General features: G+C 41.1%; 3 protein-coding genes, 1 non-coding gene and 4 pseudogenes across 4 annotated transcripts; 6 read left to right on the forward strand and 2 right to left on the reverse strand.

Annotated features, from left to right (window-relative positions):
- Nucleotides 1-51,113: 51,113 nt before the first annotated feature.
- Nucleotides 51,114-302,221, forward strand: ANK3 (ankyrin 3). The gene is made up of 51 exons (XM_088019888.1): nucleotides 51,114-51,200; nucleotides 67,261-67,362; nucleotides 67,783-67,881; nucleotides 68,092-68,190; nucleotides 75,055-75,153; nucleotides 79,635-79,820; nucleotides 80,503-80,526; nucleotides 81,689-81,787; nucleotides 106,197-106,295; nucleotides 125,799-125,897; nucleotides 138,179-138,376; nucleotides 140,203-140,301; nucleotides 143,257-143,355; nucleotides 145,207-145,305; nucleotides 148,043-148,240; nucleotides 149,541-149,639; nucleotides 149,922-150,020; nucleotides 155,850-156,047; nucleotides 169,327-169,425; nucleotides 177,311-177,409; nucleotides 177,501-177,599; nucleotides 178,134-178,229; nucleotides 182,608-182,680; nucleotides 182,845-182,907; nucleotides 195,563-195,616; nucleotides 202,412-202,535; nucleotides 204,112-204,123; nucleotides 207,385-207,487; nucleotides 224,111-224,217; nucleotides 229,096-229,320; nucleotides 232,100-232,254; nucleotides 247,912-248,123; nucleotides 249,758-249,965; nucleotides 251,035-251,131; nucleotides 251,838-252,066; nucleotides 252,695-252,820; nucleotides 253,575-253,697; nucleotides 254,138-254,164; nucleotides 255,227-255,308; nucleotides 259,391-267,226; nucleotides 267,852-267,926; nucleotides 271,012-271,143; nucleotides 272,028-272,171; nucleotides 275,494-275,584; nucleotides 278,210-278,585; nucleotides 280,348-280,398; nucleotides 282,453-282,539; nucleotides 289,099-289,182; nucleotides 289,307-289,366; nucleotides 290,845-290,925; nucleotides 301,679-302,221. Exons 1-50 carry the CDS (start codon nucleotides 51,114-51,116, stop codon nucleotides 290,914-290,916), a joined length of 13,503 nt encoding a protein of 4,500 aa, XP_087876014.1. The 3' UTR covers nucleotides 290,917-290,925; nucleotides 301,679-302,221.
- Nucleotides 302,222-334,016: 31,795 nt separating this feature from the next.
- Nucleotides 334,017-339,493, reverse strand: LOC114224756 (GPI alpha-1,4-mannosyltransferase I, stabilizing subunit pseudogene; annotated as a pseudogene).
- Nucleotides 339,494-342,497: 3,004 nt separating this feature from the next.
- On the reverse strand, nucleotides 342,498-343,373 carry LOC114224757 (small ribosomal subunit protein RACK1 pseudogene; annotated as a pseudogene).
- A 9,100-nt stretch (nucleotides 343,374-352,473) lies between these two features.
- Nucleotides 352,474-352,969, forward strand: LOC114224729 (cytochrome c oxidase subunit 4 isoform 1, mitochondrial pseudogene; annotated as a pseudogene).
- A 42,475-nt stretch (nucleotides 352,970-395,444) lies between these two features.
- CCDC6 (coiled-coil domain containing 6) lies at nucleotides 395,445-514,486 on the forward strand. The gene is made up of 9 exons (XM_028123989.2): nucleotides 395,445-396,533; nucleotides 447,637-447,786; nucleotides 470,692-470,820; nucleotides 486,034-486,137; nucleotides 488,046-488,206; nucleotides 493,359-493,515; nucleotides 496,155-496,255; nucleotides 509,002-509,126; nucleotides 510,178-514,486. The coding sequence occupies exons 1-9, from the start codon at nucleotides 396,225-396,227 to the stop codon at nucleotides 510,370-510,372; spliced, it is 1,431 nt and encodes a 476-aa protein (XP_027979790.1). The 5' UTR covers nucleotides 395,445-396,224; the 3' UTR covers nucleotides 510,373-514,486.
- On the forward strand, nucleotides 443,311-443,506 carry LOC114224788 (U2 spliceosomal RNA). The gene has a single exon (XR_003612460.1). It is a non-coding gene; the product is annotated as a U2 spliceosomal RNA (small nuclear RNA).
- LOC114224783 (U4 spliceosomal RNA) lies at nucleotides 486,240-486,304 on the forward strand (annotated as a pseudogene).
- A 33,632-nt stretch (nucleotides 514,487-548,118) lies between the features above and the next one.
- On the forward strand, nucleotides 548,119-549,911 carry MRLN (myoregulin). Its single transcript, XM_028123974.2, has 2 exons — nucleotides 548,119-548,197; nucleotides 549,751-549,911. The coding sequence occupies exon 2, from the start codon at nucleotides 549,771-549,773 to the stop codon at nucleotides 549,909-549,911; it is 141 nt and encodes a 46-aa protein (XP_027979775.1). The 5' UTR covers nucleotides 548,119-548,197; nucleotides 549,751-549,770.
- The last annotated feature ends 26,805 nt before the right edge of the window (nucleotides 549,912-576,716 follow it).

Raw genomic sequence — 576,716 nt, forward strand, 5'->3', positions numbered from 1 at the left:
GTTGGCATTTTGTCCTTTCCTGTGTTTCTCTCACAAGTCTGTCTTGTCACCACTTACTCAGCCCTGGAGCAAGCCTTCTTCAGAAACCAGTTCGTGCTGGGAAAACAGAAATGGCTGTAGAGAGCTATACATACGTGTGGACAACGTGTGCCTGACTTTGGCCTCCCTCCTGTCTTTAGAAGTTAGAGTCTCGGATCTGGTAGCAGATCTTTCAGCTTTATTTATGTTCCTTTTCACTCACCAGGCAGTTACTGAGAGCCAATCACATGCACCTTATACTGTTCCAGGCATTGTGAGCTGATACCATCTATTGAAACTAGGAATTCATTTCTTGTATGGCTCATGAAATCAGCTCGTTTTCTTGTAGAGACACCCCTTCTATAAAGTAGAAATATAATATCTCATGAGTGTTAAAACTACTCTTACTCTTACTCTTACTACTACTGCTAGCACCTATCAGATACAGGGACTTTATGCCAGGCACTATTATAAATCCTTAAAGTATAATATCCCATTTAAACTTTTCAGCCCTCTGAAATGCCTACTATATCTCTTTCTCTTTAACAGCTGGGAAGCCTGAGGCTCGTGGTGGTTAGATTACTTGTCCTGGATTACACAGCTAATGTATTTCAGAGCTGAGTTCAAACCCCAGTCTGTTTTACTAAGTCTGTGTCTTTAATCACTGCCTCCTACTTTTTCTGGAGATTGTCAAATGCCAATCCTTCCTGAAACAGCCAGTTACATTTTGGGCTGGTTCTGAGCTTTTCTTTCATAAAACAGATAAGGCAAGTGAATGAATAATTAAAATCCAAGGATCTGTAACTGAACCGATGTCAGAAACTGCACACAAGGTTGGTTGTCACACAAGGAAAACTTTATTTGCAGCAGATAAGGAGATCCCAGGGAATGACTTCCAAAGCTGTGACTCCTCATAAGAGGGTGAATGGGTTCCTTTCATTTAGGGTTAGGATGAATATTTAGATAGGGAAGCCTTGTCATCGTATGTAGAGGTGCGCATAAGGTCATGCATGCGCCTATGCATGCATTTTTATGTTATGTAAATGAGGCTGAGGTTCCTCCTTGGGTGGAGAATTTGGTATTATATAATGAGGTAAAGGTAATTGTGGGTCATTCTAGAGGTCACTCCATCGTCCGTCTGTGCAGGTGCGAGTCAGGTTTAGCTCAAATGATCGGGGTGGTCTGAGCCATGAGCAGGTCTTGTCAGGGCAGTCGTCATCACCTGGGGGCTGGTTTCAGGTTTCATTTGCCCTGAGTCAAGAGGAAAGCCAGAAAGAAGAGCTTAGGGGATACTGTAAGACAAAGGTTAGTGAGTATAAGCAGGTGGGCAGTAAAGGCCAGGGTGCGGCCTCTAGCTGGTGACAGATCCAGGTTTTCGTACCACCTGGACTTGGGATGGGCTAGCTGGGGCGACGAAGAATTAATACTCAAGAGTTTGCTTAGGGAATAGCAGCAAGTAAGATGGAGGAGTCCCTTTCGTCCTTTATAGGATTGGTAGTTCATCCTTGCTCTGTTAATAATGCTAATCATGCTAAAAAGGATGTAGAACCCTAAATCAGTATAGGAAACAAAGCCATTTCTTGGCTGAGACCTCCAATGTAAAGCAAAGCGTGGTGGTGGTGAAGGGGCTGAGGGAACTTAGCGGTTCAAGGACACACCTGAAACCGTCTAGCCTATTTCTCACTTAGGCTAAAAAGAAGCTGTGTTTCAAAGTAGTTACCTATTTTTAAATGTCTAAGGGCAGTAGTTCTCCAAGCTTGGTGCCTAGGCCAGCAGGATCAGCATCATCTGGGAATGTGATAAAAATACAGATTCTCAGGCCGCATCCCACAGCCACGAAATCAGAAGTTCAGGGGCTGAGTCCCAGCAGTCTGTGTTTTAACAAGGAAATTCTGATGCATACTAGAGGTTGACAACCACTGGATTAAGATTACCTTGGTTTACCAGTGCAAGTCGATCTGGTGACACAAGCAGAAGGAGTTGATTTATAATGGTATCAACTCACCTATCTGGTACTTGACTATTTATGTAATCACCATTTATTGTCAAGAACGTTGACAGATGTCACTCTGTTTCATCCTTCTTCTAATCCTGTGGGATGTTCTTGTCTCTCTTTTACAGATGAAGCAACAGAGGTTCAGAGGGGTTAGGTGACTTGTCCCACATTACATAGCATACACCTGTCCTGGGATTTAACCCAAGTTTCTGGACACATGCTTAGAAAATTAGACAAGATATGGCACCCCAAGGAGCTCACGGTCAAGCAGGAAGACAGGTGCACAGCAAAAATTAGAAAACCCTACTGTCTCTATATACTTGTATTCATAGTAGTAAAATTAATCTTTTCAACAGAGAGTTAACCAAACTAATGTTCCCTTGTTCTTTAAAAAAAAAAAAAAAATCCACATAAATCCTTCTCAACAAGGGATAAGGTAAAGAGATTAGACACGCACTCTTTTGTCTACATTTTATAATCATGGAACACTATGTAAATGGTTATATTTCAAACCCATGAGGCTTTTGAACACCAGCTAGCATACAAATTCACTTGGTAAACATGTGTCTAGTGTATACAGCACAGCATTAGGTACTGGCCAGAAACTAAAAACATAAATAATAGATGGTCTCAAGTCACTTAAAAGGTTCTTTGTATGAAATCATTAGAAAACAATAAAGGAATATCAGGGCCTCAGTTGATGTGATGTAATAGTGGTTGAGCAGAGGGTGAGATCAGTGAGGGTCAGATCATCCTTTCTCTCTAAGTAATTCAACCCACCAGGGTTTTCCAGGAGAATAAGTCTGTATAATCAGCAAATTGAAGTTTGTTACCCTAGGCCCAGGGCAAAGAGGAATGAGGCGTAGCTTACTCTGAGTGTGTGTGTGTAAGAGAGAGAATATGTATCTGCCTACCCTTGCATATGTATTTCCACTTAGTGAGTGTAGTTATGTGTGCATAAAATCTCAAGAGTAATTGCTGGATCGCTCCTTATGTGTCCACTTACGCATTCTCTAACAGTGTCTGATGATCTCTGTTCCTTGTCTTCCCCAACACTAGGTATTTATTATCAATATTCTTAATCTCTACCAATTTAGTGGGCAATATAATATTATTTTGTCTCTATTTTTTTAAAGATGTGTAAGTTTGAGTAATTTTTCATATGCTTATTTTCTCTTTATGTCCTGTGCCCCTTATCTTTCAACAGAGGCTTTTCTTATTTGTAAGAATCCTTTGTACTATACGGATGGCAGCCCTTTGTTATATGACTTGCTTATATTTCTTGCTGTTTGTCCTTTTTTTGATCTTACATTTTTGTGTGTCGTTATAGAAGTGTTACATTTTTATATGCAAATGTATCAACTCTGTTCTCTATGACTTTTGGATTTTGTTTTCTACTTAGACTTCCCTGCTTCACAACTATTAAAATATCTGCCCATGTTTTCAGCTAGTTGATTTGTAGGTTTATTTTGTACACATATGTTTTTGACAAATTTAAATTTTATTTGGTGTAAAGAGTGAGGAAGGGACCTAGCTTCACTTTTTTCTTTTAGTGGCCATCCAAGGACTCCAGACTCAATCATTATAAATATCCACTGACTTCAGATGCCACCTTCTGTTATATATTAATCTTCCAAATTTACTTGAGTGGTTTCATTACTTTTGAACCACTTTTTGGACTTTCTGACATCTTCCCCAGATTGGTGTATGCTCCTAGACATGCTAATTAATTAGGGACCACACTTGTTAAAACAGCTTTCTATGAAGACCGCCTCCAGTATTTTACAAAAAAAGAGTGAGATGTAAAGATTATTAAAGGGTATCTTCATTAAGAATATGAGATTCTTGACTTTTAATGATAGATTTTTCAAGAGTGCAAGATCTAGGAGGGTCTAAGAGCAATGTCTAGAAGAGGAGTAGATTCTCAATAGATCTGCGTTGAATGGATGACTTGGTGCTTTGGTATTGTCATACTATTTCTGTCCTTCACTGTCTAAAAAGATAAACATTTCATCCAGATAAAGAAGTAATATACCTAAGTGGGAATGATTCAGCTATTTTGGATTTGGTACAACATGTCAAAAGCCATAAAACTTTAACATAATCTTTAACCTCTAAGAATCTAACCAAAGGAAAGAAATCAAAAAGGAAGCAGAAAAGTACATACATAAAAGTTCTTATATAGCATTCTTTATATCAGGAGATACTGATAGCAAGTAACCAAATGGACAATAAGGTAAATTACTGAAAAAATAACTTAAAAGGAAAATCTGGATATAGTATACCAACTATAGAAAAAAATACACATATGCATTTATGGTAAGAGCCTAGAATGAACAACATCAAAATGATTGGTTGTGCTGGGAGTGATACGTTGGACTCCACTCCCCTACCTTTCAAATGTTTATAATGCTAGCTTTTTGCATGGATAGCGTTAAATAGCACAATAAATATAATTTAATGCTGGATTGAGGCACAGGCACATATACAGGACCCTTAATTGGGCATTATTTCACAATACTGGCTGCTGATTCAGCATTTTGGGCTTTATGCAATGAGAAATGGCTAAAACCAAGTGACATCTATGAGCAGGAGCTCTTTGGAGCCCCACCTAGACAAATGTCGAAAGTTCTACTAGCCTTTGGAGGGTGAGGAGGTCCCCAAGTAGTGTCTCCTTTCTATTCTTTGTGTACAGGCCCAACCTGTTTTTTTCAATGTCTTTCATCTTTCAGAGTTAACCCAACATTTAATTTAAATGTATAAATAACATAGTAAATTAGATTTCTGCAGTTACCTGTAAATTCCTTTTTTGGCTATGGAATAGGAAGGAGTGAACTACCTCCCACTGATTATCCACGTCTTAACTCTGTTTTCTGAGTTGTGTGACTTAGGAAAATCTTATTCTCAGTCAAATATTACAGCTATGTGTTTGTTATCTGAAAATTTTTGAAGAGGTTTTAAGTTCCGTATTTAGTACCAATAGCAATTGTGACAGATAAATTTTCAGGGTTGAGAATGGGGGAGTGATGACATTTTTAAGAGGAGCGTTGTTTGTAATAGGCTGTGTCACTGAGGTTAGCATGGGATATAGCTGTTGTCTATTTTCTGTGTGTTTGTGCAGTGTTTCTCAGACTACCTGTTGAGCTGTTATCTCTAGTCCTCTCTTCTCCCATAAAATCTCAGCTCACACATAGCATCTTTGGCATCAGGACAAGCCGGCTTAATAGCTATATTAGCTATATTTCACTTTTATTCTTCTGTCTCTACACCCACAGGAAAACCTTTCTGAGTGATATTTGCCTTGGCTTCCCTGTGGAGTATAAAGCTGTGGATGTGATATTAGACACCTGAAGTCGGTTCACCAGTTGCTTTGAACTCCTTCTTTCCATCTGTACAAATAGTGACCTGTTGGATTTGGGATATTGAAAGCAGGCGATTTAGGTGGCAATGGCGGGGAAGGGCAGGCAGTCTCAGCCCTTGTGGAGTTGGTTTGGAACTATGTGGTAACTAGAATCTGCCTCTACCTCAGCCCCTTGGCTCGTTTCAGCTTGGAGCAACCTTTCCAAAAGGCCCGGGTCTGTGGAGTTGTAGACCTGGCTCTTGCCCTAGTGCAGTGGTTTTCACAGTGTTGTCCCCGGACTAGCAGCATTAGCAGCACCTGGGGGCTTATGAGAAATACCGATTCCCAGGCCCCACACCGGACAGCCTGAAGCAGGGACTCTCCGGGTGGGTCCAGCGGTCTGCTTCCACCAGCTCTCCCAGGGACTGTGAAGCATGCTCAAGGTTAACCGCCATGGCTGTTACAAGGCAGAAACTTGGCCCACGAGCACATCCTTACTGCCTGCTCCTTTCCGTTATGACTGCATAGTACATAAAAACCAAGTTCACACTTTAGAGGAAAGTACCATAGATCTACCTCCACTCCCAGTCCTCAGAGGAACCGTTTTTGATCATTTCCTATTTAGATATATCAGTAGTGCTTTCATAATCGAAAATATGTTCTTCTTTATGTATCAGCTGTAAGAAGTATTTACGGCTTCCTTCTTTGAGAGATGAGGATTTAGTTATACTCCCTTCCCTTTCCTTTGCCTCCTCCAAAATTTCTCTTTTTTTTTTATTTGGTTCTTCCAGAGATTACCTCCAGAATTTTAAATGACATACTTCAATCCTTAAGTCTTGGGTCACTGGACTTAGTACTGTGTAAAGTAAAGAAATTGACATCCACTGCCCCACCTCGTCCTTTCTCCCTCCCTCCTTGAGGTAATTTTAGATTGTCGACATTTCTATTTTACTGTGCTGCATTATTATTGCATAATTTATTTGTTTAGACATTGCTTTTGAAAATTAGAAATAATGTTTGCAATAGCATGGTTATATAAAACATTATTCACTGCAGAATGAAGAAGTATGACTGGTCTTTGACGTAATGCCTTGCCCACCAATGCGTGTCCTGTCATTGATCGCTAACCTAGGTTTGGTTTACAGTCTTACTTGATCTCATGACCAAGTGTTTTCTGTAGGCGTTAAGTAAAACTGTGGAAAGTGAGTTTGGGAAACACTCAGGTAAAAAACACACTACTGTAGGACTCTTCAAAGGCCTTGATTTCTGATGAAAATCATTAATCTTCAAGAGAGGGGTTGGTATATAGCATTTTTCAGATGGAACCCCTTTTTTGTAAAGCATCTCAAGGAATTAGTCTAATGTAGAGCATCCTGTGGTGAGTGCTGCCCTGTGGGGTCTGTAAGTCTCCTGCTCCACAAGACCTCCTTTCTGCCTAGTTTCTGCATCCTGCCTACTCCCTAATTTGTCTGGTCTAGTTCTCAAACTTAGTGAATCATTGTTCACCGAGATCCTTGTCCTGACTTGCCGGATCCAAGAATGTTCTTTTCCCCTCAGCTGCCATACTAGTTTCTAAGAGCTACATGCATATGCTCTATGCTGTAGTCAGGTACTGCCGGGCACCATTTTGCCCGCCAGAGTGCTCGTTCACTGATTTTCTTTTCTGAGATGCTATGGTTGTGATTTGCATGCTTCCTAAATGCTTGGTTTCTTTTTTTTTTCCCCCCAACTTATCCTAGAGATAGTGACCTTAACCAACCTACTCAGAAGATATTTTCTTTCTCAACAGCAGAGTCATCTAACAATAAAACAAATTGACTCAAGATTTCATGATTCAATATCTGAATTCTTATCTTCTTAAATAAAAAGGTCCGTTATTTTGAAAGGGAGTGTTGTGGAATATGGCAATGTAGCAGAACATTTCATTTCAGTCTGATTCAGGCTTTAAGAATAATTATCCCATTCTTCAGGACAAAGACCTTGTCATATTGCAGAGTCTAGGCAAGCACAGCAAATGGACACAGAGTAGATGTTTAATAAAAATATTTATTAATTTTAAGTAAATGAAAGCTTCCTTCCTTTGTTCCTACAAATTCAATTTCTTTTCCTCCCCTTTCTCATGAATGTGTAATTTCTCACTCAAAAGAAAACAGGTTTATATTTATCTTTCTGGAAGTTGTCCCAGCTGAACCACCTTTGAGACGTTTTGTTTGGTCAGACTGACCACATCCCCCCAGAACCCGACATTCTCCAAAGAAACCTTTGTCCCATGTGGATTAACTCAGTCATGAGGTACTTAAAAACCCATCTAGATATTTTTAACCTAAAATTAGCACTTCCTGTTTCCTTTGACTAAATTGAGTATTCTGTGTAACCATTCATTCAAAAAACCAGTCACTCAGTGCCTACTCTGTTTAAAGCGCTGTGCCAAGGAAAGAGCAGAATGGAAAGATGAGCAAGGCATTATCCTTACCCTAAGATGCCCACTCTTCAGTTGGGAGCATCAGCCATACACACAGGTACATAAAATGCAAAGCAGAGGCATGCCATGCAACAGAACCAAGAATACAGTCCTGCTGGCAATGAGGAGTTCTCTGAATACAAAAATAATCATATTTAGGTTATTTTAGTGGAACCTCTGATATTATCCAGTGCATTATTGTTGCATCCTAACTGGTAGATGGTGGAATATAAAGAAACATAAAACCTGGTTTGTGTCTTGTTTGAAACACTTGATCAGGAGACAAGCCATGAATGCAAAAATTGGGGTAATAATAGAAGAGGTAACCAATGTAAGCCAAAAGATATATGAGCTGTCAGAGAGCAGAACATGATTAATCACCAGATGAATAGTTTTGCATTTCAAAAACTCTCCCTACTGGTTTCCATTGGTCTTTTACACTTTCTCAAGAAATCCGAAATCCCAGACACTTAAGAATAAAAGTACTAAACATGTAGAGCTGAGCAGCCATGTCAAGGCTGGAGAGAAAAGAAAGGTCAGAATCCTCAGGAGCGGAGTTCCTGACTGAGAAAGTAGTCAGGTTTCGAGGGGCTTTGAGCAGATGATGCTAGAAGGGATAAGAGGCAGCCAGAATAGAATAGAAAAATGATTGAGACTAATCCTGAATTTGAGTCCCAGTCTACAACTGTGCTTATTTTGAAGTCTTGGGCCGGTTTTATAATCTCCTAAACCTCAGTTTTCTTATCTGTAAGATGGGAGTAGCAATAGAATCTATAGAGTTGCTGTGAGGATAAGATAAAATATTTCACGTGAGGCGTGCAGCGCAGGGTTTGCACGCACCAAATGCGTCGTTGAAGCTGGCGGCTCAGGGCTTCTCATTACCTCTCCTATGATAAAAGATAAGAACAGTACCTCCACGTGGGCTTTTTTGGTATGAATTAAATGAGATAAGCACGCAAAATGCTTCTCTGGGGCTCCGCTTACTGTCATGCGATGTATGCGTTGCCCATCTCCTGAGGGCGTCGATCCCCTCCTCATCACCATAGATAGGTACAGGTGCTAGTACACTTTCTTGGAGAAGGAGCAAATCCTCCCGATGTGCACAGTCATCGTGTTTGTCAGCATATGAGTGCGTGGGAAATGCTAGCTAGTACCACTACTGCTGTCACCAGCACGGGGACTCCTCGTGTTTGACCGCCCCCATTCCCTGCTCCCAAAGGCCTGCCCGCTGCCCCGGAAGGGTAAGTTGTCTGGACAGGTCAGAAGAGCTTCTCTGGTTTTGTTATCTCATTCAATTTTTCAAAAACTGTGTAGAATAAACATTGTGTTTTGCATTTCATAAACGAAAATGTTCCGCTTCTTGCTGAAAAGCCCATGGCCCTTAAGTGATAAAGCTGGAATCTAAACCTGGGTCTGCTTGATTTTATTTTTCCATTAACACACATACGGCCTGCCCAGATGAAATGTCCATCCTTGCTTTAAGTGACAGGGAGAACTGACTCAAATACCAAGTAAGAGGAGTGTGGTCAAATAAGGATGTGAATGTGAAATGGTGACACATTTATAATCTACATATGGCCGCTGAGGAACTCACATTCACCTGTGCAGGTAGAGGTTAGAAGGTTTCCTTCCCCGAGAGAGAAGCTATGGGATTCAAAGAAGGCTCACTGATGTTTTAGCTCTCTGATATGTTTTCATTTTATTCTGCAGCCTAGAAATAATCTTGGCCTCTGAGTAGATTACATTTTCATAGCAATGTGGAGGATTTCACTCCCACAGATGTTAATGGAAGCCATATAGCGATGCAGCACTTTCAAAATGTACCACTTAATGTCTGAACCTTTTAATCATGCTAGAAATTTTTTTCTAGCAAATAAACAAAGATCTATTTTTGTACTAACAAAGAAAAGAAACAAGCACACAATTCTGTTTCACTCTGCTCTTGGAGTATATACTGATTTTCTCTTTGGAAATTCACCCAACATCTGTGAAGCTTCGAATCTCTCAGATTCGAAGGCTTCATACTTAAATACAACTGCCACTTTTTTGGAGACAAACACCAAACAAACAAAGCCTTCAGATTTTTCTATGTTAAACCTCTAAGGGAAAATTCTAGGAAGAGTCAGAGAGCAAACCTATATCAGAGATTTATTTAGAAAGGCAACATAAAGATCTCACCAAAGGTTAGGAAACTTTCAGCCCAGTCTCCTCTACCTTACAACTTCACCGTAGTAGGACATGAAACTCGGTGTGGCGTGGACCCCACCAGGGCTGGGAAAACACCATTGTGTCCCCATTGCTTGGCATATGTTGACGTATTAGAGATATGCCCTGATGCCATTGACATTACATAACAACGATAACAAAAAGATTCGACGTGCTATTCAGTTGGGGAGGTGAGCTTCATGCATATTTTTCTTTCAGTATCAATTCTCTAAGTGTGCTTCCTGGACCAGCAGCATCAGCATCATCTGGGAACTTGTTAGAAATGCACATATTTTTTTTTTAGTGGGGGCAGAGGGAGAGAGAGAGAGAGAGAGAATCTTAAGTGTGGGGCTCGATCTCATGACCCTGAGATCATGAACCGAGCTGAAATCAAGAGAGATCTTGAGGGAAATTAAAAATGCTACTCCAGTGAACATACAAATGATAAAAAAGCAAAACAGTCTTATTGCTGATATGGAGAAAGTTGAAGATCAGACCAGCTACAACATTTCTTTAAGCCAAAGTCTACTCCAGGGCAAGGCCCTAACTCTCTTCAATTCTCTGAAGGCTGAGAAAGGTGAAGAAGCTGCAGAAGAAAAGTTTGAAGCTAACAGAAGCTGGTTCATGAGATTTAAGGAAAGAAGCTGTGTCCGTAACATAAAAACACAGTGCTGATGTAGAAGCTGCAGCAGGTTATCCAGAGATCTAGCTAAGATCTAGAAGCCACAAAGGTGGCTATACTAACCAACAGATTTTCAATGTACAGGAAACAGTTTTCTGTTGGAGGAAGATGCTGAGGCTTTCATAGCTGGAGAGGAGAAGTCAGTGCCTGGCCTCAGAGCTTCAAAGATCAGGCTGATTCTCTTGTTAGGGGCTGACAGAGATGGTGACTTGAAGTTGGAGCCCGTGCTCATTGACTGTTCTGAAGGCCCTAGGGCCCTTAAGAATTCTGCTGAATCTTCTATGCCTATAGTCTATAAAAGGAACAACAAAGCCTGGATGACTGCACATCTGTTTACAGCATGGTTTACTGAATATTTTAAGCACATTGTTGAGACTTACTGCTCAGAAAAAAATTCCTTTTAAAATATTACTGCTCATTGGCAGTGCACCTGGTCACCCAAGAGCTCTGATGGAGACATATAATGAGATTAATGTTTTCATGGCTGCTCACACAACATCCATTCTGCAGCACTGGATCAAAAAGTCATTTAGACTTTCAAGTCTTCTTTTTTAAAGAAATGTATTTCATAAGGCTATCGCTGTCATGAATCATGATTCCTCTGATCTGGGCAATGTAAACAGACAGCCTACTGGAAAGGATTCACCATTCTAGATGCCATTAAGAATATTCGTGATTCAATAGTTGACTGTGGAAAGAGCCAAGGTGTCCATTGACAGATGAGTGGATAAAGAACATGTGGTACATATACACAATGGAATATTACTCAGCCATCAGAAAGGATGAATACCTACCATTTACATCTGCATGGATGGAACTAGAGGGGATTATGCTGAGTGAGATAAGTCAATCAGAGAAAGACAATTATCGTATGGTTTTACTCATATGAGGAATATAAGAAACAGTGCAGAAGATCATAGGGACAGGGAGGGAAAACTGAATGGGAAGTCATCAGAGAGGGAGGCAAACCATGAGAGACTCTTAACCATAGGAAACAAACTGAGGGTTGCTGGAGAGGAGGTAGGGAGAGATAGGGTGACTGGATGATATACATTAAGGAAGGCACATGTTGTGATGAGCACTGGGTATTAAACACAACTGATAAATTATTGAACACTACATCTGAAACAAATGATGTGGTATATATTGGCTAACTGAATTTTAATAATAAAAAATATTGTGATTTAGGGGCACCTGGCTGGCTCAGTCAGTAGAGCATGCTATTCTTGGTCTCCGGGTTGTGAGTTTGAACCCGATGTGCAGTGTGTTTACTTAAAACATTGAAAAAAAAATATTTGTGATTCATTGGACTAGGTCAAAATATCACCATTAATTGGAGTTTGGAAGAAGTTGATTGTAGCCCTCATAGATTACTTTCAGAGGTTCAAGGCTTCAGGGGAGGAAGTAAGTGCAGGTGTTGTGGAAATGGTAAGAGAACTAGAATTAGAAGCGGAGCCTGAAGATGGGACTGAATTGCTGCAGTCTCATGATCAAACTTGGAAGGTTGAGGAGTTGCTTCGTATGGATGAACAAAGAAAGTAGTTTCTTGAGATGGAACCTCACCAACCTGGTGAGGACGTTGTGAAGACTGTCGAAACTACAACACAGGATTTAGGATATCACATAAACTTAGTTGATAAAACAGCGACAGGGTTTGAGATGATTGACTCCAATTTTGAAAGAAGTTCTGCTGTGGTTAAAATGCTGTCAAATAGCATCAAGTGCTACAGAGAATTCATTCATGAAAGGAAGAGTCCAATGATGCAACAGACTTCATTGTTGTCTCATTTTAAGAAATTGCCACAGTCACCCCAACCATCAGCAACCCTGATCAGTCAGCAGCCATCAACATTGAGGGAAGCCCCTCCACCAGCAAAAAGATTATGACTCGCTGAAAGCTCAGATGATGGTTAGCATTTTTTTTTTTTAGCAATTTTTAAGTTAAGATGTACACGTTGGTTTTTAAAGATATAATGGTATTGCACACTTAATAGACTACAGCATAGTGTAAGCATAACTTTGGAAAACCAAAAATTCATTTGACTCACTTTATTGTGAAGTCATTCATGGTGGTGGTCTGGAACGGAACCTGCTATATCTCCAAGGTAATGTCCATACTCTGATGGCTACCTGGGGAACTGAGGCAGGCACTTCTAGTCTAGGAGCATTTGCATGCTTGCCAAGTATACGTCACCACATGAAGGGAAAACAGACAAAGAACACAAACGAGGGAAAAGCTTAAGAGATCATGGGGTCAGAGGAGAAGCATGGAACTTAATAGAGAAAATATTCAGTGGGAGCCAATAAGAGAAAATGCTATGATTGGAAGTATGAATCTGGATTTGAAAAAGGAAAGGAAATGGTGGGAAAATGTGGTGTTTGGAGGAAAATAGTAAGTGTTGTGTGTGAAGGGGACAACTCAGATTGTAGCGTTTGACAGGAACAGAACATTCAGAAAACAGGATGGAGCAAGATGGGGGCAGCCAAGAGAAGACTGGATGGAAGAAGTGGAGTACCCTGAGCAGCAGGAGAGAATGTAGAAAGCATGGGGGGAGGGGTGGGGGTGAGAATTTTGTATTTTATTTGGTCAGCTAGACTTAAGGACTTTAGAGTTCATTGTTGTCTTACTGTTTCGTCATCAAAGGAAGTCCAACTCACACAGTGAAGCCATCTGTCAGTGTCCCCACAACTGCCTGACCGTCTTCCCTGAGAGCCCCCACTGGATATTTTCATCTTTGGCAAGACAGAGTGTTTCTCTTCAGCTGGGTTTTAGAGGCTTGTTCTTGATGTCCAGCCACTGAGCAGTAGTCCCTTTCTTCAGCTTTGTGAAGTGTGTTCCTGGACACCAAGAGGGAAGGACCAGGAGGCCCCAGAATCAGGGGCTTCCCTCAGGAGCCCTCGCCATCTACCTGATACTGTGACAAACTGGGTCAAGGAAGGGTGCGTTCTCTTTGTCTCAGCACTGAGTACTTTCCTCACTGAATACATGGTTTGTGCTTTAGAGGTGCGCTCAATTCCCAGGGCTGCAGCTGGGCCTGAGCTGTGGGGTCAAAAGCATCAGCTTGTATCAATAGATATACAAGCTATTCTTTTACAATTGTCTTAAGCAAAATGCATTTTAAAATTTCTTTTTTAATACTCTGGTGTTACCATTTTCCTTAAAATGCCTGTTAATTTTAGAAAATGTAGGTAAGCAAAAAGAACATAAAGATTGGGGCGCCTGGGTGGCTCATTTGGTTGAGTGTCCAACTCTTGATTTCGGCTCAGGTCATGATCTCAGGTTCGTGGGTTTGAGGCCCACCTCAGGCCTCTCACTCAGCGGGGAGTCTGCTGGAGATTCTCTCTCTCCCTCTTCCTCTGCCCCTCCCCCCTGTCTAAAATAAATAAATCTTTAAAAACAAAAAAGAAAAAAACGTAAAAATTTCCCCAAGTCTCACCAGACCAGAAGTAACTGTCACCATCTTGGCATTGTGCTTTCTTGTATGTTTATGTGTGTTTGTGTCCTAGCAGAAGTAAATTCATTCCTTCAGGAAAATGCATTGGTGGGATAGTAAATTGGTCTTCTACTTCCTGTTCTCCATTGTGAGCTATCAGTTACTGTCATTTCTTGAATCCAGGGAGATGTTATGAGGAAGTGAGATCCCTGGTTTTCAAGGGTTCCCTCTCACGCTTGCATTTAAAATTTTTCTCCTTAAATTCTTTCCCGTCCTCCTGCAAATATGCCCAGTTCTCTTCCAACCGAGCCTGGGTCACCCCAGGATCCACTGCCCAGTGCCTCCCCCTCCTTCTTAACCTCACTTGTTTGCAACCTCGCTCTAGAAGCAGCCTTACTTCCCAACCTGTCCCATGTGACTTTTGCCTGGTCTCTGTCCCCAGGTTTCCCTGCCCCCCTAACCTGGGTTTAAAATATTCTCAATAATGCATCAGTGATCATAAAACTTCAAAATCCAAAGAACATTTTCTGACTGGGCTTTTCTGCTGCAGTTGGCATTTAGGATTATTGCTCCTTAAAATTCTAGTCTTCTTAGCCTCTGTGACTGAGTCTGAGTTGACACTCTTATCTCTGCCACCTAGAGGCAAATGTCTTGGGGCAAATGTCTCAACCTCCCAGTGCTTTGTTTGCCTCACTTGTAAATTAGGGATAATAATAGAACCTACTGCATAAGATTTTTATTAGGATTGAATGAACAAAAACTTACAAATTACAAAGTACCACAAGAAATAGAATTACATACAAAAACTCACAACGTACCACAAGAAAGAAAAGATAATGATCATGTGGATGATGTCTTCCTCTACCTGTTTGCTTCATGCTGGTGAGGTTGAATCAAAATTGGTGGGTTCATTAAAACTCTGATCACTTCATCCGCAGTTGCTCAAAAGTCAAATTTCCAAGAGCTATCTTCATTGCATCCGTTATGTAGTTTTGACTCTACCCTTATTTGCTATCCTATAACTGTTTCTAAAGGCTGGAATTTAGATGCGCTGACTTTCCTCATTCTCCCTGCCAAAGAGAAATGGTCCAGGTCTGACTTTTCTCATTGTCAGGGAATAGAACCTGGAAGAGAACAGCTTTCAGGTTAAGTGCTGCCAAAAAAATATATCCTCCCCTATGCAGAAATCATTTGTTCTATAGAGTGTGAATGTATGTAATTGTATAATTTATATTATACAATTATATTTAAAATATACAATATATGTATATATTAAAAATATAATATACAATTATGTTTAAATGCCTTTGAAAAAAAATAAAGACTTGAAACAAACAACAGTAATAAAAAGAAAAAACAAAAACTCTTTTTGAGCTGCTATCACAATGTATTTTTTGAGCTCCTATCAAAAAACTCCCCCTCTGTGCAGAAATTGTTTGTTCATGTGTATGTGCGTGTATTATGTCCGACAGTAGCATTATTCCTTTGAGAAAATGAAATTTTTTCTTTTTTTTCAAGCTGCTTATAGGTTGGATATAAAATAGACAAGAAGTTTGGCTTTCAGACTCATATTTGTAGCCCTCACTTCCCCTGTCACCCACAATTTCATGCCTGATCCTGGGTGTCCAGGGACCCCCTACTGCCGACTTGGGAAACATCTCATACCCTGGAATGTGCTTTTTCCTTAACAACCCTCAGGCACACACACAGACACCCCTTGCTGAATGTTCCCTTCCCTCAAAGTGGCATAAAGTCTCCAGAACTTGAGCTTTAATAAAAATCCAAGTGTCTCCTTGAAAATGACATTAATAGTGGGTATTTAAGGCTATATAAGGCCAGCATTTCAGATCTCTGAGAATCTGATGAAAGTGATAGACTCTGCCTTCCACCACCCATCTATACCTAATAGATACATACTTTGGGGGGGTTCAGTAATCTCCTGACTTTGGCCCAGGGAGTCCAAGTTAATAAATAAAAACCTTGAGTTTAAATGATTATTTCTACACTCATAAAATGCTGACTTGTCCATGTCTTTATCACTAGAAGGGGACAGTCCTTGGCCCTGTTCTCATTTTTAAGATAAAGCACTTCTCACTTTCCCTTGTTAAATTAGATAAGAAAAATTTTACTGGATCACAAAAGACTTTTGAAATCCATCATCCGACATTAAGAACATGCGAAGTCATGACTTTCCTTTCCATCTCCTGGAGCCGGGGAGTCCCCAGCCCAGCAGCTTGAGGACCCATTAGAGAACTTCCCAAGGAAAGAACCACCACCTGCTTTGAACTGGCCACCTAGTTTTACCTTTAGGACTCCTTTAGTTGGTGTATATCTCATGAAGCCAGGGGAAGCAGGATTGCTAAGAGTGAAAATTTTAACTGTACAAGTACATATCTTGTGAAGTAGAAGGGGAGGGGAGAATTCTAGTGGCTTTAGGATGCTATTTTATGTAGATCATTTTTATCAGGGGAAATCTTTTTCACTGACATACACTTTAAAATTAAACAATTTATGAAAGTTACTGATGTGGTCAAACTAAATATATGAAGCCATGTAAATTGTGTTGAGTGTTGGTAAAATCTTTATTAGGTGACAAAGTACAAGATAATTGGTACCCAACATCCCCAAGACTACATTACATTACTACATTACATTGTGTAATAGCTATGAATACGAATAGAAATTAACCTAATTGCTGTCACCTGCTTTTTTAACCTTTTATAGGTTAGTGTTAATTTCCGCTCTCTCTTGAAATTCCAGTGAGCTCTGAGCTAAGGAAATGAAACAAAACACAGCTAAACAATATGTGTTATACATCATTAGTGGACAACTGATGGAAGTAAAGAAAAGAGTAATATAATTAGAAATTAAATAGTATCCAAGATTCAGAATATAGCAGAACATCTGTGTCTTGTTTGGCCTTTTCTGTAGAAAAGTTACTTTAAATACCCTATGGAGATTTGGGGACTGCAGATGTATAACCACATGACCCATTTTAGAGTTATCAGAATTAAAAGATTTAAAAAGCCTTTAAAAAAAATCTCTAGGTCTAATTTTTTATGCTTCAGATCCTGCAAGGGGTATATATGTGTATACATACTTTAAATAGACCTTGCCCTGGGGCGCCTGGGTGGCTCAGTTGGACTTCGGCTCAGGTCATGATCCCACAGTCCCGGGATCGAGACCCGCATTGGGCTCCCTGCTCGGCGGGAAGCCTGCTTCTCCCTCTCCCACTCCCCCTGCTTGTGTTCCCTCTCTTGCTGTGTGTCTGTCAAATAAACAAAATCTTAAAAATATAAATAAATAGACCTTGCCCACATAAGCCTGAAATTTGCTCAGAGTTATAACACTGGAATGGTATGGTTTATTCTTATTTCTCTTTATTCTTCCAGCAGCTCCATTCTCTTTGTGTTGTAAGCACTTTGCACAGTTCAGTGATTCCTCTGATGCTATCTTAAATCTCCGATTCTCGGAAGGGTCGAAATTAAACGGCATTTGCAGACACCCCAGAGGCAGGACACAGCCAGCAGCCTCAGACTCGTCGTCGCAGAAGGCAATTATCAAAATAGAACAATGCCTCTATTTAATATGGTTTAGAATTTAGAAAAGAGTGCTTTTATTTATATGTCTATATTGGGTCTTTCCTGGGCATCTGCCTGTGTTCCTTTTTTTCCATCTCAGTAGCTACTGCCAAGCAAATGTGGCCATACTGACAGTTGCCACTTGAAGCAGCCTTGCCCTTCCCTTCTGTTCCCCCTCCATGTGTCCCTTTAGCTGGGCCAACTATGAGGTGACTGCAAAGAGGGGCAACTGGCAGAAATGGGTAAATATCATTCTAGAAGTCAGAAAAGAACACATACTATATGTACCAGATGCCTGCATCAGAGCGGTGGCGCCAACATCTGCAGACACAGGCTTCGCGAAATTCGTACTTGGATTAAATGAATATGTATTTGATTTAAGGTAAATTTCTAAAGGAAAACCACGGCATCATTTTCTCTCCATATTGTATTAATGTATTTTCTGTATAATCAAGCTGCTTATGTCTACAACAGGAAATCCCTAGTGGTTCTGCATAAAGCCCTGAATTGCTTCTTTATACTTTCTTTCAATTTAGGAGCAGAGCATTAAGGGAACAGGCCCATTTGCATGTGTTTGTAATGGCAGAGATGGAGGAGTGTCTTAATTAGTTTTAATCATGAGAGGAATGGTAACTAGATGATGTCCATTTATGCTGAGCTCAGCACAAGAGAAAATGAGCTTAGGCTGCAACAAAAAGAAATTGAGTTACCTACATGGATACATTTCCTGCTGCTGTGAATTGTTCGAATGAGTAATTAAGAGACTGAATATGTAGTTTACAAAGAAAGAAGGTAGTGACCCTATCTGTGATGAAGGGGGAGATGAGCCAGTCTCTTTGATGTACTATTGTTCAAGTGGTTTCTCTGCAGAAGTAAGATGCATTCAGTATTCATATCTGAATGTAATCAGGTCACTCTTGAGTTTTAATTGATAGTTGTGATAAAACAGTATATTTTAATGTAGAATATGAACTTTATTTTTTAAATCTCCTGAAAAAATAAGGTTTATTTCTTAGCCCCTGCTAACTCAGGGACAGGCTAATGTGTTTATCAAAAGGAATGAGCTGTGTGTGTTCACCTGGTGGAAGTGAGGGAAGCAGAAAACAAATTCTGGATCACAGACAAGACTGGTGAATGACACTGTGTGGCGGATATGGTGACTTTTTTTTTTTTTTTAATGAGGCTGGTTTAACTTTACAGTGGGATTTTCCTCTGCTGACATTTTAACTGTTGCAATACTTATAGAAGTAATTATTCTCATTTTTGGAAATAATTGACTTAACGCCTGCAACATATTCCATCACAGGGATGTAGTTCTTTTATTTAACCACTACTCTATTGTTAGACATTACTTCTGATTGTTCCTTACCATGAATAATGTTGCATTGAACATTCACTGGCAAATCTTTGTCTGCATTTAATATAATTTCTTTAGCAATGAGTACTTTTAACTCTATCTTTGTCTCATGATCTAAAATTGATACTGCCTTATAATTGATTTCATAAACCTACATAAGACTACAGAAGAGGTATATGGGGTTACAGAAGAGGTATATGGGGTATAAAAATGACATTTTAATAATAAAGACGTTTATTTCTTGTTGTATTCACTTACATTGTTTCATCAGTTGTCTCTCAGAAGTATCATAGCTGAATAGACTTGAATTTCTTATCTTGGAAATATCTACTTTAAATGAATTAAATCTAAATTTGAATAGATAAAACAGGTAGATTTAAAGATGACTGCACACCTTTTATTTATTTTCACTTGAAGTGTAGGTGAGACACAATGTTACATTAGTTTCAGGTACACAACATAGTGATTTGACAGGTCCGTGTGTTACCCTGTGCTCATCACAAGGGTGACTACCATCTGTCACCATACAGCGCTTTTACAATACCAGAGACTCTATTCCCTGTGCTGTGCCTCTTATATCTCTGACTTACTCATTCCATAACTGGAAGCCTATACCTCTCACTCTCCTTCATTGCACACCTTTTAGAAAGAATTCTTTTTAAAGAGAGGATTCACTGAAGAGTTCATGTAATTGTGGTTAAAGTGTGTTTAAAATATAACCAAACTCACCACCCTTCTGTGTGCACACACACTTTTCTGAAAATCAATCAGTAGACTCTAAAGTAGCTGTTCACAAACCTGACTGAGGGCCCAGACTTCCTGAAAGATGCTTTAACAATACCATTTACGAGGCCCGCTAAGTCCAAATAGCCAAGAGGTGGTCCTGGAGAACTGGCATTTTTTTTGAATGTGACCAGTTGATTTTGACGGACATATTTTAGCCTTTATCCTGTGATGCTCTTTAGATTTCAAAAGACATCAGACAAAAGGAAGGAGGCATGGAAGAGCCAGGAGACTCCATGACTTAAGGCCGCACAGCCTTTGAGCCTCTCTTTTACTTCTAAGAAGTCCCACGGTGCTCCCTTGGATCCTCACCCCTGTTCTCCTCTGGACCTTTAAAGGGGACAAAGAGGGACTCTGGATCTGGAAGATTGTGTAGCCCTTATGGACTGTCTTGCTTCACTCTATGGAGGGGAAAAAAAAGATTAGTAGAATGTGGGAGTCAGTACCAAAAAAAAAAAAAAAGGTTTTGTATAAGGCAGTATTTACCAACCTTCCCACTGTTCTAAATTTACATACTAATATGTATTGTATCTAACCACTTAGAAAAACAAACAAAAAATAGAGCTTGCTGTCCTACCTAAGAGAAAATTGTTTTCCCCCCTCCCTAGAGCTCTGACGAGAGAGAGGACAGTTCCCCTAAATAATTATTTGTTAAACCCATTGCATGCGCTGAGTATGAGCACCATGAGCACCTATTAAAGAACGGGCACAGGAGGGAGAGAGGCCATGACTTGACAGCTCGCATTCCATTAACCCCATAGTTAAATCACTTGGTGTAGCTACTCCTAGCTCCCTCCCCTTCCATGAATATTTGTATGAAAGCTATATGCTCAGACAAAAATAAATGTATTCAGTCTCTGCCCCAGTGAAAGTTACTTTTTAAACTGGGAGTGAAGACAGTGAGGCCGTCCACTTCTACCTGTTCATATAAACCATGAACAGCATCAGCAGGAGGCTCAGGGAGAGGGGAGGTGGTTCTGTGATTGGCTGATCCTTATATCACAGGTGGTGATGGTAGGAGAGTTTTGGGGGAGCCCTGTCTGTGACTGAAAGGAGAAGAGGGGTGTGATATTAGAGACCAGAGGGGCGAAAATAGCTTCTCAAGTCCAAATACTTACACATCACAAGCAAGAAAAAAGCAAGGATAGATTCCCACATCAGGATAGAGAAAGATCTGTAAGTAAAAGTAGGTAGGTAAAGTACAAGCTCCTGGCAGAAACCTTCCAAGGCAAGAAGCAGAACTTTACCCTTGATCTTAACTGAAATGACACAGGGAAGCTTTTGCAGGGTGCAACAAAGTGGCACCAGCTTTGTCTTTCTTGAGCAATAGGTAACTTACTGGAAGATATCCGAGCTGTCTTCTAGGAAAGATTGGAAAACCACAGAGAATCCAAAGTCTGTCGTCCATGCTATATGTCAGGGGTGGAGAGTGTGAAAACCTGCCCCTCAGAGCTATTTCAAACCATCTTACCAACGTTTATGGTTTGTGGCAGCAGGGAAAGAAAGTCCTGCAGGTGTCATCCTGGTGATTCAGTGCTCCAGCCAGAAAATGACTTGCAATTTCTTTTTTTTTTTTCTTTTTTAGATTTTATTTATTTACTTAACAGAAGGAGACACAGCAAGAGAAGGAACACAAGCAGAGGGAGTGGGAGAGGGAGTAGCAGTCTTCCTGTGGAGCAGGGAGCCCGATGTGGGGCTCAATCCCAGGACCCTGGGATCATGGCCTCAGCCGAAGGCAGACGCTTAATGACTGAGCCACCCAGGTGCCCCTGACTTGCAATTTCTACCCACAATCCACGGAAATGATATGCTCTTACAACCACAGAGAGGAAAACCAGATACAGGCGTGCATCCTATGCCTTTGTGTTGGGCAGGAAGCAGGGCCCAGGTATCAGGAACTATAGGAACCTTTGTCTTAGATGCTCTTCTTTAGGTGCTTCTGGAATGGATAAAGCTGAACAAGACTTAAGACTGTCTATCACTGTCTTTAAGATTCACATGTCTAGGAGAAAGTGTCTGATTGGTCTCAGCTTGGTTTGAATACTTACCATTTTACCTGGGTAGGCAGGGCACAACTGTGAGCAGTAACAATGGGTGAAAGCTAAACCAAGAGAGAATCAAGGTGCGAGAAAGGAGCTTGTGGTATGCATATGAGGTGTTCATCGAACAGCAGAAATACCTACCTCAGTTGAGAGGTTACCAGGAAGCCTCTCATTTTGGTATGCACCAAGTATTTATGAAGCACCTAGTATGTGCTCTTCTAAGAACCGTGGATCTAGCAGTGGGCACAATAGACAAAGTCTTCCTGCTCACTGAGCTTATATTTTTGGTAGTCAAATAATCATAATTGATAGATTGTTTGGTGGTATAGAGAATATTCCAGAATTGTGGGGGTAGAAAAAGATTATATGGGTGGGAAGACAAAGTGAGACCTCTGCAAAGAAAAGAAAAGAAAAAGGTTTTAGAAGACATAAAGGCCTTTGTGTTCCTCATTCCAGAAGATTGCAAACGGAAGCTGACGGGCCACTTCTTGAAAATGTTGTAGAGTGATTGCATAGACTATATGAGGAGAGGGGATGGAGGACACCCTTTGCTTAGGGCCCTTCCAGCTCAAAAGTTCAGTGACTTAATGACAGCTCCATCAGGCAGAGTTGCCACTGGGAATCAGACACGGAATGAGGGAATTGGGGCAACATTATCATCACGAAGGAGACATTTCTTCCTGGCGACTGGGGTCTCCAGAGTTTACGGGAGGAGAATTCTACGCTGGAGAACCAGATGAACACTGTCAGCTTATGACCATACTGAGGAGTCCTTACCACGACACCTACTCACCTGCTGCTTCTGCTTTTTCTTGCATCCTGGCATGACTGTCCGAATTCCTATCTAAGGCTCTCCTCTTGATGTGTGCACTAGATCCTTCTGCTCTTGCCAACCATAGGTCCTCAGTCCAGCATTTCTCCCTTCTCCTTCTGTTAGTTTTCCTCTCCTTTGTGGGTACTTTCAATTAGCACTCTTGTGTTCAATTTCTCCTTTCATTTAAAAAACAACAACAACACTTTTTGTCCCCTGTCTTCCTCTAGCTTCTACCTCATTTCTCTGTCCCCCCTCACTGCTAAGCTCTCCTAAAGAGCTGTTCCCGAAGCCTCCCCTTCCCTCCCTCATGAGCCCCCTCCAGGCAGGCATCTCCCTGACCACTGGAGCAGCACTGCTCGTACAAGGACACACACACCTCTGTGTGGTGAAATCCTATAGTCCACAGTCCTCTTCTTATTTGATCTGGCATTTGACACATCTGATCACTTCCTTCTCTTTGAGACACTTGCTTCACTTCTAGGAACCTTCTCTGCTGGTTTTCGTCCTACCTCGCTAGCTACCTTTTCTTATTCTCTTGGCTGATCCTTCCTTCTCTCTCCAACTTATAAGTGTTGTCATACCTCTAAGCTCAATCCTTAGATGACATCCCTTTTCCATTTACCTTTCTTCCTTGGTGATCCCATCCAGTCTCATGGCTTAAAAAAAAAATCTATCAATATATTGATAACCCCCAAATTTATATCCAGACGTACATATCCAGTCTCCTACTCAGAATCTCCATTTGCATGTTGAGGATAGACAATGTTGTTGCCCCCTCCATATTTTCTCAGAACTGTGCATTTTGGCCTGATTTCTTTTTTTTTTTTTAATCCAAGAGTTTATTTAAATTCAAGTTAATTAACATATGGCCTGACTTATAATTGCAAACTTCTATGACTTTGCCGGAAGACTTCTCATCTGCTAGAGTCTCTGTGGCCTACTTGGCCCATGTATGCAGCTGAGTTAACTCTCTCTCAGAGTACCCTTCAACCAGTGACTAATAGAGGTTGACAGGTAAATGCTCTGCTCCCTCACCTTAGGGACTTCTGTGCCCCTGCATAGAGGTATGTTCTGTTTCCCAGGGTTCCCCAGAGATCGAGCTCCATTTACCCATGGCGTCAGCTGGCTTGGTAGTATAATCTACATGGAGCCCTTCCTATACTTGTCACATTTCTCCAATCCCCTACAGTGTTTTCTGGGATTGTCTCCCAAATAAACTATTTGCACTCAAATACTTGTCTCAGGGTCTGCTTGTGGGGAAACCCAAACTAAGGCAGAAATCAAATAGGTTTCTCAACTCTAACATGTCCCAAACCATGCTCAAGATCTTTACCTCAGATCTTTACCCGAGCTTCTCATGGTCTTGCCTGCCTCAGTAAGTGAGTAATTTTATGGGGTACTTGTGGTCAAAAGCCTCGACACATGTCTTTTTCTCATACCTCATACCCAACTAGTCAGCAGATCTACCTTCAAAATTCATCCACTTGTTTTTTGTCCATAGGATTGCACTCTGACACAGTATAATATTCAACATTTTAAAATTGTTTGTCTTCAGACAATTAAATGTACGTCCACGAGGAACAAAATGTTCATTTGTTTTGTTTGCTGTTGTACCCTCAGTGCCTAGAAGAGAGTCTGGAAACAGTCAACCTTCAAAAAATAAAATATTTGCTGAATGAGTTGCATAGATGGGGAAAAAAGAATAGTTCATGAGAAAAGGCTTTGGGGGTGAAGGTGTGAAAGGGCACTCCATAGAATTCTTGGAGATGATGACTGCAGTTGTTTTCCAAACCAAACATTTTTGCTATTTAAATATTTGTACAATTAGGAAAAAGCCCTCTGGGGATTTCAAAAACCCCTGGTTTAAGCTACAGGAGCTTACCACAGGAGGATGCTATGTTACAAAGATGGAGAGAAACTCTAACGGATCATTTTTAATGAGGAAGTCTGCCTGTTTCTACCTCTTCCACCCCAACAGGTGTACATGTTCAGCTTTACAGGAACACACCTGTTCTTGTAGGTATTTTGAGAATAAATTTGCAATTGCCAGGACCACTTTGAATAAGTAAAATTACTGTCAGGGTCAGTAAATGAACTGGCATCATGCCCCTGATGATCCACAAGGGGCAGCCAAGGAAGCAGGGGGGGCATAGAGGTGAGGGCCTGGGCTCTGAGTTCAGCCTGCCCACTTCAGTGCCAGCTCCATAGCTCACCAGCGGCACCACCTTGGGCAGCATTCCGTGACCTCGTTAACGTCACCTGCGCTTGTGAAATAGCAGTGCCTCTCTAATGAGATCATTGCAGAATTAAGTGGGCTAATACATGCAGAACACAGAGCAGAGCGCCTGGCGCAGAGTGAGCCCTGAGTAAGTGTGAAATATCCTGCTCTGGTCGGTTTATATATTTACCTATCGTATGTCCCACAGTATACTAGAGCTTCCGAGACATAAGCTGTGCATTTTCATAGCATCATTATTAGGTTTGTATAATGCTTCCTCTATTTTTTAAATGCCTTTCCACATTTAATATTCAAAATAATACCTCTGTATTCAGAAGAGTATGTATTATCCTGACTTTAGTTAGGCAGCATGGAAGGTTTCTCTATAATAGGATATTATAGTAAGCCTGGGGACATTGCAGAGGAGCATGCTGGGAGGATTTTGTCACTATACATGCCCACTAGAGATTCTGAATTACTCTCACACGAAACCACTCTTACAAATGGGATGGAGAGGGGCACCTGGGTGGCTCAGTCGGTTAAGCCTTCCGCTCAGGTCATGAACTCAGGGTCCTGGGATCGAGTCCCACATCGGGCTCCCTGCTCAGCGGGGAGCCTGCTTCTCCCTCCCCCTCTGCTGCTCCCCCTGCTTGTTCTCTCTCTCTGTCAAATAAATAACAACAAATGGGATGGGGAGGGATTATGTCCCACAGATTGAGTACACCCTGTTCAGTGGTATTTCACAGTGGGTGCAGCCAATAAACCTCTCTCAACTCCACTGCCCTCCCCACAATAGACAGGGAATGCCACCTCTATAGGTTTTGCCACATCCTGTCTGTTCCCTTCAGATCTTTGTGAGCACCGAGACTCTCCAGTGCTCTGCATGCAGCAGACTTGGGACAAGTTGATGCTTGGAATACAAGCCCAAGGAGGGCTGCAGTGTATACTTCTGTTCTTTATCCAGTCTTGTGTTTCTCCGGTAAAGGGTATCCAGAGTGGGTGAAATGAGGGGCAGAGTCGAGTTAAAGTCACACACATGGTTCCGGGCCACTCCAAAGGGAAATTGTAGGCGGTAGTAGGGCCACTGCCACTAAGGTAGGCACAGGGCCTGGCTCCTTTGCTAGCCTAGGAAAGATAAGTTGCCGAACTGGGGAGAAACTCACATTAAGGCATTTAAGGAAGGAGAGCCTTAGGTAGGCATAATCAATATGCAGAGAGGAAGCATCAAAGGCTGAAGGAAAATGATGTCGATTTGCTCTAGAAATTCCTCTAGAGCACCAGGTTGAGAATCACTGGTCCAGAGGAGTTGGAATGAGGAGGAAGAGAATACAGAAGAGTCTTTACGTTATGATTAATCACCATCAGTAATGAATAGGTATGATATATAGACAACAGAGAGGTAGAACTCTTGGGCTACTCAATATACTATAAATCTAGGAAATCTGAAGACCATAGCTTTTTGTAGTCAAGTAGAGAAAGATTTCTTCATAGTATAGCTACGTCTCCAAAGACTTTGCCACTTAATCGTGGATGGAATATATCCCCCAGGAATGTAGGCTCCTTGGAAGCAAGGCTGTGTTCACTGTGTAGCCCAGCAGTGAGCACAATGCCTGACACCTAGTAAATGATTGTTATATATTTGTTGAATCAATAAAGGAATGCATGTTAGAGCAAAGCTGGAGGCTTAAGCAAAATATATATTAATATACTAAAAATTGGGAATAGCATGGAAGACATAATTTCATTATAATAAATTATACATCTCCATCCAGTTGTTCTTCCCCAACCTGGCATTTACTGCATTATTTTGTCTCCATTGTAGTGATGGGGAACTATGTTAATAGCAGATATTAGAAATTAAAAGACCTAGCTTAGTCCACTCAAACCCAGTCCAGCCACCTGATTTGGGGAAAGGTTGTTAATTTCTCTAAGGATTGGTTTCTTTGTTTATTAAAGAAGGATTGTAGCAGCTGCACGGAGGACCTCCCATCTCAGGTACTAGTGATGATAAATGAAGTAATAAATGTCACAAAGCCTTGGAAACTATAAAGAGCCCTCTACAAATGTGTAACTATTGGAACAGCCTGCATATAGTGCTTTTTTTTTTTTTTCCAAAGGCAGGAATTTACTATACAGTCTGGTAATATTTTGAAGGAGTTGGTAATTGTGTGTATTAAGAACACCAGCTCACCGCCCTTCTGTATGGATGAACGAGAGTGCAAGCTTGACGACCAAGTACTTAAGTTCTGTGAGGCCATGTTGCTGATTACTGCAGTGTTCTTCAGAACTTGTGGCAATAAATGACTTCCCACTTAGGTGCACGCTGATCTTAAATGCCATGGGAACTTGGGGTAATTGTTAGTGTTTCTTAGGTGGAGGATTGTTTTCTTCCATAAATTATCACAGTATTTGGTAATTTTCTAAACCAAATATTTAAGTATCAGCATTTTGAAAAGGGAGGGGGCAGGGAGGGGGACAACTTTTTCTTTTTCCTGACATTCTAGTTTTTTTGAGTTATGAATGCCCCCCCCCAATGCCCATATGCAAAAACACAAAAACAGAATTTGCATTCTGTTTTTCAGCATTCAGAAAGCTACTACAACCTGTTCTGGTATATTACCAAAGAGTCTTTCTTTGAGACAATTCACATATTGTTGTAAAGGATATGCAGTAACTCAGAGCTGTGTTGGCTTAGGCTTGTGAGATAGTTGATCCCATTATCTGATGTCATTGATTTGAGAGTCTGAACTTAGAAATTTAAATTTTAGGCTATTACATTTTTATGTGGGTATAATGTAAATTATAAAGAAGGTTTTTAGATATTTATAAAATTGGATATTCAGTAGATAGGATTTAAAAATATGAAATAGTCTCTGAAACTAATAATATACTCTATGTTAACTAATTGAATTTAAAAAATAGTAAAAAAAATTAAAAAACAAAACAAGACAACAGGCCCAAAATGGAATTGCTTATCCTAAGCCCTGAGTCACCAAGACTTAAGGGCGGTTTCAGCTCTCCCAGAAATGGAGTCTTAAACAAGCCAATCGGGAATCTCTTGATCAACACTAGTTAGGTCAGCTGCCTGATGAACCCCTGCTAGTCCCTCCAGGGAAAGTAACCTTGCAATAACCAATCTGTTTGTTTGTTTGTTTATTTTGCCTAGTATAACTTCCTTGTTCCCATTCCCTTCTGCATGTACAACTCTTTCTTTTACTTTGTATTGCTCTTCTGAGCTCCTTTGTATGTACTAGATTGGATGATGCCTGATTCATGAATCATTGAATAAAACCAATAAGATCTTTAAATTAAAAAAAATATGAAATAGGTTCAGGTAATCCAGATAAAGGTAAATTATTTGTGTAAACTTCACATGGTAAATGACATTTCTTTTAAAGATTTTATGTATTTTTATGACCTTATGAATATGAATATGTCAGAATTCTTTTATGAGCTGATGTTTGGGGCCATAACTATAGCACAGTATGTAGCTGATAATATTATATCAGGTGACCTTTTTTTTTTTTTAAGATTTTATTTTTAAGTAATCTCTACACCCAACATGGGGCTTGAACTTACAACCTTGAGATCATGAATCGCATGCTCCACTGACTGAGCCAGCTAGGTGCCCCTTCAGGCAACCTTTTTAACCTCAGTTAACTCATTTATCAGAAAAGGACAGTAATATCTACTTTGTAGAAATGCCATGAGTATTAAGTTAAACTTTATTCAGTGAATGATTTTTTGAGTATACACATAAAAAAGAAAGTTATATAATATGGAAGAAGGTGACAGGTGCTATGGAAAAAGAATAAGCTGGCTAGGGAGGATGGGGGGTGCTGGGCGTGTGTTTGGTTGAAGAAGGTTGTCTATGTAGGACTGTCTTGAGTAGGCAAACTACTTGGTACATATCAGGTGTTCAATAAAGTTGAGCATGCAGATGTATGGATGCAATTTGCCCCTGCCATGTGAAAATCTCTATATGGGGATGGATGGCTGGATGGCTGGATAAGCTATATTTATGATATGGATGTGAATGAGACAGGGCTCTGTTGTTTGTTTTTTAAAGATTTTATTTATTTATTTGACAGAGACATAGCAAGAGAGGGAACACAAGCAGGGGGAGAGGGGGAGGGAGAAGCAGACTCCCCTACAGAGCAGGGAGCCCGATGCGGGGCTCGATCCCAGGACCCTGGGACCATGACCTGAGCCGAAGGCAGACGCTTAACCACTGATTCACCCAGGTGCCCCGGCTCTGTTGTTTTTAATCAGATAATTGTAAAAGGATTTTCTCTTCCTTTCTGTAAACATTAATAGTGGTGATTGTAACTAATATTTGTTGAATACTTACTGTAAATATATTAACTAACCCCTTTGTATATGTTAACATATATTTACATACACTCACATTTCTTGCAAAATCCCTATGAAGTAAAACTATTATAGTCCTCATTTTAAAGATTAAAAAAAAAAAACCTAAGAAATAAGAGGCTGAGTAATTTGTTCAAAATTAAGAAGTAGGAAGGAGCAGAGCAAATTTTATTTTTTTTTAAAGATTTTATTAATTTATTAGAGAGAGAGAGAAAGGGAGGGAACAGAAGCGGGGGAGTGGGAGAGGGAGAAGCAGGCTCCCCGCTGAGCAGGGAGCCCGATGCGGGGCTCTATCCCAGGACCCTGAGATCATGACCTGAGCCGAAGGCAGTCGCTTAACCGACTGAGCCACCCAGGCACCCCTGGAAGGAGCAGAGCAAATTTTAAACCCAGGTAGTCTGGCCTTTGAACCTCCTCACTAAACCATGACACTCGCTGCCACTCCATTTTTATAAAGGCATCTAGTTTGTTAAGGAATCATAAATTTACATAGCTTTTTTTGTTCTGTTTCTCCTTCCTCACAGTTAACAGTTTTCACTGGGTGATGTCCCAGCTGCCCAGAACCTGCCTTAATGGCAACTTAGAAGAATCCAAACACTCTGAAGTGTGCCCTGCACCCCATCAAGCTGGGAGAATTCTCCAGTCCCCCTGGAGTTCCACAGGGGCTGTGGCCGGGGACCTTGATTTTAGCTGGTTTTTGATGCCAAGGGAGCCCTCAGTCTCTGGAAATCCTAGAGACTGAGTAAATTAGAAAATCAAAAGCTTTTCTTCACATTTCCACCAGAATTAGCTGCTCTTAGCATATAGAGTGAAAGCTGGGGAGGTTTCCAACAATCCTGAAGTATCACCATTGGAATATTCTGCTTTATCACCTTCTTGCTCATAATAGCCATTGGAGAATTTTGCTGGAACACCTAAAATAATCCTTAAAATGCTAGTTAGGGAGAGGATGGTTGATAAATGGAGCCAGCTCATGCCTAGCTCAATAAAACTGCTGCGGATTGCTCAGCTGAGAAGGAAAGCTAGGGGGAGGCAACAGTATATTATTTTTAGTTTAGAACTTTCCCAAATTCCGTGGAACAAATTTAAACCAGTGAAACAAAATCTCCAAATTAAATTGTACCAAGCATTCTTTCCACAGTGACAGGTGGAGAGATTTTTAGACAACTTCCTTCGTGTCCATTTTCATTACTAGTGTTTTCACGAATGACTCATTTCTGACAGTGATGTTGGCAAAAATCACAGGGATTCTGGAACGTGTTTTTACATTTTCATCAATCTATATTAGAATTATTGCAATCTTAGTGGACTCCCACTGGGGTTCAGTGCCAGAAATTTTGGGTTCTTGGAAGGTCCTCAGATCCTTTGGGTCAAACAGGCAATCATCTTGTGTATTTTATTTGCACACCCTAGTGAAACAGTAGATTTTAAAACACCGGAATACAGAAACACCTTCATGACAGATTTAAATAAAAACAAGGTCATATCCTAGGAAATACTAATAAAAACAATGCCAGGTAGGGAGTCCATTCTGTTTATCAGACAAATAACTCATATATATTACTTAACTTTTTCTTGCACCAATGTCTTGTCTCCCCTCCTCCTCTGGCCTCAGTGGTTGTGACTGTTCGAAATTCTTGTGTACCCACCCCCACCCTCCACCAGCTTACACAGTGCTAGACCCTGATGCACGGGTACAAGAACAGGATGGATAATAGGCTTTATAAACAGGAAAATTCTGCATTAATTTAAGTTACCCTTAATCAGTGAGTCGTATCATCATTTCCTCTATGTTGCTATAATTGTGTGGTCTCGGAAGTCACACTAGCAGAAGAGCTTTACCTTTAAAGTAAACTCACATAGCTTTTGTACACAGCCCTCATCTGGAATGCGGGTGCTTTCCTTTCAGATCAGTCCTGCATCATGTATTTCTAATTTTCAAATTAGCCGCCAGTGTGAAAAAAAAATGGAGAATTGCACTCAAAAACATCCAGATTTACATCCTTTCTTGAAATATTAGAAGACCCACCCATCGCATGGCTCCCTGATGGTCTAGAAGAGCCGCCTACCTATCAGCGGGAGCTGGGTGGGCCCTGCCCCATTCACATGCAGCCTGTACCTCCAGTCGGCGAGGCCTACGCTTCCTGCATGAAATGTTACTCACCCAGGGAAAGCGAGGCTCCTGTTTTCAGCCCTGATTATGCTTTTATAGTTTTATAGTCATGTGACTGTTGCACAGGAATATGCTTATTCCTTTTCTGGTGAGTCACATATTACTCATATGACACATTTCCAAGACTTGTCTGGTTCAGACCTGGCTTTGTTTACATAACACAATTGAAAAATGGCTATTTTAAGGGTTAATTTGGTTAACTCCTGTTGGATGTAGTGCTCGACAGATTCTTCTCTCCCCAGAATAACACAGTAATAAAGACACCTTGCACCATTCACTTACAGAACAACAGTGACTTTCTATGATGTTATGAAAAATAATTGGGAAAATGAACACATTATGCCTTATGCAGTTTCTGGAATATATCATAAGCATTCAGGTAATATCACTAGCATTAAATATGTCTGTCTATATCAAACACATTAACTGGACAAAATCTGATTAAAATTATCTAATTTGAAATTTTGATAATTTTGGGACAGCTGACTGGCTCAGTTGGTTAAACCTTTGGCTCAGGTCATGATCCCAGGGTCCTGGGATTGAGTCCCACATTGGGCTCCCTGCTCAGTGGGGAGCCTGCTTCTCCCTCTTCCCGCTGCTCGCCCTGCTTTTGCGTGCTCGTGCTCTCTCTCTCTGACAAATAAAACCTTTAAAAAAAAAAAAGAAATTTTGATAATTTTGGCTCTCTAACTTGGTTTTCTCGAAGTATCCCCCTATCAGAATCTCCACAAAAGTAATTGTTATTTATGCAACCGCTCAAAAATGATTTACTATTAGGCACTATTCTAGATATGAGGGGAGCTGTGTTAACCAACAGGCAGCTTCTTGTCCTGGAAGATTTTACACTTTAGCAGGGACATAGACAATAAATGGATAGAGTTACATACTAATTCACATAGAGGTAAGAGCCAGTTAGAGCCAGTAAGAAAAGTAAAACACCTGGCTGGCTCAGTCGGTAGAGCATGCAACTCTTGATCTCGGGGTCATGAGTTTGAGCCCTACTTTGGGTGCAGAGATTACTTAAAAAAAAAATAAAACAGAGTCGGGCTGGAGTAATGGTGGGGTGGGCTCGAGGTGCAGCTAAAATGTTTTAAGATAGACATCCCTAAGAAGGTGAAATCGGACATGCTCTGATCAATTAGAGGTGATTTATAAACTTTATTCAGTGTCATCTGTTGAATTTATTTTTGTGTTTATTTGAGACTTCCTGTTTGCAGAAACATTTTTGTGAACATGGAACGTGTTACCATAGCTGAGTTTAATGAACATGGTTTGAAAGTAGAGGAAGAAATATTTGATGGAGGTGCTGAGTTGCAGGGGAAGAGCCAAGGTCAAAGCAAGACCAGTTGAAGATTCAAGACAATGAAGTGATTGATGGTTAAAGAAGTTCAGGAGGAAATGAACAGCCCGGAGGACAGGCAAAGAGATAAGCATTGGACAGACTGAGAAAACCTAAGTATCCCAGCTTACCCTTTTCTGTGGTTAGAGACAACTAATGATAAAGGGAAGTCAGCACTTTTTCCAACTGTGCATAAAATGTTAACGCTGTGAGTCAAGAGAGGCTCATTTTTTTAAATTTTTGTTGTTATGTTAATCACCATATATTACATCATTTGTTTTGGTGTAGTGTTCCATGATTCATTGTTTGTTCATAACACCCAGTGCTCCATGCAGAATGTGCCCTCTTTAATACCCATCACCAGGCTAACCCATCCCCCTACCCTCCTCCCCTCTAGAACCCTCAGTTTGTTTTTCAGAGTCCATCATCTCTCCTGGTTCGTCTCCCCTCTGACTTACTCCCCTTCATTCTTCCTCTCCTGCTATTTCTTCTTTTTCTTTTTTCTTAAAATATGTTGCATTATTTGTTTCAGAAGTACAGATCTGTGATTCAACACTCTTGCACAATTCACAGTGCTCACCGCAGCACATACCCTCCCCAATGTCTATCACCCAGCCACCCCATCCCTCCCACCCCCAACCACTCCAGTAACACTCAGTTTCTTTCCTGAGATTAAGAATTCCTCATATCAGTGAGGTCATATGATACATGTCTTTCTCTGATTGACTTATTTCACTAAGCATAACACCCTCCAGTTCCATCCACGTCATTGCAAATGGCAAGATCTCATTCCTTTTGATGGCTGCATAATATTCCATTGTGTATATATACCACATCTTCTTTATCCATTCATCTGTCGATGGACATCTAAGAGAGGCTCATTTTTTTTTTCAAACCTGACTCCCTTTTAGAGTATTACTATATTCATATGGTTGTTACACCAAAGTGTACTTATTTCTTTTCCTCTGACTCACATATTACTCAAAAATCACTCGTTTGCTGTAACTTTGAGACTGCAAACTCTCTTGAGGCTATTTCTCTCACAGTAATGTTAACCCCGGCAAAGCCACGGTCCATGTCAGCCCTGCGGCCCTGGGAATGAGCGCCGCCATTTCCAAAGTGGGTAGGCTCACTTCCGGTCCGGTTAGTCCAGCCAACAGCTGTTGGTGCTGTGCTAAGCCAAAGAGGTGCAACGGGGGATGGGCCACCGGTCCTTAGAGACTAACCACTGCAGGCCTGATCTTCCGTGCGAGAGCCTCCCTGTGTCTCTTGTGCAGGGGGACCCGGGTGTTTTCAGTGGGGCCTTGTTGATTGCCCGCTATCATGGAGCTGCAGGGCTTACTGTCGGGTGTGGCCAGGCCCAGGGACTGGAGTACACTGCAAGGGAAGGGTCCAGCTGAAGGTCACAGCTTTGGCTCAGCTGCAGCCAGTTGTCGCCACGTGGAAATGAGGGGCTAGTTTTGCCAAAGTGTCTGATTTTTTTTTTTTTTAAGAAGAGGCAGAAATCTGGCTTTCTATGTGAAATCCCTTTATTTGTGAACATTGGCAATAAGAGTTTTTTAAAAACTGTTTTTAAGCCTGAATGAGTGCTTTAATGAAGGAAGATGTAGAAACCGCTAATGAACATTATGACTTTGGACAAGTCATTTTTCCTGTATGGGTTTGTTACCTCAGGAAAATTGGGTCCCCTTGTCTGTGAGACCCCTTCCAGTCCTAAGATTCCTTGTTTGCCCCTGGGAGACCTCAGCTGCGTTGCTGTGATATGACAGTGTCAGTAGGTTATAGGTCTGTGCCTGCCTTTCCCACATACGTCCCTTTAGTGCAGAAACAGAGCATCCAATGCTCGCTTCTGCCTTTCTGGACCATTAGTGAATACACCGATAGGGAGTAGACACTTTCAACATTCAACAGACATTTATTGAGGGCTTGCTCTGTGCCAAGCCCTGTGCCAGGTACCATCGTTTAGGCTTCTTTATATGGATAAAGAGATTTATTCTTTCCAACTCTGAAATGCAGGGTGCTTAGCCCAGTACTGGGCTTAGAATAACAGCTCCATAATTGTTAGCTTTCCTCTCCACCTTCCCTGAGGCTGTCCCCATGGAGGATGCTTCCAGAACTCTATTTGCTTGACTTTTTCCCTCGGCCTAGGATCTGCTCATCTTCCTGTAGCATTTTTTTAAAGGTTTTATTTCTTTATTTGACAGAGAGAGACACAGTGAGAGAGGGAACACAAGCAGGGGGAGTGGGAGAGGGAGAAGCAGGCTTCCCACTGAGCGGAGAGCCCGATGTGGGGCTCAATCCCAGGACCCTGGGACCATGACCTGAGCCGAAGGTGGACGCTTAACAACTGAGCCACCCAGGCGCCCCTCCTGTAGCAATTTTAAGTACCCTCCAAAGCCAGCTCAAGCCTGCCGTCTTTCATTTCTGCCTACACACTCTGAACTCTGCTTATTCTCATTCACTTACAAATATCTATTGAGCATCTACTATGTTCCTGGTCTTGTTCTACCAGTGAACAAGACAGACACAGCTGTGCTTTTACCAAATAAAACTCTGTGGGAGTTGAGAGGGAAGGAAGAAACAAACCAGGAACTAGCAAATCAGAAATTTGTCAAATAATGTGACATTGAAAATAATGGTGACATCGTGGTTATTTTGGACCTACATTGGATTGAGTGGCCAGGAAAGGCTTGATGCTATTTACTCTTTGGCCTCATTGACAAGAAGGAACTAGCCGTGGAAGACCTGGCAGAGGGAGCATTCCACACGAGGAAACAGCAAGTGGAAAGGCCCTGGGGCAGGAATGAAATTAGCACTGGGAGGAATATAAAAGAAACCTATGTGGCTGGTACGTAAATTGGGAGGAGCAGAGAGAGGTAATAGATGATATCAGAATTTGTTTAGGTATAGATGTTTAAAAATTATTTTGTGCACAGACTTTTTTTTTCCCCCCAACTGGAGTATCATTTCCTTAGGGGAATTGGACTGGTCTCTTTTTTGTGTTCTGTATCCCCCCGTTGCTTAGTTGATATAAAGTTAAATGATGTGGCAAAGTCGAGTTACGTTTCAGTGCAGTTTGATGTAGGAAGATTCAGATCGGGTGTGTCTGATAGCCTGGGCGGTTTGAAGGGGTGTCTTCTTGTCCAGCTGCCACTTGAGCAGTGCACGTGGGAGGACAAGTGATCTTCCCTTTCTTCCCAGTTCATCCATGTGCTGTTTTGACTGCATATTGCTTCTGAGCCAGTAGCCAGCAGACCTCCATCTGGTTTCGGAGATAAAGACGCCGCGATGTTTCCACAAGTCTTTGTAATTAAACCACCACCACCACCACAAGATGGCCTTTCTCCATCAAGTCTGGCACTTTGAGGAGAGGAGGCGTGCTTATTCCCATCTCTGATACCTGCTGCTTCCCAGCCCCCTTCGTCCTTGGCTGCCTGAGAGATTAAAGATGGCTGGAATGCGGGCTGGAGTCATTAAGTGTGCTCACCCCTTAGAACAAAGCACATGACACACGCCAGCCCTCTCTGCCGAGCAGCGGACCGTCATGGGACTCGCCCCACTTGGTCTTTTGAGTTCCAGAGTTGAAGAAAAGGACATTGCAGGGAGAATGATGTGTGAAGATAGTTAGTTCTACCCCCTTTTTGAATTTCTAGAGAAGAATGCTTTCAGCAGAAAGCAGCTGGCTTCAATAATTCTATCACTTATACCCATTTTAGACATTGGTCATTACTTGTGTTAGGATCTGGGACTCAGCGTGATAGCAATCAGACGGCAGGTCCATCTGGGGTAGGCACTGGGGCTCCTAAGTCTAGAGTTGTTTCTTAATAACTTGTTGTCATGTTGATTTATTAAATTGTTCTCTGTCTCCTGCACTTTTGTTGATGAATGCATTTTTAGTTCCTCGTATTCAACTATTATTTACTCTTCTCCCTAATATATCTAAATCATGCATAATTTCTTCCAAGGAACAATTTTCTGGAATACAGTTAATGTTTCCCCACTCATAAAAGATAGCCAATGTTCTTTAAAGAATTATCCACATTTAACACGTCTCATATATGTGTGTGTATGCACTCATGCGCATGTGTGCATGTTCATTACAAAAGCTGTGCCTGGAAAAAGCATCTTAGCTTCTTCCTTTCACTTGTGAATATTAATCTGACATCCATAAATCAGACCCAGAATGAGAGCATTGCAATTAGAGTTGCATAACCATTGGAAGATTCCTGGAAACCTAGATCATTGTGTGCATCTGTATGTGTGCCCGTGTGCATTTTAACTCTCTTAAGATTTGTAAAGAAATTGGGCACATTGATTTCTGCCTGGTAAAGCACAATTTAGACAACTGCTAAGGGCTGGCCTGTGGGGTGATTGATTTTGCAGACCTAAGTCCAATTTCTCTCTTTCTTACCTTTGGTTTCTTCTTTTCTGATGGTTCAAATAGAGAATTTTTTTTTAAGAGTTGGTCTGTTTCTGTTTTCCCTTTACCTTCAAGTATTAAACAGAGTATGTTAGTGTTCAAAAGGCAGAGGAAACTACCTATGCAAGTTATTCTGGCCTTCGAATTCATTTTTGGAAATGTGTATGCTTGTCACAATTTATGGACACCCGACTGGAGTAGTGTGTCAAAATCGAGAGTGCGCAGCTGTAAGCTCATCATCTTTAAAGGTGGTGTTCTCAGGCTATTCAAAGCCCCTGGAGTTCATTATGTTTTCCCAATCTCACGCCTTGGTTATGCACAACAGCGGAAACACAATCAATTTCACCTAGCTAAGACTATTTACACTCAATGGAGACCTTCAAAAGGGAGGAAAAAGTGATCATTTCATAATCAGTTTTGAATTTTGCATGCTTCATGTTTATGTATTAAACGGCATATGACAATGCAGAAATATCTTGCTGTTCTGTTTCTTCAGGCTACACTGAACACAGCCTTGGAAGTCCAGAAATAACCTAGCTTTCCTAATGCAACTTGAGCTCATAAAACCAGGGTGCCTTTGTTGTTAATGAACAGCACCTCTTATAATCTGTTTGCTGTGAAGTATGCAGGCTTTGGGAATGCATGTACATGACGAGCTGGTGGCGATGTGTTACCGTACATCATTTGTTCTCTTGTATCTTTGCCAACGGGACCCCTTTTTTATTCTACTGGCCTCATTTGCACATAAAACCATTTGCAAAATAAAGGAGGGAGAGTATGTTGAGTGCATGCCTATCATTTCTCCTGGAACACGAGGTTTTGAGGGCGTGCAATAGCAGGGTTGGGCAGCAAGGGATGGATGGGTAGGGGTAGAAAGCTGTGAACTCATTGGGAGGCAGAGGTCTCCCAGACAGAGGAATTTGTAGGAATATGTATCCTTTCTGTTAGGGATAAAGCAAGCCTCCTGAGAGTTTGCTGCATTGATCATTCCCACGGTAGAATCCCTTGTTTTAGTAAAAGTAACCCCCAAGGTAGCTATTGTGTGTCCTGACCTAATCACTGGATTTTGGATGGTGGTGGCTTGAGGCCCTAGGTACAGAGAGAAAGAGATGTGGAATCACCTCACTGACCACATTGCCGCCTCTCCCCCCTCACCACGTTGAGTTCCTGACCCCATGGCCCCACTGGAGCCATCCCAAACCAGGCTCCTCCAAAGTCAGGGGTCTCCTGACTAATCTGGGTCTCTCAACTTTTCTTTTATCCTTTATCTTGTCTGTTTCTCTGCTCATAAAGAAGGGTAGAATGTGCCCTGATGAAGATGTGGAAAATGTTAAATACAGCCAATCCAGATTACTTTGCTGTTTAAAAGCTCCCTTGTAGATTAGATCATTTGCCCTCCTACAGGCTCAATGAGCTACTTTTTCCATGTGTTCCCTGTGAACAATGCCTGTGTCATGGTCTCAGCTTGAAAGAAAGGGAAAACAAGGAAAAGAGAGAGCGTACTTTGTTACTACAAGTTTGCAGGAGTCCTATCAATGATGTAAATGCTGTTATCATGTTTTTTTTTCCTTTTTGAAAACTGTGTGTTTTTGTTCAGTATTGAACAGAGAAAATTTTACAGGATCTAGGTCCTAGTGCTCAATATTTTGTGTGTGAGACACACAGAGAGGCTAGAGAATATTAATATTTTAAATTATTGCACAAAAAGATAATGCTATTTTTTGTTACATAAAGCTAGTGGGTGAATTCATTCTACTGGATTATAAGGAGTTTCTGCTGTTTTCCAATCTCAGCAATCAGACAGCATGCTAGGTCCACGGGATTCTCCACTGCCTTTCAAAAATGCATCATAGTGGGGCACCTGGGTGGCTCAGTCAGTTGAGATCCAACTCTTGATCTCAGGTCTTGATCTCAAGGTTGTGAGTTCAAGCCCCACATTGAGCATGGAGCCTACTTAAAAAAAAAAAAAATGCATCGTAGGAACACAACCTCCAAACCCCTGGCTCTAGATTAGGGGTTAGCAATTTTTTTTTCTGAAAATGAGCAGATAGTATTTTAAGCTTTGTTGGCCATACAGTCTCCCACATACTCCAATAAAACTTTATTTGTGAACACTAAAATTCCAATTGCATGTGATCCCCACGTGTCATGGAATAGTATTGTTCTTTTAATTTATTTCAACCAAATTATAAAAGCCAGTTTTAGTTCAGGGCTACACAAAACCAGGTAGCAGGTCAGTCTGGGTCCTCAGGTTGTAGTTTGAAGAACCCTTATCTCAAGACAAACTAATCTTCACAGTGAAGAAGTTGGTATATGGCGGGCCCACTTTCAGGATGGACACGTGGGAGAAGGCCACTCTCTAGACGTTTGCTGTGTCTCGAAAGGATCTGTGAAGCGGGGCGGGGCAGGGGGTTCAGGAACTTCCAGCACAACCACGAAAACCTTCTTTCCCTTGCTTGAAATGGATCTGACACTGGAGATTATCTCTGAAGTCCACTGAATTTGCAGATGGTACCAACCGATCCTCCGTTTCTCTCTGCCTCTTCCTGCTTTCCTGAAACACCGGGTTGGGCACATCTGTGTGGAGCCCTTGGTTAGAGATTGGAGACACAAAGATGCAAGCAGCACGTGAGTGCTCACAGGCTGCAGCAGGCTCAGAGGGCTGTGTGGAGGATCTCACCCAGGGCGAGCAGCCTGTTGGAAAGGATGTGTTGTCCTCCATCCACACTGCTCACCCAGACCCCATTGTCTGCTTACAGGGAGAACTTTGAGAGCCAGTCCCAGCTGGAGGACTCATGATTCAGGGTGGCTTGGCATGCACAGACACTGAACCCTTGGTTCCTAGTTGGGAACCTGAGTTGGTGGGAAAGACCATAACTTCTCAGTTGCTCTGTATTTTAAAGATCCACCCAGAAAAGTATTACCAGGCTCTGTTCTCAGCTGGTAGCTCTTTCCATATACACCCTCATACAAGTTTCTGCCCCTTTGTCTGAGTCCCCAAATGACAAATACCAGAAGCAATGCTCACACCATCATTCTTCAGGAGCACTGCCTTTGTAGAGCAGTATTAGTGCACCTTGAAATCACAAGTTAAATCTCATTTTGCAAATTAAATCCTCATGTAAATACCCTAAGTCTTTATGCTTGTTATAGGGATCCCATCATGAATTCGAAGCACTAGGACATCTTTAATTCATAGTATGCCATCGCAGAACTACTCATGGGCTTCCATCTCTTTATCTTTAAAATGATGGGGTTTGATTAAATGATCTCTGAGATTATGTAATTCACTCTACTGTGTATCTTTTATGTCAAAATATTTTTTTAAACATTGGGTTTCCTTGAGGTAGGGCACCGTTGTCCTCATAAGATGTGGTAAAAGCTATGGCTCATTTCCCACCATTGAGCATTTAGTATTTTCAGCAGACCCACCGGACTCCCAGTTCAGGCTCTGTCAGCCTTCCATATCAGCCCGGACTCACCATTTGGGGATGTTCACTTCCATCCTTGCTTCTCCTTTCTGCAGCTGCAGTATCTGTGACATGAGCAGCATTAGTTTGGGAAACAAAATGTCCTGGCCAGGGGGTGGGTTGAAAGACACAATTATGGGAATTATTACTCTTCTTACTTAATATAATTATAGAGGATTTTTCTCTGAAGAGCTCCACAGAAACGTTGAATCAGTTGGGATTATTTATCCTAGGGAAGAGAAGACTGGAGGGGAGAAGATAACTCAGTAACAGTCTGGAATATTTGGAAGGAGGTAACCAAGTGTCCTGTCTTCTCACTGAAGACCGAGGATGAAGAAATCGGTGGGAGAGGTCTAAATTAGATGTGAGGAATAGCGCTTTGCCAAAAAGCATGATTAAACACCGACATGAGTTCCTTCTGGACAGGTCTGGATGGCTAGGGGGCTTGGATGCCTTTCCTGGAGCCAGACGCCTTGCTTTTTGATTTCTCTTGTAGACACTAGGGACTGCCCGTAGGATCTAGGGGACAGAGTCACAGGCATGGACTCGTAGGCCCACAGCATTCTGATAAACCAGATGTGGTTAACACAGACATTAAAGAACAGCCTGGAAGAGAACAAGCAATATAACAAATGTTATCAGAAGGATGTCTGCAGCTCTAGAGGAAAGAGCTGGGCTTGGGGGTGTGGCCTGGGGTTTGATGGAGTTTGCCCTCAACTGAGCAGTGCTTGGCCTGGGGATGGTGAGGATTTCATTTGCCAACCTCACCATCTTCAGAGCATCAGCTGATGGGACCTTTCTCCTTTCTGACTCTGTCGCCCACCCATCTTGTGTCTGTCACAGGCAGATCACACTTGCTATATTCCAGAGATGACACTGGGCGCACCTCACTGTGTGTCCATCCAGAAATAGGCACAGAGTGAGAACGTGATGGTTTTCCTGGTTTTTCCCACTGATGCGTGTTTTCCAGCACGTCAGGTGCCCACCCTGTACGTGGTGAACCCAGGAGGGAGGGAAGAAAGAGATGTACAGTCAGTAGTGAATAAACTCCTCCAGGCATTTCAGAGCCATGCCTGATCCTTTCCCAGACTGTCACCCTCCCTTGAGTGTCATGTGCCCCCCTGGGGTGTCACACTCCCTTGGGAATCACTTGTGCTGTGATCCGAAGCACAGGTTTTAGGACAAAGGCCCAAATTCAGATGCCTCTGGGTAGCTTAGCACCCAAGGAGCGAAGCAAAGCAAGGCAAGATAGTGAGGGGGCAGAAGTGGAGAGCCATCACTCAATACCTGGGAACTGGCCCAGTGCAGACATGGGCCCAGAGTTGCCCGATCCTTGCATTATTATTTTTTTTAAACAAGAACTCTAGATTTTGATATGAAATTAATCCATTTTGAAATGTTGGCAACTAAAAAAATTTTTTTAAAACACAGTGAGAGCCAAGAAAACCTGTATTTATTTGCTGCCAGTGTGACCTTTCCTTTAGAATAATATGGAATTAGGTTCAAGTCTTGACTGTTTAGTCGCCAGTGACCTTGGCAAGTTATTTAACCTTTCTGAATTCTAGTTTCTCTCTCACAAATGAAGAAAGATTGCTTCATAGCATATCTATGAGGTCTAAAAGAACAAATGTAAGAAATTAACATAGTATCTTGCATGTAGAGTACTTAATAATTATTAAATAATAATGGCCATGATTATGTTATTATTAGATTGGACCGTATGAAATTCCTGGAAGACACACGGATGTGACTTATAAAAATGGCAGTCTCAGGGCATCTGGGTGGCTCAGTCAGGTGGGCATCTGACTCTTGATTTCTGCTAGGGTCACGGTCTCAGGGTCGTGGATTTGAGCCCTGCGCTGGACTCCACACTCAGCAGGGAGTCTGCTGGAGATGCTGTCTCTGCCCCTCCCTCTCCCTCTGCCCCTCCAGCTGCTTTCTCTCTCTCATAAATAAATAAATCTTAAAATAAATAAATAAGGCAATCTCATGTGGTTCAACATATTAATATAAGATCCTGCCCTATATACATTGTTATTATTTTACCATTATTATCATTACTCCTTAAACACACACTTACAATCCCCCCTCCCTATTCTATTTTTCTCGTAGCACTTATCCTGTTGATCATTCTCAATAACTTATTTATTATATTTATGGCTTATAGTCTACCCCAGATCTGCTGGTACATAAGCTTCATCTAAGGCAGGGATTTCTGTATTTTGTTCATTGTCTTTCTCTATCTACCTCACCCAGCACCTAGAATTATGTAGTAGGCTCTCTATAAATGTGTGTCAAATGGACTTGTACACTGGCCTTCCTAAAGTTGAATTCAGTCCCCCGCAGACACTCCTTCAGGCCTTACAGTTTTGAGGAAGCTATTGATGAGAACTGTCCCAAATAAAACATAAAGGGTGATTGTCATCTTGTGATGATAGGTTTTTTAGGGCGTTGACTCTTGAGCTCAAGTGTAATGTAAGACTAGTGAAAAGTTGCATGACTATTACCTGTCCCAAATCTGAAAAACTGAATTCAACTAGTAGAAATAAAAATACCTAAATTGAAAAAAACAAATTGACCAAAAGCATTCAGTGAGGTTTTGTTTCATTTTGTTTTATTTTGCTTTGTTTTTCTGGTCAAACATATGAGCTTTATATGATGTTATATTTTTTTAAAAGATGCATTGCATTTGCCCTGGGATAAATGGGAATTTGGTTTGTAAGAGAACTCTCCTTGGTAGTACAGTGTGCTTTCACTGTGTGTGTGTGTGTGTGTCCGTGTCTGTGTGTGTGTCCGTGTGTGCGTGTCCGTGTGTGTGTGTGTCCATGTGTGTGTGTGTGTCCGTGTGTGTGCTTGTGCATGCATCCATATATTCACTAGTAAAGCTAATACAGCGAAGGAAATTAAAATCATAAAGGGCACGCCTGCCTGGATTCCAGAGACAGAGGAGAAAATGGTGGTATTGTCTTTCGGAGGAATGTCAGAGTAGTCCCCATACAGAGGAAAGTGCTGATAAGCAGAATGACAAAAGCCGGTTTCATGAGTGATTCCAGCAGCTAGGGTACACTCCCAGCTGATTGCCCTGCTATTTTCGGTATTCCACATATCATGACTAAATGCACAGAGCTTGACTGGAGGCCACAAATATGGTAAGTCAGTGGGGAATTCTGGGAGCTACTCTATCATTTGTAAGGACCAAGGCACCTACCTGCCCTGCTCTTCTCTGCCCATCCCCACTCCCTAGTTCAGTAGTGAAGAAAATACTGACCGGCTCCTACCTTCTTACCAGGACGCAGGGGAAACCTTTATGTTTCCCAGGGCAGATATTTTTAGACTCGATGCTCAGTCCAAAGTGTTAACTAATTGAGTTATCAGGTTTCATATTTGGCCTCAGAGAATGGCAGTGGAAGAGGGAGAGAGCTTCCCAGAACAAGTAAGCGTTTATAGTTTCCGAATGAAATGCATTTTCCTTATAGAAGTGCTGCTTGGCCTTGAATAGTTGTGTCTTTTACAAAATGCATGTTGCCAGATAGGAACGAAGCTAGCCTATGTGTACCACGGATCGCCTGAGTCCAATATGTGTAGGACAATGCGCTGTGCTGTCTTTCTGTTTTGCTCGCATCTGGACCCTAGGTACGTTTTGCCTTTGATGTAATGTGGAGTGTGCTGGGCTCAGGCATGTCTGAAGAAGATGCTTAATGAAATGCAAAAAGACTCCAGGCAGCGTGGGGTCCAGAAAGGGCCTAGTGGACCCAAGAATGTAAGGTTTAAATGTTCACACTTTTCTCAAGAGAAATGTGAGAGCTTTAAAACTCAGCTTTGTCTGGTTTATTGACACGGGGGAGTATAGAATTTTACAGTTGGGGGGAGAAAACACTGTGGAGTTAAAGTTTGTTTTTAAAACTCATATAAATGGTAGATGGGGGTTGGGATATCTGGAAGCTGGAGAATGTAATTATATTTTGGTTTCAATAGAATTGTTCATAGATCTAAATATGTCATCTCATTTAATAATGTTAAAAACTTGCGTAGTAATCCATTGTCCCCTTAAGGGTTACTGTATGGGGAAAGGAGGTAAATGCTTGCTTTATATGTATAAAATTTTGAATATTTGATTCTGAGGGGATCATAAGATGCTATTTTGATTATGGCATAGTTGAAGATTTCATGTGATCTCTTCTTTCTACCCATGTCTTTTCAGTTAGCAACCAATTTATCTACTTATGAGAACACACATGTACTCACACGTGTACTTTGCTATTAATACTGTATATTAAGTCCTGAGCACCAGATGAGCATTTTGTGAGCACTAGTCCTAATGCCTAGCAAAAGACATCATAAAGATGAGGATATTGGTGCTAGTTCTCACATTAAGGAAAGACGTGCTAGTGGTTTTGAGAAAAGAACTGTCATTTCATAGTGTTACAAAAAGCAATTCAGAGAACTCTCACAATTTTGAAGCTTATTTCAAATGGATTCAGTTTTAATCTCTGTATTCTTGGAAATAGGTTAATCTTTTAGTGAAGAACATTATTTCATGACCTTTACTGAATATTGCTGTATTCTACAGCAGACATTTATGAAATTTTAATCTCAGTGAGACTTTGCAAATATTCTGTGTGCCTCAGAGAAAGGCCTTTTCAAATTAAACTTGAGATTCATTTTAAGATGTAAATGTTGTTCATGAATTCCAGACGTTAAGGATAATTTACTAGTAATATAAGCATGCTGCCAGGTGAGTCCTAAAAATCACATTATGTCACCCTAAAAATAATCAATTCACCCATCAAAAATTACAAGCTGTATTGAAGGTTGAATTTCAGTTGTGCATTCTGTTCCATTAGTTGTAGAACTGAAAACTTTACATATAATCAGAATGATGTTTGCTGATGACCTAGTGAGACTTGGCTTTGAAAAATACTAATTGCTAGGAAGTTTCAAGCCAAGTGCAAATATAACAAATCTTAAAGAATGTACTTGAAAAGATTTGGCCTCTTATGAATTAATGAGTTAATTAAAAAAAAAAAAAAGAAAGAAAAGAAAAGATCCAAGATCCAAAAGGAAAGCTCAAATAAAAGCAGACCATCTTGTTTCTGCCTCGTGTCAGAATATATCAACTAAATGGTGAGAGCATTTGATCTCAGCCCATATGTGCAGCATTTTCTGTTTTGGTGGGCATGCTGTTTAAAAAACGTGTAATAAAATGACAGACTGAATTTGAAATTATCCTGCCCTAAGCATGACTCTGGAAGGGTACTGACCCGACACATCGCACGCAAGTCCCATCACAATAGAGGGTAGCGTATACTATTGCTGTCCTGGGTTTATTTGGACAATGAATAAGAATTATTCATCTCCTGCTTTCATCTCTGACTTGAATGGAAGACTGAACAGTTTGTCTGCATGAGCTGAACTATGGATAAAATCCTTGCAAAGAGGGTATAGTAGATAATTACATTTTCACAAATGATCATTAATATTCCTCCTGCTACTTCTGTTTGGCTTGTGATTTCTGTAGTGTTTAGAGATTTTCTACAGGATTGCTTATTCTGTGTTTTGGGAGAAATTTTCAATGATTTTACAACTTTTAATTGTGAAACATTTGTAGCCCAAACCGTCTAGAAAGGTAGAGTGTTTGTACCTCTGCCAGTTTTAGAAATTGTCATGAGTTGCTAATAAAGTCTTTATGAAAGAACTAGTTTTGCCATAAATGACTGATGAAAAATTAACTCTTAAACTTGAGCTCTTAAATAATGATCAGGCAAAAAAAAAAAAAAAAGAAGAAGCTAGACTCTAATATTGAGCAAAGCCCAAATTTAATACAATTTTAATTTGCATTTCAGAGGCAGCTAATGATAAGATCCTTCATAGCTGTGAATTATTTTTAAATCCTTTGAAGTTACTCTGTCATACCAAATAGAAGTTCTTGGTATCATTTCATATTCTATCTTCAGTTCAGCTGGGTTCTATTTTATATGTCTGATTTTTTAATAATTCATTAATAAATACATACTTGACTGTTGTGAGAATCCACAGTTTTATTGTTGATGATTTTCACTTTAGGAAGCTTAGGGCAAGTGGGAAAATTCATATAGTCAAACTCAAGAAAGGAGTCACAAAACCAGCCTTTTTGCTGCTGAAACTACCTGTACAGTTTCTTGTTTTAAAATGGAAACTTAGTTACGCAGTAAGTATGGTATTTACCAGCTAAGTGTGCTTTCCTCTGGGTGACAGTGTGATGATACTACCTCCTCTCAGTTATAAATTTGGGTGATAATCAACCCTAAGCAACACTTATAAGACAAAAGAGAATTTAAAATCTAAGTGTCCTGTCTTTTTAACAGCCATTCTCTTTATAATACTAAGGCATTTTTAGTCACAAAGTAAAATATATATTTGCCAATTCTTTATTCTAATGTAAATATTTATGTGTTATATTTTTTACTACATCCCCAAAATATATTGCAAAGGCTAGTATTAAGAATTAAATCATATCTTCTAATTAGACTATTGATAAATATTAGACTACGCAACACAAATTTCATAGCATATTAGGCAAATATCTGCAGTTACTAATTAATCATTTATTAAGCATAATTATCTGTAAAGATTTTAATTCTTTTATTTTAGGAGGTTTTTTTTTTTTTTTTTTTGCTCTCACATGAAATACAGATCTGTGTAGACATTCAAGATACTCATTTCTAGATAACAAGGTTGGGAAGTGAATGCATTTTTCTTTGGTCAGGTGACGTGAGTGATGCAGCTAATTTAAAAAGTAGAAGAAGTCAATAATGTTAAAAATTGCTTTGTAAAATCTGGATATGTGTCACATTTTAGTCTTGAATTCTTGATTATATTGTGTTCTAATTCAGCATCACTCTGACATATTATTATTTTACATGTTTCAAGAACTCAGTGATTATTCTGTTGTATTTTGAAAACACTTGTATCAATAAGATAAATTATACTTTGAATACTGTAGCTTTTTAAACACAGGCTGTGTCTTACTCATCTTTTGATCATCAGAATCTGGCACATATTGAGCATTCAATAAATATTTGTTAAAATTTTTTAAACAAATCCTTGTCTCTGAAGAGACATTGCTTCATAATTAATTACTCATTAAGAGTAATTGCTCAAAAGAGTATTTTAAGCATCTCATCAACAGAGTATTTGAATTAAATTGAAAATAAAGTGCTATTATATAGCTGAGAAGTCAGAAATACTTAGTAAACTATATTTAAAATAATGGTTGGCCTTCTAGTCACCATCTAGTCTTATAATAAGGCACAATATTTCTAAATATTTAAATATTTCAAAATATTTTAAACAGGAAAATGTACTAGCTAACTTTTCATTTTAGTGACTAAAATTAGACCATTATTTCCAGGCTAGAAGTTTCCCAGGATACAGGATTCATGTCGATAATTGTGTTTACACAATAATGACAAATTGTCTATCAAGAATTTTCATGTTATCTTTTCTGATATGGTGGCACCACTGGCAATGAGATGGGTTGTTTATTTCTCACGTGTCATTTCCAAGAATGTTAAGTTGATGTTCTGAGGACAGCATTATCCACTGGAGAAGTGTAACTCTGACACTGTGGACGTGGACTCTTGGAAAGAGCCTATCTAGGAAGCGGACTGAAGCAAGGTAGTGAATAGGCAATAAATACATATTTAACTGGTGGGAGAATCCATAATTTTATTGGCAGTAAAAGCAGTAAATAGGTAGTAATTAGAGTAATTCTGGTCTGTACTTTGCAAAAATAGCAGCAATGCATTTACTTACACTTTGTCTTCCTACTCAATCCTATTGCCTAAATTATTCTTAGTAGGTAATCGGCCTTAATGCCATGAAGTAAGTCTGACAACTTTGCTACAGATCAGCCACTCTCAAAGTGTGGTCCAAGAACCCCTGGGTATCCCTGAGACTCTCCCAGAGTACCTAGGAGATCCTTCCTTTTCTAGCTACATTATCTATCTGAGACTGGATTTCCTTCACATACTTCAACCAAAACAACATATGGCCAAAGATGAAATGCAGAAGTAAATATGAGATCTAAATATTTTCTCTTGTCAGGCATTATTGCAAAACTGTAAAACAATACCAATCTTCTTATATTGTTTGTTTGGTTTGGAAGATACCATTATTTTCCATAAGATATATGTTTTATGTTACATAGTGTGTGTTATTATTTTAAAATAAATTAAATATTTGTTTAATTCTCAGTTTTATGTTCCAAGGTAGTAAATAGCAATTGTTATAACCCTCTTATTCAAAAGCTCTTGGGGATACTCAATAATATTTAAGAGTGTAAAGGGACCCTGAGACAAACAAGTTTGTGAACCATTACTCTAGACAGAGTGCAGTGTGAACCTTCCCTGGCCTGGTTTGTATGCCTAGCTTGGTTGCTGAAAGCATTGGTCAAATAAGGTCAAGTTCATATGTTCAGTCCCTGTGTGATCAGTTATGTGCACTTGACTCATGGTAATTGCCATAGCCAAGCAAGCTAAAACAAATTAAGAAATTTTTAAGGTAATAATCATAGTATTAATTAAAGGCCAACTGTGTGCCAGGACATTTCTAACTGCTTCGCATATATTATCTCTCTTACTCTTATCAAAAGCTGTACATGTTAAATTTTACAGCTCTTCTCATTTTACAGATGAGTAAACCGAGCTACAGAGTGTTTAAGTCTCTTATCCAAGGACACCCAGTTTGTAAATTGTACCAAGGTTTTGAATGAAAGTGTTTTGGCTTCAGAGTTTGAACTCTGAGATCATCAATGAAAGTGATCAATTAGATCTATCTCCAAAAACTTAAAAAATACATATGATATTCTACCCCTGAGTTAGCACCTTCATCTTCATACGTGAAGGGCAGCTTCTTAGATATGAGTCTGTATTCCCAAGATCCCTGCAGTAGGTCTTAGCTGTTTGATTATAATAGAGCTGGACATTTCAAAGTCAGCCACCATGTTGTAACTACCTATAACTGCACATTCCAGTGGTTACCTTAACTTTGAGATATAGTCTACTCTTTTTTTTTTACAGTCTACTTTTATATGTTAAACTTAAAGTAATAAAAAACAACTTCCTTCTTTATCTTTACCAAGTGTTTTCATTGTACTTTTTAAGAGACCTCTTGCACATCTGGGCATTATTTGCTCTTTCTCTCTCTCTTCCATTTTATTGCATTCAATGTAAAGATGTTAAGTCTTCTGATTACAAATCTTGTCCAGGAAAATGTAAATGCCACCTGGAGATTATTTAATATTCCAAAATCATTCTATCTATAAGCCTACCTATCTACCCCTAACTTCACTAGTGAACTAAACTTACTTTAAAATATATTTTTTGTCCATTCAAATAAACTTTTACTTAGCTATGTTTTTACCGAGGGTTTCTCAAATCCCTTTATTGATGACAGACTCAAGTAGCAATGAAAAATTAAAATGGAATGAGCAGTAGCATTTTGGCATCTTGGTGTTGATAAGAGTCCCTATGAAACCGTGTTCCCCAGAAGCCCCCCAAAGAAGGCAGGTAGTTCCCCATATACCAGCGAGGCTCCAGCTGCAGCAGCTGGTACACAACATTTTAGCATGGTACATTCAAGAACCTTTCATCTCACTAGCTAATGCCTCCTCTCCCTCTGATGCCATGGGCCTCACCCTTCAATTCCTCCGGGCTTTTAACCCCAGACCTCTAATTATCTGACCAGGAAGCTAAGTCCAATGCATTGTGATTGTCTGGCTGATCCCACCCCATAAAGTATATTTGTGCAGTGGAAGAAACTACATATGTTCACAATATTGTCTATCCACACTAAAAACCAAGCTATTTATTTTCTAATCTCAGAAAGAAAAAAAAGAAGAAAAAAAATGTTCATCTATTCAAGTAAATGCTTTCTCTTTTCTCCTGATACCTAGACCAATTTTAGCTTATCACTGTTTTCAGTTGCTATATTTAAGATGTGAATAGTTCGCTGGATTAAATATTTTAGGACTCACGCCAATACCTCCTACATAATAAGGATCCTTAGGCATGAAGCCCTGTTCTGATTCATAACATACCAAATAAATGGAAAAATCCCAAACAGTTGATATGTCTTATATAATCTACCATGTGTAATGCCAGAAGTAACTGCTCTGTATTTCCTAAGTGATAAGTAGCAGTATCTTTGTATTACAAGGTGCATTTCTAAGGGATTCCGCAGTTCTTTGTTGTGGTTGAGCCAGGCTGTGCAACAGCCTGCCATTTGTTTTAAAAACAAAGGTGCACACAGACTCCCCAATTTTGGCTGCATAATACTATCGCATGGAGGCTCAGAACAACTTCATTTGATGGCTAAAGAGACAAAGCTGGCCTCTTCTAGCCCCCTTCATCTGTGTGGCATGGGTCACGATGTTTAGATGCATCACCGTGCCCCAGGATGCTCGGGATAACCGTGTAGGGAGTTGCAATATGGAAGACAGTTCCAGGAAAGGAAGGGTGAGCAAGTACACCTTGGAGATCCCATTTTTTGTTGGAGTCTGGCAGGAAGCTCTCCAGCCAAGTACTTATACTAGTTCAAACCATTAAATTGTTGACCAATTCATTCTTGCTCTTGTACCATGAGGTAGGGAGAAAACATAAAATCCAGGAATCCTGATTTCTATTTTCAGCAATTTCCTAACTAGTTAAGCAAATCATACCTCTCTTTGCTTCAGTTTCCTATTTATACAGTAGAGATGATGAGGTAACCTCAACCTACCTCAGAAATGAAAATGAGTTAGAAAAATTGAAATATACATTTTTTTTTATAATACAAAGCAAAGCTATATATTTAGACTAAGATTTAATCTTTACTATATTGAATCTTTACTGACCAGTTGACTAGGTCAGGGCTATGTCTCTTGAGATTATTTAGTACATATTGTTGAGGTGAGTCAAGGGCACTTCCATAAATTACTCTCCTGCTCTAACAATTATAAATGAAGACACGGTGGGGTACATGTCAAGTGATCTTTCCAGGGGTGGGAAAGCCTGATCACTTAAGACAGCCACTTCCTCGGGTGAACAGTGGAGTATGGATTCTGCATCAAATATTTTATAGGCAACCTCGCTCATGGGAAAGCAAAAGAGAATTTCTTAAAAGACGTGTTCATGTGGGAAATAATTGAGACAGATGAACTAGATGAAGCATAGCAAGAAAAGAGAAGGAATGACTGATAATGAGAAAGTTTAAGACCCTAGAGGCTCTACATTTTTTTGGCTCAGCACTGGCCTTTTGCCTTACAAATGGAAAAGGCTTTCAGTCATATGTTTTGGAGAGCTTGGCATCTGCAAAATTTACACATTACAAACCAACAATAACTGCTAGCTACTTTATGCAACCTTCAGTTACATTCTTGCTTTAATTCAATGGGGAAAATAATTCTCTGAAATAAAAATGATTAAAATTTTCAGAAGAGTTAAATCTTCCTCGTGTTAATATTCCATCTTTATGATGGATTAACGTGGGGAAAAAAAAAAAAATTCTCCAGGGCTGTTATATGTTCTGAGTTGCTGAGCACCGAGAGGGCTGTGGATAGACTTTTTTTCCCCAAAGCAATGTATTACCATTTCTCTTGTGCTTCCTCATCCCAAGAGATAACCAGAAACATGTCCAAACACAGCAGAGTTTTCAAACATGCCTGGTAATGAATCCACCTGGAAAACATACGTTTCAGAAATAATTTCCCCATCTCTGGCTATCTTCCAGCCTTATTTATTTGGATCTTTAAATTTCAGAATAACAAAAAGTAAATGGTTTATGAATTTTAAGGTTAACGGGTCTCTCTGCTCTATAACTGTATTCTCCTGCAAGTAAAGACAAACTCATCCCATACTAAAATGTCCTTGAATGGAATAAAGTGAAGTGTTCATTTTGTTTTCATTTTAAACTTCAGAAATATTTTGGATGAGTTACACCTCTTTCTATGTCTTGTATTCAGTACCCTGGCTAAAATGGAACTTTTATTAACACTTTTCCATTTTTGTTCATTTGGGAATAAACTACCTGGTTTTAGCTCTAAGAGTATTTTCACATTGCACAGTTATCGGGGAGCTTTTAGGGAAGGGAGGAACTTACCTGTCACTTAGTTAAACTATTCTAACCTGTCTATTCCTAACATCATTTATAGCATTCTGCCTAATATACAATCGTGTTAGGACATAATCTGTGCCCACAGCCCACTAAGATACCTTAAAATTCTATAGTGTAAGGAAAGTTTTTTAAAAGAAAGCTGTAAGTCAAAGTGGTTGAAAATTGTGTCCCAGGCTACTACAAAATCATGACGTAAGAGTACTATATTGACCACAGAATATTAGGACATACAAAACTCTCCTCCCTTCATACAAATGGTCTTATGTCCCTTGAGAGGTAGGTGAAACTTGCTCTTTAAAATCTTACTTTATTTATGTTCCCAGAAAATTTCAGACAAACTCAAATAAATCCTGTTTTGCAGCCAAACTGAATCAACTTCACATTGAGGAGTATTAGAAATTCCCACCCACCACCAACACCCGATGTGCTTTTTTTTTTCCCTATGGGAAGCATCTTTCTTCTCAGTATTTATTTTTATTTCTAATCAGTCTCCAGGAGAATTTTTAGGTCTCTGAATTCTGGGTGAGAAAAGACACTGCAGGGGGCCTGGATTCTGGGTCTTCCTTTTGATGTAAACCAGATCATAGTAGACAGACTTGATGAGAGTGGATTTTATCAGCATGGCCAAGTAAATCTCTCTTAAAAACACTGTCTTTAGGAAAACAAAAGCCTGCCGGCACTGTATTTATTTTTTTTAACTGGTTCCCAGTCCCCTCTTCTTAAAGATAAAGATGGAAATGTTGTTTTGCCTTTCAGCGTGAGAGGGGTCACTGTGCGCAGACGCCCTGGCAGATTCGAAATGTGCACCAGCTGGGGCCTTTCTGGCCAAGGGCCCAGTGGAAAGATGCTAACCATGCTTAACATGTGTTAGGGGACAGTGACCTCATTTTCAGGGATGAACTAAGGTTAGTTCCAAGCAAAGTCCTTACAAACAAAGGCAGCCTTGTAGCAATGGGAAGGAATCTGTGGAGACAGCCCCTGGTCCTTCGGGTGGTTTTGATAGAGGTGATTACAAATACAGATAGCCTTTAGAAGCATTTTCCTTATTGGTTAAGCCCTCCCCCCCACCCCTCCCAGTGCTGATTTGTAGATGGAAAACGCTGGTTTATATAAAGTAACTAGGTAGCAGTTAAATAAAAAAGAATGAAATCTTAAGAACTCAAGATCTTCCTGAACTAAAACGGTGCGAGTTTTTTCAAGCACTTGCCACACAAGATTCCCTTTTAGGATCTCTGCACCCCACCCCCAAAACACACACCTAAAAAGGACTTACTTGCTAAGATAACTAATACCTCTTAGTGGGGTGGGGCTAGGGGTGGGGGAGAAAACCAGTCTCGGAAAGATCTGCGGTGGGTTATTGACAGGAGGCAGATTGTGGCCTGAATGTCACAGTTGTTGGGGGTTGCGCAATTCATCACATTCTTTTGAAATTGGTCAGAAATTAGATCACTGTGCAAGAGATCTATAAAATATCAGCACATAATCTCTTACTCTCAAATATCTGGAAACTTTGAGTGGGCACTATCTGAATGGCCATGTCTCAGGGTATAAACTGCCATTTTGTTCTTGTCTAGTGGGTAAGAAAAATAAAAAAATAAAAATCCCTCCTTTGTTACCACCCCTCCCCTTCACATGCTTGGGCAGTCCTGTGGCTCTGTGTCCACTCTCAAAGCCCTAAATTCAGAAGAATGTGACTCTCAAGCCACTTTTTTTCTGTCGAAAATTGTTTTATTCCAGATAAACATTATCAATCTTGGATTTTGAGAAGTTCTGCAAAGCAGCTCCACTTATATTTCAAAACTATAATTGACAGGAAATCACTAATTAAGGAGCAGTGGCACAGAGGACTTTGGGATTTTGATAAGCAACCCCCATACTGTGTAAATCCCCTTCCTGACTGAGAATAATCTGTATTACTTTATTCACCAAAAATTACTGTCTCATATTACCAAGAAAAGCCTGACATCTGTAGTTTCTGGGCATAAAAGTTTGCTTTAAACAGGGGGTATAGAAGAGTAAGAAGATGGGGGAGGCAAACATGAAAGCCAAAATTTAAAAATCTGGCATACAGATCTTAAACATTGTCTTAGTGAAATTAAAAATCTGTCAGCAGACCTTCAGAATGCCCCTCACATCATTCCTTTCTTTTCCTTTCCATGTGCTATTGCACCCAAATATCCGTATCACATAGAGCCATATTTTTTCTTTTTTATTGAAGTATTAACATACAATATTATATTAGCTTCAGGTGTACAACATATTTATTCAACAATTCAGTCCATTACTCTGTGCTCACCAAGGTAAGTATAGTCCCCATCTGTCACCATACAATGTTATTACAATATTATTGACTATATTTCCTATGCTCTACTTTTCATGTCTGTAACATTTATTCCACAACTGGAGGTCTGTACCTCTTTGTCTCCTTTATCTCAGCCATCCCCCACACCCACCTCCCCTCTGGCAACCACCAGTTTGTTCTCTGTATTCAAGAGTCTGGTTTTTATTTGTTTCTTTGTTCGTTTGTATGTTAGATACTGCATATAAGTGAAATCATACGGTATTTGTCGTTGTCACACAGAGCCATATTTTTATTATAACCTAATTCAGTGGCACTCACATCTGGTTACACATTAGAATCATTTGAGCTGTGTTTATTAAAATGTCCCATCTCGGACCAACTGAACTTCTGAGGGTAGGGGCCCGAGTGTCTGATTTGTTTATTTGTTTCAGTCTTCCCCTGGAGATCCTTCAGGCATAATAGATTGACAACCATTTCTCCGCCCCTCCTTTTGTCTCCATTTTCTCCAACATGAATCTGTTGGATTCATGTCAATTAATTGGGCTAAAATGTAGATCTAACGATTTCTTCCCACTCCGCGAAACCCTTCGCTGGCTCCTGATATCTTTATGATGAAGTCAGCTTTCAATGCCATTCCAAACCTGGGAACCTCTCCTTTACCATTCTCTCCAGGGGCCTCCCTTTTCCAGTAGAAATTGTTTATTTGCCAATCCTGAAACCTTGTTATTTCTATATCTCTGCTCACTTTTCCTTTGTTGTTGTTGTTGTTCTTCTTCTTTTTCTTTTAAGATTTTATTTATTTATTTGGGCATCAGCAGGGGGATGGGCAGAGGGAGAGGAAGAAGCCAACTTCTGGCTGAGCAGGGAGCTCCATGCCTGGGATCATGACCTGAGCTGAAGGAAGATGCTTAACTGACTGAGCCCCCCAGGCGTCCCTCCTTTCTTCTTTTCCCCATTGACTGGGGCCCCACTAGAATTCCTGCATCTCCTCCTCCTCTCTGTTTCCCCATCCATATTCAGTATGCAGAAATGGCTTTTCTCAATAGTGTTTGTGGACTTCATCTTCTGTAGGTTCTGCTACCATAAAATCTCATTCCACATGCCAGCTGCAGCCTGCACAGCCAGACTGTAAGATCACTGAAAACAATGACTCTATCCTCAGAGTCAAGGCCAAGTTAGACATCACTGCTAAACTGCTGGATGTTAAACCCTGTATTGATTATGAACTCCCAATCCTAGTGATGGAATAAACATAATAGCCACTTTGAAGATTTGTTTTACTGGTTAGGAGAGACATAATATTGATTGCTTGAAGACCCAGACTTGTGATTTCACTTTTAGCACAACCCTGCAAAGAAGTTAAGAATGTGGATTCAAGTAAACAGATTTATTTGTCTTCTGATGTGTCTGCATAGATATACCTGGTGCCACCATTCACATTTGAGTCAATGCATCCAGTATGAGAAGATCATAACATTGGTGCTCTTCCTGGGCCATATTTTCTGAGGCATGACCAGGCAACAGGTCTGTTAGATCTGGCCACCTAGATAATGCTTCTGGAGGTTTTATTAGAAGAAGCTTTATTAGGGGCGCCTGGGTGGCTCAGTCATTAAGCGTCTGCCTTCGGCTCAGGTCATGATCCCGGGGTTCCATTGGGCTCCCTGCTCCACAGGAAGTCTGCTTTTCCCTCTCCCACTTCCCCATTTTGTGTTCCCTCTCTCGCTGTGTCTCTGTCAAATAAATAAATAAAATCTTAAAAAAAAGAAGCAGCTTAATTTAGAGGTATCTTCAAATCCTCTTGAAATTAACTTCTTGAGAATAGAAAGAATGATTAAAAGAAGGCCTTTTATTCAGCAAAATTTATATTAGTAGTTATTTGGCTAATTTAAAAAAATAACTAACAGCTAGGAATGCTAAAAGGTACATATATTTGGTAAATATTTGATTGTTCCCATAAGTCACAGAAAAGTACATCCATTTTCCCAACACGAATATAAAGATGAAGCCTTTTCTCTGAGTGTGGATCCCCTGACTGTAATTCTCTTTGGCCTTCTATACCATAAATGCTCTTTCTAGGAGTCCCACTTTCAGTCTCTTTGAAAGAAAGCTGGAGATTAAAGCAATCTGTGAAGTAATCTGAGTATAGAATCTTTCTGGATTTTTCTGGTTTTTATTTTAGTCTCTTACCATCATCCCATTCATATCTGATTTAGCAGGAATATTTTTAGGAACTTCTTTCTAATAAGTCTTTCCAAAGCATTTAATTTAGTTTTCATAAAAATATTCTGCCTCTGCACTGTTTTATACTTTAGTACCTAATTAAATTACATAATTACAACAACCGGGACCACTGGCATAAACATGTGAGAAGAAAACCACAACTGATTACCAGTAGGAGTGGGGGCATCTGTATTTGGGCATCATCCTGTGTTGACAAAAGGAAAGGTGAGGGGACAGATGTCGGTTAGAAGAACAATGACCACACTCCAGCAGTATCTGGAAAGAACCTAGCAGAGTACCTGTCACTCCGATGACTCTAAATAAATGTTGTTGCTCTTTCTTTACTTCTTTACTCAACGAGTGTAAGTTCTTCTTCCTCTTTTATGTTACTCTGGAGCATTTAGGCAAGGAAGCATTAGAGAGTGGGGATTAAAGGCAAAGTTCTAAAACTAGGGAGACATGAATCGAATCTTGCCTTTGTCAGTTTCTAGAAAAATGCCCTTGGGTCGGTTACTTAACCTGACTTTCTGATCTGTAAATGTGGATGATAGTAACACAGACTTCACACAACTGTGAGAATGAATGTGGGGCAATCTATGGAAAATGCCCCACATATAATAGGTGTCCAATCATTGTTGGTCATGATACCATGTTATTAGATATCAGAGCACTTAATGCCTTCTGATTCACGAAGTACAATAGATTGCAGACCTCACCTGCATGAACTCTCTGACAGTTATTGCCAAAACAAATACATTGCTCCACAGGTGATCCCAGCAAGCATCGCAAAACTCAGGCACTTTGCCCAAGGTGAATTAGGCAACCAGAGTAATCTCAGACCCACTGAGCACCACTCCCTTTATCTTCTCTTCAAGTGCGGAAAAACCCCTAAGGCTGTCACAAGACTCTTAACCTTTCTTTGGTGAAATGGAGAGGTAGTAAGAAAGCAGACGTTTTTGGTTCCCAATTAAGTTGATGTAGGTTTTTGCTCCTCGAAGAATAGTGAGAGCATTGGACCATGCAAGGGATCGGCCTTTCTTCGTTCAGCATTTACTGGGATTCTGTTATGTAGGAGTCAGCCCTGAACAAGACAAGGACCTGCCCTAAAAGAGATTATCGTCCATCTTGATAGACAGCTGGTACCTGAGCAGAACAGACGAGTTCTGTAGGAGTCCCGAGTGGGGAATCGTGTGTAGTGTTTGTGGAGGAAGACTGCACAGGTGGGGTGACATTTGAGCTGGGTCTAGGATTGAGTTGCTGGATCTCTTGGTGGAGGCGGGGGAGTGAGGGCTGGTGGTCAGCATTACTGGCAAAGGGATGTGCCAGGAAAGTATGGGGACTGTTTAGAAATATTCAGCCTTTGAGGAATAAAAAGCTGTCTAGATTGCCTTCAAGATCAGTATTCGTGTTTTTAGTTCAGGCTGGAAGTGTTTGGGTCAGGTTTTATTTTTTTTTTAAAGGTATTTATTTATTTATTTGACAGAGAGAGACACAGCAAGTGAGGGAACACAAGCAGGGGGAGTGGGAGAGGGAGAAGCAGACTCCCCGCTGAGCAGAGAGCCCGACACGGGGCTCGATCCCAGGAGCCCGATGCGGGGCTCAATCCCAGGACCCCGGGATCATGACCTGAACCGAAGGCAGACGCTTAACGACTGAGCCACCCAGGCGCCCCTGGGTCAGGTTTTAAAGGGCCTCCCAGGCAATTGAATATTGTGGTTTAAAAGCAGAAGCATTTTTACAAATAAAGCGTGCCATCAAACATCAACAGATAAAGCAAATAACAATGTATCTACCTGGGGTGAAACTGCAGACAGGCACAAGGCAATCCTCTTAGGCGGCCTCGCTCTTGATCTCAGGATTTTTGACTGCCGGGGCTGCACAGAACCACTGGTGTAGAGGAGAGAGCTTGGGCTTTTCTCAAGCACTTCTGGCTTTCAATCCTGGCTGCTTACGTATTAGCTATGTGACCTTTGGCAAGCCACTTACTTTTTATGGAACTCAGTTTTTCACCTCTGTCCTGACTGAATTTTTAAGAAATAAACACTAAAAATGCATGTATAAAAATAATATACATAAAATGCTTAATGAAGTCTCTGACCTATAGTAGGCATTCGCTGAACTGCAGCCATTCGTCATGATTTCCTCAGAACCCCCAGTGACTCCTCAGTGAGCTCCTGAACAGTGTTCAGTACTTGTGCAATATTCAACTAGGGATAGTGTACGGACTACAACCTCCTAGAGGTTTTTAGAATGATCTGGGCATCACACAGCTAGGATCTGAACTGAGCAATTAGAGCAGGGTGAATGGGAAAAAAAAAGGTTAAGCATATTTCCAGCTGTAAGGAAAGCTAAGATGTTAGGATAATGACAAAACTAAGTCCTTTGAAGTGTATTTGTGAATTGGCACAAAAGTAAGGGATCTATAGAGGTAAAATGACATGAAAGCAAGAACCAGTTTCACGGGTCTGCATAAACACAGGGCACAGGAGACAAAGCCTAGAACATGCCCAAAGTACACAGTCTAAGAAGAGATCCCCTAATAAACTGGGCCCGGAAGGGTGTGGCTCCCAATATAAGGGTGGACAGGAAGTAAACCTAGAAACATAGAAAGTGTAGCAAAAACTCGCCTGTCTCAAATTGTCACCAGCTATAAGGAAAAAAAAAAAATCTTCCCTGAGATTTTGTAACCACAAGGAATCCCTCCTATCAATACCAGTTTGAGGTCTAAATTTATGTGTGTAGTCTTTTAAAACTAAAAACGCTCAAGGCAAGCATTTATTTTAAAAATAATCTTGGGTTGATAGTGCCTCTAGGCAACTGGAAGAAGCAATCATAAAGTCCTTTTACGAACATGGCATTGTTAACCCAGGCCTAAAAGAATTCCCAAAGATTGGGGCGCCTGGGTGGCTCAGTCGTTAAGCATCTGCCTTCAGCTCAGGTCATGATCCCAGTGTCCTGGGATTGAGCGCTGCATCGGGCTCCCTGCTCGGCGGGAAGCCTGCTTCTCCCTCTCCCACTCCCGCTGCTTGTGTTCCTGCTCTCGCTATCTCTCTCTGTGAAGTAAATAGATAAAAAATCTTTAAAAAAAAAAAAAGAATTCCCAAAGATTAATTTCTAAGGAATATGAAATCATGATCAATAATCACAAACCACAGAAAGTGTAAACTGGTACAATCACTTTGAAAAACAATTTGCCTTTAACTAGTAAAGTTGAGTTAGCACACACCAAATGACACAGCATTTATGATTCTAGGTATATACCTTAAAAATCCTTGCCTGTGTGCACCGGGGCTGGTGCCAGAATGTTCACGGCAGCCCTGTTCATAGAAGACCCAAACTGTAAACAACTCAAACATTCATCAGCTCCACAGTGGATAAATAGATTGTGTTACAATCACATAATGGAATCTTCTGCAGCCGCCGTAATACATGGACTACAGTTACACATGTCAACATGGATGATTCTAAGAAATGCAATAGTGCACAAAGGAAGCATGTCACAGAAGGATCCATAATGTAGGATTCCTCTTATAGAGAATGCAAAGATAGCCAACTACATAATATTTAGGTTAGAGAGGTTTACATAGATGTTAGAACTATGAGGAAAGATGTGAGAATGATTAACTAGAACAGAGGATGCCTTTGGAGAGCTGGTCAGGGAAGTCTGGAGCTGCTTATAAATTTCATTCTTAGCTCACTGGGCATGCTGGCGTTTCTTTATTTTTCTCTAACCTGTTCATATATGTTTCATACATTCTTTTGTATGTATGATACACATTATAAGCACTTTTTTAAAAAATTGTTATTTTTAGAGAGAGAAAGAGAGTGGGGGGGCAGAGGGAGAGAGAGAATCTCAAGCAGACTGCCTGCTGCGTGGACCCCACTCAGGGCTCCATCTCACGACCCTGAGATCATGACCTGAGCTGAAATCAAGAGTCAGACGTTTGACTGAGCCCCCCAGGTGCCCTGATAAGTACTTTTTTAAGGGAAGATAAAAACTATAAAAGCCTCTGGAGACAGAATATTTGATAGGAAGCATATATATAATTTCTGGAAGAGAGTTTGAGGGAAAGAATAAAAAACAATCAAGGACTCACATCTCTCATTTCTCTCTCTCTCTCTCTCTCTCTCTCTCTCACACACACACACACACACACACACACACGATCTCTAGCTGTGTATGGTGATCAATGTTAACTAGACTTACTGTGGTGATCACTTTATAATATATACAAATATCAAGTCATTACACTGTATACCTGAAACTAATATGATATTATATGTCAATTATACCGCAGTTAAAAGGTTCACACCAAAGTTGTATACCTGAGTGGCTAGGAAATTTGAGGACCTTCAAATAAAAATAAGAAAATCAGAGGAATTTGATTCACGTCTCTGACATTAATACCTAGTTGCAGTGGCAAATGAATTATAGGTTCTCAGTAATGTTTGTTGTACGTGGAAGTACTTACATAGTTAATTTAATGGGTGGATGGCCTGATGGATGGATAGAAGATGAATGAATGAATGAACCAAGAGTTGCTAAGCATAAACGATGGAGCAAGCACTTATTAACCCCCCCTTTTTTTTTTGAGAGAGGGAAAGAGTCTGCACATGCGTGCTTGAGTGGGTGGGGGGGCAGAGAGAGAGGGAGAAAGAATCTTAAGCAGGCTCCATCCTCAGCATGGACATGATGTGGGGCTCGATCTCATGACCTGAGCAGAGATCAAGAGTCGGACATCCAACTAACTGAGCCAGCCAGGTGCCTTAAACCCTTTCTTAAAGTAGTGATTAACAGCCTAGACTCTGGAGTCAGATTGTCTGAGTTTACATTTCTGCCATTCATAAGCTGTGTGTCCCTGGGAAAATCAGGCATCCTTTCTATAGCTCAATTTCCTCACCTGTAAAATGGAGCTAGTAGTAGTACTTTATTTGTATTAGTTGCCTAGGGCCACCATGGCACCACAAACTTGGTGACTTACAACAAGAGAAACTAATTCACTCACAGTTCTGGAGGCCAGAAGTCCAAAATCAAGGTGTCCACAGGGCCCTACTTCCTCCAAAGGCTCTGGTGTATTCTTCTTCCTTGCCTCTTCCAGCTTCTGGTGGCTCCTGGCATTGTTTATCTTATTGTCAACTTAACTCCAGCCTCTTCCTGCATCTTTACATGTTCTCTATTATGTATCTGTGTGTCTTTTTTTTTTTTTTTTGAGGTACAGTTTACATATCACATTGTATTGGTTTGAGGTGTACAACATAATGACTTTATATTTATGTATCTTCTCTTCTTCTTCCAAAGACATCAGTCATTTTATTTAGGGCACATTTGAATCCAGTCTGACCTCGTCTTAACTAATTTTATCTGCAAAGATCTTGTGTCCAAATAATGTTATGTTCTCAGGTTGCAGGTGGACTTGAATTTTGGGGAGATACTATTCAATTCACTATACTACTTCATGGAAATATTACAAGGACTAAGTTTATTATAAGGATTCATGCAATTAATACATAGTATATTAAGTGACTAATATAATGAAGTTATTACAAGTACTTATAATAGTGTCTAGCATATAGTCAGAGGTATGAAATATTAGTTTACTACTGAGGTTGGCACTTGGGAAATGCTTATTCATTCCAATCACTGCTTTCTGCTGAAAAATATCAATATTCCAGTATTGGTAGGAATGCTGAGTTATTAGGTTAATTCATAATAATGCTTGACTCTGTCCTTGCAGGTATTTCCTTGAAAAACACACGTGGTTCATATTTCTTTCCTGTCTAGTAAAATGACTAAGTAGATAAGACATGAAATGGTGATGAAAGATAATTATCATTTTTCCAGATTCTTCCTTCAGACTTTGATCATCTAGGGGGAAAAATGCTGACCAATGTGCTTATATTCATTTTATGCCAACTGACTCCTTAGGGGTGACCTCCTCTGTAGGACTTTTCATGTGGCAGAGCTCAGTTTCTCATGAGACCTGATTTCCTTCCATAGTGCTGTGTCTAAAACTGGCCTTAAGAGGCATTGTTATGACAGAACATTGAAGATGAAAAAGCAGGCTGTAGCCTGTGGTAAGCGTAACTCCTAAGTTTCTAATGAAATAATAGCTAAGAGGTACAGTACACTGATATTGAGCCAAATACAAAATCTTACATATATTTTAGCATTAAGGAAAAAAGGACATTGTATAGGTACTGTAGACAGAATTTGAAAATAAAATAGCGAAGAATCCATTATTTACCCTGCCACCTAAGCAACATGATTTGGAATAGTTTAAGAGTGAGGTGAAAGCAAGCGAGTCTTCATTTGTGCTGTTCTGTTGCATTCACCACCGTGCACCCAGGTGTCGGCATGACCAGCGCACTGTCAGTATTCAGCGGATATTCGTGGAAGGAAGATGTGGCTGCATTGCTTGCAGGTGGTTGAGAATAAATGGAGGATCTTGGTTCTTTTTCTGTAGCCATGAATAACTTCACTTCCTAAGTCGTCATATTTCTTCAAGGCAGATTTCATTTTCCTCCTCTTGCTTTTTCTTTGTATTTTCCTCCCTCTTCCTCCCCCCATACTCTTTCTTTGAAGTATACAGTGGCTGATTGTTATGTATTCGTGTGTTCAGCATGCCTGTATGTAATAGAAGGCTGAGAAAAGTGAAGAAAAAAAATTGTGTCTTTCCTCTTCTTCTTAAAGTTCTCAGGTGATAAACTAGCTACCTCAGAGAATTATCTGGTACCAGGGTCGCTGGGTGAAATAGATACAGTGAAAGTATCTGCCAGAAACCCTTTATCGTTAGAGTAGGTGTTCTTTTTTTTAAGATTTTATTTATTTATTTGTCAGAAAGATAGAGAGAGCACAAGCAGGGGCAGCAGCAGACAGAGGGAGAAGCAGGCTCCCCACTGAATAGGGAGCCTGATGCGGGACTCGATCCCTGGACCCTGGGACTGTGACCCGAGCCGAAGGCAGATGTTTAACCAACTGAGCCACCCCAGCATCCCTAGAGTAGGTATTATTAAACAGGAATCCATGAGAAGACTTGGCAGTCCTGAACCACATGAAATGAGTGTGCAAATTATGTGTGTACATGCAGATTTGATGTGTATATGCAGATTTGGTGTATGGATGCATACATGTGCAATTGTTGGAGGAAAAGAATTTATTCATAACTTTTGTTAATCTCAAGAGAATCTGAACTCCAAATAGGTAGAGAACCACTGAATTAGAAAATTTGGTTTATATTGTTTGTATTTGGCATTGCTGTAGAGAGTCTGGTAGGAAAATTCTGAGAGGTAAATGGATGGTATATACAATTGCCAAACTTTTCAGATGTGGGATCAATGCAGAGGCTTACCTTGAATCATGATACCTCTTTTTGAACTTCTTTAGCGGCTGTTTTTATGCACTCTAAGTCAGAACTGGGGATGCTTTACTCACCGTTGTTATCTCTGGCAGTTGAAATATCCAGGCAGACTGATGTCATTTGTTCCCAGAACAGCATCAGGGCCCTTCTGGGCAAATTCACTGATAAGTCATTAAGCAGGCACAAAGAAGATGATGTTTTATGGTACAATGAGCCATCCTTGCATAGCGAATTTGTTTCTAACTGAACTTTAAACCAGACAAGAAAACCCTAACCATCTCAAAGTAGTGAGCCTCTTTAAAAATCGTATTTTATTTTTCTTGAAATTCCTGGAAACTTTGGTTTGTCCATTGTCTATTTGAAGCTCTGATTAAATGATTTGCATGCTTGATTCAAATCCCAGTTTTATTTTGGCCATAGCTGCGTGTGTTCCCAGGTACCTGACTCAGTGGCTTCGTTTATCATCTCTGGCGGTCAGCTTGGTATTCTAGCAGGTTCTCCATTGAAATAGTTGCTGTTGTTGTGAAGACTTCCTGTAGTGTTGCAGGCAGTATTTTAATTAATACAGTTACTTCCACAGAATTTACTTATTTATTGGTTCATTCATTCACAAAGACATTTATAGGCACCTGCTATGGGCCAGGATGCTTCTGATTGCAGGGGAAACAGAAAGATGAATGTTATACTATAGTCACTGGCTTGTGGTAGGTCAAGGCATGTGGTAACTCAGGCCAAAGATTTAAGCCTATGGAAGCCTACAATCTGTAAATAAATTGGTTTACTCTTTATTCAGAGCAGTGATGCTCAGCTGGGGAAGTCCCTCCCTCCCCAGCTGCCAAGGGAAATTTGGCAATTCAGGATACATATTTACTTGTCATAAATAGGGAATAGTTGGTAAAGGCCAGGAATGCTAGTAGACATCAACACCGAGCAGGACTATCTCCCACATCAAAGAATTACCTGGATCCAAATGCCAGTAGGGGCACCTGGTTGGCTCGGTCTGTGGAGCATGTGTCTCTTGATCTCTGGGTTGTGGGTTTGAGCCCCATGTTGTGTGTAGAGATTACTTAAAATAAAATAAAATCTTAAAAACAAATGCCAGTGGTGCTGAGATTGGGAAGGCCTGATTTAGAGGAAAAGGGATAGTCCCTCAGAGAGGCATACTGCTATACATGAGAAAGGTGGACACTACAGAGAAGGAGGCCTCTCCTTCGAGGACCTGAGCAAGTCAAATCTTAACTAAATTGACCCCCACCAGAACCAAAGACCCTCCTGAGAGATGGGATTTCCTTCAGCTCAATTACATTTCCAGGGATGAATTAGCATTCCTCAAAGATTGGCATCTTGTCTGCTTTCCAGTTGCCTGCCCCTTGATCTGCCTCTGCTTATTCTCAAGGGGCTTACAATTTAGGGAGGAAGAAGGACAGGTAAACCCAAAACTATAAGGCTGTGTGAGAAATACCAAGAGGGCTTAATGACATTAATGCTGTGGGAGCACTGAGTAATTCATCTCTGCCTGGGAGGTCTGGGAAGGCTTTCCAGTTGAGGTGGCCTGTGAACGGGGGCTTTGAAGGGATTCGCCAAATGGCTGAAAGAAGACAATCTCCTCTGTTATTTAAGCCACACCCTGCATGATTGCATTGATAACCAGCGGGGAGATGGTTTTGCCTCCCCTTTCAGGAAAACCTGCTTCTGTGGTGTCCTACACGGATCAGGACTTCTTTCCAAATTGTGCAGATCCAACTTTGAAGTCTTTCCTTTCTGTTAAAGATTTCACTAGTAGGTGGTTTCAACCCCGCAATGGGAGATACTAGAGTTTAGCAGAAAGGCAGAGTTGTAAGTTTTTGGTGAATGAATTACAGATTTGGTGTTTGTTGTTTTTAAATTTATATGTATTTATTTATTTGCTCCTGCTAATGCTCCTAATAGAGTTTTCTCAGGTGGTGACCTTAGCTTGCTTGAAAATATATGGAAAGTATGCTTCACAGTTTGGGTAGACATTTATAAATGCTTTTCAAATACATTCTGTGTTCCAACATATGGCTATGGGCTGTAGGAAAATCCAAGAGAACATCCTCCAAATTCCTGTTAAACTAGTATAACAACATTAAATGTATTTGTGAAGCTATGAATTGAAAAATTGTTTATAATAGTTAAATATGAAAGAATGGAATAGATGTGAAGTTTCTGACAAAATAGTGAGATTTTCATAATGAGACCACCAGGAAATTAATGGGATTGGTCTTTACTCTCCAGGAATCATATGTTGATTTAAGGTACCTACATGGTATGGGAAATTTTCTCTTTCAGTTCAGGATCAGTTATGACATCACACAAGGGGTAATTTTGTATACTTGAAACTAACTTTTCAAGAATTTGTCCTTTTCCTGGTGACTTTACAAAGACCTTTAAGAGTATTTTCATGTTAGAAATATAATAGTTCAATTTAAAAATCTTTCTTTTTAGTTTGGACTATAAGCTGAGTAGTTCTAACATGTCTGTGAGTTTCATTTTTCATCAAAATATCCTTCTTTTTTATTTTAGTCTGATGCCAATGCAAGTTACTTAAGAGCAGCTCGAGCCGGACACCTAGAAAAGGCCCTTGACTACATAAAAAATGGGGTTGACATCAACATTTGCAATCAGGTTAGTTGTGGTTATTGTTGCTGTTTAATTTTTGACTTAAAATTTTAAACATCCAGACTATAAACTCCTTGGATCTTTCATTAGTTATTACCAAGACTTTCTCCCTTTTTTGCCAGTTTGGGTGGTTTTGCTTTTTGTTGTTTGTTTGTTTGTTTTCATATTTTCAAATGACTCTGCTTTGTTAAAAGAGCATTCAGAAATGTAGGTAGGCGTCCTTTAATAATTCCTAAAATTTAGTAAATAATGATACCAGAACAACCCACCTAATTTTTAAGTACCTTTATTCCTAATTCAAGTTTCAGCACTGCACACATACAAGTAATTGTTGGTGGGATATGATCTTCAGAGCTCTAAGTAGACTAAAGTTTGCTGCTGTATTCTCAACCTGCTGAGTAAAGCTTTCTCTTCACTCTTAATCAGAATGGGTTGAACGCTCTCCATCTTGCTTCCAAAGAAGGCCATGTAGAAGTTGTTTCTGAACTGCTACAGAGAGAAGCCAATGTGGATGCAGCTACGAAGGTCAGTATCCCACATTTAATGCTTTTTATGTCACTTCACAAATTCAGTGAGGATTCAGCCCTTGATAAGAATCAGAGCAAACTTCTCATGAGATACTTGTCAACCATGTTCTCTTTGGGAAACTTATAAACATGGAGGGATTCCATATTTTATAAAATGTTGAAATAGAGAAATAAAGAGGGTGAGTTGATGTATCTTTTCATTTTACAGAAAGGAAACACAGCCTTGCATATAGCATCTTTGGCTGGGCAAGCGGAGGTGGTAAAAGTCTTAGTTACAAATGGAGCCAATGTCAATGCACAATCTCAGGTAAACCTACAACTCTATTGCAAATAAGTGTTGTTATAATTTATAGATGTTCTTTGGGCCAAGTTCTGTATCCTCTAAGAATACAATTCAGTGAATAGTTAAATTGTCACAAATTATTTAAATTCATATATATCCTCTTTACATGTGAGAGAGATTTTTTAAAGTCATCCATCTATGAAACTGGACTAGTAGTCATAGACACAAATGTTTAGGGAATATCTGTAATGCAGAGTCTTACACTATTGTAGGATGCTAGCTCAGGTCTACTCTCAGTACCTCAGTAGTCTCAGTACAAAGGAAAGGAGAATTCTATAAATGAGGAAATGCTCTTAAAAGTTCATTATATTTCAGTGCTTTATCTAGTTGAAAAAAAGGAAGATACTGCTTAATTCCTGTTTAGTCACTAACTAAGGCCTCATTGTTATTCCCTGAAACAGATTAAAAGAAAAAAAATAATAAACTTTAGAATTCCCCAAACTAAAATTTCTAGATTCTTTGTTTTGGATATAAGCTAATGATTCATTCAGTAGGACCTCCTATGTGCTCTGAGTCTTGCGTGAGGTTCTAATTAGATTATCATTTGGTAGACTTTCAGTCTAAAAGAATTTACTTTAAAATAGGTTTAAAAATCGTCCTTATAATCTGAATTTTTCATTATTTCAGTCTCCACAGAAATGAGATTATATAGGAAAGCAAACATCATCATAACACAGAAATATCTGCTAAGAACCTGACCATTTTTAAAACTGGTCCTTACTCAAGTGTTCCTTCTCATTGGATGGCTTCATGTACTCCTGTTTGTCCGACTGTACCCCAGGCGGTTGGATACTGAACAAATTGATTACAGAACAAAACCGCAAGTTTTGCAAAAGACACAGGATGGCATGAAGTTAGGGGGATGGTGTTGGAGAACCTGGGTGCACAACTAAACTGTGGGTTGTGGTTTTCTAGCAATGTGTGAAGAATTAGGATGATTTCCTGATAAGTGTTTCAAATGAGAATGATTTGAAAATCAAAAGATTTAATGACCAGAAAAAAAAAAAATAATAACCTAGGTGAGGTCTTTGGTTTGCAAATCCATTTGCAAAAAGGCTGTCTTTTTACTTAGGCTGTGAAAATAAAAAGTGAAGGACATCAAGCTATCATATAATTTTGTTGGAAAAGTTTTACTTTTCCTCCACAGAAATCCTATTTGGTTTAGTCTTTGTTCATTGTGAGAACTCATACATGAATTTCAGTTATAACCAGTATTTTGTTAATTCCTAAACTTGCTTTTACAGGTGCTAGTTTTGTCTTTTAGAATAAAGTCTCAATCTCACTTTTTTCATTATTTACTATGGTCTTTTGATTTCCATTTTTTTTAAGATTTTATTTATTTATTTGAGAGAGAGAATGAGAGAGCACATGGTGGGGAGGGGTCAGAGGGAGAAGCAGACTCCCTGCTGAGCAGGGAGCCTGATGCGGGACTCAATCCCGGGACTCCAGGATCATGACCTGAGCCGAGGGCTGTCGCTTAACCAACTGAGCCACCCAGGCACCCTTGATTTCCATTTTTAAGTGTACTGGATTTCCCCAGCCATCTTCAGTACTGGTTATCTTTGGCTAACAGGAGCCTCCTATATTTTATGGGTCCATGGAATTGGGGCGACTTCCTCCATGGTTACTACGGCCATAGTAACATGGTGCTGATGCTGTTAAATATCAGTGTCATGGGGAAGCAACTGCACAGCGCTTCCAAACGTGTGATTTCTTGTATGTCTGATCTGATTCTTTTCTAGTTCCTTGTGGTTGGACCTTTGATACGTGGTCCACTTATGCTGATTCCCTAGGAGGGTTTACTTGTAGTAATAATGCTTTTCCAGAAGGGAATGATATAAAATTGAATATTGACAAGTATAGCCCACTGAGAGAGATACAGACCAGCTGACTATAAGCAAAGCGTCATGCTTTTCAAACATCTTTTTACTGGAAAATAACTAGTGTTAAGCTCTGAGAGAGTGGGAGAACTCTTTAATCCATTTTCATTTCCTTTATCCCCCCAAGGGCGAAGAAATAAACTTCCTTCTTTTAAACATTTCACACATTCTTGACCGATGTTTAGAGCAGCCATAATTTTAAACCTCCTTAACGATGTTGGAGAGAATCTGCAATTGAAATCAAATCCTGACCCAATTTGATTTCAATTTATACACATTCCCTAGCGATGATGAAGTGACGGAGAAGAACATGGGCTGCAGAATTCCCTGTTCCTTGCAGCTGTGCTTGGCATGCCCTGCCCCGACAGTTCACAGTGAAGCAGGCCCCCTTCATCTGGACACCTGCTGCCCTGTGCCTCTGAGCCGCATCATTCCTTGGACAGAATAAGTAATAAGATGGCCATGCAGCACAATGGGGTTTCCATGATAACTCCTGGTAGCAGCTTTTCAATAGGAACTCTTACAAAGAACGACAAGCAATAATGCCATGAGATTAGATTCCATTTATGTGTCAGCACATAAAGCATCACAGGAGTATTAATATTCAAGAAAGACAGCATCCCTGTCTGAGTGAGGTTTTAACCAAATAGGTAATATGTAATAGCCAACAAGAACTAGTGCCAAGAGAGTCCCCCACTTTCCTTATATATAAAAATTCTCCTTATCTTGAAAATAAAAATGAAATTGGACAATATCAAGTTCTGATCCTATAAACTGAGGGTCTGTAAGCTAAGAATTTTTAGATGTTACTTTAAATTAATTGTTGTCATTGCCTTGATCTTATATCTTAATATGTTAGTTAACTCTTTTTTATATTACTTAACATTCCAGAAATGATTAGGCCTACCCTGAGAAAGAAATTGGGTTGGATAGTTAAATTGTGATTATGAAGAACTCTACAATGATTAAGTCCTTCATACTTTGTACTAAATATGGCAACAAGGATTACTAGTGTTTGCAATTGGAAAATCTCAAACTGCCACATCAAATGACAGCCCTCACTCTTTTCTCCTTCTCTGTCTTTATTCTGTAATATAAGGCACAAACTGTGTTTATCAAGAAGCAAAGTCTGTTTCAAATAATATTTTACCATAACTATCAAAATATTCTAAATTTTCATAGTAGTATTAACAATGAGAAGACCCTGTGAGGTTTTTTCGGGGGGGGGCTGTTTTTTAAAATTTTTATATTATGTTTATTTAAACTCTGAATAGGTAATACATTCACATGGTTCTACCATCAAAGGGCATGAAAGACAAAGTTGGAGGTCCTCCTCCCATCTCTGACTCCCATCTGCCCAGTCCCCACCCATCTCCGTCCAGGGTGAAACAGGTACTGGGTTTCTGTGGATTCTTTTCAGAAAGGATAAGACCCTTTGATCAAAGCAGTGCCTCCTTGGTCTTTTTCTGTTTTTAAATGTTTCCTTTGGTGGGGAGGTCAGGTCTTGATGAAGTCAGAAGATAGGAATGATAGAGCCTCTCTGTCCTTTGACCTTATAGCACACCTGTAATCTAACCCACATTCACAAAAATCAGTATCAGATGTAAATCAGTGTAAATCTGTCGCTCTGCCCTGAACATTTAAATTCATAGGAGCACTTCATGACGTACACAGGCTGACTCTAGGAACCTAGGATGGATAAGAAAAGTTCATGGATGAAATGTCAACCCTTACTTAAATGGAATAACAGCAGCACTTTCTTCTTTATTTTATTTGGGTGGATATTAGGCAGCATGCTTCAGTATGATCAATAAATTTGTAGGTCTGCATATTTGCATGCTTTTGATAACACCACAATAAGTGTTCCAAGCAAAAGGTCTTGAAGATTAATGGATAAAATCATACTTTCTCAATCTTGAGCTGTTCTGCCCTTTGAAAATTGAGTCTGTTGTTGCTACAGAAAGGAAAAATGTAAATTGGGCACCCATATGTTCCATTTTGGCCAGCTCTTTGTTTTGGAAATTTCCTAAGTTAGGAAATTAATTAAAAAAAAAACAGTGGTATGCTTACTTCTCTTAAGAGAAAAATAACATTCTTTCTGAAATTGGACCATTCTCCCTCTGACCTTCTTCCCTCTCGTGCTCTCTATCTCTCATTCTCTCTCTCTCTCAGATAAATAAATAAAATCTTTAAAAAAAATGTTCTGGAATTAGATAGTGGAGATGGTTGCCCAAGTTTGTGAATATACTACAACACACTAGATTGTACACTTTAAATGGGTGAGTTTTATGGTATGTGAATTATACTATCAATAAAAATTTATAAAAATAAAAAGTATGAAAGAATGTGACCATTCCAAAACTGACCAGCTTTCGGGCAATGCAATAGAATGGCAGCACTCAAAAAAAAAAAAGAGGAGAAGCGATTGTGGAAAACAGTGAATTACAGGGCTCAATCTGGTTGTGATCCTTATCTACATATTATTTTTGAGTAATTCCAGTTCCACAGTTCACTCTCTGCTGTTGTGAAAAGAGCGTATGGAATGATCTAGAAGTTGTGATTCTTAAGAATCACTCTTTGGAAACGCCGGGTCTGTAAAAACAGCATCTTTTAAACCTCAGTACCTGGTCTTGGATTATCTTCCTGGGTCATGAAAGGTTTGGTTCTGGAAGATAAACTCAAGGACAGTCTGCATACATCGGGCCAGAAGCCAGATACTTATAGATAGACCAGTGTTCCTTAGGTAATCATGAACTACAGCAAAACCCTGCCCTGAAGCTGAGAAAATAACATCCATTTCCAAATTTTTTCTTAAGAGCTTTACTCCTAAAATCTGAATCTTCCATCTAGAAATTTCAGCTGATGAAGAAAAACATACCTAGTAGTTCACTGAGCTATCACAAAAATCCACCCTGGTTTTTATCTTTCTCTTCTTCCTTAATATTTTCAATAGTTTTTTTTTCTTTTGTTTTGGTTTTTAAAGGATATTTAACTCAACCAAGGATAAAATGATCTTCCATTTTCGTCAAATTAAGGAAACAAAAAAAAAAAAATAGCAATATAAGGGTAATCCTAAACTACCTGTCAGTTTCCCTCATAGGTCTGGGCAGAGTGACAAAAGATGAAACACTCCAGGCACATACACACAAACATGCACACACACACACGTATACACACACATTGTGTTGTAGTTATTCCATGTTCCATGTTTGATGTTGATAAAACCTTTCATGATCGAACAGAGTAACAATGAACTTCAGTGATGTCGGTAGGTAGATTATTTAAAGGGAAGAAGCTCGAATGCTGTGTCATATTCTACTGCTTCTAATTTCATGTCTCCAATTTGGAGCTTGGCAACTGGATAACCTAGCTTTTTAGAATTATGTGTAAAATAGAATAAGTAGAATAGAGGAACTCTCTGATCAATAAGAATGGTAGATTTGAAAAAAAAAAAAAAAGAATGGTAGATTTGTTATGTGACATCACTTTTATCAGCTCAAGGATCTTTTTAACTTACTTTTTTAAAATTCTCAGCTAAAAGCCAAAAAAGTGATGTCACCAGAGCCTGAATTATAGATAAGTAAGGTAATCATATAGTAAATGGTATTTATAATGATAAACCTAAACCTTTTGAATCACAAAAGTTTGAGTAATAGTTGGTACGTTTTATTTAGAATATATTTACTTTTATTCTTTCCAATTGTATAATGTATACAATAAAATTTCCAGAACATTCAGTCAAATAGAACTGTATTCTGAAAAATTTATTCAAAGAAAATTTGCTATAATTTGAAAACTATGTCTTGATATATGTTTTGCAATAAGATTTTAAAATATTACATAGACAACATATGAAAATATTTCATAGATGTGAAATAAATTGTTCTAGAGAACAATCACACATATGCAACATATTTTTTTAAAAGATTTTATTTATTTATTTGACACAGAGAGACACAGCGAGAGAAGGAACACAAGCAGGGGGAGTGGGAGAGGGAGAAGCAGGCTTCCCGTGGAGCAGGGAGCCCAGTGCAGAGCTCGATCCCAGGACCCTGGGATCATGACTTGAGCCTAAAGCAGATGTTTAATGGACTGAGCCACCCAGACACCTAAGCAACATATTTGAATAAAAAGCTTAAGATGCAATGTACACATTCATGTACTTGAATCCAGGTTCTTTGGCAGTTGGCCACATTTCAGACAAACATAAATACATACCTATAGAGAGTGTGTGTGTACATATATGTACATATGAATGCGTGTGTGTGTATTCTGAACATGAAAATACCATATCTTTGCAGAAAAAAATGCAAGGCAGGCAACTTACAAACTATCAATTACTAATTGAATTCTGTTTTGAAATTGAAGTATATACCCTTTTGCATATTGGTGTTCTTTCCTTTGCTCCAAGTCACCTCACCTGTGTTGAGTTTGAAGCTCTTTGAAATTAATATAAATTCCTTCCAAATTAGGAAATATGTCAGACTCTTAATTTTATGTGAAAGTATTAAACCTTTTATTTAAAGTAGGTAATTATTGGTGTGGAGGAAAAAAACTCATTGGGACAATGACCAAATGTATTTTTCTTCATATCCTCATATCATCTAGGAAAATTCTTTACTCCTGGTAGGTGCTCAGTAAGAGGCTGATGATTAAACAAATGTACTTATTTATCTAAAGTGGATAGGTGTGAATTATACACTATTAACTATGAACTACACTCAAGTTATAAACTATGAACTATAATTTTGAAATATACTTATAAATTCTGGTTAAACTATCATGCTTAGGCTTTTTAATAAATATGAATATCTGCATTAAAGTATCATTAAAATTATTATACACAAGCATTTTCTGGAACATATAATATCAGTACCATGGAAAACTAGATTGACCCTGTAATAAAGCCACAGACAAACATAGAAACATTTCATTTCTTCTTTTGCAGAATGGTTTCACGCCATTGTATATGGCAGCCCAGGAAAACCACCTGGAAGTTGTCAAGTTTCTTCTTGACAATGGTGCAAGCCAGAGCCTAGCCACAGAGGTAAGACATGTTGGTTCTTTCTGTGGGTAAGTTCACATGGGTGCAGGACATTTTGTAAGCCTGGAGTTAATAGCATGGAGAATCTGTCCCACTAGAGTTTTAGTTACAGTCATATATTAACGTGAGGCTTCTTCAATGTTTATGAAATACACTAGAAAGTCTATTTTCAATTTTTAAAGACTCTTCCATTGCACAGATACCCTTTCTGCTCTAAAATGCCTGGCTCTACCTTTTAATTGAGCTATTTGTTTAATATCTACATATTTGCTTTAGAACACTATTCCGTTTCTTATAATTTTGCGTCAAAGGCAACCGCTGTTTTTGAAACATGTTTGTAGTACGACAAGTTTGAAATCTGTTTTTTCCAAATATAAGTTAGCATAATTATAATGATTTAATTCACATTTTTCAACAAAACTATTATATGTTTTTAAGTGTTACATAAACATGGTAGTGAAGAAATTTTTGCAGTCTTGAATAGAAGAGTTGTTTTAAAATAAAAAGTTACTTAAGTCATTGGGACTGTCCTAACGTAATACAGTTTATTTTTTAAACTAAACTGGGTGGAAGATTGTGCTCCCTTGTGAAGTGTATCATTAGAACTATATTGCTAATATTAAAAGATCAACATTTGAGTATTCTCTATTTTTAACAAAATAATGAAAACAGATGCAGGATTATCCCTGTCATAATACTGCTCTTCTTAAATTCTGACTTGTTTTCCAAATGGCACAAGAAAGATCGTGATAGAGGAATTGCATATAACCTCACCCAGCTTTTGAGATCATGCCTTTTGGGGAAACCACTAAATAAATGAAGAGGCAGTTTGCACAAAAAGAAATACAAATGACCATAAATGTATGAAAATATCACATCCTCACTCATAGTCAAAGAAATATTAATTTATTAATCAGTTAAAAATGAGATCCAGTCTTTTGTCCTGGAGATGAGGAAAAGAATTTAAAGAGTAGAAGAAATGGGAGCTTTCCTACAGTGTTAGTAGAGTTGATCATTGTTTGTAACACTTTTGCAGAACATTTAACAGTAACTGTCAAAAGTTAGTGTTTATGTACCTTTTTACTTAGCAATTCTGTTTCTTCTAAGAATTTACATTACAGATATATTAGAGGGGGATACAAAAACAGTATAGGAGAAATTCATCAACAGAATTAATATGAACAATTTTTTAAGAACTGGAACGAACCTAAATATGCACCAGTAAGAAACCTGTTTAATAATATTTCGATACTCACACAATAAAATGCTATTCAGCATTGTCAAAAATGAGGCAAGACTAAAGATGCTGTTAGAAGAAAATATCCATATTTTTCTCAGTGGTTTATTCTGAGCAGTGGAAGGGAGATTTACTTTTCACTTTATACCCTTCCATACTGTTGAAGATTTTAATCATGAGAATATACTGTTTTTGTGAAAATATTCTTAAGGGTAGGTTAAGAAGTAACTACTCGTCGATAAGAAAAGAACACACATTTGGTAGGCATAGAGCAGTGCTTACTTGTTGGATAAGAGAAAAATCCATTCCCATTTTTCAACGGAAATATTAAATAATATAAATATCCCAATGAAAGTGATTTCATAGTACTTTCTTGGCCTGTGAAGGAGAAGGTAGTCTTTTTAGACTGATGTACAGATCACTAAGTATCTCTCCTTTAGAAGCAAATAAGTCCAACTTACTGCTACGTCCTTGGCCTGATTGTGGTTTTTAAAACCTTTTCTGTATTAACTATGTACTGTATATCCTATCTTTTCCATATATATATATATATTCCTTCTTTTAGTAATTAAGATTCTGAAGCATTAGGTTAAAGTATTTGTTTATTTACCTCACAAATAATTATTAAGCACCCATTATGTGCCAGATACTCCACAAGGCATGGAGGTTCTCATGGAGCTTCTGTCATGTTTCCTTTCGGCTTGTATTTTTCCTCTTCTTTTTTTTTTTTTTTTAAAGATTTATATATTTATTTTAGAGAGAGCAGACAAGCAGGGGGAGAGGCAGAAGGAGAGAATCTCAGGCAGATTCCCCACTGAGCGCAGAGAGATTCCCCTCCTGACCAGAGGCTGGATCTCAGGATCCTGAGATCATGACCTGAGCCCAAAGTCAAGAGCTGGCTGCTTAACTGACTGAGCCACGCCAGTGCCCCATGTATTTTTCTTTTAAGAATAACTGCACAGAGAGAACCAAACTGTTTAAACTAGGTTTGGAGCCAAAATCGGGAGCTACTAATTTTAGCTATTGACACCTTAGAGCTGGTATCTTTGTCTCTTTAATTGGCTTATTGCAGGAAGCACATTCTTGTGGGTGCTGTGGTCTCTGTTGCAGTTTATTTTCTGGTGCAAAGTAGTTTCCTTTATGTATAGGCCCTATGGGCTTAAAAGTTCATATTAGCAGAAAATATAGCCATTTAGTTTTGATTCAGAACCAGAAGCAGGCTGTCATTTTTACCCCTTACATTTTGTCCAGGTTTCACATTCACTCTTAATATACAATTTTCCTTTGACCATTCTGTTCTTTCTTTCTTTATTTATTTTTAAAGATTTTATTTATTTACTTGAGATAGAGAAACAGTGAAAGAAGGAACACAAGCAGGGGGAGCAAAAGAGGGAGAAGCAGGCTTCCCACAGAGCGGGAAGCCCGACGTGGGGCTCGATCCCAGAACCCTGGGATCATGACCGGAGCCAAAGGCAGATGCCTAACAACTGAGCCACCCAGGCGCCCCCCATTCTGTCCTTTAAAAAATGTATTTTTCTTTTGTTTTGTAATAGTAATAGATTACGTAAATGAGAAAGTAAAGTGAAAAGCAAAAAGAAGAAAAAGCCACTGTTAATTTTCCCTAGAGATAACATTTTGTTTACTCCTTAAGACCTTTTGGTATATGTACACAACACACATATTTATCTTTATGAAAATGAGGTCATATATTTACATAGTTATGTAGATTACTTTTCTCATAACATTAAATTGCATTCGAAACTTCATGCCCTTAAGTGTAAACCTGTAATGTTCTTTTGGTAATGTCTTGGTTGTTTTCAGCCTTTCTTAAGGCTGCCAGGAAAGTCCTTCTAGCAACATTAATGATCATCTTTTCCCTCTATTGGGTCTCCCTGGAAAAGTTGAAAGAGGCAGATGGAACTTCAGCTGGTTCTCAAAGCATGAAGAATAGACAGAATTTGTGTTTGTAGAATAAGGCGGAGGACATTGCAGGGTGGGGGGCATGGCATGAGTATAGAAGCCAGGGTAGAAATAGTTTGCACACTGCAGTTAATAAGGAGACTGCAGGAAAGGGTTTATATGAAAAGAATCTGGGCAATAGTGTCCCTTAGGTGTTTGGGGCCAATATTTTACACATCCTTAAATATAAATATACTGATGTGCATTCAGTCAAAAAAGTGGTAGGAGCCCTTGTCTGATTTTCCAGCAAGGAAAAGAATGATGAAAGTGGTCCTTTAGGAAGACCAACAAGACACTAGTGTGCAAGTCACTAGATTTTCTTTCTCCCATGTGAACACCCTTCCCCTGGCGTAGCCCTCTACTTGTAGCACAAGGCTTACCAATATAAAATATCATGCCCAAGTAAAATAAGTAACTTACTTGCCAGTTCTCTAATAAAAATAATTTATAAATGTTCTTTTGAGTGCATGACAATAAAAGCATAGAAGAATTCAAATTCGAGCCAGTCTTAGGATTTTCTACTCCATGCTGTTTATTCCACTGTCAGTAACCTTAGATCACCCACAGATTACTTAACCACAGAGAAATCTGTAGTTGTCCTCTCTCTGTCAAGTCCCAGGGCAATACAGTGTGAAGGCTCAAAATGCACAGACCTGAATGTATATCTCAATTTATTCTAGTCCTGTTTTGCATGATCCCTGTGTCTTCTCCCTTCATTGGTCAGAGGAGCCAAGAGTGTTTCATAAAGACCTTTCTTAAAGCAGCAGTTACTATGGTTCACCAATTAACATATACAGAGTGGCCACCAGATATGTGCTAGGCATCACGACACAATGAGGAAGCAGACAGCCTCTCCCCTAGTTTTGAAATATCAGCGGAAATTTTTATAGCTTAATTAAATAAGATCCTTGGAAAAATTTAACTGGATTTAACCTGAAATATTGTTTTCACTGCAGTTATTTTCTGGATATTGAAATTATGGTATCTTTTTCCTCTTTATGTAGTACTTTTATGTACTTTCAAAATTTACCCAATTAATGTGTATTACTTTTTAACAGGAAAAAAAACCCATAAACTTATTACAAATTTTTTTATTATTTTCTGCTTTGGTAAATATATAAATATAAACAAATATTTGTAGACATATATCTTTTCACATATCTATCTACTTGAATATGGTAGCTTTAACAACGCTAAACAAAAATTGGTCGCTCGGTTGCATTCTTATTTGTTAATCAAAAAGAACACGTCTGCTAGGGCCAATCTTGACCCATCCATTTATTTGCAGGATGGCTTTACACCGTTGGCGGTAGCATTGCAACAAGGTCATGATCAAGTCGTTTCCCTCCTGCTAGAAAATGACACTAAAGGAAAAGTGCGTCTTCCAGCTCTTCACATCGCTGCCCGAAAAGACGACACGAAGGCCGCGGCCCTGCTGCTGCAGAATGACAACAATGCAGATGTGGAGTCAAAGGTGAGGCGCGAAGGCGGGCAGCCGGCCATGCGCTCTCCTGCGCTAGCACCCACACGCTGTAAGAATGCCTGGTCTCCCTTTTGGCAAGCTTACCCCAAACCCTTAACCTCACTGGGAGCAGTGACAATACGTGTCCAAGTCAGCTGACTGAAGGCGCGGCCCCCTCAGCATTTCCAGCTAGGAGGTAACGGTGCATGCTGCCTGATGCATGCTAACAGGGAGGCCACATCCGAGGTCCATTTATAGGCACCTGGTAGTTTCCTTCCTTCTAACGTGTATTTTGAATGTATCCAACACTTCAGCTCAAACACCAGGGTGGAAAATTACAAAATGCTAACAACAATGTGCACAAATAAACCTTTGGCTGGTATCTGAGATGAGAGGCAATGCACTGAGTATTGATCAGTTGTGGAGAGCGTGCTGGCAGCCAGAGTCCCAGCCGAACATCGCCATTGCCTTGACATGTATGACCTGAAAGTCTCTGTGAAGGAAATGTGGCATTTGGAACAGGCCACTGTGTAGCCCTCCGTTCGGTCTGGCTTTCTTTCTGTGCCTCTTGTGCTCCCACCAGAGCTTCCATCCTCATTACTTAGCCGCCATGAGCTTGCTGCCGTCCATGTCACCGAGAGCGAACTAACCGTTCATTTTTTCCTCTTCTTTGCTTCCAAATGTGTTAACCTAGATGGTGGTGAATAGAACAACAGAGGTATATATATATATATATATATAAACATATGCATATAATCTCTGTCTGCATCATCATTTTCCCATTACCTAGTGCTGCTGCCTCATTTCTTTCCCTCCTTCTTTGCATCGCCTCTGTAGGCTAGATACCTGCTTTACGTCCCCGCCCCCAAAGTAGCATGTGCCAGAGAAGATAGTAGTTTGATTACCAGGGCTTTCTGCAGCTGAACCTGGTGTTGGAAAGGAAGGATGAGGAATCCTTGAGACTGAAGGATGTCGCAGTAGAGTTGGGTGACATGAACAGTTTTGATGCTTTAGATGCTTATCAGCTCTACCTAAAGCTGCAGACAACCCTGTCATTCTACTCGTTCAGGACTGATTCTTTAGAGTTCTGCATGACACTCGGCCTCAGTGGTGTCAGCAAAATGAAGGTTACCTCTGAATGGTACCGATATTCCCACCCTCCCCACAAGACTCAGTAAGACAGCTGGCATGGCTAAGAAGCTTGCTAACAATCTAGAAATGCATCTAGTTCCTCTAAGGTTTCAATCTTTGGGGACTAAGTGAATCGCTGCATGTTTTAGCATTTTTTAAGGAAGTAAAATGACCTTGGTATGACTAAGCTAGAGAAAATGTGTTACTGAATAGGCATTTGCTAATAAAGAGACCAGCTTGTGGATTCTTTCTAAAATGCAATCACCCGTTATACAAGACCAATTGTAGTTCTCTCCCCCAAAATTGCTTTTGTCATTAAAATTGGAATTTACTCCATACTGAATATATTAAACAAATTGAATTTCGACAAAGAGTTTCAATGGACAATTCTATCATCGATAATAAAACGGTGGTATTTATCAAACCTTCTGTAAGCAATAGATTTTTCTTGTCATCCCTGTTTTGATGTTTTGAAACGTTGGCTTCTATATAGTTCTGCTACCGGGTTACTAAAATTATTCAGTCTGCACCCTTGGTTCCTTCCTGGCTGTTCCTCTGCCTATGAGTTGGGCGTTTGTTTGAAACCCTACGAACAATTGGCACTAATTGAAAGAAACCTAGTACAGAATGGAATGTGGACCTCAGCATATTTTGCTTCCTCCCTTTGATTTGGGCAGGGTTATGGTATTAACGTGTCAGACAAGGGGCCAGCAGGAATCAATTGAATGTCTGCTGTGTTTTCTTTGCAGAGTGGCTTCACTCCGCTCCACATAGCTGCTCACTATGGAAATATCAACGTAGCCACGTTGCTGTTAAACAGAGCGGCTGCTGTGGACTTCACTGCGAGGGTAAGAGCAGGGCGCTAGGACCCGCCCTGAAAGCATGTGAAAGCCTTCTGAGCCTTCTTTGCCTGACAGGAGGCGGGAGTTGGGACCGCTGACCTCTAGGTCCTACCTACCATTCAGCAAAAGCTGTGATTTTCGACTTCTACTGCATGTTCTTGCTTTTATACAGGTGTGCCTGTTTCCTAACAGGATAAATAAGCCATGATCATGGGGGGAGGGAAGGATACACATATACGTGAATATATAGCAGATGTGATTCAAGGAATCACGACTGGAAAGTACAAACCCTTCCCCAAGTAGAAATTTCTGAGACTGTTAGAAATGGGTCAGACGGCACTAAGAGTGCTTGAGCTAGCAGGGTCTTGACCTTGCAGATGGGAAGAGGGTGAAATATCTGGATGAGATCCAAACTTCAGAACCCAAAAAACGGAGACCATCTTTTGCTTTCATCGTCTGTCCCCGACACACTTTCATAATGAGTCACAAGATTCCGTACCCCGACTAAGTTCAGATTCCTGGAGAAAGGAGTTACAGCATCGTGTGTATCCCTGGATAGCAACCCAGCCATCCAGAGTAGTAGTGTTCTGAGTGTAAACACCAGTCTGGTGCCGCGCCTGATCCTGAGACACCTCATCATCGGAAATAGAAGTAGAAAGGAAGGAGGAAGCAGGATAGAAGAGTAGGCTGATAGTGTGGGCTCAGGATTCAGACTCCTTGGGTTCCAGTTTTGGCTTTAAATTTTCCTGGGGTCCATCAGTTACCTCATTGATAAGATGAAACAGTGTGTGAATTACGAAATCGAGTAATAACAATAAAATAATATCACCACTCCCTCGGGGGGTGACTGTGGGAATTAGAAGGGCACGGGGCCAGACATGTCGTCGGCAAGTACGGCATCAGCACTGGGATTTCGAGCATAGCATGTGAGGTGGTGTTTTTGCTAGAACCTTACTTGTGGGAGGAAAATGGGATTAGATGAGATCAGAGAGAGGCCATATACTAGTACTAGCTTTAGCAATAGCAGAAGAAGTCATACCATCTTTGAGGTCGCTCCTGTGTGGCAGATGCCAGGCTATGCACGTTTATCTTAGTTATTCGAATATCAAGAAAAGTGTTATTTATCCATGCTTTAGAGAAGAGGAAACCAAAGCTTAGCAATAAGAAGCGGCTGGTCCAGGATCCCAGAGCCAGCAAATCAGGAAAGGCAGGAGAGGAAAGCTCCCGGCCACTCCAGCCTCCTGTCTCCCTTAAGCGACTCCAGGTGTTCATTTCTCCCTCTCTTCTTATAACTCATTAGTTCTATAAAAATTAGTAAGAACTCAGATTGTACTGATGTAAGAGCTATTTCCTGCCCTCTTGTCATCGGCTTGCTGAAAGCCTTGATTGGTTTAAATGACTCAGGAGTGCCCGTCAGCTCCTGTCACCGCAGAGCGTGTTCTTCCTGCACGGCGCGTGTCCCTGGCATTCAGTGACATGGCTGACCTGAAGCCTAATTTGACATTTTGAAGGACAAAGTTAAGCACCTCGTGCACAGGAACACATCACTGCGAAAACTGAAGTTCTTGTCTTGAAGATGTGTTCTTCTGGTTTTATTTCTGTAACTCACAGTATAATGAAAACCTCATTAAGTCACATCTTCTAATTAGGACATTTAGGAAATTTATGTCAGGGTAGCGTTTGAGGTTTGTCTTTGCACCATTGTTCAGAAACTTCCTGATGCTGCTGAAAATAAGAAGATTGGGGCAATGTTTAAGGGATCTAAGAGGACAAATTACAGTATTTTCAGACTCCTTCGAGCAATTCCAAACCATCCATTTACATTAAAACAATGAACGTGATAATTACAAACAAATGGTTATTTATCGATTAAAGATCAGTAGAGATCTCAGACGTCGCTGTTAACCTTGCCAGTAGGTTAAAATAATCACATTGTGTTTTTGTTTAAAACATGTTAAAATTGAGACTTTTTACTGATTTACAAAAGCGTTTTCTCCAGTCATCCCTAATTAATGAGGCCTACCAGCACTCTGAGCTGAAGGCTGTGGTGTAATTTGATTGTACTTCGTAGGAGGCCTGCGCGGTCGCTTACACCCCGACACGAGGCTCCCCTCTGCGGCTGGTGGACGGATGACTTGCTTTCGGGTGTCTGAGAAGAACTAGTCTTTATAAACAGCTTCAAGAAACCCGTTTTAGGTTCCAAATCTCTAGCAATTCTATTACCTAGTAACCCAGCATCTGCCCTTGGGGACCGGGGCCTCTCCCTGCCCAGTTTCATTGGGCAGTTTCTGCACCACACGTCCCTCGGGGGTGTGGCTGGAACAGCAGCGGAGAGTAAGACACCCCAGAACACAGATGGGAACAGATTTCACCTGGTCAGAACAATAAAGGAACGCTCATTAAGCCCTGATTGCTAAGAGCTAGCTGCAGATCATAAGCTTCAGGAACCGGGTCTGAGCGAGGCGAGGATTAGGTGGTTACAGGTAAATTAAAAACCAACAGCAGCCCTTGTCCTAGGGGCTGTGGTTTCTGCTCTCTGGCTGCGACAGATCATTGGAGAAAGGCAGGTACAGTCTCATAGTTCTCTGTGGGCTGAGGACACGGCCTAGACAATGGCTACCTGTGGGCAGAGAGCTGGGGAATAGGAGCAAGGACAGCTCTTCTGGAATCATTTCCTCCATTTGGTAGATGGGCACTTCCAAAGCAGATACGAGGCAGAAATAAACGTGTCGCTGAAGGGAATACACAGCAGAACAGATTGCTTTCTGTGCTTCTCTGCAGGGCTAGCTAATTTATGCAGCAATAAGGCAGATCCTCGCCAATGGCGAATGTGTACCTCTGAGTTGCAATTCCCGTCACCGATTTAGAGCACACTTGCCTGTTTACTGCACCTTCCCTTGATTTTTATGATGATGTCGGTTGTGATTTGTGTATTGTAATGTTGTGATGTCTATGGAGGAGACCCCAACTATTTCCTTTTGGATCTTACATGAAGACCTGGGCAGCCTCCTGGGTCCACTGCAGGGAAGTAGTGGGGTGGCTTCTTCCTGCTGCAGGGCAGCTTTAGCATTCTTCAGCCTGTGACCAGAGTCTGCTGACATGGCATCAACACCGTCAGAATGGATGCGTGACCCCCTGCTCTCTTAGCAAATCATTCTAGCTCTCTTGGGGAAGAGAATGTAACTAAGACACACCAGAGCTGCTAGTGATTATCATTCCAGGAAGGAGCATTTTGCACTGGAGTAACTGAAGGCCAAATCAGTATGTGCATGCCTGCAAAGTTCCTTTTATTGAATGAGCTAGATTAATACTTTGCTGGCTCAGAGGTCTTTTTCATCAAATATAATGGGCCACCCAACTTAATCTTCACTCGTGTCATTGACTTTTCTCCTGTAAATGATTATCCAACTCCCCATTTGGGGAGGACAATTGAATAAAATATCCTTATATAGGTCCTGCCATTTAGTACTTTTTGGTTTTGATCTCTGGGAGGAATTAGGGATTTATGTGTTTGAGTGTTGTACCTCGTTTGTTTCCAGAAGGATTTCAGGTGGTTTGCAGATTAAAGGTATACAAATTAAGACATCTAAGGATGAAACAGAAAAAGCAAATGTTACCAAGCAGCTGCAATGAACCAGTGAATACAACTGGAGGATAAATTTAGCCCTTAAGGGCTTCATATATGTAGTGGAAAGGGAAGCGTGGATGATATAGTTTTCATTTTTTGACAAAGGAAATCTTACAGTTATCTATAGAGACCATTTTTGTGTATGTGAAATAACTCAAATATGATTTTTATCATGTGAATTCTTCTATTAAGAACAGTGAGTTTCATAATTGACAATACCTTTGGTGACTGTATTTCAGAAAGCTCAATTCCAAGTGCCCTGTCCTCCCTCTCTGGTCTGTGAAGGCACCTGGCCCAGGGAGGCTGAGGGACTGTGGCCCAGGTGCTTAGTTTGATGATGCTCTGATTGCATCTGATAGAACTTGGTGTGTGTGTCACAGATCACTGACTGGTTCACATGCCCATTGGACTGCCTTTCTCAAATGTCAGATGTTTTGAACAAGATTTTGGCAGGTGCCGGGCCATATTTGGAACTCAATTAAGTCACACGAAAGGTTACTTTTAGATAGGTGAACTGCTAAACCTGTTGGTGGAAAAATAAAAGTCTCAGACTTAGACTGCGCCCACATAAGAGGTCAACATGATTCAGCATGTGAATGAGCAAAGCAATGCCCATGGATAAACATAATCTGGAGATGTCCTTTCTCAATTAAATTCAATCTAGCAAACATTTAAAGAGCTTCTATTATGGGCTAGAGCTGGAGATTCAGACTTGAGTAACCTACTGCCCTTACTCTACTAATTTGTTTAGGTTCCCAAGTGCTAAACCATACAACATAGTCTCTCTCTTAATTCCCTAAAGCACAACTGAGTCTAGGTTATAATACCAAACATGACTTTTCTAAAAATGTAGAGACTGCTGATGGGGGTTCAGATCAGAGAAGCAAAGCTGAAGGACTGGTTCTGGACAACACTGCCCCCAAAAGTCCATAGGCTATGACCCATTCACGGGGTACCTCTGGGTACCACTCTCCTGAACCCCCAGAGGCAGAGTCTATCTTGCTTTCCCCCAGTGGCGACCCCTTTTATCATGTCTCTCCCAGATGGATTCCCGGACCTTAACCTAGTCTCCGGGCCCAATGACAGAGATAACCCTGTTTTCTCCATACCTGGGCCATTTTAATTCAGTAGCCACCATCTAGTGGGAAGTAGCTTTAATGTAAATTAAATTAAATTCAGAATTCTATTTCTCATTCTCAATAACCATGTTTCCAGTGCTGAATAGCCACCTGTAGCTAGTGGCTACGTATTAACACAAAATCCCTAATGTTTCCATCAGCACAAAAAGTTCTTTAGAACAAAGCTGAGAAACCATTAGTCTCAGATCTTTCTTCCCATCAACATAATGATGATCTCTAAATGTAACTCCCTTCTCCAAGGAAAATGATCCCTTAAATAGTTATGCAGAGCAGTTTTACTCCTGATGGACTTGCTCTTTTTTGCTCCAAAGGAATATTTTGCCTTTCTCATTATGTAACTAGAAATCACCACTGCCATCACCACCACCAAAAATAAAACTGAAATGTTTTGCAAAAGAGAAATAAAAATTACTAGAAGTTTTAAAGTAGTGATTTCTCCCCAACTCATGCTATGTGAAGTTCAGAAGTACTAGAAATGAGATAAATCTCAAGAGAGGTCTTCAATTGCCGGAGATTTTGCCACATAATTACCTCACTTCTGAAAATCTCAGTTTTTTAATCTGTGTGAAGGCTGCTTGCCTGCTATTCCTCAGAGATGCTTTCTCTGACCCCCCGAAGCAAGGTGCTACCCCTGTCACATCACTAGATGCGCCCCTCACACTCTCGCTCTCGCATGGTAGGCATTGCATCTTCTTTCGTGTATATGGTATTGTGTGTCTGGCACAGTCTCCTTGTTAGCTAAGCCCCTTGAGTGCTAAGATGCCTCCTTCACCCTCCCTGCTGAGCTCCTCGTCTAGAACATACTCTTCTCACCTGGGAAGTCTCCTCTTCCCCAGTACTCACCAAGTACTGAGCGCTGTGATAACCACTTTCACATGAAGTTCATCTTCTCCATCCTTCAGCGAAGAACTCAGCAACATATTTGCCATGTAGATATTTTTAGGAGAGGTAGACGTTTTATTTCAGAGAACCATTCCTCGGTTATTGTACTATAAGAAGGCAGGACTTTTTTTTCCTCTCTCCCTCTCGCTCTCTTTTTCTGCCTGACAGCCCTTTATCTGCTTTTGATGAAATGGTACCTTGGCATACAGCTGCATCCCATTCAGCCAGAGGGCTACAGTGTGAAAGCATGTGGGACCCTGCTTGCTACGGAATAAGGGCTCAGTAGATGTTCATTTTCTTCCTTTCTTCTGTCGGTGAAATTTGTAGTAATAATGATTTATTAAAATAGTTACAATTTATTGAGTATTTACTAAGTTTCAGCTTCTTTGTTAAGCACTTGGCATGTCCTATCTGGGCCGAAGTAGGGGTGCAATGAAATGCAGCTCCCACATCCTTGCGCTTGCAAGACTTTGAATTCCTCAAAGGCAGACCTGTGTAAGAGTAACCATTTTGGAATCCCTTGGGGATAGTCCAGCACTTAGCACTGGGAAAGCCTCAATATATATTTATTGAGTTCGAGAGTAAATGAACCTGTAACTTGCAGGCGCCCATGTAACTACTCCTGGGCAGCCATCCTCTGTGTAAATCCACTTTGCTCAAGCCATAGTCCTCTCCCTAGTCTCCGAATTTCAAACGGAACCTCACCTGGTAGTAGGGAACTGCTTCCCAAACTGACATCAGCGCATGAAGGGAGATGGAAAATCCACAGGATTCTAATACTGGGATTTTAAGCAAGTGCATCAAACCCACAGATTGAATGTCAGGTGCCGAGGGGCAAGTTTTTTTGAGCAGCAGGAAGATTTGTGATCCGACAATGTAGATGATCTTGGAAGACAAGAAGCCTAGAACAAAGGGCCATTCACCCCTGGCTGCTACCAAACTTTGTTCAGTTAAGGGTGTTTTATTAAACACGGCCTCAGGTTCTGGGCTATCAAGTCCCAATCAAGGCCACCACCAGATGGTGCTAGAAAAGACATCAGCTACTCCTCCACAGAGAAGGGTGCACAATAATAATGTGACTCTTGTAATGGTTTTATAAGGATGCAACACTTCTGAAGACTCTACTTTGGTTTGGGTGGCGGTGCCAGTGACCCTGCACTATACAATAAAATACAATAAAGCAAATGAAAGAAAAGAAAAACCACCCATAACCTTCCTATTAACCTTTTTAACATTAAATATCTTTCTTTACAAAGATGAAAGACACACACATAAACACATTCATTTCTATTGATACATATCTTCAAAGATAGAGTAAATTAGATTTATTTCCTAGTACAGGCTCTGCAGCATTAAAGACCAAGACTTTTTAAAAACCACATTTGGACGGGGCACCTGGGTGGCTCAGTCTGTTAAGCGTCTGCCTTCGGCTCAGGTCATGATCCCAGCGTCCTGGGATCGAGCCCCACATCGGGCTCCCTCCTTGGCGGGGAGCCTGCTTCTCCCTCTCCCACTCCCCCTGCTTGTGTTCCCTCTCTCGCTGTGTCTCTCTCTGTCAAATGAGTAAACAAAATCTTTAAAAACAACAAAAAACAAAAAAAACACCACGTTTGGAATGAGAATGGAGATGTGGGAGCATTAGCAAAAGAATGTGAGTTATGGGAAAGTAGCCATGCAGCTACTTGCATCAACCATGATATCATTGGCAGGGTGACATTAACACATCAGGAGGAACAAAACCAGTAAACCAAGGACACAGTGGTGGGAGATACACCTCTTATATAGAGTTGCTCTTAGCATACTATGCAGTCTCCTTCCTGCCTTTTTCATTTCATTTCCTGAATGCCACATCAAAGGAGAACCTCCTATATAATTAAAAAAAGATTTTTTTAAAGATTTTATTTTTAAGTAATCTCTGCACACAACATGGGACTCGAACTTGCAACCACGAGATCAAGGGTTGCATGCTCCTCCAACTGAGCCTGCCAGGTGAACCCCCCCCCCCGCCCATATAAAGGAAATTTTTCTCTTAAATCCTTAGTACACTGGCAGTTACTGACATCTTGCTGTGTGAAATAGGATCTGTGTTGTTTTCTTCTGACGAGGTGATGTTTCTAGGTTGTAGCAGCATAGGGAAGGAGTCCTCAGATTTGTGTTGGACCCCTGGCTCTCTTTCTGCTGCATCATCAGTTACTGATGTGGTCCAGGGCAAGTCTCCACATCATGGGGCCTGCAGCTTTCCTAACAGCCCGATGAGAGAGACAGCAGTCAATCACAAGCTTTTCCCCTCTGCCTTAACTCATAAAATGGGTCCAATAATAGTCCCTCATGCGTAACGTCATTGTGACTGAATGAGATAGTCCACATTAATTGCTTAGCACAGTGCTTGACCCACAACACATGGGCAAGGGCCCCAGCCATGCTTGTGGTGGAGGTGGTTACTACTGCTTGCATCCCAGAGGAGACCCATCACCGTGAGACACATTTCCCTGAGAAGCGCGACATATGTCAATCAAGCAAGTGCATCATGGCAGCTCTCTGAACGACTTGTAGTTGGAAATGTTGCTTCCTAGAATGTTGGATTTACACTGTTTGCAGTGCTATTTATCAGCATGAGAAGGTCGGCCTTTAAGAAACAATTACTATGACATTGTTTGAGACAGTAAGACTTATAATTAAATCATTGACATTGGAAGGTGCATGTTTCTCTTTGTTTCGCTTTTCCTCATTGGACATGTGCCCTGCTTCCTGCAGTGCTGCTGCTCTAGAATTGTTGCTCTGAGAACATTTTTAAATGACCCGAATAAATCCTATTTGGAAATTCCATGAAATACAGTTCTATTAAGGTAGGAGTTGGCAGAGCTCACTTTAAAAGAGAATTATTCATCAGCTGTAGAATGTTCATTTCCTTCGGTGAGTGCCAACAGCAGCAAAGGGCTCCTGTGCCCCTCTGCTGAATGTTCAGAACCCTGTCCACACTGTCACTGGAGAGTGCATTTGGAGCAGCTCAGCTGCACCCTGGTCTGCTCCTGAGCCCTGCACATTCTTGCATGCCAAAATCTTTTCCTTCTTCCTCCAGTGGTTTGAAGAATGTGCAGGAAGCGTGAAGGGACACCTAGTGGGAAGAGGTTGGGACTGGGCAGAACCAAAAGGTTGCAACGGGTGATCTTGAGAAATATGAACAGTCACTTACTGGCTCTCTCCCAAGTCAATGCAGGAGGTTCAAGGAGACAAGTTCAGGCAGGAGATGAGCATGGACTTGCATAGTTGGGAAAAAAATTGAAGCGTAAGTTGTGCTAGAAACAAGGAGATTAGAATCAAGTCCAAGAAATGGAGACTGAGCCCATTTGCCAATGGGAAATGAGACTGGAAACAGACAAATATTGTTGACCAAAATCACCAGACTGTTCATTAACTCTCTAGAACTCATGTTTCTACTAGTTGCAAGTTTGTGCCCTTAAGCAACATCGCCCCAATTCCCAGCCCGCCAGCCCCTGATATCCCCCATTCCAGTCTGTGCCTACAAGTCTTTGCAGGTGTTTAACTGGAGAAGTGGATGGTGGCAGTGGTGTTTAAGATGTATTATAACTTACATAATGAAGGGGAAATGAAGATACTTGGCTGTGAGCTATGGCAGGCTCCAGTCACACAGCGAAAAGAACTGTGCTCAAGGAGAAGCTTGTCAGACCCCTGGTATGATGCTCCTTCCTCCCTGGTATGATGCTCCTTCCTCAGAGATGATTTCTCTAGAGTCCTACTACATCCACAGTTTCTCAGTAGCAGAAGGGGGATCATCATTCTCCATAGAGGATTTGGAAATTTGCAGAGGCATTTTTGGTTGTCATCATGGCTGGCCCATAATGGGACAGGACCAGGATGGCTAAGCCTCCTTCCATGTGTGAGACAGACCCATGCAAATAACAGTATCCCAACCAAGATGCCAACAATGTCCCCTGGGGAATGCTGGAACGAACATCTCTTTACAGCTAAGGTGGGGAGATGGGAAATCCCAGGATGGAGAAAAGGAGCCCTGAAGTTCATCCTCAGAGCACTGAGTTTCCCCCAGTGATGTACCCCAATGGGTGGGGAGGGCAGAAGACCCTAAGATTCCTTTCACCTCTTATTACTGAAAGTTTCAAATATGAGGTCAACAAAACTTACACAAAGTTCAAACTAATTTAGGTAACAGCTTTCATTTATTACTAGGCATGAGGTACTATAATAAGTTTCCTATACATTATTTCATGTATTCCTCTCAGGAATCCTCTGAGGTGTGGGGGTATGATTTCCATTTTACACGAGGAAGCAAGAAGCAGTATCACTTGTGCAAAACCACACAGCTTTAAGGTGGTAGAGCTGGGGCTCAGACACAGTAAAGTGAATAAAGTAAAATCAGACAGAAAAATAAACTACACTCAGACTGTGTCGTTCATAACATTCGAACATTGGAGGCAGTGTGTCTGGGCTTCGTACTGAACACAGGACCCACAGGGAAACCAGAACTGACCGCAGCCTCTCTCGCACCAGCTGGCGATTCGTTCTCTGCCTGTGCCAGGGTTGCAAAGTAAATTAAATGCCTTTTTTAAAAGGATTTTAAAGGACATTTAAAAAAAAATTACTAGGAAATCCCATTACACGTTTAAGAACAGTTAAACCGGAAGATTAGCAAACCTAAAAACTACAAATGATCAAATTCATTCTAAAATATAGTGCATTCTCATCCCCCCCCAAGTTTTATTTATCTGTCTCACTTCTGCGTTTTTGAATCCCTAAAGATCATGGTTTGAAATGAACCCCTGATATTTAGAAACGTAATGGCTTTATGACAAAAAGGTATAATACCCATTTTCTGGTAAGAAGAAATACAAGACGGGTTTGTCTCTACAAGCAGCGAGTTCCTCTGAGTTTGAAAATTAAAAGTCCCTTTTTCATAGCCTCCAAGTCAGGGCCTTGCCGCCAGTTTCCCCCCTGGCCAGCAGACCCCCCTACCCCCCCTTCCCTTAGATTTGGATTCAGTAACTTTGGGGCAGACTTTGTAGTCTGTGTTTTTAACAAGGTGATTCTTCTGATGAGACACAATTAGAAAACACTCTCTGAGGCCATGCTATGAAAATCTTTATATAAATTGTCCAAAGCTGAGCCGTAGAAGTCTTTTTTTTTAAAAGATTTATTATTTATTTGAGAGACAGAGTGTGTGAGGAGGAGGGGCAGATGAGAGGGAGAGGGAGAAACTCAAGCAGACTCTTCACTGAGCGTGGAGCCCCATGTGGGGCTCAACCTCATGACCCGAGCCAAAACCAAGAGTTGGATGCTTGACCAACTACACCACCCAGGCACCCCAAGTCATAGAAGTCTTAATAATTCATTGGCTTATAACAACTATCTCTATAACTCCTTAATAATGTAACCTTGAATTTACATCATATGCACAGTTTACAAAACACATACAGTGCATCATTTGAGACCACAGAGTGGACATTTTCACAGATGAGCAAACTGAGATCCCAAGAAGTCATTTGTCCCAGATCCTACTGAAAGTAAAATAGAGTAACAGGGATTTAGATCCAGACCTTCTACCCCATTTTATCATGCCTCATGCATGACCATCAGTGGCGCCCGCGGTGCCCAAATGGCAGCTGAGGGTGTGTGGTATTGGCCTCTGAGTAGCTGAGGTCTTCATGGTCCCTGGAAGAGCAGTACCATCTCCTTAGGACAAGTGCACTGCACACAGGGAAGGCCTTTTGCACCAGGACTACTTTTTTTTCCCCAAACCATTTTTCTTTAAAAACTTCAAAGACCTTGTTTTCATTTCTTGTTTGAAACTTGAGCAAGGATCTAATTTATCCATGCAAGGATCTGCTTTGCCCAAAGACCAAATGAGGGCAGGATACTTGAGAAACTAACAATTTCAAGTTAACTGACATCTCAGAAGGCTATACAAGTGATTTACTTTTTGGATGGGAAAGAAAATTATTTAATACAGAAATGAATCTCATTCTGGATTTATCAGAAATGATATAGGAGTGTGGAAAATGTATCATTGTAAAGCCCCTTAATATTTTTGTTTTTAAGAATTCGGGATGGTGGAACATGGGAAAAACGGATGGACTTTTTTATTAAAGCAATAGCATTCATTAGAAACATAACAGGAAATCTAATATCGCTAGATTAACTCATTTTAAAGAGTTACAGAATTTCAGAACAACTTTTCTCAATGTATAGAAAACGGTTGATTACTTTGTAATTGAATTTTTAATAGTTCAATTACTATATGTGTCTCTACTCAGATATTTCAAGCTAGGAGGGGCTTTCTTACTGTAATACAGAGCAGGCTACTTTTGAATGAGCGCAAATAGTGACACCTTTAAAAAAAATCTGAAAGCCATGAGTTCTTCTTATTTAAAATGACAGAGCTGGACTAGCTACTCTTTTAGACTCTGCTTATTTTTATTAGCTTTGGGATATGCTGTTTCCTTTTGGTTGGAAGCTGTATGCCAGCAGCATTTTCAGTATGGAGACAGTGCTACTTGGATTCAGAGCTAGAGCTGATGTTTGCCCAAGTTAAGAAGAGTCTCTCCACCTGGAAAGGGCAAGCACAGCTTTTAGAATCAGACAATTGAGGTTAATCCTGGCTCCGGCATTTTCTAGCCATGTGACCTGAGGCCCCTTCCAGCTTTACCTTGCTCACCTGTGAATTTGAGCTAACAGCATCTATTTTATGGATTTTTACGGAGATTAAATGAGATCTATCTCATAGAACCAGCAAAATAAGAGCCTAATAATTTATAGCTTTTTTTCATTTTAATTACATTTGTCCTGCAAAACAAAGAGTTGCTTGGTCTAAATCAAGAGGTGTCAATTTCTTTAGCAGAGTTCTTTTTTCTAACAAATTCTTATAGGATGAAAGGGCATTCAGTAGTCAAAAACTCCTCATTGTTTATGGAATTATGGAAACTCTGAAATGTATCCTGAAAGATATATTTTAAAGGCACATTTTGGGGGAGCCTGGGTGGCTCAGTCAGTAAAGTGACTGACTCTCGATTTCGGCTCAGGTCATGATCTCAGGGTCGTGGGATTAAGCCCTGAGTCAGGTTCTGCGCCCAGTGGGGAGTCTGCTGGAGATTCTCTCCCTCTGCCACTCCTCCCACTCACGCTTTCTCTCTCTCTCTCTCAAAATAAATAAATAAATCTTTAAAAACACACATACATTGAACACCCATTAGGATGACTACTATCAAGAAAAAAAAGGGAGAGAGAGAACAAGTGTTGGTGAGCATTTAGAGAAACTGGAACCCTTGTGCTCTGTTTGTGGGATGAATGTGAAATGGTAGAACCACTGTGGAAAAGAGTTTGGAGGTTACTCAAAATGTGAAGTATGGAGTTACCATATGATCCAGCAATTCCATTCCTGGGTATATCTACAAAAGAACTGAAAGCAGAGTCTTGAGGATACATTTATACACCCACGTTCATAGCAACATTATTCTTGATATCCCCACAAGGTGGAAGCGACCCAAGTGTCCGTTAAGAGATAAATGAATAGTCAAAATGTTAAAGCTAGCGAGAGACCTGGCAGAGCCTTATCTAAATTGTCAATGAGAGACCTGCTATTAATCCAAGTGAAAACTAACAGTATTAGCAATAAACAGCCTCATTTTATCCTTAAAAGAAAATAAATAAATTGCTTGAGGTTTTTAGAGCAGAACAGATCTAAATACTCAGAGCCTGGCTTCACAGCAGACCTCAAACATCCAGGCATCTGTTGCTACTCCCGGGGAGCCCAGCACCAGCCGGTGTCTAATCCAGTGGGAGCTGGTTAGTCTCTGTGGGAAGGGAGTGAGGTGGGAAAGTCAATGGCCTCAGCATTTGCAGCGTCAGTCTTAGCAGGACCTGTGTGGACTTAATCTCCTTATCCAGGAAGCCAGCAGTTAGTAAAACTGGAGAAGAGGAAAAGATTTCACCTAAAAAGACCTATTTCATTACATTAAAGCTTCATGAAGTAGGAGGAAAACGGGCTTTTACTAACAATGGTAGTCATCTTAATAATGATTGCTGTAGTATAAAGGAAGTTTGAGTTTATTTTATGTTTTTATTGTTAATAATAGAACATTTAAGTTTGAATTTTTATTTTTTTTTTAATTTTTTATTGTTATGTTAATCACCATACATTACATCATTAGTTCCTGATATAGTGTTCCATGATTCATTGTTTGTGCATAACACCCACTGCCCCACGCAGAATGTGCCCTCCTTAATACCCATCACCAGGCTAACCCATCCCCCCGCCCCCCTCCCCTCTAGAACCCTCAGTTTGTTTTTCAGAGTCCATCGTCTCTCATGGTTCGTCTCCCCCTCCGACTTACTCCCCTTCGTTCTTCCCCTCCTGCTATCTTCTTCTTTTTCTTTTTTCTTAACATATCTTGCATTATTTGTTTCAGAAATACAGATCTGTGATTCAACAGTCTTGCACAATTCACAGCGCTCACCATAGCACATACCCTACCCAATGTCTATCACCCAGCCACCCCATCCCTCCCACCCCCCACCACTCAGCAACACTCAGTTTGTTTCCTGAGATTAAGAATTCCTCATATCAGTGAGATCATATGATACATGTCTTCCTCCGGTTGACTTATTTCACTCAGCATAACACCCTCCAGTTCCATCTACGTCGTTGCAAATGGCAAGATCTCATTCCTTTTGATGGCTGCATAATATTCCATTGTGTATATATACCATTTATTCTTTATCCATTCATCTGTCGATGGACATCTTGGCTCTTTCCACAGTTTGGCTATTGTGGACATTGCTGCTATAAACATTGGGGTGCACGTACCCCTTCGGATCCCTACATTTGTATCTTTGTGGTAAATACCCAGTAGTGCAATTGCTGGATCATATGGTAGCTCTATTTGAAATTTTTTTTTAAAGAAAAACCCTACTATGTGTCAGACTGGGAAAGCTGGAGTATTAACTTAGATGCCATTGTTTGAAATTCTTCTGGGTATGTCCTTGAAATTTCAAATCCTTATCACTGAAAGCATTATTTGTGTGCTTATATTTTATGTACTTATAAAGGTATTAAAAAATCAGGCATCCTCTTGAAGAGAAATGAGGTACTGATACATACTTCAACATAGATGAACCTTGAAAAACCTTATACTAAGTGAAAGAAGACAGACACAAAAGGCCATATGTTGTGTGGTTCCATGTATATGGATTGTCTAGAACAGACAAATGCATAGAGACAGAAGGTGGAATAGTGATTGCCAGGGGCTGGGGGATGAACAGAAAAATGGGAAGTAACTGCTTAATGGGATGGGGTTTCTTTGGGGGATGATGAGCTGTTCTAAATAGCTACTGATGATGGTTGCACAATTTTGTGAATATACTAAAAACCACTGAATCATACACTATAAAATGGCCAATTTTATCATATGTAAATTATATCTCAATAAGCCTGTTATAAAAATAAACTATTAGAGAAGACTTGCAGTGGATTTTGGCTCAATCAACAGAAAAGCAATAAAAATCAACAGAAAAAGAACACATTTTAATACTCTCGAGGAAATGAAAGTGAACAGGAATTCAATTCTGTTTTTTCTCCATTGTATCAAAATCTATATAACTGTAAAATATCACTTACCAGGCATATATTGTTTGGAGATTGGCACATATGACTTTGTGGTAGAAGAAAAAACTTTTTCCTCTACCCTCTTAGATTTAGTTCCTGGGGTCTTGCAAATTAAACTAACAAAAGACATAAAAGAGAGAAAGGCTTATGATGCATACAGAGGCCTTCATAGAAAAGAGGTGAAGACCCAAAGAGGCAGTTAGACCCCAGGGGCTTATGTGCCATTTTAACAAAGGGTGATACATTTGTGGAGAAGTGCAATGACAAAGGGAATTTGGGCTTCCAGAGGCAGTAAATCTGGGAAAGGTGAATATATGGGTGGGGAAACTAATGGATGCTAAGGGTGGTTCAGTTTTGCAGATCCCAATTGTGCCTTCTCCATTGATGAGAGATTCAGAGATACCTTATTCCTGGCTTGGGAGAGGGAAACACCTTCCCAAAGGGAAATCTGTGCTTTGCTTTTAGACAGAAAGCTCAAAACAGTCTTTATGCCCAAGTGCCATATTGTGGGGTGGCATACTCTGATCTCCTTCAGTCCTCCTCTCAGAGGCTGTAAGACTTTTCAAGAGATAAATATCTATGAGGTGGACGACGAAATCCAGTAGGCCTTGCTTAAATGTCTTCCCAGTGCTCACTCTGTGAACTTATTTTCTAATCATTTTTTCTGTTTCTACTTACACTAGGAATAGTGAGTAAAGAGACTAGCAAGAGGACACACAACAAATCTTGAAACGGGTGTGTTTTAAATGCAAGTCATTAATACATAAAAAACTTCATTTTCAGATATCTTGTTTTGCCACTTTGACAAACTTTTAAAACCATAGTAGTAACAAGTGTAAGAATTAGCAGAAGATAACAGATTCCCTGTCAATTTAACATTTAATTATTTTAGAATTTGTATTCAATTGAGACCATATCAGGAACTAAACTAAAATAGTCTTATTGTTTAATTTCTCATTACCTGAAAGACTTGAGTGCGATCATACCTACTCTTCTACTTAGTGATAACCTCCTAGATGTTTTTAAAGAAAAGGAGAGAGAGGAGAGGGTACAGGGGATCAGAAGTCAACTGCCCTTTATATATTTAAATGGAACAAAAAGTCTGCCATTTATCCCAAGTAAGGTAGGAAGTGGCCCTGATTTCACTTTAGGAAGTTGCAGAAAAAATCTGGACTTGGTGACAATTTCATAAAGGGCCTCGGCTAACTACCCCAGCTGGGTTTTTCAGAAACAGCTGAGAAGAAAGGAATAAGCCAGCAATTTCACTATTTCCCGAGAGAGCTAGTTGTTTCTTCCAAGTCCCTGGAAGTTAAAAATTAATAATAATAATAATAATAATAATAATAAAGGCTGCCTTTCCATGTTTGTATCACATTTTGTCACATACATCATGTTCTATCAGCCACCGCTCTGCCCCTTTTTCCCTTCCTCTCCACCACGACTCACCCCAGCACACCCCTTCTGAGCTTTTCACAGGCTGAGCTGTGCTGAGCAGACACTAATCGAACACTGTTTGCATCCATCCTAAGAACTGCCCCCTTTAGCACCTTCTTAGAGTTCACGCATTACTTCCGCTCTGCCATGTCTTTTCTACCCAAACTATCTCATAATAATGTCTTTGTGAGATGCGGTCATGTCATCCATTTTTTTCTAAAGATTTTACTTATTTATTTGAGAGCGAGAGACAGAGAGGGAACACAAGCAGGATGAGGGACAGAGGGAGAAGCAGACTCCCCGCAGAGCAGGGAGTGTGATGCGGGGCTCCATCCCGGGACTCCAGGATCATGACCTGAACCGAAGGCAGTTGCTTAACCAACTGAGCCACCCAGGTGCCTCATGTTATCCATTTTTAAATGTCCATATGAGAAATAAGAAAAAGAATAGTAATAGCTAACAACTGTATCATGTTTACTAAATGCCAAGAAACATTCTTAAGACTACCCTTGTTAACTCACTTTAATCCTCACAACAGGTCTATAATATGGATACTATTATTGGCTTCATTTTACAGGTAGGTCTGGGGTACAAAGAAATTAAACTCGCCTAAGGTTAGGCAGTTAGCCTGGGGCAGCTTGGGATTTGAAGCTAAGCGGTCTGGCTCTAGAGTATTAGCTCTTAACTACTGTACTTTTGGACCCCACGCCTCTCTGTATCTGCTTGCACAGGAATGCTCTAATAGTAAGAATTGGTTATATATTTGTACTGTTTAGAAGCTCAGGGACAGCATGGTCTGGTCTAGTGAAGAAAGCATAAACTTTGGGGCAGATAAATTATGGCAGCTTTGTGGCTTTTGGCAAGCTATTTTGATTTTTTGTTCTAGTTTCCTCATCTGTAAAATAAGGAAAAAAAATTAGAGAGTACCTGTTTCTAGAGTTGGTGTGTGGGTTAAATGAAATAAGTAATATGGACTACTTGTGAGTATATGATGGAATATACTGAATTTGTAGGAGTCCCAGGAGAGCTTACCTTTGTTCTGGGTGATCTTGCTTCTCTTTTCCCTAAAAGTGGAAGACAAAACTTGTTCTTCGGGATTGAGATTTTTACTCCAAAACGTCAGTGGTTGTTGTCTTCCAGGCTGTAGGTGAAAAGTCTTACTGAAAAATCAAGATAAAAGAAGATCAGCATAGAAGAACATGAATAACTGAAAAGAAAAGGCTAGCAATCACACTGTGGTGAGAACACACATCCACACATGAGCAGATGATGATCCAAGTTGCTTTGTTAAGTACCTGGTTAGGTTATTGGCCGAGAAATCTCAGAGAATTAAACCCGCTGAGTACTGTAATTTTCTTCAGTCAAAATTCTGAGTATTTACCCAAATGCTGTTAATGTTTTCATAAATATTTTTATAGCCAATTTCCTTTGTTTTTTTTTTTATAAAACGTATGTGTATATATATGTGATGTGATTGCTTTTTTGTCTTTATCCACCATCTTCCATCAAGGGTTGAGGAGAAGTAAATGCCAGAAAAAGGAAGGCACTGGCTCATCAGATTTATCCTTTTTTTAGAGTGAATAATTATTACATTGACTAGTTTAATGGAAAAGTTCAATGAAATAAGATCCTGTTGTGCTGGAGATGAAAATAGTGATTTGCAAATAAGCCCAAGAACTCAGTGAGATAAAAAAGGCAGTTTCTGGGGATCGTGGCCGAGACTCCAGCTCTGTGACTCCCAGCAACCTCTTACCCTCCCTGGCCTCCTCCTTATCTATAAAATAGGTGATTAGACTGAATCAGATATACTCATCAGTTAACAAAATTTTCCAAAATGCTAATGTACTCTATTACATTGAATGTTGCATCTTTGGCATAAGAAAAAAAAATTCCATTAATAAGCTACTTCATACAAAATTAGAGTAGCATTTACTCTTGTTTGCACTAAATTCAGGTGAAAACTCTAGGTTGAATATTTTTATCCAAGTTTTTTTTTAAGATTTATTTATTTGAGACAGAGAGAATGAGAGAGAGAGAGAGAGAGAGAGAGAGAGTACATGAGAGGGGGAAGGGTCAGAGGGAGAAGCAGACTCCCTGCCCAGCAGGGAGCCCGATGTGGGACTCGATCCAGGGACTCCAGGATCATGACATGAGCTGAAGGCAGTCGCCCAACCAACTGAGCCACCCAGGCACCCCTTTTATCCAAGTTTTAATTCAGGTTTCTTCTTAGAACAGATAGACCTTTAACTCTAGCCGTATGTAATTTTCTACATTAGTAATAAATATTTACCTTCAGAGTACCTCTAGGCTTAACAGGTTCCCTCAAAGTTCAAATGCAAGGCAAGTTGATGGGTAGGTAAAACCTCTCCTTGGCTGTCAGAGTGGGAAATGCAAATGGTACGAGCCAAGACAGAGATGGTGATGAAGGGCTGCAAATTAGGTAATGATAAAGAAGAAACACAACCATTTTTCACGTACTTTGTACAAATGTACATAGTAGAACTTACTTAGGAAAGCATGAAGAAGCAAAAGATCATCTATAATCTCAGTACTGAGAGATAGATGATTAACATTAGGGTCCATAGTTGGACAGCTTTTTTAGAATGTATGTATACATATACTTATGCATAAATTTGAGAGCATATTTTTATTTAATAATGTGTATTTTGTATATTGTTAATTTATCACAGTCTACCTTCACAGTTATGTCACTTTACACTTAGTGTGGAGCTGACAACTGGGTCATTCTCACTTTTCCATCTATGTGTCGATGGTGTGCATTTTACTTTTGCATATGTTTTAAAGCCTCCAATTCACTGTTACTGTTTCTGCTTTAGATAATCAATGATCTTGTGTATTTGCCTTCACTTTTGCCATTTCTGTGTTTCTCTGTGTGGGTCTGCGCTTCTGACTGGCATCATATTCCCACTGCCTGAAGAACTTCCTTTAATGTTTTTTGTATTACAGGTTTGATGGTAATGAAGTCTCCCAGTTTCTGTTTATCTTAAAAAGTCTTTATTTCTCCTCAGTTTTTTAAAGATATTTTCACTGGGTATAGAAGTCTCATCAGACAGGTGTTAAATTTTCAGTATTTGAAGATTCCACTTTGTTGTCAGGATTGCATAATTTCTAAGGCTGTCATTTCTGTTCTTGTTCTCTATATGAAATATGTCCTTTTCCCCTCTGGTGACCTTCATGATTTTTCCTTTATCTTTTATTTTCAGCAACTGGACTGATGTGTCTGACTGACATTTGGCTGTTTATAGTTTATCTTGCTCAAAGTTCTCCGAGCTTTTAGGATATGTGGTTTCATACATTTCATTATTTTGAGATAATTCTTGAACATTGTCTCTCCGGGTATTTCTCCTGTCCCATCTCCTCTCTTCTTATGTAACTCCAATCATTTGTTTTATACTGTCCCCCAGCCCTTAGACTCTGTTCTTTCTTTTCCACTCTTTTTTTTTTCTTTGTGTTTGGATCATTTATACTGACATAGCTTTAAGCCCACTGATGCTTTTCTCAGCTGTGTGAAGTCTAGTGATGAGCCCATCCAGGGAATTCTATGTTTCTTATATTGTGGTTTTTTTCTTACCAAGGGTTTCTGTTTGACTGAAATCCCGTGTCTTTGGTGAAATTCCCTAACTTTTGATGCCTGTAGCTCTCTTGTTCCACTGAACAGAATGCAAGAGAGACTGAGGTCGGTAGTGCTTTGTGTGAAAATGGGCATACCTGTCTGTCAGGCTGTACATGTGGAAGGTTGAGTCAGTGTAGTCGAGTTAGCGGAGTTTACATCTTGTTTGAGGGGACTTCAGCTCCCTCTAGAGGAGGGCTACACTGCCTCATGCTCAGGGTAGTGGCAGGGGAATGGGGCGGGGGGCGGGGGCGGTCAGAGAATGTTGTGTGATATCGGTGCTCCGTCCTCAGGTCTCCCTGCACATGGGAAGCACGGAGGAGGTCTCTCACTAAGCTCCTATCTGACCTCAGCAGCTTACTATTGTTGTTTATTACTCTATGCTACGCTCGTGCTGGGACTGAGGGTTCTTTCATTCTGGCTCAGCTACCGTCTTAGGAAGTGTGCCTAGGGCACCTGGGTGGCTCAGTCGTTAAGTGTCTGCCTTCAGCTCAGGTTATGATCCTAGGGTCCTGGGATCGAGTCCCACATCAGGCTCCCTGCCCTGCAGGAAGCCTGCTTCTCCCTCTCCCACTCCCCCTGCTGGTGTCCCTGCTCTTGCTGTCTCTGTCTCTGTCAAATAAATAAATAAAATCTTAAAAAAAAAAAAAGAAAAGAAAAAAGGAAGTGTGCCTAGACCTCAGGGTTGGATCTTTCTTAACATTCCCACCTTTTTGACTATGGCAATCAACCTCTGCCTTTTATCTGTGGTTTTAGAGTTGAAGGCTTTTCATATATACTGCCAAATTGCATCCCAGAAAGCATGTGTAAGTTTACATTTCACGAGCAGCAAATGAGGGTTCTCTTAAGCATGCATTTTCGTCTCTAACATCACTGGGCTCTTTTGATATGCTGGGATTCCATATTTTTGTTGCAGACTTACACAATGGAAGTGTAGCACTGGGTCATGTGCATAGTAGGACATAAAACATTTTTATTGGTTAACCAATGAAGCAGAATATAAATGTCCCATTGAGTGGTCCAGGGGTACCACTTTCATTTTGATTTGTTCCTAATTGACAGAAGCAGTCACTACCAGATTCGAGAACGCAAAAGTATGTACTTCATGCAGAAGCTCCATTTGACAGAGAGGAGAAGCAATAGTTGTTTCTAGGCCACTGCCCAAGAGTCTAGAAAACTGAATTCTCATCCTGATTCTGCCTCTAATTCACTGTCTTTTAATATACAAATTACTGACCAGTTCTGTTTCCCCATTTTATCTGTCAAATAGGATTAGTGATTTAGTTCAATAGAGTGTGGTGAAGATAAAATGAAATTATGTAAGTGTAAGCCCTTTACAACACTTTTTAAGTGCTATAGAAATATAAAGTATTCCTCTAGGGTCAGAGAGGTGTAGAAAAACGTGGGAGTTAGAATTTCAACGCATCTTTTGACATCTATGTATCACTGTATGAGAGAGTACATGAATATGGAAGAGAGCAAAATTAGAAGTAGAGTCTTTCTCTCACTAAAATTAGCCTACTTGTAATGGAGGTTAATTAAGTCCTTCTCAACCAGGCAAGGGCACAGTTTTAAAGGGAAATCACATGTAAGCCCTGACTCCCGCCGGGGACGGATGAGATCTTTGCACCACCTCCCATTCTGGACTCAGTAAGCTTCCTGTTAGACCATGTTTCCTACAGACCTAACCTGCCCCTCCACCTGCTGTCTCAGGTCTAGAATTCATCCACTGTGCTGCTTGGGTCTGCACTCGGACAGTGGAGACAAGCGAGACAATTAAAAAGTCATCAGGAATTTTGTTTCCTTCTGCCAGCTTTCATTCACACCAAAAATAGTCCACAACAAAGGGGACCAGAGCATACACATGCACAGCATAGAGTTCTACTTCCTCTTTTGTAAACTGTTACACATAGTTGAAACCTTCAGCTGTGGCCTGGTAGATCTAGAGCAGGGTCAGCAAACTACCATCCCCAGGCCAAATCCAGCCCACTGCCTGTTTTTGTAAGTAAAGTTTTATTGAAACACAACCATTCCCATTTCTTTACATATTTCATGTGGCTGCTTTAGCCCTACAATGGCAGAACTGAATAGTTGCAGTAGAACTTGTATGTCTTGCAAAGCTGAAAATATTTGCTATCTGGCCCTACACAGAGAAAGTTTGTCTACCCTGGTCTAGAGCAATGATACTCATCCTGTGTACTCCCCATCAGCATTACTGAAGCAAATTTGGTTTCCTGAGGTCTTTCTTCTTCTTTCATGTAATGAATCAATTGATACTTTGGCACCCAAGAATGATGAGGACAAGAGTTGTTCAGATAGGAGAATGTAATGCCAGGAGCATTATAGTTTATAATATTTAGAAAAGTTTATAGAAAATACGTGGCAAAAGAACATATCTAAAACACTCCATGAGGATGAAAGCAGCTAAATCTGGAAGTTAGAAAAGTCTACACAATGAATTACTCAGTTTTTTCAATAAATTAATAGTCATGGACAAAAGAACGCAGAGTTGGGCACCTGCGGAGATTAAGAGACGTAAGGGACATTTCAAACTAATGCAGGTGTGGCTCTTCTAATTTGAACAACTCTGCTGAGCTAACTGACCTAATGGGAGAATTTGAACACTGACAGGGTCCTGGTGTTATGAAGGGATTATTTTTACTTTGTTAAATATGGTAATGGTGTTGTGATTTCTTGTTTAAAAAATCCTTATCTGTTAGAGTTAAATTGCAGTATTTGTGGGTGAAATAATATGCCTAGGATTTTTCTCTTCCTTCTCTTAAATTTCTGCACGCACACACACACACACACACACACACACACACACACACATACACACAAAAAATAGCAGGGAGCATAGAAGAAATAAAATCACCAAAAGGTTGAAAAGTATTGAACCATAGTGATAAGTACATGAAGCTCATGCCTTTCTTTCAAACTATGTATCTGTTTGAAAATTTTCATCGTAAGTTGTTTTCTAAAAAACCCAAGTTGAGTCATACTTTAATTTGAATCCTGGTTTTGCCAGCTATTTGTGTTTCGGTAAAATAGACATTATAAGTCAGATTGTTTATGGCATTGTGAGGATTATGAGAATTAAATGAGATAGTAAAGAGTTAAGCACAGTGCCTAACACACGGGAATGATCAGTACCTGGGAGCTGTGGCATTGTATCTGCTATCAAATGACAAGAACATAACCCCTTACAAGCTGAGATTATGCATCCTATAATTGACTTATGTGAACAATGGACCTTAAATCCATATTGTTGCTACACGGGAGTAAGGAGCCAAAATAGAAAATGTTTTCACTGTATACACACATTTCCCTGACAGTCTGGAAACAGCCATAGTGCCTGTAAGATGCATGGAGGAAAGACCTGTAGTATTGAGGGGTCATGACTGGAATTTCATATTGTCCTAAGGAGATGTGTATTCCTCAATGGGAATTTCAAAAACAGTTTTCTGTGACATTGCTAATAAATGCCTGTGAACATATTTTAAAAGCCCCATGTGCATGGGCAGTCCTGTGACTTTGGTACTGACCATTTTCCCACTTGGAGTTGCTGTTGTCTCTCCTTGATATCTTGTGCTCAAATGAACCCAGAGATGGCTCTGAGTAACATGATACTCCTTTCACTGAGTCTCAGCCAATGTAATCAGCCACTTAGTCAACCACTTATTACCCAATATGTATCATGCAAGCTTGTAAGACAACACATTGACTTAATGCCGCAGGATTTTAGAGCAAAAAAAAATGAAAATAAAAATAAAGCCGTCTCATCATCAGTCACCTCAGTCAAATGAAATAAAGTTGGACCCAACCCCACAGACTGTGTTCCTTAAAATTCATCCCTTTTTGGGAGGGATGAGTAAAATTACTGTCAGAAATGTTGAGATATAAATTTACTGAGTAAAATTAGTAAAGTAAAATTACTCTCAGAAATGGGAAGTATTCTGTTCACAGTGGCTGTTAAAAAGAAAATTAAAAAGTGAGAACATGCTGGGGGAAGTTGAGGAAGCGGTGTTTTGGTGCTGAAAGTGTACTTCTTTTCTGTTCTCCTACAGAATGACATCACGCCTTTACACGTTGCATCAAAAAGAGGAAATGCCAATATGGTAAAACTATTGCTTGACCGAGGAGCTAAAATTGATGCCAAAACGAGGGTAAGAGCGTAATTTGTGTACATGCTTATACTTCTTCTCAGTAAGTAAGAATTCTTCTGATACCTTCACACGGGTTCAACGCCGGCTTTACTTTTCCTTCATTTGTTGTAGTCTCTGAGAAAATGACTACTAAAGTTATTTGTCCTAAAATGGGATGCTGATCCATATTTATAAATCTGCAATACATGTTTAAATGGTGTGTGGCTTTAACTGTAAAAACTAAGACCTAAGGTCTAGAGTTTTAGTTGAGTTAGATTTTTAAGAATTCAGTCACTGCTTGACACTACAGGCTGGGCTGTTTGGTCAGTTTGACATTAAAACTGACAGTTGGGCACCTGGGTGGCTCAGTCGTTAAGCGTCTGCCTTCGGCTCGGGTCATGATCCCAGGGTCCTGGGATCGAGTCCCACATCGGGCTCCCTGCTCGGCGGGAAGCCTGCTTCTCCCTCTCCCACTCCCCCTGCTTTTGTGTTCCTGCTCTCGCTATCTCTTTCTCTGTCAAATAGATAAATAAAATCTTTAAAAAAATAAATAAAACTGACAGTTATTCTATTTAAAAACAAATCTGTCTACTTTTGCACACTGCTGGTGGAAATGGAAAATGGGGCAGCTACTATGGAAGAATGTATGGAGGTTCCTCAGAAAGTGAAAAATAGAACCACCCTACCATCCAGCAGTTCCTCTACCGGGTATTTACCCAAAAGTATTGAAAGCAGTATTGTGAAGCAATATTTGCCCACTCGTGTTCAATTGCAGCATTATTCGCAATAGCCAAGAGGTGGAAGCAAGCCAAGTGTCCATCGACAGATGAATAGATAAAGAAAATGTTATGTATACATGCAATGGAGTATTATTCAGCCTTAAAAAGGATGGAATGCTGTCACATCCTACAACAGGAATGAATCTTAAGGACGTCATTCTGTGTGAAAGAGGCCAGTCACAAAAGTGTAATACTATATGATCCCACTATTCTGTGGAGTATCTAGAGTGGTCAAAATCATAGAAGTGGAAGCGAAATGGTGCTTGCCTGGGGCTTTGGGACAGAGAAATGAAGAGTGTTGTTTAATAGGTATAGAGTTTGAATTTTACAAGATGAAAAATTTCTAAAGATGTTACATAACTATGTGAATACAGTTAACATTACAGAAATGTGTACTTAAAAATGGTTAAGGGAGTACATTTTATATTGTGTGGTTTTTTTACCGCAATTTAGAAATTAAAAAAAAAAAACTACAAATCTGTTTGGCTAGGTGTTTGGCATGCTGCTTGATTTGGTGAAATGCATTGTGGGTAGGGGAAGGAACTGAGTCCCAGAAGCAAGTTCGAATCCCAGATGCTAACCTTAGCCAGTTGACTTCAGTAAGCTGTTTAATCTTCTGCATGTAATTTCTCTATCTGAAATTAAAGAAAATGAATGGCCACCCTGAAGGGTCGTTGCAATGATCACGTTAATGTTTGTAAACTGTGTTGGCATAAAGTCGGCCCCAGAAATAAGTCCCAGTCATTGCTGGTATAACTCAGAGGTCCAATTAGCATTAAACTTCTGACCAAGGGATTATCGTTTTCAACGTTTCATGTATTTGTTATAAGGTGTGAGCAAGAGCGGGTAACAAAGGCTAGTAACGAGGTGGTCTCTCTATACACAGCCCGCTGTCCGAGGGTCCTGGGTAGTTTGTAGCCGCACATCCTGGGCTCCCTCCAAGCAAGAATGCTGATCTTAGTGTTTCCACAACTGGCCTGGTAACCTGAACCTGATTCCTGCAGCTCCTTGATTTGTTACTTCATTTATTGTTCGCTGCATTGATTCACTCAACCAATATTGAGGGTGCCTGTTGTGGGGCAGGCCTGGTGAGGAGATAGAGCAAGACCGCAAGACGCTGTCCCTCGCCTCGTGAAGCCGATGGGCAGTATGTCCCCTGTACTCTGACCAGAAGACGGCCCTGCCGTAGGTACTTAGCAGGAGATCCACGCTGCTTCTTCCTGATAACTACATCTGTACCTTAAAAGAAACAAGCTTTCTAGAGAGGAGGAGTGAAGAATGATGAAGTTTTACCCCCTAAAGGATTGTCTGACTGGGCAAGTAAATTGAACAGAGCTCTTTTTGAATTGGCTTTGCATTATTTAATAAGAAGCCATAACCAGTATGCTAGAGCTGCCGCTTTAAATGGCAGAGGTCTTCCGCTAATATAGGCTATTTAAAGAGGTTGTTAAGGAATAAGACAGAATCAGCGCTTATGCCCCTTGATTACCATGTAGAGCTAAAGGATCATTTGTGACTAGGGAGAATTTTTATGAAAAGAATGAGGAATCCTGGAGCCAAGCAGGAAAGAGGAGACTGAAGGGATATACCTGGATATCTGGCTAGGGTTTTAGTGGCTAAGTGGATTAGAAATTACCTTATTTCTCCCTTGATAAGATCATCAATCACAGGCAAAATTCCTTTTTGGTCATTTTGCATCATTTATCAAACATTTACTTGCTGTATTTGATACAGTGACAGGAGAAAAGGGTATCTGGGGGACTCAGTCCCCAGGTTTATGGGGCATATAGTGACACCAGGGTTAAAACATAAAAATCTTCTGGATGAAAGTATCTGAGATAGAGAATAATGTAGTAGGCAACTTGGCACACTGTGCAAATTCAGGATGCAACTTAGTTTCTCTGCCATTTTGCCTCCCTGTTCTGACAGGCTCTCTGCTTTGGAATAAGATGCAGACTCCTTTTTCCCATCCATTCAGTTGTAGCTGGGATTTTCTTTTCTCCTGTGCTATGTGACTGGCGTGTGAACGTGAAGGAGACAGAAACAGAGAGCAGACAAGCCTGTCCTGCTTCTGTTGTTGTCCCGCAGGGAGTGGGGGGAGGGTGGGATGTGAGTCGGGCACGGGCTGAATTCCTGGCAGGCCGTATTGAAGAAAGTGCAGTACATACCCCAGATATGTAAACTATGCTGTGTTCTTCTCATCAAAGCTTCCCTTCTGTCTGGCTGAAATGACTGAGTAGTGATCAGGTGTGTGGGTGAAAGGGAGGGAGGCAGCTGAAATGTCAGAAAGCCCTGGGGACAAGCCTAAAAACCGAAAACAAATTGTTCATGAATACAAGTTTTAACTACTCAATCCAGTAGCTCTTGGGAAAATAAATGTTGTTATCTACTGATCCACCTCCTACCAGGTACCCATTACTGTTATGGCTACCTTGTTGCATCAGTAGTCTGCCCTGTTACATGCAGTCCCCCGTGTTTAGAGACAGGAAAACATCCCTGGATTTCACTTCAGGGGCCAGCACTCCGTGGGACCTGGTCGGCTCCCTCTGTTCCCTGCATGGGCTGCTGACCTAGTACAGGACTCAGGTTCGAAGCAGACTCTTAGAGCCCTTTAATTCAAGCAAGAAAACTTGAATTATGCTCAGAGTAGTTTAACTAGGACCTGAGCAAGATCTTACCATCTGGAAAAGCAAATGAGTGCATTTTATTTTACCTCAGTGACCTGATCTCGAGTCTTAAGTGTGACTTGCAAGTAAAATTGTGACCTCGGGCAAGTTCACCCTCCTGAGTCTTAGTTTCTGTCCCAGCATGGATGGGGAGTTGTTCCAGATGGTCTTACAAGCTCTTCCATTTGGAGGGGCTCTGGATATTGTTAACTATAAGAATAATTAGTTACTGTAAAATTCAAGGTGGTTATATAAGTTAGGTTGCCGTTACCAAGATGGTAAAGTAAGAGACCTCAGCTTCCATCCCCCAACGAAGATCGTTAGGCAGCTATCCACAAAGAAAAGCAGAGAGCTTAGGAGTCTACTTAAGAATCTTCAGTGACTTGGGGTGGGGGGGTGGGGGCGGAACCCTGAGGATAATTGCGTAAGAAGGGAAGGAAGACCAGCTTCATTTTGCCTGCATCATCTGATGCCGACCTGGGAATGCCTCAGCCTGAAAGAATTTCCCTCACCAGGAGAGGGAGAGTGGGATGAGTGGCCAGCTTCCCTAGCCTGCAGGACACCGCGTGAGGGAGCCCACCCAGAGACTGGCAGAGCTGCGATGACTAGAGAGAGGAAGGAACAAAGAAACGTAGGTGCTACCAGTATCAGGCACGCAGCAGGGATGACCTTAGCAGCTTCCTTGCCGCAGAAGTAACCGATGGCCAGCGCAGCCACAGCGGGCCGCCTGCAGATTTCACTGGGTTCTGCCTCGCGGATATTCACATTCACAGACCCCAGACTCCTGAGTCCTCCCTTCCTTGCTCCCTGCCCACACCCCACCCCCACCTACATCCACCCCCTGCTGCTAGAGCCAAGGGTCCACACCAGCAGCCAGCCAGTACAAGATGGCAGCCACGACCCCCGTGCGGACCCCCACCTCCATGTGCACACTTGGGCCTAACCCCTCCCCACACTGGCCTGATCCTCATCACCTTCACTGCTGTCCATGTACCTGTGGCACATCACAAGCCAGGAACTCACAGCGGTTTGTGGGTCTGAATTTGGCTTTGCTCCAGCCACTGGCCTTCACCACTTGGCACATGTGTAGGGGACCTTCTAGCTGTGCACCTGTATGCCCCAACCAGACCTTCATTAGTGGCTTCCGAGCCTAGGCCCACACCCTTGGGGAGACCCTGCAGCTGCAGGAGTACACGCTATTGGCAGGGCCCCCACAGCTGTTTGAGGGCTGGATCTGGCCCTGCCTCCTGCCCCTTGCCTGACACCCCCCCACGCCAGCCTCCGCTGTGCTGTGCCTGCCATGGTGAGGCCTTGCAGCCACAGTAAGACACACGGACAGCCATGGTCCCCACAGCTGCTGGTACACCTGCAGCTGGCCCTGGCCCCCACCACTCTGTGTATGTTTGCAACCAGCCCCCACCACTACATAGACCCGCAGCTGGCCCCTACTGCTGTGTGCACACCACCAGCTCCGGCCACCACTACTGCGCGCCCCAGCCCCTAGCCACTGGCCCTGGAGGTGCCGCGGATGACTCTAACAGCCCCTATAGCCACTGCAGACCCCCCACAGTGCTCACCAAGAACCACGCAGTTGTCAATGTTGTGGAGCCGAGTGGCCTGAGCAGATGAGACATCATATACCCCTGGGACACACCCCCACATTTGGACACACGTAAATGGCTGCCACCTTGTACCGGGGCTTACAGCATACTCCAGCATGCCCCCACCCACGGGGGAAGGTCTTTCCATAGCGAGGTCAACTCATAAAGTCTGGTAGAGGTGACTGCCTCTTTAAATGTGCAGACATTTATATGCAAGGCTACAGGGATCTTGACGAATCAGGGCAACACAACACCACCACAGGAACACAGGAAACTTCTAGTAACTGACCCCAAAGAAATGACAATGTCAAAATTGCCTGACAAAGGAGTCAAAATAATTGTTCTAAAGATGCTCAGAGAGCTATAAGAAAACATAGTAAAACAATTTAATGAAATTAGGGGAAAAATACAAGAACAAAATGAAAAGTTCAACAGAGATAGAAAATATAAAAAGAGAACCAAGCAGAAATTTGGAGCTAAAGAAGACAGTGACAGAACCAAAGACCTCAGTAGAGCGCTCCAACAGCAGAGCGGATCAAGCAGAAGCAAGGGCCTTTGAAATTATCCAGTCAGAGGAGCAAAAGGGAAAAAAATGAAAAGGAATGAAGAAAACCTGCAGGACTAAAAAGGCACCACTATATGAAAACAATCTACCCATCACTGAGTCCCAGAAGGAGAAGAGAAACTTACCGAGGACTTAACAAACTGACTTCATGACACCATCCCCCAAATCCGGAGAGTTGTAAGGGTCAGGAGGGGGAAGAAACTAGATGAAGAAGCAGGTGCCCCTAGAGAACAGAAATTGGAGTTTTTTAAGAAAAAATATTAAAGAAAAAGCACCCAGTGGTTTTATGCAAAAAAAAAAAAGTCACTAGAGTTTTATTGATTAATTGATAAAGCTTTAATACAGCATTTAAACTGCATTTCCAAGTTGTGGAGTATTATTCAGCCATAAACATAAAGGGAAATCCTGCCACTTGCAACAACATGAGTGGACCTTGAGTGCATTATAGGAGGTGAAATAAGTCAGACAGAGAAAGACAAATACTACATGTCATCACTTAGATGTGGAATCTAAAAGCATCACACCCACAGAAATGGTAGAGAGGTGGTTGCCAGAGGCTGAGAGGTAGAGGAAATGGGGAGATGTTGGTCAGAGGGTACAGAGGGTACTAGTTAGAAGGTGTATCTGTTCAGGCATCTAAGGTTCATCCTGGAGACCAGAGCTAGCGATTGTTAGTATTGTATTGTATATGCAAAGGTTGCTATGAAAGTAGACCTTTAGTATTTTGACCTTAACAACAGGAAAAATTATGTGAGGTGAAGAATGTGTTAAGTAACCTTATCGTGGTAAGCATTTCACTATATATGTGCCAGATCATCACATGGTATAACCTAAACATACACAATGTTCCAGGTCAATTTTATTTCGGTAAAGTTGGGGGATGCCAGGGAAGAGGCTTATACATGAATATTCCTAAAACCGTTTAGCTAGGATCTGATGAACCACAAAGCCTGTGGTCCTTTTTCCATTTAGTTCATTTCAAGAAAGCTTCTCCTGTTTTCTCAGCCTCTTAATGGATTGATGTCAACTGGCTTGTTGTCTTCTCCCGTAGAATAGACAGGAGTAAGTACCTCGAGTATCTCTGTAATAATGGTGGCAAATGTGCTGAGATATAAACATACATCAAGGCAGATTTTTCCAGTCTGGTCTATATGCAGATCCTAATTTTAAAATAATTTTTTGAAATTTGTTCATTTTTTTCAATAAGATTTTAATAGCTTTATTTATAGACAAATGCTTTGCAAAGAATGGCTACTTGTGATAGCCTGCTGGTTTGTTTTTTTATTTTTCCTTTAACTCTAGCTCTGTGTAAAGCTAGCATGTATACTTCTTGAAGGAAGATACTTTGCAATGGGTGGTATCTCATCATTTTCCTTCTCCTTTGTATCAGTTCACAGCCAAATCAAAGGCTCAATGTGGACCCGAATCAGAACCATTTTAAGGCTTCGTATCACCTTCCGAGTTCTCTCTTTTCACTGGCTCTTCTCTTCCCAATAGTAAAGGCAGCTGTGCTTGTATTTAGTGCTTCAGAAAAGATGGCCGAGTTCCAGGTAGAGTCAGTAATACCAGTGCTCTGATTCCCAGAACGCCGCTCTAATCACGCCTCTCCCAGCTTCCAGTTGTCCTAGCAGGTGCCACTGCCTGCATCCGCATACAGTCACCATTACTACCACATCACATCCCAGGCTCCACCTTGGCACTCAGATGTACACATTCATCTTAGTATCTGTACCACTTGGCATACTTCCTGGCATATACCAGGTGTTTAGTAAGTATTTGCTGAATATATAAAAATAAAAGATACTCTCCTTAGTGTTAATTTGCCAAAAGGTCTTAACTTTCTTGGCTTTATACTGATCCTTTGGTAATGTAATTTTGCTCCCTGAAGTTAACGGCTTCCAATTGATTTATAAGAATGAAGAGACATTTGTGTGCAAGTAGATAAAGGGTTTTCAGAATACCTCAAATCTGTCATTTGTTAAATTCTTACTATTCTGGGAAGGGGTCAGGGGACACTTGGGTGCCCTGTATTTTTAGCTTGTCCTTTCCCAGAAATGCAACTGGTTCTATTTTACAGGTTAAATACAAAGAGAAGAGTAATATTGGTATTGACTTTTACTTTCTATTTTATTTCCAGAAGTGTATTGCCCTGCCTAAAAATAAATCCTAAAGAAAATATTAAATATTTTATGGTCATAAAATCGCCTCCATCAAAGAGAAAATTCTAATACAATACTTACTCCTTAGAGTTCCAACATAGACATGTTGGCTAGAGCATGTGAAGTAATGCAAAATACTCTGGGTTTCTACACTAATCAAGATGAATTTGATAATATTTATGTCATTCAAAAATAAATGAATTTTTAATTTTTACACCACAAATATTAAAAGTTAATTGAAATTTATTTGAATTCAAAGAAAGGCAATGGCACCTTCCCCCAAATGTTGCTGTGAACCTTAAACCACTCTAAAAAAATTAAGTCTTAATATTAAAAAAAGGAAAGTACAATTAATCATGAAATGCCCTTAGCTTTCAAAACGTGAAAATCTCTTTAAAGGAAAGAATGCTTTTGAGAGTTGCAAAGAGTTCTGAGAACATGACAGGAGCATGTTCTCCCCTTCTGTCTCTCTCTCTCTATTTCTTTCTCTCCTAATGATTTTACAGCATATTGGAAACCCCATTTCACTTACCAAATTAGAGATATAAAAGTATTGGGTAAATTTTGTGTGCCACCGAAGCCAGGTTCTCGTGAAGAATCTACAAAGCAGGCTCAGGACAGGTATTATTTTCATTAATTCCTGTGTGGTTCTAAGTGCTGGTGCCCAGAGGGTACTCTACTCTTTCTCCTATTTTCCTGTGATGTATGTCAGTAATGCTCACATCCTATTTCTTTGAAATAACTCGACATCCATTAGGCACACAAGTACTCTATAGTTATCAGTGGTAAGCATCTTTAATTGTCCTCCTTCCCAAAGGAAAGATACGGTAAATAATTAAGTCATTATTGTTTTTTTAAAATGTCAACTTTAATTTGAATTTTTTCCATGTGACATCTTCTAAGAACTATATAAAAAGCAACTTTGTGTATTTAAAATCATATTTTATATGATTTCAGTTTCTACCTACTGAAAATTCAAGAGGTCCCTTATCTATTTATAGAAGGAATATTCCCAAAGTAGTGTGTGATAGAAACAAATATAAACTATGACAGTATAGTGTGTAGAAGTCACATATTCATGTTTTTACTCAACTGTATTAGAGTTTTGACTTCAAGTAATGGTGGAGTATTTTATATTGAACTAAACCTCCTGCTGATAAAAATCATAATCTCTGGAAAAATGGTTTTTAAAAAACTTTGGAGGCACTGAAAAGTAATCAAAACTTGGCATAAATTGGAGTGAATTCAACTTTTGAAAGAACTAAATAACATAAGATGAGATCTATATTTATATGGCAGGAACTGTGATACAATTCATGGAGAAAGTCACAGTGTTATTGTCTTGAGGTCAGAGGATCAAGTTTGGGGCTGTAAGAGTGGCTAGATATTCAGGGAGGAATCACTGAAAGGAGGGAACCACAAATAAAGCGCTGAAGTCAATATAATAACTCCCCACAATCCTTGGCTGAGCCCTGAAGTATGTATGTTGGGGGGATTGAAACACCAAGGAGGACAGAGGGAAATAACAGGTAAAAAAAAAAATGGAAAGCTGAGAAGAAAGTTCAGCAGGGCCTTTTGCTAGGAGGACAATCACCATATCAGGGAGGCTTGGTAAATATCTTTGGTTTTTTTTTTTAACTCTATAAGGACTGCATCTTAGAAGTTCTGACTGTGTCCCAAGTCTAAATTTACTCTTGGAATAAGGACAAAACTGAAACAGACCTGTCATTGAAAACCTAAAAGCAAGTCCCTACAATATCAGAGTCTTTATAGCATATTATTCACAATATCCAGTATTTAAATTAAATTTAACATATAATTTAAAAATTAGTAGTACACAAGAGCAAAAAATTCTGACTTGCTGTCCAAAGGAAAAGTTATGTAATAAAAACAGAACCATAGATGACTCAGATGTTGGAATTAATAGACTTTAAAATAACTATGATAATATGTTAAAGATCTGAAGGAAAAGATATAATGAGTAAGGCAAAAAACATTTTCAGGGGAAATAAGGAAATCTTAAAAAAATAAATCTTAGAACTAAACAATATCTAGAATTAAAAAAAATTAACTGGATGGGATAAGGAACAGATTGAATACAAAGGGTGAAAGAATTGGTGAACTTGAAGACAAGTTGTAAAAATCATCCAAACTGTAGAACAGAAAGCAAAAAGATTAAAAATCAAATTAACACCATGTCAACAACCTATGGAATACTAGCAAGCTGACTAAATACATACGATGCAGCCCAAGAAGCTGAGGAGAAAGAGAATGGAGTAGAAAAGATTTCCACTTCAATCATAAACTGCAATCCCTGGACCCAGGAAACTTAGCACACCCCACGGAGGATAAATACAAAGCAAGCCACACAGAGGCACATCATAGTGAAGCTGCTAAATGTCAAAGATAAAGAAAAAAAAGGAAGACAGCCAGAGAAGAAGACGCATTATAAATGGAAAAACAGTGATGAGATTGTGATCTAACTTCTTATCAGAAACACTGGAGGCCAGAGGTACCTGGGTGGCTCAGTCTGTTAAGCGTCTGCCTTTGGCTCAGGTCATGATCCCAGGGTCCTGGGATCGAACCACACATCGGGCTCCCTGCTCCACGGGAAGCCTGCTTCTCCCTCTCCCACTCCCCCTGCTTGTGTTCCCTCTCTCACTGTCTCTTTCTCTCTGTCAAATAAATAAATAAAATCTTAAAAAAAAAAAACCCACAAAGAACAGTGTGGGGAAATAGACAACAAATAGCGTAAGAGTGTGTGACCTAGGCTCAGAGAGAAACACATGGTTGTCTAAGCAGAGAGAACAACAGAAGGACTTTGCTTTTTTTAGTTTAATTTAAATATATAGAATGTATGACAGGGACAGCAAGGAAGGGAATTAGAAAGAGATACTTCTCTCTCCTATACATAAATGGTGGAAATGAATTCTAGATCTTAAAAGGAGATTGTTTTACAATAGAGGGAATCCGATCCCTCAGATGGAGCCAAGGCAAAGTATAAATTCTGAGTCCAGCCATTTGCTTGCACATGACCTTGAAGGTACATCCATCCTCTGGAGCAGCTTTCTCATCTATAAATGGAACTTCTGATGCCTTCCTCATAAGTTGTAAAGACTCAATAAGATCACAAATATAATGTGCCTGTAACAACAGGGGGGTTTCAAAAAATGCAATAGCACTCCCTCCTAGGCCAAATCTACCACCACTGAACACACACAAAATGAGGATACAGTTAGAATTTTTGGTAGAAGTATACAGATATGAGAAGAGCATTACTGTTGGACTGCAGTTGCTGCCCTTTTACTTCTCTCTAGCTCTGATAACTCTCCCCTCCCTGAGTAGTACCTGCTTTTTGTTTCATTGTTTTCAGTTTTCAATTATATATCACATCCTGTTTTACATCCATGATAAAGGAAAAGAGTTCCCTCTGCTTGATTTCCTTTTTCTTCTCAAGGGTGAGATTTTTTGTTTTTTTTTTTTTTTTTTTTTTTTTTTTTTTTTTGCTTACAGGGAAGGAAAGAAAGGAACCTACAGAATACAAGTCAAAATAAATGTCCATTTTTAAAAGTATTTCCCAGGTCATGGATTTGTATCATTTCAGTATTGGCTTTGAGCAAATTCAGCCTGTTAAGAACATATTCTGGGTGCAGTATTCTCAGGTGTGATGCCTTCGTGTCCTGTTCCATGCTTTTCAGCAAAACAGGACCTGAAAGAAAGCCTTTTTGACCTTCGAGTGTACAAGGTTTTGCTCTTAGGCTAACACAAGAGAGCATTTTGTCCAGCCAGTAAAGTACAGTTTCCCACCTCAGTAATAAGATTACTGTCACTGAGGTGAAATATGAGATCTGGATGAGCCAGTTGGCTTTGCTTCAGAATTCTCCCCAAGGGAATACTTGTTCATTATGTTAGCGCTTTAAAAATCAGGGGAATTGGAGAAAAAACGAACCCTGTGCAATTTCACTTCCCTCCCATAATGTTACTATGGCAACTCAGCATCCCTCTCTCCAGCTCTGCTCTCCAAGCACACATGCCACCGCCATTCATGAGACAGCCTCCCTGGTGCCCTGGGAATTGCCTGTGTCAAGAATTTGCCGACCGGAGGTCGACACTGTCATATGCAGCTGAAGAACTGCTTTTTGGTCCTAGACCCATTCTAAGTAACCCTGTACATCAACTGTAAATTTCTAGGGGCTGGGAGCAGGTTAGAATCCTCATTTTATATTGGAAAAAAACACTGCTCTAGTTTTAGGGAAAGGAGTACCCCTGATCACTGCTGTGTTCCAAAGCACGGGATCCACAAGAGCTCCCTTTAGCTTTTTAAGCTTACAGTATTCTAAGTAAGAGGAAAATATCTTATTTAGAACAACTCCTCTGATATTTTTCTTACTCTGAGAGCTGAAAAGACTCGTAATAGTCTTTTGTCACATTTTTAAAATCATTTATTCATTGAGAATTTTATTTTTCTGGAAAGAAAGACAAAATCTAACAGTCTTGAAGTACAAAATGAGTCTAGTCTTAAAAAGGTAACAAGGAAAGGAATTTTTAACCAACTAACTAAAAAACCTTTTTTGAAAGACTAGTGCCAAAACCCATTCATATGGTCTCTCCATGCGTTCATTTACTCATTTTTATTAAGCAACTTTCACGGATACAGTACTAAGTTACCGTCTCTGTGAGAGTCAAATATCCCTTAAACTAGTAGCCTTGTGCTCGGAAGCAGTCTCATTGAAAGGATAATACCTGTTCACAAATGACTAAGACACTCACTAAAAAGTTAGTTTCCCAAAAGAAGTACAGATAAAACAAGGCAGACGCCCTGCAAATAGGATGCTTGTGTCCAATTTTGGAAAAGCTTCCTAAGAACGCAGGACTTTGAAATGGTACACATTGGAATCTTGGAGAGAGTGGAAAGGGGACTCCGTGCAGGTACCCCGTGTGGGCAATGCAGAGAAGCAAGAAGACAAAGAGCTGCAGAGTTTGTGGAGGGGGATAGGAGGGAGGGGCACTCGGGGAAGGCTGCCCGCGCTAACCCTGGGAACTGAGGTTTGGCCAGAGAACGAGTGGCAGTTATGGAAGGTCCTCAAACACAGGGCTTCATAATCAGAATGGTGCTTCAGGTGTGTGAATGATAAGCCCCACCCATTTCAAAGCAAAAGAAATTAATTTGAAATTCAAATTTTTTAAAGGATTTTTACTTATTTTATTTTTATTGCTTTTATTTATTTATTTATTTGAGACAGAGAGACACAAGAAGGACAGAGGAGAGGGAGAAGCAGGCTCTCCGCTGAGCAGGGAGCCCGATGCAGGACTCGATCCCAGGACCCTGGGATCATGACCTGAGCCAAAGGCAGATGGTTAACCGCCTGAGCCACCCAGGTGCCCTGGAAATTTAAATACTTAATTTTTAGTCCAAAATATAGGTATTAAGTCAGTGCCGGCTAATTCTCCCCTCCCCCCTTTAAAAAAAACCAAAAACAAAAACAACTGAGCTAAGTGTGAAGCAGTACATGGCAGATACCTTTCAGTCTCACTGCAGGTCGGCTGGTGAGCTGTCTTCTTTGTCACCTTAAAAGCTGATGCTAAAGACCTTGCATTAACTCTGGGCACCAGTTCTCCACTGACCTGTGAATGTCCCCATAGCCAGGCCAGGCCGTCGTGACATCTTGTACAGCTTCCTGATGAGGCAGCTCTCCTGCCGGGATCCGGGCTATTTGAAGTCATGCACTTTTGAAAAGTTGCAGAGCAAATATGTGGAAGATCCAAAGGAGTCAGCCACTCGCGATCAGTGTTAAAAATACTGCAAGTAAAAGTCCAGTTGAAAGAGCCATGCTTCAGGTAGCTCTTTGCAGTTAGCTGGGAACTGAAGATCTTACCCTGGGGAAGCAGCTGACTTGATCATTGAAACCAGGTGATAACAGGAACAATGGCACTTCACAGCTCTTACACTGATGAAAAAATTACCTTCCCCAGCTGAGTCTCTAGAGTCAATGAGTTTTTAATAAATAAACACCAGAGATCAGAGGCAGCAGCTGCAGAATGTAGATAAAAGAAGGCTCAGGGTGGCTGAAAGTTTGAACAGAGGGTCTTTGTTGTAATAACTCCTCCCAAGACATGCCTTGTCTGCCCCGCACCGTCTGGCCGAGTTCTGCAGTCAGCTTGTGCCGCCGTGGGTGAGTCATTGAACCTGCTGGAAGCCTTAAAGTCTTCATTTATTACATGAAGATTATACCTTCTGTATAGGGGTAGTTGTGAGGATCAAATGATAACATAGCTTGGATTGGCTTCACAATAATCTAAGAGAGGAGAAAAGGTCAGGGGTGTGGATGAATCAAGCTTGATCAGGAGGTGACAGTTGATGCTGAGCACCAGACACCAAGAGACTCATTACTCTATTCAGGCTGCTTTAATCTAAAATAGGTTTGAAATTTTCCATAATTAAAACTTTTTTAAAAAAATGAAATGGGTAAAAATGTACATCTATAAGGAATAGTATGTCTCAAAGGATTGAGAGGTCACGATTTTGCCCTCAGCTAGCCAAATACTTTGCATTCAGTATATAGCAGTTTGCTTTGGGGAAGGTAATTTTCAAGGATAAATGAGTTGGTCTAAAATAATTATTTTTTTCTGTGTGACCATAGTTTGAACATGTCTGCACATATTCTGTCACCTCTTATGTCTTAGAGTCTACTTATGAGAAAATGAAAGAAACAGATTTGACCTTTCAGTTCATGAAAGACAATCACTATATGACAGGGTCTGTGTGGAATGTTTTTTTGTGTGTGGTGGAAGGTAGATGTAATTATTATTTCTCCTTCAGATATGTTCAGGTTTTACATTATTGGGAAGACACTTGGACGTCATGGTGTTTGGGGTTTTTTTTTTAATCTGTTCTCAGATTTGATTTTATCCTATTTTATTAGCAAAATGCTATTTCCAACTTAAAAGTCTATACATTGCTTTAGTTTATAAGAGCAAATGTTTTAAATCAGCATAAAAGGCAGAATATTTAAACATGCTCACAGCATGATCAAATGAGGTCATGTAATACTTGTGACTCAAATTTCATTTTTTAAGGAATTTTAATTTTGGGATGTGGCTAGTAGGTTAGAAATAGGATTGTACCTCACCGATTATACACTAGGATATTTAGGGTTATTTTCAAGATCTGCTCATACAATCTAGGAAGTCCTTCTACCCTAGCACCAAAGAAAGACCTAACCAACTCTCAGACACCTGGCCCCAGGGTGCAAAACCTGGGGGTTAAGGGGGACAGAGTAGAGCAAGGGGAAGAGTTCAGGATATCGATGTCATGTTAACAACTGTGTTACTCTAATGACCGAATAACAAATTCTTCTGCTCATTGGATGGGTAGAAATCCTGCTGCCAACAAAAATGAAGGACCTAATAGAGTTGTCTTATGATGCTTCACTGAAAAAAATCTTTGGTGAAACACTAGGCAATTTTGGCATGTAATTCAGGAGTTCAAAGAATTAGTGACACTGCTTTAACAAAAGTTCATCTATTTATGCAGACAAGATGTCTCAGCACGAACATTTATAAAAACAAACATTGGGATAGTGTTTGCACCAAAAATAATAAAATTCCTAGGGATAAACTTAACTAAGAAGGTGAAAGAGCTATACTCTGAAAACTATAAAACACTGATGAAATAAATTGAAGACAACACAAACAAATGGAAAGATATTCCATGCTCATGGACTGGAAGAATAAATATTGTTAAAATGTCGATATTACCCAAAGCAATCTATGAATTTAACGCAGTCCCTATCAAACTACCAACAGCATCTTTCACAGAACTAGAGCAAACAATCCTAACATTTGTCTGGAACCACAAAAGACCCTGAATAGCCAAAGTAATCTTGAAAAAGAAAAAAAAAAAAAACTGGAGGTATCACAATCCCAGATTTCAAGATATCCTACAAAGCTGTAGTAATCAAAACAGTATGGTACTGGCACCAAAATAGACCCATATATCAATGGAACAGAACAGAGATCCCAGAAATAAATCCACAATTATATGGTCAATTCATCTTCGACAAAGGAGACAAGAATATGCAATGGGAAGAATACAGTCTCTTCAACAAATGGTATTGGAAAAACTGGACAGCTACATGCAGAGGAATAAACCTGGACTACTTTCTTAAAACATACACAAAAATAAACTCAAAAATTAAGGGCATAAATGTGAGACCTGAAACCATAAAAATCCTGGAAGAGAGCACAGGCAATAATTTCTCCAACATTGGCCCTAGCAACATTTTTCTAGATACATCACCTGGGGCAAGGGAAACAAAAGCAAAAATAAAGTATTGGGACTACATCAAAATAACAAGCTTCTGCATAGAAAAGTAAACAACAAAACTAAAAGTCAACCTATTGGTTGGGAGAAAATGTTTGCAAATGATATCTCTGATAAAGGGTGAGTATCCAAAATATATAGGGAATTTATACCTCAACACCAAAAAACAAATAATCCGATTAAAAAATGGGCAGAAAACATGAACAGACATTTCTCCAAAGACATCCAGTTGGCCAACAGACACATGAAAAATGCTCAACATCATTCATCATCAGGGAAATGCAAATAAAACTACAATGAGATACCACCTCACACCTGTCAGAATGGCTAGAATCAAAAACACAAGAAACAATAAGCGTTGGTGAGGGTGTGGAGGAAGAAAATCCCTTGGGCACTGTTGAAGGAATGCAAACTGGTGCAGCCACTGTGGAAGACAGTATGGAGGTTCTTCAAAAAATTAAAAATAGAGTCACTCTCTGATCCAGTCATACTGAGTCTTTACCCAAAGAATATGAAAACTCTAATTGGAAAAGACATATGCACCCCTATGCTTATTGCAGCGTTATTTACAATAGCCAAATTATGGAAGCAGCCCAAGTATCCATCAATAGATGAATGGATAAAGAAGATGTGGTATAGGGGCACCTGGATGGCTCAGTGGTTGAGCATCTAACTTTGGCTCAGGTCATGATCTCAGGGTCCTGGGATTGAACCCCACATTAGGCTCCCTGTTCAGTGGGGAGTCTACTTGTCCCTCTCCTTCTGCCTCCCCCCTGCTTGTGCTCTCTCTCAAATGAATAAATAAAATCTTTTTTAAAAAATGTATGTGTAGGGCACCCTGGTGGCTCAATTGGTTAAGCGACTGCCTTCGGCTCAGGTCATGATCCTGGAGTCCCGGGATCGAGTTCCGCGTCGGGCTCCCTGCTCAGTGAGGAGCCTGCTTCTCCCTCTAACCCTCCCCCCTCTCATGTACTCTCTCTCTCTCTCATTCTCGCTCTCTCAAATAAATAAATCTTTAAAAAAATAAATAAAAAATAAAAATGTATGTGTACACACACACACACACACACACACACACAGTGGAGTATTATTCAGCCATAAAAAATGAAATCTTGCTATTTGCAACAACATGGATGGATATAGAGGTTATAATGCTCAGTGAAATAAGTCAGTAATTCCACTGATATGTGGAATTTAAGAAACGAAACAAAGGAGAAAAGAGACAAACCAAAAAACAGACTCTTAACTATAGAGAACAAACTGATGGTTACCAGAGGGGAGGTAGGTAGAGGGATGGGTGAAATAGGTGAAGGGGATTAAGAGTACACTTATCAGGGTGAGCACTGAGTAATGCAGAGAATTGTCGGATCACTATATTGTCTACCTGAAACCAATATAACACTGTATGTTAATTATACTGGAATTTTTAAAATATAGAAAAAATTTTAAAAGACTGCATTTGACTTTAAAAAAACAGGATAGTGTTGATGCTGTCTCTCTCTCATTCCAGAATAACTAATATTCATTAGCAGATACATGAACTAGTTGTGAGAACATACTTCTCATTAAGAGAGGAACTTTTTAATAAATTGGTGCTCTTGTATAATAATCATAAAATTTGTAATATGTTTTCACTATTTTGACCAATTATGCCTGAATAATTATAATAACTCCAATTAGGAGATTTATTTTTGATGCTTTAAAAGCTTATGTTCTCAGGAAATCTGTATACTTTTTAAAATTTAACTTCTATATTTTCATAACAAAGAGATATGATATGGTAATTAATTAAAAATACCAAGCCTGGGTGGCTCAGTCAGTTAAGCGTCCAGCTCTTGGTTTCTGCTCAGGTCGTGATCTCAGGGTCATGAGATTGAGCCCCATGTTGGCTCCGTGTTCAGCAAGTAGTCTGCTTGAGATTCTTTCCCTCCTTTTGTAGGGGAAGTGAAATGGACAGAAAAATACAAGAGGGAAAGGACCAATGTCAAATTCCTATTACTAATTCCTATTTTATGAACTATTGGGACTTCATCAAGATAAAAAGCTTCTGCAAAGCAAAGGAACAGTCAACAAAACTAAAAGGCAACCTATGGAATGGGAGAAGATATTTGCAAATGACATATCAGATAAAGGGCTAGTATCCAACACCCAAAAAACTAATAATCCAGTCAAGAAATGGGCAGATGACAGGAACAGACATTTCTCCAAAGAAGACATACAAATGGCTAAGAGACACATAAAAAAATACTCAACATCACTTGGCATCAGGGAAATACAAATCAAAACCACAATGAGACCTCACACCAGTCAGAATGGCTAAAATTAACAAGTCAAGAAATGACAGATGTTGGCGAGGATGTGGAGAAGGGGGAACCCTCCTACTCTGTTGGTGGGAATGCAAGCTGGTGCAGCCACTCTGGAAAACCATATGGAGGTTCCTCAAAAAGTTAAAAATAGAGCTGTCCTACAACCCAGCAATTGTACTGCTAGGTATTTACCCTAAAGATACAAATGTAATGATCTGAAGAGGCACATGCACCCCAGTGCTCATAGCAGCAATGTCCACAATAGCCAAACTGTGGAAGGAGCTGAGATGTCCTTCAACAGACGAATGGATAAAGAAGATGTGGTATATATATACAATGGAATATTACTCAGCCATCAGAAAGGATGAATACTTACCATTTACATTGACATGGATGGAACTGGAGGGTATTATGCTGAGGGAAATAAGTCAATCAGAGAAAGACAATTATCATATGGTTTCACTCATATGAGGAATATAAGAAACAGTGCAGAGGATCATAGGGAAAGGAAGGGAAAACTGAATGGGAAGTCATCAGAGAGGGAGACAAATCATAAGAGACTCTTAACTCTAGAAAACAAATTGAGGGTTGCCGGAGGGGAGGTCGGTCGGGGGATGGGGTAACTGGGTGATGGGCATTAAGGAGGGCACGTGATGTCATGAGCACTGGGTGTTATATGCGACTGATGAATTATTGAACTCTACATCTGAAACTAATGATGCACTATATGTTGGCTAATTGAATTTAAATTTAAAAAAATAAAATGTGAGTTGAGGTTGACCTTTTAAAAAAAAGTTCTTATTTAGAAGTTTATTTTTTACTTTTTAAAATGGTGGCTATCAAATTACTTATGGTATTTCAATTCCTTTGGCTATGGAAAGAGTAGTGAAACATATTTTTAACGGTGAGTATTCTAATATGTGGGAAATTACACACTTTACAACTACTTAAACTTATGAAAAATTTAGTTCTCTAGTTAAGAATAGGAAATTATTTTGAGATACGTGAGTAAATGTTTGAAAGTCACAGGTCCACAGCATGTTGTGCACCGAATCCTGAAGAAATACACTGCATTTATGGAATTTCCCATCGAATCTAACTGAAAATGTTGCCTTTGTTCCACAGGACGGTCTGACGCCCCTGCACTGTGGAGCAAGGAGTGGTCATGAGCAGGTGGTGGAAATGCTGCTCGATCGAGCTGCTCCCATTCTTTCAAAAACCAAGGTAATTTCTTCCCAAGTTTTTGGACATGGACTGTATTTAACTTTACATCCCTTTACTGCTTATTTAACTTATTTAACTGCCTTTTGAATTGTAGAAAAATTATACTCTTCCAACTTAGCAATGAAGAGTAGCCTAGTTCAGATCTTGGGAGAACCTCAAAATCAGTTTGGGTTTATGAAGCCTTTTGATGGAGTGCACTCTACCACAAAGTCATTTTTGTATGTGTTGCTTGTTTTTGCTTTATTTTGGGAACACTGCTTGATCTTATAGCTCAGTAATGATTGCTTATTGGCAAAAGAAAATACAAGATCTAAAGTCTCAAAAGTCTGGGTGTTGGCTCTCTTTCTCCAGCCCTTTGGTTTATTTCTTAAGGGCTCACAGACTATTAAAGAGGATATCGTTTAACTGATAAAGGCTGGAAATTTTGGAAAGATGGCATCTTGCTTGGGCCTTTGGAGAAGTTGACATATGCAAAAGGAATGCATGATAATGTTTTACAAAATGTCTTCTGGATTTTTCTGATAAAGCATTTTGACACTATTTAAGAAGAGAATATTTGTAAATAAATTTTGATATTTTTATTAATCAAATCAGTGATTTTTGGAAGCTGCATTAAGCTTTCTTTTTTTTTTTTAAAGATTTTATTTATTTATTTGACAGAGAGCGATACACAGCGAGAAAGGGAACACAAGCAGGGGGAGTGGGAGAGGGAGAAGCAGGCTTCCCGAGGAGCAGGGAGCCCAATGTGGGGCTCGATCCCAGGACCCTGGGATCATGACCTGAACCAAAGGCAGATGCTTAAGGACTGAGCCACCCAGGCGCCCCCCGCATTAAGCTTTCTTAAGAGCCTTATTTCCAAACGTCATCAAAACAACAAAAACACATGTTACTCCTGTTTGCAAGTACCCTGGTCAGTGTTTTCTCAACAGCCCTAGTGGAGATGGACCAGACAATTAATTTTTAAGAGAACAAGGGTTTTTAGGCAGCAGATGACATGGTTTAGTTGACATGATCTGGCTACTCTGACTGTTGCACACTGGGAATGGGGCTGGAGAGGACCAAGGCGGGATGGGGGACAAGTAAGGAAGCTGCTGCAGGGTCCAGTTAACGGTGACGTGGCTTGGAAGACAGCAGTAGAGGTGGAAAAAAGACATGTCTATAGACATCACACATCTGTTTTTATTTCCTTTCCTGTGTGTTTTGGGGGTGTATGTGGGTGGGCCTGCACACGCACATGTGTTTGCCCTTGTGGAATTTATCTTTTTTTTAATTTTTAAATTTTAAAATTAATTTTCATTTTATCAAAACAATAAGGCATAGCTAAAAATAAAATTGCTATCTCAGTCTTTTCTCCCTTTTGCTCATCTCATTGTCTTTTCTTTCTTTCCAAGGAATTTCCTTGATTTTTTTTCTTTGTGCTTGTAATGTGCAAGAACATTTTCTTGTTCTCTAATAACTTCTTTTCTTAAAGTATCCAGTTCTTGTTTAATGGATGCAATATAGTTTCTGAGAACACTCGAGATAACTTTAATTTTTGTCTGCCTCTCTTCTGTCCCTAATTCCTCACAATTTCTTTTTTCTCTTTGTTGGCTTGGCTCTCTCTTTCATGTTGGGGGTTTCCCACAGATGTCTGTACCTCACCGTCAGTGTCAGGCACTAACATTTGAGTGGAAATTCTATGCCAGTGTAGACAGGGCTCCACTGCAGTGTATCAGGTAGTGGTTGGACGCGTCCCCCCATGTCACAGTTAGTTGCCCTTTTTTCTGGGAAGTTCAGTTTTTTTGAGAGACGAATCCTCCAATCTTTTGCAGTGTATGGCTGTGTTGGTACATTCAGAGTAAGAAAAAGGAAAAGGGCCTGTCATTCTGCCAGTCCTCTACGCATACACCAGTCCCAATAGTGATAACAAATGTTTACATGGTGTTTACTTCATAGCAGGCTCTAAGCACTTTGCATATATCAACCCATTGAACCCTGCAATGAAGCACTAGTATTACTATTAGGCCCTTTTTATAGATGAGGCGACTGAGACCCAAAGAGATAAAATAACTTTCTCAAGGTAGCTCACTTCATGGCAGAACAAGGATTTAAACCCAGGCAGTCTAACTCAAGAGATCACACCCTTGACACCCATGCCATCCTTTCGTTTTCTGTGAGCACCTAGTCTCAGTCCAGAGCCTCACCACTGCCCCATGCTCTGCCCAAAGAATTGCTCTGCTTCAATTTCTCCAGATACTAAACTCCTGATTTCCTATAAGGGACAAGGGATAATCATCTTGCTTTGTAAACCTTGACAGCTCCATACACCGGTGAACCAATCCTGCTTTTGACTCCAAGCCTCAGGTGTGCTGTGTTTCTATATCCCCTGCCTTCAGGGCATCTGAGAGATAAATCACTTGTCTTTATTTTACCCAGTGGTATGTTGGAGCCAGATCATTGAGCCTATCGTGTGTGCATCTTTTTCCAGTTCTATATTCAGTGACGTCATGTTGCTGGCTTGAACTCGGCTTACACCATGGGGATTGGCAAAGGCCACATATTGGGGTTTTTCTTTTTCAAAGAGCTGTTGTTGTTAAACATTAACCAGTACACCGCTGATGATACCCCTTCACAGACACTTAGCATTCCACCTTCTCTCTTCTGCCAGATGTGTTAACACACTAAACCCTCTTCACATTCTAAAATTTATAGACATCACACATCTGTTTTTATTTCCTTTCCTATGTGTTTTGGGGGTGTATGTGGGTGGGCCTGCACACACACACGTGTATGCCCTTATGGAATTTATCTTTTTTTTCCTGATTTTTAAAATTAAAAAAAATTTTTTTAACATATAATGTATTATTTGTTTCAGAGGTACAGGTCTGTGATTCATCAATCTTACACAATTCACAGCGCTCACCATAGCACCTACCCTCCCCGGTGTCCATCACCCAGCCGCCCAACCTTCCCACCCCCCACCACTCCAGCAACCCTCAGTTTGTTTCCTGAGATTAAGAGTCTCTTACGGTCTGTCTCCCTCTCTGGTGTCATCTTTTAAATCACTTGGGAGTTTGGGAAAGGATGGATACACATAGGTCACGTATACCGTGTTTGCTCAGAAATGTCCTCTTGCGCTGATAAATTCCTGACCAGCATCTGACCACCCCACTGCCTTATCTCCTGTTCTGCTCCCTGCTGTCTTCCAGCCAGCTGGCCTGGTTCCACTTCCCAGAATACACCGGGTTTGTCCTCACGTCCTGTGCCTGTAGATTGAGTTCCCTCAGCTTGTCCCAGATCTCTGCGGTCTCCACCCATTTTTCAACTCCAATCTTTTCTTCTCAGGGAGGCCTTCTTGTTAGCTTATCTTCTTGTGTGCTCTCTCTCTCTCTTTGGTAAAATGAAACCAAGAATTTTGCCTCCTTCAGTGCGGTACCCCAAGCACCTAAATTATGGTCTGGCATACGGTAGACCTCCAAGAAACATTTCCTGAATGAACGTTAAGTGAATGAATGTGTTCCTGGCTTTAAGGCCATCTGTCTAATTCCTTAAGGCTTTCATCTTTCTGAGCTAAGAAAACCCGTTGTGTTGGATCTGTATTTTTAGCTTTATGAGGGAGCAGGATGTAATAAGAGCCCTCTGCCTAGGGCGGATGGTCTTTGCTTTCTTCACCTCCTTCTCCAATGACCTATAAGTTACTTATTCATATATTATTTTGTGTATTGTTAGAGAATTTTCTTCTTTTGTTGGCACTGCCTCCCATTTCTACTCTCCACGACTGTCATTTGATCTCTGAGATTTTGTTTCTTTGTTTACTTCACCGTTCAAAACATAAAGCAAAGGAATGTTTTGGCAGGAAGGAAAGGAGTGCCTATGTGCATACGCTCGTGGGTGGCAGTATCTCAAATGAGAAATGTCCCCATCCTTTGTTGCACATTAGTGTTTAATTTGATTCACACTGTGAGTGGAATTTTTTAGGCAGAAATATTCTGATTGACCGACCATATATGAAGTCTTTAAAGTTACATGAATATTTATTTTTCTATATATGCCGGGCAATCTGGGGAAATTATAATCCTTTTGCTTTCAAGGAACACAACTAGTGTTGTGTTGAAATATATCACAGTGAGTGAATGTTACTGTGAGAGCAGCCGGCTAGAGGAAGGCTTGCACTGTTTCTTCCTATCTTGATCTCCTATTTTATATCATTTATAGATAAATTAGGGGAAATACCTTGGCCCAGAGGATTCAGAAATCCCTGTGTCATTAGTGTCTATTTAATCCATCATTATTTTCAAAGTTCACCAATGACAAGGTTTTTGGAAACTGAATTTGCACTTGCTTCCCACTCACCCCCCAAGATATGTTAAACTATGTTACAGTGATTAATAGAGCCTCTCTTGATAATTGGATTCTCCAGAAATTTCCCAGGCTCCTCCACTTTGCCTCCGTATTTAAAGAAAGCATGCTTGAAAGGACTAACATCTTAATACCTTGTTTTTGCCTTCAACTGGGAAACAAGTACTGGATGCTAAATGTCCCTCCACCGTTTTTAAGGCTTTATTTACCTTTGAGCCTCTTCATTTCTTCTCGCAACTCTCTAAAGAATTTTTTTACTTATTCCTACCACTCATGATTAACTGTGTCATTGAACCCAGTTCATTTAAACTGGAGGCAAGCATTAGTTAATAAGTTGGTCAGTGCCTTGCCTTTTCTCATCACAGACACAGGGGGGCACCAGATTGATGGAAGAGGGAAAATTTCGTTTCTACATTGATATGAAATGAAATGTGTTGTTTTAGTCAGATCTTTTTTATTAATCGATGTAATATCAATATCAAGTGTTAGTAACTTGTAAGGAAAAATAAAAACCAGTGTAATGAATACCAGTCTACTTCTGCTTTCTTTTTTTAATCTTTTTCACTCTTAAATATTAAGAATTCCAGGGACGCCTTGCTGGCTTAGTTGGTGGAGCATGTAACTTTTGATCTCAGGGTTGTGGCTTCAAGCCCCACTTTGGGAATGGAGATTGCTTAAAAATCTTTTTTTTTTTTTTAATTTTTTTATTGTTATGTTAATCACCATATATTACACCATTAGTTTTTGGTGCAGTGTTCCATGATTCACTGTTTGTTCATAACACCCAGTGCTCCATGCAGAACGTGCCCTCCTCAATACCCATCACCAGGCTAACCCATCCCCCTACCCCCCTCCCCTCTAGAACCCTCAGTTTGTTTTTCAGAGTCCATCATCTCTCATGGTTCGTCTCCCCCTCTGACATACTCCCCTTTTCTTCCTCTCCTGTTATCTTCTTCTTTTTCTTTTTTCTTAAAATATGTTGCGTTATTTGTTTCAGAAGTACAGAACTGTGATTCAACAGTCTTGCACAATTCACAGCGCTCACCGTAGCACATACTCTCCCCAATGTCTATCACCCAGCCACCCCATCCCTCCCACCCCCAACCACTCCAGTAACACTCAGTTTCTTTCCTGAGATTAAGAATTCCTCATATCAGTGAGGTCATGTGATACATGTCTTTCTCTGATTGACTTATTTCACTCAGCATAACACCCTCCAGTTCCATCCACGTCGTTGCAAATGGCAAGATCTCATTCCTTTTGATGGCTGCATAATATTCCATTGTGTATATATACCACATCTTCTTTATCCATTCATCTGTCGATGGGCATCTTGGCTCTTTCCACAGTTTGGCTATGGTGGACATTGCTGCTATAAACATTGGGGTACACATACCCGTTCGGGTCCCTACATTTGTATCTTTGTGGTAAATACCCAGGAGTGCAATTGCTGGATCGAACGGTAGCTCTAATTTCAACTGTTTGAGGAACCTCCATACTGTTTTCCAGAGGGGTTGCACCAGCTTGCATTCCCACCAACAGTGTAGGAGGGTTCCCCTTTCTCCACATCCCCGCCAACATCTGTCGTTCCCTGACTTGTTAATTTTAGCCATTCTGACGGGTGTGAGGTGGTATCTCATTGAGGTTTTGATTTGGATTTCCCTGATGCCGAGCGATGTTGAGCACTTTTTCATGTGTCTGTTGGCCATTTGGATGTCTTCTTTGGAGAAATGTCTGTTCATGTCTTCTGCCCATTTCTTGATTGGATTATTTGTTCTTTGGGTGTTGAGTTTGATAAGTTCTTTATAGATTTTGGATACTAGCCCTTTATCTGATATGTCATTTGCAAATATTTTCTCCCATTCTGTCGGTTGTCTTTTGGTTTTGTGGACTGTTTCTTTTGCTGTGCAAAAGCTTTTTATCTTGATGGAATCCCAATAGTTCATTTTTGCCCTGGCTTCCCGTGCCTTTGGCGATGTTTCTAGGAAGAAGTTGCTGCGGCTAAGGTCGAAAAGGTTGCTACCTGTGTTCTCCTTTAGGATTTTGATGGACTCCTGTCTCACGTTTAGGTCTTTCAACCATTTGCAGTCTATTTTTGGGTGTGGTGTAAGGAAATGGTCCAGTTTCATTCTTCTGCATGTGGCTGTCCAATTTTCCCAACACCATTTGTTGAAGAGACTGTCTCTTTTCCATTGGACATTCTTTCCTGCTTTGTCAAAGATAAGTTGACCATAGAGTTGAGGGTCCATTTCTGGGCTCTCGATTCTGTTCCATTGATCGATGTGTCTGTTTTTGTGCCAGTACCATACTGTCTTGATGATGACAGCTTTGTAATAGAGCTGGAAGTCCGGAATTGTGATGCCGCCAGCTTTGCTTTTCTTTTTCAGTATTCCTCTGGCTATTCCGGGTCTCTTCTGGTTCCATACAAATTTTAGGATTATTTGTTCCATTTCTTTGAAAAAAGTGGATGGTATTTTGATGGGGATTGCATTGAATGTGTAGATTGCTCTAGGTAGCATTGACATCTTCACAATGTTGATTCTCCCAATCCATGAGCATGGAACGTTTTTCCATTTCTTTGTGTCTTCTTCAATTTCTTTCCTGAGTATTTTATAGTTTTCTGAGTACAGATCCTTTGCCTCTTTGGTTAGATTTATTCCTAGGTATCTAATGGTTTTGGGTGCAATTGTAAATGGGATCAACTCCTTGATTTGTCTCTCTTCTGTCTTGTTGTTGGTGTATAGGAATGCCACTGATTTCTGTGCATTGATTTTATATCCTGCTACTTTACTGAATTCCTGTATGAGTTCTAGCAGTTTTGGGGTGGAGTCCTTTGGGTTTTCCACATACAGTATCATATCATCTGCAAAGAGTGAGAGTTTGACTTCTTCTTTGCCGATTTGGATGCCTTTGATTTCTTTTTGTTGTCTAATTGCTGTGGCTAGGACTTCTAATACTATGTTGAATAGCAGTGGTGAGAGTGGACATCCCTGCCGCGTTCCTGACCTTAGGGGAAAAGCTCTCAGCCTTTCCCCATTGAGAATGATATTCGCTGTAGGTTTTTCATAGATGGCTTTTATGATATTGAGGTATGTACCCTCTATCCCTATACTCTGAAGAGTTTTGATCAAGAAAGGATGCTATACTTTGTCAAATGCTTTTTCTGCATCTATTGAGAGGATCCTATGATTCTTGTTCTTTCTTTTGTTAATGTATTGTATCACGTTGATTGATTTGCGGATGTTGAACCAGCCTTGCAGCCCAGGGATAAATCCCACTTGGTCATGGTGAATAATCCTTTTAATGTACTGTTGGATCCTATTGGCTAGTATTTTGGTGAGAATTTTTGCATCCATGTTCATCAAGGATATTGGTCTGTAATTCTCTTTTTTGATGGGGTCTTTGTCTGGTTTTGGGATCAAGGTAATGCTGGCCTCATAAAATGAGTTTGGAAGTTTCCCTTCCATTTCTATTTTTTGGAACAGTTTCAGGAGAATAGGTATTAATTCTTCTTGAAATGTCTGATAGAATTCCCCCGGGAAGCCATCTGGCCCTGGGCTTTTGTTTCTTGGGAGATTTTTAATGACTGTTTCAATTTCCTTAGTGGTTATAGGTCTGTTCAGATTTTCTATTTCTTCCTGGTTCAATTTTGGTAGTTGATACATCTCTAGGAATGCACCCATTTCTTCCAGGTTATCTAATTTGCTGGCATAGAGTTGCTCATAATATGTTCTTATAATTGTTTGTATTTCTTTGGTGTTGGTTGTGATCTCTCCTCTTTCATTCATGATTTTGTTGATTTGGGTCATTTCTCTTTTCTTTTTGATCAGTCTGGCCAGGGGTTTATCAATCTTGTTAATTCTTTCAAAGAACCAGCTCCTAGTTTCGTTGATCTGTTCTACTGTTCTTTTGGTTTCTAGTTCATTGATTTCTGCTCTGATCTTTATGATTTCTCTTCTCCTGCTGGGTTTAGGCTTTCTTTGCTGTTCTTTCTCCAGCTCCTTTAGGTGTAGGGTTAGGTTGTGTATTTGAGACCTTTCTTGTTTCTTGAGAAAGGCTTGTATTGCTATATACTTTCCTCTCAGGACTGCCTTTGCTGTATCCCAAAGGTTTTGAACAGTTGTGTTTTCATTTTCATTGGTTTCCATGAATTTTTTTAATTCTTCTTTAATTTCCTGGTTGACCCATTCATTCTTTAGTAGGATGCTCTTTAGCCTCCATGTATTTGAGTTCTTTCCGACTTTCCTCTTGTGGTTGAGTTCTAGTTTCAAAGCATTGTGGTCTGAAAATATGCAGGGAATGATCCCAATCTTTTGGTACCGATTGAGACCTGATTTGTGACCTAGGATGTGATCAATTCTGGAGAATGTTCCATGGGCACTAGAGAAGAATGTGTATTCCTTTGCTTGGGGATGGAATGTTCTGAATATGTCTGTGAAGTCCATTTGGTCCAGTGTGTCATTTAAAGTCTTTATTTCCTTGTTGATCTTTTGCTTAGATGATCTGTCCATTTCAGTCAGGGGGGTGTTAAAGTCCCCCACTATTATTGTATTGTTGTCAATGTGTTTCTTTGCTTTTGTTATTAATTGCCTTATATAATTGGCTGCTCCCATGTTCGGGGCATAGATATTTACAATTGTTAGATCTTCTTGTTGGATAGACCCTTTAAGTAGGATATAGTGTCCTTCCTCATCTCTAATTACAGTCTTTGTTTTAAAATCTAGTTTGTCTGATATAAGGATTGCCACCCCAGCTTTCTTTTGGTGTCCATTAGCATGGTAAATGGTTTTCCACCCCCTCACTTTCAATCTGGGGGTGTCTTTGGGTCTAAAATGAGTCTCTTGCAGACAGCATATTGATGGGTCTTGTTTTTTAATCCAATCTGATAGCCTGTGTCTTTTGATTGGGGCATTGAGCCCATTTACATTCAGGGTAACTATTGAAAGGTATGAATTTAGTGCCATTGTATTACCTGTAAGGTGACTGTTAACTGTCTGTTGTCTGTGTTCGTTTCTGCTCTTTGCTGCTTTTAGGTTCTCTCTTTGCTTAGAGGACCCCTCTCAATATTTCTTGGAGGGCTGGTTTCGTGTTTGCAAATTCCTTTAGTTTTTATTTGTTCTGGAAGCTTTTTATCTCTCCTTCTATTTTCAATGATAGCCTAGCTGGATATAGTATTCTTGGCTGCATATTTTTCTCGTTTAGTGCTCTGAAGATATCTTGCCAGTCCTTTCTGGCCTGCCAGGTCTCTGTGGATAGGTCTGTTGCCAATCTAATGTTTCTACCGTTGTAGGTTACATATCTCTTCTCCCGAGCTGCTTTCAGGATTTTCTCTTTGTCTCTGAGACTCGTAAGTTTTACTATTAGATGTCGGGGTGTTGACCTATTATTATTGATTTTGAGAGGGGTTCTTTGTGCCTCTTGGATTTTAATGCCTGTTTCCTTCCTCACATTAGGGAAGTTCTCTGCTATAATTTGCTCCAATATACCTTCTGCCCCTCTCTCTCTTTCTTCTTCTTCTGGGATCCCAATTATTCTAATGTTGTTTCGTCTTATCATATCACTTATCTCTCGAATTCTGCCCTCGTGATCCTGTAGTTGTTTCTCTCTCTTTTTCTCAGCCTCTTTATTTTCCATCATTTGGTCTTCTATATTGCTGATTCTCTCTTCTGCCTCATTTATCCTAGCATTTAGTGCCCCCATTTTTGATTGCACCTCATCAATAGCCTTTTTGATTTCGACTTGGTTAGATTTTAGTTCTTTTATTTCTCCAGAAAGGGTTTCTCTAATAACTTCCACGCTTTTTTCAAGCCCAGCTAGTATCTTTAAAGTCATGATTCTGAACTCTAGGTCCGACATCATACTAATGTCCGTATTGAGTAGGTCCCTGGCTGACGGTACTACCTCTTGTTCTTTTTGCTGAGGTGATTTCTTTCGTCTTGTCATTTTGTCCAGAGGAGAATAGATGAATGAGAGAACAAAATGCTAACAGGTTTACAACGTCCCCAGCAAATATACTGTATACAAATCAGAAAAGACCTGAAACCAGGGGAAAAGAAAGGGAAAGAAAGAAAAAAGAAAGAGGAAAAAAAAAAAAAAGATAAAAACAAAAACAAAACAATACAAAAAATGCAGAATATGATCAAATATGATCAGGCTAGTGCATAGATCAGTGCCACACACTAGATTTTGGGCGTATTTTGGTCTGTTAGAAAAAAGTGCCTCCTAAAATTTTAAAGGAAGAAAGACATATATGTACAAAATAAGGGTTGATACAATGAAGGGATGGAAGATAACTGTAAAGATGAAAATTATAAAAGATTTTATAAAAGGACTTGGTAAGATAAGTTGTTTGAAAAAAGAAAGAAGATTTAAGAAAAAAAAAAAAAGGAAAAAGGGAGAGAATGTGATCAGGCAGGAGACTAGAACAAAGCCATACACTAGTGATTTAGGGTATATTTTGATCTGTTAGAAGAAACTGTACCTCAAAATTTTAAAGAGAGAACAACTTATATATATATGCCAAAAATAAGGGTAACTACTATGAAGGGATAAAATATGACTCTAAAAATGAAAAATAAAAAATGTTTTTTTTTTTTAAAAAAAAGGGATTTATAAGATGTTGGTTGAAAAAGGGAAAAAGAAAAATAAAAAAAAAACAGTCAACAAAAATTAACTTTGATGAAATAATGAATCATGGTAAAAAAAAAAAAAAAAAAAAAAGCCATGAATCTATGTGCAGTATTCCCCTAGCGCTGGAGTTCTCCTATTCTCCTTGATCGATCAACTTGGTCTTGGCTTGCTGGCTGTTTGTGTTGATCTTCTGGGGAAGGGGCCTGTTGCTGTGGTTTCCAAATGTCTTTGCCGGAGGCGGAATTGCCCCGCCCTTGTCGGTCCGGGCTAAGGAAGCTGCTCCGGTTTGCTCTCAGGAGCTTTTGTTCCCTGCAAGCTCTCGGTACAGCTTTGGAGGACCAGGGCAGAAATGGTGGCCTCCCAATCTCCACTCGGAGGAGCTGAGAACGCGGGGCCCCGCTCCTCAGTGTGCCCCCAGAGAAAAGCAGTCACTTCCGTGTCCCCAGTCTCCGGCCGCACTCCGTGCTCACCCGGCCTGTGACCGAGTGTTGCTATCTCTGGCACCCGACCCCGCGCGGAGTCTCCAAACCCAGCAGATCCCTGCAGTGCGTTCCCGCACCGCTCCTCCCCGGGAAGGAAGGGGAGTCTCCCCGGATCTGCTGCTTGTTGGGTCCCTGCTGGGGGAGCCGTGCCCCGACTGGGCCGCAGATCACAGTTTATGGCAACCCCGAGCTGAGAGCCCGCGACTCTGCTCCGTATCAAGATTGCTTAAAAATCTTAAAAAAAAAAAAAAAGAATTCCAATTCACTGGGAATATGATAAATAATGGACATTAGTGCAATTCACATTTTTTTTTTTAAGTAGGCTCCACATCCAGCGTGGAGCCCAGCACGGGGTTTGAACTCACAACCCCAAGATCAAGACCTGAGATGAGATCAAGAGTGGAATGTTTAACTGGCTGAGCCACCCAGGAGTCCCAATTCACCCTATTTTTAAATCAGAAAAGAAATTATCTTGGAAAATTTGTTTTCAACTGATAAAAGAAGTGAGAGGACTAGTTTTAAAAGTTGCTATAGTTCAAAACAATCATCAAAACCTTTTAAAAATAGGGTGCCTGGCTGGCTCAGTTGGTAGAGCATGCGACTTTGATCTTTGATCCCGTGTGTAGTATAGAGTTTACTTAAAAGTAATATTACATGTTAACTAACTGTAATTTAAATAATAAAACTTAAAAAAATACTTTTAAAAAAGAGAAAGTATTCCTGTGTGAAAAACTAGGTTTTCATCTTTTCATATTTGCGCTGTATTTTGTGTTTGGCACATTTGCATTTAAAAGGTAAAACAGTAAACTCTGATTTTCTTGTGCGTTCCAGAATGGATTGTCTCCATTGCACATGGCCACACAAGGGGATCACTTGAACTGTGTGCAGCTTCTCCTCCAGCATAACGTGCCTGTGGATGACGTCACCAATGACTACCTGACTGCCCTGCACGTGGCTGCCCACTGTGGCCATTACAAAGTCGCCAAGGTTCTCCTGGACAAGAAAGCGAATCCCAATGCCAAAGCCCTGGTGAGTGGCTCAGCCAACAGGTCCAGGCTATATTGTCTTGCTGACAATGTGCGACCTCCGCAGGAGAGGGATTACCTTGAGGAGGTAAAAACAGAAGGTCTAGTTAAATAAAGTGTATGTCCTATCAACTGTTTCAAATATCCTTTAAAGAAACGGCCTATTTCTGACGTGAACAAGGCTGATGGGGCTAAATCGTTAACCTCCTTGTGGTCACACTGGTGTGTCTCTTACATAAATAAGACCCAAAGACTGTGTAAATATAAAAGAGACTGAGGTGGTCACACTTATCTTACTGAAGGTAAACTTATAATTATGTGAATTAAATTTTTTTTCTGAGATCTAAAAACATGAGGCAAAGTGGTCAAAAAACTTTCTCTTCCACATCAGTGGTCTGGGAATTTGTGAGCTGAAATTTTGTGTAATGTTTACCATGTAAGCTAATGCACGGCCTGTCATCTCCTTTTCCTACTGATAAAAATGAAAATTTGGGCCTGATTTGTAATCTTAACTCCTAAAATGATCTGTTAACCCCTAGCTGTATTTTAGTTTGATTTTCTTGATGAGATGGTGTTTTTGTCTTTGGAAAAATAAATAATCCTAATTTGGTAAGCTGTTTAAATTTAGTTCAGAATAAACACCCATGTTTAGGAAAAAACCAGTCACCAAATGTTAGGGAAAACATGGGAGTTGACGAGCAATTTTGAGGTACAGCATGTCATCTGATCAGCTGATTTAGGAAGGGTCACTGTTCCTTTCCAGATGGTGCTGTCTCCCTGTCCGAATGGCTCTCCAGCACCTCAGCTGCTCTGGGGGCCCGAAACACGAGGACTGAGGAGCACTCCTACCCCAACCCGTCATTGTCACTCTAAAAGCTTTTACTGCAGCAGCATTTCAAGAGCTGTTGACCTGCCCAGTATATCAAACATATCTTTGAATTCTGAGAATGGAGGAAAAGAAATTAGCAATCATGACTCATTTTTCCATACAAGAAAAAAAAAAAAGCCTTAAAACAGGGTGTGGGCATTCATTCTCATTTTCCTCTGACTCGGAAGATTTCACAACATGTGGAGGTTGTAGCCAGTCCTCCTGGGTTGGACTGTGGGCAGGTAAACGGTCTCAGAATGGCTATGGAAACACCTCTAGTGACTTTGACGTAAGCTTTTATAGTGATACTTGATAGTTCTCTATGGTGACTGAAAAATGCTCCGTGGTCTCAATTATCAGGCGGTACGATTTGGGAGGTAATTTGTTAAAAAGCAGACTCCTTTATTAAATTAAACATTAAACCAAATGATCCAAATAACATTGGATTGTTTCCTGCTTCCTTGGAGTAAGCACCTATTTGAACCTTAAAACTGGAAGGGATGAAAACATTCTAGAACCAGTCTTGTAGTTGTCCTAAAATGCAGCAGAGAATACTGAATGGCATTGGAAAAGTTTTGACTGTGAGGACAAATGTTTGGGCCCAGCTGTTTTTAGTCTGTATTTGAAATGAGATGGAGGAGGGAGGGACATATTATTTGGAAGAGTGAATTCCAAAATAAAATAATCCAAAAAAAAAAAAATGCATGACCATTTTGCCTCCGCTACCAAGAGGCTGCAACAAAAATTCACTTCCTGTTTACGATCACCAGAGTACTGTGGGTTTCTAGGAGCAGCTAGACTACCTACGCTTCCAGAAAAGCATCTGCATTCTGTTTAACCCCTCCTTGTTTCATTTACTTCCAAATCCTTGCAGAACATCATTTTGCAAACATTTTGCCACACTCAGAGGAACTGGATTTCCATGGAAAGCAGTCATGCTTCTGTGTCTTTGTCCCTTTCAGAATGGCTTTACTCCTCTTCATATTGCCTGCAAGAAGAATCGAATTAAAGTAATGGAACTCCTTCTGAAACACGGTGCATCCATCCAAGCCGTAACCGAGGTGAGGGGAGTAGGATTTCTGGGGTTCTCCAGGTCACCAGGGTGTACCTTCACAGCTGGACTCCCAGGGCCATCCTCCATGAACAGCTCGTTTTGCTGTGTACGTGATTGCTACTGATTACTTTCTGAACACTTCACCCGAGGGGCTGCACGTCCGGAGGAGAACAGACACGTGTATTGGGGGGGGGCGGATGAGGGCAAACACATCATCCAAAACACACGCTTTGTGCTCAAGGGTGAGTGGCACCATCACTGAAAGCATAATTTACATGAAATCCTGTCATGCAGTGCTTCTCAGCTGGGGGCGATTTTGCCCCCCAGGGGGCATCTGACAAAGTCTGAAGGTATTTTTAGCTGTGACAGCCAGATGGTGCTAGTTGTGTCCAGTGGCTAGAGGCCAGATGCTACGGAATATTTTACAGTGTACAGGCCAGCCTTCTACACCAAAGAATTATCTGGCGCAAAATGTCAGATGTGCCAAGGTTGAGAAACTCTGTATACCACCACCTCTCTGTGTTTGTAAACTGAACCTTTCTCTCTCTCAAAATTCAGAATTAATGAAACAAAGAGTTATTGAAGTTAATAAAGGACTAGCTCTAAGTTTCTTTTGTACACACCAACATGGAACTCAGAGGAACGTTCCACGAGGGCCAGTTGCTGAGCCTGCAGCACAGCAAACCAAGCTTGGCCTCCACCCCTCCAGACTTTCCATCACTACCCCACCCCGGCACCCCAGTCTCCATGGATGCCAACCGCGGCACCTCCCTAGACTGGACACCCTTTCATTCACCTCCCTATCTCTGCACCCTCCATGTGTCACCCCCTCTTTGCTCAGCTAATCCTACACATGCTCCAGGATGGGATCGGGGTCCACCTTCTCCAGGAAATCCTTCACCCCCTGGCCTGGTCTAGGAGCTCCTCCTCAGAGCGCCTCTTCCTGTGCCTGTTTCCATCGAAGTGCTTATGACCTAGCTGCTCACCTGCCCCAAGAAAGTCCAGGCTCCAGTAGTGCAGGCTGAGTCCCGCTGGTCTGTAGATGCCAGCAACACAGTGTAGGCCATTCAGTAAAGGTTCGTTGAATGCACCAATAAAGACTGGTGCATCGGAAGCAAATATAAAATTTGAGATCTAGCCTAGTGACCGTTGCTTTGCCTCAGTTTCTTATCTGCAAATGAAATATTTGCCTTGATTTGTAACAGAATTTTAAAATTATTAAATGGTTGAAAATACTAATACTACTTTGTTCTTTCATCACTCTTATGGCTTTATTATGGCACCTGTGATTTTAAAAGCTTATTCTCAGTGCACAGCAACCATTTCTAAAGGTCAGAATGGGCTCTGAAATGAAATTTTTTTGACTGATGTTTGAATAAATATCCAGAGACGTCAGCCACTGAGAAGGGACTGCTGCCAGGCCTGTATGTACTCCCTCGGGGCTTTCAAAGGCAGGGCAGACAGAGATGAGGGCTTGGCCCTTCATATGTTCTAACGACTCCCCCTGCTGATGGAAAAAAGTGCAAAATTACAATACAGTTCTTTTCCCCAGTTTCCTCCGTTCCCACTATTTGAAGGCGGGGCAACCAGAATTCTTTCTCTTCTGCCTTTTGCCTCACTTTTATTAGGTAGAATTCCTTTCACATATTTTTTTGACATTTTTTGACATTTCTCAAATTTCTGTTGTGATTAGGATCTCCTTTTCTCTTTAAAAAAAAAAAAAAAACATTAGCTTTTGGGCGCCTGGGTGGCTCAGTTGGTTAAGCAAGTGCCTTCGGCTTAGGTCATGATCCTGGAGTCCCGGGATCGAGTCCCACATCGGGCTCCCTGCTCAGCGGGGGGTCTGCTTCTCCCTCTGACCCTCTTCCCTCTCATGTTTTCTGTCTCTCAAATAAATAAATAAAATCTTAAAAAAAAAAACATGAGGGTTCTCTAGCCATATTAAATATTTTTAAATATTTTTGCCAAATGAGGGTGTTCATGTTGCAAGTGGAACGAAATTCTAAAAAATTACAAATGGCATCATTTCACATAAAAAACACAAGTGTTATGAGTGTGTGTGTGTAGGATTGAGATAAACATAACATTTAAAGTCTAGTCTAGTGACCATTGTATTTTTTGCCTTAATCATGTCATAAAATTATAAATATTAATTTATAATATTCATAAAATTAAATGATTAAAGCTATTAATGCTGATTCGCTCATTTATTAGAAAGTTGGCATTAAGTACCATGCTCTTTCGTGTATAATGTAATCAGTTGATTCTTAGTGCATGGGAATCATTTTTAAAGGCCAAAATGAGATCTGAAATAAAAGTCAACTTTTTACTAATATGTATGTAATCACATGCACACCGATCTCCCTGCCCCCCCAACACACACACACATAATTATATGGATAAAGAAGGTTTGGTAGCAAAGGGAAAAAAACTTCAAGTCATTTTTCTTTCTTTTTTTTTTAAGATTTTTTATCTATTTGAGAGAGAGAGAATGAGAGATAGAGAGCACGGGAGGGAAGAGGGTCAGAGGGAGAAGCAGACTTCCTGCTGAGCAGGGAGCCTGACGCGGGACTCAATCCCAGGACTCCAGGATCATGACCTGAGCTGAAGGCAGTCACCCAACTAACTGAGCCACCCGGTGCCCCTCAAGTCATTTTTCTCTAATTTTTTCTCATTGATCTTTCTAAAATACATGAAATCTTTCTTCCTTAATGGATATGACATAGGTCTTTCATAATCACTGAACCTGCTTTAAGGCAATGATGATCATGTACTGATACATTTATCTTATAGAATCTGTGCCCATAATAGACAATGTCCTGATGTCTTCTGATCTGATCACTCAAGTGGTTATGTTACAGTGGGTGTGTGGGTGGGTGGATGCGGGGCAGGCGGGGAGACAGGCAGACAAAACCTATTTATGATAAGATCACAAACCAACATTTCCCTCTTTTCTTCCTAGTCGGGCCTTACCCCAATCCATGTTGCTGCCTTCATGGGGCATGTAAATATCGTATCACAGCTAATGCATCATGGAGCCTCACCAAACACTACCAATGTGGTAAGTATCCTTTTAAGAAAGAAGGTCCAATTATGGATATTTAAGAAACTGGTAAAGATTGCTCTTATTTACTTATTTTTTATTATAATTAAATTAATTACTATTTACTATGACTGCTTAAAAGGACAAAATTTGAGAATCCCTGTGGTTTCCTTTACTTCAAAGGCAAGATCCATTCAATTGCTAGCTGGTCATAAATTGTTAGGGCTTACGGGTTGTGTGCATTAGCCTTACAGATACATTACTATTGGATATTATGCTCTAAAAAATAGCTTTTGTTGGGAGGAAGATTTTTTTTTTATATAATAGAAGTATTTAGGAAGTGTTTCATGTTGAGGAAGCACTTCAAATTATCATTATTCTAATTTCAAGTAAAATCAAAGTAATTTTTCTCTTTAGTGTGCTTCACCATGTTATAGCAAACCCATGGTTATAGCAAATCCATGTTCATAGATTTTTGGGTGATATTTTTTTTCCACACTAATCATTGCTCTGCAGAACCATGAGACTTATTTCAGAGTATCAGAGAAGTGATTTCTCACCCTAGATCTACACGTGGCATTTGACATTATTTTACAGGACTTTTAAGTTTGACATCATAGTGTTATTAGCATAACAGACTGCAAACCTAAGAACCCTAGTTGGACTCATGAGCACCAAAGCAGTAAAAATCAAATAAACCACACTCTAGCACAGAAAGGGCCAGCTGCAAGGTCCTGCACACTCCCCTGAGGGTGGGCTTCCAGTAAGGCTCTCTGTCTTCTGGCGCCCAAATTCAGCACATCCGCAAGATAGCAACAGACCAGCTTCTCAGCTGACAGGTAATCTTTTCTGTTACTAATGCCAGAGAGAGAAGGATTCCCTTCATAAAGAGGACCCTGGATAATATGATAAACTCTATCCCCAATGCTTTACCAGTAAACATAGTAACAAGTTACATGTGAAATGTGTCTTTGTATATCCTGCCAGGGAGGTGGATATCGTGTAAAGCAAGGCTTGATTTATAAAAGGAATTTGTAGGTGGGTATCAGTGGTGTGAGAGAATCTGTTTGATTTTTGTGACTTTATTTCTGTCTATCCATGTTTTTTATGTGGTTTTCATTTTTTATTAAATAAATGAATAGATAGTATGAATTCAATTCTCTTTGGTGAAAATGGGGGAATGGTCGGGGTGGAGGAGTCCAGTGACAAAGAAAATGACGCCATGGGATAATGTGCAAGGACAAGGATACCGGCGTGCTGAGATAAAGCAGAGAGTGCCAACCAGCCAGCCCCAGCCGAGTGTGGCCCTCAGGGTGTCTGTGTTGCCCTTGAAGATTTGGGTTTTTGTTTTGTTCTGGGAGCAACTCTGATTTTGTGGTTCAGGCTTAAGAAGTATATATCCAAACTGCCACTGCTTTTGAAAAATAGGAATGTGTGGCCTGCCAGGGCTGGCATCCTGCATGGCAACCGAAGCCGTCCGCATATCGGGAAGCAGTGGCCTCCCGTGGGCGAGGCATGGGCTCTGTTGTGGAGCATCCCCAGCTGCCCTCCTTCGCTCATCTCCTCCCCTGCTGGGCTCCAGTGAGCATTCAGCTCTCAATCCCTGAGGAGGCCACACAGAGCAACACTTCTGACACTGATGGAGACTGGGCTCCCCAGTGTTACAGCAGTCCTTCCATCATAAATCAGGTGGATGTGAACTTCTTGAGTATTTAATTTCCTACCTTTCCTCATTTTCAATAAGGAAGTACTTGGGACTATTTTTTGCCTAAAGAAAAAAAAAATCCCTCCATCATAAGCTTTATGCAAATAAGATATGCCACCCTTCTTGAGAGCTGCAGTTAATTACCTTTGGCTCCTGTCCCCCAGAGAGGAGAAACAGCACTGCATATGGCAGCTCGGTCTGGCCAAGCCGAAGTCGTAAGGTATCTGGTGCAAGACGGAGCTCAGGTAGAAGCTAAAGCCAAGGTACGTGAAACACATGAAAGTGTGTGCTGTTGAGGAGAAAAACCTTGATTTAATTACAACCTTTAAACACATGCGTGCTCTCTTCCAGGAATACTTCTATAAAGTAGTAATGAAAGTCTCTATCCATGTGATATTGTAAAAAAAAAAAAAAAAAATCCCAACACATTTGTCCATTCAATTATTTGACAAAATTAAATGGAACAAGAACTTTGTGCCAGAAAGAACTCTGTGTCCTTGGCATATTGTTAGCCCCTAGCAGATTTGGAACCAAATCGAGACTTGGTCCAGAGTTCTTCGCCCTCCACGGAGAAGGGCTTAGGCTCAAAGCTTCTAGAACAAGCACAGTTCGGAAGCATGATTGAACTCTTTTGGTTGACTTCTATATCACTTGTCACAGCCATAAAAGGAAAAGGAAGTTTTTACTTTTTCCACAAGTTGTGAAGCTATAAACCCTGAGACTTGAATTGGAATGGCTTTCAGGGATGGGCCTTTATGTAGAAGAATGTCAGGGTTGGGTTTGAGTGCTTCATTCTCTGCCTGGTGTTTAACTTTCAGAAGAAACCCACTTACCTGTCACTATTGAGATGGGTAGTTGGTCTGGTTATCAAAATGGCAATTCAGGTCAGGAATCATAAATAAATATGTAAACACTTTAGCCGCTTAATCTAACCTTCATATATAAACATACATTTATTTGCGTGGTGTGCAGTTTCTAGTTTCAAGTTAGGTAGAGAGAAAACCAAGACGTGTATGAAGCAGTTTGTATACAGAATATTTCTAGACTTTTGTAATATTCCCCCAATGTATTTAGCCATCTCACCTGTATTTAATTTGACCACAGTTGTTTTTTAGCAACTTCTGTCAACACTCTCCAAAGTTTTCAACTTAGTATTCTTAGGGAAAAATTAAGCCTTCCTTTTCATACTCCTATTTTACCTGCTAACATATTGTGTGGTTATATAATTAAAGTAATTAGAGCAAATATAGCGCAAAGTAGTAAGGTGAGTAGTACAAACTTACTAGTGTGGGAACAAACACAACTAGATCATTGTAAGCATGAAATCTGCAGATGAGCACCGAGATTGTAACATCCTGAGCATCAGACACACACTTTGAGTGTCCAATATACTGTGGTAGCAGTTGGTGGATTTTACAGAGGATCTGGAGACCTTTTCTATAAGGGGCTAGAGAGTAAATATTTTAAGCTTTGCCAGATGCACCATCTCAGTCACAGCTGCTCAACTCTGATGTTCTGGAGCAAAAAGCAGCCATAGGCAATACTACATAAGCAGATGGGCATGTCTGTGTTCTAATAAAACTTTATTTACAAACACAAGCAGCATCTGGATTTGGCCCCTGGATTGTAGATTTCTCACCCCTGATCTAAAGAGATTGGTTCAATCCGCTTCATCAGTAAAGTGCAATGGATAAGAAAGGCTGTTTTCTACCGTGGATTACAAGAAACCTCACATTTTCTGAGTGTTGTTGGTTCCGTATCAAGCATTGTACCTAGGGAATGGTTTCACCCACAAGCTGAAATGGAGGACAAAATTTAGAGTGATTATTTTGTTAAGGAGGCAGTATGTCTCACGATTCAGAACCTGACTTCCTCAGCCAGACTGCCTGGGTCTAAATCTTGATCCACCACATCCTAGCTGTGTAATGTTGGGCAAGTTAATTAACATCTCTGTGGCACATTTCTTTTCCTAGTTTCTTCATATAGAAACTGAGAATACTGATAGTTGCTAGTGATAAGATTGGTGTGATGATGAATGAATGTAGGTAGAGTACTTAGCACAGAGCCCGGGACAGGTAGGTGCTCAGCAAATGTGCAGTGGTGGTGGTAGCAGGAGGGAGCTCTTTCTGTGGCAAGTATCTTTTTCTGGTTTTAGTATTCTCCTTCCAGTGGTTCCCCCAATTCCTCTTATACTTCCTACATAGACCCTCTTGCTTTGGTCTTGACTCTCCTCCTACTTCGCTTTTCAAAGCCGCGTCCTGTTCTCCAGCTACTTCTCTGTACCTTCCCTACAGGAAGTACTTACCTGAACTTTTTCCCATTCAAGTGTGGGATTTCCCTTTGGAGGGCCACCACAGGGCATCATTGGGCAAACTAGGAAAAGATGCCTCTCCCCCTTGGGGATAAGACCCTGAGGGTGCAAGATTTAGTGCCTCATGCCTGGGGGTAAATTGTAATAAGGGGCCCTTCTCCTTGAAGCAGATCCAGCCCATGCTTGACACGCAGAGGGTGGGCTGGCTTTTAGCCCTCTGGGCTGGGAGCCTTTGTGCAGGTAGACCTGTGCACCCCCTGTGCTGTTGACTATGACAAGGTGGCACCTATAAAATAATTCATTCCATATGAGGACCTAATAGCTGGCGGAGGTATAATCCCCTTCCTAATTACTTGTGTTTTACTAGGATTCATTCCCTTATCTCCCAAAAAAGGAGCCATTGGAGGTTAAAATTTTGGTAAAGTATGGCAGGTACTAGTGGGGATAATTTATAGACAGAACTGCCTTTTACACTTTTCATACTAATAGGTTACTCGAAAGGTATTTAAGGGGCTTAGACCCACCATCTTCACCTTTCTGAACATTAAAGAAAAAGATGAGGTGGTTTTTAGCATTGAAGCAGAGAATTGAAGGTAGCCTCTGATACCAAGCAAAGTTTGCTGAATGTCTCACAATGTCACCATTGTTTTCTCAGCTAGTCAGCCTTGTATTTCTACCTTGCCACTTAGGATGACCAAACCCCACTCCACATTTCTGCCCGACTGGGGAAGGCAGACATCGTACAACAGCTGTTGCAGCAAGGAGCATCTCCAAATGCAGCCACGACTTCTGGGTACACCCCACTCCACCTTTCGGCCCGAGAGGGACATGAGGATGTAGCTGCATTCCTTTTGGATCATGGCGCATCTCTATCTATAACAACAAAGGTATGAAAGTGAGTCTTGGAATCCTGCTGTGTCCCCCAACATCCATCCTCCTTACAACTGAGGCCAAGTGTACAAACCACTGTCAAATCAGGAGGCGAATTTTTCTTGGGTTATTTTTGTTTGTTGTTGTTCTTTTGTTGCTATTGTCTTGTATGATGAACAGTCTGACTTTTAAAATCTCAACTCTGATGCCTTAGAGCAATAACCTACCACTCAGTTGCTCTGCAGGTGCAGGTTGCAAAATTTAGAGCTCACTTTTGGGTGATGCCACGTAAACCTAGTGAGTGTAATAGAAAGATGAATTGGCCTATGGCATGTCTTAGAAAGCTAGAAATAGGTGTTTCGCTCTCATATTTGGATGCAGAGATCAATACACAAGACGATTACAATAATTGGAAATACGTAGAAAACTATCTGAATACATGATGACTGCCTCCAGCTTCACCCCCTGAGATTACTTAGGCTCTTCAGTAGAGTTGAGATGCACAATTCCTGGATCTCATTTAATATCTGAAACAGAGTAATGGGTGATGAGGTTTCGAGTGCCCTAGGCCTCCCACCATGCCGGCTGCCCATTGGCTCTCGTCGGCGTTAGTCTCATGAGGTCAAATGTGCTGATGACCCTCCAGGCGCTGACTCATGCTTGGGACCCTCCAAAGCAGCACATGCTGACTGACTGGTGGATGCCCGGATCCTTGTGGGAGTAGGCAGCAAGCAAGAGCAGCTACTCAACTCTCAGTACCCAACTCTTGCAGATTGATTGGGCTGGAACCATGTGTTATTATTCAGTTCACCTGTGGTAACTAGGATGCAAGAATCTCTGACTCCTACTCCTGAGGACTGGAGCATACCTAAAGATAATGTGTATACATGCAGAAATTGGAGAAGAAGACACAAAAGGCTCCGGTCTGGTGATGTGAGATCCTGGGAGGTCCAGACTTGTCCTGGATTTTCCCAAGCCCTCCAAATCCAAATTGGGCCTGGGACCCAGGAACCTATTCTTTCCAAAATATGAAACCCCAAAATAGCTCTAGAATAAACCCCAGATCCAGCTCTCTGCCTCCATCCTGGTCAGATGCCTGAGAAGTCCCAGAGTTAGTGGCATATTGTGGCTCAGTCAGCAGAGACAGAAAGATTAACTCTCCTGCTCCTCCTTGTTGATGGGAGACTCGGGCTGTCATCTTCCTGTGTGGGTCCTTCAGTGCAGGCTTAACCGTGCTTCATCATTAGAATAATGCATTGGAAAGCAACGCCTTTGTGTCCTTTCTGTTGTTCATTATTTTTATGTTTCTTTTTTCAGAAAGGATTTACTCCCCTTCATGTGGCAGCGAAATATGGGAAGCTGGAAGTAGCCAATCTCCTGCTACAGAAAAGTGCCTCTCCAGATGCTGCTGGGAAGGTATGGAGCTGACCGCCCTGTAACAGGCCACTTCCAGGGTAACCAAACAAGCCTTTGCTCCTTCACCAGCAGCCACCCAAATTAGGACTAGGCCAGAGTTAAGTCTCATAGGATGAAGATCCCTTTGGACATAGGAGGTGAATGCTGGGGTCCAAGCACTGGGGAAACTGGAATGTAAATTGCACTCTGTGTTGAACCCAAACTAACCCCATCTCCTATATCCAGGCCTCTGGTATTAAGACACTTTTGACGCTGGTTGTTGTTTTCTGCACGTGTTTTCAGAGCGGGCTAACTCCACTGCATGTAGCTGCACATTACGATAATCAGAAAGTGGCCCTCCTGCTTTTGGACCAAGGAGCCTCACCTCACGCGGCCGCAAAGGTACCTGGGATTGGCCCGCCTTGGGGAGGCTGGTGGGCAGCGTCCTCCGGTCTCTGTCTGTCCATCCCCTTTGCTGCTCATGTGGCACCCTCCACCTTAGACACCACAGAGAAGTCACGGACACAGAAGCGCCTCGGGAAATCTGTGCCTTCAGCTATTCGGTCAATAATGTGGTAGATGCTCAATAAATCCTCACTTGCCAACTGATTTTCCTTAAAAATCCAGAACATCCTGGGGCCTATGAAGGAGAAGAAGTTGAGGTACTGTTCAGCCAGATTAAAAACATAAGCACAGCCTGAGGGAGTAAGAAAGTCTGAGTTGTCAAAGTTACAAAATATGCGTTATATTTTCCTGGCCATAAAACATTGCCTCCGAGTTGTTTATTTTGTTTAATAGAATAGGTTGGGAGGTTTTATTTATGCATTTTTAGTATTCCTACGGGGAATCTTTATTCCTCTCGTTAGAGTATTTTTGACCAGTAGACAACCTACATTTCTCAGAAAAGAGATACGTCGGGTATATGGCTTCCTAATTACCTGGACATGCTGACTTGAGGGGCAAATCATAAAGAAGAGGTTACTTAAAGATAGGTTAATCGAGTGCTGTCTGTTTAATAAGCTCTCTGTTGTTGAACAGGTGGCTATGATCTGAGAGAACTGGAATGATACAAACCACAACTTAATGCTGTCCAGTGCTTTTACTAAACGCTATTGTTGAAGGAACTTTTAGCATTTTTAAGCTTTTTACATCTTTGGGGTTTTTTTACTCTGCCATTTTGGGGCAGCTCTGGTGCTCTCCTTTAACCTTAGTGTTTACATCAAATCGGTTGTAATCAAATCTGAAGGGGTTGTTCTAGAATGCTTTGGAGACTTTAAGAGAGAAGGTTTTCAGGTATCTTCTTTTAGGGGGTAGGTTAACTTTGACAAGTATTTCCCCTTAGGACCTCTTTACATCTATGCCTTAATTATCTCCTGCCCCACCCTCTCCAGATTTGTACTCAGTGAGATCTAGAATTCAGAATCATACCCCTAAATTTGCTTTTCATCTAAATGTGGCTTCCTCCCATAGTTTCTGATCCTGACAAACATTTTTTTCCATCATAAAGCCATGCCTTGACTTTTGGTAAAGCTTTATCTTTTTTTTTTTATTTTATTATGTTAATCACCATACATTACATCATTAGTTTTTGATGTAGTGTTCCATGATTCATTGTTTGCATATAACACCCAGTGCTCCATTCAGTACGTGCCCTCTTTAATACCCATCACCAGGCTAACCCATCCCCCACCCCCCTCCCCTATCTTTCTAAAAATAAAAATGAATAGCAGCATTATTCCCTAGAGCCAAAAGGTGGAAGCAATGGAATTATCCATTGAAGAATGAGTGGATAAATAAAATGTGATGCATACATACAATGGAGTATATTATGCAGCCTTAAGAAGGAAGGAAATCCTGGCACAGGCTGCAACATGAATGAGCCTCAAAGACACCATGCTGCGTGAAATAAACCAGTCACACAAAAGGACAAATATTGTATGATTTCAGTCATGTAGAGACAGAAAGTAGAATGCTGGTTGCCAGGACCTGAAGGGAAGAAGAAATGGGGAGTTGGTGTTGAATGGATAGGGTTTCAACTTGAAGATGGACAGTGGGTAATGGTTGGAGAACAATGTGAAATGTACTTAACAATGCACACATTGACTGTGCACTTCAAAATGGTGACAATGGTGAGTTTTATGTAATGTATATTTTATCACAATGTGAAAAATGAAAAAATTACAATGTAATTTAATGATTGTCTATTTCATTTCAGTATATTTTAATATCCTTTTGAGTCTGGGCCACTTTTGTTGTATTATAATAACCCCAGGTTCTTGGTAGGCAACCAGTAAATAATAAGCAAACGATTCATTCCTCACGTGAGAGTAATAACTTTGACAGAACTTGTGCCAAGCAGTTTAGGATGAACAAGATTCATAAAACAGTAAGTGAAGCAAAATGGAGTGCAGTCCACCCTTCCATCCATCCATTCTGCCTTTCAGTCCACGAATAACTCTGAAATAAATCAGTAGTTGGTATATTTGCAGTTAGGTTCCTGCTTTATATTTGTCAAACAAGACTCCATGTTTTCATGTCTGCAGAACATCTTTAACAAAGAGTTGAAAAGAGTTATCACAGCCCTTTAGCCTGAGGCGTAGCTTTTACAGCCAGTCAAAAACAGGCTTTTCATGAGATGAGATGTTAATTCTTGCTGCCATGGGGCACTTGCCTCTATGTTTGCCATCTCTGGGGCAGTGATCCTCTTCGGGAGCTTCTAGGCTTTGATCCTGAGCAAAGCCTGTTCCATCAGGTAGGCATTGGCGTCATCTACTGGAAGAGACCTAGCTACAGTTGTTTAAATGGATGTGGCTCTATTTTTCTCAGGTTCTCTGGAGGTGGGCAGTTGTTGGTGTTGGTTCAGTGTTTCCAGAGTGTTAAGGAAAGTTCCATGTGATTTTTTGGGTGTTTTTTTTTTTTGTTTTTTGTTTTGGTTTTTTTGGACTTTCCTTTGAGAGATTGCTGTTCCCCAGACTGCCAGGCCCTCTTTTTAAGCCACAAGCGGGAAAGAAAGTCAGACAATAGGGCATTCCCAGAAGCTCCACCCAGCCCTTTCTCCTTATGTCTCATTGGCCACCTCTTCCTGCAAGGGAAGCTAGGAAGTGTAGTTTTTCAGCCAGGCACAGTGCCAAGGCGCTTTCGTTAAGGAAGGAGCGAGAATGGATATAGGGTCGGCAAAGAGCCTCCTGTACCCCAGGGAAGCTTTAGCATTTCTGAATCTGATAGTGGTGAAAAATGGGGGACAAAGGCTCAGTAAGGCCCGATTTGAGCCTGACGCTATGACAACAGTGACTTCAGTGTGAACTCTTCCTCAATTCACGTGCTTGGTCCTTAGGGTATGTGATGCTTTCTTGCCTTTTCTTCTCTTTTGTAGAATTGCCAACATATTTTCTTACTCATAGTGTCCTAGAAACACGATGTGATCTTGTAATGGGGGAGCAGGAAAGGTGCTGGAAAAGGAGATGGGCTTCTGTAATCTATTTTAGCCAGATCTAATTCCTGAGGCAGGACCCCGCACTAGAAGGAGGATAACCTGGGTACTTGTGGAAGGGATAGTGAGCCCTAACTTGTTATTTGTCAGATTTCTCTTCCATAAAATGTGTGATATATCTATTGATATGGAACAGCAGATAGAGATGGTGAAATTTCTTAGAAAAAATATAAAGCATAATATAAATATATTACTTTGGGTCATTTAAAGTTGCATTTCCTTTTGTTTTCATCTTGAAATGCAAAAGCACACTTGGCAAGCATTTTGTCCCCTACATCAAGGGGAGAAAAATATTTAAGATGATTCTGTAGTTGAATCTCTCACTATTTTCTTTCTCTTCTGATAAATGCATCTGTCCCCTTTAGTGTGACAGGTAAGAATCATTTGACTTTCCAGAAATTAGAAAGCACTTAGGAAATTTAGAAAATTTCTTAAGGTCTCAAGGTGAACTATTTGTTTATTATTTGAAACATGTTTTAAGTCTTTCTGAGATGAACTTCCCATTCTAAAATAATACCATCGATTGTTTTTCTCTTGCTTTATACTTTCCTTTGTAGCTCAGGTACGGAGCTCAGAATAAAGCCCTCAGTAGTAATGAGTAACTTGTCTGATATCAGCATGCATTACAGAGATGCCAGAGCTTCTCTGGATTAGTGTTCTTTAGGACCTAGGATTTTTGGGTGGAATTAAAAGTAATCAAGAGGAGTGTCACCTCTCAGAGGACACTGACCTGCCTTCAGGTTTTGAAAAGTGACTAATGTGAAGGTTATGTCCATGCAAAAGCAAAAAGAAATAAGATGCATGATAAGAAGCTGAACTCAGACTATCTTGCTGTCACCACTCTGTTTAGCCAGCGTTAGACATATTGACTAATCAGATGTCCTATTTTAGCACTGTTTTGTGAATTTTGGTCTTTTATGCAGGGGTGGGGATGGGAGCGAAACAGACCTCCCCCTCCTATCACTCGCTGTAGAGTTGAGCTCAGTCCAAAGCTCTACATTTGGCTCTGAAGGCAGTCTCTTTAGGGTGTGTCTGTGCAGAGGGACAAATGCTTCCCAGGTCAGCTGGGGTTTCCAGATGGCAATAGGTCAAAACTAAAAATAGGGATATAAAATCTTCTATCCTGGCCCATCCCATTTGGCAGAGGGTGGTTTCAGAAGAGTCTGGAAGTGGCATTTCCACTTGCATGTGTTGATATCCAACAGCTTAAATCCTGTACAATTGATTACAGGAAGAGTGTCTGTCAAGTGAGAAACACTCCTCCTAGGACACACTAGTGACTTAAAATATGAGGGTTGATTGCTGTAGGCTGACCTATCAGTGGTACAGCAGCCCTACTGTCCTCTATGTTGATTTTGACCCATCTGTATTGCTTGGAAAGATCGCGACTGGTAGTTGTCTAGATTTGGATTGTCTTCCCAAATACAAATCCATGAATTCTTTTTTTTTCTCTAAACCTTCTTTTCTATAAAAAAGTCATTCTAATTTTTCATTGACATATTTTATATAGTCAAATTCATGCCCAAGTCAAAATATAACCTTGCATTTCTCTTAAATGACTGTAAGGCAGGACAAGGTCCCCTCCCTAGCACAGGGGACCTCTTTTTCTAGAGCAAAGGACTTTGAAGGATCCTGAGGCACAGCTAAATAACAGTTTGCCAAAGAAATTTAGGTCGCCTCTACCTTGAGCTCCAAGGGTCAGCCAAGATGAGGATCCCAGAATGTTCCAAAAGTTCTAGTAAGTCTGACTCAAATTCTAAGGATTCACCAGTCACCATGAGGCATTAGTAGGGATACAAAGACAGATCTGACACAATACCTGCCCTCAACAAATTTGTATTTTAGCAGGAGGAAACAGGTGTAGAAAGGAAAGAGTGCCATTAAATATCTCCAAGAATTTGATTAGAGTCAGTCAGGTTGGAGTGGGTGTTAAGAGGGGAAGGAGGAGTGAAACACTTCGTGGGAATATGACCCTTGAGCTGAAGCTTCAGCTGGAAGATGCTGGCCCCGAAGACCTGGTGGGGAAAAACATTCTTGATAGAGTGAGGCAAAACAGAAACGAGCTGTATCTTATTTGGGAAACCAGTTCAGCTGAAGCAGAACCTAGAAACTAGGGTTTCATAAAAGAGACAATCAAAGGGGCCATGAGAGGAGGGTGCCTGGGTGGTGCAGTTGGTTAAGCATCCAACTCTTGATCTCAGTTCAGGTCTTGGTCTCAGGGTTGTGAGTTCAAGCCCCGCATTGGGAGCTTACTCAAAAAGAAATAATAATAAAACAACGGGGCTGTGAGAGTAGATTATAGCATCTTGACTACCATGAACATTACATTTTTCAACTTGTTCGAAACAACCATTAAGGATATTTTAAAGACAGAATAATAGCTCTGAATGTGCCCATATTGATTGTTGTTTCCTACTTGGGTTTCCTCTCATTACCAATTTAAATAAAGCAAGTAATGATTGAGCACCTACCAACATAACTACTCTATTCCTTTTGCAAAACCAGTGGTACTCTGTTTCTCCTGCATTAAACCATCCACAGGATGTTTTCCTGATTTAGAAATGTGGAGGATGAGGGCAATATATTAATGACACAGCTCGATTTATCAGTTTGCTTATGTGAGTCTGAATTTTTAAACCGTCGAAGAAAATCACTAGAAAGGGAAGCATTCTATTTGAAAGTGCACTGCACACATTTTTATCTCGTTCCTGGGCATGTGACCAAGTGATTCGTGTTGACAGAATGGTTATACACCACTGCACATCGCTGCCAAAAAGAACCAGATGGACATAGCGACGACTCTGCTGGAATATGGTGCTGATGCAAATGCAGTTACCCGGCAAGGAATTGCTTCCGTCCATCTTGCAGCTCAGGAAGGACACGTGGACATGGTGTCACTGCTCCTCGGCAGAAATGCTAACGTGAACCTGAGCAATAAGGTAACCTTGCTTTTTCTCTACAAAGCTTACAACAGAACCTTACCTCTCAGAAAGGTCACTGAGAAGCATGAAGAATCCAGGTCAAATCAAATTTGTAAAGCGTAATATTGCACAAAGATGTTTGCCAAAATGTTTATTATGGCAAAAACTTTGAGAAAATATGTTTAAGCAGTAAGATAATGGTAAATCAGTAATTGTAAAGTCTTAACAATTGAATAACATATAGCCCTAAAAATGCAGTCCACAACGTTTTTCTGAAAAATATGAAATTTTGTTTAGGATGTTAATTCAAAGAGCAACATTGTTACCATACCAAAACCTAGTAAGTAGTAAGTTGTAAATTCTAGGCTGTTGAGTTAGTCCACAAACATTTTGGGACACCTCCTCCTTGCCTGTCCCAATTTTAAGTCGGAGATGACAGATATTGGAAGTAGTGCTGCCTCCAGAGAGTTCATTAACAGAAATTTAGAGTAGGTATTTTATTCATAGATTGGAAAGATTGTTAGTCTTCATATGTAAATTGGCAGTTTCAAGGAACTGATGAAGCCTCTGTTCCCCAAATTTTTCAAACTCCCCTGCCTTCATAGTTGACATCCCGACTCTTTGTGAAGAATTTTGTGAAGCAAAGCAAAAATCCAGCCCACAACTGGCCAGAGACATGTTAATGAAGTTACGACCTCACATTGCATATACGGGGTTTGCTGAACTGTTTATTAATACCTAAGTCTGAGATCTGCTCAAAACACAGAACAGATGTTTCTAAGTCTTCCCTTCAGATAACACAAAAGGCTGCAAGAGTCCCCCAAATTCTTGATAATGCGAACTCCCTGGCTTCTTCTCTACCAGTGGTGATGGCACAGCCCTAGCTCAGATACTGGAGTGGAGTTTCAAGATAGCAAGAATTTTATGATGACAAATAACAAGTAACTTAATTTTTTTCTCCAAAAATGTGGCCTGTGTTTTGGAATCACAGAAGCTTTGAATCTCCTGGGTGTGAATCCTAAGCCTGATTTACTTGATGTGACCTCAACGAGCTTCTGTTTTGTCCTCTAGTAAATGAAGACAAAATATTTACCTCACAGAGATGTCATAAAGATTAACTGCAGTAACTTTCAGCACCTTCTTCTTAAAGCAGAAAAAGAATAGTTGTCTTAATTTTGGACTTCTCACAATTTGGGGAAAAGGTTATTCTGCACTAATCTAAGTTCCCAAGGTTGTAAATTAACACATTCTATAGATGAAAAGACATAGAGGGGAAAACAGGGAAACCTTTCTTTCAGTTTTAGTATCTTGAAAATCCTTTGTGATCATTGCAGAGCAAACACATTTTTTCATATTTTTCTGGTGTAACAATTTGATTTTCTCATATCTTTTTTTTTTTTGCAGGGATCTTTTTTTTATTTTTTTTTATTTTTTAAATAATTTCTTATTGTTATGTTAATCGCCATACATTACATTATTAGTTTTTGATGTGTTCCATGATTCATTCTTTGTGCATAACACCCAGTGCTCCACGCAGAATGTGCCCTCCCCAATACCCATCACCAGGCTAACCCAACCCCCCAACCCCCTCCCCTCTAGAACCCTCAGTTTGTTTTTCAGAGTCCATCGTCTCTCATGGTTCATCTCCCCCTCTGACTTACTCCACGTCATTCTTCCCCTCCTGCTATCTTCTTCGTCTTTTTTTTTCTTAACATATATTGCATTATTTGTTTCAGAAGTACGTATCCATGATTCATTAGTCTTCTACAATTCACAGTGCTCACCATAGCACATACCCTCCCCAATGTCTATCACCCAGCCACCCAGTCCCTCCCACCCCCCACCACTCCAGCAACCCTCAGTTTGTTTCCTGAGATTAAGAATTCCTCATATCAGTGAGGTCATATGATACATGTCTTTCTCTGATTGACTTATTTCACTCAGCATAACACCCTCCAGTTCTATCCACGTCGTTGCAAATGGCAAGATCTCATTCCTTTTGATGGCTGCATAATATTCTATTGTGTGTATACATATATATATATATATATATATGTATACACACACACCACATCTTCTTTATCCATTCATCTGTCGATGGACATCTTGGCTCTTTCCACAGTTTGGCTGTTGTGGACATTGCTGCTATAAACATTGGGGTGCACGTACCCCTTCGGATCCCTACATTTGTAACTTTGTGGTAAATACCCAGTAGTGCAATTGCTGGATCGTATGGTAGCTTTATTTCCAACTGTTTGAGGAACCTCCATACTGTTTTCCAGAGTGGTTGCACCAGCTTGCATTCCCACCAACAGTGTAGAAGGGTTCCCCTTTCTCCACATCCCTGCCAACATCTGTCGTTTCCCGACTTGTTAATTTTAGCCATTCTGACGGGTGTGAGGTGGTATCTCATTGAGGTTTTGATTTGGATTTCCCTGATACCGAGCCATGTTGAGCACTTTTTCATGTGTCTCTTGGCCATTTGGATGTCTTCTTTGGAAAAATGACTGTTCATGTCTTCTGCCCATTTCTTGATTGGATTATCTGTTCTTTGGGTGTTGAGTTTGATAAGTTCTTTATAGATTTTGGATACTAGCCCTTTATCTGATATGTCATTTGCAAATATTTTCTCCCATTCTGTCGGTTGTCTTTTGGTTTTGTGGACTGTTTCTTTTGCTGTGCAAAAGCTTTTTATCTTGATGAAATCCCAATTGTTCATTTTTGCCCTGGCTTCCCTTCCTTTGGCGATGTTTCTAGGAAGAAGTTGCTGCAGCTGAGGTCGAAGAGGTTGCTGCCTGTGTTCTCCTTTAGGATTTTGAGGGACTCCTGTCTCACGTTTAGGTCTTTCAACCATTTGGAGTCTATTTTTGTGTGTGGTGTAAGGAAATGGTCCAGTTTCATTCTTCTGCATGTGGCTGTCCAATTTTCCCAACACCATTTGTTGAAGAGACTGTCTTTTTTCCATTGGACATTCTTTCCTGCTTTGTCAAAGATGAGTTGACCATAGAGTTGAGGGTCCATTTCTGGGCTCTCGATTCTGTTCCATTGATCGATGTGTCTGTTTTTGTGCCAGTACCATACTGTCTTAATGATGACAGCTTTGTAATAGAGCTGGAAGTCCGGAATTGTGATGCCGCCAGCTTTGCTTTTCTTTTTCAATATTCCTCTGGCTATTCGGGGTCTCTTCTGGTTCCATTCAAATTTTAGGATTATTTGTTCCATTTCTTTGAAAAAGGTGGATGGTAGGGTGCCTGGGTGGCTCAGTTGGTTAAGCGACTGCCTTCGGCTCAGGTCATGATCCTGGAGTCACGGGATCGAGTCCCACATCGGGCTTCCTGCTCAGCAGGGAGTCTGCTTCTCCCTCTGACCCTCTTCCCTCTCGTGCTTTCTATCTCTCATTCTCTCTCTCTCTCTCAAATAAATAAATAAAATCTTTAAAAAAAAAAAAGAGAAAGGTGGATGGTATTTTGATGGGGATTGCATTGAATGTGTAGATTGCTCTAGGTAGCACTGACATCTTCACAATGTTTGTTCTTCCAATCCATGAGCATGGAACGTTTTTCCATTTCTTTGTGTCGTCTTCAATTTCTTTCATGAGTATTTTATAGTTTTCTGAGTACAGATCCTTTGCCTCTTTGGTTAAATTTATTCCTAGGTATCTTATGGTTTTGGGTGCAATTGTAAATGAGATCGACTCCTTGATTTGTCTCTCTTCTGTCTTGTTGTTGGTGTATAGGAATGCCACTGATTTCTGTGCACTAATTTTATATCCTGCTACTTGACTGAATTCCTGTATGAGTTCTAGCAGTTTGGGGGTGGAGTCTTTTGGGTTTTCCACATACAGTATCGTATCATCTGCGAAGAGTGAGAGTTTGACTTCCTCTTTGCCGATTTGGATGCCTTTGATTTCTTTTTGTTGTCTGATTACTGTGGCTAGGACTTCTAGTACTATGTTGAATAGCAGTGGTGAGAGTGGACATCCCTGCCGTGCTGACCTTACGGGAAAAGCTCTCAGCTTTTCCCCATTGAGAATGATATTGGCTGTAGGTTTTTCATAGATGGCTTTCATGATATTGAGGTATGTACCCTCTATCCCTATACTCTGAAGAGTTTTGATCAAGAAAGGATGCTGTACTTTGTCAAATGCTTTTTCTGCATCTATTGAGAGGATCCTATGATTCTTGTTCTTTCTTTTGTTAATGTATTGTATCACGTTGATTGATTTGCGGATGTTGAACCAGCCTTGCAGCCCAGGGATAAATCCCACTTGGTCATGGTGAATAATCCTTTTAATGTACTACTGTTGGATCCTATTGGCTAGTATTTTGGTGAGAATTTTTGAATCCATGTTCATCAAGGATATTGGTCTGTAATTCTCCTTTTTGATGGGGTCTTTGGTTTGGGGATCAAGGTAATGGTGGCGTCATAAAATGAGTTTGGAAGTTTTCCTTCCATTTCTATTTTTTGGAACAGTTTCAGGAGAATAGGTATTAATTCTTCTTTAAATGTCTGATAGAATTCCCCTGGGAAGCCATCTGGCCCTGGGCTTTTGTTGGGAGATTTTTGATGACTGCTTCAGTTTCCTTAGTGGTTATAGGTCTGTTCAGATTTTCTATTTCTTCCTGGTTCAGTTTTGGTAGTTGATACATTTCTAGGAATGCACCCATTTCTTCCAGATTATCTAATTTGCTGGCATATCATTGCTTATAATATGTTCTTATAATTGTTTGTATTTCTTTGGTGTTGGTTGTGATCTCTCCTCTTTCATTCATGATTTTGTTGATTTGGGTCATTTCTCTTTTCTTTTGGATAAATCTGGCCAGGGGTTTATCAATCTTGTTAATTCTTTCAAAGAACCAGCTCCTAGTTTCGTTGATATGTTCTACTGTTCTTTTGGTTTCTAGTTCATTGATTTCTGCTCTGATCTTTTTATTTCTCTTCTCCTGCTGGGTTTATGCTTTATTTGCTGTTCTTTCTCTAGCTCCTTTAGGTGTAGGGTTAGGTTGTGTATTTGAGACCTTTCTTGTTTCTTGAGAAAGGCTTGTATTGCTATACACTTTCCTCTCAGGACTGCCTTTGCTGTATCCCAAAGATTTTGAACAGTTGTGTTTTCATTTTCATTGGTTTCCATGAATTTTTTTAATTCTTCTTTCATTTCCTGGTTGACCCATTCATTCTTTAGTAGGATGCTCTTTAGCCTCCATGTATTTGAGTTCTTTCTGACTTTCCTCTTGTGATTGAGTTCTAGTTTCAAAGCATTGTGGTCTGAAAATATGCAGGGAATAATCCCAATCTTTTGGTAGCGGTTGAGACCTGATTTGTGACCTAGGATGTGATTAGTTCTGGAGAATGTTCCATGGGCACTAGAGAAGAATGTGTATTCCGTTGCTTTGGGATGGAATGTTCTGAATATGTCTGTGAAGTCCACTTGGTCCAGTGTTTCATTTAAAGTCTTTATTTCCTTGTTGATCTTTTGCTTAGATGATCTGTCCATTTCAGTGAGGGGGGTGTTAAAGTCCCCCACTATTATTGTATTGTTGTCAATGTGTTTCTTTGCTTTTGTTAATTGCCTTATATAGTTGGCTGCTCCCATGTTCGGGGCATAGATATTTACAATTGTTAGATCTTCTGTTGGATAGACCCTTTAAGTAGGATATAGTGTCCTTTTTCATCTCTTATTACAGTCTTTGTTTTAAAATCTAATTTGTCTGATATAAGGATTGCCACCCCAGCTTTCTTTTGGTGTCCATTAGCATGGTAAATGGTTTTCCACCCCCTCACTTTCAGTCTGAGGGTGTCTTTGGGTCTAAAATGAGTCTCTTGCAGACAGCATATGGATGGGTCTTGTTTTTTAATCCAATCTGATAGCCTGTGTCTTTTGATTGGGGCATTGAGCCCATTTACATTCAGGGTAACTATTGAAAGGTATGAATTTAGTGCCATTGTATTGCCTGTAAGGTGACTGTGACTGTATATTGTCTGTGTTCCTTTCTGATCTATGCTGCTTTTAGGCTCTCTTTTTGCTTAGAGGACCTCTTTCAATATTTCTTGTAGGGCTGGTTTCATGTTTGCAAATTCCTTTAGTTTTTGTTTGTCCTGGAAGCTTTTTATCTCTCCTTCTATTTTCAATGATAGCCTAGCTGGATATAGTATTCTTGGCTGCATATTTTTCTCACTGAGTGCTCTGAATATATCATGCCAGTCCTTTCTGGCTTGCCAGGTCTCTGTGGATAGGTCTGTTGCCAATCTAATGTTTCTACCGTTGTAGGTTACATATCTCTTCTCCCGGGCTGCTTTCAGGATTTTCTCTTTGTCTCTGAGACTCGTAAGTTTTACTATTAGATGTCGGGGTGTTGACCTGTTTTTATTGATTTTGAGAGGGGTTCTCTGTGCCTCCTGGATTTTGATGCCTGTTTCCTTCCCCACATTAGGGAAGTTCTCTGCTATTATTTGCTCCAATATGCCTTCTGCCCCTCTCTCTCTTTCTTCTTCTTCTGGCATCCCAATTATTCTAATATTGTTTCATCTTATCGTATCGCTTATCTCTCGAATTCTGCCCTCGTGATCCTGTAGTTGTTTCTCTCTCTTTTTCTCAGCCTCTTTATTTTCCATCATTTGGTCTTCTATATCGCTGATTCTCTCTTCTGCCTCATTTATCCTAGCAGTTAGTGCCCCCATTTTTTTTATTTTATTGTTATGTTAATCACCATATATTACATAATTTGTTTTGGTGTAGTGTTCCATGATTCATTGTTTGTTCATAACACCCAGTGCTCCATGCAGAATGTGCCCTCTTTAATACCCATCACCAGGCTAACCCATCCCCCTACCCTCCTCCCTTCTAGAAACCTCAGTTTGTTTTTCAGAGTCCATCATCTCTCCTGGTTCGTCTCCCCCTCTGACTTACTCCCCTTCATTCTTCCTCTCCTGCAATCTTCTTCTTTCTTTTTTCTTAAAATATGTTGCATTATTTGTTTCAGAAGTACAGATCTGTGATTCAACAGTCTTACACAATTCACAGCGCTCACCGTAGCACATATCTTCCCCAATGTCTATCACCCAGCCACCCCATCCCTCCACCCCCGACCACTCCAGCAACCCTCAGTTTGTTCCTGAGATTAAGAATTCCTCATATCAGTGAGGTCATATGATACATGTCTTTCTCTGATTGACTTATTTCACTCAGCATAACACCCTCCAGTTCCATCCACGTCGTTGCAAATGGCAAGATCTCATTCCTTTTGATGGCTGCATAATATTCCATTGTGTATATATACCACATCTTCTTTATCCATTCATCTGTCGATGGACATCTTGGCTCTTTCCACAGTTTGTAGTGCCCCCATTTTTGATTGCACCCCATTAATAGCCTTTTTGATTTCGACTTGGTTAGATTTTAGTTCTTTTATTTCTCCAGAAAGGGTTTCTCTAATAACTTCCACGCTTTTTTCAAGCCCAGCTAGTATCTTTAAAGTCATGATTCTGGACTCTAGGTCCGACATCGTACTAATATCAGTATTGAGTAGGTCCCTGGCAGACGGTACTACCTCTTGTTCTTTTTGCTGAGGTGATTTTTTTCATCTTGTCATTTTTGTCCAGAGGAGAATAGATGAATGAGACAACAGAATGCTAACAGGTTAACAACGTCTCCAGCAAATATACTCTATACAAATCAGAAAAGACCTGAAACCAGGGGACAAGAAAGGGAAAGAAAGAAGAGGAAAAAAAAGGGAAAAGAAAAAGATAAAAACAAACAAAAACAGAACAGAAAAAAAACAGAATATGATCAAATATGATCAGGCTAGTGCATAGATCAGTTCCACACACTAGCTTTTGGGCATATTTTGGTCTGTTAGAAGAAAGTGCCTGCTAAAATTTTAAAGGAAGAAAGAGTTATATATATATGTACAAAATAAGGGTTGATACAATGAAGGGATGGAAGATGACTGTAAAGATGAAAATTATAAAAGATTTTATAAAAGGAATTGATAAGAAGTTATTTTTTTAAAGAGAAAGAAGAAGATTTAAAAGAAAAAGAAAAAAAAAAAAAGGGGAGAGAATGTGATCAGGCAGGAGAATAGAACAAAGCCATACACTAGTGATTTAGGGTATATTTTTATCTGTTAGAAGAAACTGTATCCCAGAATTTTAAAGAGAGAACAACTTATATGTATATGCCAAAAATAAGGGTAACTACTATGAAGGGATAAAAATATGACTCTAAAAATGAAAAATAAAAAGTTTTTTTTAAAAGGGATTGATGTTTGAAAAAGGGAAAAAGAAAAATTCAAAAAAAAAAACAGTTAAAAAAATTAACTTTGAAAAACTAATGAATTATGGTAAAAAAGCCATGAATTCTATGTGTAGTATTCCCCTAGCGCTGGAGTTCTCCCGTTCTCCTTGATTGGTAAACTTGTTCTTGGCTTGCTGGCTGTTCCTGCTGATCTTTTGGGGGACGGGCCTGTTGCCGTGGTTCCCAAATGTCTTTGCCGGAGGCGGAATTGCCCCGCCCTTGTGAGTCCGGGCTAAGCAAGCTGCTCGGGTTTGCTCTCAGGAGCTTTTGTTCCCTGCAAGCTCTCAGTACAGCTTTGGAGGACCAGGGTGAAAATGGTGGCCTCCCAATCTCCGCTCGGAGGAGCTGAGAACTCGGGCCCCGCCCCTCAGTGTGCCCCCAGAGAAAAGCAGTCACTCCCATCTCCCAGGTCTCCGGCCGAACTCCGTGCTCACCCGGCCTGTGACCGAGCGTTTCTATCTCTGGCACCTGACCCCACGTGGAGTCTCCAAACCCAGCAGATCCCTGTGGTGCGCTTCTGTGCCGCTCCCCGGGGGGGGGGGGGAGTCTCCCCGGATCTGCCGCTTGTTGGGTCCCTGCTGGAGGAGCAGTGGTCCAACTGGGCTGTGGATCACAGTTTATGGCAACCCCGAGCTGAGAGCCCGATCCTTGGCTCCGTCTCTGCAGCCGGCTTCCCCGCTCCGATACCTGGGAGCTCTGCCACACTCAGGCACCCCCGGTCTTTCTGTGACCCCGAGGGTCCTGAGTCCACACTGTCCCGGGAGGATTCCACCCCCCGCTTAGCCACTGGAGCGATGTCCCTCAGCGGAACCGACTTCTAAAAGTTCCGATTTTGTGCTCCGCGGCGCTATCACTTGCCAGAAGCGCCGACGGAGGCCCCCTCCCCTGCCATCTCTCCTCCCGAATATCGCCTCGGATTCACTTCTCTGCACGTCCTACCTTCCAGAAAGGGGTCGCTTTCCTGTTCAGCGTGTTGTTGCTATTTTCTTCTTCGATCTCCTGTTGAGTTCGTTGGTGTTCAGAATGGTTTGATCCCTATCCAGCTGAATTCCTGAGACCAGACGAAATCCACGTCTCCTACTCCTCCGCTATCTTGCTCCTCATATCTTTCTTTTTAAACATTCCTTTTAGGAATGCATGTCTCTGATTTAATAGGAATCACAGAGCAATTTCAAATAGCCATTATCAGGATTTTTTTTTTTTTTGAGCTTTTAAATTTCAAGGGTTCAAATACTAACATAGAGACCAGGCTTACAATAATCTGCTACAAAATTCAACTTATCTTAATGAGGTAGAAGACCTGGTCTTCTCAAATGGAAGTACATTCTGACATCCACTGAGTCTTATTTTAAGAGTCCAGAATAATATAGCTCACTAATTCTCTCAGAGACAATATAGGCCTTAACAATTGGTTAATAGGTAAATATTTTCAGTAGATTTCATACCAAAGTACAGTGTGACTTTTTTTCTTTAAAATCTAGCAGTCAAAATAAATACATAAATAAAATACTCCAGTCAACTAGTTGCAGTTTATATCCAGCCTTGCATTCACCTTAAAATCATAGAAAGTTTTAGACTAAAAATACTTCAGCATTTCTCAGTGTTTGCTTTGGTAGACTGGACATTAGTGAGGGAATTTTGGGGACCACCTGACATAGTTAACCAAGGCAACCTGGATGTCATCAGCCACCTTCCTGAAAAAACTTGACATCAGCAGAAATACTTCCAGGGAAATTTCAAAAAGCAGATCAGCTGGCTTCCCATTAGCACAGTGTGCTTTAGGAACTTGCAAGAACTTCACGGCACCTAGAAATGATCTAATAAGAAGGCATTTGTAAATCTTTGCTTCCTTTCTCAGTTGCCATGGTCTCTAGAAAGTACTAAATAAGCCTTGAGTTGAAAACAGAACATGAGTAGAACTTCATTATGCAATAAGGAGCTCGGAGAGTTAGTTCTCTGTCAATTTGTCCTGAACTGCCCGAGTTTTAAACACCTGCCCATCCCAACTCCCCACTTAACACCATAAAATCTGTCCTTGCTAAAGAAAATCAGTATTAAAAGAAAGACATAGCTTTTATGAAAACTGATGTTGAACTAAACCCTTCATTGTTTTCACTTTGTTCTTTTCTTATTAGCCACCAGCAGTTCCTGGTCACTTTAAGGAAAAGAGGCCATAAAGCCCAATTACTACTGAAGTGTTAGCATTTTATTTGATTCACTTTCACTTTTGATGTTCCTACCTACCTTCCCACTTGGATTTTGCAGACCACAAATAGCTCCATTCCTTTGTACTGCTAATGGAATATTAAACAGGGCTGTTGATATTCTGAGTTGGTGGTGTTCTCTGATTCTAAGTAAATGCCATTTTTAAAATGAGCAATGGTTGAAACCTTATAAAAGATTAACAGGTAACTTCTGAAGTCAAATGGGGCTGTTTTAACCATCATGCTATTTTTTTAAAGATTTTATTTATTTGACAGAGAGAGACACAGAAAGAGAGGGAACACAAGCAGGGCGAGTGGGAGAGGGAGAAGCAGGATTCCTGCCGAGCAGGGAGCCTGATGTGGGGCTCGATCCCAGGACCCTGGGATCATGACCTGAGCTGAAAGCAGACGCCTAACAACTGTGCCACCCAGGCGCCCCCTGTCACGCTATTTTTTAAAAATCTTTTTAATGGAAATCATGAAGATAAAAGTTTTTTTTTATTTACCCTATTTTACCTAAAGGTGATTGCTTTGTCTTCTGATTTAATAATTTAGTAGATGATTAAGTGCTAGATGCTAGACTCTGGTTACGTAAAGATTAAAGATACATCTACCTCAACAAGCTCACAGTGGTTTGAGGAAGACAGACAAGAAAACAGAATTTCAGTGCAGAATTATGATGCTCTTAGTAGAGGTGAGCACATAGAAGGTGTGCACATAAATGTAACAATGAGCCCTTTAAGAGACAAGGAGGGAGGGAGAAGCCCAGGAGAGCTGGGAGTCACCCCATGCCCCAGTTAGAGTGGGGAACCCATGGGGGCAGCGTGAACATAGACTTCGGAACGCAAGAGAGTAGGGCACATACCAGAAGACATTCCCCAAACTTTGCTGAGAACCATCAGTAAAGAATCTTCAGAAGTCTTGAAAAGTCTTTAACTTAGAATAGGTGACCATGTCACTTGTACGAAATATTATGGCTAAAAACATTTATTTCCTCTCAAGTAGAACATGGACGGGGTGGAGGGATGGGAGAAATGGGGGCTGGAGATTGAGGAATGCACTTGTAATGAGCACCAGCTGATGTGTGCAAGTGTTGAATCACTGTCATGTACACCTAAAACTAATAGAGCACTGTGTTAACTAACTGGAAGTAAAATAAAAACTTAAGTAAATCAATAAGGTAGAAGAAGGGACATGATTCTCAGATGATGTCCGTTTGGGTGATGCCAGTTTTGGCCCCAGCTTGTTTTTCTTGGGTTTCAGTTGAATGCATCTGCCCTCCTTTCCATATTTCCTCTTTTCTACAGTTTAAGTGGGCTTCCTCCCAAATCCTGTAAACATTATTAAAAAGTCAAGAGCAAATGACTCTTCCTGAATAAGTAATATTCGGCATCTCGAGGGCTCTTGTGCCCTGGCTGCTGTGGCATCTGACTCACCCCTCTCCTCTGACAAATAGGACAGCTGAGGTTCTCATTGCACGGATGCTAGAGGAAGAGACGGAAGGCTTCCAGGTTGCAGAGATTAACTTCTGTGCTCATAGTAGGGGAAAGAAAACAACCTGGAAGCACTAATGCCAAGTTACTTTCTCTTAAATATTATTCATGAAAAGATGCTTTAACAGCTACAGAGGATTTTTAAGGCAGAGTACAGTCTCGGTGATCTTTTTCTTGGCCGTTGGAACAACTAGGTGGCCTGCATGTTCTGTCATAGACTCAGTTTCAAATATTCAGTCTCATTAAACAGATAACCCATCTAAATGACCTGGAAATTCTCATGATACAGCATTCATTTTGCATTTCCCAGGCCATCTTTCGTACCCAGAAGCAACATATAGAACATATTTATCAGCTTTGGGTATTCATATTTGTTGGAGAAAATAGTGCCATCATATATTAATTTATCATCATATTTAATTTATAACCAATTTTTCTTTTAATAATTTCTGCTAATGCCAATGCCAATGGTAATGTGTTGAAATTCCTGCATAATTTTGCAAAAAAAGGTCTCTGGGGGGTTTGGTAGGTATTTATTTACTTATTTTTTGAGTATAGTTGACATACCATCTTACATTGGTTTCAGGTGTACAACTTGGTGATTTGACAAGTTTACCCATTATGCTGTGTTCACCACAAGCGTAGCTGCCGTCTCTGTCCCATCACATCACTATGACAGTATCTTCGACTCTATGCCCGTGACTTATTCACTCCATAACTGGAAGCCTGGACCACCCCCTCCCCTTCACCCATGTTGCCGGTCCCTCTATCCGCCTTCCTTCTGGCAACCATCGGTTGGTTTTCTGTATTTACAGGCCTGATTCTGCTTTTTGTTTCTTCATTTAATTTTTTTTCTTTGTGGAAGCATTTTAAGGCAAATCCCAGACATTATATCATTTTATATCATTTTTTTAAAAAGACTAGTTTTAAAAAATGAACACTGAGGTATGTAGTAGGAAAATGATATAATGTCTGGGGTTTGCCTTAAAATGCTTCCACAAAGAAAAGAATGAACAGGAAGTAGGGCTGGATGAAGCAAATGTAGGAAAACCTTGAGGATTGCTGAGTCTGTGATGAAGACACAAGATTCAGGCCACCCCCTCCACTTCTGAGGGTGTTTGAAATTTTTCATGAAGCCTGCAGGTAGCAGTGTTGCCGCGGTGCTAGTATGTAAACTTATCCTGCAGATTTTTTTAACATACCAATTCCAGGCTTCCTGTCCTACTAGAGTTCATAAACTGTGGCTGGAACATGCCTGTGTGCTGCACTCCCTTCTCTAAGATGACTGTACTTTGACTCTTTCGCAGAGTGGCCTGACCCCGCTCCACTTGGCTGCTCAAGAAGACAGAGTGAATGTGGCCGAAGTCCTCGTAAACCAAGGGGCAAACGTGGATGCCCAGACAAAGGTATACAAAAAGAATGTGCCCATATAAAGTGTCATTTAGTGACTCCTATATGGAAACAAAAACAGTTTGATTTGGGGGGGGAGGTGAGGACAAATTTTCCATCCTATCTCTTACACATAGTATTTAAAACATATATCTATGCAAGGGACACCAAAGTCTCTGGTGACAGTGGCCCAGATGCTTTTATCTTCAGTGGCCTAGGCACTTTATCCTGGCTGCCTGTAGATGCCTGCCCGTGGTAGCGCTATTGATCCTTGTTACAACAGATCTGTCCTTCAATGGCAGAGTGTAAAATCTTGCTCCTTCCTTAGCTGTTGTGATTGACTTAATGCATACAGAAAAATTTATCAGTGGTTTGTGACCTTTAACTTTGTTCAGACGTAGTCTATAAAAAAGGATAAAGTAAGTTTTATGCAATTATCATTCACTTGCTACATTCCTTATGGCATGTGTGGTTGCTAGCATTTCTCTCTCTCTCAGACAAGTAGCGCTCTTCAAAAAGGAAAAAAAATGCTACTTAATATTCTATAATGCCACAGTTTCAAATTCAGATAAGAAAAATGAATGTTTCGTGTCTTCATCAGAGATAGGACTTCAATTATTAATCTCATTTCTCTGAGCATTTTCTTTCAGCACTTTTTTTGTTACCTCTTCATAGCAAACTTGTTTTATCTATTCTAAAATAGAACTCTTGTTTCTTTCTATGTGTCATATTTTTGACACAAAAGTAAATGCTTATTAAATATGACTACAAACATCTTGAGTATCCTATAGATTGGTTCTGAGGTGTAGTGATCCTGAAGATATTAACAAATATAGAAGTATCACTAGGAATTCCCCAAGTAAGAAGGTATTCACACATCGGAAGCAGACTGGATTTACTGGCTAAGCATAGAGGGGACAGGCCGAGTAGACCGCACCCTTTGGACACTGTTCGGCTCTCCAGCTGCAGCTGCACCACCCACACTGTGTTCTATTAAAAAGAAGCTGCCTGAAAGAGATCTGACCAGGCAAGATCCTGTCTGTGTTTTAAAGTCTGTGTTAAAATAGTAAAGCAAGTACCATTGTCCCTGGCCGGGACAGCCCTGGGTGGGGCTGGGGGTAGGTAATGCCCTTTCTGGAATCTCTGTGCCCTTGCAGTCTCCGTAGCCTGCACTGCTTGCTCAGCAATCTCTTCACTCTATTTCCCTCCCATTCTAAAAAAATCTCGTTGTCCTTAGCCTTGAATGCTTCCCTAGCTAGCTGAGTGTTTAACAGTAAAGGCACTGGTAGCAGCCGAGTGCTTCCCTGTTACTTTCCATTTTGAAAATAAAAGCATTTTTAATTCTGAGAAAAGAATCAGACTGGGGGCACCTGGGAGACTCAGTTGGACTCTTGATTTTGGTGCATGTCATGATCTCAGGGTCATTGGATCGAGCCCCACATCAGGCTCCATGCTAGAGCCTGCTTAAGGTTCTCTCTCTCCCTCTCTCTCTCTCTGCCCTTGCTCATGCTCTCTCTCTCTCTTAAAAAAAAAATAATAATCAGACTGAATTTAGCTTATTATTCCTTATTTTATTAACGGTAAATATATTCATCTTGTGTTGTTTCATTTACACACAAAAACACAGACTTAAACACTTTTTTTGGTTACCTCTCCCTTGACAGATTAAAAATTCTAGGAGTCCCACACAGGGTTAAGTTTCTCTGTATGTTTTTGCCCCTGCACATCTGAGGCATACCCTGTCATTCAGTCCGAAAGTGAGACACTGATCCTCCAGGGCATGTCGGGAGGCAGGACGCGGTGCTGTGTGCCTTCTTGTGCACGGGGCCCCTGGCTTAAGAGTCTTGGGCCTCTACCAGGGTCTCCTCCTAACTCCGCCTGCCCACCTCAGGTCATGATCAGTAACCATTTTTGACCTTGGTGTAATATTTATGAAGCATGTTCCCTTTCCTGCCCTTTATAAGTGATGCCCTTCAGAAAACACCTTTCTGTCTCTTACAAATTCTTTTCTCTTCCTTTCTCGTCTCAGCAAAGATCATAGCACCCAAAAAACTGAGGCTATGATTGTCCCCTTGCTGAGAAGAGCAGAACGGCAGGAGAGGGGTTGTTGGGACTTGCTTTCTAATCTTGTGAATAAAGGAATTTATTATATTCTGCGAACTTCCTAATTCTTACTAGTGAGATGACATCCCTGAGCAGCCTACAGGTGTTGAGTATGGTACCATCCAATTCATTGGCTTAAATTTAAGCATAGTAGGGCATCTGGGTGGCTCGGTTGGTTAAGCGACTGCCTTCGGCTCGGGTCATGATCCTGGAGTCCCTGGATCGAGTCCTGCATTGGGCTCCCTGCTCGGCAGGGAGTCTACTTCACCCTCTGACCCTCCCCCCTCTCATGTTCTCTCTCTCTCTCAAATAAATAAAATATTTAAAAAAAAATTTAAGCATAGTAATCATGAAGACATTGAGAGCTCTTTTCTATTGTGGGGAAAAGACTGGAAAATCCTGGTAACAGCTTTCACGGCCTTCCCACTGGCTTGCTGAGCTTCTATACCTCCAACTCTGTATTTGTGGTTCACTGAATCAGATCAGACTAAATTGTCCTGCTGGCCACAGGGTTTAATATTCAGTGTGGTTCAGCTGAAAAAAGTCACTCTTTTGCTTTTTAAAAGGATAATCTCCTGAAGCATTTTATGTAGGCCACCCAAAATACACTGATTCTCAGCAGTACTGATTAGCAAATTAATAGTTAAATTATATTTATTTAAAGATGTGTAAAATAATGAAAAAAAATTTATTTGATACTCATTTCACATTCATTTTTAGAGCTCCTACTAGATGCCAAATTCTTAACAGGTTGATATGTTCCTTGTCCTCAATAGTATTTATAGTCTAGAAAGGAAGATAAGTGACAATAAAAATAATACGATAATATAATAGCAAAGTGTATTACCCATCTTCTCTGTGTCATGTATTAAGTGCTTTACCTTTATTAATTAGTTAAATCCTTACAAGTACCCTAGAAGGCGGGTGAGATTGGTATCCCTGTTTTACAGATGAGGAAACTGAAGCACAGAAAGTAGTTACTTGTACAAGGTCACACAGCGAATTAGTACAAAGCCTGACTTTAACCCCATATATAAAGAAATAATTTTAGAAATATTGTCATTAACTGAATTATTTTACAAAGGTGGGGAGTGTAGAAGGGAGCTATAACTGGTTCAGTATCACAGAAACAAGAGAAAAAAATTGGGGGCATATCCCAAGGTGCTGCTAGACAATTAAGATTTCAGAGGGCCTTAATATGCCAGGCTGAGTAAGTTCAGTTCAGCTTTTTATCCTGTTTGCACTGGGAAGCCTTGGAAGGCTTTAAACAGAAGAGTGGGGGCACCTGGGTGGCTCAGTTGTTAAGCATCTGCCTTCAGCTCAGGTCATGATCCCAGGGTCCTGGGATCCAGCCCCACATCAGGCTCTCTGCTCAGCAGGAAGCCTGCTTCTCCCTCTCCCACTCCCCCTGATTGTGTTCCCTCTCTCGCTCTGCCTCTCTCTGTCAAATAAATAAATAAAATCTTAAAAAAAAAACACACAGAGAAGAGTGATAAGATCAGACATCCAGTTTAGAAAGATTCCAGGAGACTGTGCAGAGACTGAGTTGGTCAAAGGAATTTGGAGCTACTGCCAAGGTCCAGATGGAGAATAAAGAAGGCCTCCACTTAGCGGCAGATGGGACATTGATGAGCAAGACAGAAATCGGAGAAATACTTAAAGAAGTATGAGCAATAAGATGTGAAGAAAAGTGAGAAATTGAGGATGAATCTAAGGATGTGAGCCCTGTGACTGGGTGATCACAAGTACTATTCAAGGAGACTAGAAATAAAGGAGAGAAAGCTAGCTGGGGAAAGAAGACCAGGAATTCTGTATTGGGTGTGTTGTATATTAGTTGATTTAGGGGCTGTCTAGGTGGAAAAATCCAGTAAATGACTAAAGTTTTGGCTCCAGGGTATAGGATAGGAGGTCTGGACTAAAGATCCCAATTTGGAAGTTGTCAGAATAGATGTATTAATTGAAGTTGGGAATGCAGATGTGATCATTGAGAAACAGCATGGAGGAAATCAAAGCCCAACCCACTGGGATCAATGATATTTTAAAGTGGATGAAGGAGGTAGAAGCAGGCCTAACGAAGGGTGGGAAGGTGATCAGGAAAGAATATGACATGGACGCCAAGTCATGAATGACAGTCCAGGAGGGTACATCAGGCGAGAGAAGCACTAAAGCACATCACTGGGTTGGCACATGGGTGATTAGAAAGCAGGTCCCCTGGAACACGGGAGGAAGGGGGTGGGGAGGGAAGAGTGAGTGGAGATGCCTTCTTTCAAGAAGCTTAGCTTTGGAAGCATCTAGACCTAGAAAAAGAGACAAATATTTAGAAGAGGGTTTTTTGTTTCTAAGATTGGAAATATGTAAATGTTGTTGGCTGAGAGGAAGGTGCCCGGAGAAAGAGAAGAGGCTAAATTATAAGATGCATCAGAAGTGGGATAAGCCACACTAGGGATAGAGATGGCAGTTTACTTATTTTTCTCCTATCATTTTGAAAATATTCATTTGCTTTGCCCCTTCTATAATGCCTGAGATAGTTGCTTGTTTTTCTCCCTCGGTTTATTCCCACATTGATTTTGGAGGTAAACAATAAAGCAAAAAACTATGGGGGAAAATGTTCAACTTTTTTTTTTCCTTTTAGTGTGTTGAGACTTTCAGCTATACTACCTTCAAGAAATTAAATACTGAGAGTTTATTTTCTAAGGAAAAATTCCTGTTTGTTATGAAATGTACTTTTTCAATTTCAATTAGTTATACTGAACTAAAATTTTGAAAAAACTGTGAGACTATCTTACAGTCTTCCATGGATCTTTACCTGCCATATTATCAAGTACTATTTCATATAACGTGTGACAATAGAAGGATGTTCCTTAATAGCATCAACACATAAAAATTGAAAACAAAATTTTTACCTGAAATAAATAAAATCAGGGAGTAGTCATAGCTGTGAAAAACGAAAGCCAGGATGGACTCCTAGGAGGACCACAGATTTTAGGAGGTTGGGAGTAAGTGTGGATTTCCTACTCCCTCTCTCTCAAACCATTTGTGTGGGGATGCACCTGACTACGACCCAATAAGATTTGGTCCTGTGGTACCATAGATCAGAAACACCAGCCTGATTCTCCATCTGCACCTGTTAGCTCTTCCTATACAATTACAGCCTTTCAGTATTGCCTAAAGGAGAAGACAACTCCTGCTCGTAAGGATGGGCTAAGTAGGCAACAGTGGAAAAAGAGGCAGAGACTGCTCAGTTAGCTGAACTGTGATTATTTCCTAGCCATTCCCAAAAGAAGAGTTGGTCTTTCCAAAATCGATTCCTGCTAATTGGAAAGAATTTCTCAACTCACATCTCTCTGAGCATATTTGTGCAAGGTGCCATTTAATGTGGGAATCTTCTGGCCCTCAATGAATGGAAGAGCCCCATTTTGGTTTCTCTAAATGCCAACTAAATCTTCCTGGCCATACACATGTCTTTTTTAATAAAATACTTTAATACTTGTGGAACAGCAAGAAGACCAGTGTCCTCGAGTACAACAAACAAGGAAGAGATTATTAGGAATGAGCTCAGACATTCAATGAATAGGGGGTATAGAGAAGGGACCAGCTCGGACGGGTCCCGTAGCCCATTATAATGACTTAGGGTTTTACTAGGAATGAGATGGAAAGCTATGAGGATGAGTAGAAACTGAACATTAAGATTCTTAACATGATTCAGTTTCTTTAGTATACTTAGCACAACAGCCTTTAGAAACTGTTGCATCATTGCTTAGGCACACTGACTAAAAACCTAAAAAGTTTCTTTTTTTAATTTTTTTTAAAGATTTTATTTATTCATTTGACAGAGAAAGAGAGATAACATAAGCAGGGGGAACAGCAGAGGGAGAAGCAGACTCCTCGCCGAGCAGGGAGCCCGATGCGGGGCTCGATCCCAGGACCCCAGGACCACGACCTGAGCCGAAGGCAGAAGCTTAACCCACTGAGCCACCCAGGCGCCCCTAGAAGCCTGAAAAGTTTCTTAATATTTAGATTTTAAAAATATTTTCTGTATGTTTTTAGCTTGGGATTAATCCTCTACCACCAAAGTTGGAAATAATGTTACTTCAGTTAAGCTAATTGTACTGAGAACCGATTGGAGAAAACCTTTTGCATGCCTCTCCCACTGAGCGGCACTGTGATTCCTAATACAATAGTCTGAGTTCCTCAGTATGGAGAAAGAAGTCTGCAAAGTTAGGCAAGTCAGTTCTGCTTACCAGGACAGGATCTCCTTCATCACGTGTGGAGCAGCTTCAGGGGCTGAAAATCAGACTCACGTACAGGGTTATGGCACGCTCTAGCCGTGGGAGTCTGGGCAGCACTGACTGTTCAGTTTGTGGAGCAGAATCTGACCCAGAGTAAAGCTCTTTAGGGCAGCACATCCTGGTGAGATGTCTTCACCTTCCACAATCAGCTGTGGTCTGGGCATGCCCTTTTCAAATTCACATATACCCATTTGCTAGCACGTCTCGGTCAGTTTGGGCTGCTATGACAAGAATACCGTAGGGTGGAGAAACTGTCATTTCTCCGAGTTCTGAAGATTGGGAAGTCCTAGATTAAAATGCCAGCAGATCCCTTTCTGGTTTGCAGGTGGCCATCTCGTGCCTTCTTGTTGTAGCTTCACGTGGCAGAGAACAGAGAGCAGAGGCAAGCCGTCTCCTATCTCTTCCTATAAGGGCACTAATCCCATTCATGAGGGTGCCACCTAATTACCTATGACCCAATTACCTCCCAAAGGCCCCATCTCCAAATACCATCACCCTGGGGACTGGGGTTTCAGCATGGGAATTTGAGGGGATACAAACATTCTGTCTATAGCACAGAGTCACCGTAAAGTTACAAGAGTGCCTAACATACGAGATACAGACCCTTGAAAACGTGGATGTCCCACCTCTCCCCCTGTGCACACTGAGTTTTTAATGTTTTTAAAAACTCAGTCCTCTCCCTTTTGTCAATCTGGTCCTGCTAGTGTCCTCATAAACAAATTAATTGTCGACGCTGGAATTGCATGGCGGTGTCTGTTACAATGTGGCCATCTAGAAAAGTATCTGGAATATCCTTATTTTAAAAAGTAATTATACACACATACATAATTTTATATATGTAAAATATATTTTTTAATAGCTACAACTTATAGTTCCCCAGGGGTCAGTGGATATTAATTTGGGAAGCAACTTACTGCTTTGTCTGAATCAGTTGTTTTCAAATTATGGGACCCTAGCTGGTAAGCAGGAGACTTTAACTCCAGCATGTATACCTGGATCAAGTTCACACTTCTCAGACCTCCTGAACTCCCACCAGCCTCTTCTGCATTCTGATAATCATCTGTTACCTGGCATTATCATTTAGCCACTTCATGGTTTTTTTCTACCTCCATTTTATGCTTTTCGAGAGTAGAGTGATCAATAAACCCTAGTCCACATCTGTCCACAGAACATTCTTCCTGTCCCTCGACAAGAAGCCACTGAATCACTGTGTCCAGGCTGTTGACTGGGCCATGTTTCCTTCCCATCTTGAAAAGGTGGTGTGAGAATAAAATGAGCTGATGCAAGAGAGAGCACTGTGGGAAGTTCAGTAACTACTTACATGTGACATGATATTATTTTTATATCTCACAGTAGCTCTCAGAAATATCAAGGGCATCTTATATTTATGTAGGGGAAAAAACTATGCCAGCTCAAAAAAACAGGTTAAATAATACTTTTGCTTCTATTTAAGGTAGCTGTTACTGAAAGTATACTTATGAGGTTTCTTTTCTGAAAAATGTAATTACAGATGGGATACACACCTTTACATGTGGGCTGCCACTATGGAAACATCAAGATTGTTAATTTCCTGCTCCAGCATTCTGCAAAAGTTAATGCCAAAACAAAGGTAAAGACTTTTCTTCTTTGTATCCACCATCAAAGTCATTGATTTTGTGTCCAAGGAAGTAAGAGTCATTTCTTCCATCTTCCTTCCGCAGAATGGGTACACGCCGTTACATCAAGCAGCTCAACAGGGACACACGCATATAATAAATGTCTTGCTCCAGAACAGTGCTTCCCCCAATGAACTCACTGTGGTAAGAGTGAAGGGAAGGGAAGAGGGAGGCTAAGGGAAGAGGGAGGAGATGGACCTGGATGCTGGGATCTTCTCACATTTTTCATCATGCACCAGTGTCGCTGTTTTACTTTCATTAATAGGTGTAAATGGAATGTTCAGTAGAATTCAGGCCAAAGAACAGTAGCTCTATTGTGAGCCGTCCAGAGAGATGTGATTAGTGTTTCACACTTAAAAACTACAAACCCATTGCCACCTAGTAGGAAATACATATACAGAAAGAAAAACATGTTTGTTCCCTTGATGACTTAGAATGTTAAAAAGCCTCTTGGATTCCATGTGTAGCAGCCAAGTCTCTGCTGTGTGAGTGGGAACAGGTTAGGTGGGTTTTGTGCAAGGCACATCTCTAATGAAATAGTGTTTGGTGTATGACAGTGGGTGGGACCAACGACACACTCACCTTCTGTTTAGTATGGGCAAAACATGTGGAAACACACAGACACCGAGACATGGAGAATGACTTCTTAATTCCTTGTCCTCGTTTCCCTCTTGCCAGAATGGGAACACTGCCCTAGCCATTGCCCGGAGGCTTGGCTACATCTCAGTGGTCGACACCCTGAAGGTAGTGACTGAGGAAACCATGACCACGACCGTAAGTAGCAGACGCCAGACCTCGCCGCCCTGAGAGCCAGCTCTCACACCGTCGATTTTCTGGGGCTTTTGGGAGAGGAACCTACTTCCCCCCATTCACAGACTAAGCACCACACCTCCAAATGCTGTCGCCTCGTTGCTGACAGCCAGCGTGGCAGCTCTCGGTTCGGACATTGAGACACTAAACACTAAAACTACCTTTTTAAAAGTTGCATTAGTAGCTATAGAGTGTTTTGTTCCATAGATAGCTAAACGTATGCATCTGTTTGTTTTGATATAAAAACATTTTTAATGAAATGAAGGCAGAAATATTTTAACATCCACCATTGGCTATGTGAGGGAGTTGAAGATAAGATGGTTCTTTAAAATATTATGACTCACAAATAATGGATACACTGTTGTCATTATTGTAAATGCATTTTTTTACAGTGTCAAAATAAAACATTAGAGAGACGATCAGAACTGATTTTTGTTACCACTCTCACTGCTCTTCCATTCAGCTATTAGAGTTTCCACAGGAAAACCAATAGGATGTTTTGTTAAAATTACAAATAAATCTTTACCAGGAGGCCTTTTTGCGTCAGATACATTTTTACAAGCTGCAGCCTCTAGGATAAGTCATTTCTTATTAGCACCATCTGGAGCCTTTGAACTGCATCAGGATTTGGTAACTGTGGAAGCAAGGGCAGGTATTGCACCATATCAGAGGCTTGTTGGAGTTATTCCTGACTCAGTGACTCAACACACATGCCTGAGACTGGCTCCGTACAATGTAAATTTAGGACTCTGGGACACTAGGTATTATCAGCTCTGCCTCCTTTTCTCATCCGCCACCTTCCGACGTGAAGGGAGGCATAGTTAGCATCTGCAAATGGTTTGTACACACAGTGCTTCATAAAAAAAAAAAAAAAAAATGGGTTGAAGGACTCTGTAGTAACCTGGTTGAATTATTTGGTGGTGTAAAGGCTTTAAAAGCTAAAAAAAACAAGAATAAACTTGCTGATCGCAAGAGAGAAATTATGCAGTTTGCTGAAAAGAAAGCAGTAGCTTTAATGGGCTAGGGCAATGGTTATGAACCAGGGCATGTTTCTAACATCGAGGTATAGTTTGTATAGAGATAATTACTACTGTATTGCTTTTATATATACCTCTTGAGTATTTCATGATTTAAAAATCCATTATTAAATTCTTGAGAAAAGAGTCTAAACAAGTAATGTTTATTAACCTTAATCTTATAGATACTCCCTTTGCTTTCTCTAGAGTGGGAAAAAAAGAGGGAGAAGGACAAGGTATTAAACAATGGTCAAGTGTCACAATCCTATAAAAGATTTGAAATCACTGCAATAAATATATAAAACTTCTTTTTCATTGTTAGAGAGTTGAAACCTATATAATCGTTCGAAATATAATTCTTGCTTATTGAATGTAAGTGATGTTCTCACCCATTGGGAAAGTTCAGGATGTTTCTTGAATATCAAAGATGCTTGAGGAGCACACCTGGCTGGCTCAGTCGGTAGAGTGTGTGACTCTTGACCTCAGGGTTATGGGGTCAAACCCCATGTGGAATGTAGAGATTCTTAAAAATATAATCTTAAAAAAAAAAAGATTGAGGAGAAAATAAAGACAGAGGAAGCAAAGTTATAGCTCAAGAGGGGCTTCAAGGCTCTGGTTCCAAGTGAAAGAACAAATATGGGAGTCAGGCCATATCACTCGGTCTCATCCACTGAGTTGTCTGGTAATTTCTGTAAGAGAGAGAAGATAGGACTCATGCTCACAGGAAAGATCCAGTTTGCCTAATGGAGTAAATGAGGCTTCCACCAAATGAAGTGCTCACATGGGTTGGAATAGAGTCCACTGAAGTCCCTAAGTCTTAGTCCAGCATTATGGTATTTGAGACTTTATTTCAAGCTGAGACACCACCTTGTCAGCTGTGCTTTTAGCGGTTACATGTAACCTGGCATAGATGAGAACTGGCAGATTTCAGGGTGGAGTCTGTGATCTCGGGCTCACTAACCACAGTGCAGCTTGCACGGCCCCTTGCTGGGGCCCCAATAGCCATTGACCCCATAAGCAAACATCGAGTTTTTCAAAAACCTTAAAAAGATCCGTCTTCCCTCTGAGTACAATGTAGGACATGGCAATTCTGGGAAAGATGGTTGAGTTAGTGACATTACAATCATGGCAGAGTAGGAAACTGAGGACCTAGAAGCTGACATTCAAAAGATGAATTAAGCATTTAAATTGCATTGTTTAAAATATTCAGTTCCCTCATTAGCAAAGAACAGGGGACATCTATCTCTCAGATACTGGTTTCTAATACTGTTCTGTAATAAAGGGAATCAGGGCTCCTTCAAGAAATAGCTAAATCTAGATCTGGGGAAGGAAATATGCGAGATGAACCTGGAACATCTTGTAATGCCAAAAAGTAAGGAAGTGTCTCCCCACCTCAAGTAAGTAAATCAACATGCATACACACAGTTATGGGGCTGTGTCAGAAGGACACAGGAGTCAATTGAAAGAGTTCCCAGTGGCCAAAGCTGGAACAATTATAGATAGATAGATAGATAGATAGATAGATAGATAGATAGATAGATAGATAGATTAATTAGATAGAGCAAAGTATAAAATAAATTTCCATGAGTCCATACTGATACAGATAAATGACTGAATACATGGGGAAGAAAAGGGAAATCAGGCAAAAAAATTCCAAACAATTTATGAAAATACTTCACCCTCAAGGAGGTATAGAATGTAATTCCCCGTGCTTAAGTGTGGGCTGAGTATAGTGACTTCCCTGCAAAGGAAACAGTATGGAAAGGGACATGGGGGAAATAGAATAACTTTACAGCAGAAAAACCTGACAAACACTGCCTCAGCCAGGCAACCAAGGTCAACATCAGCACTGGTAAATCCTGTTGATAGTATGGACCTTTGATAATATGTGATGAAAATAGCAATTTACCTCTGTGGTCTTCCTCCCCAAAACATGTAACCCAGTCTAATCATGAGAAAAACATGAAACAAATCCCAATTGAGGGACATTCTACAAAATTCCTGACCAGTTCACTTCTAAACTGTGAAGGGCGGGCACCTGGGTGGCTCAGTCGGTTAAGCGTCTGCCTTTGATGCAGGTCATGATCCCAGGGTCCTGGGATCGAATCCCATGTCGGCCTCCTTGCTCAGCGGGGGTCTGCTTCTCTGCCCCTCCCCTGGCTTGTGTACATTCTCTCTCTCTCTCTCCCTTTCTGGCCCAAGTAAATAAATGGAATCTATAAAGACATACATACATACATACATACATACATACAGAAATTAAATAAAATACAAACTGTGAAGGTCATTAGAGGCAAGGCAAGTCTGAGAAACTGTCACAGCCATAGGAGCCAACGGGGGCATGACAGGTAAAGATAAGGTGGTATCTTGGATGGGAACCTAGAACAGAAAAGGGACATTTGGTAAAAATTAAGGAACTCTAAATAAAATATAGACTTTAATTAATAGTAATATGTGAGTACAGATTCATTAATTATGACAAATGTACCATAGTTTTAACTACTGAGCTTTTTTTTTCAGTTGCCTTATTTAAGTACGTATCCTCCCTTGTACCATTAGCCTTTCATATGCTCAGAATAAGACGACGACTTCTTTTAAGTCTAAAACATTAAGTCATTAATATTTTTAACAAGTTGTCAGTGTCCTTTGGATGGATACAAGCTTTGTAGGTAAAAAGTCATCAGAGAGCAAGTAAAAAATTCACAAGGCCTTTGCTCTGTAATATAATATACAGTTCTTTAAAATTGCATGGAGGTGAAAATGACCTTTCAAATGCATAACCTCTAAAATATTTTCTGCATGGCATAGTTGCAAAAATTGTATAATTTATGCAATCTCAATATTTTATATTCTAGGAATTAAAGTGTACATGTAGAAGAGGAAGACAAAATTAATGGCTGACTTGGCACAAACAGTAAAGATACAATGCTTGCTGTTCATTTGGCTTATCTTCAGCCAAGACTTTTAGTGGAATGAGGTGGCAGGTTCCTCAGACCATGAAAAAGTGTAACAATGGACTAGGAGAGGCGATATCTCTCTTCTCTTTTCCTTTGAAAAGCCTCATTAGGGAGCTAAATCTTTTAAGCCAGTTTGCTTTACCATTAGAATTCTTTCACCTTATCTTTCTTCTTAGCAGTATATATGGTGAAGATCTTAATGCTAAGGGAAAATTTTGATGTCGTTTTTGATGTGAGAGCTTCATGATATTCAGCACATCAGTCCCATAATAAATCAACTGATTAATTTAGAAAGAAATGAATAGTCTCATTAAAATGTTCAGTCTGCTTACACTAAAGTGACTGCTTTTTTTGTTTGTTTGTTACTAGACTGTCATAGAGAAGCACAAAATGAATGTTCCAGAAACGATGAATGAAGTTCTTGATATGTCTGATGATGAAGGTATGAAAACCACCTTTGTGTTCATAATAATTAAGGGTGACTGTGTATCTGTTTCCTGAAGAATGTTTATTGCAAAAATGTTTTTAGAAGTGTTAATGTGTTTTGTTGTCATATAAAGGGTATGCATTTTCCACACACTTACATTGTTCACTTAAATCATGCAGTTCGTAAAACCAACGCCCCTGAAATGCTCAGTGATGGTGAATATATCTCAGATGTTGAAGAAGGTATTTGTAACCTTTTACTGTAATGGAATTTAACTACCACCTTTATCTTCCATTTCTTATCTTCGAAATGTAACACTTCCTTGAGTTACTAACTCTTCACCTAACTTCCGATTATTAATTTATGTACCATTTAAAAGATGCACATGTGGTATTAGTGGTTTCTTTAAAGCCCCTCTCCTTGAATCCATTTTCCAGCTTGAAAGTACAAGTACATTAGTATCACTAATGACATGGATTACTTTCTATTTGTTTCTATTAAGCAGAAAATTGATTTTTATTGTTTATATTTGGAAATCTAGAAGAGGAAATCTGATTAATGTTTACAGCTAAAATATTTTTTAAAATAAGTAAGAGAAGGTACCTTATAGGTAAAGAGCTAAATGCTCATTGTAAGGTTTACTCTAAGCTTAGTAGTAAAAGCAGCTTTAGAACTTGAACCAATAATGAAAACTCAACCTGAACAAAATTGCTTTCAGAATATAAATTTTCAATATTGATTTCATGAAAGAGATCAAAATATAAATTCTTGTAGCTATACTTCATTTGCTTAAAAGAAACGACCTGTTTTCTGCCTTATTTAAAAAATCAATACATTTTCCCAGCTCGTGATGTATAGATATACTAATGAATGATATTTTAAAAGTTTCATTGGAAAATTAGCATTTTTATAGTGAATAAATATTGTAAAGATGGCAAATTTTGGAGTTTTGCTGGAGTAATGAAATATGTACTTATAGTAGAATTTCTAGTATATTTATGTTTTTTTCTTACACCACCTGACTCTCCCAAATGACATCCCTTTTTTGCCACCTCTCATGTATTTTTCTCACAGATCAGACTCAATGTTGTTAGTCTTTCTCTGTGCTTAGGTAATTTTCCCTACTTTAATTATTGGTTTCCCCTTTGAGTTGCACAAATTTAAATGAACATCTAAAATAGTGGGAATCCTACATAATCCAAAGTGAGTGCCTTTAACTTTTTTGGCATCTGGTGAGTGCCTACTGGAAGTGCACTCTGGCCAGGAGAATGCATACCTAAAACGGCTAAGGCCTTGGTGGTCATTTAGGAACCTGGACGGAGCTGTCTTGTTGTTTGTAAATGTTGTTTTGATAAATGTTAAAGGTTTTTACTCATTTTTCTTTCCTTTTGTCTAAATCATCAGCTATATATTTACTTGTTTTATCCCCGATTGGATGTTTGTATCATCTTTAGGACTTTAAGAATAATATGCCTTGCTGTCAGATTATATTTGAAGGCCTTCTTATGTAAAGTTTGCTGAGTTAATTTCTTATGTGCAGAAGACAAAAGGAAAATGTTCTCACATAGATGTGTACGCACACAAAACATGTCAAAAGTATATTTTCAAATGCAATTTCATGAAACATGACAATCACAGACCTAAAAATTTGCTAGTTTTGGACAGAACATCCAAAATAGTTGCAGTGATGAGAGGCCAAGTTTGAATGCAGTATATAACAGCTTTATATACGTGAATAGCCAAATAATTTCCCAAAAAGGAGAAATTTTGAATCGTTTCATTTGAAGATAATTCATCTAGCCATTTAACTAGAAATGACAGTGATTTCTTATGGATTTATCTCAGCTTGGGAGTTTGAAATTAATAAACAAATTTTAATTCTCATTTTATTCGTCTTTCTTTAAACTTTTTGGCACTTGCCTTACGGGTGTGCCCACAGGCTATGAGAATCAAATGTCTATTGGTTTTATAATGTTGTAGAATTTAATATTGGGAGGAGTTCCTAAAAGGTCACTTCAGCTGTCTATGCTAGAGTCACCTCTATAAAATCCTCTCTGAGGAGGTCTTCTGCCCAGATGCCTTAATGACAGAAATTCCCTAATTCCCAGCCTGCTTATTCCACTGTAAACAACTCTGACTTTAAAAATTCTTCATTTCACTAAGTGTCCTTCTCATTGATTCAGCCTCTGATACATGTGGCACTGTTTAACACAAAACTGCCTCTTCCATGTGACAGTCCTTCCTTCTATCTCTCGTTAGTCTGTTTTTCTCGAGGCGTGTTATCCCCCTCCCTCACCACTGTGGCTCTCTCACTCTTGTCTCCTGTGAACATTGCAGGATGTCCATTTCTACCTCAGATGGAGGTGACCAGAACTGAACACAGTATGCCAGCTGTAGCCTGATCAAAGCAGAGGCATGCAGGGCCATTGCTTTGTCCATGGACGATATTACACATCTATTATTGAAGATTAAGACGGTTTTGAGGTTATAATAGCCACTTAATTTGACTCCTATTAATATCACTGTCAGCTAATGTTCCTAAACTGCTTACGTGAGCGCCAGTAAGCCACGTCTGCCCTGTCATGAATTTACATCGTTCTGTGCTGCATAAACTAGCATTTCTATGTTACTCCAAATCCCCCCATTTTAATTCTAAAGGGACCCCTACAATTTTAATGATAGCTTTTACTTCTGACTCATTTGCCTTATGGTCTTGCCAGTACTTTGCTACTTTAGTTGGATTCAGAGCTGCTTGTTTCGGTAAGCCCTTACAGACTGGGGTGAATGTTTGTTTCCATGTAACCACAGGGATATTGTGAGTATCTGTCTCTAAAGAACCAGTAAGAGAGCATCACACTGGTATCCTAGGGTACCGAGGAGATCAAGCAGCTTTTAAAAGCAAATACAAATGAAAAGCAATATATGCTGCCAGGTTTTCTCAAGAAAGAAAAAGAAGAATGAGTTTGAAATATGGAAAAATATAATTTGAATTCCATATTATAAAAATTGAGTAAATATTAAGGGAATGGTGCTGAGAGTAGACTTTCTTCCTTTTCCTTTTTCTTCTTTGCTTTCTCCTTCTCTTTCTCCTCTTCTGTCCACTATGAGAAATTAGTATAGGTAAAAAATGTTTGCATTAATTTCACACACTAAAAAATCAAGAAAACAAATCTAGACCATGTTATGAATTAGTGACCTAGGGGAACAATGGAGCCAGGTTACAGAGTAGAACGAAGGCTGAAGTATCAGCAAAGTAGAGCAATAGAAGGAAAGGTGATAAAGCAGCCTTATCTAAGCCACATATTACCTAGGTAGGGGGTAAGCAGAGCTCCGAGAGGACCAGTGTCTTAATGCCCCACTTGTCTACTTTCCCAGAAAATATGTCGCATACATGTAAAATTAATATACGTACAAAATTAATGCTGGTTCTAGTGCCAGTTATATCCTTAGGTTTTGCAATTCAGTTTGCAATTTAAAAGAAAGAACAGAAAAGATGAAGAAGAAGGGAGGGAAGAAAGAGAAGCAGAGAAAGAAGAGAGAGAGGAAGGAAGAAAAGAAAGAAGAAAATTGAGATTAAGGTTCAATCTGTCTTCTATTTTGAGTCCCCCTCCCAAGAGATTTTAGAGCTGGCTTTGGTTCAACGCTAACTTTAAATTATAAATTCCTATCAAGTATATTTTATAAAATTTTAAATAATGTATAAAATGTTGTTTTAGCCTGCAGAATTCTAGGTTGGGTTATAGTGACAGATTTCAAGAATGAGAAACGGAATTAAGCCATGGGAAGTAAAAACCAAAGGCAGCTCTGTGCAGTATGACTCTCCTGAACAGGTTTGGGAGGCAACTGGGTAAGACTGGGAAGAATTATTTAATTCTCAGCTACTTACAATTTTGATAGGGCTGCAAAATCTCACTCAGGATCAAATGCAAACAATGAATATTAAAAGGAAAAAAAAGTAAGAGGCTAAGTACACATGTGGTAGGAATAATTATCAGATAGGTAGAGGTTTGAGACATAAGAAAGCAATAAAATTTCATCAGATGTTAGAATGACATGAGGCATGAGGAGAGTCGTACTCAGTCACCTTTGTGCCAAATTCAGTGCCCAGTGAACTGACTCGGCCTCATGTAGCCCATGCTGTCCACTACACTGATGAGGTAGCAAAGCCCAAATAAATGTTGAGTAGCTTGCCCAACCAGGTTAGCGGCAGAGCTGAACAGGAAGACAGATCATACAGTCTGGGTCTAGATCTTCTCTTTCATTTCTACTCTAACATGATCTGTTTTCTTATCTACAAAACCCAAGAATATATTGTTTTTTAAGCTTTAAAAAAGGGAAAGCTTGGAAAAGGAACAGATCATGGTCTTGGAAATTATCACAGGATAATAATTACCTTTCAATGACCTTGATAAGACTATGGTAGAAATAGTATACTTTCTTCTGACCATCTTGGTAACAGAAATACGCAGACCACGATGCAAATTCCAGGAAAATAAATATAAACATAATTTAGAATAGCTCTTAAGAACTCAGAGCAAGTCATTTTAGTAAACATATCTGTGCCTTCTCAATTTGGAGAGAATAAGTAGAATTTGAATGGCACAATCTAAAACTAAAAAAAGTAGGAGAAATTACTTTGGGAGACATGAAAATGGATATCAAGAAAACCATCAGAAAGATGTCCTTTTACGACCCCTTCTCACAAATGCCTAGGACTATCCTGCTTTCCTAATCCCCTGGCATGCTAATAAATAAATCAGGCTTTTAAGTGTTTAGCTTTATAGATCTGGAAAGAAGCCTTGAAGACTAGCCTGCCCCAGGTGGTCCAAGGGGGTGGTGGTTGTTATGCAGAAATTACTCCTCACCTGAAATGTTATCATTTTGCAAATACCTGTTCAATCATGACATCTAGCCTTTTGCCTGATAGTTCTCTGGTTACAATTGACCTTTCAAATAGACATTACATAATTGCATGCTTCTCTCAGTGATAAAGTCAAAATGAAATACCAGAAGCAGAGACCCAGAACCTAGCACAGTGCCTGGTACACAGGAGATCTTCACTATGTGTTTGGGCGGTTACATCGCAGTGGAGGGAGACTCAAGGAAAAGCGAGTTTTATGGGTTTCTGAGAACAGGAAGGATAGAGAAAATTTGCCTGTCATGTCCCTCTTCCTTCCAATAAACACCTTCGCACTGAGACAGACCTAGACTACGGATTGCATCAACAAACAGCTTTATAGTGACTCTCCTAAGGTGTTTCTGTATCTCAAAGAATTTAAAGGAATTTCCAGCAAAAGAAAAAGCTCTGTGAACTGGGGCGGAGGCCTTTATTCCAGAACACAGTCCACCCTGTCTTTGGTATCCTGTCTTTGGTTTGGGAATTGTGGAGTGATTTTGATCCACACTGTCCACCTACCCAGCACGTACCTGATGTTTCCATCTAGATTCTCAGAGACATCTAAACTCATCATGCCCTGGACACCTGCTCCAAACGGAGTCTCTTCCCAGGCTTCTCCATCCTGGTGAGCGGCTCCATCACGCAAGCCAGCCCTGAGGTTATATGTAAATCTCCCTTTTCTTATCACTCAGGCCCAGTCCAGCAGCAAGTCCTAGCAATCCTTCCAGAACCCATCTCACGTCCCTCTTCTCTGCCTCGCCACCGCCACCGCCCAAGCCAGTCCCACCCGTGGACTCCCTGCCATTCTCTTGTGGGCCCCTGCAAGAGCCTCTGCACTCTGTCCACTTCTTTCCCTGCGGACTCAGATTTCTGCACAGCATCCTCAGCAGTCTTTTACAAATATAAATTAGATCATATCGTTCCATTTCCCAGCTTAAAACCCTCTAAAGCTTATAGTTGCATTTTTTTTTTTTTAATTCCTTCATGGTGTTGCCTATAAGCGTAGCTCATTCGCTTTCATTTGTCTGTGATATTCCATAGTCTGCCTCTACCAGAAGTAATTTATCCATGCTGCTTGGACATGGAACTGTGGCTCATTTCCAGTTTGGGGCTGTTGCAGACAAAGCTGCTACAGGTCTTCTACCTGCCCCAGGTACACGGATGCATGGGTTTCCATAGGGTACGTGCCGGGGACTGTAGTCGCTGGGTTGTAGATTATGCAGAGACAACAGAACTCATCAAAACCGGGTAACACTAAACTAGGATTCTAAAATTAGATAGTGAGGCTATTAAAAAAAAAAAAAAGGGCAAGGGGAAGAAAGTCATAAAGTGATTACCATGAGGGAGAGGGGGGGAGGCTGTGATCGGAATGGGATGAGGGAGGCTTCTAAAGTGCTGATGTTCTAGTTCTTGACTGGATACTACTTATTTTGTAACAGTTTGTGAAAATGTACTTTTACGTTTTCCGTACTTATCTGCGTGGTTGCTGTATTTCCTGATAAAAGTAGCCACCCTCTCTCAGTAACGTATAGCATAAATATAAAACTAAGACAGAAACCTCCTGAGGCTTTACATCGCACTTGACATAAACGTCGGGCCCTTCCAATGGTCAGTAGTTTCTGTGTGATGTGGCCCCGGCTATCTATTTGTCGCTGTCCTCACTTCTTAACTTCATCCTCATACTCATCTCAAGGTACTGGTCATTAATTTCTGAGGGCAGCACGTTTCTTCTGTTACAGGCCAATGGTAAATATTTTCAAATTTTCACACCACGTGGTTCTCCAGCCCAACTACTCAGCCCTGCCTTTGTAACACAACGGCAGCACGAGACAAGACCTCAACACATGGACTTGGCTGTGTGACAATAATTGATTTAAGGGGCGCCTGGGTGGCTCAGTCAGTTAAGTGTCTGCCTTCGGCTCAGGTCATGATCCCAGGGTCCCAGGATCGAGCCCCACATCGGGCTCCCTGCTCGGCGGGAAGCCTACTTCGCCCTCTCCCACTCCCCCTGCTTGTGCTCTCTTTCTCTGTCAAATAAATAAATAAAATATAAAAAAAAAACAGCAACTTGATTTAAAAAGTCGGTGGGAGACGGATTCAGGCCACAGACTGCAGTTTGCCAATTTGTGATTAATTTTGTTCATTTTCTTTTAAAGTAGACAGTTCGCTCCATGGGAGTAGACCTGTCTTTATCCCTGTCACAACATTTAGGACATATGCAGATAGGTCCTCTTCCACAGATGAGTGTATCCACGGGCTTAAATCCACACATTTATTTGTGTCTGTCCCCTGACAAGATTCCATAGAAATGAACACTCAAAACATCATAACAAGGTACTTACCCTTTATTGAGCCCTTTCTCTGCGCCAGGCATGAATCTATATATAGTTGATGCATCATGACATGTGACCTTCACAGTGATCTCTGAGTTAGAGACATCGGTATGCCCATTTTATTGATGTGGAAAATGAGTTCCAGCAAGGTTAAGGACCTTGATCAAGATTATGCAAATCAGCACAAGGGATTATACACAAATCCCTGCCCTTAACCTCTGCTCTGACATCCCTGGTGCCTGGTCATTTAGATACAGTCTCACAACAGTTAGATTATTGCAAATTTTAAATGAGATCATGTATAAAGGGTTTAGCCCAGAGATCTCAGTGACTGTTAGTTATAAGTCACCTTATCTTGCTGAATTTTCTCCAAGTAGTTGAGAGAATTATTGGTACTATTATTACTCCAGTCCACATTTATTCTTCATCTAAAGCCCTAACTCGAAGTGCTGTTAGTTCTAATTTATATTAAGGAATCTGAGGCTCAACGGGTTTGAGATATTTGTCCAGGTTTACATAGTCAAGGAAACTGGCATTTGAATTAGGTTTTTCGCTCCAACTTTCTACTCAAATGAGATGCGGTAAAGAAGAATAGATAAAAGTGACAAGGAAATTCAGAAGAAGGGGAGATTACTGAAGGCCTCAGGAAGGAAGCATTTCAAGGAATAGATAGAATGTGGAGAAGCAGAAATTTGGGGGAAGGTGGAGAGAAGTGTTCCAAATTCAGAAAATGTCAGAGATGGGGCACGTGGTTGGCTCAGTTGGAAGAGCATGCGACTCTTGATCTCGCAGTCGTGAGTTTGAGCCCCACTCCCGGTGGGGTATAAAGGTACTTAATAAAACTTGAAAGAGAGAGAGAGAGAGACAGAAAAGCAGAGGACCTCACAGAAGAACTCAGCACACAGGAGCTGGGGAAACTGAGCACCGGCCTGAATGGGGACCCCAAGAAAAGGCAAAGGGAGGACAAGAAGTAGTTCTAGAAAATTCCGGGCACATTGGCATGTACAGAGGAAGAGGAATGCCAAAGGATATGGAGGGGGAGTGGTGAACAATAGAGGAAGAAAACCAGAAAGAAGAGTGGGTTCAAGCAAAAGCTGGGGAGAATCCCTGACAGGGTCCAATCAGCTGAGCGCAGGCGATCTGCGGATCCCTGGTCATCTCGGGAAGCCACCGCATCCATGACACCCTGGATATATAGACACAGAATAGAGCAGTTCTCATGTAGCGTGTGTTTTTTCTCCCCAAGAAGCTGTGACAGAATGAGTAGGTAAAGCAGCCGGTGGAAGAAATGGATACACAGAAGATTGTCTTAAGGGACAGCAGGGAATGCAGCATGTTTATTGATTAAGGGCAAATAAGTGGTTTTTTTCATTTGCCCAAAACAAGTCCTAATGTTGAATATGTTTTTCCCCCCACCCCCCATCCTCCAGTTATTTTCCTTCCTGCCCACTTACCTGGAGAGTCTGACCTGCTTTGTGTGGAAGTGGGTCCTAATCTGACCACCCCTGACCCTTTCCCTTCACACTGGAACCCCTGCTGCAGAGAGAAGGAAGTGGAACACCAGCACTGGGCATGGATGGGGAAGGGGATGGCAGGGTAGTGCCAAGGGCCAGGAATGAGAGGGGTTGGAGAAGCAGGGAAGACGTTACAGATGGGCAGGGGTGGTCTGACCAGCTGGGCCAGAACCACAAGGAGGTTAACTGACAACAGAGCCCACCCATCTTTACCTTGTAAGCGCACATCTTTTAGGTAGAGGTAGGAAATATAAAACAAACCAACAAGCATGTGTTTGTTGCCCTGCACAAGGAAAGGCAGCTTGGGTATAACATTAGAAGGGACCAAATGCTTGCCCACAGAAGCCTGTGAGATCCTGATATTTCTGTACACCCAGGGACGGTGATCATCTTGCTGTGCACAAGCTGTCCTCACACGCCTACATAAGGAAGAGCCAAGGCTAACGAGGTCTGCATTTGGGGTTGAAGCTAGACAAAAGTAGCTAACAAAGAATATAGAAGAATTAATTGTCATGGCACTACCACCTTGAATTAAGCTACCCAATCCTCTTTCAGTGAGAAAAAACATTTTAGTGCCTGATTTCACAGGGCTAGTCTGTGGCTAGTAATTTATTCATTGTCTAGTCTTCTTTACAAGTGGCATAGATTTTAGATGAGAACAGTGTGCGTAACCTTGTACTTCTTTCTACCTGCATTCTGTCCCTAGTCTCTGGTGTTCATGTGACCAAGTCAGGGTAATCTGATTTAGATGCCTGAGGGCAATTTCTGGATTAGGGTTAAGGTGTATTGATAAGAATGGTAAGAATATGAAAAAGTTACAGCATCTGTCCCAACATTGTCTTTTTCTACCTCTTCACAGGAAGGACACTGAAATCGTTTTCCTTTCTGGGATGAGTTTGTTTATTAACCCAACCAAGATCACAGGGGACATTTTTCATTGCTACATCTGGAAGAGTTCCAAGCCTGAGTCATGCATGCTTATTTAGAAACTATATCTAGCCTGGATTAAGGAGCAGTTTAAAAACTGTGATCCAGTTTTTTAAAAAGAAGCACATCTAGCCACAAAGACTAGAATAAATGTTTGAGAGTAAAGAATCAAATGGACTTTGTTTGCTCTTAAAAACAAAACAAAACAAAACAAAAAAAACCCTAGCCTGAGCAGAAGGCGGCCTTTGTTCTATGGGAGAACAGCAGCTTGCTTGCGTTGCTTACGAGATGTGCAAACTTTGCCAGTCAAGCCTTATTCCTTTTGGCCACCAAGGAGGGCTGGCTCTTAGAAGCACCTAGAGCGAAGGGGTGGGGAGGCAGAGCATGGCACATGGCCTCCCCCAAGAGGTGCATGCAACCCTTAATGACACATACTTCCTTAGCCTTCTTAAGATGACCTATCTCACCCATGGCTCATCTCTTTCCTCAACTTACCCTGTTCTCATTGAGAAGGAAAGCAAGAAACATTACATTCCAGAATGTAGTTAGCAAACTGTTTTGAAAGAATCACCACCACTGGCAGAAGGTGCTGGAAAACAAAAGGTTCCCGTGAAGGGCCCACATCTACTCCTTCCTGGCTGAGGGAGCTCGCTTCCTTCTTCACCTGGCTGGGCGGGCGGGGGGTGGTGCAGGCAGCCTCGCCCTGAGCCTCCACCCTCCCAGAAGGCTGAGCTGGGCCTCCAGCCCAGCACCGAAGAGCCTGTGCTACACGCATGACCTCATGAACTAGATGGTGCAATTCCATCAGCCGCACATCACCTCCCCCTTTTATCAGTCTCTCAGACAGTCACAGGAAACCTTGCTTAACCTGAGCGCTTACTCCAAACTGCAGTACGTGCAGATCTGGAATCTAAGGAACTTACCATTGTTATTTGTGCAACTCTAGGGTAGAATTGGACCCTTAGAACAGAAGTCTGAGCGTGTCGGGCTCCTAACATGACCATGCTCCCTCTTCCATCCAGTCCCCGCTCCCTCGCTTTTCTGAGAGTCAGAGTAGCAGGGGATGGAGGGAAAAGATTCATGAGCAAATACTGTCGTGTGGATTCTCTAGGCTGAAAATGTATTATCTAAACACTAGTGGGGATAGACATCTTTTGACGAATGCTTTGAATTGATGGAAAATGTTTTCTCTTCAGAGTTATCTGTATTTTTATGTCCCTTATTTGAACCTTCAAAAAATAAAATATGCTGAGTCTTTTTTGTCTCATCTCTAAACGGGTTAATTATACCACATGGAGCTGCTGAGAAGATGAAAAGATACAACACACCAAAGCATTTAGAACAGTGACCAGCACAGAGTTGGTGCTCAATAAACGGCAGCCCCTCCCCTTTTTTTTTTTATCAGACAGAGGCAACTATCAGTGAATCCTGCTTCTGCTATAGATTAGAATTGTGGTGCGAGAACATGAGAGGGAGAGCTTTGAGGGTTTGGGTCTTCAGTGATTGTGTGTGTGTGTGTGTGTGTGTGTGCATACTATATACGTATATACATATATATGTATGGGTCAAACGAAATGAGTGCATTTTCACCCACTGATGGACATATGTTGCTTGTCACTTGGATGGCAATTGTTATACTATAATCCAACTTCAGAGACCCTACAAACATGGCCCAACATGGCCCTCACTTCCCACAACTCAGTTGCCTATCACTTTAATAAAGCTGGCTGCTTGCTGTTCTCAGAACATTCCCCCTCTTTCCCTCTCGTGCCACGTCCTGTGGCTGGGGACGGCCTACTTCCCACTTCCACTCCTCTCGGCCTGTCTTTACTCACGCACCTCCGTTCAACATCTGCCCCACCTCCTCAATCAAAGGTGATGCCCTCTTCCTGGGAGCTCTTGGATATGTCTGTGATTTACTCTTGCACATCCTCTGGCACGGGTGTGGTGGCGAAGAGCTTGGGCTATCCCAGACTCTACCGCCTTCTAGACATGTGATCTTTAAACAATAACTGCACCTCTCTGAATCTGTGTCTTCATCTAGAAAAGGGAAATGAGAGTACCTGCTTCTTGGGGTTGAAGAGTAAACGAGACGTGCATATAAAGTGCCCAGCACAGTGTCTCACACATGCAAAGCACTAAGTCAATCATAACCGGCAGGAGACGTAGTACAGTATTTCTATTATTGTTTGTGTCCCGGTCTTTATTGGAGACAAAATGCCTCAAAGGCCATAGTTGGCTTTATTCGTAACAGAGTCTAGACCAGTGCCCTCCTGTCTCACTGCTCAAAGTGTGGTTTGCAGTCCCCTGGGAGCTCGTTCCACACGCAGAATCTTGGGGCCAGCCTCAGACCTGTGGAGTCAGTGTCTGCAGTTTAACAAGGTTCTCAGATGATGCAAATGTATGCCTGGAAATTTAGAAATACTACACTCCATTCACTGAATTCCGTTGCTGAAGCAATTTTAATTACTCTTGTAATTCCCAGCAGGAAAATAGATACTTAATTCTCTCAAATCAATACTGCCATTAGATAACTGTCACTTATGTGTAAGGATCCCTTAAACCAGTGCTTATCACAGTGTGTGGTTCTTGGACCCGGAGCATCAGATTCCCTTGGGAACTTGTAGAAATGCAAATTTTCAGGGGGTTCTAATGCATCCTACAGATTGAGAACCACCACTTTAGAACACTGGGGAGCTATTAGAAGTGTCACATAAATAATGTGCATCGCCTTCTTCCTGCCTTGTGATTTTATCCCTCCCGTTCCATCTCTTTTTTTCAAGATTGATTGATTGATTGATTGATTGATTTGACAGAGAGAGACATAGCGAGAGAGGGAACACAAGCAGAAGGAGAAGCAGGCCTCCCGCCGAGCAGGGAGCCCAATGCGGGGCTCGATGCGGGGCTCAATGCGGGGCTCAATGCGGGGCTCGATCCCAGGACCCTGGGATCATGACCTGAGCCAAAGGCAGACGCTTAACGACTGAGCCACCCAGGCGCCCCCTTCCTGTTTCATCTCTTAAATAGTAAGGTCACATAGCGTAAAGAATGGAGTTTCCATGTTTGCCAAATATTTGCTGGGGCACATACCTATCTTCACATCTACCTGGCAGTCCTGTGTGTGTCAAAATACCTATTCTGGCATATGGAACACAGCCTATATGATTTATATGCAGTCCCTGTATTTTTTGTTTTATTTTGTTAATTTTATTCATTTTTTGAATAGGTGATAGGTGCACATGGTATAAAATTCCCAAGGTACAAGAGTTTACTGTGAAAAGTAAGTCTCCCTCCTCCTCACTCCAGTAATATAGTTGCTGCCTCCAAAGGGAATCACTGAATTTTTATTGCACATATTTATTGAGCACCTGCTATATGCTGGGCACTGTTCTGGGCACTGGATGTGGAACAAAACAGACAAAAACCTCTGCCCTCACAGAGCTTACACTTTGGTTACCAGTTTCTTATAGTATTTGTTCAATAACATCACATATTACAGTAGTTAAAAAGTGGGGCTCTGCCGTCAAACCAACTGACTTTGAATCCAGTTTTACCCAATTTCTAAGTGATCGTGGGTTATCTGCCACTCTGAACTAGGTTTTCTTTATATTGAAATGGAGACAACAATTCTATTTCATAAGGTTGTTACAAGAATCTCATGAGATAATGCTTACAAAGCACCACACTGTGCCTGGAACATAGTAAATGCTCAGTAGCTACTAGGGGTGATTATAATGGTGCGCTCTCATGCTACTATTCTATAAGGTAGACTAGACATGCTGAGAGGATTTGTTTTCCCAAGTTTTCATTTCTTTTCTTTGCTATGTGGTGGTCAAAACAATCACTTTTTTTCAGAATGAGCACACTAAATCTAAGTTTTGATCATTAACTATTTGTGAGACTATTTGCTGAGTTCTACTGAGAAAGCAGATCCTAAAAATCACTTGAGTCTAGATCCTATGTTCCTCTGTATTCTTTCCAATCTATCCTTTTTTTAAAATCCCACATAATTTGAAGGTTTTCTACTGTCAGTTCATTCGAAGGTGTAATATTAACTGCAACTGCATAATGTTACAAAGTAAAATACTGTGGGAAGAAGATTGTGCATTTCATAGCAGAGGAATGAAGCACTTCTGAGCAAAGTTTCAGACCATATAACTTGGTATAGTTACCTTAAGGAACTTTCTTTATGATTCTTGTCTCCAGACAGAGGGGAAAACAACTTTCAACCCCTGGGAAAGCAACAAAAGTATTCCTCAGTGATGATCTTAGGATGGAAAACAGAAAAAAATGACATGCAAAAAAAGAAAGAACTCCTAGGGCATGAAAACACTTTTAAATATTAGCCAAGAAATGTTTCCTCTATTCAGCATAAAAGGGCTGATTAGTGGGCACAATGTAAGATTGCGGGGAAGTTGGGTTAGGTACATTCCGTCACATGGTAGGAGGCCTACGAAGAGGGGATAGCTGGAAAATTGAAGTGAAATGCCTCTGAACAGCATTTATTATTTGGTGATTGGTGGGATTGAGGTAGACTGGGGTGTTTTGTGTTCTCCTTTAAACATTTTCCAGACACTAGTATTTTATTATCAGAAATGGATTAACAATGAGAACAACACCAGTGCTCATAATTTTAAGAGGCATAAAGTCAATACTAAATAGATGAGGCTTCCTCTCGTGGCATTTACCAGGGTAGTCTCCCTGGACTTGGTCTGTGCTAATCAGGTAGCACGCTACAGAGCTCTCAATTCACTAGGGATGCATTAAGAAATCAGCGTGTGACCTCTTTGGCCTACCTTTGGACCTTGTCATTTCTCATTCCTCTCTTGTTTCCACTGCTTACTGCACTGTAATGACACACCTCTAAAATCTGTGGCTTAATTTATTATTATCTCCCATGGTTGTGTGAGTTAACTGGGTTCAGCTGGATTCTTGAGCTCTTTGCTGAGGTTACAGTCGGGTAGCAGCTGGGGTGGGAGCAATATGGCAGAATGTTCGATGTGGTATCTTCAGTTATAGGTCTGTCAGCCCCACAAGGACGGCCCCGAAACAGCTGAGGGCTAGCTGGGCATCTCTCTCTCTCTTTCCATGCTCCCTATGACTTCTTTGACTCTCTTTACAGCATGGTGGTCTCACAGTAGTCACATATCTTACATTGGGATTGGCTTCCCCCAAACTATTGTTCAAAAGAGAGCCAAGGAGAAACTTCAAGGTTTCTTTGAACTAAAATGAAAAGTCATGCAAAATGACTTTCCCTGCATTTTATTGTTCAAAATTGAACAAGCCCAAATTCAATGAAAGAGACACGGTTCGTGGTGGGGGTGGAGAGAAAGCTTCTTTAAACACTAGCTGCCACACCCTCCTCACCACAAAATACTCAAATTTATCTACCACACAACTGTTATAACACTGTACCAAACGCTTCAAGGAAGCATAAACCCACACAAGTGCTTCTTAGTAAGTGAAAATATGTGGTTCTTGCTAATATATATATATATATATATTTCAACTAAATATATCTGATATTCTATCAGAGTTGTCCATTATCTTTGTTGGCTTATCTATGGTCAGGCCTGTTGGTCAGAAGCTATTACTAATCAAAAGATCTCTGGGTTGTAGAATGAATTAGACTGTTAACAAGCCGTTCAACACAATTCGTATCATTCCTTTCTAATTTTTGGTATAATAGTGTGTTGTACTGTACAAAATTATAGAATATTTTGTTTATTGAAAGGAGAGTGAGTGTGAGGTCTATTATTATTCAATCCATCAATCAACAAATACTTATTGAGTACCTAGGAGCCAGGCCTTGCGTTAGGCAGTGGAGAGCAGAGACGTGTGCTGCTGTGGTTGGATTTTGCCTTTGCCACTCTCAGCAGTAGCAGTTGAAATGCTAAGTGTATGAGTTCATGCATTCAGATGTTTGGCCACCAGAGAAAGCTGTGTTACAGAATAACACTAACTGCTGATGAAGCCCTTATTCTGTGCATTATTTCATTGAATTCCCTCAAGAGGGCTGAGTTTAGAGGCAGAGTTATTATCCCAGGTTCGTAGGGGTGGAAACTGTGACTCAGAGTAAACAGTGTTCCAAAGGTCACCTAATTAGTAAATGATGAAGCCGGGATTTGAATCCAGAGCACCAACTATGCAAAACTGCCTTAAAGTAATACCATCGCCTGGGTTTCTACTTTCTACCCCTTGTAAGAAATGTTTTCACCATGTCATAAGGCTATTTTAATGAATCTTTGGCCAAATATATTGACAGCTCTCACCCCCATTTCAACTCTGGGCATCTGTTGGTTTCATAGCGACCATTTCAGAAGTCTAAGAAGGATGGGTAAAGAATAGAAACTTAACTTTATTAACAGTTTGCTATATACCAGTCATCAAGCTTGGCATGCCAGAGAGTGCTAAGTTGCTGTGGCCTGTAGATGAGCAGAATATCACAACCACCAGCCTCTTTATTTTTTTTCTCACCCATCCCCCCCCCACCTCCCCTCTGCAACCACCAGTTTGTTCTCTGTATTTAAGAGTCTGGTTTTCTTTGATTTTTGTTTTGTTTTGGTTTTACTATGCTCTTTAATAAAAGCAATGATGAAATCCAAAAATATTTATGGGGCTCTTGCAATATGCCAGGTTCAGGAAGAATTTGGTTCCTAATCTAGCATGGATCTTACCCTCCAATGGGAGAAACTAAACAGACGTTTTACCTGGCAATACGCTCTGACACGGGAAGCCCACACGAAGAACAGTGCACTAACTTAAGATGGTGAATCCAGGACAGGAGGAATTTTAGAGTCAAAGACTGAAGAGATTACTCAGGTGAAGAAGAGGAATAAAGGTTCCATCAAGAGTGCACCCTATGTACTGGTTCAAGTCTAAAGAGTTTCCAGAATTCTAGGGACTGAAATAATTCTGTATAACAGAAGGGCAACAGGTGTGCAGGACTGGCCAGGGAAAGTCCGGCCGAGAAGTCAAGAGGAAGGAACATTTTCATTGCAGTCCTTGTTAGGAAGCTTGACTGAGCGGCAGTCATTGAATGAGGCTTTGCTAAGCAGTTTAGATCTTAAGTGCAGATGTGGAAAACAGATTAATGTTTAGTCATTTTATCCATTTTAACCATGACTTCCCCTTCCATTCTTTGCAAAGTTGGAAATTTCTTCTTTTGCTTGGGAATATTTTTCAGTACATTTTCAATACATATTTTTCTTTTGCTTGGGAATATTTTTCAATACATAATTCAAGCCATTATAAATGGCTTCCCTTCTATTCCTGCAAATTTACCATGTTGATTAGTCAGGCTGCTCAAATTAAAGACCCGGGTCTCCTGTCATCTTACTATTAGATGGGTCACGCATTCATTGATCTCTGCATTTATCCAGGAAAAACAAATGTGTTCCCCACTTCATCAGTTCTACAGATTCAAATTTCTGTATCTTTAGAGAACAATCCAGCAGATAGACACACTCATGGAAAAATGCTGTAAACTACTTGTTTCAGCAAGAGCGTTCAAAACCTTTTACTTAGTGTCTAGCCTAACTTTCCAGCTAGTCTGAGAAAAAAGCCATTGAAATCGCCTCTCAAGCGTCCCCAGATGGAGGATGCAGAAGTCCTGCTAGTTTTTTCCTTCGCTGCCAACACAAACAGGGTGGAGCAGCTCAAAAGGGAGGCCAGGAGTCCCAGAGAGAGGGAAACAGTGTAACAGCAAAGTGACGGAAGCGCCTCCTCTGGGCTGCGTCCTGCCCTCTGCAGCAAAGACCTCTTCGCCCCTGCTTGGGCGCTCCCCAGCGAGCCCTCTCAAGGAGGGAGCACCAGGGAGTTCCTTTGAGGGTGTTAAAGAGCCGAAAGAACTTGTGCCCAAAGTGAAGCAAACATCCACTTGCTTTATCCAGCTCATCTCACTTCTGCTCCTTTCTTCCAACTCTTGATAAAAAGCAGTGGGGATTCATGTATCCTCCAGTGCCGTTCGGAGAGATCCGGGAACCACTGCGGCTCCCTTCGGCCCCCCAGTTTCAGCACCTCGGCTCAAGGGCAGGCCCTCCCTCCGGCTCTTTTTTTCCCCTCCTTCCACCTGACAGGGACCATAAATAACTAGGGCTCCTGGTGTTCGCAGCCGAGAACAAAGTTGAAAGTTTGCCTGGAGCTCCAGGCCACTCCCCGCCTGGGCCACTTCTTTGTTTTCTTCTGTTTTTCCTCTACCTGGGTTGGCCGTTTCTTCATTCATGTTGGAGAAGAGTCACCTCGTAATTAAACGCAGCACCCCACTCGCTGGCTATCCCTAGATTTAAGGCTGCCTCGGTTACCCGGTTAGGCACCGGCCATTGGTATCAAATTACCGAAAGTCTACACTGGAGCAGTCCTCATATTTACATACAAATAACTCAAGGGCTTGCATTTATGTCACCATTCGGTCCTGCTAGAGGCTTGCCAGCGGAGTTTTTGGTCCAATCAGAAGGAGCTTTAAAAGGATGTCTGCAGAGTGATCAAAAGGGTCTTCTCAATTAAGGGTAGCCAGGTTTGGCTCTTTTTTATTTTATTTTTTTCTGGTTTGAAATATTAAAAATCTTTGAACTCTGATGAGTTAGAAAAAGATGTGTACTTCAACTGCCTGTGAGGAGATGAAGTTGCTGAGCGGAACCCAGCGGCGGTGGTGAAGTCGGTGAATACAACCCAGGGGTCGGTTTGTTTGGGCTGATTCCGAGGTACATTCTAAATCACTGCTTAAGGAATTCCTGGAAACATCAGGGAAACATTTGATCAGCCCCGCCTGGTGGAAATGGCTTTACCACAGAGTAAGCGCTTTCTTTAAGTCGTACTTGGTGTGTGCTGTGTTTGTTTCAGATGCAGTGAATGTGCAAATAGCCCAGCTGTGAATAGTTACTTAAAATAATCTCTCTCGGTACTGGGTAGTAGTAGAAAGCAGATCTGTTTATTTTTTATATTTGCAAAAACAGTAGTTGACAGTGTATTTTTAGACTTGATTGGTAGTTTAAAAGCTAAGCTCTTGTGGTTTCCTGGGTTTAAATGAATGGAAATTATAAACGGTACTGAATGAAGGAATTGGAAAATATAGCTGGGACAGATGAATCACTTACCTTTGAGAAAACATAACATCCACGCTTTTGAAATCTCTCGCGGCCAGCCAAGCTTGTGTCCAGAAAGGGAAGGAGAGTCATAAAAAGGGGATTCAGTTTGCCTGCTTTGCAGAATGAACTTTTCCACAGACTGTGCTACGTTTTCAAAAGGATGGGAACCGTCCCAGAGGGCAAAAGGCATTTGAAAAACCTGCTCTGTCACTCCTGGAATGTGGTTTTTCCGTGAGGTCATGTTATGCCTATGTAGCTAGTAAAAGTTTTACGGAATTAACTCTTTGTATTGATGGGCCGAGAGCAATTTATATAGTCCTTCTTTCAAAGTGCTGGTCTCTGCCTTTGGTCTCTATAGAAGGTAGAGCTCCTTTCCAAGTGGCCTTCCAGCCCTGGGGCAGCTGGACCGAGCTGTTCATGTGACAGGTGTAGAAACAGTTTGGAATTGATGTGTTTCAAGGTTCTCCAGCGAAGCAGTGATAGTTCCGGTTAAATGACTTGCTAGTTTCTTACATAAGCCCCAAACTGAAATCTTGTGTGTGAGAAGACATTTAAAAAAAAGTCCACTCCCTTCCCATGTCTAATTTCCAGAGTACTAATGGTGAGGTGGCTCTTAGTTTGCAATCCACGTCCATTCGGACAAGCTGCCCTCCTCGTGGTGAGGCGTGGAAAACTGACAAAAAAGATCCACCTTTCTAGTCAGCTGGGGCTTGGGGGGGTGAGGGCGGGGAATGAGATCGGGGAAATGTTTTAAAATTGGTACTGAACCCCAGGAGCCCTTCCGCTACTTACATTCACTCTTGAAATTATGAACTAACCTCCCTTCTTTTTCCTTCTAAGCGGCAGTAACGCATATTATCCAGGGGGTAAGGGAAAGTGAATGAGAACATGGGTGATTTGCTGATGACCAAAAGAGTGGTTTTCTCCACAACAGACGCGTTTTCAAGAAAGGGAAGCTTCTGATTCTGGCTTGCTTTGTGCATCGGCAGGTGAGGACGCCATGACAGGGGACACGGACAAGTATCTTGGGCCGCAGGACCTTAAGGAGCTGGGTGATGACTCTCTCCCCGCCGAGGGCTACATGGGCTTCAGTCTCGGGGCCCGTTCTGCCAGGTATTTTATCGTTGCTGGTTTTCACAGTTAATTTAATACAACCATGATTTGTCATCAACCAAAGTCATTTTCACGTTTCACATTATCCTCCAGTGTGCTCTTTGGATGAGGGTGTGAATTTGGTAGAATGTTCTCACCGCCGGTGTACATGCTCTGCAGCGTTCTTTTGCGGTTTTTCGGTCCTTGATTTTCCGTGATTAACATGTCGAGTGTTGGTTTGTTCCCACCTTGCAGTCATGCTTCAGGCATGATAGTAGAAGAGTTCACTGACAGAACTGGGAGGGCCAATGTGGTCTCCGTGTTTCAAAATTAAATTGTGTTCCATAGTGAATGAAAAAAATCTTATTTTCCAATAAGTGCGATGCAGTTGTATGGATTGCTCACTATTTTCTTTTCTTCACTGAAAGCATCATTCATGATTGAGACTTAAAAGAGGATTTTTGAGAAAAAAAATTACATATAGTTTATTAGGATTGTCTGCCAAGTGTTTGGGTATCTCTTCTAAAACTGCCATTACCTTGTTTACAAGGGAGGTGTCAGGAGTGCTACTGGACCTACCCAAAGTCACAGACAGGAATTCAATCCTTAAAACTGAAGTGTAAAACTTTTGCATGTGAAAAACCTTGGCTCATACTTACCTGACGCTGGCTGAAAGAAACAGGACCTTGTCCAGAATTTGGGGACTTCTTTTCCCTGGTTGGTTTAACAGCATGTTTGCTGACAGTTAAGTTATTTTAAAGCTAATAATTAAGCTTTCTAAGCCAGAGCCCTGAGGACATTTTCCTATAGTTTAAGGATCTGTTGTAAAAAGTTTCATTGTCTAATAGTAAATGGCACTTCCCACAAAGTAAAGCCTGGGAGTTTATTCTCAGTGTTGTTGATGTGGCCAGTGTAGATACTGAATTGATTTTTCTTCCAGTTAGTCTTTTTATTAGTGTATTTATAAAAGTCCTTAAAGGCTTATTGTAACAGGTATCATTAATAGGAAGGGGAAAATAACTTTTTAAAAATACCTGATGTTTCAGGTAAGCACGCAGAGCCACAAAGTACAACTGAAAATAGGCAGAATCTCAAAGGATCTCAAGAGAGAATTCTATTTAGAGGCTTAAAAGCTTTTGCAATCCAGTAACTAGCTGATTCTCTTCCTCAGATAATATGTAAAAGCTACATTTTGTGAATCAATCATTTGTATATAGAAAATTATAGACGCTGACATCCAGTGAGAGATGAAACCAGCATATTGTCTCTTATAGTTTTTCTCAAGACAGTTCTAAGGCTTCCACACTTCTGGTCTTGATTGCACCATTATGATTTGTTGCTATTATGTGTAACTCATTTTTTTTACATTGGCAACTCATGTTATGCTCAGAGGCAAATCTGCAAAAAAATCTATAAAGCCAATATATTTTTTAAAGTATTGTTAGAATATTACCAAATATAATATTCTGAGTGTAACATTTAAAAGGAATACATTCAATGTGTAACTCATTCAACCATAACATTTTTTTCTTTTTTCCCTGTCTGATTTTTTTGCTTTCCACTTCTCCTTTGTTTTTCTAAAAATACTTTAAATTAGTCCCAAGATCAGGTAAGAAGATATGTCCCTTTTACGGTGTTTTCTGCCCTTCCCTGATTCATATTCTCATTTTTATTTTCTTTAGCATTGTGCTGTGCTTTGCTGCAATGTGCTTTTCTTTTTTTTTCCTGCTCAAAGTTAGAAAATCACTTTTGTAATTCTGAGAAACTTAGGAAGTAACTAACTATGACAAGAGATGTGACTAATGCAGAATTGAATACTTAAGGAATTTCTTTCCTTTAACAAAGTTTGTATAGTGCATGAAGTAACTTTCATTGGGTTTGAAGAAAAAGTCTTGATTTGAAAAGCAGTCTGTTTGCTGGTGGCCGTTTTATTTGACTTTGTGCTAGGTACATTAGTATAATTTTAGACTTCTGAGGCATGTGTTTTTCTAACACTTCCTGTATTTAACACTTAGGGTGTACCGATGGCTACAAATAATATAGTTGACCTTAGTTAAAAACAATTTAATGCTTTCCAGATCCCCATGCAAATAATATCTAGTTTTAGTAGCTGAAAGGGCTCCGATGTATTAGGGATTCAGAGCGAAGCTTGATAGGCATAATGAGCTCCATCTGTCTAATATAACTTGGTTGGGAACAGTGAGGAGCAGGAACTTAGACATTGTATAAAACGAAGACATCTTTAGGCTTTTCCATTGACAGCACCCAGTTTCTAGGCTCTGTTCTTCAGTTGGCACTCATACAGAAGTTAAAAGAAAGGATATTTTTTAAAATATTAACAAATCTTAGATTTAAAAACTGAAGGTAAAATGAATAGGTAATAAATTTTTTAAACATTTAAGTGTTTGTTCAGATATCCTGTAACGTGGTTCTTACATACCCCCACCAATGTTAGCATATGCAATGGAAACCAGAATTTCTAGAAATGAATGTGCAGTGCAGAGTGGGGCTTCCCAGTGCCTCCCACACCACATCACTGGGGCAAATGGAACCTTGCTATGAGTGCTAGAAGTTACACTGATGATATAGCCCCTAGCCACAAAAGACTGTTTAAATTAAAATTAGTAAAAATTAAATAAAATTCATTTCAGTTCTTCAGTCACACTGGCCACACCTCAGGTGTTCAGCGGTCATATGCGGCCAGTGGCCACTGTCTTGGATGGTGCAGATTAAAACATGCCCATCATTGCAGAAGGTTCTATTGGACAGTGTTGAGTTAGAGAGTAGAAAGACAATATCTGCTTTTAGGGGAGGTAGATTGTATTTGAGAGAAGGTAAGGGGCTAGAAACAGGAGTAACAGAAAAAAAAAAAATGTTTGCCACTGAAGCAGGAAAAAAAAATGAAGAGTTATGTGTCCTGTGACTGGGTCCAGAAGGCCCGCCCATGCAAGTGGCCAGGCATGTGGCTTACTAGGTAACTCCTCTGTGTAGAAATAAGGCTTAGTTCTTTCTGGTTTTGTTTTTGCTTCTCTATCCAGTCTCTAACATTTGTGCCTTACTCATAAGAGTCAGTATATATTTGCCGAATACACTAGAGAACGATGGTTATTTTGAAGTTGAAGATCCCCCCCAAGATTCTGGTGGAAGGCAAGACTCTAATCCTAGAAGAATGCATCTACTCATTTGTGTAGACCCTTAGAATGATTCCTGTGATTCAGGGGCCTCTGTATCTTGTTACAAAAATACCCACCTTGGGTAATATTTAGTATAGTGAGCAGTGGAGAAAAGAAGTCGTTTTGTGCAAAGCAAGAAACCATTTCTTATATACCTCTTTGCTGTTTTCCCTGTCACACACTCACAAGGCAAGGCCAAGGCCTGATTCTATTGGTAAAGATTCAAGCAGCCACATTTAGATCCAGACAGTTTATTGTTTACATGGGCAGTGACGGGTGGCAACTTCCCACTGTCCTTGTCCTCCATATGAGTAAGGACGCCACCGAAACAAAAGGGGCTGGACTGCCGCTAAGAGGTTTCTTGTTCTGCAGCTCTGTTCCAAGGAGGGCAGGGCAGGAAGTGTCAGACCTCATTCAAAACAAGAGGCAATGCAAAGTTACCTTATGACAGCCTGTCATGATAGGGGGGATAGGGAGGCAAGACAGACATGACCTCAGAGCAGCTCCTCACAAGCTTGTCCTCTGTTTCTGGAGGATTAATCCCAAGGCGTTCTGCCAAGGCTCGGATTAGCTGCAATCCCAGTATGCATATGTACAGTCTTCCCAACATCCCTTACTCTATTGTTTTTTTAAGTCGAGATGTAATTAACATATAACATGTTAGTTTTAGGTATACAAAATAATGATCGCCACAATAAGTCACATTAACATCCATCACCACACATAGTTACAAATATTTTTTTCTTGTGATGAGAACTTTTAAGATCTACTCTTAAGTGGCGTTTAAATACTCAATACAATATTATTAGCTAAGTCGCTGTGATGTATACTGCATTCCCAGGACTTACTTATTTTATAATTGGAAGTTCATACCTTTTGACCATCTTTGCCCACTTCTCCTGCCCTGCCACCCCCTCCCCCCAACCCTCCATTGGTTTTTAGTTTCGAGGTCAGTGTGTGAGAGGCATTTCAGGATGTCAGGTGTCTTGCACTCTGGGAACCTCAGGGGCTGTGTAGAGGATTTAAGAGAGGCTAGAGAGGAGAACAGTATAAGGCACAAGGAAGGAAGGAGGAGAGCAAGGAAAGACAAAGTAACCAGACGTGAAATCTGAATTTTTCAAGGCCAGAAAGATGGCAAAGATCACGCAAGGTCTATTTGTCATACGACCTTTTTTTATGTTTTCCATGAGTCCAGCTATAAACCCGAGCTCTTACTAGGTTAAACCTATATCTGGTTTCCAGAGACTTATGAACCCACCCATTTGCAGCGGACAGAATTCCATTCAATAGTGCAAGGTGAACAGATACGGACCAGAAATAAAGGAGACTCTAACATATGGTCTTACCATAGAAAACTCTCTCCAATTATCAGATTATCAAGAGTCATCTGGTTCTTCTCAATTGCCCTGTTGGTTCAGCTGTCATAGTGAAACATCCAAAGTTTTCATGCATTTCATATTCTCACAGATTTAACACCATTTGGCCTAATTTTAAACAAAATCTGATCATGAGATTGTCCAAGCTGAAGAGATTTCCTCAAATATAAGGGATTTTATTTTTGATGATGTCTTTTCAAGAACGACTTCTGTTGATATTTTTAGCCATCTTGCCTGTTTTCAAAGTTGCATGCATTAATTTTATTTTATTCATCTCATCATCATCCACCACTCTTGAATGGTTAACTGTAAATACAACAGCCTCCGCTCCTTCAGTTCGGATAGGTCGTACACCTTGAACAGAAGCTCCTACGCACGGGACAGCATGATGATTGAAGAACTCCTAGTACCATCCAAAGAGCAGGTATGTGTTCTCCTTCAAATATTCTTGGATTGTTGAATTTCCATTGCTATGATTGAATCGAGCTCTTTGTCCCGTGACAAAAACAGTATTTCTACATGTTTGATTTTGCATTCATAAATCTTCCTGTACTGCCATGGACACAGGAAAAAAATCATTGGTTAAAAAAAAAAAAGAGGAAAAAAAATCAATTGTGCCGTATACAGAAAAGGCCTGCTCGTCTGCAGGTGAATCCCTAATGGCCCACAGAGAGGAACTCAAAGTCCTAGCAAAGACATGGGTCACTTTCTCACTTCGAGGTCAAATCTATTTCAATTTTTTAAAAGAATTCATAATAATTGGTAGCTAACGTTGCTGACATCATCCACATGGGTGTTTGATTTTCCTGAACGTACTGGGTGCATGTTGGAATTTGCTAGAATTGTTTTTAGCATGTAGTTAAAGATGATATTGGTCGGGTTTTTGATCCCTTAATATCAAAGTTGCCTGTGATGGGCCTTCTCAAAACGTGATAGTATTTTGTTTTCTACCAGACTCTCTGCTGGTGTTCATGCCATTTCTTCTTTTCAGTAATTGTGGTTGAAAAGATACTGGTTTAATGCAAGAACATAGTCCTGCTGCATGTGGACTCAGGGTGGTTCATTCTTCTAGACACACACGGTAGCTGGTTTTAAATGTGCACCATCATGAGCTAATGATGGATGAAACTCTTTGGGCCATGAAACTAATTTCGAAGGTGGCTTATCATATTTAACCAATGTCAATAGTGGGTGAAATTATGCTAGACTTATTCAGTGAACAATGAAGGTAAATTAGAGCAGATGAGTAAGTGATAGGAACAATATCACCAAGTTAGAGGTTTAAGCAGCCGGTAGTCAGATTTTTGGGACTCCTCTGTGTTTAGAGATGGTGACTTCCAGACATATGGATGTACATTGTACTTCACAAGAACCTACAATAAATATTTTATTACTCTGCACTCTACACTCTCTAGAACATTCTTCGCAAGCAGATTTTACAGAGGTGAATACAGTGGCTGTTCAGTGTTTGGTCAGACATAAGCACCCTTTGTAGAATAATTACAGGGGCGATAGCATGTCAGGTTTAAGTGGGTATTGGCACGAGAGAAAGCACTTGTCTCCACTAATGAAGCTAAGCTCTTGGGTGTAAGGTGTTGCCCAGGTATTGGTTGAGATGTTCTGAGGAGCTGTCTCTTGGTTGGCTGTGGTCATTATCCTGGTCGGGTAATCCTGATCTCCTCACGTTCCCAATTAAAATGAGGTGTTATTGGATATATTGATGACACAACTGTAGACATGCCTTTTATTCTCCAGGCCTAAGGAAACCCCACAAAACTTAAAAAATCACAGGTGATAGATGCTTCCTTGGGTATCAGTAACACTTTGGTCATATACAAAACATGTGCCTAGTTCTAGAATGGGATCTCAACTGCTTGATTGAACCTAATTATGGTTTATATTTCTGAATATATATTTACTTTGGGACAAGGGTTTTGAAACTGGGACCACCACCAGCACCAGCACCATGAGCTCACCATCACCGCCACTCCCACGGCCATAGTTATACTGCCTTTCGAATTCTACCTGTCAACCTTCAAATAGAAGCATTTGCCATGCCGCAAGGCCACCAACAGACTTCCGAGGGTTCTCACACCATCGTTACCTGTTAGCTGCTGCGAGGACCCACTTACTCAGGTGGGCGGGAAGGGGCAGCTTTAATCAGAATGAAGGATTTGTGAAAAGAAAGAAAGAATAAGGAGAATTTTAGAGGTAAAGCTGATGTTCTTTCATTGAGTTTGTGGCTGCTTGAATTTGACAAGCACCTCTGTGGCTGTGACAAATAGCTCTGCAGAGTAGTCAGGGGAAAGGAGAGCTTAGGGCATCTCGAAACCTTTACAAATAAATCTTTAAGTTGATAACTGCAGAGGTGGGAAGTTGCTTTCTTCAGTGACCACGGAGAGTCCCATGGTCTGGCAGGTGTTCCTTGTGGAACTAGCATGTTTAATGAACACTTACACTATTCATGGCCACACAACTTCATGATAAATTCACCAGAGATTTGAAAAAAATGTATGAACAACATAAAGCCATCTTAGGGACAGTTGAGGACACTTGAAAATGTACTGGCTATATTGTTAGGAAATTATTGTTCTGTTAACAGTGACAACGTTATTAAAGCTATATAGGGGAATATCTCCATTCCGGGGGTATGCATGCTGCACTTTTCAGCAGTGAAGTAATCATTAAGTCAGCTCTTTATTTTCAAATGGTTCAGCCAAAAGAAGTGTGTGTGGAGAGAGAGAGCTCATGCGAGCATAAATATGGCAAAATGTTAATTTTTTAAAAAGAACTTATTTATGTGAGAGAGAGAGAGAGCACACATAAGCATGGCGAGGGGCAAAGGGAGAGGTAGGGAAGCAGACTCCCTGCTGAGCAGGGAGCCTGATGCAGGACTTGATCCCAGGACCCTGGGATCATGACCTGAGCTGAAGGCAGACAGTCAACCAACTGAGCCACCCAGGCACCCCAAAATGTTAATGTTGAATCTAGGAGAAGTGTATATGGGTATTTCTTATACAGTTTTTTTCCACATCTTTGTTTGAACTCTTTCAAAATAAAAACTTGGAAGAAAGGAGAAAACAAACTCCAAAAGAGGTATGTTGACTTCTTTAGTCTCTAGTATCTCATTTATTACAGAAGAGGGAAGAGACTAATTCCTCCAAAGAGAGACTTTACGAGGGAAGGGACTGGTTACATTCTGCAAGACTAATGAGAAGCATTTACTTGAGAAGTATGCTTCATATAAAGCACAGACTTTATATTAGAATTAAGTGGCAAACATTATTAGTTTATATCCATCATGCCTCTAAATCTGTATTTATAAACTTCAAAACGGAGTTCCTCCACAGTATTGATTTTGTCTAAAAGCATGCAAGAAGCCTTAAATATTTAGAATTCTTAAGGCAATGATACATGACTTACTGTCAGATTTAAAACTGCCCCATCATAGACCAGTTAAAATTGCGTTGACACATGAAGGTGGAAAATGAATAAAAATGAACTCTCCACGTGCAGCTCATTTTCAACAAAAGGAGACCTTACCAATACAAATCATAGTTAGTTGCCTCTTTATTATCGTGTTGCTGATTAGTCAGTTTGCACATTAACTGCAGTTAAAGTACAGTTGAGACTCAGGATAATTAGCACAGGCCTGCTGCACCCATATTCCTAAGAACCCAAGCTGTTGAAGGCAGGTATGGAGGCCAGAGCTGGGAATGGAGTTGGGAGAAGTGAGCCCATCCTCATGCCCTGCTGAGCCTTAATCATGAGCAGTCTGTAAATCACTTAATCCCCCCTTGGATAATCAAGAGTGGACCCTTATTACTGTGATACTGGGTTATCCATGAACTTCCTATACTTTTACCTTCCCTTTACCTTGTAATCAAGAGTCACCTGTAGATATGCCTCTGAAAATATATATGTAAAAAAATCATTTCTTGCATTTTTCAGGTTTTATTACTTAAGGCAGTGACTCTCAGCTCTGACTGCTCACGGGAATCGTCTTAAAGAATTTTTAAAACACTTTTGCTCACCATATGATTTCATTTATGTGGAATTTAAGAAACAAAACAAAGGAAGAGAGAGAGACAAACCAAGAAACAGACTCTGAACTAAAGAGAACAACCTGATGGTTATCAGAGGGGAGGTGGGTAGGGGTGGGTTAAGTAGGGATTCAAGAGTGCCCTGTCAGGTGATGAGCACTGGGCGGTGTATGGCAATATTGAATCATTATAACATACCCCTGAAACTCATATGGCTGTATGTTAAGTAACTGGAATTAGAATAAAAAGTTTAAAAAAAATTGCTCAGCGGCTGGGATGGCCTAGGCACAGAATTTTTTTAATACACCCAGAACTGAAAACCCCTGATTCCTAGTCAGAATTCTTTTTTTTTTTTTAAGATTTTATTTATTTATCAGAGAGAGAGAGAGAGCACAAGGAGGGGGAGCGGCAGGCAGAGGGAGAAGCAGGCTTCCCGCTGAGAAAGGAGCCTGATGTGAGACTCGATTCCAGAACTCTGGGATCATGACCTGAGCCACAGGCAGACGCCTAGCTGACTAAGCCACCTAGGCGTCCCCCTAGTCAGAATTCTTAATTGGGAGAAGGGGTGTCTGGCTGGCTCAGTTGGAAGCGCATGTGACTCTTGATCTCAGGGTCATGAGTTTGAGCCCTACCTTGGGTGTAGAGATTACTAGAATTTGTCATTGGGGCACACATTGGAATACCAGTGGCTCTTTGGAAAACAAGAGGCCTGCAGAATCAGAATCTCCCCTGCTGGGTTCCTGGGCACGTGTGTTTCTTAAGGCTCCACAGGTGAATCTCGGATGCATCTCTGGATAGGAACCATTGATTTAAAGTAACTCTGGCTGGGATCTTTTTGTATATTGATCATTCAACATCTAACTTATTTGTTTTATAAGCTCTGATTTGTGCGTGTCAGACTGTCTTGGAACAAGATTTGTGCTTGGAAACATTCTTTTCCAAAGAGAAGGTAACAAAGACAAGGCTGATTCCAAACTGAAGCCGGGTTGTCTAGGATGAATACAACAGACTGGTTCTGTCATTTCTTCTGACAGAATTACTGAAAGCAGCTGTCTGGTATGGCTTATGTAATTGCTGTGTATGATCCACACCAGCCAGTCCTCATGATCTAAATGGAATAACATTCAGGAGACATTTGTGTCAGGAGGTGTGGTGGTGCTTATGGTGACAATGGTGAAAACAGTTCATGAGCTCCTACTGTGTGCAAGACACTGTTTTAAGTGTTTTACTGATATCAACTCATTTACATTTCACAAAAACCCTTCGAGATAGTTTCTTGGCTCCATTAAAAAGAAGAAGAAACTGAGGCACAGTCAGCTTAAGTAACTCATCCCAGGGGACGCAGGTGATAAATGGCAGAGTCACTGGCCATGTGGCTCCAGGCCGCTTCCTTAGAGGCTGTCCATCTGCATTGCTCCGTGTGGGAAAGGAGCCATCAGAGAGCCCTCAGACTTTATACTCTGTTCCTTAAGATGTCACACTCATTAGTATTTTTAATATGGATGTGGTACCATCATCTTTATCCTTTTTAAATTTTTTTTAAAGATTTTATCTGAGAGTTAGCGAGAGGGCAGGGGGTAGGGGCAGAGGGAGAGGGAGAAGCAGACTCCCCGCTGAGCAGGGAGCCCAATGGGGGACTCCATCCCAGGACCCCAGGATCATGACCTGAACTGAAGGCAGATGCTTAACCGACAGAGCCACCCAGGTGCCCCATTTTTATCCGTTTTTTAGCTTATATTTAGACATGTGTTCTCTATTATGCTTATGCCAAATTCTAATAATAAATTTCTTATTTAATGTGACATAAAAGGAACCGACAACTTATATTCAGCAACGTTTTAAGAATTATGGAGAAAATTATTAGGCTAAAAGTCATGGCATGTAAGGCATCAGTAAAGGAATGGAAATACTTGACCTTCTCGTAGATAGGTAGAAGGCATGATAGTGGTCTCAAAATGATTTGCAGGCTAACCAATTAATTACACTTCCTTTGAATGACCCTAGTAGTATTTGTAAGACCAAGGGATGTATGGTATACAGCAAGCAGAAACATTTAATTCGGTATGATTTCTGGTAGTTATCCAAGAGTAGGAGAAGAGCAGAAATCACTTAGGGACGTGGGTTGGTTTTCACTTTTTTCGGTAGCAGACAGGATCTGATGGTCAAACCTGTACACCCATCCATTTCTCAATGTCATTTAGAAGGGTCAGAAATCCCTGCCTCTCCTCCAAGCATGGGCCCCAAACTTGGCCATTCAGAGCATTCCTTTTCCTGGATTACAGTGATTATTTTAGGTTAAAATGTAAAATCTAAGCCAGTCTAATGAGGCTCAAATTTGAGACTTTCTGTAGCCTTTTGGGGTTTGCTAAGTTCTAAAGATGGTATCAACCCAAAGCTGCTAAGAATGGAGCATGAAAACAAGCAATTCCTGCCATCTTTTGAGCCATGGCTGGATTCAGCCATGCCTGAAGTTAGTCCTTCCCAGACTTTCTTGCTATATAAACCAGTGAATTAATCTCAATCTCCTCCCACCCCTGGGAGGCGGGGAGTGTCTTAAGCCAGTTTAATTGGGGTTTTGGGCCGCACTAATATGTTTATATTGGTGGTGGTCAAACCCGACACGAACAGCCACATATCAAGGGCAACATAGAAAGTCTTCTAGCATCTTAAAAGTGCCATTCAATCTTGAGATTCTATTTTATGCTTTCTCTCTAGAGCTAAATAAATGTAATCTTAACAAAATAAGAAAATGAGCTATAGTTTAAGAGAATAGCTATAAATTTGGGTGTTCTAAGCAAAAACTTTTAGAAAAACATTCTTTGCTAATTGCTCACTAAGCAATGAGAGCCTTCCATTTCCTTTCAATTCCGTTGCTACAGGGGCAGTGCATCCATGAAAAAAGAGAAATGGGGCAGCTTCGAGGCCCTGTCCCTCTCTTAGGAGGCTTAGGAGGTTGCTTTGATTTTGCAGTCTTCCTCTCTCAGACCAGATTTGCCCACATGGTTTATGTCTCTGGGGAGGAGTGGCAGGGCTTCTACTACTGACCAGGTGAGAAGGTTGAACTAAAGGAGTGTGTGACAGTTGCATTGGCTGTTTGAATGGGAGCTGAGGGGTCATTCTGTCCTCTGTTGGAGGCCTTATTCGAGCCTCCTCCCCATACCTGGAGGCAGCCATCGTACATTCCACTTCGTAACTCTCTCATTTATCTAACAGCCCAGGACTCCAGATCCTTTGGGTAGACTTGGTCCTTTTTAGGCTAAGGATGATCTCATATATATATGAGTGTGAAGTGCTCATATGTATATATGAGCTCATATGAAGTGCTATGTACTACTTGATGTATTAGCAAGTCAAATGTGAATTGGAGGGTTCTTCAGGAGAAATTGCATGTCTGTCACTTTAAGACCTAAGCAATTGCCACTTACCTCAATAACAGAAAAGAAGATTGCCTAATCCCAAAGGCTGGTTATGCTAACACTCAGTTTTTCCTTCTCTGCCCCTCACTCCATTCTCCTCCTGCACCTCCCCTTTCCCCACATCAGCAGATTAACTGTTCTTGTGTTGAAGGTAATTCTAAGGGGCTCTCAGAAATGTGCCTGGTGGTAGAAGGTAGCCAGCCTGGGATTAAAGATTTGCTAGAGATAGTCCCCTGGAAGATAAACACCTTTGACTAGTGACATTTAATATGCTGCTTTTTCTCTTTGGAGTGCTTTGCCAGCATTACTCAGGTGATCCATTCAACACCTCTCACAGATTGGTCAGCAAGATTATGCATTTTTTTTTTCAAGACAGACAGGTTGGTATTGTGACTTACTTAAGGTAGAACAGTTTAGATGTCTTGAGCTGGATGTTGTGCTAATAGCTTCCATGCTGACCTTGATTCACCTTCTTTTGTGGAAGTTGGTAGATAAATTATTTTGAAATCAATCAGATTTGGAAATCCCAAAGAACTCAGCTTCTGTGGTTTGCATTTTAGACTCAAATAAATGTTAGGGGTGATAATAGTCAACTTTAAGAAAAGAAATACTTGAGGGGAAAAAAGACCTGCTTTAGGAAGCCTTTGTTATTTTATTTTCTGCTTAAATCAGGTTTTCTTTTGTGGAATCCATTTTTTTAAGATGTACTACATGATGTTTTGATAGATGTATCTATATTGTAAAATGATTTCCATAATCAAGCTAATTAACATATCCATTACCTCCTGTACTTACCATTTTTGTGTGTATAGTAAGAACAGTTGAGATCTCACTTAGCAAATTTCAAGAATATAATACATTATTATTAACTACAGTCCCCATGCTATACATTGGGTTTCCAGAACTTACTAATCTTATAACTGCAAGTTTGTACACTTTGATCAATATGCCACCTCTTCCTCCACCCCCCAGCCTCTGGTAACCACCGTTCTATTGTCAGTGAGTATGGATTAAACTTTTTTTTTTTTTTAAGATGGAATCCATTCCTTAAAAGAATATTTGCAACTAGTTGCGCTAGATGTCCAAACAGACCCGTAGCAGTTTGCCATTTCACTAAGTGTCTGCTGTAGATCACAATACTTATAATACTCATTGTAGTACCTGCCACAGCGTTTTATTAATGGATCATCTCACTCCTGCTTTCAGCTTCTTTGTGGACTAGGTACTATCATTACCACTTACAGACAAAGAAGCTGGGGCTGAGAGGAGTATTTCACTTGCCCATTGTCACTTCAGGTGACACTAGGTGATAGAGCTGAGACTAGAATTTAGGTCCAGTGGCTACTTAACTGATTCTGTGGCTGACCACTAGGATGCCACTCTAATACACCAAGCGTGGCAGACCTGACAAAGCATGTTCACCATGGGAAAAGTTGGTATTTACACAAGTATTTGTCACAGCCCAAACCCCACCATTGTTTGTGAATCCAGCAGGCTGTTTCCTGCAGACTGATAAGACATATGCTCTCCTGGGGTGCCTGGGTAGCTCAGTCGTTAAGCGTCTGCCTTCAGCTCAGGTCATGATCCCAGGGTCCTGGGATCGAGCCCCGCATCGGGCTCCCTGCTCCGCAGGAAGCCTACTTCTCCCTCTCCTACTCCCCCTGCTTGTATTCCCTCTCTCGCTGTGTTTCTCTCTGTCAAATAAATAAAATCTTTAAAAAAATGTATAAAAAAAGATATATGCTCCCCTAAAAGCTCTATAGAGGGCTGTAATGTTCTATCAATTTAAGAAATTAATTCTTTCCACTTATAAAAACTCTGGGAAGTTTAGGATTATTATAATCTGTGTTTCTGTTTGCATAGCAATTCAGAATTTTCGCATTTTTTTTTTTATTATGTTCAGTTAGCCAACATATTAGTCACTAGTTTTTGATGTAGTGTTCAACAGTTCACTAGTTGCATATTACACCCAGTGCTCATCCCAACACGTGCACTCCTTAAAGCCATCACCCGGCTACCCCATCCCCCCACACCCCTCCCTTCTGCAACCCTCAGTTTGTTTCCCGGAGTCCGGAGTCTCTCATGGTTTGTCTCCCTCTCGGATTTCTTCCCATTCAGTTTTCCCTCCCTTCCCCTATGGTCTTCTGCACTATTCCTGAGAATTTTCAAATCACTTTCACAATACTTGCATCATTCCATTCTCACAGTGAATTGGGACAGGTGATCTCATCTGCCAGTTACCCTCAGGCAGAAATGGGGGTTCAGTGAGGGGTTTGACTTGTCACTCACTGGGCAGTGAAGTGATATAGCCCAAGTCAAACATCATGTATTCTTGGTCCAAGGGAACTGACACCCACATGGGTTCCCTTGTCCTGGTCCTGTCCAGTTTGTGGCCGGGGGGTAACATTACCCTTGCAAGCCTTTCCTTTCATGGGCTCCTATTGTGGTGCCATCAGCCAGCTGTTTCTCAAGTAAACCATGTTTACAGTTTTTCAGATTAGATGCACTGGGTTTTATATGTGACCTGATAGTGTGCGGTCTACCTGGTGCTGTTGACCATAGCGCGTCAAGGCCACCAGCTAATCTACAGGACTACCTTCCGCTGGCTCTCGGGGGCAGCAGAGCAGACAGAGAAGGACCTTCCCTGGTGTCGTCTGGTACTGGGGTTTGACAGTTGGCAGCCTGGAGAAGTATCTAATACTGAAGTTAGTTGGGTTGTTCTTTCTTTTCCTTGTATATACACCTTCTGGCCCGCTGCCTCTTTTCTTCTGTGCCTGGACGTTTATTTCCAGACCTGGGCATTTGGGTGTGTCCTCTTGTAAAGCCAGTGTGTACTTGCTCTTCTCTTTCCTCTGATGAATAGGGCTAGTGAGAAACTATTTTTGGAAAGTATTAAGCTCATGGAGACAGTGATATCATCATTAGTCAGGCTTTGGACTCTATTGAATAATGTGCATTTTGATTTTAACAGGGTCCTTGACATCACTTCCAAGATGAAAAATGGTGTGCTTATTATTCATATCATTTTTGATGTGGGCATAAAAGGTCTTATTAAGTCAGAGTGAATTTTTCCTTAACACAGTGTCCTACGAGAGCTGCCCAGTGCAGGGTGTTGATTTTGTGTCATGCAATTTTTGAAGTTTCTCTCCGAACTTCAGTCTCCTCATCTGGGAAATGGGTATACTATGACTCCTAGTGTGACTAGATGCTGAGGATTCAGAGAATAAATGACTGTAAAGGTCTAGGACAGTGCTTGACACAGCTGACACACAGGAAGTTTTGGTATTGCTCTTGTTAGCATAGGAATCTAAGCATTTTTGAATCAACAAGTAAGTGCTACACATTTACAAGACGCGTTTTTCTAGCCAAATGGGCACCACTGATTTGACATCAGCATGCTGTGTGCATAACTGTAAAGGACCTGTGCTGGCACTGGAACAGTTTGTTTTTGCTGTGTTTTCCCCAGATCATCACATGTTAGCAAATGAGCAAATATAAATGAAAGTCCTTTGAAAAGCAGAAATGACTACACATATAAAGAAACATTACTATGACTCCACGCCAACACTGGCCTTGGTGCCGGATATTTGATGTACATTTTTATTTAATCTCCACAGCAACCAGCCCTCAGTTTGCAAATGAAGAAACTAAGACTGAAAAAAGCTAAGAAACACACTTAGGATCATGAAGCCGGAAGCCATGTTGGGGCATCTCCAGAAGGGCTTTCAATACAAAAGATAAGGAAAGGTCAAAGGCAGAATATTGCCTTTATTCCTGATGGAGGCCAGGTTGAGGGCTGGCTGAGTGTCTGAGCCAACTAGTCCTGCTAATTGAACCCTTGAAATAGGCACATCCCCTCCCCAGTGGCCCACATCACCAACCCCCAGGGTAGGCATACCCTTCAAGGAAGTAAGCTTCGGGGAGAATGTTCGCTCTCTGGGACCAAGCTCAAGCCCAAGAGAGTGAACGTTGGGTTTGAGCAGAGCCTTCCCAGCTCCCTTTCCCAGATCTACTGGCCAAATAAGTCACTCCACATCTCCAGGGCCAGAGTGAATATAAAGGGATAGGAAGAGGCCCACAGTTATACAACTGAGTTGCCTTTCCAAAATGGAAAATTCATGAGTGGGGATGACATGTTCTCTATTAACAAGTCGCAAAGGCAATTTTTAAATCTAAGGCTGCCAACTTTTTCCATTAAACCCTGGGAACACCCCTCCTTGCTGTGGCAAGCTTAAGAGCCAATCTAGTTCATCTTTTTTAACCATCACCATAATGTGATATCCTGTTTATCGTTTTAAATGTCTATTTGTTCAGTAACCAAATAGAGGAAAAGCTTTTCACTGGTACCACAGTGCCATTCACAATAACATGTCAGAACATTTTGGAGTTCATATTGTTTATTAAAATAAATAAACAGGTGAAATTTGACATTTCAGTTTTAAGTAAATGCTAATCTGTAGAAATAAGTATTTGGAGACAGGGAGCTTAGAAGTGAAGCTACGAATTCAGTCTCTTTCTATAAAAAATATAGGCTCTGTCAAATTGCCTTATTTTGTGTTTAGATGGATGCAGCACAGGAAGAGCAAGTTCTTTGTGTTTAGCTTGTTAAAATTGGTAGGTCTCATTTATTTATGGCTCATTTATTGCTCATAAACCTAAGCAAACCTCTCTGGGGAAAAAAAAAACTGGGTCAACTCTTGGGTTATACAGGTCGTCATTCTGACCAAGTGTATTTGTTCATTATACACTTGTTCATTTGTGTGATGACAAAGTTTCAGTGAGCGGCAGAGAGTTCGGAGGGTAAAGGAGTCCAGAAGGACCAGCAGGGACTTGGGGTCCAGGTGCTGGCACGCTCCCGCCTCCATAAATAGTACATGATGGTGGTGATACCTTCTTGCATGGTATAATTCATTGTTTCAATAATTAATGTTGCCCGTGCATGTTGCTAAGAGTACCAAAGGTAAATAATTTACTGTAATTACCAAAGAGGAGTGGTATTACTTATTTATTAGAACTTTTTTTTTAATGGGTCCCTTTGTGAAAAGTGACCTCAGGGCCCCCAATGTAGGAATTATAGTTTGCTAAAAAATTAAAGTGAGCATCACCACCCACTTTATATTAATATTTGCCCTATTCTGAAGGTTAGTTGGTTGGGGTCTATGAAAGTCAGTAAAATTGGTAAATAAGGCCAGACTAACACCAACACATAATCTTTAGTCAATCCATGTAGAATCAGGGAACTTTTTAAATTGATGATGTGTTGCTCTTGCGGGGTTAGGACCTTGCTATTGTGGCCTCTAACTCTTTTCCAGCTTGATTTCAAGGCCTTTTAAAAAATCTTTGTAATTCACAGTAAGTTTTTAAATTTATGTTTTATTATCAAAGTTATACAAACAAATAAGCCATGTCATTTTGTAAGATGTACTCATTAGGAAAGAAGAAGAATCCCCATATACACCTTCAGCCTCCAATTTCTCCTCTCCAGAGACAACTGCTTAGAGTGCCTTTTGATCAGTCCTGTGCTTCTGTGTCTCTAAATAATATGTGTATGTTGCCTCTTGTTGGCTTTCGCCCATTTCAGGAATTATTTATTGACTTCCCAAAATGGAAGATGAAGTTTTTAGTCTCATTTGAAGTCTCCCCCAACCTCTAGATATTTTTTCAACTTCAATGCTATGATATTTGTTATTTTCTATGAGTTATTTTTTTCTCTGGGCTTTTTGTTTTGTTTTGGGTTTGGTATTTCATTGCTTTATAAATGTAAGAAGATCTCATCTCTCTGGACATTAATGAAAAATTTAAGCTTTCTTCTCCCTAAAATCCCTGTTTCTTCCAATTTTCTTTTGTTCTGTTTGCTTGTTTATTTTATTCCTCATATTTTTGAATACCTCTTCCCTCCCACCATGCATGCTTTCCATCCCCCCACTTTCCCAAAACAGTTGTGTTTTATTTATTTTGGCTACACCAGTATTTAGTGCTTCTATTATTATACCTATGTAAATGTTATACACAGATGTGAAGTGTATTATGACTACATTTTCTTTGGGGCACAATATTTTGCTTTCCCTAGAGTTTTCTCATTTGCTTGTTGTTCTCTTTATGTATCCCTAGTCCAACCCCCAAACTCCAACCCAGTTGTGCCAATCTCCTCTAATATGTTCACACTCGTCAGGTGTTCTATAAATTTCACCTGCTTAATTCATCTCTCTTTGAGCTTTCTTACGTGTCAAGTTCCTTGCAGGCCCACTGCATGGATGTTCTCCTGGGTCTTCCTTCACTGTCACCATGAAAATTCCCTATGTTCTTACATTAGACCCTGTGTCTTCCCCCACTTCTTTGTTTAATCCTTCATTTTGATGGAGTGCATCTTCCAATAGTTTCCTTACAGGGTTCATGAGAAATGTATTTTGGGGGGTTTTTATATTTCTGAAAATATCTTAGTTTTATTTTCACACCTTTTTTTTTGGCTGGTTTTAGAATTCTAGGTTGAAAATCATTTCCTCTCAGAACATTGAAGGAATTGCTCCATTGCCTTGAACTTCAGTTTTTGCTGTTAAAAGTCGGGGGAAGTCTGCCATCTGTGATCATTTTTCCTCTCTTAATTTGTAGGCTCTTTCTTTGTCTCCAAGTTCTGAAATTTCACGATGATGTGCTATAGTGTATTTATATTCATAGTGCTGGTCACTCAAGTGGGTCCTCTTACTCTGGAAACTCAGGTCTTCTGCTCTAGGGAAGTTTCTTGAAGTATTTCTGATTTCTTCTCCTCTATTTCACTATTTTCTCTTTCTGGAACTTTTTTTTTTTTGAGAAAGGAAATGGATTTGAAATTTCTGAAATAATCCTCTGCTTTCTTGTGTGTTCTCCTATTCTCTACATTTGAAGTCTCCCCCAACTTCTAGATATTTTTTCAACTTCAATGCTATATTTGTTATTTTCTATGAGTTATTTTTTTCTCTGGGTTTTTTGTTTTGTTTTGGGTTTAGTATTTCATTGCTTTATAAGTGTAAGAAGATCTCATCTCTCTGGACATTAATGAAAAATTTAAGCTTTCTTCTCCCTAAAATCCCTGTTTCTTCCAATTTTCTTTTGTTCTGTTTGCTTGTTTATTTTATTCCTCATATTAGATGCTTCTCAACTGTGCATGACTCTTGGCTGTTTGATCACCACTGAGCTCATTGGAAGCCCTCCACATGGTGGAGAGCTTGCCATCTATGATTTCTACTCAAGGAAGAAGCCAGGGACATTTTACTGGGAAATCCCAATTCCCAGTGAATCCTAAGTCACTGGGAAATCCCGGAGAAGACTTCCCAGTTTCTGCCTGGAGACTCTGTCCCTGACTGGGGACCAGTAAAGGAAAGCTCGTCCCTCCTCAAAGGTAGCTTCTGTCCTACTCTCCTCCTCCCAGAGTCGTTACACGTGGGAAAACACGTAGTTTCCATTCTTTTTCAAAATCCTTTCTTTTGGGGCACCTGGGTGGCTCAGTCGTTAAGCGTCTGTCTCAGGTCATGGTCCCAGGGTCCTGGGATCGAGCCCCGCATCGGGCCCCCTGCTCCGCGGGAAGCCTGCTTCTCCCTCTCCCACTCCCCCTGCTTGTGTTCCCTCTCTCGCTCTGTCTCTCTCTGTCAAATAAATAAATAAAACCTTTGAAAAACAAAAACAAAATCCTTTCTTTTGTACATTTTTCCGTTTATACTTCCAATTTTCGAATCCTGTTTTCTGTCGTGTCTTGTCGAGAACTGACATTGTATTTACAAGTGAACAAATGCCCATTTGATTTCTTACATATATTCCAGGGCTCTGTTAAATCATCCACCTTTTAATTTATTTCCTCCGTTTTTTCCTCTATTTTCTTCAACATACTAATCATAGCTGTTGTGAAGTTCTTATTTGCTTACTTCAAAATGTAGGATGACCTGGGAGTCTGTTTATGGTATCTCTTTTATTTTGTTTTTGTTCCTGTGCTCTGGCCATGCTTGGCAGTTTCTCCCTGCGTGCCAGACATGATATATAAAAAATTGTAGGCACGACACACCCGGTGATGATGTAATTCTCCACGGAGGATGCTCCCTGCCTCTGCTCGGCAAATAGAGTGGTGGCTGATTGTTTCCATCCAGTCAAGTTTTTGCTGCAATGAGGCAGAAACCGTTTGCAGCCCTGGTAAACTCAGACTACCCCGGGTTTGTCCCTGGCCTTTGTGAAGATCCTTATGTGAGAATCTTGCGTGACCCCATCCCTTGACAAGTTCCAAACTCAAATCTTTTCCTCATGAAACTCCCAAGAAGCACCACTGTGCCTTTTAGAGATTTTCTAGTTAGGTTTTTAGCTGTCTGTTCTGCACAGACCCAGAATTCAGCAAATGTTCTTCACAGAAATCTGTAGCCGCCCAAATCTCCACCGAAACCCCTTTGGTTTTTCTACTGCCCAGTGGTGGCCTATAGGAGGTACAAAGCCCCAATTCTGTCTGCACGGATAATGGACGAAGGCACCCAAGTTAAAAATGGCAACAAAAAGTCCGCGCCACTCTTCAGGGTCTTCCCCCGCCCCGAGTGCTGCACCTTGAGGCTCCGCCTCTGCCTCAGCTGTGTTCTGCCGCATTCAGAGCCCATTTCCGGAATTATCTTGCCACAGTCAGAGCCCATTTCCGGAATTATCTTGCCGCACTCCGAGCCCATTTCCGGAATTATCTTGCCGCGCTCAGAGCCCATTTCCGGAATTATCTTGCCGCGCTCAGAGCCCATTTCCGGAATTATCTGGTGGTTAGTAGGCTTCTGCTAGCTGCCCTGCCCCACTTGGAAAAACAAAAGTCACCAAGATTTTTTTTTTTTTCAGATAGGGGAAAACTTTTAAAATTGTAAGATGAATTTGGAGATGTGTTCGAGTCGTTAAAATCATGGTTAGCATTTCCACATTGAATGTACCTCTTGTTGATAGAACATCGTTCATTGGTGATTTGGAAAATATTGCTTCACTAATTTATGCAAATCTTTATAATGTTGATACACGTTTCTTATCCAAAACGAATATATCACATTTGTTAATATCACCACTGAGCTCATCACAGAGGTGGACATAAAGTTTCCAAAATTCTAATTTTTGCTTGAAAACTCAAATTTTATCATTAGCAACTACTGCCATCAGTTACTTTCCTTGAACTGACAGCCTCATCTTGTTCATTTTCAAGAAAATAATGTCAAAAGCCAAGTCAAAGTAATCATAGTTTTGCAATCAGTTGTATACTGTGTTTCATGGAAAAGTCGCTTTTCAGGTCACATCTCAAATGCCTTTCTTCAAGCCGATGATCATACTAATCAGCAGACGTGCTTTGTGTCTACTTCCCGTTTGAAATCTGTGATATTCCTTTTGCCATGCCAATTACTCAAGATGCTTTCTTAAAAGACTGAAATAATACAACATATCAATAAACTTTGGTTCCTAGTCTTGAAACTTCAATGTAGACCTATAGACCTTTAGTACAAATTGTTTATTTTGACTATCTGGACTTAAAGAGACAGACAGGTGTATTTTGTAGATACAGAGAAACAGTGTCTTATGTGGGCTATTGATGCCATATATCATTTTATTTTGCAGCATCTAACATTCACAAGAGAATTTGACTCAGATTCTCTAAGACATTATAGCTGGGCTGCAGATACCTTGGACAATGTCAATCTTGTCTCAAGTCCTGTTCATTCTGGGTAAGTAATCTAAAAGTCACTTTTCTCTATCCTATTAAATCAACATTACATTTATTATTTGGAGTTATAAATTCATATCAACAAGCTTCATATGTATGAAATATTGGTCTTCTGAAGACTTCATTAGTGAGTATATGTGATGTATATTTGTAAGTCATTAGTCAATTTTTTTTTTCTGAGCAAAATGGTATATCTATTTTTTGTGGAAAAAATGCACAGTGTTAGAAAGGAAAAGAATTAGAGTATTGGTGCATAAAAATTTTTTGCCTGTTCTGGTACTATTCCCAGGTCTTTAATTTTTCTTTTCAATTAAAAAAAAATTAAATCTAGCCACTTCCCTTAATTTTACTTTATTCAAATGACGTTTTATTTCTGAGTCCCTGATTTTCCTTTCTAATGAAAAATTAAATATGTAGGTATATCTGTTCATTTACCTCGCTGACTGCTTTTGTGCTTTGCTTTGAGCCTGAAATCTTCAGATCAAGTTTGGTACTTTCTGCATTCCTAAAATAAAATTATGATTAAGGTATTAAATTATAGTTGGAAGAAGAGAAATTAATTTTAAAATGGAAAGAACGGAATTCACTTTTAAAGAGTGAATGTACCAGTGTGTGTACCCCAAGGGTGCTGTGGTAAAAACCACATGCGACAGGCTCCTTCCTGCTGTCCCACTAGTCGGCAGAATCTGGAGTAGGTGGTAGGAGGTGACCTGCTCCAACTGTGGAATTGATCATCAGTGTATATTTAGATATGAGATTCTTCACCTGTAGGCAATTAAAACATGGGCTAATTGAATCCACACAAATGGAATGGAAATAATGGAGCTGATGAAAACATCCAGGTGTTTTCACCTCTGAAACCAGCATTTAGGCCGTAAATTAGTTGTGATCCAGGACAAGGGTGGATTAGTTTACAATTAAATAAATGAACAATAATTAACATTTCTGAAATGCTGTACGTATTACATGAAGTATTTTCTGCTGCTTTTAATTGAAATAAATTGTAATAGCTAATGTTTACTTTTGTATGTGCCTGGCATTGTGTTAAATGTTTTACATATATTATCTTACTTAATTTTTATTTGAACCTTGAAATGACACTGTGAGATAGGTTTTACTCATTATCCCCATTTTGTAGATGAAAAGTCAGACTCAGAGTAATGCTGCAGGTTATTTAAAGTATTCTTACGGAATTGTGCCTTGTAGCACGAAGAGCTGCAATTATTCAAATGGAAATAATTGACATGACAGGACTTTATAAACTATAAATTACATGGTGGCCTTTGACTCATTAACATTGCATTTCTTTAACTCAATCAGAAAAATCTTTAATTATAGTAAATTAATTTTTAATTGCTTAAAATATTTACACCACTGATGTTAGATGTGTATGGGCCTAACATCGCAAAAGCAAAAAAAAAAAAAACAGTTGAGAAGGAAAATATAAAATACTTGGGACACAGTGAACAGCATGTTCAAGAGTTCCTTGTATCAAGCTTGGTAAATTGTTGCCATGTTACAAAGACCTAGAACCAGCATCTTGTATTCTCTACATAGGAAAGAAGAGTACGAGGGTCTAATTTAGTCAATTCTTGTGCTTTGATTCAAACGATAGTTTGAACTTCAAATGAGAAGTTGAGGGAGCACGGAATAATGAAATCAGAAGTAAACTTTCCCATACACTGGAGACAATGAAATATCTGAATACACACATTCTCTCTCCTTCCTCTTGAATTTACTGAAGACAGTAGGCATGTCCAGGAGAGCAAAAGTAATGGCAGTTAGCGTGGGCTTATTTGAAAAGGAAAATACAGACTTGGTAGACAGTTGGAAGTGATTCACTAATGCCACGTCTGTGGAATAGCTTCTGTAGCCACTTAAGGCGAATATTTTTCCAGGTTGTCCCACAAATGCCAAATGCCTTGGCTTCATTTTCTGATGGTTTTTATTTTTCCTTTGCTTATCATTGACATTTTCTGTTGCCTGCTTCTAATTATCTTACATTAATTTTTCCCATTTGCTTTCTAAATTATTTTGCAGCTATTCTTCTCCACTTCCTCAGTATGATTCAAGGTGATAACTGTGTCCTTTACGTGTACCACCCTTTTTTGTATTTTTAATTTACGTGAAGTTTTCCCACAGTTAGAAATGTCAATGTCTGTAGTGCATCAGCATTCGTCATCCCGCTATTCTTAAAACTAGAAACATTCATGTGTTGGTTTTAGGATCATTTGTAGAATTCCTGCTTTAGTTTAAACATTAATAAGATACAACAAATATGATTAAACATCACCTTTTGATTTGTTTCTAATAAGTTATATTGCATGAAATTTTATTTTGCACAGAATATGTAAGGGGTGAGTTTGGAAAACAAATCACTGTATTTCATGATGTTACTGAATAACAGGACCCTATCCTGCTTAACATATATTCTCACCTTTCCTTAGTCTACTGGCTCTATAAAGTTGAAAACCTTAGAACAATAAATGATTGCTAATGACTACCAGTTAGCCACTGGGTGCTATGCGGAACCCAAAGGAAGAGCTTCTTCTAATTTGTCGTTAAAATCTTCTAAGACTCGTTTTTTCCCTATGGTTCTGATATTCTTTGTAGTTTGGGTATTTTTATATTGACATAGATAACCTTCTCCTACGACCTTCAGACTGCTCTGCTACGAGTGTTTTTTATGCATATCTTTTTCATATAGATATATTTTTAGTATTTGTAACCTCATCTGATGTAGGCAGTTCCTAAGCACCCTTAACACAAAAGTTTTTGTTCAGTTGGTCATTCAGTAAACATTTGTCATGTGCTTACTGTGTAAGAACTGTGCTGGGAACTGTGCTCAGCTGCTCAAGGCAAGCAGTGAACAAAACAGGCCTGATCTGAATTACCATCTATATTGTTGAGATCAGCTGGTTATTGCCAGGGCAAACAGTGCCCTCCCTGTGTAAACACTCCAGTGTCCATTTGTACTAGTACAACCAAATTTTCAAACCCAGAGTTTATTTTTTTGAAGTTTTATTTAAGTGATCTCTGCATCCAACGTGGGGCTCAAACTCATGACCTCGAGATCAAGAGTCAGAAGTTCTACCAACTGAGCCAGCCAGGTGGCCCCCAGAGTTTATCTTGAATCATTTTTAGTCCATTCTGTTGCTATTGTTCCTGATCACGAGTTGATTTTCACTATTGAGTGCTGGGAAGGATCAGGTTTCGTCTTAGGCTTCTTCATGAAGTTGCCCTATCGTCTTCATTACTGAGTAAAGGCAGTTAAGTATGTGTATATCTAAGACAATGCGGGCTCACCAGAGCACTTTCAGGGAGCCTTGTTATCATTTAGCACTGGAGGCAATTCATGTGGACACTTGCACAAGTGAACAAGTATCTTTGTCTTTGACGTGGGAGGTCTGTGTTTTGTTTTGTTTTTGAGGGGGGTCAGTCTCTTCCCCTCTTACTTTGAATATTAGACTGGTTCCAGCCTCTCAGAGTAGGTCTAATGTTACCAAAAAAACGTAATCCCGAGGAAAGTGGCCAAATCCAAAATAAGCAGAAGGGTGTGAAGATGAATCCACCTAACTGATGACCAGAGTTAGTTCTGAACATTTCATTGGCTGAAAAATGAGCCCCATGCTATTGCCTTTCTCCACGGGGATGGCAGGTCAGTTTGCTTTGTGAAAAGGTTCTTCTTCCAAGGTCGAGAAGCATCATCTTAAAGAAAGGGTCCCCAGCTAGGACCTCCATGCAAAGTCCTAAAACCTGTTTGCAGGATGTTAGAACTGTATTTAGATAAACTACATTTAGTAGAGGATTTTGATGGATGGGATTATTCCCTCCCCCCAATACTATAGGTATTCAGATAACTTTCTAATTATCAACATGTGGTGCTGTCCCAGTAATAAGCATAATTTCACATGTGAACATTGGAATGCAAAGGGACTCTGACTTGCACTCTTCCATAGGTCAGACTCATTGGTGTACGTTCACCAGAGTGCTTTTTAATACCAAAGATTTGAGGAGGATGCTCCGTGAGCATGTGATAGGAATCAGGAATTGCAATATGCTATAACCCAGATAAGATACTATTAATTTCCTTACATTTTCACATCTACATGCAGACAAATAATTTTTCTTCATTAGTTTAATAGAAGGGCCAATGGCAGAATTATATAATTTAGAGACATTTTCTAAAAGTCTGTTCAGTTTTATATGGCTGTACAGATACTCAAGTGTAGGTTATTTTGAAGAGTTTTAATGCCAAATTTATACCGAAAAGATTAAATCCCTTTCCATCAAAATTGAGCAAAACTAGTCATCTGCTTTTATTCTTCTACTCTGCTTTGTGGTAGTAAAAATTAGAGTATTCTGTATGATTAAGTATATATCTATTTTATGAGTTGTACATGTTAAGACATACCGTGGAGTTTCATCTGACTTGTCAGGGAGAGAGATTCCATAGTCAGCATCTGGCTAACACCATTTATAGTTAAAATGACGCTTGAATATAGCTGAAGTCATCCACAGAGACCACATAGAGCAGTCTGAGTTTGGGTTTTTACATGCATGACAGTCCTGTAAGAGCCAGTTTTTATGCCAGCTTTGAAACATTCACTGTTCCTCAGTTTGAGCATCTGACAAAACAGTTGGCTTCTGTTAGGAGGCCAACGTCCCACCGAAAATAAGTTGTCTCGTCCCACTTTTTGCCCAGTTCACAAGTTGAATGCATGTTTGATGTGACTCCACTGTATTTACTTCCAATTTATTTTTAAAGAGAGGAAATGATAGCTACATTGTCTGTCGTTTTAAATCTTAACATCTCAAAACCTACTGTGAAGGTGGCATATTTCTCTCCTTGATTTGGCCTCCAATCTTCTCCCTACAGGTTTCTGGTTAGCTTTATGGTGGATGCAAGAGGCGGCTCCATGAGAGGGAGCCGTCACCACGGGATGAGAATCATCATCCCTCCGCGCAAGTGTACGGCCCCCACCCGCATCACCTGCCGCTTGGTAAAGAGACATAAACTGGCCAACCCACCCCCCATGGTGGAAGGAGAGGGATTAGCCAGTAGGCTGGTAGAAATGGGTCCTGCAGGGGCACAATTTTTAGGGTAAGTTATTTTGCCAATTTTTACCTTGGCCCTTGTATAATATATTTGATTTTCTTTACCCTTTTTTAACTCAAGTAGTTAACTATTAAAACCACTTAGTTGGACCATTTTGATCAAGTACACCTTTCGTGTAGTGTCAAAGGTCACAAAAGCTGTGTAATTCTCTGAAAAGCTAGTAGGCTGATACTTCCTTAACTCAGTTTGCTGGTCAAAGCTTTTACTAACCAAGAAGCATGGTCTCTGCTTAGTGCACGGAACCCCAGTGGCCCCCGTGGAAGTCAAGGCACCATTCTTAGGGAAAAATATAGATGGCGGAACTATCTCACCACGTTGAATAAATGGCTACTATGGGTACATGTCTTTTTTAAAGATAATTTCTAGAGAAATAATCCATGGTGATATAGGATTTTGCAAAAAAGGAAAAATGAATTCATTTTCTGAGGTGGCACTTGGGTGCAGATCAGGCAGGCTCTGTCGTGACGGACAGTTTGTTCACAATTTCCCCTTCTCGTTTCTCTTCCTGCTGCATGGATGTTATTCAGTAAACTGCATCTTCCTACCAATCCTCCCCCTGTAAATGAGGGCGAGAGCTTGGTTAGCCGAATCCTGCAGCTTGGGCCTCAAGGAACAAAATTTATTGGGTAGGATCTTTATAGACAAGATACAGAATGTCTACAATTCTTTTTTCCATTTTCAATTTTTTTCTGTCACACCCATGGTCTTCTTCTTGTCTTAATTTTATTTTTATCTTTTCAGTTTTTAATGCTTTCAGTTGATGTGTGTCACTGAAAGAAACAGAAATCATAGTGGCTTGACTTAACTGTAGCACCGTTAACTTCTACCTTGTGCTTTCCGAGCATGTGGAATTCCCTGCAAGCCTTCTGCTTCATAACTTTGTGCTTCTGTAAACCTTTCTTTAATTTGAAATGTTTCAACTGGTTACGATAGTTTTTAAGATGGACTGACGATCTAATTTTAACCCAGCGTAAGAGAAGGTATTTGCAGGCTTTGAATCAACATTTGCTGTAAATGATATATACATGTATGAATATATATATGTGTACATATATATGTATATATGTACGTGTCTGGAGTTACAGTTTTTTAAAAGTACGTACTTATGCATACCAAGTAATTTTATGGGCTTTGTGAAACAAAAGTCCTCAAGAAGTAAACTGAATTTTATAGATGTTGGGAATAGAAGATACTTAAATCCAACTAGGCAGCAAATAGAATATTCTACTAAAGTTATTAAATTGTCTTGTTTCGTTTTGTTTTGTTTAAGCTGAAATGTGTTGGTATTTGTTGTTTGTTTGCTTGTCTGTCTGATTGGTGGATTTGCCTTGGCAGTCTGCATGAAGAGACCTGTTATGAAAAGTTATGCTTGGCTTTCACCTTGGTCAAAGGCCCTGGTTCATACCTTCTCTCCAGTATTGTTGAATGTCCTACACAAAGCCACATTCCTTAAATATTTACAGAGACAGTATCTGATACATTAACCTGCAAAGATTGTATCTAGTTCTCAAAAAAAAAAAATTAATGTCAAATCAGATGTGGTTAATACAATGGTAAATATCTTAACTCTTGAAATTATTAACACTCTTAGGAATACTTGATTTTGTTTCTACCTATCAAAAAATAAAGGCACTATAAAAAATTTTAAATCCTTAATTTGAATTCTAATTATTTTGCCAAAAGAAAAATTGTATTTATCATCCCGTTTTTGAGTGAATGCTTTTGTAATAAATGAAATACTCATATGTACTTGTGTTATTGGGTCATTACAATGACTCTCCCTTTTTCTGCTCTTACCTATTTAAACCTGTGTCTCCTGTTATCACATGTCCATAAACACATAGGTTAAGAGGTGAGGTTACATACAACCTCTGTAGGAGAATAATGATACTGTCTACTTAAATGTCATAAAATAAAGCTGCACAATCCAACTACATAAACTGTGTGTGATTGTGGTCTGCTTACTTCCATCCATCTTTTTTAGCATTTACCCTATTTTAAAAGTTAACAAAATTATTCCTGTGCCTGACTGGCTGTCTTCAATTTGCAGCCACCCTTTCACATTCTTTGGCAAAAGGACACTGTCAAAAAATTAATATATCGCTGTATTACAATTTCAAACCAACAAGGGCTTTTTCAGAAGTTTAAATCTTCCTGTTCAGGTTATACTGGAGTTAGGAAGTTAAGTTGCCCACTACCATTTCACAAATTTAAAATGAGAGAAACTGCCTTAACTGTACAGGCCATAAAATTCATAGAAAGTCACTATTGGAAGGAGTGAGTTGTTGTGTCGCTCGTTTGCTTTGCTAAGGGACAAACACCTGTGACCTTTCAAAGTAGGAAATCTGCAGAATTTCTTTTTCAAAGAAATGACTGTGTCCTTTTAAATCATTAGCTTTTTTGTAGAATATAATATAGCTATCATGTTTTTAAAAATGGACCCACTTTCTTATGGTCTATTTTAATAACTTTCAATTCCTTGATTCAAAAATCCTGTTTATATGTGCTGAATATTTTCCCCTTATTAAATCAAAATGCCTAACATGCAGTAGGCCCTTATGAATTGTTCGTGAATGAATGAATGATGGCATGTTTTCAGGCTTCTAACATATTTAATTAGCAAATGATTCTGCAGCTTTGAAGTCATTCCCAACCTTAGTGGCACCTCTGATTTTCAAATGAATACTGTTAATGGAATTGTTTTTGAAAGTATATTAGAAATATATTTCATTTGATAGCAAAATAATGTGGATTTTTTTTCCAGCCCTGTCATAGTGGAAATCCCTCACTTTGGGTCTATGCGAGGAAAAGAGAGAGAACTCATTGTTCTTCGAAGTGAAAATGGTGAGACGTGGAAGGAGCATCAGTTTGACAGTAAAAATGAAGATTTAACCGAACTGCTTAATGGCATGGACGAAGGTAATTATGATGACTCCTTGTCTCCGGAAATGTCGGCAGGTCGAAATCAAAGGCCTGGCCGCACTGACGTTCACGCTTCTTGAACGCCCCGCGTTTGTATTCTGAGCTGGGAGTCCGGGTCCCCAGTACTTATTGCTGCTTTCTGAATCTCAGGCAGGAAGTCCTTTTAATCCGACAGACTTTTTTTCTCACAATATTAATGTACATATATTACATTGATGATTCTTTCGGCCTTTAGTCAAATATATTCATCTTTCCAAAACCCAAGAGAGTCTTCTAAGTGCAAGATGTGTAGAGAGGGTGAATAATAATGGAAGGTATGCAAAGCATGCAGAACATTTTTAAGGAAATACGTTCACATTTTATTTTTGGAATTATTATTTCCGGATCCTTTCCTATATCTCCATTTTCTCTCCGATTATTTCAACATTCTTCGTGAATCTTTAATTTCTTTTGGGCAATAATCACGGGAAAAAAATAAGTTGCAGGCTAGTTATTGGAGTCTGTGTCGTGTTCTGTGACCTAGTAAGGCCACGTGGCTGAGCATGTCACGCTTATCGGAGCATGTCACCTCCCTCGGCTGTCTGACCCTCAGGACCAAGGAGGTTTTCTGACTAGACATTGAGAATAGCCTTGTTTTGAGACTAGGTACTGGATGCAGAGGTTTCCTTTAAAAAGTAAAAAACAATCAGAGACCAAGTTCACCACAGAATGAATCTTTATACTGACTTCCTAATCACTACAAATTCAGCAATTGTTCTAAAGAACAGCTTTATTATAGATATAATTCACATACCATAAAATTCACTGCCTTAGCATTTAATTCACTGTCTTTTGGAATGCATCCAGCATAGTCTCCTGGTTTCAAAGGGAAGACAAAGGAGCTAGACCAACTTGGGTGTTTGAGGGATGACCGTGGGCAAGTTCTTTGGTCCCTGTGAGCCTCTTTTATTTCTGTAAAACAGAGATCGCCTTCCTTCCTTCATAGGGTTGTGACTGGGAAAAAATAATTCTGTGAAGCACTTGTGAAATACAGCCTTTGACACACAGTAAGCCCTCAATAAATATCAGCTGTTGTCACTGTTCATTCTAGAGAAAAAAATTGTCCTGCCAAAGGTTCTGTGTAAGACACAGTTAATCGCAGCCAACCAAGAATTTAAAGATGTTTTTACAGCAGGGTAGAAGGAAACTAATAATTGTTGGGTTTCTACCATTCATGAGGCAGTGGTAAATTCCTTTCTATATGAAAATTTAAAACAAAAGTATAGTACTGTAAAGTAGGTAGTTTTAATCATACTTTATAGATGAGGGAACTGAAGTTCATACCAGTAAGTTGCTCTCTAAGGTTACCCAAACTAAGAAGCGGCTCTGGTGTTGAAATCTTGTTCTATCTTGTTTTCAAAGACTTAACCATATCCCACTGATTTTAGAAATATGTGTCCTGTGGAGAAGAAAATAAACTTAAAGAGGAAAATTCCTATAAGCCCCTAGATTTAAGGTCCAGAAGAATAGTCATCTTAAATGGGTATCATTAAATGTTTATATTTGATACTGATATTTATACCATATACCATCTATAACTTCAGATGATTTCTAAGAGACATGCAGTGGTAATTAAGAGTTCTAATTTTTATTACCTTATTTTAAAGCATGAAATATAGTCATTCTCTTATAAGGAAATTGATAAGAAAACATAATTAAAAGTTTTAAAAACAATACATCCTAAGAGAATGAATTGAATTAGCATTTTGAAAATAGTAAAAGAATATAGATGATGCAGGATTTAAAAATGGAGAGAAGAAGAGAAATGGGTTTTCCAGAGAGGATAGTTATTTTGACTAAGGACAAGAGAGTATATAAATATTTTCATGTTTCTAGTGGGTTTTTTTTAAAGATTTTATTTATTTATTCATGAGAGACGGAGAGAGAGAGGGAGAGAGAAAGAGAGAGACAGAGAAGCAGAGGGAGAAGCAGGGTCCCAAGGAGCAGGGAGCCCGATGTGGGACTTGATCCCAGGACCCCGGGATCATGACCTGAGCCGAAGGCAGACGCTTAACCATCTGAGCCACCCAGGCGCCCCTCTAGTGTTGTTTTTTTTTTTAAGATTTTACTTTATTTATTTATTTATTTATTTATTTGAGAGAGTGCGGAGAGAGAGAACATGAGCAGGGGGAGGGCAGAGGGAGAGGGATAGAGAGACTCCCAAGCGGACTCCCCCCTGAGCCTGGAGCCCGATGTGGGCCTCAGTCCCACCACCCTGAGACCATGATCTGAGCTGAAATCAAGAGTTGGTTGCTCAACCGACTGAACCACCCATGTGCCTCCATGTTTCTAGTGTTTCTTAAATGCCAACATAGTAGGTTACTAGTTATTGAAATGTAGCCTCTACTACAGAAGGATTTTCTTTTTTTTTTTTTTCTTCTTAATACTGTAACTTCCTGAGGGCAGGATACGTGTCTTAATCACCTTTGAACCCCCAGTGTCAGGTGCAGAACTGATTTAGGTTTCCCCCTACTGCTGGTGAGGGGCAGGAAGAGGAACCTCCTTAAAATGATGTAGCTCTCTGGAGGAAAAGTTCTCATTAGTCTATTTCCTCTACTCCAAGTGTCATTAATGTTAATCTCCAGGAGGAAAAAATTAAAGAGGAGCATTTACTTTGAGGAAAGTTCTGAGAAAGGAACAATATTCTAGGAAGAATACTGAACATTCTAAAACAGTGCTGTCCAGTAGAACTTTATACAGTGATGGAAATGCTGTCCAACAGTAATCACTAGTCACATGTAATTTTGGAGTACTTGAAATGTGACTAGTGCAGCTGAGGAAGGTAATTTTTAATTTTGTTTCAGTAATTTCAGATAGCCACACATGGCCACTCGCTACCTCGTTGGACACTATAATTCTAGCAAAAACACTGAGTATTCTAATATGTTCTCCTTCATTTTTGAGTATAGATTATAGTATGTCCTAACAATCACAAGTGGAATTTTTTTTTAATTCTTAAGGTTTATTTATGGAATGGACTTCCATGATTTCATGCTGATTTGCATTCATTTTGTTTTTAATAAACCAATTTTCGTATAGGAATTAGTCCTATTTTTGCTTAGACAAATGATGCCCCTGGTGCTGCTATACTCAGGGCATCTCTGTCAGATGTTTTAAAGAAATGTTATAGCCCTCTGTGTTATCTTGGAAATAGTAGAAAGAGTTTCTTTGCTGCATTTTAATTTATTTTTTTTTAAGATTTTATTTATTTCTTTGAGAGAGAGAGAGAGAGCACAAGCGGTGGGGAGGGGCAGAGAAGGAGAAGCAGATGCCCCGCCAAACAGGGAGCCCGACACGGGGCTCAGTCCCAGGACCCCAGGATCATGACCTAAGCCGAAGCCAGATGCTTAACCAACTGAGCCACCCAGGTGCCCCATAAATGTCTCCTTTTTAACCCTCTTCCATAAATGAATCCTGCTTTGTGACTAATCTATATGCTACTTTTATAACCAGTCCTAGCGTACCTTATTCCCTGAAAATCTTAAAACCCAAATATTTAAAAATCATCTTAGCCAATATTTTGATAACTGATTTTGACTAAACAACACAATCATAAAGATTAGCTTTATGGGTCTGTAGTATTTCAGAACTTGCAAAGCCTTTCCAAATGCACAGTTTAGGAGTTAGAATAATTTAGTAGTCAGAATAACTTCAGGGAAAGACAGGTTCAAGGAGGAGGAAAATTTTCCCAGTGTAATTGGTGGTTAGGGTCAGATCTGTGGACATCACATAGACTGGAATTCCCATCCTGACCCATCACTTACTAGCTGTGCAATCCTAACCAAGCACTCAATCTCTCTAAACTTTAGTTTCAGTCTATAAAGTGAGGATACCTCACAGAGAACTAAGGGGGAACTGACAAGCTAAAAATGTGAAGTTCTTCACCCAAGGTCCGATACATGAGAACCACTCAATCAATGTTAGGATTCATCACTGCTGCCACGTACAGTGGTGCAGGAGAGCAGGTCGGGGCTAAAATCTTGACTCTTCCACTTGCCAAGCCATCTGTTCCCACACTGGCTGCAGGACAAAGGGGCACTCTTACCTACTGTTCCCAGGTCATTGACCTGCAGGGTGGTGTCCGCCCCGGTGGCACCTTCTTCCAGATCACACAAGGCTAGTTCACGCCCTCGTCCTGGTTGATATCTCCCCATCACCACCACCCAGTCAGGAAATAGTAAAAAGATCTAGCTCTAGACTTCTAAAATCCAGACTTCTGACTCCAAATTTAGCTGTTTTTCTATTATACTCCTTCGCCTTTCTATGTTCTCAAATGAAGGATGCCTATGAAAGTGTTTTGTGTGGAATAAAAATGTTACGTAAATGTTAGCTGCTATTTAAAATGTCCATGACTCATCAAGGTACCATCTTAGTTCTTCTGTGACTCAAAAGGATATGATATGTATTCAGGAAAAAACTGTCATTGCAGAATACAGTGGAATTAAGATTTTTTTCTGCCATGGCGAGCCCACAGACAAATCACATCGATGGTTATGCCAATGAAGCAGGTGTGTTAGCAAAGCTCTGTTGAAGTAAGAGGCTAGAATGACAGAGGACAGGTGGTCTGGGTGTGAAGAACCTGCTGGTATCGCTAGGATATCACGTGGCAGGAGCAACTTTTCTCTTTGGCAGCAGACATAGGTCTTGTTCGAGCATTTGTCACGTCTCTGCTGAGAAAAAGATACTGCAAAACATATTCATTCTGCTCCCCCCAAAAACACCTTTAAAGTGCACCAAGTTGAATCCACTTCGTACGTTTGTTTAAAATCTTTAGTTTGGGGCGCCTGGGTGGCTCAGTCAGTTAAGCGTCTGCCTTTGGCTCAGGTCCTGATCCCAGGGTCCTGGGATCGAGCCCTGCGTCGGGCTCCCTGCTCAGCGGGAAGCCTGCTTCTCCCTCTCCCACTCCCCCTGCTTGTGTTCTCTCTCTCCCTGTGTCTCTCTCTGTCAAATAAATAAAATCTAAAAAAAATAAATAATAAAAACTAGTTAATCAAACTCACAGAGTTTGGTTAAACATGTTTAAAATTGTGCCTCCAAAGTCAAACCCCAAGGGGTGTTTTGTAGTTTGTGGTTTTGCTGGAACTGGGAATATTTACTCACAGAAGAATCCTTCCCCCTCGGAGGTCTTAGAATTGCCGAGCTCAATAAATGCTCCCATCCTGCACCGTCGCTGTGCTCGCTACTAGCTTCGTGTGGCTCAGAGCACACGGAACTCTGCACTGAGATGTGCTGGGAGTGGAAAACACAGCAGACATACAAAGTACCCCCCACCCCACAAATCTATATCTCATTAATAATTTTTACATCGGTTACCTGTTGAAGTAGTAATATTTGGGATATACTGGGCTAAATAAAAGGTAGTGTTAAAATTAATTTTACCTGTTCCTTTTTATTTTTCCAGTGTGGCTATAAGGACATTTAAAATTACAAATATGGCTTGCATTATATTTCTTTCAGACGGTGCTCCTCTGGACAGTGTGTGGACTCGTGTAGCCACATTTATTAGGTTTTAAAATCAAAATCATTGCTTCCTAAGCATCACAAGAATGCTTTGAGGATATAGGGCTTATGCTATTCTTTTAAAAAATCCCAACCACTGTATTGGAACCAAGTGTAGCTGAAGGTCCCCCAAACAATGCTTACAAGGCCAGGAACGTGTTTCCTCGCTGTTGTCGTTGCTTCACTTTTCCATGAGACCGAGTGAAAGTTTATAATAATACATTTTAGATGAAATAATTATGCTATTTCTTTTCGTAAATTGAAGCAGGAAAGAGAAATTGATCACTTATAATGTTACATCACAGAAAACAAATTTTCCATAATTTATTATCTAACTGTATCAAGAGTAACTACAGAAGCAGACTTGTCAGTTAAAAATTACTACTTTGGCTCATTTCAGTTGTACTTGTTTTTAATTTATCAGCCATGAGACAAAGAGTAACCTTAAAGCGTCAAGTTCCATTGTAGCAACAGCTGAGCCCTGAGAAGTGAAGTACGTACTTTTATGTTGTACACAGCACCATCTGTTGGACGGATCTGTTAACAAATTTGAAAAATTCTGGAGGAAAAAGTAAAAATTGAACTTAACCAAATCAAGATTGTGTTAGGGTGGGGGAAAAAAGTCCATACCAAATACTGTCAGTTAAACCATCACAAAATACTGACTTTCTATCTGTGGCCCTAAAACTCATTTTAAATCAGTTGCATGACACCTACCACGTTGCAAAAGGAAGGGAACCTATACTATAGCCCAGTCCCCCACACCAACTGGCCGGGAGATGAGAATGGGACCAAAGCAAATGCACATTAATAACGCCGGTTTTATATATGCCGATGTATGTGAATTTTCCAGCATTTACATGTCCTTATGAGACATTATCGGGTCAGAACAATGACGTCAGACACCCTGACCCACATGTCAGACAGAACGGGGCTCTTGGCCCTTTGAGGACAGGGAAGCAAGTCTGAGAGACCAGGTGTAAGCTTTATTACCTTTAGTGTGGGTGTGGATAGGGGCCGGTATGTCAGACACAGCAAATCTAGGCCCCTTGGAGTTCAGTGAGCTTCTGTATCTGCTGGATGTGCTGTGTTACTGATGTATGGTGTTCAGCTTTAAAACATTATATATGATCCTGGTTTTGAACATGGGATTATATTGTCTTTTGCCTGGATGTAGTAGTAATGGTTTAAACAAAAGGTTGAAGAAAGTGACCTAATGGAGCTAATTGCCTGAAAGCCAGCTTTTTTATGTATATAAGTGGAAAAGTAAGCAAATATGGAAGAATATTTTCCTGGAAAAAAAAAATACAGAGAAGCAGGTGCAAAGAATGTGAGGTTTCTGCAATCCTGAAGAAAAACCTTAGAATGATTGTTCTGACATGACCAAACATCAGCTCCCTGACTTCTCTTCCAGAAAGCCTTCCCTAAACCCCAGAGTAAGTTAGATCCACCTGGTAAATATGGCCATGACACCTGGCCTGTCTTCTTCTGTAACAAGCAGCTTTGAACTTTGCTGTCTTCCTTGATGTACTGGGAAGTCCCTGTGGACAGGGACCGGCTCTGAATTGTTGACAGCCATATGCCCAGTGCATGGAACAGCTCTTGATGCAGGACTGTCATCTTGCCATGTTGAATGAATGGAAACATGAATGCTTTGTATCCAGGCATCTGTCCCCACTTTTGATGATACATTTCCTTAATAATTCAGAGACCCATACCCAAGAGAGAAAGCGACTTTCTAAAGGAAGGGATGCCACAACCAAATGAGGAGAGGAGGTCTGGGTGGCAGGGAAAGGGCAAATAATGATTAGAAATTCATTTAAAAATACTTTTAAGAAATATGATTGTCAGAAATTATATGAATTGCTAAAACTGGAGGGAAAAACAGAGACATCATTGTTTCTAGACATTCTTCATCGTTAGCACTTTTAATACATTGTACAAATCTGAGTATCAAAGAAGATCCTTACCTTGCATAAAGATGTAAAATAATGCTGATCCAGACAGACATAAGGCAGGTGCCAGAACTGAATAAGAATATAAGTTAAATTACTAAAATTGTAGGGGCGCCTGGGTGGCTCAGTCAGTTGAGTGTCTGGCTCTTGGTTTCGGCTCAGGTCATGCATGATCTCAGGGTCCTGGGATTGAGCCCCACGTGCACACACAGCTCAGAGTAGTAATGGTTGGGACTCTATTTCTCCTTTTCCCTCTGTCCCTCCCCCTGCTCTCTGTCTCTGTCTCTCAAATAAATAATATCTTTTTAAAAAAATTACTAAAATTGTAAATGTGCATGGGACCTCTCTGTACTCTTTGCAACTTCCATGAATCTATAATTATTTCACAATAAAAGTTAAGCAAAATTGAAAGGTTTCTATAATGTTTACATTGAGAAAGAGGGGTCAATTGTATCACCTGGTTTTGGGTTTTTTTCCCTGCAACATCTTGGACAGGCTTGTTAACAAAATTTGCATATCCAGATGAAGCTGAACCTGAATTCCAAGGAGATGAATGTCTACCATTTTCTGAAATATTTGAGTAAATATATTACAAGTGCTCTACTGTTCCACATATTCTGTAGCCAAAGTTGAATGATATAGACTGTCTTTTATTTCCTCCATTTCTCCCAATTTATCTATAAATTCTTATATTTAATTTTCTATAACTGGTGAAACTTTCTTTTGAAAAATGAAATGAAATGAAAATGATAGCAATTAAGATTTATTTATACACTGTAGAGATACAGAGATAATGTCATGTGGGTTTTTTTGTGTGTTTTTTGTTTTGTTTTGTTTTGTTTTGTTTTGTTTTGTTTTGTTTAATCCAACCTTGGATCTGCCACAGAGTGGTTTTCTGGTTCTCCTCTACTCCAAAGCTGTGTTACCTTGGAAAGAATATGTAACCTAAATTATTATATGAACAGAACCGTGCTGGTGGTTTTCTATCATTTATCTACCCCAGAGGAAACTTTTCTTGTCCTAACCTTAGAGACAAGGAACTTATGTTCAGAGGTCAGGAACTTGTCCAGAGTCCAGGCTCACTGGTTGAGGGTTGGATCTGAACCCAAGGCACCTGTCTCCACTGACTTTCCACAGACGCATACTGACTAGCTTGCCCAATTTTAACATTCTAGGACTCCACTTTCCCCCACCTCTAATATTAAATAGTCCCCTTTAGAGAAACAAGTTGAGCAAAATATTCACCTGACTAGATATTGAACTGTAGTTATAGAAATCATCCTTTGTGAAGACTTGAGTTTATGTTCCTTCTATAGACTATTCACACTCAAACCTGACCTTCACACTCATAAACAGCCTTCAGGAAACAAATCTGGTCTAGGAAAAAGAACCATGGTCCCATCTGAGCACGTTATTGAGACAATCATGTGCGGGTAGGAGGGAGGCAAAACTAATCAAGGATGATCATTTGAAAGCTTTGAGATCAATTTAGTGGGAACCTGATTTCAATCCTGTTATTTATGCTTCCATGTATTATGATCTTCTTAATCATTTATATTTGCAAAGCATTTTTTGATTCTTGCTGCTCTGTTGCAAAATCTCAGTTACAGAGAGCTGTCCCACTTTTTGCAAACAAAGAAACCAAATGAGTTACAAGGTGCTTAAGAAATGTATCATTAATGAGTGAGGTAATAAGAAAGCTATAGAACATTAGCTTCAGTTTCTTGCACAGCACAAAACACCTCTGTCATCGGGGCTTTCTGCTCATAGAGTGGGCCAGTAAGAAACCGTGTCACCTTCTGGGCCAGGGCATCTGTGTATCTGGCCATTACTCATCCACTTCTCAACCACCACCCCTGTGCCAGCTAGTCTGTAAAGACACTGTTAAATAGTGGGTCAAGTTCGTGTCTGTGTGACTTCATCCCTTCTCCCCCACCCTCTTCTTAGACCCGGCTTCTAAGCTCTAAAGCAGACAAGTCACTTTGGGCAAGTTATTTCCTCTCTTTGAACTTTAGACACCCTCCTTAGCAAATGCTATGTGGGTCAAATAGTAACTCACCTGCCACAAGTAGACATTCAGTGAGTAAGTATAAATTTTAACATTTCGTCTGACCAAAACTACCTGTTTCAGAAAGCACCTCTTTGTTTTCCCTTTAATCTTATTTTTTTGTGAAAACTTTATTAGTAACAGATTAAACAGACAGGGGGATTCAGGGTCTTTTCATAGTCTGTGGCATTATCAACTACCCCAGGTAAGAAGCTCCCTATTTTTATGTCATTTTCTCCTTGACTTCTATAGCTACAGAGTGGTTTAGTAAATTCTTTTAAAAAGCAAACTCATTTAAAGCTAATGGACATTATTGCCCCATAAGCTTCTCTTCTCATATTGAACCATCCTTGAGATGTTTCTCATAGGATCCTCTCGCCATGTGTTCAATAATTTGGGTTCTGAGTTTTTAAGGACAGATAGCAGGTGAAAGTCTACTAAGACTTTGCTTCCCACACATATCAAGTCATAAAATCACCTAAATTGAGTGTGAAAAGTAGCTTTTCAGGTGCCACCCCTGGCCTACCAAGTCAGAATCTCCACAAGAGAAGCCTAGAAACCTGTGCCTTTATTAAATATCGCTGGTGTTGCTTATGATCTAGCCAGTTGGGGCCACACACAAGCTGGGTTCCCTGTGGGTATGAATGGGACACAGGCATCATATTTGTAGATTATTTGGTTGGGTTTATCTATGTAAAGATAGATAGGGTGGGAGCAGAGGGTGGGAGGGTGGGAGCAGAGCAGAGATTCTTGGTAATATATTCCTGCTTCTCTAAGTAATAGACCATTTTAAAATCTGAATACAAATACAGTCCTGGAAAGAATATTGGCATTGTTCATTTTTACCTTATCGGGCTATTTGCCTGGAAATCTGACTTTTCTGACATACCTTTGTAGTTTGCTACACAGAATTTTCAGAAGAGTTTTATATTCTTGTAAGTTTTTGACACCCTTTGGGTAAACATCCATTAAGTCAACGGTAATTTCTCTTGTAAACACATGGACAAAATAAAATTTACTAAGTATTAAAAAGTAGAAAGACAAGAGCCACTTTCCACATACAATTTAAAAAAAACTATTAAAAGAACAAACAACTAGTCTCTACTACTACGTATATTTTAAAGCAAGATATGAAGAATTATGTAGTTCTTTGGTACGAAAAGTGTGAGTCTCATTATTTCCCAATGAGGGCTTTGTTCAGTGGATACTAGTCGAATACCTACAATGTGCCAGGCCTCAGTATCAGACATCATTTAGTTTAGTGTAATTTAACTGTGGGTACTTCACATTTTATGAAAAGAAAATCTGATTTAATAGTTTATCAAAATTATAAATAGAATAAAAAGGCTCGTGATAAGGTGCTCACGATGGAGAATGTGGCCATGAGTCAGGGCTTTCCCAGTAGCTGAGTTTGGAGAGCCTTCAGCCCTCCTGCAGGCTCCCCTAGTTAGCTGGGTCATTAGTTACCTGAAATAGTCGGCTAAGATCATTCCATGACTGTGTTTCAGTTTCCTTTTCTTAAAGCAAGAAATAGATAAAAAAATATGCTTGAGTTGAGTCTACATTAAAGTATTAATAATCTGCTATATCATTTATTATATTTATATATATTATTAAATACTGGTATTAGTATTATTACCCATGTAATAATACACAAGTATACTGTCATTATAATTTTCCTCTTTCCCCTCCCCTAATTTTAATGTAAATTATAGGAATTTATACATAGACATGTAATGATGTGATTAGTTGATTGTGATCACATTTTTTTGCGACTTTTCCATTTAATATGGCTTGGAGATTTACATATTAAAATGTATACTTCTACCCCATTCTTTTTAATACTGCACAGTATTCCATAGTATGAATATATCATAAGTTATTTAACCTTTGTCCTATATGATGACCAATAAGATCTTGTGATAGATTTTCAAGTCATAAGAATTCCATAGTAATCTTACTGCCTGGCTTTCACTTCGTACTCTTGCCTCTCACGTTTACCTGCTGTCTCCAACATTTATTGTCCTACTTAGGCAGCTATCCCAGTGCGTAGTAGCCTCACCTTCCACTGTAGCTCTTAAAGAGATTATGCATCTTCTTATAAACCAGTACTTAAGTACTTTTTGTAGTTTTCACATTTGTATTAACTTTTATTCTCAGAAAAAAAGTTAAAAATAAGTACACATAGAAACAGAATATAACCTGGTCCATTTCATCATGCAGAGACCTGGGAATCTGATAATTCAAGAAGGCAACATGGGTATGATACCGTTTAAAGAATGGTGCTTGGGAATTCCAGTGTCCTAAATTCACACAGTAGTTGTTTCTTTGGATTGAGGCTTATCTTTAAAATACCTGTTAATAAAACACCTGTTAAAAGGGGCTCCTGGGTGGGTCAGTTGGTTGAGTGTCTGACTCTTGGTTTCAGCTCAGGTCGTGATCTCGTGGGTTGTGGGATCGAGCCCTGTGTGGAGCCCCGTGGCAGGCTCCACACCAGTGGGGAGTCTCCTTGAGATTCTCTCCCTCTCCCCTGCCCCTCCCCCTGCTCAGTGCTTGCTCTCTTTCTTAAATAAATAAATAAAACCTATTAAAATACAACACTGAAGCTCAGTAATTATGCAAATTTTAATGGTGACAGAGAAATTGCTAGAAGCTTTAAAATAGAGTGGGTACAACACAGAGTGTCCCAGAACCACTGGCAAATACTAAAAGACATTAGAAGACAAGTGTGTAGTTAGAACCCTGAGCTTCTCCATTTACCACTCATCTGCTGCATCTGAGATGGACATGCTCACTTTATATTTGGGGTGGTTTTAATGCTTTATCAAAGGCAATGGAGCAGAGATGTAGCCTGGCTGTGCTTCCACTACACAAAGGGGCCGCTCTTCTCAGTCCATCACTATTACAGTTTCCAGGGGTGATACGACTGTCCCCCCTTAACTCCTCACAAATGTACGTACAACACTCACACCCACACCCCCCCACACACACAAACAGCTAAGAAGCACGTATTGCCCCAAGTCCCCCAAAAGGTGCCTCGCTGCCCCTGGTAGGCCCATACTGATCTTGAGTAAACATCATACTCACAGGATACACGGCTTGTTACACTCAGACTCAGGAAGTTTGTCTTGCTTGAAGGATGTAATTTCACAGCGGAGTCTTCTTAAATTGCCTGCACTCTGTGGAGTCCGAAGCTATTTCTAAAGGAGAACATAATCACAAGTTTGAGACTGAGGTAAAAAATGTCTGCTTAGCTGTGGCTGATGGGCTGCATAGCAACTGAAACAAATGATCAGAACTCTCTCAGTTGCAGCATGAATTATGAACTCTGGGAACTCAGACTTTCAAAATAAGCCAAACCATGGGAAGGGAAATATATCTGCTCTGTATGGAAAACTTTTATTTTGTCAATTGCTGAATAGGTGAAAACTTCCCCAGAATATTTTCCTGAGCAAACTCTTTAGTTCCTTCCTGTCTTTCTATATTAAGCTTTTTTTTTTCTTTAATAATTTGCCTTTGTTTTCTTTTATTTTTCTTTCACTAGAAACTCAGTATTTGGTTTTGGACAGAGCAGAGGAGAAGCAGATGGTCAGGAAGCAAAACGGACCAAATTCCAGTTCATTTTGTTCTGGGTGGAAACCTGTTTCCCCTATTTGCCAATTAATTTGGTCTTCCCACCTCAGAGTTTGATGTTAATCTATAAAATGAGAAAATGTCACTAATCCAATTATCTAACCATCCGCCTTACCTTTCTGTAAATTTCTACTCAAAATAAGCCATGATCTCAGTCCTGCGATGAAGGAGGCAGACATGTTCATAGTTAAAAAATGGTAGGACATGTACATATGTATCAGAGGTTTGAAGAGAGGGCTATGTGAGTAACAACAAAAACAAAACCAACACCCCTCTCTGAAGTCTGGGAATTTTCCCTTTTTGTTAACAAAACCGCCCCAACCATGTAAACCCACTGTCTTCTTATCTCCTCACCTCCAGCCCCACCTCCCATCCCTCTGAAGTGACCAGTTGCCAGTGGCCTAGAATGTCTCTTCTACAGATTTCTGTTATAAAAGTATATAAATGTGCAGATTACATATTTCCCTAAAAAGGATCAGACTATGCATTTTGCTGTGCATCTTGCTTCTTTCCTCACTTTATATGCTTTATACCAATCAGTCACTACCAGCCTGGCTCCCTCCTTCCCTCGCATCTCTCACCTATTATCACCTCTTCAGAGAGGTGTTTCCTGATCATCATATTTAAATTACCTCCCCTCCCCCACCCTCACAATGTCTCCATATAACTGTTTTATCATGATTCTTCCGGTTCTCCCTCGCAAATTTATTTTTCCAAAAGACCCTTGGCTGGTCTCAAATATTTATGTCATATCTTGTTTAAGTAGGTATTTCCATGCAAATTATTAAATTTGATCTTTTTATAATATATGTTTTTCTGACCAGTTTCCGGCTTCTGTGAATTGCCCATTCACAGTATTTCGCCGTTTTCTGTTGGCTCATCTGTCATCTCTGTCAACTCGTAGCTGCCGCGTGTCACATGTGGCTGTTATCTTTCCTAGTCTCCCTTTTGTCTTTCAAGCTAACTATTTTTGCCATAGAAAACTTTACATTTTTATAGTCAAAACGACCTTTTAGGCTTCTGGGTTTCCAGTTTTGAATACAAAAATTTCTCCTAACCATGGCTGAAACGTATTCTCTTGATTGTTTTACGGTAACGTTTTAATTTTTTTAAGTAGTTAAGTCTCTTATCCAGTGGGAATTTGTATTTATATGTAATAAGATGTAGTGATTTAGCTCTGTTCTGCCAAATAGACTTTCATGTATGTTAATGCCATCTTAAATAAGCACTCTTTCCCCCACTGATTCGAAGTTTAAATATATGACTTTGATTTAAACATATTCATTTAAATACATAATATATAATATATAAAAGTAGATATATATGGACTTAAATATATACCATGTATGTGTATATACGTGTATAAATTTAAATCTATTTCTTGCTCTGTTCTTATCCCTCTGACCTTTTTGTCTAATCTTAGATACATATTTCTTATATTTTTATATGTCTGTCCATATAACTTTTATTATGATACTTCTCGATAAGTTTTAAAATCTTATAAGATAAATTCTCCCTCATAAAGCTATTTTTCCAAAATACTCTTGGCTAATCTCAAATATTTATTATTTCATATGATTTTAAAAATCGTTTATTTCACTTAAACCAACCAGCATTCTGCATAAAATCTGGCTCTTGGAAGAAGACCCATCTGGCTGCACTGTAGGGGATGAGTTGGAATAAGGAGAGGCAAGTAGCAGGGAGATGGTTAGGAGGTGACTCAGTGATCCAGGCAAGGCAAAGAGGGCTCAGACAGGGGCTGGCAAGACAACAAGCCTTTGCCACAGTGGAATCAGCTGGACTTCGACCTTTCGATGTGAAGTATCAAGGAAAGTGAGTCAAACTGTCGGACAGGAGGACTAGAAAACTGTAAGCCCTTTGCCAGAGTTAGTATAAAGGGGAAGAAGTAAGTTTGGAAGTGGACAGAAGGAAAGACGTATCCATTTGTGGATAGGCTGAGTTTGATGCGTGAGGGTTATCAGTGCATAGATGGAAATAGGTGATGACGATGTTAATCATTTGGGGAATTTAAAAATATCTTAAAGAGATTTTCAAATAAAGTTCTAGAGCCTTTCAGACATCCTGAAGTCCTTACTCACTTTCTTGTGAGGCCCTGCTTTTTTTCTGAGTCATTCCTACTTTGGCAGCTTGAGGGCAGATTATTGTAAATAATCACAGAATGAGGTCTCTCTTCTTAAAGAGTAGAGCTCTGTTCATATGAGGAAAAATTTCAGTTTTTGAAGATGTTTGCTACTCTTCAGTAGAAATATTTTTCTACAAATACTGTATATGAATAGCTTTATAATATCTTTACAAATCTTTATATTATTTTTAAAGTCACTGTCGCTTTCTCTCCATCATAGAAACTCCGTTGAGACTACTGGATATAAGTCATTTTATCTATCAAAATCACACATCAATTTATCTTAAGGTATTAGGTAGATAGGCTTACTCTCATGGCTTTTTCATTCGTCTTTTCAGAACTTGACAGCCCAGAAGAGCTAGGGAAGAAGCGGATCTGCAGGATTATCACAAAGGACTTCCCCCAGTATTTTGCCGTGGTTTCGAGGATTAAGCAGGAAAGCAACCAGATTGGTCCTGAAGGCGGAATTCTGAGCAGCACCACTGTGCCCCTCGTCCAGGCTTCTTTCCCAGAGGGTGCTTTAACCAAAAGAATTCGAGTGGGCCTCCAGGTAACGTGTGAAAATGTTGTTTCTTTGGCATATGTAGAGAGTGTGAGAGCATGCTCCACTCAAAAACAGTTGTTGTAACTGTAACTCATCCTAATGATACTGCTAATCAAAGCACTAGGCCATTTTGGGAATCATTTACCTATTTCAAATGAAAAGCATGAAGTATAAAGTGAGCTTGGTGGCTTATTCCATAAGGTACGTGTTTTAGGGTTTTTCTTTTAAAAATATCACTTGGTTTCTGATGAAAGATTGTTTTGTTGGGGGCGCCTGGGTGGCTCAGTTGGTTAAGCGACTGCCTTCAGCTCAGGTCATGATCCTGGAGTCCCAGGATCGAGTCCCACATCAGGCTTCCTGCTCAGCAGGGAGTCTGCTTCTCCCTCTGACCCTCTTCCCTCTCGTGCTTTCTATCTCTCATTCTCTCTCTCTCAAATAAATAAATAAAACCTTTATTAAAAAAAAAAAGATTGTTTTGTTGGGGCACCTGGGTGGCTCGGTCATTGGACGTCTGCCTTTGACTCGGGTCATGATCCCAGGGTCCTGGGATCGAGCCCCGCATCAGGCTCCCTGCTCAGTGGGAAGCCTGCTTCTCCCTCTCCCACTCCCCCTGGTTGTGATCCCTCTCTCACTGACTCTCTCTCTGTCAAATAAGTAAATAAAATCTTAAAAATATATATATTAAAAAAAGATTGTTTTGTTAACCATAGGTTATTGGTATTCAGAGTGACAAGAGCACCAAGGAGCAAATGCACCATTAAAGAAACAAACCACATTTGACTTGGTTTATAAGACGCCATTTCATAAAAATCAGTAATAAGGAAACTTGCAAGCTTTCAGATTTTGATTGAAGTAGATCATAAATACTGGGTTTTATCCAAACCAGTTGGAACTTGTTTGGGTTTTAGAAAGCTAACTGAAAATCATGGCAAGAGTCATCTTTCTTATATTTATCTGTTTCAGTTAGATCTATTGAAAAAAGAAAATAGTAAGGAAAGTAATTTAATTTGTGTCAATTAATATAGTAATTAATAGTTTAACTGAGGTTCTTCTTAGGAGGTTTTTTAGAGTGAAGTACTCTAAGTGCTGGGAAGGCCTTCCGTAACCACTTGGAGCTAAGGAGACAGCCTTATAGTTCAGTGACATGACGTTTCCTTAGCAAAGAAGCCAAAAGGAAGCCATTAGGTTTGGTAGTCTTGAACTGAAATCTTAAATCCCTTTTGTTACTTAACTCTGAAGACCCCAATTTTTACCTGGGCACAAATCGCCTATGTGACATTTTACTGGATGTCCTGCATAGGTTTAAAATAGACTAGACTCAATATTTGCTGATGTTTACTTTGGATTAGCCTGAAAGACTTCTCCGTGGTGACAACAGATTTCCTGTCACACAAGCTCATGTCGTCCATATTCTGTTGAGGAAATACACTGACTGGTTCCTGCTCCAGTGTGAGGTTGTTTGGGTTCTTTTTTTGCACCCTCCTGAAATTGTGAGAAAGGATAAAGAAGAAAGCTTGGCCGGGGGGGGGGGGGGGGAGGGGGGCGTCTTTTTTTTTTTTTCTCCTCCTCACTTAAAAAGTCAATTTTCCAATGAGAGAAAAATGTTAAACTTCCACCTCAGGTCCTTTCTCTATCCTTAGGCCCAGCCTGTTCCTGACGAAATTGTGAAAAAGATCCTTGGAAACAAAGCAACATTTAGCCCAATCGTTACTGTGGAACCAAGAAGAAGGAAATTCCATAAACCGATCACAATGACCATTCCGGTGCCCCCGCCCTCTGGTGAAGGCGTAGCCAACGGGTACAAGGGGGACAGCACACCTAATCTGCGCCTGCTCTGTAGCATTACAGGTGTGGTTGACTTGTTTCTGCACTTGCCGTTGAGGCTAGCAACTTGCAGTGACTCTGTACGAACATAGAAAGCCTTTGAAATATCCATGCCCACTTTATAAGACTAGAAAAAAATAAGACATTTTACTTGTCCATCAGCCCATCTGTATTGTCCCTGTACCTTTCTTTAAGATGCTGAGACCATGACTCATTTCAAATTCAGTAATATCATTTTCCCTGTTATTAAGTGTAGTATTAATAATAGTGCTCTTTTAAGGTTATTGAAATAGTATTGAATCTACCAGAGCATCTAGATCATTTCTCAGGGACCTAGACAGAGGTGGTGGACCTAGTAACACCCTTTAGACTACAGGAAATTGGACAGACTTTGGAGAAAACAGGCCCCCACAGAGCACCAGGCATAGGGCAGAGCAGAGGACATGATTCTTCTCAGCACTCAATTCCCGAGTTTAATCCAATAGACTAAATCTGCAGGGTCAGGAGAACACATTTTGTGATTAGCACCTGGAATCCAGAGCTTATTTCATTTGATCAACCTAATATGATTTTTAACAGAAAGTCCTAAATTAAGATAGGTTGTGTTTTTTTGTTTTTATGAGTAGTTTTAATGGCTGATTCCTCTTTGTGCCCTGGAAAATTACATGATTGGGGCAGTACAAAATCAGCTGCTGCTTAACTTTCTTGATAGTTCTTGTCTTTTTAAAAAAATAAAAAAAAATAAATAAGAATTATATTGTCTTTCTGAACAACAGTTCTTTGCACTTATAAATTGCACTTACAAAATGCACTTGATAGCCTGTGGGTGCCCCACATTTAAACCATTCATCAGTAGCCAGAGACACCGAAAAGCAATTTTTTAAAAATAAAATGTCTTACAAGGAGATCACGACAAGGCAGTAAAACCACAGAAGGAGAGTAGAGAGGAAAACCACCCTTAGAGCCTGCCATTAATTGAACGTGCTGAAGTCTTGCAAGTTCGTGGCAATGCCAGAAGAACAGGACGATGATAAAGATTTTACAAGGAGCACCTCCTGTGATAAAATCAACATGTCTGCTCTTGTTCTCCCAGGGGGCACCTCGCCTGCTCAGTGGGAAGACATCACAGGAACTACTCCCCTGACGTTCATAAAGGATTGTGTCTCTTTTACAACCAATGTTTCAGCCAGGTATGGAAATAATGGGTTCCAAAAAGCACTAAGGAATTCGTTTTATTACCTTTTGGAAAGTGAAAGTTTTTGTGCTCAATACTAGTATGATTATTTTTTTTTAATTTTGATGGCAAAATTGGGCCTAACTCAGAAATTTAAAATTGACTGGCATAAGTCATCTTACCCAGTTCTCACAAGGAGCTATATGGTCCTAGACTTGATTCTTCTAGTTCTTAGCAGTTTGTAAAAACCTGTGTCTGTTGATTGTTATGGAAATCTGGCCCCACTTACTAAAGGAGGCAACTTGTTTTTAATTGTTATGCTTTCAAAGAAAAAAGACTGATAGACTTTCCATTTCTCTCCCATTTTCTTCCATAAAATTCTTGCTCCATCCAATGTAAAATAAGAGATTAAACTCTTAAGCAGGAGTAGAAAGGAAGGCTAATCATGACTAAATATAAGGGGGTGGGAGAACAGAATCTTATGGGAAGGAAAAGAGAGAGAGGAAAAAAAAGATCCTTAGCCTTTCCTCAGCAAAATTATAACAAATAATAAATGTAGACCTTCTGTAAACAGAGTAAACATCTTTGCTGTTTCTTTAACAAGTTAATGTTTTGGTATAGTTCCCTTATATGCTCTAATTTTTTAACGGTGAATTTTTTTTAAGATTTAGCTTTTAAATCACCTCATTTTCATACTTCTGTTTTGTTTTTGTTTTTCTCAGATTTTGGCTTGCAGACTGCCATCAAGTTTTAGAAACTGTGGGGTTAGCCACACAACTATATAGAGAATTAATATGTGTTCCATATATGGCCAAGTTCGTTGTTTTTGCCAAAATGAATGATCCTGTAGAATCTTCCCTGCGCTGTTTCTGCATGACAGATGACAAAGTGGACAAAACTTTAGAGCAGCAAGAGAATTTTGAGGAAGTTGCAAGAAGCAAAGATATTGAGGTACCTTGTTCACAACCAGTCCGTTCCATTACATTCCCCAGATATGGGGTTTTATTTTAAGGTCATAATGGCACTCACTGGAAATATCAAGCACATTCTTGATTTCAGGTTTTGATTTAAAAATTTGATATAGATTTATTCTCAAATTATTTTATGTGTCTTTGAGGTTATCTTGGTTACAATGTAGTACTAATGAATCTACATCATGGTCTATACTTCTCTGTGGTGACTGGAGTTGTCTTATTTTTATGGTCACTGTCTTTAGCACATTACTATGATTTTCCATTTTCAAACCCAGTGAAAGTATCTGAGTTAAAAAAAAAAACCCTTTCAAAATCTGTATGAAGTGATGTCAGCACTTTCTCAAAGATGTCTAAAGTTGCTAGAATAGAACTGAATGTATAATTCTGTCTTGTACATTTGCATGATTCAGTTTCCAATCACAGTAGTTGAATTGTGAGCCAACAGAGTTCTTTTTGTGGCAAATAACACCATAGAAGCAATTTCCTAATAAGGAGACAAATGTGACATAGAAATATGTCAGTCTTTTAATATTATGTGACTTAAAATCTCAAAATTCTTTCAACTGAAATTAACATCAAATTATGTATTTTTTTTACTCTGAAAGGTTCTCGAAGGAAAACCTATTTATGTTGATTGTTATGGAAATCTGGCCCCACTTACCAAAGGAGGACAGCAGCTTGTTTTTAACTTTTATGCTTTCAAAGAAAATAGACTGCCATTTTCCATCAAGGTAAATCATCAACAGAGACTCCGATTAAAAAAGAAAAAAATGCTCTTAGGAATAAAAAGAAAAGAGTCTAGTGATTTATTCAGTTTGAAATACCCCACCAAACTTGAATTCAGAGGAACAAGGTCAGATTTTGTCCTGGTTCTCCCCGAGTGTACTTTTGAGCCAGGAAAGCTTTGTAATTAGTAAAAAAAAAACTTTACCTTTTAAACATTTAAATGATTATTTATGTTCAAGCAGATGTTTGTAAGACCAATCTAGAATAATAAAATGCATCATATCTGGTTAATGCTCAGTAATCAAATAATGGATGAAATCCAAACTCAGTATTTAAGTTCCATCTTCCTTTCTGAATGCCCAAGAACATTCTGGAGAGACCGTCTTCCTCCTCAGAGAACAGAAGGACATGGGACAACTGTTCAGTGTGATGATTATTTGCTCTTACTATTGTTGCTAAAACCAAGGCCTTGGGAAAAAGAAATTACTGGACAGGAGGAAAATGCATATAACCCAGACTATACAACAGAATGCCAGGGAAACAGGCAGACATAGCAATCCTGGGTCTGATCTCAGAATCGGGCATTCTAAATCCCACCGAGTTCACACGTGACCACCGCCGTTGACCTGTAATTGTTACCGTCATCTTTTCCCTTTACTTTGCCTACTTCTTGAAGGGCTCTGTAAAATAAACCTGTTTAACTCTTGAGTCCTCAGGAAAGTCTCTTTCTATAACTGTCAACCACCTAAATTCTTCTAGATTAGAGACACCAGCCAGGAGCCCTGTGGTCGTCTCTCTTTTCTGAAAGAACCAAAGACAACAAAAGGACTGCCTCAAACAGCTGTTTGCAACTTAAATATCACTCTGCCAGCTCATAAAAAGGTATCTTTTAATACTGGTTTATTGTAACTCTCTTCCCCCAGTCTTGGAGAAGTGGGCCCTCCGTATGCAATTAAGGAATGCTTTGTAACATGATTAAAGTTCTTAAAACTCGAGCTTTATTGGTCTCTTTGCGTAGATTAAGTCTTGTTACTGTGGTGTCAGATCTTATGGTTTGTATGATGGAGTCCTCTGTATATTGCTTCTGCTTCTGCTGCTAGCTCATAGATTCTTATGCTTTCAGAGAACGTCACGCATTAATTTGCCATGGATGTATAGTTCTTGATATTTTGTGTTGGCTTCTTTTGATTTGCTTTGCTTTGCTTTCTTGATTCCGCTTGCATTTTGTGCTCCCTACTCAGCCCTTTTCATATCCTGATATTCTTTTCCCTGCTGTCCGTTATAATACTCCTTGTCTCTGCAATGCATCTCGGAACCAAAAGGAAACAGAGTCAGATCAAGATGATGAGGTAATATGAACACTTCTGCTTTTACTCTATCAGAGCTAGAATAGAAATTAAATCTGTATAAAAGAAGTTGCAGCGGGCTGAAGTGTGGGAAACGTATTCTGTTTTTGCAGATCTTAGTGTAAGTGAGGTAAAGGGTATACATTTTTCTTAAAGATTGGTTTGATCTTCCTCCACATATACGAGACTACTTCAGGGCATTCAGCAATGTAATCCAGCTAATGATTTAAAAAGAGGAACTAACGTTCTTTCAACATTTTAAAATGTAGTAGCTGGGCATGTGTAAATACACATTTGTTCATATCTTCACCTACTATCCACTCTGTGTAACATTTAAATCAAGATCATGAGTGACATGAAATTTTATTGTATAAATCAAGGTGTTCTATTTAATAAAAATATGTGTTCCATGGCTACTGATAAATATTTGGTATTCTATTTAAAGAAAATTATCCTGGCCATTTTTAAGAGTATCGTTGTTCCATTTGGTTTGGAATGAATTTTTCCTTACAAACGCATCTCCTACTATTTCTCCAAGTTATAGGATAATTGGATTTTTAAAACTCACCCCTCAGTACTAATAAATAGAATCCATATTTCTAATAAAGCCATTAACCTTTTTTTAACCTCACCTACACTCTAACTATGCCTTTTAACATGTAGAAACAATAGCAGTAACTGGAATGAGACACCGTGTGCCCCTTTTCCTTGAATGTACTCACATAGAGTGACTGTACATCGTGATATATGTGCTTTCAATATGAATGAATTTGGGGAGATTTACTGCTCAGCATCAGAAGTCTCTGTAATGCTCGTCTTGTATTTGTAGTCCCCTGTAGTCTGCTGTGTTTGGTGCTCTTATATTTGCTAAATGGTAATTTGGTTGAGACATCGGGGTGGGGTTGTAGACCCACAATAGGAAATTAACATTTTCATGAGGAAAATCCATCAGAAGAAAAGTAAAGATAAACGAGGTATCCACGTGCCATCCTACAAAATGTTTCAAAACTATGAAAATGTCACAAGGAAATTGGACAGAGTCTCTTCTTGCTTTTCCCTTTTCAGGCCGAGAAAGCAGATCGACGACAGAGCTTTGCGTCTTTAGCTTTACGTAAGCGCTACAGCTACTTGACTGAGCCTGGAATGAGTGAGTTTTCTAACACATCTACTAATCTATATGGATTTTTATAAGAAGAGGCATTTTTTTCTGTACAAACTGAATTGGGGGGCCATTTGAAAACCCAATGGCTAAAGAAAAATTGCCTGCAGGAAAATTTTATCACGAAATCTAAGTGATATTTTGTACATAGTTAAAGATTTGAAGTACAAACTCCCTTAGATCATAATTTCAAAACCGTTTTTTTTTTAAAAACATTACCTCTTTTTTAAATTAGAAACATCTACTCATTACTTGTCTTTAAAAACCTTGATTTCACTTTGATTGTTAACTAGGAGATAACATACCAGTGTTGCTTCAGATCTATGCTCAAAAGGGAAAATACTTATTTTTATATACGTGGGATGGTAGAAAGAATGGTAAAGTAACTTTGATTGTCGTCTCACTTTTCTTAATGTAGGTAGATCATTATATCTTAGTCCTGATTCTCCTTCTTCCCAGTTTGCAAGAATTAGATTTTCCTACCGCCTTGAGGTAGCACTTCTATACTGATCCCTTATTTCCTCCTCCCTCTCACCCCAACCCCTCCCCCCCTGCCCCTGGCCTTTATTAAACACCAGTTCCAAGGCTAGTCTTCACTCGACTGGCTAAGCCCTTTTCTTCTCTCAGTGATTGTTTTGGTTCATTGTTAACTGGCTTGCAAGTATCAAGGTATAAATCCACTCAGTCATATTCATTCATCTGTCTCCCTCCCCACCTCATCCTTTGCTGTTCCCTCAGCCCTCCAGAGAATCCCTCCACCGACAGGAGCTAAGAATGCTGAGAGCAGCACTGTGTTTGATCCATCGGAAGAGGATTTTTACAAAAATTATTGTTAAGCTAGCAAACAATTTCTAGCTGTTTTCCATTACTCACCGTTAACTTGATTCAAGGGAGATTGGAAATTTACCAGTAAGAGCCACAACTTTGGTTTTTCCCAGCTTTCCTGAATTCCTGTTTCTGGGAGCCAAGATAGCATATTAAATGTGCACAAGGAAGACTCCACTATTTAGCTTAGGTGGTCTTAGCATAGTCTTCTGGAGTCTAGCTCCTTGACTACTAGGGAAGCTTTTATATTCAGACACAAAATGGAGAGCATAAGAGAAATGAAATACTACCACATTCATGAATGTTCTTCCAGATCTCAGTTTTTGCCTCTAGCATAAATGTCTAAATCCTTCCAATAAGGGCTAAGTTGAACTCCTCTATTAATCACAAAGCACGGACGGTATATGTGTATATCTAGATGGATTTTCAATATGACTAAATCTGCTGGGTAGAAGTTTTCTGTGGAATACTGTCTTGCCCCAGAGCTAAGGCTCTCAGGGGGTAGATGGTTCGGATTCCTAGGCAGTGTCCTTAAGATTTGAACAGTCTCTATGACCCACTCCTTTAGGTCCAAGGCACCTCTGGGCAGGTGAGCTCCCATGTGATTCTGGTCCCTAAAGTATTTGGGGGGATATATGAGTTTAATGTGAGGAATGTGCTAAGTCAACTAAATTTTTCCCACTTGTGAAAGTGTTGTTTTTTAGTTACTTTCAGTTATAGTATAATATGTGGCTTATCTTCCTCGACTGTTGATAGAAGGAAGAGAGTACTTTGCTCTGTTTTATGAAAGGGAGCATCATGGTGGTAAACAGAGGAATGGAAAGGACTAAGATGGGATTATAAAGAAACTAAGGAGATGCTGTGCCCCCTTAATTGGGGTTAGAACTCCAAGTGATGCAGCTTTTCCCTCAGTACCCTGTCCTCTCAAACCACACAGCCCCCAAAGTAAAGGAAGAGTCTGGTGTAGTTCAGTGCCTGACATCCAGAACCTCCCAGAAATTTTCTTTGTTATGAAGGGCATCACAGAGTATGTGTCATTAGAGCATAAAATGTGTAAGCGATCAGTAAATTGGCTGCTTCATGAGAAGTATAAAACCATACATGTGGTTCAGAGGACTTCTTTGCTTGATGGAGCCAGCCTTCAGTGGTGAAGGAGAGATGCTTTGCCAGTTTCTGGTAGTTATAAAAATAAATTCTCTTGAGACATTGGACTGAGCCCACGTCACTGAATTGAAGGAATCCCCAAACCTTCCATTTGCACTGTGGTGTTTCCAAAAGAGTTAAGCAATATAATATTGAGAATTATGACTAGGAAGGGCCAACGAATGGGTGAGTCTTTCCTCAGTTCTTCCACATTTCTTTAGAATAATATGTAAGCTTAGAAGAGGACATGTTCTGAATGTCTGAATTTAAATGTACACCAGGAATGAAAATCTTCACCCTTGTGGGGGTAGCTGCTAATCCAAGGACTGTATTATAGCAATGGCCCGGGCACAGCCTGAAGAGGAGCATAAAAGATGAAGCAGATTCTCATTTCCTCTTCGCGTGTCACTCTTATTCTGCACCGGTGCTTTCTGGGAGTGAAACTGTACTCAACTTTGACATAGGCCGCTAGCCCTTGGCAGGCATTCCAAATCTCTGTGACCAGCTTGGTTTGTTTGTTAGAGCTGTAGAAGCAGAGAGGACCAAGTGTGTGTTTCCTCTCCCCTGGCGAGTGTGCTTACCTCATTCGTGTGTTTCTTGTCCCATTGCCAGATGAATGCTGGTATTAAATCCGTCTTTCCTAGTGGTAGGTCTGCCTCATGGCTGCTCCGGTGTTTGGGGTATCTATGAGTCCCATGACCATTCTGGGAAGGCACCAGGATTGGTACCTTTGCCATGGATAAAAATGTATACAGATAATATACCGTATCCCACTGCAGATACTTCAATATGGGGTATTAAAAATACGACTGCTTTTTAGATTTTCCCCTGATACCTTTTGAGATTTGAAAGTATAATCAATTGTTTGAAAACAATATCCAAAATAAACGATGTGCTTTTATCCATAATGAAGATAACTCCAGATGTGGATATATTTAGTTGCAGATGTGTTTTTAATATGCAGTATTAAATATTTTCCAAAAGTCTCAAAAGGTACCAAGATTTTGCATCTCATGGAAAAAGTGTACTCTTCTTTCTAAATGCTCTTGTGGAAATATTTTTAAAGTTTATATATTGTGCATAATACGGCCTAAAAATTGTATTACTTCATTGGCTTGTTTGCCATGATATTATTGCGCATGATAAAATGTTTTCAGTTGCTTTGCTTGCTTATGGTAACCATGACCCATATTTTCTGCTTTTTTTTCCCCCTTTGTGTGTATGTACACATGCATTTTTAAATCATTTCATATTACATTTTCTTTTTCCTCACCAAAAGGAATATGCTGCATGGAAAAAATAAATGCAAACATTCCTTTTCTTTGTTTTTTTTTTTTTCTTTTAAAGTTCTGACTCAGAAAATTTCTTGCTCTTATTGGCTTTTTATGGGTGTGAAGCATAACCGAATTGTGCATGGAAGGTACAGATTTAAAATCCAGTGGCTTCACAGTTTGCACATCAGTTGCCTGTCACCTAAAAGTTACCTTGGATTCTGCATGAAATAGGCTTGAGTAGTTTTCTAAAAAAGAGTTCTAGATATTTAATGTACAGTGACACACATCGATCCGGTTCTAAGTAGGTGCAATCAGTATCACCGAAAGGTTCAAGGAGAGGGAACGTTAGACCTTGCTAAAATGAAAGTTAACATGGTTGCACAAAACGAACTTGTACCTATACAGGCAAAGCAGAATGGCTGCTGATATTTCGAAACCAGCACATAAGAAAGTCAATAGGAAGTAAGGGAACGGTTTTCCATTGTGGTTATTTTTCTCATCATTAATTCTTTCTTCATGTTTTCTGTTTCTCATTGTTGGCCTCCTTGGTTGCGATGTGCTTTTTCTGTCTTTCATTTCACATTGCTCTGTTTTTTTGTTTGTTTGTTGTTTGTTTGTTTTTAACTTTGGATCAGTTATGTCTGTGGAATTTTTTTTCCCCTCTTTTACTTTAATTGTTCCTTTTGCCTCTTCCATTCTAAATCATGCAAACAATTGTACTTGCTTTTGTAATATTTCAAAGTTTACTGACCAATTTTTTTCTCTGGTCTCTCTGTTTCTCAACCATTTTTGTTGATTTTTGTGTTTGATTTCATTTTAAAATTTAAGAAACAGTTGAACGGAGTGCAGGAGCAACAAGATCCCTCCCCACCACTTACTCATACAAGCCATTCTTTTCTACAAGACCATACCAATCCTGGACAACAGCTCCGATTACAGTGCCTGGGCCGGCCAAGTCAGGCTTCACTTCCTTATCAAGCTCGTCCTCTAATACGCCATCAGCTTCTCCGCTAAAATCAATATGGTCTGTTTCGACTCCTTCTCCAATCAAATCCACGTTAGGCGCGTCAACTACATCTTCAGTTAAATCCATTAGCGATGTGGCATCTCCAATTAGATCCTTTCGGACAATTTCTTCACCGATCAAAACAGTGGTGTCACAATCTCCATACAGTATCCAAGTTTCCTCTGGTACCCTGGTTAGAGCTCCCACAGTCCCAGAGGCCTCGCCTTTGAAAGGGCTGGCATCCAATGCTACGTTTTCCTCCCGCACCTCTCCTGTGACGACAGCAGGGTCTCTTTTGGAGAGGTCGTCCATTACTATGACACCCCCTGCCTCCCCCAAGTCAAACATTAATATGTATTCCTCAAGTTTGCCATTTAAGTCAATTATTACATCAGCAGCACCGCTAATATCTTCGCCTCTAAAGTCAGTGGTGTCTCCAGCTAAATCAGCAGTTGATGTCATTTCATCGGCTAAAGTCACGATGGCCTCTTCTCTGTCATCACCTGTGAAACAGATGCCCGGACACGCAGAGGTCGCATTGGTCAACGGATCTATTTCCCCTCTGAAATATCCGTCATCTTCAACGTTAATTAACGGATGCAAAGCCACTGCCACGTTACAGGAAAAAATTTCTACAGCTACAAACTCTGTGAGCTCTATGGTTAATGCCGCCACTGACACAGTTGAGAAAGTGTTTTCTACCACGACAGCAATGCCATTTTCCCCACTCAGGTCATACGTTTCTTCGACACCATCAGCTTTTCAGTCTCTAAGAACTCCTTCCGCAAGTGCACTCTATACATCCCTTGGGTCGTCAATATCTGCAACTACCTCATCTGTAACTTCATCAATAATAACAGTGCCAGTATACTCTGTAGTCAATGTTTTGCCTGAACCAGCATTAAAGAAACTTCCAGACTCTAGTTCACTTACAAAATCAGCAGCAGCCTTGCTGTCACCCATTAAAACATTGACTACGGAGACACGTCCTCAGCCCCATTTCAGTCGAACTTCATCTCCAGTTAAGTCGTCTTTGTTCCTTGCACCCTCTGCCCTTAAGCTGTCTACACCATCTTCTTTATCTTCCAGTCAGGAAATATTAAAAGACGTGGCCGAAATGAAAGAGGACCTAATGCGGATGACTGCAATACTACAGACAGACGTGCCTGAGGAGAAGCCATTCCCACCCGAGCTCCCAAAAGAAGGGAGGATTGACGATGAAGAGCCTTTCAAAATCGTTGAGAAAGTAAAGGAAGACTTAGTGAAAGTGAGTGAAATCCTCAAGAAAGATGTGTGTGTAGATAACAAAGGACCACCCAAATCACCAAAGAGTGACAAAGGACTCTCTCCCGAAGACGACTGGATAGAGTTTAGTTCGGAAGAAATACGAGAAGCAAGACAACAAGCTGCGGCGAGCCATCCTCCATCCCTACCGGAGAGAGTGCAAGTGAAAGCAAAAGCCGCCTCCGAGAAGGATTATAACTTGACCAAAGTTATTGATTACTTAACAAACGATATTGGGAGTAGTTCATTGACAAATTTAAAGTATAAGTTTGAGGATGCAAAGAAGGATGGTGAAGAGAGACAGAAAAGGATTTTAAAGCCAGCGATCGCGTTGCAGGAACACAAACTCAAAATGCCTCCAGCCTCCATGAGGCCTTCCACCTCTGAGAAAGAGTTGTGTAAAATGGCCGATTCCTTTTTCGGAACAGATACTATTTTAGAGTCTCCGGATGACTTTTCTCAACACGACCAGGACAAAAGCCCCTTGTCTGACAGTGGCTTTGAAACAAGGAGTGAAAAAACGCCCTCCGCCCCACCGAGCGCTGAGAGCACGGGCCCTAAGCCGCTCTTTCATGAAGTCCCCATCCCTCCTGTCCTCACAGAGACAAGAACTGAAGTGGTACACGTTATCAGGAGCTATGAGCCCTCAGCTGGAGATGCTCCCCCGGGCCAACCGGAGGAGTCCGTGGCACCCAAACCATCGCCTACTTTTACAGAACTGGAACCAAAGCCCACCACCTCTAGTATTAAGGAAAAAGTTAAGGCGTTTCAGATGAAAGCCAATGGTGAAGAAGATGACCACAGCCGAGTTTTGAGCAAAGGCATGCGTGTTAAAGAAGAGACCCACATAACCACAACCACCAGAATGGTCTATCATTCCCCACCAGGCAGCGAAGGTGCCTCGGAAAGAATCGAGGAAACCATGTCAGTCCATGACATCATGAAGGCCTTTCAGTCCGGGCGGGACCCTTCCAAAGAACTGGCAGGTCTGTTTGAACACAAGTCGGCAGTGCCTCCAGACGTTCACAAGTCTGCTGCTGAAACCACAGCCCAGCATGCAGAGAAGGACAACCAAATGAAACCCAAACTGGAGCGTATAATAGAAGTCCACATCGAAAAAGGTAACCAAGCTGAGCCCACTGAAGTCATTATTAGAGAAACCAAAAAGCATCCAGAGAAGGAAATGTATGTATATCAGAAAGACTTATCCCGGGGAGATATTAACCTAAAAGATTTTCTGCCAGAAAAACACGATGCTTTTCCTTGTCCAGAGGAACAGGGTCAGCAAGAAGAAGAAGAACTTACTGCCGAAGAGTCATTGCCTTCTTATCTGGAGTCTTCCAGAGTAAACACTCCCGTGTCCCAAGAAGAAGAGAGTCGCCCTAGTTCTGCTCAACTCATATCCGATGACTCTTACAAAACACTGAAGCTTTTGAGTCAACACTCAATAGAATACCATGACGATGAGTTGTCAGAACTAAGAGGGGAGTCTTACAGGTTTGCTGAGAAAATGCTTCTGTCAGAAAAGCTAGATGTGTCTCATTCTGATACCGAGGAATCAGTTACAGACCATGCAGGACCCCCTAGCTCAGAGTTACAGGGGTCTGATAAGCGGTCCAGAGAAAAAGTAGTCACTGCCCCCAAAAAAGAAATTCTCTCCAAAATCTATAAAGATGTGTCTGAAAATGGTGTAGGTAAAGTGTCTAAAGATGAGCATTTTGATAAAGTGACAGTGTTGCACTATTCTGGCGATGTTAGTAGTCCAAAACACGCCATGTGGATGCGCTTTACTGAGGACAGACTAGACAGAGGTAGAGAGAAGTTGATATATGAAGATAGGGTGGACAGGACTGTGAAGGAAGCTGAAGAGAAACTGACTGAAGTGTCACAGTTTTTTCGTGACAGAACCGAAAAGCTAAATGATGAACTGCAGTCCCCAGAGAAGAAGCCACGCCCTCGAAATGGCAAAGATTACTCTTCCCAGAGCTCTACCAGTAGCAGCCCCGAGAAGGTACTGCTGACAGAACTGTTGGCATCCAGTGACGAGCGGGTTAGGGCAAGGCAGCACGGCCATGACGGACAAGGCTTCCCCACAGCCGATGAGAAGCAAGTGGCCAGCCTGCCCAGCAGCCCAGAGAAGAAGGGTCTGTCCCCACAGCCCGAGGACAGCAAGCCCACAGAGGAAGCCCGAGAAAGCATTTCACAGAGCAAGGCACCAGAAGGGCCCCCGTCTGGGTTTCAGCTCAAACAATCTAAACTCAGTTCCATTAGATTAAAATTTGAACAAGGCGCACAGGCAAAGAGTAAGGATGTGTCACAAGAAGACAGAAGGCCAGAGGGCCAGTCGAGAATCCCAGTTAAAAAAATGCAGGAGAGCAAGCTGCCCGTTTACCAAGTGTTTGCTAGAGAAAAGCAGCCGCAGGCCATAGACCCCTCAGACGAAAGTGTATCTGTGCAAAACGATTTGATGGTCCTCGCGGCTACGGATGAGCATGCCCAAAGCCACGAGATTGTTGTAAAGGATTCTGGCTCCGAGGATGTGAAAACACCGAGGACTGAAATGTCAAGTAAAGCAATGCCTGACCATTTTTCTGAGCAACAGGCTAAAGACTTGGCATGTCACATAACCTCAGATTTAGCAACTAAGGGACCATGGGACAAAAAGGTCTTTAGAACATGGGAAAGTTCTGGAGCCACTAACAATAAGTTGCAGAAAGAAAAACTTTCGCATGTACTCGTTCACGATGTAAGAGAGAATCACATTGGTCACCCTGAGAGTAAGATTGTTGATCAAAGGAATGAGTTTATGTCTGTGACTGAGAGAGAACACAAGTTGTTAACGAATGGCTCTCTCTCAGAAATTAAGGAAATGACTGTAAAATCTCCCTCCAAAAAGGTCTTATATAGGGAATATGTTGTGAAAGAAGGGGAACGGCCGGGTGGGCCTCTGGAACCGCCTTCGAGGAGGAGTGAGAGCTCAGCGGTGTCACACATCCCGGTCAGAGCCACCGAGGGAAGGAGAATGCTGTCTTCTGATATCCCTGACGGCTTTTGCGAGCAGTCAACATTCCCCCAACATGAACTATCACAAAAGTTACCCCAGTCCAGTATGAGTAAAGAGACGGTCGAGACACAGCACTTTAATTCGATAGAAGACGAGAAAGTTACCTATTCAGAAATCAGCAAGGTTTCCAAACGTCAGAGTTACGTAGGCTTATGCCCTGCTCTCGATGAAACCGAAAGCTCTCCCACCAAATCTCCTGATTCCTTAGAGTTTAGCCCAGGAAAGGAATCTCCCTCTAGTGATGTGTTCGACCACAGTCCCCTTGACGGATTGGAAAGAATTGCTCCGCTAGCCCAGACAGAGGGAGGGAAAGACATAAAAACTTTACCTGTGTATGTCAGTTTTGTACAGGTGGGGAAGCAATATGAAAAGGAGATACAGCAAGGAAGTGTAAAAAAGATCATAAGTCAGGAGTGTAAGACAGTACAAGAGACCAGGGGGACCTTTTATACAACTAGGCAGCAAAAGCAGCCTCCTTCTCCCCAAGGTAGTCCAGAAGACGACACTCTAGAGCAGGTTTCCTTTCTAGACAGCTCTGGGAAAAGCCCTTTAACCCCAGAAACGCCCAGTTCAGAGGAAGTGAGTTACGAATTTACGTCTAAGACACCAGACTCGCTCATAGCTTATATACCAGGCAAACCCAGCCCAATTCCCGAGGTTTCCGAGGAGTCTGAGGAGGAAGAGCAGGCCAAGTCAGCCTCCTTAAAGCAGCCTACAGTGGAGGAAGCAGCCGTTGAACATGAAACGCCTACCGATGTCAGCAAAGACTCTAACCAAAGACCCAAAAGTAATAGAGTTGCGTATATTGAATTTCCCCCTCCTCCACCACTGGATGCAGACCAGATGGAGCCAGATAAGAAGCATCATTATCGCCCCGAAAGAGAGGTTGACATGATTGAAGTCAGTCTGCAAGATGAGCATGACAAGTACCAGCTGGCCGAACCCGTCATCCGAGTGCAGCCGCCCTCACCCGTCCCCCCTGGGGCAGACGTCAGTGATTCGAGCGATGATGAATCCATCTATCAGCCAGTCCCCGTTAAAAAATATACCTTCAAATTAAAGGAAGTAGACGAGGAACAAAAGGAGATGACAAAATCCAAAGCTCCTGCTGACAAGCCTTCCAACCAGAAAGAATTGGAAACTAATGGATCTGGAAAAGATCACGAATTTGGCCTTGGCCTCGATTCACCTCAGAACGAAACCGCCCAGAATGGGAACAATGACCAGTCCATCACGGAATGTTCCATTGCCACCACAGCCGAGTTTTCTCATGACACTGATGCCACGGAGATCGACTCCCTGGACGGCTACGACCTGCAAGATGAAGATGATGGCTTGACAGAGAGCGATTCTAAAGTCCCCGGTCAAACGATGGAGATCAAGAAAGATGTCTGGAACATGGAGGGCATTCTGAAGCCAGCCGATCGCTCCTTTAGCCAAAGTAAACTTGAAGTTATCGAGGAGGAAGGAAGGCTGGGACCAGACGAAGACAAGCCACCTTCTAAAAGTTCCTCTTCTGAAAGGACTCCTGATAAGACTGATCAGAAATCAGGGGCCCAGTTCTTCACACTGGAAGGCAGACATCCTGACAGATCAGTGTTTCCTGATACTTACTTCAGTTACAAAGTAGATGAAGAATTTGCCACTCCTTTCAAAACGGTAGCTACCAAAGGTCTAGATTTTGATCCTTGGTCTAACAACCGAGGGGAGGATGAAGTTTTTGACAGTAAATCACGGGAAGATGAGACTAAGCCATTTGGTCTGGCTGTGGAAGACCGCTCTCCAGCAACAACCCCTGATACAACGCCAGCCCGAACGCCCACTGATGAAAGTACCCCAACTAGTGAGCCTAACCCCTTCCCATTTCACGAAGGCAAAATGTTTGAGATGACTCGCAGTGGTGCAATTGACATGAGCAAGAGGGATTTTGTTGAAGAGAGGCTCCAATTTTTCCAGATTGGTGAGCATACTTCTGAAGGGAAGTCAGGGGACCAGGGGGAAGGGGATAAAAGTATGGTCACTGCCACACCACAGCCACAGTCGGGGGGCACCACTGTAGAAACCAATCTAGAGAGAAATGTAGAGGCACCTCCAGTCGAACCCAACCCCGGCAGCCCGACCAGCGGAGAGTGTCAGGAAGGTGCAGCCAGTGGTGGCTCCTTGGAGAAATCGGCAGCAGCCGCTAGCGCCTCTAAAGTTGACCCCAAGTTGCGCACGCCTATAAAAATGGGAATTTCAGCATCCACCATGACCATGAAGAAAGAAGGCTCTGGAGAAGTGACAGATAAGCTAGAAGCTGTGATGACCAGTTGTCAGGGACTAGAGAATGAAACTATACCAATGATTGCAAATACAGCCAATAGCCACATGGGCACTAGGCCCCAAGAGAAACATGATTTCCAGAAAGATAACTTTAATAACAACAACAATTTGGATTCTTCCACTATACAGACAGATAACATTACGAGTAATGTAGTTCTGACAGAACATTCTGCACCCACTTGTACCACAGAGAAAGCTAATCCAGTGAAAATCTCATCAGGAAAAAAGACAGGGGTACTGCAAGGACACTGTGTCAGAGATAAGCAGAAAGTTCTTGGAGAGCAGCAAAAGACCAAGGAGTCGATAGGGATTAGGCGAAAATCCAAACTTCCCATAAAGGCCACTTCACCAAAAGATATCTGCCCACCAAGTCATATGCCAAACATGAAAGTGAGTAAAACGAAGCAGGTCAGTCAATCTGAGAAAACCAAAACCCTTATTGCTTCTTCATGTGTAGACGTAAAGTCCAGAATTCCAGTAAAAGACACACACAGGGATAACGCAGTTAGGAAAGCATGCGCCACACCAAAACAAGGGCAGCCAGAGAAAGGCAAGGCCAAACAGCTTCCATCCAAGTTGCCAGTAAAGGTAAGATCCACCTGTGTCACCAGCACCACCAGCACCAGCACCAGCACTACCACCACCACCACCACCACCACCACCACCACCACCACCACCACCACCACAGTAAAAGTTAGGAAGAGTCAGCTTAAGGAAGTATGTAAACATTCCATTGAATATTTTAAGGGGATTAGTGGTGAGACCTTAAAGCTTGTGGACCGCCTCTCGGAAGAAGACAAAAAGATGCAGTCCGAGTTGTCCGATGAGGAAGACAGTACCTCAAGAAACACGTCGTTGTCCGAGACTTCCCGGGGTGGCCAGCCTTCAGTTACAACGAAGTCTGCTAGAGATAAGAAAACAGAGGCAGCACCTTTAAAATCAAAGAGTGAAAAGGCCGGCAGTGAGAAAAGGAGCAGTAGGAGGACTGGTGAGGATGAAGGCAGTCAGGTCTCTCGAGCACTCTTTGCTCACATCCTGGAGAACGAGCGTAGTTCGTAAACACTTTCCGACTCGTAGAGCCTAGTGCATGAACTGTCGTGATTGCCTGTGCGGTGACTTAACCGTAGTTTCTCATTCCGTCATTGTCATCTGTGTGTGCTGTCTCCACACTCTTCTCGCTCCCTTCTAACCAGCCGACACCGTAGGCAGCTAGGGAAGCATGCTGAAGATATTGGTGTCATTCAAGATGAGCAGCTTTTTTTTTTTTTTCCTAATGTACTAATGATCCTGTCAAAGTAAAAGCACAGATGTTGAAATCCCATCATGGTGTTTTCACCAACACAGTGATTCTGTAACCGTTGTCCAGTAGCTAGCTCGTCAGCATGTTTGATCCCATCACATTGAGCATCCATGTAGTCTCACATCTGGCCGGGGCAGGTGACAATCAAGTGAGCCATGTGAAAAGACAAGTGTTCATGTAGGTGACTAGGACACATTTAAGTGTACAGTGTTAGCATTAGTCTCTCTGTAAAATCTGAGTACTGCTAAAAAACAATTTTCCAGTATCGTGTCTTTCTTGATGATTATTTTAATTAAGAAATTGTAAATCGTAGGTCCACAGAGTCCATGTGAACGGACAGATATCAGGATGGCAATAGTAGCTGATCACCTGGGACTTAGTTGGACAGGTAAGTGCCCACACTCCTGAGTGAAACGAATACAGTTTCTTTATTTCTTTGTCTTACTCACAAGGGGTTCATTATAAAAACCAGAAGCAAACAACAAGTAGAAAACAAAACAAAAAACATTTTTACCATCCACAAGTCTACCTACCCAGAGATAATTATCGATAATACCTTACATCCTGTGTTTTTCAAAGCTTTTTTCAATGCATATACACTAAAGAATAGAAATTTAAATCTTACTTTACCTTAAATGTAGGCACTTTCTTCACACTGCCATTTCTGGTAATAGAAGATAACATTTTACCTCGTAGTAAACTTATTTTCTGGGGTCAAGGAAAACACATTTAAGGCCTGTGACTTTTAAGTAATCCAGAACTTTAAAATGGTGTATTCCCCGTAGAGCAGCTCTCTTGGGCAACTGTTCAATTAACCCATGCCTGCGTTTCCCAAATGTTAATCGCTCGTGAGTCATCTTCACGGTTTTTATGATATACACAGATTATCTGTATGTTTATTTCCCTGAGACCTTTCTTTAAGTGGACTCACTCTTATGCCCAACGATTTATTTAAAAGGAAATCTTATATCTTTGCTAAAGGAAAACAAGGATAATTTTCAATAACTACATAAACAAGAAAACAAGGGAATGAGGAAGTTGAACATTCCAATTACAATTTTTTAAGTAGGATACACGTATAGAAACTCATTCGGTTTACAGAAGTCATTGAGTTTGGTGAGATGAATGAAACTGTTTATGATCCGTGTGTAGAAAAGGAATATTTAGCTTGATTTCACTTCATTACAGATGAAGATAAGATTCTGTGTCATTTGGACAATTCTGCTTTGTAGATTTGATGTTAACTGGGCCTCCAAAATCCCACCTCTCATGAATCAGAGAAAGTTTAAGTTCTAGACGTTGAGTGTATGTTTTTAATACTCAGCCAAAACAACACAGTAGCTTAAAATACAAATGTCAACCATTGTCATATCTAAGTCATCTTGTATACCCTCCATGATAGTCTATGCTTAGGGAAAGAATTATCTCTGCTATTAAAAGGGAGAATATGAAACGAGATAATGGCAAACAAGGTCAGCTACATTTTCTTCCTTTAAATGGCCTAAGTCCTGCCCTCGCCACCAGCTTATTAAACCTTCCTGTCTCCTTCCACCCAGCCTCTGCTCTCAGGCACACTGCTAACGACCAGGAGCCTAGGGGCACTCTGAGAAGACAGGTGGTCTGAGTAATCCTAAGCAGCTTGTTGAGAGTTAATAGCAATTCGTTATATATAAATATTTGCTAACATAAAATTAATACTAATTATATTTTAACATCAGACATTGTGATCTGAAAATACACTGGAGCAAATGTTGGTTTTGCAGTATTATATGTCCATACTATTAGATTATTTACCTTAGACAAATCCAGTCCTTAGGTCTGTCAGAGTAAATTTTTGGAGAAGATGGGACAGAAAGCTATTAAACTGTAAAATTCTCAGCGACAGTGTGTCTTTGCTCTTCACTGGATCACTAGACAAAGGATACAGTTGGGTCATAAGGGCGTGTTGGATGGTAAGGAGTATTGTCTCTTAAAGCACAAAGGGATGAAGATCTTAAAAGAAATTTAACTTTTGTAATTTGAATTACTATCTGCTTAGTGAAGATTGTCATTAAAATTATCAGTTAGAAGAGCAAAATTTAATCCTGTCCCTCAGAACCACTGTTAACATCTTAATGTACTTTGATTTTTGTATAAAAAGCTTTAAAATGTTATATACACCATGTAAATTTTTTGCTTTTTTATTTGTGATTACCCAGTTTCCACAAAATTGCATATTCTATGATCTTGGTTTTCATGGATAAATAACATCTAGTGTACATATTTTATAATGGTGTTTTTCTAACTTTGGGTCACAATGCACTCCTGAGTCATGAAATCGATACATACTTTGGTTTTGTTTTTCATAGAATAGAATGGGGGGGAAATGTCTGTGTGTTACCTGTATTAAGGCTAAGTTTTGCTTCTTGAAGATCTGGTTTCATTTATGTAAACAACGCGCTATACAATGTATATCTAATTGTAGGCCATGATCACAACAGTTCACAAGTCGCTGCATTAACTCAACTCTTCTTTTGTCAACACTTGGATTGTTTTCCATTTTTTTAATAGTACAAGCCTGAGATAAACATTCATGTGTGTAAATCATTGTGCCCAACCCAATGTATCATCACGATAGTTCCTAGAAGTGAAATCGCTTGATCAAAGGATCTGGAGTTTTTTGAGCTTCTGCATGCATGTCGCCAAATGCTAGAAATATTTAAGCAGGGTAGAATCTTGACCAATTTCTTTTCCATGGGAGGATTTTTTTTTTCCCATTTATTTCTAGAATCACTTGAAGTAATACATACCTGAGGATTTTTTTTTTAACTGTACAGGAAACATACAGTGGAAAGTCAGGCTCCTTCTCATCTTTGACTCCTGTTCCCAGAGGGAGCCACTAAGGCTCACACGTATCTTCCCAAAGACACTCTCTGACAAGGACGAGCATACGGGTATAGACATTTAGATGGACACAAAGCTATTTCCCTTTTATTTGCTAGACAAGTGGCAGCATAGCGCAGACAGCAATCTGGACTGTGGTCATCATTTAACCTCCCAAGTGGAATTGCTGAAGGCTCATTACCAGCATCTCTTGTGCCCTGTTTATGGGTGTGTATCCCTGCGCATCTTATATGAGGCTTGAGCAAAGTGCAAAGAATAATTTGGCTGCATTCAATTCAATTTAATTTAATAAATTAAAAGAATCCAGCAGCAACCTCTTTGTATAGATCAGGAATCTTTATAAAAGAATCTCTCAAGAGGGAATCTAATTGTAACTAAGCAGTTATCTCAGGAAAGTTAAGTCCAGCCTGTGTGGATCACGACTTCCCTGTAAAAGCAAGCCTGTAAAGATTAATGCTCAAGGTTGGCCTGGGTTTTACTATACAATTCCTTTGTGTGCGTGTGTGTAGGGCAGTTGAGCATTACGTTTATGAAACGTATGTGATAAAAGTAGAATGTGAAATCTTAGTAACTCTTTTTCTTTTCTACAGAACTGGCAAGGGAACTGAATTTTTCAGTGGATGAAATCAATCAAATACGTGTGGAAAATCCAAATTCTTTAATTTCTCAAAGCTTCATGTTATTAAAAAAATGGGTTACCAGAGACGGAAAAAATGCTACAAGTATGCTGACATTATATTACTTTAACTTTCAAAACTGCATATATTCAGTATTTTAGATAAGCCTACTGCTAATAGACCAGAGTAATCATAAAGTAATAGCAAGTCTTTTGAAGTTATACTTGCTTAATTTAGCGCTAATATTCTAAACACCTGTCTTTAGGAAGCTTCTTAAGAAAGCAGGTAGTGGTGAATTTGTTGCATTTTGTCTTTCGTTCTCTCCATGACCATCAAAAATGAAAATCGAATTCTAGCTGTTAAATTATGGGTTAGTAGTCAGAAACACTGTGAGGCTACTGCTGTGGCCAGAGCTAGATGCACAGGGAGAAAAAGAAAGGAGGATAGGATCAAATCATTTTATTCAGCTTCATCTGTGCTGCAGAGAATTCTCCAGTATTTTTAGGTTGGGCTTGGTTTGGTGGGGGGTGGGGGGAGAGTGGTGCTATACTACGGCAATGTGAAATAAGTTACTGTGGTTTTGCCTGTGTCAGCCTGACCTTAGTAAGTCATTAAAATGCTAAGCATCAAATATGAGGGTGATCTATTTTGACAGTCTAAAAGGAGAGGAACATGTTTAAAATTTTAATAGATCCCCTCGTAACTAAAAGGAGTCTAGCTATTTTGAGGCCCATCTGCTCAGCATCGTACCGTGGAATGAATGTTGCTGTCACCACACATAGCTTCACAAAGTGATTCTTAAGACCCTGACATGACGTCCCTGTAACACCGAGCTTTCTGAGCCCTCTGCATGGTAATATGGCAGAGCTGCAGGGAGAAGGAGCTAAACCACTTGGAGGGTCGAGAACGCCATGCTTTTGTGTGGATATTGGGATGACTGGAAGAAAATAATTTAATCGGGTTTTCAACCCTTTTTTCTCCTTTTTCAGCTGATGCCTTAACTTCGGTCTTGACAAAAATTAATCGAATAGATATAGTGACTCTCCTAGAAGGACCAATATTTGATTATGGAAATATTTCAGGCACCAGAAGTTTTGCAGATGAGAACAATGTTTTCCATGACCCTGTTGATGGTAATTGAATTTAGTGTTCATATTTATTTAATCATTTGATAAAATTTGAAAGTGTGTAGGACAAGGCAGTCACTTAAAACCAACTAAATTGTGATTTGCTTGACTTAATTTCTCATTTTCACAGCATTTTCTCTGCTAGAGTCTGCAAATAAACACTCTGATAGAACAAACGGGATAAATTTCTGTTAGAGTAAATACAAATAATGAGGTATAAAAGCATAAGTTAACTGAAAGAGTTGGTATTTCAAATATTTTACGTGACCAAGTGGAAGAAAATTTAATACCTAGAGAATGCATTGCTTTTGTCATTTTCACATTAACCTAAAAAACTAGTGAACTCTTTTATTCACATGTTGATAAGACCAAATTGTAAGCTGTCTTTTATCCAACAACCAAGGTACTGGGTCAGGTTTAAGCATATTCCTGTTTGAATTCCTGTTTGGGGGGGCCAAGTATTTAAGCGTGAACTGAAAAAGTCTAATGCATCACTCAAAAACATGTTTTACTTATTTAGCATATTTTAACTTTATATGCTTCCATTTATTGTGTGGAAAAACCCTGCCTGATCTATCATATATAAAAGTCAGTGTCATTTCTAATTCAGTGAGCACAGATGTCACTAATAACATAGTAATTCCTTTTTTACATTTAGCTTAATTTATATAAGAATATCATCATCTTTCCTTCAGTGTGTAAATTGGGGCATATTTTTAATCAAAGTATCAAAAAGTATAACAAATATCTTACTATGTTTTTCAAGGTGCTTGTCTTGCTTTACAAATGGAAATTTATTCCTATAATGAATTTTGAGTAAAAAATGATGATGGTGTGGAGGTAGAAAGAAGAGCTTAGGGATATTTTTTCTACTATCCCCAGTTTTGAAAAATACGGTGTTTTTCCCCCATTTTTTAAACTGGCAAAGTTAGACTAACAAAAATCAACAACTTCTAGTTCTAGATATGTTATGTAGCAAAGTTGTCAAATTCTTAAAAAGTTTCTGCTTGCTGAAGTTAAAGTCAACAGAAAATTTAAAGCATACCTTATTATCCACATAACATTAACACGATGGACAATAATGTCAAAAGTGGTTTCTTTTTAAGCTTATAAATGCCACAGAACCTTGGAAAAAACTCTCTTCAAGGCCTCATCTTATATGTAAGACCATGTAATGGTAGCCAGTCTCTTTTTGCACTAAAGGTAGACCATTGTTATATCAGATTCTGAATTATTGCCAAGTTATAGTTTATAGAATCTTTTAATATTCTTTTTTGGGAAAAAATTTTTAAGAAAATACCTAACAAGCAAAAAAAAAAAAAAAAAAAGAGAGAGAGAAAAGGAAAAGAAAGAACTAACAAGCAAGATAACCAGAAAATAATGGAAATGGTCAATAGAAGTGAAAGCTTTATTTATTTTTAACATTTTAAAATCAGAATACCATTAAATAAATTCACAAGTTTTTCGTGGCTACATCTTAATATTTTATATTTCTTATTTTAAAAAATCATAGGGAAATTTAGGAATGTATGTATGAAGTAAATTTCACTTATGCAGATTATAAACCTCAGCTAATCTCAGCCAGCTTTTCAACAAGATTCTGGTTTATAGGTGACTATACTTACCTATAGCAGTTTGAATTTACAACAAAAGCTTAAGTTGGTATTTGTCACGGACTGATGGGAAAATTAGGCTCTCGTTTTGTAAACCATTGATTCAGAAAATGTGCTTGGCTGCCTTTTTTTCCTGTCTCTCCTCTTTGTTGAACTTTTATGAAACCTCCTTTCCTCACCATGACCAGACCATTGTTGACTTCTTTCTCTGCTGAAGGAGAAAAATATTCCCTTTGTCCACACAGTGAAGGTTAAAACAAGGGAATTGTTTCCTACTTCCCCTCTCAGTAGGCTGGTAAATAAACCTCCGTGTTTCACAGTATTGTCTTGAATATTCAGAGAGCTCTTTGCAAATGGCTTTCTTCCTGTCTCTGTTGTGTATCATTTCTTTTTTCTCTTTATTTGATTTGTGGTTCTGAGTGGACCCCTATCACCAAGTTCACTAAGACCTCCATATACACCACAACCCTTTCATCTCTGTCACATTATGATACCTGAAAACTTTCCTTGGAGCCTTTTCTACTTTATCTGCTTTTCAAATCCTTTTCCTAACATCTTTTTAGATTTTTTTTCCCAGTGCTACTGCTCTAAAATCTAATAATAATTTCCTTCCAAAGATTAAATGTATTTTTCTTCATGGTAAATTTCAAGTGAATAAAAGTGAGAATTAGAGTTGGATAGCATTGCTCATATGTAAAGCTCTTAAAATAAGTTATAAGTGACTATGAAATTTGGTTTCTTGTGGCTTGCTGTATGCAGTCCACCACAATATAGATTTTGCATGCTAAAAGTAGAAAGATAATAAATCTGGCCATGGAATAAGTGTATTTTATATAACAATAGCTAATTTTGTATTGAATTAGTCTGTATATTTAAGTTACTGTGTTGAAATTATTCAAGTCGATAGAAATCATTTATATCTTAATTAGTATTCTGTTTTATTATAGTGCGCACTAGTCTTTTATTTCATTGTATTACATTTAATTGAACTAAACCAATAAATTTATGAGCATTAATCTGTAACTCATCATACATTTTCATACCTGATATAATTTAATTCATTCCATGTGTTTTGTTTGCTGTACTCTAAATCGTTCCAGTCAGTCCAAATGTACTGTCTTCCATAGGTTATCCTTCCCTTCAAGTGGAACTGGAAACTCCCACAGGGTTGCACTACACACCACCCACCCCTTTCCAGCAAGATGATTATTTTAGTGATATCTCTAGCATAGAGTCTCCCCTTAGAACCCCCAGTAGACTGAGTGATGGGCTAGTGCCTTCCCAGGGGAACATAGAGAATTCAGCAGATGGACCTCCAGTTGTAACTGCAGAAGACACTTCCTTAGAAGACAGCAAACTCGAAGACTCAATGCCTTTAACAGAAATGCCTGATGCAGTGGATGTAGATGAGAGCCAGTTGGAGAATGTATGTCTGAGTGAGTATCCTCAATACCTCGGAAGTATGGCTGGGGTCCCAAAAGTTGTTAAACCAGCAGAGCCATTCAAACAGCCTAGTAAAATAGGAGTAAGCTCTGAGCAGCAAGAGAAAGGAAAATCTGGTCCTGATGAGGAGATGACGGAAGAAAAACTCAAATCTCTATTTGAGGACATTCAACTTGAAGAAGGAGTAGAGTCTGAGGAGATGACAGAAGAAAAAGTACAGGCTATTCTTAAACGTGTTCAGCAAGCAGAACTGGAAATGTCTTCAATTTCAGGTTGGCAGAACGAGACATCAAGTGGAAACCTAGAGTGCCCTGCTCAAGCTCGAAGAATAACTGGTGGGTTACTAGAACGGCTGGATGACAGGTATGGCTCCATTTCAGAAAAAAGAAAAGTGACTCACAGGTTACATGTTAGTTGTTTGTTTTAAATACCTGCTTTTTAGCAATTACTCTTTTTCTAAATCACCATTCCAGTTTGGGGATAATACCTGCCTTAAAGGTTGGTTCATTCTGCTAATCTGGAGAGGGAAAGTTACATGACATCCGACTCTTGATCGCAGCTCAGTTCTTGAAATCACGGTTGTAAGTTCAAGAAATCACAGTCATGAGTTCCAGCCCCCTGCTGGGCTCCACGCTGGGTGTGGAGCCTACTAAAAAAAATAAATAAACAAAACAAAACAAGAAAACAACTACTGAAAGCCTGAAGTAAAATGCAAACAGTTTTACATGCATGCCAAAGATGTATATATGTTTACTTTAGAAGACTGCTCTTTTCGAGTTTATTACTTGCATTATTCTTTTCACAAAGCCAATAAGTAATGCACTTTCAAAATAATATAATAAATAAAACCCCATGTCTTTTAGAAATATGAACATTTCTGTTGTTTCCTGACTTCAAACGTAATATGCTTATTATGCAAACTTTAAAACACAGATGTAAAAAGTCAAAACCCCATCATCTAGCAATAGCCACTAAAATTTGAGATTTTTAAAATTTCTTTTACATACATTTTTCTAAATGTCTTAATGTAGAAAATGCAGAGAAGCAAAAAGAAAAGTCATCAGTCCTCCTACCGTGCCAAGGAAACACCTAACATTGTATATCCTTCTTTTTTTCCTACATGAACATTTTATGTAATTTGCAACATTGCATATGTAATTCTTCACTCCAAATAATATTGCCGTGGTGGAAATTTGATTACAACCAAACTAATTCCCTAATCATGAATCTAGTTCTTTTTTATAGTGGACTTACTCTAGGAAGGTGAGAATCTAGTGTCCTTCAGATATTGGTTCAAATCCCACCAGCATTAGGTTTGCACTTTGTGACTCTGGATGCGTTTCTAAGCTCTAAGAATGTCAGTCTAATCAGCTTTAAAAACTGGAATACTGCTGCTTTCCTCAAGCAGGTTTACAGATTGAAAAAGAAAGCCTATAGAATGGCTACCGGATGACTGGTACAAATAGTCTCTCAGTACTAGTTGGCATTATTTTTATTTATGCATACATCAGACTAAAATATATTTTACTTCAGTGGCAACTAGTGATAACCTCAGGGTTTTTTGCATCCAACTTAAATTTCTTTCATAACCATATTTAATATTTTCATATTGCTGATAAGCTTCTTGCTCGATAAAGATTCCCAAAGAGGGAGTTTATAACATTTTGCAAAAAAGGAGTCTAGAAGATTCCTTTAGAAGAATGCTAAGTCCAAAGAATTCTGTGTTCAGCCTACCAGACTGTTGCAAAGACAACAAATAGTACTAATTTTGATGTCTGTGTTCTAATATAGTCACGTAATGTATAGTTGCATAGCAGGAAATAGATACATTTAGATGATAGCATCTTCACACTGTGCTGGGACCAAAATCCTTACACATATGGAATAGGGTGTGCCGTTGATTGGGGGCTGTTTATATATAATCAGAATTTGATTTATAAGAATACACACATACTTACAGACATTTGCATGATATATATGTATCATGCATATAAAATATTGTGCTAGTTACCACCTTCAGAATTCTACAGGTAATAAAGACACTAAAAACAGTGCACAAGCTAGAAAATAAAAGTCTATCCTGATACTAGTAAAACCTAGAAATCAATTTAAAAGAAAGTATTGGAATGGGCGCATGGGTGGCTCAGTCGTTGGGCGTCTGCCTTCAGCTCGGGTCGTGGTCCCGGGGTCCTGGGATCGAGTCCCGCATCGGGCTCCCTGCTCGGCGGGAGGCCTGCTTCTCCCTCTCCCGCTCCCCCTGCTTGTGTTCCTGCTCTCGCTGTCTCTCTCTGTCAAATAAATAAATAAAATCTTAAAAAAAAAAGAAAAAGAAAGTATTGGAAGAAAAAGATTGTTAACAGTTGAAAGGAAAATAGTCCTCACAGAACAGAGAAGTGACAGGTGAGCACCAACACCCGCTCACCAGCATGAGTCAGCAGAGGTCAGGGGAGGGGAAGGAGGAGACCTGAGTAAGGGGGTGAGGGTTGCAAAATCAGGATGGCAGATTCACAACTAGAAACCCATCCAAAGACTGGAATGTGGGATGCTTGGGGTTGCCAGAGCTCTCCCAACAGGAATGCATCTGATTCTCGGCCAGCAGTTTTTTCCATTGGCAATGCGAAAGCCTTTTGCAGTATCCTCCTTCTCTTGTAGATCGGTGGGTCTGGAACTCTGGGTCTGTCCGTGAACCTCTCGGGATGACTCTTAAAAATCTCAAATCCAAGTAGCTGTAGCAGTGCAGTTAAACAAAACAAAACAGAAACAAGGGCAGCATAGCTAGGCAGTTTGGGAATTGGGGTGTGGGGGAAACCTGAGTCCTCACCCCCAAACCCAAACCCGTGATCGCCCCTCACACATCAGATTTTTCATGCCTTTCTATTTTATGCCTATAAAAGTGATTTAAAACATGGTGGTTAAAATTTAGAGCTTCTAAAGCCCATTTTCAGCCATGTATTACCATCATAAATTTCCACATTTTCTCTTTTGCAGCCCTGATCAGTGTCGAGATTCTATTACCTCATATCTCAAAGGAGAACCTGGGAAATTTGAAGCAAACGGGAGCCATGCAGAAGTCACTCCAGAGGCAAAGACAAAATCCTACTTTCCAGAATCCCAAAATGATGTAGGGAAACAGAGTGCTAAGGAAACTCTGAAACCAAAAATACATGGATCGGGTCGTGTGGAGGAACCAGCATCATCACTAGCAGCCTATCAGAAAGCTCTAGAAGAAACCAGCAAGTTTGTAATTGAAGAGCCTAAACCCTGTGTGCCTGTCAGCATGAAAAAGATGAGTAGGACTCCTGCAGATGGCAAGCCAAGGCTTAACCTGCACGAAGAAGAGGGGTCCAGTGGGTCTGAGCAAAAGGTATGCAGTCCAGGTATCCGATACACTGTCGGTTAAGCCAAGCGTACTGATGCTTCACGTCCTTTGATTAGTCTTGTAACCCTGGGCCCAAGATTCTTTACTATTTCCAAAGTATCAGTGCTAACACTAACGGCGGGGCTGAAGAAAGTTCTAGGTAAAACACATACTATTTGATTATATTTTTCATTCACTGAGTAGAAAAAAGGGAGAAGCATCTCTTCAGCCATTTTTCAGGAGAAAAAAAGAACTACGGAGATGTTATGCTTAAGGTCCAGTGGTAATTTTGTCTAGGATTTGAATTTGGGTTTCCTAACTCCCAGCCCAGTCTTCTTTCTTATGGAAGGAGGATAATTATTCTGACTTTTCCTGGTTCTTCTGCATAATTTAAAGAGTTTATAGCATGTGACCCATCTACGAGTTCTACCGTATAAGGTCTGTTGTCTGAAAGCATGTTTTAAAAATTAAAGAAACCCAGGGCCCAAGCCCAAAGTGAGGTGGGTATATACCACTGTTGGTTGACATTTAGAAATTTGAAGTTAGAGGTATCATTTTAATCCTTTGTTTATCTAAGTTGATAATTATCTTAGTATTTGTTTTCAATAATTTTAAAGCCTTACTGTCATAAATTATTTGCTTGCACTTTGTACTTAAAACATATTTACATCTAATGGATTTTTTTCATTCTTTGAGGTTTACCACTTTTAGATATTAAAAAATTTTGAACTGAAATTTATAATTCATAGATGGATATAAGAAAATAAAAATTAGTTCCATTTCCTACATTTTTTTTTTTTTACTGCTTTTTGCTTTCTCAGTCGTGTCTTTTCCTGAACCATGCAGTAGGTGTAAGCTGAGACGTGGACATCTTGGAATCATAGCACTTGCAGTTTTCCCTAAAACATCCAATGGTGCTTAAGACCTACTGCAGTAGGGATTTTTTTATTTTGGGATTAAAACAAAACAAAATAAGTCTTTCATAAAATAGCAAGTCCATGCTTAAGTCGTGGTTTACAAAAACTTTATTAGTAAACTCCCAGTCACTCAGGAGCTAATGATCAGCTGATCAGTTAATCATATCCTTCCCTTTTCCCTTCTGCAGGCTATCTTTTGACCACTTTCCCGCGTGTTAGGAGGGAAAGTGAGAGGAAGTAAAATTCTCAGGCCTTCCTTTCACTTCCTGACAAATGGGTTTTGAATATTGATTTCGTTCAGTTAATTCTTAGCATATTTAAGCAGTGTGACCTTGGATGTTCCCTTTTTAAAATGAGTCCACAAAATACAGAAGGAAGCAGTAACACTGTGATGTCTTAACTATGAAAGTTTACTATTAAAAAGCCGTAGAGAAGCTCTGAAATCAAATGATGATCTAAATATAAATAAGCACTTGGGTGTGTGCACGTGTGGACACATTGGCCACTGGGGAACCGGAGAGAAGGCAAAAGAGGGTCTGAAATGAAAGTCTTAACCCTGAATGGAAGCTCAGCTGAGTTCATCAGTACTGGAACATAATTACTCTTAGAAAGTGTTTTCAAATTGCTTACGAGATCGTGCTTTTGGTATTGGTTACAGGTCCTACTCTAATGCCTAAAAAGTTTTCAGGAGCATAAAAGTTCTTAATGGAGTTTAAGTTTCTGGGACTTTCTGATCTCACCAGAAATCCCAAAATGTTCAGGATGTGTCCTTTTTGGCTAGACCACAGTAGAGTAGTCATCTGATGTATGGTCTCAGAAAACAGTCCCCTTTTTGTCCCCTAAAAAATCAGGTCAAAAGTCCGGGTGCGGCTCTTACACGGATGACGGCTTGCTGTTACAAGGTAAACTTCTGCTCTTTTCCACCTCTTTCCATGCAGTGACCCATGGCAAGCCATACTGAAACACTCCCGTTTGTCTGTCTACTAGTTACGCTCTTCGCCAATTCTAGAGAATTCTCTAAAAGGAATCCTGATCAAGATTCTACTACCATCTTCTCTCTCCCTTTCACCTTCAGATTAGCAGAGACTTGAGGCAGAAAGTGGAAACTAAAACGTTGGCCAAATGGCCATTTTTCTTTCTGAAAGGGACTAGTCTCAGATGTTTCTGGATAGGAATGTAATGCAATTGATGTCTAGGTTTGTTAGTGTTGGCATTAACATATGTTCTGCTTTTCAATTTACCCAAGTGAAAACCTTTCCCCAGTTTACAATTCTGTGTATGAATAATTCAGATTGAATTTTCGCTTTTGCCTCATCTAATCTGTTGATCCCTGAACGCTGATTGGCAATTCTTTTCTTTCACAATGTGAATTCCTCTTACGTTTTCTGCCTTTTTGAGCTGTTTCAGTGCCTCCTTTCACAATACTGGGATCATTGTAAGTTTTCTGAATTTACAATCTTTTCTAAAACATTTTAAAAGTTAAGAGGGAATTTAGCAGCCAATATCTTTGCAAGGAATCAGAAACTTGAAAACTCTTTCCTTTTGACACCGTATTATTCAGTAGGGTATTTTGTTCAGGTGAAATTTCTTACAGCGTTAGGGTTGATATTATATTTTAAAGTATTTGTTAAGTGTACCTTGGGTGAAAAATGGTCTACTTTATTATCTATTTGACAACATTTTTTAAAGAAACCCTGGTTTATTACTTTCTGCCACATTTTTTTTAATATTTTATTCATTTATTTGATAGAGATAGCGAGAGCAAGAACACAAGCAGGGGGAGTGGGGGAGGGAGAAGCAGGCTTCCCGCTGAGCAAGGAGCCCTACACGGGGCTTGATCTCAGACCAAGGCAGATGCTTAATGACTGAGCCACCCAGGCGCCCCATTGACAACATTTGACAATCACTTTAGCTAACACTTGTACCTCCTGTAACAATTTTACTTTTTTCCCCCTATTTTTACCAACACTGCCGCTGATTTTTCCAATGGATATTAACTGCAGTTTCTATCTCCAGGACTCTCAGATTTGGGGCAACTAGCACACTTAGAAAATAAAATGCCAGAACTATTTTCAGAATTCCACCATTAAAATTTAGAGATAAAATCAGTCAGTAAATAGTCTTCACCATGACACTTCAGTAGAAGCCAGAGATATTTTTCCCTTTTTCTCATCTTTATTGCCTAAAAATTAATATTTTGTGTACTTCTTGTATTCTTGTCTATACCGTCTTCTTGTCTGTCAGATGTTTTTTCTGTCCTCGTTTCATATGAGATCTTTAAAATAAGACTCCAAGTTTTTACATGTTTTACATTATGCCTTCATTCATTTGCATAAGCTCTTACTGAGCACCGATTGTGTGTTGGGAGCCAATTATGCTGCTAAAAATCTCCCAATATAAATACATGTGGCAAATTCTACTGATGTCAATTCTTTACTTTTTTATGAAGTTCAAAATAGCTTTTGATAAAGTTGTCAAATCTGACCAAAATTTCATAAAAATCAGATGCTCTGCCTCTTTCTGTAGATCAAGTGAAGCATGGCCATTCAGGTCAAATGTATAGAGATTTAAAATGAGTTTTAAATGAATATTAGTGCTCTTCAAACTAATAATGAGTAGCGTGTAGTTTCTGATACCAAAATGTCTCTTATAATTATTTTTATTTAATTACATTGATCTTTACCATATATATGCACACAAAGATCAATGTAATTAAATATATGTATTAATTCACATACACACGTAATACATACCTATACAGAGTCATTTCATTTAGGATCCTGCTCAAAATTTTCTTCCACTTAAATTTTTTTTAAGATTCTCACAAATACATATCGTGATGTTCCTTAGCAGGGAAAACCAGCAAGTGAAAGTAATTCTTTTTTGATTTCCTTTCTCAGAATGTCTTTTATTTTAAATGTGATGGTAAAATTATCCTAAAAAATGCATTTATCAGGACTTGAAAGACAGTGAGAGTGATTCGAGCTCAGAGGAAGAACGGAGAGTCACTACCCGCGTTATTCGCCGGCGTTTGATTATAAAGGTATCCTGTAGCCGGATCGTGATGGGGCATTGCTGTGGGATTAGAAAGTCCTCCCTTGTGGCCTTGAGAATTCAGCAGGCTTGATAAGTAATCGCTCTATAGATGCTTCTTTGCACATCCGAAAGCTTGTAAGAACCACCACCAAGAGGAAAGGGTCGTGTTTGTATGGTAGTGAGTATTCAGTCTAGGCCTGTGTCTGACTTGTGGCAGCTGTAATTTTGTCTGAGAATTCTTGGCATTTGTATCCTGCCTTCCCTGGAAAAGTCTTGTATGTGAACAAAGGTTTTGTCTTGGTGAGAGAACAGTTCGTATCAAATGAAACGGTCAGTGGAAACGTCAGAGGCCACATGAGGTAGGAGGTCCGATGGAGAAAGACAATGAAATAATGAAAAGGCTCCCTCCTGGGTCTCAAATTCCTACTGCCTGAACAGCTCTTGAGGAAAAACCAGTTCTTTGTTACCAATCAGTAGCTGAGGATTTGGAGTTATAGCCTGGCATGGATGTATGTGCCATAAACAAAATCAGGCAAAACCTTCTGAAAAGGCTTTCGACTTGACTAACGTACGGAAAATCAGGCTGTATTTTTAAGTCAGCATAGGAGGCATTTTTTACTGGACGTAAAAATCTTATCCTCCCCCTGTTGCAGCACAGTTGAACGCAATGAATAAACCTTCATTTCCGCCACAAAGGCCTTTGGAAGCACTGACTTTATATGCCTGGTCGGGTCGGGCAGAACGCTTCCCACAGTCTGCTGCTTGTCTTCATTACTCGACTCTGTCTTTAGAGAGAAATTTCCTGATGTTAGAATAATTGACTGCAGAAACCAGGCAGCCATTTTCAACACACAGGCCTTTGAATGTGGTCCGAATAACTTGAGGCTCCTTGGTTGACAGCTCTGGAAAGAAGGAAAGGAAGGGAAATATCTATTGAAAACCATTTATCAGATTTATCATCCCTTTCCAAAGTGTCAGGAGACCCATGAGAGAGCAGAGAAGTTGGCTTAGGTATCTAAAACTCCTGCTGCTTGTACTTTTCACGTAGATCAGTTGAAAGAAGAGAAGAAAATCTGCCAAATCTGCTCTAGTAGAGGTTTTCTCAGGCTCTGGAAGCATTAGAGAAGAAAGTAAGTCCTTGTCTAAATCTGAAACTATCCCTAAATCAATCAGTGGACAGCTATCTATATTAAAAAAAAAAAAAAAGCATGAATCACTTTGACAATTCCATCTAGGCAAGCCAAATTACTACTTGGTATCCAGCATATTTGCAAGTATTCACCCTGCTTATAAAATCTTCATAATCAGTCACCTCCCACACATTCCCTGGGATTAGGGGAAAGAAATACTTAATACAGGTTTTCTGAAGGAATTAAAACTATATACTCTTTGCTCAGTCAGGCTTTGCCCTTCCCAGAATCAACGTCTTCAAGAAATGATATTTTAAAGTGAAACGACCAGAAAAAGTGCACCAGACATATCATTTGTAACTTGCTTTTTATGCTTAACATACGACATACTCACTCATGTGGCCTCCAGATCTACCTCATTCCTTATAAAAGCTGCTCATTATATAAGTTGAATCTCCTCTATATAGGGCAGAAGAAAATAAACAGAATCCTGCAAAAAAGAAGTGAGAGGGAGAGGATAAAGAAGTTTTACTCTGAAGAACACAAAAACAAAACAATAAAAACACAAAACCCACCAAATCAATGAGGGTTACTTCTCTTGGTCTTCTAGAATTCTAGACATATATTGGCAAGTTAGCTTTTAAGCCATTTTGTCAGAATGTGTTATTTATATATTTGAACTTAATATATAATTATGTGTAATATATAAACATTTTTATTAAGAGCTTAGGTTTAAAAGAGAAAATTATACTATGATGGCTTCATAAAACAGAGGGGTCTGTTCTCCCCAACTCCCCACTTCTTGAAGTTAGTGTAATTTTAGGGAGGTTGAGTGGAATGACCAGAGCATGGGTTTTATAAGTGAAGAGAGCATTGTATAAACAACCGAATCAAACAAACTTGGAAAAACCGGGAAAGCTAGCAAAAGTAGCTCTAATTAGGTATCACAAAAATCATTAGAAATTACGCATATAAGGATCCAGTTACTTGGTTTCTGTTCACATTTTTGGGGCTGTTGGAAAGGATCACACTTCTCTTGCTTTTCTCTTCACTCTATATGTTGGTATCTTTCTCATGTTAAAAGAGCTTGAAATTGCTGTAGTATACAGTACTTGTGACACGGAAAACACCCCTGCCAAAAGCATAATAGAAGAGTGTTAGGATGGAAATGGATCATTGATGCTAAAATCACTTCTTTTCTGAGATGACAAAACCGAGGGACTAGAGAACGGTTGGCTTTACCCAAAAGCACACAGCAGGGCAGCAAGCAGTCTGGGACCCCCCAGCCTGCTCTCCAGCCCTCCAGTGCAGTGCCTTCTACCTGCTTGTCCCTCCTTGCTAAGTTCTTTCTTTTCCAGAACAAATTATAAAGGAATAACTTTTCCTAGACCAAATTAGGCACTTGGCCACTTAAACGTTTCCAGTGGCATGGAACAGGGCCACCGTGGGCTGTCTCTCCTGGAAATTATCTGATGGGACTGGAATGCTGAGTATTTGGCCTTCTTCACGGAGGTTGTCCAGCCTTGGGCCGGACCAGCATATTTAGACTGTTTGCCATAGTAAGCCCTCTAGCACTCAGGCTCTCAGAGTTGAAAACCACTTTGGGGTTGTTCCGTCCCTCCCCGAGCTAGCTTGGGCTGCAGTGTCCACACCTGCAGGAGATGGGCTCAGGGCTTCATGACTGCAAGTCGAGGCCAATCCATCTTCTTAGCCATTCAGTTTGTACAACTGATGGAGTGAAAGTATAATTTTATGGTTTTTCTCTTCGATTTCATATGCAGGTTCACCCATTTCTTCTGAAGTTCGTTTTTTTAATTTTTGTTTTTCGTTTACTATTTTCAAGTCCCTAAGGAATGAGCCAAGTGAACAAACTCTTCTAATTGTGGGGGGAGTTTTAGATTTTATAAGCACATCCATTTATTTTTATATAATTTGATAATATCACGGTGGTTTCAAATGCTTAGAAGCAGCTCGAGTAAATTAACTAGTCCTGTGAGGTTGTTTATAGTATTTGCTAAGTCAGTGATTACAAAGGCAAAAACATTAACTCACAGCCAAACTATTGGGAAGTTTGGTAAGATTCAAATAACTGAATTTTTATCATATAATTCAGCTGTATTTTTATTTCTACTTCTGAATTTTTTTACTAACCATATAAGTTTTCCCCAAATCATCAGTCAAAAGTATATAAAGTTTGATCTGCTCATTCCATTTCACAGAGGTAACCACTGTTCATGAGCTTCAGATTATTTTTATGTACATGTATTGATATGTATATAAAATGTACATGTACGTTATGTGCATGCATACACACATGCCCAGCAAGTGGGTTTCTCAGAATATAATAATGGGTTATACCATCACATACTGCTTAGTAACTTGCTAAGTTATATATGTCACAAATGTGATATCCATCCCATTTGGCGGGAAAGTTTAAGTCCTAATGTTATAGACATCAGAGCCCATTGGTACATCTCATACTGTTATTCCTTCCTTTTATTCAAGGACAGAGGAATAAAAATTATGAAATGCAATGCTTCCAGCAGAGGTCCAAGGGGAAGAACAGCTAGTCTTCATTAAGGTGGCCACCAGGGATGATACTGTGACACCATATGTGCTGTAATTTTCCTTTGAAACAGGAAAGAAAAAAGTGTGGGGGGGGTGGTATTGCCAAAAATAATGCCATCCACAAGACCTGGGGGGAACTTTTGCTCAGTTCAAAGTACAAACTGTTTTCTAGAACTTTAGGAACTAATTAGAGATTATTTTCTGTCATTAAAGAAAGGCCCAAAAAAGACCTCTCCTGGGTAATACTTGGTCTCTGATATACTTGACAGAATTAAAGATGGATGATTTTTTTTTTTAAACCATGTTTCCCGACTCCTTTCTGTCTTCCCTCTTTATCTAATCAACCCCTCACTAATCCACTCCCCCACTTTAGTGAGTTTCCACATCACCACGCAACTTACTTTGGCCTTATTAAAGCACTAATTGACTGTATTTAATGGCCACTTAAGATTAAGAGAGGCATCTTTATCTTTAACGGTACATAAGCAGTATGAATTTTCAGTAGGAAACATGAAAATGCCCACATGCCAGAGTAGATCTCAACAACTTATAGGGCTTGTTATTTATAAATAGGACTTTGCTTTTTTCTAAGGCTATTAATATAAATCAAAATTCTTCTATGTATTCGCTATGTTTATAAATATACCTTATTTCACATTCCTCTCAGCGACTGTCCAGTTAACTGGCATCATTCCCTGCTAAAGAGTACATTCATAACTTATCCAATAGGATTCTGTTTTACTGGGTTTTCCTGGGATCCTCAAATTAGCTAACATGCAAAGAGCCGGACATTTCCCTGAGTTAGCTCAAAAAATATCTCATTTATTCATTTTTAAACTAGAGGGAAATCTTTCATGACCTTTTATTGGCTTTTTTGATGTCTTTATGCCTTTACTTTTTTTTTTTTTTTAATGTAGGCTCCATACCCAGTGTGGAGCTCAATGCAGGGCTTGAACTCACGACCATGAGATTAAGGCCTGAGCTGAGATCGAGTTGGACACTTACCTGACTGAGCCAGCAGGCACCCCTATGCCTTTACTTTTAAAATAAAATGAAATTTTTTTTTCACAACCACAGGAATTATTAAAACTTGTTGCAGATTTTAGTATATTTAAGCATGAGACCTCTACATTTTTCCAATTCCCTTCTCCCTCTTAACTGTGCTAATTGAAACTGACCATAAGCAAGATCCAAAGGAGCTAAACATGAGCAGCAAGAAACATCTTATTTTTCTTTTAAAGATTTATTTATTTCAGAGAGAGAGAGAGAGAGCGCTCGCAAGCATGAGCAGGGGGAGGGGCAGAGGGAGAAGCAGACTCTCGGCTGAGCAGGGAGCCCAATGCGGGGCTCGATCCCAGGACCCTGGGATCATGATCCAAGCCAAAGGCAGACGTTTAACTGACTGAGCCACCCAGGTGCCCCCCATCTTATTTTTCTATACCACAGTGAAGAAAATGAGTCCATGTCTTACCCAATCATGAACTGTCAGCCTACAATCTGTAAGAATATAAAGGCACTGTAAAAAGAAAAGAATGAAAAAACGGAATTTTTTAGCCAAACAAGACAATGTTTTAGTCTTTACACTGCCTTTCTACTGGCTGTGACATAAAACAATCATAGAACTTTCTAACCATTGGCTGGTGCTGACAAAATTAGCAGAACTACTACCTTTTCCAGACCAATGACACTGAAAGAGTTAGAATCCTGGCTCTCCCAGAAATGTAGCTGTCGTCTCTGTGATCCGCCATTTTCCCTAAAACAGCTGCAGGTGAACAACTGCAGTACACTGTTCTATAGCATTATCCAGGCCACCTTTTCAACAAGAAGTCTGACTAGCAGGTCACTAAGTCCCTAGAGTAGGTCTGCACTTAAGATGTTTGTCCCTGTTCCCCCAAACTATATGTGGCACTAGAAGGTGATATATTGCAAATACGGCCCTATTTTTGCTGAGTGGTTTTTCTTATGCAATTATAGAGCCAATAGGGAGAGATTAAGGAGCCATCCAAATCTGCCAAGCTGGAAAATAGGAGCCCGCCTTGGGGAGTTAAGACTTTATTCCATTTTTTAAAAGTCACCAGAGGAAGATCTTTGACAGTTTCCTTTTCTAAATCAGTTAGCAGTCACTAACGGAAAGATAACATTGTTTTAAATTCCTTTAGTACTGATCTTTTCTTTGTCTGTAGCCGTGGAGATTAGATGATCTATCATCACAGAAGACCCTTTCACTTGAAAATAGTAGTCAGAAACTACGCACTTCATCAGAGTCATTCCCATTTATTTTGACCTACAAAAGGCTCGGTTTTAAAGGAAAATAAACAAGATTTTCTCTGTACCCTGAACTTTGCTTATAAAAAAGTCTATGTTACCCTTAGTAAATGAATTTTTAAATGAAAAAAAAACAAAACCTGACAAGGGCAATAAATATAATGCCCCGACTAAGGTACCATCTTAATTTAGATTAAGCACAATGCAACCCAAAAATTATTTGAGAGATTTGGTAGGACTAATCAAGAAACACTGTGATCAAAATGAGATGATCTAACCAGAGCTCTAATCATTGGCTAATTTTTTTCAACAAATGAAAACTTTTGGTTCGTATATCAACATATAACTGTGTTTTATCATTCTGCCTTCTTGGAGTTAGCTGCTAGCCATCATTCTTGTTACATACCTGAGGTTTAGTGCTTTGAATGTTGTTGGCTGCTAAATAACCATCAGAGGAGTCCGCCTTTTCCCCTTGTCCTGGAGAAGCAAGTAGAATTTATACTTTCTTTTTCTAAAAATCCGCAGAGCATGTGTGTGGTGTGTGGAGTGGTGTGGAGATCTGTCCATCTAGTAAGTTGCTAATCTCTATGCCACATCCTTTAGGGAGAGGAAGCAAAAAGCATTCCTGGTGAATCTGTCACAGAAGAGCAATTTACTGATGAAGAAGGCAACCTCATCACCAGAAAAGTAATCATCATTAGGATTTTATGCTTCTCTTGGAATTTAGATTTCCTACTGTTTGTTTGCTGTAGTGTCACCTCTTAAAATAGAAAACAGGAAAATCTCTACTTCTCACTATTGCTTCCTACAGATCACTCGGAAAATAATAAGACGAATTGCTATCCCACAAGACAGAAAACATGATGACATGGTAATGGAGAGGGGCTGCCAAAGAAAAAGTAGAGGATAATCACTAGAACATGCTGCTAACAGGCTGGCATCTGCAGTGTGGCAGCTTGAAGTGTTTGCTGCTTTTGACAACCTGTGCTTTTGATCAGGGTCAAGGAAAAAGACTTTTCTTCTTAACCTTCTTTAACATTATATATTTTTTACTGTCTTCAGAGTTTTCACAGAGATAAGTTCATTTATGGAGGGTAGAATGTGCTTGTTTGAGCATGTAAGAGAAATAGAATAAAAACCCTCTATCACCACCAGCCCCCTGGGCAGTGCCCCCCCCCCCGCCCACCGCCTCCGCCTTTACCTTACCTGCTGCCTGCCTGGGACCAGGACAGAGGGCGCTCACTTCCAGCAAATGTATAGGGTTTAAATGTTAGAACGGCAAAAGAGCTCAGTTCAGGATCCTTACATCAAATCCCAATACATTTTCCCTTTCCAGTATGTTCTACAGGGAAATCTGAATTCCCTCCTCTTAACCTGAGGGGCGTTCTCTCCTCTTTGGGTTTATAACAGTCCATTTCCAGTGTGCAGGTGAAAGAACTAAACTCACCGCTGCGCAGTGTAACTCAGCAAATGCGTCTCCATCTCCCAGACAAAACACCTCTGGTTATTTGTCATTTCTTTCCTTTTCTCAGATCTTTACCCTTTTCATTTTGAAAATAGAAACTCCAATAGCCTGTGTTTATGTAAGAAAAAGTGAACTGAAAATTTCTCAAGACTAGCTCAGAAAAGTGGAAAGGCTCCTGCGTTTCTGTCATAAAGTGGTTAGTAAAAGTGGAGGATTTGTACAGCTTTGCTCCCGGAGAAAAGTGTCCCTGGTGCTCAATGAAGAGAGGTCTTGTTTTATGGAAAATGGATGCCTGCTTGGAGTAAGAGGAGGGGGCTGGTAATTCCACAGATTAAAAAAAAAAAAAGTCCCTCAGATCAACATTTCCATGGTGTTTAGTTCATGATTGGTGCTTTCCTGAGAAACTTTCGTCTCGACACAACAGATCCCTTAAAATTCTGTTGGCTTAAGAAGAAATAAATTATAATTTACTAATTTTTTTTAGAATTGGGGTTTGGGTGCCTTGAGGGCTTTGGTGAGGATTACTACAAGAAATGAACAGGCTACTCATTTTTTTTTAATTTATCACTAACCTTTTTTAAAATTTTATTACTATTATTTTTATTATCACTAACCTTTTATTTATCACTAACCTACTGCGTTCTTGTGAAGCATAGTTATGTTACTGTATTCATTCTGACGGCGCTCTCTAGCTTGCCTCCGTGATGCTAGGCTGTGTGGTTAAGCCAAATAGATTGATTGCATGTATTTTGGGACATGAAGTGACAAAATGCTTTCAGCTGTTTCACTTACCCTAATCCAGCCTCAAGGGACCAGAATGGGAACTGCTGTATAACTAAAACTCTTTTACTATGAAATCTTAATGGGTACATTCCTTTTTACAGCAGGGAGAAGGTTATAAGGTGAAGACAACAAAGAAGGAAATCCGGCATGTGGAAAAGAAGAGCCATTCATAACAGTAAACGGTTAGTCAAGGCGATAGGTGTGTTCATACCGGCAACAGTCGGCCTTAACTTCCTATGAAACCTCTCATTTCACTGGATAAGTGATTCCCATCTCCCTGCCCGCCTCCCTCTCCTTTTCACTGAATTCCAGCTTTGAATACCCAGTATGAAGTTGGAGTTATTTTTATATTTATGTACACATCCATACACACACTAAAACTCAGTTCACAGTCCATAAACTTTCTCCTCACAAATTAGTCAGGAATTTAAATGTAAATGGTGTTTGCAGAAGCAAATGTAAATAGTGACATTTGAGTCTCCTCTAAAGAGCTGAGGCTCAACGTGCAATGTGGTAGCATTCTACAACTAACAGAACTGTCTGGCAACAAGTAATTCTAACAGATGTGCTCTGAGATGTGTGTAGATCCAGCCTTTCACCGTTTTAGCAGAACGGCATCTGACAATTTAATTTTGGTTGAAGTATAGTGGTTGCCAAGTTTAAATGAAATGACTGAGATCCCTATATACTACTTGGTGTATCTTATATAAACCAAAGCAAATTAAATAGAAGGTTAATGGACTATTTTTTTTTTAAGTTAAATGGTTCGTAAGCTTTGTGTGAATTGAACTTTTCTTCATAGATGAGGATATTTTCTTTAACATTGTTTTCTAAATTTTACATTATCCTATTATTTTCTACATAGCTACAGTTAGGAAAGGTCACTTGAAAGGTGAAAAAGCAGTTGGAGCTTTGAAAAGAAATTTGAAAACTTCTCGCTAAGTCCGTGAGGTGAAGTAGCATGATTTCTTGAGGGCTGCGTACGAGCAGTTGTGTTAGCCCTATTGGTCCAGACGAAAAGAACAAATAGATTCCAGTTTGCCTTGCATACATCTTCTGTCCCCCAATTACCAGAATCCTGGTGTTGAGTGTGGAGGTGAGGAACTGAGAAATCTTTGTCTCATTGCCCTAAATTTTGTAGGTGAGGTAACTAAGGCCCAGATAAACTCCTTTTTTTTTTTTTTAGTTTTTATTTTAATTCCAGTTAGTTAACATAGTGTGATATTGGTTTCAGGTGTACAATATAGTGATTCAGTATTTCCACACCTGGTGCTCATCACACAAGTACATTCCCTAGTCCCCATCACCTATTTCACCCATCCCCCACCTACCTCCCCTCTGCTAACAACCATCAGTTTGTTCTCCATAGTTCAGAGTCTGTTTCCTGGTTTGCCTCTCTCTTCCTTTTTTTTTTTTTCCCACTTGCTCATTTGTTTTGTTTCTAAAAGTCCACATATGAGTAAAATTATATGGTATTTGTGTTTCTCTGGCTTATTTTGCTTAGCATAATACTCTCTAGCTCCATGTTGTTGCAAATGACAAGATTTTATTCTTTTTTATCAATGAGTAATATTCCATTGTGTATATATACCACATCTTTTTTTTTTCCTCAAGATTTAGGATTGGGGTGAGGGTATGTGCCTGTTACTGCAGGCCCAGATAAATTCCTAACCCCTTCCTCTCAAAAAACCTTACCATGTGTTTATTCATGCCAAGATTTATTTCATTTCCTTTCATGAGGCTTTCTGCATAGGTACTGAGAAACTCTTATTAAACAACTTCATGTGGTACTTGCCCTCCCTGAGCTTACATTGTGGAGATTTAGTGTTAACCCATCCTAATTGATCATATCCGTATTTACTGGCACTGAGACAACTACCAAGAACTGCAGAACATTCTGGAAATAATCATATTTACTACATATTACGCCTCCAAGTGTTCCACCCCGCTCTTCATTTAATTCTCACAGCCAACCCTTTTGGAGAGATGCCCTTATCATCCCAATGTCAGAGGGAGGAAACAGGGCCCAAATTGCCCAATGTCACATAAATTAAAAGTGGCAGAAATAGGATACCAACCTGCCACCAGAGCCAACACTCTCAACCACGTTGACGGAAGACCTGACCCGGGTCTGAGGTGACAGGCAGGGATTCCTTGAGAAACAATGTTTAAGCCCGATTTAAAAGACTGCACGGGACATGACTGGCTGGAGGCGGGGAGTTGGACGGTGTCTAGGGTAGCCCTCCAGGCAGATAGCAGCACCCTGCAAAAACCAGACCGGCGGTGGGGGGCGGGGGGGCGGTGCAGGAGGGAGGAGCCATGAGAACAGGTCAGTTTAGTTGGCAGAGACTGGAAAGCTGGGAGTTTTCAGGCCTCATGAGCCTCTCTGTAGGGATTCTGGCCTGTCACTAAAAGCAGAAGGAAAGCTGTGCAAAGTGTCGGGGCGGGGTGGGGTGTGATTGAATGTACATTCTGCATCACTCGCTCGAGGGGCAAGCAGAGAATGAATCAGAGGTGGCAATCACGGATGAGCAGAACACCGAATATGAAACTATATAGACACTGGCTCGGGCTGTGAGGATGAGAGGCAGGGCTGAATCAGGAGACATCAACATGGCTTGCTTCTCAGGCAGGGTAAGGGACAGGAGAAAATGACCCACGGCATCAGTGCCACGGTATCTAGAATGGACCCACTTCTCATGCATGCCTGACAGCCCAACCTGGGGCAAGACACACATGTACACACAGTAGCTGCATAAAACATGAAGCATGAGTCTGCAGTCTTGAGTTGGTCTACGTAAGCAGTTATAAGTGATATGTGAAATGAATCTAGAAGAGTTCAGTCAATTTCAATATGCGCCTCAAAGTTCGCCAGCTGGTTCGATCAGCGTCAGACTCTGGGTTGTAAAGAACCAAGGAGGTCGCCCCCACCAGCGGAAGCCATTTTTCTAGAGCCACATATACCCAGTATCTGTGAGTAAATGACGCCAAAAAAATACAACCGTGCTGTTCTTCTAGGTCCTTCTGAGTAAATGAATACAGACAGGACATGGTCACTAATGTACAAGAGGCCTTCAAATGACAACCCACCCCGTAAAGAAGTAGTCAGGGCTTTGGCTCACTTGCTCCCCAACTCAAAGAAGAGAGAAATTCAGAGAAAAGTCACAGGAATGTGAAAATAACTCCAGCCTAAAGCAAACTTAATGCGTCAGATGGAAAGAACAGTGATTTGACTGTAAGCCTCGCGGTACTCTCCAGGGTGGTTATTTACCTTCCATAAGTGAACTTAGGAAATGAGTTCAAGAATACCACCTGGATTTCCAGGACACTGAATGTGTGCTCTGGAAAAATCAATTTGCAAATATATTGAGAGTTTTTATAGCCCTGCTGCCTGCCCTTTTTTTTTTTTTTAACAAAACAACTAAGCAAATGGAATGCTGCCAAATTTCACTGAGTCTCAGATGGTGACATCAAAACTTTTATTTTTCATTTTAGAACCAGTTTTATTTTGAGCTATCTGAACCCTGCACCCGCTTTTCTTTAATACCAAGTCACGGCCATCCTATTTTTAATGTAAGGGAAAAGCAAATGGCTTACAAGAGCCATACAGATTTGTACATAGTATGTAGAGATTTGTAGTTTACAAACTGCTTTTACATATTTTTCTTACTTAATCCTTCAAACAAGCCTCTAGAGAGGTCAGGCCAATTTTGTATATGTGCTGCCAAAGCGAGCACTGGGGCAGGCCAATTTTGTTTGCTACCTTCTACAGATGAATATTCCAAGACTCAGAGAGGTCAATGACATTTCTACTGTCACACAGCTTGATTGGTAGAACTAGGACTTGAACTCAAGATGATTGATTCTCCACCTACTGCCCTTTCTATTGAACTTTGCTGTATTACTAAAATTATTTATGAATAATAGTCATGACATAGCAAATGATTGCTTATGCCAGGTAGTAGGCAAGATCATTACATACTTAACCACATATAATCCCCAAAACAATGCTATAAGGTAATACTATCTCTTTTTTATTAATGAGGAGACTGAGAAAAGTTAAATGATTTACTCAAGGTCCTATAGAGCTGATGAACAAAAGAATGAAATTTGAACTTATCCAGAACCTAAGTTCTTAACTATTACTCATATTCATAGTTAATTAGTATTTGATGATGATTAAAGAACTAAAAGCAAATTTGAATCAAATAGATGTCCATAGGCAAATTGTAGTGAATGTCTTCATATTTTACGCAATGAAAATACTCAGATTTTTGTTCTTTTTTAAAATAAAGCAGAACTTCATTTTTAAGGTAGCCATAATCCCCAAATATTTACTTCATAAATACCATTAGAGGGCTGATTAGTGAGGTTGTAGCAAGGGAAGGTCCCCAGATATAAACCATAAAGGACTGTGGAACAGCTGTGTCCCAAACCTCTTTGGGGGAAATGCTCAGGATCTCACACCCATATGGAAGCTGAGTGTGACAACAGTGCCCATGCTTGCCAGAGGCAACACTTCTTCTGAGCCAGAAAGTTGATTCGTTTTTTTCATTCCTTCAAAAAATATTTGAGCTTCCACCTGTCTGAAAGTGGAAAGGGAGATGTACAATGGTGAAGAAAACTTCCACGGTCCCTGCCCTTCCTAATGTCTCATCCCGCAAGGGGGAATGAGATGGGACAGATGTTTAAGGGCTGAAAATATAAAATCCAAGTGCCAATACAAGAATAATGCAGAAACATGTTGAGACCTTTGGCAGCTGGGGAAGGTCGCTCAGAAGTCATGACAAGGGCTAGGACCTGGGCAGTGGTTTTAGGAAAATCAACAGGTGGATTAGCTTGTGGGGAGGATGAGAAGAAGGGTTGAGTCGAGAATGACTCCCAGGTTTCTGGCTTACACAACTGTAAAGAAGGGAACGGAAGCAGAATGGGTTTTAAAAAGAACATCCAGCACTGAGGCTTGGACTTGGGTTTGAGGGCGCTTATGAGCCATCCAAGTACTGTATTAGATGCACAAGTCTGGAGCTCTGCAGAAAGGTCGGGGCACACCTATAAAAATGTGAGAGTTCTCACTGAAGAGATAAATGTTGAATACCAGAGAACAGATGTGATCATCTAGGGAGAGGGTCAAAGGGAGCAAAGAAGGAGCTCAGGATTGAGTCCCAAGGAATAAGATTTTAAAGAGGAATAGAGTTTAAAAGGTTGCCTCTGACCTCTTCCTTTATAGAAATCTCCAAGCTCTTCTATATCCTCTCATCTAAGATCGCCGACATGTTGGGCCTCAGCCCTCCAGCATACTTGTTTGGTCTTACCTCAGGATAGCTCAGTCCATGCAGTTTCATGGCAGTGGATGAGAGAAACGTTCCTATAATGTAGATTAGCTAACAGGCTTTTGTAAGTAGGTCACTGTGTGCATTTGGAGCTCCTTTACTTTTTTTTTTTTTAAGATTTTATTTATTTGAGAGACAGAATGAGCAGTGGGGAGGGGCAGAGGGAGAGAGAGAAGCAGACTCCCCGCTGAGCAGGAAGCCCAATGCGGGGCTCGGTCCCAGGACCCAGAGATCATGACCTGGGCTGAAGGCAGATGTTTAGCCGACTGAGCCACCCAGGCGCCCCTGGAGCTCCTTTACTTCTTAGCTACTATGTGCAAAGGCTTGTGACACACTGTGTAAGTGGTAGGGAGGGTACAACGTTATTAAGACATTATCCTCAGTTTGACATTTTTATCTGAGAGAACTCCTGCCCATTTTAACTTTACAGTCTAGTCCAAGGGGCACACATGATCATAAGTCACACAAATCAAAATACATAAATGTAATAAAAGATAGAATGCTCAGGGCATCCGCTGGAAGATATAATTACCTCCAACAGAGGAGATCTTTTAAAGGTTCTTCGAAGTGCATATTTGAACTAGTTTTTGAAGAAAGAGTAGCATTTGAGATAGGGCAGTATGGAGAATCACATGAGCTTTGCTCAGGAGTTTGGCCCTTGTCCTGGATACGGTGGGGTACCACTGGAAGCTTTGTATAGGAGAATAATATGATAAGATTTAGGTAACCCTAGCAGTAGTGGAGGGAGAACAGAGTTTGAACACAAGGGCCTCGGTTCTGAGACACAGATGAGGGCCTGAACCGGGACAGAGGGAATGAAAAGGAAACCAACAGATTGGTTCTGTGTTGGGAGGGAAGGGTGAGAGTTGAAGACATCAGGGTTGCTTGTATATAGGTAATTCTTTAACAAAATCATAGAACCTCAGACCACAAAAACAAAATCAGGGATTGACGTAGCCTGGGTGATGAAGTAGCTTCGTAGATGATCAACATGCAGGACCCTCGACATTCGTCGATGATTAGGGAGAGAACTCTGGGCTAGAGATCACAGTGCGGTCGTTTTTGGTATTTGGGTGAGAAATGAAATGGCCTGAGTGGAGGGAATTGCCAGTGAGCTTACTAGCTAGGTGAACTTAGACTGGTTCTGTGCCTTAATTTCCTCACCTCTGCTGGGATAAGAATAACATACCTCAAGAAGTTGTTGGGAGAGTTAACTGAGTTAATACAAGTAAATCACTTTAAATAGCGACAGGCAAGCCCATAGTAAGCACTGGGTAAGTTCAGCTGTTAGTAGAATTAAGACAACCCACAAGAGCACCTCGACGAGCCTGGATCAGTGGCAAGTAGACGAAGATGTGAGGGGTGCCAGGAACAGTGGGAGAGGTTGGAACAGCAGTGTCACTGACGTTCTTTGAGAAATCAGGGATAACTGAAAGTATTCTGAAGTGTAAACCAATATCACATGCAGAGAAATTCCAGGGGAAATTATTAAGACAGGCATTCTCATTCCTCTTTACTACTGCATGAAGAGAGAGAGACAGCGAAACCCCAGCGAAATCTCCCTCTACTACTGCTAGGGTTACCTAAATCTTATCATATTATTCTCTAATGACAGGTCTGGATTTTCACCCAGCAGATTCTCCTGATTCTGCTTCCCAGAAGTCCAAGGTGCAGCCTGAATTTCTTCACTCCTAAAGATTTTCCCTGAATTTATTTGGAGTAGATATGTTTTTATATAGTTTGTTTTTGTTTTTCTTACCCTTTAAAAAAATCCCTAATTAAACAAAAGCCTTGGCTTTGAGGTAAAGAGCAAGGGTTCTACAGTCAGGTGGCTTGACTTCTGTTTCTGACTCCACTGTGTACTAAGTGTGCAAACTTGTGTTTGTTTTATAGCTCTGAGCTCTATTTCCTTATCTGTAAAATGGAAGATATAACAGTACCTTATTGTTATTAATATTAAATGAGCTAAGCCACTCCACAACAGTGCCTGGCATATAACATTTAATGATAATAGCTGTACAATTTTATTAGTGCTGTATGTTTTTTACTACCAAAATATAGATCAATATTTTCCCTGTATTTTTTTAACTGGCCCTATTTTAAAAATCACAGGTCACTAGGAAAAAAAACAAAAAACAAAAAAGCCCCACTTACTGGTAGCAGTTGAACAAATCTGCATGAACTGGGAGTTATTTTTAAACCGCACTGTAGTTTTTATTATGATTACATGAAGTAACTAGAATTAATGCTTAGGAAAAAAAATGTTCTTAGCCCCATGACTTCTATAATGAGAGAGACAGAAGGGATTGAAAGAGAGATGGGCTGGAAGAGAAAGAAATAGAGTAACAAATCTACGTTCTCGGTAGGCTATGAGGAAGGCGTATCAGAAAAGGCTTTCTCTCCTAAAGCTGTAACCAGCAAAGTCTAAAGATGAGTAAGAGTTACCCTGCCAAGGCAGATCTCCTTAGGGAGAGCACAGTCTGAACTTCCATGGAGATGACATTTGACACAAACTTGAAGGATAGAGAGGAGTTAATATAGGTGAAGATTAGGGGAAGAGAAGTATAGGTGGATACAAAATCATTAGCAAAGAAAAGGAAGTTGGAAACCCATGTGTTGATGACTAACATGCAGTCTAGCTCCTCCTAGTGTGGTCTATGGAGTATCAACATCACCCGGGGGTCTTGTTAGAAATGCAGCGTCTCTTCGTTTACCCTGACCTCCTGAATCAGAATCCACATTTGAAGATCCCTTGGGTGATACATGAGGACATTAAATTTTGAGAAGCAGTGTTCTAGAATATATCACTGGCTCTTAAACTTGGTTGAACATTCAAATAGTCTAGAGAGTTTTTTTCAATGTTTTTTGATGTTGGGCTCCACCCCAAGAAACTCCAAATAAATTGTCATGGGATATAGCCGGGCTACTGGGTTTTGTTTTGTTTTGTTTTTTAAGCCTCCCAGATCATTCTAATATGCACCCAAGTTTGAGAACCACTGGAAATTGTGAAACAAAGCTTTTCACTGAAGAGTCATAGGCATTGAGCCTGATGGGGCTGAACTGCAGACAGCTTCACATATCAAGCTAAAGATGGGTGATTTTTGTTTTTAAGCTGGGCACTATGGGCCAAAAACCACTGTGTGTGGACCTATAAAGGAAATGGTGGTTCGAAGCTCAAGCATACCCCTGACTTGAAAATGGATATGGAAAGCACAACATTCATCTGTAAAATATAAACTTCCATGAAAATCCACTGAATAGCTGTTTTTCTATACATGAAAAATATTTCTTAAAATTAAAAAAAAATTATAGTGAAATGACTAAAAGGAATGTTTGTTTTTCTGAGTTGGTTTCTACTATCTTTGGGTTTGAAAAGCATGCAAAACCCAAAGACAGATTGCTAAATGCAGAGGCTTCTATCTCCTGTATTACCTAAACCCCAAAAGGGAAAAGGACTCAAATTCTATTTCTGAAATGTCATCTCGATGGCTCCTGCCCTCACACTTTTCCATCAGATGGCGCTCTCATCACAATTTGTACAAGGTCAGTATTTTATAATAGGCCTACCGTCCCTTGGCCAAGGCGCTCATGCTTTTTGTAGAACGCTGTACTTGGTATAAGATCTTTTGTCCAATGAATGACCTTCCACACTCTGATTGCATGACCAAGAACAAGAGCGATTTACAAGGGGAACTCACTCCTTTTTTTTTTCTTTTGAACTATCACCCAAATCCTACCTGCATATAAATGGATATAATGAATAGCATTTTAAAAAAAAATTAGAGAAACATATCCAATATTTCTATAAAAGATAAAATTTGCTTTCATTGAGGTGACAAGAGGAAGACCTTGTTTCTTATTGCAAGATTAACCTGGGAAATTGGATTGGCTTTTGGAAGACAGGATGCAAAACAAAATCCATCTGGGTCGTAGTGATTGCATATCTATATAAATTCCCTAAAAATTATCAGACTATATTTACAATAGATAAATTGTATGGCATGTAAATTATATATCAATTAAGCTGCACAAAGTGGGGGGGGGCTTCAACTAGAGAAAATTGCTGAGGACCCTCCCTAGGAAGACAGAAGGAGAACACTGGGGTCACGTTATCACAGGGCCATCTAAGAACCCTGGTGTCCAGAAGATAAGGAATAAGTGGTAATAACAGAGGGGAGAAAATCCCGATTTTACTTTTATTTGTCCACTTTCTGGGACACGGCCTGCCCAGATGAGTCATTTTCTTTCTCTACCACTTCTGCAGAGGCATGTTGGGCGCGGTGGGGGGGGGGGGGGGCGGTTGCAATATTGAAATCACCCCAGAAGGAACTGACACTTTGATGTTCTTGGCTGTAAGCATTAGTGACCTGGGGCATGGAGGTTAGTAACAGTTTTCATACAAGAAAGGAAGCAAGAACCTAGTAGAGCAGAGGAAGTGCTATACTAACACGCTGACCTGAGCCAAGGTATCCTGGGTGATCTATCTTAAAGGGAAAGAAACTTGTCTGGGGTAAGTGAACAACCTCAAGGTCACTGAGGACACATGGGCCCCAACAGAAGCACAGTTCTAAAGGTGCCCCTAGACCTGTAGAAGTGGTCTGTTGCTTACCAGTGAATGAGCACGATTGTTCCTAAAATTGTTCTTGCCTTACTCAGGTTTTCTCTAGGGGCTAGGACTTGTACTCAGGCGGTGTTCAAGCGTGTCACCTTTTCATACTGAAAGAGGAGGACGGACTATACGTAGGAAAATTTTGTTTTATGAAGAAAGCGTGCATAGCAAAAATTGTTGATTTATTTTGACTGTATTGACTGGTTATAAAACACTGATACTTTATGCCGTGATTATCCAGTAAGACAAGATGTCCGCGGCCCCCATAAAGAAGCTCAAATATAATGAGTCAATCTTGTCCGCAACTGATGTGGGGCAGGAGGAGGGAAAAAGTATTCTTTGCAGCGGTGGAAGACAGTCTTTAATTTTAATTTGCGCATGGAAAAGCAGTTTCAGAGTAATGAAGGAATGATGCTGTTCTCCCTTTTTGAAAGATGAGTTGCACTTTGGGGAGTGAACTCTTGTTATAAAACGTACGGATGTTACTGAAATAATCTATCCTGACTCCGTATCCCTAGCCCTTTATGCCCATGAGAACCCCAGACCCCTGATATTTTGATGTTGATCGAAATCCCAGAGAGCATCTCTGTCAGCCTTCTCATTTTATAGATAAGACGAGGCCCAAAGGGCTGGAGGTGGCTTTCCCAAGTACCCAAGTGACCTGATCAGAGATGGCAGGCACCCTCGAAGAGGGTCTTTTCCAACTCAATCTCGAAAACCACAAGGACAGTGAGCAGTGTGCTGTGGAGAGCATGGGTTACCTAGAAAAGAGTCACTGCCTTCAAAGGGCTTGAGGGTACACGTCAGGGCTTTGTCCTAGCAGATCACATTGGTCAGAATATCCTGTGAACCCCCCCATTAGAAAGTAGACACCCCGTTCTCTCAGGCTTTTCTGTTGAATGGCAAGGAAGGGTTAGGCAAATTCTTTAAAAAAAAAAAAAAAAGGAAAGCAAGCAAGCAGGTTAAACTCATTACCTATTGTCTCTCTTTCCACAGGATCATGTGTTTTTACTGCCAGTATTGAGAAATTCATGGAAGATATGTCAGCAGGAAGTAAAAATTCACGGAGAAGGGTGTGTGTGTTTGCTGCTTCCACACATTAATGGCATGATTTTTTTTTTTATGCAAAAAGAAAAAAAAAAGAAAACTACCCACATTTTAATTTAGCATGAGCCAATTTACAGAGCATGGAAATTCACTTTCACTCCCAGGATTGGCGCGTGTGCAATTAGCAATGCAGTGTATATACAAGAAGCCATGCTGTTAACAGTTTATCTTAAGTAATTTGGTGTCATTTACAAAAGGAAGAAATTCCTGCCGCCAGAATGGACAGAAGATGGGACGATGAAATTACAGAGAAACACTAAAATTACTAACTCCACAACAGCTCGCCTTATTTTTCTTGGACCCAAACTGTCAGGGTATAAACACTATTTGTTTCTTTTTTAAAACATCTATAGTTTTGCTGTAAATAATAACACTGTATAAATTCTAACAGAAAAATAGAATAAATGTTGATAAGGCACTGCCTCTTAGAACACAAACAGAATATTGCAAATGCATTTAACATACTAGGGGTCTCAAGTGACCACCCTAGAAGAGGGGGGAGGGATTCTGGGTGGGGGGATCTTCACTGATTCTTGTATATTAGCAATTATAATGTTTGTATATGCAAAACCGCTAGCTTGATTTTAAAAAAAAACAACAAATCTTTAAAATCTGCTGCAAATTTAAATAATTCCCCAAATGAGGAATTCTGTAGTTCTGTGAAAAAATTTTTTCTTCAGAATACTAATATTTTGATGCATGTGTATCACCTTATTTTGATTAAATCTTTTCCAATTTTGCAAACACTACAGTATACTGCAACACAGAAGATTTTATCTGTAAACACAAAGCCCTTCATCTAATATTTGTTGCTATTGCCAATTTTTCAATGAAATGACCTAAAAATGGAAAAAAAGAAATCCCTATACGGTAGTTGCTTTAGGGGGAGGGGGGTGCTGTTAGTGCTTTTAAAAGGGGGTAATGCTTGCCGCTTTAGAGGTGGATGGTGCTCATAAGAGGGGTATTTAAAATGGACTGAACCGAAATTCTTAGCTAGGAGAATGGCAGCACGCTGTACAATTACTACTGTGTTGTGTACCGGCTCTAAGATGTAGACACCTTCGAATAAGCCAATCATTTGTAACCATTCTAGCAGTGTCATATTAGGTTAATAAGGCTGCTGTGTTTTAAAGGGCATTTTTATTTGGGTTTTGGTGAAAGCCTTTAATTTGTTGATTATATTCATATAAAATCAGCATTCATTGACACATAGTTCTAATGACATATGTATGAAAAACCATACACTGGATGACCTAGTCGATTATTTAAGCCTAAAATAAATTGTGTTAAACTCTTCACCCATCTGTGCTCTATAGTGTCCTTGTGTTGTCTGGCAAAAGGTAACCGTCTGACTCCTGGGCGTCTGGCCTCCCCAGCCCCCTCCCCGGTCCTATTCCAGCCCCTGCCTCCAGGGTTGCTCGAGTCCCTAACGTTCAGTTGTGCCCCGCAGACTCCCAGCTTACAGAGGTTCTGTGGAGGAGCCAAGACTTAAACATTAACTGACACTGATCTTTGCCCTCATCTGGTTTGTGCTGCCCCCAGAAAAGTGGGGAATTGGGGCTGTTGCAACTGCATGTCCAGAAGTTGCACACGGACTCTTGCAGCAAGCATCCAGCCTGCAGTTGTTTTAGCCCCTAAGGCACTCGCTTGTTGGCCATTGGCGTTCATTGTCACTACTTGTAAGTTGGGAGACTTCACATGATAACCCAGATTCCTAACTTCTCCTAAAACACAAGATTTGGCAACAAGAGCCCTCGTTCCCCGACGGCAACAACCTGCCAGGGCCACATGGTCCCTGCACTCCAGCCGGTGTGTGCGGTCCAGGCAACACGGGGGCCAGCCCGCCTCTTACATTTATGGGTCCTGATGGGCCTGGTAGGCACTGGAATTTGCAGTCGCACCCTACATGATAAATTCAACAGGGGCAGAGACCGTGGCTGTTTCAATTTGCATTCTAGCCCAGAGCCTGGCACATAGTGGTGATACTAGCAATTCTCACTGCTAAAATTGGAACCCTCACTGCATGCTCAGCTGTATACACGAGCGCATTGCATCGAGCAACTCAGTCTTCATAACCACCGTATGAGGTAGGTACTATCTTTGGTAGTAGCTGGCCCCATACCAGTATTACATGGGTGCGTGGAGCCATTTGACAGCGTCCCATATTTCTGTCCATTAAAGATGATTGCTGATGGGACGCCTGGCTGGCTCAATCAGTGGAGCATGTGACTGTTGATCTGGGGTGTTGAGTTCAAGCCCCACATTGGGGGTGGAGTTTAAAAAAATGCTGAATCAGATGAGTTGTTCCCAAAAAGCATTCAGTATCAATGCAGAACACATGTACAGAGAATCTACTCTGCATGAATAATGGGGCTAGACATTTGCATGATATCCCAAACAAATGGAAAGTGCCTCTACACCTACACCAAAATCATCTTACAATGAGCAAACTCAGACACCTGAAAGGCTTTAAAAAAAAACTCCCCCAAAGCTTCTCTTTGTAAAACTGAGATCAGAATTCAGATATTCTAACTTCCCATCTAAGAGTTACAGATTTCTGACTCCCAATACTTGACAGATAGGTGTTTCTCCTGAATTGGAAACTCAATGAAGTATACTTATCTGGGTATTAAATAATTGTTATAATACATTTATATAGCTAAAAAATTTGCAGTTCAAGAAAAAGCTCATAAATTTACTCAGAAGTATCCAAAATAGGAAAATAAAGATTTTATTTGCATTTATACGTATTTATGTATATATTTATATATGTGTACATAGATTGATTGAATGAGGGCATACATTATATATTCTTAATAGTCTTTGGCCTGCTGGCTTATAGAAATGTATTTAAGCTTTTCCTTGATTTACATTGCTGTTTAAAACAAAACTGATTGATAGATTTCTATTTGCTCTGTGTTTCATTTTATATTCTTAGCAAATTCCTGAATTTTTTAAATTGAAATGTATTATCACTATTGTGTTGCCAAGTTATGGCAATATACTGTGCATGGTTATTTCACCATTTCTAAGAGGAATCCACTTCACCGAACACATAAGCATTTGTGTTTCTCCAGGGCAAATAAAAAATTGTTCATTTCCTTTATTATTATGAGCATCAGGTCACATTTGGCTGTGCAGCAGGGATATGTGGTAAGCCCAGAAATAGAAATCACAGGAATAAGAACTCATTCCTTGAGTCGCTGAAGAAACCAGAATCCAAAAGCTAACTTCCCATCTGGGTAAGTCTTAGTATTTTTGGTTTGTTAAGGAGGCCCTAACATAGGAAAAGATGTATAATTCCCTAGTCATATAGCATGGCTTCTTTCTCATGAAGTCATGACAAAACAGTCCATAAACAAATATTTTTGACATTGAGCTACGAGTCAAACTTCACAAGACTTCTTTCAATAATGGCGACAAGAAGCAATGGTGTAATTTCCTTATGTGGTCACTTGGCCAACAATGTACCAATACAAAATAAAGAGCGGAACAGACTCTGAGGAGCATCCTTAAGTAATCAGTCCAATAGCCCTTACTTCTTTAATAGGATTAAATGCAGACAGTTCCAAACAGGGCACAAGGAGCTGCTGCACTATAGCTGCTACACTCGGTGAGTAGAAGCTGGGAGTAGCATGTACAGCTGAGTGAGTCTTCAGTGAAGACATTCTATTCTTTATCCCCCAGGCCTTCCTCAGTAAGAAATAAACACCCCAAGGGTTGACATTTTCAACAAGACTTCCAGGGTGTCCTCATCAATTCCAAAGTCGTCCCAAAGCAAAGTAGCGAGGGACATGCTCAGAGGATTCTAAAGGCCGTGGGAGCTGCTAGGCTATAGGAAGCACCCAGGAAGCAAAATCTGCCAGGACTTTTTTTTTTTTAAGATTTTATTTATTTATGAGAGAGAGAGAAAGAATGAGCAGGGGGAAGGGACAGAGGGAGAGAGAGAAGCAGACTCCCCACTGAGGAGGGAGCCTGATGCGGCACTCGATCCCAGGACCCTGAGATCACGGCCTGAGCCAAAGGCAGCCACTTAACAAACTGAGCCCCCCAGATGCCTCCTGCCAGGACTTTTGGTCCAAGACCACCTCAGAACATAAACGCTCTCCCTGCCTCCTTTCCCCTGACATCCTCAGTTGCCACTTCTCTTCTGACCCATAAGTCAAGCAAGGGCATAATTCTGGGAGCTGGGAAAGAACAGTGATTTGCCGGATTTTTACAAGTCCCAGTCTGTGAGGCACACCACCAGGTCCTCATGCTAGACGATGCACTTCCTGGAGCAGGGACTGGGTTTTGTTCTCTGCTGTATCCACAGCACCTAGAATGCTGCTCGACACCTCATAGGTAGTTTGAGTGCCTGAATGAATGAATCCATAACACATCAGAGGTCGCAGAACAGTAAACAGGAGATGTTACTCCATGCACCATCTTGTGCACTATTTTCTATACAGTTTCAACCAAGTTGGAAATCAAAGGAAAGCACAGCTTTCAACTCTAATGATTTCATTCACCAAGGACAAATGTGCTCTTTCCAGTTGCACCATGCCCTTGTTAGCCACAAAGCCTTAAATAATTAGATTTGAGTACACCAGTGCCTTCTGCGCAAACAGCACACCAGCCACACTTCTGAGCTGGCCATCTTTCCCATGGCCAGAGCTATCGTCCATGTCCTTATCGCGAAGAGGCCACCGAAAAACCTGGCAAGAATGTGGAGAACCCATCATGAACCCTTGTCTCTGTGAAAGGCACCTTGGTCTCCTCTCTTTCAGATGTGATAGATTTTTTAAAAAGTCTTGCTACCTCGAGATTCCCACCCCACTGCTGTTGTGTTTGCTCGGTTGGTCAAGGACCAGAAGGTCCAGAAATTATACCCTAGAAATCCTGGGGCGATATCCAGCCTGCAGAGAGATTTTGTTGGATCACATGAAGTTTAAAAAAAGATGGCCAACATTTTTTAAAAATCAGGAGATTTTAGGGGCACCAGGGTGGCTCAGTGGGTTCAGGGTCTGACTCTTGATTTTGGCTCAGATCATGATCTTGGAGTCATGGGATCGAGCCCTGTGTCAGGCTCCATGCTCAGCGGGAAGTCTGCTTGGGATTCTGTCTCTGTCTCTCCCTCCACCCCTCCCGCTGCTCACGCACTTGCACTCTCTCTCTCTCTCTCTCAAAATAAATAAAATCTTTTTAAAAAAAAATCAGGAGATTTTAATTGAAAAATGGATTTGTTAGTTCTTTTTAAAATCTAAAGAAGTGACAATGCTATTTCTGAAATTCCTTCTAACAACCACCTAGAGCAAAACTGCACATACCACCTTTGGACAAGCGTGTGTTTCCCAAAGGCTCACCGTGGCCCTTCCTTGTCCTACTGTCTCTAAACACAATCAATTTTATTCTTGTCTATTCAGTCTCAGTTTGGTCTCATTGGAAGATGGAGATGACAAATTGATGTGATCCTGCTTAAATTCTTCCTTTGTTTTTGGCAAACCAAACATCTACCTCATTTTCATCCTCTCTCTCAGTTTCAATAGGAAGATGGAATAAGGGCATGAGGAACTGAGAAGAGAAGGAAGGGTCACGTGGTTCTCCACACCCACCCACCCAGCCATCTCGCTCAGCAACAGGCATTCCTGGCTGGCCATTTTCCAGGGGCTATCCTGGGTGCAGGATGCCACAGTTCCCTGCCCCTGCCTTCAAAGTGAGGAGCACACAAACAGCCTCTGTGTGCATTCGAAACCAAGGCCCCCTCAGGAAAAAAACCCTATGATGACTTGTGGCAACAAAACTGGTGCAGGACATTGTAAGCAGCCCATGCTGGAGGACGAGGGGAGACCAGGCAGAGGGAGAGAAGAAGCCCTGTGGCCGCTGAGTGTAGCCATTGCGCTTTCATATCACACCAGCTGGCCCTAATCCAAGGAGACTCAAGGGCTGATGAAAATAGCAATTCAACAGAAAACTATTATTTAAGAGAGAAAGAGTGAGCGAGCGAGCGAGCGAGAGACAGAAGTTGCAGGGGGAGGGGTAGAGGGGGGAGGGAGAAGCAGACTCTGCACTGAGCAGGGAGCCCTACCTGGGGCTTGATCCCGGGACTCCAGGATCATGACCTGAGCCAAAGGCAGACGCTTAACCAACTGAGCCACTCAGGCGCCCCTCAACAGAAAACTTTAAACACATCTCAAACTTATTTGATCAACTCTACAAGAGAATACAAGCCCATCTCTCTTCCAAAGATTCTGGATTTAGATGAAATCAGTTGAAACTTTAAATTCAAGCACGATGTTTTTCAACTTCCATATATAAAGTTCTTCCTAGCTCAGACCTCCTCACAAAGTCTCCTCTGCTGATGCTAACCCACACTGGCAACTCAGGTAAACTAAATGGGTATCCCATGATTCAGTACTCAAGTCTCCTACCTTGACAATTTCTCTGTCTTGCTTTTCAAGAACAAGTACTGTGTTCTCCACAGTCCCGAGAGCAGATCTGGGCACACAGAAAGCTTGTAATAAATACTCAGCTTTGCATGCCTAACTATTTACTAGTTCTCTCTGTTGAAGTCTCGGCAGACTCTCGCTCTGCTGCAGTACACACTGATGGCTCAGTAGGGGTGCACACCCCACACTCCGGAAGTCAGGGCTTGGATACAGTCAAGGGCAGAGGTAGAGCTGCCTCACAGCTTGGCTCACTAGCACCGTATCATTGGCAGCGTGACTTTTCTGCCTAGAAGCTAAAGGAAGAAGTAAGTAAAGGGTATCTAAGAAAAAGCCTGCAGAACCTTAACCTTGAATGGTCAAGGCCCATCTATGTAAGTAGGTAGGTAGGTAGATGATGGATGGATGGATGGATAGATGGATGGATGAATGGATGGAAGGATGGATGGAAGGATGGAATGGTGGTCCTTGAAGCATGGCAAGCTTTAGAATAACTGTCATGCTTCTGGCTATGACAAAGCTTTGAATACTCAAGTTCCATAGGCCAAAGTGGTCATACTCTCAAATATCTACGGGCACTTAGGCAGGTCATCTAAATTAGGCAAAGAGGTTGTGGTAGATGGTGTTATGCATAAGTTATTGTCTGCCTCTTCCTGCAGGTGACTACTCTCCAGCCCCATTGCTATGGCCTTAACTGTGCAACTTGCTTTGGCCAATGAAAGCAGAGCAGATGCTCTAAGAGCTAGTGCATTTTTCTTCATGCTCCCTTTCCTCCTACCTCAATACCAGGGATGCTCCCCCAAAGAGACTACTTCCTGACCTGGTGCTGGAGTGAAGGTGATGTGGAGCAGAGAGCATCACGCCACAATGGACATGCAATGTGAGCAAGAAATAAACCTTGCTAGTAAGCCGCTGAGATTTGCCAGTCATCTGTTACTACAGCATAACCTGGCATTAATATACAAGTCAGGGAGAAGACATTAGGTGTGTTGGGTACCAGGTAAGCATATTCCCCTTCTAAGTTTTTAAAATGTTGGCAATTGGGGCACCTGGGTGGTTCAGTTGGTTAAACGTCTGCCTTCGGCTCAGGTCATGATCCCAGGGTCCTGGGATCGAGTCCCACATCGGGGTTCCCTGCTCAGCGGGGAGCCTGCTTCTCCTTCCCCCACTCTCTGTTTGTGCACACGTGTGCACGCTCTCTCTCTCTCTCTCTAATAAATAAATAAATCTTTAAAAAAAATAAAATGTTGGCAACTAATTTGATCAAACCAAACATATCTGTGAGCCACCAGTCTTCAACCTTTACCACTGTCTGTTGGCATTTGGAGAACAAACATGTACCTGGATCACACTATATAAATTTATTGACGTGTGATTTTTAATTACACACTATAAAGTTGGTTTCCCTAAGCAAACAATTTAATTCCTGAGTCAGTCTGAAGGATTACCTGACATCCCCTCCTCAGTGCAGCCTGGGTGTGCTCTGAGTACCCTTTCAAGTGCTAACACTCTCATTAAGGGTCTAGAGGAGTTACTTGGCTTTTTAAGTTTCATTTCATTGCCTGTTAGTGAAGAGCTGATCTTCCCTTGTGCATCTGGGCCTGCGGTGGTGCCTGCCTCCCTCCACGGCCGCACCCCGTCCAGCTCAGCCTTTTCTCTGAGGACCTGGCAGACCCGTGAGCAAGTGTAATCCGTGGACCGCTCTTCATCTGGGAGGTCGCTGTTGCCCGCCCAGTGAGGTAAGACACCAGATCCAGAATGTAAACCAACTGTGTTACTAAGCTTCACTTCAGCTGACTTCCTTTTTGTCTTTTTTTTTTTTTTTCTTTTTTAACATCTAGCGAGGCTTTTTTGAGAAGGAAGTGGTGCACAGATTTACAATCTGGTGCAAGTTCCTCGTTGCAGATTGATGCGCTGCATCGCACCGCTCTGGCAACACTAGCTTTCTTTTCTGTTCCTCAAAAGTGCCAAGTTCCTCCTCATCTCCTTCCCATCCCATTTGTCCTCTGCCAGGGAACCTCGCATTTCACTCCCCAATGTCCCCTCCTCAGGCCTTCCCTGCACCCCTCCCTGACTCCCCCATTACGCTGTCACACCACCATATGTATTATCTTCATAGCGTCACCACTCTAATCACCCTTTCGTTTGTATGTTTGTTTCTTGGCCGTATCCATTGCCATCTCCAAAGCATCCAGTGCAAGGTGTTGCAGCAGCGGGCGCTCAGACATTTGTTGAATCAATAAAACGAGGGACGGAGGGAAGGACAAACCAGAATGGCTCAGGACACATTCCGTACAGATCTGTATGTGACAAGGAAACACAGCAACACCTGCTGTGACTCATTGTGAAAGATCAGAAAGACTTTGGCTTGCCTTTGAGGGTTGCTGTGCTTCACCCCTCAGGGAAGACTTGCGGAGGAGAGTTTTATAACTCAGCTCCCCCTCCACAGCATTTTATGAGAGCTTTGTTACAGACCGTCAGGTATCATCGTGGTGTTTTTCCATCTTGTGCTGAGGACATGTGATGGGAAGTTTGTTAAAGTCATCTGGTATGTGTCACAGCATCAGATCTTCAAATGACTCTCTGAATCACCCAAACACACAGCACAGCTCCTGTTAAACTGGTACTAGACAAATGAGCCATCGTGCCGGATGAAACAAGCGTCTTGCTGGCGGGACAAAAACGGAAAAGGGCTGCTCAGACAGCCGGAGGGACTACACTGTATTATGGCTACAACTCTCCCTACCCTGGTGGGGCCAACCTAGAACTGGAATCTAAATTCTCCTTGGGCCTCGCAAGGTTAAAAAATCAGATGCTACCGGGCCTGATGCGAGGCATGAGAAGTGATAGGGCCTGAGAGCACATGCCCCAACTAAAACCAGAACAGTGAGTTCTAACAAGATACTGCAACGCAGGAAAGCAGGCCCAGCGTTGTCAGCACTTCTGGGTTTTTTCAAGAGAACCTGGAAATCTAAATGAGAAGATGGAAGTGGGCTATGGATATGCAGGAGTATAGTAGCTATCTGATTCAACTCCAGTGCTATTTACCTCGCCCATGCTATGTCCAAGTCACTGTCCTAGATAGCTTCATATATCCTAGATAGAACTATTTCTCAAAAATAAAAAAGAACAAGAACTGGAATCCATAGACTCAAGAGGCTTTAACCTTCTCAGATAAGCAAGATATGTTCTTAAATAGAACATGAGATGATCCCGGGAGGGCTATGTATTAAATAGGTGAAGGTGTGTAGAGCACCTTGACGGTCCTGACACGCAGTCAGTGCTGCATGTGTCGGCTCCGACGATGAATGTTATTAGCGTTAATAGTATGATTAAATTATCCTGACAACCATGATCGCAGGATCACCCCTGACAAAGAGAACTGAGAAAGCCAGGCAGAGAGTCCTGCACCTGTCGGGCGCTCAGTAAACACCAGCTGAAGGAAGGACGGCTTGGTGAGGGGGCGGGACTTGGGAATGAGCAGAATTTCAACATGTCAAGAAAGGGGGCCTAGGCAAAAGGAACAAAGAAGGCTAGAAGGATAAACGCATCCCTGAAGCGCGGGCAAAGCTGGTTTGGGTCAGAACGTCAGAAGAAAGCACGGGAGGCCAGGGTGGAAGGAAACCTTCAGCGGGCGAGCCCGGGCTGCCTGCGCAGACTCTGTGTGGACCGCAGTAGGCACCGGATCACATCGTAAAGTCCGCTAGGCACAGCCTGCTGGACAGTGTAAGTGACAACTCGGACAAAAGAGAGGCTAGTTCTCAAGAGCAGTCCCAAATTTTAGATGTTTAGGACCTGGAGTATGGTTCCATGTGCATACATGCTTTTGTATAATTTATATCATGCCGAACTAGTTATATGGCCTCAGACAAGTTACTTAACCTTTATATTTCTTCATCTGGAAAATGGGGGTGCTAGTTTTATCAACCGCAAATAGTGGAAATGAGATCATCCACGTAAAGCACTTCAAAAAGAATCTGACAGAGAGGAAAGTGCTCCATAAACGTTACTTACTTTTTATTATTTGTGGGGGTGTATTATGCTGAGAGGTGAAAGAGAGGAAAATGCCTTGCTTGGGCCTCTGTGGTTTGTGAGTCGTGGTGTAGGTGGGAAGGCCATGACACAACCTTTCATGTCTAGGGTGCTCCACGCTGCCCCAGACACCAGGGGATGGACACCCACTCTGGGACTCTGCAGTCCAGCCCCATCCCCATCACCCTCCAAGGCTCCAGCAGCCCCCCCTCTCTCCCACCCTTGCCGGTGGACAGGTAGGCCTCCATCCCTAGCCCAGAGACAAGAAGTGAGCCTCCTGCCAGGAAACCAACCGCCCCCCCCGCCGCCCCGACCTCAGTCTCCACCTGCTGCCCTGCACCCTCAGTCAGTAACTAGCTCCCACTCTAAGGCAAGAAGGTCCCCTCTTGACACAGTTGTCTCTAATCTCATTCTTGTTTCTCTAAATTCACTTCCTCTGCTCCATGAGAAAAGAGAAGTACTTTTTTGTTGTTCACAGAAGTGTAAAATGTGTATCTGTGGTGAGGAGCGGAGGTTGAGTTATGAGAAACTTGTATCCAGAACCTGTTTTTTTATGACTTGGACCCACAAGTTATACCAACAGATTAAAATGAAAAGATTTTGATTCTTTGATTTATCGACCTTTTCATCATCCACAATCATATTAAAATTCAAAGCTTACCAAGTCCTAAATGAGAGCGAACGCCCTGCAAAAATCCAATAGGACGTTAGGATGGAGAGCTGCGTCTTCCGTGAACAGGCTGGGTGGCGGCCCGTGCCGGGGACACACTGAGTTACAGGAGAGACCACGCACCAAAGCTCCGTGATCCCAGCCGTGAAGCCAGGGTCACAGTCAGGACTGGAGAGGGGTTTCTCATGAGGACGCAGGGAAGCTTTCGAAAGCAGTAATCCAGAAGCAAAGATGAGTTTGGCAACCAGGCAGTTGGGATAGGAGGTGAGTCAGGAAATTGGATTCAGGATTGCTGTCAAATGCTTTCCCTGTTGCTTGAGCCGGTTTCTATTTTACCACCTTCAAATGTGGCAGCTTTCATTCCAGCGACATCATACGGCACCACTTGCCTCAGACGTCAGTCCTTTACAAAGTACCTCAATAACACAGGTTGTTTTTAATGGTTCTGCTATTAATAGTGAATGATGGCTCTGATTCATCAGAAATCATTCAAAGTCTATTTGCCTTTCACAAATGTCTATTATTTTGCCTAAAGGACCAGGCACTCAATTTCAGTGCTTTGTTGCTTTTATTGCTTTGCTACTGTGTCACCAATAGGAACAAGAAGGGACATTAGGCTCCAAAGACTTATTTTTCTCCTTATTTCTCTAACTTTCCAAGTGCTGCAAGTTTTTCTTGTTTTTTGGTTTAAGTCTGTTTAAAAATAACAGAGAGATAAAATGTAAATACTGGTTAAAGAGAACTTGTCCTGTTGCCATAAAAGTCTCCTGCAAAGTGAAGGAAACCACCAACAAAATGAAAGAGCAACCTACAGGGGCACCTGGGTGGCTCAGTTGGTTAAGTGTCTGACTCTTGATTTTGGCTCAGGTCATGATCTTGGGGTCGTGAGATAGAGCCCCATGTCGGGCTCTGTGCGGAGCATGGAGGCTGCTTAGGAATCTCTCTCTCTCTCTGCCTCTGTCCCTCCTCCTGTTTGTGTACTCTCTATTTCTCTGTCTAAATAAATAAAATCTTAAAAAAAAAAAGCCCTACCAAATTGGAGAAAATATTTGCAAATCATGTATCTAATAAAGAGTTAATCTCCAAAATATATAAAGAACTCATACCCCTCAAAAGCAAAAACAAACAAACAAAACCTCCCCAAACAATCCAATTTAAAAATGGGCAAAGAATCTGAATAGACATTTTTCCAAAGAAGACAGGAAGACATTCAGATGGGCAAACAGGTATGTGAAAAGGCACTCAACATCACTAAAGGCACTAAGTGCAATTAGAAGCCAATGTGGTATCACCTCATACCTCTTAGAATGCCTATTATAGAAAAGACAAGAAGGACAAATGTCGGCAAGGTGTAGAGAAAGGGGAGCCCTCGTACACCTTGGCATGAATGTAATTTGGTTGCAGCCACGGAAAATTACATGGAGGTTCCTCAAAAAATTAATGATAGAACTGCCATGTGATCCAGCAATTCCACTCTTGGGTATCTATCTGAAGGAAATGAAAATGCTAACTCAAAAAGATACATGCACTCCCGTGTTCATCACAGCATCATTCACAATAGCCAAGACATGGAAGCAATCTAAATATCCATTAATGGATGAATGGAATATTTTCCATATGGAAATTTCCATAGCGGAAATGTGGCATATTTTTCACCCATTAAAAAAAAAAAAAATCCTGCCATTTGCAACAACATGGATGGACCGTGAGGGCATTACACTAAGTGAGATAAGCCAGACAGAGACAACTCCCATGTGATCTCACTTACATGTGGAATCTAAACAAAAACCAAACTCCCAGAGAACGGACTGGTGCTTGCCAAAGGTGGGGGAATGGGCAAAATGGGTGAAGGGGGTCAAAAGGTATTGACTTCCAGTTATAAGAGAAATAATTCCTGGGGCTATAATGTACAGCATGGTAACTATAGCTAATAACACTGAACTGTATATTTGGAAGTTGCTGTGAGAGTAGATCTTAGAAGTTCTCACTGCAAGAGATGTGGAGGTGATGTGAACTGGACTTACTGTGATCATTTCACAATCTATACAAATCATGTTGTACATCTGAAACTAAGATGTTATATGTCAACTCTATTTAAATTGAAAAAAATCTGAATACATCAAGCAAGTAAAGGCAATATGGAGAAATAGTATCGTCACAGGCTTCTCAGGATGACAAATTTCGGTTCAAATCCTGACTCTCGGTGATCATGGGAAAATGATTTTTCCATACGTATGTGGAATACTAACCCTATCTTGCAAGGATATTTGGGGATTCAAGATAATGTATGTAAAAGTTCTTGTCTGGTAATGGTGCTATTTTAATCACAGACAGAATTTTGACCGGGAATTCAATGACTCAATGATCATGCCCTGATAGAGTCAGGTTGAACATCATGCAGATAGCAAACGAATCATTTTAAAGGTGCCTTGTGCTGTGGCAGGACTGCCGCATGGCTGGATAGTAACAAATGGAAGGGATATGTGAGGGGCAGGGAACAAGTGGATTGCATATCAGAAACATTCCTTGTCTTTAAATATGCCCTGTTATAACTGTTCTGAAAACTCTTTGTTTCACATTGTTTGGGATAAATTAAAATATTAAAAAAAGAGAGAGAAAGGTCTTTTCATTCTTGACAAATGAAACTAAAAATGTCTACCTTTACCTCCTCCCTCAAAGGGAAGAAGAAAAGAAACTTGCTTTTGTCTTAGAAAATACATAATGCTTAAGATACCTCATTATTAAGTACGTTGACTTCCAAAAATGAGCTCCGTGGGTCAGTATTAAATCAGAAGTATGCTTATTGCCTGTACTGTGGGGGAAAAAATGGCTTTAAGTATATTTGTATCCCTTTATTTGTCTTAAGTCCTAAACATCCTGTTGTCATGGAAATGCATTCCCTGATCATCATATATGAGGTGCATTCATATTCCGCGTAAAGAGATTTCCAGTATTTCTCACATTGGCCAATCCCATATAGAAGCTGATTATCCAGGATTCATATATGATATATAATATCTGAAAGCATCTGGCATGATTAATCCACGAGTTGGAACTGAAATGGAGTTTCAAGGAGGCATTGACAGCTCCAGAATGGCAAGGAGGAGGAGAAGAAGAAAGATAAGAATAAAACCATTGAGTGAGGCCGACTTAGGTCAGAAGCACCACAGATAAGGCTGCATATTTCTTCTCTGTACTTTTCTAATGCTGATAACCAGTCAGGGTCTTTGGTTGAAAACAAAGGAATCCACCTGGCTAACTTGAGCAAAAAAAAAAAAGAGTTTACTGAAAGAATGTCAAACAGCTCACAGAATCATGGAAAAGGTTAAAGCTTTGGAAAACAGGCACAAACCAGGTGAAACCAGGACGCTGGCAATGGAGCCAGAGTCATGTCACAAGCAAAGCTTGGCTAAGGAGACCTTGCAAATGCCAGCCACGCTCAATGCCACCACTGTGCTCGTGTCGTCGTGACACTCACTCTAGACACAAAATTCTGGGTGGGATGGTCTGACAGGCTAAGCTGGGTTGCGTCCTAGTGGCCAGGGGCCAAAAGGAACTTCCACAGCTGGAGGTAGAACCCCCACCTCCTACCAGACTCATCAAATAGAAGGAGGCTTAGATGTTGGGCAGCCCCCCCCAATCACAAAGTTCCCCCACAGAAAATGTTCTTTTGCATTTATGGTTTATATACTCTTTCTACCTTCAGAGAAGACTTAAAGAGGCTAGCAGTAAAAGGTACAGATTCAATGGTCATATGAAAATAAAGGAAAGGTATTTAGAAGCCCTGGAACAAGGCTAGAAAGGCCTTAGATTGGGGCAGAGGGACGCTAGAAGTAAGAAAAAAATGTATCCTATTATTTCTGTTACATTTTTCTCTCTCCCTCCCTTGATGAATTTTCTTTCATTCTCAGTAGTGTGAAAAAGTATAAAAAGACACTCCCAGACCATAGTACTTCTAGAACTTGTTCTTCTGTCTTCCTGGATCAGTTTTCTCAAGGTTTTAAATGTAAAGCACAACTAGTGGGGCGCCTGGGTGGCTCAACTGGTTGAGCGTCTGCCTCCAGCTCAGGTCATGAACCCAGCGTCCTGGGATTGAGCCCCACACAGGGCTCTCTGCTCAGCAGGGAGTCTGCTTCTCCCTCTCCCATCTCCCCTACTCATGCTTGCTCTTGCTCTCTCTCCCTCTCTGAAATAAATAAGATCTTTAAAAAAAAAAAAGAAAGAAAAGAGAAAAGGACTGCTAGTATACAATGTTGAAAATCCTGGTACATCACTGGCCATTACTAAAAGCAAAATCCTCCAAATCTCTCCAAGAAATGAAAGTGGTTGAATTCAGGTGCTATGGTGAGACAAACCTTAGTCATCAATAAACCATATTCCAGCCCAGTGTTTCACCTCTTAGAGGTCAGATGACCACAGGAAGCCCGCCTAACCTCCGTCTTGGTATTCAACTGGCTAGAGTGACAAAAGGCTATGTATGAAAGTTAAGGTGATTCCAGACAACTGTATTCATCCATCCATCCATCCATTTATTTATTTATTCATTGAGCACTTACTACATGATAAGCCTAGTGAATAAGCCACAAGGTTACTACCCTCAAGAAGCTGACATACTTGTAGGTTATTTAAGGTTTGGGTAGAACTCAAACGCCTTCAGTGAACAGAACAGACAAGCCGTGAAGCTGTTTCTTTTGTCAGTATTGAGTGGGAAAGACACTCTGCACAAGTCCTACCTAAAAGCGTTGTCTGTTTAAAAAAAAAAGAAAAAAGGGTATATATGTGAACAAATATTTAAATACAGAATACTGGATGTAATAAAGTGTGTACAAATTAATACAGAAAAGAAAGAGATTTGTTCAGCACGGGTGTCAGGGTGTTAAAGTTTCCAAGACAACATGATGCCTAAAAAGGGTTCCAAAGACCAAAAGGAGACTCCCAGACAGATAAGTGGGAGAAGGGCAGCTAAAGGCAAAGTGAGTATCTGGTGCAAAGGTTGTAGGACTGAAACTGTCAGTGTAGGGTGCGTTCTATAAGATGTTTGGAGCAATGGAAACCCAGAAGGAAGCAAGGAAGAAAGGAGACTATAGAGAGAGACTAGGGACAATGAGTGGAACACCTATTATGACCACTTATAGGCAAGTGGGAAACAGACAGTTTCACACAGGGAACTGAGGATCTGGAAGCAGTTGGGTGGGTAGATTTGAGAAGCATAAAACTGCAAGTGAAGAGAGTTACTAGAAGGGATGGCCGCACCACGGGTGACAGATGCTGAGGCCCTAAGTGAAGTGGCTGCGGAAATAGACACTCAATCTAAGGACAATCAAGGAAGTAAGGCTGAGAAAAACTAGTGGTTTAATAAATCTGTGAGCTGGGGTGCGTGGGTGGCGCAGTCAGTTAAGCAGCTGACTCTTGGTTTCACCTCAGTTCATGATCTCAGGGTCGTGAGATGGAGCCCCACGTCAGGCTCCATGCTCAGCAGGAAGTCTGCTTGAGACTCTCCCTTTGCCCTTCCCCCTGCTCACGTGCTCTCTCTCTCAAAATAAATAAATAAATAATAAATAAATAAATAAATAAATAAATAAATAAATAAATAAATAAATCTTTTTTAAGAAAGTCTGTGAGTTAACCTAGTGTTAAATGTTCCGCCATTGAAAGAGATCTGTAGGATCAGGGAGGTAGAAAGACAACAAGGAGACCACAGTGTCATGAAAGTCAACAGAGGAGACCATTTTAAATAGACATGAATGTTACCAGTGTGAAATGTTATGGAAAAGTTAACTTAGAAGCAGAAACATGTCTGCTTGACATTTGTAAGGCTTTCAGAGATTTTGGCAAAAGCAATGTAAGCAAATTTAATGAATGGTAGGCATTACCCTAAAACAGGGAAATGTACCTCAGAAGAGGACAGGTTATTTTTTTTTAAGATTTTATTTATTTATTTGATAGGGAGAGAGAGACAGAGAGAGAGAAAGAGCCAGAGAGCAAAAGCAGGGGAAACAGCAGAGGGAGGGGGAGAAGCGGACTCCCGGCAAAGCAGGGAGCCTGATTTGGGGCTTGATCCCAGGACCCTGGGACCATGACCTCAACTGACTGAGCTACCCAGGCGCTCCAAGAGGACAGGTGAGTCGAGGCCAGGATGAAGAGGACCACTGGCCTTACACAGTAGATGCAGAAAGGGAGAGGTGAGAAATGACCAGATAACTCTTATTTTGCACCCAGACATACATTCCCCCTTCTAGCAACAGCATCTTCATTTCCTTTTAGAGAACTAATCTTCCAACCCCCAGAACTGACTTGGCTGGGGATGTAGCCACCGTATGGACACAAGACCCAGGCCTGGTCAGAGAATTCCATTCCCTTGGCCACAACAATGGATTCAGTGATGAGCCCATAACCCAAACCAGACCATGAACACACAATCCTCCACTAGATTTTCACATATTTGGTTTGGTTTGGTTTGGTTTGGTTTGGTTTGGTTTAGTGTGAGCTGGTTTTCTGGATTTTGTTGTTGGGGAGGGGCAGGTTGTGGAGCCTTGTGTTTTGTTTTGTTTTGTTTTGTTTTTTAGAGCTTTTGGTTCTTCTCTCTGGAATCACTAAGCTTGTAGGATACATCCCTGGAGATCCCACCAGCTGCAGAAGACCGGCCTCGGAACAAGGCCAGCACAGAGGAAAGCAGCACTGAGAGGTGGGGAGGAGGCAGAGGAGGAGAGAAGGGGGAAAGAAATGAAGTTGTAATGACGTCATTCAAGCCACACTCATACTTTTCAATAAAATGGGCCAATAGATCCTCTCTGGTTTTCTGTCTCTTCTATCCTAAAAGCCCGGTCTGAAACAGCAGGTGGAGAGGTTTAGAAGTAAACCAGTTCCTGCAGCCTCGCCAGGAGCCAGCTCTGAATGCGGATCTCCATGTTTGCCCCCCACCCATTCAGGCACCCAGAAGTTTAGGGGCCTTACCCTCCAACACCCCCAGGGGACTGAGTCAAAAGAACACGTGAGGAAGCTTGCAGGATCTCAGCAGCTTGGCCCTGAGCCTGGGCCATCCTCTTGCTGATGGATCAAGGTTTCCGGGAACCAGCTGTGAAAAATGGAGATAGGGTCCAATTCCGAGGGCTTTTGGAACAAGGACCCCTGACTGCTGCTATTCTGTAGAAATTAAGGGCCAGACCGCCCTTTTCTGCCCAAGTAAGCCAACATCTAAAATGCAATTACTGTAAGAAAGAGAATTCCAAATGCCTGCCGCTCAGCATTTAAAGCAGATATTGGGCCTTCTTTGGGCAGAAGTGCAGTGCTCACCCCCAGGGGCACCAAACCCATGCAGTTATGTGAGCAACCCCCCCTGGGGTTATGCCCTATTCCACCTGCGCGGCCATCTGTAAGGCTCCCAGCAGACACTCCCTAACCAGCTAATGCACATTCACATCCCTGGCCCCTACGGTCCAGAAAGCCCCTGCATCTGTGTGAACTCCAGAGTAGGGTGAGAAGAAAGAAGTCATGTGCAACAGCTCAGACAGCAAGAACCTTTAGGGTTTCAGATCTTCAGAAATGAGCTGCTGATTTGTCTGTATGAACCACATTGTCCTGGTCCTCGGAGCTGAGTGCAGGGCAGGGTTCACAACCAAGGTTAACGGAACAGTCCACCCCAGTGTGAGCCCCTGTGCATTCTCTTTCCCAAGGGGATTAGGTTGATCAAACACGGACTAAAACAGCTGCTCCTTAAGAAGGCATCTGGATTTTTGGCAATGGTGCTATTGAGTCCATTTATAATAAATAAAAATCAGGTAATTTAAATGTGGGGCAGCGTCAGAGTTTGGGGCCTTATTTAAACCCTCAGGATTCCATGATGGCTCTTTCTCCTCCAGATATGGGACACAGTGAAAATTCAGAATGAAGGGCCCAAAATCTTTGCAAGCCTGATACTGAGTCCACCTTCCATGATAGGATTTTAGTGTGTCCAGTGAGGCTGAGCTACAGGTCTTTGCTCACCAACAGTTCCATGTGGGAATTACAGAGAGATTGCCTCTAGCTTCCCAAGGCAGAGAGGGTCTCAAAGACCCAGTAATTGCCCCTAAACCTCAATGAGAGCACCATTCTGATAAGAGTGCTGTGTTGTTTTCCCCACACAGAAAGACTAAAAAGCCATTTTTCTTATTTCTTCTGTGAAACTGCAAGTATTCAGAAATCATTTTCTCCCTAACTGTATCGTCCATTGGCAGTTTATTTGTGCTCATGGGTACAATTTGATTGGAGCTTTTTAAATTTTTCTTGTACCAGTGAGAACTTCTGCTCACAGCGAATGATCTCCTGGCCTCACCTGCATTTTTCTGAGTAGCAGAAACATTCACCTTAGATGATCTAGCCCTTAAAAGTCTGTACTGTGTGTTTCCAAAGAGTCACTGTTCCAAAATAAGAACTGCATTCACAATTGACAGAGGCCTTTGTCTTCTCTCATACTTTCCATGATGGGCTTTCCCAGCCCAGCATCAAATATGCTGCCAGTTCCCAGTTGTATAAATCAAACAGAAAAATCTTTTGATTCCCTTCAGTATTTCAGAGGTAGGGATTATAACTAGGAGATTAGAGTGAGAACCTACCATGTATTAAGCACCTAAGATGTGCTTTACAGATAACTATCTCTAATCTTAGAATAACCCAGCAAAAGAGGTATTATGAACCCCATACAGAATTATTTGGTGTTACAGCTGAGATTTAAACTCACATCTACTTAGGCCCAAAGCCCAGGATCTTAGGCCACCGACATACTCACTAGATCAGTTCAAGCACAGAAAGGCAGACATCTTTGGCTTGCAGAAAACAGGAATTTTATCACCTTGATATCACACACAGCACAGTTGCTCCAGGGACTGATTTGGAGACCCTGATGGCGGCAAGAGAGTGCTGATCATTAGATTTATAATGATCATGCACTCAGGGATTAGGCCTCATTGGCTCGATCAATAAGTCAGTAACACTCTTCACAGCAAGGACACAGAGGGAAGAGATGGCCTGAAGCAGATCAACCAGAGCAACAGGAAAAAGCAGATGCCAATCTTTGTAATTGGGTCCAGTGTTCAAAGGCAGCCAGGTATTTGATATTCAGACATAAAACACTGAATCGAAGAGTTGAGCACCTAAGTGGAACACTTACGAGGCTAAATATTTCCTGCCTGGTAATGAGAAATTAAAATATATATATATATATATATATTTTTTTTTTTAAGATTTTATTTATTTATTTGACAGAGACAGCGAGAGAGAGAGCACAAGCAGGGGGAGTGGGAGAGGGAGAAGCAGGCTCCCTGCCGAGCAGGGAGCCCGATGTGGGGCTCGATTCCAGGACCCTGGGATCATGACCTGAGCAGACGGCAGACGCTTAATGACTGAGCCACCCAGGCGCCCCCCCCCTTTTTTTTTTAAAGATTTTATTTATTTATTTGACAGAGAGAGACACAGCGAGAGAGGGAACACAAGCAGGGGGAGTGGGAGAGGGAGAAGCAGGCTTCCCGCTGAGCAGGGAGCCCGATGTGGGGCTCGATCCCAGGACCCTGGGATCATGACCTGAGCCGAAGGCACGTCATTAGACAGCTAGGAATGCCCGCCAATGACAAAGCACCTTCTAGAAACCATACCGATAATCCTATCAGTGTCACCAGATGCATGTAGAAGATAATGGTTAGGTAAGGAATCCTTCACATCTCCAGTTCAAACAAGTGAGCAACAAAGATTTTCATCAAAAATATCTGAATAGTTATGGTTCTTACAAAACTTTTAATATAGTGCTAGAAGATAATTAGGAGGACAGAATAATTGGCATTATATTATACAACAAGCAGATTTGTTAAAGAAGTATATTCAAACTTAAGTTGGAGAAAAACTAGACTAATCCTGGAATTCCCTGGATTTTAGTTTACAAAAATTCATATAGATTTATGTGTGTCTGATTCTGAGTTTTAAAATACTAAGATTCCAGAAAGACAGGTGTTCTAAAACAAAATTAAAATTAAATCTTATTTAAAACACACACACACACACACACACACACACACACACACACACACCTCAGCTGACTTGACCATCACAGAAAAGACAAGGTCACACTGAAATAATAAATCTTCTATTTTTGAAAGAGAGAGAAAATGTATTTCTCTATCATCTCTGTTATTATTTATTTCTATATTATCATCAAACAAATGCTCTTAAAAATCATAGGGAAAACAGAATCGAATAAGTGAGGTTCGTGGACCTGTAGAGTTGAGGAGTTGGGTGGTCAGGGGATGTGTGAACACTCTGAAGTCTTCTGTGTATTTGTGCAGTTGGTGAGAGGAGATGGGGGAAGCTCATCACATGCTTCTCAGAGGAGTATGTGACCCAAACAAGGTTAACACTGACCACAGTAAAGTCTGAGAAACTTTTAAAACCTTGGCAATTATTGGAAGATGTGACTGTCACTGATTGGAGCCTAAAATAAGAACTAACTAAAATATAGTTACAAAATCTCTGAACTCCAAACTCAGAAAAACAAAGGACCCTTCAGGAATCATAAAAGAGCTGACTCTGTGACCTTCAGTAGCATCCAGAGAGCCAATAGTCCATCAGGTCATTGTCCCTCTCTATCCCCCCTACAAAGGACCAAGCCTAAAATGTGTATGGGATTTGCTTTGTTCTTCCGACCACAGGGCCCTACCTGCTCACAGCAGCTGGAGCCAGTCCAGGCCACATGCTGGAAGGGGATGGGCCTTGTATTTCATTTTTATAGACCAAATGGCTTCTCAATAATTTATCATCCGTGTGATGGAGAAAGGTACCAATAAAATGTGATTGCAAATATGCACCTTTTTCCAGGATCAAGGAAAGAACTTAAAGAAAGCTAAAAGAAAAATGACAACACAGCTTTGTGAGCTAAAAATGCAGGTCTTCCAAAATCAGATGCTGCCCCTATTTCCTGAACTAAATGTCTTTGAAGATGTTGAATTCGAAAAGTAGGGAAAATTGAGTGGGGGAGGGGAGAATGTAGAAGAATTGTGCATAGCTGGGCAGCCTATTGAATGGGGTCTCCCCGACATAGAGGTGGTAAGAATCCCCTCTGAAACCTGTTACCTGCTATTTCCTGTTAACATGCAGAGATGCATCTCTGCATCATGTTTGAGCCCCTCGTCCCAGAAAGGGTTCTTTACAGATGAAGGAAAATAAATCACGCACATGAAGAGGAGAACGGGGCTGACATTACAAAGGGCTATAAGGAATAAAACTCAAAATAATAATAAACAAAATAATTAAAGAATGTTTAAAAAGAAATAAAACATCACTGGATGGATTTCACTAGAATCTATTTCTGGGATGACTCCTATTTACACATTTGTGGCATTTTGCCCCAAAGAATATATTTTCATTATAAGATTTTTTCCTTTTTCAACAAAATTCTGTGGCACTGTGCTCTCTCAGATGCATCGTCAGCAGCTACCTTGAAAGGTTAGTAGCTCTGGCCTCTGAGCAACTTCCACACTGCCCTCTACAAATATAGGTGCCCGTAAGAATTCCGGCCTGCACTGAACAACCAGGCTGGAGACTGGCCCCCTTGCTGCCTTGTCAATGTCCCAACCAAACCCAGGGCACACAGGAGGCTATTCCATAGTCACAGAACACAACAGCTAACATTCCTATAGAGCTTACTGTGCCCCAGGCACTGTTTCAAGTGCTTCTCAAAAACCTTCCGTGGTAGGTACTATTATTACCCCCATTTTATGGATGAGGACATTGAGACCTGAGAAGATTTAACTTTTAATGAAGGCCATACAGTTCTCCAATAACAACCCAAAGGGGGACAGGCGATCTTTCCTACTTTTTGGACAAGGACCATGAGCCTCAAAGAGGTCAAGTGGCTAACCCAAATTCACACAGTTAACAAAAGCAGCCAAGATAGAATCAAACCCAGACCTGTCAGTACTCTTTCCCAATATCTGTTCACAAGCCTATAACAGCTTCAGCAGCACTTAAATCCTGGACAAAACTTCATACTTTGGTTCTTTTTTACTTAGATGTCATCAAAAACCATTCTTCCAGACGGAAAATAAGGGCTTTAGAAATAAAGCTCCCAAGAAATAAAAATGTTTAGATTTCTTGTTCTCCCCACTGGTGAAAGATTAATACAGTAATGTGTTTAATTGCTTCAAACTCCACTGGCAAGAACAAACAAGTTTGAAGATCGCGCACACTCAAAATATCAATAGCACAAAAAAGGAGATGAAAATACATATCAGTGTCCTGTCAAGAACAAAGGAATTTCAGCTTACATCACTTAAATTCAGCTAAGGATGAGATATATTAGATCTTTATTTCTAATAAATGAACTATTTACTTTGGCAAACATCAGAGTAGAACTTGTCTCCCAAAGCACAATGTCATTTGTAAAAAATGTACTCATCCCTGCATAATAAGGACATTTACACTGACTAGAAGCATTTATAATCTTAGAGAGAAAACAAAATGTTTTTGGCACAATGGTTTTAGGCTTTGTGTTAGATAAACCAGGGCTCAGACAAAGGACTTGTTCTTGGCAGTTCTCTGTGAAGCAGCCAAACCTTGCTGTCAGCACCTCTCCAGCCTACCTGCCTCCCCTGCCTCCAGGTGTGTTCCTAGGACTTACATACTGTTCCAAGGATGTGCACCATCAGATCCACCCCACTACTGTTAACATTGCCTCCCTGCAAAGTCTGATGTGACTCTCTCTTTTTGTACAACAAAGACTGACTTTTCTCCCTTAAGTACAGAGAATGCAAGGGCATGTTTCTGAGAGGGGAGAGGTGTGAACTGGAAGAATAGAAGATATTGCTAAATATCTCTCCAAAACCCATTCACTCTTTCTACATTTCTGTAATATAATCCCCCTGCCAGCTAGAAATGATATAGCACGGCATCCCTTCCACCTAGTCTTGACCATAGGACTGACCGAAGTAGTGGCCAATAGGATGTAAGCAGGAGTAATGCATGCAACTTCATAAAAGTAAGTCATCAGGGGCGCCTGGGTGGCTCAGCTGGTGAAGCATCTGCCTTTGGCTCAGGTCATGATCCCAGGGTCCTGGGATTGAGCCCCACCTCGGGCTCCCTGCTCTGCGGGGAGCCTGCTTCTCCCTCTCCCTCTGCTGCTCCCCCTGCTTGTGCTCTCTCTCTCTCTCTTTCTGTGTTAAATGAATAAATAAAATCTTAAAAAAAAAAATGTGAGTCATCAGGACTCCACTCCCTTTTTCCCCTTCCATGGGTGCTGGTAAGCCAGTTTCAAATATGTGGATGAGGATAAAACACAGGGAATGGGGAACAACAAAACAGAAGGAACCCAGGTCTCCGGATGTGCTCAAGGAATAAATCTTCCTATAAACCCAGGACCATCTGTCTACCATCACATCACTGAGAGAAATAAACTTTAATTCTGACTGAGCCCCTGTTATTTTGACCCTGTAAGGTGGTCAAACCAATATCTTAAGTAGTGTGGGCAAGAAGAGAAAGACCTCCCCAGAAGTCACACACACACACACACACACACACACACACACACACACACACCCCTCCTCTGTGCCCAATTTCTTCATTTAGAAAAAGGAATAATACCTCTCTTTCAGCACTATTGCGAGGATTACATTAAATAATGCAATGTATTAAGTAGACATCATAAGATTTCAAGTTATGATAGCTTTAAAAAAGTTACAATCTTCTCAATTGAAACATCAGATGTTCTTTCCTTCTCACATTTCTATGTGCAAAATATTTTAATTAGAAGATTCTAGGAAGATAGCAGAGTAGGAATCTGTCTTCCCACCTGACAACAATTGCATTGGCAGAACTTGTCTAATAATTTTGGAACTCTGGAGTCTATGGAAGGCATGAAATTTTGTACATGTGGTTAATTTTGGTCCATATCAGCTGTTAGCAGAGTACCCATCCCCTCCACCCCCATGGCAGACAGCTGTGGACATGCTCTTAGAGCAGCTTGCACACAGCTTGGAGGACTCAAGGTGGGCCTAAAAAGCCCTGTTCTTGGGGTGTCTGGATGGCTTAGTCAGTTAAGCATTGACTCTTGGTTTCGACTCAGGTCATGATCTGAGGGTCTTGAGATGAAGCCCTGCATCAGGCTCTGCAGTCAGCACGGAGTCTGCTTGGGATTCTCTCCTTTTCCCTCTGCCCCTACCCCCACTCATATGCTCTCTCTCAAGTAAATAAATAAAATCTTAAAAACAAACAAACAATCCTGTTCTCCACATATCCGGGATCTATGCTCTGATCACTGATTGCTGCTTCTGATCACAGAGGAGCAAAGAGGCAAACAAGCACCATCGTTGTACCTCCCCTTCCAGCTGACATAACTGCCAGGGAATTGAAAGGCTGGAACACTTCCACCTGCTGCATTCCTTCCCTTCTTTTGGGAGGCAGACGTTAAAGATGAAGACATTCAAAAGCAACTGTGTAGATGGGAAAAATTAGAAAATGTGCACACCCAGCAAAAGTCACAGGCTCAGAATAGACCTGAGAAGACCTTAAGCTTACACCTCAGGCTGATCCTTGGCACAGAGACTGCCTATCACAGTCAGCACAACAAAAACAGTAAGCCCTAAGGAAGAGAAAGAATCTGGTTTCCCAAGTTAACACATTCTTAGATTCAAACGTCCAGCTTTCAACAACAACAACAAAAGAATCACAAAGCATAATTAAAAAAATAAACAAAACAACAGGGAGTATGGCCCATCCAAAGGAAAAATAAAAATCAACAGGAGCTTTCCCTGAAAAAGACCTGATGGCTGGTCTACCAGAGAAAGATTTTTAAAACCACCATCATAAAGATGCTCAAACAACTAAAGGAAGACACAGAAAAAGTAAGGAAAATGATGAACAAAATGGAAATAACAACAAAGAGAAAACCTAAGAAGAAATGAAAAAGAAATTCTGGAGCTGAAAGTAAGATAACTGAAATGAAAAATCATTAGAAGGATTCAAAGGCAGATTTCAGCAGGCAGAAGAAAAACATCAGTGAACATGAAGATAGAGTAATGAAAATAATGGAGTCTGAGAAACAGAAAGAAAAAAAGTTTAAAGAAAAGCAAACAGAGCTTAAGAGACCTTTTGGACACCATATGCATTGTGGGAGTGCCAGAAGAGAAGAGAAAATATTTGAAAAATACAGCAGCTGAAAACATCTCAAATTTGATGAAAGACATGACTATAAATATCCAAGATGCTTAATGAACTCCAAGTAAGGTGAAATCACAGACTCACACTGAGATGTATTATAATTAAACTTTAAAAAGACAAGGAGAGAATCTTGAAAGCAGCAATAGAAGCAACTCCTCACATACAAGGAATCTTCCATAAGATTAGAAGCAGATTTCTCATCATAAACTTGGGAGGCCAGAAAGCAGTGGGCTGATATCCTATATCCAGCAAAACTGTCCTTCAAAAGTGACAGAGGTTGGAAGATGGCAGCAGAGTAAGAGGAACCTAGGCTCACCTCATCCCATGAATACAGCTAGATAACTAGGTATATATCCTAAATACCCCAGCAATCGACCAGAAGACTGGCAAAACAAACTCCACAACTAAAAGTAGAGAAGAGGCCACATCAAAGAAGGTAGGAAGTTGCAGAGATGCAGTTTGGGAGAGAAACGGATCTTGGCTGCTGCAGTGGGGAGGGAACTATGCTCACAGAGAAGGGTGAAAGACAAATTAGCACACAGAGGAACACAGGGGAAAATGATTCCACATGGCAATCAGCTTGGAAAACAAAAGGACCTTAATTTCTTGCAACCAGCAGGGCTTAAAGCCTGGAGTGTTACAGGTCAGTGTGCTTGGCTCTGGGAGAGCTTGGAGGACATTGGGGCTGCTCTTGGAGGAAACAGGGCAAACAGCCTGTGTACACACAGCACAGACACAGTGATCTGAAGAGTGCCTGTGGCACACAGTGGGGAGGTTAGTTGCTCATCTTGGAGCGTGTCCCAGAGAGGCAGAGTTCACAAAGAGACCTCTCAGGGAACAAAGGAACTGGCCAGCACCATTTCCCTCCTCCTCTCCTCAGCATAAACACAGAGCCACCTGTGGGAACTTGCTACCTAACTTGCTTACACCAAGCCCCGCTCCTCCCCCCCTCCTGCCCCATGCTCCAGGGGAACCACCCTTCCCAGTCACACTTGCCCCAGTTCCAGTGATTCTGGCCCCTCCCCCAGAAGACCTGCCCAAACCCGTGTCAATGACCATCTCCTGACCAGAGAGTTTTGTGAGGCCTCAGTTCTGGTGGCAGCAGTAGTGGGTCTCATTTCTCAAGCAGACCAGAGCTAGTTAAATGTGCCATTAACTAACATCTAGTTAAAATGTGCCACCAAACATTGCCCACAACAAACAAACAAAGCCCCTGCAGACAACTGGCCTGAAGGATAAAGTAGCCAGGGCACAACAGCAGAATGTATGTAGCACACACTGGAGCCACTCCTAGAAGCACTAGGCCCTGGAGAACAGGGCACTATAGGACCTTTTCTTTATAAAATCATTACCCTCAAGGATAGGAGACATAGCTGACTTTCCTAACACAGAGAAATAGTCACAGAAACTTAGGAAAAAATGAGAAGACAGGGTAATATGTCCTAAATGAAAGAGGCGGACAAGGCCATGGCTGGAGATCTAAGCAAAACAGATATAAGTAACATGCCAGATGGAGAATTTAAAGCAAGGATCATAGGATACTCAATGGACTTGAGAAAAGAGTGGAGGACATCAGTGATACCATTAACACAGAGATAAAGAATAACATAGCAGAGATAAAGAGCTTGATAAACAAAAGCAGAAATACACTTGATGGAAAGAAGAGCAGGCTGGAAGAAGCAGAGGAACGAATTAATGACCTAGCAGACAGAGTCATGGGAAGTAAGCAAGCTGATCAAAAGAGAGAAAAAAGAATTATGCAAAATGAGAATAGACATAGGGCACTCAGTGATTTCATTAAACATAATAATATTCATATTGTAGGAGTCCCAGAAGAAGAGAGAGAAAAGGTGCAGAGAATTTATTTGAAGAAATAAAAGTTGAAAACTTCCCTAATCTGGGGAAGGAAATAGATATACAGATGCAGGAGGCACAGAGAGCTCTGTGGGCAGATCCACACCAAAACATACTGTAATTAAAATGGCAAAATATAGTGATAAAGGAAAAAATATTAAAAGCAACAAAACAAAAGAAGACAGTTACATACAAAGAAAACTACATAAGGCTATCAGTGGACTTTTCAGCAGAAACTTTTGAACAAGGTCATCATCTGAGGGTCCTGGTATCAAGCCATGCATCGGGCTCCCTGCTCAGCAGGAGTCTTCTTCTTCCTCTCCCTATGTCTCCTTGCCCCCCTGCCCCAGCTCATGCTCTCCCCCCACCCACCGAAATAAAGAAATAAAATCTTTTAAAAAAAGAAACTTTCTGAGCAAAAAATAAATAAAAATAAAAACAACAAATAAATAAAAAGAAATTTTCTGAGCCAAAAAGGATGGGCATAATATATTCAAGTGCTGAATGGGAAAAAAATCTGTAGTCAAGAATACACTATCCAGCAAGGCTGTCATTCAGAATAGAAGGAGAGATAAAGAGTTTCCCAGACAAACAAAAAGTAAAGGAGTTCATGACCACTAAACCAACCCTGCAAGAAATATTAAAAGGAACTCTGAGTGGAAAGGACAGGGCAAAAAAGACAGTATGAAAATAGTAAACACAAAAGCAGTGAAAATTAATATTTCTGTAAAAAATCAGTCAAGGTATTTACAAAATAAAAGGATATAAAATATAACAACATATACCTAAAATGGGATGAAAGAAGCAAAGAACAGATTCAAAATTAAATGACCATCAACTTAATATAGACTGCTAAATGCAGAAGATGTTTTTTTTTAAAGATTTTATTTATTTGAGAGAGAGAATGAGAGAGAGAGAGAGAGCACATGAGAGGGGGGAGGGTCAGAGGGAGAAGCAGACTCCCTGCTGAGCAGGGAGCTCGATGCGGGACTCGATCCCAGGACTCCAGGATCATGACCTGAGCCGAAGGCAGTCGCTTAACCAACTGAGCCACCCAGGCGCCCCCAGAAGATGTTTTTTAATGGTAACTACAAATTTAAAAAGCCACTAATAAATATGCAAAGAATAAAGAGAAAGAAATCCAATTATGGCACTAAAGTAAACCAGCAAACCATGAAAAAGAGAAGACAAAAAAGGATCAGAGAAAATCTTCAGAAACAACCACAAAACAGGCAATAAAATCACAATAAATATATCAATAATGACTTTGATTGTAAATGAACAGAAGACTCCAGTCAAAAGACACAGGTGACAGAACAGATTAAAAAAAAAAAAACCAAGACCCATCTATAAGCTGCCTAAAAGAGATTCATTTTAGGCCTAAACACACCTGCAGATTGAAAGTGAGTGGATGTCAAAAGAAACCAGAGTAGCAATGCTTATATCAGACAAAATAGACTTTAAAACAAAGACTAAAACAAGAGACAAGGAAGGACACTATATGATAAAAGGGACAATCCAACAAGAAAATATAACAATTGTAAATATTTATGCACCTAACATGGGAGCACCCAGATACATAAAACAGTTAATAACAAACATAAGGGAACTAATCAATAATGTTACAAAGATAGTAGGGAACTTTAACACCCCACTTACATCAATGGAAAAATCATCTAAACAGAAAATCAACAAGAAAACAATGGCTTTGACTGACACACTGGAACAGATTAATTTAACAGATATTCAGAACTTCCCATTCTAAAACAGCAGAACACACATTCTTTTCAAGTGCGCATGGAACAGTCTCCAGAACAGATCACATATTAGGCCACAAAACAGGCCTCAATAAATTCAAAAAGATTGAAGTCATACCATGCATCTTTTCTGACCACGATGCCATGAAACTAGAAGTCAACCGCTAGAAAAAATCTGGAAAGACCACAAATACATGGTGGTTAAGTAACATACAACTGAACAATGAATGGGTCAACCAGGAAATCAAAGAAGAAATCAAAAATTACATGGAAACAAATGAAAATGAAAACACAACAGTTCAAAACCTTTGGGATGCAGCAAAGGTGGCTCTAAGAGGGAAGTTTATAGCAATACAGGCCTACCTCAAGAAGCAAGAAAAATCTCAAACAACCTAACCTTACAACTAAAAGAGCTAGAAAAGAACAGCAAACAAAACCTAAAACCAGCAGAAGGAAGGAAAAATAAGGATTAGAGCAGAAATTAATGATATAGAAACAAAAAAACAATAGAACAGATGAGCAATGAAACCAGGAGCTGGTTCTTTGGGGGGGAAAAAAATCAATAAAATTGATAAGCCTCAAGCCAGACTTATCAAGAAAAAAGGGGAAAGACTCAAATAAATAAAACCACAAATGAGAGTGAAGAAATAATAACAAATACCACAGAAATACAAACAATTATAAGAAAGTATTATGTAAAACCATATGCCAACAAGCTGGACAACCTAGAAGAAATGGATAAATTTCTAGAAACATATAACCTACCAAACTGAAACAGGAAGAAATAGAAATTTTGAATAGACTGATTACCAGCAAATAAATTGAATCAGTAATCAAAACATTCCTAACAAAAAAAAGTCCAGGGCCAGATGCCTTCACAGGCAAATTCTAGCAAACATATAAAGAAGAGTTAATACCTATTCCTCTCAAACTATTCCAAAAACAGAAAAGGAAGGGAAACTTCCAAATTCATTCTATGAGGCCAGCATTACCCAGATACCAAAACCAGGTAAAGACACCACAAAAAGAGAGAACTACAGACCAATATCTCTGATGAACATAGATGCAAAAGTCCTCAACAAAATACTAGCAAACCGAATCTAACAATACATTAAAAAAATGATTCACCACAATCAAATGGAATTTATTCCTGGGTTGCAAGGGTGTTTCAATATTTGTAATCAATCAATGTGATACATCACATCAATCAAAGAAAGGATAAGAATCATTTGATTATTTCAATAGACATAAAAAAGCATTTGACAAAGTATAACATCCATTCATGATAAAAACCGTTAACAAAGTGGGTTTAGAGGGAACATACCTCAACATAATAAAGGCCATTAGTGAAAAATTCATAGCTACCATCATCCTCAATGGGGAAAAACCTTTCCCCTAAGGTCAGGAACAAGACAAGGATATCCATTCTCACCACTTTTTTTTTTTAAGATTTTATTTATTTATTTGACAGAGAGAGAAAGAGAGTGCGAGCACGTGCACACACAAGCAGAGGGAGAGGGAGAAGCAGGCTCCCCAATGAGTGGGGAGCCCGATGCGGGACTCGATCCCAGGACCCTGGGATCATGACTTGAGCCGAAGTCAGATGCTTAACCGACTGAGCCACCCAGGCATCCCACTATTCTTACCACTTTTATTCAACATTTTATTTAACTGGAAGTCTTAGCCACAGCAATAAGACAACAAAAAGAAATAAAAGGCATCCAAATCAGTAAGAAAGAAGTAAAACCTTCACTCTTTGCAGATGCACGAAACTATATATAGAAAATCTGAAAGACACCACCAAAACACTCCTAGAACTGATAAACGAATTCTGTAAAGTCACAGGACACAAAATCAACATATAGAAATCTGTTGCATTTCTATACACCAATAATGAAGCAACAGAAAGAGAAATTAAGAAAAAAATCCGATTTACAATTGCAACAAAAAAATAAGGTACATAGGAATAAACCTCACTAAAAAGGTAAAAGACCTGTACTCTGAAAACTATAAAACACTGATGAAAGAAATTGAATACTACACAAAGAAATGGAAAAACATTCCATGCCCATGGATTGGAAAAAAATATATTGTTAAAATGTCTATATTACCCAAAGCAATCTACACATTTTTTCATTTAAATTATTTTATTCTTATTTATAATGATTTTCTCAATTTTTAACCTGAAATTAAAGTGTTTTTATTTACAAAATGAGAGTAATTTGTCTCTAATACATAAAGTACTCATTTTCCTAACTGAAATGAAGTAAATAAGTCTTATTTAGGTTCACAGAAAGCTTTTAACTCCATAAAACTTATAGGGGAAAATGGCCATATTTGCAAATGGCCACAGGGATCAAAGTAGGATACAGGAGGGTAATGAGCAGAGTCATAGAACATACTACAGAGGTATGTATAGTCAATCTCACTGGAACCTGTAGAGTCACATTCTTATATATGGATTCATATTTCATATTGTTCCATTGGCAGATATCCTTATTCTTCAAAGCCCAAGGAGCTGCTACTTCTGCGTGAGCACAGCATTTCAAAATTGGAAACTCTTGGTCATAATACATCAAGAAATCAGGGTTCTTGACCACAATAAAGGTTTCTCCCTCTTGACTATGTGGCCAATTAATAGCAATAGTGCACAGGCAAAAAAGCTTGGAAACAAGGCACTGTGAATCTTGTCTGGCATAAATTAGAACTTCAGATTCCTTGGACAAATAATTGGGAACTTCTATATTAAAATTTTCTGGAACTATCACTGCTTCTGTTACGTTTCTCTCTTGAAATGAAGCCAGCTCATATGGATTCACAAAAAGTCCTGTCAGGATGTACTGTTTAATCAAGAGTCAGCAGGCCTGGAAGTCCTCAGTATTTTCTCCAAATTTCACTTTTATTAAAAGGTCTCTATGGGAACCATCTTTTAAAAATTTCTTGCCTCAAAATAATTTCAGAGCAAGTGGCCCTTGTACCAGGATTGGTGGGGGTGGCAGTGAAAACTGTGGCTGGTGTGTCGGTGAGCCCAGCCATGTCCCAGAGGAGTGGCCAGGCCACTGCCTGGATGCCTGTAACCCTGGCAGCCAGGACAGGGAAGAAACACGGATGAAGGAGCCTGTGCACACCTCAGGCCACTCCTAGAGTGTGCTGCCACGGAATTAGTGACCACCACAGAAGACTCAGTGACACCCCCCTGAGGGCCTGCCATTCCCTGGCTTTCTCCAGCTCTGGCCCCTGCGAGTTCCAGTGTTGCGGGAGGCAGCAGGCCTGGCATCTTTGTTCCCTCCCTCCCAGCCCCTTGCACTCTACACATTCAAAGCAGTCCCAATCAAAATACCAACACCTTTTTTCACAGAACTAGAACAAACAATCCTAATATTTGTATGGAACCACAAAAGACCCCAAATAACCAAAGCAATCTTGAAAAAGAAAAGCAGAGCTGGAGACATCACAATTATAGACTTTGAGTTATATTACAAAGCTGTAGGGTTCAAAACAGTATGGTACTGGCACAAAAAGAGACACAGAGTTCAACAGAACTGAATAGACAATCCAGAAATAAACCCACAATTATATGGTCAATTAATCTCTGACAAAGCAGGAAAGAATATCCAATGGGAAAAAACAGTCTCTTCAACAAATGGTGTTGGGAAAACTGGACAGCAACATGCAAAAGAATGAAACTGGACCACTTACACCATACACAAAAATAAATTCAAAATGGGTTAAAGGCCTAAATGTGAGACCTGAAACCATAAAAATCCTCGAAGAGCGCACAGGCTGTAATTTCTCTGACATCAGCTAGCAATTTTTTCTAGATAGAGCCCCTGAGGCAAGGGAAACAAAAGCAAAAATAAACTATTAGGACTACAACAGAATAGAAAGCTTCTGCACAGCAAAGGAAACAATCAACAAAACCAAAAGGCAACCTATGCAATGGGAGAAGATATTTGCAAAGGACATATCTGATAAAAGGTTAGTATCAAAACATATAAAGGACTTCTCTAACTCAACACCTCCTCCCAAAAAATAATAATCCTATTAAAAATGAGAAGACTTGGGCAGACATTTCTCCAAGAAAGACATACAGCTGGCCAAGAGACACAGGAAAAGATGCTCAACATCACTCATCATCAGGGAGATGCAAAACAAACCACAATGAGATATTACCTCCCACCTGTCAGAATGGTTAAAATCAATAACACAAAAAATAACAAGCATTGGCAAGAATGTGGAAAGAAAGGAACCCTCTTACACTATTGGTGGGAATGCAAACTGGTGCAGCCACTGTGGAAAACAGTATGGAGTTTCCTCAAAAAATTAAAAATTGAACTACCATATGACCAAGTAATTCTACTAATGGATACTTATCTAAAGAATATGAAAATACTAATTCAAAAAGATATATGCTTATTGCAACATTATTTACAATAGCCAAATTATGGAAGGAGCCAAGTGTCCACTGATAGATGAATGGATAAAGAAGATGTGATATGGGGCACCTGGCTGGCTCAGTTGGTAGGGCATGCAACTCTTGATTTCACAGTCGTGAGTTCAAGCCACATGTTGGGGGTAGACTTTACTTAAAAAAAGAAGTGGTGTGTGTGTGTGTGTGTGTGTGTGTGTGTGTGTGTGTGATGGAATATTACACAGCCATAAAAAGAATGAAATCTTGTCATTTGCAAGTCAGTCAGAGAAAGACAAATACCATATGATCTCACTCATATGTGGAATTTAAGAAACAAATGAACAAAGAAAAACAACAAACCAAAAAATAGACTCTGGGGTGCCTGGATGGCTCAGCCGGTTAAGCATCTGACTCTTGATTTTGGCTCAGTTCATGATCTTGGGTTTGTGAAATCAAGCCCCAAGTTGGGCTCCATGCTGAGCACAGAGTCTGCTTGAGATTCTCTCTCTCCCTCTCCTGTCCCCCCCCCCGTTTGCTATCTCTCTCTTTCTCTAAATAAAATAAATAAAATCTTTAAAAAAAATTCTCTTTAAACAACAACAACAACAAAAACCCAGACTCTTAACTGTAGAGAACAAACTGACAGTTACCAGAGGGGAGGTGGGTGGGGGGATGGATTAAATAGGTGCCGGGGATTAAAGAGTGCAGGTGTTGGGATGAGCACTGAGTAATGTGTAGATTTGTTGAATCATTATATTGTACACATGAAACTAATATAACACTGTATGTTAAGTATACTGGAGTTAAAATAAAAAAAGAAACTCCAACAAGATACCACCACACACCAATTACTATGTTTTGGCTACTATCAAGAAAAAAAAAACAAACAGAAAATAACAAATGTTGGTGAGAACGTGGAGAAATTGAAACCATTCTGCATTCTTGAGAATAAAAAACGGTATGGATGCTATGGAAACCAGAATGGAGGTGCCTCAAAAACTTAATAATAGAATTACCATATGACCCAGCAATTCCACTTGTAGATACATACCAAAAAGAATTGAAAGCAGTATCTCAAAAATGTACTGGTACACTCATGTTCATAACAGTGTAATTCACAATAGCTAAAATGTGGAAGCAACCCAAGTGCCCACTGAAAGACAAATAGATAAGCAAAATGTGATATAATTCATACAGTGGAATATTATTCAGCCTTAAAAATGAAGAATTTTCTGCTATATCTACAACATGGATAAACCTTGAGGACATTATGCTAAGTAAAATAAAACAATCACAAAAAGACAAATACTGATTCATTCCACTTCTATGACGTACCTAGATTAGTCAAAATCATAGAGACAGAATGAAGAATGGTGGTTGTCGGGGAAAAAGGAGGTTATTGTTTAATGGGTACAGAGTTTCAGTTTTGTAAGATGAAAGAGTCATAGAGATGGATGGTGGTGATGGTTGTACAACATTATGAATGTATTTAATGCCACTGAACTGTACAATGAAAATGGTTAGGATGGTAAATTTTGTCATGTGCATTTTTACCACAATAAAAAAAATCTTGGAAAAAAATATATTTATGATCCATCTTTTTCTCTTAATTCTTACTACTATCACTTAAATCTGGCCAGGCATCAACAGACTAGCCACAGGCTGAATCCAGGCCAGAGACATGTTGTTGTTGTTGTTGTTTTAATTAGTTGCCAATATAAAAACTGGGAATCTCCAGATACTATTTTCCACTTAGGAAAAACAAGATTCTTTGGAGAAATGACATTTCCAAGTTTGGGCAGGAAATTTTAAAAGATGAGCTGGGACATCGTGTCATACAAGATAATAAAGAAGTTACCAACTTCTTTAATTTTGGGTTGTGCCAAATGACTCAGGGGCCAACTTGCAGAAGTTCAGATGTTTAAAATGTGAGATGATTTTATCATCAACCAGAAAAACTGCAATACATTAAAAACCATTGAATATATTTAACTCTTTGAGTTCATAATCATAATAAAAACAATTAATTGATAACCAGGAAAATGCATGGGAATTAGCTCATTATTTTGAAAATATACAAGTAAAAGGAAAGAGTCAACGTTCTTCCTGCCATCCCTAAACAAAGTACACTGCTAAGTAACCAAATAATGGATAAGGGAAAGTTTCTCTTTACAGAAGTATTCTAGCTAATAAGCAAAGAGGTTCTTATGCGCACACATACACTATATACATATATAATTGATATAATAGAAAATCACTATTCTGCAACCTCAAAAAACTAGTTGAACAAGATATGCAATATGAATGGCTGCTAATATTATAGAAAAGAGAGACATCACATTACAGGTCTTCTGGCATATGAAAGAACACAATACCACTTATTTAGTAGGTTTGCCCAAAAAAGTTCAGCTGAAATTTGATCAAGTTTCTATTATCTGACTACCAGTTGACAGAAAATACAGAGGAAAGGTGAAAACATTAAATGATACTTTAAGGATGCAATCAGAAAAATCCAGACTCTGGAAAATTTTACAGAACAAACATCCCAGTTTCTTTAATACATGAAAAAAATGCAAGATACCCATGAAGGATTATCTCCTAATACTCAATAGCATTGGGGTTTAAAGCACAGACTTTAAGCATCAGAATGTCTTAGAGACAAGTACTGCCTCTGCCATTTATCAGCAATTTGCATGGAGAAACTAATTTAACCTCTTTAAGTTCAGGCTTCTTTACCTATGAAATGGTAATACTAACAGCAACTATCTCATAGAGTTGTGAGTATTGAGATAATGGACATAAAACACTTAGCTCATTGCCTAACTTATGGTAAATGCACAATAAGTTATTTTTATAATCTTCATCATTAAGGAATGTGTGCTGAATGGTTAAATGAATGACTAGAATTAATCGGCTAAAAATACTGAATATGAACTATTCTTAGCTGATAATGTTGGCCATGTCATTTACTCAATATTTATTGGGCACTGGAGCTAGTGCAGAAATGTACAAAAATGAGTAAGATGTGGCCTCTACACTTGGACTTTTGCCTTTTCAAAAAAATCCTCCATGTCTTAACCCCAAGAAATACTAGCTAATGAGGATGTCAAGTCCCCTCTAACAGTCTGCTACGAAGAACTCTGAGAATAGAGGACCATCATTCATTGTTCTTTCCAACAGAACCTGATTGAGGGGTGGGTAATACTCATCGTCATGAGTGTACTCTGCATTATTGAAACAGAACTATGAACAGTCTTAACAGACCTTGGCTGCTTTCGTCAGGCTCTCTTCTGCTCTTGTCACTCCCACCTGTTCCTCCTTTCCATCTGCAAGTTTTCCTTCTGCTGTGTACACTGCCTGAGGATCAAAAGGCATATTCATCGGTATGACTTGGACAGCAGAAAATGAGCAAACGGAATGTTGCCACAATGTTAAGAGAACAAGTAGTTTCTCATTAGAGAAGAGACAACTAACCTACTTAAAAGCTGAGATCCAAATGACAATGCAGGACAGACAGTCCCCACCTTATGAACACTCAACTTACAAATGACCCAAACACACATTACTGCCCTACCCCAGCCCCAACCCAGGAAGCTGCTCTTAGCATGGGCACCACTAGGTGTAGGAAGGGGGGGAATAAAGATTTTATAGAATCAGGGGTTCAAAATAAAAGGGAAAAACTGAGACAAGTATAGCTTGTTTTCAACGCTCGGCATCAGGGAAATCCAAATCAAAACCTCAATGAGATACCACCTCATACCGGTCAGAATGGCTAAAATTAACAAGTCAGGAAATGACAGATGTTGGTGGGGAGGCGGAGAAAGGGGAACCCTCCTACACTGTTGGTGGGAATGCAAGCTGGTGCAGCCACTCTGGAAAACAGGATAGAGGTTCCTCAAAAAGTTGAAAATAGAGTTACCATATGATCCAGCAATTGCACTACTGGGTATTTACCACAAAGATACAAATGTAGGGATCCGAAGGGGTACATGCACCCCAATGTTTATAGCAGCAATGTCCACAATAGCCAAACTATGGAAAGAGCCAAGATGTCCATCAACAGATGAATGGATGAAGAAAATGTGGTATATATATACAATGGAATATTATGCAGCCATCAAAAGGAATGAAATCTTGCCACTTGCAACAACGTGGATGGAACTGGAGGGTATTATGCTGAGCAAAATAAGTCAATCAGAGAAAGACATGAATCATATGACCTCACTGATATGAGGAATTCTTAATCTCAGGAAACAAACTGAGGGTTGCTGGAGTGGTGGGGGGTGGCAGGGATGGGGTGGTTGGGTGATAGACATTGGGGAGGGTATGTGCTATGGTAAGCACTGTGAATTGTGTAAGACTGTTGAATCACAGACGTGTACCTCTGAAGCAAATAATACATTATATGTTAAAAAAAAAAAGGAAGAACATAGCAGGAAGTGAAGAATAAAGGGGGGTAAATCGGAGGGGGAGACGAACCATGAGAGACTATGGACTCTGAGAAAAAAACTGACAGTTCTAGAGGGGAGGGGTGTGGGGGGATGGGTTAGCCTGGTGATGGGTATTAAAGAGGGCACATTCTGCATGGAGCACTGGGTGTTATACGCAAACAATTAATCATGGAACACTACATCAAAAACTAATGATGTATAGTGATTAACATAATAATAAAAAATAAATAAAAAATTTAAAAAAGAATAGCTTGTTTTCCCAACCATATCTCAAGTTTATTCACTTAACTCTGTTTTACTGCCTGAAATTCTATATTAGAGAGAGCCATGGTTAGCAAGCAGCGCTTTTTAAAAAGACAACTACTTCTAAAGGGAGTTTTTGCAATCCTCTATTACTTTCAGGCTAACTTTTCACTAATGATATGAGAGATTCTTAACGTCAGTGGGGTTTTTTTTTTACTGTCAGTATTTTTAATCAGATAGAAAGTTTGCCCTGATCTCACCAACCACAATAGGTACTCAGCACCATAGGCACAGCACCCTGAGCAAGGGACATTCCCTTGTTAAGTCTAATTCACAGCCACCACGTGTCGGAAACCCAACCACCATTTGTACATGTAATACAACAGGAAAGGAGCCACCTGGAGTTCTTATTTGGGGGGGTCTCTAAGATGGAGGACATAGACCTTAGACAGTCCGCAACAAAGCCTACCCCCTGGAGGAAAGCCAACCAAAGTAAAAGAGGCCAACAGACAAAGAGAAGCTGATCTGAAAAATGTATAAGGAAACAGACACAGAGAAAGAGAAAGAAAAGGAGGGAAAAAAATCCTACGGAAGTCATTTGAACTCCTAGAAATTATGGACTTTCTAGTTACACAAGCCAATACAGTCTTGATATGCTTAATATACTCTGAACTGTGGTGGTTTTTTTTGTTTTTGTTTTTGTTTTTTTTTTTGTCCCTTCTAAACAAAAGCCCTAGAAGAGCTTCATTCTCAGACCCACTGGTTCACTTCCTGGCTTGTCTCTCCCTGACCACTCAGCAGGCATCCACCTGGTTTCCAGAGTAGTGACCTCTTTCCTCAGGGCCTTGTCTTCCAAGGGCAGTTCCAAAATAAGACTGGCCAGTCCCCCAAATCAGCTTCTCTCCCTGGAGCTGGCCTATGAAGGGGGAATGCTATACTTCTAGGTACAGCATTCCTTCCAAATTATGTGATCTGGGCCCTTATTTTCCTTCTGTGTTGTTGGATACCCCTTGAACAGTACCATATAGAATTCCAAATATTTCTCAACAGCTTCTGAAAACAGTGGAGATACACCGTGAGGGTTCCCAGAGCTGGGCTGTAAATATTTGCATTGGTAGAGTAAGTGAAGTTGAGCAGTGGAATACTATGGATAACCAATGGGCATTTGTTTTTTGCATTTCAGGTTTGAGCTAAGGTTTTTGCCAACTTTATTTCAATGTAGTTTATGTAGTCATTTCCCAGAAATTACATGACCTTCTAGGATCTTTTTAGATTTTTTTTTACATTTTATTACAAGGGGGAAAAAAACTTAAAAAAAAAAAAAGAAAAGAGAGAGACCATATTTAATTCTACCTTTCCTTTTTTTAAAAAAAGATTTTTTATTTATTCATTTGAGATAGAGCATGCAAGGGAACGCAAGCACAAGCAGTGGGGGAGGGAGACATAGACTCCCCACTCAGCACGGAGCCCTACACAGGGTTTGATCCCAGGACCCTGAGATCATAACCTGAGCCGAAGGCAGACGTTTAACCAACTGAACCACCCAAGCACCCCTAATTCTACCTTTCTAAAATAAGTATTTCCTTCCAGTTTGCACCTAATGTATTTTTTTAATTTTAAAAGTCAGAAAACCAATTTTTTTATTTCTAAAGCTCTGTCATAGACTTCTAGCAGGTGCCGATGGTCACCTGCTACATGAGATCCCTGTAGCTGGCAAACAGAGTCTAGCCATCAGCAGACCGGGCCAGAGAGGTTCACTGGGGTGGCTCTGGCCTCGCTGCTCGTACTGATAACTTCCTGCTTCAGTTCGTCTACAGTGATCTTGCCTTCTAAGTCCCAGATCTTGATGCTGGGGCCCATGGCAGCACAGAGCCTGTAATGGTTAGGACTGAAGCCCAGGGCACTGATGATGTCCCCACCATCTAGAGTATAAAGATGCTTGCCTTTGTGGAGGTCCCACAGCATGGCCTGGCCCTCCTTGCCTCCAGAGACACAGAGGGAGCCATCTGGAGACAGACTCACAGTGTTCGAGTATGCTGTGTGGCTGATGTGATTGGTCTTCAGCTTGTAGTTTGCCTCGTTCCATACATTGACCAGCTTGTCCCAGCCACAGGAGACAATGGTGGGATCACTGCTATTGGATGAGAAGCAAACACAAGCAGACACTCCAAATGGCTCCCATCCTGGACAGTATATTTGCATACACCCAGAGTATTCTACTACTCAGTGGTTTTATGTATGGAGCCAGAGACAATTTGCGACGTTGTCCGAGGAGAAGGCCTCACTCAGCACATCCTTGGTATGGCCTACAAATCTGTGTGTGGAGGTACCGGTTGAGAGATCCCAAAGCCGGAGGGCTCCACCACAGGAGTCTGGCCACCTAAGGAGATGACCCCGAGGAACACGCCATGGATGCCCTAGTCAGTCTCCTTCCTGGTCAGCTTCTACGTGATGGTGGTCTTCTCTCAAGAGGCAGACAGTATTATGTCCAGGAACTGGGGAGTGGCGGGAATCTGCATCAACAAGCCTTTGTGGCCTTTGAGGGTACCACAAACTGTCATCTGCTTAGTCACAGTGGTGCCGAGGGCAGGTGTCCCCGGAGCGATAGGGATGGAGCTGGATGGCTCAGAGAGACTAGCACCAAAGCCACTCCAGCCACAGCCCTACTGAGGAATAAAGAGCCGCTTCTGATGTATTTCTATTTTTCCACATGTGGAATCCCAGTGATATAACTGTCTGCTTTGTCACTTTGTCACTTATATTAAAAAATAAAAGCTTTTCTCCATGCCTGGTCTTCATAAATATGATTTAATAGCTATATATGTAATATAATGTAACTGTAAACAGAAATATAATTCTATCTATTCCTTCCAATAGATATATAATTTACATGATATTCATAATTTACATTATCTAGTCGCTAGACATTTTAATTTTTTTTTCCCAATGGAAAGTGGAATTATTGGGTCAAAAATCTATGAACAGCTCTTGCCGTGCATTATGTAAAATTCATTCTCAAAAGAATTATTCCAAGTCACTCCACCAGCCAAGTGTAGGTGCACGAGTATCAACGTTTCGCTTAACATGCAAGAGATCCTGTCTTTGGTACTATCTTCTTATTTCTCTTTTTCTGATATAATAGGTACTACATGTTACTTTAACGGACATCATCTAAATTAAAATCTGAATTTCAAAAGGGAATAATTAAGACTTAAGAAAGGAGATAAAAATGAAAGCTTGCAAGTATGTAATTTTTCTATTTCTAAATCCCTTAAAATGTAACCCTATTAATATATACTATTTATAATTCTTTTCCCTGTTTTAGACACTGTAACTTACAGAGAAGAATGTAGTCTTGCATGGGCATGCTATCCTACCAGTAAAGACTCTGGTTTCACAGAGCATTAAAACAAAGATGCAGATCTGTCATTTTATACTCCACCAAAAAACAGGTATACCTTGTAAAAGACAAAACTGTAAGGAACAGAAAAGTCAGAGAAGGCAAAACCTAGAGATTTCATTTGAGAGGTTTTACAGAGTCACAAAGAAGAGGGGTTAAAACTTATGAACCAATACCATTCAAAATATCCCATGCTTTTCTGACGCTTGATGCATCTACCTTCCCTGTTCCAAGGTCTGAATCTTTCTTTAGGACAAGTATCCAAGCTATAAATCTACAGAGTGCTTTACTTAGGAAGCCGTAACAGGCTGAGGGGCTATGTGGCCCTTGATGAGGACTCTGGAACAATCTTTAACTCTGGAATTCTGCCAAGAATGAGCAGCTCTGGGCTAGACTTAGGACAATGAAGACCGAAAGGACTGACACATTTAAACAGTTGTGGTCAGACGGCAGAGACTAGCAGCCCTAAAATAGATTGCATGCAAACTTGATAGACTGTTTTCAACTCCTTGCTTATTTATCAGAGAAATGTGTGTAGTCTTCATAAAAGCACATAGCAGGTTATATGATGTTTATATTCCCAATGCCATACTCTAAACTTGGATTTCTACAATTCACCCACAGGCTCTTGTTGTTAAGTATATATAACAGCAAAAAAAAAAAAAAAAGGGTTAGAAAAAGACTATTTCTACAATTATTCTACAAAAGTATTGAAGGTAATATATGTGAAGTGCTTAGTGCATTCAACCCTTCATTCATTCAACAAATTTTTACCGAGTACCTATTAGGCATTAGAAATTCAGTGATGAATAAAGTCTCTGGGAGAAGGTTCAGGAAGCTCAGCAATGGGGCTCACACCAGCTGCATATATCTCACCAGGGCTAGGAGGGCGAGGAGGAGGGGCAACGTCCAGGTTTTGACTCCCACACAGTCCCACCTGTGTGCTTGACTAACGAGTGAGGGCAGGCATACATCAATGACCAGGATGGCCTTCTTGTCTTACATGAAAACCAAGAGTCATGTTGTAGTTCTGTAACTCTGCCCCAAGGCACAGGTCTTAATTTTTTATTTTGGCAAAACTTCAGATAAAATGAAGTCACAGAAAAGAGCTCAAAGATGCCATATACTCTTGCTGGCTCTTTCTGGCCACAGCTTAAAGAGATACACATGAGGTCTCCTTAACTGGATTCACTTGGGATAATTTAACCTTAAAGAGGAAGCAAATGAATAACAGGTTAAGTTTTTGTTTTTAAATAATATGCAGTCACCAAGAAAGAACTGTAATTCAATTTAATCCCATTAGTTACCTGGAGGGCTTGTTAAAAGTAAGATTTATCCAGAACCCTCGGGTTCTTATATGGTCTGGTAAATCCATTGATCTAGAGATGCAAAAACCATGTCTTCACTCAGAGAAATAATTGCCGAAGTGTGGTATGTGGGGCTTTGGCACTTAGTGGGAGAGGTTCTAGTGACAGCCCCTGGCCTCACACCGAGACAGGGTTTTATTCAGTCTGTATGAGATGAGTGCTGCTGGTTGAGCTGCCGCTAATGTAAACATTTTTTTTAAGATTTTATTTATTTATTTGACAGAGAGAGAGATGGCGAGAGAGGGAACACAAGCAGGGGAAGTGGGAGAGGGAGAGGCAGCCTTCCAGCTGAGCAGGGAACCCAATGTGGGGCTCGATCCCAGGACCCTGGGATCATGATCTGAACCGAAGGCAGATGCTTAACTGACTGAGCCACTCAGGCGTCCCCGATGTAAACATTTCTTGGTCATTTGTAGGCTATGTATACGACCCGATTTGGTTTATAGATAACAAAAAGACCAACCATTAATTATTTATCTATGGGATAGAAATGTAAATAAGAAGATGGTTTAAATCTGTCCTTCCCAAACACAGCAGCCCCCGCCCCCAGCGGTGCCTGGCTTCCAGTGGCCAGAGGATCTGCTGCTTGTGTCTTGGGCCATGTGGGTGGGTGTTAAAGAGCCCATACAGTATGATGCTCATTTCTTGCATTTGAGGCAAACAGCAGGTGGACTGCCTTCTGACTGTCTTAACAGGCAAAACCACTACAAATTCCAAAATTGGGTGGGCAGTGTAAATCCATGAGAAGAGTGAAAGGGCACTGAAGGAGAAATAAGCACTTCCTATATGATGATGATGCAATGATGACAACACTCTAATGGTAGAGTATTGGAGATTATTAAATAAATGATTTCTATTTGCAGTTAACTCTAGCTCCTAATTGACTTATAACTGTCATATCAAGAGCCATATAGTGTCTTTATCACCTAAAGAGTTTATCTTTCTGTCATTCAAGTTGAGCAAGGAGGTTGAGTGGCATAAACGCAGTCCCAGTAGGAAAGAGGATGGAGAAAGCCTATCCTGATCAGTACCTAGAAATCATGGGTAAGGGTGGGGAGGCGAAGTAAGCTATTTGCCATGTGAACTGACTGGTCTGGGAGCAAAGGATTATTACATAGGTTTGAATAAAAAGCCAAAATCAAAGGAGTTTTTGACACACTCCCCATTTGGAATCTTGGAATGAGACCTCCATGCAAAGCACTCTGCCTACCTGTGGCAAGGGGTTCTGATGGATGGGTTGAACGAAAGTAGAAGAAAAGACAGTGCTCCTCGTTCCCTACAGTGTGTGCCTGGTGTGCAAAGAATACAGGAAGATGGGACACCAGTGGCTTAGTTGGTTTAGTATCTGCCTTCGGCTCCGGTCACGATCCCAGGGTCCTAGGATCGAGCCCCACATCGGGCTCCCTGCTCAGCAGGGAGCCTGCTTCTCCTTCTGCCCCTTCCCTCTGCTGGTGCTCTCTCACTCTCTCTCAAATAAATAAATAAAATCTTTAAAAAAGGAACACTAGGAGTATCTTTTGTTCTAATGTTTGGCCTTTGACCCCATACCTAACACAGGGCTCCTAAATCCCTTGGAATTTAATGGGTGAATGTCTTTTGTTCTGAGGTGACTTTTGATGGGCTCTTGAATGAGTTGCTTGTCACCAGAAAGACCAAGCCATGATAAGAAGCTTGGAATTTTCAGTCCCACCCTCCTTTCTCCAGGGAGAGGAGAAGGTCTGAAAATGGAGTTAATGATCAATCATGCCTACCTGAGGAAGCGTCCATAAAAATCCCCAAAGCATGGGGTGTGAAGAGCTTCCAAGTTGATAAACACATGCAGGTGCTGGAGGAATGGCTGGCCAGAGAGGGCATGGAAATGCCACGGCTCCTTCCCACATGCCTTGCCCTACATGTCCCTCTCCATCTGGATGTCCATCTGCATCCTTCATCATATCCTTTTTATAATAAACTGGTAACCAGTACGTAAAGTGTTTTCCTGAGTTTTGTGAGCCACTCTAGCAAATTAATTGAACCCAAGGAAGGGGTTGTGAGAACTTCTGATTTAGAGCGGATGGGTCAAGTACAGGTGACAACCTGAGCTTGCAAGTGGCCTGTGAGGTAGGGTCAGGACAGTTGCGGGGTTGAGCCCTTAACCTGTAAGATCTGATGCTACCTCCAGGTGGATAGTGCCCGAACTAGTTATATTATAGGACATCCAGGTGGTGTTGCGGAGAACTGCTTGGTGAAGGAAAACTCCCACACAGCTGTGCAGAGGTGTTGTCAGTGAGACAGCTCCCTGAGAGGAAAAGAGAAGCACAGGACAAAGACAGGTTTTCTTTATACCATATTTGGGGAAAATATGATAAGGGAAGGGGGCAATAGCTCCATGATGAAGACCGAGTTTTGACTGGTTAAATACTTCCTTGGAAGTCTTTTAAAATCAGAAGAAGGTAACATGGTTTCTTTCACCCCCCAAAGCAGCCCTCTGCTACCTAGCAGTGGGTTATGAGAAAGATCTCCTACAGGAAGTAAAAAAGCTACATTTTCTTTTCACATCTAGGTGGAATGTATAAATCACTGTATATAGTAAGTACTATTATTACCCCCCCCCCCCGTTTTACAGTCGAAGAAATTGAGGCACAGAAAGATAAGTAACTTTCTCAAAGTCAGTGACTGGGTGAGGATTTTGACTCGAGCACTCAAGATGTAGAACCCATACTCTTAACTCCTATGAAAACCTTCCTCTTGTATGGTATACATTTCAAAGAGCTTCCTACGTACGTTGCTATTAATTTCACCAAGAACAACTTTGAAATTACATTGTTTGATGACAAAAGAACTTATTTATATAAATTGTGCATATATTCTTATACATGGAGAATTATCTGTCATGATATTCACCAGGAGATTGAGAATTGTTGACCCTGGGTAGTAGAATTTGGAATGATTTTTAAATTTTTCTTTATTCTTTATTGTTTAATTAAAACTTTTATAAGATTATGGCTTCACTTTACAAGTAGAAAAATACAGTGAGGCTTGTATTAATCAGGAGAGAATTGGCTTCACTACAATAATAAATCTCAAAAACTCAGTGGCTTAACACATGCAATTTTCTTTTCTGCTGCAGATCTGGCAGCTTCCTTTTGAATCCTAACTCAGCAATTGGATCTACTTGTAGCTTATAGCTCCACCACTTCAACCCTTGGTTTCTAGGGTCATAGAGGTAAGGGATAAAGGAGAATGAAGAATTTACACCTGCTATTAAATGCCTCCATTGGTCAAGAACCAGTCACATGACCCCACTTAAACTATAAGGGGTAGGAAGTATAGTTTATCATGTGCCCCAGAAGGAAAGAACTGGACATAGGCAAACATAAGTAATCTCTATCATAATGTGATTTCCATTGCAAGAACTTAATAAAAGAGCATGGCCTCCAGAGTCAGGCTGCCTGGGTTCCTATCCCAGCTTAGGCACTGACTGACGATGTGACTTTGAGCAAGTTATGCAACAACATTGTGCTTATTTCCTCATCTGCCCAATGAGGAAAACAATATTGCTGTGCAGGTTAGATGAGGTTGTATGTTGACAAGCACAGTAAATTGTTCACAGAGATGACTAATATAACTCCTCCTATCCTTGTATGCCTGCCCATTTACACTGATTTTTCCTCTCCCCCCATAAAAGCATACAGTTAATCACCCTACCCTTGGATCTGGGTTCTACCTGTAAATTGCTTTGATTGATAGAATGTCATGGAAGTGCTATGTGGGATTTCTAAGCCTAGAATTCAATGAGCCTTGCAGCTTCTGCTCTTACTTCTTGGAATTCTGCCCTGAAACCTCCATGTGAAGAAGCCTGGCCTGGCTACTGGAGGATAAGAGGTCAGTGAAGGAGAGACAAGCTGTCCCAGTGGAGGGCCCTTATACCAAGCAACTAACAGTGACCACTAATTGCCAGACATAGGAGAAGGGACAACGAGTTAGGCTATCCGATCTGCCAGATAATTTGCAGCCATATGCATAACCTCAGGCAAGAAAGCAGAAAAACCATTCAGCTGCGTCCAGCCCAAATTGCTGACTCACAGAATCATGAGTAAATAAAATGGTGGTTGTTTTAAGCTCCTAAGTTTAGCACAGTGTCTGTCTTAGCTTCATCACACTGCTTAACACAGTGCCTGACACATAATAAGTACTTCATAGATGTCAAGTGATGTTATCACTTCTTCATCTAATTTAAAGCTCATAATATTTATAAAAGGCAGCAGAGATTTCTAATCTCATTTCATAGGTGAGGAAATGAAGGCTCAGAGGTGGTAGTTTATCTGCTATCACAGAGTCCTTAAAGAGTCAACTGAGCATTTAAGGCTTGACCTTGTAAATCCTTCTCCAGTGAAGGCCTATTCTCCACAAATAAATCCTTTCATGAATAGGAATAGGAACCACAGTGGAATATTTGCTTTTACAGTTTTTAAATTACTAATTTCCCAGCAAAATGGATAATCAAGCTCCCAGTGCTCAAGTATTTTTTTTTAAGATTTTATTTATTTATTTGAGACAGAGAGAGCAAAAGCCAGGGAGGAGTGGGGGCAGAGGGAGAGGCAGAGCAGGGACCCGGACACAGGGCTTAATACCAGGACCCTGGGATCATGACCTGAGCTGAAGGCAGACACTTAACTGACTGAGCCATCCAGGTGCTCCCAAGTATTTCTTGTTAATGACCTTTAGTACCTGTAGCATCAGGTTGAACTTCAGAGAAAAGTTGTTTTTTTTTTTAATGGCAAAGAAACTGGTTTTTTTGGAGATGTGAAAAAGATGATCTCTTTGAATCAGAAATGAGATTTGCAGGGTATCCATCAGCAGTGATCAAAATTCCCTGAAAATGAGTTCTGCCACTTTAGTGATAGACCCCACTGACCTGCCAATCACAAGTATCTACAAGTTCCAATATCCACTAGTTCCCCACAAATTCCTGCAAGCATATTTTTGGTCATGTATATATCTCTGTGATTTTTAAAGATTTTTGCTCTCTTCCAGGTGAAGGATGAGTTCTGTTCCATTGAGCCAACAGAGATCTATTTCTTCTGCATGTAAATATTTCTAATCCTTCTACCTCTGACAAAGTAGACCAGCAAATATAGCTAATTCATCTCTTCCTTTCATTCCCTCATAAACAATTCATCAGGAAGTCCTGTGAATTTTACCTTCCAACTCTACCCCAAGTACGACACTCCTTGCCATCTCTGCTATTACAGCCCCTAGGCTAAGATATCAAATTCTTTAACTTGAACTAGTGGTAGCCTTTAACTGCTTCTGCTCTCTCTAGAACAGAACTTTTTGCAATGATGGAAATGTTCTGTGCCTACACTTCCAATGGAAATATTCTATGCCTACACTTCCAATATGGCTGCCACTAACCACATGTAGTTGTTTGAAATGTGTCTGGTGTAACTTGGTAACTAAATTTTAGTTAATTTTAATTTATTTAACTTTGAATAGCCACATGAGGCTAGTGGCTACCATACTGGACAATACATATAAAGGGCATGAATTCTAATTATGTAATTTGGGGCACCTGGGTGTCTCAGTCGTTGAGCACTTGCCTTCAGCTCAGGAAGTGGTCCCAGGGTCCTGGGATCGAGCCCCACATCGGGCTCCCTGCCCGGCGGGAAGCCTGCTTCTGCCTCTCCCATTCCCCCTGCTTATGTTCCTGCTCTCACTATCTCTCTCTCTGTCAAATAAATAAATAAAATCTTAAAATAATAATAATAATAATAATTATGTAATTTGCCTGTTTAAAATCTTCCACGGCAATTAAGATAAAATACAAAGTTCCTGCCTGGCTCACAAGGTCCCTCATGGTCTGGTCCTACCTACTTTCTTCCCCTAGCTCAGTACACTCCAGGTATAAGGACCTTCTTCATGTCTCTTGAACACATCAAGTTCACTCTCTCTGACATTTGTTCTTCCTTCTTCAGTGGATCCTCACATAATTGACTCCTTCTTCTCATTCAGGTATCTGCTCAAAAGTTACTTCTTCAGAGAAATTTTTCTAGCCATCAACCCTAAAGTCTGCCCTAAATCCTAGTCTGTTCAACACATTACAAATCAGATGTTTACAACATTTATCATAAACTGAAACTATCTCACATATGTATTTATTTCCACATATTTGTTTCTAGTTTTGATTGTGTCCTCCAGCAGAAAAAAAGGCCACTAAATGCAAAGACTTGGCTTATTTATGACCATCCTAGTGTCTTGATGAATCTGGGCTCTTGAGGTGAGAGCCCAACGGCAATACCAGTGGCCCAGTGTTTCTTTGACTATTACATGTTAGGGGATTACATGTTGTTTTTCCTATGACTTAGCACTTACTGAGTGCGGGCAACATGTCTTAAAAGAGAATGAACCAGACCCTGGTGGATGGGCTTAGACTTCCTCTGCAAAGGTATGAAAGCTACAGAAATCATTTAGCCTTTTTTTCTCTTTCTCATAAGATTCTGACCGTTTCTTCTTACTAGTGGCCAAAGAAATAACCTCTGGTGAGAACGAAGTCACAAAGAGTCTTTCACATTCTCTCATCTCTCTGACCACAGTGAATGTGAATGAGAGATCTCAGGAAGAATTTTCAAAAGCTTGCTGCTCAGTCACCAACCTTTGGGAGAAGCTATGGATTGACTGCTGCCTGCGCTGAGGTCTCCAGAAACTGCGGCAGCTTTCCAGGCGAGCTCATGGTGCTGGTAATGAGACACGGCTGACACAGCTGCGTTTTAGTCCCAACCCCGGCACTGACTCACGCGGAAGCTCTCTAATTTCCTGAAGGATCTTCCACAGGGACATACCACACTTCCCAAGCCTTTCCTGATCTAAGAAACCCAGACTAGGGCACAGAGGGCGGTCGCAGCAGGTGGCAGTGGCAGAATGTTGGCTACCAGAGTGTTTAGCCTAATTAGCAAGTGGGCAGTTTCCACCTCAGTGTGTGTTCAAGCACATGGAAGTGTCCTGAAGAGTGAAGATGCCGAGTGACGACAACCGGCGTGACTATCCCCTGCCCTATGTGGCCCCCATCAAGAACCTCTCTGCCAGCCAGAAGACCTTGAAAGAGAAGGCTCCCTGGAGCAGCCTCTCCATTGAGGAGAAAATTGAATTGTTCCGCATCCAGTTCAATGAGAGCTTTGCTGAAAGGAACAGGAGCACGAATGAGTGGAAGATGGTTGTGGGCACCGCCATGTTCTTCATCGGCTTCACCGCTCTCATTCTGAATTGGGAGAAGCACTCCGTGTATGGCCCCCTCCCGCACACCTTTGAAGAGGAGTGGGTGGCCAAGCACACCAAGAGGATACTCGACATGAAGGTCAACCTGATTCAGGGCTTCTCAGCCAAGTGGGACTATGACAAGAACGAGTGGAAGAAATAGGAGCCTGCCACTCACTGATCTGAGCCTCACCTTGTTCTGCCACCTCCACACAGCTCAGCATCTTCACTGGAAACTGCTGTGTTGCAGCACCAGTGCTAATAAACGAGCAGTCTATGTGGGGGGAAAAAAAAAAAAACAAACCCAGACTAAAGATGAAACCAAATAAAGCCTAGGAATTTGGTATTTTAGTCATGTTCTTTCATGTGTCAGTACCCATAAGGCAGGTTCACACAGAGTGGCCATGAAGTAGTTAAACAGCAAAATTCCTGACTACTTCTGTAGTCAGTGAGAAATGTCTGAAGGCGTTTCATAGAATCAGGACTTGTGTGCAGAGAGGAAAATATTTCAAGTCAAGGATTCATTCATTCATTCATCAACTCCTTCATTCATTCATTTCCTGCAATAAAGATTTAGGAAGCTCCTGCTATGTGTCAATAACTCTGCAGAGGTGTGGGGAAACAGAGACGAATGCTATGTAGCCAGTGGTTTTTGACCTGAGACAATTCCCCACCACCTTTCTGATAAGAGACCAGCCCTTCCCCAGCATGACAGCATTGGCCAACTGCAGTGCTCCATTCCCCCAGCCTTAGTGACTTTCCTTTCAGGAATTTTCGTCTGGGACTAATAGCAAAGACTGCCATTTGCCTGTGGGGACAACATCCTGAAAACCTAGTACCATCGTAGCCAAACAATCCATCGTGTGAAGGAACAGTATCTGCAGTAGGAGTGAAGGACGTCACTACACAGACTGAAGCAGAGTGAGGGGTAATGGAAGAGAAGAAAAAAGAAGAGGAAGGAGAGGAAGGAGAAGAGGGAGAGAGTAAGGGGAGTGAGAGTAAGATCAATTGGTATTATTTTCTGCCTGGATCCAGTCATGCCAGATACCAGCACCACCCCTCCCTTTTAACAAATCAATTTCATAATCCTGAGATAATATATATTGCCCTCCTCCCATGCTTATTTTTTCTTTTTTTTTTTTGCACAATGATTTTGGTTACCTGCCAACTGAGAGAATTTAGATGAAATCAGAGAATTTGAGGAGGTCACTTTAGTAGCACAGCAATCATATTTATAACCACAAGACGAATGTGACATAGGCATAAATACAATATACAGTCGTGTCAGAAAAGGGAAAGGATCAACTCCGCTTGGATGGGACCTAGCTCAGAGGCCAGGGCTTGGTTTATTCTTTTTGGCGGCGTGTTGCCTTGTACTCAGTAAATGCTAAGCCATTGAAAAAACATCATGCAGTTGCCCTGTCACTCAAGAAAGGCTTTGTGACACTGAAGTTAAGTCTGGAAGAGCATAAATCTGCCAAGCTGAGAAACTGGGGAAGAGGCAAATGGAATGGTATTAGAAAAAAATAGACCTTAAAAAAGAGAGAGAGAGAGAAAAGAAAAAAAATAGATCTTAAAAAAAGAAAAAGAAAATAGACCTATGATTCACTGCATGTGGTACCCTTGGTATGGCAGGTTAGAGACATCCACAAATTCTTTGCTACTCCTCCTAGTGAGAGGTGGGATCTAATTCCTCTACTCTGGACTGACCTTAGTGACTTGCCTGATCAATAAAATGCTGTAGAAATTATATTCTGGGATTCCTAGATCATAAGCAGTTGTTGTTTTATGCCACTAAGTTTTGAGATGCTTTGTGACATAGTAAAACATAACCAAACAACATAACCAAAACAAATGGCATAAGAGGAGAGTGGTTTTTGTATTGAAGATAAGGTTACAAAAATTGGCAGATCCTGGAGAGACATGTAAAGAGCTTGGATTTGGGGGCACCTGGGTGGTTCAGTCGGTTAAGCGTCTGCCTTCAGCTCAGGTCATGATCGCAGGGTCCTGGGATCGAGCCCCACATCAGTCTCCCTGCTCTGCAGAGAGCCTGCTTCTCCCTCTGCCTGCAACTCCCCTTGCTTGTGCTCTCTCTCTCTGTCAAATAAATAAATAAAACCTTAAAAAAAAAAAAAAGAGCTTGGATTTTGTCTTGTAAGTTTTAAGGATCCATTAAATACTTGCATTCTAGGATAATCATTCCAATGATATTATGGAGACTGGATTGGAAGGGAACCAATCTAGAATTAGGGATAGAAACCAGGTGTAGGTAACTGCAGTAATCTAGGCATGAGATGTGAGGACCCGCCCTAAGATAAACAGCAAGGGGGACTGAGAGGAAGGATCAGTTACATGACATGATGGAGGCAGAAATGAGACACCGATTGAATGAGAAACATAAAGGAGAGAGGTAAATATCAAGGCTTGGATGACTGAAATGGACATTACCAGATTAGAAACTATATGAGGATGAAATGATTTGGACAGAGGGATTAAGGGTTCAGTTTTTGACACAATGAACTTGGGGAAATCTGAATGGAGATATCTACTGAACACTTAGCTCACAGCTGCAGTTAAATGATTATTCATATGTTTTGTTTAGCATCTGTCTTTTCCTGCTAGATTTTAAGCAGAGACTATTTTTGTCTTATTGACCATTAAATACCTAGCACCTGACAGTGTGTCTAGAACACAGCCAACCTTCAATGAGTATTTGTTGAAATAACGAATGAATGAAATGATGTCTAGCAGGGGACTCTACCACAGTAGTTCTCAACTTCAGATAAATATAGGAATTATCTGGATAGCTTTCAAAGCCACTGATGGCTGGGTCCCCCTGCCCTTCCCCCAGAGATTCTGATTAAATTGGTCCTGGTTGCAGCCTTGGCATTAGGACTTTTTAGAATCCCTAGCTTATTTTGATGAACAGTAAATATTGAATGTGTGAATCCGGACATGATCTGCATATAAACAGCTATGACCTTAAAGTTGTTCCTGTCCTGGGGCGCCTGGGTGGCTCAGTCATTAAGCGTCTACCTTCAGCTCAGGTCATGATCCCAGGGTCCTGGGATCGAACTACACATCCAGCCCCACATCAGGCTCCCTGCTCCGCGGGAAGCCTGCTTCTCCCTCTCCCACTCCCCCTGCTTGTGTTCCCTCTCTCACTGTGTCTCTCTCTGTCAAATAAATAAATAAAATCTTTTAAAAAAAAAAACGTTGTTCCTGTCCCAACAAAAAGCTAAGGTGGACTATCAAACTCTTCCCAATATAAAATTACTTCCCATAAGTTCTGTCCACAAAACAGAGCAGAGGAGCAAAAAGAGGAGCCCTCAACAAAGGTACGGGAGGCTGCAACCAGCATTTTGCCAGTAAAGGAACTAAACCTCCTTAAGTTTTAAAGTTACATGGAATTAGGCAGTAGATAATTAAAAACAGCATTAGCCAGACTCATAGAAAACTATAGAAATATGGTTTTGGACTTCAAACAAAACCATCAAGAAAGTGAAAGAGAACCCACAGCCTGGGAGAAAATATTTGCAGGACTATATCTGATAAGGAATTTGTATCCAGAATATGTAAAGAAATCTTATAACTCAGTATTAACACAAATAACCTAATTTTAAAATAGGCAAACAGTTTTAACTATCATCTGTATGGTAATGACTTCTTCATCTGTATCTGCAATCCAGATCTTTCTTTTGAAGTCTAGCCTCATACGTCCAACTTTGCAGGGCATCTCCATTAGGATGGCTTATAGGACAACAAATCCCAAAGATCCAAAACTGAATTCATTATTGGCCCCCACCCAATTGTCCAACTCATAACCTTGAGTGTTATCTTCTGTGCCTGCCCTTCTCTCATATTCTGTACCTAATCAATGACTGAGTCCTACTCAGTTACTCTTAAAATGATCCAATTCTAACACCACTGCCTCTATCTGCCTCTGTGCAAAAGTTCACCTTCTGTTCTCCCTTTTCACCTGGTAAACTTCTACTGGTTGATCTTTAAGGTTCGGCTCAGTCACCATGTCTTCATGAAAGCCTTTCTTGATGTTCCCACCCTCACCCCATGAGACTGAGGTGGTGTCTCTTCTCTGTGTTTCTAGATACTCTGTTATCCTTTATAGCACTCTTCATACCCTTATAATAGGTTATCTTTTTATCAGTCTCCTCCACTAGACTAAAAATTGCCTGAAGACAGAGAATGTGTTTTGTTCATTGTGGGCCTCCATTATACATAGCACCCCAGGCCTGGTACAAAGTCATTATTGAACTCAACTCGAAGGGAGACTGGAAATTAAGCCCACATTAGTACATGTGAGAGCTCATGTATGAAAGTTTACTCAAGTGTGTTCCATGAAATACTATTTCCTTAGAGGTAAGAGGAAATTAAGTTCTATGGTCAAATAAATATGGGAAAAAACATTGTATCTTCATTTTAAAGATCATTGAAGAGGTACCTGGATGGTTCAGTAAGCATCTGACTCTTGATTTCAGCTCAGGCCTTGAACTGAGGTTTCTGAGTTCAAGCCCCCGCATTGGGCTCCCCAGTGTGGAGCCTACTTAAAAAAAAAATAAAAAGGATTATTGAAGATTCACAATGTTTTCTAACATATCAGATTCTATGAGAAGTCTTGCAATACAGAAATCCTTTTAAAATTTTGCTATCTGATTTCCCAAGCAGATTGAACATGGGATCATTTGTTAATATCCTATGGAATGAATGGCCTACAGATTTCCTTTAGGGTGGCAGATCAGTATATCTCACCCTTCTTTTGGAGAAGCTATTCCCCTCCCCCTACACTGGGATCAGCAAATTTTTTCTGCAGTGGGTCAGATAATAAATATTTATACTTTTTTTTAAAGAGGAAGAGAGAGGTAGGGAGAGAGAGAGGGAGAATCTTAAGCAGGCTCCATGCCTAGTGTAGAGCCTAACGCAAGGCTCAGTCTCACAACCCTGAGGTCATGAGGAGCCAAAATCAAGAGCTCGATGCTTAACCGACTGAGACACCCAGGAGCCCCAGTATTTATACTTTTCTGACCACATACATCTCTGTTACATATTCTTCTTTGCTAGTATCCTAGCCTACCCCCAACTTTTTAAAAAATACGAAAATCCTTCTCTGCTCAATGTGTGCACAAAAAAAAAAAAAAAAAATCAGGTGCCAGAGGATCATAATTGCCAACATCTGCCCTGGATCTACATGATTATTATCTGGGCTACCACCCTATTGGCCACAGCTTGTTTCCTCTAAGGGTGGCTAAATAAACCAAACTGGGAAAATTAAAATCTCTTCCCTAGGAAATTAGAATATGACTAAGAGATATCTGATTGGTCTTTTAAAATGAAGAGAGGGGAACCTAAGAATAATTCTCAATAACTGTGTCCTGCCATGTGGCCTGAGAATGGAAAGACAGACCCTATGAGAGATGGGAATGAAGCAACTGAGAAGGAGAGATAAACATGGGTAGAGGATTGCCTGAGTATCCTACAGTCCCCAGGGTCTGTGTTCAGTCTTTCCTGTGTTTCATTGCATTGCTGCCCTTGCATACCATGAATATCTCTCCCCAACACTATCCTCAAAGTACATGCTGTCTTTCATCTAAGATAGGTAGAGGTAGTTTCTGTCACATGCAACCAAAAGGGATCTAATAAATACACTTTGTAAAATTAAAAAAAGAAAATAGGCAACAGATTTCAATAGATATTTCTCCAAAGAAGACATGCAAATTAGTTAATAAACTGAAAAAGATGCTCAGCATCATTAGTCATTGGGGAAATGCAAATCAAAATCACAACGAGATAATACTTCACAAACACTAAGATGGCTATAATTTGGGGGAAAAAAACAGAAAATAAGTGTGGGCAAAAATGTTGAAAAACTGGAACCCTCATATATTGCCACCCTCTATATATGGCAAAATAAGATATAAAAAAAGTGGTACAAACCACTTCTGAAAAACCTTTCAGAATGTTAAGCACAGAGTTTCCGTGTGACTCAGCCATTCCATTCCTAGGTATCAACACAAGAGAAATGAATGTCTGTACAAAGACTTGTACTTAAATTTGTTCCTAGCAGCATTATTCATAATAGCCCAAAAGTGGAAACAACCCAAATGTCCATCAACTGGTGAATGGATAAACAAAATGTGGTATATGTCTATACAGTGTAATAACATTCAGCAATTAAAAAAACCCAAGTAGATTTTTAGGCCAATGAAAATACTTTGTATATTATAATGATGGAGATATGTCATTACACATTTATCCAAACCCATAGTATGGGTTTGGATAAATGTGAACCCTAAGTTAAACCATGGACTTTGGGTGATTGATTATGTGTCAGTGTAAGTTCATCCTTGGTAACAAATGCACCACTCTGATGAGTGATGTTGTTACTGGGGGAGGTTATGTATGTGTAGGGGCAGGAAGTATATGGGAAATCTCTATCTTCCTCTCAACTCTGTTGTGATACAGGGGCACCTGGGTGACTCAGTCGGTTGAGCAGCCGGCTCTTGATTTTTGGCTCAGGTCATGACCTCAGGGTCCTGGGATTGAGCCCTGCATTAGGCTCCCTATTCATTGGTGAGTCTGCTTGTCACTCTGCTTGTCCCTCTGCCCCTCCACCTGCTTGTGCTCTCTCTTTCTGTCAAATAAATAAATAAAATCTTTTTAAAAAGCACATATTATAAAAGACTTTTAATTAAACTTCATGTCAAAAAATTAAGTATTTCTGAATCCAAAAGATAAGAAATAACAAGTGTTGGTGAGGATAGAGAGAAAACGGAGCCCTTGTGCACTGTTGGTGGTGCCACTATGGAAGACAGTATGAAATTTCCTCAAAAAATTAAAAATTGACCTACCATATGATCCAGCAATCCCACTTCTGGGGATTTATCTGAAGCAAACAAAAACACTAACTCAAAAAGATATCTCATCCCCATGTTCATTGTAGCATTATTTACAATAGCCAAGATATGGAAAGAGTGTAGGTGTCCATCAATGCATAAATGGATAAAGAAATTATGGTTGTATATTCAAGTGAATATTATTCAGCCACAAAAAAGAATGAAATCTTACCATCTGTGACAACATGGATGGAACTTGAGGGCATTCTGCTAAGTGAAATAGAGACAGAGAAAGACAAATGACATATGATCTCATGAAATGTGGAATCTAAATTTTAAAAAGTAAATTAAAGGGGCACCTGGGTGGCTCAGTCGTTAAGCGTCTGCCTTCGGCTCAGGTCGTGATCCCAGGGTCCTGGGATCGAGCCCCGCATCGGGCTCCCTGCTCCGTGGGAAGCCTGCTTCTCCCTCTCCCACTCCCCCTGCTTGTGTTCCCTCTCTCGCTGTCTCTCTCTCTGTCAAATAAATAAAATCTTTTAAAAAAATAAAAAGTAAATTAAAAAAAAAAAAAACCAAGCTCATGAATTCAGAGAACAGCCTGAAGTTTGCCAGAGGGGGGTTGCTGGGGAAGGGTGAAATGGGTGAAGAGGTCAGAAGGTACAAACTTCCAATTATAAAATAAATAACTCATGGGACTGTAATGTAGAGCATGGTGACTATACCTAATACTACTATATTGCATATCTGAAAGTTGCTAAGAGAGTAAATCTTAGAAGTTCTCATCACAAGAAAAAAAATTACAACTAGGTACCTAGACTTATTGTGGTGGTCATTTCATAATATATACAAATAACAAATCATTATGCTGTACATCTGGAATTAATATAATGTGATGTGTCAATTATACCTCAACTTTTAAACAAACTTTAAAAAAAGAAGAGTGAAAATATGTACAAGGGGGTTAAAAAACTAAACCTGATGAAAACCAAACCAGTGTAACTTCACTAATAGCAAATATACACATTTTAAATTTGAGAAAGACACTTTAACTTTGTGGCCTTCCCCACTAAACTTATAACTCCCATCTAACCACGACAAAAACATCAGACAATCTCAAATTGAGGGACATTCTACAAAATATCTGAATAGTACCCTTCAAAACCATCAAAGTCATCCAAAACATGGAAAGACTAAGAAATTGTCACAGAACAGGGGATACTAGAAGACAGGGTAACTAAATTCAGCGTGGAATCCTGAACTGAATTCTAAAACTGAAAAAGGACATTGGTGTTATATGTTAATTATGTATGAGAAGAATGAATGAAATGCAAAGAAAATCTGGAGCTTACTTAATTGTAATGTGTCAATGTTGGGTTGTTAGTTGTGACAAATGTGCTTGGTGATATAAGATATTAATTTTAGGGGAAACTGGGCTATAGATAGACAGGAACTCTCTGTACTCGTTTTGCAACTTTTTTGTAAATCTAAAGATATTCTAGGGGCGCCTGGGTGGCTCAGTCGGTGAAGCGTCTGACTTCCTCAGGTCATGATCTCAGGGTCCTGGGATCCAGCCCCGAGTCGGGCTCGCTGCTCAGCGGAGAGTCTGCTTCTACCTCTCCCTCTGTTGCTCCCCCTGCTCCTTCTCTCCCTCTCTCGCTCTCTCTCTCAAATAAATAAATAAAAATCTTTAAAAATAAATAAGTAAATAAATCTATTCTAAAATCAAAGTTTATTAAAAAATAAAAAAGGATTTCTGTTCATCAAAAGACATCCTTAAAACAAACCACTGGCTGGGAGAAAGTATTTGTAATAAAAATATTAATAAAGAGCTCAATTCTAAAAAAATTGTACATATATATACATATATATGTATATGTATATATAAAACATCCATTGGTGTACTAAGGGCAGGGCAGTAGGAAATTATGCCCTGCGTGCAGACAATAAAACATTGTATTGTCTGTGAAGAATGTAAAAGCAATAATAAAACTGACTAAAAGTTGGTATGTACTTTATTACCATGGGCTGGAAATTCTAAACAATGTCATAATGAAATACTCATCTAGGAAAAAACATCATTTGTTGGTGTCAGTTCTCAACCTGAAATATGATCCACAGACCTAAAGTAAACTGAGATCCTTTCAAAGAGTCTATGGAGTAAAAATATTTTCATAATAACATAAAACTTTATTTGGCTTCTCATTGTGTTGACTACGTGCTCTGATGGTCCGGAAACCATGGTGAGTAGACCTGCTTACTGGTCAGCAAGGGAGCAGCACAAATTGTGCAGTACATATGGCTTTCTTCACCACTGGACACTCACAGTTAACAATAACAAAAACCTAGTGTTACTTAAGAATGTCCCTAATGAAACAATAAACAATTTATTAAGTCTCAACCCTTGAGCACCCATCTTTTTTGAGTAACGAAATGAAGTCTGAAGCACTCTGCTATCCCAAGGAAGAGCACTTCAGTGATTATTTCAACTGTGAGCTGATCCAGCCGCTTCTATGGAGCACCATTTTGAGTTAAAAAAATATATCTGATGCAGCGCCTGGTTGGCTCAGTTGGTTAAGCGTCTGACCCTTGGTCTCAGGTCAGGTTCTGATCTCAGAGTCCTGGGTTCAAGACCCACACTGGGCTCCATGCTGGGTGTGGAGCCTACTTAAAAAATATATATCGACATATATATCTGATAGACTATAGTTATTCAGACCTGGTTATTTAGTAGGCATTATCTCAAAAATGACCTAAGTAAGCCTAGCATTATCAAAGAAAACAACTTAAATATTCATTACCTAAAATTTGAGCTTTCAAACCAAAATTGAATGTTGGAAATCTATATCTACTGCTGTGAGCTTAAAAGCTTCCATGAGCATACACCCTTCTGATGAGATCAGCGGTGAAATTAACAAATATGATGTTTTTGCTATTATAAAAAGAAATGTATCAACATTTAGAAAAGCTGCATTGATTCAAGGAAATAATATTTTCCAAATCACCATTGCTCTATGCTACAAAGTCACGCATGAGAAAAAAAGATGCATTCAGGATGTAAGATAGGCCAACAGATTTTAATGTAACAGAGTATGAAAAGTTTATTTATGTGGTTTCAGAACAGGTTATAACTAACCTGTAAAAAACTATTTCTTGTCAAGTTTTGGCATAGCATCAAGTCTTTGATATCTACAATTATTTCAATAGGATATTAAAGACCCTCTCTTCTCCAAATACATTGGAGTGTTTGAGGCCAGATTCTTTTCATATACTTTAACTAGAATAACATATTGCAACAAATTGGATGCAGAGGCACATATGAGACTCCAGCTGCATGAATATAAGATGATGTCATTCTTATCAAGAAATTTTATTTGGTTTTGGAAAATTAATTATTTTTTTTAAGATTTTATTTATTTATTTGAGAGACAGAATGAGATAGAGCGAGAGAGCATGAGAGGGTCAGAGGGAGAAGCGGACTCCCTGCTTAGCAGGGAGCCCAATGTGGGACTCAATCCCGGGACTTCAGGATCATGACCTGAGCCGAAGGCAGCCGCTTAACCAACTGAGCCACCCAGGCACCCCCAAAATTATTTTTTATAAATTTGTATTGTATATGTTAATAAGCAGTGGATTATGTATTTTTAATATGGAAATTTAAAAATAAATATTTAAATTATTTTTCAGTTTTAATTTCTAATAAGGCGAATATCAATAGATACAACACATAAACAAAAGCAAAAAGCTCAGTAATTTGTAAGAATGCAGTAACATCCTGAGAACAAAAAGGGTTTTTTTTTCCTGAGACCAAAAAGTTTGAGCACTGCTATTCTGAACAACTGTAGCTACTATTGTTGAATTTTAGTATTACATGTAAGTATCAAATTAGCATACCTTTATTACTTTTCCTATAATGAGCATTTTGTTCTATACAGAAGCTAATTCAAAGAACTTCACTTCTTTTTTTTTTTAAGGTTTTACTTATTTATTTGTCAGAGAGAGAGAGAGAGAGAGCACACACATGCAGGGGGAGCGGCAGGCAGAGGGAGAAGCAGGGTCCCCTCTAAGCAAGGAGCCTGACACAGGACTCGATCCCAGGACCCCCAGGATCATGACCTGAGCCGAAAGCAGATGCTTAACTGACTGAGCTATCCAGATGTCCCCAAAGAACTTCACTTCTACAATTAACCAAATACACACAGACTCAGCTACATGCATTCGTTTCAGAGAGTAAATTCTTAATTCAGAATCATTCAAGCTTGCTTCATGCATAGTTCTTGTCTCCACCTCTGTGGAAACACATATTCCTACATTTAAAGAGTGGATTCAAAATAACTCGATAGAGCAGTAATCATAGTAAAGACAAACAGAGGTCAAGTTACTTCAATTCTGTAATTCTATGTGACCATTTGGAGCTTTTATATGTGTTTAAAATTTAACACAATGAAACAGTGGAAACTGTGAGGTACAATTTTTTTTGAAGGGTGAATTTTAGTTCATAAATGAAATATTTTACTAAATTTTAATAGAGCTGAAATGTGTTCTTTTTAAATTGTTCATTGTTTTTTAACCTAAAGAACAAACCAGGAAAATAGTTTTACTACTTATTGCATTATTGTTGCTAAAAAGAATTTTGTCGTATCAAGAAGACAAATGACATTCTTCAGGTGTTGTATGTAATCACTGCCAAACCACGCTAAATGATGACATTTTGGATACTGTCCTCCCAAGTTCAGCATCAAAGCCTTGTGTTTTAAGGATGCGCATAGAATCTTCATGTCTTCTTTGTGTCTGATTTTTTAATACACTCAAAATTATGACTGAAATTCATCCATGTTGGTGGATGTATCAGGAGTTTGATTTCTTCAATCTTCTCAATATGGTGTCATTTTCCACAATGTTGTTCGTGTCAACTCGTAAGTGAAGCCCTCTCAATTCCGGATGCAATTAGGTTCTCCTTCTGTGCTCCCATGGCTTCTTGTCGGTATGCAATTCAACTAAGAGCACTTACCACATTAAAGTTAGTCTATCATCTCTTTTAAGCTAGAGAGCTGGGGAATTCAACTCCTAGCCCAGGGCCTGACACGTAATAGAATTGTGTATATGTGTGTGTATATATATATATATATATATATATATGTATATATATAGCTGGAGATACAGGAAAGCTGATAGTGTGGTTCCAGTCTGAGTTGAGGAGCTTAGGAAGGACCAGGGTAGCTAATGGTGCAGTTCTAGCCCAAATGTCAGCAGGCTTAAAATCCAGGAAGAGCCAATGTTTCAGATTAAGTCCAAAGGCAGGAAAAAATACTGATGTCCCAGCTTGAAAGCAATCAGACAAGAGGAGTTCTTACTCAGCCTTTTTGTTCTATTCAGGCCTTCAACTGATTGGATGAAGTCCAACCACATTAGGGAAAGTAATCTGCTTTACTCAATCTACCAATTCAAACGTTAAGCTCACCCAAAAACACCCTCACAGAAACATCCTAAAGAATGTTTAACCAAGTATCCGGGTACCCTGAGGCCCAGTCAAGTTGACACAGAAAATTAACCATCACATTTATTAATGTTTCTCTGTCTGCATTGGTCTTTGCCATCAATAACTCAGGAGCAGAATAATCATGTAAAGATCCTACTTGTACAGCAGAATGAAACGGAGCTCACCAGGGGTATATAGGAGGCAGGTTTCACTTCATTAAGAGTTAACTTCTTTCCGGAGGAGCAAAGATGAGTAAGATTCAGATAGGAGGAGACTTACTGGAGGAGACTTACTAGCAAAGACAAGATCTTACAGACAGGAAGCAGCTTCAATGCAAAAGGCTCTTTTGCAGTTTGGATCCAGATCACATTTGTAAGGCAGTCTTTGGCTAAAGAAGTTTCCTGAAACTGGTGCTCAGATAACTAAACACACAGGGTGCTTCCCTAACTGGAGTAAAGCCAAAAAAATGGTACTGTGCTGAAATAACCACTGTTGTTAGCCTCAAGGATCAGTCTTGGCTCTGAGTTAGTTACCATGGAGACCATCTAAATCTTATGTTTTTCCTTAGTGATGTCCAAGAAAACTCAGACTGATAACCATTCAGGAGATATTCTAATATATGGCTTTACACCAAAATAGATGATTAGGTCCTTGGTAGAAAACAAAAGCAATGGTGTTTATGCAAGAATGTGAAGGCCAGAGTTCTCTGAAAATGCAAAACTTGATAAGGAACTATAATCACTCTTTACATTTTATTTCACTTTTCTGATTTCTAAATAAAACACGTTTATTTTAGAAAATTTGGAAAATACATAAAAACATAAAGAGGAAACTTAAAACCACCCCTAGTCATAAAGCAAAACATGCAAGCCTTTTCCTCCTCCCCCATCCTTGAGATAACCACCTTCATCAATTTAGTCCTTATCAGCCTTGCCAATTTCTCTCTTGCTTATTCATTTATTGATTCAGCAAAAATGTATTGAGTGGCACCTTGAGCCAAGCACTATTCTAAATGTAGCCATTTCACTGCTAAATAAATCTGTTAAGATCCCTATTCCCATGGGTTACACTGTAGTAAGAGAAGACCTATAATAAACCAGTAAACCAATGAACGAACAGAAAAATACTCGCTGGTAATAAATGTTATACAGAAAATAAACTAGACTATGAAGATAAAATCAGCCCAGAAGACTGAGGGGAAATATTGCAAGTACAGAGAAGAGTAGGGAAAAGGCTCTATGATCAATACAGAAAGCCAGTGTGGCTCTCTAGCATGGTGGGATGGAGGGAGAGAGTTATGAGATTGGAAGGATGAGCCACACATCACAGAGGGCTTTTGGGGAAGAGAGTGTCAACAGAGTCTGGTCTTTAAGTCAAGAGGAAGCCACTGAAGAGTTTAAACAGGAAAGTGATAAGCTCCAATTGATATTTTTAAAATTTTCACTCTGGCTTCACTGTGGAAAGTATATTTAGACCTGAGATTCCCAACATGAGGTCAACAGACACTCCCAAGTCCATAGATAGAATCCAAGGGGTTTATTACCTTGAAAGGGAGAAAACTACCTGGCCCAGGCCCTCTGAGAAGTTAAAATCTCAAAATTATCCTATTGTGTTTATTCTCCAATTAGGCTTCCTGAAATATCAAAACGATCCTCTCTGGTTTCCCTGAGCACCCTAGTGGCAGGATCTCAGTTTGACAGGAAGTCTCTTCTTTTTTCTGTTTTTCTTTTTTCTCTTAGGGGAGTATTTCCATCTGAACCCCATTGCAGGCCTACTAATTTAAAAGGCTTAGATTCAAAAAATAAAAGTGAACAGATTAAGAGTGACTTGGGGTCAGGGCAAAAGAACCCTCACAACTCGAATCCCATACTTCCATAACCTGCCCCAGCTGATCTCAGATTCTGGTTCCCTGCTGCTAACTGCAAAAGGAATAAGACATAAGAAATGCCTTGTACTAGGGCAGGTAAATGGGGCGTGGGAAGCACACTTGTAAAGAGAGACGAAATAAAACCCTTCTTGAAACTGTTTGCTTAGCAGTCTTTCCCAAACATGGGCACTAGTTAAAAATACAAATACCTGTGCTCCACCCCAGATGTATTGACTCAGAGTTTCCAAAGGTGGGGCCCAACACTCACCTCTGGGGATTATAATGATCAACCTGTTTGGAAAGCACTAGAAATATCTGTGGGGGAAAATCTAGGAGACCCCATGGAACATTTGACTAGCAGGCCCAGACTGAGAAAGCACAGTCTTACTCTTCTAGCCCTCATAACTGGTTTGTGGCTCAAATAATTGTGGGCATTTTCATTCTCAGACCATTAGAAGGGTGACTGGCCAGTGTATTAATAAACTAAACAATTGATATTTGATAAAACCGCTGAGGTTACTGGCATTGAAAAAGAGAATAACTGGATTCATCTTTCCTTGTACCCTTCAAGATGTAAAATTATTTCTTTTCATACTGTCAGAACAAGTGGACTCCATTTAATGTGGCCGAGGACCATATAATTTATTAAATGATACTTCCAAGTATCATTTGGAAGCCCTCATAAAAGTGATTAATAGGTGTGCACTCAGAGCTCTGAGTATAGTCATTTTTCAGATAGTCTATTGTTCCTACATTCAGAGAACCAACTTGAGTGTGTCTGAGATTTGTAGGAGGAAGGGCTGTTTTTCACTCCTTATTCTTTTTTTTTTTTTTTTTTTTGAGGTGGGGGGCAGAGGAAGAGGGAGAGGGAGTCCCAAGCAGATTCTGCACTGAGCGGGAACCCAAGGTGGGACTTGATCCCACCACCCTGAGATCACAGTCTGAGCCAAACCAAGAATCAGGCGCTCAACCAACTGAGCCACCCAGGTGCCCCAGGGCTGTTTTTCAAAAGAATCACAGAATATTACAGAATTACAGTCAGTGATCTCATGCAGTCTCTCATGGCCGTCAATTCTGTCTACACACTGCTAGCTCCAAATTCATACGTCTGACCCTTACCTGCCCCCAAACATCAGATTCTTATATCCAAACATTTACGTGCCATCTATACTTACTCTAATATGCATCTAAAACTGTACAAGGGTACCACTGAACTTCTGCTCTTCCCCTGCATCCCTCACTCTTTTCCATCTCAGTTAATAAGAACTCTGTTTTTCTAGTTGCTTAGTCATCCTTGATTCTTGTTTCTCTCCCACTCCACATCCACATCCAATTAACCAATTCTTTCTACTTTCCCTTAAGAATATATCCAGAACTCACCCACTTTTCAACACCTTCACCATAACCATCCCAAGCCACCATCAATTCTCTCCAGAGAAGTGCAGGAGCCTTCCAGCTGGTCCTCTTTGCTTCTACACTTGCCCCTCTTCCATCTACTTTTAACACAGCAACTAAAGGGTTCTTTTCCATTTCTTTAATTTTTATCATGGAAAGTTTTAAACAAATACAAAAGAAGGGAGAAGAGCATAACAAAACCCTGTACCTACTCATCATTCAGTTTCAACAACTAATTACCAATGTATGGTCATTCTTGTTTCTCCTATATCCCCATTAACTTTCTCCCCGCCACAATGGAGCCTTGTTTAAACCCTCCAACGACTTCCTATCTCATTCAAAATAAAATCCAAAATCCGTTTAGTGCCATACAGGTGGCATACTCAGTCTTCCTCATTTCTCTGCTTGTCGGGGAGGAAGAATTTCCTCTGTCCTTCAAGATCCTTCTAGCTGGACTAAGAATCAAATTGACATGAGACAGATTAACAAGAGAAAATCAAATTTAGTAGCATAAAAATTTAATAGATTTAATAGATTCCCTACTCTACACAGACATGGAAATTCCAAGCACAGTCAGGCAACATGATGCTTATATGAGCTAGGAGAGGTAGAGAGGTCTGAGGATACAAACAGGAGAAAGACCATTATCAGGAAGGCGAGAGGAGAAGTTTGGAAAACAAAGATTGCCTTATTATGTCAATAAGTTTCTCAGGTAAAGAGGAATCTGTCAATAGCTCTCTTCCTGGTTCTAGCAGGCAGTTGAGGGGGAGGTAAAGAGCTTTTTCTGAATCTGCTGGGCTTGGATTGCTTTTACCTCAAAATAATGTTCATGCCAAAGTGACCCATCTTGGGAAGACCTGGCCCTGGACCACACATATGAATAAACATATAGGGCTGATACTGTCTGTTTCTGAAGTATGCAGTGGTTTCAGAAAAAAAAAAAGTTAATTTTTTAAATAAAATGCGTGTAATGTAAGGATTTCCACAAAGTATATGACAAGTTGTATTATACTACTATGTGGACAAAATGGCAAAATGTGGTTTGTATTGGGGTACAGAGCAGGGAACATATAATTTCTTATACAAGTACATCTAAAGAAGACTCACTCCATTAGTGTTGAGGATCGGTTAACACAAACACATCCTATGGGCTAGTCACCAGACTAAATGCTTTCCCTGCTTTAATACCATTTAATCCTCACTGCAACTCTATGGAAATAATCACTCTCCGATTTACAAATGAAGAAGTAGAAGCATATATTAGTTAAATAATTTCCACAGTCACACAGCTAGTGATCATGGAGATGGGACTTGAACTCCAGCAGATTTCACATCAGTGTACTCACGTGTAACTGCCATGCAACTCCCTCAACAGTAATCTGATGACTCCATCCTTATCCTCTCCTATACCATTGATTTTTATTAGTAATTTGGATGACGATATAGATGGTGTGCTGATCGAATATAGTCATAATCTAAAGCAGGGAGGAGAAGCTATGGCATTAGAGGTCAGAGTTGGGATTCAAAATTATTTCAACAGGTTTGTTTGGTGCCAGAATAGATAACAACTGACTTTGCAATTTAATGCATGGTTTCTCAACCTCAGCACTATTAACATTTTGGACCAGATAATTCTTTGTTGTGAGGAGCTGTCCCGTGTGTTGTCAGATGTTTAGCAGCATCACTAAGCCTCTACCCACTAGGTGCTAGTACAGGCTCAAGGTGTGACAACCAAAAATATATCTCCAAACATGGCCAAATGTCACCTGGGAGGCAAAATCACCCCCAGTTGAGAACCTCTGATTTAGTCTCTTGCCACAATTGTTTTTATCTAATTCTAATAATTCTGGTAAGAGGCAGGTAGAGTTGACATTGAAATCAAAGTTATCTGATTTGGGGTGCCGTGCGCTCATTAAAAAGAAATTAAGGAGAGATGAGTGTGAATTACTGCACTTAGAGCCAAACAACAACAAATACATAAGCCCGTGATGAGAGAAGTATGAGAGTTAACACATGTGGAAGAAAACATGTTTTTAGATGAGTAAGGACTAAAAAATTGTAGAAAACATTTGTTAATGGTTTATGCTTTTACAGATTCTAATATGTGCTATGTACACAAGCCCATTTAATTCTCACAGGTAGCTCCATGACATAGTTTTATTATTCCCATTTGAGAATATAAGAACACTGAAGCTTAAAGAAGTAAAGCAGTAAAACAGTGGCAGAGGTAAAGGGACTATGCCATGATTTGAATTCAAGAAATCTAATCCTAGAGTCAGTGCTTTTAACTTTTAAATAAGACACACACACACACACACACACACACGCACACACACACACACACACACACAGATGAATAATCAGAGTGATATGGCTGGGAGAGAAATTTTAGGGTCCATTAATAGATGTCCAAAACAACAGAGTATAGTCCTCTCTTGCTCTGGTGGCTAGGGGCCACACCAGCTTAATGCATAGGGGCCAGCTAGCATTGTACAGGCTCTGAAGAACCTGATCAGCTGGGTCTGAATCTATAGTCTACATCTGAGGAAGGTGGAGGTTCCTCCACAAGAGTTCTGTAGATTCCACTGTCTCCGAGCTTCCGTTGTGCACAAAGTGTATTTTGCACTACATCAACCCAGATGAGGAGCTGAGTCCCTTTCTTAAGGTCACAAATCATACAACCTGACCCAAAGCTTGCCAGGGTAGAGTAAATGTCATTTCAACCTGTTATAGAGTAAACCAGGCCCCAGAGTCTAAAATCACACTTTTGACTTTCTGTATTGAAATTCCTTCAGGCAGAAAACACCAGGACCTTCCCTGGGATAAGCTTTGCTAAAAACTAACAAACCAACCAACCAACCCGGCTCCAAAATGAATTCTCTTACCACCCCCCTAACAGCAAACCAAGATTTAATTGGTGGAATGTGACCTATAACCAGTCAATCTGGAATTTCTTGATCAGCACTAGTGAGGTAATTTGCATGATAGACCCCCCCATGCCCTTCCCCCCAAACAAGGTGACCTTGTCTGAAACAACCCTTTCTTTTCTTTTACGAATAACTTCCTTATCCCACCTAGTTTCTGCCTATAAAAAGTCTTCCATTTTGTACAGCTCCTTCTTTCTAATTGCTAGATGGAATGCTGCCTAATTTATGAGTCATTGAACAAAGCCAATCAGATCTTCCCATTTACTTAGTTGAATTTTGTTTTTTAACACCCTCCTTCTTTCTGTCCTCATCCTCATTCCTGTCCTTCCTGAACTACCAATAATCCTTCCTTTATTATGCTGAGCAATCTGCTCTTCCCACAGTACAAGGATCTTTTGTTTTTCAAATAAGAAGTTTAAGTCTTTGTTATATTTGCAATTTAATATTTGTTTGTTTGGGTGGGTGGCTAAACCAGTAGAGAGCAATTCTGTCCCCAAGGGACATTTGTAGACGATTTTGTTTGTCACAGGTGGGGACGGGGGTTGTAACTGGCATCTAGTTCATAAAGGCCAAGGATGCTGCTGAACTGCCTACAATGGACAGGACAGCCCTGATGTAGGAAAGAACTTTAGGGTTCGAAGCTGACAGCCAAGAAAGAATTCTTGAGACATCTTTGGTGCAAAAAGGTGATTTTATTAAAACACGGGGACAGGACCCGGGGGCAGAAAGAGCTGCACTGGGGTCATGAGTTGGGAGGGGGTTAGGGATCGCGTAAGTCTCTTAAGAAATTTTGGAAACAAGGTTTCCAGGACCTTGAGGGGCTTAGCTATTGTTGGGAAAAGGTCATTTATTACTGTCTAATAAAACCTTAGTCATGACACCCTTCAGATGTATATCGGTGGGCCATGTGTTTGGGGGACGGTTGCCAACACGTATCTTGGGGGTTTAGAGATAAAGGCCATTTCCAAAAGAATTTTTATATGTTAAAGTAGACTTACAGGATCCAGGGGGTGGGGGGAGGGTTGGGCTAGGCTTGCCTTTTGCCCTTAGCAAAGCGTCAACATCAAGGCAATAAGAGTCCCTGGAGGAATGTCACTCTGCCTGTTTCAAGGACTTGTCAATGGGCTGTAGATGGTAAGGAAATTTAATAATTTTTCTTCTGCCTTTGTTTCCCACATCAAGTCCCCCACAGCAAAAAATTATCTGATTCCAAATGTCAATGGTTCCAAGATTGATGAACTCTGGGCCACTGAAGAATAAAAGCTACTCCAGAGGAAATTCAAAGAAGATAAATAAAAAAAAAAACCTTGAAATTGTACCACAGGGGGAATGGCTGAAGGAGCCACGGCTGTTTAACATGGAGAAGAAGAAAACTTGGGAGACCATGAGAACTGCTTTGGAAAATCTGAAGAGAGTTAAGGGCCATGCTGGATCATGAAGAGAGGGTGGTACTTACAGAGTGGCAAATTTCATCTGGATAAAAGAAAGACCATCCTAAGAAAGATGTCTGAAAGTGAAATGGGCTTCCGTAATCTTTCCACTGTGAAAAAACTGGGTGGACCCTCTGTTGACATAGAGAAGAGTCAAGTAACAAGCTCAACCACATCAAATTTCAATTTTTGTTGGTCAGAAATGGCCTCATATCAGCAATTTCATTGAACTCAAACTAATGTTTTTAAGATCTCTTCACAATGGAGAACCTGGGTGGCTCAGTTCATTAAACGACGGACTCTTAATCTCAGCTCAGGTCTTGATCTCAGAGTCATGAGTTTAAGCCCACGTTGGGCTCCACACGGGGTGTGGGGCCTACTTAAAAAAAAAAAAATAAGACCTCTTCAGTCTAGGATTCAGTAAGCTACTATGATGTCTGTGGGTTCTCTCAACTTAGAACTGGCCAAGATTCTCAGTATTTATCTAACTGAGCAAGAGCCATGACAATAGAATCAATTTGAGGGTGGCATCTCAGTCTTAAGCCTGTCTTTCCTTCCTGTCTATTTATATTTATATTCTTTTTTTTTAAGATTTTATTTATTTATTTGACAGACACAGAGACAGCGAGGGCAGGAACACAAGTAGGGGGAGTGGGAGAGGGCGAAGCAGGCTTCCTGCTGAGCAGGGAGCCCAATGTGGGACTCGATCCCAGGACTCTGGGATAATGACCTGAGCTGAAGGCAGCCGCTTAACAACTTAGCCATCCAGGTGCCCTATTTATATTTATATTCTTGGGTAATTTTAGCATAGTGAAGAATTATTTTCTTTCCATAGGCAACTGCCCTGTGGAGCACTCCACAAACTACCCCAGTCCAGATAAGACTTCTGCTTCTATGCAAGGAGCTTGGTCCATAGAGTGTGTGATGCTAAGAAGACTAAAGCTTTTAACTCCTTTCCACTTCTTCTCTGGGCTGCTGAGTTCCTACATATTCTTAAGTCTTTGATATGGTTTTATAAGTTGTAGGAAATAATGGCCAGCTAACAAATAAAAATTGAAGTTCTATGTGTCTCACTTATTTTTTTATTATGAAACACTTTTTAAATGCAGGAAGTTGAAAGAATAGTACAGGGGTACCTGGGTGGCTCAGTCGGTTAAGCGTCTGACTCTTGATGTCGTCTCAGGTCATGATCTCAGCGTCATGAGCTTGGACTCCTGGCTCAGCACAGAGTCTGCCTGAGATTCTCTCCCTCTCCCTCTGCCCCTTCCCTTCCCCCCCACCCCCACCCTGGGCTTGCACACTCTCTCTAAAACAAAACAAAGAATAATGCAATAATCACCCATATACCAACCATTTATATTCAAAAATTTTTTAAACATTTTACCCTTTAAAAATGTATTTTACATGTACATTTGTATATATATGCACTTCTTTTTGCTAAACCATTTGAGAAGAAGTTGCAGAGAGCCTATCAGTTTACCTCTAAATATCTCAGTGGCATCTCCTAAAAATAAAAATAAAAAATCCTACATAACCGCAATGCCATTATTGTATGTAAAAAATTAACACCAAATCTCTAAGATCGTCCAGTACCCAATCAAAATTCAAATTTCTCTAACAATTCTATGAAATCTTCCATAGTTGGTTTTTTCAAACCAATCAAGTTTATCCAGTGCATTTGGCTGTTATGTCTCTTACATATTTTTAATATAGAACATTGTTTCAACTCATCTTTGATGATGTTGAGTATTTTATGAGATCAGGCAGTTGTGTTGTAGAATTGTCCTACCTTCCGGATTTGATCTATTGTGTTCTTACAATGTGCTCAGCTTGATCCTCCATCACTTATATTTATAAACTGGAAATTAGATCTAAAGACTTAGTTCAATTTGGGTTAAACATTTATGGCATGTATATTCCATAGATGGCGCTGTGCATGTCATATTACATCCTATTAATAAACATCCTACTACTCATATTTCTAAATTTGATGACTGGGTTAAGGTGGTGACTGTCAGGGTGCTTCATAGTAAAGATACTTTTTCCCTTTATCTGGAGGAAAAGCTTTGGCATTGTGAGAGTATTCTGTTTTTTGACAACTTTTCACTCAATTATTTAGCAACTATTGATGACCCTTGCCTATATCAATGATTTCACAGAATTTTAATTACCATCTACAAAATGCAATTTATTTCTGTATTATGTCATTACATAGGAATTAAACTGAAAATTCACCATCTTCAACAATTTCAAAAAGCAATAATTAACTAATAACTAATTATCATATATTACTGCTGCAAACATTAAGAATTATGTTAGAATATCCTTCATTAAAGGGATGAATAACCAATTGCAACAAGAGAAGGTTTATTTGCAAAAATGTGAAATTATTACCCATAAAATTATATTACATTTATTGTCCTTTTATAGTCCAGTAAAGTCATACTTAAAAAGCCAAATCACAAGATGTGAAGGAAATAAAATACATACATGAAGTTTAAAAGGTGAACTAATATTTCTTAAATAATTGATCACATAGTTAAAAAAATTAAAATTTTAGTGCAGAAGCATCTACAGTCTCTAAAATTTACTTTGGAATGGGCTCCAATAAGTATTCATTCCAGGGAATGTTATAAGACCTAAAATTATACCTATATCATAATAAAATAAAAACAAAACCTGCCTAACCCAATCTCCTATGTCCATTTGGCACCTTTTCCTGTACTACCCCATTCCTTCCCGAATTACAGAAATACGAAGAAACTTTCTTCATAAATTTGCCACACCAGGGAAATACTGCACTCAAAATGCCAACATTATATATGTTTTATCATTTTTATTGTCCCGAGGGGAATAGGAAACTCAAGGCCTTCAAGGACAAAAGAAATGTATTCCTAAATGGTTAGGCATTCCTGAGAAACTCAGTAGAATTTCTTTCAAATTGATCATCTTTGGGGGAAGGAGCAAGAAAAAAAAAAATAAAGTGCCCACAGTGAACAACCTGAAAAATCAAAGGAAAAAGGCAATTCTTCAGACAGCATAAACTTCTCTAGAGAATTCCCTTTCAGTTTTTACCACATAAGATTAATATCAAAGACATGTTTGATTCTACATCATTCTTTGAAACATGTAGAATTTGATCAATTCCTACACATCAAGGAAACAAGATTGAAATCCAGCCCAGGAACATCCATGGCACATAATCTTTCCTAGAGTGGGGAGTGAGTCAAATGACCTACCAGGCTTCCATAGTCTTACAATGTATTTTTTCAGTGCTACTCGAAGGGGAGGTGGAGTTTTCCTTTGCTATTCTGTCAGTTCTTCTATAATGCTTGTTTTGAAAATACGAATTTATTCCAGTACAATTGATTTATTAGGGGATGATCTAAGCAAAATGCAACTTTTGCATTTGCTTATGTGTAGTTTTGTCTGTGAAAATACCAGGTAAATGCAGAAAACTGCACCCAGCTGAAATGAGCTCTGAAATCGACTCCTGGCCACTTTACCTGGCCACCATTATTCCCATGGAGTATTGCTAGCCAATGACTAAGTGCTGCAGAGATCTAAGGCAGGCCCATTCCTAGGAGATTGGGGATTCATTTGACACGTTTCCTTGGCTCAAGAATTCTCATCTTTGCCAAAAGTTTCTTAAAACCACAGGGAAGTCTAAAACTTTTGCTACCCAAACTTACTTCCTCCTTTCTCTTCTCCACAGAGGTTAGACCTTACATTGCAGTTGGGAAGTTCTCCTAGCCTCCTCTGTCTCCCTTCCCCCAGAGGTATTTTCCCCAATAAATCTCTTGTCCATCTTATCCTGTCTTCACATTTACTTCTCAGAGTACCAAACCCAACACAGTGATCAAAGGGCTATAGATGAAAAAAAAAAATGCCCGTGTATTGATAATTGTTGAAGGTAGGTGATGGGTATAGCTGACCATCCAGTGTACTCTCAAACAAATAGGAAGTCCATTGTACTAACTATTTTCAATCTTTCTTCTAAGATTTTATTTATTTGAGAGAGAGAGAGAGAGCACTATCAGGGGATGGGGGCAGAGGGAGAAGGAGAAGCAGACTCTCCACTGAGCAGGGAGCCCAACGGATCCCAGGACCTGGAGATCATGACCTGAGCCAAAGGCAGACACTTAACAGACTGAGCCACCCAGGCACCCCTATTTTAAATCTTTTTCAGAAAGTGAAAAGTTCAAAGTAAAAGAAGGGAGGGAGGGAAGGAAGGGAGAACGGAAAGAAGGGAGGGAAGAAAAATAGAGTAACAAACCTGGATGAGATGCCACTCAAGCTCAATAGACCCTGCTTTGTGATCTTTGGATTCTCCTTTGAGAATATGCATTTAAGAAACAAACTGTGAAGATTTTATTTTTGTAGATGTGGCCTTAAACAATACTCATTACAGTAATCTCTATTTCTCTCCCCCAAGTTCTTGGAAACCACTAATCTACTTTCTGTCTCTATGGATATCCCTATTCTGGACATTTCATGGAATTCGAATCATATAATGTGTGCCTTTTATGTCAGGCTTCTTTCAGTTAGCAAAATGTTTTCGAGGCTCATCCATGTTGTAGCATGTCTAAGTATTTTATTCCTTTTAATGGCTGAATAATAAAAATTATATGGATATACCACATTTATTTATCCATTCATTAGTTCTTTGACATTTGGGTTGTTCCAACTTTTTGGCTATCATGAATAATGCTGCTATGAACATTCGCATCCAAGTTTCTATATAGACAGATGTTTTCAATTCTCTCGGATATATCCCTAGAAATGAAATTGCTGGGTAACATAGTAACTCTATTTTAACATTTTGAGAAACTCCCAACCTGTTTTCCAGAGTGGCTGCCAATTTTACAATCCAACCAGAAACGTACGAAAGTTCCAATTTCTCCACTGCCTCCACAACACTTGATAATGTCTGTTTTTGTTTATTTCTTTCTTAGTGGTATAAAATACTGTCTCCAATTTTGATTTGCAATTCCCTAATGACTAATGATATTGAGCATCTTTTCATGTGCTATTAGACATTTGTATATGTTCTTTGGAGATATATCTCTTCAAATACTTTGCTCATTTTTTTCCCAAGAGAGGTGACTCAGTTTATTATTCTCAACCTGACCCCATCTTTCCCACTTTAGGCTCCAACACTACATACACAGGGAGGGGGAGGTGAAGCAGGTAAACCACAAAGTTAGAAGGACTGAGAAAAGCCAAGGTTGTACAATCCTCAAACAAGGAAACCAACTATAAGAAGAGCTCATCGATTGGACACAGTGAGTGTGAGGTGGCCAATATTCCCTGGACGTGGCCAAATGCTTCTTGGGCTCAACCTCATCCAAGGTTGAGGTTAGCAATGCTGTGTGCAGGCTTCAATTTCCACAGGGTCATGGGGTATCATCCATGATGTGACAGGCTCTAGCAGGTTAGAGACGTGCAGGGCCCATCTGGTTCAGGGGCCTGATGCTTTCGCCAGGGCTTGGGCTTGGGCAGCTTTGGCCTCGTCCTCCAGCTCATCTAGGAAACGCTCCTGGGACATAGAATAAAATGTGTAAATGTGAATAGCTAACACCAGGGCCCGGTGCCCACTGTGGCAGTCTCCTGCCACTGGGCGAGCTGCCCCTGCTGCATGAATTGCAGCAGCTCAGAGGTCAGCTTCTCCCCAGTCAGGCCAGGGGGCCTTTCCACCAGCTCCCAGCGCTGCCATGTTCCTGCTCTTCCCTTCATCCTTTTGCTCATTTTTAAATTGAGTAATTCCTTTTTATTATTGAGTAGCAAGAGTTCTTTGCATATTCTAGCCATCTAGAATTATTATCAAATCCATTATCAAATATGTGATTTGCAAATATTTTTTCTCCTTATAAATTGCATTTTTTGATTGTGCCCTTTAAGGCATAAAAGCTTTAATTTTAATGAATTTCAGTTTTTCTATTTTTTTTTATGCCACTTGTGCTTTTGTTGTCATGTCTAAGAAACCAATGCCTAATCCAAACTCATGAAGATGTTCCCTTCAAAGAATGTTATAGTTTTAACTCTTACATTTAGGTCTGTGACCCATTTTGAGTTAATTTTTCTATGTGGTGTGAAGGAGGGGTTCAACTTCATTCTTTTACCTATGGCTATCCAGTTGTCTCAGCACCATTTTTGGAAGACATTTTTTCCTCCATATTGAATTGTCTTGGTACCCTTGTTGAAAACCAGCTAACTACACACGTAAGTGTTTATTTCTGCACCCATAATTCTATTCTGTTGACCTACAGATCTGTTTTTATGGCAGTTATCATCTTGTCTTGATTATCAATGCAGTTTTGCAGTAAGTTTTGAAACTGGGAAATGTAACTCCTACAAATTTGTTTTTCTTTTCAAGATTGCTTTGGTATTCTGGATCCCTTGCATTCCCATATTAATTTTGGGAAGAGACTCTATGGAAGAGACTGCTGGGATTTTGCTAGGCATCACATTCAATGTGTAGATCAATTTGGGGAATATTGCTCAGTATTGTCTTTTAATAGATTGATTTTTTTTGAAGATTTTATTTATTTGACAGAGAGAGAGCACAAGCAGGGGGAGCGGCAGGCAGAGGGAAAGGGAGAAGCAGGCAGAGGGAGAGGGGGAAGCAGACAGAGAGAGAGAGGGAGAAGCAGGCTCCCCTGGGAGCAGGGAGCCCGATGCGGAGCTCGATCCCAGGACACTGGGATCTGAGCCGAAGGCAGTCGCTTAACCTACTGAGCCACCAGGCGTCCCTAGATTGATGCCTTTCCATTTATTTAGGTCTTCCTTAAGTTTTTTCAATAATGTCTTATAGTTTTTAGTGTGTAAGTCTTGTGCCTTTTTTGTTAAATTTATTCCCGTTTCTTCTTTTTGATGCTATTGTAAATGGAGTTATTTTATTAGTTTTATTTTTGGATTGCTCAATACTAATGTATAGAAATACAATTGATTTTTATATATTGATGTAGAATTCTGCAAATTTTCTAAACTTACTAGTTCTGATAATTTATTAGTGGGCACCTTAGAGTTTTCTATATAAAAGACTGTGTCATCTGTGGATAAACATGTTTTTCTTTCTTTCTTTCCAATCCAACTGACTTTTATTGCTTGTTCTTGCCTAATTGCTCTGGTTAGGACCTCTGGCACAATGTTTCTGAGTCAGTGTGAGTGAGCCTGTTGGTTAACTGGGAAGCTCTGCTTCAGGCTTTAGTTTGGCTGTGCTTGTCTGGGCTCAGTTGGATTCAGCTGGGCTTAGCTATCTCTTAGCCCTTTATAGAGGCTCCAGAATGCAGGTCTACTCCACATGTCTCCACTTTCTCTTTGAACCTGCAGCTACCAGTGACTGGTGAATCACAAGTGTGCAAGAGACTAAGCCTATACCATGAAAACACCTTTAAAGCCTCTGCTCATATCAGTGGGACAGTAAGTACATTTTGCTCATGCGGAGAGGACATTGCAGAGGTAAATGGAAAAGGGGTGAATGCATATTTTTATTAGAAGGCAATGAATAACTGGGACAATAGGCCCAATTAAGAAATACTCTGGGCATAAAGATGAAGTTAAGGACAGGTTAGAGAAAATGCCTTAGATCCATAGAGTTCTATTTTTCTGCTTATGTATTTCACATGGGCAGGTTTTTTTCAGACCTTCTAAATAATGAAATCAGTTTATTCCTTCATTCAACCAATATTTACTGCTTTTATCAGGTAACGTCCTTATAGCTCTTTCCTTATAGGTTCCAGGAATGACTCCCTTGCCCCTTCTGGTCTAGAGGGGATAGGTTCCTGCCCTAGTCTTTGTGTGCTTCCTCACCATCTGCCCACATCTCTGTAGTGTTTTTATTAAACTCTCCTCAAATTATCCCAATTTGAGACTGTTTTTTTGCCAGAACCATGACTGATACCTCTGTTAATAGTTTCCAGCTAATAATGCCAATATAATTCTAAAAATAGGACTACTCAGTATGAGGTTTATTGTACTTCTTTTTATCCTAACAACATATCCCTCCAGGAAAATACAGCCAAAATACTGTGTTTTATACTGCATTACTTTTCTTTTGCCGCCATAACATATCGCCACAAATTTAGCAGCTTAAAACAACACAAATTTCTCATCTCACAGCTCTGCTGGTCAGAAGCCCCATTTGGTTCAGCTGGTTTCTCTGCTTCAGGTTTCACAAGGTCAAAATTGAGATGTTGGCCAGCCTCTACTCTCTCTGGGGTCTCTGGGGAAGAAGAATCCACTTCCAACCTCATCCTGGTCGTTGCAGAAAATGGTTCCTTGTGAATATAGGACTGAGGTCCCCATTTCTTTGCCGGCTGCGGGCATGGGGCCACCGTTAGCTTCCTGAAGCCTCTATTCAGTTTGTGCGCATGCGTCTCCCCGTGTCGGCGCCAGCAAAAATATGTTGAATCTTTGTCAGGCTTGCAATCTCCCCGATACCCCTTTCTGCTCCACCTCTTCTGTTTCCAGCAGAGAAAGTTCTCTGCTTTTAAGGGTTTGTGTAATTAGACTGGACCCACCAGATAATCCAGGAAAATGTCCTGATTATAAGATCCATAATCTTCATCACACCCGCAAAGTCCCTTTTGCCATTTTAATGTAATGTCTTCAAGGTTTCAGATATTAGAGTGAGGACATCTTTGAGGGGCTGTTGTTCTGTCTACCATATATAGACATTTGAAAATTCTATCCTTGTGCCACCAACTTGATATGTAATTAAGATTATTTATTTCGGTTAATTTTTTTAAAACTTTTTGTTTCAAAATAATTTTAGACTTACAGAAGAGTAGTAGAGGGAGTACAGAGGATTCCTGTATTCCTTTGAGTGAGTTAGTTTTTGATTTTTAGGAATTCTTTTATAAAAAATTAAAACATTCTGCTTTGGTTTTAGTTATGCAAAGCATTTACATGGTTCCCAAATCAAAAATTATGCAACCAGGAACCTTGCAAGATTTGGTTTTCATACCATCTCACCTTCCTGTTCTTTTTCTTCCTTTAAAGAACTCCTCTTTCCTCTTATCTGCCAACACTCCCCATTGCTGTTACTTCCCTCAGCCTTTCTTACCTGAGATAATTATTCTTCAGAGGTTGTTCCCTCTTTCCTCCCACGTCTTCCCCCAGGAGAGGGGGAGACACAATGATGACGCCTAGTGACATCCACTGCTTAAGTAGGGCAGAGGTTGACAGAGGCTTCAGATGGGACATACAGGGTGTGTCCCTGATCACCAGCCACACACCCACCTCTCCTTGAAATCACTGGGTATCAATAAAGCTTATCAGAATTACTTAAATGCAGCACATTTACTATACTATCAAACATCATCGGTGCCTGGGTGGCTCAGTAGGTTAAGCGTCTGCCTTCGGCTCAGGTCATGATCCCAGAGTCCTGGGATCGAGCCCCCGCATTGGGCTCCCTGCTCAGCGGGGAGCCTGCTTCTCCCTCTGCCTCTGCTGCTCCCCCTGCTTGTGCTCTCTCTCTCTCTCTCTCAAATTAATAAATATAATCTTAAAAAAAATCATCGGTAGTACAACCTACCATCAGTTTAATGACATTCTGAGGGGAATAAAAAGAACAATTCTATATTAAACAAACACATAGATTATAGGATGCATCCGAGTTTCAAATGTGTAAAAAGTTCAATATAAAAATACATTTTAGAACACGAACAAGGACTGTGAACAACATAGTCCAAATCATTCTGTAGTTAAATTAGGTCCATCCTAAAAAATGGTGTTTATTTTTTACATTGACATTTTTTCCTTTTTTTTTCAAGTTTATTAGGGAGATACCACAGCCTGCACCTTTCTTAGAAAAACATATTATATCTTCAATTAAATACAGTTGATTCTTATTATTGATGGTAGTTATTGTCCATACCGTCTCTGCAAACACTAAATTAGTAGATTAGCAAACACTGAAGTAGGAGTCATTGCTTCTAGGAGAAATCCAGATTTAGGTTCCTCTGAGCCTTTGGTCTCAGCACTGTAACTCATGCCCGAAAGCAGCTTCTGTAACACATGCTCTCTTCTCCCTAATGCACATCAGAGCCTTATCGAGCTTAGGACACCAGACACTACCTCAGCACTACATTTGAGGGCCATTGTAAACAGTGAAAGTATCACCAAAAAGCACAAAGATGCAAAACAGGAGGCACTAGACAGACCGTGAGAGGGACACTTTTTATTGTATAAAAAGCTGAAACAAACAAGTCGAGTGTTCCTCTGTGCTACCTTGAGAACGTGTGTACCAGGTGACCCCAACTTTTCAACACTGCACGTGTCTGCCAAATACCACAGCAGCACTACATGTATTGATTCGGGGGTGACAAATACATTTTAGGGAGGATGCAAATTCACAAATATGGAATCCACCAATAATCGGTGGTGATCGGTGATCGGTGATCGACTGTATTTGAAACACACAGAAAAGTATTAAAACAACCTGCTATGCACAATCCAGTCTTGTCAAATCTTAACATTTTGTTACATTGACAGCCAAGTTTTTACACACTTATTTTTTAAAGAAATATGACAGACAGAGTTGAAGCCCTCTGTAATCTTCTCCTCTTTCCTAGAGGCAACCAGGATCTTGAAATTGGTGTTTATCGATATACAGGCCTTCATGTATACACCGCATATGGAAGTACTCACCAATGATGACTGTTTTGCTTACGTTTAAATCGTATTATATGTACTATATTTCTGCTGCTTGTTTTGTTTCCCCTTAACATGTTTTTGAGAATTATCCATATAGATACATATTGCTCTAGAGAATTTACTTTTCTTGGTGTATGGAATAAGTTTATTTATCTACTCTCCTACTGATGAACATTTATTTGTTCCTAGATTTTGCTGTTTTACACAATTCTGCAAAGATTCTTGTTAATGTCTCCTTGTGTACATGTGTGATTGTTTTCCAGAATGCGTACTAAGGAATTGCTAGATTATAAGAAACATGCATTTTCAACTTTATTAGGTATTACTAAATTGTTCTCCAGTTTACCATTCTATCAGCAGTGAATAAGAGAAGAGCATCCTCATTGTTTCATGTTCTCACCAACATCTGCTGTTGTTAGATTTAAATTTTGTTGCCAATTTGAAGGCTATGCAAGGGTATTTCATTGTGGTATTAATTTGGATTTCACTTACCAGTAGTAAGAGTGAGCGTTTTGTCAGTTGTTTATTGGCCATTTTGGTTTTCTCCTTCTGTAGAATTGTCTGATCACTATCCTTTGCCTTTTTTTCCCTAATGGACTGTTTTGTTTTGTTTTGTTTTTTCTTAATCACATACAGGAGTTGTTTATATATTGCGGGTACTAATACTTTGTCCGTTATATGAGATGCGAACATCTTACCTGCTATATGTAGTCTTTTAGGAGTCCAGGCTGACGGGGGTTCTGCCATCTCGAGTTTGTGCTCTCTGCAGGGGCCCCGGAGGTTACCATTACAGTTAGCCATAAAGGAAAAGAGCAAGGAGGACTATGCTTAAGATTTTTTATTCTTCATGTCTGGCAGTGGCATACATCACTTCCATTTATATTCCACTCTGGGGAATACTATCATACCTGCATGCCCAACTGCAAGTGAGGTTGGGAGAGCTTGTTTGATTGAGTGCCTAAAATAGGCGAGAGGAGTTTTGGTGAATACTATTAGCAGTCTAACAGCCTTTAACTTTCTTTCTTTTTCTTTCTTTTTTTCTACACTGCCCTTTTCTGGTTTTAGGATCAGGTTTATTATCCTCATAAAATAGTTGTGAGTTATTTGCTCGTTTTCTATTCTCTGGAACAGTTTGTATAAGACAGGGATTATTTGTTCTCAGATTGTTTGGTAACACTCTCTTGTAAATCTTTCAGACCTCAGAGGAGAGTATTTTTTGGAGGAACATTTTAAACCTCTGCTTCAATTTGCTCAATGGTTACATTCAGGTTTTCTACTTGTTCTTGGCAAATTATTTTTTTCCTACAAAAATTCTATATTTTAACTACACTTTTTTTAAATTTCTTGCCTTAAAATTGCTTACAAGTGTTTGCTCCTTATCTTTTTCTCCTTGCTGTATCTTACTAATTGTTTATCTGCCATTTTGCTACTTTAGCAGCATCCCTCATGTTTGATAAGTAGATTTTATTTTATTTATTTATTTTTGTTATGGTTCCTGCCATATCGTCTTTTTTTTCAATAATTTTTTATTGTTATGTTCATCACCATACATTACATCATTAGTTTTTGATGTAGTGTTCCATGATTCATTGTTTGTGCATAACACCCGGTGCTCCACACAGAATGTGCCCTCTTTAATACCCATCACCAGACTAACCCATCCCCCACCCCCCTCCCCTCTAGAACCCTCAGTTTGTTTTTCAGAGTCCATCGTCTCTCATGGTTCGTCTCCCCCTCCGACTTACTCCCCTTCATTCTTCCCCTCCTGCTATCTTCTTCTTCTTTTTTTTTCTTAACATATATTGCATTATTTGTTTCAGAAGTACAGATCCGTGATTCATCAGTCTTGTACAATTCATAGTGCTCACCATAGCACGTACCCTCCCCAATGTTTATCATCCAGCCACCCAATCCCTCCCACCCCCTGCCACTCCAGCAACCCTCAGTTTGTTTCCTGAGATTAAGAATTCCTCATATCAGTGAGGTCATATGATACATGTCTTTCTCTGACTGACTTATTTCACTCAGCAGAACACCCTCCAGTTCCATCCACGGTGTTGCAAATGGCAAGATCTCATTCCTTTTGATGGCTGCATAATATTCCATTGAGTATATATACCACATCTTCTTTATCCATTCATCTGTCGATGGACATCTTGGCTCTTTCCACAGTTTGGCTATTGTGGACATCGCTGCTATAAACATTGGGGTGCACGTACCCCTTCGGATCCCTACATTTGTATCTTTGTGGTAAATACCCAGTAGATAAGTAGATTTTAAATGATCATTGTTATAAATGTCTGTTCATTTTCATATTTAATTCACTTTTGACCCATAATTTATTTAGAAACTATTTTAAATTCCCTAATATACATTTTATATATTATTTTAGTTATATCTTATTAATAATTTATCATTTAATTACATTATGATCAGAAAGCTTGATCTTCATTCTTTGATAAGGCAAAAAATCATGGTTGTTAAGAGTATATGTCCTATAATGAAGTATTTATTCTCCATTTTCAGGAGGAATTGTATATCAGGGCAACTACATAATCCTAGCTACTGAGAAAAAAACTCTTCTTTACAAAAGAATGACAGCTGAAATTACTAATTTGATACTAGGATCATCCATGGATGTTGAAATCATTAGGTCAAGTGATGATAGGAGACAAGATGAAAATGTATCCATGCCAAGATGTCACCCTGTCCATTATTTGTTGGGAGAAAAAGGTAAACCATAGCATTGCAATAGTGAAAACTGGATGTCACCACTTTAACTCAGGGATTAATCTCAGTGTCCATTTTTAGTCAACACCCAGACATTATGTGCTTCCTCTATGTGTTGCAATGTGAAGCACACAGCATCACCTATGAAATATTCTTAAGAATGTTTAACCTGAATCTAAACAAGTTTTAGACCTAAGTTCTGGTTTTTAGGAAACACAAAGGGCAGAAGGAAAATTTTAAAAAAATATCAAAAGGAAGAATTGGACAAATCTAGAAGTGGGATATTGCATAAGTGTCTGCAGCATTTTAATGACATGAGAAAAGTGTTGAAAGGGGCTTTATTAAAATAAGAGGCTAAAAAGACCCAAAAATGCAATGCAATGTTGTAAGTCTGTTGTAAAAAACATGTTGGTGACAATCAGGAAAATTATGCTATTAGTGGGGTACTGGGGGCACCTGGCTGGCTCAGAAAGTAGAGCATATGACTTTTGATCTTGGGGTCATGAGTTTGAGCCCCACATTGAGGATAGAGCTTACTTAAAAAATAGAGTTCTGTATGATAGTAAGGGAATTACTGTTAATTTTATTGGTAATAATAATTGTGGTCATGCGGGAAAATTATTTGGAGGGAAACATTGTAATGTTTCTATTTTACTTTAAAATATCTAAACATACCACTTTCCTCCTTGGAAAGAAAAAGACAACTATTCTGATTTATTTCCTACAGGATAAAATCCAAATTCATTCCTGTGTCATAAAAAAAATGCTTCAAATCTTGTCACAGTTTACATCTTCAGTCACTTGTTCTCTTATGGCTCATGTTCTGGCCTCACTAAATGTTTCACTGTTTTTGGTTTATGCCATTAGCCCTTTTTTCCTCAACAAAATGCCCTTTCCTGGGCGCCTGGATGGCTCAGTTGGTTGGGCATCTGCCTTTGGTTCAGGTCATGATCCTGGGGTCATGGGATTGAGTCCTGTGTCGGGCTCCCTGGGAGTCTGCTTCTCCCTCTGCTTCTCCCTCTGTCCCTGCCCCGACTCACGCTCTCTCTTTCTCAAATAAATAAATAAAATAAAATAAAATAAAAAACCAACACCCACACACAGAAAAACAAAATGCCCTTTCCTTCCTTCTCCAAATAACTATTAAAATTGATTCCTATGTATATGTGCACATTGCATATGCATCCTCACCAAAATAAAACATTTTTAATAGTCACAAGTATTGGCCATTATGAGTGCGTAAAATATAAACTGGAAGGAAACCTGTCTATCCTGGAAAAGAGGCAGGGAATCAAACTGAGTTGTTGTTGTTATTTTATTTATTTTATTATTATTATTTTTTAAGTAGGCTCCGGACTCAGCATGGAGCTAACGCAGAGCTTGAACTCATGACCCTGATATCAAGACCCTGAGATCAAGGCCTGAGTCAGCACTTAATTGACTGAGCCACCTAGGCATCCCAAACTGAGTTGTTGTTAAAGGAGACTAACTGTTTAAGTACACTGTGTCTTTTAGAAAAAAGGAAAATAATAAAAGAAATATGACCAAATGGCAAAACTTATTAATTTGGGGTATTGAGAATATGTGCTTGTGTATATCTTATAAAATTTTCTCCCTAAGGGAAGAAAAGTGCAAGTCTACATACTGCATTATTTTGTACTCCAGTCTTCCAACTTATCATTTGATGAGCTGGGGCAATTTTCTAAAATTTTTTTTAGCCTGAGTTTCCTCATCTTAAAAACAGAAATAAAAATAGTACCTACTCAAGTAGGGTTGTTTCTGAGGATTAAACAAATGAATATATGTGAAGCACTAAAGCATTTAGCCAGCACCTGGCACAGGGTAAGCACCTAGTAAATATGGGATTTTGTATGTTGAGACCTGCTTTGTGGCCTAGTTCATTACCACTTTTGGTAAATTGTGTGCCTGAATAGAGTGCTTGTTTTATAATTGTTGGGTATAGAGACACACACACACACACACACACTGGATCAAGCTTGTTAATTGTGTTCAAATCTTTCACATTCTTTTTAAATTTTTCATTTGCTTAATCTTTCAATGGAGAGATGTGCTATGATCATGTATGATGATTGTGGATTTGTCAATTTATCCACATGATTCTGTTAATTTTTAATACATATTTGTGAGGCTATATTACTACTGGGTGCATAAAAATTTTATTTTATTTTTATGGTTATTTGTTCCTTTAATTATTGGATGCTTACTTTCTTTTATATCTTACAGCACTTTTGATTTATTTGATGGGCATATTTTAATCTGGCTTCTTCAGTTTTCTTTTGGTAGGTATTTGTATAATGTATCTTTTTTCATTCTTTTACTTTCAAATTTTTAAAAGTCTGACAGGCTTGGGGCACCTGGGTGGCTCAGTCATTAAGCGTCTGCCTTTGGCTCAGGTCATGATTCCAGGGTCCTGAGATCGAGCCCTGCATTGGGCTCCCTGCTCTGTGGGAAGCCTGCTTCTCCCTCTTCCACTCCGCCTGCTTGTGTTCCCTCTCACACTGTCAAATAAATAAATAAAATCTTAAAAAAAAAAAAATCTGATGGGCTTGTAAGAAATATGGCTGGATTTTTTTTTTTTCCATTCTGATTATCTCTGTGCTTCCATAGGTAGGTTCAATTACAGTTTTTATGCTTCCTGATATATATGTACACATTTCTACAATCTTTGTGTGTATGTGTGATTTCTATTTATTCTGATTTTCTCTGGTTCTTTTCTTCTTTTATTTTTTTAAACTCCCTAGTGGATTGAGTAAGTATTTGCTGTTCTCCTTTATTTCCTTAACTGATCTGAAAGTTAAAAATTTCATTTATATACTTTTAGTGGTTTACTTTAAAATTTTAACATACCTACTCAACAAAAACATAAGTGAATTGTTATCTTTACTTTCCTTTTGAATATCACAAAGTCTTTAGAATGCCTTAACTCCAATTCCTCTCTACCCATTTGTTGTTGTCTTCCAGTATTTTACTTCTCCCTAAGATAGTAATTATTATTATTGTTGGGTTTTTTTTTAAGATTTTATTTTTTTATTCGACAGAGAGAGAGACAGCAAGAGAGGGAACATAAGCAGGGGGAGTGGGAGACAGAAGCAGGCTTCCCACTGAGCAGGGAGCCTGATGCGGGGCTTGATCCCAGGACCTGGGATCATGACCTGAGCCAAAGGCAGACGCTTAACCGACTGAGCCACTCAGAGGCTCTGTTGTTGGTTTTTAAACTCCCATTATTCATCGTCATTATTTTTTATATTTTTTATACTATGTAGTCAGTATTTGTTTAAATTTAGACACTTCCTTCTAAGTTTCTTTGCTCATGGTTCTTTCTTGTATCTTGCTGCTTCTAGAAGAACATCTAGAAATTCTCTGAGCTGGACTGTTAGTGGTAATATATTTGTCTTAAAATGTCTTTAATTTAGTCTTATTCTTAGAGAGTGTCATAGCTGTGCATAGATTCCTAGTACAGTCATTTTCTCTTAGCATTTTGATGTTATTATTGCGTTGTCTTCTGGCTTCTATTGTTGCTATTAAGAAATCTGCTGATACTCTGATTGTAGATAATTGTCCTTTGAGGTAGTCTCTATTTTTGCTTTTCTCTCTGGTTTTATATAGGATTATTTTAATTTTTTTGTGCTTGTTCTTCCGAGTTCTTTTTTTTACCAGAATATGTTTGAATTTCTCTTGATATAGCTCTATTTTTATTTATCTTATTCCATTCTTTTTTTGTTTCTAAGTAGGCTCCATGCTCAATGTGGGGCTTGAACTCATGACCCCGAGATCAAGAGTTGTACAGTCTATTGATTGAGCCAGCCCAGGGCTGCTATCCTATTCCATTCTTTTTTTTTTTTTTTTAAGATTTTATTTACTTATTTGTCAGAGAGAGAAAGAGAGAGAGAGAGCATGATCAGGGGGAGCAGCAGGCAGAGGGAGAAGCAGGCTCCTTGCTGAGCAAGAAGCCCAGTGTGGGACTCGATCCAAGGACCCTGGGATCATGACCTCAGCTGAAGGCAGATGTTTAACCAACTGAGCCACCCAGGCATCTGTATCTTATTCCATTCTTATTTTACCTCTTGAATATGACCATTCTTATTTTTCTGTCAATTATGGAAAGTTCTTAGCCATTATCACTTTAAATATTGCCTCCATTCTTCCACTTTGTTCTCTAATTTCTGAATACCTATTAGATGTATCTTGAACCTTGCTCTTCTATCCTCGCTCTTCTATCTCTGTATATCTCTGTGCTGCATTCTAATTTCCTCAGATCTATCTTCTACTTTGCTAATTCTCTCTTTAGCTGTATCCAATCTGCTAATTAATTTACTCCTCGCGGGTTTTTACAATTATTCACTTAATGAAGTGAAAAACTGCTCTGCTGGCAGTTTAGGTGTTCCTAATTGGAAGAAGACAATGCTAATAGAATAAAAATAATGATTAGATAAGGCCCTTCCATGTTGGTGTTGGAAGAGGACAGAAAGAAAGATACTCTGAAGCAATAAAAATAACTAATTAATTATTTTTATCTCACTCTTGAGTATATGAGTGACTACTGCTTCTTTCCAAATGATAACTCTAGCCCTGCTTTCTGACTCCTGCTTCTTAGATAAAAATTACCAAGATACTCAATTACCAAATTTCCTCCACTTTTTGACAATATCTAATTCAGAACTGACCCTTGCCTTCTTAAACCTTGCTTAGAATCACCTGGTTCAAGCACAAATCCTGTAATAAACCCCTCCCACAATTTCTGTGGTGTACATTCTCCTTTGTTGCAGCAAGCTAGATAAAACCAGCTTTTGTGACTGCAGGTGTGTTCCTGGTCTTTGGTTAATTGATTTTAGCCTACTATATATTTTAAGCTCCAAATATTTTCTCTGGTTGTTTTGTAATTTGGACTGTTCTGTTTTCAAGTCTGTTTGTGTTTTTTATATCTTATGCTTTCTATTCCTTCTTTTATGGCTTTTATTTTAAACATACTTAATTTTATCCAATCCAATTCTCTCCAACACTTGTCTTAACTGAAATTCTAGGGATACCATCCTTCCTGTTCTTTACTGTTTGTTAATTTTTATTTGTGAGGGATTATTTCTCTGTGTGTTTTATAATTTCCAATTGTAATCCCATTTTCATTTTGAGACTGCTTCCAGAGTAAAGTTTTGCTTGTTTCTTTCAGGTACACTAGAAATACTACCATCTTTATGCCAAATATTTTTTGTCAGTTTAATTTCTTGGTCAGATTTTACATAGAGCGCAAACACGCTTTTTAAGTATGTTTGATGAGATTTGACAAATGTATATATTTGTGTAACCACTACCACAGTGAAACTATAGAACACTTCCATCACCCAGAAAGTTCCCAAACCAACCCTACTTTTAAGATACTATGTCAGATTGGGGATTTTTGGACCATGTAGGTAGTATGAAATTTATATGTGAAATCCCTAACTCCATGATAGCTTTTCCAAAGAGATCTTTTTTTTTTTTTAAACTCTAAATCCAGTTTAAGGCAAACAATCTTCCTTGTTGTCTTCCTGTATGCAGGTAGGAAAACTTTCAGTGTGGTGTGGCTTTTTGACTGTCTGGCATTTTGCAGGTTCCTTAGTTACACCTTCCTGCCTTGTATGGCCCCAAGTCCTCAAATTCTGTCCTTGATAGGCATTAAACCCATGATCAACAAACCCCACAATACTGTTGCTCCAGTTTCAGCTGCTACTGTGGTTTATAGTGCCTCACTCCTCCCCTTTTTTGATTTATACATTTTGTTTAAGTGGAAGATACATAGAGTAAAGTACATAGATCATAAACATATAGCTCAATATCTTTTCACAAGTGAATGTACCTATGTAACAACCTGGAAAAAGAAAAAGAACATTATTAGAAATCTTCCAGTACCCTTTCCAAACACTATCTCTTCCCAAAGAGCATCATTATTCTGATGTCTAACCTCATAGATTAATTTTGTCTATTTTTGAACTTTATATAAATGCAATCATACAGTATATACTCTTTTTTGTCTGGCTTCCTTTGCTTACTAATATGTTTGCAAGGTTCACTCATGCTGTTTCATGTAGCTGTAGTTTGCTCATTCATGTTGCTGTATATTATTCATTGCATGAATATAACAGGATTTATATTGTAGGTGAACATTTGGGTTGTTTCTAGTTTTCCTCTTTGCCTTGGAGCCTGGGATTTCCTTTACTTTCTTTCAAGTTCTGCTGTGTATTTAGTACCAGTTTAAATAGCATTTCTTGGTCAGTAGTTCAGTATGTTTTCTGTCAAGAAAAATTTTAGGTTTTGTAGGTTGCTAAATCTCCAGACATGTAAGTCGTATGTTTTCATTTTTTATTTTTGAAATTCTTGATTCTCATCTAATTTACTTTAGCTGATGACATATTTCTTTTGTCTGCCGTTTGTAGAGATGGTTTTGATTCCTTTGAACCAATAATGAGTGAACACAAACAGGAGGATAGAGATGAGATATGTAATTCATCTTGTAGTCATGACCTTTTGCCAGGGTGGGATGCTGGATATGCAGGACTAGTTTGACATCAGTATGCATAAGATATTGAAAAAACATGTTAAAGAAATGGGGTGGTTGAAGATAAGCATAGTAGGAAGTGTGGATATATTTCAATAAGCAAGACATATTTCAATATCAACTACTTTTCAAGAAAATGATAACACCATAGTGGCCCATTCTTCTGTGATTCTATCCAAATTCCAGCACTCTGTGATAACCAGCTCATACTGGCTTATTCAGATTCTTTTCAAAACTGTAACAATGGATCTTGCAACAACCCACCAAATCCATTCAGAGTTTGAATGAAATCACTAGTATGTGACATTAGTGTGACATTAGATATGTACAGCAATTTATTTATAGCCATAAAAAAACAAACAAAACTTCCCTCTGATTTATGGCATTATTTTAATTTTACTGTTGGAAGGTTCAAGGCCATAGAGTAAATCAGCTGCCCAAAGAGCATTAGACAAAGAAAGATTGTGATGTTGTGCCTTATAATTAGACTATAAGGTACTCTTTTCCTTTGTTGTCATATTTTGCAGCTTGAATTTAGGGCAAAGGTAAATTTCATTACTTCTCCCATGGAAGCCATTACCTAAATATGTCTCTTCTTCCTCCAGGCAGCACACACTGCTACCTTTTCTTCTGATTCATTTCCCCTAGAAAACTGAGAAAGAATTTTATAATGATATTATTAGTTTTGTAACTAGTGTTTCTTTCTTTCTTTCTTTCTTTTTTTTTTTTAAAGATTTTATTGATTAATTTGACAGAGAGAGACAGCTAGAGAGGGAACAAAGCAGGGGGAGTGGGAGAAGCAGGCTCCCAGCCGAACAGGGAGCCTGATGCGGGGCTCGATCTCAGGATCCTGGGATCATGAGCCGAGTCGAAGGCAGACGCTTAAGCCTGAGCCCCCCAGGCGCCCCTTGTAACTAGTGCTTCTATTGTAATGCTACTACTGAACCAATGTTGTGATAAATGGTCTGTTTATAAGGGGAATCACTTTTACAAGAAGTAGAAAATTAGACACGCTTCTGCTTTGCAATAACAATAAAAACCACAGTGAAAAAAAATTTTCCCCAGTTTATTCCCATCTGTATCAGCAGGGAAGCTTTAGAAGATGGCTTTCCCCCAAAGTCTTCTAAGCACAATTACTGCCTACAAATACCATGTCAAAATGCAGTTTTCCTCCAGATCCTATTCAAGACCAACACATTTTTAGGCTTCCTGTAACGTGGGCCCTTTAAGAAAGTCAGGCGCTTTAAACCCCACCCCCCTGCTGACTTGAAGGAGTCAGTCCGTCTTAGGTAGTTGGTGATAAAGCTGAGAGCCAACTTGCCCCTTGCTCTGCCTGGAAGGAATGTTTCTGTTGCAATAAGCTCTAAAAGTGTAAGCTTTAAGATACTATGGGATAGGAACAATAGAAACTTGTGAAGTATGGAAGCCAGACCCGCTCTAAGATTCTATCACGGCGCTGAATAAAGCGGAAAGAATGCTGTTAAATCTGAGTTTCTCCCTGTGGTGCTGCTCCCTGCTAGCTTTACTCTTCCATTTCACCTAGCAAGTGAGTTTTCCAGAAGCCGTTTCTACTTTAACGAGATGCTTGTCTCATGTACCAGATCCCCGAAAAGAAAAGTCAGGGAGAGAAATAAGTTTCAATGAAAATTACACTGTATCACTTCTAACAATTCACATTGGCTATATGTTTCTGAAGAGCAAAACCAATTCTTTGTTTGTTTGTTTGTTTGTTTGTTTCCTGCCACACCAACAGTGATTAAGTTCATAAGTCCTTTAGGGCTAAAAAATAACTAGGAGAAATTTGGGGGTTAATTGCTGTTGGCATTTCTCAGCTGTCTGCTGGAAGCAGCCATCTTGGTAAAAGATGATGTCATTTGGAACACTTGGAGTTTTAGTTTATTCCGAGATACCAGTTTCCACTGGCCACTGAATGACACTTTAATGACAGTTTAATCATTAGATCAAATTTAGGTTTAAAGATAACAGAAGAGTGGGACTATAAATCATTAAATCCACCTCTTTATCCTTCCTGACACATTATAAACGTTTCCAAAAGTTCACAGCAATAGAAAATTTTCACACTTTTTTCTCCCCGCACCCTCCCTCCCCCATTTTCTGTTTCCAAGTGTTTGTTCTTTCCTTGACTAAGCTCAGATAATAACTAGTCTGGTCAGTTTCACTTTCCAATTTTTATACATAAGTGAAAGCTGTTTTGTTTCAACAGTTTAAAGGTGTTTAGAATCATCTCACCTGCTGGGCGGATTTCCTGCAAGCTTTTCTTTGGGAGGGAAGAGGAGGAATCAAAGTTTCGATTTCGAATTTCTTATACTTCAAAACTAGAACCCTGAATTAGATCACATTAGATTAATTAATGTTTTATTTTTAACCTATTAAAAGTTTTCTAGGAGTGGGCAAGATGATCGTAAATAAGGGTGATGGTTACCCGTATTCCCACTTTAATCATCATTTGTATAGCATAATGCCATGTCTGCAGTTACTTTGGAAACCTGGCACTTAAAGGGATGGGTTTTAATCCATTGAAAGTGTTTCTTTTTTTCTTCTTGGCTTAGGTAAATGTTAGTGTCTCAATCCCATTGCGTGACACATCCTGGCACTGTTCTCAAGATGCAAAGAGAAAAAGAAAAAGTTGCACCTTGTTTAAACAATTGAGCGCAGTATGGTTTATGAGATTATTAGGAGGAGGAGTAAAGAGAGCGCAGCGTCGCTTCCGCAAATTCTTTCTTAACGAGGTTAACCTGTGGCTGCTGTTTCACCCCACTCGGCTCCTGGAGGGGGAACTTTCTGTTCTCTTTGCGCTATCCTAGGCTTCCCGGTTAAGCTCACCGAGAAGATAAAACCGAAAGGGCTGCGTCTATGTTTGAAACAGACAGAGGGAGACAGGAGCACACGCAGTCGGCGGAAGATGGGGCCACGGCTCGGCCAGGGCTGGATGCGGGAGCCGGCGTGACCTTTCCACGTGTCCCCAGCACCTGCAAGGCTAGCGGGGCACTGGGTTTCTTTTTCCCGGGAGCCGGCGCGAGCCCGGAAGAGGCTGGGCGGCCGGGGGCTTAGGTCGGGGGGCCAGGAGGCCCTCCCTCGGAACACGTGCGGTCGGTGCGCAGCTGGTGCGGAGGCTGGCCTGGCCTTCCTGCACTGGCGTGTCTCTGGACCGCGGGCCGGCACCGGGAGGCGGGCCGCGGCGGCCGCGGCGGCGGCGGCGGGCGGGTCCCGGAGCTCTCGGCCAGCTTTGTAGGGCGGCCTAGCGAGCGCGCCAGGCCCGGCTGGAGCGAGCCCCAGTGCAGTACTGCCCGAGCCCGGGCGGGGTCTCTGTTCTCTGGCAGAGGAGGTCCCTTGGCAGCGGGAAGCTCCCTCTCTTTCTCTCGCCGCCGCTCGGAGTCTGCGCCCTGCTGCCAGGCGCCCAGCTCCGCGCTCCTCTGTGCTCGCCCGGCGCCCACTCATTCGCAGCCCAGCCTTCGCCGCCGCTGCCGCCTCCCTGCTCCTCCTCCTCCTCCTCCTTTCCCCAGCCCGCCGCGGCCATGGCGGACAGCGCCAGCGAGAGCGACACGGACGGGGCGGGGGGCAACAGCAGCAGCTCGGCCGCCATGCAGTCGTCCTGCTCATCGACCTCGGGCGGCGGCGGCGGCGGCAGCGGCGGGGGAGGTGGCGGCGGTGGGAAGTCGGGGGGCATTGTCATCTCGCCGTTCCGCCTGGAGGAGCTTACCAACCGCCTGGCCTCGCTGCAGCAGGAGAACAAGGTGCTGAAGATCGAGCTAGAGACCTACAAACTCAAGTGCAAGGCGCTGCAGGAGGAGAACCGCGACCTGCGCAAAGCCAGCGTGACCATCGTGAGTGCCCCCCGGGGGCGCGCCGTGGCGCCGACCTCCGCCCGCCTCCGGGAGAGGCTGCACCTGGAGCGGGCAGCCCCCGAACTCCCCGAGGCTCCCGGGAACCCGCAGCAAGCACACTCTCTGCCAAGAACTGCTGGCCCCCGGGGGGTCGGGGAGAGGGAGGTGTTCCGACGGGGACACGCGAGTCTGGCCTCCCCTGAGGGTCAGGCTCCTCGCGGGGTGTGGGAGAAAGCTGCTGGACCACCACCCACGTTTCCTTTTAGCCTCTGGGGAGGAGGCCTCTCCCGGGCAGTGCTGGAGGCTGGTGGCGTGGCTTGGGGGGTGGGGCGGGGTGGGACTTTTTTCAGTCCTAGCATGCCTAAGGGGTGCGTCCAGAATCTGGGGATCCCTAGGCTGTGGGAGAGGGAGGAGCTCGGAGTCAGTTCCAGGGGCCTGGCTTGGGGTACTGGGGGGTTGCATAGCTGGGCTGGGCACTTCGCTGGCATCTGGACGGCGCTAGCTTGATCGCCCGGGGAGGGGGCGGGAGAGAGTGGCTGGGAATCCGGGAAGTGGAGTTTTCTGGCCAGGATTGAGAGGGAAGGGCGGGTACCGGAGCTGATGCTCCCACCTCCGTTGGAAGTCCTTTCCTTGGGGTTGGGGTGCGGGGTGGCAGCAGCAATATACAGCCGGGCGAATGCAGCATCTCATACTAGCCTGGACAGAGTAAAGGGTATGAAGCTTGGACAGGCTCAAACCGTGGTGAAGGGTATCGACTGACTCCTTTTCCCTTGCCGAACGAGGTGTGTTTGCTTCATTGGTGGTGGAGTGCCTAGGGGTATTTTGCCTCTGAGTCTAGAGTCTTGATGAGAGAATAGGCTGTCTGTTCTGTTTCCACCTAGCCCCCCAGGCTCCCCCGAAGACAGTTAAGATTAGGTGTTGTAGTCTCCTTCCTAGTGTAGCAGGCGATTAGAAAGGCCACTCTAGCCGTGATGAGGCGAAACATAACAGGCAAAAGTACACCGTGTGCTCTCACCTAATATCCCTGCCAGCTAGCCACATCATTAACATGCAGAATCCCCATACAGACAACTCTATTCAGATCAAAACAGTTTCCCAGCCAGGAGCAGAGAAGAAAATGTCAAGAAATCAAGGGGATAAATTACCATAGTTGCTGCACAATAGCTGATTAGACTGAACCTTCAGTTGGAGAAAAAGGCATGAATTTGGGAATGGATCAAAGATGACAGTCTGGAAATGAAATGGGGGCAAGTTTAGGATGCCCCTGTGCCAGAAAAAGTCTTCAGCGGAGGAGTGAGTGTGTATGTGTGAGTGGGTGTGTATGCTCCCCAGTGCTAGCTCATACATGGGACCTGGATGGCATTCTGAATTTGCTTAGGAAGCAGATTTCCACCAAAGTTTCAGTGTAATTGGCAGCCTAAATAGAAATTGATTGTAGAAAGACACTTTGCATGCTCAAATCCAGTCCTGGTGAATGGAATTGGAGCAACATTCACGCCTTTCCAGACTGTCAAGTTCTTGAAGTGCCCTTTCGGTAGGAAGGGGGAGGAATTTGCAGAGGCAGGCACTTCCAAGCCTCCTCTGTAGCTTTCTTGGCCCAGAGAGATGTCTCTGCTGAGTGGGGGTTTGAGAAGAGGGGAAGTTGGTGGAAGCAGTTTATTTAAGGTTTGAGTTAGTAAATGAGAGCTTTCGTCTTTTGGAGAATGTGAACCACGGAACGTAGTAAAACTTTATGAAACAGAATCCCTAGCCTCTTGCATACAGTGAGCAATTCAGGCTGTTGTTTTTGTTTGTTCCGGAGAGGATTAGGGGGTGGAGGTACTATGAAAGGGTATCTGTTTGATACTTGACCATATTATAAGGTCTGTAAATTGTACACAAACACGTTGGCTTTCCACGGACAAAGTTCATTCCTGGTGTATAAGATCAGAGACCTTCTGAACACTTGGTTTGAAGAGAGTGTAAGGTGGTGGCTTTATTTCTTAGCACTTACCCTCAGCTAAAACTGACATCCAACCAAATATACGTTGTGAAGTGTTCTGTGACCTTACTGAGTAGAGTTTTAAAATTGTTTTAGATGACAGCCTTCAAGTACCAAAAGCCGCTCAGTTCTTCTTTAATCTCTGATTCATATATTTAGGTAGACAAATAAAAATGCCTGTGGTTTACCTGGTTCCCTAGGACTTGGCAGGTGTTACTAAAGCAAACGCAGAGAAGAGATTCCTTTAAGCTTTTGAGAGTTTCGTTAACTGATCTGAGACCCAGATTGTGTTGAAGTGGTTTTGACCTCTCCGGTGTGTAATTTGGGAGGAGAAATGTATGTGACTACATGAAATGGGTTTGTGGGTGTAAGGGGTCCATTGAACAACACCGTATTGTAATTTATGTCAAGGTTAAGCTACACAACCCATGACAACTCTAACTTAAACATAGCCCTTGTTAGTAGCTGCCTAGAAAGTTTGTGATAAGGCTTGTATTCAATTAAATGAAGGCCTTGCTAGATTTTTCACTATTTTAGTTAATTTGAAGGGAAGATGGCAGCATAATCCTATTACTTGCCTTCCTGCCTTTTATTATTTCCTCTACATATAATGTTAACTTTCATGTTCTTGAGCATTAAAGATGATTATTGATGTCTTTCCTTTCCCCTGAACATGTTCAGAAAGATACATTGCTCATTAGCCACACCATGGAGGAGAGGTACCCTCTCAATCTCTCTCTCTTTTTAAACAGTTTATTTTTCGGAGCAGTTTTATGTTTGCAGCAAAATTGAAGGAAAGGTGCAGAGATTTCTCATATAGTCCCTGTCCTTCTTCCCACCCCCCATTATCAACATTATCCTCCAGAGTGGTACATTTGTTAGAACTGATGAGCCAACTTTGACACATCGTAATCACCCAAGTCCATAGTTTACATTAGGGTTCACTCTTGCTGTTTGTACATTCTGTGGATTTACCATTATAGCATCATACAGAGTAGACCAAGTGCCTTAAAAATCCTCTGTGCTCTGCCTTTTTATCGCTCCCTAACCTGGCAACCACTTATCTTTTTTACTGTCTTCATAGTTATCCATTAACCTACCGAAGGACTGGTTACTTCCAACTTTTGGCATTTTTTGAATAGAGCTGCAACGAACATCTGTGTGCAGGGTTTTGTGTGGACAAAAGATTTCTGCTCCTTTGGGTAAACACCAAGGAGAGCAATTACTGGATTACATGGAAAGAGTATTTTTAATTTTGTTAAGAAACTTCCAGATTGTCTTTCCAAAGTGGCTGTACCGTTTTGCATTCCTGCCAGCAATGAATGAGAGTTCCTGTTGCTCCACATCTTTGCTAGCACTTGGTGTTGTCAGTCTTTTGGATTTTGGCCATTCTCATAGGTGTGTAGTGATACCTCAGTGTTGTGCCCTCTTTTTTTTTTAAGATTATTTATTTTAGAGAGAATGTGTAAGTGGGGGGAGGGGTGGAGAGAGAGAGAATATCCTTAAGCAGACTCCCCGCTGAGTGTGGAGCCCGATGCAGGGCTTGATCCCAGAACCCTGAGATGGTGATCTGAGCGAAATCAAGATTTGGCCACTTAACTGACTGAGCCAACCTGGTGCTCCCCCCCCCCACCTCCATGTCCTCTCTTAAAATCCAGTACAAAGGCTAATAGAACTCGTAACCGTGGTCATTTCTGTCTGTTTTGGTATATAACTGCTTATTTGGATCAAACTATCCATTTAATAAAGGACTGGTTTCATGGGTCTGTTCTCAGCATATGTATGATAGAGGTAAGCATTATCTACAGGGAAGAATCCTCTGTATGAGGCCTTTCATCCATGTGTCTAAGTGCCTGGAGCATCTGGGAGTTATAAGCTTGGCCCTAAGGTGTTTTACTTGGGGCTGAGGGGTGGAATGGAATGTTTTGAATGATTATCCAGTTTCTCCGAGTAAATCAGCAACCAGGATGCTGATTATAGATCATAATTTCTTCTTTGGAGTGGAGAAAATAAACAAAAAACAAATGCTCAGTAACTCTGTTGAGCAGCTTTTAGATGTAAGGTTAGATCTATCAGCTTGTGTTATGGGTGAAAATGTAATTGGAGATGATCTGATTCATTGTAGTGAGTGGTGTCTAGGGATGGTGGTCCCTGAGCAGATGAGGAAATGCATTACTGGGCAGTCACTGGATGGCTTCACAGCTGTAGACCGGTTAGTTGCTGGGCTTCTCAGAGTATAAGCAGAGCTTCACACCTGGCATGGCTAGTTCTCTAAGGTGTGTGCTTTTCCTAGACCAGTTCAGACCTTCAGCATGTGTCTGGTTTGAAAATAAAGGCCTGAAATAAGTCACTAGTATTTAAGGATCTTTCTCTAACTAGAAAATTAGTACTTTATTATAGACAGGGAAATACATAAATAAAAAGGCATTTTGAGGTTATAGTAGAAAAACAGGTTGGAATGTCATGATTAGAAAACCTGGCGATTTTAAACATCAACAGTGTAATGGTCTCATTAACCAATAAAAGCCACCATATAGTAAATGTTGTGGATTTGGGATTATTTACTCTGGAAGCCTAATACACTATTTTCCATTTTTAAGACTTCATTTTGGCAGACCCTGAAGCTGTCGGATTGACATTGCCCTTGTAAAGAGGTGTGGTGTGTGTCATTTTTTTTTTTCTGTTAAAATTTTTTCCCCTTAGATTCTTAATGGAAACACCCAACTTGAGACACAACTTGAGACACAACTTAGAGAAATGTATGACCTCACGGTTAGGTCTAATTGTACACAAGTTCAGGCTTCTTAAAAAGGCTATAATGTTAGATTTCTTCTGCAGTTAAAGTTCTTCATGTTCATAGGTCCCCTCTGTGTGTTTCATATAATGTATTTGTATTTGATTAAAGAAACATCATTAGAGGAGATTATGTCAGTCTTTTGTGGTGTTCTCCTTATTTGTTTTGCTGGGGATGAGGAATAGTTCAGAGAATCACCAGTTCCTGGTTTGTGGTGACTCTTGTTCAAGACCAGAGACTGGCCTACAGCAAAAACCTGAAATAGTCATTGCTTATTTAAAAACTTTCAATGGCGCCCTATTACCCTCTGGATCCAGGTTGACTTTCTTTCTTTCTTTTTTTTTTTTAAAGATTTTATTTATTCATTTGAGACACAGAGATAGAGCATGAGCAGGGGGCAGAGGGAGAGGGAGAAGCAGACTCCCCGCTGAGCCAGGAGCCAGATGTGGGGCTTGATCCCAGGATGCTGGGATCATGACCTGAGCCGAAGGCAGACGCTTAACCATCTGAGCCACCCAGGCGCCCCCCAGGTCGACTTGCTGGTCGTTTGCCAGGCTCTGCCTGGTCTGGCCCCTTTGTGCTTCACAGATGTACCCCTCATGTTCATACCCCTCGCATTTTTGAAGCTCTCACTTGGTTGAACTGCTAGTTTCTGGAATTTTAATAGGTTTCTTTGACTCCTCTAGGATGTACTTCCTGTCCTTAGTCTTATTCCTTACTCCTCCCTTCCTTTCTACCTCATAAATCCAAGGAGACTAGACTGCCTTTTCCACCCCCACCCCGGTGTGCACTGGCATTGCCTCTTTGCCAGCCACACAGTGGATCATGTGCCCATTCATATGGTCCCACGGGACCCATCGGTCACTCCTTGCACATCCGCATCACATAGGCCTTCCCCAGCAGATGCATACATTCCTTTCAGGGGCAGAATTTGCTTTGTTTACTCTGCTTCCTCAGTGCCTGGCATGTGGTAGATACTCAAGGGTATGTTGGCTTGACTGTGGAGGCATTGGGTGGTGGAGTTTTTCGGGATTGTTTTTGTGTTTAACTGGGTGAGGGGGCCCATACTTGGTCTCCTGACCAAGTGCTAATAGGGCCGCTCTCCTGCATGTGCCCTGAACAACAGCAAACACCATTTTCTCCCTGGTTGGTTAAGCAGAGGACTAGATGGGTGAATGGATACACTGTATACTTTGGGGGACTACTACCATCAACCTGCGTCCCAAGCTCTTGCCTTCTAACCATGGGTGATGTAGGCTACCTTGTAGCATATATCTAGGTGTTCATGATACATTTTACCTCTGAAAGGGGACAAAGTGTCTTTAGGTTGACCTTTCCAAGGATTTTTGAGCCAGGTTTTTAGGGGAAAAAGTGGCTCTGTGGGAAGTGTCAGATTTACCACTTCAGTTTCAGTGATGGTGACAGATCACTCCAGTGCTTCTTACAACTTTTGTTAATGTGAAAATGCCCCCCAGCTGCCTCTGGGAAGCAGCTTCAGGCTGTCACGCATCTATGTAGGTACCAGTCACCTGGAGCTCTAGTTGGGGAGGTATCTGCAAACAGGATTGGGAGGCTTACTGAATGCTTGTGGATGCCCACGTGTGGCTTACAGAGTGGAGTTTCGGGGGTTAATAATAGTGTCACACACAGTGTGCTTGCATTCTTTTTTTCTTAAATCATTCCTTGCAGTGATAATTGCATTGACACCTAGAAATGCTAACTGAGCTTTTTAAACCACAGCCAGGCTGAACAAGGAAGAACAGCCCTCTTTCTCCCTCCCAAACTTCTACCCTCAGTGGGTAGGAGTTGCTTTTTGTTTTCAATCACAGTACAGCTGCTTTTAGATAGATTGAATTATTGTCAAAGGTGGTGAAGTAAATATTCACAGTTCAGTATGTTCTTGCTTAGTGGTGGTTGGTTGAAACTTTCTTGACAGGGAAACTAATGCTCTGGAAAATGTTTCTAATTGTCAGGATCTCGGTGGGGTGTTCACTTGCAGACTCTTCTTCCCCAGTGCTGTCAAATTTTCTTCTATTGCTGTCAAGTTTACAGCTATGAATTTTACTCCAGTGCTCATTCCAGTAAATTACAAGTATCACTTTGTGGAAGCGTTCTTTTTTAGGGAGAAGAATGCTCAAAGGGGTTAATAGATTTATGGTTATTTAGAAATAACTCACCCCCTTACTTACTGTTGGTCTCTAGATTTGATGTATGGGGTGCAGTTTAGTGATTAAAGTTCTTTATAAAATTTTTTAAAAAAATATTTATTAGAGCACGAGTGGGGGGAGGTGGGGAGCAAGGGAGAAGCAGACTCCCCGCTGATCAGGGAGCCCTATGCGGATGTGGGGCTGGATCTCAGGACCCAGGATCATGACCTGAGCTGAAGGCAGACGCTTAACCTGCCGAGCTACCCAGGCACCCGGTTTTATAATACTCATTTAATGATGGTAAATTTTCTGTGATTTCTTTCCCTCCTCAGTAAGGCACAAAATGGCATGTGATGAATACAGCCTGAAGTAGGCACCATTCCACCTACAAGTACTTATGAACGAACAGCCTACTGTGTGTCTGTACTCTGAAATATCCAGAAGGAATGTAAGGGCTTCTTTAGCAGCCAGCCAAGGATTGCACTTGACTTTCATCCAGCTTGGCTCTGGTTTGGTGCTGTAGGGAATTCAGAGCAGAGGGAATGGTCCTTCTTCCCTCTCCAGCACTTTCCAGTCCAGAGAGTTGGGAAGTGCAGAAATCACCTGCATGCAGGTGGAAGCAAGAAAGGAAGTTCTGCAGACTCTTGTTTGGGTTCCAGGGAGGGCTGTGTTACCCTCTCTGTTTTGTTGAGTACCTTTAAGAGAAATGATGTGTCATATTCACTCACAGTTTAATTAGCCTGTAGTTTATTTTGTAAGGCAGAGAGATGGGGAGAGCTGTTGCTCAATTTGTCTATGTCCAGGTGGCACCGGGAGGCTTTTTGTTTGTTTTTAATTTTCTTTTTTATGTGGTGATGATTGAAAAGAAATGTCATTGATGTTTTAATTTCATAATTTGCATCTGCCTGTAGATCGAAATTATCTAGGTGGTTTTGCCTCTATTCCTGTTACACCCAGAGGCCCACCCACGTTCCTTTCATGGAATATTGTTGGACGGATCGAATTTCCTAAGTCTTTAATCCAGAGCTTTGTGAAAGTAAAGACTTCGTACATTAAAGTTAATTAGAGATACTAGTTTATGGGCAATTCCAAATTCCAGTTTTTTAAAAAAGCAGTGTTGATTGATGGGATAATCTTCCACGCATCTGTTCCAGATCAAACCAGCCTCCTGTGGGTGCCAGGTGTGTGTCCAGAGTGATCTGGTTAATACCCTCCAGGTCATCTCAGGGCACTTTGGATCAAATGAGGCCACTTGGTACTGAGGAGCAGAGCTCGGATGTTCAGCCACACGTTGGTCATGAGTCAAAAAAGTTTTCCATAGAAGGAAAGAGGAAAGTGAAAGAATGAAAACATGGAGTATGCACGAGCTAAAGGAAGTTCTTAGAAATCTAGTACCTGCACTAGATTAAACATGGCATGCGTTGCTCTCCTAAGCAGAGTCTTTTCTGTGCTATCGGCGTTTTTGAGGTTGAGTTAGGAAGGCTAAAATAGTCTTAAGAAAAATAATTTATTTGGTGTTTAATTATAGAAGGAGCTTCTCGACTTGTGACATTATTTGTATGTAAGTGGTGAGGTTTTTTTTTTCCTGTTATCCTAATATACCAACTCAAATAATAACTTCTATTCTGTTGAGTTATTTATTTATTTTTTTGGTCTTCACTAGACAGGCCTTAATTTATCTAAACAAAGACATTTGCTGAGAGTCAAAACATTGTGTCTCTGCTTCATTTAGTAGCTCCTGATTATAGAAACACTAAAATTTGAGGTGGAAAAAAAAATTGGCTAGATGATTTTAACATCTTTGTTAACCAAAGAGTACAATTTAAATATATATGCCATAAAGTAGAGGCTTGGACTTTTTCGGGTACAAATCACTAACTGCTAATGTGCCATTTCTTTTGTAAAGTATATTAATTATTTCACATCATTTTGAACCTTGAATGCGTGTAGGCTTTTTTTTTTTTTAAAGATTTTATTTATTTATTTACATGAGAGAGAGAGAGCATAAGCAGGGGTGGGGGGTGGAGAGGGAGAAGCAGGCTCCCCACTGAGCAGGGAGTCCGGCGCTGGGGCTTGATCCCAGGACCCTGAGATCATGACCTAAACCAAAGTCAGACGTCCGGCTGACTGAGCCACCCAGGCGCCCCTGTAGCCTTATTATTATTATTATTATTTTTTAAAGATTTCATTTATTTATTTGACAGAGAGAGATAGAGCAGGAACACAAGTAGGGGGAGTGGGAGAGGGAGAAGCAGGTTCCCCACTGAGCAGGGAGCCCGATGAGGGGCTCGATCCCAGGACCCTAGGATCATGACCTGAGCCGAAGACAGACGCTTAACCGACTGAGCTACCCAGGCACCCCGACTTGTAGCCTTATTATTGAGAAATATCTTAGGTATCTGGTGAAGAGGGCCAGTGACTTTTTCTGTGTGATTTAAAAAAAAAAAAGGTAAAATATATACAACATTAAGTTACCAGTTTAACCATTTTTAAGTGCACGGTTCAGTGGCATTAAGTACATTCACACTATTCTGCTGCCGTCGCCACCACCCATCTCCAGAACTTTATTATTATCCCAAACAGAAACGGTCTCTGCACAGTTACTAAATAGTAGCTCCGTTTTCCCTTACCTCCAGCCTCTGATAAGCTCTATTCTTGGTGACTTAAAAACTTTTTTTTTTTTTTTTTAAGGAAAAAATGTGCTCTGATCCACAAAAGCAGCTAGCTGGGTTTTTGTGGTCCTAATGTTGAAGTTATGAATTTGGTCCTAAAAACATTTTTTAAAAATATTTATTTATTTTAGATAGAGAGCATGAGTGAGGATGGATTGCAGAAGGAGAGAATCCTGAAGCAGACTCCCCACTGAGCACAGAGGGGCCAGAGGTGGGGGTGGGGCTCTATTCCCCCCCCCTCCCCCCCCACCCCCCGACCCGGGGCTTATGCCTTGAGCTGCTGAAACCAAGGGTTGGCCACTCAACTGACTGGACCTAAAAACATTTAATTATTTTTTATTTTTAAAGATTTTATTTATTTGTCAGAGAGAGAGCACAAGCAGGGGGAGCTGCAGGCAGAGGGAGAAGCAGGCTCCCCGCTGAGCAGGAAGCCTGATGTGGGGCTCCATCCCAGGACTCCAGGATCATGACCTGAGCTGAAGGCAGATGCTTGACTGACTGAGCCACCCAGGCATCCTAAAAACATTTTAAAGTGCTATTGATATCTTGCTCCGTCTTTGGTTTTTATTGCCTGTTGACTGTCCCACATCTGGTTCTTTTCTGTCCTTCAACAAATGTGGACAGTCCCCAGACCTGGGCTCAGTGCTTTGGTCCTATTTTGCATTTAGAGTAAGCACCCAAAGGTGGAGAACCATGGGAGGGAATAATTCACTGTGAAGGCTTGTCCTCTAGGAAAGGAAAGGACTTTGCCCTGACACCTAACACTGTGATCACAGGGCTATGGATGAAAAAAAAAATGCCATGTATTGATAATTGTTGAAGGTAGGTGATGGGTATATCTGACTATTCAGTGTAGTCTCAAACAAATAGGAAGTCCATTATACTACCTATTTTAAATCTTTTAAGATTTTATTATTTGAGAGAGAGAGAGAGATCATGAGCAGGGGGAGTGGGAGAGGGAGAAGCAGACTCCCTGCTGAGCAGGGAGCCCGATGGGGCTCGATCCCAGGACCTCAGGATCATGACCTGAGCGAAAGGGAGATGCTTAACTGACTGGGCCACCCAGGCACCCCCCCCTTTTTTTTTTAAATGAAATGTGTTGTAAGCATTTAATTTCCTCGATAGCATTTGAAATAGACCATAATTTAAGAAAGTTTGAAGAAAACAAAAGGTTGAAGAAATGAATAACAATTCTTATTGACCAGCATTGCTGTTTCCAAATCCTGTTGTGTTGCTGTGGTAACTGCTCATGTTCATGCAGTGCTTACTGTGGGCTAGGCACTGTTGGGAAGGGTTTGCGTATAGTATCTTCTTGAACCCTCGCTGCCCTCCTGTAGGATCAGGACTGCCGACATGCACAGACACGCACAGCTTGCACGAGCACCCTCAGGCTCAGAGAGGGTCTGTAACTTGCCAGCCCATCCAGGTCGGCCAGCTGGGGCCGGGATTTGAACACAAGCCTGTCCTCAGAGCTTATGCGCCAGGCCACACAGCCCGTGGGAGGGTGGGCTATAAATCAGTTTATGATAAGTTTTATCTTTATTTTGTCGTGGGCGTTTTCCTCCTAATTGTTTCTTCAGCGAGACTGGTCAGGGCTACCGCATTACCACAGCACATTCCCAGGATGCCAGGCCCAAGGGACTGTTTCCAGGGTAGTGACTCCCTGCCTTGGAAAAGAAGCCGTGATGGAAGGGTACCTCCCATGTGGGGGCGGCGGGGGGGGCAGTCCCTGCTCCCCTTTCTGGCTCGGTCCCCCTCCAGTAGTGTGTCCACCCCTGTGCCCTGTCCGGGGCACCCCAGTAGGTTGCCTCTCTGCTTCCAGCACAGCCATTTGGGCTCTCGCTTCTCCCTCCCGTCGCCCCTGTCCCGATCTGGAATCAATCTCTTTGTACTTATTTTATAACCTCTACTTAAAAATAGCCTGACTAGCGCAGTCATAGTGGATTTTTTTTTTTTAGATGTATTGATCACCTGCTGTATACTAGGCAGTGTTCCCTATATAACAACTGGGATGAGACAGCATAGGGGAAGTTGGTGAAGGGCCCCTGACTCAATCTGGAAGTGGGGACCACAGTCAAGGAGGGCTTTCTCTCTCTTTCTGGAGGTGAATTTTAAGCAAAAACTTGAAGGATAAATGGAAGTTAATCTAGAGAGTGATGGGGGCAGGGGTGGTGTCAGGAGGGACACTCCCCCCGACTCTGGAACCTGAATGTGGGGAAAGAAGGCCAACTGGGGAGGAGAGAGCAGGACCCTGCTGGGCAAGTCTGGTGGGCTCTGTTCCTGGGTTCCATCCAGGGGCTAACTGCAGAAGGGGGAGGGAGGGTGGGGGCAGGAGAACAGTAGGAGCATTTCTGTGTTTTCACAATCTGCTCTGGCAGCTCAGTGCAGCCATTTGTGTTTTCCTTCTCTTTGAAGGCAGGTACTTTGTCATTCGTCACCTATGAGATGATCTGTCTTATTCCATGATGACCATAGCTGCATGGTGCGGTCTTACTGTGTGCCTGGTACAGTTCCAAGTGCTTTAGTTAGGGACTCATAGCAGTCCTCTGCCTTCCCCATGTCCTGGGTGAAGCAGTGAGGTGTAGGAGTGTCAGCAACCTCTCGAAGGTCACAGTAAGTGGTAGAATAGGGATTTGAACACAGGCAGTCTGAGGGTACCTTGCATGGTGACTGGTGCATAAAAGCTCTGCCATTTGATGGATCATTTGCGTCTCTCCCCAGCCTTGACGCTGTAGTAGATGCTCAGTAAGCTTTGTGGAATTTGTTTTGTGGGGTGCCCAGGTTTACTTTTTATAAACTAACGGGAGTATGATATGCTTACAGTGAAGGGCACAAGATTTGAATGCATAGATTTATGCCAAATAAACTTACAAACGAATTCACCAGTGTAATCATCACCCTGCTCAAGATATATCCAATCCTCCACCAAGCTGCCCTGTACTGTGTTCCAGTCACCACACCCCAAAAGGTCACCTTGTACTGACTTCTGTCACTACAGATTTGCTTTGCTTATTTTTAAGCTTCATGTAAATCGTTTTACACAGAACATATTTATTGTGTGCTGGATTCTTTGATTTGTTGTCCTAGTTCATACATTTACTAACAGGAAACAGTATGTTGTTGCACGGAGAGGTGGGTTTGCTTTATTGCTGTGCAGTCTTCCACTGTTTGCATATCTGTGGAATTGTTTTGGTGTGTGCCCTCGGCATAGCCCACTGTGTGAAGGGAGTGTGGCACGCCAGAGGATGCTGGGCCCTGCCGGACGTGGGTTCCAGTTAGTGGAGGTTCTTGCTACTTTGCTAGGTGAGTTATATTGCATTCAGAGCCTTTGAACCTTGGGGGACTTAGCTGTTAAAACTACGGTCTTTAGGGTTAACACCAGTGTTGCTTGCATCCCACTGTTGTCATTAAGGATAAAATGAGACAACACACATCAAAGTGTTTTGGTAATTTGTGAATTATTATTCCTGAGGAAAATGGTATTTAAGATAATTAGTACCCGCCCATACTTTCTATTGTTTTCCAAAATGTATTTCAAAATCAAAACTGTTCTTGATAATTCTGTAAGGTGACGGTATCAAAATAATGTCTGGAAGCCTGACGGGAGGAAGTCGAGGCAGCAAGTCCCGAGTTCTGGAGACCCGAGCCTGGGGAGCTCTGCGTCCTGGCTTCTTGGGGCCTGCGGTTCTCTGGCACTTGGGGATGCCTGGGAACTTGGCCGATTCCCTGGGGTTTGGTGAGTCAGGATTAAGCCCGCCTGTGCGGTGGTGTCAGAGTAACAGGAGGACAGGAGGCAAACATGTATTTCTAAAAGATCCATGTTTTTCTTGTAGGCTGGTTCTAGGGCTCTTGGCATTATTTCTTGAAAAAAAAAAAAAAAGCCAACGTGTGTTTTCCCAGTTTTCTGTCTTTAGCACTGTGGGCAGGAGACCGTCAGCCTGCTTCTCTGTCCTGCGACTTTTGACCTGTTTCAAGGAGTATGGATTCCAGAGGGTGGGCTTTGATGGTTCAGACAAGAGTGCACTCCTGTCTAAGGAACAGAAGCCAAAACATGACTGTCTTTGAAACCGACTGACTTTGCAGGTTTGCAGTACCCACACGGTGAAAGGACAGCCCCAGCTTGTGAGCCAGGGTCAGGGCTGTGGGAGGCCGGTAGTTTTCTGTTGGCAGGGGACTCCTCAAGCGACCTGTTTTCTTTCTGTGGCCTCTGGGTCTCTCTCTAGCCTAAGGAATGGTCACCTCGGGACTTTTTGAAGGTTGAAGGAACATGCTTTTCACCAGAGCATAGTTATAGTTTTATTGTCCTGGTGTGAAGGCGTTTGGGATGATGGAAGGGGGCAAGGAGGACAGTTAGTGTAATTCAGGGACTCAGCCGGTACTGGAAAAAAGTAAGCCTTCTTGAACCCAGGAAAGCCCTTGGCTCTGTCGCTGAGGAGGTGTGGCTGTAAGCCAAGACTATTTGGAGTCTTTTGGTCTCTCTTCAGTCTGCCTCCCAAACTACTTTGAATGCCTTCCCCTTCTTTTTCAGGTAAGGGAGATTAGCACTAATGACTTTAATCCCCTTATTTGGTTGGTTCTTTCTTGGCCCAGAGCCTTGCAGCTCTGGGTCATTGGAATCTCTGTTGGGCGATGTGAAAAGGCGCTTGGAATTCACTTGTTAGCCCACAAATGAAAACCATGAGGGTTTGCTGCTTTTCATAAGTACAGTGTATTCTTTCTCTAGTTCTCACATTCCTGTGGGCTCCACTGCTCACCTTTTTTTGTTTTTATGCTCTTAATTTTATGTGTTGCAGATCAGCATTCTCCATTAGGCCATCTGTGTGAATTATCCGTCCTTTTAGTTTTATTCATTAGCTCCTTTCTGTTTTTCTACCCCAGGATTCTTTGAGTGAACTTGGTATAAATGGAGAGAGATTTGGAAACCAGATAGGGTTGCCAGATTTAGCAAATAAAAACAGGATGAGGAGCCATATTTAAAGTTCAGATAAACAACAAGTAATTTTTTAGTGTATGTATGTTCCAAATGTTGCATGGAACATATGTATACTAAGAAATGATCTGAAATGCAGATTTGACAGGGCATCCTGTATTTTATCTGGCAATCTTAAAGCCCATAGGACTTAAAACAAAACAGGGTGCCTGGGTGGCTCAGTTGGTTAAGCGACTGCCTTCGGCTCAGGTCACGATCCTGGAGTCCCGGGATCGAGTCCCGCATCAGGCTCCCTCCTCAGCGGGGAGTCTGCTTCTCCCTCTGACCCTCCCCACTTTCATGTGCTCACTCGCTCTCTCATTCTCTCTCTCAAATAAATAAAATCTTAAAAAAAAAAACACCTCAGTTCTGCTTCTTCCTAGTCTGTAATCAGATGGCAGTTTACCTGACCCCTAAGACACCATGTCTTCTCTAAAAATCGGTTGTAGTATCTTAGCTCTCAGGTGTGAGGGATGAATGATGTGACTTATGAAAGCCCTCCGGACACAGTCAGCCCACAGTCTTCCTTTTCCCTCTTTGTTCAGTGATTATGGATTTGCCCATCTTCTTTTTCTCTCTCTCATGAAGCCACCCCAGTGTCCTTTCCTTAGTGTGGCTCTTTCGGGTTTTCAGGACATCAGCTCCTCTTCTTCCTCAAGCTGCTGTCAGTTTGCTTTCACTTTTTCTGCCCTTCTACCCCCAACTTCCTTATTTCTTCCTCTCTGGAAGCTATCTTTGACTGTATGCCTCAGGTGTCCCCTTTTATTTGGCCACATGTGACCAGCCCCCTTGTTTCATTTCTCCTTCTGAGCCTGAAATGGCACAGAGGGAACAGGGCCTCTTGGCCTCTTGCTGTTTGTGGGGCCAGGCGACAATCACATACTATTTTGGGGCCTCTGTTTTCTTTGTTCACTGGGAAGACTTGTTTAGAGATCAGGGATGGCAGACTGTCGGCTTGCATTTGGCCCATAGCCAATGGTTTAGCTTCAGAGTTTTGAGACTTCTGAAAGAGAATGTTGTAGGAAAGGCATGGATGCTCTGGTTGGTCTTGGGTTGGGCATCATACCTCTCATTTCTCACACCTGCAGCTGCATGTGCTTATTTTCTTCCTGTTCCGGTGGCAGTTGAATTTTAGACCCCTGGAGCTATGCTCTCATAATGACTAATGGTGCCAGTGTGTACTGTTTGAGTTAGCTCTTGAAACAAACCACAGGGCACAATTATTGCAACTTTCCAGACTGAGAGAACCTAGGTATAGGGGACGTTACCTTGCCAGGGTTGTTTGGCTGGTAGGTGGTAGGGCCAGCATGTGGCAGCCTGCCTCTGGACACCCTGTCTGTAACCACTGTGTTGTCTCCATGCAGCCAGAAGGTTCTATGAAATTCCTTGTAGGAGCTGGAAATATAGCACAATTTTGTTTATTTAAATTCGTAATGTAAGTCCTTGCCCTGTGGTCTGGGAAATTGCTATAATTCATGGGTGGTGAATCCACAGAATCAGTTTCCGTCAAAAGCATCCTTCTGTCCCTTAAAGATGTTTCCAGGAGTTTTCTGTTCCTATGGCCTTCTTCTAACTTTTATTTATTTTTATTTATTTTTAAAGATTTATTCATTTTAGAGATAGAGAGCCTAAACCGGGGGGGGGAGGGGCAGGTGGGGAGTGGGGAGAGAATCTCAAGCAGACTCCCTGCTGAGCGGGGAGCCTGATGTGGGGCTCGATCTCACCACCCTGAGATCACGACCTGAGCTGAAACCAAAAGTCGGACCCTCAACCAACTGAGCCACCCAGGTATCCCCTTCTTCTAACTTGTAAAAGATTATGAGGTATCCTTGGTGTTTAACTCAGGAGTTTTTGGATACCTACCAAGTGCCTGCTCTACACTTGGGATGTCCTTTTAGAAGCAGGGCAGCCTCTGATGAATAACTGAGCGCCCCCTGCCCTGGGCTACGGGCATCGAAAGCCCAAGCAGACCTTGGGTCTGCCGTGAAGAAGCTCAGAGCCTGGCTAGAGGGACAGGTGGGAAAGCAGTGACCATGCCATGGTTGAAGGAAGATGGTGAATTGCCCATTCAGCGCTCACACAGGCAAAAGGAAACTGTGCAGAATGAGAGGATTTAATCCAGGGACTGGTTGCCCCCGTGGGAGGGTTGCTGAGAAGCTGACTCCTTGGGGGAATGCAGTGAGACCGTGGTTTGGAACAGCAGGACATCACTGCCGGCCTCCTCCTGGAGGACCAGGGGAGGAGGAGGTGTTATCAGAGCCCAGGGGCTGCCCGGGGTGGAGAAGAAAGGGAAGAGACACCCCGTTTCTCCCTTCTCCCAGCCTCCAGTCTCCTGCCAGTGCCTCTTACCGGCTGAGTCCAGTGGAAGTGAGCTGGCTTCAGGGACCTGGGAGTTGCAGCCCTCAGAGGTCACCCCTGCCTTGCAGAGCAGGAGAAGGGCAGTGCAGGATCTTGGGCCAGACAGACCTGGGACTGGCTCAGGGACAGATGAAAATGGAATGGCTGTGTTTGGCCTGGGCAGCGTTGGACACTTTACAGAGGACAGAATGTTGGCAGACTTGGAGGTTTTCTTTCCCCAGGAGGATGTGCGGGAAGGGCATTCCAGGGAGGAGGGTCTGCGTGGACAGAGACGTGGCAGCTGGGAACCACAAGCTGCACCTTTGTGAGCGCCTGCAGCCCCGAATGGCTGAATCGATCCGCGAGGTCTTCTGCCTCAGGAGCCCCTTGCAGAGAAGGCTTTCTTGTGCGTCCACGTTGTCATGTATGGCTGACATGAATTCTCTCCCAGGGGAGAGCCAGGTGGGGAGCCCGCCCCCCGAATAGCCCCGAGTCCAGCCGCTTCCCACTGCTGCAGACGCCGTGCAGCGTGGCGGGGGAGGAGTTCGTGGCCGCTGCCACTGCCGTTGGGTGCCTCGCCCGGTCACGGGTGCCAGGGCTCTGGTCAGTGTGCTGTTGCCTCGGGAGGCCACCCGGCGGCTCCAGCTGCTGGCTTAGTGGCCTCGTCTCCTCGAGCAGTGTCTGGCACTTGAGCATGTGTTAGAATACATTTCTCACATTCTCCTCCTGTGAAATTGGTTTTTATGATGTTAGAGGATTTTGTTTAAACTTCTTTCATTATGGAAAATTTTAAGCATACACAAAGGGAAAGTGAATTTATAAACCACCCAGCTTGACCAGTTATCAACACGTGGTCAGTCTCGAAGTTGTTTCACCTATAAATAGTTCAGTTTGCGTCACTGATAAGGATTTATCACCCACATACCTTTACATACCACATTTAAGAAAAAAAAGTAATATTTCCTCTAGTGAATTTGTGTTTGAAAGGTAAACAGGAGGGACTTTTCTGGAATCAAATGTGTTATCCTTGCTTCTCGGCTTTAAGCCTTTACCCCTGTGCCCTGAGGTTGCTGGCCCCAGATCTGAGTCTCTTCCTGCTTAGTGTGCTGGCAGCTGGTATGGGGACCTCTTACCTGCTGCTCAGCTTCTCGGTACTAGTCCCCCAAGCACCCTAGTCCTGCTGGTTCTGCCCCCAGGAGGGTCTGCAGTCTGGCTGCCCAGCCCTCATGCTGTACAATGCTATGGCTCCCGGGTCACTGTCTCTTGCCCCATGGGCAAGAGTCTTGGCTTCTGCAGCTCTACTGCAAAGAAACCTGAAGTGAGGCATCCTTTGCAGTCTTCCCTGGGAGCTTTAGCTGCGAAATGTCTGAGCATTGTGGAGGAGTCACACCTTACGAAGGTGGGCTGGCATCTAGAGCTTCTAGAAAGTCTGACATGGTGTCGTATGTGAAGCCATGTAGGGCTGGAGAGCATCAGACAGGAAGCTGTGGGCAGTGTGTGCAGATGGGTGTCTTCTGGACAGGTAGAAAAATGAGCGTCTTTGCCCAGAATCTGCAGCTTGTGCAGCAGATAGATTCAGAATGGTTTCAACTTGGTTATTTCATGTGAGTCTCACAGGAAGTCTGTGGGGTGGGTAGTGGGAGTCTCAACTGAAAAACAAAGGATCAGGTGAAATGTGATGAAATTATTGGCCATGGAACAGTGCTGATAAATGGGACAGATGGGATTGCAAGGTAGATGGCCAGCGTTCCTTCCACTCTGTCAGCTCCTTGGCTGAAGTGGGGTAGGAGGTGGTGAGATTCCTTTTACCAGAAGTTCTCCAAATCCTTGCTTGACCACAGCAAGAGGGACCAGTCCATGTGGTAATGAAGCCTCAGTGGGGGCTGGTGCTGGGTGGCCAAGCCCTGAGCCTAGAAAAAGAAATGCGCAGAGTCCTAGCTGTTGAAATGACCTCCATGGGATGGTCTAGACTGTGTTACTTTGCTCTCATTTGCCTAAGTCAACTAGTGTTTAAAGTGGGCTGCTGACTAGGGGTTTGGGATTTGGCTTATTTTCAGAGCAGTTGCTCCTTGTTGGGATTAATTTGGCTTCTATAGCTAATAGCCGGTCACCTTTCAGTCTGTGGGTCCCAGGCATTCCTGTCCATCCGATGCACCTGGAGAACTTCAAAAGTCATGTACCTGGGGTCTCGTCCTTCAGTGTCTGAGGATGGGAGGGCCCCCGGCATTAGTATTTTAAAAAATTCCCGGGTAATTCCAAAATTACCAGCAACAAAGTTTGGGAACCACTAGTCTATATATTTGTGAAGAAATATTAATTTCACCTGAGGCTTGAAAAAGATGCTGCCATTAAAAATGTTTTTTGTTTTTTTCCCCCTAGTTATTTCTCTACGCTTTCTTGAGCTGTAATTGACATGTAGCCCTATATAAGTTTAAGGTGTACGTGTTGATTTGATAATCTTATATATTGTGAAACGATTACCACTATGGCATTAGCTAACACCTGCATCAAGTCACATAATTACCTAAAAAAATCTGTTTTTTTAATTGGCATTTTTCGAATAGAAAGGCATCTCATGTGCTCCCCTTCCCTATTACACAAAAGGTGGTGTAGATGATTCCTTGTGTGCCTTTTTTCTCTTCCACTTACTTATATGTTGGAGATTTTTCCGTAACAGTACATTCATTACGTCCTCATTCTTACAGTTGCATGGTCATCCATTGTATGGCTGTCTCTTCCCATTGGGCATCCAGTTTGCTTTCAGTTTTTGGTCTCACGTTGTTACAGTAACCTTGCACATGGATCATTTTGCATGGGGGTGAATATATCTAAGAGGACACATTGCCTTTGCTAATGCTTATCTAGTGCATACTATGTACGGGCCACTCTCTTAAATCTTTTCGTTGTATTGGCTGAATCCTCACATCAGGCCTGTGAGGTAGCCAGTATTATCTCCATTTTACAGATGAGGAAATTGGGATTCACCAAGGATTGGTGACTTGCCCAAAGTCACACTCCAGAGAGGGGCAATACCAGAATTCACACCTGGACGAGTTGACTCCAGAGACATTTTTTCACTTTCGAAATACTGCATTTCTGGGTAAATTCCCAAGAGGACTATTGCTGGGTCAGATGGACTATGTATGTGTAACCTGAATAGATGTTGCCCAGTTGCCCTGAATGGGGCCGGCACTAATTTACATTTCCATTAGCGAGATAGGAGGGATAGTATGGTGGCCCAGTACCACGCTTTTATCCAATTTGGATTTTGCCAATCTGGTAGATAAGAAAGGGCATCTCGGTGTGATCTGCACTTCTCTCAAGGGAATGGGCAAGCATTTTCTCCCTTGTTTGTAAGAACATTTGTGTTTCCTTTTCAGCAAATGCCCACTTCATAGTCTTTCTTGATTGTCTATTGGGATATTGGTCTTTCTCTTAGCCATTTTCTCAGCACTTAGTATATTTCAGAGACTTGCCCTTTTTTCTAATTTTGAGTTGGAAAAAATTTCCCACTTTCACTTATTTTTTTGACTTGGCTTTTGGAGTGTTTGTTTTTAAGCCACAGTGAAGTTTCTTCATGCATTCTCATGTATTTATAACCTCAGGAAATATTATGATGTTAGGTAAAACTTTACTGTGTATTTACTCCTTTGGGAAAAAATGTAGGATGACTACTATTGTGTTTTTGTTTAAATGATATATGGTGCATTTAAGAGAGATTCAGAAGAAATCATAGAAGCAATGATGTTAGATATTCTTTTAAATTGCATTAAATGACTTCAGGCTTAATATTAGAGGCGCATCTCCTGGTGTCTTTTAAAGTCTTATCTTTCTCTATACTATCACTTTATATTTCATGTATAATCCTGAATTAGGATAAATCTTCCATGATGAATTGATCAATTACTGAATTATTTGCATCTTGGATACTATTAGTGTAACCTTTTCCTCTCTCCAGAACCTTCTTAAATGGGCTTGAGGTTAATTGGCATTATTTCTCTCTCCTGGTCAGTTTCAGACTCTTTTATCTGGTGGTTTTATTTTACTCTGCAGTATTTTCCATTTCCCCTGTTTAAAGATAGCTTGAAAGCTCTGGACCGTAAATTAAATTTAACTTTCTTCCATATTGACCACTTAGTCATTTCATTCATCTCTGAGGTATTTCTGAGGCCATTGTTTGTCAGGCACTGTGGTAGGATCTAGGGGACATTCCTGCCTCTTAGGGCTTATTTTCTAGCTGGGGGGAGGGGAGGAATAGACATGAGACAACTAATTTTAAGTTGTCAAGTTAAGATTGTGATAGATGAAGGGGCGCCTGGGCGGCTCAGTCAGTTAAGTGTCTGACAGTGGCTCAGGTCGTGATCTCAGTGATCTCGGGGTCCCGGGATCTAGCTCCCTGTCAGGGTCTTCGCTCAGCAGGGAGTCTGCTTCTCCTTCTCCCTCTCTCCTTCGCCCTGCTCATGCGCGCGCGCTCTCTCTCTCTCAAATAAATTGATAAAATCTTTTCTTTAAAAAAAAAAAAGATTGTGATAGATGCTTTGAAAGAGATGCATATGGTTTTGAGAGGATACAATCAGGAACTCTGCTAGTTTGGGGTTGCCAGGGAGGGCTTTCCTGAGGTGACATTTAGGCTGCCATCGTCTGAATGATAAAGAAAAGTCAGCCATGGAGAAGATTGGTAAAAACGTGTTGTGGGCCAAGGGAACAGGCCATGCAAAAATCCTGAAAGCAACAGAAGCTTGGCAAGTTTGGGGAACCGAGAGATGAGTGTGGTCAGAGTGTGATCTGGATGTGGCCTGAGGAAGGATCTGGAAGTAGGTGGGGCCAGTTTTGACAGGGTTCATAGTCTGTCTTCTGATGGCTACTGTAAATAAAACCTGAACCCGTGGTAAAATATGTAAGACATCCATTTGAAGGGAAGAGACTTTTTAGCTTTACCTCTTGCTGTCTTCAAATTCTGGAGCTGAGAATACCCTAAGCGTCCTTTATTGCTAGTCTAATGCTTATTTTTACAAATGATAGACCAGGGAAATGACTCTGGTAGCCAGAAGTGTCAGAACTTGAACCCACGTCTCTTAATAAACTGTTCTTTGTACTCTGCACTTTCTTTTCCCTCAGAAAACATGCGTTGTGACTGAAAATTGAAATGCGTTCTGATGTGTGGTTTTATCCTGATTTGTGTGAGAAATCTTACGAAGGTATAAAAATTAAATCACTTTAAGAATTTTGTTGAGTAATATTTCTTATCACACAAAAGAGGAGACTGTCTTCGAGAATGTGATCTCTGCCGAAATCATTGCCTTCTAATCCTACAGCCTGAGTACAACTTTTAGTATCTAGAGCATCTACTTCAAGGAGCAGTGCTGGCATATGTGCTTTTTAAATTGGGAATAGTTTTTATTCCAGTGACTATGCCATTCTAGAACTTTCTTCAGATGAATAAATTTGGCCTGCAAAAATAGCATTTTAATCCATTCTTTTTTAGTTTTTCATTAGGATGTGTTTTTGCCAATACTCTTCATATTTTAAAATCCAAATGTGGCAAAAAAGATTTACTGCTTGTTAAGCAAACTTTCTGACTTGGTTGGGGGATTGGAGAAAGAATGAAGATGGAGAGTCTGTAGATACAGGAGTAAATGTATCCAAAATGGATCCCCACCCCCCTCCCTTCACATTTTGTTCTGTGCTCATTCTAGTTAAAAGGTGAGTAGCCTGTTCTGTGCTTTCTTTGTATAAGGGAAGAGAAAAGGGGGAGAAGGCAGAGGATATGTTCTCACATTTATTAGAGTCTTAGATCCTCAGCTGGTAGACTCTTTACATGTCCTCAGTGGGATTTCTTAGCATCTTAGTAGCATGTTGAGGAGAGGAGTCCTTTAACCTGCACGTTGAGTGAGTCAGAGACTTTAGAACTTCATTTATTGGAGCCCCTGCATTTTTGTGTTACGGCTATCTTCGAAATGTCTCATGCACATTTCAGATCTTGACTGCTTATGTTGGGGATGGAAAGGGAGCCTGGACGAAAAGTTGGATTCACTGGTACAACCATTGAGGTAGGCCAGAGGCTAGGGCCAGAGGGGAGGTTAAGGTGAGTGGGGAGGATCAATTAATATTAGAATCTTGGATGGGGTCTCGGCAAGGGTCCGATGTAGGAAAAATTCCTTATGTATGGATCTGGTGCCTGGGGAGGTGAATGGAGAAGAATTGGGTTATCTGGGGTGTGGTCTGGATGTGCAGAGGGCACCAGGAACCCCACCCCACAAGGGCTTGCTTACAGAGCAAGTTTGTAAGGTAGAGAGCTCTTCTGTGTTTCCCGCCCAAGGCTGTTATATCTCTTTGCATATTGGTGGGTTTAAGTCTGTAGGTGAAGACAAGCAGGAATAGCCTATTGGCATTTGTCCCAAAATGCATTTAATGCAGTCATTAAATATTATTAACTGCTCATCTCTTGTCCCTGGCCACTGAACCCTCTACTTACTTCTCTTTGTGGAGATCATCTGAGACTCCTATCCCACCAATACAAAGTGCATAGGCTCCATGTTAAAACTGAAAGACATAGTTTTATGCTTTTAGGAAAGGTAAGTTTAAAAAATTATGTAATTGGTGCATTTGGAATTCAAGCCATGTAAAAGTGAAAGGTAGTTGTTATCCTTGACCCTGGTTTGTCTTCATAGGCTCAACTGCTGTTACTGGTTTCTTAGTCATTTTCTCAAGTGTTTTTCTGGATATTTTTTATGCAGATACAAGTGTGGGCCTAGATTGTGCACTTAAGAAAATACACAGAAATGGGAGCACATTGCATATGCTCTTCTGTGTCTTGCCCTTTTCGCTTAATGAAATACCTTTCATTCTTGAGTTTTGAAGGGATTGGCTTTCTTTAGAAATAACTGCCATGTTGCTTATATGTATATGTTTCTTGGAACTTAGTCAACTTTATTAGCGTTGCAAACTCTTCTTTTTGCCTAAATACCTTAGAAGTCAGTGAGAGAACAAAAATACATGGCTTCTATTACCAAACTCTCCTTTTAGTAGAATCTGCAAATTGGTAAGTATTGGGAGTTCAAAACTGTTTTTGGAGTAGCACGAAAGACCTGTCTTTTGCTAGCATGGATCACTCCCTTGGGTCACATAAGAAGGTGGCAGTCTTTGTAAAATGCTAGGAAGTGTTATGGTGTTTGTTCAAAGTTTGGGGCTCTCTGTTGAGGGTTTTGAACCCTGACAACAGCACATGAAACTTTTTCTGGCATATACTGTGTTCAGAGTCTGTAGATCCAGTTTCTTAAGACAGGCTCTACTCCAATCACCATCAGTTCACATGATAGCTGTCCTAGCCCACGTTCTCAAATATATTTTAGGGGTTTAAGAGTAAAGTAGATTTCCTCATTAAGTACTTAAACAATGGAGTTCACTCCAATTTGTGTAAGTGGAACCAGTAAAAGGAACACAAACTTTTAATATTATGGTCCTGTTGGACAAGATTTATAATTTGAGCAACCTTGCAATAAAATGTACTAATTAGTTGGGTTTTTCCTATCATTCACCTGTGCTTTACATGGGTTCAGTTGACAGAATAGGGAAGAGCAAAGAGAAGGAAAAGGGGAGCCTGGGTTTTGTTTTTTGTGTTTTTTTTTTTGAGATTTTATTTATTAGAGCACGAGTTGGGACAGGGAGGGGCAGAGGGAGAGGAAGAAGCAGACTCCCATTGAGTAAGGAGCCTGATGTGGGGCTCGATCTCAGGATCTGGGGATCATGACCCGAGCCGAGGGCAGATGCTTCATCGACTGAGCCACCCGACTGAGCCACATGGGTGCCCCGAGCCTGCGTTTCTAAGCACAGAGCCTCAGGGAGGAACCGAAGGCCCCTGTCAAAGCTGGTGCTGCTTCTGCTTGGGTCCTCTGCTACATCTGAGGACATCTTTTTTTTTTTTTAAAGATTTTATTAATTTATTTGACAGAGAGAGACAGAGAGCAGGAACACAAGCAGGGGGAGTGGCAGAGGGAGAAGCAGGCTTCCCGCGGAGCAGGGAGCCCGATGCGGGGCTCGATCCCAGGACTTTGGGATCATGACCTGAGCTGAAGGCAGACGCTTAACGACTGAGCCACCCAGGCACCCTACATCTGAGGACATCTTAAGTGTTTGAGCCTTTCATCCTTTGCAAGGTACTGATGCCATCATGTCAGTTGAGGCCACAAAAGGGAGAGTCTGTTTCCTTTCTTTGTTTCTTGTCCCCCAACTTCCAGCATCACTTTGGACTCCCTATACTTCAGTCTTTTGCAGAACTGATACATTGTATGGTTGTTGTAAAGACACATGGTGTTTAACTCAAAGACTAGGATGCTGAGGGCTGTTGCTAGTGCAGACAAAGGGGGTGAGAGAGGTCACCGTGGGCCGTCAACCCAGCGGGTTACTTAAGTCGATGGGACCCTTCACAATCCCTGTTACTGTGCTTTGGGGATAACAGTACATCCCCTTTTTCTTCTTTTTTCCTTCTGAATTATTATATAGATATTTTTTTTTTTGGCTAAAATATAGACAGATCAATGAACACCCTCATACCTCTCACCTAAATTCACCAATTTTTAGCATCATATGACTCCCACATCCCACACACCCCTCCCTCCCTTCCTCCCTTTCTCTCTCTCTCTCTCTCCCTCCCTCCCTCCCTCCCTCTCTCTCTCTCTCTCTCTCTTCCTCTTCCCTTTTGCCCAACCATCTGAAAGTAGGTTTCAGATATCAGGTCACTCAATTCCTAAGTATTCAGTGTGTATCTCAGGAACAGGGACATGGGAGTGAGAATATTTTTGAGTGCCATCTACCCTGTCACACTGTGTCCTTTTTATGAGGACTCACAGAAGATATTGTTTTCTTAGGTCTTAATACCAAGTAAAGCTCCTCAGTTTTTGGACAACAAAAACTGCTAGGCTGTCAGGACACTCAGAACTAAAATTTCAAAATGTGTAGGACCTGTTGATTAGCATCTGTGTACTTTTAGTTTTACTTGGCTGTTAGACTTTTTCTTTTTTTTCCCCTCTGGCCATCATGCTTCCTTCCCTTTTAAAATCTTATATATTAATGCAAAGAACCCCGGTGAATTTTAAAATGAATCGGTGTATCAAAGTGAGCTCAAAGTGAATCTGCAGTTGCAATAAGCCCTCGGCTGACCCTGCAGGGGAGAATGGGTCGGAGTTGTCTGACCTCATTTACAGGCAAAGCAGGTGGAAATTCCCCCACCTAAAGCCCCCAATACTTTCCTTTTTCTTTTGAATATGCTGCCTTGATGTGCATATTAAAGGCATTTCATCTTCACTCTTCCAGCCGTCACTCTCCAGTGCGTGCCTGCTTCTCACCCAGGGCCCTGGCCTCACGTTTTCTTAGGGGCAGCTCTGCCTGCCCTGACCCAGCAGGACTTTTGGTACCAGGGGCTGGTGACATTGCTGGGAAGTGAGCACCCCTTCCATGATTGGCGTCTGTGAGAACAACAGGAACAGTAGAGGGGAATTGACTGAATGGTACAGTGCTATTGGAGTGTTGAGAGGGGAAGTGGGTGCTATCTGAGACAGCACATGTGGAGAGGGTCAGGAGGCATGGGCGGCGGGAAGAGCCTGGTGAGACCTGAGTGGGCCTAGAAGGCTCAGAATGGGGAAGGAAGAGATAGATAAAAGGGAGTGTGGAAGGGGTCAGCTGGACGTGGATCTGCTGTATGCCGTCTCCCCGGGTCATGTCAGAGATGACCACTCCTCCCCAAGTAGTATAAAGATGCCGCTGGGCAGAGACTGGTAGGCAGGATGTCTTAACAGCTGGACAAAGAGGCTCAGGGAGGTTGAGAAACTGGCCTAAATGGTGGACACGTGCTGCCTCCAGAGTCTCAGTTAAGTGGGCGCTGCTCTGTGACATGCTGACTCGTCACCCTTCCCTTTTTTAAAAAAACTCTTTTTGAAGCATAACTTCTTTAATATGCACGTATGCTGAATGTACGGCTTGGCAAATTTTTGCAGGTTGAAGGCACTTGGATAACTTGTACCCAGATCAAGAAACAGAACGTTACTAACACCCTGGACCCTGCTTTGCCCCCTGGAGTCACCATCCCTACAAGAGAAACCCCTGTCCTGAGTTTGAACTGTGTTTAGCTGGACATACAGTGTGTCCTCCATAGTGTTTGACTCCCTTCTCCCACCATTTTATCTGTGAGATTCATCTCTGTTGGTGATGTCTTCCTTCTTGAAATTGGGTCTCAGGATCTAGAGTGTCTAGAAAAACCATTTATACTCCAGGGTTACACGGTCCCTTGAGTGTACATTGGTATTCTCAAAACTTGCAAATTTGGAAAATGTAGTCTGTGAGGTGTCCTCACAGTTTGCCTTACTTTGAACTTGAGGAGAAAAAGCTGTCTGAATTTTCAGAGTCCTTGGTGTGAAGGATTCTCTTTATCAATAGCGAAATGCATTTGTATATTTTTAAAAGAATGGAGCAAAAATCTTGATGCATTTAGAGTCTCTGCTAGAGACATTTTGTCTTATAGATGTAATGTACCTTTATGCAATAGCTGCGATTCTGTAAAGTTTATTAATGAAGTTAAATTTGGTTTTACCAAAATGTAAACATATGTGGGAACTTAGATGGGGAAAGAAATTGGAAATTTGCAAAGTGAAATTTGTGCCCTTTAGCCAAAGACCAGCAGGAATGCACCTGTCAGGAAACAGGTTGAAGACATTACTCATTGTAGTGAGGGAGAATACTCCTTGGGGAGTAAGAGGGTGTTAGAAGGAACCTATTTGGATTTTGGCTGGGTAATCCTAGGAAGGTCAACAAAAACTGCAGGTTCTTTCTAGATTGGGTGTTTTCAAACAGCGAGAGCAGTTCTATGATTGGGTGTCTCAATACATCTTACCTATAGAGAGGGCGGATTAGAATATTGAAAGCTGTAACTGGTAAAGAAGCTGTAGTCACTCATTTTAGCTGAGGGGGGATGTTTGGTATTTTGTGGGTTTCACGGTGATCTTGTTTTGTCTCATTTTGTCATGGTTGCAGAGTGACCTTGTTTGATGTGGATGTTCTATTCTTCCAGAGCAACATGACCTAGCTGTAAGCGTCCGATGGGTTTGTTTGTAATAATATCAAGGTTTAGCTATGAGCATCACATCAGCTCCTGGATATCAGAGGCTGCTGGTTTTTTTTTTTTTTTCCCCCTTAAGGAAAGTTTCTAGGTTTTTTTGTTTTTCCTAAGTCTGCACTTTATAATATGGGTGTTCTTAAAGTAGGATTAACCTTCAGCAGATACTCCTTAAGATACTAAATACGAAATCTGAACAGAAAGTATATTTAGAACATTATCCTCTAGGTCTTGTTTTCAGGCTTAGGTGACTAGGGTTGTCCTGTGTGGACTGGTTTTTTAGAGGTTTTAGGTAATCCTTGTGAAGTCACATGGCCCTTTGGCGATTGCTTAATCACACTTGACCCTTCTTTCCTTACCTGTTGAGCGAGGGTAATTATAACAGTGACCCACATTTCTTAATGGCCCCTTGTGATGTCATGGTTTGATCTCACCATGAGACGGAATCTGCTAATTTATACAGTACCTGCTTCTGAAAAGGATTTGAGGTGGCCAAGATAACGTGCCTTTTCTCTGCTGAGTGCTCCAGCCACTCAAAGAAAAAAAATTTCTGAAAGGGGGTGGTCTTCATCTAAGAAGACTTCATCTAGTGATGCTGTCTTGTAGGTATTGAAGGATTGAAATATCTCATTGTGATTGCTTTCCAAAGCAGGGTGAGCCCAGCATTCTGGTTATGGAGAGTTAGGGGCTGGGGTGTCACATTTTAGGTCACCTTAGACTCCTGATCCTGTGACATGGGACTTAAACTAGCACATGCTTTTCTCATTTTCTTGTCTAACAGAGCGTTTAAACTTCTGATTGCTGGCACCTTTTTTTCTCCTACTTGAATGCTTGTAAACGTAGCCTTATCTGTGAGCTGCAGCTGTGTGTGAATGCTCATCGGTTTCATGGGACAGAATGTGAGACTGGCTTGTGAGAATGGTGAGCAGTCCTCAAGAAAATTAAGGGAAAAAGATGAGGAGGAGTGTTTGGATTAATTGAATAAGAGCTTCAAACCAGTGCAAGTGGGTGAAAGAAACGAGAGGAGCTAGAAAGTAGATAGTTTCGCTGTCAAGTGTAGCACTTCTGGTGCATATTTTGAGGTACTGTCTAATTTTACTTTTGTCTAAATATATGGCCATTTATCCCATTGGAATACTTTGAAATGGCATCTAAATTCCATAAATACCCAGATTTAGTTATGGACACTCTTTTCTGATTCCTTAATCCCTATATTCCTGTGTTAATAACTCCGTTTCGATGGTTACAACTTTACAGTTAGGTTTCACGCTGCCATATGGCAAGTTCTGACGCCTTGTGTTCAATGCTGCTGTGGCTATTACGGCTTTCCTCCTCCTGCATGTCATGTCCCTGAAATCCTGTGGTGAGTTTAGGTTGGGGAGAATTCATATCTGATAAATCTCTTGTTTATCCAGTTGTTAAGGTTTGTGTTTCTTTATTTCAACCCCCTGCGGAGGCTTTTAAAAATACTTCATTTAGTATTTGCAGGCTTCAGCCTTTTTTCTTAGGGACCTTGTTCTTGCCCATGTGAGCAGGACTTTTTCTATTTGACTTTCTCATATTTAGGAATGATTTTGCTTTGTGTTTTTAATATGTTGCTTGGCCTCTGGTTACCTGCTGAACAGTTATTGGTTGGTTCTCTTGCATTTTCTAGGTGGATGACATCTGGAATGACAGATTTCTTTTCTAGCATCCTCTGATGTCTTACCAGAGAATCAGGTCATACTCACATTTAACTTAACGTGTTTGGCTATTTATACCTAGTCAACAGAAGAGAGTACTAATTTAAACAGTGTTGGCTCCTTTACTCTTAGGCTACGAGTGTTTGTGGGCCCTGGTCAGTCTCTCCTTCTGCCAGTTGGCTACGGATCTTTCCTTGTACCTTTCCACTGCTGCATGTTTTGTGGGTTTGTTTGTTTGTTTGTTTGTTTGTTTTAACAGAACAGGGTTCCCTAGACCCACCCCGACCATATCATAATCAAAGGAAAACTGACTTTATGCCATTTCCTACTTGCATGCTGGCCTCGGAAGCTAACCCTAACCTAAGAAGCACCTCGACTGTATTTCCTTTCTGTTTATTGCATTAGCTAGGACATTCTGTACAACCTTGAGTAATATTGATGATAGCAGGCGTCCTTTTCTTGTTCCCAACTTTAATGGGAGTGCTTCTTGTGCTTTAGTCTTAAATATGTTGTCTGATGAAAGCTTTTGGGAGAAGCTTAGACACAGGGTGTTTGCTTTGTTTTGTTTGTTTTCACAAGTGAGTGGAGTTTTGTCAAATGTTTTGCATCTGTTGAGATGATATCTAAAAAATATTAATGTAATGAAATACAATAATACATCATCTAATGTTGAACTAGCCTCTTGTTCCTGAGATAACCCTACTAGTAATTTTTTAAATTTTACTACATTCCTGTATTCATATTCATTCTGCTAGTATTCAAGATTTCTGTACATGTATTATGTAAAAGTGGCCTTTAGCTTTTTGCTGTACAGTTTTGGAAGCAGGGTCACTTTGGGGTAGCTATCTTAGATCTTTTTTTTAAATAGGTATAGTTTATATAACATGGCAGTTATCTTCATCTCAAAAGTGTGGTAGAACTCGCCTTTCAAAAACATCTGGGGCTGGTATCCTATCTAGGTGGGAGAGGCTTTAAAAAAAATGTCAGGAACTTTCCTGTTGGGAGAATAGTCGTGGCAAGTAGCCCATTTTGTGAGGCAGCTGGGCACGTCACCCTTCAGTGATGATGCTTTGACACAGATGAGAGGTGTGCACACACATTGACGTTTGTGTTCCTGCACGTTGCTCACACACGAATGCTTGCGATCGTGAAACTGCTCCTCAAGAGTTTTTAGTGACCATTGCATTTTCAGGATTGCAGAATTTACTGCAGTATTTTGGTAGGAGTACATAGTATGAAATTATGCCCAACTATCAGTGTTCTTTGCATAATATCCTCAAACATGTTGAGGATGCCACGTGGTCAGAGCTTTTGTCTTGGTCCATTTTGGCCAGTTTGGTGCCGATATAGGTCTTAGAACATCAAATTGAGTACAGGGGTTTCTGCCCTAACATGATTTATGTGTTCCTGAAGAACTTTGCATTCTGCAAAATCACTAAAAATACGAAGGCTTGAGGGAACAGTAGTGTTGGGGCAGACCACTCACTCAAACTGTGTGACACTGTCACCGGAGAGCGACTTAGACGGTGTTTGTGTCTCGGGAGATGGAGTTTGGACGTGCGCAGCCGTGTTCAGCAGGTCAGCACCTTCCGGATGTACCAGCAGTGCTTGAAGCACCTGCTGTGTGCTCGGGACGCGGAAAGGTGAAATAAAGGTCTTTGTTCCTCAAGTTCACCTGGATAAGAATCTTTGAACTTCTGTGCTCTTTGAACCTCCTTTTTCCCCTGCATGTTCCTCTTTATCCCTCAGAGTTTGTCCATCCCAGGCCTTGCCTGGTTCAATCACCAAGGAGCCTGTCACAGCCACCTTGGTTGAACACATCTCTGCCAGACTTTAAAATATTTTTTTCTGATGACAAATAACTGTTTATTGCAGAAAGACCGTCATCAGTGCTGTTCCTCAGAACCACCTCAATTGCTTGTGGTTCTGGTTCTTTCTAACGCATCTGAGGGTTGGTGTGAATTTTTTTAAGCAAAGTTGGGGTCATGTTGTGGCTCCCAGCCTGTTCTTTCTTGTTGAACACATATCGTGACAATCGTCCCTTGTTCTTAATTATGGCAGCATAATTATTCCATTGTCAGGATAAACTACCATTTATCAGTGCCTGTATTTCCTGTTTCTGCCGTAACCAATCACCACAAATTACTGAGAGTCTTGAAATGACACAAATTTATTATCTTCCTGTTCCATAGGTTAGAAGTCCATCACAGGTCTCACTGGACTAAAATCAAGGCGTGACAGAGCTGCCTTCCATTCTGGAGGCCATAGAGGAGAATCTATTCCCTTGCCTTGTCCAGTGTCTAGAGGCCACCTTGACTTCTTCGCTGTTGGACCCTTCTTCCATCTTTAAAGCCAGCAATGGCAGGATGAGTCCTTCTCATATGGTATCACTCTGACCTCTCTGCCTCCACTTGCCATTTTAAAGGACCCCTGTGAGGACATTGAGCCCACCCAGGTATCCCAGGATAGCCTCCTTATTTTAAGTTAGTTGATTAGCAACCTGAATTTCATCTCTTTCCTTAATTCCAATTTGTCATGTAGTATGGGCACAGGTTCTTGGATTTGGGACAAGGCCATCTTTTTTTTTTTTTTTTTTTTTTTTTTTTTTTGGTGGGGAGGGCATGATTCTGCCCATGCTGGTCTCCTCTTGTTGATGAGAATTGGTTGTTTGCATTCGTATGGATGACAATTCAGTGAACGCCTTCAAACATCAATCTCTGTGTATCTCTGGTTGATCCATGGATCACCTTTCTGTAAATGGAATATTTCAAAGTGATTGTTTTAATATGTTTGACAGAAATTATCGAATTACTGAAATCTCTAGTCTTGAGCAGTAGGAGAACAGAAGGCAAGTTTAAGCTTAGAGCCAAAGAGAAATTTTCAGAACTGGGAGGAGACCAATTTGTTCCTTTGTTGCATTCCTTCTCCAGTGTAAGGTTCTGTCTCTCATTAAAGCTTTATTACATTCCCTGTGCCTTCTGGCACATGTCATACATGTTTATTGGCATATATTTGCTAGATAAATGAGTAAGGAAATGAGTATACACCCTTATCATACACACACATTCATGCACACACACACTTCACTGTTAAACTCCTTCTTTTCCCTTGTTTCCTTCCCAGTATTAAATATCAGTAGGTACTCTGTTTGAATTACTAACCATGGTTAATTTTGCAGCATTTTGGATGTTGACAGTTGTTTGGGTTTAACTGTAATACTGCGTCAATATCACTGAAATGGGGAGCATTTATTTGCATGAAAAGCATTGAAGATGTATTTGGATGGTTTTAACTGTTCTGTCTTACTAATTTTGAAGGCTAAATATGTGTCCTGTGTACTCTCTCTTTCTGCTTCTTCCTCTCCCCCTTCTAATACAAAAACAGTTTATTACAAAGTCTTCACATATTTATGTAAATACCAGTTGCCAGGAACAGTGAATGAAACCTAGAGTTACTTTGAAATGGGCAGAATAAACTGTTACATTAAAATATAGTCCCCCAGTCTCTTGTCCATGGAGCCATATGTGTTTCAGAATTAAGGTTTTTGGGGGTGGACAGAGGTATATCCATTTCCTAGGCTGTCATAACAAAGTGCCAACAGAAATTTATTTTCTCACAGTTCTAGAGGCTGAAAGTCTGAAACCAAGGTGTTGCAAGGCTGTGCTCCCAGAGAAGCCTGCAGGGGAGGGTCCTGCCCTGCCTCTGCCGGCTTCTGGAAGCTCCTGGGGGTTCCAGGCCGCCGTCCTCGGCTGCAGCTGCTGTGTTTCAGTCACTGCCTCTGCAGTCACATGGCACATCCTTGTTCTTCTGTCTCTGTATTTTCCCTTCTTATAAGGACACCAGTCATATTGGATTAGGGCCCGTCCTAACGACCTCCTCTGAATCTGATTATATCTGCAAAGACCCTATATGCAAATAAGGTTGCATTCACAGGTTTTTGGAAAAGGGACTTCAACTCCTCTTTGTGGGTGGGGGGGGCAGTTCAACTCCTGATGGGGTGGGGTATGGAAAGGCAGTGCTGTGCACATGCCACATGTAACACCTCCAGATAGGTTGGAACAGCACACCATCAGCAAACACATCGGCAGGACATGTGATCAGTCACACGAGGTGTGATGATAAAGCCGCACACTACCTCGTGTCATTTTAGATCAGGCTTTGCCACCCAGCGGATGCAGTTCAGGCTGCTTGGCTTCCTGCCCAATGGTTGCAGCTTTTGTTTTGCTGTCTTTTGGATTTTGGAGTCCTGTTTAAAAGGTGGAGGACCTGCGCTGGGTTTTCACCTTAATTCCTAACAGCAGGTTAGTGAGCTTTCTTGGAAGTTCTGTCAGGGGAAAGTTACTCCTTGTGTACTACTTAAGTGTTATCCTCTTGGACCAGATGAAATAGACTCAGGCCTGGGCACCAAGGAGGTAATGTAGTTTGACCACTGTATCTTCATGTGCAACCAGAACAGAAATTTTATGTTGAACAGTAAACCCTTGCTAGAAGTTAAACCATCTCTCTCTCCCTCACAGAAAAACAGAGAACCTTCATACAGTTGGCTTCTACACTGACTTTCGTGGAAGCCAACTCCTCTGAAGAGGGGACAGGCTTGACAATGCTTTGATTAAACTGGAAGACTGGCTTTGTGATTTGGGGAGTTGATGTATGAAGGTTCTCTGTGAACCAGTTTTGTCAAATGTACAGGCATAGAGTCTAGAAGGGATGGATAACAGTGTTAGCAGTGTTTTTCCTAATAGACTACTTATTTTCTTTGGTTTTCTACTCTTTTGTAATCTGTTCCCCCCCCCTCCCCCCCGGCCTTTCTCTCCTCTAAGTCCCTTGATCCAGAGGCTTTGGGGAGAGAATTGTATTCCCTTATATTTAATCAGAGTCCTATGCTCTTTTGCTGCTAATTGTCCACTGAGTTTAGAGGATACTTCCTAAGAGTTGCTGTACAAAGCAGGGTAAGATCCCCGCTACCTCCGAGGGCAGCAGCAGGAAGATGCGGGAAGAGCACTGAATGGGGAATAGCGATATTTGGGTTCTCATTCGTACTTCTCACTGACTAGCCATCTTCCTTGTCCACAGTGACCAAAGGTTTTCCTTAGAGTTCTTCTGGAGAATGTAACTGATTTTCTCAGTTGCTGTGTCGTAAGGGACTTTCGATCATCTCACGTTTTATAGAGAAAGAAATGTAGGCTTAGGGTAGAAGGAAGCTTGCCAAGGTTAAATAGGCGTGCACAGCACAGCCAGGACCAGAGGCAGGTCTCCCGAGTGCAAGCACACTGTCCTTTCCTCTGCTGCAGCCTCACCAGGCCGGTCAGAACCCCTGGGCCCCACACCCCGGAGCTGACCTGCTGTGTCAGGAGAAGGGCCTGGCATGGGTAGTTTAACTTTTTTTCTTTTTTAATGAATATTAGGTGATGCTAATGTAATCTTGATATTGGGCTTGTAGGCAAGGCAGTCCCTCCCGGGTCTGTGTGTGTGTGTGTGTGTCTACACATACCAGTGCAAAGTGAACGTTCATATTTACAAAACTTAGTTTTTCGAATGCACAAGGCAGTGTTCTCAGCTCTGTGGATGTTGTGTGACTCCAGAGGCACTATTAACATTTCTTAGGTGCAGTTCTATTAATTTTTCAAATATTTACAATGAATTATATGCATGATATTTATATGCATTTTATGATAAACTTATAATTTTTTAATTTATTAGATGAATGCATTTTATATATCCTTATTAAATAAAACTTTACTCATGGGATCATAATAGACATACTCTTGCTTTTGCCACTTTAATTTACTGTATCTTTGGGGAGCTTTTAATTTCTAAACTTAGACCTGACTTTCCTCTCATACTGATGAGTTTTCATCTCTGGAATTGTACTAAGGCAGAAGCTAAACTGCTAAAAGGGAGACCCAAAACATGGTGGCTCCGAGTCTCTCACTGTCCCTCACCAGCCCCGAGCTCTGTGATGTTCACTGGCCTGGGGTCTTGCGGATCACTGCTCCACCATCTTGCGGGGGCTTAGCCTGCCTCTGTGCCTCATAACCGCCAGCTCTGATTCCAGCCTGTGGGAAGGAACGTGGGTGAGGATGTTTCCTTTTTAAAGATGCTGCTGCTTCCTTCCATTCATCTCTTCTAGACCAGACAGTGGTCTCAGGGCGCACCTCGCTGACAGGGAGGCAGGAAAACGCAGTCTGGCTGGGTGGTCATGGGTCCAAGTAGAGCGTGAGGCGGTCCTGTTGTGGAAAGGAGGAGGAGAAAGTTCAGGCTGGGGGTCAGTTGCTTTCCTTGGCTACCCAGAGCATGATGTGGCAGTGGTGATAGGAGGGTGATAAGAATGGAAGTCAGAGCTGCCAAGTACAAGGGCTATGCTGTGGTATCGCCAGCATCGATGGAAGCTGACCTGGGATGGGAAAGGCTGTGACGGATCTGGAATTACTGGACTAGCTATGCCAAGGGCAGTGACAGTACCTTACTCATTGTTCTATCACAAGAACCTGACACAGTGCTTTGGCCATCAGCTAACCAGCAGAGTGAAGGGAGAAAGGCTCAGAGATTAAGAGAAGGCTTTTCCATCATCTTAGAGCGTGCCCATGTATCCAGTATTTGAGGGCTTGCCAGATGCCAGGCACGGTTCTAGACTCCGGAGCTGCAGCGGCCATCAGCAGACCTGCTCTGCTTCATAACCCCACATTCTGGTGAGGAGTGATAGGGAGAGAAGTGAAAAGAAAAAAGCATTCAAGGGACAATGGATACTGTTGATGGAAGGAAAGCCATATAATGGGATGGGTGACTGAGGGCTGACTTCAGGTTTGGTGGCAAGGGCAGCCTGTTTGAGGAGATGTGCAATGACAGGTAACCAGCCGCCCATGTGGCAGAGGGTCCAGCTAGTGCCCAAGTCCCACACAGGAATCATGAGCTCGGCATGTGTAGGAGTAGATGTGCTGGTGTAGCTGGAGCGCCGGGAGCGTGGCGGGGAGAGGCGGGCGGGGACTGCGTCACGGGGCGCCGTGAGCGTGGGAGGGAGAGGCGGGCGGGGACTGCGTCACGGGGCGCCGTGAGCGTGGCGGGGAGAGGCCGGTGGGGACTTGGTTACAGAGGGTTGGTAGATTACAGGAAGGAATCACCATTTATGAGTATCATGGGAAGGCGCTGGAGGACTTGATGTAGGGCAATGAAGTGGTCAGTTTTCTGCCTCTAAAGTCACTTTGGATGCAGAATGGAGCATAGATGAAGATTATATGAGAGCAAGAGAGGAAGAATCTGCAGGGCTGGCTCAGTGGCTGTTGTCAGCTGGATAAAAGATGGTGGTGGCTGGAACAGAGGCAAGGAGAAGAATAGAAAGAAACATTCTAGATCTATTTCAGTTAGAAACAAGGTGTTCCGATGGATTGAATTGGGCACAAGGCAGTGAGGGAAAGAAAAACCAGGGTTTACTCAAGATGTGTTTGATGTTGATTATGTTTGAGGTTCCTTCATGATCTCCGGTTGAAGGTGGTAAGTAGGTAGTTCGTTAAGAGTCTGGAGATCTGGGGAGATTTTTCTGGCTAAGTAGTTTCATGGCCCTCTTAGGTTGCACTTAAATTCAGAGTTTGGTTATAGCTTATACTACTACACTGAAATCATTACGGTGTGGTGGGTGTGATGTGTGCTTCTTTCCGTGGCTCCCATGGTTTTTGAAAGCTAGATGAAAGGCCATTCTTTTTAGATACAGGGTGAGTCCAGGGTCACCAAGACCAAACCCCAGGTTTGATGATTTGCTGGGAGAACTCCCAAAACTCAGTATATAGTCATGATCATGGCTAAGATTTATTACAGCCGGACGCTACAAAGCAAAGTGAGCACAGAGCAAAGGTACTCAGAGTGAAGTCCGGAGGAAGGCATGAGCTTGTAAGTTTGCTCCCAGTAGTCCTACATGTACTTACTTTCCCCCAGCAACAGATGTGACAACACATGTGAAATATTGTCTATCAGGGAAGCTTACTAGAGACTCAGCACCCATGCTTTCACTGGGACTGATCACATAGGCACCTTCTGCTTAGTGTATCCCCAAATTCCAGATACCCAAAGGAAAGCAGGAGTTCATCACAAACCATAACCTTTGTAAAGTTTTAACACAATGAGCCCCTTTAATCTGGGTGGTGGGAGCCCTTCCCAATTCAAGTTCCCGGTCACCAGTTAAGGGCTAAGCTTTGTAAGCAGGCTTTCAGAGGATAGTGGTTAGACCAGCTATACATTAGCTCTTTTATACACATAGAGAGTGTGACTTTTCTTATCCTACAGTTTCCTAATAGACTTGACTCCAAAGTCCTCACTGGCCTGCTTGTGGCTGACCTGCTCCCATGGTTCCTTTTACCTGTCTCCCCTCATCCCGACAGATACACCTTTATTCACTCTGCAAGGGCCGGGGAGGAGAGCATGTGGAATAGAGCTAACTTACCAGAGCGTGCTGTCAGTGTGCCTGGGAATAACAGTGTGGGTACCATCAGGAAATTGGTAGCAGTAGCAAAAAGTGGTTCTTGGGTGGTTAAAGATTACCTGTCAGTCACCCATCATTTAGTTACTTTGTTTGGGAAAGGAAATTACAGGGTATCTCCTCCCAAAGATGAGCTGCTTTGTGATGCTCAGGCCAGGTGCAACAGCATATGTTGGCTTTAAGAGTGAGCTAGGGGGTTTTGCTGCTTTCTGGAGCATTATGCTATATCCCTTGCTCTAGGGGAAGACATAGTGGAACAGTGGAGTAGGCAGTAAAAAGACTAGGAGCTTTGGAGCCAGTCCACGGTTTAGGTTTGAATTGTAGCCCTGATACTTAGTAGCTGGAATCCTTGGGCAAATTGTTTGACCTCTTTCAGCTCTTATTTTTATGTGGGGCTGAAAAGTGTGAAGCCCATGTATTGATCAAATGAGATGTATGGAAGGGTCTCTTACAGTGCCAGGGATATAATCGATCTGTAAATATGGGCTGCCATTATCATATAGTATAGAAATGGAGTGCATAGAGTTAATGACTCATTTACAAATATACATATGTATACATGTATATAATAAGTTTGTATATTTGTGTACATTTATACTCATTCAGCACTTGTTGGACTGCTTGTGTGCTGGGCCATTTCTTCTGTTACTGTAGTGGATAAAATACTTATCTTTTTCTTCTGTGCAGCTTAATCTCATTTTAAATCCCTTGATTGTTCAGGCTATTTTATGCAGCCAAGATCACTCCAAGGCCAACGGCTAAGTGTATAGATTAATGATGTTACTTTTGTTTAATTGCTAGGAGGATTATATACCCCTTCAGGCAGGGACAGTGTCAGTGGTATTGTATTCACTGCCATAGCTGTACAGTGCTTGCCATGTATGAGAGTCTCTGTCATGTATTGAATTACATTTTAAAAATCTAATCACTGTAGTTGCTGCTTCTACTTGTCAGCCGTTCTGGTTGGGAACTTATTATTGAGGGGGAAGCCTATATTGAAGAGGGATGCCTCCTGGGAGGAGTGCTGAGGCTCACCCCTGCCCATGTCAGATATGTGGAGACATGGTTCATAATGCAGGGTTCCTGATGAGTTAGGCGCATGGTGAATGATGCATTATCTGGAACAATAATAGTTTGCAGTCAGCTCTACCTCTGGGGTGAAGATTACCACCAGTGAGCTTATTCTTTGCTCGAATGTTTGTTTTGTTGTTTTTAATTTTCTTCATGATGCCTCTGTTGTTGCGAATGTACCTTCTGGGAGGAAGGATTCCTGTCTTTCTGCCTGGAATTGACCTGCCTTTTCCACTGGGGTCACTGTACCACAGCTCCCCCTATTGACCCTTTGGAGTAGGACGTGCTTGCTGGATTCCTTTGCTCTGCACAGTTGGCAACTGAGTAGTAATGCTCATTTTCCAAGCTTGTCGAGCTGTAGAGATTTCATATTCCTGTTCTGCGGGTCTCAGTTACTGCCCCAGCACCAAATTTGGAAACCTCGAGGTGTTTGGGGATAGGTAGAGGTATAGAGGGTGTGGCATTAGTGGTTTTCTTGTGAAAAAATGATAGAGGCCTCAGTGTGTGTGTGTGTGTGTTTTAAGATTTTTATTTTTTAAGTAATCAGTGCACCCAATGTTGGGCTTGAATTTATAACCCAAGATCAAGAGTCACATGGCCTACCGACAGAGCCTGCCAGGTGCCCCTAGAGGCCTCTGTTTTAAGAGCACATCTTCCAAGAGCCATGGGTAACTTTCCCCATGGCTTCTGAGCCAAGATATACCCTGGAGGCAGTAATATCATCAAGGTGAAGAAGATGATGGGTTGAGGTTAATGAGTGATGGGAATCACAAACAGAACACTGATGTGCTCATTTCTCTCTTTGTGTCTCTAGTCTATCCAGTTTATGATAGTTGTTCTTACAGATGTGTGTGCCTTGAGACTCATAGGCACAGTTTTTGTCTGATCTCTTTTTATATATTGCTGACAGATCTGAGGAGATTACCCATCATGATCTTGCTGGACTAGTTCCTGTGTTTATAATTGGGAAAATGTGTTGTTATTCCACTGTGAGACTACATCCTCTAGTGCTGTCAACAAGCAAGGAAGTGAGTTTTAGCAATAGGAATTGATCATGGTACGATCCAGAAAAAAAAAAAAAAGCATCTCACCATACTTAATATGGTCATTGACAATGCAGGTGGACCTCCTACTAATACCGACCTAAAGTACTAACCAAATTCTAGAGTTGCTTCTCTCCCATGCTGACCATTTATAGAAAAACCTTGAGAGATTTTAGGAAATTTTTGTCTTCAAAAGAAGAGAAGAAACTTTGAAAAAGGGAAGTATCTTGATTGAATAGTATTTTACTGCTTCTCTCATTAAGAGATGAAAACTTTTCATACTCCCTTGATCTTGGATCAAACTGGCTCAACTGAACTTCCAGCTCAATCAGCAACATGAGTGAGCTCAGTGAAACCAGTCAAGGCAATGCTTATAGAATGATGACATAATATATTTTTGTTTATGAGCATTACATTTTGGGATGGTTTAGTTACATAACAATAGATAACTGATAGAATGAAGATACTCAGCCAGGGATCCTATTATATCCTCCTGTCCTCATAAGAAATCATCAGGGTTGGGGAAAACAGTCTTTCACATTTTAGTATAATTTAGGTCAGTCTGATTGCTTCTCAATTGTCAGTTGAAAGGGCTGCTAGCTGCTCACAGCTTTGTTTTATAAGGAAAGGGGGGTAGCTGATTTGGGGGCGTAATTCATTTTGGGGAAGGATTGTTGGGAATTATGCTATACTGGGGTAGGGCCTTTAGAGCACTTTGAATGTACTTGTAATCTGGTAAGTGTACCAAGAGGAGATAAATAATTCTGTGAGGGAAAATGAGAAAATACCAAAGAAACTTGTGAAAACTGTGCCTTGAATTGGCTCCATACTTAAAGAGGAGGAAAGAAAACCTCTCTCCTCCTTGTATAGGATGTTTTTGCTTTTATTATTTTTAAAGTAATCTCTGCACCCAACGTGGGGCTCGAACTCACAACCCTGAGATCAAGAGTCCTACGCTCTTCCAACTGAGCCAGCCTGGTGTCCCTAATTTTTTTGTAACTTTTGGTTGACTACAGACATTGTATGTCGAAGGCTGAGATAAATAATATTTATACCCAGAAATGAGCATGTCTCTTCTGTTGGGCCATCAATTGTGATGAGATTGAGTCAATCTAATCATTAATTGAACTGCATTTGACTTTTGTTGGTGGTTGTATTTCCGTCATTGTACCATAAGCTTCAAATTCCTCCAGTACTGTGTACATGGAGTGGGGCCTGTGGTACCCCATTTTCCTCATGTTCTTGCTCTGCTTCTCAGCTTTAGAAGTGCTCGAATGCCTGGGCTACAATAATCTTCATGCCTTTGCACCTTTCTGAGCCTAGACCACTGGGGTGGTTTCTCATTGCTAGGCTCCTTGTAGAGGAAGGGGTGGTTCTCCGTTCCTCTGGTCTAGTCTTGGGTTTGTGTGCCTGGGCCATAGAGACACAGTGTTCTCAGCACAGCTTTTCCGTAGCCAGTCTCTGACTTGAATCTGATGTGGGTCTTCAGGACAGAGTTTCCTGCCCTTTCCCCAGAGGCAGTGGATCTTTGCTTGAGTCCTGGGGGGGGAGGACTCCCCGCCCTCCAACCCCCTCACCACCCCCCCCCCCGTCCACTATTGGCCGGGGCCCTGGGGACTGAAGGGTCTGTTGTATCTCCCAGAGTGGCTTAAGCCCCCTACCCCCCCCTTTAAATTGAGATCCAATTCATATACTATAACATTCACTCTTTTAAAATGTACAATTCAGTCGTTTTTAGTAAAGTCACATAACCATCTCCACTGTTTAATTACAGAGCATTTTTGTCACCCCAAAAAGAAAGCTCATATTTTTTAGTGGTCATTTCTTATTTCCCCCCACATTCAGCCCTAGCCAACCACTAATGTACTTTCTGTCCCTTTGGATTTGCCTAATTTGGACATTTCATGTAAATGGAATCATATATTCTGTGGCCTTTTTTGTCTGGTTTCTTTTACTAAGAAGGATATTTTCAAGGTTCATCCATGTCGTACGGTCAGGACTTTATTTTTTTTAATAGGTGTACCATGTTTTGTCTATCTGTTGATCTGTTTATGGGCATTTGGGTTCTTCCCATTTTTTGGCTATAATGATAATGCTTCTTGGAACATTTGTATACAAGTTTTTGCATGAAGAAAGATTTTCGGTGTCCTTGAGTATATACGCAGGAGTGGTTTGAGTCATATGGTGACTTGAGGTTTAACTTTGACAGTCATCCAGACTGTTTTGCAAAGTGGTGGTAGCATTCTGCATTCCTACCAGCAGTGTATGAGGGAATAGCTCTAGGCTTATGGTAAGTCTCTTTCCGTGGTAGGGTAGGTTTCTTCCTCATATTCTTCCTCGGAAGGTCTGCCTCTTGTTGGCCCTTGTGCTTTAACACAGATTTTAGATCAGCTCGTCAGGTTTCTCAAAAAACCCTGTTGATATTTTGATTAAATTGCATTGAATTCATGGATGGTTTGGGGAAGAATTGACATCTCTACAGCAGTAAATTTTGTAGGTCTATTCATGTATTTTTCTTTATTGAATATATTTCAGTCCAGACTTACTTTCTTCATTGAGATCTTTGGCTGATCTATTCTTAGGTGCCTTAAAATTTTCATGACTATATTAAATAATATCTTTTTGAAATGTGTTCTGTTTATGGTTGGTACATACAAGATGCCATGGTCTTTGTCTTTCTTCTAATTTTTTGAATTTTCAGGAGAGTTTTATGTTTTTGTTTTTGTTAAGATTTATTTATTTGAGAGAGAGAGCATGGGAGCAGGGGGGAAGGGCAGAGGCAGAAGGGGAGAGAGAATCTTCAAGCAAACTCCCCGCTGAGCGCCGAGCCCAGTGCAGGACCGCATCCCAGGACCCTGAGATCGTGATCTGAGCCGAAATCAAGAGTCGGCTGCTTAACTGACTGAGCCACCCATGCCACCGTGTTTTATAGTTTTTAAATAATGCTGCCAAAAAAGATAGTTTAGTTTTTTCTTTGCCAGTCGTCATACTTTGAATTTTTGTCTGTTTATTTTTCTGTGCTTGAGAGAACTTCCTAAAAATGTGTTTTGTTATACAATCTGTTAAGACAGATATTAATATAACCCTGTATCCCCCAGTTTGGGGGTTGGGTTATTGTTTGTGTGGTGTATCTTTTTTTCATCTCTGTACTTAAAATTCTTATATCTAGTATCTTTTAGGTGTTGTCCCCCCCCCCCCCCCCCCCCCGTCTCACAATCTGTCTAGGTTAGCCTACTTGTGTTTATTATGATTACGGATGTAGTCTTCTTTCTACCATCTTTTTCTCCCTCTCTTTTCGTTTTTTCTGCTGGTTTAGAAGTTCTCCGTTTCTATTCGTTTACTAGTTATCCTTGAAATTTTACTGTGCACATTTAAAAGCAATATGTTAGATCTTTACTTTAGGAAATATGAGGACCAAATCTCACCATCCCCTTTGAGTGACACTGTTACTTTTCAGTATTTTAGTGCTAGTTCAGTACTTTTGTTTCTGAATGATCTAGCTCAGCCGATAGCTCAGAAAAGAAAAGAACTGATGAGTCCTGGCGTCCTGCTGTGGCCATCTACTCCACGCAGGTAGTCCCAAGGGGGCTGGACAAATCAAGAGCACAGCCCCTGGCTGGGTTTGCCAACACTGTTGCCAGATAAACTTGTTGCAAGAGAAGCCAGTAACTCAAGAGGGGTTTGGAAAAGAGAAAGGGAGAAATTTATTTTGGGTGCTGGCAGCCTGGGGAGGCGGCAGCCTCAGCAAGCCTTAGCAACTGACCTCCCACAAGGTAGGCCCCTGGAGTTTTACAGGAGAGGTTTTGAGGGGTCCTGCAAGAGACCAGGCAGGGGGCACGTGGTCATGGGTAGGGTTGGTATGTGTGCAGCCCATGATCATGGGCAAGGAAGGGGATTTGGTGGGGTGTGGTCTTCTAGGCATACACTTCTGGTCTGGCGGTTGGAATGTTCTGGTCACTACAGAACATCTCCAGTGCCTCTAGAAAGTGCGGTAAGAAATAAGCACAGTGGGTTATGCTTAGAGCATGAGTTAAACAGGCTTGTCTCTTTCCGGTTTTAACTATTGGGGTCCGTAGCAAGACTTTCATCTCACAGACTAATGTTATCTTTGTTGAGATTATCCTTCATTTTTACTGGTTTGTTTGCTCATCATTTCTTTGTGCATTGTAGACAATTCTTCTGGGATAAGTACATCCTGTAGAAGAAGCCTTCTTAGTGTAGGTCCATTGGTGATAAACTCAGTTTGGGTTTATATTAGAAATGTGGGGTTTGTTTCTTTCTTGACAGACAGTTATTCTTGATATCCTAGTATAGTTCGCCAGTTGTTTTGTCTTAGCATTTCGAGAATATTCCGTTGTCTCCTTTCCCTATTGATGTTGAGAAGTGATTGTCAGTCTGCTTGTTTCTTTATGGATCATCTGTCTTTTCTTTAGACTGTTTTTAAGATTTTTGTCTTAATGTTGTACAGGTGGATTAAAATGTGACTAGGCACCAGTTCTGGTGCTTTCTCTATCTATAGATTCACGTCTTTCATTAGTTCAGGGAAATTCTCAGATGGTATTTCTGAGATATACCATCTGAAGCCATCATCTCTTCAAATATTTTCTCCTCCTTAATTTTTAGTGAGATAGATGTGTGTCAGATTTTTCATTTCCTTACTGTATTTATTGATATCCTCCCCATTTCCCATTTTCTGGTTTCTTTGTGCTACATTCTGGATTAATTTTTATGTCTTTCAGTGTTTGCTATTCAGCTGTGTCAAATTTGCTATTGAAATACAAAATGCAAAATGAATTTAAACATTTATTTCAAGAAGTTCTGTTTTTTTTCAAACCTGCCTGATCTCTTCTCTTGCTGCTCATTCACCATATTTTCTTTGTAATGTTCCAGATAAAATTATTTTATAGTTTATGAGAACTTGAATATCTGAAGCCTTTGCTGATCATGAGGGTAGGGTAGTTAGTGTGTATGTGTGGAGTTGTGAATAGATCGTTTCTGTTAATGTATTCATAGTGCATTGTGTCCTTGATGTGTGGTTTCTCTTTGGGAACTCAGCCTAGGGTCCTTCCACTTTCGATATAAACATTCCATTTTGGTATTTCGCTTAACCGTTTGTTGTTGGACATCTTTTCATGACGGTAAGTGCAAAACCATATTTTTTTTTGGTAGTTCCACTATGTTTTTCTATGGATGTGCCATAATTATGTCCATTTCAACTTTTCGTTAAATGAAGGGGGAGACTCCATAAGACTTTACTGTTTTCTTATTAATCCTCCTGTACATGCTTCTCCCCAGGCCTTTTGGCAACTGTCTTTTGAGTGCTTCTTTATGCAAGATTCTATGCTAAGCTCTTTCTGTGAATTATATGAATTTATCTTCACACCAACCCAGAAGGAGGTGCCGTTATTTTCACTTTACAGAGGAGAAAGCGGTGGTCCAGAGAGGTCACATGGCTCATCTGGGGTCACTCATCTGGAGGTGGGCATCTTGTAAATGAGGCAGTCTGACACCAGAGTGGTGAGGACTGGTCTTGCACTGAAGCTGGTCTGAGAGGCACAGCAGGTTGATGAAACTCGGTAGCTGTTGGAGTCCTTCTTAACCTCGAGATTCTCTGAGCTCTTCTTGTCCTTCAAGTCACCCTTTCTAGCTGTTTCTCTCTTGCCCTGCAGTCCTGCAGATGGCCTGGGCATAGCATCTGGGGTAGAATAGCACAGTCGCAAGAGCCAACAATGATTCTGCTCTGATCCCTGTGTACTCAGTGATTTGCTGGCAGTACTGGAATGGAATAAATTAGTGTTTGAATTTACTGATTATTAATTGTTTTTACTATAAGCCTAGGTAGTGTGCAGTATGTGGAGGAAACAACAAAATAATCTAGTGCTTCCACAGACGAAATGGAAAATTCTAATTCTCACACATGTAATTGAACTCATCTCTCTAGTTCTTCTAATCGAAGAGATGAAGGTACTTAATGGACTTATCTTCTGTGTCACCTGCCACCCACCCCTGCGGTACTGGTACTTAAGTGTTAAACAGACCATGTAGGGCCATGGCAGGACAGTGGTTTGTGTTGATAAACCCTGGTTCGACTGATATTCAGGGGAATCCTCTAAGAGGCACCAGCCATCAGACATGAGTTCTTTTGAATGCAGCATCTCCCCGGACTGTGCTGTGGTGACCCTAGTAAAATGACAGTGGAGACCGCCCAGGGTTTTATTCACTTGCCTGGCTTTGTGTTGGGTGGTTCCTGCTATTGTAACAATTTGATGCTATTTCAAACTGAGATGTTATGATCATCAAAGTATGGATTGTGAGTGACTAGGCAACAGAATAGTGAATTTAAATAATATATTCAAATAGATTCCTAAATTTAAATAATTAAAATAATAAATAGAGGCTGCCTGGACTCTTAAGCATTAGAGCTTCAAGGTAATCTTACCTTTATGACTTTTTGTCATTAAAACAAGTCAGCAATCAACTTAAAAGTAATTTCTAAAAACAAATGCTATCGCTTCTCGGCCTTTTGGCTAAGATCAAGTGTAGTATCTATTCTTACCAGTTTAAAAACAAATGCTAATGTGTTATCTTGGTAGTCACTCGTATCTTCTGTTGATTCTATCCTTCACCTATGGTTGCTCTCAAATAGTGCCTGCTTTGGAAAACTGTTCTTTTTCTTACGCTTGGCGGATCGTGAATTGCATCATCCTACATGACTTTGGTTTTGGCGCTTGGATTTTTCTCCGGCAGCAGTGAATGCTGTTGTTGAGAGCTTTTGAATTCTCCTTTCTCCACCCACCCTTGACCTCCACACTGCCACGGTAAAGAACAAAAACCCTAAACAATCACACTGGACTCTCCTATCAAATTTGTGCCCTGGTCATCATAGCAGTGGGTCAGAACGAGCTGTGTTTTCCTTTCACAGAAAATTGTGCTCAGTCAGAGTATGGTTGCCTAAATATGTGGTGACTCAGGAGAAAATAATTCTTCTAAGGATTTTGTTGGTGTTCATTTTTGCCAGAGTACTTGGTAAATTTCTCCTGGCCTGCCCCCTCCCCTATTTCTTTACTGTTTCCCTTTTTTTGTAATGTTGGATTTTTGATAGGATGGGGAAAGAGAGTGATGGAGATGCTTTCTGTTCTAGTCCTCGTATTTACAGACCTCAGATGATTATTGCTAGGGGAATAAGAGTCGCTCAATTTCTAAACACAGCATCTAGAGCAATATTGAACATGCAGCTATAATTACAGACATTTAAAATTTTTTCCCCAGATTGTCCCAGTCTTCAACTCTACAGACATAGGCAGAACACAAAGAAAAGCGTTCCTCCTTCAAAGCATTCCTAATTTTTTGTTCACATTTTCTCTTTGAGAGTTTATGGAGTTAGAGGTGAACCGTGATTCATTTATTTAGCTTTGGAAATACAATTTTATTTTTGAATTTGGATGTCTTTAGGTATGCTGAAATTTTCAAGCATTTCAGATGAAAAGGGAAGTAGGTTGATAAAACTGATGAGATTTGAGATGGTATCTTGTTTTATCTCCCTCTGCCCCCGCTTTTCTGACGGCCAATGCTGGCAAATGGTGCCAGGGCCTTGCTGATTTGCTCCTAGGCCGCTGTCTACCAGGCTCTTGTCTTCTTTGGAGGAATAAATTGGAAGGATCATTTGCTTACAGCTTAAATAAAAGGCTTGTTCTGGAGTTAGGGGGAGAAAGAGCCAGGCCTCACACTGACATTGGGTGGATGAGGCGCCTGGCATGGGAGGCGGCTGGGGGGGCGTGGTGGATGCCGACTGCTTTGTGTGGCGCTCGGCTCAGCCTCTGACCATCAGGTTTACCCCTGCTTGTCAGTCCACTCTGTCTGATCTTTTAAAAAATTTTCTCTGACGCTCTATTGGATACAACATCTTGTCTTTTGTCCTCGTTTATGTGTTAATTCCTACGGTGATTTGTGACCGGTTAGAAAAAGAGTGGACTTGGTTTTACATTTTCGGGGACCTGGAATTTTGTCCTACCAGTGGTTTTCCACTGGGTGTCAGATGCTGCAGGAGGCAGAATAACAAACAGCCCCGGGTTCGGTCAAAAACACGGCAAAAACTTAGCTGAAGGAGGCCTTTGATGGAGTCTGTTTGAGGGCCTGTCCACCCCTCACGAAGTTAGGCTTTGACAAGCCTCCACAGAGTAGTTCTGCATGTTATTCAGGGGTCCTGAGAGCAGCATTTTCCATTAATGGGCTTTGCCTAGAATTAAGTGGCTATTCTGAAATCGTGAATAATTTTGTTAGGGAAAGCCTCAGCCTCTCACAACCAGCAATGTGTCACTTACTTGGGAAGGCACTTTAGAGCAGATCTAGTGCTCTTCAACATCTCCCCGCCCCCCATCCTTTTAAAATTTTGCTGCTTTCTCTGGGAAGAATTGCAAAGGAAACCAGGTGCTTCGTGAAATCTAGACCCTGCTAATTATCAGAGTGCTTTTTCTTAATCGAGATATAATTCACATTCAGTAAAATCTACCCTTTTAAAGTGTACACCTCATTGATTTTTAGTATATTCACAAGGTTGTGTAAACCGTTAGCACTAATTTCAGAACATTTTCATCTCCCCAGAAAGAAATCCTGCACTCATTAGCAGTCATTCCCCATCTCCCACGCAACCCCCTCCCCCAGCCCCTGGCAAACAAATCTACTTTTTATCGCAGAGTTCTGTTTTATATTACACTGAAATCTGTTGTCCCTGTAACTTAATAGTTAGATGAAGGGGGAGGTAGGGTGGAAGCTCCATGAACAAACACTTAGGGCTTATCCCTTACTTCCAGCTTCTTACTTCCAGGCCCCAGTGCAAAGGGGAGGGTGGTCTGCTAAGCCTGAGTCTGGCTTTCTTACTGCTTGTGATCAGATACACCATTTGTCTAAAATACTGAGCGTGTGGCCACACGTTAAGAAGTTGAGTCTGACCTGATAACGAAAATAATTTATGGCGAACACCCTTTTGAATAATTAAGTGTAGAATCACTAGCATTATAGCCCCTCTCTACCTTTCTGTTCTGTAACTTTTAGGATAATCAGAAATCAAATCATGTAGGACATTGTCAGTCAAAAGCAGAAAAACAAGTAGCTTGAACAGATTGCGGGCTTGGATATATGCGTCAAGTGTGCCTCTGTAAATACTTTGGATTCCTGCCTATTGCACTAGTACTGACACCTGGATGGATGTGAGTTTTAAAGAGGAGTGGGGAGTCATTTCAAGGGGGGAGGGGAAGCAGCAGTCCTCAGCAGATTTTCTGGACCTTGGTGGAGAGCACTAGGAAGGGGTAACAAAATCCCAGGTGTGAGGGAGCCACCTGGAACCTAGGAACCTCTCCCTGGGTGCTCTTGGATGGAAAGAAGCATTTATTAGCTGAGATGTGTTCTTAGATGCTCAGTTCTCCTGACCTATCCCAGGTAGTTTCTTCAAGAACTCTAGAGCTGGACCTTCTCCCAAAGTTTCCACTTTTTGTGTAGCTCTGTTTTTCAGTTGAAGTACTCTGTGTGGCTCTCTTTTGTAGAACTACTTGACAGGCAGTTCTGGGGACTAGGGTGCTTCCTTTTGGCCACAGAGATGGGGAGCACAGAGGACAGTCTCCCCAGAAACTGTGGCTGTTAGGGCGCGGGCACTGGGGGAGCAAGTGAATACATACAGAAATCTAAACGACCGGACTTGGGGGTGGTTGTCAGAGGTTTTACAATAAAAGGTGGTAATTATTTCGTGCTGGTGCCCTTTTGTCCCCTGCCCTCTGGCTTTCTTATTATTGTAAGTGACAGGTGCTGGTGGCTTGGAATTGATAGAGCTCTTTCTCTTTCGACTTAGCTGATAAAACAGGAATGCATTATTTGGGATTAATGCATCAAAATGATGTGGTTTAAAAAGTGCTTTGAGTAGACTTGAGCTCACTGGAAGCAAGTTTTCTTTTTCTGAAAAGATTAATTTCCTTCAAAGAAGGTTAGGTTTTTCTGTTTATTCTGTTAAAATATACCATGGGGGGGGGGGCTATGGAAGAATATTTTCATCTCTGTTGAATTATCCTGACACTCTTTTCTTCTGTTTTTAAAATTCAGTTATGCCTGTCCTTGGCCTCACCTCCAAAAAATTCCCGGTGGGAAATTAATAAAGTAAAAAATAAGACTCCTTTCCTCCACCCTTACTTTTCACTGGTTGGATTCCTGCTAATTCAGTAATACTTTCTAGCCACTTGTATATTTCCTTACAATCACTATTCATTGAGTATGTCACCGAATCCATGTAGATCTGCATTGCTTTTAAAATTGCATATCCAAACCCTTTCAGTAACACCCTAAAGAGGTGACATGAGTTTACTTTTAAGCAAGTTGAACTTCTCTGCTTTAGTAAAACATGTTACCTAGATCTTTTAACTATAAACCTTTGAGATGTAGTGACTTGCAGAGTTACCACAAATTGATTCACATACCCCAGAATTGGACCTGCCTGCCATCTGACGAGTTCTCTGTAGTCTAGTGATTGCCTTGGGATTGATTCTAAAAACTGTAAAACAGTTTTTAATTAATGTCTTTGAAACATCACTTTAAGAAGAGGGGCCGTGCGTAGTACAGGGAGGCCCTTTGGGGGAATAGCCAGATTTGCTTTTAGGGTTGCTACTCAGTGCCTCTGGTTTATGCATCCTGGGGTGCATTGGTTCACAGTTAAAAATAGAAATCTCATTAAAATGGGTGCCCTCTCTGCAAATAAGAACTATATTTTAATAAATTTCCTGTTTCCTTAACATATTTTTTGTTGTTGTTGTTGCTCTTTTAATTTATTTTTTTTTTCCTTTTTTTAAACAGCAAGCCAGGGCTGAGCAAGAGGAAGAATTCATCAGTAACACTTTATTCAAGAAGATCCAGGCTTTGCAGAAGGAGAAAGAAACCCTTGCTGTAAATTATGAGAAAGAAGAAGAATTCCTCACTAATGAGCTCTCCAGAAAATTGATGCAGGTAAATTTATCTTTTCTCCCCTTACATCTTCCCTGCCTGTTTTCCTCTCTAGGAAGAAATTACTTTGATAGAGCACTTTGCTTGAAACATTTGCTGATGAGGTTGTAGCTAAAGTTCTTTGGAGATTAAAAATAGCAGGTAAAGATGGCAGCGATGTAATACTCAAGACTCTGGCTCTGTGACTCATCTGCTTAGGTAAGGGAAGATATTTTATGCTGTGAGCACCTTACAGAGTTGCTGATGAGCCTGAAGCCTTACCACAGGAGTAATTGCTATATGTAGTGTTTTGGAAATATGAGGATTAACACTAAATGTGGGACTTCTTTCTCCTCTTACGTTCGGTCTATAATGAATACATAAACATTTTTGCAACAGAAGTGGGTCTTTTGCACTTAAATTTGATTACATAAAGTGAAATGTCAATTTGGGGGGAAAATATATCTATGATCTGTCATTAAAATTACAGGCAATCAGGTATGTTCAGATGGGTGAGTAATATGTTACTGAACAAATATCAGACAGCTATTATAACTTAACATTAATCACTAATAGTTTATAGAAGGCACAACATAAAACATATAGGAAAGGTTTGATTTTTTTCTAATTTAGAGGTCCCCCCCCCCAAAGCTTACTAGTAAATTACAAAAGTAAAATTTGTTTTAGGGCAAATATTTTGTGGGTCACTTAATGTGAACTTAAGAATAAATGGAATATTAAGTTTTCATTATATACCACAGCTTATCCAAGATCATGAGCAGGTAAAGAATTATGCCAGGAGGACAAGTAATTCCACTTTGTCAGGTGACTAAGAGAGGTAGATGCATTCCCTTGTATCTTTCGTTTCAGGGGCATCGCTAACCACTCCATTCATTGATTTGGTTGAAGAATACATTTTAGGGAGGTTATAATAAAAGGATACTTGAGGCTTTTAAAAAACTTCCTAAATCCTTTTCTTACCTTCCAATAAAGACAGTCCTGTAAGAGAAGGCAGGAGCTCTGGGGTAGAAACTGTGGTGTTAAGACCGTACAGTGGTCCAGACAACGAGGGCCAAAGGGCCAAACAAAGAAAGATGTTTCTTTCATTCTCATTTTTTTACCTAATTACTGAATAAAGATACTGTTACTCTCTTGCACAAAGTATGATTTAGATGGTGGCTGTTGAAATGTGAAGAAGAGAGGTAGCCAGGCATTACTGTTCAGCAGAGATTTATGACAGAGTTTCTGTGTGGAAACTCTTTATGGACTTGTGTGCATTCCGATTTAGAGGAAGAAAAGGGGAGGAGGTTGTCTGACCTTTGGCTCCCTTTCACCGCGACAGCATCAGACCACTTACTCTGCATGTTGCTTCTAGAACTATAGGGATACAATTGCGGTTTGTTCTTCCAAGTTGAGTGTGTAATCAGGTGCCCTAATTTTTTTCTTTTTTTTTTAAAGATTTTATTTATTTATTTGAGAGAATGAGAGAGAGAGCATGAGAGGGGGGAGGGTCAGAGGGAGAAACAGACTCCCTGCTGAGCAGGGAGCCTGATGCGGGACTCAATCCTGGGACTCCAGGATCATGACCTGAGCCGAAGGCAGTCGCTTAACCAACTGAGCCACCCAGGCACCCCCGGTGCCCTAATTTTTAACCCTGCAAGAAATGTTTTTTGTTTTCAACTTAAATGGTTATTAGTATTTAGAGTCTTTTACCAAATAATTTATAAAGCTACCAAAACCTAGTCATGTTCCTTTTCTCTATAAAGACTCATCTTCATTGTGAGTGGTTGTGTTGTGTGTAGTTTGTTATCATAACCCACCTTTTCCCCAAAGACATTGATGTTCCTTAAAATAAGACACTAAATAAGAGTGAGAACATAAGAGCCATGTGCAGCAGAAAAGGAAGTTAGTTATGATAATACACTTGGCGTAAGAAAGCTTGAACTTAAAGTTCTGAACATTCCTATAAATAAAGCTATAACCTGGAGAAATAGAGTGTTTTTTTTTTTTTTTTCCATAATTCTTACATTTAAAAAAGTAGTTTTACTTGGTCAGGAGAAAAAATTTTTTCATATATTAAAAACTGAGGGGCATGTTGGCTCTTTCTCAAGAGATTGAAGAAGATACGAACTGAACAATGCAATAAATTGTTTTTGCTGAAAGTAGTATATAACGTGTAGCAATAGTCCCCACATGGCCAAGTCTTAGGTCTGCCCTCTGTTAAAACAAAGGATACTGTATGAAGGTATGATTCTGTTGTTGGGGGAGCTCTTGGTGAGACTGTAGCTCGTTTGTGGTCTGACTTGCACAATCTGGACGAATGAATGATCAGCACGTGTGAGACAATCTCTCACGAATCCCAGTGTGGTTCTTAGGCTATAAATATTTATATATATATATGTATACACACACCACATACACATGCATACATTGTAGCAAAATAACCATAACACAAAATTTGCCATTTCTGCCACTTTTGAGTGTATAATTCAGTGGCATTAAGTATGCTGTTGTGCAGCCATCACCACTATTCATCCCCGGAACTTCTTGAAAACCAGACTCTGTACCCATTAAGCAGTGACTCACCATCCCCCTTCCTGGTTCTTAGGCTCTTGAAAGGAGACGGATGTCGGAGAGTTTGAGGTTGACATGTTCTAGAGGTTCTGGCAGGTTCTAGAGCTATGTCTGTTCTGTGGTGTGATAGGTGATCTCTCACGTTAGACATTAGGTATCACAGCATACCATTTTGGGGTGAGTACCCCCAAAGCCCTCCTCTGGTTTTGGTCAGTTGGAGAGAGCTGGGACAAAAGTGGGGAAGAAGGCTGCCACCCTGTGGTGCCCACCTCCACCCCCCAGGCTTGCCTCAAGGACTTCAGCCAGTCCTTTGTGGAAGGCTCACATTTTCTGCCACCCAGTGTGGAAGAACGGATCTCCATCTGGAGGCTTTTTAGAGTAATTGGTACCAATAGACTTTTTCTAATGGTGTAATCACTTTAATATGGCTCTCTAAGATGGTGCTTCTAGATAGACCTTTTTTTGAAAAGCCTGCAAGAAAAACCTCATGCGAGTGTCCCTAATTGACAAATGACTGAATCGACCTGTTCACCGGGAAAGTGTTTGGTTAATGTTTTCCACCCAAAGGCCACTGAGAGGCTATTTGTAGAACAATTTTGGTTTTGTCACCACACTTTGACTGTTATCTCTCATAGTGATTGGACATGCTTTTATGTGCATTTCAAAGGAATTCTTTGGGTTTGAGACAAATAGAGATTATTGCTGTGGAGGAGACGCTTCCTTTTTCATCTGCCATGATGGAACTTGTATCTAATACCTTTATTTTTTTAAAAGATTTTATTTATTTATTTGACACAGAGAGACACAGCAAGAGAGGGAACACAATCAAGGGTGAGTGGGAGAGGGAGAAGCAGGCTTCCTGCTGAGCACGGAGCCCAATGTGGGGCTCAATCCCAGGACCCTGAGATCATGACCTGAGCTGAAGGCAGATGCTTAACGACTGAGCCACCCAGGTGCCCCTATCTAATACCTTTAAAAATGGAAGTTTATTTAAGCATGGACAGAAGGAAATCCTTTTGTCCTAACAGATCAAGTTTGGGAGATAGCTCATATATTTTCAAATATGTTAATATCACTGAAACAACACACAGAAAGCATGCTTTTTCTCTTGCTTTTGTATATATACATTGGGTAGCCAGAAAATTATACTTTCATTTTATGAAAACTTGTCTGAAAAATCTGCATCCTTTTGAGCCATGGGATTGATTATCTGATTGAGAACTGTCCTGAGAAGAACCTAGTAAGCCGGCATCAGAACTAAATTCAGCTCTGGAATGCCTCAAAGACAAGTTGTATTTAACCATAATTTATAATTAAAATTTACAAGAAATGTTTTGTAAGCAACCTCTTCATCAGTTTTTGATTTATAACACGTATATTAGGAAATACGTCTAAAAGACTGTTTTCCAAAACGTTAGTTGTAGTTATACTTGGGTGCCGAACTTATGGGTTATGTGAGAGTTCTTATATCCCTTTCCTTCTCCTTTTGTAAAAGCAACATGCATTACTTTTGTAATTAGAAATGTCTTATTTCCTAAAAAGGAAGTTTAAAAATTCTTATGCATGTTTTGTCCTTACGTTCTGAAACCTTCTGTGTCACTGGCTTTGAGAGCACAGAGTTCTTTCATAGTTGTGTCTGTCAAGGAGCTCAGTGCACTGAAGCCCACTGCGGACTTGGGCGCATTTGCAGGTGATAGAAGATTCTGGAATGCTCAGATCATTAAGAACTAGTATTATCCAAATGCTCTAATGATTAGCTTAACTGTCTTGTCAGTCTTGATATGATTTATTCCACTGGTCCTCAGTCTTAAAACTTTTTTTTTTTTTTTTTTAATAATTATGCCTAACTCCCCTGTTAACTACCAATCACCAGTGCCAACTGGAAGGCCTGACATTCCTGAGATTGATAGTGGTTTTTAGCAGTTGTGGCTTTTTTTTTTTTTTAATTTATTTGACAGAGACAGTGAGAAAGGGAACACAAGCAGGGGGAGTGGGAGAGGGAGAAGCAGACTTCCCGCCGAGCAGGGAGTCCGATGCGGGGCTCTATCCCAGGACCTTGGGATTGCGACCTGAGCCAAAGGCAGACACGTAACGACTGAGCCACCTAGGTGCCCCAGTCATGGATTTTTTTCACTTAGCTTTTATGTAAGCCTGATGCATCAAGTTTACTTCCTGCTCTTTGGGAAGTCCTGTTCTTGTCTGCAATCTTCTCTCAGCCAGTACTGCTGCCAAGAGTTAATGAATACTTTTTCTTTTTTTAAAACCCTGGAACAGGACTGAGATAAGAAGGGTACTGGGTATTACATATATCTCTGAATCTTTTTAATCTAATCCAACTTTTAAATTTTAGACCTTAAAATAACAAATAGGTTAATGATTTTGTACTTTTGATTCACATTTGAAATTGGATCTGGTCCTCGGAAAATAATGCTACTATAACTATGATAGAGATTATTATGTCCTTATGGGAGGACGTATTCTTTTTTTTAATTTTATTTTATTGTGTTATGTTAATCACCATACATTACATCATTAGTTTTTGATGTGGTGATCCACGATTCATTGTTTGCGTATAACACCCACTGCTCCATGCAGAATGTGCCCTCTTTAATACCCATCACCAGGCTAACCCATCCCCCCCCCACCCCTCCCCTCTAGAATCCTCAGTTTGTTTCTCAGAGTCCATAGTCTCTCATGGTTCGTCTCCCCCCCATTCCCCCCCTTCATTTCTCCCTTCCTACTATCTTCTTTTTTTTTTTTTAAACATATAATGTATTATTTGTTTCAGAGGTACAGATCTGTGTTTCAACAGTCTTACACAATTCACAGTACTCACCATAGTACATACCCTCCCCAATGTCTATCACCCAGCCACCCCATCCCTCCCACCCCCCCACCACTCCAGCAACCCTCGGTTTGTTTCCTGAGATTAAGAATTCCTCATATCAGTGAGGTCATATGATACATGTCTTTCTCTGATTGACTTATTTCGCTCAGCATAACACCTTCCAGTTCCATCCACGTCGTTGCAAATGGCAAGATCTCATTCCTTTTGATGGCTGCATAATATTCCATTGTGTATATATACCACTTCTTCTTTATCCATTCATCTGTCGATAGACATCTTGGCTCTTTCCATAATTTGGCTATTGTGGACATTGCTGCTATAAACATCGGGGTGCATGTACCCCTTCGGATCCCTACGTTTGTATCTTTGTGGTAAATACCCAGTAGTGCAATTGCTGGATTGTATGGTAGCTCTATTTTCAACTTTTTGAGGAACCTCCATGCTGTTTTCCAGAGGGGAGGGCATATTCTTATTGATGATTCAGAGGACTTAAGAATAAAAGTCTTCTGGATGTCTTGTTTAGTGGCATGGCTTTATTGTTACTGACTTGGTCCCTGAGGTTAGCATGCCTTCTGGAATGCATATAGTTGATGCTCCCTCACATCCGTGGAAAGATGACGGACAGAGAGGAGAGGAAGGGAGGGGAGGGCAGATACCGCTGCAGAAGCTGCCACTACCAGAGGTTGGACAGCCACACAGTGCGGGAGGACAGCATACGGCAGTAACATTCTTCCACCTCGGTTTGCACAGGAGTAAAACCGAGAGGTATAATTTGAGTGAGTCCCTGAATCTGCCTATTCATGCAGACAAAGGCATACCGCTTCATGCCCCCTTTTCTTCTCCTCCCCTCAATTCCAGAGAAGCAGTTTCTCCTTCCAGCATCATCTTAATGGATGCGGCTTTCTGGAGTGGATGCTTCCCCAACCCCAGGAGGCCTGTGGGTCTGAGTAGCAGGCATGCCCACACGCACGAGCAGTGAGCACAGCGTGTCAGCATGTGCACCGGAGTCTGAGGCTGCCTTTGACCCCGACTTTGCTAAGCCCCTAGGAGGCTTGTTTGTGCAGGCAGCAAAATCGCATGTCAGGGCAAGAAATATGGATGAAACTCTCTAGTTAATTTTAAAGGCACCTAGGCTAGGATGCCATTGCATCCCTTCAGATGAAAACTGTTCCTGCCCTCCCCATGGCAGAGGAGAAGAGACCTTGAAATATGTTCTTAAGGTGGCCAGAGCAGTTGGGCCCTCTTGGCTTTTTTCAGGGCCATTAATGCAGGTCTGAAAAATTTGCCATTACCTATAGCTTACAGAACAGTTGGGTCAGAGGGTTGTTTGTGTGTGTGTGTATTGTTTTTATTACAAATTATCTGAACTTCAGCTTTGTCTGTTCTTTGTTTCTTTTCATGGAGCAAGGAAAGGGGCTTTATACACTGTGTTCCTGATACATCTGCAAAGGGCTCCCAGGATGTTTTTAATGCATTTTAAATGATGCAGCCTCCAGAGGCCAAATGATGAGCCAGAATTTTCCTGTTTAGTAGCCTGCCAAAAATCTCTCTCCAGCACAATTTGCATTACGATTAGAAAACACAATAAACTTGATGCAGTTGTTTAGTCTTAAGAAGTCATGGAGTTTCTTTCCAAGTGTGCGTATGTGTGTTGACATTAGGCCTAGATCGGATGTACCAGTATGGACTCCCAAAAATGTAAGGGCAAGAGTAAAGGCTTTCAAGCTTCCCTTGCGGACTTCCTGAAGAAAAAATGTGGGAAAACACAGGTAGAGGGAAAATAAAAGTAGATGGAAAATGAAATTAAAAATAATTAGGTGAAGCTAGAGTAGAGCTTGCTTTATTCACCAGGGTAGGAGTAAGCATTGTTATTTCTAGTTGAAAAGATGAATGTTAGTAAAGGACTGATGGCTCCACTGTAGGTAGCCTTTAGCCATCGCTGGAAACACTTTAAATGATTTTAAAACTTTGCAGTTATAAACGTTGCCATGTTTTGCATTTCTTGGATAGGTTCTCCTTTCATTTCAAAACTGTTTACAGTTCACCCAATCAGTAATTACCTTAAATACAGAGCTGTATCCTGCTGCTAACTGCCTTTACTTTCCTTTTTTCGTCTTTATTCATAGAAAAGGTGTGGCCTTTAAATTCACAGTAATGTCTCAAGTTAGAATGAGTTCTTTCTTTGGGCTGAACACTCTCTCAGAAGTCTTCAGAAGAAGAAAGTGCTAGGTTTTACAAAATGGATTGTCAGTGCGATAGGCCGACTCGAGGACCACAAATGATCTCATTTGTGGAGCATCTTTTTTTTTAAAGATTTTATTTATTTGACAGAGAGAGAGACAGCAAGAGAGGGAACACAAGCAGGGGGAGTGGGAGAGGGAGAAACAGGCTTCCTGCCGAGCAGGGAGCCCGATGCGGGGCTCGATCCCAGGACCCTGAGATCATGACCTGAGCTGAAGGCAGATGCTTAATGACTGAGCCACCCAGGCACCCCATTTGTGGGGCATCTTTTAAAAATTTTCCTCCTAACCAGATTTCTCTAAAGGCATTAATGCTTTCAGCACCATCATGTTCTGGGGGATACAGGAAACAAAAACATAGCCCGTTAGGTATTCTGGGTGGATGGGAAACCCAATGTACTGGAGCCATCTGCTCCGAAGTGAGGGCTTGTCCTCGAGGTTGAGGATGCTGTTAAGAAAATAACATTTAAAAAATAATTTTCTGGAAGGACCTAGCTATTCCCTTGCAAAAGTTACACCTGCCTTCCCTGTTAGAAAATGACAGATGAGATAATCCAGATAAACCTCACTGAGGATAAATAAAAGCTAGACAGAATGCTTTTAAATTTTTGAAAAAAGCATGAAGAACTAACAAGATGGGGAAGGCCTGCAGGCCTGTGCCCTGGGGGAGGTGGGAATTGAGAAGACCGCAGCTCCCAAGGCTGCTTTTGTCCTGAGAGCATTTGCTTTTGTTTTGGATTAAGGTAGGCCCAGGCTTCTGGTTCCTGGCGGAAGAAGATGGAATTTTTTGGAGGAAGATACCATCATCCTAGGCCACAAGTTTCGCTTAAAATTCAAGTTCAAATATGTTGTCCAGAACACAAGGAGAACCAGGCACATGGGGATAGAGTTCATGGATGTAAACCAGTAGAAACAAAAGAGCAGAAATGGATTTCACAGATACTTTAGATAATGGACTTAACAGACATAGACTCCAAAGTAACCATGCTTACTGCATTCAAAGAAATAAAAAAACCAAGCTTGAAATCTTTGGGGAAACACATCCCAACGTTTCTTTTAGACATTCAAAAGGAGAGTGAATAACTCATGAATAATTGTATATGGCAATACGTTTGGAATTTTAGATGAAATGGACAAATTCTTAGAAAAACATAACTTTCTATAACTGGATGAGGAGGAACTAGAAAACCTGAGCTTTCTAACCACTGGAGAAATTGAATCTGAGAAACAGCCCTTCCTACTGAAAGAATTGCAGGCTCAAACGATTTCACTGAGGGTTGTACTAGACGTTCAAGGATGAAATTCAGGTGATCCTTGAACAGCACAGGGGTTAGGGGTCCAACTCCTCCTCCCCATCCCCCGATCAGAATCTATGTATCACTTCTAGCTCCCCTGAAACTTAACCACTAATAGCCTGCCGTTGACTGGAGGCTTTACCAATCACATAAACAGTTAACACATTTGTATTACATACCATATTTTTACAATAAAGTAAGCTAGAGAAAAGATGCTTATTAAGCTCAGAAGTTCAGTTAAGATGCCTAGACATCCACATGGAGATTACAGATAGGCAGCAGGACAGAGATTCTCTCAACAGAGACATTCGGGAGTGTTGTCATTAGTTAATGCTTGGAGAAGAACAAAGACATATCATTGGCAATCATGTAAAGAGAATGCAAGGACAAGTCACAGGGTGGGAAAAGATATTTGCAACGTTATATAACCAACACAAAACTACAAATCAGTAAGGAAAATGGACAGTCCCAAAGAAGAATGGATAGAGACTTGAACAGACCCTTCACATAAGCAGATAGCCAAATGAGCAGTAAACAAATGAACAAGTACACGTTAGTAACCAAGAAAGGCAAAATAAACCACAAAGATATTACTTAGAGAAGTCTTCTGTATGCTGTCAGAAAATGGATATGGTTTCAGCTGCTTTTAGAACAATTTGGCATTACCTAATGATACTGGAAATATTCACTGTGACTCAGCACTTTCACTCCTGGATATATTTCACAGTGTGTGCACATGTGCGCCAGATGTATAGAAGGATGTTCTTTTGTGGCATTGTTCATCAGAGTGACCCAAATACCCATTGTCCATGGAGTGGATAAATTGTGATGTGCTCATCAACGGGTTATTATAAGGTAGTAAAAATACTCTTAGACTCAGTAATGTGGGTGAATGAAATCACAAGTTTATTAGCAGAAGCTAGACAAAAAAAGAATGCAAAACCGAGCAAAACTAATGTTTAGAAATATATAGGCAACAAAGTTTTTCCTAAAGAAAATGCAAAGAATTCTTACCATAAGTAAGAATCAGGAGAGCGATGACCTCTCAGGGACCGGGGGCTGTGATCTGGAAGGGAGCTGGCAATGTTCTATTTCTTGATTTTGGTGCCGGTCACCTGAGAGTACTACGTATGTAGTAATGGCACCCTTGATACTTGCCTAGGTGTTCTGTTCGTCCTGAGGTTTCATCGAGGGGAAACCGTCTAAAGGAAGTGAGACTTTTATCATCTCTCCAGTCAGTATTTGCACAGACAAGGCATTTTCTGCACGATCTGGGGTGGAATTCAGTACGTACTGGTTGCTGCTATTGGTGCAGCTTGCAGTCCTGTGAGGGTGATGGAGGATGTATGCCGGGGCCCCAGGGTAGCTGCATACATCCAGGGAAAGGACAAAGGCCGTGAAGGCAGAGACCTTGGTTTTAACCCTAGTTCAACCGCTCATCAGCTGTGTGACTCTGGGCAGGTCCTTGACCTCTCTAAGCTATGGTTTCATCCTTTGTAAATTGCAGATGATTGTATCTGCCATTACAGCCGAAAAATGCTTGGTACATCGTAACTAGAGCCTTGAAGTGTCAGCTGCTTTTGGAAGTAACTAATAGCATAAGAAACACACCATGAACGAGACATTATAATGCACGGGAAGTACAGTGTGCTCCTCACAGCGTGAAGAAGAGGAGGAGGGCATGTGGGAAGGTATAGAAGATGTTTTCTGAGCCGTCCCCCACTTTGAGTAGGTTGGAGGGAGGGATTCAGGCACTGTACCAGAGGGTGCAGCGTGATCAGGGCTGTGGGGCCACGGGTGCACAGCTGCTGGTGTTACGGTGCTCCCATGTGACTAGCAGAGCTTGCAGTCTGTAAGCCCCTGGACCAGAGTGGTCTCTAGAAGTGTTTGCCCAGCATGATGGGTTTCAGTTTTTTAAATTTATTTTTTAGGAAAAGAGTCTTGAACTTTGCCTTTAACCACAGTTACAGCCACTCCCTGTGCTGAGACCCATCCCTTCTTTGCTAGATGTCTGGACCCTGAAGGCTTTTAGGTTTGCAAACCTTAGACTGTCACTTGAGCAGAGTGTGAAATAGCACGAGGAAAGCCTGGGAAACTTGTAGAGGGATTGGGTCGTGGAAGGACTTGAATGTCATGCATTGGCATGTTACACCTTTGCAAGTGGTAGGGAGCCCGTGAAGGGTTTTGAGTGGAGTACTGAAGTATTAGGCTTTGTCTGCCAGGATGACCTATATGGGATCTGGGGAGATCCATTAGGAGGTTTTGGCAGTGGCCCGGTGAAGAAGAATGAAAGACTTGAACTAGATTGGGGCCATGAGCACAGGAAGAAGAGGGTGGTTTGACAGCTGTTAGGGAGGCTGACTTACTGCCAATTGGTAACTGATGAGCTGTGAAGTGTTGATTGAGAATAATGGTACCACTAACAGAAGGGGTTTGGAGGTGGGAATAAGTGTGGGCCCAAGAGGCATTTAGTGGTGATATAATGGATTTGAAGTGGGAGGCTGTCTTTCTGCTCAGGCTGCTCAGTAGAGCGGTTGAAAAGTTGGTTCATAAAAGACTCAGTGTTGTAAGAGATAGTTTTGAACTTTTTTGCAGAGCTTATATGAATAACCTAATTGTTTTTGACGACCCAGTGACTTAATGTAGTTATTGTCCTGTGGGGGCGGTCTCTACTTGGTCCAGGTGCAGGTAGTTCTAGTCCTTGGTGGTTGTCAGTAAACCAAGGCGATCAGTTGCAGGACTGGGTGGTAAGTACACAGGGAGAAATATTAGCGTGAACTAGTGAGAACTGAGGTGGGAGCATCTTGGGCTTATTCAGAAGTTGCATGAAAAACTGGGTTGTGGGGCTGGTGGCTGGAAGGCTTGCCTCGCTTGGCATCGGCTGGATCGACAACAAACCCAGACTTGCACACACACTTCGCCCAGACTGGGATTTGGCAAACCTGCTGCATGCTGGGTGGGAGGCCTGGCTCAGCAGCCAGCCTACATGTGCACCTGTGGTGGTTCTCGCAGGTGAACGGTTTTCAGTGTGTCTACCTGCTAGAGAGAATTACTCAGTGAAGAGTTCTTGAATCCCTTATGTAAGAGGCCTGGTTCACAGAAAGCCTTTGTAAATTATAAAAAAGATGGCAGTTAATGAGTGTTTGATGCTAGCCTGTTTTTGATCAAAGTAATATTATACTTGTATTTTGTATTGGGCTGGAAGTTTGCTTTTGGGCTCAGTATATAATGAGTGGATAAAGGAACAAAATGCTCAAGATTTAGTACTTAGAATTTTATAGGTTTACAGTTTGTATCTTTGCTTATGGCTTTCTCAGCTATGTTGATTTTTTTTTTGATGCTGAATCCTAAGGAGCCTTTATTCATATAACCCTAATTCCATCAAAAATGTGTTGCCAGTGGATCATCTGTTATATAACATAATTTCCATTCTACGGGGTTTTTTTGTTAATGTTAATATATTGCACAAGTAGGAGTTATAAAAACTATGTTTCATAATCTTTGTGATTGACTTCATAAGGTGTATTTATAGAAAATTCTGATTAAAAAAATTTTGATCTACCTAAGCATTTTTCTTTAGATATATTTAAGGTGAACACATGAACACATTAATAGAATTTGCTTGGCTATTTACTTCTCAGTTTGATTTTTTTGTTCTAGTTCAGGATCACAGACCTTCTTGGAACATTTAAAATTGCTCATAAAGGGGTGCCTGGGTGGTTTAGTTGGTTAAGCATCTGCCTTCGGCTCAGGTCATGATCTCAGGGTCCTGGGATCAAGCCCTGCATTGGGCTCCCTGCTCAGCGGGGGGCCCGCTTCTCCCTCTCCCTCTGCCGCTCTACCTACTTGTGATCTCTCTCTCTCTCTCTCTCTGTCAAATAAAATCTTTTAAAAATATAAAATTGCTTATAAAGTGTTAAGGCCTTTGATTAGAAATTTAAAATCATGCCTTGAATTTTGTGCCCACTTGAAGATGCCACTGAAACTGGAGTTTATTTCTGATAGCTGGTCTTTTGTCAGCCTAAGTCAGGCTCCCTTTAGGGTTTTTGTTTGTGATTTCATGAGCTACAGCTTTAACACAGGCAGGTGGATTCAGGATGTCGGTTCAAGCTCCATTGGGGCTGAGTGGCTTGAATTTACATGGTATCTGTTTAAAACAATTTCTGAATTTTCCTCGGGTAAACTCTGTGGTGGTTAGTTTCTCAAGATCCCTTCCTTGCTCTGCCACCTCCCTCTTGCTCATCTTCATTCTCTGAGGATTTGAAGGGGGGGGTGTTTCTGTATTTCTCTCTGTGTTTCTCTTTGTATTGGTGGTTTCTTTGTTCCAAGGAAGAACCCTGTTTTCTACTTCTAGTGTTCTGTTCCAAAACTACATGCTCTGCTCCAAAATTTCCTGTCACCTGCGAGATGGCAGAACAAAGCAGGCAGCAAAGCTGTCCTTAGGGGATGGCGAACATTGTGAATCTTCGGCAAACAGATCCCAGGATGGCTTGATCTTTTCCAAATGGGTTAGTGTAACCCGGGGACCTTACTTAAGTTATGGTAACAGCAGCTTTACCATCAAATTCTCCTCAGGGAGAGCTTTTGAGAGGAAAAAGCCTCTTAAAATGGAGAGCTTTTATGGCTTTTATTACTAGTTTAATCTGTGTTGTTAAAGGAAATACCTAATCAGATATTGACAATATAGACCATCTGTCTAAATAGGAATATTTTCCTGTAAACCCATGACAGCCTTACATTTTCTCAGATTGACATTCTGTGACAAATGCGGCATTGTGGGCCAGACATTTTTCAACGTTAGATTGCATCCTTTATTGTTTTAATTAACCTCAGGGCAGAGGAATAATGCTTAAAAAAAAAAAGGGGGGGTATTCTTTCAAATCAACATGGCAGCAGTTGAAAACATATTGGAAAACAACTAATTTAAAAAAAAGACTTTGCAAAGCGTCTAAAGGTTTTAAAACTAAAGTTCATTTTTCTAAAACCAGTAGATACCATTTAAGCTTAGTGTCCATAAACTGTTTTAGGGCAAGGATAATATCTTCACTAAAGTCACCTATGTCTAAGGCAGGACCTACAGATAGAAGACACACAGATAATGTTTATAGAATAAAAATGTTAGGTGGAGATGTGCATGCTTTGCTGTTTTTTTCCTCATGAGTGATATTTGTCCTGTCGGGGTCTTTTGTGTCTGAAATGGCAGGGCTCTTCTTGTTCTCTGTCCATTTCTCTTATGTCTTTTAATTACTGCTTGATCTTGCAGAACCTGAGTTTTAAGGAGCGAGCTAAAAATAGACTTGTCACTGTAAGCACCTCCTCGCATCTGCTTTTTTTTCTGGGTCCCTGCAAGGTTGACCAGCTTTTTTTGGAGTTGCACATCAAAAACAGTTGGTGGAAAGCCAGCATCTGTTTAGTCAACATTTCCATTGTTAGAAGACTATGTCAGATTTTAAACTTTTTTTTTTTTTTTTTTTAACCAAGAATGTGCTTGCTTACAGAGCAGTGGGATTGTGTCCAGTGTGGAGAGGGTTCGGTGCAGCCATGTGGAGGTTGCTCAGGGCCGGCTAATCACACCATATGCAGGGTTTACAAAAAGACCACATCCTCCAGTCGAGCACACATGGATTACTGTTGTCTGTGTTTGGTCATGTGACTTTTTAAACGCCAGGCGTGCACTGGACACTAGAGGAGTCTGAAGTTGATTCCTCTAAGGTTTGCTCAGGATCCGGTGGGAGAACGCTGGCTTGGGGTTCAGAGCAGGATGTGGGTCCCAGACTCTGCCACCTTCCAGCTGAATTATCTTGGTCACCTCTTTTGTCACATAGAAAATGGGGGTGATCATGCCTGCCTAACGCATATGAAGAATGTGGTATACCGTGCTGCCTGAAGAAATGGTTTTGAAGGTAAAATTAGGGAGCAGTGTCCTCTTAGATATGTACATACAACTGTGTGTTTCATTTTTTTTCTTTTTTTAATTTTTTATTGTTACGTTAATCACCATACATTACATCATTAATTTTTGATGTAGTGTTCCATGATTCATTGTGCATAACACCCAGTGCTCCAAGCAGAACGTGCCCTCCTTAAAACCCATCACCAGGCTAACCCATCCCCCCACCCCCCTCCCCTCTAGAACCCTCAGTTTGTTTTTCAGAGTCCATCGTCTCTCATGTTTCCTCTCCCCCTCTGACTTACTCCCCTTCATTCTTCCCCTCCTGCTATCTTCTTCTTTTTCTTTTTTCTTAACATATCTTGCATTATTTGTTTCAGAAGTACAGATCTGTGATTCAACAGTCTTGCACAATTCACAGCGCTCACCGTAGCACATACCCTCCCCAATGTCTATCACCCAGCCACCCCATCCCTCCCACCCCCAACCTCTCCAGTAACACTCAGTTTGTTTCCTGAGATTAAGAATTCCTCATATCAGTGAGGTCATATGATACATGTCTTTCTCTGATTGACTTAGTTCACTCAGCATAACACCCTCCAGTTCCATCCACGTCATTGCAAATGGCAAGATCTCATTCCTTTTGATGGCTGCATAATATTACATTATGTATGTATATATATATATATATATATATATATATATATATATATATACACACCACATCTTCTGTATCCATTCATCTGTCGATGGACATCTTGGCTCTTTCCACAGTTTGGCTGTTGTGGACATTGCTGCTATAAACATTGGGGTGCACGTACCCCTTCGGATCCCTACATTTGTATCTTTGTGGTGAATACCCAGTAGTACAATTGCTGGATCATATGGTAGCTGTATTTTCAACTGTTTGAGGAACCTCCCTACTGTTTTCCAGAGTGGCTGCACCAGCTTGCATTCCCACCAACAGTGTAGGAGGGTTCCCCTTTCTCCACATCCCCACCAACATCTGTCGTTTCCCGACTTGTTAATTTTAGCCATTCTGACAGGTGTGAGGTGGTATCTCATGGAGGTTTTGATTTGGATTTCCCTGATGCCGAGTGATGTTGAGCACTTTTTCATGTGTCTGTTGGCCATTTGGATGTCTTCTTTGGAAAAATGTCTGTTCATGTCTGCTGCCCATTTCTTGATTGGATTATTTGTTCTTTGGGTGTTGAGTTTGATAAGTTCTTTTATAGATTTTGGATGCTAGCCCTTTATCTGATATGTCATTTGCAAATATTTTCTCCCATTCTGTCGGTTGTCTTTTGGTTTTGTGGACTGTTTCTTTTGCTGTGCAAAAGCTTTTTATCTTGATGAAATCCCAATAGTTCATTTTTGCCCTTGCTTCCCTTGCTTTTGGCAATGTTTCTAGGAAGAAGTTGCTGCAGCTGAGGTCGAAGAGGTTGCTACCTGTGTTCTCCTTTAGGATTTGGATGGACTCCTGTCTCACGTTTAGGTCTTTCAACCATTCGGAGTCTATTTTTGTGTGTGGTGTAAGGAAGTGGTCCAGTTTCATTCTTCTGCATGTGGCTGTCCAATTTTCCCAACACCATTTGTTGAAGAGACTGTATTTTTTCCATTGGACATTCTTTCCTGCTTTGTCAAAGATGAGTTGACCATAGAGTTGAGGGTCCATTTCTGGGCTCTCGATTCTGTTCCATTGATCTATGTGTCTGTTTTTGTGCCAGTATCATACTGTCTTGATGATGACAGCTTTGTAATAGAGCTGGAAGTCCGGAATTGTGATGCCACCAGCTTTGCTTTTCTTTTTCAACATTCCTCTGGCTATTCGGGGTCTCTTCTGGTTCCATACAAATTTTAGGATTATTTGTTCCATTTCTTTGAAAAAAGTGGATGGTATTTTGATGGGGATTGTATTGAATGTGTAGATTGCTCTAGGTAGCATTGACATCCTCACAATGTTGGTTCTTCCAATCCATGAGCATGGAACGTTTTTCCATTTCTTTGTGTCTTCTTCAATTTCTTTCATGAGTATTTTATAGTTTTCTGAGTACAGATCCTTTGCCTCTTTGGTTAAATTTATTCCTAGGTATCTTATGGTTTTGGGTGCAATTGTAAATGGGATCGACTCCTTAATTTCTTTCTCTTCTGTCTTGTTGTTAGTGTATAGGAATGCCACTGATTTCTGTGCATTGATTTTATATCCTGCTACTTGACTGAATTCCTGTATGAGTTCTAGCAGTTTTGGGGTGGAGTCTTTTGGGTTTTCCACATACAGTGTATCATCTGCAAAGAGTGAGAGTTTGACTTCCTCTTTGCCGATTTGGATGCCTTTGATTTCTTTTTGTTGTCTGATTGCTGTGGCTAGGACTTCTAATACTATGTTGAATAGCAGTGGTGATAGTGGACATCCCTGCTGTGTTCCTGACCTTAGGGGGAAAGCTCTCAGCTTTTCCCCATTGAGAATGATATTGGCTGTAGGTTTTTCATAGATGGCTTTTATGATACTGAGGTATGTACCCTCTGTCCCTATACTCTGAAGAGTTTTGATCAAGAAAGGATGCTGTACTTTGTCAAATGCTTTTTCTGCATCTATTGAGAGGATCATATGATTCTTGTTCTTTCTTTTGTTAATGTATTGTATCACGTTGATTGATTTGCGGATGTTGAACCAGCCTTGCAGCCCAGGGATAAATCCCACTTGGTCATGGTGAATAATCCTTTTAATGTACTGTTGGACCCTATTGGCTAGTATTTTGGTGAGAATGTTTGCATCCATGTTCATCAAGGATATTGGTCTGTAGTTCTCCTTTTTGATGGGGTCTTTCTCTGGTTTGGGGATCAAGGTAATGCTGGCCTCATAAAATGAGTTTGGAAGATTTCCTTCCATTTCTATTTTTTGGAACAGTTTCAGGAGAACAGGTATTAATTCTTCTTTAAATGTCTGATAGAATTCCCCTGGGAAGCCATTTGGCTCTGGGCTTTTGTTTGTTGGGAGATTTTTGATGACTGCTTCAATTTCCTTAGTGGTTATAGGTCTGTTCAGGTTTTCTATTTCTTCCTGGTTCACTTTTGTTAGTTGATACATCTCTAGGAATGCACCCATTTCTTCCAGGTCATCTAATTTGCTGGCATGTAGTTGCTTATAATATGTTCTTGTAATTGTTTGTATTTCTTTGGTGTTGGTTGTGATCTCTCCTCTTTCATTCATGATTTTGTTGATTTGGGTGAATTCTCTTTTCTTTTGGATAAGTCTGGCCAGGGGTTTATCAGTCTTGTTAATTCTTTCAAGGAACCAGCTCCTAGTTTTGTTGATCTGTTCTACTATTCTTTTGGTTTCTATTTCATTGATTTCTGCTCTGATCTTTATTATTTCTCTTCTGCTGGGTTTAGGCTTTCTTTGCTGTTCTTTCTCCAGCTCCTTTAGGTGTAGGGTTAGGTTGTGTATTTGAGACCTTTCTTGTTTCTTGAGAAAGGCTTGTATTGCTATATACTTTCCTCTCAGGACTGCCTTTGCTGTATCCCAAAGGTTTTGAACAGTTGTGTTTTCATTTTCATTGGTTTCCATGAATTTTTTTAATTCTTCTTATATTTCCTGGTTGACCCATTCATTCCTTAGTAGGATGCTCTTTAATCTCCATGTATTTGAGTTCTTTCCAACTTTCCTCCTGTGATTGAGTTCTAGTTTCAAAGCATTGTGGTCTGAACATATGCAGGGAATAATCCCAATCTTTTGGTACCGGTTGAGACCTGATTTGTGACCTAGGATGTGATCAATTCTGGAGAATGTTCCATGGGCACTAGAGAAGAATGTGTATTCCTTTGCTTTGGGATGGAATGTTCTGAATATGTCTGTGAAGTCCATTTGGTCCAGTGTGTCATTTAAAGTCTTTATTTCCTTGTTGATCTTTTGCTTAGATGATCTGTCCATTTCAGTCAGGGGGGTGTTAAAGTCCCCCACTATTATTGTATTGTTGTCAATGTGTTTCTTTGCTTTTGTTATTAATTGCCTTATATAATTGGCTGCTCCCATGTTCGGGGCATAGATATTTACAATTGTTCGATCTTCTTGTTGGATAGACCCTTTAAGTAGGATATAGTGTCCTTCCTCATCTCTTATTACAGTCTTTGGTTTAAAATCTAATTTGTCTGATATAAGGATTGCCACCCCAGCTTTCTTTTGGTGTCCATTAGCATGGTAAATGGTTTTCCACCCCCTCACTTTCAATCTGGGGGTGGCTTTGGGTCTAAAATGAGTCTCTTGCAGACAGCATATTGATGGGTCTTGTTTTTTAATCCAGTCTGATAGCCTGTGTCTTTTGATTGGGGCATTGAGCCCATTTACATTCAGGGTAACTATTGAAAGGTATGAATTTAGTGCCATTGTATTGCCTGTAAGGTGACTGTGATGGTATTTTGTCTCTGTTCCTTTCTGATCTGTGCTGCTTTTTGTCTCTCTCTTTGCTTAGAGGACCCCTTTCAATAGTTCTTGGAGGGCTGGTTTCGTGTTTGCAAATTCCTTTAGTTTTTGTTTGTCCTGGAAGCTTTTTATCTCTCCTTCAGTTTTCAATGAGAGCCTAGCTGGATATAGTATTCTTGGCTGCATATTTTTCTCATTTAGTGCTCTGAAGATATCATGCCAGTCCTTTCTGGCCTGCCAGGTCTCTGTGGTTAGGTCTGTTGCCAATCTAATATTTCTCCCATTGTAGGTTATATATCTCTTCTCCCGAGCTGCTTTCAGGATTTTCTCTTTGTCTCTGAGACTCGTAAGTTTTACTATTAGATGTCGGGATGTTGACCTGTTTTTATTGATTTTGAGAGGGGTTCTCTCTGCCTCCTGGATTTTGATGCCTGTTTCCTTCCTCACATTAGGGAAGTTCTCTGCTATTATTTGCTCCAATACATCTTCTGCCCCCCTCTCTCTTTCTTCTTCTTCTGGGATCCCAATTATTCTAATGTTGTTTCGTCTTATCGTATTGCTTATCTCTCGAATTCTGCCCTCGTGATCCTGTAGTTGTTTCTCTCTCTTTTTCTCAGCCTCTTTATTTTCCATCATTTGGTTTTCTATATCGATGATTCTCTCTTCTGCCTCGTTTATCCTAGCAGTTAGTGCCCCCATTTTTGATTGCACCTCATTAATAGCCTTTTTGATTTCGACTTGGTTAGATTTTAGTTCTTTTATTTCTCCAGAAAGCGTTTCTCTAATAACTTCCACGCTTTTTTCAAGCCCAGCCAGGATCTTTAAAGTCATGATTCTGAACTCTAGGTCCGACATCGTACTAATGTCCGTATTGAGTAGGTCCCTGGCTGACGGTACTATCTCTTGCTCTTTTTGCTGAGGTGATTTTTTTCGTCTTGTCATTTTGTCCAGAGGAGAATAGATAAATGAGAGAACAAAATGCTAACAGGCTAACAACGTCCCCAGGAAATATACTGTATACAAATCAGAAAAGACCTGAAACCAGGGGGAAAGAAAGGGAAAGAAAGAAAAAAGAAAGAGAAAAGAAAGAAAGAAAAAGATTAAAAACAAAAACAGAACAATACAAAAAAAAACAAATATGATCATATATGATCAGGCTAGTGCATAGATCAGTGCCACACACTAGATTTTGGGCGTATTTTGGTCTGTTAGAAAAAAGTGCCTCCTAAAAGTTTAAAGGAAGAAAGACATATATGTACAAAATAAGGGTTGATACAATGAAGGGATGGAAGATGACTGTAAAGATGGAAATTATAAAAGATTTTATAAAAGGAATTGATACCATAAAAAGTTGTTTGAAAAAAAGAAAGAAGATTAATAAAAAAAAGGGAGAGAATGTGATCAGGCAGGAGACTAGAACAAAGCCATACAGTGGTGATTTAGGATATAGTTTGATCTGTTAGAAGAAACTGTATCTCAAAATTTTAAAGAGAGAACAACTTATATATATATATGCCAAAAATAAGGGTAACTAGTATGAAGGGAGAAAATATGACTCTAAAAATGAAAAATAAAAAAGTTTTTTTAAAAAAAGGGATTGATAAGATGTTGGTTGAAAAAGGGAAAAAGAGAAATTAAAAAAAGTTAAAAAATTAACTTCGAAAAACTAATGAATCATGGTAAAATAAAGCCATGAATTCTATGTGCAATATTCCCCTAGCGCTGGAGTTCTGCCGTTCTCCTTGATCGGTAAACTTGGTCTTGGCTTGCTGGCTGTTCGTGCTGATCTTCTGGAGGAGGGGCCTGTTGCCGTGGTTGCCAAATGTCTTTGCCGGAGGCGGAATTGCCCCGCCCTTGTCGGTCCCAGCTAAGCAAGCTGCTTGGGTTTGCTCTCAGGAGATTTTGTTCCCTGCAAGCTTTCCGTAGGGCTGTGGAGGATGACAGTGAAAATGCCGGCCTCCCAATCTCAGCCCCAGAGGAGGCAAGAACTCGGGGCTCCCTCCTCAGTGCGCCCCAGAGAAAAGCAGCCAGTCACTCCCGTGTCCCCGGTCTCCGGCCGCACTCCGTGCTCACCCGGCCTGTGACCGAGCGTTTCTATCTCTGGCACCCGGCCCCGTGTGGAGTCTCCAAACCCAGCAGTTCCCTGCGGTGTGTTCCCGCGCCGCTCCTCCCAGGGGAGGAAGGGGAGTCTCCCCGGCTCTGCCGCTTGTTGGGTCCCTGCTGGAGGCGCAGTGGCCCGACTGGCCCGCGGATCACAGTTTATGGCAACCCCGAGCTCAGAGCCCGCGCCTCGGCTCCACCTCTGCAGCCGGCTTCCCCTCTCTGATACCTGGGAGCTCGGCCCCACTCAGGCACCCCCGGTCTTTCTGTGACCCCGAGGGTTCCACCCCCCGCTTAGCCACTGGAGGGACGTCCCTCCGCGGAGCCGACTTCTAAAAGTTCCGATTTTGTGCTCCATGGCTCTATCACTTGCTGGTAGTGGCCGACGGAGGCCCCCTCCCCCGCCGTCTATCCTCCCGAATATCGCCTCGGATTCACTTCTCCGCACGTCCTACCTTCCAGTAAGTGGTCGCTTCTCTGTTCAGAGAGTTGTTGCTACTCTCCTCTTCGATCTCCTGTTGAGTTCATAGGTGTTCAGAATGGTTTGATCCCTATGCATCTGAATTCCTGAGACCAGACAAAATCCAGGTCTCCTACTCCTCCACCATCTTGCCTAGCTGTTTCATTGTTTTTAATAGATTTTACTTAATCTCCCCTTGATTTTGAAAATATTGGACCGTGTTGCTATCATTCTACCCAAACCCTGCTGTGGATCAACCCAATCTCCCAGTTTAGAATATTAGAAATAAGCATAGTTCTTAATGAGAACCCCAGTAGTCTCATGTCTGATGGATTTCCTTTATTTCCTTTTGGTTTTGATGGTTGGAGTACATTTTTAAAAAGCTTTTTAGTGACACCATAACTTTATCTTTTAACTGCATGAATAAGAGGCCTCCCCCCTTGGTTTTTAGGAAAGATGTAGGAGGTGTGATGTATGTTCTCATTATAGAAAGATAATTAATTGTACTGATTTTTGCCAAAGGATGCTTATTAGTATATTGGGAAATAGCATTCAGAATAATTGACTAAGTATGCTTTGTGATTGTGACATCTTTAGACACATTATATAAACCTGAGTAAACTAATTTAGTAAAAACTGACTGTAAAATTTCTATTTTTAATTTAATTTTTATCATGGTATAAAATTTGAAAAGTACCAAAGGGTGTGTGCGTGTGTGTGGATATTGAAAAGGAAGTTTCCTTCTTTACCACCTTCCCTAGCCTCCCAATTCCTCCCTACAGAGACAACCACTTACATGTTTTTAAAAACAGAAATCTGGGTTTACTCATGATTTGATGCTTAGGTGTATCTGCCTTGTCTTTTTTAGCCTTTTGGCTCTGGCCAGGCACCTGTGTGCGTGTGCTATAATTTTTGGTTGTAAGTTAGAGGAACCTAGGAGCAGGTTCCTATCCTCATAGGTGTACACTTGGGTATTGACAGACATGAGGGTTGTAACTTCTGTGATGATACCTCTTATTCAGTGGAACCAGCTTTTGGAGCCCATGTTTCCCTGGGTTTTGAGTGTCTTGATTTTCACATCTGTATTTTTCCCATTTTCCAGCTGCAGCATGAGAAAGCGGAACTAGAACAGCATCTCGAACAGGAGCAGGAATTCCAGGTCAACAAACTGATGAAGAAAATTAAAAAACTGGAGAATGATACAATTTCTAAGCAGCTTACATTAGAACAGGTAATAATCTATATAGTTCTCTCCATATACTTTTTTCTCCTCTTATTAGCTTGTTCTCTCAGGCCTTCAGATACCCTGAGGAATGTAAGTGAAAAATACTTTTCAGCTGTTTCTTCCCACAGTGGAGACTTCATTTCTGAAGTAAGCATTGACAGAGCTGCCTAGCACCTGTTCTCTCTCTCACACACTTTTTTTTTAACCGCAATTAATAAAGTTTCTGGGGATATGTTGTGATATACTGATTTATAGGCAGGAAATGTTAGGTTCCTTTTACCAAGGGGAAACAATGTGTTTTTAACCACAGGATAGTTTCTGTGAAAGTTCCCGAGACAGTGTGGCTGTGGAGCTAAAACTTTTCTTTCAGGGGTTCTTCAGAACAAACAGCATTTTTCTTCTTTGAATTATTAGCAATATTATTAGCAATTATTAGCAGTATTATTTGAACCCTATCTTTTCCCAACTCGATTTGTTGATACCGGTATGGAGTCATAGACTTGGTTGCTTAACCTGGTTCAGCCACTAACTAGCTGTATGACCTTGCATTGACTTCATTCACTTCTCTGGGCCCAAGTTTTCCATTTGTAAACAGGAGGACAAATTGAAATCATGAATGGCAAGCTTAAACAGGTACAGAAGATGGAAAGTAATAGTGTATGGTCCTGTTGTCCATTGCCCTTGGCAGACATTGGTATTTGAGCACGGGCCTTGCCTAGGGAGTCCAGACTGGTCCTTATGCTCTTCGACAAAGAACTGTGGACAGCCATTATCAGCCTATCCAAGTTGGTATGTCAGACAGAAGTACTTGTTATCCCTAGCCTCGGTGCTCCCTGATGCCTTCCCCCCAATCTAATGTCCTGGGATTTTACTTTCCCTAAGATAAATTATAAGAAGCTGACCATAGTATACTGCGATCTGGTTTCCATGTAAAATTCAGTGTATTGATGAAGATCTTCCAGCTTTTTGTAATTTCAACCCTGATTGCCAGTTCGATGGTTTGGCTAAGCCATTCATGCAAAGTTGTCTGATTTATCCCAACTTCAGGGTCGTTCTGTGTGTCTCAGTTCATGCTGACTCGTTCTGAAATCACCCCCAGGGCCGCTCTAGTTTCATTATTGTTCCTGAGAATGAAGTGGTGATGGGAATGTCATCTTTGAGAGGAAGTCAGGGTTGGAATTAATCTGACATCTGTTTTCCGTGTTATTCTTGAATTTCCCTGTATCAAAGGGAGGAATGTCACTGAGTTTTCTAAGACTGTGAATAATGGTCCTAAAAACATTTCTCTATCCCATCCAGGTAAAAGAAAAAAAGTTCTGTTTTCAAAGGTTGGCTATTTTATACATATCCAGAGTAATCTATACTTACCATTTGTCTTCGGATTTCAGATACAATATCTAAATTTAGAAAATACCTACCACACACAGTTTAAAAACATTTTATTCCAAAGTTCACCTGCTTAATTTCTAAGATAAGCAGTAACCAGTTCCATTGAAGTTAAAGCTTTGAAGATTCTTGTTTAAGTCTCTGACACACCAAATACTTGTTATTGGTACTTATTAATCAAGAGCTAACCAAGTGACCAAGTGAAATTCTCACAGGGGTGGGTGTTGTGAGAACTTCACTTGGTCACAGCCTTCATGGTGGTGGCTGTCAGGAATTGAAACAGCTTCTTTCTTGCATTTGTTCAGAAGCTGAGGCGACTTTGGAGATGGGGCTATGACCCTCAGGGTTTAGCTGTGGCCACAAGGTGGAGGTAGTGGCCTGGTGTCCGAGAGAGGACAGTCTGATCTTAGAGTCCATGGGGGAGAGAGAATGGATTGCTGCAATCTTAAGACTCTTTGGGGACTTTAGTAACTGAAACCCTTTAAAATGATGTCCAAGGCATACATTCTCACCAACTTAATGACACAGTGCACTTTCAGGGTTATTTCAGACCTCAATAATAAAGAAATGGATATGCACTGCAAAGGCAAAGCCCTATCCTGGAAATAAACCTCAGATCTGGGATATCAAGTTCCTATGTTAATTAAGATGGAGAAATTTAACGTCATCATGAAACTTCCCCCCCTTTGTTTTGGATATGTCTGGGATGATTAAATGTTGGGGATCTTTTTCTGTATTTTGTTTAGCTATAAATAATTTTAGTCAGTGCTTTGGGGGAATGTTTTTTTGTTTTTCCTCCAGTAAAATAAATCTCTTCTGTGCTTCCATGAATGTGATCTGATCCTTTCTTGTGATTATCCTTCATATGATACACTGTAGGTCACAGTCTATATTACAGAATATATCCTATACTATAGGTCATTATCAAGAGCAAAGGCATGTACTACATTATGTATTATAGTGATTTTTCTGTAGTACATGCCTTTGCTCATATATCTGACAGTAAACCTATTTTTTAAACTGTAAGCTATTTGGAGGCAATTATCCCATGTGTCTTACGGTCTCCTACTGCTTTGTTGGAAGAGTTTTAAGTGTAGATTTGGCCAGGTAACTGGAAAGTGGTCATTTGTATTTTGGAAGGAGGTACAGTGCAGTGTTCAGGGCCTGGGCACTGGATTCCAAAGGAACTGGATGAGAATCTGGTTCCTTTGCTTAATATCCGAGATCACTTTCTTATTGGCGGTGATGGTGATGGTAGCAGCTTTATCGAGATAAATTCACATACCATAAAAATCCTCCATTTAAAATGTATAATTTATTGATTTTTAATCTATTCAGAGTTGTGCAACCATAACCACCATCAATTTTAGAGCATTTTCATCGCGTCAAAGAGAAACCCTGTACCCTTCAGCTGTCACTCTGAATTTCCCATTCCCCTAAAGCAGCCACTACTCTACTTCCTTTCTGTATTTGCCCATTCTGGATACTTCATAAAAATGGAATTATATAGTATGTCCTCTTTTGCAAGTGGCTCCTTTCACTTAGTATAAGGCTTTTATCCATGTTGTAGCCTATATCAGTACTTGACTACTTTTCCCAACTGAATAATGTTTCACTGCATAGATATATCATTTTGTGTATCCATTCATCATTTGGTAGACATTTGGGTTGTTTTAACCCTTTGGTTATTATGAATAATGCTGCTGTGAGTATTCATGTACAATTTTTTTTTAAGATTTTATTTATTTTGGAGAGTGCACTTGAGAGAGCATGGGGGGGCAGGGTGAGGGACAGAGAAGGAGAGAATTTCAAGCCGACTCCTCGTTGGAGTGCAGAGCCCACTGTGGGTCTTGATCTCACGACCGTGAGGTCATGACCGGAGCTGAAACCAACTGAGCCACACAGGTCCCCCTCATGTACAATTTTTCATGTGGATATATGTTTTCATTTTTCTTGGGCACATATCTAGGAGTGCATTTGCTGGATTACATGGTAACTCCGTGTTTACCATTTGGGATTGCTAGCCTGTTTATCTTTGTTTTTCTTTCTTTAAAGATTTATTTATTTATTTTAGAGAGTGTGTGAGCTGGGGGTGGGGGATGGGCAGAAGGAGAGGGAGAGAAGCAGACTCCCTTCTGAGTGCGGAGCCCAATGTGGGCCTCAATCCCAAGACCCTAAGACCATGACCTAAGCTGAAATGAGTCAGACACTCAACTGACTGAGCCACCCAGGCACCCCTGGACTGTTTTTTCAAAGTGGTTGTACCATATTGATTAAAGCCGTCTTGGTAAACGTGAAGTGGTACTCATTGTGGTTTTGTATTTCCCTGATGGCTAATGATTTTGAGAATCTTAGGTGCTTCTTGGCCATTTTTATATCTTTCATAAATATGTCTATTTAAGATCATTTTATTATTGAATTATAAGAGTTGCTTACATATTCTAGATACAATTCCCTTATCAGATATATTGTTTGCAACTCACATGCCAGGAGGCCCTCACTGTAGACTAGGATTAGTCTAGTCAGCATGACTTTAGTGTTGTGATGGGCTTTTTTTTTTTTTTAACTGGTGGTCGCTGCCTGCAAAACCCTTATTCGAAAATTTTTGTTCAAACATGATTATTGTTAGTCTCTTATTTGGTATTCACATTTTCTTAGGTGACAGTAAGAACATTTAAAACTTGGAATATTCCCTTAGTGTCAGGAAATCTTGACCTTGAATGTTTTTTCCCAACCAGGAAGGATTTTTCTTTTTCTCTGGAGAAGGATAACTAGCATTAAGAGGCAGGCAGTACTAGCTTATTTATTAAGTGAAGTTCAAGTCAGCAGCTGTGGAGGGCCCTCTGTGCACTTGGCATGGAACACTGTGGGAAAGGAGGAGACAGTGACCATAAGCAGGTGGACTAGGTACTTAATCATTGTTAATAGAAGTACAACAGGAAAAAATGGAATGAATTAATGGGGAATTAGTCCTGTAATTCAGCTAACACTCGCATCATGAACAGGGTCACCTGCCACATACCAGATGCCCTTCCTCTGTTCTCCTCTCCCTGGCCCAGCGAGTGTGGCCTTCTCTGTTATTTCTGGAATTTGGGGTGTCGTCTTTTATCTGAGATAATCCCGGCTCCCAAAAGCAGAGACACTCTTGTCTAAAAAGTTGGATTCAGAATTCGATGGTAATTTCATTCATTAGCCTCCGTTTGCAAATGATAGTATCTTAGCCCATGTAGCATAGGAAAACTCTTCCTTGGGTTCAAATCTTCCTTCCATCTGAAGAACCTGTGTGACATCAGGCAAGCAATTTGAGCAAATCCGTAGCTTTGTTGAGAGGATTACTCTTGCATCCTGCCTCTCCTCACACTCCACGCATAGCGAAGTTCTTTCACCCCTCCACTCGAAATTGTTTCACTGTGGACAAAAGAGAAGTTATCATGGCAACCCAAGACACTAATGTGTTTGTAACCATACATGTGATGGGGACAAGTTTCCTAAAACAGTGTTTATTGTGCTTTGCGCTGATTTTCTATTGAATTCTGTTTCATTTTTCGCAAAATGTAGTTCACAACGGACTCATTTCACAGTCCAAATGGTTCATGACCTGCAGTTTGAAAACCATGCTGTGCTGTGCGCCATGCTGTCTTGCCCCAGGATCCCCACGGATCCGTTTCTCCAGGCAGTCAGGGGTGTGTGCTGTCAAGTAGTCACGTAATGATAAGTACTGCTTCCCAAACGGCAGTTAGCAAACAATTAAAGTGTTTCTTCCCTGTAGATTTTCTAATAAGTTAAAGGAGGAAAGGCACAGTGTTGACCTTACCACCAAGTCCCAGTGACTCACATCTAGTAAGCTCTCCAAAAACTGTAGCTTCTGCTTTTAATAATGAAAGTTTCCATCTAATTTCTGTGGTACTTTGCCCTACCCGTTTTCCAGGAAAAGGAGCATGCATATTATCTGAGCCTCACATGTCTTACCACCTTCCTTGACCTGGTCTCTTCAATTGATGAATCAGTATGTGTTCACATGTCCTGTGTGACCCAACCCCGTTAGCTTTCGTTTGTGCCCATGCGCGGTTAGCACATTTGTATGGCGCGGAGTCTGTATTCATTCAGTTTATGTGCCTGCTGTGTACACATACTCTGCTAAGAAAGATGATGTTGGGTCCTTGGCCTCGTGGAGCCTGGTCTCCTGGTCTGGGAAGGCCGGTGGATCTGTGGACAGTGAGGAGGGACGCTGTGTGCATGGCTGTGGTGGAGGGGAGCACTGACACCCCTGCAGCAGCTCCACCCCCCCACTCCCAACCACAGGAGATGCCCTGAAACTCCTTGGCACCTGGTTTAATTATTTGTTAATTGACACACATGGTTGGATAGATCTAAGTCCGGCCTTGTTGCAGGGGAACAGGGAGGAGACAAACGGGAGGAAGACATGCAGTAAAAAGTGGGTGCAGGCCCTGCATGGAGCAGAGATGCTGGAAACGGAACAAAGCTGGTGAAGAGGATGTGAGGTTGAACCCCTCCTCTTTGTTCCTGGGCGAGGAAGGAGAAGGGTTGCGGTTGTCTGCCTCCGTGGTGGCTTTGAGGGCATCAGCTTGTCTTTTCAGGCAGTGTTTTGCCTAATGTAGGCCTCCGTGCTGATCGGTGCTGGGGGCTTACCTTCAGCCACCTGGCAGTGTCCGGTGACTACAGAGGCCTGAAAAGACCCCAGCTTCAGGAGCATTGCAGAGGCAACACCCTCTTACCCCGTGGTCTCACACCCTCTGTGACTGTAGCAAATCACAGGGCTGGGGTTTAGAGTGATGTCCTTCAAGCCTTAGGACAAGACTTATTTTGTTGTTGTTTTGTTTTGAAGTTGAAACAAGCAAACAGTATATTTTAAGTGCTATTAAGAAAAAAAGAAGGTTTTAGGTTTCCAGCTGTTAGAACAGTTGTTCTTAGCTCAGGATACAAGATGGCCTTTCTCCCTTACTTGTGTACACGGTAATTCATTCAAGATCCAAACCAGTTTTGCATCTTTGGTTGATCTTTTTAATTGCTGTGGAACAAGGTATTTTTAAAGTTCACAGGGAGTGTGGCCCTACTGGGTTTGCTACAGTCCCATTCTGCTGCCTGCTGCCCTTGCAGGTCTGGCAGTGAGGACTCTGCCGCTGCGGCTCTGGTTGTCCCCGCGGGCTTCTGTGTGCCATTTTCCCAGAGAACAACCCTGTGACTGGAGGGTACACTTCCATTAAGGAGATGACATTTAGTGACCATTGCAGCCTTTGAAATTTGATTTCAAATGCTAATCTCAAACGATGGAAATGTTGGGAGTTTTTAATTGTTTTATGTATTATAAAAGTGATCCATTGGAGGGCGCCTGGGCGGCTCAGATGGTTGAGCGTCTACCTTCAGCTCAGGTCATGATCCCAGGGTCCTGGGATCGAGTCCCGCATCAGGCTCCCTGCTTGGAAGGGGGCCGCCTGCTTCTCCCTCCCTCTGCTGCTCCTCCTGCTTGTGCTCTTTCACGCTCTCTGTCAAATAAATAAATAAAATCTTAAAAAAAAAAAAGAAAAAATTTGGAAAACACAGAAGTACAGAAATGAAAAAAACACAACCTAGGCTACAATCCACCCTCCCGAACAACTGCTATTCATATTTTTTATTCCCTCCCTTTTCCTTTCTTCTTCCCCCCTTTTTTTTAAATAGGGTATTATAATTTGCTGCCTGCTTTTAATTTTTTTTTTTTTTAAATAAAACATTGTAACCTGTGCCTGCATGTGTAGGCTAGCTGCATCGGTGCACAGCCAGACACAGTAATCATAGTAATTCCTTAAGTCCGCTCAGTGGCAGTTTGATCGTAGGAAATCCTTGAGGATATTTGGGTTGCTTGAGAAGCCTGGGTGCAAGCATCTTACCAACTGCTTATTTGGGAAAGGTAGGAAAAAGCCTCAGAGCATAGCTGAAACATGAGCGGGATCTTGTACCTTGGAAGTAGGCAACCTAGGGGCAATCCTCAGCACTCAAAGGAGGCGTTAGCAGGCTCTCTCTTCAGCTGATTTGTTTTGTAATCCATAAGCTGTCAGGATGTCATGAAGCCTGCTGAGAGGTCCCCCCTCCAGACCTGGGAAAGTATACTCTGAGCTCTGTCAGGGACACAGATAAGTCAGTCTCTATGGGAGGTGGGGGAAAATCCCTCAGAATTCCTTTGCTAGATCTCATTTCAATTAATAGAAAAACTCACTATGTTCTATCTTGTCAGACTTTATTTTGAAGCATCAGATTAATACTTGCCATGTGGATCAGTTGGTGCAGATGATGTTACATAATGGCAGGGAAAAAATTCAAAATGTGTTTCCTGTGTAAAGAAGGAGACCTCATCACAATCCAACAGGGTGCGTTTCTGGTCATGCCCTGGAAGTAAAGATTTAGCCTGTTAAATTGAAGGCCATTTGGTATGCTATAGTGAGGGCAATAAAATCCAGAGGATACTGTACTTAGACTTTGTGATTTTGAAATGCATGAAATCTGTTTCTTTATGACCAGAACAATAATTTAGTTGGTGACTTAAGAAAGGGCATTCTCCTTAGCTAAACATACATGGCTAAGGAATGAATGGCTAAGTAAATCCAACATCTCTGTGTAAGGAAGTGGGATGGATGCGGTAATGATTTATCACAGAAACTTCCATTTTGAAGAAAGCATATCAAACAAAGTTTCCCTAATGTTATTTTCTTAAGCTCACTTTATTTTATTTTATTTATTTATTTATTTTAAGATTTTATTTATTTATTTGACAGAGAGAGACACAGCGAGAGAAGGAATGCAAGCGGGAGAGGGAGAAGCAGGCTTCCTGCGGAGCAGGGAGCCCGATGTGGGGCTCGATCCCAGGATCCTGGGACCATGACCTGAGCCAAAGGCAGATGCTTAATGACTGAGCCACCCAGGCGCCCCTAAGCTCATTTTAGATAGTGAACTGGTGGTAGCCACTGATGTGATAGTGTATCCGCCACATCCAATTTGATGGGACTTCTTTCCCATGGACTTCTCCACAGCACTCTTGATGTAGCAGAAGAATGTACACCCAGTTCCACTGGTGGTACTTATTTGGTAAAAGTCCCCTAGAACTATGAACCCACTATGCAGATTTATATACTATCATGTCGATGTTAAGTGATGAAAACTTAAGTCCAGAAACCATATAAATCTGAGTAATTATATGTATGTTTTTTGTTTTGTTTTTCATAAAAAGCCTTCATTTCTCAACATCACTGAACAAAAGCAAAATTTACTGAACTGGTAAATGATGAAATAATGTCATTTTCACATGTTAATATTGATGGGATATTAATATGGTCCTGAAGTTATGTTCATTTCAAAGAACAAGTCTAATTTTTATAGAACACAGTCTTTGAGAAAAAATATTTTGAAACCATGGTAAAGAACTTTGGGTTATCTGGAAAATTCTCAGAGTATTTCAAATAGCTAACATTTTATCCTCTGCGAGTTTATTGGCTTATTCAGGATTTTGTATATGTAAATTAGCATCCTAAATTAATGGATGTACTGTTAAATTGTATTGGGAAATTATCAGTTTTTAAGATTAGATGTCTTTAAATTTTTTGTTACAAAAATAGTAAATGTTCATTAAAAAATTGGATGGGGACAGAAACAGGCAGGAAGAGAAATTATCACCAATATTCCTTTCACCCAAAGGGCAACCCTAATTATCTTGCTGTATAGTTCTTTATGATTTCTTTTACATCTTTTTCCTTTTTTTCCCTCTATTAGTATATTTCTGATGTACATAGATAAATTTTTCACCTATAATTGACTTCTTGGACTTGAAGGTGAGCATCCTTTCTCTCCTTTTCTCTTGCTCTTCACTGACAAATTTCTGTTGGCTCTTTCTGTGTTTAGCATTGCATGAGCAGTGGTGATGACCGAGAACTTGGTTTTAATTTTGAAACCAGCTGCAGCTTTGTTAATCAGATAGGTACTTCAGGGCCTCTGTGGTCTAGGAACACCTGTCTTAACTCAGTTGTAAAACAAATTGGCTGTTTGATTTCTTAAAAGCAGTTTTTTTTTTTTTTTTTTTTTTCCAGAAGGCAAGGGTCAGATATTTTCCAGCCTAGGAGAATTGTCAGGGCTGAGCAAAATTCCACTGATTGCCTGGATAGACACCAACAGCTTTTGACCAACTCTGTGTTGCTTTAATTGGTGAATAAGGCTTTGCCACGGAGCAAGGACCATGATGCATTGTACTCAGCTCTTTTCATGTCCGTTGCTCATGATCTTTATTTTCATAGGCTCCCCCTCCCCCCATGAATCCTGTTCTTTCCTATGGATATGTAAAACCTTGATTAACTCCGGTATATTGGCAAAGTAGGCTGGAATGAGGTTAAGATCTTTTATTGGCTCTACTCTTGTGGTAGAAACAAAAATCGTCTTATCCCATTTGGGCTTCTAGAACAACATAGACTGGCTTATAAACAACAGAAATTTATTTCTCATTTCTCATGGTTCTGGAGGTTGGAATTCTAAGATCTGCGTGCCAGTGTGGTGGAGTTATGATGAGGACTCTCTTCCAGGTTGTAGACTGCCGACTTCTCCTGTGTCTTCATGTTGGGGAGAGCAGACAGCAGCAAGCTGCAAGGTCTCTCGTGACTCTTAGGACACAAATCCCTACACCATGGGGCCTCCCGACCTCATGACATCAATTAAACCTAATTACCTCCCCAAGGCCCTGCACCTCTATATAGCATCACACTGGGGGGTTAGGGCTTCAACATAGGAATTTTGGGGGATCACATTCAACCTTTGCAAAAATGTTCATTTTTCTGTCTGTAATATAGTCATTTTCTAAATATTGGTGCTTTTACTTTCCCAGGTGATTCTGCTGTATCTCCAGGGTAACCACTTTGAACATCTAATGGTGTTACATAACAAATTGATAGGAAATTGGACTAAACTATTGATAGCCTTCAGATACTACTTAAACCTGGAAGGTTTTGGGGCATTGTCATGTTAATCCTCAGCACCTATTTCTTTATCTCTTTCTCTTAGGAAAAAATATCTAGCCAACTAAGAGTTTGGTTAATGTAGGTCTTAGAGGATTCCAATTTCTTTTTTAAACGTTGGGTACTGTGCTTATCATCACCATCTCTTTGCCCTCTACACTGCGTTGTAACAAACTTTGTGTCTGTGTTCCGTTTTTATGGTAGCCCTTACTTCATGGGCTTTTCCCTCTCTTTTATTATCTTGGATTAGTTGTAACCAAAATTTGTTTTTTAAGCCAGAGGTTAGGGGTTCAAAATACATTTTCCCATAGAAGCGGGGCATCTGGGTGGCTGTCGGTTAAGCGTCCAGCTCTTGATTTTGGCTCAGGTCATGATCTCAGGGTCCTGGGACTGAGCCCTCTATCAGGCTCTGCGCTCAGCTGGGAGTCTGCTGGAGAATTTGTCTCTCCCTCCCTCCCTCTGCCTCTGTGCCCCCCCCCCCCACTCTCTCAAGTAAATCTTTTAAAAATATATATGTATGTGTGTACACACACACACTCTCTCTCCCATGGAAACAATGATAATGTGGTTAAACTAAAACTTTTCAAAAATCCATTAAACCCTTCCAAAGTTCTGTAGTTGAGCACAGTGGTGAGGCTGAAGTTCTCTTCAGGTTTTTTCGCCAACCATTTCTTTTGCACACCTCTCCCTCCACCCCAGTGTCCCAGTTCTCTTTAAATGGGAAAATGCCACAGGGAGCCATCTCTTAGCCACCTTTGGCTTTTTTCGTGATGGGTCAGTATCTGCCCACTGAGAAGATAGAGCTAGGATGAGCTGTGAAGTCAAATGAACCAGCTAGATTTTTATGCACTAAGTTTATCCACTGAAGTGTCTGTATTTATTTTGGGAACATAATAAGAACTCCTCGTCTGACGTTAATTGACTTGCAGTGGGAAGGAGAGCTACTGAAGAGAAGAAAAAAAAGAATTTGGCAGTCCATTGAACTGACTTAATTATAAAGCAGGCTTTCAAATGAAAGTATACAAGTCAGTGATACCCATTGGTGTTGGGTGCTCACAGAATAAACAGTCAGAAGGGACTTGGGTCCTGGGCACCCGCGTGGCTCAGTTGGTTGAGTGTCGAACGCAAGCCCTGAGTTGGGCTCTGCAGTCAGTGTGGAGTCCGCTTGTCCTCTCCCACCCGCTCCGCCCCTCCATCTGCTGGTGCATGCGTGTGCTCTCTCTCTCTCAAATAAATAAATAAGATCTTGGAGTGGGGGCGGGGGAAAAGGGGGCTTGGGTTCACCCATCAGAATTTGATGTTGGTGATATGTGTGTGGGTGCCTGTTGCACAAACACTGAATGAGAAAAGCCATCAAATATTGGTAGGAAGGAGATGGAGAGAGTGACAGAGAGAGACCAGCATAATGAAAGCAATGTGTCACTGGGCTGAAGTTTCCATTGGCAAGAATTTCTGACTTACTGCTCTGTAAACTCAACATAAACTGTCAGATTCGAGGATTGTCTGATCTCAGGAAATGTTAGCACAGAAAATCAACTTCTGTCTGAGTCGGCAGAGCTGGTGTGTATGCTTCAGCTCTAAATATAGAGGTTGTGGAATTAGGTGGGCAAGCGATGGAGGGGCAACTCTGATAAAGAACTCGAGGGGGAATTAATTGTAGTCATAATTAATCATAATCATAATGCCATGTCCTCCAACTTCTTTGCCCTTTAGTGTCAATGAGAACTCCTCAGTGATGCAGGAAAGTTGAGATTTTTAATTTTTTTGGTATTTATTTATGTCTAGAAAAATTGAGATTTTTTTTTTTTTAAACTGAAGAAATAAGGAAACTCCACTCTTTCTAAGGCTAAAGATAAATGGACTCTAGGGCACTGCCAGCCTGTGGCATGAAAACCTCACGTCTGAGCTGCTGGGCTGGGGCCTCCTGTGCTGCCGGCTTCATGGAAATAAGTTAGTAGAGCGCTGGTACAGCAGTGGTTCACTGAAGTGGGCAGTGAATTGATAGCTTGTAGCTCTACTAGTAGGTGCCACAAAGAACCTGGGATTCACGCACGTTTTCAGCCCATTTCATTTCGCCTGCTCTCTTACCTGTTTGGCATTGTCTCAGACTCCCTAGGCCACCCCCTGGTCTGCTGCTCCCAAGAATTGTTGGCTCACAAACCGCAGCATAATTTACCCTAACTCCTGATTTTTCCTCAAGATCTTTGTACTTCCTGCTTGGAGGGGGCCCAGCTCTTCGGCCACCATGGTGACTGATAGCACTCCCATTTGGTGGTATTGCTTTGCCAGAGTCACACCATCTCCCAAACCATTGTTCCCTCAGCTCTAAAATGAAAGGGTGGGTTTGGTTGGTTCTCTTGCTGCTCCCTGTGCTAAGGATCTGTGCCTCAGCTAGCTCAGACTGAAGACAGCTGCCTTCTTTTTTTTTTTTTTTAAAGATTTTATTTATTTATTCAAGAGAGAATGAGAGATAGCACATGAGAGGGGGGAGGGTCAGAGGGAGAAGCAGACTCCCTGCTGAGCAGGGAGCCCGATGTGGGACTCGATCCCAGGACTCCAGGATCATGACCTGAGCCGAAGGCAGTCGCTTAACCAACTGAGCCACCCAGGCGCCCTGAAGACAGCTGCCTTCTTAAGGCTGACCAAGAAGGATAGAGTGGCCAGTCCTGGAGGGGACTGCACAAGGCAGGGAGGCCGGGCTGCTCATTGAGTAGATGAGGACCTGCTCACAGCCATGTGCCTAGTAAGTTACAGAGGGGTAGAGAGAGCTTTGTCTTGATATTGCTTTCCAGAGTTATTGATTAGCATTATGCATGATTACTCTAAAATTAAAAGCAATTGGGCATAAGTTTTCTAGGCATCCCTATTGTAAAATGATACCTTGCTTGAATTTTTTCCTTGCCTACCAAGTACTCTCTATGCTTTCAGTTAAATGGGGGAGCAGGATCCTTAAAGGGTAAATACCTTGGAATTTTGTTTCTTTAAAAAAAATGGCTGTGAATCGCATTTCAAAGCTTGGCTAAGCATATGGTCAGCGCAGAGCATCCCACAGTTTACTAGGAGTTCTGAGAGCTGTTCCAGAGTTTCTCCTCTTTGCTACAGGTAGGAAGTGTCTGACATTCCAAAGAGCATTTGTGCGGTAGTGTGCTCCCAGCTTCACTGCACAGGATGCTTCTTGTTCTGAGTCCCGTCCCTCCGTCCATTGCCCCCACCCCCACCCCTGGTGCAGGGAAAGTATTTCCAAGCCGTGTTTTCATTTGGCCATGTGATCTTGCCTTATTCAGTGTTAAATAAGGTCTGCTTTGGTTGCTTTAAAAGACTACAGTTTATACATAGTACTGATCTCGTCTTACTGTATATGCAGGGATCTTTTTTTTTCTTTTTAAGATTTATTTATTTATTTATTTGAGAGAGAGAGAGAGAGAGAGAGAGCAGGAGGAGTGGCAGAGGGAGAGGGAGACAAGCAGACTCCTCTCCAAACAGGGAGCCCAAAGCAGGGCTCAATCCCAGGACCCTGAGATCATGACCTGAGCCAAAATTAAGAGCTGGCCGCTTAACTGACTGAGCCACCCAGGCGCCCCTATATAGGGATGTTTGATCAGTGAGGAGCTTGCCTCTGTGACCTGCTAAGGAAATCTTTGTAGCTGTGCAATCAAAAATAATTTGTTGACTCAGTGATTGAAAAGGTGAGTTGCTGTTATAAGAGACAGCATAGGGGCAGTACCATAACCTTTCTCTCTTTAAAAAAAAAAAAAATTCTGGGGCGCCTGGGTGGCTCAGTCAGGTATGTGTCTACCTTCAGCTCAGGTCATGATCCCAGGGTCCTGGGATCGAGCCCTGCATCAGGCTCCCTGCTCAGCAGAGAGCCTGCTTCTCCCTCTGCGCACCACCCCCCCCCCCCCCGCTCGTCTTCTCTCTCCATCTCTCTCAAAAATAAATAAAATCTTAAAAAAATTCTGTTAAAATTATTTAATATCTCAAACACCTAGAGAAGTACAAAGAATGATATAACACATTCCCTCTGCACGTTACTGTGAAATTGATCATTGCACTTTCTATCCCTCCTGCCAGCCCTCTTTTTCTTCATATCTTTCACTCTCCACCAAAGATTATAATTTATTTCATTTAGTGTCTTGACCCCACTAAAATGTAAGTGTCATGAGGGCAGAAAATTCTGACTTTTTGGTTCCCTGCTACACACCCTATTAGCCAGTGGCTGGCATTGTTCACATTATTTGCATATTGCCCAATATTGATTGATTACATGCATTTTCCCATGTTTGCTTTTTTTCATGAAGTAGAGTGCATTTTGGGGCTTTCTTTGCAATTGCAGACTTTCCCCCAAATCAAACCTTCCTTCTTCCTTACCTTTTCAGAGTTAACTAGTATTGTACACCCATTAATCAGTATGTAGAATTGTCTTCAGGTGTTGAGTTATTTATATAAATGGTAATATAACCTCCTGGTTTAGCTCTGAACTACATGCAGCACTGGGGTCAGGGGACAAACCCAGAGAAGTCCTGGTATGAGTGGTAAGCCGAGCTTCCCCAAAACCTCTCCAAGGAGGACTTTCTATGTGCCTTGAATAAATGCTGAAACAAGCAGGGTGATTCATGTACCAGACAGCAATTAAGCTTTAACATCAAAGAATGAACGTGTCTCGGGTTTCTCAATTAAAGTTTAAGAACTAGATGCACTTAATGTGTCTGTGCCCGGAAATTGGCTATTTCTTTGCAGTTTTCTCCAAGTAAGGGGGTCCTAATATATTAGTCCAATCAAAAAATCTCATTAACAAAGTTTAAATGGCTCACTATTCTCAGTAAAACTTTTTTCCTTCCTTTAGTTGAGACGAGAGAAGATCGACCTTGAAAATACTTTGGAACAAGAACAGGAAGCGCTAGTTAATCGTCTCTGGAAAAGGATGGACAAACTTGAAGCTGAAAAGCGGTTTGTTTAGTCTTGCTGTTCAGTGTGGGGGGTGTGCACGGCCAGGGAACTGCTCTGGGTGTGGCTGACGAATAAGAAAGGGGCGTTTTATTTCCTTGGGTGAGCTTTGTGCAGTGGCAGTATCGTAGCCAATGAGGTTTATCTGAGGCGTGATTATTGCTAATTAATTCCTTGGGTGATGCATATCATTTTAATTTGCCAAACCAGAAAAATGTTGAAAGCCTTCTGAACTCTTCTCATGTTGGTCATGTCTTTATATTTCTCTCTTACAGTCCCAGTAAAATTTCCTTTCATTTGGGAAAAGGCTATGAAGAAATTAGTCACCTTCAAATTGTTCGGGAAAGATGGTTGCAATTTCAGCTTTTTACCTTACTGAACTGGCTTTCCCGGTTTTCTCAAGTGCTTAGGATGTGTACTGTGTACGGTTAATTATGACACATCTCTAGAATGTACTTCATCAGAAGGCTGAGATTATAATAGGAAAACTATTATCAATTGACTTGAAAACTTACTGTAAATACTTGTACATAGTTAAGGTTAGGAATTGTTTTGCTAAATGTACGTGGATGTGAAATGTCATTCAACAGCAGACATTTCTTGAGCCCCTTCGTGCCCTAATTTTTAAGTACCACATACATTGGGGGGTGACGGAGCAGGACTTGAAGAATGTCAAGGGTTTCTGTATGTGGGATGTGTGTGTGGAGGGGGGTGTAGAAAGGGAGTTTTTAAAAATATTCATTAATCTACTTCACTAGGATCTTTTATTTGCTAACCAGAGGCTTTGGCCATAACTATTTGGTTTGGATGAACATCCATAAGTTATTTTGAGTTCATCCCTAAATTTGCAAAATATAGTCCTATCACAGGCTTTAAGAAAAGTGAAAATTAAAGCTATATCTCCAGGGAAATACTCAAGCCGTAGTTGAATTGAGTATGCTTTGCATTATTGTAGTGGTACTAAAAAAATTGAATTATGAAAAGGTATTTAATATAATAAATGCAGGGACCATTACAATATTTAACATACCAGTTTTCTCAACAAGGGCAGGCCTGAAGGTGATTCACAATTTGCATTTGGGCAAACTTAAAGGTAAAAAGTTAAAAGCCAAACCAAACCAAGACCCTAGTAGCTTATGAGAGGGGACATAGAGGTCCATTGCCAATCTGTCTTCCTTTGCAGAACGCAGTTGGAGGTTTTATATGTATAAGTACCAAAGTATTTTCTTAAGCAATATGAAGTATCATGTGGTTGGTGAAAAGCCATTGAGTATTCATGTTCCTTGTGCCTCAAACTAACCGTAATTGGTAGAGAAGGTGGGACCACCAATTATTAACCCAGTGATTGTGGTTTGGTTTTGTTCTTTATCTTTTACCTGTGCTCTGACCAGAAGCAAAGGGCCTTCAGCCCAGTTTGCGCCACCCTCAGGATTGGTTTTTCAGGAAGGAAATTTTAGAAGTAGAGTCTGTGTGGTGTCACCTTCGACCATAGTACATAGTTGGGAAGCGTTGACCAGAAAGCATTGAGGGTGAAATTTCTTTAGTATATCCGTTTCCGCAAACAGATGTGATTCATTTAGTCAGCAGGTAATTCTGAGTGCCTACTCTATGCCAGGCATAATAATCAGAAGCAAATGCTGGAGACTTTTTCACTAATGCTTAATTACCAGTGGTCGTTTAAAAGAAAAAAAGGAGGGTGGATCCTTCAGCTCTGCCCTTTGACCTTGACCTGGATACTAGGTAAGGGAGACCAGAAGTAGATATAAAATGGGCAGAGCCTGAGTTCAACAACCCTGTGAATTCCGGTGATTCACAGGAGCTTGCTATGAAAACAAACCCTCCAGCTAGTGTGTTGTTTTGTCTTTTAAGGCAAACTGTTTTTCATTGTTGGAATTTTTCTTTTCACTGAAGAATCCTGCAGGAGAAATTAGACCAGCCCGTCTCTGCTCCCCCGTCGCCTAGAGACATCTCCATGGAGATAGACTCTCCAGAAAACATGATGCGCCACATCAGGTTTTTAAAGAATGAAGTGGAGAGGCTGAAGAAGCAACTGAGAGCCGCTCAGTTACAGCGTATGTCACCTCTGATTTCACTGGTCTTCTGTGGGCACAATTAACCCATTTACCAAGCACAGGCTTTTACCAGTATTTACCATGGAATTTGCATAGATCAAATCCATCCTGTATTTCATTACCAATACATGCGTGTAGAAATCTTTCTATCATCCTGGAATGGATTATTTTTGAAAGTATTATAGTAGGACAGGCAAATAGTTTAGAATACTTGCTGAAAATCAAATAATTTCAGAAGGGTCCAGAATCGGGTACTATTTTTATTCTTCTCCTTGTGTTCATCTTTAGGATTGTAGTCACAAATGTACTTTGGGGAATTAAGGCAGAGAATAGTGTTTATCGTCCTTACTACTAAATTTTAGCTTCAGCTAACATTTGTTCATCGTACTTAAAGAATAAATGCTTTAAAAATGTAGCCTTATTGTTTCGGAAAATGTCCAGATATTGAGTTGGAAATCAGAGGAACTAGATTTCTGAACACTTGATTAGGTCACTGTGCATTTGCTTGGGTCTTTCCTGTTTCTGCTCACAGGCTGCTCAGATACATTTGAGTAGACAGTGTGGCGCAGGGAAGAGTGGCTCACCCTCTCGCCCCTGACCCCTCGCTGCCCATTTCTCACGGTTAGACATTTTTTTATTGATTCTTCCAGGTACATGTATGTGTCTGTATAAACTTATTTTATACTAAAAGCGGCACGGTGAACACACTCTTTTGTATTTTTCGGTTTGTACTTACAGTATCTTGTAAGTTTTTTCTCGCCAATACACGTAGAGAGCTGTCTGGTTCCCTTTTTTAAAAGGCTGCTTAATATTTGGTTCTGTGGATACGCTAGCGCCTTCTTATCTACACAGCTTCGCTTTCCATTGTGTCAGCCCGGTCGGGAGGCCGGTGGCCCTCCTGCCTTACCATCAGAAGGGCAGAAGAAGCCTGATGATATGTCACAATGCCTGTGTCATTCCCCACACTTCATCTCACGTAGGCATTATATCATGTAGCATCATCACAAGGAGGGTGAGTACAGCACACTAAGATATTTTGAGAGTGTTGGGGAGGAAGAATTCCCTCTGCCTTTCAAGATTCTTCTGGCTGGACTAAGAATCAAATTGACGTGAGACAGATTAACAGGAGAAAATCAAATTTAGTAGCATATGTATGTGGGACTATACACAGACATGGAAATTCCAAGGACAGTCAGGCAACGGGAAGCTTATATGAGCTAAAGAGAGGGATGGGGGTCTGAGGATACAAAGGGAGACAGACCAAGCAGGAACTTGAGAGGAGAGGTTTAGAAAACAAAGGTTGCCCTATTATGTAGATAAGTTTTCTAGATAAAGAAGAATCTCTGTGAATAGCTGTCTTCCTGATAAAGGCAGGCAGTTGAGGGGGTAGTAAAGAGCTCTTCCTGAATCTGCTGGGTGTAGATTGCTTTACTTCAAAATACTGTTCCTGCCAAAGTGGCCCATCTTGGAGTGGCCTGCCCTGGGCCTCTACAAGAGAAACCAGGACCATGTCATATAACTCTTATTACATTATATTGTTATAATTGTTCTAGTTTATTATTACATTGTTAATCTCTTACTGTGCCTAATTTAGAAATTAAACTTTATCATAGGTGTGTATATTTAGGAAAAAACATAGTATATTCAGGTTTGGGGTCATCCTCAGTTTCAGGCATCCACTGAGGGTCTTAGAACCTATGGCCCATGGATGCTGTATGTCATAATTTATTTAACTAGTCCCATACCAATGGACCCGTTTTGGTTGTCATGCTGCAACCACAATGAACATCTGTGTCCCCCCACATTTGACACCTGAGCAAGAACACCTTCAGGATGAACTCCAGAAGTGGATTTATGGAGTCCAGGGAATGTGCATTTAAAATTTCAGTGATTCTTACCTTTATGTTTTCTTCTCTAAAGTTCATTGCAAGTTCTGGTCCAGTAGTGCATCTGGGTTGGTGATTCAGGATCATCCTTGGAACCTGTAAGAAATAGTGTTAGTTTCCTCATGTTGCTGTAACAAATGACCACAACCTTAGTTGCTTAAAGCAACACAAATGTGTTAAAAGTGCAGTTCTGAAGGTCTGCGGTCCAAAATAGTCTCGTTGTGCTAAAATCAAGGTGTCAGCAGGGCTGGTTTCTTGTAAAAGGCTTTAAGGGAGACTCTGTTTCCTTGCTTTTCCCAGCTTTTAGAGGCTGCGTGTTCTGGCTCATAGCCCCTTCCCTGCTTTGGCAGCACTCCTGCTGGCATCTACGGGCGCATCTTTTCACTCTGACCCCCTTCCTCCTTCTTATGAGACCCTGGGATGACATTTGCCCAGCCAGATAATCCAGGATAAATTCCCATCTCAAGGTCCTTAACTTAATCATATCTGCAAAGTCCCTTTTGCCTCGTAAGGTAACATCATCCCAGGCCTCAGGGATTAGGATGTGGACATCTTTGGGGGTTCATCATTCTGTCTAACTTAATATGGGTTTCTGGGCTTACCCTAGGAGTAGAAACTTGTTCTCCATTCTTTTTAATACAAGGAATTCTGATGTGTACCTTGGGTTGAGAACCATGACATACATTTTATGAAAACAAATCAGTGAATTCTCAAATACTAGATATGTTAGGATATTTTTGAGGTTTTGGTGTGCCGGACAGACAGAGGTCTTTTCATGCCTTCCTGAACTCCTTTCAGTGCCATCGGCTTTCTTGTGTATACTTCTCTTGTGCCCCAGACAAAATCTTTAGAGGAAATTGAGGAAGAATTTTTCATTCCCTTTACTTTCTTCCTATGGCACTATTTGATCTTTGAAGAGACTGCAGATGCAAACAGAGGCATCCATAAGTGCCATTTCGATTTTTGTGAGGGCAGAGAAAGCTGAATGGAAGGAGGGACACGTGGCACCCAGCTGGCTCACAGCTGATCTGGATTGGTTTAGAAGATGAGTTAGTGACTGAGATCAGGTAGCCCGCCTCCCTGGGCTGCTTCTGGATACTTGGCTCCTCACCCTCCAGGACTGGCTGTATCAGAACCTGAACCTGTCTCCCAGGAGGTCTCAGCTTGGGATGAACATAAGAATCCCCTGGGGACTGTTCAGTATAGTGGTGGAGAGGCTTCATTCACAGGATTCTGATCTGTTTGGGGTGGGTCTGGGCACCAGCATTTTCTAACTATAAACTTGAAAGGGGATGCAACATGTACAGGCCACCTTTGGATCATAGGAGACCCACCTGTTTGGAGTCTGTCTAGAAGTCACCCTCTGTCGATGCTGACTTTGACCAAGTGTTCCAAGATGGCTGAAGATGGCGGAAGCATCAGGTGTGGCCCCTAAGTCTTAGGGAGCTCTTTGTGAGAGAAGGTGACAGGGTGACTCATGGGAGTAAATCCAGTCTTGAAATCAAGTGTTACCGGTGATGTGCCAGCAGAGGGCACCCAAGGAATACTGTGGTGTCAGTCATCTGAGGCTGGTCTGTAACACCTAGAGGTGATGGGCCTGGTGCCTTCTCTGTGGGCTTCTGGGTTAATTGCCCAGATGCCAGGAAAGTCCTCCGGCCATCACTCCTGCTGACTGATGTTCTTGTGTATAGATTATTGTTTAAGGATTCCCCTGCTGATTTCCCCAGATGCTAAAGAGTTGCATCTGAAAGACTGTTTTCTCTTAAATGATTGTTCTTGAAGCCTCATAAATCCTCAGTTTGCTAAAGCTTTCCTATTTATGGAAAAGAAAGGCAGCTTGCTCCAACAGCCGCCCCTCTTGTTCTAGAAACAGTAATACTCCAAGGGGCCAATCTAGGGCTTCCTGTAGAGCTAGTGAAAAATTCTACAGACTTGCATATTTGTGATGAAATAATTTAAATCGTTTATATTAAAAGTGTACTTTGTAAATATTTTCCCAGCATGCCTTCAATTAAAGAGATTTTTGCATCTGGATTAGGCAGCAGGATTTCTGGTTATATTGAAAACAACTGAGGGATTTAGTGTTTAGTGCACATAATAGTGTTTAATAACTTAGTGTTCCTGGTATTTTTATTTGAATTTCTAAAATAAGGATATTCAAGAGCTTTTATATATTCTGTAATGATGCTGTCTTGGAAATCATTGAATACTTATCATCAGAAGTCATTATTTGCTAAAACACCATACCTTCATAGAGGTGCTTAAAACTGAAACTAATTGGGTGGACTTAGGAGTTGAAGTAGGGTCACTTTGTGGGAAAGAATATAAATTCTACTGCTTCCTTACTTCTTAAAAGAATTTGGAGTGGGCTAATAATATGGAGCAGTAAGCTATAGGACTCTCTTAAACATGATCGGGCAGATACTGAATTTTATATTAATATTATTTTGGTGACTTAACATATTCTGTCAGCAAAGGGGCCAGGGTGGGGGCAAGTTTTACCATTCATTGGAATGCTCCAGGGAACTCGGCACAAGGAGATTCTAGAGCCTCATGAAGAGGTCAGCCCCACATTTCAGATTCCTGTAGAGCAAATCTGATGGGCTCAGCTGGTTCCAGCGTCCCACCCTGAAGCTAATCAGCTCTGGCCTAGGAAACCAGTCCTGTAGCAGAGGCCTCGTCATAGGGGGCAGCTCCTGAGGACGGGTATATGGGTCTTTACCTGCTATAAAGAGGCTGTGCATGAGTCAGGGAAAGAGTCTCACGGAAGTTAGACTTGACATATTCACCTAAAGTTGTTTACTGCGTCAGTTTCTGTTTTTATAAACAGAATTCTGACTTACCGAGTGTGTCTTAGTGCACTGGTCCTCGCTGGTGTGCTAGCAGGTGTGACTGGAGCTGAGCGGCAGCAGAACGGGGCTGAATGGGGGTCCCCGGGCTGGGTCCCGCCCCTCCTTGGGCTGCAGCAGCACGCAGGGCTCTGGTAGCTGCTGTTCACCATTTCCTCCTCCACATGCGGCACTTTAGAAGGCACCTAAGTGGGAGTGAAGATACCTAACCTCCCAGTGCCATGCCCCTTCTTCTTTTATTCTGTAAATGGAAATTGTTAGCAAACTTGGGTACGTGGGGTAAACTTTGAATGCAGGTCTCCTGTGTGTGGGAGAGGGAGCACATTCTTTGTGGCCTAGGAGCCAGACTGCGGTCTTAGTTCAGATTTGAGTACGATTGCATGAAATGTGGTTGAATCGAGAAATCTGGCCTTTCAGATTCTGAGAAAATGGCCCAGTATCTGGAGGAGGAGCGCCACATGCGGGAGGAGAACCTGCGGCTGCAGAGGAAGCTGCAGAGAGAGATGGAGAGAAGAGAGGCCCTGTGTCGACAGCTGTCCGAGAGCGAGTCCAGCCTGGAGATGGATGACGAAAGGTGTGTGCACGTCTCCTGAGCCTTGTGAGCAAACCAAACCAGACCAGCTTCCGGGGGGTCTCCCTTCATGTCCGGGTAGATATGGGAGGAGGCCGCCCTACACTTCCAGGTGCTGCCGACGACCCCCACCACCTCGGACTAGGTGCTGAGCGTGGGGAAAATGGAGAAGATGGACCATTTTCCTGAATCACAGAAAGACCAAGAAGAGGTTGCCTTCCCAAAATTATGTGGTCGAGAGAGAAATGGAGGGTTATGTATAGAGAGTATGCATAGTTGAGTTTGTCTCCTCCTGCACGGTGTCTGTTTAAAGCATGGGAGCATCTTATGTCCTAGATGTGGATGAGCAGGCATCATGCGGCCTGAGGGAACCCATGCATGCCTGGGTTGAAGGATCAGCAAGGAGACAGGTGGAGGTTGCTGAAAGGCAGAGGCCTTGCATTAACAACTTGGGAACTTCTGGGCCTTATTGCAGCTACTTTAGAAAAATTAAAACCAGTGCATCCCATTTATCTGCTAAAGAGTCTGTGTCAGACCCCCTCATTGTCCCACCAAGAAATGGGCTGAAATAAGAGGGTCATCTGTGGTTAACTAGAGGAAATGGTCCCAGCATTTCTCTCGTCCAGGGTCCCAACTTGAAAAAATTAAAATTGTTCAATCAGCAGAGAAACCCAGCATTTGGGAAATTGGGCTTTCTCTGAACCAGACCATTTCTGCAAGGAAATGCTCTGCTCTGGATCAGGGTTGCCCTGGCCTTACGTGTCAGTGTCTGAGTGTGAGGGGTGAGACCAGGGCCTGCTAATGACCGCGATGAATCATCTTGACTATTGACACCAAAACACATCAAAATCACTTCCTTTCTCTTTCCGTAACTGGATAGATCCAAAGGGTTATTAACAAAGCTTTTGATCAATTTGCTGTAGACAGTGGTATTACCATTTTAAAAGAAATCTGAGATTTTCTATAATAAAGGTCTATATTTTTATAATAAAAAACTTATAAAAACAATAATGGGTTATCATATTTATATATATATAAAATATATAAATATATATATATATAAATATATATATATATATATATTTATCTAGAAGCCTTAAGTAGCTTCAGTATTTTCACCATGGTCAGAAGATACTGCCCCTCACAGTGTGTCCTACTCAAAGCACTGTGTAGTATTAATGCATGGCCTGCTCCATGTCTTAAGATAGTTAATAAAATAGTTATTTGGTATTCTAGCCGATGTTTTTAGTCAAATGGCTTTCAGAAGCCTTTTATATATATATATATTTATATTTTTTTATATATAAATATATATATTTTTTTTATTTATATATTTTATATATTTTATATATAAATATATATATATATATATATATTTTTTTTTTTTTCCTAGAACTGGTATTTACTCCAGAAGATTTGCCTTGTCTGTCATAGGTCACATTATCCCAGCTAGAGTACCGCTCCCCAAAAAAGATTTCTCCTCTCCGTGTTAGGAATGATGATGTCACATTTGGGGGAAAGAAAATAGTTGGAAACCTAAGACGTCTACAAGTGTGTTTATTCCTTAAAGAGCAAGAGGCGGTTTTCGCTGTCTAGCAGGGCGTAGGGTAGAGGCAGGCCCTGGTGCCACCGTGGCGGGCTGCTCTAGAGGGCAGACAGAGGTCACCGTGGGGGTCTAGTGGACAGCTGCAGGGCAGATTTGGGAGCCTGACTCTCTTTAAGCCAAATGACCCAGCACGGAAATGGCTGTGTTAATGTTCTTCTTGTGAACTGATGGACAGCTGGGGCCAGGATCTTCCCTGGGATAGAGAGCCCTGCACGCACCACTGTTGCTTCCTTTGGCTGCGAGGCCTGTTAAGGGTAGCTGATGGGGAAGTCCCTCAAGCAGAGATTTCTCCTTGTCAGCATTCTGTGCTCGTTCACAGAGTGAAGGCTGACATTCCTGACCATCAGGCCTGAGGATCCTCAGGTCTGATGTGGCTTCCACGTCCAGGAAGAAGTCCGAGCCGGTAAGGTGTGTCCAAGCGTGACTGCAGTAGGTGTGACACTGGGTCTTCCACCATGTTCTTGTGTGTGGCTATTTGTTAAGCCAGGCTTACCTTGTAAATGACCTCCAGTTCACAGGAATACCGTTACCTTTAAGCTTTAATTTTATTTTTTAATTTATTTTTAATCAACGTATTTTTTCCGTTACCTTTAAGCTTTAATTTGATGACATAAATCTTAAAGGGCTTGATTGGGTTTGAATTGCAAATAACAATTTAAATGTAGCCATCAAAACATGAATGTGTCTATAATCCTTGGGACAATGGAAGTGGATTTCTACATAGCTATTGTATGATGAAGAAAAGCCCAGTCCTCTCTGTTGTATGACACAGTTCTGTTAGTAGGCCTCCCCCTGGAGCTAGAACATTCCAGATGTCCCTAACCTGTATCTCGAGGGAGAGGGGCTTGCCAAGCAAGCAGTGGAGCCTTGTGACCCTCGGGTCTGCTTTATACATGTCTCCTCGCTATAGCATCACTCTCTAAATATCCCGGCGTTTGACCTCAAGATGTAAACCCCAAACATTATCTCATAGGAGCTCTCTTAAGAACCCTAGAAATGCACACAGTTCTGATACCTACCCCCCCTCTCCTCTTAGGTATTTTAACGAGATGTCTGCGCAAGGATTAAGACCTCGCACTGTGTCCAGCCCGATCCCTTACACACCTTCTCCAAGTTCAAGCAGGCCTATATCGCCCGGTGAGTACATATTCTCAGCTACTTCTGTGAATGATTTTTGGCACATTTAATAGGCATCCCCAAATACGGTCCCTCCTAGCATATAAAAGTCTTGTAAGCAGAGGGAGAACAGTCCTGTGTTTTTCAGAAAGATCAAAAACAAATCACTATCAAGACTGAGTTTTAGCCTGAAATTTTTAAGCACAAATGTTACAGTGGTATCTGGTGTTTTTTTAATTTTGTTGTTGTTGTTGAAAAGGAATTTAACTCCAAATAACCTTTTTTAAAAAGACTGTCTTTGACTGATTTTAAGTGCCAGTGTATTGACAAAGCCTTGGACAGATGTCTGGGACGGATCGTAACGTATCTCCTGTGGGTTCTGTTATTATGTTCTGCATACATCATTTCATTTTTACCCTCAGAATAATTAATGTAGGCATCATTTCCCCCATGTTAACGTTGAGGAAGCAGTGATTCAGAAGTTTGGTGGCTCTTGGTCACAGGTCCAGGAAGTGGCGGGGCGGGCCAGGTCTTGCTTCCCAAGCCTGCGTTCTTTGGAGCACAAGCTGCCTCCTGAGATTCCCAGGGACTGGTGAGCAGGCCTGGGCCCTGGTAGGCAGGCCCTGCAAGAATAAACTGGCCTTGCTTTTGGCCTTGCTCCTGCGTCTGGCTTTGCTCCTCAGAAGCCTTTCCCTCAAAGGCGTGCTTGTCTTCATCTGACCCCGAAAACTCCCTGCCCCCCCTCCCCCCCAGGGTCTCTGGCTCAGAACCAGCACAGCGTGGGGCTTTCAGGCCAGGAGGGCAAGTAAATGATCCAGCAAGGAAGAAAGAGGAAGCAGGGGCGGGGGACTGGCGAGCGGAGTGGAGGGAGGAAAGCAAAGGTAGCAAGCCAGAGGATCGCATCTTGTGACTGAAGGGACAAGTCTGAGTTTCTTGTGCTTGCTGGTAAACAGATTTTAAACAGAGCTGGGGAGAAAGTAAGTGTGTGTGTGTGTGTGTGTGTGTGTGTGTGTGTGTGTGTGTGTGTGTGTGTGTGTGTGTGTGTGTGTGTGTGTGTTTTAAACAGAGCTGGGGAGAAAGTGTGTGTGTGTGTGTGTGTGTGTGTGTGTGTGTGTGTGTGTGTGTGTGTAGTTCCACAGCAGAATAAAGTGAAAGTGTGCCTGCTTGGTGTGTTTGGCGAGCAGAACAGCTGCCTGTTAGGGACCCTGTCACTTGGGCTGTTGTAACCGTGGACAGGGGGAAATACGGCAGCAGCACACGTTGCCACGGACACACCGAGGTTAGGCTCCTACCCAGTGCTCTGCTGCTGACCTTTTTTGATTTCTCCTCTTTAAAAAAAAACAAAAAACAAAAAAACCAGCACAAAGCATGGCAACTTCTGTCCATTTGGGGCAGGGTTAAGAGGAGCTGTTTGCAAACCAAAAGGGCTTTGTGTCCTGGATCAGTACATGATCATCTCCCCCTTGTTCTTGCCCCAAGGATGCTCTGGTATCTGTGCCTCCTGTTTTCTGGTGGCCTTTAAATCTCTCCGGAAGCTCCCCTTCCTTACTGCCTCTCAATTTTCTCCAAGTAGCACTTGGGTTTCATTACCATGATAAAGGTCTTTGCCTTCTGATTTATTGATGTAAAAGGAAGGCATGCATTAGGAAGAAGCAATATGGAGGGTGGCTTTTATAGTTGATGGTGATGCTGATTCATATTCAGTGTAATGTAGCCTTCTGTTTGATTTATTTAAACCTAAAGAAATCCTCAGAGGCATGTATTTTCCAATTCATTAAGTCTAATAATGTGATCATTGAATAAAGAAAAAGCGAAAGTCAGACCTTGGTTGGGAATATACTTCTATTGTAACAGATATTCTACAGGAAAATCTTACTCTGTGTACATAATTTGGACTTTCACTGCACTTGTCCCTATATTGGGGACTTGCCTGTATAGAGGAGCCATTTGCTTTTCCTTAAACTAAGTAATAAGTTAACACCTAGATTTTTTTTTTCTTTCAGCCAGCCTAAGTGAGAAGAACATTTGTGTCTTAAGTTCTATAATATCATCAAAGTAGATTTTATCTCCTATTTGGCAGCAGAATTACTCGTAATCTAGTCCCTTGCAGTCCTATACATAGTACATCAGCAAAACCTGAATTTTCAAGGTTGCTTTTCAATTTAGTTTTTATTGGAAGAAGTTGTGGGGCTCATATTAAGAATATCTAATCACTTTCTAAGTGGAATTATGTTGTTTTTATATGTATATATAGTTTTCATTTCCATTTTAATCATTTTGTCTCATTTCTTCCCTTACCATTTCTGATTAACATTGGCAGTCTTGCATTTCATCAAGTTGTTGAAATACTTTAGGTTCTCATTCACTTTGATTGAAAGATATATTTCCTAGAACTTATCAAAGATCCTCTTCTTAATAATGTATGGACTTACATATGTGGATTATGTATGGGGAGAGTATTACTTGTCAACAGTTATCTTTCAGGTTGTCCATTATTTTAAGCAGCCTAACGTCAAGACGCTCCCAATTAGCATATTTTGACGTGTCTAAATCACAGATGGGGAATAAGAACTTTGAAAAAGGGTCTACACCGCACTAGCAACAAGCATACCCACTGCCCAGATCTTGGTTTCTAATTCTGTTCTCCAGTGAAAAGAACTGGGAACTCCTTGGAGAAATGGATGTTTCTAGGGCTTGGAGTAGGGAATGTATAGGATGAACCTGGAAAATCGGTAATGCTGCAGATTAAGAAGGTGCTCAGAAAATAGCAAGATGGAGGTATGCGGAAGAGACACAGGTGCCAACAGAAAGAGCCCCCATAGGCCAAAGCTGGAATAATCTGAGCCACAAAAGAAATAATACATGTTAGACTATAACCCAAACATAAAATAAATATCCATGAGTTCATACTAATATAAATAAATGACGGACTAAATAAACAAGGTAGAAGAGACAAATCTCTTCGAAAGAATGCCACATAATTTACGTGGATACTCTGCTCTCAAGGAAGTAGAAATAACTCTTCACTCTTTAAATGTGGTAGGACATAGGGTCCTCCATCCAAAGCATAAGTGTGGTAAAGGGAAAAAGAGTAGCTTTATAGTGGGGAGAGTTGACAAACATGGCCTCAGACTCCACGTCGACAGTGGGGGGCCATTGTCCATAGCACATACCCTTGATGTGATGAAAATGGCACTTCACCTCTGTGGACTTCTTCCAAAAAACCCGTAACCCAGTCTAACCACGTGGAAAACGTCAGACAGATCCCAGCTGAGGGATAGTCTGTCTGCAGAATAACCCCAAATGTGACAAGGTCATCAAAAACAGGGAAAATTGAGGAACTGCCTCAGCTGAGAGGTGCCTAAGGAGACCTGACAATTAAATATTAAGTGGCATCCAAATGGGATCCTGAAATAAAAAAGGGACATTAGGTAAAACTTCAGGATATCCAGAGAAGTGTGGATCTGAGTTAATAATGTATCAGTATTGGTTTATTAGTTGTTTGTTTTTTTTAAGACTTTATTTATTTGACAGAGAGAGCATAAGCAGGGGGAGTGACAGGCAGAGGGAGAAGCAGACTCCCCGCTGAACAGAAAGGCTGATGTGGGGCTCGATCCCAGCACCTTGGGATCATGACCTGAGCTGAAGGCAGACGCTTCACTGACTGAGCCACCCAGGCGCCCCTTGGTTTATTAGTTGTGACGAATGTATTATACTAGCATAAGATGTTAATAATAGGGGAATCTGAGCGTGGGCCATACAGGAACTCTCTGTATTACTCTTGCCACTTTTCTGTAAACCTAATACTATTCTAAAATTAAAAGTTTATTTTTAAAGAAAGCCACGGAAATAGGTGAGATGTCACCTAGTCCTAGTGGATAAAGGGAGCAGAGAAAAGCCCTCCTGTCTGATCGTGAAGCATCTGTGTTATTTGGAGGTCAAGTACAGGAGGAAAACCTGGAGAAGGAGATTGGGAAGTGGCTACCAGGGGAGTGGAAAGAAAATTGGAATATGATCTCATTGAAGTTAAGACAGTCTTTCACCGAGAAGAGAGTGGTCAGCTTTGTCAGAGGCTCTCCAAGGTCAAGTACAACGAGGAGTGGAGAATGGTTGTCACAGCCGGCAGCACGGAAACACTGCTGACCTTGCAAGAGCAATGCTGATGGAGTGATGGGGACGGAGCCAGATTAGGGAGATTTAAAGAGGAAATTGTGTCTATATTTGAATTTTTGCAAAGACCGTGGTCTTATTTGTAACTTCTAGAACTAAAATATCTTAAAATTATAATCTAAAATAATCTTAAAAGGAAGAAAAGGTATCTGCCTTTAGTTTGGCTCTACATTTTTTTTTTTTTTTTCATTAGCAAAAAGATACTGAAGAAAATTTGGGGACAGTCAGAAGGGTATAAGCAGAAATAAAGTCATCCAGAATCCTTCTATCCAAAGGTGGTGTTTTTAGGTGTCTCCTCTCCCTACCCCCTTCTCCTGCAATGTTCCTTTAGATAGTTGGTTTCACACAGATTATACACTTCTGAACTTGCTTCATTTTGCTTAGTGGTTTTTGTCATAAATTGCTTTTAATTAATCATCTTTTAAAGTTGCGGCCTTGAGCTTGTGGAAAGTGAAATAAGTCTTACCATTTTCACTTTAGTTAATGCATTTCTATATGAAAACAAGAGAAATTTATTGTAGCATTAGCTTCGAAAAGCCATACTATTTGATTTATTAGTAGACTGGTGTTTGGGGTTTGTCATTTTCAACCTAGGTATTTTTGGATTCTCATCCTGTATTGATTTCGTGGGCCAGAGGGTCAGACACATGATGATTAGAACTTAAGGGAAAACTAAAAGTACTAAGATACAGTCTGGCCTCTAAGAGCTTATCATCAATGGTACGGCCTGGGGAAGGGTTGAGGGGGTGGAAATACAAGGAACGAGAAACTTTACAAGGCCACGCATAATGAATTTTATGCAGAAGGTGAAATAGCTGAACTGCAGGACATCCACTCCGTGGAGGGTTATATACTGTACAATTTCATTTCTGGAACATTCTCAAAGTGACAACATTACAGTGACAGGGAACAAATCAGTCATTGCTGGGGCGTAGGATGAGAGGGAAGGTGTGCCAAGTGAAAGGACTAACACCAGGGGGTTTCTTTGTGGTGTTGGAGCAGTTTTGCAGCTGATCGTGATGACAGTTACTCGAATCTACACATGTGATCAAGTTACTTTGAGCTGTGTACACACGTGCACACAGGAAGAGTACAGTGAACTCTGATGAAGTCCAACTCCAGTCTGTGCCTTCGTCACTAGTAGGGGACCTGTGTCAGTCCCTGGGGTTGATACTGTACTGTGCCTCTAGAACAACTCGGTGGTGGAGGCTGGCTGCAGGGCCCACGGGAACCCTGTAGTGTGTTTGCAAGTTCATGCGAGTGGTAAACGGTTTCAAAATAAAAAGTTATAATTGAAAAAATTCTAAATAATTTAAGAAGAGATTCAAAGAAGAGAGAGCTACCCAGCTTCGAGCACTTTTGAGATGGGCCTTAAAAGAGCTTCATGAGCTGAAGCCTAATGAGGCTGTCGTTGGCCAGGCACTCTAAGCACTGTGACATTTACTCTTTTCATCCCCACAACAACCTTGTGAAGCCACTGCAGTAATCTCATTTTATAGTTGATGGATCTGAAGTCCACTGTCACTCAGTGCTAAGTGGTAGAACTAGAGCTAATATAGCCGTTGGCTCTAGGATCTAGGCTGTTTGCCTCTTCAGAGGCTGATTGAGGTCCTGATTGACAGGGGAAAAAGTACAGAGAAGCTACCCCAGGCAAAGGGCATGATGTGAACTGAAGTAGAGGTCAGAATCAAGAGTGATAAGGTCACTGTGGTTCTTACCACAGGCTGCCCTGAGGCCCTGCTCCCATAGATTCTGTTTTTATCTGATTTGGGCCTGAACGAGGGCTTTGATACTCTGTGTTGAGAACCACTGACCTACAATATTAAGAGATAGTTTGGAGCCAAGTGCAGAGGCCTTTATAATATCCAGAGAAGAGATTTTTTTTTCCTTAGTTCAGGTAGACAGTAGGAAGTCTTTGAAGATTGTTGATTAGTGTTTAACATACCAATAATTAATCTTGCAATGCTACAAAATAGGCTGCATCTTTATTATTATTATGAGCTTCTCTGTCTTGGGATAAGATACATTTTCATAGCCTTTCTCTTAAATTTCATCACTTTCATAAGAAACAGAATTAGGGTTGTATTCCTCAGAGCTGTTTTAATAAAACCTCTTCTTCCCTCCTCCAGCTGAAGTCCTTGTGGTCAAAACAAACATGGCCACTTAGTTTCCAAAGACTTAGACTTGACTCCGGACCTCCATTTTGTAAATGTGAACCCCACATCCACAATTGGAATGGAAACATGCCAAATAGAAAGCACTATTTGATAATCAAATTAAGAAATGAAATAAACTCTTGACTTTAGGTGTTGAGGGCACAAATTCTGGGACAAGACACATAAAGGCGGGCTTGGTGGCTGCATATCTCAGCCATGGAAGCCAAAAGAAAAGTATCTTTAACAGCTGAAAGAACTGTACTTGCTACTTCAAGTGCACTCCTTAATGCCTATTATCCCATCCCCCCACCCACCTCCCCTCCAGCAACCTCAGTTTGTTCCCTATAGTTAAGAGTCTCTTACGGTTTGTCTCCCTCTCTGTTTTCATCTTATTTTTCCTTCCCTTCCCCTGTGTTCATCTGTTTTGTTTCTTAAATTCCACATAGGAGTGAAATCATATGGTATTTATCTTTCGCTGACTGGTTTATTTTACTTAGCATAATACCCTCTAGTTCCATCCATGTCATTGCAAAAGGCAAGATTTCATTCTTTTTGATGGCTTAGTAATATTCCAGTGTGTGTGTGTGTGTGTGTGTGTGTGTGTGTGTGTGTACCACATCTTGTTTATTCATTTGTCAGTGGACATCTGGGCTCTTTCCACAGTTTGGCTATTGTGGACATTGCTGCTATAAACATAGGGGTGCAGGTGCCCCTTCAAATCACCATATTTGTATCAGTTGGGTAAATACCTAGTAGTACAGTTGCTGGGTCATAAGGTAGCTCTGTTTTTAACTGTTTGAGGAACCTCCATACTGTTTTCCAGAGTGGCTGCACCAGCTTGCATTCCCACCGACAGTGTAGGAGGGTTCCCCTTTCTCCGTATCCTTACCAACATCTATCGTTTCCTGAGTTGTCAGTTTTCGCCCTTCTGACCAGTGTCAGATGGTATCTCATTGTGGTTTTGATCTGTATTTCCCTGATGCCAAGTGATGTTGAGCTTTTTTTCATGTGTCTGTTGGCCATTTGTGTATCTTTGGAAGAATGTCTGTTTATGTCTTCTGCCCATTTCTTGAATGGATTTTTTGGGTTTCTTGGGTGTTGAGTTTGATTTAGGTGGTTTATACATCTTGGCTATTGTGGATAATGTTACATGATGATGAGCATCTTTTCATATGCCTGTTGACTATTTGTATGTTTTGGAGAGATGTCTATTCAAGTCCTTTGCCCATTCTTTAATTGGATTATTTATTTGTTATTGAACTGTAGGAGTTTATATACTTTGAATACTAATCCCTTATCTGATATATGTCAATATTTTCTCATATTCCATGGGTTACCCTTCTTTTTTAAAAAAATTTTTATTGTTATGTTAATCACCATGCATTATATCATTACTTTTTGATGTAGTGTTCCATGATTCACTGTTTGTGCATAACACCCAGTGCTCCTCGCACAACGTGCCCTCTTTAATACCCATTACTAGACTAACCCATCCCCCCACCCCCCTCCCCTCTAGAACCCTCAGTTTGTTTTTCAGAGTCCATCATCTCTCACGGTTCGTCTCCCCCTCCAATTTACCCCCCTTCATTCTTCCCCTCCTGCTATCTTCTTCTTTTTTTTTTCTTAACATGTATTGCATTACTTGTTTCAGAGGTACAAATCTGTGATTCAACAGTTTTGCACAATTCACAGCGCTCACCATAGCACGTACCCTCCCCAGTGTCTGTCACCCAGCCACCCCATCCCTCCCACCCCCCACCACTCCAGCAACCCTCAGTTTGTTTCCTGAGATAAAGAATTCCCCATATCATTGAGGTCATATGATACATGTCTTTCTCTGATTGACTTATTTCACTCAGCATGACACCCTCCAGTTTCATCCACATCGTTGCAAATGGCAAGATCTCATTCCTTTTGATGGCTGCATAATATTCCATTGTGTATATATACCACTCTTTATCCATTCATCTGTCGATGGACATCTTGGCTCTTTCCACAGTTTGGCTATTGTGGACATTGCTGCTATAAACATTGGGGTGCACGTACCCCTTCGGATCCCTACATTTGTATCTTTGGGGTAAATACCCAGTAGTGCAATTGCTGGATCGTATGGTAGCTCTGTTTTCAACTGTTTGAGGAACCTCCATACTGTTTTCCAGAGTGGCTGCACCAGCTTGCATTCCCACCAACAGTATAGGAGGGTTTCCCTTTCTCCACATCCCCACCAACATCTGTCGTTTCCTGACTTGTTAATTTTAGCCATTCTGACGGGTGTGAGGTGGTATCTCATGGAGGTTTTGATTTGGATTTCCCTGATGCCCAGCGATGTAGAGCACTTTTTCATGTGTCTCTTGGCCATTTGGATGTCTTCTTTGGAAAAACGTCTGTTCATGTCTTCTGCCCATTTCTTGATTGGGTTATTTGTTCTTTGGGTGTTGAGTTTGATAAGTTCTTTATACATTTTGGATACTATCCCTTTATCTGATATGTCATTTGCAAATATTTTCTCCCATTCTGTCGGTTGTCTTTTGGTTTTGTGGACTGTTTCTTTTGCTGTGCAAAAGCTTTTTATCTTGATGAAATCCCAATAGTTCATTTTTGCCCTGGCTTCCCTTGCTGGGCGATGTTTCTAGGAAGAAGTTGCTGTGGCTGAGGTCGAAGAGGTTGCTACCTGTGTTCTCCTTTAGGATTTGGATGGACTCCTGTCTCACGTTTAGGTCTTTCAACCATTCGGAGTCTATTTTTGTGTGTGGTGTAAGGAAGTGGTCCAGTTTCATTCTTCTGCATGTGGCTGTCCAATTTTCCCAACACCATGTGTTGAAGAGACTGTCTTTTTTCCATTGGACATTCTTTCCTGCTTTGTCAAAGATGAGTTGACCATAGAGTTGAGGGTCCACTTCTGGGCTCTCTATTCTATTCCATTGATCTATGTGTCTGTGTTTGTGCCAGTACCATACTGTCTTGATGATGACAGCTTTGTAATAGAGCTGGAAGTCTGGAATTGTGATGCTGCCAGCTTTGCTTTTCTTTCTCAACATTCCTCTGGCTGTTCGGGGTCTTTTCTGGTTCCATACAAATTTTAGGATTATTTGTTCCATTTCTTTGAAAAAAGTGGATGGTATTTTGATGGGGATTGCATTGAATGTGTAGATTGCTCTAGGTAGCATTGACATCTTCACAATGTTTGTTCTTCCAATCCGTGAGCATGGGACGTTTTTCCATTTCTTTGTGTCTTCCTCAATTTCTTTCATGAGTATTTTATAATTTTCTGAGTACAGATCCTTTGCCTCTTTGGTTAGATTTATTCCTAGGTATCTTATGGTTTTGGGTGCAATTGTAAATGGGATCAACTCCTTAATGTGTCTCTCTTCTGTCTTGTTGGTGTATAGGAATGCCACTGATTTCTGTGCATTGATTTTATATCCTGCTACTTTACTGAATTCCTGTGTGAGTTCTAGCAGTTTTGGGGTGGAGTCTTTTGGGTTTTCCACATAAAGTATCATATCATCTGCAAAGAGTGAGAATTTGTCTTCCTCTTTGCCGATTTGGATGCCTTCGATTTCTTTTTGTTGTCTGATTGCTGTGGCTAGGACTTCTAATACTATGTTGAATAGCAGTGGTGATAGTGGACATCCCTGCCGTGTTCCTGACCGTAGAGGGAAAGCTCTCAGTTTTTCCCCATTGAGAATATTCGCTGTAGGCTTTTCATAGATGGCTTTTATGATATTGAGGTATGTACCCTCTATCCCTATACTCTGAAGAGTTTTGATCAAGAAAGGATGCTGTACCTTGTCAAATGCTTTTTCTGCATCTATTGAGAGGATCATATGATTCTTCTTTCTTTTGTTAATGTATTGTATCACGTTGATTGATTTGCGGATGTTGAACCAGCCTTGCAGCCCAGGGATAAATCCCACTTGGTCATGGTGAATAATGCTTTTAATATACTGTTGGATCCTGTTGGCTTATATTTTGGTGAGAATTTTTGCATCCATCTTCATCAGGGATATTGGTCTGTAATTCTCCTTTTTGATGGGGTCTTTGTCTGGTTTTGGGATCAAGGTAATGGTGGCCTCATAAAACGAGTTTCAAGTTTTCCTTCCATTTCTATTTTTTGGAACAGTTTTAGGAGAATAGGTATTAATTCTTCTTGAAACGTTTGGTAGAATTCCCCTGGGAAGCCATCTGGCCCTTAGCTTTTGTTTGTTGGGAGATTTTTGATGACTGCTTCAATTTCCTTAGTGGTTATAGGTCTGTTCAGGTTTTCTGTTTCTTCCTGGTTCAATTTTGGTAGTTGATACATCTCTAGGAATACATCCATTTCTTCCCGGTTATCTAATTTGCTGGCATATAGTTGCTTATAATATGTTCTTGTAATTGTTTGTATTTCTTTGGGGTTGGTTGTGATCTCTCCTCTTTCATTCATGATTTTGTTGATTTGGGTGATTTCTCTTTTCTTTTGGATAAGTCTGGCCAGGGGATTATCAGTCTTGTTAATTCTTTCAAAGAACCAGCTCCTAGTTTTGTTGATCTGTTTACTGTTCTTTGGGTTTCTATTTCATTGATTTCTGCTCTGATCTTTATTATTTCTCTTCTCCTGCTGGGTTTAGGCTTTATTTGCTGTTTTTTCTCTAGCTCCTTTAGGTGTACGGTTAGGTTGTGTATTTGAAGTCTTTCTTGTTTCTTGAGAAAGGCTTGTATTGCTATATAATTTCCTCTCAGGACTGCCTTTGCTGTATCCCAAAGATTTTGGACAGTTGTGTTTTCATTTTCATTGGTTTCCATGAATTTTTTCAATTTTTCTTTAATTTCCTGGTTGACCCATTCATTCCTTAGTAGGATGCTCTTTAGCCTCCATGTATTTGAGTTCTTTCCGACTTTCCTCCTGTGATTGAGTTCTAGTTTCAAAGCATTGTGGTCTGAACATATGCAGGGAATAATCCCAATCTTTTGGTACCGGTTGAGACCTGATTTGTGACCTAGGATGTGATCAATTCTGGAGATTGTTCCATGGGCACTAGAGAAGAATGTGTATTCCGTTGCTTTGGGATGGAATGTTCTGAATATGTCTGTGAAGTCCATTTGGTCCAGTGTGTCATTTAAAGTCTTTATTTCCTTGTTGATCTTTTGCTTAGATGATCTGTCCATTTCAGTCAGGGGGGTGTTAAAGTCCCCCACTATTATTGTATTGTTGTCAATGTGTTTCTTTGCTTTTGTTATTAATTGGCTTATATAATTGGCTGCTCCCATGTTAGGGGCATAGATACTTACAGTTGTTAGATCTTCTTGTTGGATAGACCCTTTAAGTAGGATATAGTGTCCTTCCTCATCTCTTGCTACAGTCTTTGGTTTAAAATCTAATTTGTCTGATATAAGGATTGCCACCCCAGCTTTCTTTTGGTGTCCATTAGCATGGTAAATGATTTTCCACCCCCTTACTTTTAATTTGGGGGTGTCTTTGGGTCTAAAATGAGTCTCTTGCAGACAGCATATCGATGGATCTTGTTTTTTAATCCAATCTGATAGCCTGTGTCTTTTGATTGGGGCATTTAGCCCATTTACATTCAGGGTAACTATTGAAAGATAGGAATTTAGTGCCACTGAATTGCCTGTAAGGTGACTGTTACTCTATATTGTCTGTGTTCCTTTCTGGTCTATGCTGCTTTTAGGCTCTCTCTTTGCTTAGAGGACCATTTTCAAGATTTCTTATAGGGCTGGTTTTGTGTTTGCAAATTCCTTTAGTTTTTGTTTGTCCTGGAAGCTTTTTATCTCTCCTTCTATTTTCAATGACAGTCTAGCTGTATATAGTATTCTTGGCTGCATATTTTTCTCGTTTAGTGCTCTGAATATATCATGCCAGTCCTTTCTGGCCTGCCAGGTCTCTGTGGATACGTCTGTTGCCAGTCTAATGTTTCTACCATTCTAGGTTACATATCTCTTCTCCCATGGGTTACCCTTCTGTTGATTATTTCCCTTGTTATCTAAGCTTTTGAGTTTGATATAGTCCCACTTGTTTGTTTTCTGCTTTTGTGGCTGCACTTTTGGTGTCACATCTGAGAAATCATTGCTAAGACCAATGTCACGAAGTTTTTCCTGTGTTTTCTTCTAAGAGCTTATAGTTGTTTCTTTTGCATGTGGATATCCAGTTTTCTCAGTACCATTTGTTGAAGAGGCTACCCTTTCCCCATTATGTATTCTTGGCACCTTTGTTGAAGATCATTTGACCGTTTATATGTGGACCTGTTTCTGTGCTCTTTGGTGTATTCCAGGACTTGACTTTTATATCCCCTTTTACCCAGGAGGCCATTTGATGAGCCCACCACTCTTATCTTTGTTCATTTTTGTTGGTGACTGAGAACTTTTGCATTTTAAAGTCTTCTAGATGGTTGAAGACACCAGAGAATGGAGTTTGAAATAATGCTTGCTATTGTTATATTTCAGGTCTATCATATGCAAGTCACACAGTTGGTTTCACGCCACCAACTTCACTGACTAGAGCCGGAATGTCTTACTACAATTCCCCGGGTCTTCATGTGCAGCATATGGGAGCATCCCATGGCATCACAGTAAGTATTCAAAGGGGAGGAAGCCACACTTGACTCTCTTGGTGATAGCAGCCACTCCTCCTTAGGAGACCCAGGGCTGATGCCCTTAGACCTTGACCTTTCTTCTCCCTCCCACCTGATGTTCACCTTCAAACTATAGAGACTTCCCAGCAGTTTGATACCAAATTCCGGTGTGGAAACTAAAATCCTTCCCAGAAGACAAAACTTCAGCTTCACTTTCTGTGAAAAATTACGCTTTGTGAAATGTAGTTTGAACTCTGGCCAATGCCTTAATTAAACTCTGGCCAGCTCTGTGCCATCACGAATCATTGCTGGTTGCCCCATTGTCTAAAATATTTATTGTCTGCATCTTCACATTTCACTGATCCTCAGTATTCTTCTTGAAATTAGCCTTATTTCTCCTTTCACTCAGAATTTTTCCTCCTGGAATTAGAAGGAGCCTTAAGTGTGTTTGGTTCAAACCTCACTTGGGAGTTTTTTCTTTAGAGCTGGTTATTAAGTTGACTCATAGAGCAATTACAAATGTAGCTAACAGGGGTTTGAGAACAGGAGAGAAGTGAGGGTATTTCCGATAAGGGAATCTTTAAAAGAAGACTCTTACTCTACAAAAGCAGGAGGTAGTCCTGAAGCTGCTTTTATTGGTTTGGTGGGCTTTATGTAAAAAGAAACCTTTGGTTGAGCTGCAGCTTTCAGGATGTTGACAACTTACTTGAGTGACGGAAGGAACTCGGGGACAGACAGTGGACAGAAAAGATTAGAGTGGAGGATGAGGCAGCTGTTTTTTAATTCTAGGACTGTCCCAAGGAGGGGCCCAAGTCCAGTAGTCTGGTCAGTGTGAGTCCCGTAGTAACTTTGCACAGCCTTCTCATGGGCGTAGGTGCAAACTCCACCTTAAGTTTTCATTAGTAGTTCAGAAACCAGTAGGACTAGACAAGGAACTCGCTAGTTTCTTGTCTCTGTCACTCCTCCTTTTCACTAGCCCCCACTTGTCAGCCTGTTAGAAATGAGCCGTCTGGACCCAGACTGACCTGCTGTTCTGTCCTCTCTGCAGAGGCCTTCACCGCGGAGAAGCAACAGTCCTGACAAATTCAAACGGCCCACACCGCCTCCGTCTCCCAACACACAGACCCCGGTCCAGCCCCCTCCGCCTCCACCTCCGCCGCCCATGCAGCCTGCAGCCCCCTCGGCAGCCACCTCGCAGCCCGCTCCTTCGCAACATCCGGTGCACCCCTCTTCCCAGCCTTAATGCATGTGCTTAGTCTGCATCTCCTGTTGGGACTCGTACCGTGGAGCCGTCTACTCAACGCCAAAGGCTTCCTTCCCTGGCATTTTTGGATCTGACTTATTTGCACTGAGGTTATCTAGGCTTCACTATTAATTGTGTTGTAAGTGTTTGTCGGAAACGCAGCCAGTGTTGTGGGTCTACAACACTAAACAGATGACTTTTTCCATCAGTGTTTTACTTGAATCTACATGTACGTCCATTCCCTGGCTGGAACATTCGCTATTCGATATTTGGTAATTCAGCAGCAGTGTGAAATTTTTGCTTGGCCCCAGAGCTTCATTTTCCTGGCTTTTAGGTTTGTAAAATAAAAAGGGATATCTTTTTTACATTTTTTTTCATGAATTTGCAGAAAATTACTGAGCTGTTACTCCCCTCCCCCTCGCCCCCCATTATAATGGTGTTTACCAAACATACCAATAATTCAGCACTACAATTCAGACCTTTGAAAATCTAGCTTTCGGTGTCGAATGGAAAGTTAGATGCATCAGTGCCCAAGACAATATACTCTTTGATAGAGCTTTCTACAGGTACACTTTTTATAGGTTATTTTCAGTATATGTCAACATCCATGTCTCTTGTGAAACGACAGGCTAAAGTAATGGATCACATGGCTGTACCTTTTCCACATACACGTGTGATGGATAATTATTGTATATTAACGTGTGATTCTTTCCTTATCTTTAGTGTTAACCTACCCAGACCAGCCCCTCTAACACGAGTCGATAAATGTTGTCCTGCCCACCGGTGGTTTTGATGGCTGATTAGACACACTCTTTGATTTCTGCTGCAGAAGGCAACATGATTGTAACAGAAACAGCTATTTTCCCCTTTCCATTCTTCGTGTTCCCCTAAAATAGAGTTTGAACAAATATTTTAAAGGTGCAAAATACTATTAGAAAGTACTATTTGAAATGAACATTATAGGAATCTCTTGGCATAACAGCCACAGAATACTTTATTGCTTGGCAGAAGAGACAGAGGTGAGACGGAAGTAGCACATTAGCTGGATGAGCGCTTGTGTCGCCCAGCGTAAGCAAGTGCGGTGTACAAACAAGTATACTCTGAATACATTATTTCCACTCATTTAGCACAAATAAATCGTTTGGTTTCACTTGGAAGTGGAACACTGTGAGTCACTCTTTTCTTAATACTTGCAACATCTTTATTTTTGCTTTTCAGCAGTTACTGTTTTGTACTTTGGTAGTAAAGTGATTTTTACCACCTGTGTTTGCATATTTATATATGCTGTGGATGAAAATAACTTACTAGAGAATGTATATTTTATGATGAGAATGTGTATCTGTTGGATATAATCAGAACTGAAAATTAATTTATCAGTAATTTTTAAGAGTCCATGTTTTGTGACACCCATCTCTTAATAGCTAGCGCTTTATTGAACACACTCCTAAAAATAAGGAACCGTGACATTGTAGATATTTAATAGTGTACAGTATAGAGACTTCCATTTTTGCCTTCGAATGCATATTTAAGAATTACAGAATGAAACAAGTCTTGTTGGAAAATAGTGTTTGACTAGCATTTTAAGAACTGGAGAGTAAAAGCAACAATAGGATTTTTCACCTCTTCCTGCTTCCACCCCTGAACTTCACTCCCCAATTGGTCTATATAAATTTTATTTATAATCTGTATGTAATATACATAATCATAGTACAGTTCTCAAATAAGGGGAAGAAGTTTGGCATTTAATTATCAAGGCTTTAGGTTTTTAATTTGATCAGACGGGGTCCTAGCAAACCCGGGGATCTCACCAACAGCCTGCCGCCCCTCCTGGTTCATTGCCATTCTGAGGAATTCTGAGAGGAGGCAAACCCATTTTGCCTTCGCGGTACAGTTCTTGGTTTTTCTCATAGGAGAAGTATGGTTTATGTTTACAAGACTCTTTCATGAGCTGATAGAATTTAATGCTGTTGGATAGTGGCTTGCATGCAAACGAGAAAGTCCATAACAGAACAAGCTTCCCTCCACTTCCTGTCAATGGTTCCCTCCCGAAAGCACAAAAGTTGAAACATTGCCATATGGTGATTGAAAAAGCACTTGGCGTGAGCAAACTGCTCCTGACAAACGCCTTTTAGAAACAGGTTCTTGACTTTCAGACTTTTGCAGAAATGGAGTGTTGGTTTCCCTTGTCTCGTCATTTCATTTCAAAATAAAACACAGCTCCTTCAAACAGCACTTTTTCGACGTAGATCGAGTTGCCTCTCCCTGCGGACATTCAGAGTTGATAGAACAAACACTACTTTTTTGAATCTGTGCTGTTTCAGGTCCTTCTCAGGTGGTTTCTGACCCCGTGTGGCACTTGTCACATATGGGCAGTGCACCTGCCAGGACCGTTCTTGCTGATGGTTCAGCCACCAGGGACCCATCAAATTCAGACCCCAAGCCCATGGAGGCAAGAGGCCCCTCACCCATGGGAAGTTGACTTACCGCGGGCGCTTCTCGTGGGGGCTGAATATGGTTCCCGCCATTTCTGCAGCCCATGCGCCCAGGGGCACCCTGGAGCGGTTCCCTGAAGGCCTCTGTCCAATCAGGAGCCGGCCCGCGGGCAGGCGGGCACACCAGTAGCTTCTAGGAGCTTCCTTTCCCTGTCTTGCGGACAGAGACCCTTGGCTACCACTGTGCTGCTAATAGGATAAGTACTCTGTTGCCAGATTACCATGCCTTTTATACAAAACCAAATTAACTTATCCAATACCTGACACCTCTCTGGGCTCTGAACTGCTTTCTCTCATCAAGCATGCTGGCATTCTGGACAGAATTCCAGAAATTTGGCAGATGGTGGAAATATTTAAGATTTAATTTAACTTGCTCCTTGTTAATTGAAAGGAGTTTTAAATTCTGAGCTCCTGCGATACTGACCAACCATGGGATGAATGTGTAACCAGAATGTGGCTTTGGCACCAAGTGCCGTTGTCCCTTGGTAATTGGCTTCTAACTGATTGGACCAGAGATCACTGATGATGTGAATTTTTGTTAACTGTTCAACTGTAGGAAAACAGAATATGTATCTCCCTCTGTTAGGTGGACATGAACTTTTCCTGCACGAAGCCTTGCTTATAGAGGATGCCCAGTAAGGCAAGAAAAAGCCTAATAACTTGTGCTTCGAGAGCGCAATATTTTTATCTTACCAGTACGGAAGAATCATTTCTATGTAACCTGATCTTCTGTCTAGAACTTGTCTTATAGGTAACCAACACTGAAAACTTTGTAGTGGTAACTACCAAAGAAATACATAGTAAAACAACCTTTTATTTCCAAATTTATTAAAGAGCCAGCCGTTGACGCTGCTACACGAGTTCCATGCTCAAGAGCCATTGTAAGAGATTAAGGGGTTTTTAGGTTTCCGTTTCTGGTTTCTTCTTGTTTTCTTTTTTTAACATACACACACAGCTGTTGGCATGATATTATGGTGAGCATTTCCAGAATGCTCAGCAGTTGTTAACAGCCAAGCCCTGGTTGCCTCTTGTGAGGCGGTGGAGGGAATCCCATGTTCACGATAGCGTGGGTGCTGTGTGTGTGCGTGTGTGCGTGTGTGCGCGTGCGCGTGTGCGTGTGTGTGTGTGCATTCATGCCTTAACTCGGGTTACTGCTCAACTTCAGTTCTTGACTCAGTCTGCACCGTCATCGAGATTGTAGTGTACATCTTGATCTGAACTTCGTCCTGGCAAAAACAAAGTTGCAGGCACAACAGTTTAAGAATGCATTCCTCTGGAAGAGGTTTTGATCAGGTTGACCCTGAGCCTTTGGACTTTATTTGGAACTCAGCATGGAAAGCAAAAATGGACTGTCAAACGGAAAGACATCAACAAGGAAGAGAGGAGAGCCAAGTGCTAGCATGTCTTTGCCTCTGCATCTCCGTGCACACTGTATGTTCATTATAGCTTGTTTACAACTTGACTAGGTTGGAGTTCTGGTAATAGTGGCAATCTTGACATTCTTGGTCAGAGTTTAGAGAGATGTAAGACTTCCAATTAATGTCTTATTTACTTTATGTTGATTAGTCTTTGATACATGTGCTGAATCAGAAACCTAAATAAAGATAATTTTTTAAAATGCACCTCTTGAGCCTTAAAACCTGTCTCTTTCTTTCTGGTCTTTGAGTAGGAAAATGAACATTGTTTCCCTATTTGCTTCTGAGGGACATCTGTCTTTGATTCTAACCCTAAAGACTGCCTTAGAAAGTAAACCTAAGGACAGGACACGGAAGGGTCTAGAACTGTTCTGTTTCTTAAACGGGGTGCTGGTTACCTGGATGTATTGAATTTTTGAAAACTCATTGAGCCGTATGCTTATGATTTGTGCACTGTTCTAAGTCTGTGTTGTATTTCAATTTAAAACCATACACCTAGGAGATTATGAAAAGTGACACTCATTCCCAAAACTGTTACGTTACATATAAACATACGTGTGTGTACACATGTGCACCCACACATGCGTGCACACACATATTTAGGCTTTGGATATGACCGCCAGTATATTTCCGAGCTTACTCTTAAAGTCCATCTCTGTGGTTTCCTCTTTTTTTTGTAGAAAGCACGACTCCAGAATCACTTCCGGGTTTGAGTACCAGCTCTTTAACTGAGCCAGTTACTTAGCCTGTCTGGAAATCCAGTTCCTTCCCTGCGAGATATGTTACCTGCCTCGCTAAAATGAGAAACCGGGAGATGAAAACCTCAAGTGCAGTCCTTCACACAGGAAGATACACACTAGTCCCTCATGCATTCATTTGGGAAGAAACTCAATGGGTATTTGGGGTGACGTGTTATACACGTTTGAGGGCTGTATCGTTGGTCAGCTGCATTTTAGTAAGCCCCTGGCATTCGGTTGGGAAAAAAATGGTACGGAGCAGGATCCTGTCTTTGGAGCGTAGTTGTCAAGAACCTGGTTGTGATAACAATCTTACGGGGGCAGACTTTGAATCTAGGCCCTCTTCTGTATAAAAGGACTAAATGGACCTTGAGTGACTTTTGACCTCACTCTGGCTTAAGCCAGATTCCATGTTCACTATGAGTTAATGAAAGATTTTAATTTGGCTTTTGAGCAAGGCCTCTCTACTCCTGGCAGCTACTAGGTTTTAGTGGAAAATGTTGCCCAAGAAATGGCCCAGGACCTCTGAATTCAAGTCTTGGCCTCATTTGCCAGCCTCAGTTTTCTAACCTGTATAGTGGGGATAGCCATTGTAATTTCAGGTAGAGTGTGATGAAAACAAGATCTAAACAAAGTGCTTTAACAGCAAGTAGAGTTCAAGCTACGTGTGTACTTTTTTTTTAGTACCTTTTAGAGGCTGCGTGTCCACCAGGTGCATCTAAAATTGAAACCATTAATGGAAATTTTGTGTTTATGTAAATAAAACTCTACATCTGGGCCTTTTTTTTTTTTTAAGGTTTTATTTATTTGAGATTGAGAGTGAGAGAGCACAAGCAGGGGTGGAGGGAGAGAGAGAGAGGGAGAAGCAGACTCCCCGTTGCGCAAGGAGCCCGTCATAGGGCTCGATCCCAGGACCCAGAGATCAATGACCCAAGCCAAAGGCAGACTTTTTAACCAACTGAGCCTCCAAGGTGCCCCTGGGTCTTTGTTTTAATGTTTCACTATTTAAATTAAAAACTCATGGAAATGCAGTTGTATTCAGTCACTGATATCTAATCCAGGCCCAAACTTTTTAACATTCTCTTTAGAAATAGAGGAAGAAGCAGTGAGTGGTAAATTAGGTTCCATGTCTAATTTTTATTATGACGTGAGAGATTGAATTCCTGTCCTCAAAGTTTTCTTTTTTTTTATTAAAGATTTTATTTGAGAGAGAGAATGAGAGAGCACATGTGAGGGGGGAGGGTCAGAGGGAGAAGCAGACTCCCTGCTGAGCAGGGAGCCCGATGCGGGACTCAATCCAGGACTCCAGGATCATGACCTGAGCCGAAGGCAGTCGCCCAACCAACTGAGCCATCCAGGCGCCCTCAAAGTTTTCTGATATCATTCCTAATTCCATATTACACTGAATGCTATTGAACTAAATATATTGAGAGCTTTTTCTGGAGAGCGTATTTTCTGATACCCTATGAGTGATTTAGTGTACATTTCAAGATTACTAATTATCCCTAAAAGAGATCTTAGTAATTTTTTCATTTTTTTTTTTTAAGATTTTCTCCATTTATTTATTTGAGAGAGGGCACACAAGAGCCGGGTGGGGGGTGGACAAAGGGAGAGAGAACCAGACTCACCTCTGAGCAGGGAGCCCGATGCAGGGCTCAATCCCAGGACCCCAGGATCATGAACCGAGCTGAAGGCAGATGCCCAACCTACTGAGCCACCAGGCGCCCCCCAATTTTTTTCATCTTAAAAAGGAACAGCCAGACTCAGAAGTGAAATGGATGGTCTTGTAAAAACATTCTTCGTGTGTTCAAGAAGGCAGAAGAAAGTGTGAGCATGATGAGAAAAATGTAAAATATAAAATAGACCCAGATTGAACTTATAGAGACAAAAAAAATCTAATGTCTGAAATTTAAAACAACAAAAAACTTGCTACTTACATCTTCTGTGGATTTCTGTTTGTGCTCTTTAAATATCCTTTAAAAGGCAAGTATCCTGCAACTTCAGTGAATTTATTGATTAGTTCTTAGAGCTTGTTAGTGGAGTTGAGGGTTTTCTATATACAATATCATGTCATCTGCAAATAGTGACAGTTCTTTCTTTCAAATTTGTATAATCTTATTTCTTTTCCCTACCTAATTGCTGTGGCTAGCACTTCTAGTACTATGCTGAATAAAAGTAGGGAGAGTGGCATCCTTGTTTTGTTCTTGATCTTAGAAAAAACAATGTCAGCTTTTCACTGTTGACTATGTTATTAGCTGTGGATTTGTCATATATGGCTTTTATTATATTGAGATACATTCCCTCTATACCCATTTTATTGAGTTTTTGTCATAAATTGTTAATAAATTTGTCAAATGCTTTTTCCACATCTGTTGAGATGATCACATGATTTTTATCCTTCATTTTATTAAAATATATCACATTGAAAAATAAATAAATAAAAGGCCACTCCTGAAATTCGAGTTTAGCCTAGTTAACCTACCTTCCTCCCTGCCCTCCCCTGGGGTTTGCTTTGCCTGGGTGCTCGTGAGCCACTGCTGGCAAATCCTCAACCTGGAGAACTGACTACTCCTATTAGTCACTGTAATGTTGGGCACAAGCCTCAGGTTTAAGGGAGCTAGCGCACTGGAAGATGTCCTGTGAGTTCAAGTCCGCCCACGTCCGGTTTCCTGAGCTTCGTTTTCCTCACCTGTAAAAAAGGAATGGGAATGGGGTCAGTAGGATTCAATGAACATGTTGTTAAAACTTCAGAGAGTATAGGGTTCTTTGTATTGTAGCTTCTTGAGGGTTTGCAAGTACGGGAGTGTTGTGCTTAGGGAAACTGTAGTGGGATCCCATGGCATTCGAAGAGATGAGGGTCAGAGAAGACTGACAGACGAACTGATCTTTAACAGATTCTTGAAGAGCTGTTCAGGAGTGTTCAGGACAGAGGAGACAGCGTGTGCGAAAACCTGGAGTAAGACCATCCGTCCACGTAGACAGTTTGGGTTCCCTGAAAGCAAACCGAGACAAGGACTTGGGTGCAGGAAGCTTGCTTGGGGGTGACTCCAGGGTGTGGAATGAGAACTCAGAGAAAGTCGAGACCACTGAAGGGCGCTTTGCTGAGCCTGTTAGCCTTAGGGGCAACTGGAGTCCGACCCCATGGGGTGTCCCTGAGGAATCATTTAGAAGTGCCTCAGAATTGTCCCACCAGAGCGCAGGAATGCCGGGACTTGGATTCACCAACTCTTTTCACCTGTTGGCTAAAGGTGCCGGGGCGGGGGGGTGGTGGAGAACCACCCCTACATTTGCATTTTCTAGGTTGTGTGTGAGGCTTTCTCAAAAGCCTGGGCCAGGACCGCTGAGAGTGACCGCTCATGTTTAATGAGGGATGCTGGAAAGGTGCATGAGTGTTTGCGCTGAAATCAGGAGGGCTGAGAGGCTGCGAGAACTCGCACTGGTGGCCTGGGAACTCAACACCTCTCACCATCAGTTGGTTTAGCCTGGAGTACTCATGGAAAAAAAGGGTTTTTCCCAGGAGTTGAGAAATGCCATGTGTTTTATTTACCTTCTTTTCCTCCAGCTTGATTGAGAAAAACGATCAACATATGACATTGTGTACGTTTTACACGCAGAGTGTACTGATTTGATATGCGGATATATTGTAGAATGATTGCCACAGTAAGGGAGGTTAGCATATCCACCTCGCGTAGTTACAACTTATGACAATTTGAAATACTTTTTACCTTAAAATGAGGGAAATTCTTATTTTACAAAGATCCAGATACTTGTTTTCTCTTGACAAGTAAGCTCACAGATCCCTCCGCTGCGCAAGCCATGGGGCTGAGCCACAGCTCGGCGGACCTCAGAGCCCAGCATGCAGGTGGCGAGGGTGGTGCCCGCCGGCTACCGAGTTTGTAAGCGCCTGGCGCGGGCTATCTGAGGAATGAGAGAAGTCTGAGATGGCTCGAGCTGTGTGTGCGCAGAAGAAAGACAGAAGGACGAGCAGTAGGGCAGTGGGAGGTGAGCACTGAAGCCCGTGGGGAGAGAGGCCTCCGCCACAAGGTCCCGGCGCGAGTCCAGCCCAGAATACGGACGCCGCAGAGCGACGCCCGAGGGACTGTGGTCAGTCTGTCTGTCTTGTGAGCCTCATAGGGAAGGTTGGCCAAGACTGGAGATAGGATTCAAGACTTCCTGGATTCTCTTCGCTGTGGTACTAATTTGTCCCTTGCACTCTTTAAGTTCAATAATATACAGCGTGGCTTCAGCAAGCTGGGCTGAGGGCGTGCCCGGGGGTCTAGAATCCCGGAGATTAGTCGGACAGGGGTGCGCTGGTAAGTGTTTAACATTCTGCTCTCTTGAGACTAAGCCCTTCTTCTTTTTGCGTGTCAATTTTGTGGTGTAAATGCTCCCCAGCAATGGGATCGCGAGCCTCCACGTCAAGTCCCTGAACTTGGGGTAACGAGGCTGTCATGCACCATTTCCATTGTGTTTTCGCCAGAGAGACAGGTTCGTTGTAAATAACCTTAAAAGCTATTTAATAATAGTAAAATGTGGTAAATTAATTAGGACATGTTTTCAGTATTTATTAGCTGTTTGTACTATGATCTTTTAAATTATACATTTATATAATTTAATTTTTGGTAGTCTGTGTTTAACAGCCAACTGACAGAATTCCTGGAAATGTAAGTAAGCTCTTGGGGGCCTTGATCCTGTTCTAGGCGCCTCTGGCTGGGAGAAGGGTGTGGTGGGGTGGCAGGAGGTCAGAGGAGGCTCCTATATCCGAAGGCCACTGCTGTGTCTGTGTTCTGTTGCAAAGGAGGACGTGGTGACAGTGGGGAAGGTCATTTATTGGGGGGACCTCAAGCCCCGAGCCCAGCTTCAGGCTAAGAGCAAGCTTGGGTCTGGACTCAGCAGAGGACAAAGGGTGGGTGAGACACCCCCCCCCCCACCCCGCCCCAGGAGTCTCAAGACCGTGAGGCAGCGGCTCTCGCTCTGGTGGGGAGGCTCCCGTGTGTACGGTGCGAGACCGCGGCTTAGACCCCGCGCGCTCCCCTCAGGATCTCAGGCAGCGCAGATCTCTCCCCGACTCTGCCTTGACCGCCCTCCCCAACACCCCAGTCTGCAGCCTGAACAGCGGACCAGGACTTCCCTCCGCCCAAGCAGACGCATCACGGGGGGAGGGGCGCGGGCGCTGAGGGGCTCGGCGGGGAACTGGTGTTCGCCCTACTCTCTGGAAGCCGGTCCAGACGAGACAGGCTGCCCCGTAGCTCAGCCCCCTTTATTGGACTATAAACTGGCACACACGTTTAATGGCCTTGGGTCAAATCAAACAGTTAACTGGAAGGCCAAATCATCGGGCTCCAGAACGTGGGATCTCTTGATGGAAAAGAAATGTGGGGACGAAGTGGACGGATCATTGTGAGGCACACCTCACAGACAAGGAATTCCGGAGCCGGGGCCCTTGGCAGCTGCCACAAAATCCTTGGGAAGCTGTTGGGGATAGAATAGCAAAAAATGTGGGGGTGGGGAGAGGGGGCTCAGACTGGAGGGAAGGGAAAGCTGTGAACTTCATTTGGTGGCTTCCCTGACCTATCTGTGTGTCTGTGTGGGGAGACTGTGCCCTGGGAAGCAAGGCAGCCTGTCTCCCTCCAGGCTCAGTCCAGCATCTGAGAATCCAAGATGCTTGGGTCAAAGGGGAAATGGATCGAACTCTCCCTGGTTAGTTGGTATGAAAGATGTACTGTGAATTTCTTTTCCAGGTGTGATAATGGTGTCATGGCTATTTCCCTTCCCTTCCCTTCCCTTCCCTTCCCTTCCCTTGCCTTCCCTTGCCTTCCCTTGCCTTCCCTTGCCTTCCCTTGCCTTCCCTTGCCTTCCCTTGCCTTCGCCCTCCCTTCCCTTCCCTTCCCTTGCCCTCCCTTGCCTTCCCTTCCCTTCCCTTCCCTTGCCCTCCCTTGCCTTCCCTTCCCTTGCCCTCCCTTGCCTTCCCTTTCCTTCCCTTCCCTTGCCTTCCCTTGCCCTCCCTTGCCTTGCCTTCCCTTGCCCTCCCTTTCCTTCCCTTCCCTTCCCTTCCCTTGCCCTCCCTTGCCTTCCCTTCCCTTCCCTTGCCCTCCCTTGCCTTCCCTTCCCTTGCCTTCCCTTGCCCTCCCTTGCCTTCCCTTCCCTTGCCTTCCCTTGCCCTCCCTTGCCTTCCCTTCCCTTGCCTTCCCTTGCCTTCCCTTGCCTTCCCTTGCCTTCGCCCTCCCTTCCCTTCCCTTCCCTTGCCCTCCCTTGCCTTCCCTTCCCTTGCCCTCCCTTGCCTTCCCTTCCCTTCCCTTCCCTTGCCCTCCCTTGCCTTCCCTTTCCTTCCCTTCCCTTGCCTTCCCTTGCCCTCCCTTGCCTTGCCTTCCCTTGCCCTCCCTTTCCTTCCCTTCCCTTCCCTTCCCTTGCCTTCCCTTCCCTTCCCTTGCCCTCCCTTGCCTTCCCTTCCCTTGCCTTCCCTTGCCCTCCCTTGCCTTCCCTTCCCTTGCCTTCCCTTGCCCTCCCTTGCCTTCCCTTTCCTTCCCTTGCCTTCCCTTCCCTTGCCTTCCCTTGCCCTCCCTTGCCTTCCCTTCCCTTGCCTTCCCTTGCCCTCCCTTTCCTTCCCTTCCCTTCCCTTCCCTTGCCCTCCCTTGCCTTCCCTTCCCTTGCCCTCCCTTGCCTTCCCTTGCCTTCCCTTGCCTTCTCTTGCCTTCCCTTCCCTTCCTCTTTTCTCCTAGTCAGTGGCTACTTCTCTGAGAACTTGGGCCCCAGATCCCTGAGAAATGTCAGGACCCTGGAATGAAAGTGCTAGGGAAGGCCACAGAAACAGAAACCCATCTGGGCAAGATTCTGGGTTTACCAGGAGACCTTTCTGCAGGGCTTTAGGCAGATTATGTGCCAGGTGGAGCTTTCCCCTTAAATCTGAGTCCAAAGATTAACTCAGCAGAGCCATCCCATGGTAGGGGACAGGTTGCCAGAGAGGTCACAGAGTACAGCTGTAAAGAGCAGAGCTTGAAGCAGCAGAAGATACGGGTTTGAGGTGAACTAACTCTTGCCTGACTCATGACTTTATGGGAGTTTCTAAATCTCTCCAGTCTTGCTTTGTTATGTTTTCTGACTACTTATTGATGTATATAATACATCCAGCCTCTTTCTTATCTGTAAATAAAAACAATATTTCTAAAAGATCTGCATCTTTTAGAAGTTCATAAATAAAATATTTACAAATGCAATGATAGGATGTTTTGGGTTTGCTTTAAAATAATTTATGGGGGGAGGATGAGGAAGGGGGTGTGAGCATAGATAAAACAAGATGGGCAGTATGCTGACTGCCTAAATTACGTGATAGACTGTTCTCTACTTTGGTATGTTTAAGATTTTCACAATAAATTTTTCAAAAATGGGAGGGAGAGGACCAAGAGATTTTAAGGATGGAGAGGAAGAAGGGAATTTTGAGAAAGACAGTGCTAGAGATTCCACCATAGGCTATTCTAATTTTTGCAAGAAGGTGAAAGTATTTCATACACCACCCCCCAAAAATGTGAACCATGGCGAGAAGTTGCTCTGTACCGAAAACGAGTTTATGGCTTTGTGAATTGTGGACGCTGAACAAGTGAATTGATATCCTGGTAAAGTGAAACACAAGGAAATATTCTCTCCTTTATTCCCCTTTTGTTCCCATGTACACATTTTCACGGACAATAGGGCTCACCTGGCAGGGGCTTCCCCTTGGCCTGGAAGGCCACTGCTTGCACCTGTCCCAGGGTGTTCAAGTTTTTTAGTCGAGATGTGGTGTTGTTGTCATGGTTTAAGCTGATCTTATGGAACTCTGGGACCGTAAGAGGCCTGGGAGTCCTGACCAAGGTCCATCAGTAATGTGGCTTCTGAAGAATCAAGTCAAGTATCGAGACACTCCATCAAGTATCAAGAGAGACCCCCAGTAGTATGCCTGAGTTTAAGAATGACACGAGAGAGAGGAAATCACTGGGCTTTATTTCACTTTGGCTTTTCAATTTCTTTATGGAAATATGAGGCTCAACTTTTGGATGCTTTTAAAATTGCTGGCCTTTCTCTGTGGTGAGTGTTCGTGACTAATTGGATAAGCCCAGGTTGTGTAGCACGGGCGAGCGTAAATCAAGGTGACGCGCAGAATTCTCTGAGTGTCTGGCTCTCAGGTGGGCTTCGTACCCAGTTTAACAATCCCAGAGCTTTGCAGAAGCTTCTAACTTGCTTGTCTCACTAGCCCTAGGTCAGTACTTAAGAATGGTAATTTAAAAGAATTTTAAATGGCCATGCGGACATGGGCAGCATGTTTCTGATACTCTGAGGTCCAAGAGATCATCACCTATTTCGTCTTGGCTGTGAAACCAAATGGTTTACTAAAACTAAATGTAAAGAAATGTGGGGTGGAGGAAACCTCTAATATTCTCTACTCTCCTCCTAACTTCTCCACAAGGTAGAATTTGTTAATTTGACTGGGTTGGAAGTCTAGGGCAGTGCCAGCTGAGCCATGAATCAGCACAAGTTGGATTAGATTCTGCTGGTACCCAGACTTCCAATCATTTTCCTAATCCAAGGAACCCTGTCTTCAAGTTCCATCCCCTCATCTGAAGAGGTCCTTGGTCCTCTTCTTTGGTCCTACAGAAAAAACCTCAGAGAGCAGTTTGGCTCAGTTATCCAGAGTTGGCATTACTGAGATGGGAAATATAGCAGCTTGGAGGAAAAGAGGAGTGGCTTTATTTGCAAAGCATTTAAAAACCAAGTTCTTTTTTATGTTACTTACTCTCTGTGTACTTTAGGAAAACAAGTGCCTTAAATTGGCAGCAAGATGTTCAATTATTAAATAGATTTTATTACCATTTAGGCAAGCGCAGATTACTCATGGTTATTGGCCTTTTTTATGCATTGAGAATCTCTCCAAAGGTAAGGGGGGAAATACCTACATTGCAAACCCTGAGCCAGGTTGACCTGAAATATCTATGAACCCATACCCTGAGTTGCATTTTTGTTTGTTTTTGCATGATACATGGAATTATCTATAAGATTGGCTCAGCCCATTTACATTTCTGAAGGAACTTTGGACCTCCCTGAAAGAGGGCTCTAGCAGCTCATCCATCTTGACCTCTCCAGGTTAATCAGTTTCTGAGAATTTTCCTTCTCCAGGATTTACCGTCTCATCAAATCTGGCAGTAGGGAGACCAGAATAAACAATTCAGTTGATATGAGGTGTGGATCCTTTTTGTTTTAAACTTTTTTTTCTTTTCTTTTTTGCATCAGAACGTGCTTTTGTTTTAGCCACCCATTTATATCTTGAAAGCGTAAGTGCATCAGTGGACACTTAGATCCTGGGATGAATTGCAAACCACTAGGCATCCATTTCCTGAGACTTCCGCATAGACTGTGTGGGACAGGTATGTTCCTATATCTGAAGCTCTCACGACAGGGACTTGGAACTTAGGATAAGCAAGCCCTCAAGATATGAGAACTATTATTATGTAGTCCTCTATTCTGTGACATTATCACACCAGGATTATCATGATCCTAAGGTCTATAATATATGTCCATCTAGCTTGTCATCTCTCTAGGCTTTTCTTTTTTGCCCATGCAATTAAAAAAAGACAATGGCTTTCTTCCAAAACCACTTATTTTCTGTTGGCTGTAGCGTCGTGTGAATGCTGCATCTGAAATATGTAAGATTCCTTTCAGGATTTTTCTGAGTCATTTATAAACTCCTTTGGAGTGCTGTGCTTTCTTAATGAATTAGTTAGGTGCTTGATTCTTATGAAATTTCCGCCTTCAAAATGTGGTGACGTATCATTTCTGAAAACTGAGCAGAACTCTCCACCGCTTGCCTGCTGTATCAGCCACGTCACTCTCCCCCAGTGTGTCCAGAAATTGAAACTGGGCCAGATGGAGCTGGACGGGGCAGAGACAATGGGCAAAAGCTTTTGATTACTGTTCTTTGTCACTTCCTCCCCACTGCCCCCCGCCATGCCCAGGCCATTCTCATAGCTTTTTTAAAAAATACTGGGCTGATTAAGGACAGGAAGTTAGCTTCCTGACAAATATTATCAAGGACTGACGGGCAGTTGCAAGTTGCCAGTTACCTTTACTTTGGACAAACCTTCCTGCAAGAAGCCAGTGTGCCTTCCTCCAACAAAGCTGCACTCACACAGGACGCTGTGCATTCCGCCACGTAAAAACATGCACAGGCTCTCTGTGACTCTAATGGCATTGTCTAGGGATGCTTGGAGCCTGAGTTTGATGAACACTTCCTTCGGCTGTGCTGAGGGCCCTTGGAGGGGCCATGGGCTGGTGAGAGGGACGTGTTTGTTCTAGAATGTTACTGTTCCAGGATTTGCTTTGTTTTCTTACGTCACTGACACACTTATCAATCCAGGTTCTCCTTAGTAACAAAAACCCAAATAGCTTCTTGAGATGAAACTGGGGAAAAGTACTTGAAAGACAGTCTGAATACATAATTCCAATAGGATTTTTTTATTACTTCACCTCAGTGTCAGTTTTAAACTACAACTCTTTTTGAAATTTAGAAAATAAACAGTAGAGATCTGTCTGCAACGATAAAAATGGGAATCAGAGGCAAAGTGTATGTAACATTTTTGCATCGGAATGAATGGAATAAGAGAAATTTGCCAGAAGGAGGTGGCTAGAGGTCAGGCGCTATTACTGTTTTGGTGTGGACCTCCTTAGCCATTCCACAGCCCCCGCCCCCGCCACCTCCCTCCCTGCCGAATGTTCCTCGTTTCTCCTCCAGAGTGAAGAGCTGTGATGGGTGGGTCAGAAATCTTATCCCTGGGAAGGACCCATGTCTCGGATTGCATGGGAATGCTTTGGAAAAGTGCATAAACTGGGAGACAGAGCTTCAAGTCTCCTTTGGCCACAGGCTGGCTCACTGTGTCCCCGGACCAATTCCTCAGCATCTTTTGCATCAAAGTCCAGCTCTGGGTCTGATATATAATAAGGGCTCACAAACTCCTTGAATTTCTATATCTTACTCACCCAACTGCCTACACCAGGAATCTGGGGGGTGTCCTGGACTTCTTGCAGTCTCTCTCCACCTAATTCGAGCCAGGCACTAAATCTTGCCAACCATGTACCTGCTGCATGCAACTCAACCCTGTTTCTCCGTTCCACTCCTGCCCCAAGTCAGGTCTGCCCTCAGCGCCCATCAGGCTGTTGTAAGAAATGATTTCCCAGCTGCTTTTCTGGCCTCCAGTCTTGATACTCCAACCCCTCCTCCTTTTGTCTTTCTGGACAAAGCTGACCTTATCTCGCCCTTGCTGAGAATAGAAGTGTTAGCCTCCTCTTGCCTAAGGGATGAAGTGTTTAACATAATATATATCACTGGGAAGCATGTTCCTAGTTCTTACTCTGGGCTCTTCTAAGTGTTCGGTGCATGTGAACCCACTTAATCCTTGCAGCAACTTTACATGGGGATGACTGTTCACGATCTTCAGTTTATGAGGGGGGAACGGGAGGCATAGAGAGGTTAGATTGCTTACTTGGAGGTAGACTGCGAGTATGTGATGAAGCAGAACATCAAGGCTTTTACAGAGCCCCGCTTAGTCTCCTTTTGTAAAAACCCGAGTATAGTTTGGACACAAGGTTGCCTTGGTCTCAGGTGTACACACCCACATGCTGCACTGTGCTCACCACGAGGGGGACTACCATCGGTCACCATACAACGCTAGACAATACCACTGACTGTGTTCCCTATGCTGGTCATCGTCCCCATGACTCATTCATTCCATAGCTGGAAGCCTGTTTCTCCCCCTCCCCTGACCCCTCAAGTCTCAGTTCCACGTCTAACTCCCTCCGCTTTGTCCCTTTCCTCCAACGAAGCAAGCTGCAGGCCATTCTCACCCTCCCCATATGCACCCCTATCCTCCCAAGCTTTTGCTCCTCTTCATAGCTCTAACTCAAATGCTTTCCCCATTGACTCCCAATGGGGAGGTGGGCAAACTCCCACCTCTCCTTTCGGACTTAGCCCTGGCACGCCTTCTCCATCAGTCAAGTCTTTCCACTGCGTGCCCCCTCTGTGTTGCGCACCTCCATATGTCAGAGGGGCTGCTTGATGTTAGGAATGAGACAGACAACAGGAAGTAAGTAGAGGGGTGGTCTTCAGGATCTTATGATTATTTGGGGAAAAGAGGCCAAAAGCCCTGGAGCAGAACAGTGTGCGCTGTCCAGGAAAGGTGAGCACAGGGCACTCTGCAGGAACATATGTGTGTGCTGAGGAGTCTGGGGTGTGGGAAAGTATTCCTAGAGGTAATACGGCAACTGGGAACTGAGGGGCAAAAGGGAATTCACAGTGAGGAATTAGGAAAAGGATGGGTGTTTTAGACAGAAGGAGCAGCGTTTAGGGGCTCAGAGTTGAGACAGCACATGGGAGGTCTGGGTACATGGGTAGTGCGTGTACTCACTCATCTCACCCACTGGCTGAGCACCTTGAGGACATCCGGTCCCCTCTACTGCCTCAAGAAGATCTCAGCAGAATTAGACCAGAACCCAAACACTGTAATCTCTGACCTCTCTCCCCGTCTGTACCTATAAGGGCCATGTGAGGAGGCTGCTGAAATCCTTTGGATTTTCTGAGATTCTGTGAACCATATAAGCCATAGAAGCCAAGGTGGAGGGTCTTAGTCTGAGAATTGTCTGAGAGCCCTGGAAAACCAGAGATGATGCTCAGGCCCTGATTTGCACCTTTTAGTAAAAAAAAAAAAAAAAAAAAAAAAAAAAAGGGACAATGTGGGGGTCGAGGGAAGGTAGTTGAAACAAACTTAGCCACTACATGCTCTCTCTCCTCTGCAAGGGGCAAGCCTCTTGCCACCATCCCTGGTCTGAGTGTGGGATCATTTGCAGGGCTGGTGTGAAGGCCTCCTATGAATGCAGGGTCCCCGAGAGACCTGAGAGAATGAATATACAAGGATCAGACTATCTATAAAAATAAGGCTCAGACCCACAACCTGCTGCAATCAGCCCAGAAAGCCAACCTGCTACAACAGTAACCAGTCCAGGAAGCCAACTCATAACCCTTGTGGCCAACAGCCCCAGACAGCCAGGACAGCTGGGTAAGCTGGTCCCTTACCCCCTCCGTAAGGGACAGCTTGCCTAGTGTTTGCATCCACTTCTATTTTAGGACCAATGGGAGAAAGCCAATATGCATTCCTAATCAGTCACATAGGATTCCCCACCTCTAGTTAGCCTACGTCCAGCTTCCCCATGCCTCCAACCTCCAGCCTCCAGTTAGGGCACACCTGAGGCCTTCTTTTTTATCCACTGTAAAACTTTCCCAGTCTTCTGCCGGCCTTTGAGTCTCTGCCCAAAGTAAGTGATGGTGACTCCCTTGCTAGAGCAGCTTCTGAATAAATAGCCTTTGCTTGTTCTCATTTGGATGGTTTTCATTCATTTCCAGACTGAAAGAGGTTCCTTTAAACTCTGGGTGTTCTGTTCATTTTTTTTCACTCTTGGATCCATTTCCCTTTTCTTAGAATACTAGAGAATGTTTTCATCATCTGCAAACATTGACCAACATTAGGTATGTTCGTGCTGGAAAGGGCACGGTTTTGTAAGAAATCAGCGACAGCACCGGATGCCCACTCTGTCATGGTACTGTGACTCTCAGCGTGTCCTTTGGCTTTCTTATAGCTCCACCTGCTTACCTATAAAATGGGATTGAGAAATTATTATCTGCATAAAGGCTGGGACCATGGCCATGGTCCTCAAAGTTTGCATCTAGTGGTACAACTCTCAGCACTTTCTCACTAACCCCAGTCAAATAAAAACACATCTAGACTAAGGTATGGAGAAATTTTATTTGAGACTATTGCAATAGGGGGATTGGACTATTGCACAGTGAGAACATTCTGAACAGAAGATCTGTATGAGTTTCAAAACTTTCTGCAGACTGGTGTGGTCAGGAAAGTCTGTTCTGCATTCTGATCTGGGGATCAGAGTTCATGGGCCTGTGGGAAGGGGAGAAGCTTGACTAAAGTTTGGTCAAGTCATATTAGCCAGTATTTTATCCAGATTGGTTGGTGGGGGCAAACAATTCAGCTAATCATTTTATGAGACAAGGAAGGGGAAGTTGGAGAGTCTGTGTCTGGTCTTGTCTTAGGTACACAGAGGGGCATCCATGGATCTTATCTAAGTCACATGAACGGTGGTTCTTTGCAGAAAGCCATTTTGAAGCACAGAAGTGTAGGGGGATTTCTTGACTACTGTTTTCTAGGAACATAGGGTTCAGATAAAGGTCAACATTATCATTCGCTGATGGATGAATGGATAAACAACACATGGTAAATGCATTTAATAGACTATTTTCAGCCTTAAAAAGGAAGGAAAATCTGACATGCTATAATACCCATGAATCTTGAGGACACTGTGTAAGTAAAATAAGCCAGTGGCCAAAAGACAGATGCTGTGTGATTCCACTTACACGAGGTCTCTAGAGTCGTCAGAATCATAGAAACAGAAAGTAGCACAGTGGTTACCAGAGGTTGGGAAGAGAGGACAGTGGCCAGTTATTTTTGAATGGGCATAAAGTTTCAATTTTGCAAGACAAAAAGAGTTCTGGAGATTGGTTGCACAATGATGTGAATGCATTTAACACCACTGAACCGTACACCTGAAAATGATTAAGATGATAGATTTAACGTTGTGTGTCTTTTATTACAATCAAAAATTTTTAAAAATTCAGCATTGTCAGTCTCTTCTTTTTTTTTAAAAAGATTTTGTTTATTTGAGAGGGAGAGGAGCGAGAGAGCACGAACAAGGGGAAGGTATAGAGGCAGAGGAAGAAACAGGCTCCCTGTTGAGTGGGGAGCCTGACCTGGGCCTCGATCCCAGGCCCCTGGGATCAGGACCTGAGCCGAAGGCAGACGCTTAACGACTGAGCCACCTAGGGGTCGTGATGTCAGTCCCTTCTTTTGTTCAAGATGAATAAATATCATTTATCGTTGAACAACTCAGAGGTGGGCTTAAATCTCCTGAGTGGAAAAATCATCTAAAAAAATAGTCTCCTGAAGACTCTCTTTGGTATTGTTTCTGCAAAATCAGTTAAATCATCTACTGAGAGGTAGTGGATAAGATCAGTTGATTTAGAATCCCACTGATCAGGCACTTAAAGAGAAAGATGACTAGAGTGAAATAGAGAAATATTTTATTTTAAAGATTTTATTTATTTATTCGAGAGAGAGAGCACGAGAGGGGGGAGGGTCAGAGGGAGAAGCAGGCCCCCCCGCCGAGCAGGGAGCCCGATGCGGGACTCGATCCCAGGACTCCGGGATCACGACCTGAGCCGAAGGCAGTCGCTCAACCAACTGAGCCACCCAGGCGCCCCTGCTGAAAACCTTTTAATCTCACAAAATATTTAATTATGTAACCTCTTTTTATTTATTTATTTATTTATTTATTTGAGAGAGAGAATGAGAGATAGAGAGCACGAGAGGAAAGAGGGTCAGAGGGAGAAGCAGACCCCCCCGCCGAGCAGAGAGCCCGATGCGGGACTCGATCCCGGGACTCGATCCCGGGACTCCGGGATCACGACCTGAGCCGAAGGCAGTCGCTCAACCAACCGAGCCACCCAGGCGCCCCTGAAATAGAGAGTATTAATATAAATAGTTGTTTTAGGTAAAGAGCCAGGAGTTGCACCTTGGGGCTGTCTATTCCAGTAGATTCTGAGAGGCAGGTGGTAATCCAGCTCTGCTCACTGAGTTGGTTGAAGCTAAGATGTCAGTGCTCTTGGAAATGCTGTCCATGGTCTTGGTTGCCTTGTATATAAAGGCACACATGACCTGAGCATTTTGCCAGATTTCTTTGGTAGCCCAGACAGTGCCTTTCCAGGGAGAAATCTGGCCCATGCATGGGCTGCGGCAGGGAGGACATCTGTCTTTTGAGGTCTATAGAGGCTTTAGATTGCAGTACTTCCTCAGATGTTGGGGGGAAAAAGCCAATGACGAGGCAACCTAAAGTCCCAAGGAAGATCTGGTCAGTCATGTTTTAGTTCTTGGTGATGCCACGGCAAGAGAGAGGGAGAAAAATTGGGAATGTTAGTTCGGATGGTTGTAGACAGATTCTGAAGGAAAATAAAAGAAGTGAAAATTTAACAAGGTTTGACAATGTGTGCAAGATGATAGGATCTAGTTCAGTTTACAGGAGTTCATATCTGTCAGTTACCTGCAATTTACAAAGAGACTCAGACTGGCTCAGAAACAATGAACAGGGCCAGAATCTGATAATCCACAGGTTTTGCTACTATTTTCCACTGAAACACAAAAATTCTCTCTAGAGTTATCCCTCTTTGTATCAAAGATAACCACAAAGAAAGATCATTCTTAATCATAAAATAAAGCTAGTCTCATTAGATATGACCTGATTATTTACAGAGGTGCAGCAAGAATGATGATTTAATGTACAGGCCTTTTTAAGTTTGCTTTGCTGGAAGTTTTCACAAGAAATCTCAGAATGGGCTTTTAAAAGTTTCTTGAGGCTGGAAAGCCAAGCCAAGAACTCACCATCAGATTTCACCTGCATTACACATAGATTTGGATGAATTCCTCTCTTCTCAAGGTCCCTCAAATAGCCCATATCCTGAGCTTGTCAGGAAAAGAACATTTTACTCCTCTGTAAGTCTGCAAATGCTGTAAGCCAGATACCAAGGGTTGGTTTTCGCAAGAGGACTTCGTAAGCAGTGGCTCTAAAAACTCAACCTTATTTCCTCAAAACTAACTGGTCACACCTAATTCATTCTCAAATATAACATTCTGGACAAAGCCTTTGTTGTATAACCAATGTTTTCTATTATATCCTATTAATAAAGAGGTCAGATCCTCATTGAACCTATGCAAATAGTTATATTGCCATGAAAATAAGAATACTCAATAAAAGTTTTCAAATTCTCAAGGAATCAGACAAAGAGAAAAAGATAATGTTTCATTAGAAATGTTTCATTTAGAATGTTTCATTTCTCTTTTTTCAAAAGCATAGACTTCAAAATTGTAGCTAGCTTAAGAGAAAAGGAAAAGGAGTTCCTTATATCCAGAAAACAGAATATTAAAGTATTAGTAAAATTAAAAAAACAAAATCCTAAATCCCAAATCATCCCTCATCAGCTTACTCAGTTCTGTGTAATTCTTGTTCTGCTCCATCTTGGATTTGCAGTCCCATGAACCCATTAATTTCCTTGTTAGTGCTGGAAATCCTGACTCAGTCCAGTGGTACGGTCTCAAAATTGTTTAAGCAATGACATTAGAAGCCTGTGCTTAAGGGTACTTGGCTGAGCCCTTTCACCTTGTGGCTCTGAGACCATCCTTTGTCAAAGTCAAAGCACTCTGGCCTGTAGCTGATTTGCAAATGGGTTAAGGGAAGCATCAGAATAAAACAAACTCTCTGTAGATCACAAAAGACTTAAAGTGGTTGTGGTTAGCTTATTAATGATAATTTTCAAAAGTGAAAGATCTGGTAAGAGTTCATTAAAAAAATAATGCAACTGGCAAGGAAATTTGTTTGTTCCTGTGGTAGGCAAAACAAAATAAGATCAATCTAAAATCAAAGTGACAAAAAAAGATTAAGAAATAAAAGGAGGTATGGGGCACCTGGGTGGCTCCGTCATGATTTCAGGGTTATGAGATCGAGCCCCGCATCAGGCTCTGCGCTGGGCATAGAGCCTGCTTAAGATTCTCTCTCTCCCTCCGCCCCTCCCCACACTCTCAATAAACAAACAAACAAACAAATAGAGGTAACATGATCGTAAAGAACTTTAGCTATTTCCCAAAGTAGGAAGATTTCATTCATTTAGCAGAGACAAAATTTAGTTTTGCGTTAGTATAATATTTGATACTAAAGCTCTTTTCTTTTTTAAGGTTTTATTTATTTACTTGAGAGAGAGAGAGAGAGAGAGAGATAATGAGAGAGAGCCCAGGTGGAACGGAGAGGGAGTAGCAGGCTTCCCGCCGAGCAAGGAGCCTGATGTGGGGCTTGATCCCAGGACCCCGGGATTATGACCTGAGCTGACTGAGCCACCCAGGTGCCCTGATACTAAAGCTCTTTTATAGAAAAACTTCTAAATAAGCCCATCAAACTTTGGCCAACACTGACAATGACAAATAAAATTCCCTTTCTCTGAAACTTTACAACTTTCTGAATCCACTCAAATTTTGTCCTACACGTCCCTCTTCCTCATTCTTAAACATGCAATCATTACTTTAGGACAAATCTACTCTCCTTTCCCTTAACAAGTGCACATCCTGGATACCTTGTATTACTTCTCTCGGTGATTGTTTCTCCCAGAGAGTCTCATTCAGGGCTAATTTTTTTTTTTTTTTTTTTTTTTTTTTTGAGAAAGAGAGAGGGAGAGACATGTCATCTTCTGAGCTGTGGACTAAATTTTGGACAAAGGGCTGAGGAGGACCAACGGCCCTCTGGGGGTCTCCAAAGCCCATCTAAGTGTCTTAAATATCCCATCTGTGTCCAGGTCGTTTTTTCATCCTCGGGTGATTGCTCTTGGGGTCCTTGAGCCCCTTGAGAATCCTGACAAGGGGAGGGCCACCTCGAGCTCCAGGGACTATAGGAGCTGAGGGGCCAGTGTGGGAAGGGGAAGGTTCTGGCAGGGAGATAGAGGGGTGGAGGAGGGAAGGGTTTTGAAGGGGAATAGATCCAACAATTCAAGGGAATTTAAAGGAAGGTCAGACTTAGTAAAAACGAGGAAGAAGGAGCCGCGAGGGGCAGGGAATGACAGGAAGGAAGATTTTAGGTGAGGGCCAGACTGAGGAGTTGTCTCATTTCCTCAAGACATCACTCAAGTTCCAAGTGTTCTTTAGGAAAATGTGGCCATTACTGAAGATCTTGACCTGAATTGGTGCCATCTTGGCAAAGCTTGTAAAGAGAGAGAGAAGGGGAGGGGAGGGCCAGAGACAGAACTGTTGTTCTGGATCAAATTGTGTCCCCTCCGAAGACATGTTGATGCGCTAACCTGGTACCTGTGAATGTGGCCTTACATCGAAACAGGGTGTTTGCTGGGGTAAGCAAGTTAAGATGAGGTCACTGGGGTGGGCCATAATCCAACATGACTGGTGTCCTTATAAGAAGAGAAGATAGGGACACACAGGGAGAAGGTGACCGTGTGGAGCCAACGTGAGGCAAGGAGGGCTCTTCCCCTACAGCCTCCTGAGGAGGACACGCGCCTCCCCCCCCCGGCCCCGCTCCCATCCTAGACCCCTGGTTTCCAGACTTCTAGCCTCTAGATCTGTGAGACAACACATTTCTATTGTTTTAAGCCCACTAGTTCTGGTATTTTATTATGACAGCCCAGGTAAACTAATATACTAGTAACCCACGGGATTAGATGATTAAATCAGATATAAGACCTTATAGAAGACAGAAAAGATACTACTTTTCTTATTCCTCTAATGCTCCTCGCACAATCCCAATCCCCCTCATTCAAACCTCAGTGGAGGAGCTGAGGGAACTTTCTTACAAAATAAACCACTAGAGAAACAGAGGAAAAACTGAAGAAGCCTCGCTGAAGAGCCAGAGAAAGTTCTCTTTGCCTGAAAGGATCAGTGTAACTCCTTAAAGTGTTACAACACACAAATGGCCAGAGCACTGGATCCACTCACCATCATGGATCCTATATCCCCAGAACACAGAGTCCGAGAAGCCAGCATGAATACCGGGGTGGAGATGGAGGGACCCGACAGATGGTCAGCATCGGTACAAGACATGGTACCCAAAAACTGTCAAAGAGAAACAAATCCAGATTCAGGTAAGGAGAGACTTCATTTGAAAAGACTATTGTAGGTGGTTGACAGGGACTGGGGCCGGGGGAGGGGGGAAGGGTGAAGGGAGAGGGGACAGTATGGAGTTTGAGTTTTGCAAGATGAAAAAGTTCTGGACCTCTATTGCCCAACAGTGTAAATACACTTAACATTGCTGAATGGCAAACTTAAAAATAACTAAAATGAGGGACGCCTGGGTGCCTCAGTTGGTTAAGTGTCTACCTTCAGCTTTGGTCATGATCCCAGGATTCTGGGATCGAGTCCCTCCTTAGGCTCCTTGCTCAGTGGGGAGCCTGATTCTCCCTCTGCCTGCAGCCCCCCACTGCTTGTGCTCTCTCTCTCTGTGTCTCTGACAAATAAATAAAGAAAATCTTTTTAAAAAATGAGTAAGATGGCAAAGTTTATGATATGCGTATTTTACCACAATTAAAAACATTTTAAATTATTAAAAAGAAGAGAAGAGACATAATATGGGGCAGGGGCCCCGTTGCAATTCAGATAACACTCTGATCACAAGATCTACAAGCATCTCAAAGGCCAGGCAGAAAATGGCTTTTTCTTTTATAAAGAGGAGTGAACAAAGCTGAAAGGACTGGGTGTCCACAATTAGGTGAGAGGGTGTATGATTAGACAATTGATCAGAGAATGTCTGTGGTCCGCTAATTTTTGGAAAATTCGATAAGGAAGGGCTGTTCTGTATTCTGATGCAGGTGAGTCAAAGTTCAGGGGACTGTCTGGAGAGAGAAGCCTGAGTAGAGTTTGGTCAAGACACGTTAGCGAGTATTTTGTTCAGATTGGTCAGTGGGGACAAACTGGGGTTCAGCTGACCATTTATGAGACAGAGAGGGAATGTAGAGGGTCTGTGTCTGGCCTTGGCTGTAGGTGAACAAGGGAGTTATCCACCAGTCTTAGATTAAGTCATTTGAAGAAGGGTGGTTCTTTGCTGTAAACCTTTTCCTGGAACACAAAGTGGTGAGGAAGTTCAGGGGCACAGGATTCAGGTAGAGTCCAACATTATCACGCCCCTGCCCCTGCTCCCCTCCTTTCACTCACCCCCCCCAACAAGTTTCCGAGGGGTGAGTTTTTGAAGGAGTGCTCCACCAAAGTTGGCTAGCCGCCGCCCGCCCCCGTCCTCACTCATAAAGCTTCCCTAAGTGTAAGCTATTGTTTGCATGTTCCTGGCACCATGCTGAGGACCTTGCCTTGCACCATGCCTTATGTCACTTATTTCTGGAAACAACCTGATTACATTTCGGTTGCCATTTTACAGATGAAGAAACTGAGGCACAAGAAGAATACATAACATTACTTATGTCACATTGCTAATATCACATAATTAATATATTCATTTCCTAGGGCTGCAGGACAAATGACCACAAACTTGGTGGCTTAAAACAACAGAAATGTATTGTCTCCATTTTGGAAGCTGAAAGTCCAACATCCAGGTGTCCACAAGGCCCTCCTTTCTCTGAAGCCGCTCGGGCAGGATTCTTCCTCGTGTTCTCATCCCTGCAGTGGCTGCCAGAAGTCCTCAGGGTTCCTGGCTAGTAGGCATACCAATCCAGTCTCTGTTTCCTTTGTCACATGGTGTCCTCACTGTGTTCCTCTCTGGATCCCAATTGCCCTCTCTTCTAAGGACACCAGTCATTGGGGTAGGGCCCAGTATTACCAATCTTAATCCAGGAAGAGCTCATCTTCAATTGATTATATGAGCAGGGTCTTATTTCCAAATAAGGCCACATTCATGGGTCCTGGGAGGTAGGACTTGAACATATCTTTCTGAGAGACACGATTCAACCCACAGTAAGTGGTAGTAAGTGATGGAGCTAGGGCTCGGAACCACTCCCCTGTCATCTGCAGAGTGGGAACTTCAGGCCCCAGGCTTGGGTCAAAATGACCCTTGAGGAGTGTTAAGACAATATTAGAATGTCTGTTTTTAAATTTCATCTTTGAAAAATTTCCACTTGTGTTTTATGATGTACATCATGTATTTACAATAGTACGTGAGTGTGTTCTATAAACATACTCAGTGGTACTCAAGAATTGTATATATATTCAGTGGGTACTCAAGAATTGTAACTGATCAGTGTATGAAAAAAAATTAAGGCCTTGTACCTACTCCTCTCCCTCTTAACACATCTCTTAAGCTGGTGGTCACAGGTGTATTACTTTCTCTTTTTAACAGTTGCCTCAGCAAAATAGCACCCCACTATTTGTAGTGAGGTGTTTTGATTTCCCCCCACCCCCAGGATTTGGTTGAAAAGGGTTTAGTTGGAAAAAGGACAGTTACCAGGCTTGAGCCAAGGTGACAGGTAGCTAGAACCTTAAGAATGAGGCGATTTGGCAAGAATTTTTCCCCTTCAGTTTGTATCCTTAGGTATTTCAATAACATTGTCTAATGATCTGTTTCCTTTTAACACCTCAGACGGACAGGCAGAGCCAGTGTTTAATATAATTTAGGTCTGAAAGCATGCTGTTAATGATCCAAACAATTTAACATCAGTTGTTGAGGGCAGGGGAGGCATATATCTTTTTTGGACTTTTTTGAAATACAGTTTTTCAAAAGGAGAACCACTGCAACCAGTAGCCAAGTTGTGATGCCGCTTCTATTCTTCGGACGTCAATGCTACAGTTTCCCTTGTGTGATACTATTCTGAGACCTGCTCCCCTCCCCCAACACATACACATACATACACTTTGCCAGGAATTGTTTTGGGTTCCTTAAGGGAGAGACAGTGATATGCTCACAGGTAAATAAATCTCAAAATAATAATGTGCATTTGAAAATCCATTTGTTTATATATTTTAAAAACAGGGGGAAGTCAAAGTAAACCAGGAAAAATGTATAAATTTGTATTCAGATATCCATGGAAAAGAATCACTCAGAAGAACAAAGGATAGTATAACACTAAGTGAGTCATGGTGTTCTCCCAGAGAGTAAAACGGTATTCTTATTAGTTATTGTTTTATTCTTAGAACATTTGACATAAGGTTCTATTGATTGCTGGGGATGGGGAGCTGATCCCTTTCTCACGGGTTGTTTGAGTTCCTATGTGGGCCTAAGTATATTTTTGTTATAATTTTTCCCACCTGTGCCTGTCAGTTACTTTCCACTTGCATCCTCCCGTGACAGTCTGGCTCATGTTTCTTCATAAATCTCTAAGCCAGTTATTAATAACAGCCCAGCGAGTCTCCTGATCCACCCAAGAGCATATGGTGTTTTTCACAAAAGGGAAGCGAGATCATCTCCTTGACTTTGGACTTCAATTATCGAGCCCCTCAACAGTAAGTTTGGCTCTTTAAACTATATGGCATTTTACAATGTCGATGCGGGAGGAAAGTTTAGCGTAACTCCTGTTCGCCTCTGGTAGGGGGAGAATATAGTAAGCCAAAACTTAGACTCCTAAAGCCAATTTCCCTCACTCTGCTTCAGCCTCCCTCCAATCTGTATGAGGCGCTTGCACGACAGATGAACGAATTAGAATTTGCTTCCTCTCATTTCCTTCTGGCTAAATAAAGGCAGGAGGAGAAGCAAGGGATTAATAATTCCTAAATTACTTGACCACACCTGGTGGCATGGTTGGTATTCCCGCCACTCCAGTGTTCGCGGAGAGAAGTCTCACCCAGGGCAAGTATATGCACGGAGGGCTGCACCAGAGATGGGGGTCTTGCCGGTCTCCCCTGCTGGAGCTTCCATTCAGACAGGGCACCTGCCTCGTTCCAGCGGTTCATCGCCTTCTTGTTTTCTTTTCGCCGAAGGCTTTGTCTTTGCAGCCTCCTTCATAATGGTTGCTTCTGAGAGTCCTGAAAAGTAGGTCACTGTGTTTTCTGTCTGGAAAAGGAAGACTTGCTCGGTCCTTGTGAGCTCAGCTGAAACCAGACAATCCAGTCATTCTTCAGGACCGGGGACTAATGTAGCTTCCTGCTTTTGTTACCTATATTCCATGCTCTTGAACATGTGCATCAGGCTTCTAAATAACACATGTAAGGGAGGCATTACAGCGAATTAGAAAGAGGCAGATGCTGGCCTGGTGTGAAGCCCTGGCTTGGAGCACTAACCAGTTGTGTGAGTTTAAGCAAGCACTCAACCTCTCTGGGCCTCAGTTTCCTCATTTGTAAAATGAGAGTCATAATGACCTCTTTTATAGGGGAGTGGGGTTTACTCATAATGTATATAAGTGGCCAAGTATACTAACATTATTTATGAAATCCCTCATTTGAATTTCTCCTGAATCTTCTTAATCATCTTTTGTTTGTTTCACACTCAAATCTAGAGCCCCCAGTGTGGTCTTTAACAGAAGACATGAATCTAAATGGTAGAGACAATGGACGGAGGTGGGTGGGGGATGGGCTAAATGGGTGACAGGCATTAAGGAAGGCAGGAGCTGTGATGAGTACTGGGTGTCTTATGTAAGTGATAAATCACTAAATTCTCCTGAAACCAGAACTACACTATATGTTAACTAGCTTGAATTTAAATTAAATCTTGGAAGAAAAAAAAGAATTAAAAAACTAAATGGTAGAGACAATAATTGGTTTCATCTTTAGGATGGGCAAGTGTGTGGAGGTCGACGCTGGGGCATATGGTTAGCAGTTCAGGACATTAGGCTACAGCTAAGATCAAAGAAGATGACAAACCTTCCAGAAAATTTCAAAGTGTAAGCTAGTATTTTCATAAACTTGCCTGCTTTACCAGTATTCTAAAATTTGTCTTTTGGTTATGTTCTTCTGTGGTTAGAAGGGACTTGTTCTTCCTCATTGCTAGATTAATTCTGTGCCTGGAGGAGACAGACAGGAGGATTGTCTCAAAGAGTACTTGCTTCCCAAAGTGTCCCCCTGTAACTCAGGAGATGAGATTTTTGCTTTCCTCTACAAGCTTTCATTGTGCAGACATTTATTCAATTCCTACTGCACGCAAGACATCATGCTAGGTTAGCAAGGCATCAGTAAGCTCTGAATATAGTAGGAGAAAGAAGTCATTTTGTGAATAACTCAGGCACAAATCAGAATGGGCTGCTCCATGGTACATGAGATGTACAGACAGAAGACAGATAGGGCCCAGATTCCACAGGGCCTTCACACCCAAAACTGATCCCCCCAAAACGAGCATTGCTGGTTAGACTTCCCTTTGGAAGGCTGTAAATTTTTAGAAAATGATTCAGGGGTTTCCAGCATTCCTCCCAAGGTTCACCTTCTAAGTAATGAACTGGTGAGGCATAGAAGAACAGCACCTTAAAAGCCGCCTCTCATCCTCAGCCCTCTACCCCCCACATCCCAAATTACTTTTTGTTTTTTGTGGTTTTTTTTTTAAGATTTTATTTATTTATTTGGGAGAGAGAGAGAGCAGGAGTACGTGCATAATCAGGGGGAGGGGCAGAGGGAGAGGGAGAGGCAGACTTCCCACTGAGTGGGCAGCCTGACATGGGGCCCAATCCCAGGACCCTGAGATCATGACCTGAGCCGAATACAGACAACCAACTGAGCCACCCAGGTGCCCCCAATTACTTTATATTGAGCACCTATTTTCTTCTAAGGCCTGTGCTAAATGCTGGAAATACAATTCTGTTTTTAAAAAGGTTGCAGACTTTCATTTAACTTAAGATTCTGTTCTCCCCCTAGCCATCTACCTTCTCAGCTAAACTTGACTCCAAAAAACACTTAACTGGTTTCAGAAATCAAATCTGCACCTTAATGAATCCAAAATTGCCATCAGGGAGTTTATGCAGATTGTGTGTTGCAGAAAGTAGTTTGAAAGGTTTTGCCAGATGCTGTTTAGAACTCCAACAGGCCCAGACAGTCTCCACTCTCTTCCACTCACCAGCCCCCAGCCGGGAGTGGCCCTCGCTTGGCTGTATGAATTCTGCAGATAAAAAACACAGACCTCACAAGCACACACCCTCAGTCTCACTCCTGCTTCCTCACACCATGGCAGGACAAACCTGTGCTGGGGCTTCCTTCCGAAACCTTGCAGAGCTGGTCCCCAGCCAGGCTCTGGGCAGTTCATTTGGCCTTGTAAGAGGGCACAACAGCTGTGATTCATGGAGAGGGTTGGGGAACCTGACGGGTTGATGACATTTTGATTATTTTGGTTCCAGAAGATTTCTTAATGTTAAGTGCCTGTAACTGGGCAATTTATGTCTTCTTGGGGGCAATGCACAATCTCCTATTTGGGTCAGGAATGTACCAGTGGGAAATCTCAACCTTCAGAAGTCTTGGCAGTGGATGATTAAGAGGAGATGTTTGTTCATGTGTAGAAAAATGGTTCATTTTAGGGCAAGATATTTACTTACAACATTCGAGGCATGGTCACGATGGCCCAGGAAGGCCCCACCTGCACAGAAAGAAAGCATGAGAGGGACAGTTGAAGAGAAGGAAGTACAGTAGATCCCCACAGGTCGGGTGGGGGGCATCGTGAGTGCTGCCAGATAATCCAGCCCACACGCCCACACGCCTGCCTCCACTTCCCCTTTCCACCTCTAGATCCACTTGTTTGCTCTCATCCATCCAAGTCACTACTCTTCTCTTCCCTCCCAACCCCCCCCCCCCCACCCCGCTGTTGGGCGGAGGGGAAGTGGCCATGTTTCTGATTCGTTGCTTCATTGTAACAACAACTGTTTGCTCAAGCACCAGGCAGCATGCTGGGCTCTTGGCTTGCTTTTTTACCAATCCTGAGATACCCCAGTAGCGAAGGCTGTGGAGCCAGACAGACCTTCATTCAAATCCCCAGTTATCCCTGGCGTGTGACCTGAACTAGTTTATTTAACATCTCTGCTCTTCAGTTTCTCCCACTAAGGAAATAGGAGTGCTAATTACTCACGATATCAGGTTTTATGTGATTAAAATCAAAGCATTTGTAGGCCCTTCCTAGTGATAGTTGCGAATAAAATCCTTTCAATTCCCTGCAAAACCAATATCATCTCTGGGTAGCAGGTGAGGTTAAGTGCCAGGTCTGAGGCTACAGGGCCACACCAGCTGGAACCAGGATCTAAAACCAGTTCGGTCTGGCTCTAAAACCTATGCTCTCTCCTCACTCCACTTTGCTGACTGACCATCTGTGACCAAGCACATGTTTTTGTCCTCAGTCGAAGTCCACTTTATCAAGCTCTGACCTGCCAAGTGTTTCAGTTTTCGCTTGTGACTTCCTTTATTTTGGACTCTCTGGTCTGACCCTGGCCCGAATCAGAGAATTTGGAGGTGATGAAGGTAGAATGCCTCCCAATGGGCGAGTGAAATGCAGAATCCAATTTATCTCAAACGTCAAAAAACGGCTGAGGCCATCGTGATGGTGGTTGTGAAGAAGCGTAGCTGTTGAGCCTCAGACAAATCCCTGTACTCCCCGACCTTCTCTGGGCCTTGTTGGTCCAATGGGAAGTTTCCAAATCGCAAATATCTTTTCCAGTGCCAACATTTCTGTCGTATTTCAGACCTTTCACTACTGTTGTTTTTCTTAGCTGGAAAGAGAAAAATCTCTTTGAAATCCTATCTCGAGCAGGAAACAAGGTGCAACGATCATGCCGGCAGTCATTTAAGTGTAAAGCCACATCGCCATTATTATGATTCTCATTCAACAAACTTTCTCTCATACAAGACTCGTATCATTGATGAATTAATTTCTCAGATGTGTGTTAAATTTCCTTTCTCACATAATTCAGCTTTGGGCAGAATCTAATGGGGCCTTAACTAGTTCAAAAGCGCAATTTGAACTCAGATTTTAGAAACTTACATAACGCACAAAACCCATTTACTTTTGAATAGGTCTGAGTTTTTAGTTAACTTCTGCATGACTCAAATTTGAAGAGTCTCCTGCTCTGCCACACCAGTGTCTGTTTCTAGAGTCCTCAGGGGCAAGTCTCCATTATGCTGTAGAAACTATAGCCATCCTAACAGGACGTTCCTATCCTAAAATCCCATATTGCTGGTGCCAAATTTTTGTTGCCTTCCAGCAGCTTGACTTGGTTCCCTAATTACAAGCAAAAAACAAATACGGAAGCAAAAACACCAACAAGACATAACTCCCATATGATTTCTGAAGTTTCTAAAAGATAATTTTATTGCACATAAACTTTAAGAGACATTTTCCATATAGAAAGCACCCAACTTTGGGATTTTACTTTTTAAATATTTGCTAAAAAAGGTAGACTTAATGCATGTGTTTTTCCTGTTGTAATTGTCATTTAAACAAAATGACCTTCCGGTCTTCTGAAAAAGCTTCCACTTTACATGCAGTTATTAAAGCAATATTTGTTGAAAATGGATTGATGTCAGATACTGTGAGGCATTGGGATCCAGGGTGGGTAAAGCCATCCTCACTTTCTAGTAAGACATCTGCAGTCTATGGGGTGGTATATACAAACAACCATAATACAGTGTGGTGAGTTGAAATATGGTGTAGACAAGCTGGCTTAAATTCTGCCTGAGGAAGTCAGGCTAGATCACAGAAGAGGTAACACTGGGTTTCAAAGGTGTGTGACAATTTTGTGTGCTTAGGTGTTTAAAGAGAGCCCGAGAAGAATGACTCATTCAAGGATACTATCTAGGAAGTAATATGCTAGATTATAATTATAATAATATTTACCATTGTTTATTATGTGTACTTGCTAGGCACAATATCATCTCGTTTAATTCTCACACTGCCCTAATAAATAGGTACTATTATTTTCATCCCCATTTTAGAGAAGTGCTAACTAATTCATGGAGAGTTCATGTAATTTGTCCGAGGTCTCATGGTAAGTAGCAGATCTCAGTGAGACCCCATCAGTCTGATTCCAGACCCATCGTTCAACCACCATGTCCTGAAAACATTCTTGTTATTTCTTCAGCTAATGTTAAGGAGGTCAAGGGGAAAAACTTGTCAGTCAAATGCTGATCAGTGGGTGGATAACAAAGTAATAATAAACAAGAATAAAATAGCAAATAAAAAAGCTAATAAATAGATTTAAAAAACCTGTACTTTAAGCAAACCTGGTTGCTAGAGTAAGCTCACATTGGTGGTCTGTGAATGTCCCATTTACAAAGAGCAGATTATTTTGATGTGAGTAAATGAACAGCTGGCTGTTGTATAGATATCCCGGCAAATTCGGGGTTATCTCTCCCAGAAGAGTCATTGCAAGACTGTCTAATGCATTATTCAACCAGCCTTTCACAGACACAGAAAGGAGCCAGGACCAAAGAGGAAGAGTGGTCGTTAATAATTACATGTGGATATTTCCATTTCAGTATGGTCAATTTCCATTGTAATACAGATCTTTTCAAAAGTAACTTTTTGTTTGAAAATATTAATAAATCTATGTAGTTGAAAGATGGTGCCATCTGGAGTCCTGGGTTAGTAGAATCTAGGATCCAGCTCAGAATACAGAGTGGCCTTGGGTAGTTGGTCCATGTTCTAAAAGCACATAACCGCAGCCTGGCACATGCTAGCCCCTCAATAAAGGGTAATTATTGTACTTTACTTGAATGACTCATTAGGTAAAAATGGACAGATTTCAATTATGTGTCATTTTCTAACATGTGTCTCTAGGGAACTTTGCTCAATACTATCTTGACCATTAGATACTGATGGAAACAAGAGTAGGAGGAACAAATTCTTGTCAAAAAAGGAAATATTTTTGAAATATGACTCAAGAGTTTGAGACTACAAACTCGAATCCATTGAAAAGTGTTTTTCTTTTGACTGAAAAATAGACTTTCCAAAGTATGTTCTGTTCTTTGTCTTGACAAGAATCCATGCTTAATGAGGGGAAATAATAGAGGTTGAGAGAAATTGAGAAAATGGTGAGGTCTTACAGTGGGGAGGGGCAAGCCATTTAGCAAATCCACTCTTCTTATGGAAGTCGGAGTTGATTTGAGAAGCCCCATTTTATATAAAAGCAAGATTGTAAAGGTTTTAAAGGCAAGAGCCTACAAGCTGATGGCAAGAGGAAGAACAGGGAATACAGTGAAATTCAACTCCCAGAGACCAAAGTTCATTGCGACTCTCCATTTGTCCAGCTTCCTTTGTGGAATACCACTATTCAACCACTCGATAAACAATGAACGGGTCACTTTGAATTAGATTATTTAGACTCTTCCTGGAGTCAAAAGATAAAATAAATACAAATCTTAAAAACTAGATAAGAGAGTATTTTCAGTACAACATTCTATAAAAAAATAAATTGATTCCCAGTGCCTTCTGGAAATAGGGAAAAGAAAGGCAGGTAGAAGCATTGCAAATGAGATGATAAATTATTTGCAGTCATCTGAAATTTCGACATGAAGTATTATTAGGCCCAAAATAATCTGGGATATCTTATATCAGAAATTGGAGGTTATTTTAGTTGTGATTTTTAAATACTACATTCAAGATAAGACCATGGTCTTGAAATAGTCACGCTCAGTATGTTCTATCATATTCTTAAAAGTGTCCTAATTTGTTTGAAATTTGTATTTTTGGTGCATGTTGTATCCAATAAAAAACACTAGGAATCATTTTTTCCCCTGAAAACTGCTGCTGCTAAATAGCTTTTTCCCCCAAAAAGAATGTCCCTCCAATCCCAAAGAAAAAAACACCCGATTACAAAGCGTTGAGCTAAGTAAGAATTAAACGAAATGTAAATCAAAGTGCAGTGACACTCATAATTTTAATCCACAGTAAAATCTGAGCATGTTAATAAGCTTGTGATGATACAAGTCTGTGTCCTTCCAATGATTTAGATCTGAAAGCAGATCTATCATCAGGTTGAAGAACCAAACAGGAACCACCCATATTCCTGTTGATCATGAGCATTTTGAACGAGACAAGAACATGTTCTTTAGCAAAAGAGACTTAAAATGAACTCAAGGAAAGTTAAGTTTATCAGCGAAACATTTTAATTGAAAATAGGTAATTTGTACTTATTCACATAAGTTTCATATTTTCATTAAAATGTCTCATGGATAAATCTAATTTTCCCAAGTTCATACTTGTTTAAATGATTGGTTTGGCAAAAATTAAATCAGTGTACGTTATTTTGTATATATGGAGAAGGAGAGGGATTGGCAATTTTGAAACTAGTTTTTTTATTTTCTAAAGTTATAGAAGCAAGCAATGTCCTTTTTTTCTCATTTTTTATTGTTATGTTAATCACCATACATTACATCATTAGTTTTTGATGTAGTGTTCCATGATTCGTTGTTTGTGCATAACACCCAGTGCTCCACGCAGAACGTGCCCTCTTTAATACCCATCACCAGGCTAACCCATCCCCCCAGCCCCCTCCCCTCTAGAACCCTCAGTTTGTTTCTCAGAGTCCATCGTCTCTCATGGTTCGTCTCCCCCTCCGATTTCCACCCCCTTCATTTTTCCCTCCTGCTATCTTCTTCTTCTTTTTTTTTTTAACATATGTTGTATTATTTGTTTCAGAGGTACAGATCTGTGATTCAACAGTCTTGCACAATGCACAGAGCTCACCGTAGCACATACCTTCCCCAATGTCTATCCCCCAGCCACCCCGTCCCTCCCACACCCACCACCACTCCAGCAACCCTCAGTTTGTTTCCTGAGATTAAGAATTTCTCATATCAGTGAGGTCATAGGATACATGTCTAGAAGCAAGCAATGTCCTTTTAAATGAAAATGCAAGACATGAAAATGGCAAGGATAAAAAAAATCACATATAGTCCTTCCTTCCAAACTTGGCCTCTGTGATCGTTTGTAGATATTTTTGTTTTCTTTCTTTTTTTTTCTTCTCATATTTCAGTTGTGAAGTTTCACATACATGCAGAAAAGCACATAAAGCTTATATGTACAGTTTAACAAGTGGTTAAAAAGTGACTGCCAATGTAACCACCACCCAGGACAAGAAATTAAACAGTGCCGGGAGCTCCTCATCCCACCTGTTCCTTCCCTTACCCTTGCTGAAGTCACCCCATCCTGATGTATGGTAGCCAATCGCTTGCTTTTCTTGCTAAATTGACCTCCTACACGGCTGCCATACACATACGCATCCCTAAACTGCACATTTTTAAAAGAAGATTTATTTATTTTAGAGAGAGAGTGCAGGGGGAGGGGCAGAGGGAGTGGGAGAGAATCTCAAGCAGACTCCATACTGAATGCAGAGCCCGAAGGGGCATGATCTCACGACCCTGAGATCATGACCTGAGCCAAAACCAAGAGTTGGATGCTTTAACCAAATGCGCCACCCATGTGCCCCTTTGGTGCCTTGCTTTTTAAAACTCAATATTATGATTGTAAAATTTACCCCTGCTTTTGTATGTAGCTGTAGCTTAATTTTCAGTATTGTGTAGTATTCCATTATATGAATTTATCTATTTATCTGCTAATGGGCATTCAGGCTGTTTCTAAGTGGAGAATATTACGAACAATGTGCATCCTGGTGTGGATATCCATGCACCCAGTATATACCTAGGAGTGTAATGGGTGGTCGTAAGGTAAGGGTTTTAATCATATTTGATTTTTTTTAAACATAATTTTCTAAGTAGTGTTTTTATTATTTCATAGTTGTAATAACCATCATTTTATTGGATAAATAATCTTCCATTTGTGCCTAAATTTTATAGGCTGGTCTTTTGTAATAAATTTACTCCTGCACTTTCTAATTTGTTCATAAAAGTGATACAAAATTTTAAAACTTAAGAATTTATAGCAGACACACAATCACATGAACTATGGTCTTACATAGACAGTGAAGTTTTGTTCGCTGTCATAGAAGATATTGAAGCAAATATATTTAAGATAATTTTTAGGGAATTTTTTGATTCAGTTGTGTTTGACCTACAACACTGCATAAGTGTAAGTTGTAAGACATATTGATTGGATAAATTTATATCACAGTATGATTGCCATAGTAGTATTAGCTAGTACCTCTATCACATCACATAATTACCATTTCTTCTCATGTTGAAAACAATTAAAACCTAGTCTCTTAGCAGGTTTAATGTTTATAATGTAGTTTTATTGTCTATAATCACTGTACTGGGTATTAGGTCTTTAGAACTTTCTTACTGGTTGTGAGTATGTATCTTTAAACAACATTTCTCCCATTCCCCCACCCCCTGAGAAGTATTGTTTTAAAAACATGATGAATGTTTGCCCTGCCAGGAAAACCCTAGAATTCAGCTTAACCTATCTGTTAAAATTTCAGTGTTTGGCTGCACAAATCTGTGATAAATTAAAATTAAAGTGTCATATTTCCCGAAGTCCGCTCTTTGACATCTTCCTGACTTCTTTGAAAGTAATTTTAGCAGCCTCCCTGCTCCTCCACTTTGTATACTATCTCACTATGCAATAAAACCTTTTTAATGTGCTTTGGCACAGGGACCAAGGTTGCTAAGAGACCACCTGTGCTGAATGCACTTTGTTCTAGCAAGAGCTTAGGGAGAGAACACCAAGGAGCAGGGTTAACTACCACTACGTGGGATTAAGTCAGGTGAGAAACAGGTTTCTACTCACTCACCAGTCCCCACCAGCTCTCTGGTCTTTCCCACACTTCCTATTTTGGTCTCTTGCTGTTGTTGGAGGAAAGTAAAGGTGCCCCTCAGAGCACAGATTAAAGAAATACGAGTTGGAGGCCACAGCCATAGGAGTGAAGGAAATCACTTAGCAAACCCATGTATTATTCTCACCCCTTGTTTCTGAGACATAGGCAAAAGGAATCGTTGAATGTCGGGGAAATTCTAGGTGTTTACTTTGCCAGTGAGTGCTGTGTAATTTGGGGCTTGCCATTCCCTCCTCCAGGAATGGGGCTAGTTATTACAGAACTTAACCAAGATTGCTAAATTGGGAGAAGACAACACCGTCCAAACCTCATCTCTTCCCCTCTCTCTCACAACTCAATGTTCCTTTTTGGTTTTTGAGTGAAAATAGCAAAAAATATTCTTCTATCCCAACACTGCCACTTTTAAAAAGTATTGACGCTCCTTTTTGAGTGTATAAAAGGAACTTTGAGATAAGTCTTTGAAAATTGCTTGATTTATTTGACCTTGCATTCCTGAAAAGGGAGTTCAGAATGGTTCTGAACTCCCTACCTGACAGCGATTTGGTAGAATGTTCCAACAGTGTGCTACACAGAGCTCACATTAGTACCTTTTAAAATTCCATAATACTTTTTGAAATTCCTGTTATTTGTAAAAACTGTTTAACACAGAAACGTGGAGGAAATTAAATGTTTGATATCTTATTCAGTGACCAAAATAATGAGAGAGAGAACCTTGAGGAAAGATCAAGACAATGAAAAAGACCTTTTGTTGTTTAATAAAAAAAATTTTATCACCTGCCTTTTTCCATGTCTTCAAATTCTCATTTCCTGGTGATGCTGCCCATACAGGTGCGAAGAAGGGCAATTTCACGGATGCCAATAGAGATGACGACTTTGTAGATGAGATTTCATAAAAAACTAATTACTGCTAACATGACAAGAGAATGGTCAGTCTGATAGTTCCTTGAGCTGTGTTTTTATTATTTCATAGTTGTAATAACCATCATTTTATTGGATGGTTATTATTTCTTTTTATTTATTTCTTTTTTTAAGATTTTATTTATTTATTTGTCAGAGAGAGAGAGAGGGAGAGCAAGTGCACAAGCAGGGGGAACGGCAGGCAGAGGGAGAAGCAGGCTCCCCGCTGAGCAGGGAGCCCGATGCGGGACTCGATCCCAGGACCCTGGGATCATGACCTGACCTAAAGGCAGATGCTTAACCAATGGAGCCATCCAGGCGTCCCAAGCTCTTTCTCTTTAGAAAGAAAAGCATATTTGACATGTAGAAAAATGTATGATTATGACATAAAGTGGTAAAAATGAGTGGGGGGAAAATATTTTAATTCATTAGGGGGAAAATAATTTTAGTTTATTGGCAGGTTATAGATGTGTATAGATGTTTCCTCATCACTGTTTCTTTACAGTACAAATAGTCCATTGAGTTTAAAGAATCAGGATTATAAATATGTTTATTTCAGGTTACTCTTCTCTCTTTTTTCCCCCTAGGGAGCAAGAACATTCTGGATATGATGTGTAAAAACTGGATATTAATGTCTACTACTATTCCCGCAAGTCCAGAAGATGAAATTGTTGGAAGACTTCTAAAAATTTTGTTTGTTATCTTTGTTGACTTTATGTCTATTGTATATGTCATTATAACTTCCTGAAGAGCTGAGTTCCCTTGCTTAACATGTAAATTTCACATTAATTCCACTGAATAAAAATTTGTAGTTTAATTTGTTGAGTGATTTTATTTTGATCTCCAGTTATTCTAGAAGCCAAAAGGACATTAAAATCAAAACAATATCTTGTGTTGTTTAGTACCTTAAGGTTTATAAAACATCGTAAAAATTAATGTGTTTTTTTTCTCCAGAAATCTACACTACTGATTCATAAAACTTCTTGACTTTTTAACACGATTGTAATTTGGTAGATTGACTAAAATTTGTAAGTGTAATTAAGGGTGATTTTTTTTTTTTCAGGATGCATACCTACCTGAAATTTTATCTGGTTCTATTTTTAACACACCAAGCTTAACATATGATAATCTTTCCATAAGATATGCCAGTAGTTTATACTCATTTTCTTGTACACTTATCTCATCTGTGTGGAGGTAGGTATGTTTTTCTGAACGCTGGACAATTTTATGTTTCTATCAACAAAAACTTAAGAGTTAGGAATAGAAATACCGTAAAGAGATTCTTTTAAGAAAATAGAACTTACAAGAGAGGAGAGAAAACAGGTGCAGTGTGTGTCAGTTTTCTCTTTGGGTCTAAATGCTCCCAGTATGTCATTTAATATAAGGCTCACAATAATTCTAGGAGGCAGGTTTGTTGCCCTCATTTTACAGAAGGAAAAATGGGATGTTGGGAGAATTATGCTACCTTGAGACCAACACGAGGAAGCGGCAGAACCAGGTCTTGGGCCGTGGCAATCCACATTATGTTGCCACCAAAGGTAAATAATAATAAGACAAGTGTGATTAAAAACCAATCTGCAGAGCTCAGCTTTTTTTCACAATAATGTTTTATTCAAGCCCCTAGGGCTGTATTTTTGCATTGCCCCTATTTATTTTCTTACTCCACATTTAAAAATCTTTTATGAAAAAGAGAGATCATTTACCCTGCTTGGTAATGCCTTCTCTTTACTTGTTTTCTTAATTTCCTCATTTCCACTCTTTAACAGTGTTAAAATATAACTGTTGAACTTCGGCTTCTTAAGTGTCCGAAAAGCAAAGGTCACTCTGTCCTTTAGACTTTCTGGCTTTTTACATTGGACACACATGCTTCACAAAATTCTGATTTCTTCCATGTGATGACCATTTTCTCAGATTTGGCCCAATCATTAATGCAAGATTTCACAAGAGGCCTAATGAAGTGTGAAAGGAATCTGGGACCTTTGAGACTTATTACTTAACTGACTCTTACTTAATCTTTCAGTGGTGTTGTGTATTTAACCATAAGCCAAACAGAGTCAAACTATTTAAACATTTGCTGTAACAGAAAATCCAACTTCTACACTATACATCCACCCCCTTCCCTTTGGATATAAGGGTCACGTCCTGTTGATGTAATGGGTTTCTCCCTACTTCCCTCTATTTGGGATTTTTTGGGGCCTATTATCAGTTACTGACAGGAGAGTAAAGTCACTCCATCTTCTGGAAATTGTTTCTCTTTCCCCTTGTCTGCTTCCAGGCAGTAGACAATGTGGTTGGAAGCATTGACTCTGAAGCCAGACTACCTCCGTCCAAATCTGGGCTTTGCTTCTTACAGTTTAAGAGCCCTGTGTCTCCCCTCCCTTACCTATAAAACAAGTGCTTGTATCATAGGCTTGTAGAGAGGATGAAGTGAGATGACCATGCAAAGTGTGTAGCACAGTTCTTGGTTAATGGAAAAACTGAAACCGCAACAGATTGGTATTATCAGCATCCTCAGGTGGGAGCACAAGTGACTTGACTTCCTTCAAGCTGAATGGTAGAGGGTCTCAGTCACCTCCCTGTCCTACACTTCCTCCTTGCCCTTAGAATGACCTCACATAACCCATGCCCTTGGCTTGCGAGTGTGACTGTTTGCCACTGGGCCCCAGTATAGTTCTGGGCGAGGTGTAGATCTAAACCCCTTGACACAGGAGGGATCCTTTGGTGATGTTATTTTGGGACCTGGCAATTACAACTAAATACAATATGACTTGTGGCAACAAAGGAACATTGATAAATATCTTTTTGCAGTAAGTAATCAGAGTCTTGGCCTTATAATTAGAAATATATTGCTTTTTTTTTTCACTGTTCAAAAATACGCCTTCAGTTCCTTTTTGCCAGGCATGGTGCTGAACAGCCAGGTCAAAGTAGTGAAGAAAGCAAGTTTTCCTGCTCCTAGGGAGCTCATAGTCTAGTGGGGGAAAATGAATGGACCCAAAGGGTGCAATTGCTATTGGGTAAAGTAGCAGACAGGACATGCCTGGGGTGTTATGGAAGGTGTGGTGTTGTGGAGGATGTTCTGGAGGCTGCCAGAAGCAGCAAGTCCTGGGATCCTGTTGGACATGCAGAACCTTAGCTCCCCCGCCAGGCTTACTGAATTCAGAAGCTGCATTGTAATCAGATCCCGTGATTCATATGCATGCTACAGTTTGAGAAACATTTATGTGGAAGGAAGCTCACTGAACTGTGTTCCTACTGTCTGTGGACAGATACATGACCTCTGGGCAAGTTGCTTAACTCTCTGGGTCTCACACTCCTCCTGCATTAAAATAGAACAGAATGAAGAAAAATCAAAAATGGCATTAGCACTACCTCCTTTGCCTATTGCATAGAAATATTGTGAATTTTAAATGAACTGAGCCAAAACATATAGAAATGCATAACAGAAAACAGTTATATAAATCTAAGATGTCCTAAACATCAAGAAGACAGGAGTAACTCTGGGAGGTAAGGGACCCGTGACTCCCTTTAGGAGAACTGGAAAAGGATTGTTCTCATAAATGGTAATAATATCCACTGTATGGATGCATGTCTGCAGCCTGGACTAGGTAACATGTGTTTTCTTGGATGAATTTCTGTGCAGTTTCATATAACTTAATTCCGCAAGCACTGTTATAGTCAACCCTCCAGCTGAACTGGTTGGTGTTTTTTTCATCATGACACTAATACATATGAATTGTCTGGCTGTGCCTGAGCTCATGTGTCTACATGCTGTTGATTTCATAATCTTGGTATCAACTCAAGTGGCCTTGCATCCTTCCCAGTTCTGCAGTCCTTGAAGACTTTCAGAAGAGAGGTCAGAAGTTGCCTGCTAGAATCCTCCTAATTCATAAATGACAACAGCTGAAGTTGGAATGGGCTGTGCTAAATGTTTTGCATACATTATGCAATTTAATCTGTACTAACAGATCTAGGAGATGTTTCCACTTCGCAGAGGAAGAGATGCAGGCTCCGAGGAATTAAGTACAATGCCCAAGTTCATGCAGGATATTCTGACTGTGGTGACAGAGCTGAAAGTGAGGGAACCAAGACCCTCAACTCCAAATGATCTGCCTCTAGAACCCTGTTCCTGACTGTTCAGTTATCCTCATGTCAAGCCAGAGAGGTTAATTACCTCACTGGCTCTTCACTCGGAAGGGCAAGGAGTTTGCACTAACTGAAGCAGCCTAATCCTACACCGAGGGATGCAACGAGTAAAATGCAGCCTGTGGCATATAACCTATTGTGTCGTGAAACCTTGCAATGTGTTGACTGTCCACCTTACAGGCACCTATCTTTTCTAAGGCTTCTGTCTGTAATAAAATGGTATATATACTCTCCAGTCATTGAGCCCTGTTGTTTCATGTTATCAAATACCAAGTCAGTCTTTATAAAAAGGAAGTTGTGGATTATTGTGTTGCATTCAATATACAAAGAAATATAAGTCGTGTCTATAAAATCATTTCATGTCAATTTTTTAATAATTAAAAAAAATCTCAAATACCATTTTGAGCAATTTGTTCCCAAAGAACTCACAAGTGACATCTTGGTAAACGTGTCAATGGCTTGGGCTTAGTAATAACATTTTTCGAGTGACAAGCACTCTACGGTTGATGCATTACTTCAGTGTTTACTTGAATGAAATGACTTACAAAAAAAAATAAGCCAGGTAGCCGTTCTGAATTAGAATGGACATGGGGCACCTAGGTGGCTCAGTCATTGTGTCTGTCTTTGGCTCAGGTCATGGTCCCAGGATCCTGGGATCGAGCCCCACATCGGGCTCCCTGCTCCACAGGAAGCCTGCTTCTCCCTCTCCCACTCCCGCTGCTTGTGTTCCCTCTCTCGCTGTGTCTCTCTCTGTCAAATAAATAAATACAATCTTTAAAAAAAATGGACAGTTCCTAACTCTGGGGTAAGACTGGGCTGAACTGCTTCTGTAAGGCCTGGATCGAGGTTTGAGAGAGAATCTTAAACGTGTGGTGTTTGTGTGAGCATGCAGAACAGGTTTTTGTTCTGGGTTGCTCTCTGCACCATGGTTATTTGCTAACCTTACAGGGAGCCGTCCTACTAACTGAGCGAGAGGAGGGCAAGTTGCCATGTAGGCCAGTCTGGGATCAGACATGAGCCCAGACTTATTTATAAACCTACAGGAAAGGCCCTTTGAGTGTACTCTGCCTTCTGACTTGGAATGATGGTGAGAGAAGATTAGTGAGAGAGCACGGGAAGTCCTTGAGGGCCAACTGGGTTTCCAGCCTGAACCATCTGCCCTTTCAGCCAGGAGCTGGCTGCAGACTGTTTTCTGGATGGTCAGTGTCCCTGGACTGGTATGATCTCAAGGTACAGAGACTGACCTTTGGTTGTTGTTTACGAAGTTGATTATGACTTGCACTGTGGAGATCATTTGCTCAATAAATATTTAGCAAGTACTCATTGCCTGTCTGGTAGTGCTGTATGAACAGGGAGAGATTGTGGGCCCTGTCTTCAGAGAGCTTGCTTTCTGGTAGGGGAGACAGACAACAAACTGATAACCTCATGAGAATTTCAGATAGTTCTAAATGTTGTAAAGAAAATAAAACAAAGCAACGAGAGAGAGAGAGAGTTTATGTGGGGTAAGACGATTTTAGTTAGGGGGATCTAAAAAATGTTTCCTGAGAAAGCAACGTTGGAGCAGAGCCTCGACTGATGAGCAGCCAGCTAAATGGACACCTGAGGGTAAAGACTTAGGGTATGGAGAACAGTAGGTACAAAGGCCCTGAGGTAGGCTGAGCTCAGCAAAACTTTAGGAAGGCCAGTGTGACTACAGCTTAGTGAACAAGTAGGGAGTTAGTTTTTCAGCATTGTTGAAAATCAGCTTCTATATAACTACTTTAATATTTGTTGCACAACCTGGGTGGTTACTGAAACTTTCTCATGGCAAACTGTAGAAAGAATGTGAGTGTATCTCATGTTCTGTGTCCTTTGTACCGGCACACACCACAGACAATGGGCACTTTCTGGGGATTGTGAGTTTTCCATGGTTACTCTAGGCTGACCGTATCTGGCCCCTAACTTGTCGCAATGTGAGGCAACTTTATCGCTTCACTCGTTAATTTTAAAAGCCGTGTTTTTGGACAGCTTTTTAAAAACCATATGCAGAGCAAAAATTGTATCTGCTGTAGTTTTTTAAATAACAGCTGTATTATTATAATTCATATGCCATATAATTTATCAATAAGTGTACAATTCTGTGATTTTTAGTATATTTACCGAGTTGTGCAACTATCAGCACAATTAATTTTAGAATGTGTTCACCACCCTAAAGAGAAACCCCATTAGTAGCCATCAGGAGCTATTTTTCCCATCTGCTCCCAATGACCCCTCCCCCAGCAGCCCCAAGCCCACTTTCTGTCTCTATAGATCTCCTGTTTGGGGCATTTAATATAAATAGAATCATCCAATATATAATATTTCATATTTGGCTTCTTTATGGCCAAATAATATTCCATTACATGGATACATCAGGGTTTAGTTATCCACTCATCAGTTGATGGACGTTTGTATTGTTTACACTTTTTGGCAATGATGAATAGGAACACTCATGTATACATTTTTTGTGAAGGCATATATTTGCATTTATTTTGGATATTTACCAGTTAGTGGAATTACTGGGTTGTATGAAAACTCTACTTTTAAACTTTTTTTTTTTTTACTTTTAAACTTTTGAGAAACTGCCAGACTATTTTACAAAGCAGCTGCCCCACATCTATAGTTTTTGAAAAGGTTTTCTTTTAATTTCTAAGGGGAAAAAGAACATGTAAAAAATATATGTATTTTTAAAAATTTTATTTGAGGGAGAGAGTGTGAACGGGGTTGGGGGGGGAGGAGCAGAGGGAGAGGGAGAGAATCTCAAGCAGGCTCCACGCTCAGCATGGAACCCCATGCAGGGCTCCATCCCATGACTTTGAGATCATGACCAGAACCAAAATCAAGAGTCAGACACTTAACCGACTGAGCCATCCACGTGCCCCTAGAGAATATTTTTGTCACCTTGATGATCCTAAATAGGGAGATCATGAAATAAAGGCTAAAGATGAAAGCATCTACTCCTTCCTCTAGATTTGATTTGAGTTTTAAAACGTTTAATTATTTTCTTTAAATCTCTAATTTATGCTATCTAACAATCACAACTTGTTATTTTGGGTTCCTTATTACCCATTTCATTTCAAAAAGTTAATTACATAAAAAGTTAAAAAATTCCTGACATTTCCTTCAAGTACCTTAAGTCTAATCAAAAACATCCAAGTTAACATGAGATACTTTTTCATTGATGGAGATTAGATTTATTTGATTACTATTCATTGGATACCTACTCTAAGCCAGGCATGTTCAAGGTGCTGGATATTTTCCTCTCTGCTTTCTACTTCAGAAGGTTCACTTTATTAGTTATGTAGTTGGAGGAATACTGTGCAGTACAAATGATTCTTTTTTTTTAAGATTTTATTTATTTATTTGAGAGAGAGAGTGTTCAAGAGAGACATTAAGCATGAGCAGGGAGGAAGGGCAGAGGGAGAGGGAGAAGCAGACTCCCCACTGAGCAGGGACCCCGAAGCGGGGCTCGATCCCAGGACCCTGGGATCACAGCCTGAGCTGAAGGCAGATGCTTATCTGACTGAGCCACCCAGGCACCCCACAAATTATTCTTATAGTTCATTTTCCATAAGCAGACCCTTTTCAGATTGAATTTTTGGCTTTTGGTATTCATTAGCTGCATACTTCCTATAACATATACTATCCGGGCTGCACATAGTGAGTCAAATTTACTGCAGATTATTGTTGTCAGCAAGATGAGAGTTCCAGTAGGTGTTTCTTCATCCACCCCACAGCAATATTCATTCCTTGATTTATCTGGTGCTATATTGTAACACTTTTGGCTAAAGAATCTGTTGGGAAATAATCTTGACTAGCCAAAGAAAAGTTGAACTAACAGCCTTTCCAAGAATTACATCTAAGCCAGAATTCAACCCTTGAGTTCATTAAGACCATAGCTGACAGAGAATTGACCCAAGTTGACACCTGAGGAACGACTCGAGTCTTCTTGGTTAAAAGGCTAATTTTCAGACTTTGTTGCTGGACTTTGTTGATTTCTTGTACTGGTTATCATACCTGACTACCACTACAGAAACTCTTCTTAAATGAATTTCAAGAGCTCAGATGCAGGTTTTGATGAAGCATCCTTAAAAGATAGCATCCATGACAACCATTCGTAATCATTGTCAATTTGTCAGTGGATAGAAGGTCCCTCTTCGAACTATGTTCAGGGGAGGAAGGATTAGAACCCTAGCTGGGTTTCTTTGGTCTACACATGAGAACAAGAACTCAGATAGCAGTTACTATGTGTTAGGCTTATTCTAAGCATTTTATTTGGTTTCATTCACTGAATCATCACAGCTACCATATGAGATTATTCTCCTCATTTTCCAGATGAGGAACAGGCACAGTAAGGATAAGGAACCTCATCAAGGTTACAAACCTAACAGGGAGTCTTGGCTTGTGCTCCTATTCTCTATTCCCTCTGCCTCTTATTATTCAACCCCTCGGAGCTTCTGTTTCTTCATCTGAATAATTAGTAGATTGTTGAGTGTGAAGCTGTACCTGCGAATCTCCAAGGCCCATCCCAGTTCTAAGACTCTGGTTTAGAATTAACAGCCTCAAAAGGAGCACTTATGACCATGGGTGGCTAAGAGAAATAGTCAAGCCGCAAAGTATCCTGGGAATGTGATAATACCCTGAAGCAGCCTCTTCAAGCCTCTAAGGATGTTTGGAGGACCTGGTTCAATGGAAGGAAATGCCCATAATTACTATTGTACATAATGTTGAGAGTTCATTCAGCTTTTCCTTGGTGGGTGCCAAAGTCTGTGTGATCAATCCAAGTATTTGTACTGTGGGCCATACCACTCTAGGTTTAGAGATGTAATGATTTTTCTCTAAGTACAGGGTGCTGGATTTGTGGGTAATAGGGCTGTTGGATGCCTCGGTCTGAGCCAGCCGTACACCCGGGGTTTGACTGATGTGTGCTTGTTACTGCCAAAGGATCGGGCCTTCCTCTCAGGTCTCTTTAGCTTAATAATCAACCCTGATTCTTCTTGCTCAAGTCAGGCCTAATTCTAGTGAAACTTGAGCATTTTCTCTGCAGGCACCACTACTCACTGTTACTGGTTCTGAAGAGGCTCCTCGCTTTCTGTCTCCGTTGCATATGTTTACCCATCTATGACCATGTTCTCCAAACCAAGAATCAGAAAACTTGAATCTGACAAAAGAATTTTGTACCATTTCAAACTGTAAAATGAATCTCAGAGATATATTTTAGATTTGGAGTTTTTTGGAATTTTTTTGTGTTTTATTGGAATAATGAATATAATATTTGAAATTTGGACTATTGTAGAGGGTCCTGCGATGTGAGGCACACTTCCCTAATTTTCTAACAATTCCCTATAAAGCTCTTAGGGGAAACCTGGAGGCCATCATAAACTTTTTATTTTTTATTTTTTACCAATCCTCATATGGTACTTCTTAATCTCTCAAATTGGTCCCCTTATCTGTTCACAATTTCATAGGTTTTACATTTTCATAAGTTTTTTCCTTGGCTGTTTAATCAGCCTCCTAAATAGTTTCCCTCCCAGTCTATCCTCTGATGTGGTTTCAAAGATTGATCATTTTGAAACACAAATCCAACAGTGTCACCCTGCTGTTTAGAACCTTCAATGCTTCCTCTTTGCTTCCTGGATAAAGCCCTCATATGGAGACAAGAACTCACATGGTCTAACCCATTGGAGAAGACGTTTATTGTGTTTTAGTTAGTCAGTAATCCAATTTGCTTTTGGAGAATTACCTCTTCTCCAATGGGTACTCTCAACATGCTTCATGTTGCCCTAATTGAGAGATGGTTATCTTGCCCAAGCCAGGTCAGTAATACCCTTTCCTCTGGGACTCTGAATCTTGAACAAAATATTGCAAGGTCAGAGAAAACAGTCAGAGCCCATTTATTTGCTGGTGAGACTATGAGTCCCTGCCAACTAGATCTCTAAGTGGACTCATGTCCTCTTGGGTTCTCCATTTAAGCAATCCTGCCATGAGATGGGAACCATTGCTTGCAATCAAAAGCTCTATTCCTGTTTACCTTCTACTTCCCACAAATACGCTTATCCCAATCCTTTGTGATTATCCATTGTAGTTCTCAATGTAGTCCCTAGCATAAGAGGCTTTCATGCCATTAAGACTTTGCAAGTGCTCTTCCCTCTGTCTTGGGATGCCTCCCTCTCAGCCCAAGCTGTGTTTCTCTTTCTGTGTTCCCTTAATGCAGCACGAGTATCTTGACTGAGGTACTTAGCACATTCTCATAACTATTTACCTGTCAGTATTCCCTCCTAGATTGTAGGACCCTTTGTTTTCGAATAATGCCTGGCACAAAATAAATGATTAAGAATTATTTGATGAATGAGTAAATAAGAATAAATAAGAATTGACAGTCTATTTCGTAGTTCATGCATGGAGATTTGTGTTATAGACAACAGATTTCAGAAAATGGGTTGCAAGTTGTAGATCATAGAATCAACATAAATTGCATGAGACTAACCATAAGGAAAATTGCTGATGAGATTAAGGCAAATTTATCAGAATAAGGGTGGTGATGATCACTAAGTCTTGTGACAAATACATAGCATTTGTTTTACTAGCTAAGTTTTTTTTTTTTTTAACTAGGTAAGTAATTTTAAAACATTATTTTAAATACAGCTTAGTGAAATATTGTAGCAGTTAAGAGCACAGATTCCGGAGTCAGATAGCCGGGTTTAAACTCTGTATCTCTGTTTTTTCATATGTAAAATGGGGAAGTAGTATTCTTCAGTGCTTAGCACAGAGCCTAGTGGTTCTGGTCATCTCTATTTGCCTCTCTCTCCCACTCAGTTCAGTTTCTGCCCCTCTTTCCTGCTCTGTGCCCAGGAGGCTGACCACTTGTGGGCCTCTCAGTGCCTAGCTTCTGCTTGTCTTTGGCCAATGGTAAGCACCATCAAGAGGTGTGAGAGCAGAGAGAGAGGCAGGGGTATTCTCTCCACGCTCATTTTGGCACTTTGTTTCTGACACTCAAACTAGGTCTCTTCCTAATTCCAGCTCCGTCTGGGGTGGGGGGAAGGGGTCCCTCCTTTGCAGGCTCTGTTTTCCTAGGTACTGGTAACACTAGGTCTTCCCTTTGTTACGTAAGGCCCAGCAGCAGCAATGACATCCCACTGTCTGGTCTTGGGCTTTTTAACCCTGCCCACAGTGCTAAAATTATTTACCTTAAGATTCCTTCACTTGACTCTCTGGGATGTCTTCTGTTTCCTGCCAGGTCCTGACTAATACACTGTATATACAAATTGCTTAAAAATGTGGGCTATTTCTATATTTAATTATTAATATTAAATGTTTAATTATTAAATTTAAAAATGAACATCAAACACCATTAATGGAACATATTTAAATTAAAATAAATAGATTATTGTAAATATTAAATATTGTTATGATATTAAAACATTTATGGCTATTGAGTAGAAAGCAGGATTCACATCCACCTTTGTAAAGTAAAGCAGAGGACTTGAAACACATTTCAGTTTTCCAGCTGGTTGTTTTGCCTGTGGTTTGGAATAACTGCAACGTACTTGGATGGAAAGTTGAAGAAGCTGTAGTGTGTGGGTCGGAGCGAGAAGGCGGGCATACCTCTCCATGGAGCCTACCCACGGGGGCGGGAGCGACCTGCTCGCACTGTCAGGCTGATTCTGTCCGCACTTTCCCTGCCTGTGACAATACTCTTACAGAACATGCTTGACTGCACACTTTCGTCCCTCAAGGGTGTACTTTTTTTCTAGTTCTAGTTTCATAGGTAGCTACCATGCTCGAAATCAGGCTCAAACAAGCCAAAGGAGCAGCATGTTGCCTCGCTCTCGGGTGACCACATTTTCAACCTCAAAAGACCCAAATATTTACTTGCTGAAACCATGTGGTAAACTATTTGGATTGTCCACGATTTGGACTGCATAGACCCTGTGCACCTCCATTATGTGGTGGAGAAGAGAAGGCTAAAACTTCCCATCTGGAGCTGAGATGTTGTTTGGGGCCGTCTGAAACTTTGTTATGTACAGTCCATAAGTCAGAAACTCAGGTGGAGGCCCGTGAAAAAATTGGCACGGTTTCACAGAAAGGTCCAGTTCAGTGGTCTTATGTTTATTTTAAAACAACATTAATCAATTCCACCTGTATTTTCAAAAAAAGACATTGCATTCGTTGGTACATTTGAACCTGACAGCCTGCCTTTGGGATTAAAGCCTTCTCCGGTGATCTATTATCCAATATGATTACATCATAGATCATATGAGCTGAATTTGTAACAGACACGATTCCATGAGTGAATTAACATATGAGAAATGGTCTGAGACGGTCCTGGACACATGAGGGAATTTTCTCCTTCCCTCCTTCCACACACTTCTGGAGACCCTCCGCACGCAAGCCCCAGGCAGGATTCTGAGATACTGCTATGAACAGGGGACAGGCAGAGGACACCAGCATGGCCCCTGCATTCACCTGCCCATCTGCTTCCATCTCTGCAGCTTTGTTGCCCTCTGACTTTGGGCAGCTCCCTGAACCTCCTGGGGCCTTAGTTTCCCATCTGTAAAATGGAAACTTTAATTTGAAAAAAATAGACATATCCCTCTGTTCATCACAGTATTATTTACAGTAGCCAAGCTATAGAGGTAACCTAAGTGTCCATCGATAGATGAATGGATCAAGAAGATGAGGCATATATACACGATGGAATACTACCAAGCCATAAAAAAGAATGAGATCTTGCCATTTGCGACCGCATGGAAAAAACCAGAGGCTATTATGCTAAGTGAAAGAAGTTATACAGAAAAAAAAACAAATACCATATGACTTGGCTTATATGTGGACTCTAAAAACAAAACAGACAAACAAAACAAAACAGTAACGGACTCATAGATACAGAGAACAAACTGATGGTTGCCAGAGGGGAGGTGGGTGGTGGACGAAATAGGTGAAGGGGATTCAGAAGTACAATCTTCCAGTCATGAAATAAATAAGACAAGGGGATATAATGTACAGCACATTTGTTACAATATTGTAACATCTTCATACAGTGACAGACAGTAACTAGACTTACTGTGGTGACTCTTTCATAATGCATATAAATACTGAATCATTAGCCTGAAACTAATACAATATTGCATGTCAACTGTTCTTCAGTTAAACAAAATAATAGAGCGTGGCAGAGTAAGGCTACTGTTGCAGCAAAAGTCCCTAACAGTTTGAGCATGCTTTCATGCATTCATTGCTATTTGGCCATTCATTCATTCAACCAAAGTTCATTAAGCAGGGTGCTACCCTATTCCTGTCACTGTGCTCTAGGGAGCAGTGATGAACAGGAGACCAGCTACGCTTTCAGGATTGTACAGTTTCTCTGTGCAAAAAGTGAGGACATTATAGATGTTGGGAGTCCTACATGTGGATATATGCTGGGTGCTTTGGAAACTGATACACACAAAAATTGTAATTATTTTTGATTATGGTCTTGAAACCGTGCAATGCAAGTCAGAGGGATGTGAAGTGGAAAGTGTATTTTTGTGTACACACACACGCACACACACACACACACACACACACACACTGAAGGACACACATTCTATGTAGTTTTATGTTTCTGGTTTCCACTTTCATGAGGATATAGAATAGTGGTTCACAGCATGACGCCTAGATTAAAACTCCAGCCCACCTGTCATTAACTGTGGATTGGGGGCAAACTGCTTAACTTCTCTCTAGTTCGTTTTCATTAGCAGCCAAAGTGGATGATTATAATAGCACCTACTTCTTAGGTTTATGGTGGGTTGTAGTGAGCTTAGTGAGTTGGCAGTCCTCAGTGTTAGCTCTTACCAGCCTTGGATCATTTTCCTAAGGTAGAGTGGGGAGGGCACAGGCTTAGCAACCAGCCAGACCAGAGCCTGAGTCCTACTCCATTACTTACCAACCAAGCAAGTAACTTAACCTCTGAATTCCAGTTTTCTCATCTGTAAAATGAAGATAACGATACATAACCCCATGAGATTGCATAGTTCCTGGCAATTACCAGGCACTCAAAGAATAGCATTTATCCCTCTTATCTCTTTCCCTAAGATTAAAAACCGCTTGAGCCCAATAATGTGATGAAAGTAAGGGCAAGAAAAAGAAGAAATAATATTCTGGAGAATTACAAGTAAAAATACGATGTAGTATGTCTTTCAGGTCATTTTTAACATTTGAAACTTTGTCCTTCTAAACAAATCTCTAAGTATGTGAGAGAATGGCTTATCCACCTCTAGTTTGTTTATTTGTTTGTTTTTTACTTTTATCTGTTAGAGTGTGAGTGAATGAAATGGAATTCATAGAATGGGTCTCTAGATCTGAGCCAACTGCTATAAAAACTCTAAGTTCTACTTTATTTTTATTTTCAAGTGTAGTGTCTATGTAGCTATGCCGTCATTCATAAACAGGGGAAGAGCAGCGTGTACAAAAGAACAGAAACATGTCCTGGTGTAGTTTGTCAGGAAGGAAAGTCTGCTCAGCTGGGCAGGCACTGGACGGGTGACTCAGGTCTGTGCAAATGTCCCACCCTCCCCTGGCCAACTTTTGCCTTCATCTGCCCTCCATGTTTCTGGCTTCCTGGCTGGCGTGAGGTCTGCAGAGCAATTTTAGGTTAATTTCTCTGTCTTTTCTCTAAAAGATTGAATCAGCAAAGGTCTAAGGGGGCGTGGGCCTTAGCATATCTCACAAATCACAAACTTCTTAATAAATGCTCCAAACAATAAAAATAATCCAAGGCAAAGGACTTCTTCGTCCCGGGCATCACTTCTGTACCAGGTTTTCTTTAAATGCACATTCAGCGTTCTTTCTTCCCAAGGGAGTTTTATTAAATACAGCTTATTTGATGACCTGTCTTTTTCTCTCACTCTGTCTTGCAAGTACATACGCTTTTGGGCCCAAGAGAGGCCCAAAGGGCAAGGGCTGCACAGAGCTGTAAAGCCAGTAATACTGAAACTTATCTGACCCTCACCTCGTTCGCAAATCTTGCATCTTCCAGTCACTGGGGATCAAAATTCCAGATGGTAGGGACATGGTTTCTGTCCTGTCTCCGCCAACCTGCTCTCCAGCCCCTCTGCACTGTGGGGGGCAGGGGGAGAGGGTGTGTGATCAGAACATCCCTAGCTTCTCTGGGTTAAATTCCACTCGTGGGTAAAGTGTCAGTGTTGGACTAGATTTCTGAGTTCTCTTGCACGTCTGATTGCTCTGCTGAGGTGTGAATGAACAATGAACCTTCACAGGGGGTAGGGGCAATTCTCACATTCTAGCAATGGCAGCAATTCCCTGAGGCAGCGGCCACTGCTCCCAGAGCCACCTTCCACACTCTGTAAGTCCTCTGGGCTGCCTCTGCCCACTCCATTCATTGCAGTATGAGTCTGGACCCCCAGTCCTTTGAGTTTTTGACCCCTGGGTTCCAGTCTTACGCTAACGTTGGAACCATGCTCCCATGTGTAAGAATGAGCTCATTTTCAGTTCTTAGTGGATCGGTGTGGACTGGCCTGAGCAGACATGGGAGTGCTGGTCATAAATTCTCTGTAAAAGAAATCTGGGAGGGGCACCTGGCTGGTTAAGTGACCGACTCTTGGTCATGATCTCAGGGTCCTGGGATCGAGCCCTGCTTCAGGCTCCGTGCTCAGTACAGGGTCTGCTTGGAATTCTCTCCCTCGCCCTCTGCCCCTCCTGCTGGTGCTCTCTCTGTAAAAATAAATAATTAAATCTTAAAAAAAAATCTGGGAAAACTTGGTGGAGATGAGAACAGGGACAAGGCACCTTCAGAAACCAATTGGGGAACACAAATATTTTTCAAGGAGGGTTTCCTTGTCCTCAAAATATAATTTTATATACATGGATTTGTTCAATCAACTAACGATCAAGATAATACTTGCTTTGGTGGTTAGAGGGTATTTGAATCGAAGAAAAAACTTTCTAAAATATCTTTTATCAAAATATATGGAGAAAAGTACACACGCTATCAGTGGGCAGGTCAATGCATTCTTATAAAGTGAACACATTGAGTAACCACAAACCAGCTCAAAAATAGCACGGAGTGATAAGCCCTTATTCTATGCTCTCTCCTTCTCAGAAATACATTTTTGATGGTGTTGACAGCATCACCTCTCTCTGTTCCCTTCCAGAACCATTCCTGGGACCACCTCCCTCTCATTCTCACTGTTACTTCATTCCCCGCCCCCAATCTTTCTCCTTCTTAGGACAAAACAAAATACGTAATATGGACTAGCACTGGCCATTCTCTTCCCCATAACCGGAAAGTCAGTAAATTGGGTGGAAAGGAATGGTGTGGGGCAAAAGGGATGAACCACTGCTTTCATAGCTGTATGAAAACTTGGTATGTATGGTCAGGGTCCTCAGGATTTTTGGAGCTCTCATTTTAGGTAGACTGCACCATGCAGCCAAGATGAGAAAACAGAGGCTCAGGAAGGTGAGGCAGCTTAATCTGGATTTCAGAAAACAAACCTTTGCAAAGTGTGGAGTCTTTGTCTAGGTCAGAACCAGAGGCTTCAGGCTATAAAGGGAATTCTCAGCCCCATAATGGGTAGTGGCCCCGGGCCTCTTTGAGAAGCTGGTAGAAGGTATGGTGTCCCTTCCCAGAAATATGTATACACAGAAAATGCATATCACTTTACGGGGTCCCCTCACCCAGGGACCCCCTGGATTCCTAGGAACTGTCCCCAGTCTGCTGCAATGACTCTCTGTGGGGATAGAGCACACATGCCCATTATCTTCCAGCCAAAGATCGGAGTGTACTGTCAGTGCGGTGCACCTGCCCAATGGCCTGAACTCGTACTTGGATGCCCCCTCTCTCCCAGCACGCTGTGTGCACTGCGGGTCGCCCTCCTTTCCCATGGAGCTGTCACAAAGGACAGCCCTTGGCACCCTCACTCCTCACTGCCCAGGAGCACCGGCTCCACAAAGTTCTGGTGCCCGGTTCTCTGGGATCACTGCCAGCTGGGTATACAGCTCCGGCCAGGAGGGCGCCCGGCGGCCCCAGGAGCCTGGGAGACCCGGGGCCACTCGCCCTCATCCCTAGACCCTGGCTTCCCCCGAATGCACTGGGTCTTCGGCGAGCCGCTGCGGGCACGCGGAGGGCGGCGGGGACGCAGAGGCGCTGGGGGACGCGCGAGTGTGCGCACCGACAGGGCGCGTGGCCGGCGGTGCCCGGCTCTCCCGAGGCCTTGGTGGCCCCGGACCGGGCGGGGGCCGCGGTCCCGGCGGTGCCCTCCCTCCGCCTGGCCGGCCCGAGCCGGGCCGGAGCCGCGAGAGCTGGAGCAGCGCCCCTACCGCCCGCTTTTCCGCCTCCATCTCCTCCGCCTCCTCCTCCTTCCCCCAACCACCCGCGCAGTCACAACCGGTTCAGACTGGCCAGGGTGCCCCGCAAAGGAGAGGGACAGGGGGGCAAACCGCGGGGAAGAACTTGCCGGGAAGGAGGAGACGGAGGAAGAGAAGGTGGAGCCCAGAGGAGGGGGCCGGCTTCCTCCCTCCCTGCACGCGGCCGCCGCCGCCGCCGCGGGGCTCGGCGGGGGCAAAGGGCGGCGGCTCCCGGGGCCGCGCGTAGCGGGACCGATTGCCCAATACTCTCGCAGGGGCCTGGGCCCCCGGATAAATACCGCCCGGCCAGCCCGGAGCAGCAGGGGAGAGCGGCGGCCGCGGTCCTCACCGCACCACCCGCCCGGCTCGCCCGGGGCTCTGCGCCCCGAGGCCGCTACCCAGGTAAAGGGCCGGAGCTCGCGGGAGGGTGCTCGGCGGCCGCCCGCGCTGCCTCGCCTCCCAGAGGCGAGAAGTAACTCCTCTGGCTCGGGGCAGCAGGAGGCGGCGGCGGCGACGCTGTCACCCGCGGCCAAGCACTTTGGAACATGGTTTGGGGTGTGTGCCGGGGGCTGAGTGGCCTCGGTACGCCCGGCCCTTGATACCCGCCCCTGCGGATGGGGTGCTTCTCCGCGGTGGGCAAGTTTCCCCAGCAATCTGAGGGCCGCATTTTGCACGGAGGTGGAAGACAGAGACAGAGATAGAAAAGACCGCCAGAAAGGGGTCCTGGAGGAAGGACGGTGCCTACGGACCGGGCTCAGGGCGGAGGTCTGTCCCGGAACTGCCGAGACAGCTGCTCGTGGCAGAACGGGGGCTGGGGGGAATGCAACCAGGTGGCCCCCTGTTTCTCAGAGGGCAGCGAGGCCTCCAGGTACCCCGCCGGGGCGCTGGTGCACGCCGCCGCTCCCGGGTGCTCTGGGGCCGGGAGGAAGGCGGCGCGCGGGTTGGCGGAGCGTACGCCGCCGCGCCAGGTTCAGCACCACCGCGTCAGTCCGGGCGACCGCCGCGGGAGGCACGGGCACCTCGGCCGCCGGGACACCGAGCGGGAACTTGGGAGGACTTGGTGCTTACCTCTCCATCTGTGGCTCGCCCCGGGTAACCTACTCTGGCTTCAGCAGCGCCAGAGGCTTTGGAAAGAGCTGACAACTATTTAAAATGTGGTCATCAAAAACAGATCAATGTTTCTTCGGTTGCCAGTTCTAATTCAGCACAGGTCAATGCATCCGGGCTGTTTAGGCGGGATTTACGCTAAATAATATACTTATACAGTAAGTTATTTAATATAACATTTTTGGGACCAATTTCCTGGGTCACAATTAGTTTGGGTGTATTTTTTTTTAATCTCGAATTATCTGTACGGTAGTTCAGATTGCAGATGGATTCACGCCCCCCCGCCCCCCCGGATATTTAGTTGTTCCATCAAACTGTTAATTTGGTCTGTCCTGACAGTTTCTTAGATTCAGGTTTGCTTTAGCTCTGACAAACTGTTCTGGCTGGTTCAGGCAGAAGACAGGAAGCTGGGGAAGATTCCGAAGTGAAAGTATCGATATTCATTACATGATCACACCTTCTTTTAAATAACGTGTCACTAACAGGGTTAGTACCGATATCATTGCTAGAAATGTTTTTTTTTTTAAAGGCCCAGGAAATGGAAATTACATAATAAAATAGTTCAACCTGAAAATTTGGGACAGTTCATAATTTTAGCCCCATTAAGAACATCCTTCTCTGTTGCTTCCCTTTTGTGTGTAGGCAAGTGGGGGAACAAGGATCCTTCATATCTATCGGATGAATCTAGGGAAGGACAGGTGATAAGGGGAAGTGGATCAGGAAGCTAGGAATCTCTCCCAACTTCTGGCTGTGACTCTGAAGGGACGGAGGTGAGGGTGTGTGTTGGTTGAGGTCTGAAACTCTACCAAGACAAACCAGAGCATGGTGCTTTGGGTTGGATCTGGTCGTGAAACAGGAGCTAGAAGAGGACAATTAGAAAGATGTGGCCAGATTTTCAAGCTTCATTTCCTCACCCCAATCTCTTGAACCCCCAGTTTTTGTGGTCTTTTACTCAAGTGAGATATCTCTTGAATTTTATTTATAGACAACAATTGAGTATAGAAAGCCAATGGGAAGGTGCAAAAAAGCACAATGTCTTGTTTGTGTTAAGTATAGCTTTTCAAGAAAGTTTCACCTAATGACTTAAGTTTTAGTTAAAGATTGCAAGAGTGCATATATTTTGAGCTAGATGGCCTTTTATTTGGGAGGTTCTTTGCAGATACCAAAGTATTCCCTGTAGATAATGATATTGAACTAGAACTTAGCAACCAAGTTCAAGCAAAGAACACATGGTCCCTGCCTTCGAAGAGTTTAGTCTAGTGGGAAAAATGGGTATGTTTACAAATATACAATACAAGATAGTATAAATGGAGTCATATGGCAGTAACATCATTAGTGTGCTATTGAATGGCAGAGAAAAGGGAAGCTTCATTCAAGGTTAAGAATTAAAAAAAGTTACATAGCAGGTGTAGCATTTGAGCTGGTATTTGAAGAAGGAAGATGATTTCCTCCATTGAACGGAGCCTTGCTGGAACAAGCAAATAGCACAGATTTCTGGAAGTCCAATGTGTCCAGAGGAAGCAGAGTAGTTTGGAGTGATTGGAGCCTGGAATTTAAGATAGATAAGGCTGGGAGGTAGGATGGGGCTAGATTGGGGAGAATATGACAAGCCATATGAAGAAATTAAAAATGTGATTGAACATCATTATTATTGTTATTACTATTTATACCAGCAATATAATTATACCATCCTTAACTGTAGTTTATACCTTGAAGTTCAGTTTTGTTTATACCCTAAAATAAATAAGTGGATAAAATCTCAATGGTATTTGCTTCCTATTAACATTACTATAAAAGAGTAATGTGTTTCAAATAGCCTTTAATGCTTTATATAATTCCGACAGTTTTTCCCCCAAATCTGCAGTCTTATGGTATACTGACTCTTGGTTTGATGAACTCTGGATAGGAAGACACCTCCACTTTCCTGGGCAATATGCAGAGTAGAGCCATTGTCTGCTCTCTGTTTCAACTGCCAATAATAATACTTATTATTAATGTTTATTAAACATGATATGTCATGTGAGTCACATACCTTATTTCATCAAGGAAGAAGGCATAATTTTGATCTTAGGCTGATAATTTTAAAAAGGTCACTCAGCTAAATAGATGATGGGACCAGGATTTGAAGCCAAGAAATGTCTCTCAAAAGCCCATCCTTTGAACTATTGTTGAACTAACAGGTAACAAGGACATAATACAGGATAACTTGTTAAAAGAAGTTAGAAATTGGGCCTGCTACCTGTAGAAGTGCTTCTCTATTTTTAAACTTGCATCCTCATTCCCATCATTCTGATTTTGTTTTTTAATTGAGTTTTAACGACATACAGCATTGTATTACTTTTACATGTACCGCATAATGATTCGAAATATGTATATATTGTGAAGTGATTACCACAATAAGTTTAGTTAACATCCATCATCACACATACAGTTTGTTTTGGTGATGAGAACTTTTAAGGTCTACTCTCTCAGCAACTTTCAAATATATGATATAATATGTTACCTCTAGTCATCATATTGTACATTACTCATCATTTGATTAATTTTACTTTACAAATTCATGATGAGACATTTAAATGTTTTAACACATCTTCAAACTGTTCTATGATCTTGTGCATTTATGACACACTCAAAAGAAACTCTTCAGCACTTTGAGAAGAGATAAGATATGGATGAGAAAAACATTAGTGAATGTGACAACATTAAAAACAAAGACCAGATCTGCCAGATTCTCTGGAAGAGTGTCAATTTCAAATATTCTTCTCATTATTCCCAATAACCCTCCCAAATGTACTAGATCTTTTTGTATTTCAGCATCCCATATATGTTGCCTTGTGTCTTGAGTTTTTATTCTGAAAGTGATACAGCAAATATACTAATTTGTACGTGACATACTCAAGTGCACTCAGACAACAGATACAACCCTACATAATCATGTGGAAATTATGCAGAACATATACTAAGCAAAAGAACACACCAGTGTAGATATCCTCATCGTACAAACCATATCAGTGTAGATGTCATCATGACACAAACCATATCACTCAAAGCGTGGCCCAAGTAGTAGCTACTACTTCAGGGAAAAGCTGAAACAAGAGCCCAGTGGCATAGGGAACATGATAACAGTATGGGATGCAGGGAAATGATTATACCAACTGTATATAAGTGTCTGGCTCTCATGTTGCCTGTTCTTAACTCTGTTAAATCTAGATCTTTTCATCTTTTCTCCGGCTCTGAGTGGTTTACAAATTCGGCCATTTTCTCTTCTGAGCCTGAGAGCAGGACTGGAAATAGGTGACTGACTGTTCACTGGATTGGTCAGTGAGGGACCATGGTGCTGGCCTCTCCTCTAGCCACGCTACCTCTAGATTGGTGGTAGCAAATTCACAGGGTTCACCCAGGGGGAGACAGGCAAAGCAGATGATAGGTAGAGGGTGAAGAGAGCACAGGTGCAACTCTAAATGCAGGTCAGCCTTGGTCCTGTGTCAGGGAGATGTTAGAGAGTGGAAGCAACTGGAGAGAACACGTCCATTCAATGAGGGTGAAAGCTACTCAGTTCCAGCCAACTGTTATGTGGGAATAAGGGCCCCGTGTTGCCAGATCTTCTGATGGATTTTCAAGAGAATCCAAAAATTCAGATTTTTATGTGAAATCTTCCAGTTTTAAAACATTGGCAGTTGCCAAAAGTAAAATAAAAATAAAAATAAAATAAATAAAATAAAATAAAAATTGTGCAGGCCAACAAGATGCCTCTGGAGATCTAGGGATCAGATCTGGCCCGAGGGCGATCAATTTGCCAAATGATTCCTAAGGCTCCTTCTGGCTTCAGTCTTCCATGATCCTATACTCAATCCATGTTACCTCTAGCCTATTTCTTCCACTTTGCCAAAACAGAGCCCAGTACTCACCATATCTAAGTCATGTTTTGGAGGATAACTTAGCTTTGGAGGAGCTCTTTGCTAAGTGCTGGGCTGTGATTGATTTGTAAGGCCTTAAAGAGTCAAAGGATGTCCTTTTTTTGATGGTCATACTGTTTTCATAATTCAGAGGCTCTAGCAGTTAATTACTTGTGTTAATTACCCCTTTTGGGGATGATTAATGTGATTTAATTCCAGGGCCCAGAGCTATTTCTCCTGCTCTTTCTTCTCACCCCAGTGTGAGATAATAACCAGTTGGGAAATTGATCCTGGTTCCCCCTAGGGCAAGTTGTATTTGTAGCCTGGCTTACGGTGCTTGGACAAAGAAATCTTCATTGTCTTTACCCTGGCAAAATTTCACCGGGTAGTCTGTCTCTCTTTTTTAAACTTGGAAGTATTTGGGAATGTTCTTGAATTGCAAACTGAATTAAGGGTTTGGCTTTTGAGTTGTGTTAATACAGCAGTTTAGGGTTTTTTTTTTTTTAATATATTTATATGGACCACAAAGTAAAAGTGAAAACAAAAAGTAATGGATTTGTGTATGATTCTAATCCTAAATTATTTTTAATAACTCTGGATCCTCTGCAGTGAAAATTCTTTAATACAATTTTTTTAAAGCTCAGTCTTAGATTTGACTGGCTAAGATGTGTTCCTCACTTTATGTCAATGAGCTGTTTTACAAACAAGACAGTCTGACTCTAACTGAAAAAGTTCAGAGCAGATGTTGACAGTGAGAAGGAAGCATTTGAGTAAACAAAACAAGAATGGCATGTTTAGAGAAACCACATATCTTCTTGAGACGGAGCTGATTTCAAGAGGAGGAACAGAAGGCTCTGGATGATAGTTCTGAGCCACAGTTTGTCCTAGTTCTGGCTCCAGAAATGTGTCACCCTCGCCCCCCTCCCCCCCGCCCCCTATTGCACTTCAGTGTGTCAAGCATGTTTAAAATTTAAAACCAAATCTGAGACAATCAGGTAACTGTCTGACTATTAAAGACATACCATTTGATGTTATATTGGTAAAAAAATTTGAATTAAAAAAACCCCACAATTTCTTTATTTTTACCCACGTATTTAGCTAGTCCTTCAGATTCAATGATGGGAAGCAGCCTCTAAGCTCCATAGAGGCAGGGACCACATGGTCTTGGTTCCACCATGCCTTCTAATTCATTTTCTTCTAAATAAATGCACGGTATCTTCTAAATGCACTTAATTCATTTTGTTGAATGAGAGATGTTTGATTAATCATTTTAATATACAGGAGAGTTAGGTAAGTAGGTTTTCTAGCATTCATTAATTTCATAAAGATTTATTGAGCTTTTACTATGGGCCCAACACAATTCTTAGTGCTCAGGATGCGGGACAGGCTTGTAAGTTATCAAATAGTAACAAATAATAACAATATATCGGGTTTATTGGGATGAATGTTGTAATAGCAAGATTGTCCAAATTGGTGTGAGATCTTAGAGGAGGAAAGACTGACTGTTGGGGAGTCAGGATGACAACAGTAGGAGGAGACATTTTAGGCTAAGTCTTAAAGGAAAAAGCAGGAGTTTGTCGGTAAGCAAGTTGGAGAGAGGCACTCCAGCCCCTCTCTAGAGTAGGGACGGAGCGTGGCCCAAGTGCTGAATTGTGACAATGGCTTGGGGACCACAGGTTTTTGGGACATCCTAGAAAGGTGTAGGTTGGGGGCTGGATTGTTGCAAATCGTTAGAGGAAAACAAAAGGAATCTAGTAACTTGCTGGGTATTTAAAGATGTAAATATCTAATACATGGACAAAACATGGATTTGTAAAACTAATTTTTCATTTTCCTTTATAAGTTTTGAATAATGTTTTTCATTGATGAGGGACTGTAAGCTCCATGAGGGAAGGAAAAATCTTGGATTTTCTTATGTGCTTATACTCATGAATTAAGCAGAAAACTTGTGCTCTACTATGGACAGACTGTGGGTGGTGAGGAACCACTGAGAGATCTGAGAAGTTGGAGGCAGAAGTTGAGATGATGAGTGAAAAACCTGGTTTGGCAGCAGCCTGCCAGATGCACCGCAGCGGGGAGAGAGCAGAAGGGTCCATGAGTAGGTGGCCATGAGGGGTTTGCAAAGAAGAAGTAGAGGAAGAGTCCGCCTGCAGAGCTCGTGGTCGCAGGCCGGTCCTGGCTGACCTGGGACACAGGGGAGGAGGGGCGGGGGGATGAAGACGGGGCTTTCTGCTTGGGCAAATGAAAGCCTGGCTGTGTTGGTTTTCCAGATGAAATTCAGGAGGAGGAGGAATTATGGCTGTGTTGAGTGGGGCCTGAGCACAGCCAGGTGGGATCCTGATGGAGAAAATGATAAGAAATGGGTTGGACATGTGGGTTTGGAGTTCTGAAGAGAGGGCAGACCTGGGGACGGAGACGCGGGACTCCACCCTTTGCTGACATGCGGTCCCTCGGTGAGGCTAGAGAGCTTGTGGGGTCAGGTGGGTCCGGAAAGCCAGGGGAGCCCTGGTTTGCAGAGAAGAGATGGGGGGACACTGTCAGGAGGGTGGTGGAGTGCAAGCCTGACCTGACCCCGTGCTGAGGTGCTGGGGGCTCCGAAGCCAGAACACTTCTCTTGTGTGGACACGGGAACCAGAGAACAGTTGAGGAATTGTCAGGAGGTGAGAAAGCGGAGGCAGGGAGCATGTTCTTTCAAGTTTTTCTAAGAAAACCTGTGAAAGGTGCAACAATAGTAATGAGAACTGTAAGCACTCGCTTTCTGCCAAGCCCCGGGCCTCGTGTTTCAGAGATTCTTTCCTATATTCCTCCTAAAAATCCTAGGAGGATGAAGCTCTTACTATTTCCATTCTATAGATGAAGAAACTGGGAAGGTCGTGAACTTGCTGAGTCATGCCGCTAATGGCCGAGTTCAACCACAAACCCCAGAGAAATTACTCCAGGGTCCGTGTTCTAGCGCAGGGACTTGCGGTGGTTTTGACCTTGAACTTCAGTGGAATGTGTTTGTGCGCCCAGCCCTGCACACACACACGGGCACAAACACTGAGGCATGGTCTCCCAGACTGCCACTGAGCCCTCACCGCCATGTAGGAGCTTTCTTACATTTCTGATTCTTACCTATTTTGTTCTATTCTAAATTCCAATTAAAAAAAAAAATGTACTCACAATCCACAGTTGATTTCATGACCTGGGATGCATTGCAGTTTGGACAACACTGCTCTAGTCCACCACTTGGCATTGCTTCCCAAACTGTAGCTTAATACTCTTTTCTATTACATTCAACAAATATTGATTGAATGCCTATTTTATGCATAGATGCAGAAAGAACCTAAAGAATATAAGATGTGCCCTGAGCTCAGGAATTTTTTGTTAGTGAAGAGAAAGGGAAGAAGGCGAGTAAATGGCTAATTATAATGCACGCCAGAATGCAATAAGAAGAAAAGAGAGGTGTAAGCAACGTAGCATGGAAGTATAGGGTGATTAATGCTGGTTCTAAATGTATATTGATTTGACTAGTAGTGTTTAGTGTTTTTTGTGCTATGAAAGTATTAAAAATTTTTATGAAATCAATAGAAATGTCTTTGGTAAAGACTTTTAAGAATAAAGGCCAAGGGAGATTTGAAGACCATGATATTCTGTGTATTTTTCTCAAAGGTCCCAAAGTAGTCAAAATATTATTATTATTTAGACATCAGTTTGTTCATTGTCAGCCCCTGGGTGATGTTAGCAAATTTAGTCATATTAAAGTATATCCATTAAAGGGGTGCCTGGGTGGCAATTCTTTGTTCTGGCTCAGGTCATGATCTCTGGGTCATGAGACTGAGACCCACATCAGTGTGGAGTCAGCTTGAGATTCTCTCCCTCTGCCTCTGCGCCTCGACCCCTAGCTCGCATGCTCTCTCTCTCTCAAAGTAAATAAAATCTTTAAAAAAATAAGGTATATCCATTAAAAAAAAAAGTTTACCATCAACTTCCTGAAGTAAAAGAATGCAACCATACAGACTACTTTATGAACCTACATTAGGTGATAACTCCCCAGGTTAAATGGAATTTAAATAGAACTCCCCTTTAAATAGAATTTGACAAAAAGCCAATGGACAGTGGGGTAGAATGAGGATTATTAATACCTACCTAAGTTTTATGTAGAGTTGTATGCAAATTAAAAAGATAACTTGAGTGGTGCCTAGCTGGCTTAGTCAGTTAAGCGTCTGCCTTCAGATCAGGTCCTGATCCCAACCAAGGTCCTGGGATCAAGACCCCGGTGACGATGATGGGCTCCCTGCTCAGTGGGGAGTCTACTTCCCCCCCTGTGCACCTGCCCCCACTTGTGCTCTTGTGCTCATGCTCTCTCTCTCTCTCACTCTCCCTCTCTAATAAATAAATAAAATCTTAAAAAAAATGATAACATTTGGAAGTCCTTGGCCCTGTGTCTGATATACAGAAAGCATTAATAGAAAATTGTAATTAGAAGTTATTCCATGATATGACTAAGTAGTACATTTAAACCTTAGAAATTTTTCTTAAGTCACTGTTTAGGGAATACCTAAGAAAGTATGGTATCATTTTTGGGATTTAAGGACATTTTGAAGTATTTTTCCGTAGCCATGATTGAAGTGGGTAAAAAAAAAATCAATTTAAATAACTAAAAGCAGCCAAGTCTTTCATTTTATGATTGTACATTAGGATGTGCAGTTATTTAAGATGGCTTATAGTGCTGTTGCCCCCTTCTTTTCCTCAACAACCACATGTTAAAATCACCTGGAGCTCTCTAACAACCTGGCTCCCCTCCAGAGATTCTGTTTTCATTGCTGGAGGGTGGGCCCAGGCATGGGTCATTCCTAAGCTCCCAAGGTGATTCTGCTGTGTAGTCAGGTTTGCAATCCCCTACAGGTCTTAATGCTTAGTGTGTAAGTACGTGCTTAGTAAGCGTGCTTAGGATGCTTTGATGATTAGAAACAAGCTCAAGTGGAGATACAACCTTAATATGGGGTTCTTCATTTGCCCCTTTGATGCACAAAGAGTTACCACCTTATCTTGAGAACTGGTTTAGA

Source organism: Eumetopias jubatus, unplaced genomic scaffold, assembly GCF_037043125.1.
Source record: "Eumetopias jubatus isolate StellerSeaLion01/CBP00866 unplaced genomic scaffold, mEumJub1_p1.0 scaffold_17, whole genome shotgun sequence".
NCBI lineage: Eukaryota > Metazoa > Chordata > Mammalia > Carnivora > Otariidae > Eumetopias > Eumetopias jubatus.

Coding starts and splice junctions, on each gene's coding strand:
- MRLN (XM_028123974.2), top strand. CDS start 549,771: ATGATGTGTAAAAACTGGATATTAATGTCTACTACTATTCCCGCAAGT.
- CCDC6 (XM_028123989.2), top strand. CDS start 396,225: ATGGCGGACAGCGCCAGCGAGAGCGACACGGACGGGGCGGGGGGCAAC. Junction 493,516..496,154: donor CTGGAGATGGATGACGAAAG/GTGTGTGCACGT, acceptor CTCTCCTCTTAG/GTATTTTAACGAGATGTCTG. Junction 496,256..509,001: donor AAGCAGGCCTATATCGCCCG/GTGAGTACATAT, acceptor GTTATATTTCAG/GTCTATCATATGCAAGTCAC.
- ANK3 (XM_088019888.1), top strand. CDS start 51,114: ATGTTTAGATGCATCACCGTGCCCCAGGATGCTCGGGATAACCGTGTA. Junction 81,788..106,196: donor CTGTGGACTTCACTGCGAGG/GTAAGAGCAGGG, acceptor GTTCTCCTACAG/AATGACATCACGCCTTTACA. Junction 249,966..251,034: donor CCTGCTCTGTAGCATTACAG/GTGTGGTTGACT, acceptor TTGTTCTCCCAG/GGGGCACCTCGCCTGCTCAG.